Source organism: Zalophus californianus, chromosome 2 (genome assembly GCF_009762305.2).
Source record: "Zalophus californianus isolate mZalCal1 chromosome 2, mZalCal1.pri.v2, whole genome shotgun sequence".
Classification (NCBI taxonomy): domain Eukaryota; kingdom Metazoa; phylum Chordata; class Mammalia; order Carnivora; family Otariidae; genus Zalophus; species Zalophus californianus.
Genome location: NC_045596.1, coordinates 142,677,967 through 143,254,682, shown reverse-complemented (window position 1 = coordinate 143,254,682; position 576,716 = coordinate 142,677,967). Strand labels below are relative to the sequence as shown.

Sequence of the window (576,716 nt, the reverse complement as noted above, 5' to 3'; positions counted from 1 at the left end):
AGGCGCAGCCCTGCTATGACTAGTTTCTGGAGAGATTTCAGCCATGCCTTTTCTACATGAACTTTTTGGACATGCAAGTGATGTGACTTTTGCTATTACTCCATTTTTCTTCTGTGCTGTTAGTGCTGGTCAAACTTGGTGTTTAGGGACAGAGCTGTGAACAAAGGGCATGCTTCGATCCATCCAAATAGCAATGACTCTTCCATCCTAGTGTGCTGGCATTTGGTGGGGGAGCACGTTGACTTAGAGACCACAAAGGCAGCATTTTGCTGAGGAATTACAGTTGTTACTCATTAGGGTGTATTTGACTCTGCCTGGAAAAGTTAATGTGTTTCACGGTTGCTACCAGGGAAGGACGCAAGCCCTGGGAGATCTTGGCTCAACAATGACTGTCTTATGTAGCAGAGTCATTCACTTTATGACCACCTTAGGAACCACTAAGGAACATAATAAGAAATACACAGAACTGGTTGTGGGTCTGCCCTTTCTCCCTTTGATTCAGAAGGGAAAAGATAAAGCCACACGGCCGTGGGGACCCCTTACTTAAGAAATGTCTTTGTTTAATCACCAAGGCCAGGATGATGACAACAAAGGCAGGATGGAACAGTGAACATGTGTGGTTCTTCAGCATTGCCTTTCCTACTACCGTCATGTCTGTCTGGTGTGATCCGGACTATTTTCTAAACGCACTTCCTGTTCAGTGCCGCCAGAATTTTGGGGGTGATGCTTAAGTAATTATCTTTCCCCCCACCTCTCTATTTTCTCTTTCCTCTGAATCGCTGCCAAAGCAACCAGAATCATAGAATTTTAGAGCTGGGAGCTCAGGGAGAGAGGTTTGGATCCTGATAAGCCAAGCATGGGAAAGAGACTTTTAAAAATTTGAACAACCCTCCGTTGTTGATCCTACACATATACTTAATATTAGCTGGTGTTGGCAGAAGTTTATATTGGAAAGACTGCAACTTTTTGTGCCCCATATAAGCAAGATAAAACTCGAGGAGAGGAGTGTTGGTTTAATTTAGAAAGGCTCTGGTTTTTATTTGATACTAAACAAATGATGCAGTTTACAAGTCCTGTGACACCCCAAGATTTAAGCAGCATTTTTTAATATGCTATAAGAGGGTCTATGAAAGACAGATGCCAAAATGGTGCTTTGAAAACATGAAACATCTGTAAATAATAACCTTTGGGTATTTTACCTGTGGTTGCTTCTTTGTATTGTTTTGTTCTAATATTAATTTTGATCTGGCTTCCCATTTTTTGTCCTTCAAATGCTATTTGCCAAAACATATATTTTGGGGACAAGAAGCAATTTGGGTGGTCAAGCTAAATTGGGTTATTCACCAACATGTCACCTTTGGTTTTTCATGCTAACATTTGTATATGTGGCCTAATAAACCTCATCCAGTATCAGTAATGATGAGATTAAGTATTTTTCAACCTGAAAGCCCAAGATTTTAAATGCTTTGATTTAGCTAGTAGAACACATCTCTTGAATTTTCTTCTGGACTCGGCAAGCAGGGTGCTGCAGGAGGTACATTTACCCTCCCTTCACCAAGGAAGACTTTGGAGTTTCTCAAAGGGTACTCGTTTCCTCTTCTGCCAAACATACCCAGGCCTGACCTGGACTCTGTTCCTATACCCTGCTTTCCAAACTAAGAAGCAACAACACCACTGAGATTATTTCTGTTGTCTTGACAATCATTATAGGTGTGTAGAGTTGATTTTGTGCTCTAACAACCCCAACCACAGCAGTGATGAGATTCCAGATCATTCTGCCTGCGATGGCAGTCACAAACTTGGCCACAGGGAGAAAGAGAACCCATGTATTCTTATAAATTGTCCAGGAAGAAAAATATAAGGAAAGAGTAATAAATATGAGCCACTGGAAGAATGGAGATGTATTGATGATTTTCTAGGCTTCCTCAGTTGGAAAGAGAATTCAGTGGTGGTGACCTTCAAAGCCTGAGACCCAAGGAGGCATTGTGACTCCAATGGTCCTAGGAAGCTAAAAATGAAGGCTATAGGTAGTATGACTTTTAAAATCTTTGATCAACTCATCTCCCACAGTAAAATTTGAGACTCAAATGCTCTGATGGAAATGAAGCAGACTTTAGGAAGTCTGGTTTTGGGGGTGCTCCAAGAGCTGAATGTTAAATTTTATTTGTTCCAGAAAGTCCTGGCAACTTGGTACAGCAAATTTGATCAGCACCATACGCCCGACCTGTCTCAGTAACGGTGCCGTGCGTGTGACGAGGACTGCAAAGCAGCATGTGTTCATGGGGGAAATGACAGGCACAGGAAGGAAAAGCTGAGAACACTGAAACTGTTCCTAATTGTGCTGCGAGAAAGGAGGCTACTGCCTGGCAGAGTGGCGTATTGGCTGGAAGAGGGGAGTGATCAGCAGGGCTGGCAGGAAGAGCATAGACTTGTGTGAGCGAGAGAAGAGGCAGCAATCTGGAGGCACGTCAGATCACAGAGCCCTGAGAGAAAAGGATTGCATCTCCCCCCTCCCCTCCCACCCCAGGGAGCTGGGTGGGAGGCCCAGAGGAACTTTCACAGGAACTGTGGGAAGGGCTTCTCTGCTCCAGGGGGGACAATCTATGAACTAGATGCTCACTGTTTTCAAAGGCTTGAAAGTCAGAGATGGGTTTGCTTCAGTTTGTTGAAAGACACTTTACTGAGAGGATTTCCACTTAGGTTCTGAATTGAAAGAGATATCACTCCTTCTCCTTTATCAAGATTCCCTCTCCTTGCAGGAGTCTAAAGCTCACAGCTTGTCACCAGGAACACGTGTCTTTCTAGTGGGATTACCAGCATATTTGGTCTGAAAGCTGATTCACTGGAACGTTGCGGTCACCACACTGGGCCTCCTATGTGGTTGGTGTGGCTGATGTTATCAGACAACGGTGTTTCTCACGTGGGCCTGAATAAAAGAAGCAGCTGAGGTTGGAGGAGATGTTTGTCAGCTTTGGGAAATGCTAAATTTTCCAAAGCGTAAGCCTTAGATAGACTCTTGAGCCGGCCCATGGAGGCTCTCGCTGACTTCAAGGAAGGGAGCCAAAAGCTTGGAAACCTTTGAGGACTTGAAGGAATTGTCACTGGGAGCTCTTTCCCTACCCTCTTCAGGGCACAGAGCTCACACACAGCCCTGGGAGAAGAATAATGGCCCTTACAACTTATAGCATGCTTTGGTGTGTTTACTCAGAAAAGCACCATGGCTTTAAGTGACATGTGACCCTTCCCAAGCCTGAGCTTAGGGGCACAATGTGGGGGTAGATATAAAGGAAGTTTCTCTGTTGCTGTGGTTCGGTTACAAGTAATTGTCAACATGGGAGCATGTTGACTTCTAACCGTCGGTGGTGGATCTGTGACTCCCCAAGCTGGTCACTGATCTTAAAAGAACTATTATAGACACTGTGGGACCTACAGCCTGAGAATAGAAATACTACCTCCCTTTCTATCCCATGACCTCTAACAGCCTGGTCTCCACCATGGCCTTTTGTTCCTGGAGGGGATAGAAACTTTGGGAAGTGGGGTCACTCCATTGCTTCTGTAGGTCATCTTCCCAGACTGGCCTAAGCTTCAGAATCTCGGGCTTCCGTTCTGTTTTGCATATCTGTTTTTTGAAGTTTTTTTTTTTTAATTATGAGCTACAGTGTTTCAAGCATATAAAAGAGTGCAGAAAGTAATATACTAGATATCTGAGTATCCACCATACAGATTTAACAAATACTAATGTTTTGCCCCATTTGTATCAGACATTTTTAAAAATTGCAGTAGAACTAAAACCTCAAATACCTATTTTTAGTAGATAGAAGAGCATAAACAAGTTAATTCTAGGAAGTTGCTGGCTATACACAGCAGCTTCCTTTGAGTCTTCAGAAATGGAAACTGTGCATTTGTGCACAACACTAAAGTCACAGTGATCTACCCCCACCAAAAAGATTGCCAGTAAATGTTTGTCTCAATACTTGAGAAAATTTTCTCAGACCCACATTGCATATATTTCCCCATCCCAGTCAAATGCCAAGAACCCCCTGGCTCCAAAGGTTATAGGTATAAAAACAATACATCCTAACCTACTCGGAATTTTGCCCCATTTAATAAGAAAGGATTACTAAATATTTTCAGAAAATGAATGAACCTTTTGAACACTGTTCAAAATTTTCCCATGTCCACATTAGCCAAGCTCCTAGAAAGCTAAGCCTTAATTAACCTACTGTTAGAGGCTAGAGTAAGGCTTTATAGAGAAACCTCTCCTGAGTTCTAGTCCTGAATCTTCAATCCAATTCATTTCTACTAGAATGTCCTGAGAACATTTCAAACTTGAAATGTCTGAAGCCAAACTCATTCTCTTTCCATCTAATTACGTTCTCTTTCCAATTTCTCCATTTTTTTCCAAGAAAGGCACCATTCTTCTTCCAGTCACGTTGATTCAAAGCCTTGCAACCAGCCTCAATCCCATGTCTCCTTTGTCTTCAACATCAGGTATCTTTCCTCAGTATATTTCTTGAATCTGTTTATTCCATTCCAATCCCACTACTGCCATTCAATATGAACAGTATGGGATATTGTTCACCTTTATGGTTTGACTATTGCAGCAGATTCTGCCTTTCCCCTTTCTCCTTTCAATCTCTTATCAGTATCAGATGAATCTTCTGAAGAACCATTTTGTGCCATTCTGCTCAAATTAATTCAGTGATTCCCATAGTTTAGCAAAGACCAGTCTTTTTTTAATCCATCGCCTTCAGTGTTTTTCATAATCTTTTCTATTCCCACCTTTCTATATGTATCCCGTATCATATCTCACTGAAACCTCTGCCCCAGGCACACAGCACTACTTGCCCTCTCTGATTCCTTGTTTAATTATTTCCTATGCCTGAATTCCCCTCCCCCCTTCATTCAGCAAACCAATCTTCATTGGTCACCTACTATGAACCAGATCATGTGGTAGGTTGAAGTACAACCATGAACAAGATAGAAACAACCCCTGCCTGTGAAGACTTTATAACCTACTGGAGAAAACAAAAGGATAAATAGGCAGTTGGTGTGCCAGGCTATGCAGGAAGTACTGTGATGAAGGAAGACAAGGACTCCAGTCCCAGGCATGGGGATTCATAGCAGGCTTTCCAGAGGAAGGGACATAAAAAATTATGATTCATTTTTCATGATGGTTGGCTAGGTGAAGAAGAGGGAGAGGAGGAGGGAAGGAACTCTTCAGGAGAGGGAATCATTCTGCTAAACTCCTACCCAGCTTAAATGCCTTCTTGACCAGATAAGTGGGATACTGTGAGAGCACAGATTCAGAGCTACACACACCCAAATTCTAACCCTGACTCTGCTACACACTAGTGGTACTTTGCTTAACTTACTCAAGAGTAACTTAATTTTACTAAGAGTCAATCTTCTAATCTGCAAAAATACTAACTCTTACATCAAGAGTTCAGTCGTTCTATAAATATTTCTTAAGCATAAGAGCCAGGGACTCTTCTTGATAATCTATGGTATTCACATTCTAGTAAGGAAATGTAGACAGTAAATAAAGTAAATATGTAAATTATACAGTATATTATGGGGTGACAAATTCTATGGAGAAAATAGGAGAGACTGAGCATAGGGGGATTATAAATTTATTTACTTATTCATTTATTTTTAACACGTTCATTTATTCACACAAATAGTATTGAGAGCCCACCACATGGCAGGCACTGGAGATACAGCAGAGAGCAACAGACAAAAATTCCTGCCTTTATGGAATGTATGTTCTGGCAGGGGAGAGAGACAAGAAACAAGATAAAAATAGGAAAATATGGAGATGTTAGTGGGAAACAGGAAGAATGGATGAGAAAAATGAATAGAGGCATTCAAATATTAGGGAAGCCAGCTAAGCCTACTGAGAAAGCGAGGGTTAATTAAAGATGGGGAGGAAGTGAGGAAGCAAGCTGTGTGAACAAATGGAGGAAGAAAATTCTAAGAACAGCAAGTACAAAGGTGCCAAAATAGGACCATCTTGATGTGCATGAAAGGAGTGAGTGAGGAGGAGAACAGGAAAACAGATGGATAGGTAAGGGTGGTAAGGCAGGTCAGGACCCCGTGGATTATTATGAGGACTTTGGCTTTCATTTAGTGTGACATGGAAAGCCAGTTTGGAGCAGAGAAGTGACTTTGTCAGACTTACATTTTAACAGCATCACTCTGGCTGCTGTGCCAAGAATAGTCTGAGGAGAACTAGGGCAGAAGCTGGGAGAGCAGTTGGGAGGCTACTGTAATAATTTAGGCAAGGGATAAATAGTAGTTTGAATTAGAGTGGTACCAAAAGGGGTGGGAAGAAGCAGTAGGGTTCTGGATATATTTTAAAGGCAGAACCAACAGTACTTGTGATGGATTAGATACGCAGTACAGTAGAAGTAAACTGATTCCATTTTTGGCCTGAGCAACTGGAAGAATGGAATTGCTCTTTACTGAGATGGAGAAGAGTCTGGGAGGAGCAGGTTGGGGGAAATATTAGGAGTTAAGCTTTTGATGTGTTGAGCTTGATTTAGATGATCTAAGAAGGAGGGTTCACTGAAAAGGAGATAGTTCAGTAAGACCTTGGAGGAGATGAGGAAAGAAAACGTGGGAAGACTTAATAAGAGGATGTTTGAGAGAGCATCTGGCACAGTGCAGTGAGGCAAGCTTGGGCCCCGTTAATTCCATTTTGTCATCCTTAAAGATATTCTTATGCTCCAGGGAGCAGTGACTGATGTTATTCATCATTACATCTTCCCTCTAGTGGGTAGGACTGTACCTTGTCCATTGTAGTTGTTAAACAATATTCGCTGAATGCATGAGAGAAAGGAATAAGCTATAATGAATTAAGGGACTGTTCCAACTGTCTTCCCTTTCTCCTCCCCTTCCAAGGAAGAGATCCTGGCCAAGCTGTTTTGCATTTGGGGGAGGGGAACTGGAGGTCCCTATTCTCTGTGTTATGGAACACCACCACAGTGTGGTGGTTCTCCAGGTGTGGCGCCACCTGCAGCAGAATCAGCAGGGATGGTGGTAAAATATGAATTCCTGGACCCTTTCCCAGACTTTCTCAATCTGAATTTCTAGGGGAGAAGCGGGGATCTCTCTGTTACAGACTCACTGAGTGTTTCTTCAGAAACTAAAATTTAAGAACTACTGACACTAAAAAAGATGACCGTTCATTGACATTTTTCCTTGGAGGCAGGTAATTTCTAGCCATGATGTGGTGAATTACAACCACTCTGCAATTTTATGATAATGTGTGCTCATCACCTAATCAAACTGCTCCAGTTGAGTTAGAACCTGGCTGGCTCAGATCCCCACTCACATTGTCAGGTGATTGCTTCAGCAAAAGAGGCCTTTTGCCAAATACCTCACAGTCAAACTTTGCAGCTTAAGGAGAGAAGTATGAGGGAACACATAAATGTCAAATTTCTTATTATTCCAGGAGTTTTCAAACAATGAATATGATTCCATCCCACTTTCTCAAGAAATAGGGCAGCACATCTATTTCACTCTTAACTATAATGAAGTCGTTTCTTCACATTGCTCCCTGCCACATACTGACTTTTGGCATCATGTTTAGCAAGTCCTTTATGGGCCATCTTCTGATGCTACTAAAATGAGGGCAAAGTTAATATTGCTCATTGCTCCCTCTTTGGTGCTTCAAAGAATGCCTGGCACACAGTAGTCACTCAATAAATATCTGTGGATGGATGAATAAATCCATTCCACTTCCCGAAGTGAAGAGGCAAATTTATACACATTTCCATCTGTGGGGTATCCTTGTTTCCTGTGGTTTACATCCATGCAACTCCTCCCCCCCAGATAACTACCCCCTCTATAAATCTGTGCAGTTTGCACTTAAGATATAACTTTTTGGTGACCCCATAAAAAATTGGCAGAAATTCTCGGGAAGGATGATATTATAATTGGTCTTGTGAGGGATCCACGGAGGGATAAATTTCACATTATTCATGTTTCCAGATGGGCTTTAGTCTCCAGGGCAGTCATTCCAGAACCTTTTCTCAGCCTTAAGTTTACTCCAAGAAATATAAATAGTGATTTACAGTTTGATTGCTCCCACAAAAGGCTCCCCTGTTTTTGGTGCAGAGTGGGAAGTAGGGCAGAGAAGGCATCTGGGAAGCCAGATGAGGGACTGGTGCCCATAGGGAGGGCATTGTGTGCGAGTGCAATGTTGGTCTACAGGGTCTCTCTAGAGGATGAAGACTTGGAGGACAGGGAGATGAGCTAGATATAGAGTTGTCTGAATGGCAAGGAAGCTGAGGAAGCTTTGAGCAGCAATAAGCCTTGGATGTTGACATGCCAAGGTTGGTGTAGATACGAATTCATCCTATCCTCCCACAAAAAACAGTCTTCAGCTGTTTGGGGTGCTATACTACCAAGGTTTAATAGGAGTGTTTCTTGGGCTTTTACTAAGCTAATATATTAACTCCTTCAGCAAATATTTATGTGTCAACCTCTGTGCTGGGTGCTAAGAATATAGCCATGAAAGGGGAGAGGAACTAAGGACCATTTTTTATCAGTGAACTCCTCTGTTTCATGGCCTCAGATTCAAACCCTAGTCAGATATTTCTTGGATGTTTGTTGTTTTCAACGGGGTACGTTCAGAGTAGGTAGATCAGAGTAAATTCTTCAGGAGTTCTCAACTATGGGTTAGGGATCCCTAAATTATAAGGATATAACAATACAATCAATGTATGATTGACAACCAGTCAGACAAACACTAAGCATTCGATTCATGTAAGGCTCAATCAAAATTTCAGTATGAACCTGATAGGACAGACTATCCATTTGTGAAGAATGATATCATGGCTTGCCTGGACTGTTGCAAAACCTCCTAACTGGAGTCCTTGCTTCCCTTCTTGCTCTGCAGAGTCTATTTCCCACACAGTAGCCAAAGTATTTTATCATGACCTGGCTGAAAAACCTCCAGTGGCTTCCTGTTGCAACTGGAATAAAATCCAGTCTCCTTACAAGGATCTCCTATTAAGGATCTAGCTCCTGCTTTATGTCCTGCTCTATTCTGGCCTCAGACTTGACCTGAAACTCTTTCCCACCTTACCTGTGATTATGGTTCCTCATTATTCAGGACTCCGTTCAAATATCTTCTAAGAGAGCTCCTTCCCGACCACAGATCTTAAGTAGCTCCATCATCTTCCCCACAGCCCCCCTTTCTTCCATTAACATATTTCATATTCATGGCAGGAACTTAAAGTGATTAATCTTATTACTTTTTGGTTACATATTATTACCCACCTCCCCCCACTAGAATGTAAGTCCCTTGAGAGGAGGAGAGTAACTGGCACTCAATAAATGTTTGTTTAATGAATTAGTATGTATCACATTTCCTAAACACCTGTAGGTTTTCTGGGGATGTCTCTGACTGTGACCAGACTGCCAGTGGTTTGATAGCATCTTTGAAATCATTTTGGAAAGCATGGTACACGACTCAGAGTCCCAGCACCTAGTATTAACCTAATGCTTAATGCTTTTTGTTAAATTGGCTTAAACTAAATTAACAACAGACCAGTGACTGTAAAAACGTATGTGACCACTAATTCCCATTGATGGTACCAGACAGTGGCCCAGAAGACGAGTTCATAATGGCTGCTTGTTAAAAGAGTGGATGTCAGCCCTCATTTTCTTTACTGGGAAGAGGGGGCTATGGCAAAGCCCAGGGAGCATGGTGCTACCCAAAAAAGAAATAGGCCATAACAGGGGCAGGGCTGGTTGAAATCTGATGGAAGGGTAAGGGCGCAGAGGTCTTGTGCTTGATGCCACACTGAGACTGGATGTTGGTAGGATGGTGCCCTGCTGTAATATGTTTAGTAGCTGTACTTGCTGAATTGACAGTCTCTCTGTTTAAAACTGACAAGGAGAAAATTAAGGTTTCCCTTGTATTTTGTGTCACACATGAATAACCGATTGCTTGGCAGCTGGTTAAAATTCATATTTCCCTTGTCAGGTGTTTAGCAACTGTGAAGATTGGGTTAATGTAAGTCTCCCCTACCTTTGCCCTCTTGGCTAACTAGCTAGTTATATTTGCATTTCTTTTTATATAAGTCTTTTTTTTTTTTTCCTGTCCTTTTGACAGCACAGTATCAGAAATTCATATTATCTTCACAGATGTTCCATGTTGGGAAGCATTTGCTCCCTATATAAATACAAAGACATAAGGAGACATGTTGCATGTATCAAATCCTTTTAATGACTTAAGGACAAAGATTGCTTTTTTTTCTCGGTGGTATGACCATCAGCAAAAAAGATTTGTCAACTACTGGGAATTTGGGAGTTTTCTAATCCTTCTGGAATGGGAAATTCTAAATATTGTGAAATAGGCTTTTCCATCCAACGAGATTCACTCACAGATCCTACACCATACAGTTCTGTCACTGACTTATGGAAAAGAAGACTCACTTCAGCTTTAACATGTTGTTCACACCTGTGAAACATCTGGCCATACTACCCTTCTACTCCTTTCTCATCTCAGCTCAGTAGAATGATCAAATCTCAGAACTGGGGAAAACAGACAACCTTTGCGCTCACCCTCTCTTTGTTTCCCTTCTTGATCCACAACTTCCACAGCATTGCAGCTGAGAATCGCTTGCTGGCAGCTGTGGTCACAGATCTTCTCTCCACATCTCAGAGAAATAACTGAATAGGGAATTGAGTTGCCTCTAGGTTTTACAAACAATGTCTCAGGAACACAGCTGGTCATCACCCTGCACAAGGGATGAGAAGCCGAGAGGAGGGTATGTATTTTTCTCACCCCAAAGAAACCCAGGAGAGATACTCTCCTAAGGTTTGCAGGAAATTTGTTTCTGACCCAAGGGTCACAACACAGCTTACTGTGAATTTTAATTGGCTGTGAAATCATTGCTAATTCATCTTTGACTTTGGCAGAAAAAAATTAAGTGTTAAAGAAATGAATTTAGAAGGAAGTTGTGTTTTTTTGTTTGCTTTTTGTTTTGTTTTTGTTTTTGTTTTTACACAAGCATGATCGTACAGCTGCTGAAAGTCTAACAGAGGGGATGGTAAATAAACATATGGAGCTAGGGTGTGTTCATTTTCAGAACTTCTGCTTAAAGAGGAGTCTGAAAATTACAAGATACATTTTGGATTATAAATCTTTTTTGCTGACAAGGGAGTTATCCTGTTTCTGCCAAAAACAGGCCAAACCAATTTTGTAATGCTGTGAGACAAGGCTGAAAGGACAAGGCATAAAAGGGCCCGTCAAAGGTACATGTCAAATGAAGGCAACTTCAACTTGCCTTTGGCTTGAGAAGCTGAACTCCCAGGTTTCTGACCTCACTTCCTGTCCCTGTGGGTTTGAGAGGCTCCATCTTTGTTTTGTCCCTGCTCATTTCTCTCATTTTCCTCCTTCCCCAATTCTTCCCCCTGACTTTAGTCTCCTCAAACTCACACATTCTCCTCTTTCTACTACTTGATATCTATCACGTACATACATTAAAATATGTTTAAAAATTCACAGTTGAACCCTCAAACATACAAATATCTATAATGAAAATTGAGCCTCGTTCTGCCTCTTTGTGCTGCTGGACAGATAATGTTGTTCTGTTTATTCAACATGCACTCCTCACCACCTTGCCCTTGTCTTCCCTTATTGTAGAGGCTAGAAAGAACAAAATTTCAACTTTCCATCTTCCCTTACAGCTAGGTGGAACCTGAGATAGTCCAGATCCTAGTTAAAAACCTATGTGTGGGGACGCCTGGGTGGCTCAGTTGTTAAGCATCTGCCTTCGGCTCAGGTCATGATCCCAGGGTCCTGGGATCGAGCCCCACATCGGGCTCCCTGCTCCGCGGGAAGCCTGCTTCTCCCTCTCCCATTCCCCCTGCTTGTGTTCCCTCTCTCGCTGTCTCTCTCTCTCTCTGTCAGATAAATAAAATCTTTAAAAAACAAAACAAAAAACACCTATGTGTGATTTTCCAGGCCTGGCCATTGGCAATTACAAAGGCTTTACCTGGCAGACTTCCCAGGGGAAAACTGCCCTCCCTACACCAGACTGGGGGTGCAGCCAGGGCACTGCAGCCTCTAAGGGGAGCTATAGTCAAGGACTCAGGGACCCTTGGCCAGCCATGTACTCATGTGTAGCTGCATTCCTAGTCCAGGTACCTCCATTTGGAGGTCTCCTCATCGGGGACCTTGAAGATACTTTCTCTGCTCTCAGTACTTTTCCACTCTTCGCCCGTCTCCTTCACACTCCTTCCTCCCCCCATGGCCATAAAAAGCCTGGAGCCTTTTGCTCAGGACTCCTTCAAAAGTAAGATAACCCTACTGGATCTGTGCTGATCCATCCTATCATCCAGTGGTGGGGGCACATCATTTCGTGGGGGGAAATGAAACGGGGGGGTAGGTGCTTTCTCAGTTTAGCTTCTTGCCTATACTATTGCGCTAAGCGATTTTTTTAAAAGATTCTATTTAGTTCATTTTTTTAAAGGATTTTATTTATTTATTTGACACAGAGAGAGAGAGAGATTGAGAGAACGAGTGGGAGGAGGGGCAGAGGGAGAAGCAGACTCCCGGCAGAGCCGGGAGCCCATCGCTGGATTTGATCCCAGGACCCTGGAATCATGACCTGAGCTGAAGGCAGACACTCAACTGACTGAGCCACCCAGGTGCCCTGTGCTAAATGATTAAAGGCTTCACTATTATTTTCATTTTGGTTCCTTATTGCTTTAATTGGCTACTCCAACACCTGACAGCTCAGCTTTCTCTTCCAGCTCAATGGAGCTCCTGACAGACCCATGTGACACAACTGTGGGCAATGGAATGTAAGAGGAAGATGGCGGGCTGGTTTATGAGAAAGCTGTTACTTTCCTGCTTAGGCAGGAAGGGAGTGCGGGGTGGAGGACAAAGAAGATGCTGCCTTCATCCTGCCTAGAATACAGATGTGATTCGGGGAGATGCAGCAGCCATTATATGAACAAAATATAAGCCAAGTCCTTAAAGATGCTGAGAGGAAAGGTTGAATGAGCCTGGAGTCTTGATAACACTGTCACTATATTAGCCTTGGGATATCTATCTTTATATTTCTTCTTATGAAAAAAGAAAAGAAAATTCTTATAGTGATTTGAAAATATATCCATAAATTCTTTGACCCTCTTCCCACCGGAAGGAAAAGTCTAATTTCCCTCCCCTTAATTATGGTCCAGCTTTAGTTTGTTGCTTCTAACAAATAGAATACAGCAAATCTGATGCTGAGGCTAAGTCAAAAAAGGTGATTCAGCTCCTATCTCTCTCTCTTACCACAAACCTTGGGAACCTATAGCCGACACATAAAACGTCCAGCTATACTGAAGCTGCCATACTACAGAAACCACTTTTTTTTTTTTCCACATGAGCCTGATTCTACAGCTGCTGAAAGTCTAACAAAGGGGATGGTAAATAAACCCAAGAGCTAGGGATAGAGAGCTGGAATGTGAAGTGCTAGGATGGAGAGTACTGAGGAATTAGCATGAATCATTCTTGGGCGACTAGGGAGAGAATAATGAATGCTGCTAATTAGCCTGCCAAATATTCTCTGTAACTAGAGGATCTTTGGTTGCAACTAGAAAGCTGAGGTGATTATCTCTTTGTTATGTATGAATCTATTTACACGATCCACATGGGCACTTGTGACTGGTTAGCTCAGATAAATGGAAGGCCAGGCTCACGACAACATCAGGAATTTATGCCCTGTAGCTTCTTTCTATTCCAGGGCTATAGACTCCATTCCTTGCAGTTCAAGGTGGCCACCATACCTGGAAACACAAATAATACTATTTTATCACGTAATATTAATAAACCATTTATTATGTATTTATCTGTGTTTCCAGAATTTAGTGGCCACCCTGGAGACACTTTTGGGGGATATCTTTAACAAAACTCAACATTCCCGCTCTCAACCCATTCTACCTTCCCTGAGAAGTGCTGCTGATCCACATAGGTGGACTCCTAGAGACTCTACCTGTTGTGTGGCTCACCTTGCTGACCTCAGATGATTGAACAGGGGTGAACACTTGATTCAAGTAGAGCCAATCAGATTTTCTCTTCCAGGAGTAAGAATGGAAAGACCGAGAGTTGGTTTCTTCTAATGACCCGAACAGTCACAGATAAAGTCAGTAGCTGTGGTTCAGACAAATTTGGTCCTACAGAAAGGAAAACAGGGAAAGATGGACTCTGGTATTAGAGAATGAAGCAAATGTGCAAGAAAAAGCAGAGTAAAGATGGTTTAAGAGTATATCTTGGGAATATGGATGCTTTTCATTTCTTAATTCCAGCCCTTCCTAAGGCCTGACTGTACTCCTACCCTTAGTTCTTTTTTTTTTTTTTAAAGATTTTTTTATTTTATTTGAGAGAGAGAAAGCACATGAGATGGGGGAGGGTCAGAGGGAGAAGCAGACTCCCTGCCGAGCAGGGAGCCCGATGCGGGACTTGATCCAGGGACTCCAGGATCATGACCTGAGCCGAAGGCAGTCACTTAACCAACTGAGCCACCCAGGCGCCCACTCCTACCCTTAGTTCTTTAGCACACTTCTGTATCCTTATGCCAAATTCCCCCTTCGTGCGTCCTTTTGGTTTCTGTTATTTGCCCCCAAAATTTTAGCTAACATAACTGACATAACTGTAAACTGTAGGAGAGGAAAAAAATTTTCCTTCTACCCTTCTGAGTTCTTAGCTGAGTCTCCAGTAATAAGACAGATTAACAAAAGAGAAACAAACAGAACTTTATTCAGATGTTTACCTCACGCACACATGGAAGATGCCCAGAGAAAAATGAGTAACTCCCCCAAATGGCTTAGAATTTAGGATTAAATCCCATCTTAATAGGGAAGGGAAAGGGGGATATAGGCCTTTTAGGGAAGAGTAAATGGTTTTTATGAAAAATAAGTGGGCCCTTAGAAGATTAGATGGAAGGTATGATAGTTTGTGACAAAGTTTTTCTGGATGTGGTGTGGACTTCTAGTCTCCTCTCCTGGGGCAAGAGTCAATCCTCCCTGGGTGGTGAAACTCCCAGGGAGGGGATTTATGGCAAATGGGTTCCTTTTGAAGGATCTGTCCTTTGGCAGATAAGGGCAGTGCAGAGAAAGTCTCTCCCTGCATCGGCTGTTTTTCAAATGCCTGCAACTCAAAATAATCAATATACCAAAGTGGCATGTTTGGGGGTGGCATATTCTGCTACCCCTCAAAACCTTGACTACCATCTCCCCAGAGAATACCATTGGTCATGAGGGTTGGGAAAGACTATGTGGGTAAGCATGAATCTGTTGACAATTTAAGAGCTTCCTCTTCTAGAATGGTACCAACAGCATCAGCTTTGAACACAAGGGGCAGTTGCATCGGTCCTACAGAGCATGGAAAGCTCCTCTTTCTATTCCAAAATTGACTTTTTTCTAATAGAAGAGAGTTTCCCTGAGGTACTGACAGAAGAATCTGCTCTTTGAAAAACAATTTCAAATCCTCGCCCTCTAGCAGATCTTCACTAAAATGAAAAGTTGTCCTCAGATATCCGTGGCTGAAATGTCCTAAGTTATTTGCACTGTCCTTGGCTGAAACTGTCTCCGTCGAGTAGTATAACCAAACAGAACTGCTTTCCAAGACTTGGTTCTAGGTACAGTGTTCCCAGACTGCATTTTATCTGATGTCATTTCTGGTGTTACCAATGATTAGCAAGAGGGGGCAAAACGAGGCTTCTTATTTCTATATAATGTCTCTTCTCATTTATAGCTGGTAACTTTATAAGGCTGGGCAAAAAGAAAAAAATATGGGGAGAAAATGGCAGAAGACTTTAAATATGAATGTGAAAGGCAAGAATGAAGGGAAGAAAAAAGCCAACAACCCAAAATAGCGTCACAAGAAGCAGAGGTCGGGGAGCAGTTCTCCGAGTGAGTTTCTTAAGGGCTAGGACCACTTGGTCCAGATCCAAGCACTTCACCTGGGGTGGAACAGGAACTGAATGATGAGTAGGGCTTAACTGATTGAATGAACAAATGATTGAAAGGCTTGATAAAATGAAGGCCAGAAAACGATTACCCACTGCTAGTAGGACACGAGTTTGCTTCTGTTGAATTTCAAGTATTAAACCTTCCTGAATTTGTCCACTCTAGTTAGAATCCGATGTGGCCTCCAGATACAAAAAGTAAAATTCTTAAAGCTTGCCAGGCTCCCACAGTTAATGCTGTTACACTCCTCTGAATGTAGATAGAGGTCACAATCCTGACCTCCTGCCGTAGGTTTGAGCAGACGACATGAAGTCCTCTCTGCCTGACCACCTCAGTCTTCTTTTTTTATTTTTATTTGTTTATTTTTTAAGTTCTTTTTTGTAGAGGCAGGGAGGGGCAGAGGGAGAGAGAGAGAGAGAGAGAATCCCAAGCAGGCTCTACACCCAGCGCAGAGCCCGACATGGGGCTTGATCCTACAACCCCAAGGTCACGATCTGAGCCAAAATCAAGAGTCTGTCGCTTAACCAAATGAGCCACCCAGGTGCCCCATGACCACCTTAGTATTCTAAGGTCTGCTCAATTTGGGCCAAGTGATTCCACAGAAGACAAGAGTGAGAGAAAGTGTCTCTGACCCGGGGTCTCCAGTCTGGTGCCAGCCCTGTCATGGGGCCCCAGGCACCACTGACCCCCTTTTAATTAACAGTCTCTGAAAGAAGAGGCCGAACCCCCTCTGATTTGGAGAAAGGCTGGTTTCTTCATCTTATGAACAATAACATATCCCAGTGCTCCAGTAATTACAGACCTATTGCTGAAGCAGTCAAATTGCTTATTTGAAAGAAAGACTGTTTCCTTTTTCTAATGAATGTGAACAGTTCCCCAGAGCCCGAAGGTGATGTGTATGAATGCCCCACGGTAACAATGAAAAGCAATTATAAATAAATGACACAGAGCTGCTCTGTTCTTAAAAATCACTGCATGATCCATTTGAGAGACATGCATATAGATGGGACTCAGGAGGTTTTGTTTTAATTATTCTGCCCGAAGGAAAACGATACTTTGTTCTTTGCTGGTACCATCGTACATTGAAGCTTAAAGAGACTTTGGAAACGCGATCCTATTCATCTTTCTCAAACCATTAGCAGATACAGTGATGCAGTTGCCTTCATTTTATAGGAGGGGAAACTGAGGTCCAGATGTTTCTGTTCTTTGCAGGATGTCTAAAGTTTCATATATCATCATCCCCAACAGATGTCTCCCTTACTCAACAGCTCTGATAATTGTTTGTATTGGAAAATCCACCAGAAAGGGGAGAAATTAATAGAAGGCTATGACAAAGAAGGTGAGGTGTGTGTCTGTGCATACACATATTTGAGAATGTCTTGATCTGGGGGTCAGGCAATAGTAAGAATGGAAAGATGCCAGGAGGCAAGGGCATTCCATTTCAGCCCTTGACCCTGGAGCACCAGCCCTTCACAGAAAGCTGGAGCACGTGAGCTGAGGGCTTGGGGCAGCCAGAGATTGGAGCTGGAACGACACTGACGAAAAAGCATTGAACTCACAGTTCTGTCAGATCAGGGAACACTTGGGATGAAATCTTTTTGAATTTAAAGAGAAAACCTGATTACTAGTTGATACAGTCCAATTGCTGCCCAGAATGGTAGTTTATAAATAATTTTTCATTTAGGGGTCATGCTGTAGACCACTAAGGAGGCCCTCTGAGACCATATTGAGAAATCAACTTGTTACCCTTTGCCATTTCTAAAAAATGGATATTGAATCCATTTGGAATTCAGAGATGAGTCTGCAGAATTCCCAACAAGGTAAACTAAACATTCCTCAGCATCCAGGATATTTATATTTCTAGAGATTCTGTAGTGTGGCATTAAGTTATCAGTACTTCTTGGATGAGTTTCTTGATTCTGGATGACATATACCATTGCATTACATTTTTGCACAACTCTTAGTCATATGACATTCATCAAGAGTTGGCAGAAATCCCCCCTCCCCCAAAAAAATTTAGAGGAGGCTTATTTCTGCCTGCTTTTAAAGAAAGAGAACACAGAAATTACTTAGAAGAGTTTCTGGAATTTGGCTATCTAATGGTTTGATAGTTTGAAGGGAATCAACTAATCACCTTGACCAAATCACTAGCTAGTTCAGTAATGCAATCAGCTTAACTAATTGTCCAGCTGACAATCAAATCAATTACGTGCTCTCGTTTGGTTGTTTTTTTTGTTTCTGTTTTTGTTTGTTTTGCCTTTGACATGGCATAGGCACGGTTCAAGCAAACCAGACAATCTTGTCAATGCTTAGAGAATAAAGGTGTGAAGAGAATAAACATATATTTAAATAAAAGAGAATAAACATATATTTAAAAATGTGAGCGCCCATATGGAAAACAGAGACTCATTAAAGAATTAGTTGGAATTAAATGGGTTAAGCTCATCAGAAAAAAAATAATAAAGGAAAAGGCTATTCTTGCCAGGCACTGCAGAAATTGATTAGGTGGAGGGTCCCTCTGGGCCTTGGGACAATTAGCTCTCAGAAAATTAGAGGACAGCCTTTGTGCTTCTGGGGATTCAGATGTGACAGGTGTCTCCTGTCCCTTAGGAAACTATTCACTCTTTCCAACCTCTCATTTTTTGGATGCTTGCCCCTGTGGGGTAAACCCAAACCCTTGAGAGTTAAAGATTTCGAGGCAGAGAGAGTCTGAATAATTGGATTCTTGGAAGACATTACTTTTGTAAGCCTCTGCCACAGATGTACTTCCTGGGGTGTTTTCTGTTAAAAGAATTCTTCTTCTGAGAAAAGGTAAGAACTAAGATACGGTACTTCCTAAAGTGGGTGATGGAAAAGAGACTTTTTTTTTCGGTCCCTTTCCTAACTTCACTGTTAGCACAAAGTGAGCAATGGGAGAGGGTGACGAGGCCGCAATCTTGCAGGTGTCTGAGAAGAGTGAACTGTGGTCTTTGAGTGAACCAGTGAGCCGAGGCAGTGTTGTGAGGCGTTTGCAGAAGGCAGGGGAGCACACCGCGACGTGGCAAAGGAGAGCAATTTGCTCATTTTACCTGCTGAGAATGATTAGCTGTATTTATGCCAGGGTGGGTGTTATTAACCTGATGAGGACAATCTGACAGAGAGTTAATGAGGGATCTTGAGTGGAGGAGCCCAAGAAATAGGTATCTCCCCGACTGTGTGGGAGGAGGGCGGTGTGGGAAAGGTAAATCAGAGTGGGAGGTGAATACTTCTCGCGCACAGAGGAGTCAGCACGTTCTTTCTTCAGGGTAAAAGACTTGACACATTTTGGAATGAGGTTTAGAATACTGTATATTTTTAGCAGCTGATAGGAAAATTCCTCCTAGGAAGAAACCCATCTTTGGAAAAATTACCCTTACAACCCCTCTGGGAGTCGCTGAGGCTCTTGGGCTTGGCCAGGCCAAGGCCCAGCTTTGAGAGGCCAGTCAGGCAACTTTTTCTAATGGAGGATGGTGCCTGAGGGAGAGGAAGGAGGTGGAAGAAGGCCCCAGAAAGGCTTCAGAATAGGCTGCAACTGTCAAAATGGTTGGTGGGAAGGGATTTTTGTTTTGTTTTGTGTTGTTTTGTTTTGTTTTCGAAACCAATGAAGGTGGTCACTTAGCTGTGGAACAGAGATGAGATGTGTAGACATGGGATCTGGAAGCAGAGGGGCCTTTAAAACTAGAAGTTTTTTTTTTTTTTAAAGATTTATTTATTTATTTATTTGAGAGAGAGAGAACGAGAGACAGCATGAGAGGGAAGAGGGTCAGAGGGAGAAGCAGACTCCCTGCTGAGCAGGGAGCCCGATGTGGGACAAAACTAGAAGTTTATGGTAGGGACCTTGATGTCTGAGACACAGAGTAAAGCGGTTGGGCTTTCAGAGGATCTATATTGTATTTTAATATGTGGCTGTGGACCACAGTTTACTGGCTGCAGACTACCCCAAAGACACAAAAGTAGTGATCCGAAGGGGTACCTGCACCCCAATGTTCATAGCAGCAATGTCCACAATAGCCAAACTGTGGAAGGAGCCGAGATGTCCATCAACAGATGAATAGATAAAGAAGCCGTGGTATATATATATACAATGAGATATTAGCCATCAAAAAACCCAAAATCTTGCCATTTACAACAACATGCATGGAACTAGAGGGTATTATGCTAAGTGAAATAAATCAGTCAGAGAAAGACAATTATATGATCTCACTGATACGTGGAATTTAAGAAACAAGACAGAGGAGCATAGGGGAAGGGAGGGAAAAATAAAACAAGACAAAATCAGAGAGGGAGACAAACCATAAGAGAGTCTTAATCATAAGAAACAAACTGAGGGTTGCTGGAGGGGAGGGGGTAACTGGGTGATAGACATTAAGGAGGGCATGTGATGTAATGAGCACTGGGTGTTATATAGACTGATGAATCACTGACCTCTACCTCAAACTAATAATACATTATATGTTAATTAATTGAATTTAATTTAAAAAAACTGGGCTTACTCTCAAAAAAAAAAAAATGTGACTGCAGAGATCAACACACAGCACATCTGACTTCCCCCCCAGGAGAAGAGAACCCTGGAACCACTTTGCAATATAGAAATCTACTTCCAGTGGTGATTCTTACCGAAGTATATACACTGACACACATCTTTTTGGAGGGAAATTCGTCAGTATCTATCAAAACTTAAAACAGGCACATCTTCTGCTTCAATAATTTCACTTCACAGAATCTGCCCTTGTAGAAACATACGTGTACAAATATGTAAGCTCCACGAAGTTGTTTTGAAGCATGATCTGTAATAGCAAAACTAGGAAACAACCTGATTGCCCATAAATGGGGGCATGGTTAGATTGATTATTGTACAATTATATGGAAAGATCTCCAAGGTACTAAGAACTGATTTTTTTAATTGATGAAAAATTCACACAATGTAAAATTAACCATTAATCATTTTAAACTGTACAATGCAGTGGCAATTGTTATATTCATAGTGTCATGCAACCATCACCTCTAGTTCCAGGAATTTTCTTCTCTCCAAAAGGAGACCCCATACCCATTAAGCAGTCACTCCCCATTACTGCAAGAAATGATTTTTAAATGTCAGAATAGTATATACAGTTTTATCCCATTTGTGTTTTTAAAAACCTCCAAATTATGTCCTGTGTACCCATATATGGATAGAAGCAGTGTAGAGTTGTGGTTATACGTGGGCGCCCTGGAGTCAGCCTACCTGATTCAAATTCTGGCATGGGCTGTGCATCACTGGGCAAGTACCTTAGCCTCTCTGTGCCTCCATTTCCACAGTGGTAAGTTGGGGATAGTAATAGCACATAGAGAGCAGTTGTGAAGAGTGAATCAGGGAGGACAAGCCTGATACAGCCACCATTTAGTCTAGCTATTTTTGCACTGCTTGAATTTTTTGTTGTTGTTAATCAAAACCATGAGCATATAAACCCACTTCCAACTTAGGGAGCAGGTGTGCTGAGCGCACAATTGCAGAATACCCCCACTCAGGACACTGCAGGGAGCTGCTATACCGTAGTGGTTTCTTCTCACTTAAAGCAAAGTCTGCAGGGAGATAGATGTGCGTTTTAGCGCAGGCAAGGAGCAGTTAGTCCTTTAAAGCTCTCAAAAGCAGAGTAAAAATGCCGACTTTACACATCAACAAAATTCCAACTTAAAAGACCCCTATGAAGTGCCTAACTTTGGATCACACCTAAATGAAGGGCCAGGAGGTAATTTGGAGAGCAAGAGGAAGGGCCTCTGTGAAGCTGAGATTCCTAGAGGGGGAGGGCAGGCAGGCAGGCAGGCAGGAAGCAAGGGAGAGAGGAAGAAAAGAAAGAGGGAGGAAGGGAGGGAGGGAGGGAGAAAAGGAGGAATAAGAACAAAGGAAAAAAAAGAGACAAGATTAAGTTAGGATGAAGGAAAAGAAGGAAATGGTGAGGAGATTGCAGGCCTCCGCTGTAAGTGGTTCAGGTTAAAACAGAGCATGTGGCAAGCATTTCAACCAGAAAAGTAAAAAGAGAGAACTAAGAGAAACATCCATGATTTCTCTTTCTTTTCCTATGTAGTCCTCATCTACAGCAAGCTTAGAAATACGTAACACAAAGCTGCTCTGCATGACCGCAGCCATATTTTCACACTGCAGGGCTCTCTGTGCTTCCCCTCGGGGTGGGCAAGACGATCACTCCACCCCCAGATGTGCCTGCAGAAACCACCGCACCAAGGATCCCCTGAGAAGCCTTTGGTTTTGTTTCTGAACCTGAACACAGCCCCAAGCAGCCTCTGGGGTGCTGGGCCATCGTGGGCTTGGGGTATTTAATGAGGCTTGGAGATGGTAAAAAGAAAGCTCGGGTCCAGTCAGTTGCTTTATCAGGGCAAGGGAGAAATGCTAATGGGATTGGCCGAGTCTTGCCGAATGAAAAATGCCATAAGGTGGTCCCCCTTACCTGCGTCAACCACATACGGGTCACAAAGTCAGTATTCGCCTAAAGCCACGTCACGGTGCCTCTGTCATTCACTTCCCTTCCTCTCAGAAGGTAGGCATTTTGTCATCACTCATCATCACAAGAGGAAGGGTGAGTGCAGTACAGTAAGATATTTTGAGAGAGGGACCACATTCACATAACTTTTATAAGAGTATATTGTTCTGATTGTTCTATTTTATCATTAGTTACTGTTGTTGATCTCCTACTGTGCATGCTTTATAAATTAAACTTTATTATAGGTATGTATGTATCAGGAAAAAAACATAGTGTATATAGGGTTCAGGTAGTATCCGCAGTTTTGGGCACCCACTGGGGAAGTCTTGAAAAGTATCCCCCCTGGATAAGGGGGAGGAACACTGTGTTAACTACTGTCTTTTTTAAATAGAATGTTTTAAATCTCAAATGCTTCAGAACCACCAGAAATGAAGTAAGTAGCATTTTGCTCGCGTATCTTTTCAAATATTTAAAGAATGTTTTGTACACTTATGTTGATTTAATAAAGTGATTCAGAAGGGTTAAGCGGGGTTTTGCATCTTCAAAATGGCGATTTTGCTTCTGATAACTTTCCAGAAAAATTAAATGTATTGTGAAGGATAAATTACAGTTTGATGCAAGTTGTCTTGTTAAAATGTCATTCCTCTTCCCCAGCAACCTACTTCCTGTCTCATTAAGCCAGTGGACTGGATATATCTAGACAATTATGATGGTGATTTACTACCCTAATGCTCCATTGTTACTGGGAGCTGAAGGGTGGGGGAAAGGAAATAACATTGCCAGTCTCTGGGTCTCATGGAGAGATGATCAAGCCCTCAGCTGTAGCATTAAACACAGCAATAGAAAGCAGAGACATAGTAAAGCATTTTCACTGCTGTTATGAGCTGAGATATAAAACGAGATTTATTTGCAACAATCTGATAGAGAAAATTGAGTCCGGGGAATTGATGTCCCAGGGAGCCTTTCAAGTCAGCCAGGAGTTACTACAGGACCTGAGTAACACAGCAAAATATGAAAGAGTGGGGGGAGGAAAAAAAAAATTGAGTTTTGACATTTTCTGTGGCCACTGTTAAAGATAAAGGAATTGACTAGTTTGTATAATGTGAATTATGGTCACAATTACAGTCTTCTCCTGATCCAGTCTCTCATAACAGTTGAATATCTTGGGCCCCTAAATTGGTGTTGTATCTCAGCCTTTTACTTTTTTTTTTTTAATGTTGTTCTTCCACAGATGTGATGCCAAATAAACGAAACCTTCAAATGGCTCTCTCCTTTTCCCAAAAGGTTTAATCCTAATAGATAATTTCAAGTAATTGGGTTGGTTCTTCTAGCATTTCATTTCTTCTCGCATTTTCTTTCTTTCTTTCTTTCTTTTTTTTTAAAGATTTTATTTATTTGACAGAGAAAGACACAGCGAGAGAGGGAACACAAGCAGGGGGAGTGGGAGAGGGAGAAACAGGCTTCTGCCAAGCAGGGAGCCCGATGCAGGGCTCCATCCCAGGACCCTGGGATCATGACCTGAGCCGAAGGCAGACGCTTAACAACTGAGCCACCCAGGCGCCCCTCTAGCATTTTATTTCTTAAATTTTCTGAAAATTACCATTGAGATTTAAGTTGATGATATAGCAATCTCCACTTGATATTTTTATTTTTTATTTACTTTTTAAAAAGATGTATTTATTTATTTTGAGAGAGAGTGCAAGTGCATGTGAGTCAGGGGAGGGGAGGGGCAGAGGGAGAGAATCTTCAAGCAGATTGGGCACTGAGGGTGGAGCCCCACTCTGGGCTGGATCCCATGACCCATGAGATAATGACCTGAGCTGAAACCAAGAGTCGGATGCCCAACAGACGGAGCCACACAGGCGCCACCCCCCCAGCTGATATTTTTGAACGAGAGTGGAAATTAGAAGTTTATGTTAAATTTCATTTACTCGGGTATTCATTCGTCACAATTTTAATATGTGTCTGACATTGCTGTGAACTGTGTTCAGAAAGATATATGTGATTTTTTATATTTATGTAATTTGCTTCCAGGTTATATTTCAAGTCTATACATGTTTGCAAACTACCAGAGGTCACAGGTAAAACTAAAAAAATATGAAGTCTCATGATTATATACGGGGGCTTTGACAAAATCAGGGATGATCCCCTTCCCTAAACGGCTAACTTTAATTCTTTTTAATAAGCAAGGGGTCTCACGCTTCAGAACACCTGGCAATGGAAACCTAGTTTTTCTTCTGCCTCCTCTGTTTTCTAGCCAAGATAATGCTACACAGCGTTCACATAATACCCACACCTATTTCAGCTGCTTGGGAGAGTAAGTTTTTCAAAAATTATGGCAATCTAGACTCCCCCTTTTACTTGATCTTGAGAGTTTTGTCCCTAATCTGTGGCTACTTCTTTTTTTTTTTTAATTAATTTATTTATTTGAGAGAGAGAGAGCGCACATACATGTGTGCACAAGCAGGGAGAGAGGCAGAGGGAGAGGAAGAGAATCCCAAGCAGACTCCACACTGAGCACAGAGCCTGACCTGGGGCTTGAATCAGGGCTTGATTCCTGGACTCTGAGATCATGACTTGTGCCAAAACCAAGAGCTGGATGCTCATCTGACGGAGCCACCCAGCAGCCCTTATAACTAGTTCTATGAATGACCAGATAACTATTTCAAAAAGGGAAAACTTTCTGACACCTTCATTACCACCTCTAGATAGAGATAAGGGTCATGATAGCGTTCAAGGATAACTGGTACATTCAGTCATAACTCACTACCTCATTTGAGGCAACAGAGGTTGGCCCAATGGATGGTTTCTGTTTTCTCCTCAAAGAGAGTTGGTGTAAGAACTTTCCAAGCATTTCTTATTTTACTTGTGAATATGTACAATTTATCTTTCTGAAACAAGTGCATACAGCTTTTGTGTACCTGTTTAATGGTCACAATTGGTTAATTTCACCTTTTTCCCCAAGAGAGGTAGAAAAAATGATTAGTTGTGTGGCAGGTGACCGTGATTCTTTGGCCCATAAAAGATAACTGGATCAAAAGTTTCCCAAAACAGTGTCATTGACTTAAACATTCACTTCTGCATTGTATTTATATTTGTCTGATTTTTAACTTACCATTCATGCTTGAATAAGACTCTTAAGTTCAATTTTCTAACTAAAAATTTGAAAATATTTATTTTAGTACCATTCATCTCTAAGTTTAAAGGATATGTATTGTTCCCTGCTTTCTTCCTCTCTACCCCAAACTTTTTTCTCTTTCTGTAGTTATGTCACATTCATTTTAATAAGGCAAAATATCTATCATGCTTAAAACTATATGTGAGATTTTAAAGAAAATGATTATAGATTCCATTCAAAAAAGATACTCTGGATAGACAGGTTTTTTTTTTTATTATTACTGACTTTTTTTTAAAGCTTTTTATTTTGAAATAATTATAGACCTACAGAAAGTTGTGAAACTAATACCTAGAGTTCCATGTATTCTTTACCTATCGTCCCCTAATGGTGACATCTTATATAACTGTAGTACAATGTCAAAACCAGTAAACTATTTTTTTTAAAGATTTTATTTATTTATTTGAGAGAGAGAATGATAGAGAGAGCACATGAGAGGAGGGAGGGTCAGAGGGAGAAGCAGATTCCCTGCTGAGCAGGGAGCCCGATGCAGGACTCGATCCCGGGACTCCAGGATCATGACCTGAGCTGAAGGCAGTTGCCCAACCAACTGAGCCACCCAGGTGCCCAAAACCAGTAAACTATTAACTGGGCTATAGACCATATTCCATTTTCACCAGTTTCTACGTGCACTGTTGTGCATGCACATGTGTGTATTCGTGTGTATGCGTGTGTGCTTATAGTTTTATGTAGTCTGATCTCAGTTATGGATCTGTGTAACAACCACCACAATTAAGGTACAGGGAACTGTTCTATCACAACAAAGGAACCTTTCTTGTTCTACCCCTTTGTATTCACATCCTCCCTCCCTCTGTGTCTTATCCCACTAACCTGTTCTCCATCTCTGTACTTTTGTCATTCCCAGGCTGTTATATGATGGAATCACACAGTGTGTAACCTTTAGAGATTGACTTTTTTTCACTAAGCATCATGTCCTCAAGGTCCATCCAAGTTGTTGCATGTATCAATAGTTCATTCCCTTTTATTGCTGAGTAGTATTTCAGAGTCTGTTCAACAATTACTCTTTGAAAGACATTGGGTTGTTTCTACGTTTTTGTCATTTCAAAGCTGCTATGAACATTCATGTACAGTTGACCCTTGAACAACATGGTGGGTAGAGGAGCCGACCCCCCCACCCACAGTAGAAAATCCACGTGTAACATTGAACTCCCCCCAAACTTAACTACTGATAGTCTACTGATTGATGATAACATAGTCAATTACCACATATTTTGTATATTATACGTATTATATGCTGCATTCTTACAATAAACTAGAGCAAAAAATGTTATTAAGAAAATCATAAGGAAGAGAAAATATGTTTCTAGCACTGTACTGCAAAAAATTCCTATGTAAGTTGACCGGTGCAGTTCAGACCCATGTGGTTCAAGGATCAACTGTATAGCTTTTTAGGTATGTATGTGTGAACATAAGTTTTCATTTCTCCAGGATAAATGCCCAAGGGTATATAATTGCTACGTTATATGGAAAGTGTATGTTTAGTTTATAAAAAACTGTTGAACAGTTTTCCAGAGTGGATATACCATTTTATATTTCCACCAGCAGTATAGGAGGAATCCAGTTTTTTCTGCATCCTTGCCAGCACCAATCTTTTCTCGATAGGTAAATGAATATCAAAACATTGTAAGAAGTCACAGAGAGGCCACATAGAGACTGAGCCAAGTGCCTGGGAAGAGACACTTGGCTTGTATCTGAGCCCGAGGTCACTTTTTCAGGAGGGTTGACAGCACAATTTGTTGTAATATAAGTTCCGCAGGCCTTATCAGCCTGTAGCCATGTATCAGTTAACAATGGCCGCAAACCCGACTATAGTCAGTCAAGCACATGGGGCTATTTTCCTCCCATAACAAGAAGTCCAGAAACCAGCAGTTGCAGAGACTCAAAGATGATGGTAGCTGCTGCTTCAGGAATCATGACCACATTCCTTTGGGAAGAAGAGAGAAGGAGATAGGGCAGTGTTTGTACTGGGAAGGAAAACATTTTCCCAAGAACATTGCTAAGGTTTTCTGTTTTGGTCACATGGCCCTGAACACTATCCTGAGTCCTGCATGGCTGGAACGTAGTAGGGAGTGAGGTCAGAAAGGCTGGTCGGGTCAGACATTTACCATTGTCTGCCGCAGGGACAATCCACATTAATGGTCAACTTTGGCCAGCTGAAGTCTTCACCTGATGATGCACGGCCCATCGTCAAGTATTTCTGGGTGTTATTGCAGGAGTATCTTATTTGTGCTTATAAGCGAAGTCCTGTCCCCACTCAGGATTACTGTGCTCTGGCAGGCCCCTGTGAGGTCCAATGGTATCTATAGGGCCCTCCCCTCCCTTAGGCCCCTGCCATAGTTTTCTTGCTGTCACCGAAGAACTCGAACCTTCATAGAAGTTGGGACTGCATTCTGTGCCAAAGTGGAGAAAGAACTCATTCTCCCTGCTCGGTGCCTTGTATTTCACGAAGCCCTTCCTGAATGCATTTCTTTGCTTTGGACTGCAGACCTTCACTTTCCATTTGTTTTGAGCTCACGCATGGCCTGGGCAGGTGACGAGACAGTGGCTATCCTTTCCACTGAGAGGTGTTTTTCATTCTTGACATTCACACAAAAGCATATCCTAGCATGCTCTTTCTGTGGCAAATCATCTCATGCAAGTGGACAACTGTGGAGGGGACTCCGCCAGCCTGGGAATCTCAGTTTAAGCCCAGAAAGGACCACCCATGTGTACATACTGTCTTCCTTTTGATCCCCTGTGTTAGTTCAGCTGGTCTACCTGGCTGGATCACTAACACTGTCCTCCCTCACTGCTCAGTGTTTGTTCCCCAGGTAACAGTGTTGGAGTGAAAAAGGACTATTTTCCAGTCAAGGGTGGAGATTCAAAGCCTTCCCAATTCCTGTGGGTCAAAGAGAGCTCCTATCTTAACTGCTATCTTCTTGACTTCATACATACAAAAGTATTTGGGATTTGCATTAGTTAAGATGCAAATGCTGGTTGCTATAACAAAGACTCCAGTATAACCGTGGTGTATACAAGACAAGTTTATTTCTCTCTGGGCTCAGAGCTGATACAGCATCTCTATCATCCCATTGCCTTTTATCTTATTGTTCTGCCATATACAACAGGCAGCTTCAGTCCCTGTGTCCAACATAGCTAGCTCTCACCATCATGTGCACACCTAGCGGGTGAGAAGGGGCAAGAAGAATGGGGGAAAACACTCCTTTCCTTTTATGGGCGTGACAGGAAGTTACCCACATAATTTCAACTTAAATCCTATTAACCTGACCTTAATATCTTTGCCCCACTTAGGGGCGCCTGGGTGGCTCAGTCGTTAAGTGTCTGCCTTCGGCTCGGGTCATGATCCCAGGGTCCTGGGATCGAGCCTTGCCTGGGGCTCCCTGCTCGGCGGGAAGACTGCTTCTCCCTCTCCCACTCCCCCTGCTTGTGTTCCCTCTCTCGCTGTGTCTCTCTCTGTCAAATAAATAAATAAAAAATCTTTAAAAAAAAAATCTTTGCCCCACTTAGCTATAAGGGAGACCGAGAAGTGTGGTCTTCAGATTAGCTAGAGCTCCTACTATCAGAACAGGGTTACAGTTATTGGGGAACAACTAGCAAAATCAGATACAATGCCCTCTAGCTTTGGGGCCAAGAAGGAGTGCTATAAAATTGAGGGCAGTGGTTCTCAACTGGGGGCAATTTCTGGAGATATCATTGTTTGTCTTAACTGGGTTGGTGTGTGCTACTGGAATCTAGTGGGTAGATGCTGCTAAACATTCTACAATGCACAAGGCAGCATCCCCTGCCCCCCCCAACAAAAAATATCCAGCCTAAAATGTGAGCAGTGCTCAGGTTGAGAAACCCTGCCTTGGGGATATGACTTTACAAAGTCCTAGCCTACCACATGTTAACCATGCCTTGGCTTTCATTTGTGCTTTTATAAGAAAATGTCTAAGACTAGTGTCCTCTTAAGTGTGGTTTGGGTGATATCAGTGTGCTTCCAATAAATTAGAATTGGAACTTGCTATGGTCTGCATGTTTGTGCCCCCCCCCCCCCGCCTCCCAAATTCGTATGTTAAAATCCTAATACCCCATGTGATGATATTAGGAGTTGGGACCTTTGGGAGGTGCTTAGATCATGAGATTGGAGCCCTCATGAATAGGATTCACACTCTCACGAAAAGACCTCACTGAGCTCCCTTACCCCTTCCACTGTGTGAGGAAACAGCAAAAAACCACTGGCTGGGAACCTGGAAGAGGGTGTCATACAACCTTACTGGCACTTTGATTGTAAACTTCCAGCCTCCAGAACTACCAGAAATCAATTTCTTTTCCTAATAAGATACCCAGTGTGTGGTATTTTGTTATAGCAGCATGAATAGATGGAGACCAAACTGTAACACCCCATTCGCTCAGTTTGCTGAGGTCATGTTAACGAAGGAATGAAACTTGTCCACCCTTGTGTGTAGTTCCCTAGCAGACACTAACCGCCCAGCTTTAGTCCTGAAGAGGAAGATTACCTTCTTTGGGTTTTCCCAAGCTATTTAATAATATATAATATACCACTAATCCAGAGGAAAGAAGATCTATTCAATTAAAGACAAGTGTAATTTTGTACAATTAATCATAGTCTTCTTAAGAGAAATAAAAATAATTTGTTTTGGGGAAGAAGGAACATATAATTATTTGGTGGGAGAGGAAAAACCACTCATTAATATATCATGTTTACTTTGAATGTGGTGAAATAGATTGCCCTTTTTGCTGTTAGTCTTAGGCATGAAAAACTGTGTTAAATTTTGTCATTTCTGGTTCTGATAACCCACTTTGATGACAGATTAGAAATGCAGTTTGGCTTTTCAGGACATAAATCTCAAATAATCAACATGAGAGACAGCACCAATCCCTCCAAAGAGGTTTCTAACACAAGATGATGACACTTGTTAATAAACTCAGGATTAGTGATGTAACTTGTCACTGGTTCAGCCAGAAGACACAGGGAAATATCTCATTTGCTACAGTGACCACTGAAGTTGTGTTCTATAAGAGAAATCAACTTCTGGAAATTCTCCCTTGGGATGATGATATACGACATGTCAGCCATTCCTCATGGAAACCTTTTATTATTTTAGGTTGTTATTTAGGCATCAGACATTTTTTTCTTGTGGGTAAAAGCGAGAATATTGTTCCTCGTTTCCTAGTTCCCTAGATCTGAGGGACTGTCTAGGTCCTTCGTAGGACTTTATAGTCACCTCTCTTAAAATGCCCATTTCACAGTAAATCACAAACTACTTTTGCATTTCATTTTTATCCACTATTTTACTTTCCACATCATTGCTATTTGTTTTTCCAATTAGACAGTGTATCTTGAGGAGAATTTTCACTTCTTAGACTTTGTTGCTCCTATGACATCTAGTAGATTTCCTTTCCTCTGTAGAACATCTTTATGGATTTTTGTGTCTTAGTTTGGCTTAAAATCATGGTTATTAAGCATGCTCTTGGAGTCATAATTACACTTACCACCATTATGAGATTGTGTGTAATTGTCCTTAATTGTGGCATACAAAAGAATTTGGAACATAAGAAGAGAAAATAAAAGATATGGATTTTATGTGATTAGGAGATATTTTAAGTAGGGAAATAAGTGCACATATATACAATAAAACAATACACAGAACTTTAATTTGGTGTATCTGCTGATACCTAGTAGAGATCATTTAAAGCAGAATGCATCCGAAATGTTAAGCTTATGTAGCAATAAAGGAAAACTTGTTAATATCTCTGATTATTTGTGAGTGGAAAGCGCATAGCCTTAGGCATCCAAGACAAAGACCTGAGCCCTTTGTCAGCCTTCACCATGTGTTGGCTGTGTGCCTGTAAGTTATTTTAACCATGTTCAGCCTCATTTTCCCTATGCATAGAATGGGGATTATGATATATTTCCTTTAAGAGTGTTGTGAATATTAAATTAAACAATTCACATATAAAGCACCCAGCACCCTGCCTGGCAGTGTCAGAGTTCTTGGGTTCCAAGTGACAGAAACCAACATTGCCAAACTTAACAGAGAAAAGCAGATCTATTAGAATGATTCTGGATACCTCGCAGAATCAAGGAAGAAATGAAACACCCAGTTTCAGAATGGGGAGACTCTTGTCATCTCAGCAGCAGGAAGTCCTGACTATTTTCTGGGTATAGCCGTTTTCAGTGTGAATGGAATCATCTCCAACCAGTCTCGGTTCTTGTCAAGATTTAAATTCCCAGGAAAGGGATGCTTATTGTTTTAGATTAGGTCACCTGATTTTATGAAGTCTGCGGAGTTGGGTTAAGTCATTGGCAGCCTCACCGGAACCATAAAGAAAGTGGGAATCACATTCTCTGTAGAAAATGGGAGATACTGTTACTGAAAGAAAAAAGGGAAGGTATTTGGAGAAGACAAAACATAGATTTCTGCTATATCGGCACATAGTAGGTGAACAGTTAATGTTCATTTCCTTTAGGTTATCCCTTTATTTATTTATTTTTATTTTTTAAAAGATTTTGTTTATTTATTTATTTCAGAGAGAGAGGGCCCAAGGGTGGGGAGGAGCAGGAGAGGGAGAGGGGGAAAGAAACTCAAGCAGACTCTGCCCTGAGTGCAGAGCCTGATGCAGGGCTCAATCCCATGACCCTGAGATCATGACCTGAGCTGAAATCAAGAGTTGGACGCTTAACCCACTGAGCTACCCAGGCACCCTGGTCATCCATTTAAACCCTTTCCACTTAAACCTTCATGTAAAACTTGCAGTGTGTGTGTGTGTGTGTGTGTGTGTGTGTGCGCGCGTGCGCGTGCACGCGTGCATGTGTGTTTAACATTATGATTTCTAACAGTTGGTATTTCTAACAGTGGGTAAGCTAAGATTGTTATATTCTTTTCTCCCCTTCCCGTGATTGTCTTCTGTTTATCCTTGACACTTACCATTATTCAGTGAAGAGTTTGGTATCTGGCTCATAGTCTCCCTTTCTACTCTGAACCCTGTCATCAGCTTGGTTGAATTCCACATCCATATGGTCAGCCACGTCTCCAATACTAGCCTCTCACTTTGTTAACTTTTCATTGTCAGTGACCTTACCCTCCATTTGTACCTCAGCCATTTGGTCCCAAAAGTGTCTAGAAAATCACCAATATATACATCATTTTTTCTGATCACCAGCAAACTCCTAGCCTTCTAGCTTGTTTCTCAACTACTCTCAGTATGCATTTTACCTCATGTTATCTCTTCCTATCATCTTCTTTATACAGCTTGGATTTCATGGTCCAACATTCCAGTCACTTTCTTGACCATCACTGAATTGCCTGAATTGTTCATGTTTCACACTTGGCCTGGAAAAATCAACATCTCTGGGTGAGCCCAGGAGCACCTGGCTACAGAGTACCTCCTGGGAAAATGACAGTCATCAGTCTCAAATGGACCCTCAATATAGTCCAGTAATCCTACATGTCTCTCTGGTCAGTTCATATTTCCACTCTCTATATTAAATCGTTCTGTCAAAATACTTTTTAAAAATCCATGTCATGTTGATTTTGCTCTGAAATATCTCTTAAACTCATTGACTTTTCTCTGTCCTCACTATAGCCACTTAATCTAATCCACCATAATCTCATGTTTGGATTACTACAATGGCCTCCTATCTGGTTCCCATACATCAACCTTTATTCCCTCTCAATTCATCTTCCCTAGTGTATCCAAGGTCATCTTTTAAGACTTTTCTATGGCTTTCTCTTTTCTTTAAGATAAACTTCAAAATCAGCAATGTGTCCTATGAGGCCTAGTGCAATCTAGCCCACATTTTTTTTCCTTTTTTTCTTTTTTCTTTCTTTCTTTCCTTCTTTCTTTCTTCTTTCTTTTTCTCTTTCTTTCTTTCTTTTTCTCTTTCTTTCTTTCTTTCTTTCTTTCTTTCTTTCTTTCTTTCTTTCTTTCTTTCTTTCTTTCTTCTTTCTCTTTCTTTCTTTCCTTTCTTTCTTTAAAGACCTTTATTAACAGGTGCTTGCTCTTTGTTGACTTTTTTGTAAAAATCAAGTTGTAAACTTTTTTTAAAAGATTTTATTTTTCAAGTAATCTCTGCACCTAATGTGGGGCTGAAACTCACAACCCTAAGATCAAGAGTTGCATGCTGAGCCAGCCAGGCACCCCCAAATTGTAAATTTTTATTACAAATTAAAAATGAGTTTCTTAAAAATCTTTTCTGTTGTTGTTTGCAGATTTTATTTATTTGAGAGAGCAGGAGAGAGCATGTGTGGTGTGAGGAGCAGAGGGAGAAGCAGACTCCCCACCCAGCAGGGAGCCCGATATGGGGCTCAATCCTAGGACTCCAGGATCATGACCTGAGCCAAAGGCCAACACTTAACCGACTGAGCCACCCAGGTGTCTGCGGTTCTTAAAAATCTTAAGGTGATCAGATATGAAATGATTTAAAAAATCCTTTAAAGGTATTGAGAAAAACCAGGCTTTTTTTTTTTTTAAACCGCGTTTGTCATTACTAAAAAGAAACTTTAGGTAAAAATAATTAGAAACACCATGCTGCATAGATAATGCAGATAATTCTTTTAATCTGGTCAATGGGCAAAAAGCAAGCACTTAAGGTCTTCAGCTCCAACCTTTTGTGCATTTCTTATTGCTGGAACTTCATATTCATTTCTTCTTGTTGGATGAATAAGCCAGATGATAGTATAGAGATAGTATAGCTGATGAGCCAGTATTTACTCAGCCCTGCCCTGTTCATTCTCGGGAGCAGACGAATTTTCAGCTGGTAGATCAGCTACTTTTGTCTCTTTGCCATCGTGTGGCTTAGGGTTTTCTGGGTGTCTGTGTGGGTTATTAAAGTTGCATTAGTACCGACGTTGAGATGGGTGCTGACCTTGGATCTCATCTCCTTGGTTTTTCTTCTTCCTTGCTGTCCTCTTTAGGCTGTCTTTGGCGAGGAGGACCCCTGTGGAATTGTGGTCTGTAATCCTGATACACATTCTGTCTCACTGGTCTACCTTGTACTCCTGTACCCAGATTGTCAGCTCCCTCCACCACTTGTCCATGCACAGGAGGGTTGACGCTCATAGGGTCTCCATGTGTACTAAGTTGGGAACCGAGCCCAGCCCTCCTTCTTTCCCCGCTCTCACTGTTCTGGTACTTCTGCAGGTAATTGCGTGGAGGACCCCTGTGACGTGGATAATGTGATTAATGGTTACCGTCTGCTTTGTATTTACAGCCTTGCACTGGGGCTCCACCAGGGTCCTGTCACATTTCCCTTTCCTCCTTCAACAACGTCAAACTCCATAGTCTCTCCATCTCAAAAACTGAGAAGGGTCTTCCTGTGGTTATTCTTGTTTATGGCAGTCTGGTGTACAAATACATCTCCTTGGTGTCGTTCCTGTTAATGAAACCACACTGATTTCTTTTTTTTCCTCAAGCTCTTACTTAAATTCCAATATAGTTAACATAAAGTGTAATATTAGTTTCACGTGTACAATATAGTGATTCAGCACTTCCATACATCACCCAGTGTTCATCACAACAAGTGCCCTCCTTAATCCTCATCATCTGTTTCCCCCATCCCCCACGCATGTCCCCTCTGATAACCATCATTTTGTTCTATAGATTTGAGAGTCTGTTTCTTAGTTTGTCTCTCTCTCTCTTTTTCTCTTTGCTTATTTGTTCTGTTTCTTAAATTCCACATATGAGTGAAATCTTATGGTATTTGTCTTTCTCTGACTATTTTGCTTTAGGATTATACTCTCTAGCCCATCTGTGTCATTGCAAATGGGAAGATTTCATTCTTTTTATGGCTGAATAATATTCCATTGTGTATATATATATATATATGTATATATATATACACACATACATATATACACACACATATATATATATGTGTGTGTATATATATATATTCTTTATCCATGTCTTATATTGAACTGTTTCCCAAACCTTTGTTGCAATGACCTTGTCCCCACAGGCAGGCGCCATGGATGTGAGGTCGCCTGGGGCCTGCTCCCTGTGCCCCTGCCTCTTCCAGTGGTGCTGCTAGTGCCAGGCTTGGTGCTGGCAGCGCTGAGGGTGGGCGGCTGCTGGGTCCTGGCCTTGCCTGTTGTGTTTGCAGTTATGGTGACTGGGGCAGCTGGGGCAGCTGGGGCTTCTTCCAGGGTGTATTGGTAATAGGCCCATGGCGGCTCACTCTTATTCATTTTTTTCATTTTGTTTTACTATCCCCACCCCCAAGCTTCTGCATATTGGCCCAATGTTCAACTTCTAGAATAGTTTCCATGTCAGATGATTACATAGTCAGGTGCTTAGACCTCTCTTCTCCACACTAACCCCAGCCCTACTGCCTTCTTCACTTGATTAGCTCTTTCTCACTCTTTCTCACTTTTTCAAGACTTAGTTGAAATGTTACTTCCTTAGGGAATTTCTCTTGATTGCCCAGGCTAGATTACCCCCACTGTCCATTTCAATGGCCCCTCCACTTGCACTTTTCTTTCATAACATTTGTCACAACTATAAATACTTGTTCCAGTGTCTACCTTCCCTGCTGGACTATAAGCTTTATAAGAGCAATAACTGGGGGGTGCCTGGGTGGCCCAGGCAGTTAAGTGTCTGCCTTCAGCTCAGGTCATGATCCCAGGGTCCTCGGATTGAGCCCCGCATTGGGCTTCCTGCTCCACAGGAAGCCCGCTTCTCCCTCTCCCTCTGCCTGCCGCTCCCTCTGCTTGTGCTCTCAAATAAACAAATAAAATCTTAAAAAAAAGAGCAATAACTGTTGTTCACCACTATTTCCTGAGGCCCTGACACAGTGAAGGGAATGCAATGATGGAATGTCTTCTGACTGTGTATCTGTGGGCAAGTGCCTCCAATGAGCCACATTCAGCTATTCTGCTGCCCTGGAAAACAGAGGTCTTTCCCTAGTGCTTGGAAAATATTATGTAAATAAGTAAATTTTTCTCAATTTAACTTTTTCTGTGATTTTTATTTTAAAACTTTGGCTCCAGTCCTCAGAAATACCTAGGTCACCCCCCAAATTAACAAAGAAGTACCACTCAAAGATTAATAAGAAAACTTGAAAGTAGCTAATCACACATAATTTTAGGTTAACCTTCCCCTCATTTATGTGGACCTGTGTTCATGATATATTTTTAAAAATATTAATATGTATAATATGTGATATATATTTTCTGCTACTAAGAATATTCTTAGATTATGTAACGCAATCAAATATATTGCTATTTTGCAATGCTCCACAAAAATTCCATGTCTTTCAGGTGCTATTTATACTATTGCTGGGAAGCTGGTTTGTGTTAATGTTTCTGCTTTGCAGATGAGGATGAGACATCCCTGTGGTGATTCAGTATCTGATGCAGACTGCTTTAAGCATCTATTTTTGTTTGGTTCCCCCCACTTTATCAATAGCTTCACAACAGCTCCCAAAATTGTATATTAGTCCAGACTTATGCCAAAAAAGGAAAAGGAGGAGATGATAGATGCTAACAGGGAAGCACACTTTATCGTATATTTCAGTAGCATTCTGAGGACTGGAATTAGAAAGGATAATCCTTTATAAATAAAAAATCTTGTCTGAGTTGAACCCTCAGGTAACAAACATATTTTTTTATTCATTGACTTGAAAGGAATGAAAGGGGTGGAAGTTAGAAACCAGAAATGTGATTGATAGTTTGGTAAAATACAAGAAGTACTAGATATCAGAAGAAAAAAACAAGCTGAAGAAAAGAATGCTTTTTAGCCTGAGAAACCAGGAGAATGGTGTCAGACAAGACTCTCAGTGGTGATGACTTGAGCCATGGCTCTCAGTGCATATGCCCAGAGAGCCCACTGAAAGAAAGTACTAGTAATTATGAAGTTTCTGTATTGTTCTGTATGCTTTATGTAGGATGGACTCATCTCATGCTTGTGAATAACCTCATGTGCATGTTATTTTCCCCATTTTTCTAATAAATTTTAACCTGGAGAGTTTAATAACTTACTCAAGATCACTCAGTTGTTGGTACAGCCAAAACAGTCTAACTGTAGTTAAACATGATGCTATATTGCCAATCTCCTATTTATTTTTAGAGTCTTGCCTAAAATATCGGACTAAGTATTCACTTTGACTGAAAAATATTCATGTTTTAGTTTGTCACCTTCTAAGCAAATTTTTTTCAACTGATTTATTCTATCTTTGTTCTGCAGAAGGGAAAAGGATACTTTTTATAGTTTTGGTTAAGGATCATCGACTTTATACTCATTTATTTTAAATTATATTCTAGGAGTTAGCCTACTAAATTAACCAGATAAATTAATATGTCAGTCTTAAAAATAAGAAGATGAATTCTGGCCTATTTTTTTCCACTCATAGGTTATGTTGGGACCTGTAAATATTTGCTCCTTAATGCCCTAACTTAAGCAAATTATGAGTATTGCTTCCCAGAGGGGACTGATTATTATCCCTTATAGTATTGGAACCTGTTTCACTTTTTAAAATAATTCATATATCTCACCTCAGATATCATCACTTCCTTTTCCATTTCTCTACGTATTATATGCTACATGCTGTTCTGAGACCCACTACTGCTTACTTGGAACAACATATTTATAGATTTCATGGAACATTGGGTTCAGCTACTTTAAAAAGAGAGAAACACAGTAGTTTGTTAAGGAGACTAAATTATGTAAATGTTGCATTTAAAACAAGTGATTAGGGGCGCCTGGGTGGCTCAGTCATTAAGCATCTGCCTTTGGCTCAGGTCATGATCCCAGGGTCCTGGGGTCGAGCCCCACATCGGACTCCCCGAAGCAGAAGAGTCTGCTTCTCCCTCTCCCCTCCCCCTGCTTGTGTTCCCTCTCTCGCTGTCTCTCGCTTTCTGTCAAAAAATAAATAAAATCTTGAAAAAAACAAAAAACCTCAAGTGATTATTTTTTCCTAAGATCAGGAACAAGGTAAAGATGCTCACTCTTGACACTTTTATTCAATGTAATATGGAAGTCCTGGCCAGAGCAATTAAGGAAGAAAAATAAATAAAATGCATCCAGGTTGGAAAGAAAGAAGTAAAGCTGTCCACTATTTGTAGATGACATGATATATATTTCCCTAAAGCTGTCACACAAAAAAACTTGTTAGAACTAATAAGTGAATTCAGTAAAATTGCAGGATACAAAACCAATATATAAAAATCTGGTATTTCTAAACACTAATGACAAACTATAAGAAACAGAAATTTTTTTTCTGGTTCCTTTATGCTTTAAAAATTTATTTTTTATTTTTTATTTAAATTCAATTAATTAACATATAATGTATCATTGGTTTCAGAAGTAGAGGTCAGTGATTCATCAGTCTTACATAACACCCCGTGCTCATTACATCACGTGCCCTCCTTGATGTCCATCACTCAGTGACCCCATCCCCCACCTACCTCCCCTCCAGCAACCCTCAGTTTGTTTCCTATGATTAAGACTCTCTTATGGTTTGTCTCCCTCTCTAATTTCGTCTTGTTTTATTTTTCCCTCCCTTCCTCCATGCTCCTCTGTTTTGTTTATTAAATTCCACATATGAGTGAGATCATATGATAATCATCTTTCTCTGACTGACTTGTTTCACTTAGCATAATACCCTCTAGTTCCATCCATGTTGTTGCAAATAGCAAGACTTTGGGTTTTTTGATGGCTGAGTAGTATTCCATGGACTATGTATATATATCACATCTTTATCCATTCATCTGTCGATGGACATCTGGTGCATATAAGAAAGAGACATTAAGAAAACAGTCCCATCATCAAGACAGTATGGTACTGGCACAAAAACAGACACATAGGTCAATGGAACAGAATAGAGAGCCCAGAAATGGACCCTCAGCTCAACTGGTCAACTAATCTTCGACAAAGCAGGAAAGAATGTCCAATGGAAAAAAGTCTCTTCAACAAATGGTGTTGGGAAAATTGGACAGCCACATGCAGAAGAATGAAACTGGACCATTTCCTTACACCACACACAAAAATAGACTCAAGATGGATGAAAGATCTCAATGTGAGACAGGAGTCCATCAAAATCCTAGAGGAGAACACCTCTTCGACCTCAGCCACAGCAACTTCTTCCTAGAAACATCGCCAAAGGCAAGTGAAGCAAGGGCAAAAATGAACTCTTGGGACTTCATCAAGATAAAAAGCTTTTGCACAGCAAAAGAAACAGTCCACAAAACCAAAAGACAACCGACAGAATGAGAGAAGATATTTGCAAATGACATATCAGATAAAGGGCTAGTATCCAAAATCTATAAAGAACTTATCAAACTCAACACCCAAAGAACTACTAATCTAATCAAGAAATGGGCAGAAGACATGAACAGACATTTTTCCAAAGAAGACATCCAAATGGCCAACAGACACATGAAAAAGTGCTCAACATCGCTCGGCATCAGGGAAATCCAAATCCAAACCTCAATGAGATACCACCTCACACCAGTCAGAATGGCTAAAACTAACAAGTCAGGAAACGACAGATGTTGGCGGGGATGTGGAGAAAGGGGAACGCTCTTACACTGTTGGTGGGAATGCAAACTGGTGCAGCCACTCTGGAAAACAGTATGGAGGTTCCTCAAAAAGTTGAAAATAGAGGTCCCCTACAACCCAGAAATTGCACTACTGGAGTATTTACCCCAAAGATACAAATTTGACCCTAAAAGCAAAGGCAACAAAAGGAAAAATATATGAGTAGGACCACATCCTGATGTTTATAGCAGCAATGTCCACAATAGCCAAACTATGGAAAGAGCCAAGATGTGCATCAACAGATGAATGGATAAAGAAGATGTGGTATACACACACACACACACACACACACACACACACACACATACACATACACACACACACACACACACTGGAATATTATGCAGCCATCAAAAACCCCCAAATCTTGGCATTTGCAATGATGTGGATGGAACTAAAGGGTATTATGCTAAGCGAAATAAGTCAATCAGAGAAAGACATGTATCATATGATCTCACTGATATGAGGAATTCTTAATCTCAGGAAACAAACTGAGGGTTGCTGGAGCATAGGGGTGGGAGGGATGGGGTGGCTGGGTGATAGTGGGGAGGGTACATGCTATGGTAAGCGTGGTAAATTGTGTAAGACTGATGAATCACAGACCTGTACCTCTGAAACAAATAATACATTATATGTTTAAAAAGAAAGAAGAAGAAGATAGTAGGAAGGGAAAAATGAAGGGGGAAAATCAGAGGGGGAGACGAACCATGAGAGACTATGGACTCTGAAAAACAAACTGAGGGTTCTAGAGGGGAGGGGGGGTGGGGTGATGGGTTAGCCTGTTGATGGGTATTAAAGAGGGCACATACTGAATGGAGCACTGGGTGTTATACACAAACAATGAATCATGGAACACTACATCAAAAACTAATGATGTAATATATGGTGATTAGCATAACATAATAAAATAAAATTTTAAAAAAACTTTATATGTTTGCTAAAATAAATTCCTAGTATATTTCTTTAAAAAAAAAACCAGTCCCATTTACCATAGCTTTAGAAAGAATAAAATACCTACGAGTAAATTAAACCAAGACCTGTATCCTGAAAACTATGACATTGATGAAAGAAATTGAGGAAGAAACAAATAAGTGGAAAGATACTCCATGCTCACAGATTGCAGGAATTAATACTGTTAAAAAGTCCACACTACCCAAAGCAATCTACAAATTCACTGCAATCCATATTAAAATTACAATGGCATTTTCACAGAAATAAGACAAACAATTCTAAAATTTATATGGAATTATGGAAGACTTAAACAGCTGAAGTAATCTTGAGGAAAAGGAAGAAATTTGGAAGCATCATGGTCCCTGATTTCAAACTATATTTCAAGGCTGAGGTAATCAAAACAGTATAGTATCAGCATAAAAACAGAGACATCATTCAATGGAACAGAATCAAGGCCACAGAAATAAACCCATGCATATTTGGTTAATTAATTTATGACAAAGGAGCCAGGAATACATAATGGGTGAAGGACAGTCTTTTCAATAAGTGGTGTTGGGAAATCTAGACAGCCAAATGCAAAAGAATGAAACTGGACCACTAGCTTAAACCATACACATAACTAGCTCAGAATGGTTTAAGGACTTAAACATAAGACCTGAAACCATAAACTCTTAGAAGAAAACATGTAAGCTCCTTGACATTGGTCTTGGTGATGATTTTTTGGATTTGACCCTAAAAGCAAAAGCAACAAAAGGAAAAATATACGAGTGGGACCACATCAAACTGAAAAGCTTCTGCACAGCAAAAGAAACCATCAACAAAATGAAAAGGCAACCTACTGCATGGAAGAAAATATTTGCAAATCATGGATCTGACAAGGGGCTAATATCCAAAATATGTAAAGAACTCATACAACTCAATAGCAAGAAAAAAAATGCATAAAAAATCGGATTGAAGACTGGGCAGAAGATCTGAATAGAGATTTCTCCAAAGAAGACATACAGACGGCCAACAAACACATGAAAAGATGCTCTACCTTAGTAATCAGCAGGGGAGTGTAAACCCAAACCACAATGAGATACCACCTTACATCTGTTAAAGTGTCTATTATCAAAAAGACTTGAAATAACAAGTGTTGGTGAGGATGTGGAGAAAAGGGAACCCTTGGGCACTGCTGGTGGGAATGCAAATTGGTGTAGCCACTATAGAAAAAAGTATCAAAAAATCAAAAATAGAACTACTATATGATCCAGCAATCCCATTTCTATGTATTTATCCAAAGGAAACAAAAACAGTAATTTAAAAAGATATGCACCCCCATGAACATGGGGCAGCATTATTTATAACAACCAAGACATGGAAGCAAACTACGTGTCCACTGATAGATAAATGGATAAAGAAATTGTAGTAATGCACACACACTGTAGAATAACACTCAGCTATAAAAAAGAAAGAAATCTTGCCATTTGACAGCATGGACGGACTTTGAGGGTATTATGCTAAGTGAAGTAAGACAGAGAAAGATAAGTATTGTATGATCTCACTCATATGTGGAATCTAAATTTATATACATATGTAAAACCAAGGTTCAAAGACCAGATGGGTGGTTGCCAGGGTTGGGGGGGTAGGAGAAATGGGTGAACTATTTTTGGTTTAGTTTTTAGTTTATTTATTTATTTATTTATTTTATTTGAGACAGAGACAGAGAGGAAGCATGCTCATGCATGTGGTTGGGGAAGGGACTGATGGAGAGGGAGAAGCAGACTCCCCACTGAGCAGGGACCCCCCCCCCCCAGCCTGGACTGGGCTTGATCCAAGGACCTGGAGGTCACAATCTGAGGCAAAGGCAGACCGTCAACTGAGTCACCCAGGCACCCCTGATTTTGTTTTTAGTTTAAATAAGTTGAGTATTTTTTAAAAAGTGCTTCATTTCAGTCAAGATCACCTAGGAGGATGGTGTTTGTATGGGTCTATCTGGCCTATAGTGGAGTACTGCCCATCCTGTCTGCTTTAATAACAGCCTCCCACTCTGAACCCCTGTGGCAGGAGGGTTTGGCTAAGGTTGTACCTTAAGTCTCTGAGCACCCCACTTACACAGCACCATTTTTAATCTATCACCTGGCTAATGACCAATCAAATTTCCTGTCTTCAACAAAGTGAGACAGACTTTGGCCATTTGAACTGAAAAGTGCTATTGAGCTATAGAGTGGACTATTTCAATTCTGTGCATAAAGAGAGAAAGTGGGTCTGTGGGAAGAAGTGGAGATTTAGAACAGGAGAGAGGACAAAGAAGGGAGATCTTGTGACCACAGAGAGCAGGGAGGTGGCAGAGGGAGGTGGCAAAGAGAGGTGCCACAATGGTCCCTGAGGCTTCCCAGTGACCAGTTCCTGTTCCTATGGGGCCCCAGCTTGCTTCCTTCTGACGGAATGTCCCATACAATAATCCCTGAGTATTTGAATTGCTTTAGTAGGTTTCTCTTTCCTGCAACAGAAAATCTCGAATACAATTATGACTACCTAAAGACCTTCCAGATTTAGCATTACGTGGATGTGGTAGATATTCAGGGCTCCTGGGAGGATCAGGTGGAGACCCTGTAACATAGTGGTTGGGAGGGCAGGCTCTATAGCTATATTGCTCCAGTAGAAATTCCAGTTCTGTGCCTTACTGGTTGTGTGATCTTGGACATTTTAACCTCTTTATGCTCTGGTTTTCTTATTTATTTGCAAACACAGGATGATGATATTTTTCTACATCACAGTTTGTTGTGAGGATGAAACCCATGAAGACAGTGTACTTGACATGTAGTATTTAAGTATCCAATGAGCATTAGCTGTTATTTTAGTGAGGCCTTGATTTTACACACACACACACACACACACACACACTCATACATATGCACATGTATGTATGTATATACAAACATGATAATATACACTGGCTAATGACCAATCAAATTTCCTGTCTTCAACAAAGTGAGACAGACTTTGCCTATAATATAAACAAACCCGTAATAAAATATAGCTTATATGTATGTATATGTGTGTATATACGTACGCATATGAAGAGATGTACACACACACACACACACACACACACACACACCCATTATCCAGCCCAAGTCTGAAACTCTGTGCTCCTACAGCACTTTGTCCACATATATATTATAAGCTTCATCACAGTGCATTACAACCTACTTATGTATTATTTTTCCCAATACCTGTGAGCCTCACAATTCAGGTAATTACCTTCTTTGTTCTTCTTATCCCCCAGAGCTTTGTGTCTGGTGCTGAGGATATTGCTGGGTTCACAGCAGATTTATGTTGTTGGATAGGTGGATGCTAGATGATACGCTATTAGATTATCATCCCTTTAGCTAACACTAGGCTCTCTGTTAAATTCACATGCCTCTAAGCGACTTAACACTTCATGCTGTTGTATTATTTACCACGTAGAGGAAATGAATTTCAAAGTCCTTGCCGAAAGCGGGCTTTGGCAAAAGTGCAGAAGAGAGATTTTAGGAGTCTGGATGTCTGTGAGTGATGGGCAAGTGAAGCATGTGAGATTCGTGTTCTTCATTCTTTTGTTCTAGAATAGTTCTCATGGTAGCGTTTCTCTTCCCCGCTCGACTTACGTGATCAGCAGTGGCTGCCTGGTATTATCCATCACTGCTTTCAGCTTGGTTGTAGCAAAGGAAGTGAATGGTCACATTTCATTAGTTTGCTGGGGCTATAGTAACAAACTTCTGCAGTCTTGGTACTTAAACAACATCATTGTATTTTCCCATAGTACTGGAGGCTAGAAGTCTAAGAATCAAGATGCCATCACGGTTGGTTTCTGGTGAGGCCCCTCTTTCTGGCTTCCAAAGTTCCTACGTTGAAATCCTACCCCCTAGTGTGATGGTATTAGGAGGTGGGGCCTTTGAGAGGTGATCAGGTTTTGAGGCAGTGCTCTTGTGGATGGGATTAGTGCTCTTAGAGAAAAGTCTGTGGGGAGCTTCCTTGCCCCTATTACTGTGTGAGGTTATGGGGAGACCACGGTCAGCTATGAAACAGAAGGCAGGTTCTCACCAGACACTGATTCTGCCACTGCCTTGATCTTGGACTTCCCAATTTCCAGAACTGTGAGAAATAAATTTCTGTTGTTTATAAGCTACCTAGTCTGTGAAATTTTGTTATAGCAGTTCTTCTGACTTCATTTAACCTTAATTACCTCTTTAAAAACCTCTTCCATTGGGAGCTAGAGCTTCAGCATATGAATCTTGATGAGGGGGAACACATTTCTGTCCCATAACACATGTTAATCCCAATTGGAAACCTATTTTAATTAAGAGTTTGAGTGTGTGTATCTGAGAGGCCCACATTTTATATTCTGCATCACTCTGTAATCAAAATCAAAGCTGAGGAATGGGTCTCTCTGGCCTATAGATGAGTAACCAAAAGAAGTGATCATTAAAATGAGATCCCTGCAGTCTTATAGGTGCAGGCTGGAGATGCAGAATCCAGTACGTTTTAGGTCAGCCTCAAATGTGAAAACCACACAGTATAGATTCATGTTTTCCCAGGCGAACTTGGAAGAGTCAGAATGTGCAGAGTCCAACTCCAGTGAGGGCTGCCAGACGGAGTCCATGGAGGAGGTGGGATGTCCCAGACCATGGAGGAGGTGGGATGTCCCGGAGTTGTGCCAGGGCCTCTGATACAGATCTATCAGCCTGGGGAGCGGCAAGGCTCACTTTGGCCTGGGAAACACAGCAGGTGAGTTGAGACGCAAGTGACACTCTCTAACCGGAGGGCAGAGCAGGTAACGTGCCAAAGAAACAAAGAGATGGGAATGGAATGATAGGAGGATGGGGTCAGAGGGCTGAGGCCAGCCACAGAACTAATTTTGGGAACCCTGTGTTCTCCTCTTATGTGCAGCCTGGCAGACATGCTGCATCGGGGGCTTGTTCCTAAGTATCTAGAGTTGTCCTTACACCATTAGAAAAATTTTGGCAGATAAAGAAAAGCAGTTTCATTAAATTTCAGGCATTATACCCTTCCATGGTACTTCCTGGTGAAATGTCCAAGCTAAGTGATCTCATCCAGGAGTAATACTAACCCTACTCTGACTAACGATCTCTTTCATCATGAAAAGTGAATTTTTTTAATGAGGATTTTTATTTATGTGTGAATTATGCTACCTTCTACTTAACCTTGTAATATACTAGTGGATAGTAACTCTATCATTCTTTGTAATATTTCTCACTTATTCCTTTAATTTATGAACATTACGATTTCAAAGAAGCCTTCGCTGACCTTGGACTCCCACATGAGATCAAAGCCCTCAGTTATGCCTTCTCTTAGCAGCCTGTACTTCTTTTTGGCCTTCCCACTATTACAATTAAATAGTAATTGCATGATTAATTGTTTAATGTCTGTCTTCCTTGCCAGATTATTTCCCCAATGAAAGCAGGAACCAGGTCTACTTTATTTATGTATTTATGTATGTATGTATGTATGTATTTATTTATTTATTTAGTAAAGATTTTATTTATTTATTTGACAGAGAGAGAGACAGCGAGAGAGGGAACACAGCAGGGGGAGTAGCAGAGGGAGAAGCAGGCTTCCTTCTGGGATCATGACCTGAGCCCAAGGCAGACGCTTAACGACTGAGCCACCCAGGCGCCCCGAACCAGGTCTATTTTAATCATGGCTGTATCCAACACTGGTTCTTGCCCATAGCAATAAATTCTTTTTAAATGAGTTATTTCATTCACTCATTTATTCATCCATTAGCTCATGTATTGAGTGTTCACAAGCCCTAGGATCTGTGCTACAAACAGGGAAATAGAAATTAATGTGATAGTGTCTGCTTGCAAAGAGTTCACAATTTGGTACAGAAAGTTCTTAACCATTGTAGGTGAAAGTTCTCCTTGAGAACCTGCTGAAAGAAGTCGTCGCTCTGCCCAGAAATTGCACATTGAAAATGGGCTTTGTATTTATCTTGCTGTGTTCGCAGATTCCTGGGAGTCTATTCACTGTCTTCCTAAAATTCCCTGAATTCCAAAGTCAGGATCTCTCCATTAAACTTACTTAAAGACACATATAAGGTAAGGAGAGGAATAAAAGAGGGTAGCAGCTTGTCCTGCTATGGATCAGGAAAGGTTTCCATTGGAGGAGATGCTGGACCCATGTCTTGAATGATAATATGATTTTACTGGGAAAACTGAGAGCGTTAGAAGTTGCGAAGATAGTTTTTAGAAAAGTGTGGAAGTGGGAAGGAGCATATCATTTCAGGGAATTGCAAGTACCTTGTATAGATGAGAATGTGTGATTGGGAAGAAGATTGGTGGGTGAGGGGTGAGGAGGGTGGTCAGGAGAGGACACGGGATCTGAGAGGACTTTGCTCTATCCTGTGCTTGATGGGGAAGAGATTGCAAGGTTTATTCCGGGAGTGATGGGATCGGAGTTGTATTTTAGAAGGAGCCCTCTGGTGGTGGTGTTGAGGGCAGATCAAAGTCTCAGGTCTTTGAGGCTGGTAGATCAGCTGTCCTCATCATTCTGGCAATGGGGTTTGCTGAGAGGGTGCAGGTGGAGTGATATTTAGGAAGGAGAATCAGCAGGATTTTGTGACGGATTGGATGGGACTGTGGGAGAGAAGGTAGGAATAAACTCCATGTTTTTGCCTTCATCGAGGGCATGATGGGCAGCCTTGGTTCCCTGGCAGTCTTTTTGTCATGAATGCCAATTCAACAAAATAAAAGTGCTCACAGAACACATTTTTTTCCCCCGTTCAAAACGAAATAGGCCTTTGTCAATGATAGAAAGTACATTCCTTACAACTTAGATTACCTAAAGAGATTGGATAGAAGAATGTCAGGAGAAAACTAACCCTGCTTTTTAATCATAAACGTTCTATCTGTGGAGTCACACTGAGGCAGCTTTCTTATCTTTCTTCTTGAGATAAGAGCAAGAGCTGTGGGGGGAAGCCAGGTTGGCCACAGGCAAGCTCCTCCTCATGGCCTGAAGCCTTCTGGGGGGAAAGGTGACAGTACATTCATGGACCCCCTAAATGGGAGGCACTTAGTCCAGTGTGTTGTACAAAGAGGATTCCTGCTAATATTAAATCCTAACTCTGAATTATAAACAATTTTTCTATAAATTTGGAATCTTGAGTATTATAAATCTTGACCTGTAATAAAAATACCTGTGAAGGTTAGAGTCCACTTACAATTAGCTGCAGTTTCAAACCTCATATGCGGTTGGCCTTTGAACAACGAGGGTTTGAACTGCATGGGTCCATTGATATGCAGATTTTTTCACTAAATACAGTACAGTACTGTAAATATATTTTCTTTATGATTTTTTAAATGACATTTTCTTTTCTCTAGTTTACTTTATTGTAAGAAGACAGTATATTATACATACGGCATACAAAATATGTGTTAATTGACTGTCGATGTAATCGGTAATGCTTCCTGGTCAAGAGTAGGCTGTTAGTAGTTAAGTTGTGGGGGAATCAAAAGTTACATGCGGATTTTTGACTGCATGGGGGTCAGTGTCCCTAACCCCTGAATTGCTCAAGAAGCCACTGTAGTAGGACAATGAGCTTTCAATTAACTTTTTTTTTTTTAAGACTTTATTTACTTATTTGACAGAGAGACAGCGAGAGAGGGAACGCAAGCAGGGGGAGTGGGAGAGAGAGAAGCAGGCTCCCCGCGGAGCAGAGAGCCCCAGGCATGGCTCAGTCCCAGACCCTGGTTTCATGACCTGAGCCAAAGATAGACACTTAACCGACTGAGCCACTCAGGCGTCCCCAATTAACTTTTTTTTAAAGATTTTATTTTTATTTATTTATTTGAGAGCACCTGCACCAGCGGGGGAGGGGCAGAGGGAGAGGGGGAGGGAGAAAGAATCTGAACTAAGCCCTGAGCCCAATGCGGGGCTCTGTCTCATGACTACAATATCATGACCTGAGTGAAAACCAAGACTTGGACGCTTAATCGATTGAGACACCCAAGTGCCCCTCGATTAACTTTTTAAAAAACGGCTTTGTTGAGATATAATGCATATACCATAGAATTCTCCCATAAAATATGAACAATACTTCCAATTACTTTCAAAAATGCTGTTGTTTAGAAATTATTTTTGCAATGAAGTGGTATTCCTTTCATAACAAGAAGAAAGAATACAAAGTATGTATATTTAAAATTTGTCTAACAGTCCTTACACATAAGGAGTTTTCTCAGGTGCTTCTGATAATTGGAGTCAAGAAAAAATACATTCTCATGGGGGTTTAAGTGAAAGAAACATGTAAAATGTGGCCAACATATTATTGCAAAAGTGACAGGTGTAGTGAGAAGAAAAGACCAAAGGCAGACTGTCCTAATGGCTTTCTTCAGCGTCCTGCTTGGGCAAGGAGACCCAGTTTAATTTACAGACTCTCAGTTCACTATCAAGGGGTTAGGGAGAGACTTCCTCTGCCAATAACCAACCTGGCTAATGGCTGATATGTTGTGATAAGTGTTTTCTCACCCAGCATAGTAGTGGTATTCCATTAAGAGGGGGGAAAAGTAAATAATAGTTTTGGGGTTTCAACTGAATTAAATGGCAAAAGAAAAGTTCCACCTAACCATTACCATATATGTGCAGTAAGAAAAATTGGAAGGTTTTGAGAACTCTGAATGTCAACTCCCATTATATGTTAATGATCTTTGTCATTGATGAAATAGATGTAAAAACATGCTTTTTTGCTGAAATAACAATGTGTGGGAAAAAATATAAGCCTTTTCCTATGAAATTGACAGAACTGTCCACAAATATTGAACCTCTGTGGATTGCTCTATGATGCTGGATGCCAAGAATATAGCTGGGATTTGGGCTGACCCCCATATTGGTAATCTAAGAGAGCTTTTCCTTTCCAAGATTGCATATGATGAGTGTGTACTGCGAGAAGGGCTTAGACAAATCAGACAACCCATCCTGATATCATTGCTAGGCTATTTTTTTTAAGATTTTATTTATTTATTCATGAAAGACAGAGAGAGAGAGAGGCAGAGGGAGAAGAGGGCTCCCAAGGAGCAGGGAGCCCGACGCGGGACTCGATCCCAGGACCCTGGGATCATGACCTGAGCCGAAGGCAGACGCTTAACCATCTGAGCCACCCAGGCGCCCTAGACTATTTGTTTTTAAGTGCAGCTTTTTTCTTATGACTTCTGGTTAAAGTGACTCCTTATTTAATGCCTGCATCTGGCCTTAAATCCTGCTATAATCCAGCATCATCCCAATTTTCCGGTAATCAGGTTTATTTCTTCATTGTTTCAGGTATACAAAGATTCATTCTTGTGTCTGAATTTTTGCTTATGTCGTTTAACTTCCTATTGTATTCACTTTCTTAAAAGTCTGCTTTGGAGTTGTGTCCTCTGCTTATACAAATAGATACTATAAAAATAGCCTTAGTGTGTGTGTGTGTGTGTGTGTGTATACCATATACTATAATTACCATATACTATACTTACCATATACTTACTATATATATATGTGTATGTGTATATATATATGTATACACACCCTAATCCCTATAATGGTGGACTGCAGCTGTGAAAAGGAACAAGGAGGATCTCAGTACACAGCTATGGAATGATCTCCAAGATATACTGTTATTCTGAAAAAAACAAAAACAAAGGCAACAGAAAAACCAACCAAGGCGTGGAACAATATTTATAGTGTACAACATTTGTGTAAGGAAGAGAGTGAAATAGGAAAGATATATGCATTTTCTAGTGTATATATATCATATATATATATAATGACAAAGTCCACTATAATGCTTACTGTGCCCTTTATGTGGATCTATGAGGAGGAAAGTTCGCTTCAACCTCTCTGCTGCGCTTCCGTGTATTTCTTAGAAAAATTACTGCTTGTTACTCAATCATGTTTCCTTAGTAGCTTTAACCACTAGGAAACTCAGAATCACATATGCAACTCCTCTTTAGTACTAAATAGATTCTTAGAGCATGACTTTATTTGTATAAATTTTCAACTCACCTCATGTTATCATTCTGGCCTTGGGGGGATGAGGGTGGTCCTCTATCTTTTAAAATCATTTACTCCTCAAAATATAAAATTAAAAACAATAAAATCATTTACTCATGTTTTGCTTTTTAAAAGGACAACACAAATTTATTAATGTGACATTTTCCATGAGTCAGGAGTCTGGGTGCCATGTAGCTAGATCCTCTGCTCACGTCTCAGATTTGATATCAAGGTGTGGGCTCTTACTGCAATACGCAGCTGGGGCCTGGGGTTCTCTTCCAAGCTCACTGGTTGTTAGCAGAATTCACTTCCTTGCACCTGTAGGACTGAGGTCCTTACTTTCTTACTGGTTCTTAAATGTGGCTTGCTCTCAGCCTCTAGAGGCTGTCCCTCTGCACCAGCAGTTCACAGTGTGGCTGTTTGCCTTCTATCTGGAGTTCAGCAGCAACGCCTTTCATGCCCTGAATCCCCCTCATGCTTCAAATGTCTTTGATTTCCTTCTGCCATCAGCAGAGAAAAAAATGTGGTACTTTTAATGGTTTCACCTGATGAAATTAGGCTTACCTGGATAATCTACATATTTTAAGGCTAATTGAATTGGGATTTAATTACATCTTCAAATTCCTTTCCCAGTGGGTCCTAGATTAGTGTTTGCACAGCTGGGGTGGGAGGGGGAGGGCCTTGGGGGAGATCATCTGTAGAATTGTGCCAATCACAATCCCCATAATGGTGGATTATGCAACTGTGAAAAGGAACAAGGAGGATCTCAGTACACAGCTGTGGAATGATCTCCAAGATATACTGTTATTCTGGAAAACAAACAAACAAACAAAAAACCCAAGGTGTGGAACAATATTTATAGTGTACAACCTTTTGTTAAGAAAGTGGGTGAAATAGGAAAGATATATGCATTTTCTAGTATTTTTGAAAAGAAAGAATGGGAAGATACATAAGAAGAAGTGAACAAAAAATGTCAATTTACAGGGGTGCTGGGTGGCTCAGTCGGTTAAGGGTCTGCCTTCGGCTCAGGTCATGATCCCAGAGTCCTGGGATGAAGCCCCACATCGGGCTCCCTGCTCAGCAGGGAGTCTGCTTCCTCCTCTCCCTCTGTCCCCCCATCCCCCCACTCCTGCTCATGCTCTCTCTCTCTCTCAAATGAATAAATATAAAATCTTTTAAAAAATGTCACTTTATAAGGGTAGGAAGGAAACAGGAACAAGGTTGAAAGCTATACTTCTCTGAAGTACCTGTTTTGTGGTTTATACTTAAGACCCATTAAATGTTTTATATAACTAAAAGACCAAATTAAATAAAAATGATAAAGATAAAACAATTTCTAAAAATTGTAAACAACCTGGTACCAGGTTTTTGGTGTAGCTCTTCAGAGAAGAAATGTTTAAAGAACTCTTAAATCACAGTATTTTGACAATATTGCTGTATACTTTAGGGACAAACTCCATTAAGAAATCTTAAACTGCATTCAGTGTTCTTGTTGTCAATGTTAATATTTGTATTGCTGAGGTTTTTTTTCTTCCAGTTTTAGAAATTGCAGTAAAATACAACATATGTTTTACTATCTTAACCATTTTAGCTGCACAGCTCAGTACTATTAAGCACAATCATATTATGCAACCATTACCACCAAAACCTCTCAGGAACTTATCATGTTACAAAACTGAAACATTATACCCTTTAAACAATAACTCTCCGTCCCTCCCACCCCCAGCTTCTGGCAATCACCATTCTGCTTTCTGTCTCTATGATTCTGACTATTCTAACTTCCTCAAATAAGTGAAATTATACAATATTTGCTTTTTTGTAACATGTTTATTTCGTTTAGCATAATATCCTCAAGGTTCATCTATGTGGTAGCATATTGCAAAATTTCTTTCCTTTTTAAGGCTGAAGATTATTCCATTGTGTGTGGGTACCACATTTTGCTTATCCACCATCTGTTGAAGGTCCTTTGGGTTGCTTCCACCTTTTAGCTATTATGAATAACGCTGCCATGAACCTGGGTATACAAATATCACCTGATATCTTGCTTCTGCCTTCAATCTTTTGCGTATATACCCTGAAATGGAATTACTGGATTATATGGTAATCCTATTTATAATTCTTTTGAGGAACCACCATTCTGTTTTTCAAAGCTATTGTACCAGTTTACATTCCCACCAAAAGTGCAGAAGGGTGCCAGTTTTTCCACGTCCTCATTAACACTTGTCATTGTCTTTCTTTTTGCTGTTGTTATTGATAGGAGCCATCCTAAAGAGTGTGAAGTTTTACTTGTGTTTCTTTGCAAGTCATTTCAAATCCCTTTTGGATCTAGGTGAAATAAAAATAATATTTAAAAAACAGCCAATTTGCTTATATTTTCTTTCTTTTTCTCCTTCCTTCCTTCCTTCCTTCCTTCCTTTCCTTCCTTCCTTCCTTCCTTTCCTTCCTTCCTTCCTTCCTTCCTTCCTTCCTTCCTTCCTTCCTTCCTTCCTTCCTTCCTTCCTTCCTTCCTTTCCTTCCTTCCTTCCTTCCTTTCCTTCCTTCCTTCCTCTTCTCCTTTTACATCCAGTCCTCCAATCCAGCTTTTCTAAGCACTCTTGTATTTTTTTCATTGACCTCCCTCCCTTTTCTCTAAGCTCTTGTGTTAATATCATTTTTCACTTTAGGGTTTCCGACTACTTGTTAGTGTTTGTGTGTATTGGTCCTGTTGTCCCAGGTTGTATATTTTTTAGTAGCAGGACCCATGAAACTTCTACTTTTTTGAATCATCTAATGCAGTGATACTCTACCAAGAAATGCTTCCTTTTAACAGTATCCTTGTTAACAAATGCTCAACTTTTAGCTTATTAACTCTCAGAACACTGAGCACGTTCTCTTTAGACTTGTAGGAACCTGTTTTTGTTTGCAGCAGCCATGCTTGTTTCATCGATCCTGCAAGACAATTCACTCAACTAACGTTTCTTGAGTTCCTGTTACATATGGTGTTCTTGATAGGCAGCTGCCTTTGCAACACACTTGGGATGAATGGTAATATCCAGATGGGGGAGGTCTATTTCTGTTGCAACTTGGGGGAGGGACAGGTAGGATAGCTTTTGCGTGAGTCTGGTACTTGGGGATCACTTCTTCAATAGGCAGGGCATTTAGTCTTTAGCCAAAAAAACAATTCCTGGATGAAAGGCAGACAATGGAACTCTGAATAATGTGTATTCTGGGTTTTAACTACCATAATCAATTTATCTCGGTTGACGGGACTGTTACGATTTTTAAAACGTTAAGTCCAGCGTCTTAACCCCATTAGTTCCAGGGACACTGGAATGGTAGGTCATCTGAACTCTAATTCTGACTCTCACGTCCCAAGGAGTATGGAGGTCACCCTGCCCCCCCCTTCATTTCCTTGAGGACATTTCCCACTGAGCAGTGAGCCTACGCCGCTTCCTCTCCCGCGTGAAGACTACAAGTCCCAGCATGCAGCGCAGCCCTTCCAGGCCAGTCCTCGGCCGCCCGGGCTCTTTTACGCCCGCGTCTCCCGTAAGGCGCTGGGCCTGGTAGTCTGTGCGCGCTGACGTCGTTGCGTAGACGTCGTACTCTTCGCGCCTCCTCCCCGCCTACTGGGTGGCCTCAGTGCGGCGGCAGAAGGTTGCGGTGCTTGCTTTCTTTCTCTTTCTCTCTCTTTTTTTTGCGGGGGTTTGCGTTTTTTTTTTGTTTTGTTTGTTTTTTTTTTTAGGAGACTGTGGTTTAAAAGCCAGAGAGAATCTGGAAAGGAGCCGCCACTCCTAGCCCTCTTTCCTCCGAGTTTGCGACTCCCCGGGCCAAAATGGACAAAGTCTGTGCTGTTTTCGGAGGCTCTCGGGGCATTGGGAGGGCAGTGGCCCAGTTAATGGCCCCAAAAGGCTACCGACTGGCCATCATCGCCAGAAATCTGGAAATGGCCAAAGCCGCCGCCGGTGAGCTCGGCGGTAGGTACCGAACTGGAGTCGTCCAAGTTGTGTGGCTGCAGTCTTGAAAGCCTGAAGTTTCTTCGTTTGAAAACGAGAGGGTCTGGCATTTACGGCTCTGAGGTTTAGCAATTAAGCTACCCGTGTTTAGGAGCACCCTGTCCTGAGTGTGGACACAGTTTGGGCAGATAACCCCTTAACACCCGGTTCCCCGCAGAGTATCCCCTGCCACGCTGCCTGCCGCCAAGAGCTGAACACTTGGGGTTTTCTTTGAGTCTTAGCAGTCTTGTGAGGCCCCATTAATTAAGCACCCACCCCGGAGGCTAGTGCTAACGATGCTGCGCTGTTTTGTTTTGGTGTCTGGAAGGAGGGAGACAACAGTTAATTTTTTATGCAGGGTAAAGGGTTCCCTTGTGCCGCGAGGTCCCGGGGCGCCGCCCGGAGACGGGGCTGGGCGGAAAAGCAGGAAGAGTAGGCGTGTCAGGCTTGAAAGGCTCGCTGTAGTTTTCTTGAGGGCTGTTTTGGCCCCTGTGCGAATGCACAAAGCCGTGTTTCATAGACAAACTCTTTTGAGTACCAGCCGGTTTTGAGATACTCTTGTTTTGGCTCTCCTACATCCATTACCACTTAATAGGTTATTAAATTGTTTTGGTGGCTTCTACAAATGGAGAATCGAGATTTTCACATTCCTTTTTACTGCACTTAAAATCCATTTTTTTTGTTTATTAATAATGGATTAGTAATTGTTTTGCATTATTTTGCAAATTTAAGTCCCTTGATGGTAGGGAGAATTAGGATGAACGAAAAATGCCGAGACGCGGCAGTTTAGTTCCTGAAAGGCACAAATGCACTTCATTATGGGGGAGAATTGGGAAGAGGCTGGGGATGCATTTGGAGGCTGTATCCTTTAACGTTACTTATTGGTTCACTCTAATTGTGCACATGGGTTGGGAAAATATTAGACTCTGTTTAGAGAGAAACGAGTTACAGAGCAGGGAGAATTTTAGTGACTGCTTCTTCCTGCTCCTATTCACTTCGATTATGTTACTGTCACAAAGGAGTGAGAAAGTGATTTTCCTTATGGGGGTCATCCCTAGCCATTAGTGTTTGCTGGAGTAGATTGAAACTTTTGGTTGAGCTTCGAGGGTTATTGTGAACCCAACAAGTTTTCAGATGAAAGCTGACATTGGGTCACAGAGGAGTCTTCTGGGCCTTTTGTTTCCTTGAATTATGTGTTCCATAAGCAATTGGTTTTGACCTACAAAGTGTGACTTCCCAGAAAGCTTACTGTTTCCAAAGTAATGAGGGTGTAATTTTAGTGTTAACTACTAGGTGAGGTCTGCCAGAAAATAAGCAATTGTTTAGTTTTCAAAAAAAATCTACATTTAGAGTATTAAAATGATATATTACTGAATGGAAAATGCTTTTTTTGACGTGTATTCGTTTGGTATTTAAACATCTTTACAAAGTGGGCATTTTAAAAAGGGGAAGTAACAGTTTTTAGTAAAAAGTTTTTTGTGTGTGTTTTTTAGTTTTGGCATTTTTTCTTTTTATAGCTTCCTGCTTTGTAATGGTCAGGCTTGAATAATAGTTATTGTAATATATGTGCCATAGTTAAAAAAAAAAAGTACAAGATCCTTAGGGTTTATTCTCAGGACTAGGAAACCAATTTAACAAAAACCTAACAGAATTAGACATAAATTTCAAAAAAAATATAAAACCCAGAACACTGTTGAATTCAGTAGCATGGGGTCACTGTCAAAACCAGAAATGTTAGATGAATCTTACAAAGCCTTATGAACACAAAAAGGCCTTTCTCCCATTTTTTCTTGATTAAAAAAAGTTTTAAGATTTAATTCTGTAGTATTACTTTACTTCTTACTCCCCATCCACCCCCATCTCAGTTTTATTGGACTGAACTTGAAAGCAGGAATCCGTGACATAATCATCTTTAATCTCTAGGTTCCAGTAATCACAGGCTTAGCTCATAGTAGATGCTTAACAAATGTGTATTGAATAAGTTTTAAATTGAAGTTATAATTTATAAGTAATGCTAATTAACTTTGTTGTATAGGAGATCATTTAGCATTTAGCTGTGATGTTGCCAAAGAGCGTGATGTTCAAAATACATTTGAAGAGATGGAAAAAAATTTAGGTCGAGTTAATTTCTTGGTAAACGCAGCTGGAATTAACAGGTTGGTCATAAATTTAAGTACATTTCCTGTATTTTTTTTTCTAATGTATTTTTGATTGGTATGAGTAAATATATTAACGTGCTGTACCTCTAATTGGAAGAAAATATGTATTTTAAAAACATGTATTTTAAAATTTGATCTATCTATACATTCTTTTCTTTTATATTGAGATATCAGTAAGGGTACAGTTCGATCAATTTTAACATTGCAGTACACCCATATTGAGCTATAGAACTTTTCTAGCACTCCAGAAGGCTCTCTTCAGTTTCTTCCCAGTGAATACTACCTTATAGGTAACCACTATTCTGACTTCTGTCACCATTGTATAAGTTCATGAACTTAATGGTATTAGAGTAGGTATTCTTGTCTTTTTAAAAGATGAATTTAGGATAATATTTAGAATAGTATATTTTCTTGCTAAACGGGGCTTACTGTATAATGGCAGTTGCTCAGTTCATTCAAGCTATTTTGGCTGCATGGCATTACTTTTAGCAGTTAGGAATATTTGCCCCTGAACCCTGCTTCTGGGTATATCTGTTCTCGTTTATCAGTTATTTTAATGCCCCTCAAATCAAGTTTAAAATGGGACTCTCTAGGTATTCTAGCTCACCTATATTCCTAATCCTCTATTTTCAGTTAAAATGTTATATATTTCTTGACTTTTTGAATTTGTTTTTATCCCATTTTTTATTTATATGCTACTGTTTTTTGTTTTGTTTTTTTGTAGGGATAGCCTTTTAGTAAGAACAAAAACTGAAGATATGATATCTCAGCTTCATACTAACCTCTTGGGTTCCATGCTGACTTGTAAAGTTGCCTTGAAGACTATGATTCAACAGCAGAGAGGGTCTATTGTTAATGTAGGTGAGTCTTCACCTGTGAAATTAGACTTATAGTGCCATAAAAATATTTAATTGACTAATTTAGAGTTTATTCACGTGTGAAACAAATGAAATGGGCCTTTTTACTAAATGGAAAAACGACTTGATTAACCAATTACTGGGTAAAATAGGAATCACAAATTCACATCTCTCTAGTGGTCAAGCAGATGTTAATTGAATGATACCATCAGGTATTAGAAAAATTTGATATATGACAAATGATGCCTAGCTTTGGTATCCAGAAGCCATGTGGAGTGGCAGCCACCACTTGGATCCAGTGGATCGCTGCTGTGCACAGATCTGGTCTCCATTTTGCCAGCCATTTGACATTTTAAGAGAAATTGGACATCCTGATTTGCATGTGAAACCTGATATTTAAAATACGGATAAGGGGGTACCTGGGTGGCTCAGTCGTTAGGTGTCTGCCTTCAGCTCAGGTCATGATGCCAGGGTCCTGGGATCGAGCCCCACATTGGGCTCCCTGCTTGGTGGGAAGCCTGCTTCTCCCTCTCCCAGTCTCCCTGCTTGTGTTCCCTCTCTCGCTGTGTCTCTCTCTGTCAAATAAATAAATAAAATCTTAAAAAAAAAATATGGATAAGGAATTGAAAAATTTTTGGTGGGGACTAAAAAATGATCTCTACAGCTGTTGCATGTGTCTCTAATAAATCTAGTACAGAGGTTTAGGAGGAAATTTTCTTAAGGGAATAATCTTTTCAATTTTTTAGAATGAATGTAAGTAACCCCTAGTCTTCAGTTCATCTGACTCATGGGGCAGATAAACCATGTGCTATGTGCTTATAGACGTTAAAATGCAAAATGACTTACAATTCTATTTCAGTTTGGTAATTTGAAAATAGCATATCATCTGTCTTTTAATTTTAAATGGTAATATCTTAAAAAGCCACACAAGGGGATTGCTGCTCTATTAAATGACCCTGTTTTTTTTTTTTGGACCCTGTTGTTTTTAATACAGGAAATGGCTTTCCAAGCCAAAATGTAGGGTTTTTCTCTTCTGAAAATGACAAAAGAATACTGTGCTCATAAGAATTAGAACATTTTTGACATTTACTCTTAAAAATGTAAGAAATGAGTTTTCTTAAAAAAAGATTAGTAAATGATTAAAAAGTAAAAGATTAGGGGCACCTGGGTGGCTCAGTCATTAAGCGTCTGCTTTTGGCTCAGGTCATGATCCCAGGGTCTTGGGATTGCCCCGCATCAGGCTCCCTGGTCCGCGGGAAGCCTGCTTCTCCCTCTCCCACACCTGCTGCTTGTGTTTTTGGTCTCACTAACTCTTTCTCTGTCAAATAAATAAATAAAATCTTAAAAAAAAAAAGTAAAAGATTAGTCGACCTTTGCCTTCTAACACAGCCAGGTAATGATTTTGGATTCTCAGAAGCTGGTATACTGGCCTCTGTAGACCACCCGATAATGTGGGTATATTTGTTTAACTCTAAAATATCCCCTTTTTAGATATATTTAAAAACCCACGTCAGTCCTTTGTGTACATGCAAAGCTTTTAGAATTGTGCTAAAAGTAAATAAAAATAAAAATCAGAGAATCTTTTTACAGAAAGGACTACTTTAAACTGCTAGAAAGTTCATTGATTATTTCAGAAGTTAACAGTTATTGACTAGATGGACAATAGTGTGTGGCATGAACTAAAGCTTCCTATTTGGCCTTCCATGCCCATATTTTTCTTTCTTTTTTGTGTCTCTCTGGATTTCTTTCTCCCTGATACCCTTTTTTTGTCTATCTGCGTTTCCTCTGTCTGATGTTTCTTTTCTCTCTCTGTGCTTCACAGTTCTCTTCCTCTGTCATTCACTGGCATTTCATATATAAGGCAGATATTTTAATATTGGACTTGATTATAATATAAAAAGTGTTTGGGATGTTTTCCTAAAATAAAATTACTTTTTCAAAGGTTTTGTGAAGTTCTTGATTAATTTTTATATCATAAGTACAGATCACTGGTGCAGAAAATCACTTCCCCATTTCCGTTTTGCAAGAATTTGTTTGCATACAGTTGATATTTGAATTAGAAATTATTCTTTCATATTCATATAAATGAGACCACCCAAGAATCTTTAGTGGTCAATACAAGTTATGATACATCATTGAAGGTAACTAAATTGCAGTTTTACAAAAAGTTTATAATTGAACCTTTGTTAATTTTGACTGATGGTAGTTCAAATTTAGTGAGATTTGTCTTCAGATGAACTATTTTTTTAGGTGGAAATAAATACCTCCTCATCTCTGTGTTGTAGAACCATAAAATTAATCAGCGTTTATCTGACTTTTTCTGGTTTTAATCTCTTCCTACTGGAAGACTTTATAAATACTATAGGACTTTAACCATGTCTGACAAACTCAGAGAGTGGGTTTCTTTCATTTAATGGATCAGTTCTCAAGCCCCTGCCTGACATTTGAGGTTTTACATAAGCTTCTTTCAGAACCTGTTTTTTGTTTGTTTCTGGAGCAGACTCAGACCCTAAGTCTTACTACTGAAATGATAATGGTTAGAATTCCCAATTTTAGTAAAGAACAAGGTAAAATGGTTTGTGCCTTGTTTGTTTACTGTAAATTATCTAAATATTCAAATAACCCATTAGTTGGTTTGAATTTACTTTTGTTTTATTTTTTCTAGGAAGTATTATTGGTTTAAAAGGCAATTCTGGCCAGTCTGTGTACAGTGCAGGTAAAGGAGGAGTAGTTGGATTTTCACGTGCTCTTGCTAAAGAAGTAGCAAGAAAGAAAATTAGAGTGAATGTAGTCGCACCAGGTCAGTGAAAACTTTCTTTTTTTAAAAATTGGAGTATAGTTGACATACAATATTATGTTGTTTCAGGTGTACAATATAGTGATTGAAAAATTACATATATTACGAAACGTTTACCATGATAGATATAGCTACCATCTGTCACTGTATAAAGTTATTACAATATTACTGACTGTATCCCGTATGCTGTATTTTCGATCCCTGCGACTTATTTATGATTGGAAGCTTGTACCTCTTAATCTTCACCTATTTTGCCTATCCCTCCATCCCTCTCACTTCTGGCAACCATTAGTTCTCTGTATTTATGAGTCTGTTTCTGCTTTTTTTTTTTTAAAGATTTTGTTTATTTATTTGACAGAGAGAGACACAGTGAGAGAGGGAACACAAGCAGGGGGAGTGGGAGAGGAGAAGCAGGCTTCCCGCTGAGCAGAGAGCCCGATGCGGGACTCGATCCCAGGACAATGGGATCGTGACTTGAGCCGAGGGCAGACGATTAACGCCTGAGCCACCCAGGCGCCCTGAGTCAGTTTCTGTTTTTGTTGGTTCGTTTTTAAGATTCCATGTACAAGTGAACTCATGTTATTTGTCTTTTTCACTCTCTTATTTACTTAGCATAATACTTACCGCTTAGTGGCAAGAAGATTTCATTCTTTTTTATGGTTGAGTAATATTCCATTGTGTGTATATATCATCTCTATCTATTCATCTATTATGGATGCACATTTAGGTTACTTCCATTTCTTGGCTATTGTAAATAATACTGTGTTAAACATGGGGCATATATTTTATGAATTAGTATTTTTGTTTTCTCTGTACAGATATCTAGAAGTAGAGTTACTGGGTCATATGGTATTTCTATTTTTAATTTATTGAGGATCCTCTGTACTGTTTTCCATAGTGGCTGTGCCAGTTTGCCTTCCCACCAATGGTGCCCAAGGGTTTCCTTTTCTTCACATTCTTGCTAACACTTGTTATTTCTTGTCTTCTTGACTCTAGTCCTTCTGACAGGTGTAAGGTGCTATCTCATTGTCATTTTAATTTGCATTTCCTCAATGATTATTGATGTTGAGTATCTTTTTATGTATCTATTGGCCATCTGTATGTCTTCTTTGGAAAAATACTGATTTTAGGTCTTTTGCCTATTTTTTAATGGGATTATTTGGGTTTTTTGGTGTTGTGTAAGTTCTTTATATATTTTGGATATTAACTCCTTATTGGATGTATCGTTTGTAAATATCTTCTCCCATTCAGTAGATTGCCTTTGGTTTGTTTTTTTTTTTTTCCCTGTGCAGAAGCTTTTTAGTTTGAAGTAATCCTAATAATTTTTCTTTTTGCTTTTGTTTTCCTTGCCTGAGGAGGTAGATCCAGAAATATATTTCTAAGACTAATGTCCAAGATATTATTGTCTGTGTTTTCTTTTAAGAGTTTTATGGTTTCAGAATACACATGTACATCTTTAATCCATTTTTAGTTTATTTTTATGTATGATGTAAGAAAGCAGGCCAGTTTCATTCTTTTGCTGTCCAGTTTTCTTAACATGATTTATTGGAGAGACTGTCTTTTCTTCATTGTATATTCTTGTCACCTTTGTCATAGATTAATTGACCATGTAAGAGTGGATTTATTTCTGGGCTCTCCATTCTGTTCCATTGATATACATGTCTGTTTTTGTGCCAGTACCATACTGCTTTGATTACTGTAGCTTTATGATAGAGTGTGAAATCTGGCATTGTGATACCTCCAGCTTCGTTCTTCTTTCTCAAGATTGTCTTGGCTAGGGGTGCCTGGCCTGGCTCAGCTGGTAGAGTGTGTGACTCTTGATCGTGGGGTCATGAGTTCAGGCCCCACATTGGGTGCAGAGATTACTTAAATAATAGATAGATAGATAGATAGATAGATAGATAGATAGTTTTGGCTATTTGGGGTCTTTTGTGAGTCCATATAAATTTTAGGATTTTTTGTTTCAGTTCTGTGAAAAATTACTATTTAGTATTTTGATAGGGATTACTGTGGATAGTGTGGATATTTGAACAGTTCTTCTAATCCACAGCATGGAATATCTTTCCATTTTTTGTGTCATCTTCAGTTTCTTCATCAGTGTCTTATAGGGTTCAGAGTATAGGTCTTTCACCTCCTTGGTTAAGTTTATTCCTAAGTATTTTATCCTTTTTGGTGTAATTGTAAATGGGATTGTTTTTTCATTTTTCTTTCTTCTAGTTCATTATTAGTCTGTTGAAATGCAACAGATTTCTATATTCATATCCTGCAACTTTACTGAATTCATTTATTACTGTTAGTAGGTTTTTGGTGGACTCTTTAGGGTGATACATATATGTATATGTGTGTGTGTGTATGTATACGTGTGTGTATATATGGTATGTCATTTGCAAATAGTGACAGTTTTACTTTTTTCTTTTTAAATATTAATGTACTCCTATGGCTTTGTGCAATAATAGCAGAGATTGTTCCTGTGTTTGTAAGTACATCAGCATCATCAGGCATTTCTGAGTATCAGAATAGGAACATGGAATTTTCACTGTTACTAAATTCTTGAGTAGTGAAATATGTGAGGGCATGACTATGTCTTGACAGGACTTGAGTGGCTACACCTGTCTACACTGCCAGTCTCTGCACTACCCTCAAGGAGGAGGCCAAGAGTAATACCAGGCTGTTTTGCTTGCATAAACCACATTGCATTTTTTATTTTTTTATTTTAGAGAGATGGGGAGTGAGGGAGAGAGAGAATCTTAAGCAGGCTTCACACCCAATGTGGAGCCTGATGTGGGGCTTGATCTCATGACCCTGAGATCATGACCTGTGCCAAAATCAAGTTAACCAACTGAGCCAGCCAGGGACCCCCACATTGCATTTTCTAGTAAATGATTACTCTCAAACTGAAACCACAAGAGAAACTTCTCATTTAAATATCAGTTATAAATTAAGAACTCTTAAAAGTTGAATGTAAGAATTTCAAATTAGGTTGGAGGGTTGGATATTGGTAACATATCCACTAGTTGAACTCCAAATTGTATACTTCTGGAGAACTATTTCCGTTTTAAGTGTCCTTCTCTCTTCTTGGAATGTTCCATTGATTTATTGCTCACTGGGATACATTTGCTAATTAATTTAGACTTTGTCAGTGTCAAAGCAGAGTTTTCAAAGTAATGCGTATATTATATAAATATATTTATCTTATGGAAACAATACTTCTCTATATTTAAAAATATTTGAATAGGCCTATAATATAGTATGCTTTTAATAACAGTATAGACCAGAGGAAATGATCAAACAAGGCTGCATATGTGATGTCATTTGCACATTTCACCAACCAGTCATGTACAATAACTGACATACTGATTTCTCCAGAAAGTCGGTATTTAGAAAAAGAATTGCCAGGGGTCACATGTTTGTTTTCAAAATAGACAAGATGCCTTTCTCTGGACCTTATTGTACCCTAGAGAGCTATCCAGGATTCATGTTAGAATTTCAACACAAAGAAAAATTTGAAGGATAAAATTTCACAGACTCAGGAGGAAGAAACACCTTTTTAGAAATCAGTCTATGAAGTAGCAATATTTTAACAGTGATTTTATCTGTAGTTGTCTCTTTAACGAATGGATGGGTGCTTTGACGCTCATTGTGTGATGGCATGGGAGGAAGAAAGTGGAGGACGTGATAACAGAAATAAGACTGAATACTCTGACACCAGAAAGTACTATTATATATGCATGAAGCACTGCTTAGAGAAACTAAGGTTTCTAAAACCAGACATATGTTGGAGTGGCCAATGATGAAGATGACTGTTTAATAGATGTGGCTGTTTAATAATTTTTAATAATTTAATAATTTTCAAAATAGTAACAAAGTCACAGTGGGAAGCTTATAGTAGAGCTAGCTTCCTGGAGGAAATCTATGAGGAACACTTCTTGTTAAAGATGTAGGAAAAACCAAGCTAGTAGAGATGCAATTCACTTGTAGTACAAAGCAAGTTTGATTTGAGCTAAGTGCACAGAAATCAGAGACTTCTCAAGAAGACAAGTAGGATATTATTGTGCATGTGTCCTTTTATTGTGCTTACTTTGGGCATTCCTCGTGGCTTGAAAACACTGATGGATTAAATGGGATGCAAAACCAATGAACTTGATCTGTCAGTTATAGATAATTGGAAAATATTAAAACAATGATTGGAATTACAGTGTAGCTTGCTAAAGGCTAAAGAAATTTTCCAATTAACTTATGCTAAGGCTTTTAAAGTAAATTCAAATATACAACTTACAGCTGGTTTGTTGGTCTTCAAATTAATTGCCTTGGGGCACCTGGGTGACTCAGTCGGTTAAGCGACTGCCTTCAGTTTGGGTCATGATCTCAGGGTCCTGGGATTGAGCCCCACATCGGGCTCCCTGCTCGGCGGGAGGCCTGCTTCTCCCTCTCCCACTCCCCCTGCTTATGTTCCCTCTCTTGCTCTCTCTCTCTCTCTGTCAAATAAATAAAATCTTTAAAAAACAAAAAACCCCAAATTAATTGCCTTAAATTTTAAACAAGTTCTGTTCCACTCAGTTGTTGTCTGTACTCATGAACACAAAGCATTCTACAAGTCACTAACTCTTAGAATTTCCTTCTTCAACTTACGTTTTCACAGTGTGCTAAGTAATCTGTAGGACAGAGGAAAATAGGATGAAGTGTGAGTGTGTTGATACAATCTTCAAGACAGTTATAAAACCAACTTCTACTTAGACCAAAATAAGAATACAGAATTATAAGGGAAAACTTTTGCCAAAGCTTGTCTTGAAAAGGTTGTTGCTCAGTTTGAGAAAGGGGCCATGTTTTATTTTTTATTTTCTTTTTAAATGTTTTTTAAATTAATTTATTTATATAGAGAGAGTGAGCGTGCGCAGAGGGAGGAGTAGGAGAGGAAGAGAACCAGACTGCCCGCTGAGTGTGGAGTCTGATGTGGGGCTCAATCTCATGACCGTGAGATCATGACCTAAGCTGAAATCAAGAGTTGGATGTTTAACTGACTGAGCCACCTAGGCGAGAAAGGGGCCATGTTTTAGATGCTTCTCTGTTATGATCTACAAACGTTATGGGACCTCCTAGAAGTGACTGAAACAGTGCAGCATATAGGCGTCTATCAGAAGACTCAGTGCTATGCAGTGTGTTTAGTTCACAGGATATAAAAGCAGGTAAAATTTCTTTAAAATACCTACATAAAAACATATTAAGTTTTCCTCATGAAATGCAAAATATTCATAACTGTACATCATTCTTCAGCCAAAATAGGGCCAGAAATGTCAAATGTGCAAGTATTAATTGCAGTGACTTTCAGATTAGTTAGAAACCTTATCCAAGTGACATTCCAAAGTATACAGATCAGTTAAACATGTATAAAATTAGTACTAATCCAGTTAGAAATACAAAATGAAATGTATGCTGCCTCAAGTATCTGGGATTCCACAGATTTACAAGCAGACCATGTGACAAAGTAGATTCTAGTTTTAAGAAAACATTATAGTTCAATATTTAAAAAATCTCTAGAAGTCCCACAATAACATCAAAAATCATTTATCTGGAAATTAGAGTTCTTTGTGATTCATCAGTTCAGCAGAATGTAGGTAGTATAAACAAAAGTTTAACTTATCAAAGACATGAGATCATGGCATTATAAAAAGTAGAAACTGTCTTTGGACCAAATGGATATTAAAAAAAAAAACCAAAAACATACACAAAACCTGGACTAGTTAAGAGGGTGATAAAAATGTGCTAAAACTCATATCTATAGTATCACTCTTTGGTGTGATAAAAATTTGGGTTAGGTATTTACTTGATTTTTGAATGAAATGATTGTTTTCATATACCTCTGCCAGTTAGCCATGGAATCTTTGTCCTACTCTACTGTAGGTATTGAAGAATTGATTATCTCTACAGAAAAGACCTTTTGGTTCATTGGTTATTTGTAAGAGTCGGCTGGCGTAGACCTATGCCACCTTTCCATTTCAAGTCACTGATGGTTCCAGCTTGCGTGCTGGGATTGCTTTGTTGGTTGGTTGGTTGGTTTATTTGAAAGAGAGAGCACCAGCAGGGGGAGAGAGAGAGGAGACTCCCTACTGAGCGGGGAGCCCGATGTGGGGCTTGATTCCAGGACTCTGGGATCATGACCTGAGCTGCAGGTAGACGCTTAACTGACTAAGCCACCCAGGCACCCCTGGGATTGGTCTTTTATTTGGCAGTGATGCTAAACTAGCAGGGATTAGGGAAATGTCAAAATGTCCTGATAACCTTTGTGCTCTGTTATGTGTCTTCATCTCAGTTAATTGTTCAGTCACAGAGACTGACTAAATTCAAGCATTCCAAATCCATGAACACTTGATAAATGACTCTGGTTTAGATAAAACCATTTTAGAGAGAAAAAAAAAAAAAAAAAAGAAAAAATAATCCAAAACTTGTACTGTCCTTTTGACAGTGCTTTCTGTTTGTGTATGCTTATGCAACCTGACTGATTTTAATGTTACCCTAGTTTAGCCATATATAGAATAGATTATTTGTGATTTGGGGCTTTATGTATTTGCTTCCCTCTGTTAAGGGATTGCAGTAGTGTGGGTGATGAAGAGTTAATTCTAGTTCATGATTTAAAAGCTAGATGATTTAAGGGTAATGCACATGTTTCTAACTCATAATAACTCAGCAGATTTTCTGGACTCTCTCCTATATGCAAGGGTTCCAAAATTATAAAAAATGCATAAGATATTCTGCTACAAGGAGCTAAATACAGTGAGAAAGACATATAAAATAATTACAATGCTGTATGATGGATGTAAAGTAGAGGAACATATATGATGTTATGGAAACACTGAAGAAGGAATGTTTAATTTTGTCAGAGTGAATCAGTTGTCAAGGCAACAGGCTAAATAGTGGGGAATCCAGTTTGTATACAAAGGGAAGTTTTAGGAGTGTTAATGGAAGTGTGGTTGTATAGCCTTTCTTAAAGATCTTACTTTCCAGTACAATTTGTATTACAGGAAAAAAATTGCTAAAAATGTGGTCGTTTCATAGGGTGACCTTTATTATTGGCCATATATATTTAGCAGGATTCATAGTATGAATATGCTTTATTGGTCAGAAGCAAAGTGCAGGTTGAAATAGAAGAATTAATTGATTGTATGGATTATTTATTTTTGGTAGTAATTTCAAACAGTTTCATCACCAGATCTTTTAATTAGAACCGACAAGCCTCAGAATTAACGTTTCTTCTTATGTCAGTTTTCCTGGTCACCTTCAAATGGAGTTTCCAGTTAAGGAAAACAGTTAAGCAAATCATAACAGGAAAATCAAGAAATGGGGAAAATAATAAATTAGGCTATTATTCACTGCCTAATGTTACTGACTTTTTAAAGTTCAATTAGTTACTAAGCTTTAGTATTCAAATATAAAATAAATTTCGCATCATGGATAAATTTTACTGATTAGGAAATACTGAATATGAGAAACAGAATATTTGATAAATTGAAACTGTAGTGGTGCTTGGGTGGCTCAGTCGGTTAAGCATCTGCCTTTGGCTCAGGTCATGATCCCAGGCCGAGCCCCACATCGGGCTCCCTGCTTAGCGGGGAGTCTGCTTTTCCCTCTCCCTCTGCCCCTACCCCTGGTCCTTCTCTCTCTCTTTCTCATTCAAATAAATAAATAAATAAATAATACAATAACCTTTAAGAAATTGAAACTATAATGGATACATTACTTTAAAAAAATGTGTTCCCAATAGATAGTTCAAACACAGTACTAAATTCAGAAGTACAAAAAGGCATAGATTGAAAAGTGAGTCTTCTCTCCCTTAATCATCTAGTTTCTTTACTCCAAAGCAATTACTGTTAATTAGTGTCTTTGGTATTTCATATACAAGCCAATAAAATGTGTGTGTGTATGCATATAATATATAAATATACATCTGTGTTTATTTATATGAATGTATAAATGTATATGTAAAAAGAAAACAAGTTGTATCATACTATTCAGTGTTCTGTATCTTTATTCATAATACAGTTTTTTGGAGTTGATTCCATATTATTCCACATAGAACTACTTTACTTTTTAAAATAACAGCTTTATGGAAATACAACTCACATATCATACAATTCACCCATTTAAAGTATACAATTCAGTAGTTTTAGTATAGTTACAGAATTGTTCTATCATCACCACAATACATTTTAGAACATTTTCATCATCCCAAAAGAAACCTGTAGCCTTTAGCATTCACTCTCCCTTTCCCTCCAATCTCCCCAGCTTCTGGCAACCACTAACCTACTTTGTGTCTCTGTAGATTCCCCTATTCTGGGACAGTTCATATAAACCAAATCAGACAACATGTGGTCTTATGTGACTGCTGCATTCCTTTTCATGGCTGAATGAAAAGACAGTAATGTCTGTCTTATGGGTGTACCATAGTGGATTTAATAACTGTTGCCTCTTGATGGGCAGTTAGATTGCTTCTGATCTTTTGCCATTACAATTAATAATGCAGTGACAATACTTGTATGTAATTTATTTTGTATATGTATGAGTATAATGAATGTAATTCTGGGAACAAAACTGCCAAGACTCAAAGGGCATATGCATTTTAAATTTTGACAAATAGTACAGCATTGCATTTATTTCTGTAGTGTACCTTAGTATCCACATCCCCCACCCCCCTTTCTTAAGTTGAAGAGCTTTTATGTTTACTACTTGGAGAAAATATTGTTGATAAATGTTTGCATAAGCTTGGCAGCTACTCAAAACAGGTATTATTCTAGGTCCTTTTATGTGCTATTTGGTACGGAGTTGATTTTTCACACTGCTTCCCTGTACACTTTTACTAACACAATATTAAGATATATGAATTTGTTCTGGTTAAAATTTTGGTCTAGTTTTTGGCAACAGCCTGTTCTCCTTTAAAAAAAAATGTCTGGGTTATTTCAGTTCTTTCTCTATACCAGAGAATCAAAACCTGAGCCAGCAGATGTATCAAATAATATACATCCTATAAATGTTAATATTGGTGATAGGCTAAAATCCTGGTGTCTTATTTAATAATTTTATTTTTTTAAAGATTTTATTTATTTATTTGAGAGAGAGAGAATGAGAGATAGAGAGCACGAGAGGGAAGAGGGTCAGAGGGAGAAGCAGACTCCCGATGTGGGACTCGATCCCAGGACTCCAGGATCATGACCTGAGCCGAAGGCAGTCGCTTAACCAACTGAGCCACTCGGGCGCCCCTGGTGTCTTATTTAAATATATGGTCTATGTTGTATATAAAAGCTTTTAAAACTAAAATAGTGATCAATTAATATGGAAGTGAAATGCTATTTATATAGCTAGCCAAAAAAAAATGGGTAAAAGAAATACATTTTCTGTAGAATTTATCAAATATAAATTCTTATTAAATAAGAACCATGTACTTTTATGTGGAAGAGTATATCTGTACCTTTTAATTTATTATTATTATTATTATTTTTAGGGAGGGAAGTAGTAGGGGTGGGGCAGAGGGAAAGGGAGAGAGAGAATCTTAAGCAGACTCCACACCCACCGCAGAGCCCGACACGGCTTGATCATGACCTGAGCCAAAACCAAGAGGCGGGCACTTAACTGATTGAGCCGTCCAGGTGCTCCTATTGTACCTTTTTAAAAAAGATATACTGAGTGTGTTGTCATGTATGTGGAAATAAAGTAGAAGTATCCTTGTTTTAAGTTGAGTGCATGTCATTTCAGTTATTTATTTGTTGGTTTAAGGTTAAGGTTTGTTTCCAGTTGGAAACCTCTAATTGTCCAAGTGATCAGTAACATCATTTGTTGGACAGTGGCACCTACTGGTAGTTTATAATTTTCATAGCCCAGCTTGAAAGACATTGTAAATACATACATAGTGAAGTGAGTAGGAGAGCAAAATTTCCAGAACTTTATAAATAAAGTGACAGAATGATATGGAAGAGAGTCCTATTAGGCCAAGGAGAGAGCACAAACTGGAGAGCAATACAAGCACAAAAATGAGTATGTGAAATGTTTAAGGACTGCTAAAATCTCTGCTCAGGTCCTATGATATCTGATAGAGAATCCAATAGGCTGTTTATATGCAGTGACCTGGGTTGCCAATATATTTATAAATGGGGATCACATGGTTTATGAGCTATAGCATAAAATGACATTGAAATTTGGTAGGCCCTGGAGTCATTCGAGATTAGCTTCACATTTTTTATCTGATTTCTGATAAATTTGGTAAAGATTCACATGAGTTTTTTGGGTGCCTGTGTGGCTCAATTGGTTAAGCGACTGCCTTCGGCTCAGGTCATGATCCTGGAGTCCCAGGATCGAGTCCCACATCGGGCTCCCTGCTCAGCGGGGAGTCTGCTTCTCCCTCTGACCCTCTTCCCTCTTGTGCTCTCTATCTCTCATTCTCTCTCTCTCAAATAAATAAAATCTTTAAAAAAAAAAGATTCACATGAGTTTCTAAAAGCTGCAGATAGATTTTTAGGGCAGTAAATTTATTCTGTATGATACTGTAGTGGTGGATATGTTACATTTTATGTTTGTCAAAACATAGAACTATACCAGCCAAAGGGTGAATGCTAAGGTAAACTATGGACTTTACTTAATAACGTATCAATATTGGACCGTCAAATGTACCACCCTAAGGCAAGCTATAAATAATTGGGTAAAATAGGGGTAATGTGATAAGGGAGTATATGGGAACCCCCTCTATTTTATGCTCAGTTTTTCTGTAAACCTAAAACCACTCTAAAAATAAGTCTATTAATTAAAAAAAAAAAAGCTGCTGATAATGTTGAGACCCAAGCTGCTCTTGGGTCTTTGGGTATGTTCTTTTTTTTTTTTTTTTAAAAGTCAGGACCTGTTTCTTTATTTTATTTTATTTTTTTAAAGATTTTATTTATTTATTTGATAGAGACAGACAAAGCGAGAGAGGGAACACAAGCAGGGGGAGTGGGAGAGGGAGAAGCAGGCTCCCCGCCGAGCAGGGAGCCCGATGCGAGGCTCGATCCCAGGACCCTGGGATCATGACCTGAGCCGAAGGCAGACGCTTAACGACTAAGCCACCCAGGCACCCCTCTTTGGGTATGTTCTTGGTCTATATATCAAACATCATAATCAAAGAAGAAAAGCCAGTATTGGTGAATTAATCCCTTCCTTTCAACTTGGCCTCTGATGCCCACTTCATTTTAGTCTTTCTGTCTAGCGTTCAGGGTTGGCTAGCAGCTATCCCATGATGATTGTCATTATAATTATCTGTTCATAGACCTGGGGAGAATCTGTGGCAGACTTCCCCTTGTGAAATAACACCCTTATCTTCCAAGCTTGAGCAGTGGAGGGAGAATCTTCAAGTGAGGTGGGTATCTGAACATCATGATTCCATTGCTGGATTCAGATGATACCTCTCCTCAAATTTGACCTAAAATGGACACAGACGATGGCAGGGCTGAATCTAGGCTGTAATGTTGAACAAGACCTTATCAAAAGCTTCAAGGTATTAGCCTTTATTCCATGTTTCTGGCTTATTTGGTTGTTCTTTGGAAGAAAATAGTCTGTCCTCATGGCCTATACCTATGTGGCATAAGACTTCTTTCCATCTCAGTGGAATTGTTCTTAAATGTGTCTCACTGTCTAAATCTCTCTTCCTGTCCAAGGTTTGCGTTTCTGTACCTCATGCTCTGTTCTAGACCTGCTTTTTTTTCCAAGGTGGAAATGCCTTCAAATGGCCTCTCCCAGATGTGTGGCCTTACTCTTTGTCTCCAAAAGGACAAACATACCAGGACTGACATCCACCCAAATCTGTTTCTTTCTGCACAGAATGAATAAAAACCTAGATTAGCATCAGTGTTTCCTGAATTGGAGCTATTCTAATTATCCACCCAGCTACCAATGTAGGAACTGAAGGTTCTTTTAGGGGAGCTCACTTTCCTAATCTTCAAGGAAAGTTGTCATTTAATGAGGCATACTTTTCATCTTCGAATCATAGTTTTGTAGAGCTAAAAGACATCTCAGGGCTCCATCATTTTCAATCTACTTCACTTATTTTATGATACAGAAACAGTCATACAGTTTTAGGTAGTACATGACTTTGCTTGGGTCTTAGCTTTGATAGTATTAGCAGAGTAGGGAACCAGAATCTAGTTTAATGTGTCCTAATCCAGTGGTCTTTTTATCACAAAATGCTGCTTTTGAGAAAAAGTCCCCAGAACCAAAAAAGTTCACCGGAAGTTGAGCCTGGAATTCGCTAACTCATCGTTACATGGTCTTTCTAGCAAAAACATTTTTACTGTAGTTTTTTTGAATTTTTTTCTAAAAAAGTTTTATTTATTTTAGAGAGAGAGAGAGAGAGAAAGAGCTGGGGGAAGAGCAGAGGAAGAGAGAGAATCTCAAGGAGACTCCCTGCTGAGTGAGGAGTCTGATGCGGGGCTTGATTCCACGACCCCAAGATCAAGACCTGAACTGAAATGAAGAGTCGAACACTCAACTGACTGAGCCACCCAGGCACCCCGAGTTTTTTCCTTTAAGATTAAAACACGTTATTGATTTTCTGCTGAGGGTGTTGAGAGTTGGGAAATATTTTATGCCAGTTTTGCCAGAATTCAAAACAACCTTAGAATAAAGTAAATGTATCATGAACTCCTTGAGAAGATAATGTGATCTTTAATGTTACATTCATAATTTTAATTAATTCAGCTTTTTGAATATGTGAGATGAGTTTTTTTTCCCCCCTAATATACTCTGAGGTATTTTTGAAAATAAGTGTGTCCAAAGACATAAAACTTCGGATATCAGGAAGTCCCATGATAGTGCTTTTTAAGGTAATTGGATTGCCTATTGGTTATTATGACTCTTCACTGTAGATGAGGTTGCATTTACAGTTCACTTGAAATTCTGCAGAGGCTGGTCATCCAGTGTTGTTATTATCTGCAGCATGTACTTCTCTTTATTCTTGCATTCCTTCTGGCCATCTCATTGTTCTTAAAGATGAAAGGGATTGAAGTAAGTGGGGTGGACTTTTTAAGTAAATGTGGTAAGATTTAATGGCAGAGGAGGTCATATTTCACAATGAAACACACAAATAATGTAACATTGTTTTCTTATTCCAGGTCCTCATTTCAGACAATCTGAAGTTAGTACTGTGCATCTTTTTCAATAATTATTTATTTGAATACCAAAATAACATGTAGACAATTTGGAAAATACAGACAAGTACAGAGAAGAAAGTAAAAATCATCACTTGTAGTAATAGTATTTAGTGATAGTCACTGTTAATATTTTGGTGGTTGTTTTAGTCATTTGTGTGTGTGTATATATATATATTTTTAATGGGGTTATAATGCATTTGTAACCTTTTTAACATAAATGTACTTCATAGCATCATTTTTAATAGCTGCATATTGTTCTACTGTGTGGCTATACCATGATTTCTTTAAATAGTTCCCTTTTGAAAGACATTCAGCTTGTTTCTAGTTTTTCCCTAAGAAAGCTGTCCCTGTTGTAGGCTTCATGATAGAAAAATCTATGACATTTCTCATAAGACTTTTAAGAAACTATTTAAATATTTATAAGTGAAACCTAAGGCAAAGAGAAATTAAATAATAACATAGTATTACATAATAAACCAGTGACCTTAGGTTAATTCTTTATAGAGTATTTAGTTCACATTTATCCTGATACTTCAGATGGCAGTGTTTTTAGATTAATTTACAGTTTAAATTACAAATGATTTAATTTTAGTACAAGCCAGTCTGAAAACTGTTCTTTTTTTTTTTTTGAAAACTTTTCTTGAGGTTGCACATTAATCTTTCACTTCACATGTCTTTTAGTCCATGTATTTTTCATGACCTTAAAATTAAAAAAATCTTTTTTATTTCATGAGGATTATTTGCTCTCTTTAGAAGTTTAAATGATTGAGTAGTGTACAGTATACTGATTTTGTAAGTTGACTATTTTATTGGTAATATGTATTTGTCTCAGACTAATCTCACTAGATTTTCTTAATAAATTTATAGTTTTGGCATATATCTATTATATGAGTCATTTAGAATTGGTTGTTTAATATATTATGTGGTACTTTATACCACAGAACCATATACGTTAGAAAATGTTCTCTTTAAGCTTCATTTCATTTACCAATGCCATGTTAAATTTTGAATTTTCAGTATATACTTGCACCAGAATAGGATCATTCCATAAGATTTTTTTCTTATGAATATTGGGAATACTGGTCTTTCTGATCATCAGTTCTCTTAGCTATAGCAAACAAAACTAATTTTTGTCAGACCTGCCAAATCAGTTCATGTGACCACCTTTCTTCCCTCTAACCCTATTACCCCTCTGCCCCCAATGAAGTGAAAATTACTTCTTGTGGGTAGTTTGTGTATAAGGGTATTCACCAGATGACATTTTATTATATTTAGGGGGACAAGTGAGTGTTTCTTCCATAAACTACAGGTTCCCCAAGGAATGGAATTTTTATTCATGTTTGTATCTACCCACTTAATATTGTGCTAGGAGTTGGGCCAAATATTTGGGAATCAGATGTTTTGGTGTTCAGTAAATGTTCATTGAATTAAATTGGATAAAAATGTAGACTTGGTTATTTGATTGCTAGCAGAACTCTATTTCCTAAACAAGTTAGTTAATCTCAAATTTTCAGGAGCAAATTTGTATTTATTTGAAATTGAGCAGATGGCTTAGTGTCTACCCTTTTCAACTAAATAAACATTTCTCTTTTAGGATTTGTTCACACAGATATGACGAAAGACTTGAAAGAAGAACATTTAAAGAAAAATATCCCTCTTGGGAGGTTTGGAGAACCTATTGATGTGGCACATGCGGTTGTGTTTCTTTTAGAATCACCATATATTACAGGGCATGTTCTGGTAGTGGATGGGGGATTACAACTCATGATATAATTTACAGATTATTCAGTTATAATAGTGATTATAATCAAGGGCACACTTTGGCTATTGATTTGACAGTCATACCTACATGGGTGACATTTGCTCATCAGACCTATTGATGCTACAAATACTGATTTTCATCTTTATATGAATATACCTGAAAAGAGCAGTGTGTGACCATTTGTGTTTTCTAAGTGGTATGTACCTTATAGGCTGTAGCAATTTTAGTATATAGACATTTGCAAGTGATATAAACAGATACTATTTTAATTTATATATTTTGTCTCAAAGGTAGCAAAAATTATATGATCTAATTGGCATGAATTATTTTATTCTATCAGTCAAAATTCTCTAGAAGTTAACATTTGGGCCATTGCTAAGAAAGGAGTATTTTAGTTGTCAGTACTTGAGCAGTCCTGCCGGTTAAACATTGTATTCCTTTTCCATATGCCTTAGAAGATCGATTTTTATATAGGTTGAAAAAAATTATTTTATTTGGCATGAATTTAGAGTCTGGTTTCTTTGAGTGCATTATTCCTGATTAAGCCGCTGGGCAAAATAATTTACAAATGCAAGTGTGGTATACTTGACCCATTCTTTAGAAATTCTCAAAGATGATGAAGATTAAGCCTTAAGGTTTTAATATCTGGAATAGGAATAAGCTGAGTTCTTATCAGCTTGGGAAATAGAAGTAGTTTTTTGTGTGTGTTTAACCCACAAAACACTCAGTTTAGCAAACTACTTAAAAATAGTATAACAAATAATGACATTTTAAAAATTAAGATTATTTTGTATGAATGAATGTAATATGATTTTTACCCTAAAACTTTGGAAATACTTAATTACTAGTGAACAATCATAAATGATAAATAAATACGCAGTAACAATGAGTAAGATGTCTTCATAAGGAACAGTTAAAGCATTACTTATAAGAGGAAATATCTGCCTGAGAATAGAGGTAACGACACAAACTAAAATACCAGGCAACATTTATTTTGCATTGAACTCTTTTGCATTGAACTCTTGTGGGGAATAATGTGATATTTTACATAATGTGGGGGATAATGTCACTGGATTCATGTTGATTTTTATTATTTATCATTTCAAAATGTTTTAAATGTTTACTGCATTTTAAAAAGTAATCTTTTTACAATTTTATTGGAGCTGAACATTATTTTATGTAAACAGATTTAATTTTATATTGCAAGTCAGTGCAAAGGTGTGAAGAGGATATACTAAATAAATGCAATGTGATAAAGGTAATAAAAATAAAAAAAGGTAATAAAGTCAGATCTAAATTCTACATCAAGCTTCCTGATTCCTTAAAAATTATTTTAGGGCACCTGGGTGGCTCAATCGTTAGGCGTCTGTCATCGGCTCAGGTCATGATCCCAGGGTCCTGGGGATCGAGCCCCGCATTGGGCTCCCTGCTCAGCGGGAAGCCTGCTTCTCCCTCTCCCACTCCCCCTGCTTGTGTTCCTGCTCTTGCTATCTCTTTCTCTGTCAAATAAATAAAATCTTTAAAAAAATTTGTTTTTAAATTTATTTTCAAAATCTTAGAGAAGTCTATTTAAGAAGTGAGAAAGTTATTTAAGTGTGAGTAAAACGAGTATTATTAATCAAACTGTTTACTAAATGCAAGCATGGTAATATATAGGATTTATCAGGCATTAACAGTTCCAGGCACATAAAAGAAATGGAGCAGTTGGGGTGGTTTCAAATGCTGTAGCTGATGCTTTTAAGGTAGGAGAGTCTGTGGAGACAGAGTAGGCCATTTTTCTAATGCTGCCTACCTGCATGCCTTTAGCTACCTGCATTTCTTCATAACATCCTCCTCAGGTTTGAATTCCTTCTCCAGATACCTCATCTTCTGAAATCATCAGTGAGGGTGATTTGGTGATTAGGAAGAAAGCAATATATTTCACTGAATTAGTGACATTAAGCTACAGATAGGTTTAACCTTTAAGTGTATATATTTATACTTTAAGAAATAAAACCTTTTTAACTGATACACCTCCCTCACCCAGGCCATATCAAAGTAGTAGAATATGGGAAGAGATTTTGAAATAGGTAAATAAGCCTTCACTATTCCACTGCAGGTGAATTCACTTACTCCCACTGACCTGGTAGAATTTGCAATTTAATACTTGAATCCTATTGCTCAAATCAGTTGGCAGCTGTTGTGTATGTTCAGCCATTCAAGAACTTCAGTGATTTCTTAACAACTTGACAAACATACAGTTGACCTTTGAACAACATGGGTTTGAGCTGTGTGGGCCCACTTATATGCGGGTATTTTACGGTACAGTATTGAAAATGTATGTTATGATTTTTCTTAATATTTTCTCTAGCTTGATTGTGAGAATACAATATATACAGCTTACAAAAAATGTGTTCACTGACTGTTTATATTATGGTAAGGCTTGTAGTCAACAGTAGGCTATTAATGGTTAAGTTCTTGGGCATCAGAGTTAATAGGTGGATTTTAGACTTATGCAGGTGATCAGTGCCCCTAACCCCCTGCATTGTTCAAGGTAAACTGTATTCAGATTATTTAATAATTAAGTTTCTTTTATATCTGTTTTATCTTTGTACTACATTGTAAGCTCCTGAGGGTAGAGACCATACTGTGTTCATTCACTTAGCTTATGAACTCAAATATTGGTTGAATACCTGCTAAATATCTGGTACTTCTTTTGATACCCCCACTTTGCCTACTCAACTCTGAGTACACTGGATATACTCCATAAGTACACTGATAAACCACTATGATTTTCTGATTCAAGATCATCAGTCCATTACTATGTGCTGTAGTTGGTGATAGTGAGATATATCTGTTCTGATTCTCTGTATCCTGGAATATTGTTTTTTGATCAAATCCCTATGATTTAATCTTTTTGGTAATTTATCTTTTTTGGTCATTTATCTCTAATTTTGATGCTTTCAATTTAAAACTGAATTTGCAATCCTAAGCCAATCAACTGTTTTCTCTTAGGCAGTTACCTTAGTTCGAGTAATTACCAGAAATTTAACTTAGAATTCTTGGGCTAGGGGCGGAGCAAGATGGAGTAGGAGACCTGGATTTCGTCTGGTCTCAGAATTCAGCTGGATAGGGATCAAACCATTCTGAACACCTACGAATTCAACAGGAGATCGAAGAAAAGAATGGCAACAACTCTCAGAACAGAAAAGCGACCACTTTTCTGGAAGGTAGGACGTGCGGAGAAGTGAATCCGAGGCGCTATTCAGGAGGATAGAGGGCAGGGGAGGGGGCCTCCGTCCGCCGCTTCTGGCAAGTGATAGAGCCTCGGAGCACAAAATCGGAACTTTTAGAAGTCGGCTCCGCTGAGGGACGTCACTCCAGTGGCTAAGCTGGGGTGGAACCCTCACAGGACAGTGTGGTCTCAGGACCCTCAGGGTCACAGAAAGACCGGGGGTGCCTGAGTGTGGCAGAGCTCCCGGGTATCAGAACGGAGAAGCCGGCTGCAGAGACGGAGCCAAGGCGCGGGCTCTCAGCTTGGGGTTGCCATAAACCGTGATCTGCGGCACAGTCGGGCCACTGCTCCTCCAGCAGGGACCCAACAAGCGGCAGATCTGGGGAGACTCCCCTTCCTCCTTCAGGAGGAGCAGCGCGCAAGCACACCGCAGGGAACTGCTGGGTTTGGAGACTCCACACGGGGTTGGGTGCTAGGGAGAAACGCTGGGTCACAGACCGGGTGAGCACGGAGTGCAGCCGGAGACTGGGGAGACGGGAGTGACTGACTGCTTTTCTCTAGGGGGTGCACTGAGGAGCGGGGCCCCAAGTTCTTGGCTCCTCTGGGCGGAGATTGGGAAGCCGCCATTTTCACTCTCGTCCTCCAAAGCTGTATGGACAGCTTGCAGGGAACAAAAGCTCCCGAAAGCAAACCTGAGCAGATTACTTAGCCCGGGCTGGCAAGGGCGGGGCAATTCCGCCTCCAGCAAAGACATTTGGAAACCATGGCAACAGGCCCCCTCCCCCAGAAGATCAGCACGAACAACCCGCCAAGACCAAGTTTACCGACCAATGAGAATGGGAGAACTCCAGCGCTAGGGGAATACTGCACATAGAATTCATGGCTTTTTTACCATGATTCATTAGTCTTTCAAAGTTAATTTTTTTAACTTTTTTTTTTTGAATTTTTCTTTTTCCCTTTTTCAACCAACATCTTATCAATCCCCTTTTTATAAAAAAAAACATTTTTATTTTTCATTTTTAGAGTCATATTCTATCCCTTCATAGTAGTTACCCTTAATTTTGGCATATATATATAAGTTGTTTCTCTCTAAAATTTTGAGATGCAGTTTCTTCTAACATATCAAAATATACCCTAAATCTCTAGTGTATGGCTTTGTTCTAGTCTCCTGCCTGATCACATTCTTTCCCCTTTTTTTCTTTCTTTCGTTTTTTTAATCTTTTTCTTTTTTCAAGTACCTTATCAATTCCCTTTTTAAAATTTTTTATAATTTTCATCTTTACAGTCATATTCCATCCCTTCATTGTATCAACCCTTATTTTGTACATATATAAGTCTTTCTTTCTTTAAAATTTTAGGAGGCACTTTCTTCTAACAGACCAAAATACACCCAAACTCTAGTGTGTGGCACTGATCTATGCACTAGCCTTATCATATTTGATCATATTCTGTTTTTTTTTGTTTTGTTTTGTTCTGATTTTGTTTTTATATTTTTCTTTTTCTTTTTTTTCTCTTTCTTTTTTCTTTCTTTCCCTTTCTTTTCCCCTGGTTTCAGGTCTTTTCTGATTTGTTTAGAGTATATTTTTCTGGGGATGTTGTTAACTTGTTAGCATTTTATTCTCTCATTCATCTATTCTCCTCTGGACAAAATGAGAAGACGAAAAAAATCACCTCAACAAAAAGAACAAGAGGTAGTACCGTCTGCCAGGGACCTACTCAACACGGACATTGGTGTGATGTTGGACCTAGAGTTGAGAATCATGATTTTAAAGATACTAGCTGGGCTTGAAAAAAGCATGGAAGTTATTAGAGATACCCTTCCTGGAGAAATAAAAGAACTAAAATCTAACCAAGTTGAAATCAAAAAGGCTATTAATGAGGTGCAATAAAAAATGAGGGCACTGTTGCTAGGATAAATGAGGCAGAAGAGAGAATTAGCGATATAGAACACGAAATGATGGAAAATAAAGAAGCTGAGAAAAAGAGAGATAAACAACTACTGGATCACGAGGGCAGAATTAGAGAGATAAGCAATATGATAAGATGAAACAACATTAGAATAATTGGGATCCCAGAAGAAGAAGAAAGAGAGGGGCAGAAGGTATATTGGAGTAAATTATAGCAGAGAACTTCCCTAATATGGGGAAGGAAACAGGCATCAAAATCCAGGGGGCACAGAGAACCCCTCTCAAAATCAATAAAAATAGGTCAACACCCTGACATCTAATATAAAACTTATGGGTCTCAGAGACAAAGAGAAAATCCTGAAAGCAGCTCGGGAGAAGAGATATGTAACCTACAATGGTAGAAACATTAGATTGGCAACAGACCTATCCACAGAGACCTGGCAGGCCAGAAATGACTGACATGATATATTCAGAGCACTAAACGAGAAAAATATGTAGCCAAGAATACTATATCCAGCCAGGCTGTCACTGAAACTAGAAGGAGAGATAAAAAACTTACAGAACAAACAAAAACTAAAAGAATTTGCAAACACAAAACCAGCCCTACAAGAAATATTGAAACGGGTCCTCTAAGCAAAGAGAGAGCCTAAAAGTAACATAGACCAGAAAGGAACACAGACAATATACAGTAACAGTCACCTTACAGGCAATACAATGGCACTAAATTCATATCTTTCCATAGTTACCCTGAATGTAAATGGGATAAATGCCCCAATCAAAAAACACAGGCTATCAGATTCAATTAAAAAACAAGACCCATCAATATGCTGTCTGCAAGAGACTCATTTTAGACCCAAAGACACCCCCAGATTGAAAGTGAGGGGGTGGAAAACCATTTACCATGCTAATGGACACCAAAAGAAAGCTGGGGTGGCAATCCTTATATCAGACAAATTAGATTTAAACCAGACTGTAATAAGAGATGAGGAAGGACACTATATCCTTCTTAAAGGGTCTATCCAACAAGAAGATCTAACAATTGTAAATATCTATGCCCCTAACATGGGAGCATTATATAAGGCAATTAATAACAAAAGCATTATATAAGGCAATTAACAAAAGCAAAGACACATTGACAACAATACAATAATAATGGGGGACTTTAACACCCCCCTGACTGAAATGGACAGATCATCTAAGCAAAAGATCAGCAAGGAAATAAAGACTTTAAATGACACACTGGACCAAATGGACTCCACAGATATATTCAGAACATTCCATCCAAAAGAAACAGAATACACATTCTTCTCTAGTGCCCATGGAACATTCTCCAGAATAGATCACATCCTAGGTCACAAATCAGGTCTCAACCGGTACCAAAAGATTGGGATTATTCCCTGCATATTTTCAGACCACAATGCTTTGAAACTAGAAATCAATCATAAGAGGAAAGTCGGAAAGAACTCAAATACATGGAGGCTAAAGAGCATCCTACTAAAGAATGGGTCAACCGGGAAATTAAAGAAGAATTAAAAAATTTCATGGAAACCAATGAAAATGAAAACACAACTGTTCAAAATCTTTGGGATGCAGCAAAGGCAGTCCTAAGAGGAAAGTATATAGCAATACAAGCCTTTCTCAAGAAACAAGAAAGGTCTCAAATACACAACCTAACCCTACACCTAAAGGAGCTAGAGAAAAAACAGCAAATAAAGCCTAAACCCAGCAGGAGAAGAGAACTAATAAAGATCAGAGCAGAAATCAATGAAATAGAAACCAAAAGAACACTAGAACAGATCAACGAAACTAGGAGCTGGTTCTTTGAAAGAATTAACAAGATTGATAAACCCCTGGCCAGACTTATCAAAAAGAAAAGAGAAATGACCCAAATCAACAAAATCATGAAGGAAAGAGGAGAGATCACAACCAACACCAAAGAAATACAAACAATTATAAGAACATATTATGAGCAACTCTATGCCAGCAAATTAGATAACCTGGAAGAAATGGATGCGTTCCTAGAGATGTATCAACTACCAAAATTGAACCAGGAAGAAATAGAAAACCCGAAGAGACCTATAACCACTAAGGAAATTGAAGCAGTCATCAAAAATCTCCCAACAAACAAAAGCCCAGGGCCAGAAGGCTTCCCAGGGGAATTCTACCAAACATTTAAAGAAGAATTAATACCTATTCTCCTGAAACTGTTCCAAAAAATAGAAATGGAAGGAAAACTTCCAAACTCATTTTATGAGGCCACCATTACCTTGATCCCAAAACCAAAGACCCCACCAAAAAGGAGAACTACAGACCAATATCCTTGATGAACATGGATGCAAAAATTCTCACCACAGTACTAGCCAATAGGATCCAACAGTCCATTAAAAGGATTATTCACCATGACCAAGTGGGATTTATCCCTGGGCTGCAAGATTTGTTCAACATCCGCAAAACAATCAACGTGATGCAATATATTAAAAGAAAGAACAAGAATCATATGATCCTCTCAATAGATGCAGAAAAAGCATTTGACAAAGTACAGCATCCTTTCTTGATCAAAACTCTTCAGAGTATAGGGATAGAGGGTACATACCTCAATATCATAAAAGCCATCTATGAAAAACCTACAGTGAATATCATTCTCAATGGGGAAAAGCTGAGAGCTTTCCCCCTAAGGTCAGGAACGCAGCAGGGATGTCCACTATCACCACTGCTATTCAATATAGTATTAGAAGTCCTAGCCACAGCAATCAGACAACAAAAAGAAATCAAAGGCATCCAAATTGGCAAAGAGGAAGTCAAACTCTCACTCTTTGCAGATGATATGATACTTTATGTGGAAAACCCAAAAGACTCCAGCCCAAAACTGCTAGAACTCGTACAGGAATTCAGTAAAGTGGCAGGATGTAAAATCAATGCTCAGAAATCAGTGGCATTCCTATACGCCAACAAGACAGAATAGAGACAAATTAAGGAGTCGATCCCATTTACAATTGCACCCAAAACCATAAGATACCTAGGAATAAATCTAACCAAAGAGGCATAGGATCTGTACTCAGAAAACTATAAAATACTCATGAAAGAAATTGAGGAAGACACAAAGAAATGGAAAAACGTTCCCTGCTCATGGATTGGAAGAACAAACGTTGTGAAGATGTCAATGCTACCTAGAGCAATCTACACATTCAATGCAATCCCCATCAAAATACCATCCACTTTTTTTTCCAAAGAAATGGAACAAATAATCCTAAAATTTGTATGGAACAAGAAGAGACCCCGAATAGCCAGAGGAATGTTGAAAAAGAAAGGAAAGCTGGCGGCATCACAATTCTGGACTTCCAGCTCTATTACAAAACTGTCATCATCAAGACAGTATGGTACTGGCACAAAAACAGACACATAGATCAATGGAACAGAATAGAGAGCCCAGAAATGGACCCTCAACTCTAGGGTCAACTAATCTTCGAGAAAGCAGGAAAGAATGTCCAGTGGAAAAAAGACAGTCTCTTCAACAAATGGTGTTGGGAAAATTGGACAGCCACATGCAGAAGAATGAAACTGGACCATTTCCTTACACCACACACAAAAATAGACTCCAAATGGTTGAAAGACCTCAATGTGAGACAGGAGTCCATCAAAATCCTAAAGGAGAACACAGGCAGCAACCTCTTCGACTTCAGCTGCAGCAACTTCTTCCTAGAAACATCACCAAAGGCAAGGGAAGCAAGGGAAAAATGAACTATTGGGATTTCATCAAGATAAAAAGCTTTTGCACAGCAAAAGAAACAGTCCACAAAACCAAAAGACAACCGACAGAATGGGAGAAAATATTTGCCAATGACATATCAGATAAAGGGCTAGTATCCAAAATCTATAAAGAACTTATCAAACTCAACACCCAAAGAACAAATAATCAATCAAGAAATGGGCAGAAGACATGAACAGACATTTTTCCAAAGAAGACATCCAAATGGCCAACAGACACATGAAAAAGTGCTCAACATTGCTCGGCATCAGGAAAATCCAAATCAAAACCTCAATGAGATACCACCTCACACCAGTCAGAATGGCTAAAACTAATAAGTCAGGAAACGACAGATGTTGACGGGGATGTGGAGAAAGGGGAACCCTCCTACACTGTTGGTGGGAATGCAAGCTGGTGCAGCCACTCTGGAAAACAGTATGGAGGTTCCTCAAAAAGTTGAAAGTAGAGCTACCATATGATCCAGCAGTTGCACTACTGGGTATTTACCCCAAAGATACAAATGTAGGGATCCGAAGGGGTAGTGCACCCCAATGTTTATAGCAGCAATGTCCACAATAGCCAAACTGTGGAAAGAGCCAAGATGTGCATCAACAGATGAATGATAAAGATGTGGTTTATATACACAATAGAATATTATGCAGCCATCAAAAGGAATGAGATCTTGCCATTTGCAACGACGTGGATGGAACTGGAGTGTGTTATGCTGAGTGGAATAAGTCAATCAGAGAAAGACATGTATCATATGACCTCACTGATACGGGGAATTCTTAATCTCAGGAAACAAACTGAGGGTTGCTGGAGTGGGGGTGGGGTGGGAGGGTTGGGGTGGCTGGGTGTGATCGACATTGGGGAGGGTATGTGCTATGGTGAGCGCTGTGAATTGTGCAAGACTGTTGAATCACAGATCTGTACCTCTGAAACAAATAATGCAATACATGTTAAGAAAAAAAAAAGAAGAAATAGCAGGAGAGGAAGAATGAAGGAGAGTAAATCGGAGGGGGAGATGAACCATGAGAGACGATGGACTCTGAAAAGCAAACTGAGGGTTCTAGAGGGGAGGGGGGGTGGGGGATGGGTTAGCCTGGTGATGGGTATTAAAGAGGACACGTTCTGCATGGAGCACTGGGTGTTATGCACAGACAATCATGGAACACTACATCAAAAACTAATGATGTAATGTATGGTGATCAACAATAAAAAAATAAAAAAAAAAGAATTCTTGGGCTAATAATCCACATGGGGGTGGTATCAGTATTACCTGTAGAACTTTTTTTTCCCAAAATAGTTTTTTTAGTTGAAGTATGGTTGACACACAGTTTTGAATTAGTTTCAGTAATTCAACATAGTAACAGTAATTCAACAACTTTATATGTTATGCTGTGCTCACCAAAACTGTTGCTACCATTTGTCACCATATAACACTATTATAATACCATTGACTATATTCCCTATAGTGTACCTTTCATTTCTGTGATTTATTCGTTTTGTAATTGGAAGCCTGTAGCTCCCACTCCCTTCACCCATTTTGCCTACCTCCACCCATCAGTTTGATCTTTGTATTTAGGGGTATGTTTTTGCTTTTTGTGTGTTTGTTTGTTTTTTTGATTCCACATATAAGTGAAATCCTATGTTATTTGTCTTTCTCTGACTTATTTCACTTAGCATAATACCCTCTAGGTCCGTCCGTGGTGTCACCAATGGCAAGATCTCATTCTTTTTATGGCTGAGCAACATTCCATTGTGTATATATACACCACATTTTATTTTTCCATTCCTCTTTGATGGGCACTTGGGTTGTCTTCATATTGTGGCTATTGCAAATATTGCTGCAATAAACGGGTGCATATATCTTTTTTCATTTAATGTTTTCATTTTCTCCTAGTAGTAGAATTACTAGATAATACGGTATTACAATTTTTAGTTTTTTGAGGAACCTCCATACTGTTTTTCACAGTGGCTTCACCAATTTACATTCCCACCAACAGTGTACAAGTGTTCCTTTTCCTCTACATCCTTGTCAACCCTTGTTTTTTCTTGTCATTTTGATTTTAGCCATCTGACGGGTGTAAGGTGCTATTTCATTGTGGCTTTGATTTGCATTTTCCTGATAATTAGTGATGTTGAGCATCCTTTCATATGTCTGTTGGCCACCTGTATGTCTTTATTGGGAAAATGTTGATTCAGCTCCTCTGCCCATTTTTAATGGGATTATTTGTTTTTGTTAGGTGTTGAGTTGTGTAAGTTCTTTATATATATCGGATATTAATCCCTTATTGGGTATATCATTTGCAAATATCTTTCCCCCCTCGGTACAGTAGGTTGCCTTTGGTTTTGTTGATTTCTTTTTTTCTGTCCAGAAGCTTTTTAGTATGATGTAGTCCTGGTAGTTCATTTTTGCTTTTGTTTCCATTGCCTTTGAGATGTGTCTAGCAAGGAGTTGCTGCAGCCAAGGTCACAGAGGTTACTGCCTGTGTTCTCCTCTAGGATTTTGATGGATTCCTGTCTCACATTTAGGTCCTTCATCCATTTTGAGTTTATTTTTATATGGTGTAAAAAAGTGGTCCAGCTTCATTCTTCTGCATGTGGCTATCCAATTTTCCCAACACCAACTGTTGAAGAGACTGTCTTTTTTCCATTGGATATTCTTTCCTGCTTTGTCAAAGATTAGTTGGCGATAGAGTTGAGGATCCATTTCTGGGTTCTCTAGTCTGTTCCATTGATCTGTGTGTCTGTTTTTGTGCCAGTACCATACTGTCTTGATGATAACAGCTTTGTAATACAGCCTGAAGTCTGGAGTTGTGATGCCACTAGCTTTATTTTTCTCTTCAACATTCCTTTGGCTGCTCGAGGTCTTTTTTGGTTCCATACAAATTTTCGGATTATTTTTTCTAGCTCTGTTTTAAAAAATGCTGGTGGTATTTTGATAGGGATTGCATTGAATGTATAGATTGCTCTAAGTAGCATAGCCATTTTACTAATATTTATTCTTCAGTCCATGAACATGGAATGTTTTTCCATTTCTTTGTGTCTTCCTCAATTTCTTTCATGGGTGTTCTTAGTTTACAGAGTACAGATCCTTTATCTCTTTGGTTAGGTTTATTCCTAGGTATCTTATGGTTTTTGGTGCAGTTGTAAATGGGATCGATTCCTTGATTTCTCTCTCTTCTCCTTCATTGTTAGTGTATAGAAATGCAACTGATTTCTGGGCATTGATTTTATATCCTGCTACTTTACTGAATTTATCAGTTCTTGCAGTTTTTTTTTAGTAGAATCTTTAGGGTTTTCTATGTATAGCTTCATGTCTGCAAAGAGTGAAAATTTTACTTCTTTCTTACCAATTTGGATGCTTTTTATTTCTTTTTGTTGTCTGATTGCTGTGGCTAGGACTTCCAGTACTATGTTGAATAAAAGTGGTGAGAGTAGACATCTTTGTCGTGTTCCTGACCTTAGGGGAAAAGCTCTCAGTTTTCCCCCCCAATAGTTTATTTTTGCTTGTTTCCCTTGCCTCAAGGAACCTATCAAGAAAATAGTTGTTATGGCCAGTGTCGGAGAAATTGCTGCTTGTACTCTCCTCTGTGAGTTTTATGGTTTCAGGTCTTGCACTTAGGTCTTTAATCCAGTTTGAATTTATTTTTTTGTGTGTGGCTGTCCAGTTTTCCCAACACCATTTGTTGAAGAGACTGTCTTTTTCCCATTGGATATTCTTTCCTGCTTTGTCAAAGATTAATTAATCATATAATTGTGTGTTTATTTCTGGATTTTGTATTTTGTTCTATTGATCTATGTGTCTGTTTTTGTGCTAGTACCATACTGTTTTGATTACTATAGCTGTGTAATATAACCTGAAATCCAGAATTGTGATGCTTCCAGCTTTGCTTTTCTTTTTCAAGATTGCTTTGGCTATTCAGGTTCTTTAGTGGTTCCATACAAATTTTAGGATTGTTTGTTCTAGTTCTGTGAGAAATGCTGGTGGTATTTTGATAGGGATTGCATTAAATGTGTAGATTGCTTTGGGTAGTTTAAATAAACATTTTAACAATGTTTGTCCTTTTAATCCATGACCATGGAATGTCTTTCCATTTCTTTATGTTGTCTTCAATTTCTTTCATCACTGTTTTGTAGTTTTCAGAATATAGGTCTTTCACCTCTTTGGTTAGGTTTATTCCTAGGTATCTTATTGTTTTTGGTGTAGTTGTAAATGGGATTGTTTTCTTAATTTGTCTTTTTGCTGCTTCATTATTGGTGTATTGAAATGCAATAGAATTCTGTATACTAATTTTGTAACCTGCTACTTTACTGAATTTGTTTATCAGTTCTTGCAGTTTTTGGTAGATTCTAAGGTTTTTTATGTATAGCCTTATGTCATCTGCAAAAAGTGAAAATTTTACTTCTTCTTTACCAATTTGGATGCCTTTTATTTCTTTTTGTTGTCTGATGGCTGTGGCTAGGACTTCCAGTACTATGTTGAATAAAAGTGGTGAGAGTTCCCAGATGTCCATTGACAGATGAATGGATAAAGAATATGTTGGTATATATATACAATGGAATATTATGCAGCCATCAAAAAATTTGAAATCTTGCCATTTGTAACAATGTGGATGGAACTAGAAGGGTATTATGCTAAGCAAAATAAGTCAATCAGAGAAAGACAATTATCATATGATCTCACTGATATGTGGGATTTAAGAAACAAGGCAGAGGATCATAGGGGAAGAGGAAAAAATGAAACAAGATGAATCCAGAGAGGGATTCAGCAAACTGAAGTTTGCTGGAGGGGAGAGGGTTGGGGGGATGGGTAACTAGATGATGGACATTGGGGAGGGTATATGTTGTAATGAGCACTGGGTATTATATAACACTGATGAATCACAGACCTGTACCCCCTGAAACAAATAATACATTATATGTTAATTCATTGAATTTAAATTAAAAGAAGTTGTGAGAGTGGACATCTTTGTCTTGTTCCTGACTTTAGGGGAAAGGCTTTCAGTTTTTCCCTATTGTGGATGATATTATTTGTGGGTTTTTCATATATAGCCTTTATTATATTGAGGTATGTTCCCTTTAAACCTACTTTGTTGAGGGTTTTTATTATGTATGGATGTTATACTTTGTGAAAATGCTTTTTCTGCGTATATGGAAATGATCATATGGTTCTTATCCTTTCTCTTATTCATGTGATATATCTGATTGATTTGCAAATATTGAACCACCCTTGCAACCCAGGAATAAATCCCACTTGATCGTGGTAAATGATTTTTTTAATGTATTGGATTCAGTTTGCTAGTATTTTGTTGAGGATTTTTATGTTTATTTTCATCAGAGATATTGGCCTGTAGTTCTCTTATTTTGTGGTGTCTTTATCTGGTTTTGGTATCACGGTAATGCTGGCCTCATAGAATGAATTTGGAAGTTTTCCTTTTCTATTTTTTTGGAATAATTTGAGAAGAATGGAATAGGTATTAACTCTTATTTAAATTTTTGGTAGAATTCACCTGTGAAGCCATCTGCTATTGGACTTTTGTTTGTTGGGAGTTTTCTGATTATTGACTCTTTTTTTTCTGGTAATTGGTCTGTTCAACTTTTCTATTTCTTCCTGTTTCAGTTTTAGTAGGTTAAATTTCTAGGAATTTATCCATTTCTTATAGGCATATAATTTTTCATAATATTTTCTTTTTTTTTTTAAAGATTTTATTTATTTATTTGAGAGAGAGAGAGAATGAGAGATAGAAAGCATGAGAGGGAAGAGGGTCAGAGGGAGAAGCAGACTCCCTGCTGAGCAGGAAGCCCGATGCGGGACTTGATCCTGGGACTCCAGGATCATGACCTGAGCCGAAGGCAGTTGCTTAACCAACTGAGCCACCCAGGCACCCCATAATATTTTCTTATAATTGTATTACTGTGGTGTTATTTCCCCTCTCTCATTTGTGATTTTATTTATTTGGGTCTTTTCTCTTTTTGTCTTGATGCCTCTGGCTACAAGTTTATCGGTGTTATGTTGGTTTTTTTTTTTTTCCCCCACAGAACCAACTTCTGGTTTCATTGACCTTTTTTTTTGTTGTTGTTTAGTTTCTGTATCATTTATTTCTGCTCTAATCTTAATTATTTTCTTCCTTCTGGTTTTAGATTTTGTTTTGTTTTTTTTTTCCTAGCTCCTTTAAGTGGAAGGTTAGATTGTTCAAGATTTTTCTTGCTTCTTGAGGTAGGCCTGTATTGCTATAAACTTCCCTCTTAGGGAAGCGATCTTAGGATCGCTTCTGCTACATCCCAAAGGTTTTTAACCTTTGTGTTTTCTAAAGATTTTATTTATTTATGTATTTATTTATTTATTTATTTGTCAGAGAGAGAGAGAGTGCGAGAGCACAAGCAGGGGGAGCAGCAGGCAAAGGCAGAGGGAAGAAACAGGCTCCCCACTAAGCAGGGAGCCCAATGTGGGACTTGATCCCAGGACCCTGGGATCATGACCTGAGCTGAAGGCAGACACTTAACTGACTGAGCACCCAGGCGTCCCAACCTTTGTGTTTTCATTTTTATTTGTTTTGATGTACTTTTTTATTTCTTATTTTATTTCCTTTTTGATCCATTCATTGTTTAGTAGCGTGTTACTTAACCTCCATGTATTTGTGTTCTTTCCAGGTTTTTTTCTTGTGGTTGACTTCTAGTTTCATTGAACTATGGTCAGAAAAAATGCATGGTATGACTTCGATCTTGAATTTGTTGAGGCTTTTTTTGTGGCCTAATATGTGATCTCTTCTGCAAAATGTTCCATGTGCATTTGAAAAAGAATGTGTTTTCTGCTGTTTTAGGATGGACTGTTCTGTATATGTCTGTTAAATCCATATGTTCCAGTGTGTTCTTCAAAGCCATTTTTTCCTTGTTGATTTTCTGTTTTGATGATATATTACTGTAAGTGGGGTGTTAAAGTCCCCTACTATTTTATTATTGTCCATTAGTTCCTTTATGTTTGTTATTAACTGTTTTATTTTTTGGGGTGCTCCCACATTGGGTGCACAAATATTTACAGTTGTTATATCTTCTTGTTAGATTGTCCCCTTTATTATTACATAGTGTCCTTTGTCTTTTGTTACAGTCTTTGTTTTAATGTTCCTTTTGTCTCATATACGTGTTCCTACTTTTTCTTTTGACATCCATTTGCATGCTAGATGTTTCTCCATCCCCTCACTTTTAATCTGCAAGTGTCTTTAGGTCTGGAAATGAGTCTTTTGTCGGCAGCATATAGATGGGTATTCGTTTTTTTTCATCCATTCTGTCAGCCCATGTCTTTGATTGGAATGTTTAGTCCCCTTATATTTGTAGTATATATATATTGATAGTATATATTTATTGTCATTTTATTACTTGTTTTATGGTTATTTCTAAAGATCTTCTCTGATACTTTCTTGCCTTTCTGTCTTTCATCGTGTGCTGGTTTTCTTTAGTGATATATTTGGATCTTTTGCATATTTATTAATGGTTTTTGCTTTGTGGTTACCATTGGTTTTGTATATAATATTTTCTGCATATCACAGTCTATATTGAGTTGATGGTCATTTAAGTTTGAAAACATTCTTTACTCATCTCCTCCCCACATTTTAGATGTATGATGTCATATTTTACATACTTTTATTTTGTGAGTTCCTTGATTGATGTTTTCCAGAAACCTTCATACCGTGATTTTTGGTCTCTCCTTTCCACTTAAGGAGTCCTCTGTAATATTTTATGCAGGGTGGGTTTAGTGGTCATGAATTCCTTTAATTTTGTTTGTCTGGGAAACTCTTCTCTCTCCTTCTCTTCCCAAATGTTAGCCTTGCTGGTTAGTGTTCTTGGCTGCAGGTTTTTCCCATTCAGCACTTTGAATATATCATGCCACTCCTTTCTGGCTTGGAAAGTTTCTGCTGAAAAATCCCAATAACCTGTTGGGGTTTCCTTTGTATGTAGCTGTTTTCTTTTCTCTTGCTCCTTTTAATGTTTTTCCTTTATCACTATATTTTGCCATTTTAATGACAATATGTCTTAATGTGGATCTGCTTTTATTGATTTTGTTGGGGGTTCTCTGGACCTCCTAGATCTGGATATCTGTTTCCTTCTCCAGATTAGGGAAGTTTTCAGCTATTATTTCTTCAAATAAATTCTCTGCCCCCCTTTTTCTCTTCTTCTGAGGCTCCTATAATACTAATGTTACTATGTTTCACAGAGTCACTGAGTTCCCTAACTCTGTTTTTGTTTTTTTGTAATTCTTTTTTCTCTCTTTTGTTCACCTTGATTTCTTTCCACTGCTCTGTCTTCTAGGTCATTAATTCATTCCTTTGCTTCTTCCAGCCTGCTGTTCATTCCATCAAGTGTGTTTCTCATTTTTTTTATTGAGCCCTCTACCTCTGTGTTATTCCTTATCTGTGTATTAATGGTCTCATTGATGTTCTCTACTCTTCTCAAGTCCAGTGAATATCTTATGATTACTGCTTTAAATTCTCCATCAGGCATGTTATTTATATTTATTTTGCTTGTATATCTGCCGTGACCTTGTCCTTTTTTTTCATTTGGGAGAATTCCTCTGTCCTCTCCTTTTGTGTAAGTCTCTGTGCCTGTTTCTGTGTTAGGAAAGTCAGGGTGTCTCCTGTTCTTGAGTGTAATGCTTTATGAAGAAGACAGCCTGGAGTGCCCTGCTGTGTAGTGTCCCCTGTTCCCCAGGGCCTGGCACTTCTGTGAGTGTCTCCAGTATGTGTTGCATATGCTCTGCTGTTGTGTTGTCACCACTTTATCCTTCAGGCCAGTTATCTGCAGAGGTTCTCTTTCCTGCTGTGGACAGTGTTTGATCCCTGGCCTGAATGTGGTGTGTTTTAACTAGGTGTTCTCTTGTGGAATGAGACCTTTCACCTCCTCCATCAGGACCAAGGCCTTGCAAAACCCCCAGGTTGGGAGACTGGCTGTGGGCAGGGGTTTGGGCCTGTCTTTTGGGGGGTGGGACCTGCCGCACTGGGACTGAGGCAAGTGAGACTGGAAGGGTAGTTCCACCAGAGTATGGGGAGTGGGGTTTGGTGTAAGCAAGTTAGGTAGCAAGTGTTTGTGCTTCTCTGGTTCCTGCAGGTGGCTTTGTGTTTATGCTTAGGGGTGGGGAAGGGAAATGGTGCCTGCCAATTCCCTTTATTCCCAGAGGGGTCTCTCTGTGAATGTTGCCTCTGTGGGATAAGCTTCTGAGATGAGCAAGTAACCTCCTCATTGTGTGCCCCAGGCACTCTTCAGATCACTGTTTTAATGCTGTATATTCACAGGCTGTTTGCCCTGCCTTTTCTCTAAGAGCAACCCTAGTGCCTGCAAGCTCTCCCATAGCTAAGCATGGTGACCTTTAAAACTCCTGGCTTTAAGCCCTGCTGGTTGCAAGAACTCATGAAATTCGGGCCCTCTCGCTTTCTAAGCCAATTGCTATGGGGATTTGTCTTCCCTTTGCACTCCCCTATATGTTAGTCTGTCTCTTTCCCTCCTCTGTGACCACGATTCCCTCCCCACCCTCTGTGGCCATTATATGTTTCTCTCCCAGTTGGCATCTCCACTCTCCTAGCCTCCGTGGGTGTGACCTCTTCTCTACCTTTAGTTGTGGAGTTTGTTCTACTAGTCTTCAGATCAATTTCTGGGGAATTTTGGATGATTTGATAGTCATCTAGTTGTATTTGTGGGATGAGATGAGCCTAGGGTCCTCATACTCAGCCACCATCTTCCACTCCATTTTATCCTTCGTTTTGTTAATGTGGCATATCACATTAATGATATGTGAATATTGAACCAGCCTTGCATCCCTGGAGTAAATCCCACTTGATGAGGTGAATGAGGTGATGATCCTTTTAATGTATCCTTTTAATGTATTATTGAATGCAATTTGCTAATATTTTGTTGAGGATTTCTGCATGTATGTTCATCAGGGATATTGGCCTGTAGTTTTCTTTTTTGCAGTGTTCTTGTCTGGTTTTGGCATCAAGGTAAAGCTGGCCTCATAGAATATATTTGGAAACTTCCTTTCTGCTTTTTAGAATAGTTTGAGGAGAATAGGTACTAACTCTATTTTCTTTTAAGGTTTATTTTATTTATTTATTTTAGGGAGAGAATGCTCAAGCAGAGGGAGGGGCAGAGGGAGAGGGAGAGAGAGAATCCTCACGCAGACTCCATGCTGAGCATGGAGCCCAACGTGGGGCTCAATCTGAGGACCCTGAGATGATGACCTGAGCCAAAAATCAAGAGTCCACCACTTAACTGACTCAGCCACCCAGGACCCTCACCCCCCCAACTCTTTTTTAATTGATAAAAATTAACCTGTGAATCCATCTGGCCATGGACTCTTGTTTTTTGGGAGTTTTTGCTTACTGATTCATTTTTGTTCCTAGTAATTTGAATGTTCAGGTTTTCTATCTCTTCCTGATTCAGTTTTAGAACATACTAGGAATTTATCCATTTCTTCTCCATTATCCAGTTTGTTGGCATATAATTTTTTGTAGTAGTCCTCTTATAATCCCTGTATTTCTGTGGTGTTGGTAGTTACTTCTTTTCTTTCCTTTTTGATTATATTTATTCAGGTTCTCTCTCTTTTTTTCCTTCATTGGCTTAAGGTTTATCAATTTTCTTTATCGTTTCAAAGAAGCAGCTCTTGGTTTCATTGATCTTTTCTGTTTTTTTGTGGTTTTTTTGTCTATTTCATTTATTTCTTCTCTGGTTCTTTATTATTTCTTTCCTTCTACTAAATTAGAGCTTTGTTTCTCTTTTTCTAGTTCCTTTGGTGTAAGGTTAGATTGTTTAATATTTTTTCTTATTTCTTGAGGTAGGCCTGTATCACTATGAATTTCCTGTTAGAACTGCTTTCACTGCATCCTAAAGATTTTGGACCATAGTGTTTCTATTTTAATTTGTCTCCATGTATTTTTTTATTTCCTCTTTGATTTGTTGTCTGATTCATTCATTGTTTTGCAGCATGTTATTTAGCTTCTGCATGCTAGTGTTTTTCCTTACGATTGATTTCTAGTTTCATACCATTGTGATTAGAAAAGATGCATGCTTTGACTTCAGTCTTCTTAAATTTATTAAGATTTGTTTTGTTACTTTAACGTGATTCTGGAGAATTCCATGTGCATTTGAAGAGAATGTGTTTTCCTATTGTTTTTGGATTCAAGATTTATGTTAAGTTCTTCTGGTCTAATGTGTTGTTCAAAGGCACTGTTTCTGTATTGATTTTCTGCTTGGATGATTTGTCCATTTATGTAAATGGGATGTTAAAGTCCTCTACTACTATTGTATTTCTTTTAGTTTTTCTCTTTATGTCTGTTAATATTTGCTTTATGTATTTAGTTGCTCTAATGTTGGTTTCAAGATATTTACAATTGTAATATTCTCTTGTTGGACTGATTCCTTTATCATTATAGGGACATGGTACATTCTTTGTGTCTTGTTACAGTCTTTGTTTTAAATTCTATTTTGTCTGATACAGGTATTACTACCCTGGCTTTTTTTTTTTTTTTTTTTGCTTCCTTTTGCATGCATTATCTTTTCCATGTTCTTACTTTCAATCTGTATGTATGTCTTAGACCTGATGTGAGTCTCTTGTAGGCAGCATATATGTGGGTCTTTTTTTTTTTTAATCCATTCTGTCATCCTGTGTCATTTTATTTGAGTATTTAGACCATTTACACTTAAAGTAATTATTATTATTTTTTTTAAGATTTTATTTGACAGAGAGAGAAAGGGAGAGAGCGAGCATAAGCAGGGGGAGTGGCAGAGGGAGAAGCAGGCTCTCCACTGAGCAGGGAGCCTGATGCAGGACTCAATCCCAGGACCCTGAGATCATGACTTGAGCCGAAGGCAGATGCTTAGCTGACTGAGCCACCCAGGTGTCCCTAAAGTAATTATTGATAGGTATGTACTTACTGCAGTTTTGTTAATTGTTTTCTTATTTTTGTAGTTCTTCTCTGTTCATTCTTTTCTTTCCTTCTTTCCTTGTGATTGATGATTTTCTTTAGTGTTATGCTTTCTTATCTTTATTTTTTGTGTATCTATTATAGGTTTTGGGTTTGTGGTTACCATGAGGTTTATAACATCCTAAATATATAGTTGTCTATATTAAGTTGATGGTCAATTAAGTTCAAACACATTCTAAAAGAAAAATTTTTTTTACACCCCCTCCATGTTTTATGTATATGTTATCATATTTTACATCTTTTTATTCACAGTTTTCTTCTAATTATAGCCTTTTCTTTTTCACTTAAAGAAGTGCCTTTAACGTTTCTTATAAGGCTGGGTTAGTGGTGATGAATTCCTTTAACTTCTATTTTTCTTGGAAACCCTTTATTTCTCCTTCAATTCTGAATGATAACTTTGCTGGGTAGAGTATTATTGGTCGTAGGTTTTTTTCTCTCATCACTTTGTGTATATCATGCCACTCTCTTCTGGCCTGCTGAGTTTTTGCTGAAACATCAGCTGAAAGCCTTATTTGGTTTCCATTGTTCATAACTATGTGCTTCTCTTGCTGCTTTTAAAATTCTCTCTTTAATCTTTGACATTTTAATTATTATGTGTCATGGTGTGGACCTCCTTGGGTTCAGCTTGTTTGGAACTCTGTGCTTCCTGAATCTGGATATGTGTTTCCTTCCCAGGTTAGGGTTGTTTTCAGCTATTATTTCTTCAAATAATTTTTCTGCCCCTTTGTCTCTCTCTCCTTATTCTGGGACCCCTATAATGCCAATGTTTTTGTTTGCTTGATGTTGTCTAAGAGGTTCTTTATCCTGTTTTCTTTTCTTTTTTTCTTTTTTTTCTTTTTTGCTGTTTAGTTTGGGTGCTTTACATTACCCAGTCTTCCAGATAGCTGATCTGTTCTTCTGCATATTCTAATCTAGTGTTGATTCCCTCTAGTATATTTTTCATTTTAGTTATATTCTTCAGTTCTGATTATAAAAAATATTTTCTGTGTCTTTGTTGATGTTATAAGTGAGTTCATCCACTCTTCTGTCTAGTCTGGTTAGGATCTTTATGATCATTTCTTTAAACTCTTTATTAGGCATATTTCTTAACTTTGTTTTATTTAGTTTTTTTGTTTTTTTGTTTTTTTGTTTTTACTTTTTTGTCTTGTTCTGTCATTTGGAACATATTCCTTTGTCTCCTTGTATTGCTTGACTTTCTATGTTTGTTTCTGTGAATTAGGCAGAACGGCTACTTCTCATAAAGTTGAAGGAATGGTCTTATTGTATATCATACTTTGTGTAGACTGTGTATGCTGGTGACTTAGGTTGGTTGGCTGGAGCTGTGACTGGCATGGGCTGGGTCTGCCCTGGTGAGATGGCTGGAGCTGAAGTTGGTGTGGGCCAGGGTGGTCCCAGGGCTCTCTGTGCAGAGGATGTTGTGGCAGGACAGCTGATGCTAAAGTGGTTCAAACCAGGGGATTCTGAGGTTATCCATGTGGAGGTTGCCCTGGCAGGACAGCTGGAGCTGAAGTTAGTACAAGCCAGGGAATCCTGGGGCTCTCTTCATAGAGGGCACTGTGATAGGATAGCTGAAGCTGAAGTGGGTGTCCTGGAGTGCTCAGTGCAGGGGCACCCAGGCAAGGTGGCTGGAGCCAAGGCAAGGTACACGTTGGTCCCAGGGCTCTTGGTTTATGTGGCACCTTGGTGGGGCAGCTGGAGCTGAACTGCATGTGGGTTGGGGGAGTTCTGGGGCACTCTGCGAAGTGCATGATCTGGCAGGGTGGCTGGATGTGAGGTAGGGCATGGATGGGTAGAGGTCCTGAGGTGCTCTGCACAGAGGTGCCCTGGTAGGACATCTGGAGCTGAAGTGGTTTTGGGCCAAGATGGCTCCTGGGGACAGCTGGAGCCAAGGTGTGAACTGGGGTGTCCGGTAGTGCTGTGTGCCAGGGTTGCCTGTGCAAGTTGTCTGGAGCCAAAGTGGTGTGGGCCTGGAGTGTTCCAGGGTGCTTTGGCCTGTGTCTTCTTGGAGAGATGCCTGGAGCTGTGATGGGTGCTGGCCAGTAGTGTCCTGATGTGCACAGTGCTGAGGCCACCTTAGTGGGATGGCTTAGGCTGGTGTGTGCTAAGGGGCGCCAGGGCTTGCTGAGATGGTAGGCTGGCTAGGGTGCATGGGACTCTTGTTCATGTCCATGTTATCAAGGTGGAGGGGAAAATAAACTGTAGTGCTTGCCAGACCTTCTGACCTGGAGAGAGTTGCAGTAGTTTCCCCTGCCATTTGGCAGGGTTCCAGGGAAGTTCTTCCATATTCTAGTTACCCTTTTAAACCATAGCTTTTGCTTTTTTTTTTTCTTTTCCTGTGCCCCAGGTTATCTTGGGCTGGTATGGGCTTTGTGCCTAGGGCTTGCTGAGGCAGCAGGCCAGCTATGACATCTGGACCTTGCTCCAGTCTGTGGCTATCAGATGGGGGGGGTGTGTAAACTGGGGGCACCTGCCAGCCCCCTCCAACCCACAGAGAGTTCTAATAGCTCCCCCGCCATTTGGCAGGGTTCTAGGCCTAGTTCCTTTATATTCTATTTGCCCCTTTAAACTGTGGCTTTTTTATTCTGTGCCAGGACAGATGAGTCTGTTCACAGTTCCTTAGTACCATCCACCCCCAACTGGAGTTTGCAGTGTTGGAGGGGGGGTGATTACTTTATACTTTATGTGTCTCCTCTCGCCATTCTCTATGTGGTCTCTATCTTTTGTTATGCAGAAGTTGTTCAGTCAGCCCTCAGTTCTTTGGAGGAATTGCTCTGTATACAGGTATAGATTTGTGCCCATGGAGGAGGTGAGCTCACGGTCTTCCTACATTGCCATCTTAGAATCAGCCTTTTTCCCCCTAAATTTTAAACATATGTCAGGAACCCCATTTCTGGAAATTTTGTTATGTGTATAATAGAGTGAAGAAAATGTGGAGATACTTTAGAAAGAAAAGTTTTCAGTGATTCAGAATGTTCATTACTTCATTAAGTAATTATTCATTCCTGCTATGTACCAGATCCTACTAGTCCATGGGAGGCACAATGGTGAGAAAAACAAACAGAAATGAGTCCTGGCTTCCTGGAGCTCACAGACTAATGGGGTTAGGGTGGGGGGCAAACACACCTTAAACAATCACACACATATAAAATTGCAACTGAGAGGAGCACTGCAAGAATGAGAAGCTCTTATTACTATTAAACCATCTTACTGGGGAATTTGACCTATTCTGAAAGTTTAGGAAGGGCTTCTCTGAGGCATGGATGGTTGAACTTAAATTAAGCCTTCCATTCAGAAGGAACAGCATGTGTAAAAATCTTTTTGGTGAGAGGGAGCATGGTGAATCAGGGATTGAAAGGCCATGATGCCTGGAATGCAGAGCAAAGGGGAGGAGGTGGTGTGAGAAGAGGCCATAAATCTAGTCTGTACAGATCTTTGAGCCCATGTTAAATGTTTTTGCTCTTTATCATAAGAACCATTGAAGGATTTTACGTAGAGAGAATCATGATACATTTTGAAAAGATCTTTCTGGCTTTAGTGTGGAGAAAAGAAAAAGAAAATAGTGTCAGAAGGGTAGTCAAGTGAGAAATAATTGTAGGTTGAATCTAGGGGTAGTGGGAATCGACATGGAGGTAAGTGGTCATAGTTGAAAATCAGCAGTACTTGACAATGGATTGAATATAGGAAACATGCATTTATGATTTACAAATCTGGATGAGTGGGTGGCGTTCGCAGAAAATACTAAGACCAAGTTTTGTGGAGGGGGGAGATCATGAGTTTAATTTTAAACATGCTGAATTGAGGTGTCTTGGAGATATCTAAGAGGAGACCTCAAATATGTGTAAATCAGGAACTCCAAGGGGAAATATGGACAAGAGATACACTGTAAATCATCTCTGTATAAATGGTAATTAAAGTCTTGAGCACTAAGGAATGGAAGAGATTGCCCATGTAGAGAGTTTAGGGGTGAGAATATGGTGATAATATTTCCAGATACTTGGATAGTACTTGGATGTGCCAGGCACTGTTCTAAGTGTGAACATAGGGTGGAGACTTGAGGAACATTAGCATTTCCTCATCTTTTAGAGATAGATGAGCCTTCAAGAGAGTATTGAGAAGGACTAGTCAGAGTGGTAGGTAGGAAATGAGGAGAGGACTGTAGAAAGCCACTGAAGCCATTGAAAAAAAATTTTCTTGAAGGAGAGAGTCCTGAGTATCAGTATGCTGAACATGTTAAGTAAGGGCAAAAAGATGGATTAGTTATATGGAAATGATTGGTTACTTAGAATTATTTTTGTAGATTGTTGGGCGCAGAATCCAAAGCAAGTGGGGAGGGAAATTGTAATTGGGTCTTTACTTCACATTAAATGCAGAGATCATTCCAGAACAGTCAGTATCCAGAATATAAAATGAATAATAAATCAATAAGAATAACCCAGTAGGAAAAGGTGCAAAGGTACAAAACAGGCATTTTATGGAAGAGGAAACATAGTCAACATATGTTTAACATATGTTCAAACTAATTAAGGATATACAAATCAAGACCACAGTGAGACTTCATTTGACAGTTGAGTGGCAAAAATTAATGAGTCGGATAATACTAAGTGATAGAGAGCAGGACTTCTCAAACTTTAATTTGAATCATTTAAAGATCTTTGAAAAATGTATGTTCTGATTTAGCAGATCTGGAGTTGGGCCTAAGATATACTGGCTTTCTAACAAAGTTCTAAATGACGTCTGTGCTGATGCTTTGTGGACTATAATTTCATTTGCAAGATTGTAAAGGATAGAAGTCAGCGGACTCTCTTAAATATGACTCGCTGAATGAGTATTAATTCGTACATAGTTTGAGAGCTAGGTAGACATTACTAGTAAAGTTGAACACACACACACACACACACCCTATAGCCCTGTTGTTGATCCAAGAGGAACTCTTGCATATGTACACATATATGTAGCAGAAGATGTCAGATTCTCCATCCATATCACTTTGGAACCCTTGACCATATTTGTGCATGTTAGTCCTGGTACGCTTTCATTCCCAGTAGCCACCACCTTTTTCTCTTTGTTGACAGGCTGTCCTAACACTGCCAGAACATTCTTTGTGTGCCCAAAAAGTTAGAAGTGCCTGGGATTTATGTTCCCTAGGCTTATGTCCCACTAGGGAGTTAGTGTTTCCATTTTGTTCAGATAAATACCCAGAGGTGGAATTGCTGAATCATGTTGTAGTGCTATTTAAAATTTTTTGAAGAACCTCCTCCTGTTTACTATAGTGGCTGCACCAAGTTATATTCCCACCAGCAGTGCACAGGGTTTTCTTTTCTCCTATCTTCACCAACACTTATTATTTCTTGTTCTTTTTTATAATAGCCATTTGGACAGGCATGAGGTGGTATCTCCTTTAGTTTTGATTTGCATTTCCCTCATGATTAGTCATATTGAACACTTTTTCATGTACATGTTGATTATCTGTATGTCTTTTTTGGAAAAGTGTTCAGGTCCTCTGCCCATTTTTTAATCAGATTGTTTGGTTTTTCTAACTATTGAGTTGCATGGGTTTCTTTAATACAAGTTTTTTATATTAACCCATTATCAGATATATGATTTGCATGTATTTCCTCCTATTTGGTAGGTTGCCTTACCGTTTTGCTGATGGCTTCCTTTGCTGTGCAGAAGCTTTTTAGTAGTCCTCCTTGTCTAGTTTTGCTTTTATTGCCTTTGATTTGGTGTCAGATCCAAAAAATCATCAAAGACAAATGTCAAGGAGCTTACCACCTGTGTTTTTTTCTAGCAGTTTTATGGTTTCAGGTCTTACATTCAGGTCTCTAATCCTGAGTTAATTTTTGTGTACGGTGTAAGGTAGTGATCCAGTTTCATTTTCTTGCATGTGGCTATCTGATTTCCTCAACACCATTTATTAAAGATACTGTCCTTTCCCCATTGTATTTATTGGCTCCTTTGTCATAAATTAACTGACCATATTTGTGTGTTTTTATTTCTGGGTTCTTGATAATGTTCCATTGAACTTTGTTTTTGCCCTGATATCATACTGTTTTGATTACTATACCTTTGTAGTTAGGGGGCACAAGGCCTCTAGGTTTGTTCTTCTTTTTCAAGATTGCTTTGGCTATTTGGGGTCTTCTATGATTCTGTACTAATTTTAAGATTGTTCTGTTTCTGGGAAAAATGCCGTTGGAATTTTAATAGGGATTGCATTGAATCTGTAGATTGCTTTGGGTAGTGTGGACATTTTAATAGTCCACTGGGAAGAGAGATCTCTCCAGATCCTTAAAGAATTATTGGGAACTGGGTCAAACTAATATTGCTACCAGGGGATATGAGACCCCATAATGATTCTCATGTGAATATGGGGGCATATGGAGGCCAGGTGATAAATGGAGTCCTGGCTCAAGTCTGTCTCACAGCTGCGCTCACTGTATCTCTAGACTCACTGTGTGGTCATTTTCTCTGTTCCTGAATGTGTAATCAGCGTGGATATAATTCACAGTACCATCATATTTAACGTATGGAATAAGAGCCCTTGTAGTAGGAAAGGACAGGTGGAAACTACTGGGACTGTTGCACAAAAAAGTAAATCAGAAGAAATAACATAGCCCGGTTGAATGGTAGAGATTAATATTAGTCTTAAAGACTTAATGGTTGAGGGTGGTGATTCCTGTCATACTCCCACTTAATTAATGAGATTTTCCCTGCAAAGGACTGATGGTAGGTGATGGTGAACACATTGGTGAACACATTTAACCAAGCAATTTCCTGACCATAGTTGCTGTATCAGATAAAATGTCTTTACTAGAGTAGAGCAACACAGTCTGTGGCACTTCATATGCAGCTATTGATAATGAAGAATGAATGCCTTCTTTAACTATTGGGAAGGGGTATCAGAAGCAGTTCACACATACTTAGCATGGTCAAAAGTACACTTCTATGGTCATGCCCTAGGGCTATATCAACTCCACTTCCCGGTTACAAGGTAGTCCAAAGGGACCTTGATTATCTGGAAATTCAGCAAAACATCATGATCCACTATATTAATGTTTGCTAATAACACTCTTTGACAATGTCCTACATTCCCTTGCCCCCTTGTATTTTTATTGCATCTGTCTGGCAAATCATAAATTTACATGAACAGCTCTTGGCTTTCTCTGTGCTAACAGCGGAAGAGCTAAAGGCTGTGTTAGGAAGTCATGAAAAAGGGAAAATTGGCTTTATGAGAAATTCATGACTATCAACCTCAGATGGTGGTTTTATTTTCTCTGTAGAGAATGTGAGACACTCTACAGTCACCCCCAAGAGGGGCATTGGAGTTTGAGAAGAGTAGAGGAGGTTTGAATTTGTCATTATGGAGAGCAAGAAAGTGAGGTGTTTAGAGGAAGCTAGTATAATTGCCAGATAATGTTGAGGGCCATGTTTGAAAATTATCTGCTACAAAGTTGAGGCATGCAGTATTCTGTAATTATGTTTTTTCCCATTCTCATTTTTGGAGATTTTCTGGAGTTAATAATTGCTTTGTTTTATATTTAGTTTGAGATATATCCATCAAGATTCTATGCCCTAAACTTTTTAACAGAACTCTAAAACTCCTCTCTGTAGCATGATCTTTGTTTGAGGTACCTTCCTAGTGCCTCCCCGCCTTGTCCCCTATCCACCTACTCCAATCTGGACTGAATGCTTTTTAGTGTGCTGCATAATTTTCAAACTAGGACTTTCCCTTACCACTATCCTGGAAATTTCTTTTGGCTATTTTCTGTCTTGGATGATCTATTATCCTCGCAGAGATTGTTGGTTGTTCTCTAGAGTCCATCATCCCCTCCTTTCATAGTAATAGAACCTTTTGTTTTTAGTTTGCCATATGGCCAACCACACTTCCCAAACTGCCTTGCAGCTAGGTGTGGTCATGTGACTAAATTCTAACCAGTGAAATAGAAGCATAAGTGTTTGGTTCACCGTAACTGTAGTATTTAACATAGTGATCAACCCAGATCCACAGTAAATATTTGTTGACTTACTAAATCAGTATGTTGCCTCAGCCTTGGAGCCCCTTGACAGTTCCTTGTCATCTCTTGACAGTTTTTCCTGCTTATTGCAGTCTTACTATTCAAGCCTACTCTCTATATCCTGCAAGAAGTTTTCCTTGTCCCTGCTCTTCCCCCATTAGGATTGTTTCTTATATTAAAGTCTATACCCAAGTTGAGGAGTTATAGCTGGTAAGTGGTCTCTGTGTGGTTGCTCTAATGGCTGGATTGCTTTGATATGAAGAGTATTAAGTACTGTTCTGTGACATTTTTAGCACTGCTTACAACAAAAAGTTGATAAAGAGAATGTCCTCTGGCTTGTAGGGAGAAAAATACTTGTTATTGTATTAATTTAGTCTTTACTTGTCTCCATTGGGTTATAAGTCTAGATTGAGGGTCTTCTTTATTTTTTCACATTGTTTTGTCCTATGTCTGGCATGATGACAGATTGATTTTGACAAAATTGAATTGTATGGGTGATAATTAGATTAAATGAGTATTGGGAATCTTCAGTAATTAAGGTTACTGATTTCCTGGAAGAAAAGGTCATTGAAGATTAACAAAAACTTCACAACTATTAATATCAATTAAAGTTTTTCTGGAGAGGGAAATAAAATTTTCAAATCACCTGCTTTGAAAACCATGAATGAAAATAATTAAAATAATTAAAAACATGTTGAAGTTGAGGTTAAAGGAAAGTGTTTGAGGGGCGCCTGGGTGGCTCAGTCGTTAAGCATCTACCTTTGGCTCAGGTTATGATCCCAGGGTCCTGGGATCGAGCCCACATCAGGCTCCCTGCTTGGGGGGAGGCCTGCTTCTCCTTCTCCTGCTCCCCCTGCTTGTGTTCCCTTGCTCGCTGTGTCTCTCTCTGTCAAATAAATAAATAAAATCTTAAAAAAATTTGAGAGAATATGTATATATATGCTTAAATCCTCTCAGTTGCTTGTTTTCCACAGTAGCCTAAATTCCAATCATACAGTTGGCTAATCATGGAACACAAGCAAGGGGAATGAATTGAATGGTGTTAATGGTTAGAATATTGTACTATGATGGCTCAGATGTCCTTGCCACAAAAGCATCCGTGCTTGTTTGATCAGGCTGTTTGATTAGGCGTATTCTTGTTTGGGTATTAGGCAGAATAGTAGACACTGGAGAAATGATTACTGTATTAAAAACAAACACACACCGAAAAAAACCAAAAACACAAGTGATTCAACTTTCATATAATATATTGTAACGTGTTTGTGAAATGATTCCATTGTAGAACTTCCCTTTTTTGACCAAATACATTGTACAAAAAAAAAAAGAAAGGAAAAGTTATGTATGGTGATGTAGCAAACAATAGGAAAATGGGGGAAAAATCCATTTACAGCAGTATCAAAGTATTCAAATATTTAAAAATAAACTTAACAGGGGCGCCTGGGTGGCTCAGTTGTTAAGCGTCTGCCTTTGGCTCAGGTCATGATCCCGGGGTCCTGGGATCAAGTCCCGCATCCAGCTCCTTGCTTCTCTCTCTCCCTCTGTTGCTCCCCCTGCTTGTGCTCTCTCTCTGTCAAATAAATAAAGTCCTAAAAAAAATAAATTTTTTTTTTAAAGATTTTATTTATTCATGAGAGACAGAGAGAGAGAGAGAGAGAGGCAGAGGGAGAAGCAGGCTCCCAAGGAGCAGGGAGCCCGATGCGGGACCCGATCCCAGGACTCTAGGATCCTGACCTGAGCTGAAGGCAGACGCTTAACCATCTGAGCCACCCAGGTGCCCCTAAAAAAAATAAATTTAACAGAAGTATCGATCTCTACGTTTAAATCTACAGAATATTGATTGAGAGAAAATAAAGATCTAAATGGAGAAATTTACTGTGTTCTTCGATTAAAAGATGCAGTATAGGTAAGATGTTCGTCTTCTTAAATCGACCGATATACAGATTCAGTCCAATCTCCATAAAAATTCCAATAGGCTTCTTTTTTATATAAACATAGAAACTGATAAGCTGTTTTTAAAATTTATAGGGAAATGTAAACAACCTAGATTAGTCAAAGAAGTTTTATGTAAGGTAAGCAAATTTGGAGAAATTACTACCTGATTTCAAGACTAATTGTAGTGCCACAGTAATCGAGACAGCGCGGTGTTACTGAAAGGATGGATCTATAATACAGACCAGTGGGACTGGAGAGAGAGCCCAGGAGCGGATCCACTCAAGAATGGCCGGTTGGTTTTTGGTAAAGTTGCCTAGGCTATTGAATGAAGAAAGCAAAGTCTTCCAGCAAATGGTGTTGTTAACAACTGTATAGTCGGTCATATAGAAAAATGAACCTTGACCCTGACTTCACACCATACATAAACATCAATTTGAAATGCATAAGATGTAAATATAAAAACTAAAATTATAAAACTCCTAGAAGAAAATACAGAAATAAAACTTTGTGACCTTGAAGTAGGCAGCAATTACTTAGGATACAAAAGGCAAAAATCAAACAGAAAAAAATGGTAAATTGGCTTTTATCAAAATAAAGAATTTTTGCTCCTTGGAAGATACTATTAAGAAAATGAAAGGCCAGAGACTAGGAGAAACTATTTGCAATACATATATATGAAAAAGGACTTGTATTCAGAATACGTAATAAGCTATTACAACTAAAAAGAAGACAACCAAATAAAAAAATGGCTAGAAGTTTTGATTAGACACTTCATAAAAGAAGTTTTATGAATGAGTGTAAGTACCTGAAAAGTTGCTCAGTAGCTTAAGTGATCAGGGAAATTCAGATTAAAACCATATTGAACTTGGGGCACCTGGGTGGCTCAGATGGTTAAGCCTCTGCCTTCGGCTCAGGTCATGATCCCAGGGTCCTGGGATCGAGCCCCGCATCGGGCTCCCTGCTAGGCGGGGAGCCTGCTTCTCCCTCTGCCTCTGCCTCTCTCTCTCTGTCTCTGACTCTCATGAATAAATAAATAAAACATTAAAAAAAACATATTGAACCACAATGAGATATCACTATAAATGCATTAGAACAGTAAAATGAAAAAGATTGATAATACCTATTGTTGAGTATACAGAGCAATGACAATTCTCATATGTGGCTAATGGGAATGTAAAATGTTAAAAGCCCTTTGAAAAACTGTTAGTATTACCTATTTTTTTTTAAAGATTTTATTTATTTATTTGACAGATAGCACAAGTAGGCAGAAAGGCAGGCAGAGGGGGAGTGAGAAGCAGGCTCCCCACTGAGCAGGGAGCCTGACGTGGGGCTCGATCCCATGACTCTGGGATCATGACCTGAGCCGAAGGCAGACGCTTAACCAACTGAGCTACCCAGGTGCCCCAGTATTACCCAATTTTTTAAAAAAGATTTATTTATTTTAGGGAGAGAGAGAGTGCACGAGCAGGGAGGAAGGGGCAGAGGGAGAGAGGGAGACAGAGAATCTCGCTGGGGGCTGGATCCCACGACCACGAGACCATGACCTGAGCCGAAACCAAGAGTTGGACACTCAACCAACTGAAGCACCCAGGTGCCCAATGAAGAACTGTTAGTAGTATCTTAAAAAGTTAAACATACACATACTGTACAACTCAGCCATTTTACTCCCAGATACTTTCCCAATATAATTAAAAATGTGTGTCCACACACATACCTTATTGTTCATAGCAGCTTTATTTATAATACCCAAACTGCAAGCAACTATATATACATTAATAAAAGAATGGATAAAAAACAAGTAGTAGATACATAGAACGGAATACTGCTCAGCAGTGCAAAGAACCAACTACTGATAGACATGGGTGAATTGCAAAATCAGCTGAGTGAAATAAGCAGACCCCAAAGAGGACATACTGTGTGATTCTAGTTATATAAAATCCTAGAAAATGTAAACTCATTTCAAATGACAGAAAGCATAGGAGTAGCTGCCTGGGCCTGAGGGTAGATGGAGGGATGGACTACAAAGAGGCGCTGGAAAACTTTTAAGGGTGATGGAAATAATTCGTGTCTTGATTGTGGTGGCAGTTTTATGAGTATGTATGTTTTCAGAATTAATCAAATTATACACTTTAAATAAATGAATTCTATACCTCAATAAAGTTGATAAAAGAGAAAGGGAGGATTGTAGTGGGGGCAGTATATGTATGAATTTTGAGTGAGAATACAACCTGGGGCACACTCTTTGGAGAACAGAATTTACTTCCGTTTGCACGAGAGGCACAATGTCCCCTTAATAGTCCTGTAGTAACATGTCATGTATGTCATCTATTGTGACATTTGCCAAAACAACCAAAGTGATTATTTAGTTTTTAATTAGAAGCCTCTGAATTGTTTTCAACAGTGAATGAAAGCACTTTTATTTTAGTCTGAAGAGAAGTCTTTAGTATTTCTTCCTCAGAAAGCTTTTGGGCTATCAAGGCTTCAAATAAATGGTGCTAATGTGGTGTTTAGAATATATCCTGAAGAGGCAATTTCTTCCTTCCTGAGAGTGATGGAAATCTATGCTCTATCTTTAAATTATTTTAGCTAACATATTTATCTAAGTATTTGGGTATTTTTGAAATTAATACCTACAGTGCTTGCCAGGAGTGTAATAGGAATCATTTGTGTATTATCTTACTGGCGTTTTGAGTGATGTCTTATACTAACTTCTTATCTGCTAAAAGGGTATTATGTCACTAATTCTTAGTCCCTTTTCATAAATGTTAAGCCCTGGCCCCAGGGGAGGGTTTCACATCTTTTACACTGAGATTATTGGAAAGATAAGGCTTTTGAGACCAGAAAGCCCTGGCTTCATGTTCTAACTGTAAATAGTTGACCTATTTTGGCAAATTACATTCCTCCTTTCAGCCTGTTTCCTCACTTGTAAAAGAGATTAACAGTTCTTAGAATTGCTGTAAGGATTAATAGCATTAAATGTACTAGTACAGTACCTGACACATAGTAGGTGCTTAGTAAGTATTACTTCCATTCCTCCTGATAGGATTTCTGGTACTTCTGGTGCTTCCGGTGTATTGTATCTGGAGTTCTTCCAGTGCCAGAAGCACTATGTTTTTTACTTCAGTATTTTCCACTTTTATTGATGTACCTTTTCAGCCTTATTTTTCAAGTCCTGTTTTTCAAATTTATCTATTCATCTTGATCTGAAACGTATGGGTTATGAGCAATATGATTTTTGGTTTATTCACAAAATGTTAACCTTGATCTCTGTCTCTGAGCACGTCTCAGAGAGTAAAAGCTTATTCTGAAATCAGTGTCTTCTGTGTCTTTTGCTTTCTTTACATCACTTTATTCCTTTTGGTTAAGGGGTCAGTTAGAAGTAAATATTTATGCCATTAGGTCATCAGGGAACTGGCAAGCCATCATGCAACTTCCCCATGGTTTCCCAGAGTCTGATTCGTTTTAATCATACCTTTCCCTGTGGTTCTGTTGTACTGAGCTCAGATTAATCCTTGTGGACATGCTGTTCCACAGCTGGCAGCTTTTATGCTCGTGGCCCAGGCTCCATGGCCTGCCTTGACCAGTCTCGATATGCACATGAAGTCAGTTCTAAAACTGGGTATCCCAGGTCTTAAACTTCATAGTGAGAGTGGGCTGGGGCTAGGACTGAGACTATATTCCTACAGAATACTTCCACAGTGGCCCTCCTTTGCTTTCCAGTTTTTCACACCTGGGAACACAGCATATCAGTCTTGTGAGAGAGAAATGTGACCCAAGCTCCAAACTGAAAACAATCAAAGAGAAAACCAAAATAGCATAAAATATATTCTGTCATCTTTGAAAGAGTACCTACTGTCCAAAGCTCCAGCAATACCATTTTTATAGTTCATTCTTTACATTTAGTTTTTATATGCATCACACATTGAGAGTCATTTTCTGTTCCTCAGAGGGAATCACTTTAATTTCTGATTCATTTGATAGTAACCTCCTTCTTTGTAATTAACGTATATTGTTTATTACAGAATAAGGCATTATGTATCAACTTCCCGCTAAGAAGATGAGGATTTCCTTTGAGCAGCCATCACATCTACCGCTGCTGCATGCAAGCACATTTCCCATGCCACCATTTCCCAGTATACTTATAGCATAATCAGCAGTTACCTTATTATAATTACATAAACAGTATTCATACCTGAGCTGTGTTGTTATTTGATGGCTACTTTTCTTTCCTTGCACAATATTTTGTTTTCCCTTGAATGGATAATCTTGTTTGTTTGTTTAGTTTTCAGTGTTCTCAACAGTCATTAATCCCAAACCATTCCCAATTGTATAAATATCCTGTTAGTAGAGTTGACCCTTGAACAACATGGGGGTTAGGGGCACTGACCTCCTCCCACCACCCATACAGTCAAAAATGCATGTAAAACTTTTGACTTCCCCAAAACTTGGCTCCTAATAGTCTACGGTTGACCAGAAACTTTACTGATAACAAGCAGTTGATTAACACGTATTTTCTATGTTAAATGTATTATATACTGTATTCTTACAATCAAGTAAGCTATATTCTTACAATAAAGTAAGAAAAGAAAGTGTTATTAAGAAAATCATAAAAAGAGAAATACATTTATAGTACCATATTGTATTTATCAAAAAAAATCTGCATATAAGTGAACCTGCACAGTTCAAACCTGTGCTGTTCAAGGGTCAACTGTATATGCTGAAACACTGGGTAATTGATCAGTTTTATGCTTTCAGTAAGTCTTTCTAGTCTCCTGATCTGCTGCAATCTTCACTGGTTGTCCTCTAGATTTGCTGCTTAGCTGTTTCTTGGGATCTTCCCTCAGTGTCATCTTGTAAATTCCCTTTGCTTCTCCTATCTGTTGGATCCCCTATGGATCTCATGTCTTACTCTTTTCAATTTATAATATCTTTGGTAGAACATGTCTTCAGGTAACTTCCTGAGAAAAAGTGCATAGGAGATAACATTTTTGAGACCTTCACTTTGTCTTTAATTCTTCCTAATTGTTAAATTGAGTGTAGTATACTAGGTTAGGAATCATTTTTCCTCAGAATTTTGAAGGAATTGCTCCAGTGTCCTAAGTATTATGGTGTTGATATTAAGAAGTTTTAAATAAAACCTGTTTCTTTGGTGTGTATATTTCCCTCTGGAAGTCAAGACCTTCTCTTTGCCTACAATGTTGTAAGATTTTGTTATAGTGTGCTTTGGCATGGGTCTTTTTTTATCCATTGGTGGACCCTTTCAATCTCACGCTTTCTTTTTGCCTTACTTTGTGCATTCCCCAGTTTTATATTGAAACTACATTTTAATTTTAGAAGCTTATTTTTAATTCCTAAGATTTTTTCCTTTTCTGAATATTCCTTATTAATAGCATCCTGTGCTTGTTTCCTGGATGCAGTGTTTTCCCCTCTTCCTCTGAGCTTATTAACAATAGAAATCTTCTGCTCTAGGTACTCTTTCTCCAGGTTGCTTTACTTTTTGGATCCTTATTATATTAGATACTGTCCTCAAATCTTTTGTGATTTTTGGCAGTTTTCTTATACTTAACAGTGGGATATTAAAAAGCAGAATGGATTGAAGTGAGGTCTGATCTACCTCCAGATCCAGTTGCTAATTTGCAGGAAATACTGAGGGCAGAAGAACATGTTGAATTGCACCATGAGTAGCACTTGGCAAAACCCAGTCTATGAAACTCTACAGCCTCAACTGCCTGATTTCCTCAAGGAAGGAAAACTGTAGATTAAGAGAGACTTTAAAAACATGTTAAATTTAAAAAGAGGGCAAACTGAACTTTGCATTTAAAAATGGTTAAAACAGTAATTTTATGCTGTGTCTATTTTACCACAATTAAAAAAAAACCAACAGGGGCAAGACTAAATTGTAATATCTATAGGGCATGTGGAGGGGCTTCTGGTGTATGTGGCAAAATTCCATTTCTTGACCTGGATGGTGGTTTTAAGAGTGTTAACCTTAAAATAAATCACTAAGCCATGTGGGGTTTTTGTATCTGTGTTTTATTTTAAAATAAAGAGTTTTTTAAAAAATTTTAAAATAAATAGCTTTATGTACATAGGTGGGCACTGTTGGCTGTGGTCTTCACTGTGGGGTGATGTGGACATTTTCACTGGCAGAAACCCCAAGTCAGTTTTTTTAACTCCTCAGTTCTCAAATATTTTTGTTTAGGGACCCCTTTACATACTAAAAAGATTAAGAACCCCAAAGTACTTGTTTATGTGGCTTACATCTATTAGTATTTGCCATGATAGAAATTAAAACTGAATTTTAAAAACATTTATCCATCAAAAATAACAGTAAACAGGGGGCGCCTGGGTGGCTCAGTCATTGAGCATCTGCCTTTGGCTCGGGTCATGATCCCAGGGTCCTGGGATTGAGCCCCTCATTGGGCTCCCTGCTTGGCAGGAAGCTTGCTTCTCCCTCTCCCCCTCCCCCTGCTTGTGTTCCCTCTCTCACTGTGTCTCTCTCTGTCAAATAAATAAATAAAATCTTTAAAAAAATAACAGTAAACACATTTCATGTTAATATATATATTTTTATTAGAAATGTTATTTTCAAAACCAAAAAATTGGAAGTGACATTATTGTAAATCTTTTCAATATCTAGCTTAATAGAAGACAGATGCACCCACATTCATTTCTGCTTTTAATATCTTGCAATATCACACATAGCGTAGCCTTTGAAAACTTGACACTTTTGAGAGGATGAGAGTGGAAAGGGCAAATAACACTGAAATGTTACCTTGCTTACTCTCTGAGAGGATCTAGGGAATCTCAGGGGTTCTTGGATCATACCTTAGAGAACCAATATTTTAGCTGATTTTTCTCTTGAGCTGGTCAGAATCTCCAGGAAGAGTCTACTGTCTGGCCCACTGGCTTTCAGCACTCTAGAACTGAAAGAGGGGGAGAAAGCTGTAAAGTTTCACTTGATTCCTCAGTTATTAGTATTCTATCACTATGGGTGCCTGATTGTCTCTCAGACCAGTCCAGAAAACTTGTGTTTTGCCATCTAGTCTTGTGTGCAAAGGATAGGAGAGAATCAGAGAGTCCAGTTGCTTCTAAAACATATTTTCAACCAGTCTTACTGTTTTAAACTCTGCCGTCATCTTGACTTCCAAAAGTACCATATACTCCTAATTCTAGAGTCTTTTTGGGCCTCTGCCATAGAAATTGGGTTGTTCATTTTTCTCATTCTGGCCAGAATTTAGTTTTGAATCTGCTATAAGTTAGGGCCCAGGTTCCATCTGTTTTCTACTGTCACAATGTTCTTGCATTGGTCTCAGTCTCCTTTCTCTTTGTCCCTTTGGATTTATGCCTGAACAAACAAACATACTCTTGAAGGTTTTGTTTTTGTTGTTTAAGGACATAGTGGAGCTAAAAATGTGTGTTTAAGGTACCATCTGGAATTGGAAATCCCAGCAGTTCCACTTAAATGGCTGTTTCTCTAGAAATTGTTCACATTTTGTGATAGTACATTATTTTCATGAGGTGAATGGACGTTCGTGGGGAGAGTTTACCTCCTTCATCAGATAATCCTCTTTCCCACATTAGGAAGGATTCTGGTGCTTGCAATCTAGCATCCTGGAGAGCCTGAACAGATACTGTGCGTCTGCCTCTACTGAAGCAATAACTACTACTTCGGTAAATTAAGACAAAGTTCCTAAATTCTCTTAAAGATAGTCTCATTGGCAGAGAACAGATATCTTATTAGTCTGTTGTTCTCATCAGGAACTATAAAGAACCACATGCAAATACTACTGTCTTTTCTGAAGGAAAATTATTTACTAACTTCACAAAGATTCTTTGAGAACGCAAGAAAGAACAGCTCTTAGAATCTACTGAGCAGGGGAGAGAATTATGATTGCTGATCCTCCTGAGACCGTGGTTCTTAAGAATCACTTCTGTGCCAGAATCATCAGGAGGGTTTTCTCAGTCTCAGATTGCTGGACCCCACCCTCAGAGTCTGATTCAGTGGGTGTGTTGGAGGGTTCAAGAATTTGCATTTCCAGTAAGTTTCTGATGGTCTGTGGATCGCACGTGGAGAACTACTGCTCTGAGAAAAACTTCCCAAAAGAAGGAATTTAGTGAAAGCATATTAATTTAAATATTTAACATGGAGTTGTTTTTCGTGAAGTAGGCAAACTAAATCTTTAGATAAAATTTTAACATCAAGAACAGATCAATATGGGCAGTTGCAGTCTTGCTCTCCGAGTTCCTGTCTCCCTCCCCACGCTGCCTGCCTGCCCAGTTAGCCTCCCAGACCCGCAAAGGAGATGGGCCCAGTGGAGGGGTGCCGCCTAGGCTCCAGGGGCAAGAGGCTACGGCAGGAGCCAGTGACCCTCATGATGTCTGGTGAGACAGGAATTTCTGCCTTCCCTGAATCAACCTTTCACATGGGTGGGGCCATCCATGGAGCCCCTGGCCCGATTTCACAAAGACCTGAGGTACACGCTCTCCCTGGAGTTCCCCAGGGGCTACCTTTATAATGCACCCACTGTGAAGTTCCTCACAGCCTGCCACCACCCCAGTGTGGACACCCAGGGAAACATCTGCCTGGACATCCTGAAGGACAGGTGGTCTCTCCTGTATGATGTCAGGACCATCCTGCTGTCCATCCAGAGCCTGCTAGGAGAACCCAACAGTGCTAGCCCTTTGAACACACATGCTGCCGAGCTCTGGAAAAACCCACAGCCTTTAAGAAGTATATGCAAGAAACCTACTCAAAGCCAGTCTCCAGCCAAGATCCCTGACTGTCCAGCCTCTCTTCTTGTGTTATCTTTTTATTTTCTTCATTTCTGTCTAGGACTCTGTATCTTAAGCTGTGGTGTCATGTTTGTTTTGTTTCTGTTTTTTAAATTAAGTCTCTGGTTGAGCCCTTGTGATGAATATATTAAATAAATACATTGTTTTTTTTTAAAAAAACAAAACAAAACAAAAAAACAGATCAGTATGAATAAAAAGTATCACATGCTATAGGTGAAATCTGACGTGTTGCATGCTCTGAACAGCACAGGTATTTATAATGGATTTTTCTGGTTTTATATGCTTGACAGGCTCTACTCATGAGAATTAGTAAGCAAACATTTGAGAGCTACACCATATAGGAATGTAAATGAATACACATAAATTCCATTGCATGTTAGAAGCACAGTGGCATTAAATAACACCCTGTCCAATTCCTTATTTTATAAACACCAAAAGAATGATCTCTAACAGTTTTTTTCCTGTTAAATTTTTTTTTTTAAGATTTTATTTATTTATTTGACAGATGGAGAGAGAGAGAGAGCACAAGCAGGGGGAGCGGCATGCAGAGGCAGAAGCAGGCTCCCTGCTGAGCAAGGAGCCCGATGTGGGACTCGATCCCAAGACCTTGGGATCATGACCTGAGCCGAAGGCAGATGCTTAACCAACTGAGCCACCCTATTAAATTCTTATATTAAATTCTAGGGGGGCGGGGCGTCAGGCCAGCTGAGCTATCCCGTCAGACCGCGCCAGTTTGAATGAAAGCTCCTCAAGATGGCGGCGGCTGGGGCCGAGGCGCGAGGAGCTTGGTGTGTGCCTTGCCTAGTTTCACTTGATACTCTTCAGGAATTATGTAGAAAAGAAAAACTCACATGTAAATCGATTGGAATCACCAAAAGGAATCTAAACAATTATGAGGTGGAATACTTGTGTGACTACAAGGTAGTAAAGGGAAGAGAACCTAGTCAAGTCACTGGGGTAGGAAGGCAGAATTCTAGGGACCATGGTGGCCACAACAGCAGTCTGAGGGATAAATCAAAATGTTTGGTGTTAGGTGGCTTGAGTGCCTGCTACCTAATCCATTCACGGAATATGGAGTATTATCTTGTAAAATGGAAAGGATGGCCAGATTCTACAAATACTTGGGAACCTTTGCAAAATCTCAAGTGCCCATTACTACTTCAACAGTTCTCTAATGACAAGCATAATTATTTATCTCAGGTAAACAAAGGCAAAGCGATATCTCTAAAAGACAATAACAAAGCTTTGAAACCTGCCGTTGCCGAATATATTGTAAAGAAGGCCAAAGGGTAGCTCTGCAGAGATGGCAAGATGAACTCAACAGAAGAAAGAATCATAAAGGAATGATTTTTGTTGAAAATACTGTTGACTTAGAGGGCCCATCTTCAGACTTCTACTACATTAATGAATACAAACCAGCTCCTGGAATCAGCTTAGTCAATGAAGCTACCTTTGGTTGTTCATGTACAGACTGCTTCTTTGAGAAATGTTGTCCTGCTGAAGCTGGAGTTCTTTTGGCTTATAATAAAAACCAGCAAATTAAAATCCCACCTGGTACCCCCCATTTATGAATGCAACTCAAGGTGTCAATGTGGACCCGATTGTCCCAATAGGATTGTACAAAAAGGCACCCAGTATTCTCTTCGCATCTTTCGAACTAGCAATGGCTGTGGCTGGGGTGTAAAAACCCTTGTGAAGATTAAAAGAATGAGTTTTGTCATGGAATATGTTGGAGAGGTAATCACAAGTGAAGAAGCTGAAAGACGGGGGCAGTTATATGACAACAAGGGAATCACATATCTCTTTGATCTGGATTATGAATCTGATGAATTCACAGTGGATGCAGCCCGATATGGAAATGTCTCTCATTTTGTGAATCACAGTTGTGACCAAAATCTTCAGGTGTTCAGTGTTTTCATTGACAACCTTGACACCCGTCTTCCCCGAATAGCATTATTTTCCACAAGAACCATAAATGCTGGAGAAGAGCTCACCTTTGATTATCAAATGAAAGGTTCTGGAGATATATCTTCAGATTCTGTTGACCACAGCCCAGCCAAAAAGAGGGTCAGAACTGTGTGCAAGTGTGGAGCTGTGACTTGCAGAGGTTACCTCAACTGAATTTTCAGGAAATAGAGCTGATGATTGTAGTTTTGTTTTTTTCTAATGTTAACATTTCAAAAAAGTATTTGGGACTCTTCTCATATTATCAAGATTATATGCTATGTTAATTTACAGTTCATATTTCAAACTATTGGCCAAATGTATTACTGATGCTTCTGAAGAGAACACAGGGTCACACAGACTAGTTTGAAATACACATATTTAGTAGATACCAAACATGAAAACTATTTACATATGAGCATATACATAACATAAAAAGTCTGTGTGAATAAAGAAATGCCTCCTTCAGTGTTTAAAAAAAAAAAAATTCTAATAGGTGCCCCCTATTAAATTCTTCGGTGTCCTTTTTCTTTTGAATAATTAACAATTTGTGGGAAAAAAATACATATAGTCCAAATTCATAATTAAACTATCTCTTGTGGTTGAGGAACTTAAAATACTATGGGAATTTAAAATATAAGGTCGAGAGACTAAAATTGAGAGTGAACCCACGAAGTTCCTATAAATAATTTTATATTTACTAAAAAAATGGAGACTGTTCTTCAAAAGGGAGTATCAAAATTGAAATAGTGTCTCATTCTCAGAGGCATGGTTTAGTTCCATTTGCATGTTCACCTCCCCTCTGGTGTTATGACTTGAAGTTGTTGACTCCAAGCATACTGTGATGCTTTTGATAAAAAAAGCTATTAGTGACCTTTTATTTTTTTATTTTTATTTTTTAAAAAATTTATTTATTTGACAGAGAGAGACACAGCGAGAGAGGGAACACAAGCAGGGTGAGCGGGAGAGGGAGAAGCAGGCTTCCCACTGAGCAGGGAGCCTGATCCCAGGACCCTGGTACCATGACCTGAGCTGAAGGCAGACGCTTAATGACTGAGCCACCCAGGCGCCCCTATTAGTGACCTTTTATTTTTATTATTTTTTAAAGATTTTATTTATTCATTTGCGAGAGAGACAGAGAGAACAAGCAGGGGGAGAGGCAGAGGGAGAGGGAGAAGCAGACTCCCTGCTGAGCAAGGAGCCCGATGCCGGACTCGATCCCAGGACCCTGGGATCATGACCTGAGCTGAAGGCAGACGCTTAACCATCTGAGCCACCCAGGCGCCCTTTTAAAGATTTTATTTATTTATTTGACAGAGAGAGAGAGTGAGAGCAGGAACACAAGCAGCGGGAGTGGGAGAGGGAGAAGCAGGCTTCCCGCTGAGCAGGGAGCCCGATGTGGGACTCGATCCCAGGACCCTGGGATCATGACCTGAGCCAAAGGCAGATGCTTAACGACTGAGACACCCAGGCGCCCCCCATATTAGTGACCTTTTAAAACTCAGTTCTGTGTGGCTTGTATGGCCACCCTCCATTGGCCCGCTTACCAATGGCCAAGCTGGGTTTTCTCAAGCCCCCCTTTGAGTGTACCAAATTATGTATGGCTTTAGCTAGCTCTACTGGGAGAGCTGCATGCAGTCTGCAGGAGCAGAGTTCTGACACCTGGTGGCAACCATTTTCCAACTTCTTCCCTCCTGTGGCTCCAAGGTTTTACTCTCCTTCTGTTTCTTTTCTCACAAGGCTGCATGGCCAAATTCTCTATTTTTACTCAGGCTTTTATTTTAAACCCCCTTTTCTAATCCTTTACGGGAGTGATTTAACATCTTTCTTATGAAAGCTAAAATCTTCATGGTTTAGGAAAGGATAATGGGTGTTCTCTGGGGTGAGTAAGAATTTCATGGGTAGGGAGGTTTACTGCATCTACAGAACATGTTCCTCCTGACACATTTTTTTCTTATTTTACACATCGAAGGGAAGAATGTGCAGTCAGCCAAATAGTCAACAACTTACATCCATTTCAATCAAGGAGGGGCGTTCTGAATTATAGTCAGTTTATTTGTGTGACTCCTTTGAGTGTTTTTATTTCCCTTTTGCCATAAATTCTGTTTTTATATACAACCTATGTGGAGTTCTGTTTTCATAATTTTACTTACATATTTACTTTAGCGAGCCGCTTTGCCATAGTCAGAAACTGAAGTATTAGGCCACATAAACTTTTTTCTGAAGATCTCAAAGTCTTTGGCCATTGTTACATCTCCTTGTACAAATAATTGTTATCCTACTTTTGGTTGAGGTGGAGAGATTGAGAAATTACCTAAAGTCCTTCTAAGTGGCTCAGAGATCAATCAGTAGCTGTACTTCCTATCATCTAGGACAACGCTTAGCCTTCACATTCCTGTAACAAGCCATTCCCCAGGCTTCAGGCCTTAGAGCTCTGTTTCTTTTCTTTTCTTTTCTTTTTTTAAAATATTTTATTTTTATTTATTTGACAGAGAAAGAGCACAAGCAGGGGGAGCTGCAGAGGGAGAGGGAGAAGCAGGCTTCCCACTGAGCCGGAAGCCCAGTGCAGGGCTCGATCCCAGCACCCTGGGATCATGACCGGAGCCCAAGGCAGATGCTTAACCGACTGACACCCCTGGAGCCCTATGTCTAAGTACTTTCATTCTCAGAAGAGCTTCTTACAGTTTGAACTGTCACCTTTATGACATGTGGTGATTTGCACTTTTGGCAGAGCACTAACTTGAGTCATTAAATGTCTCAGGCTGGTGTGGTAGCTTCTTAAGTAATAGTGATAACAGCAACCGGCCCAGTGCCCACATAGCACCACAACTTCTTTATTCTTTACTTGTCATGTAGATAGTAACTTTCTGGCAGTGATAGAAACAGTCCTTCCTAGGGAAATGTCTGTTGATGGTACTTATGATGAAATGAAGTCTAAGAAGAAGATGAGCTTTCCTAGCCTGAGAATCAGAAGTTTTATTGTAGGAAAAATTATCCTGTATGACCTCACTTACTTCTTCAAGCATTTTGCCCAGGATGTTAATGGTCTTATGGAGACTGAAGAAAAAGAAGGCTTTTATGACAGACTTCTTGAAAAACATACACTGTAGCAATTTCTTTGGGATTCCACTAGATTGAAAAATTTCTTTATTGCAAGATTTATAATGTTTAATGTATTGATGTGTGTATTTAATTTCTTTTTGTATCTTTTGTTATTGAGGCATAATTGACGTGTCATATTGGTTTCTGGTGTACAACATAATGATTATATATTGCAAAATGTTCACAGTAAGATCTAGTTAACATCCATCACCACACACAGTTACAATTTTTTTTTTCTTGTGATGAGAACTTCTAAGACCTCTTAGCAACTTTCATTTTTTTTTTTATTATGTTCGGTTTGCTACTGTATGGTACATCATTGGTTTTTGATGTAGTGATCAACAGTTCATTAGTCGCGTGTAACACCCAGTGCTCATCACCACACGTGCCCTTCTTAATACCCACCCCCAACCCCCTCCCTTCTGTAACCCGCAGTTTATTTCCTGGAGTCGATAGTCTCTCATGGTTTGTCTCCCTCTCTGATTTCTTCCCATTCAGTTTTCCCTCCCTTCCCCTGTGGTCCTCCGCTCTATTCCTTATGTTCTACATATGAGTGAAACCATATGATAATTGTCTTTTTTTGCTTGACTTATTTCATTTAGCAAAATCCCTTCCAGTTCCATCCATGTCGATGCAAATGGTGGGTATTCATCCTCTCTGATGGCTGAGTAATATTCCATCGTATATATGAACCACATCTTCTTTATCCATTCGTCTGTTGAAGGGCATCGCAGCTCCTTCCACAGTTTGGCTATTGTGGACATTGCTACTATGAACATTGTGGTGCAGGTGCCCCTTCTTTTCACTACATCTGTGTCTTTGGGGTAAATACCCAGGAGTGCAATTGCTGGGTCATAGGGTAGCTCTATTTTTAACATCTTGAGGAATCTCCATACTGTTTTCCAGAGTGGCTGTACCAGCTTGCATTCCCATCAACAGTGTAAGAGAGTTTCTTAGCAACTTTCAAATGTGCATCACCATGCTGTATATTACATTCCAGGACTTATTTATTTTATAACTGGAAGTGTGTACCTTTTGACCACCTTCACTATTTTGTTTACCCCCAGCCCCTGCCACTAGTTTTGGTTTTATTTTTTAAATTCCATAAGATCATACAGTATTTGCCTTTATCAGTCTGCTTATTGTACTTAGTATAATGCCATCAATATCTGTCTGTGTTGTTACAGATGGCAAAATTTCCTTTTTTATGGCTGAATAATATTCCATTGTGATATATACCACATTTTCTTTATCCATTCATCCATTAGTGCACACTTAGGTTGCTTCCATGTCTTGACTATTATAAATAAGGCTGCAAGAAACGTAGGGGTTGGGGCGCCTGGGTGGTTCAGTTGTTAAGCATCTGCCATAGGCTCAGTTCATGGTCCCAGGGTCCTGGGATCAAGCCCTGCATTGAGCTCCCCGCTCTGCAGGAAGCCTGCCTCTCCCTCTCCCACTCCCCCTGCTTGTGTTCCCTCTCTCGCTGTCTCTCTCTTTGTCAAATAAATAAATAAAAATCTTAAAAAAAAAAAAAGGAAAAGAAACATAGGGGTGCATATACCTTTTTGAATTAGTGTTTTAATTTCCTTTGGTTAAGTATCCAGAAGTGGAATTGCTAGATCATATGATAGTTCTGTTTTTATTTTTTGGGGGGGAACCTCCATACTATTTTCCATAACATCTGCATCTATTTATATTCCCACCAGCTGCACAAGTGTTCCCTTTTCTCCACATCCTTACCAACACTTGTTATTTCTACTCTTTTTGATAATAGCCATTCTGACTGTATGAGGTGATATCTCATTGTGATTTTTTTTTTAAAGATTTTATTTATTTATTTGACATAGAGAAAGAGACAGCGAGAGAGGGAACACAAGCAGGGGGAGTGGGAGAGGGAGAAGCAGGCCTCCCGCTGAGCAGGGAGCCCGATGTGGGGCTCAGTCCCAGGACCCTGGGATCATGACCTGAGCTGAAGGCAGACGTTTAACAACTGAGCCACCCAGGCGCCCCTCATTGTGGTTTTCACTTGCATTTCCTTAATGATTAATGATGTTGAGCATCTTTTCGTTTGTTTCTTGGCCATCTGTAGGTCTTCTTTGGAAGATGTCTTTTCAGATCCTCTGCCCATTTCTTAGTAAGATTTTTTTTTTTTGCTATTGAGTTGTAGGAGTTCCTTCCTTAAACCCTTTATCAGATACAACATTTGCAAATATTTAAAACCATTCAGTGGATTTGCTTTTTGTTTTGTTGATGGTTTCCTTTGCTGTGAAGAAACTTTTTAATTTGATGTAGTCCCATTTGTTTATTTTTGCTTTTGTTGCCTTTGCTTTTGGTGTTAGTTCCAAAAAATCATCACTAAGATTGATGTCAAAAAGCTTTCTGCCTATGTTTTCTTCTAGGAGTCTTATGGTTTTAGGTCTTATGTGCAAGTCTTATTCCATCTTGAGTTATTTTTTTAATGTATGATGTAAGACAGTGGTCCAGTTTCATTCTTTTGCATGTGGCTGGCCAGTTTTCCCAGCACCACTTATTGAAGAGACTGTCCTTTCCCCATTGTATATTCTTGTTACCTTTGCCATAAATTAATTGACCATATATGTGTGGATTTATTTCTGGGGTCTGAATTCTGTTTCATTGATCTCTGTGTCTGTTTTTATGCCAATATACTGTTTTGATTACTGTAGCTTTGTAGTACAGTTTAAATAAGACCATGATGTATCCTGTTTTGTTCTTCTTTTTCAAGATTGCTTTGGCTATTCATGGTCTTTGTGATTCCATACAAATTTTAGGATTATTTGTTCTATTTCTGTGAAAAATTCCACTGGAATTTGGATGGAGATTGTGTTGATTCTATACATTGCTTTCCATTTATTTGTGTCTTTTTCATGAAAGTTTCTTTCATCAATGTTTTCATCAATAGTTTTCAGTGGATAATTCTTTCACCTTGGTTAAATTTATTCCTAGGTGTTTTATTCTGTTTGATGCAATCATAGATGGGACTGTTTTCTTAATTTCTCTAATATAGTTTGTTATTAGTATATAGAGACACAGCTGATCTCATATATTGATTTTGTATCTTGAAACTTCACTAAATTCATTTATTCTAATAGTTTTATGGTGGAGTCTTTAGGGTTTTGTATATATAGCATTATGTCATCTGTATATAGTGATGGTTTTACTTCTTTTCCATCTTGGATGCTTTTTTTTTTCTTGCCTAATTTCTCTGGCTAGGTCTTAGAAGACCTATTATTATATTGACTAAAAGTGATGAGAGTTGGCATCCTTGTCATGTTCTAATCTTAGAGGAAAAGCTTTCAGCTTTTCATCATTGAGTATGATGTTAGCTATGGGCTTGTCATGGACAGCCTTTATTATGTTGAGGTACATTCCCTCTATACCCACTTTTTGAGAGTTTTTAAAATCATAAATCAATAATGAATTTTGTTATATGCTTTTTCTGCATCTATTGAGATAATCATGATTTTTATTCTTCATCTTGTTAATGTGGTATATCACATTTATTTGTGGGTGTTAAACCATCCTTACATCCCTGGAATAAATCCCACTTGATCATGTTGTATAATCCTTTTAATGTATTGTTGAATTTTGTTTGCTAATATTTTGTTGAGGATTTTTGCATCTATGTTCATTAGGAATACAGGCCTGTAATTTTCTTTTCTTGTGATGTCCTTGTCTGGTTTTGGTACTGGGTCATGCTAGCCTTGTAAAATGACTTTGGAGATATAGTCTCCCCTTCTATTTTTTGGAAGAGTTTGAAGAGGATTGGTATTAATTTTTCTTTAAATATTTGGTAGTATTCACCAGTGAAGCCATCTGGTCCTGCACTTTTGTTTGTTGGGAGGTTTTTGATTACCAATTCAATCTCCTTATTAGTATTTGTTGTGTTTAGATTTCTATTTTTTCTTGATTTATTCTTGGTATGTTTTAGGTTTCTAAGAATATACCTAGTTCTTCTAGGTTGTCCAATTTGTTAGTATATAATTGTTCATAGTAGTCTCTTCTGATTCTTTGTATTTCTGTGGTATTAGCACTGATGTCTCTCTCTTCTTTCATTTCTTATTTTATTCATTTGAGTCCTCTTGCTTTCCTTGTAAGTCTATTTTGTTTATCTTTTAAAAAAAAACCAGCTCTTCTTTTCATTGATCTTTTCTATTGCCTTTTTTTTTTTTTTTTTGGTCTGTATTTATTTTTGCTCTGCTCTGTTATTTCTCTCCTTCTACTAACTTTGGGCATGTTTGTTCTTCTTTTTCTAGTTCCTTGATGTATAAATTAGGTTGTTTGAGATATTTCTTGTTTGTTAATGTAGTCATTTATTGTTATGAATTTCCCTCTTAGAACTGCTTTTGCTGCATTCCATAAGTTTTGATATATTTCCATTTTTATTCATCAAGGTATTTTTTTATTTTTCTTTTGATTTCCTCTTTGACCCATTGGTTGTTCAGTATCATGCTGTTTAATCTCCACATACTCGTGAATTTTCCAGTTTCCTTTTTGTAATTGATTTCTAGTGTCTTACCATTGTGGTCAGAAAAGATGCTTGATACGATTTTAATCTTCTTAAATTTATTAAGACTTGTTTTGTGGCCCAACCTGTGATCTGCTCTGGAAAATGTTCCATGTGTGCTTGAGAATGTGTTCTGTTACTTTTGGATAGAATGTTCTGTATATGTCTTTTAAGTCCATCTGGTCTAATGTATTGTTTAAGGCCACTGTTTCCTCATTTTCTATCTGGATGATTTATCCATTGATGAAAGTGGGGTATTAAAGTCCTTTGCTATTATTATATTGCTATACATTTCTCCCTTTAGATCTAATATTTGCTTTTATATTTGCATTAATATTTGCTTTATATCTGTAGGTGCTCCTGTGTTGGGTGCATAAATATTTGCAAATATTATATCCCCTTGTTGGATTGACCCCTTTATTATTTATAATGACTTTTTTGTCTCATTACTGTCTTAACTAATATCAGAAAAAAAGACTTTCATCTACCCCACGTTTCCTTTGGTTGCCATTTTCATGGAATGTCTTTTTCCATCCCTTCACTTTCAGTGTGTGTGTGTTCTTACATCTGAAGTCTCTTGTAGAAGGCATACAGATAGGTCTTGGTTTTTATCTATTTAGCCACTCTGTCTTTTTATTGGATAATTTAGTCCCTTTTCATTTAAAGTATTTATTGATGAGTATGTACTAATTGTCATTTTGTTAATTTGTTCTGGTTGATTAGTAGTTCTCTTTTCCTTCTCTTGCCCTTTTTCTTTGTGATTTGATGATTTTCCGTAGTGGTATGTTTAGATTCCTTTAGCTTTTGTGTGTCTACTATTGGTTTCTGCTTTGTGGGTACCATCAGGCTTACATAAAACAACTTATGTTGATAAGTCTATTTTAAGTTGGTAACGACTTAAATAAATCTGTCTCTTTCTCTTTTTTCCTCTGAGACTCCTATACTGCAAATGTTGATCAGCTTGATGTTGTCTCATGAGTCCCTTAAGCTATCTTCACTCTCTTCATTTTTCTTTTTGCTGCTGTGATTGAATGAGTTCCTGTGCTCTATCCTCAAGTTCATTGATCCTTTTTCCTTCATCTAGTCTTTTTTCCCATCATCTCTAATTTTTTCCCTCTAGTCTGCTGTTGAGCCACTCTATTATATTTTTCAGTTCAGTTATTGTATTCTTCAGCTCTGTGACTTCTGTTTGGTACTGACTTATATTTTCTTTCTCTTTGTTGAAGTTCACACTTTGTTCATTCATTCTTTTCCTGAGCTTGGTGAGCATCTTTATGAATATTATTTTAAACTCTTAACAGGTAAGTCACTTATTTCCATTACATTAAGGTCTTTTTTCTGATGTTTTATCTTTTTCTGTCCTTTAGAATGTATTTCTATGTTTGTTCATTTTCCTTGACACTCTGTTGGTTTTTATGCTTTGGATAAAAGAGCCACCTATCCCAGTCTTGAGGGAGTAGCCTTGTGTAGGAGATGAATTTTATTGTCCCATCCAGCCCTAGCTCAAACTTCTGTTATTGTCCAAGCAGACTACTTCATCTTTAGTGGCTCCTAGTAGTTGAGGCTGTGCCAAGACCTGTCATTATGCCAAATGGAGAACCTCAGTCGGCGCCTAGATTCAGGCTGTTTGGAAGCCAGATTCTTAGCGACATTTAAAGTATGCAAATATACTTCTTCCAGGGGAAGACCGGGAGGAGGGTATATCTGCTGCCTCTGCACCAAAACCTGGGGTTATAGCCAGTTAAGAGCTGTTTCTTTGTTTGCTACCATTCTGTTGAGCCCACGAACATAAGCCCTGCTGGCCACCAGGGCCAGGCTGTCAAGGGATGTGCCCGCCGGAAAGAAGCCAGGAAAGCAGGGGTACCAGATGTAGATACGAGGTCCTTTCTTGGACATCCCGGTGAACTGAGGTGGGGCGGAAAGAGAGCTTGAAGATGGTGCAATGCTGGTCTTCTGGGTCTCTGGAGGGCATTGTAGTCAGCCCCTAGAAGTGTATTTAATGACAAGCCTCCCCTCAGGGCACAGCTATGAAGACAAGCCAGTCGTCCTCTTTCAGAGAGACCTGGCAAGACCTTTCAGTCTGCTGCCTCTCTGTTGTCTTGGGTGGGGGAAAGCTGGTTACGAACTTTCTCCATTACAGTCTTATGGGACTTGTGAACATAAATCCTCTGGCCCCAGAGCCAGGCTGTCAGGGGGTGTCTGCTGGGCAGCACCTGCAAAAACCAGGGCATCAGACATTTGCACAAGCTCCCTTTGGGGAGATAGCAGCAACCTGGAGTGAGGCAGAGGGAGAGTGTGAAGATAGGGACTGGCCCTGGAGGCCTCTGGAGAGGATTCGAGTTGGCGGCCCTTAGATGTGTGTTTCATTAGAAGCCTGCCCTTGGCCTCCAGCTCTAAGGATAAGCAAATAGTCCTCTCTCGCAGAAAGACTGTTTCATTCTGTCCCTGTTCTGCCCTCGGGCAGTAGGTGGTTAAGAACGCCTTCTCTGTCCCAGGGGACCTGCCTCCACGAGCCACTCCAGCCAGGCAATCAATGGGTGTCTCCTGGGCGGCAGCTGCAGAAACCAGGGTGCCAGACATATGCACAAGCTTCTTTCTGGGAGATACTGGTGACCTGGAGTGAGGCAGGGGATGAGCACGGAGAAGGTTGGTACTCACCAGCCTCAGTCTTCGGAGATTATTTCAGTATACCCCTAGGTGTTTGTTAAATTAGGTGTCTAGCCCTCAGGCTGAAGCTTTAAGATAAGCAAATAGGCTGCTTTCACAGAAAGACTGGTCCCTAGGGTAGGCAACCCCGTGGGAGCCTTTTAAGAACTATTTGTCAGATTGCTATAGCCTTGTGGGTCTTGTGGATGTAAGCCCCATTGGCTTGTGAAGCTAGATGTTTTGGGGGTTTTATCTCTCAGATGCATTCTTAAAAGTTGGGGTGCTCATGTGGGGTTCAAATCCTTTGGTCCTGAGGCTGAAGCCCGGGGTTTTGAGTTCCCTCCTGATTGTAGGTTTAGAAGAAATTAAGTTGTTAGGTATGTTGTTGATTTGGTGTGTCTGTGGGAGGAGGTGTGTTCAGGATCCTGTGTCACCATCTTGAACCAGAACCCTCTCTAATTTCATAGATGCCAAGAGAGGGCATATGCTTTGTGGTCACAGAATACTTCCCCCTGGGGCATCACAGGAACCAACATTATTTACATGCATATAGGCAGAATTCTGAGATGGCTCCCAGGATTCCCACCTCCTGGTGTCTACACACCTCTCAGTTATCCAATCAAACACAAATTTAGGTGTTGCTTTGGAGGGATTTTAATTAGATTAAAAAAATCAGGTGATTTTAAGAAAGAGGGATATTCACTTGGTCTTGACCTAATCAGGTGATACCTTAGAAGGGCCTGGGCTTCTGACAAGATCAAGGCATGAGAGGGATCCATTCTGAGGAAGATTCTTTTTGTTGGTTTTGAAGATGAAGGGGAGGACATGGCAAGGACTGCAGGTGGCCCGTAGGAGTTGAGAGTGGCCCCTAGCTGACAGATTACATTGAGGCCTCCATCCTACAACTGCAAGGAAATAAATATTGTCACAACTACTTGAACTTGGAAGTGCTCCAGATGAGAATGTAGTCCAGTGGATGTGCGTGCTAATGTCAGTTAGCCTTATAAGACTTTGAGCGCAGAACCCAGCCCTTCCGACGCGTAGAACTATGAGCTAATAAATGTTATTTTAAGCTTCTAAGTTTGTACTAATTTGTGACAGCAGCAATAAAAAACTAAAACAATGGAATATTTTGCTTCACAAAATTGCAACTATTATTTGTTAAATATTTATTGATGTTAAATCCACATTACACCAGCACAACAATCCAAAAAGTAGTATGATAGTACTTTTTTTATAAATACAACATAAAAGGTGGCAAGTAATGCTACTTAATCCCAAACCCAGCAAATTAGCAGTCACATTCAGAAAAATTTGGCAAGTAAGATATGACGTTAAGTCATAATTCTACGATATAGATAGGTCCATGAAAGACTTTGTATTGTATCTTAAATTCCATATTAGCAACGCATATAAGTGTGGTCAAAGAAACTTGCACCACTCTGCAAAGAACATCTGCCACCCAGTGATCAAGCCTATTAATCATTTAAAACTTGGTTGGTGTTCTTAGAAAGTAGAAAGCTGTACATGTGAAGCAGTAATATGAAATATATGGGGTGGTACACAGATATAAAATTATTTTAAAAAATACTACGTATTGAATTAACTGAGCTAAGACAGGTCAACATTTTTATTATAAATAATGAAAGATATATGTGTTTTGCATAAGGAATACAGTGTTTTCTTTTCATAGCAAAGTACCATTAAAACCTCATGTTTTATAATATAATATCTGGCCAAATTGTTTTTTTTCCCCTTTTTAAAGTTTATTGGTTCCGACTTAAAACCATCAAGTCTGGTCAGAATCGTGTCAATCTAGCTGTCGTAGGATCATATGCATTCAAAAATCAGTCTTTGCAGAGACGTCTTTACAAACTACCCGGAACCCAGCACCTTCTTAAGGCAAGGTTGCATGGCAGCATGGAAGTGAACTCATATTTTCCATTCACCATATCATGGTGCCATTGGAAAAAAATTAATCATGGCACAAACCTGTTTTTGTTTCAACCAAGTCTCCATTTCCCTCCAGTAGACTAGCTCCTACAGGCAGTTTCTCATTGATGCCAATCTTGCAGTCTCAGTCCATTTTCCACTTACTCGACACAGCTAACCTCTTCAGCGACTACACAGACTTCAGACACACTGAAACTTCCACAGCACATGTGCTCCAATCTCCAGCTGACCCTAGATCCCCTGACTTTTGAATGGCAGTGTATTTTCACCTACACTTTAGGTTACTTTTGAGGAAAACCAAAGAAAAGCCTGGCCTTCACCACGTCTCCTGCCCCTTCTACTTTACTTTTATCTAAATGAGTACAAGTGTGCTGGTAGCATTTTCCTTCATTCTTCCTACTCCTTCCAGACCCCTCTTTCCTCTGAATACCATACGCCTTGGTCATTTGGGGGATTTGGATGTCTTTTGTGGAATGGGCTGTAATACAGTTCTGCTTTATTCGGAATACTTTATATTATTTATATTTAAATTAGCCTTTTAATATGGTTTGTAAGTAAGCTTCCTACCAAGGTAGCATGAAAAGAAAATACTACACATATAGAAAAAGGTGGTTAAGAACTAGGGTATTAACCTTGTTAGAAAACTCTCGATACTAATAAAATTTAAGGCAAGTAATTCCTTCCTTGTGATTTAATATAAAACAATTTTGCAAAAACAAGGCATTTACTTGGATTTGTCATTCCCTCTTCCTTTTCATCCCTATATATTGCACTTGGTTCACTGTAGCTGTCTGAACACACTGCCCACTTAGAATCGTTTTAGTATTATTTGTGGTATATTTGCCTCCTGTTAAGCATTCCACACTGTCATGTCGTGTAGCACCTACAGCTAGTGTTTAAGGCACTTTGGAGAATACAAATTCTGGTTACCTTTGAACAGTTGATCTCCATTAGCATTTTGGCATTTCAGAAAGCTTTCATCACAGAAATTCCACAAGTTCTAAGTTGGATGATGAATGTAAATTTTCTGTGCAATGTGTACATTTCTATGAGCATCACCTATTTAAACTAAGTTTGGTATATCAAGTAAGAAAAATATTATTTTGGTGTTTATTTCTTATAGTCAAAGGTATGTTTTGCCCATTACATAATGTGAAAAAGGAGTATGTTGGTCAAGGCAATGGCTGTTTCAGTGTTTGAGCGTTAACAAGAATGTTGGATTACAGGTCCTCACTTTCTACCAAGCCGGTATTCAGTGTCAGGTGAGATGGGCTGGCTTCAGGTTGGAACGCTGCTTTAATGTCTAGTCCCTGGTCCGAAAGTGCTGCGTAGCGACTGGCTGAGGGCCGTACTTTTTTTGGCTTGGTACTCTGTGGCTGCTGATGCCACTGGGCTACAATAAAAAAGGAGAAAAATAAAAATAAGATTAAAAAAAAACCCAAGATGTCACTGGAAAGCAGTTAAATGTTTCAAGTAAATAGAGAATGTCTTTTGATATATACCAGGCACATGTTCTTTGGCATGGTAGAAATCCTAAAATGTAAGCACAGTTTTACATTTTCCTTATGTGTTGCAAATTTACTGTCTATCCAGGGTAGTGGGACTATAACAGCTAGGTAGTAAAGAAGTGTAGTTTCTTTTAAAGTGAATACTGCAGCACAGGAAATCCTTCAAAACAGTCTTCTCAGCTTCCGAATTCTCACCTCTCCCTCTCTTTAAAAAACATCTTCAAAGCACAAAATATACACGTCATAATTATAGTAGTTAGGTATTTGGGATGGATGTTTCAGCACTAATCAATTGAAAAGAAGTGGGCAGTTGGGAAGGCTGAGGTCTCTCAATACTTGAAGAACCTTACAAAATTATTTCCTATTCAACAAGAGGTGAAATTTGAAATCGGTTCTTAATTTTTTTCTAGTAGTTTTCTTTATGTCAATAGATCACATAATGCTACTGTACTACTCTGAGAATTCAACAGAAACAAGTTTCTTTAAATTTAAGATGCATGTACACAAATATACATACACAAACACACAAACCTATTGCTGAGCTGCTTAAGGGATATTAAAGAGAAAAGCACTAAGCCACAGAAAGGATGCATTCCAGGATCAATGGTACACACATTTAGAGTGCATTAAGACACTGTGATAGGATTATAATATAGGAAGAAATGTTAAAAGGCAGTCATTTGCAGGACACAGTAACAAGAAAATGTGAAAAACGTGGTTATGCCTTCGCCTACTGTTAACTCCAAGGATGCTTGAGTAAGGAAGCCACAACTGACTAGCCAACATAAGAGAAATCAACATGCATATTTTGCTAATAATGCAAAGTTCCTGAGTGATACTTGGGTATTTGTTCTCCTGGTGTAGTTCACTATTAATGTTGAGAAACTATAAACAGAAAGAGAAAGAGCAATATGAAATTTGGGGCAAATAAAACACTGCAGTTGTTTATAAGCTTATATAAAAATAATGTGATTTGCTGTCCAGATGTCTACTTTTTCATGATTTAATGAATAACTGCAATGAGATCAGATGAAGTCGCACTCACTGTAAACATCCAGCCTGGCAGTACAGGACACAATCCCAGCTTCATTCTTGGCTGACACTGTATACCACCCAGCATCTTCTTTTGTGGCCCCCTGGATGAGCAGGCAGATGTAGCCATGATTATCCTGGTGCATGCTGGAGAAACGGATAAAGTCATTAGGGTTCTAAATTTTTAAAAAGTGGCTTTGGACATGAAGTATCATTTTTAATTAGATCATCAGAAACAGAATTGTGCAAGTAGCGGATAATAGGGTCATACTTATTCTGGAAAGGCTGCTAGCCCCATTAAAGTTAATGGGAGAGAAGAGCAGACATCAAGAGGTTGAATAAATGTGCGCACTTAATTTTTAGTGGAGGATCAGCCTTTACAAAACCCACTGAATAGTTTCTGTATCACCACTGAAGCAAATCAATTCATCTTTTCTTCTAGATATAAACACTTAAAAAAAAAATCACCATGAAATTAAGTTAAAATGTGCTTCATCACATACCATTAGAGCTTCCTGCCAGAGGCTTAATTATACATGAGGGTAAAGAGTGATTTTTGTCCTCAACATCATCAATAGCTTGACTCTTACGCAAATTTATGTGCTATATAAAGTGCATCTTTTTATATATCCTTAGGACCTATTGAACAGATGTGGACTAAGTCATTGTGTGTTCTCACCTCACTCGGTCAGTGCTGTGAGTGAGTGATTCATTTTCTTTCTTCCAAAATATCTGAGGCGGTGGCACTCCTGAAACACGGCATTCCAGTCGCACTGGGTACCCATCAGCAACTCCTGTGTTTTGCAGCTTCTCAATAAACACGGGAGGTTTGTGTGCTTCCTTAGCTAAGGAAACAGGAGATGAATTATTGATCAGTGATATACAAAAATAGCCCTATAAAGAATTCTGAAGCTTTTAGAAACATTGTTTAAATGGATCTTTTATTTTATGATACCATTTTTCACTTCAGGTGGTAAGATGCTAGTCCTCTCTCCCAAGGAAAGGTTCCTATGCTTCATTCCACTCATTTATTTCGTCAATTAATTCAAGTCTGACAGGCCCACACAGTCCACTGGCCATCTGCTCCACAGAATGCCTGTCTGACAGGCTGCGTGACACTCCTAAGTCATTGCTAGCATCTGGGATGGCTTCATTACTAATTATGTCACCAAGCACTGACAGCCTTTACCAACCACTGCCACCTAGTGACTCTGAGGAGAACAAGTATTTCTAGGAATTTGATCCACTCAGATGCCCTCCTTGCTGTCCGAAATGTTTGCTATGGAGATTCTGAAGATTTGTAAGTCTTGGCTTAAGTGAGACATACCATAGGATTTAAAGGAGGAAAAGAGTGGGGGGACATCTTTATCTAAATTTGGCAGCTTTAAATTACTTATAAACTAGGAATGTACATCCTATAAATTACGAATTCCAATTTGTATTCTTTGAAGGAAGCTATAAGAAGATGACTTTTTATTACCCTGAAGGAAGGAAGCCATGAAAGAGACTTTATTACTTAGTCTGAAAAAATCAGAACTATTTTGTTAATAACTCTCTGAATATTACTATCTGATGGGAAATTGTTTTCATAGATCTGTGGTGGAAACAATTTCAGAGAAAGAATAAAGTTTAATTATTTTCTTCTAAGCTACCAATAATGCACTTGAGGATACATGTCTCTATCCACCACCCTCTCCTTGGAGTGACAGGTATATCAAAGCAAAACAGGTAAGAAGATAAAAACTGTACCCGAAAATTTCAAATACCTAAGACTCTCTAAGACTTTGAATGATGTTGAGGGTTATACTTTTATTGTATTTCACATGGTTTCCTGACCCAGGCTATTTTGGAGGAAGTGGGAACAGACCTCAATTAATATTCTTTCTGGATCCCAGTTTTGAGAAGAGCATAAAAGGTATAAGATGAACCTTAATGTCAAAGCAATCTCCAGTAGAATCACACCCACCATTTGGGAGCACTGCTATGCAGGGTACTGGTGGTGATGTAGAGCTTCATACGATTTAATCCTTATAAAATGACAGTCCTTACAAAGACTCGGTGACGCCTTACAGCCCCTATTTTACATATGAGGGAAGTGAGCTGCAGAGATGTTCTATATTTGCCAAAGGACGTAGCTGATCCATGACAGCTGGGCTTGGAACTGAGAGCTGATGCCAAAGATGTGAGGCTTCTACTTACAGTGCCCTCTGCCCACCTTTCCCATGCAAGTGCTGACTGAGCACAGACCAAGATGCCTGTGTCTCTTAGACCTTCACGTCTCAGTCCTGAAAGGGCAGACAGGATCCAAGGGAACATGCAACAGCAGAATGCTGAACAGTTTTAGCTGGAGGAGGGATGTTTAGAGGGTTGGATGAAATTGATCCTAGTTGTGTAGGAATATCAAAGACCTGATGTAAATTTGAAAGCATGGTTAACACACAGCATGACAACCTGGGTATTTCTAACATTTTTGGGTGAAAAATGTCCTGGTACTTTTATTAGAATCATTATCCAGGGCTTTAGCCAGGACCTCCTGGACTTTATTCTCATGGCTACTCTATCTCTTGAAAGAGCTCAGCGGCTCACAGTGTGGGAAAGAGCACTAGGAGTCAAGAGACTATCTGAGTCGGGCCTCTGGCCCTCAGTTCACTAAATAGGGCCCTGGGAAAGTCACTTACTCTAACTTCCACACCTGTAAAATGAAGAAAATTTGCTCCAATTATCTTTGAGGGTGTTTGTGAGGACCAGCTGAGATAATGTAAATGAAACACTTTGCAAACAGGGGTATGAGAAATAAACATTCTTTTTAAAAAGAGAACAGATAACAGACTCTTACTTATGCTTAGCTCCTAAGGATATTATAAACCTTCCTTATCTAAGGGTAAGACTTTATATAATATTATGTAATTTTACAAAATTTACCTAAAAGTGTAATTCATAAAAAAGCAAATCTGAATTTGACCATGACATTGGAGGTAGATGATAATGTTTCAGATTTTTGAATTTTGACACCAACTGCACGTTACTTTAAAAAGTAGGTAGAACTTTTGAGCATGAGCATTCTTAAATGCATGAGCAAATTCTTATATATCAAGTTTGGTTTTGGAATCTATGATACCATTGCTCTCTCTCTCTGTAACATTGGAGGCCAACACACACATGAGGAATAGAACGACCCAGAACAGCTGCTAAACTCCTCTCTTGGCCAGGCTAATGGGAGACAGGAAACATAATAATGATAGCTACACTGAAAAAAATGAATGTTTCTGATTTGCTAATAAGCCTTATGTCCTAATTGGCTATTTTGATGATACAATCTATTTTTTCAGCAGTTTGATTTATTTTCCATATTGGTTAATAATGCAGGATTAATTTACATTTTTGAATCTGATAATTCATTCTGAGAGAAAAATTTCACAGACTTGCTTACCAGCAACCACAAGCTCCAGGCTGAAAGAGTTTTGTCCTGCTCGGTTGGTGGCTATACACGTGTAAATGCCGGCGTCTCGTGAGGTGACTGGCTCTATGATCAGCGAGTGCACCCCGTTCTCACGCACGAGCATCTTGTGAGCACTGTCGGGGCGTATAGGTTTTCCATCTAGTTGCCAGCTTAGATCTGGGGTTGGTAACCCACTGACCTAAACCAGAAAGGAGCATATAAATTTCTCTAATACTGAAACAAAACGAAATCAGTAACAGCTAGGAAACCACCATGAATTCCTCCTTCGGTAGTACAAGAGATGGCTTTTGGTGTCAGCTCATGTTGCTCTTTTGCTTCAACCTTTCAATGGCTTCCTAAGCAAGCATGGCCTCACTTCTAAACATCTCTTGTAGAGCAACCTAGAGAAAAGTAAAGTGGGGATTTTAAAAAATTTCTCTTCTTGTCTTACCTCACCAGGGTTCTAAGACTGGGCTGATGTCAGCACAGGGCTCTGAGCTCTTTGGAAAGGTATCCAATCGCAATAACAATAGCGCATACTCAGCTGGTATGTATACACTATAAAGCTTGTTTTCAAAGGGTTGCCGTAGCTCTGGAGACATCAGTTAATGCATCCATCAGCACATGGAGCTATTATTACTATCTTATAATTCTTGAAACGAAGTAACAAGACCAATAGGAAATTACCCAGAAGCCATCTCTACAAATTAGCATCACAATGGAAACATAAAATCCTGAGACCACAACAGTTGTGTTGACCAGAGATCAGATAAAGCACATTTAATTGCTAATAGCACATTGTGCTGTGAAGGGTAGGGATGGTTGCCATCTGTCAGCTCTTTATCGTTTTACCCTTGATTGTGAAAGGGAAGAAAAGCACCATTAAGGATAGCTTTTTTCTTACCACCATCCCAAATTTACTAGTGGGAAATTGCACACAAAAAGATGTCTGTCGGTTGGACTGTAAAGTAATTCTTTGGAAAACCTCACTCTGCCAAATTCCATTCTTGCTGTGTGATATTCATTTATATTACCTACAAGATGCCTCTCTCCATACATACATGTAACAAAGGTCTAGAGAATTTAAGGGAGAAAAAATAAACTTAAATTACTGGTTAAAAGGATGAAGACACTTTGGAAACAAAGACAGCAGTAGTTGGCTTGGCTATTGGGATGGTCTGCCTCTCTGTCCTCCCCTCTGTGTACTGGCTTCCCCCCAGCCCCACATTCACTGCTCTCCCTACCTGGAGACCCCTAGAGGTGGTATGGAGGAAGAGGGAATGCACACCTCTGGTCGGGCTCCAGGCCTTACCCAGGTTTGGAAGTAAAGTGGCACTCCTTGTTGCCATCTTGCTCGGTTAAACCCTGAACAAGGCCATGGTGTGTGTAGTAGGAGCATCACTCAGCCCACCTAATTCACAGTGCATCTGTGCCATGGACAGAGTTAATCACATTAAGGCAAAGGGAAAATGCCCGGTTCTTCTACCCCTATTTGAATCCCAGCCCTTCCGGTTGTGTAAAGAAAGCAAGCCCAATTTCAGGAATCTAAGGTCATTGTAAGCAGGTCATAACTTGAACAGAAGCATGCTCTCAGCTGATGATATGGAAATGGGAGGAGGCAGATGAGATTTGTTACTAGTGGAGTTGGATTATTTTCCCTTTGCACTTAGTACCAAGTCAAGGGTAGTCAGCATCTAGGATACCTAAAGGGTTTAAAAGGCAGGGGAGTGCTTTTTTGGGGGAAAATCTGTCTGTTGCTTTAGTGATAGGCTTATTTTCATGATTTTTTTATCTTCTTAAAGCTTAAATGTGTTCCCTTCTTGTGTTCCCTCTCTTGCTGTGTCTTTCTCTGTCAGGGGGAGTGGGAGAGCGAGAAGCTGGCTCCCCGCTGAGCTAGGAGCCTGACGGGGGGCTCGATCCCAGGACCCTGGGATCATGACCCGAGCCGAAGGCAGCTGCTTAACCAACTGAGCCACCCAGGCGCCCCAAGAGTACTTTTTTTTAATACATTTCTATAAACCCAGATTTAATCCTCCAAGTCTTGTGTGTTCTGCAGTCCCAGAGAGAAACAGCAGAGGGAGCCCAAATTTAAAAAACCTTATCCATATTTAAGAACTAAAATTTATGATCAATAAATAATGGGGCAAAAAACCAAAACAATCCAAAAAAATTTCACAGCAGTGGTTATTAAACATTTCTGGCCTCGAGTTCCTTCTAGAAATTGATGAAAGCTGTATCATACACATAATTTTGTATGCAATTTCAGAACTCACACCTAGTGAAACCTGCCTACCACCCAGAGGCCCTGGGTTAGGCAGCCCTGCTGTGAAATGGCTAAGAGAAGGACGTCACTCTAACTGCTCTTAGAAGGGGGGGGAGGGATAAAAGAGTAGATATATGGCTACAAAATTTATATGAAAAAAGAATGAAGATAAATGAATTATTAGGACATGACAGATTTAACACATTTATCACTTCAACAAAATGCGAAACTTAAAGGGGAAAAAAACCTCCCAGTGGCTGTGTACAGTACGGTATGTGGTGTTCTAAATAAAGAACACATTTAATAAAAATTTAAAAGGAAAAGAATGACAGAACAGTATATAAACATCCAATATATGTCACTCCTTTTTTTTTTCTTGTAGGCTGGAAACATTTTAAAGACGTACACCTTACATAATTTCCCTAAAAGGAACTCAAGAGAAACGGCAGTAAGGGGGGGGAAGGGAGGCAAGAGACGTGAAGGCAGTAAGAAACTCTTACTTTACAATCCATTCGGCAAAGTTTTCCTTCTTGAACGGTTAGATCTCCAGGAGCCTGCAAGAAGTGAGGTCTGAAGAACCGCTCTTGAATTGGTTCATTTTCATCTCCACTGTCCCTTGATCTAGAACGAGGCCTTAGGACAAGGCAGACAATAAACAGATAGAAAGATGGAAGGAAAGGCAAGGACAAAGGCGTAGGGGGAGGGAGGAAGATAGAAGTTATTTTCAGGCTCTTGATTTTTTTTAATAATACATGGAGTAATAATATAATTTCTTTCCCTGATTACGACTCCTAAAGTTTACACATAAAGTCAGAAAAGTTAGCAAAATCTTGTTTCATTTGAAAGTTTATTATGAATTTCATAGTCTGCTAATTTCAGAACTTAAATAATTCTGCTATCCTACTCCTTAAAGCTAAGAGAAATGGGAAAAAATGAAGTACTCTATATTAACCTGTTTTTTCCTAAATAAATATTTTTGAAAGCTGTATGAGAAGTAGCAGCAGCTGTTCCTCATTTATCACAAAATCTTTTCCAACAGAAAGTATAACTTTCCACTGTGATTTGAAATTTATAGGAAATTAAAATTTATTATTTTGTAAAAATTTCGTAACTTTCTATTTTTTTTTTAAATATTTTATTTATTTGAGAAAGAATGAGACAGAGCATGAGAGGGAAGAGGGTCAGAGGGTCAGAGGGAGAAGCAGACTCACTGCTGAGCAGGGAGCCCGATGCGGGACTCGATCCCAGGACTCCAGGATCATGACCTGAGCCGAAGGCAGTCGCTTAACCAACTGAGCCACCCAGGAGCCCAAAAAATTTCGTAACTTTCTAATCAAAATTCCTTTTCATATAAACCAGGAAAACAAATTATATTTTTTAGCTTTAAATTAAAATTGTGTAAATCTCCCAGATTTTGTGCATCTCTCTTGCTTTTGAGTATGTTGCTAGAGGCACCTTTCAGAGCAACATCAATTTAAAGTAATTGCAGGGAAGATGTAAGGAAGGAATGAGATCTTGAACATAAATTCTGTCACTAATCACTAGAAGAGAAGTTTAAAAACATTTAACTAGAAAAAGAGTAGAGCAAATGAAAGATCACTATAACAGGCTAATAACTGCCAGCTTTTTTATATAGTCTACTGTTCAAGTACAGATCTGATTTCTGAGCAGAATGCTTTTCTAGGAGACACTGACACATGGAAAAGCTTGAATGTATTGGAGACACAAGGAAAGCAGAAGAAAATAATGCAAGAGACTGGATCTGCTACTCAATACGTTGTTTACAGCCGTACACACAGGCCTAGGTTCTTGTGAACAAACAAGTTAGAGTATTAAACCCCCATGTGTTTAGGTATCAGAACTGTCTTCCAAAGTGTTGCGCAGAGGGCTCTGTGCATCCAGTCACATGAGGTGTAGACAGAGCACTTGTTTGGTGCTTCCTCAGTGTTCCTGGCTGACCTTCTGTGAGCCTAACTTAGCATACATTCTCTTCACTGCCAGTGTTTACATCTGTGGCCTGCAGTTTACAGTCAGGGCTGTTGGAGCAGGCTCTGTAAAATATCTAAATAGGAACCCAAGATGACAGGCTAGGTGACTTACCATATTTTCTTAAGTGCAAATAAGTTACTAGGAAGTGATATCCTTTCCTTGTCCCTGCCTACTATTATCCCGTCAACATCCTTGCATAAGCTCAAGACGACTAGTGACTAGGAAGAGAAAGCACACTCCATTGTTAGCAAGTACTTGCTGTGAGCGTTTCAAGTAGGGCACATCTTACCTACAAAATTGTCATCTAAACTGTTTTGAACTAAGTGACTAAAAAGTGAACATTAGCAAACTAGCTGATTTTAAGAAACGTAGTGGCAGTAATTTGTCATGGCTAGTCTAGACAGCTGCTGGTTGGAGAAGTTTGGTTTTGAATCTTTCTGTACCATTTACTAGTATTTTCATGTTAAGGTACCTGCCATTTAAAGGCGCTGAGTCTTGATTTCTTCAGATACAAACTGGGCCCTATTTAACAAATTAGTGATAGCATATCTAACTGGGCTTAGCGACCTTAGTGACTGTTCCTTTCCCTTTTCTGAATTGCAACGGGGCAGAATAATCAAGGAGCCAGGCAATGTATGCACCTTGAGACCGTATTTGCGTTCTTCTGTCTTCTATGTTCACCGTTTTGTGGTCACACCATGATTCTAATAGTGTTGAATTTATAGTAATAACTGAAAATAGTAGCAACACCTACAGGAAGGAACATGTGAAATACCTTCTGACATGAGGATGGCTTGAGGGAGAGCGGGGACTGCGACCTCTTTGGTTGACAGCCTGTACCATTAGGCGTCCAGTACAACTGATGCGGCCCTGGCAGAGACATCAGGAAAAGACGTGATTTGCCATGCAAAACAGCTAACCATTAAGCACCATGTTTATTGTCCTGTTCTCCATAAGACATTATGTCTTAACAGACCAATATGCCGTAGTAGTATTGACACCAATCCCTCTCAGAAACGTACTTTCCCTGAGTTAAACTCCTCGCTAAACTCTGTATTAATTAAGGAACTGGGTGACTAGGTCTTTCTTTGAACTACTCAAAAAGCTTTACTGTTTTATCTAGAATGGTATTTAAAATGACAGTCCTGACTGAATTAATTATAATCGGCTATGGTTGAATTATAGGACATAGCAGAAGGACATTAACTGTCTTGCGAGAATTCCATTTTCATGGTCAAATATCTATTGGTTGTAGCTAATTCTGAAATCAAACTAGATGATTTTAGTTTTCTGACGGATCTTTTTAGTAATACATATATATTAAATGTTAGTAGTATTCCTTCTAAAAACCATATATTAAAAGGGATACCAGCATGATGAAATGAGCATTATATGAGAGGTACGCATGGGGATGACAAGGAGAGTAAGTGACCATAGGTTACCATGTTCTCATGAAATGAGCATAGTTGTGATTTAAAAACTAGAAGCAGTGAGATACCTAAAATATGTGGGTTGTATGATATGGGCCTATTTAATGAAAAGCTTTATTTTAATCTCTCAAGTTTTATCTCTTAAATTTATCTCTCAAATTGAAAAATTAATATAAATGCTGTCCTAGGACAGACAAAAGTAATACTTAGAGGACCCAGATGACATGAATAAATCACCATTGTTACTTTGGCTTTTTGTTTTAGCCCCTTCTTTTAATTTTCCCCCTATTACTTCTAGAGTAGCAAAATAGATGGCTTTCTCCTCTTATACCCCAGCAGAATGAGAGCAGTTGTACTTCTAAATTCTGACGATGGCGAGGGAACAGCAAGAGAGGAAAAATGAGAAACAGATTACGAATGATTAGACTTAGGGATTTCTAGCTCACAGTGGATGAGCCGCCCTCAGGTGCACTTTATAGTCCAAGTTTACCACTGACCCTCATTTTGCCAAGCTGCCAGTATAGACAGGTAACAGAAGCGCAGGTGTTCTGTATGTCTGGAGGAACTGCTTCGTTCCACCTGAGAGTGAACTCAGGGAGTTCACTAACTAAGGGAGCACGGTGGTGGGGGGGGACACAGAGAAAGCCCCATAGCAGGATTCGGTGAAGGGCAGGAATCCAGTCAGCAGGACCATCCAGGTCTCCCCCCAGACGGGACTTCCTTGGGGCCCTGACCACTCCGAAGAGGCAAAGACACATAGTGGTGTGATACAGACAGAATTAGGAACTATCAAATAGAAAGAGGAGGTCATAAAGAAGCAAAACTGAAGGAGTCTTATCCCATTAGGTATGTAACCTCCTCCAGCATTCACAGTATTTTCTATTGAGATCATATTTAAACACTGCCTTTCTTGAAAATTTCCAAGGAGACATGAAGTGTATAACATTATGAGGGGGATTATTTCTAACTCAGATTTGTTCTATCTGAAGTTCAGGCCACATGATGGAAATTCTCTCATGCTAAGCTCTCGGCAAACACTTGGAAGTCCCCCTAAGCTTGCCTGAAATATGAAAATGAATTTCATCTAACCCCTCCAAATCTATGCCTGCTACAAAAAATCTAGACATGACTTGCTTAAGAGATCCCCGTTAAAATTACCCAATTGATGCATCATCGCAGCTGCTTTAACAAGTGAACATGTAAGATCCACGATTCTTTTGGGGACTAAAGACAGGGGAATTTTATGTTTTGTTTTACACAAATAGCTTCAAAATTGTAGTGATATGGGATATGGCTTCCTTACTATTTGCTGCGCTACTTAAGCAAATCATTTTAATCTGGATAGATTAAAATATTTATATAATTTGGAAAGACTCTTCCTTGTGGTTTAAAACCCAGAGGAACCACAAGGGAAGTTAACATCAACTAATCATCTATGTGGTTAGAAAAAGATGTAAGTTAAATTTAGTCTTTAACCTTGAATTTGGGGAAGGAGATAAAAAAATTTTCTCTAACTAGGATTTGAGTTTTGACTTTCCTAAGACTTTGGGCAAATAACCAAATTTGTTCAAGCCTTTGTTTCTTCTTCTGTAAAAGCCAGGGCACGATATATGTCTCACACAGATGTTGTAAAGATTAAATGATACAACCTAAGATGATCTTTATCTTCCAAATATCAAATAGATCTTGATATCATAAATTATCACTATCAGTCATTACGGGTATTGTTTTACTAGACATTATGTATGCACAGACATGCATCAAGATGATTTTTATGGGTCCCAACACCTTGGTTGACTCCAATAAATTTCTCCCAAGTGGTTATACTTTGCCTGATACGCTCTTTCCTCCTTTTTTTGATTCCATCAAATGCCTCTTTTAACGATAGTGTCCCCTGTCCCTCAGTGCTTTATTTTTATTTTTTAATTATGTTATGTTAATCACCATATATTACATCTTTAGTTTTTGATGTAGTGTTCCATGATTCAATGTTTGCGTATAACACCCAGTGCTCCATGCAGAACGTGCCCTCTTTAATACCCATCACCAGGCTAACCCATCCCCCCACCCCCCTCCCCTCTAGAACCCTCAGTTTGTTTCTCAGAGTCCATAGTCTCTCATGGTTCGTCTTCCCCTCCGATTTCCCCCTCTTCATTTTTCCCTTCCTGCTATCTTCTTCTTTTTTTTTTTAACATATAATGTATTGTTTGTTTCAGAGGTACAGATCTGTGATTCAACAGTCTTGCACAATTCACAGCGCTCTCCATAGCACATACCCTCCCCAATGTCTATCACCCAGCCACCCCATGCCTCATGGTTGAAAGACCTAAATGTGAGACAGGAGCCCATCAAAATCCTAAAGGAGAACACAGGCAGCAACCTCCTCGACCTCAGCCACAGCAACTTCTTCCCTCAGTGCTCTTAATGCTGAAATGAGCCCTAGTTACCTTTGTATGACCCTCCCTAGCTCTGGAGTCAGTCTAGGTTTGTAAACCAGGCCTGTCCCTTATAAATGAGTGACGTTAGGCAGGTAACTTAACCTCCTAAGTGAGTTTCCTTATCTATAAAATAGAACCATATAGTTAATCAATCTTGCATGGGTTCTTATGAAGATTAAATGAGTTAATAGGTGTAAAGCACTTAGTCTTGTGTTTTGCACATAGTAAAAACTCAAAATGTTAAATTATTATAGCACTGAATATGGATATAATTATAATAATGACCAGATGGATATGAAGCATCTCTTAGAATTGTTTTAAAAACAATTTTTTTTCATATGCAGTGGGGTTTTCTTTCCTTCCTCCCTCCCTCCCTCCCTCTCTCTCTTTCTTTTTGTATTAGGATATAATTTACTCCAAAGGAAAAATGTATGCTATTGCTTGAAAGGTGCCAGGCACACTGGTATATTCAACGTGTTCACTTATGTAACGGCTGCATTTGAGGTGTAAGATAAAAGATGTCCTACTCAACTCTAACCATTTGACTCTGCTTAGTTTAGATAAACCCTGACTCCTCCTCCCTCTCCAAAAAATAGGGTCAACAGGCTGGCCTACTACTCTCTAAAGATTACACATTTCTACAATGTTTTCAAGATTTTTACTGCTGCTTAGAAACATATACACAAATACTGCTGCAGAATCTTTACCCAAATTTAAGAAAAAGGAATTTGTCACCTTTTTAACTCCTACACCATGTTTCACTTCTGAACATCAAAGGGAAAGGCATGATCTTCAGGAGGCAGAATTATTAGTTTGATAATACAGTGATATTGTCTAAATATATATTACTAACCAATAAATGACCAGGAGCATTTAGAAAGCAACCAAACTAACAAGTTGTATAATTTTGACATTTGTATTTGGGGAAAAAATCCCAGAACTCAGTGAAACACTTTTGAAAAGATATACGCAATTGAAAGTTCAGATGGAACTGAAGTTCAGTTTGGACGTCTTATTTATGAAGGTCATACAAAATTTTAATCATACTAATATGCCAGTTAACCCTAGTAATCGTTGTGACTTCTAGGCTCTGATGCACATTAGTGCTGTTTGTTGCCTTTGCTTTTAACTTGCTCATTTCTATCTTCTTTATTATTAACACATGAAGGAATAATGGAAGTGAATGTTTAAATGAGCCAGGAAACCTTCTAATGCTAAAACAAAACACAAGCAAACCCACTTCTTAAATTTAATTCAGCTGTGTGTTACTTCTCTATTCCAAATCCACAGAGTTTAAAGCTATAGAACAAGTAATAAGTTTGAATTCTTAATGCGATTATGTATTAAACATTCAGCTTGTAAAGATTATTTATGCCTCATGCAAGGCCAATTATTTATATAATATGGAAATAACATTTATATTTCCTAGCTTATGAAATTTAACTGTGGCACACAGGTCTTTATAAAAGCTTGCCACTTGTATACATAATGCAATTTGAGGAAACATCAAGTTGCAAAACACCCCTTCCAAACTCCAAGTGCAGCACAGAGTAACTTAGCAACACAACAAAACAAAGTAAAACATTCATGTTTAGATTTAGTCGTGTCTTAAGATAGGATTAGAGTCTAAAACTGCATTTGTGATCCTCATTTTGGCATCATGTTTGGTGTAGCACTGCATAATCACTCATTATTTCACTCAACTATGTGATTGCTTTGGTCTCTCATGAATTGCCCTAGCAGCACACACTGAGTGTGATACACAGTGTCCAGTATATGTTTAGAGCTGTGTGTTCCATCCCAAGTAGAATTTGGATGCAGTCAACAATATCTAATGTGTTTCTTATTCCCAAAAGATGAACCCAGGTGGAAAAATATTCTATAAAATATTCTGCTGAACTTTAGTATTTCTCTCTTTCCTTGGTTCTCACCCTTTCTCTTGGCTGCTCTCTGTAATTACTTTCCACTGCTCAGGGAAGCTCTGCCGTCTGTGTTTCATTACTGAGCTCATTTTTTCGCTCCAGCCTTTTCCTCTTTCCCTTGGTCATTTCACATTATGTACACTACAGTGTACCAGAACAATCAGATGTCGCTGTCTCCCTTTCAAACCAAATACATTTAAAGTGTGAAAAAAGTTTAAGGTAACCAGAGGGTATCGAGGAATCGGGGAATCAACTTAAGTTTTGACTATATGCTTTTGGGATTAATGTATCCTAAAAAATTCAGCTTTCGGGGCACCTGGTGGCTCAGTCCTTAAGTGTCTGCCTTGGGCTCAGGTTGTGATCCCAGGGCCCTGGGATCGAGCCCCACATCGGGCTCCCTGCTCTGCGGGAAGCCTGCTTCTCCCTCCCTCACTCCCCCTGCTTGTGTTCCCTCTCTAGCTGTGTCTGTCAAAATAAATAAAATCTTTAAAAAAAAAATTCAGCTTTGACTTTTCAAATTTTTCTCAGTGCCTTATATCGTGCTTCTTTTGAATCATGTTTTTTTTTTTTTAAAGATTTTATTTATGAGAGGGAGAGGGCACACGTGCGCATGAGCGAGTACGAGTCGGGGGGAGGGGCAGAGGGGGAGAACCAGGCTTCCCGCTGAGCAGGGAGCCTGATGTGGGGCTCGATCCCAGGACCCTGAGATCATGACCTGGGCCATCCTCCAGGCACCCCTCAAATCATATTTTAATTCATAAATTACAAGAATGGCAAAATACCTTAATATACAATAACATAAAGTAGAGATTAAAACTGTTAAACATTTCTGTTATGGTATTCCTATAAGCAACAAAGGATAACTTATATCAAGGATTAAGTAAAAAAATGGTCTGCTGTTTGTCATGGTTTAAATACCTCTTTGTCTTTCTAATGGGTAGTGAAGTCTGTCCAGTTTCTAGGTGATAGCTCACAAAATGTCCATCTGGTATATCTGCACATACCTGCTACTGAAGATGCCAGGAGAGAGCGGGAGTTCTATTCTTGAAATTAAAATCAACCAGGCAACATGCTGAGACTTGAAATGGCAATTAATACCAAGTACCCTAAATATAAAAATTCTCTCACAGCAATTTTCATCTGACATCTACATGCCCACTTTTAGGATTTCCTCAGATTCTCTTCACAAGTTTCCCCTCCTATGCCTGCCTTTGCTCATTTAGGTAGAAAAGGAGACATAATTTAGTCTTACCCCCTTTAATTAGAATACGGGCTGGATCAGCTAACCTTGAGGGGCAGTTGGAATTCTAGGTTTTGGAACTGCTTTGGTTTCTGTGCCCTCTGGAGTTCTTGGACTCTTTTGCTGCCCCTGACAGAACCAGAGCAGTCGTACTCCTGTTTGCTGAAATCACGTGGGATATTCTGTTCTGGGCTGGGCTCTTGGCTACCTGACATAAACCGGTCCACTTCTCATTTCTTTGTCTTCTCTTCAAAGGGTAGAGGCCAAGAACGAGAGAGGGTTAACTTTGGGACGTGTCCTGGGATTTGGTAAAGCAGAATTCACTGGGGACTGGAACGAGGGCCTTGACAGCTCTCTTTTGGGCCTTCCCTTGGCCCTGAGTGTGCTGGGAGCAGAGCAACTTCCCAGCTTCATGTGTGGCTCCTGTCAGCTGTGCTGGGGGTGCGGCCCGTCACGAGCCCACGGCTCCACATGGCTCCCTCCGCCCAAGCCCACCGCTGTGGCAGTTGTGGCAAAGCCACATCCGCTACCTAACGGACTCCTTTCCCATGGGGGTGGTAAAAAGGAAAAGCCAGAAGGTCAGAGGACCACACATCGGCAACATACTGGGGAGAAACCCCATCCCGAACTGACTTGCTTACTCCAACAGTAGGACTGGAATATCTAGAAACAGACCATCCTCTATACCCTAATTCCACAGGCTTCCACTCTCTTTCAGGGCTGCTGCTTTAAGACAGGGTTATTAGTGCCTCTGAATTAAAATAATGACAATAACGAGCTTTTACTGAAAGCCTGTCACGTGCCACGCAGATGGAGTGCATGACTTAAATCCATATGATTATTCTCATTTCACAGAAGAGGAAAGAGAGGGTAGGTGACTTGCTAAAGGTCACATGAGTGGTGAGGTGCAGAGGCAGAAATTCAACTCAGATCTGTCTGATGCCAAAGTTCATGCTCCTAACCCCTGAACTCCTCGTGTATACTTAGGCTTTTCAGTAGCACCAGCACTATTTCATTCTTTCTATTTCTTTCCCTTCCTCCTCTTCTGTGTTCCTAAGGGGATCTTCAGCAGCCCTCCTTCATCTAGTGACTTCATCATAACCCGTCAGTAGTTTACATGCTTGGAGGCTGGCATGCAGTCTCCAACTCTGCTCATGGCCAGTACAGTACCCCCCTCGTTTAGATTTTCCACATGTAAAACTACATTAGTATAATTTGAAGAAGACTAGGAGCAGACTCATAATTGCAAATTTTACATTTATGTTCTTTGTTCTAGAAAACCGCTGACTCCAATAACGGTTTAAAACATTCACTAGGAAAAATGCCTCAAAATTAACATCAGGACCAGGACTGGCAAGTGCTTAAGGAACACAGTTAATTCGACCTCTTATAATACATTCCAACCTTTCTAGGGGAGACAGGGATAAAGGACCTAGTATGAAGAAAAATTTTGGATTTTTTTGAGTTCTCCACTACTATTTTAATAGGCAGAAAACTGAAAATTGAAATTTGTTAATAACAGTCAAGGAAACATACTGAAAATATAATAAGAAAAAAGCAAGTTCCACTTCTTTTCCCTCAAATGCTCCAAACATGAACACTAAGTATTACAATGTAACTTTTAGTAAAAGTTGTGCTTTTGACCATTTTTCAAGGTGACAGTCATATATGCACTGATTGAAAAATGAGAACCTCAAGAAAATACGTATTTAATATGGAAACTGCTGACAGTGATGAGTTCCCTGTGTGCCCTATCACCACCTGATTTTTGGGTAATTAGAATTTCACTCTAATCTTAATATTTCAGAAATAGATGTTTATGTGACAATGTAATATTAGGATAAACACTGCACAAACTTTTAGAAGTGTATAAGCTTTGCTGAAATTATTTGTATAATTTTCTAATACTTCATGTTTCCTTCAAAAGAAATAATGAAATATGGAATGATATAAAAAGGTCAGAGATTTTAAAAGCATGACTGGACAATCTTCATTATATAATAAAATTGTTAATTTTAGCTTCTTTTTTTTAAAGCGTGCTATTTACATGACTTCTGCCGACTTTGTAAAATTACCCTGTCATACATTGAGCTCTGAAGGTACAAAATCACTTCTTACTCATTTTTGCATCCTCCCTACCCAGCACAGTGCCTAAAACATACCTGACCCTCAGAAAAGAACTTGCAGGCTTGACTTAGGAACCTGATACCCAGTAGCTGCCTACTAAATTCTAAGTAGTCAGCTGATTTTTTGACCCTAAATCTAAGGCCAAAAACAAGAGAAAACATGTGGATGGAAACTAATCCTGAATGCCATACACAGATGCTATCAAAATTATAATTTGTCTACACTTATATACTTAAATTCCATTGAATTAAGTAAGTGTATGTATTTCTTTAAATTTAAGTATTTTACTTTTTGAGGATTTTTTTACTATAGCATATTTATGTATGCCACTCACTATCCTTTTTTTTCTTCTTCAAGAACTTAATCCTATCTGAAATGATATTATTTATATATGTGTTTACTGGCTTATTTTCTACCTCAGGACTTTGTTCTGGCCACCACTGCAACCCCACCACAGGCATAAGAAGTGTACCTTTTAGGCACTGATTAAGATTTGCAGGACGAATACACATCTGCACTGGAATTATTCATGTGAAAAACACCTGATGGAATAAGTAAATACTAATGAAACAAAGAATTTTTCTATCCTCCGAAACCAAAATGGATATAGAATTTGGGGAGATAGTTGCAGGTCAAAGAAACATGATTCCACCTTTTAATTAAACAGTTCCTTTCTCCAAATAAATGCCTGTAAGAGCTATGCACAGAACTGAAGCCAGACCTATACCCTTAATCTTTACCTGAGGGTTTGCAGCCATAATTGTGTAATTGCCATCATCATCTAGGGTGGAGGCCGTGGTGTGGAGAGAGCAGGTCCCGTCAAGATCTCTTTGAATGGTGTAGTGATCATTCTTTGGAGAGATCTGCTTCCCATCTTTAAACCAATAGATCTGTGAGAGCAAACAGTGATGGAAGATTAAGGATGTGTGCAGTACTACTCTATTAGGGGGACTGGTAAATACTAACGGTGTGGCCTGCAGAGCTGATCGGAGTTTTCATGTTAAAATGTTAAACAGAACATCTTAATAGGAAATTGATTTTTGAGTGAAAAAACTAGGCAACAAACAGGTTTAATTCTATTTTAGTTTTTAAAAATTATATATCTTTTTTTAATTTTAAAATGTGTGTAAGTATTCACATTATTCACATACTTTTTACATATTATTTATATGGAGGGATCTATATTGAACGTGGACAGTGGTTAGTTCTAGGGTGGCTCTACAGGCATTTTTCCTTTTGCTTCTATTTTCACATGTACTGAATGAAATGCACTGAAGTAAAATGTGTTACTTGTAAAGCAAAGGGAAGAAGGTAAAAAGGTTATTTTAGAGAATAACAGACCCCAACTCTAACCATTCTGCTGAATTGTGTTAGATCAAACGGCAGTGAGGAAGGAGCAACAGTAAGGGGTTGGTGATGGGTGAGCTCTACTGCTTTAACTCTGGGCCAAGGAGCATATGCTCAAAGGGGGCACCTGGGTGGCTCAGTCGGTTTAGCGTCTGCCTTCAGCTCAGGTCATGATCCCGGGGTCCTGGGATCGAGTCCTGCATCGGGGTCCCTGCTCAGTGGGGAGCCTGCTTCTCCCTCTGCCTGCTGCTCCCCCTGCTTGTGCTCTCTCTCTCTGTGTCAAATAAAGTCTTTAAAAAAAATTATAGGGCGCCTGGTTGGCTCAGTTGGTTAAGCGACTGCCTTTGGCTCAGGTCATGATCCTGGAGTCCCGGGATCGAGTCCCATGTCGGGCTCCCTTCTCAGTGGGGGGTCTGCTTCTCCCTCTGACCCTCTTCCCTCTCGTGCTCTCTATCTCTCATTCTCTCTCTCAAATAAATAAATAAAATCTTAAAAAAATATATAAAAAAGTTTGTCCACTCTCCCCACTCTGTTAAAGAAAACACAGTAGTATTTAAACTTACAATAATTTTCCATAATATTTTAACTTGGTTTGATAGAAAATCAAATGTGAAGAGTAAAGTAAAAATAAATCTGGACTAAATAACACATTTTAAAATGGTCAAACTACCTCTTTCACAGGTCCTACCACCTTCCCTGATCTTTAAATAAAATCACTGGTCCACGGATCCCTCATGATTTAGTTATTATTTCTGACAGCGGAGACATGGGGCCATGATAATGAATCACAGGGCCAGCGGCCCTCACATGACTGAGATGCTGAACCAATGCCTGCATCAACCCACCTTCAGACTTAACGGTTAGGGAACTAAACAAATCCCCCTTTGTAAAGCCGCAAGGAGTTCTTTGTTGTCAGCTGTTGTTCCTGGCATCCTAAAGCATTCCTAACTCATTCCTAACAGAAGAAACCTACTTTAGAACCTTCAGTTTTTAAAATGCACTTCTTCCTTAATGTAAATCCATATGCAAATTGAGACCACAACTGGCACTCAAATTCAACTTTCTATGAAAGCCTCTGAATCTGAAAAATCTTTTTGAAACTTATATTTTAAGAAAGGAACAGCTAGAAGTATATAGCACTAAATAAGCGCATGAATAATAATTGGGATCTGACTGCTGAAACTTTTCCAACCCCTATTTTTTCAATTAGCTCTGAATTTACAGACTGTATTATTAATCTCCAGAATCTAAAAATGGATCATCAACTAGACTCATAACTCTCAGTTCTAAAAATTAAATTAGATAAAGCATGATATTTCATAATTATCATTCTCTTCTTGGTGGTTTTATGTTTTCTGATGGAAGCAGCTGTGATTAGTATACAATTTCTTCCTTTTGCATTCTTGCCACGCCAGTTCTTCAGACTTGTTTCTTTCCTTTAATCATACTTCTCACCTTCATTGTACTTGGAATACGACTTTCAAATGAGAATTAAGAAGAAGTAGTTCCAACAATTTTACCAAGACTGCTAATCAGAGGGAAGGGGAGGGTACAAGAGATGAAAACAGGGTGAATTAGAAATTCTTTCCCGTCTTCTCATGTTTCCATATGGAACAAGCATGTCAAGGGCAGAAAACAATGAAAAAAAAAAAAAAAAGCAAAAAAAAAAGGATGTAATTTTTTTTAGACATGATGAATATCCCATACTTTAATAGTCCTAATGTAATTTATATACCACGTGTGGAAGAAAAAGAACCACAGTGAGGACAGGAGGGAGGAAGGGGAAGAAGGAAGGTGAAAGAAGACAATAAAAATTCTTAAAAAATTAAGCCTCTCACAGCTGTGAAACATTTAAATTCCTACTAGAAAAGCAGAGTTATGTTAAACACAACGGCTCATCTTTCAGGTGAACACAGCGTTCTTTAAAACAAGAATTAGTGATCTTAGAACTTAATTAATGACCTTAAGCCTTGAGTAAGATTTAAAAATAACAAGGGATCTTTGTGAAGATTTTGGAAGCTTAACATACAATTTCTTGTTGAGTTTCATTCATAAGCTGCACATTTATTTTTAGTACATGAATTTGTATGTTTGTGAATACAGAGCAATTATCCAAATGATGCCAAGAATAAAGAAGTTTTCTCTAACAGTTTATTATTATGAAAGTCTCATCTTATTAGAAGGTAGATATGCATTTGAAAACTGAAGGCTATTTTCTTTGCTCTTTCTCTGTGATACCACTGTTAAGCTTTTAATTTCAGTGAGTGTATTTTTCATTTCTATATGCTTATTTTACAAATTTGCTTGGGCTTTGGTACTGTCCTGTTAAGTTTCTATTTCTTCTATTTCTTTTTATTTTTTAAAAAGATTTTTATTTATTTACTTGAGAGCGAGAGAGAGTAGCAAGCATGGGTGGGGTGAGGGGCAGAGGGAGAAAGCAGAATCCCCGCTGAGCAGGAAGCCCGTTGCAGGACTCCATCCCAGGACTCCCGGGACCATGACCTGAGCTGAAGGCAGACACTTAACCCACTGAGCCACCCAGGTGCCCCCAGTTTCTATTTCTTTTAAAATCGTTTCAATCATTTTAAACATAGTTATTTTATAGTTTGCTTAAGGCCATTCAGTAGTGTGCAATACTGGAGCTTCTATTTTCTTGTTTCTTTTGCTACTGATCCTCCTTATTTGTTTCTCATATGGTTTGTAAGTTTTTACTGTGAATTTCTTCTTCCTCCCTCTTAACCTACCGAAGTTTGATATGCCCCAAATTGTAAGAGTGTTCTAGGGCAGTTTTTGCTTGCTTCTGCCAGAAACAAGGATTTTAATCATCCTGGACTAAATTTCATATTAATTTTGCAGCTTTTGGTTTCATATCATATGAAAGTGTAAATGTGGAGTTTCCATTTCTCATGGGCACCTTTTTTATTCTTTTCTTCCAAGTTCCAGGGAAAAGTGTAATTCTGTTTATTGCTTTCTGGACTAGTGAGCAATTATTCTCGCCTCCCTTTACAGACTGGGCAACTCTATCCAGCTGTTTCCATGTGTCTGTAGGAAGAGGACTTCAATCTAGGTCAGCCTAGTCCTCTTGAGTATCAGAAGTTCCTTTGAATATCCTTTCTCACCAGTATTCTGGCCCCTAGTCCCTTTGTAAATACAGGAAGCTTTGGTTTTGTAGATTAAAGATCTGAAGTTTTTATAATCCATGGTAAGCACTGCTTCTCTGTATGATACACAGCATGGGGTTGGTGTTCAAGCCTGACCGCTCACCAGCTCCCTAACCTTGGGCAAGTTAATCAAACCTCACTGAGCTCAGTTCAGTCACCTGCAATTTGGAAGTGACACTGATAACAGCACATGAGTAAATGCTGTAGGCGTACGAAAAGGTCTTGGCGATTAATTGTTATTTTCCTCTTCTATTCTCCAAACCCAAACTCTACCCTTCTACTCTTTTTGGTTTCTAATGCCTCCTGAGGAAGGCCCTGAACTTAAATAGTACTTCAAACATTTTACATCATGGGTCCTGAGAAAGGTAGTCTGTATCTCTTCCTCCTATTATACACACTGTATTTTGGAAGCTAAACTTCCGCAGAAAACAGGACTCTTAAAAAGCTATGTTTTCAGCTTACCTTTGGCTTTGGATTCCCAGTCACCCTGCATGTGAAAGTTACAGGCATTCCCTCAAAGATCTTGTAATGTTTCAGCTTCATCTCAAAGAACGGCGCCACTCCATTATCCACAGGCACATCCCCGTATTGAATGTCATCACCTGATTCATCCACAGGAGACCTTTCTAGCCTGTACTCGATTTCACTGATGAGTCTCTGTTCACAGCTGGAGACTTTGTATTCCTGTATCAGGCAAAAAAAGGTCATGTTAGCAACCTCAGTCCCTTGTGGTCCCATGTGTCTCAGGAGTCTTATTCTCCTCTCCAGTGAGGCACTCAGAAGACAGTGATCTTTTTACCAGAGACTTAAAAACAAGTCTGAGCCCAACCCAATTCCATATAAAACAAAAAACATCTGGAAGTAAGTATACATGATATTTCAAACTGTCTTCAGGTCTTATCATCGTCCTCCCCCAAAAAAACTATGAAGATGAATTTCTTTCTCTTTTCTCTTGGGGGTGTGGGGAAAGAAAGAAAAAGGCAACAGCTTTGTATTCCTAAACTGTTCATAAAAATAAAACACGATGGAACACCGGTTTCTTTCTGTAGGTGAAAGCTGTGCAGGGCAGTGCCACACTTCAGAAAGGTGGCAGTGCGCGTGGCTATAGCAGCTGCAGGGTACAGAGCATTTCAGCAAGCAGATAATGGAAAACATGGCATTTTTTTTTTCACTCCTAATAATCCTCAGCCACATAGCCTCTGAACTCCTCCTCAGCTTTGCAGCTAGTAGGAACTACTCTCCACCCTCTTTAAAAGAAAAATGGAATTGACAGTCAAAATTCTGATTAAAAAGACAAAAGCAGAGTAGCCATCAACATCCTATGGTGATGAATGAAGGGGGATCCTACAGTTCACTTGCTTACAAAAAGCACAATGGAAACAAGGCAGCCCATTATAAAATACTGTCTTTAGTAACAAATAAAAGATGTTTTAACTAGGTTTTCTCATAAAGAAGCTACCCCACCTTTAAAAAACTGTTTTGTTGTCTTGAGGGAAGAAATACAACAGTATGAATAAAACTGCAAAAAATACAGGAGTTGTTTTGTTTTAATTACTATCAAATTAATCAGTTTAAGAATCAGCGCGTTTCCCCCCAGAAAGGTGTAACAAATGAGAAACTTTTAACAATTTACAGTTCAGAGTATTCACTAGTGACAGAATCCAAGTTTGTAATATACGACAAAAAGCACACTACAGTAATTCTGTTCATCTGGTATTAAAACAGACACTGGTCACAGTATTTGTAATTAATATATGGCAGTCAAGACAGATACACAGGTAAACGAGGAAGAACACAAGAAAACAGATACAGTGAAAGACCGGAAGGAGAAGAAAGGTGAATAGCTTAACCTTTTGACCGTCCAGAGGACTCCCTACAGAAGCATGAGGAGACCCAATTTCCTGTAATGGTAGAAAAAAAGAAGTGAAGACTAATAACAGAAATAAGAATCTAGCAAGATTTCTAGTTTTCTTTCTTAAGTGAAATTTTTGTGGCAGCAATATTTAACACAGAAAAATCTTCAGATACTGAAGGCAGAGCTATTTCTCAACATCTCTGAGAGTTTACTTGATCCTTTAAACGTTTTAAAAAGCTTCCTTTAATCTTGAGACTACATCTGGAAACTCCAAGCAGAAGCAGTGGAGATTATAAAACAGCTACATCAAATCCGTGAAGGGACTTTTTTTTGGCGGCAGCAGGGGTACAAAAATAGCCATTTAGGTTTTCTGCTGATTAGTGATTTCTAACTGTATATGTGAAGGAAAAGAAAGACATTTTTTTCTATACAGATATTTTACTTTGACTAGATGTTAAGAACATAAATGGAAATATTCACTACCTATTTCGCACAGTTTCAGTGAAAATAGGTTTCTCCCCAGAAGCGGTTTTGCATTAAAACACAGGACGGGAAAATCAGAACGATACTTAAAAGGAGACTAAACTGATCAGTAAGAAGATAAAAAGAACAGGTATCACTGACTGAAATAACTCTTATCAATCACTTAACACCCCTGTCTGGCACATGCTATGTGCTCAGTAAATATTAGCTGTGAGCGTGACTGGTGATATTAATACTGCTTTTCTTTGACTTGCCCTCTACTTCCCACAGAACTGATCCCAAGAACAGTGTCCACAAAGAGGATGGGCAGAGGGGGCAGAATAATTACTATTTCTCTTAATTAGTCCAGAGGAACACAGTACCTGATTAGCTGTTTCCTCTTCTGGCTCCTGAATATTAAAGACAGCTGCACTGTCAGCACCTAGCAGTCGACGAGCCATTCTCTCTTCATAGGTTAGCCTCTGAGCAAAGTAAGTCACAGAAATTACAAAGTTAGAAAATTCACAATTACATACTGCCTCACGATAAGGAATTTTAAAAAATGAGTTTTGGTGTTTTCTGTAACTATTTTCTCTCAACCTTCAGATGCCTGTATGTAAAAGGGGTCTGTTTCTTTCCCTTCCCTCTGGTGTTCTGTCACCTCCTCTTCCGGTCTTAGTGGCTTAATCCAGTGTTGGGGGCCACCAACTGGTACAGCCCAAATTCAAGGTGAATATAATAACCAAACAAGGCAGCAGCCGCACAGAAAATAGCTGTCATGTCCTAATCCTTCATGATACATATAGAGAAAAGAGATATTCAAATAGCAAAATCTTTTTTTTAAAGGAAATGGTCTTTCCATAGCCATCTACAAGCTTCAAACCAGACTAGTGGGCTCCCAGCCTCTGGTAAGGGAAGTTTTAGACCAGCGGGCAGCGGTGGTCCCCTCTGCTTGGGGTTCTCAGCTCTATGGACATTTCCTAGGCTGCTGTGTAGCAGGTGAATGTAGGCCAATTGTAAAGGTCCACAAAGAATGGTCACACATGGCTGACTTAGCAAAAGGACTGCGAAAGATACTTGCCAAAGCTAATATCCGTAATTCGAGATTCTGCTCAGAGGCAGACTGCTTGCCTGCCCATCAGGCAAAGTGGCAATGTTTTTGCATCTAGCAGCCAGGACTCTAGATTTGGCCAAAACACATTTGCGGGGCCATTCTTACACAGAAGAAATGCCAGCATTTTTGTTCTCTCTGTTGGGCTGTTTCCTGCCTTTGAGTTTTGGTTCTAAAATGCCTTAGAATTACAGATCTGGGAAGAACTTTCAGAGACCCTCTGTCCCATAAACAAGTGTTTGATTAAAAATAGGGAATAATTAGTAAGGCAGAATCTTAAAAAAATACAGAAGTTACTTCAGTAAACTTCCCAACTTCTGAACATAGATGCAAATTCTATTGGAAACTCTCTAATCAGGAAAATATGTTGAATAAATTTATAATTTCCAGTAATTGCTGGTTCTAGTCCCAGCTGAAACCGGGAAGTGAAACACGTCAGTGCCAAATGACAAATAGTCCTAAAGTTCGTATTATTTAGTAAAGAAGGGGTGGGGATACGACGAGGTAGGTGTTTGGTGCATGGACTGTCTCAGTCCAAGTATGTTGTTATTAAAATTAATTTTCTCACATCTGTTAAAGAATCACTGAATTCAATTTTCAAAAAGAGTTTTAAATACCTGCTCTCTTAAAAGCCTTCCTAATGTTTTCGTGGAGAACTGCATCAACATCAAAGGTAGGACTGGAGTAATGTCCACCCTTTTCCTTATAAGCAGAAATATCAATTTGCTACCTAGTCCTTTGCCAGAATGCACCTGCTACCAGTAAAAGCCAAATTTACTTCAGTTTTGTTTCTAAACCACTAGGCCATGTGGATATCCAAGCCCTGTCCACAGAAGCCAAAAATAAGTAACAGAATAATATGCAACACTAGGAAAAAGTTGTCCTTTTAAACTCTCGAATGCGGAAATCTATGGAACTTGTGAATGTCCTTTGCTGCTAAACAGATCGATAAACATATAATATACATAGTATGCTCTAACAGCTTAAGTCTCTTTAACCAAGAGACTCTTAGTCCATAAGGAACATTTAAACAGAGACCCAAAAAACCGCAAAAAACTGGAGAAATGTCTCTACTTGCCTTGAGTAAGTTCCCATAAGTATTTGTTTTAATCTTTCAAAGGCTTTAGTTGACAGAGCCAGGGGAAACTTCCAGAGTATGCACATTTACACATGCAATTACTTATTTCAGGGAGAAAAATATTTTTCCCTTTGTGAAAATCTTCTATTCTCAATGAAATGAATGACCAACACAAGATCTCATTAGAATTTTAATCTTCCTGAACTCAGATTAGGATGCCCTAATAATTAAAAGCAGCATTCAGGACCCCTCCTCTACCCTCCACCTTTCCAATCGAACATGCTCTGTTCTCACATTTTTATTTATCAATGTGTGAGAATTAAAATTCCTAGAAAACATATTTAACACAGAGTGCTTTCTACTCTGAAAAAGGTATCTGAGAGGGAGCTTTTATACAAAGAGGCCCTTTTCTTCTTCTACTTAAGAGCCGGACCAATTTTTCTGGTGATAATTCCAAAATAAAGCCACCAAAGGCTCCTTTTCTTCACCTGGGAAATCTTATTTGTGAGACTTCCTGTCCCCTTAAAAATACTCGGATGTAGTAAGAGGAAGGGTCGGTAAAAAACGAGAAACAACTGGTGAGGAAACATTTAAGTCCGATGGTGAAAACATCTTCTACACATATATTGTTTACCAGATCTACCGTACAGATAGCAGAACAATACCGTGAAACAAGCGTTACCCTTTCAGATTACGGAATCAGTATCTAGTAATGGTCTCCCAGAACAGTACTGGACTTCAGGGGCCGTTTCCTCAGTAAAGATAGTCTTTGTATAGAAGGAGTACATGCCAGAGAATCCACATTCTCCTTTTGGTACTTGTGGTAGATATAGATCATTCCAGAGCATACCTTCCCCCTCCTACCCAGCCCAGATTTGTTCCTTTTTCTTTGTAATGCTGCAATTCCTCATTTGTTTTACTCCCCACCGTAAAATCAGCCCTTCCTCTTTATCTCCAACTTGCTAACTTCACTCCAAGAATGCAGGAAAGAGTGGAGGCCAAGTAGAGGGAAGCCTTTCCACTTTTCTCCCTTTCCCCCAGATTCAGGCCATAATGCTAAGAAGAACACAGATTTAGGGGTAATGAAATCAATTTTGTGGACAAAGTATAAGAACCAAAGTGAAGGAAGAACTCTCTGACGTGGGCAGCTAATATTCCAAGTTCAGGCCCCAAATCCATCTCTGTGTACCGGCTGGCCGTTGTTCAGGAGGTCCTCCTTGAAGCGAAGTTTTCGTTCCAGGTCTTGAATGACAGCATCCTTTGTGCCTTGAATCTCCTCATCAGAAGCTATTCTAGCAGTTCTGTTGGCCTTCTTTGGAAATCCCCTGCAGGACAAAAGCACAAGGCAATGGAGTCACTTGTCAGGCACATAAATCCAAGTCAAACATTCAAGTCCAACAAAGACAGTACAATGTGTCAATGTCAATGCCCACTCTTCTGTAATGCTGTATCTATTCCCATTAATTATGGAAAGAACCATGAAAGCTGGTTTCGCTGTTTGGGTAACACTAACTGGAACCAGTTTTCAGAGAAAGTGGACATACTTTAGGGAGTGTGTCTCAGTGGTTAGACAAATGCCAAGAACAGGGAAGGCTTGTGTTTTAGTCCCAGGGAGGCAGCAATGTAAAGTGAAAACACAATGTGATTTGTAATCACAGCTGGGTTTAAAATCTGGCTCTGCCTGGTATTAGGTTTGTGACTTTGGGCAAGTTTCTTAACATTTCCTGTAAATAAGTACAAACATATATACCATAGATGGCTATTGAGAAGATTTGAGAGAGAACATTATTTCTTTCATACTTTCATAAGTTCAGTCCTTCTGATCCTTTGCAATCAATTTATTCAACAACAGTGTCTAGCTCATTCTAAGCAAATACTGTTGGTTATCTTCCCTTCTATCCTGATTTGATTAGAGGAGGCCAATGTTACAAAAGGTCTAGTTCATGCTAAAGGGCCCTAGAAGGTCTGAAGGTCCTGCTATGCCTGGTACCCCCCAACACCCCAAGCCTCCTAAACCTCCTGGAGAGCCTGGGGCTCTTAAATAAGTGACACCTCAGAACTTTTCTTTCCCAGGGCAGCAACAATGCCCTGGGCCATGTGAGCCAGGGGTCACTGGTGCTGGATGCTTGATGGGTGGGCAATCACTTTTGTTGGTGCCTTAAGCAATTTGCTTCCTACTTCCCTTCCTTTTCCCTCATAGGGCTGTGGGCAAAGATTCAAGAGAAATAGAATATACTATACGGTAGTGAAAATGAATGACCTGTAGCTACCCATATCGCCCAAGTTGAATTTCAAAGACGTAATGTCAAGTTTAAAAAAACCAAGTTAAAGAATACATAAAAGACGCTCCCGTTTATCAACAGACAAAAACTAGGCAGTCTTCTGCCAGGGCAGAGGTTCTTAAAGGGTGTTCTTTGGACCAGCGGCACCCACATCACCTGAGAAACTGTTAGGAATGCAGATTTTTGGACTCACTGCAGACCTACTGAATCAGAAACTCGGGTTAGGGTCCAGCAATCTGTGTTTTAACAAGTCCTCTAGGTGATTCTGATACATAAAAAAAGTTCGAGAAATAAACTTAGCGAAACATATTAAGACAAGAGAAGGATTAACTCAGAAATTCAGGGTAGTGGTTATCTCTCGGGGGGGGGGCAGTTCTGGACGTGACTGGGGAGGGTGACATAGGAAGCCTTCAAAGGTACTAGAAACAGGCATGATTTTTATTACTATTCTTTTAAACTATACATATACCTTGTATATGTTTCCTTATTTATATGTTTTATAATAAGACAATTTAAGTTAAAAGAAAGGTTTACTGCAAATGTGTCAAGGCACCATGTGCTGGATACCACGTCACTGATAAGGTAGAAAGCCCTAGTAAGGCTGAGGATGTAAATTAACACCAAAGTTCACCAAACTCTCTGCTTCTCACCATTTTACCCAAAAATGTAGGGAACAAGACAGTCACTACACTGGCAAGAGAAAACAGAACATCCTGAAACTGCAGTGCACTCCGCCCTCAGCAGTAATACCGTGGAATCCTGAGGCCTGTGCCCCTCCCGTCCGTTCCCGTTTCCTTGCTGAACCTCCCCTGATTTTGTGGGTTGTTCACCCTCCAATGTGCTTAGAGAAGGTGACCCCCTCCCCAAACTCAGGGGTGACTGACCTAAGTTGAGTGGTCTCAATCCCGTGGACAGTGGTTTGTGTGGCTAGAGGCATGTGATGGAGCCTTGCCGCTGAGATGGGGGCAAGGGGGAGGTGCTCTAGTTAAACATTTCTCACCTCTACAAACAACACACAGGAAGAAATGCCCCCCTTCTTTTACTGGCTACCACTGTGTCAAAATGCCCCAAACTGCCACACCCACACTGAGCATAAGGGGAGAACCTGCAACATGCTGATGGCGGCAGCTTGGAAAGACAGAGACCCCGGAGCCCTGATGATGTTTCTGGGACATGGGTGACCTACCCGTGGAGCCCCCTGCCCCTACACTTGTTATGTAGATCAATAAACCAGGAGCATTTAATCTACTGGTAGTCGAGTCTTCTGATGCCTATTGCAGAAAACACCCTGACAGCTTTTCCAGGTTCTTCCTTTTCTAGTCGTTTGCCCTGAAGTTCAAATGGAGGGGGTTAAACACTGGTATTAAAGAAAAGATTGTGATATCCTGTGTTTGAATATCAAAGACCAGGTCAGACTTTGTTGTATCCTACTGCCTGGGAATTGATCTTGGCTTTTAAGGAGCGGGGCAGTGAAGCTGTGACACATGAACAGCAAGAGCCATAGGAATCATGACTTCTAACCTCAATTTTTAGAACCATCCAGTCCTTCAATGAAAGTGTGTATTCTGTGCCAGCTTTCCTGGGCCCGGCGCCTCTGGCCCTTAGGACAGATGTCGTCAGCCTGCAGGCTTCAGTTTAATGTCCCCTTGGAAAGGAGGACCCTGACCAAGTCTACCCATTAGTTATTTATACCATGTTTCTTTTCTTCATAGCACTCATCAAACTTTATTAATATATGTTCTTGTTAATGCTCTCTCTCACACCCTGACTCTTTGGTTAATCACAGTGCTTGTCAAACAGCAGACCCGAAAATAATATTCATGGAGTAAGTGAATGGATGTACTATCTATCTTCACTTTTTTTTTTTTTTTTTAAAGATTTTATTTACTGGGGATGCCTGGGTGGCTCAGTTGGTTGAACATCTGCCTTTGGCTCAGGTCATGATCTCCAGGTCCTGGGATCAGGCCCTGAGTCGGGCTCCCTGCTCAGTGGGGAGTCTGCTTCTCCCTCTCCCTCTGCCTCTTTCCCCCTGCTTGGGCTCTCTCTTTCTCCAAATAAGTAATAAGTTTTTTTAAAAGATTTTATTTATTTACTTGAGAGAGGAAGAGCAGGGGTGGGAAGGGTGGGTGGGGAGGGGAAAAGGCAGAGGGAGAAACAGACTCCCCGCTGAACAGGGAGCCCGACTCAGAGTGATCCCAGGACCCTGGGATCATGACCCGAGCTGAAGGCAGATGCTCAACCGACTGAGCCACCGAGGCGCCCCTCTATCTTCACTTCTGATCTCTCTCTACCTTCCCCCCTCAGGCAAGAAAAATTGTCCCAAAGCCATCTATAATCAAACCACATGTAAAAAGTCAGGCTCAGAACACATACAAATTACACAGTTTTGGAAATAAAGTTCTGTGCTGCTTTTGACTAAAGCCTTAACATCTGCAAACTAGAAGAGGTACGTTCTAAAGTCACCTGAAAGGTAAAATGAAAGCCAGCTCTGTGTTACATCACATATTACTTGGAACACACGGGTTCCCATTATTACTTTAAACTTGACAACATAAATGAGTTGCACAACTGTGTGATGACATGTAGCATTGATGACAGAAGCTTCCCTGTGTCTCTGCGGGCACAATACACTGAGAGCCGTGTTCTCTGCACAAATAAGAAAGAAAGGGGCAAAGCGCGGCCATCAAGGACCGAAGAGATCACCTAAACAACAGAAACAGAGAACTGGTCTTTTAAAAGACAGCCACAAGTCGTCTTGAACAAGTAAACACCTGTCTGTTCACAACAGAATAAGTCCTGGGCTTACAAAGCATTTCTCAGTATTTCGGACTCTGTAGGGAACTCAGGCATGACTGCTCTGGGACATTTCATAGAGAAGCCATTCACCTTGGTTTGGGTTCTTGCCACCCAGATATTTTATTGTTTCAAAGAGTACAAATAAAATTACTCTTTGACCCAAATAAAAACCCTGATCATTCTATGTTTCTTTTAACAAGGGGATTCCCTAAACACAGCAAGATCACAAGCATTAGAGGAGCATTTACTTCATCTCTGTTTCCTGCTATTTTAAAGACATTATTTTCTTTTACAGAATTTAAGGTACACATATTTACTTGGTTCTGAACAATTAACACTGAAATCAAATCAATCAGTTGAAAGATTTTTAAATGTCTAACAGTCACTGCACAAATACTTATTGAGTATCTAGTACGGCACAATGCTGGGCAAACACATCAATACAGATTCTGTTAAGCCTGTAACTCCAGAGTTGGTCTGTAAGGTGAGTGACTGTGTCACCTGATGACTTCTTGGAATTCTGTGCAGTAGAAATCCTGTGCATAAAAGTGAAAAACAGGAATACAACAAAAGCGTTATCACTATAGTCTAAAAAGTATTCTACAGGACAAGGAGAAGATAGTCAAATCCTGCAGGGTGGTCTTTGGTTTCGGAGGGGTTGATAATCCAGTCAGAGAATAAATGGAGGAACAAGCCATGCTGTAGTAATTCTAGGTGCAATGGGAGTTAAAGAAGTCGAAGAGAGTGCTGGCTAGCATGACTGCATAAGACTCCCTGAAAGAGGTAGAATCTGGGATCCTGGAAGATGATGAGGTTGCAGACGAGTAGAGATGGGAGAGGAAGGAATTCAGACTCAGCAGGAATAAAGGTGCAGAAGGGATAATCTCATTTTTTATTGCTTAAAACACTGTGGTTTGGGCTAGTTACTAATGGCTACATGCCTCCAGTACCTCCTCTGTAAAGTGTAAAATGTGGGTATTAATAGCATATACCTCATAGGATTATTAGGAAAATGACACGAGCCAAGACATATTAAGCACTTGGATCCGTGCCCGGCATACTGAGGGCGGCTCTGGAGAGGCCAATGGGAACTGTCCAGTATGGAAGTGAATCAGGGAGACGAAACTGGCTGAGGGGAACAGAATGAAAGTGGGAAAGGAGTTTAAAAAGATGCTAAAAACTCTTGACTGGTTTCCAAAAGGGTGCAAATAACCTTTATTGATTGGCTTCTCAGTGTTCAACTCTGTTCTAGGTGCTCGGAATACAGTGTTGAACAAAACTAAGTGACTGTATTTAGAAAAAATATATTCTATGGTGGGGATGGCAGAGACAGGAAATAAAAGGGTGGAAGAAGGGACAAAGCAGGAGGGTGGTAAGTGCTACGAAGGGACGGGTGTGTGAGTGGATGACCGTATTACACAGTGTGGTCAATCACAAGTCTGAGGAGGTGACATTACCTCTGAGGCCCAAGTGACGGTATGAAGACCTACAGGGACAGCTAGGCGATGCAAAGGTCACTAGGTCTGAATGAATCTGGCAGGGTCACCAGGGCATTGTGAACCCTGAGGAAAGAGGTATAGGATACAGTACTTCTCACCCTTGTTTTAATATGGAACCTTTTCTTTTTTTCAGAGAGTATCTCATTTGGATTAACATAATTCAAAAAACACTTCAAGCAACTGTGTTAAAACTGAGCAAAGAGTTTAGAGTTCATATATAATGTTAAAGTAGAAACCAAAGTGGAGTATTCTTTTGTGGTGGAGGCAACAGAAAAGAAAAATAGTTACTAAGTTTTCGAGGCAAAGTTTTGGCAACTGAGTTTGTTTTCCTATAAAACTAATTCTTTGTTGGAATTTAACGTAAAGTGGCTGTGGCTGGTTCTCCCAAATGGCACCACTTTTGATAAATGAAGAGCAACAACTCATTAGGAAATTTTAAAAAGAGTACTTGGTGACAAAGAGATGATCTCCTTTCATGATGGTCTGTACAATTAAAAAATGCTTAAATGCTAATTCAAAGTAAACTGTTACTAAAACCAGAACTCGTCACAAAAACCCATACTCAGAAGCAGATCTCAACTAGTAAACAATTCATACAAACCTCCCACACTGAATATAAATACTTCAGTGTATACACAGTTCAGCCCAACTCTGCAAAAAATATTACTGATCTGTTTACTCTAGCTTCAACCATAAGTCACTTACCATTTTAAAATAATATTCATGTGGTTGGGGGGTAAAAACATCTTAAACATATACACATGCATCTGGAAGATAAAATCTTGCAGATGCAACCACCACCAAATCCTAGAAGGTTTTCTTTTTTTTCTGGGCTACTGAATAATCTTGAAAGTATCCCGTCCTTGAGATACTATTCTAGGTCAATTTTATCAGTGTATTCCAGAAACTCAGATCTCCAGAGTACAACACCGATTTAAGAGATAATGTGCCTATCTAGCAACCAAAGAATTTTTCTAACTACTGAAAGTCCTCTTATTCTCCTCTCATATTCAGTGATAGCTAATAGTAACTAAATTCCACAAAATTTCACAGTAAGCAGAACCATTAACATGTTGGCATTCAGGAATCCCTCATATTCAAGAATGTAATGTGTGAATTAATACATAAAAGAGTCCAAGATACACAAACTGAGTTTTTTTATATCAATTCTATTTTTTCTAACTGAAGCCAAAGCTGTTAGGGTACAACCGGATAACCTGAGCTCATACCTAAAGGAAAATAGATGCCTTTATAAATACATTCAGTTCTCACATTCTCTTTTGGCTTCTCTAGAGAATAAACTCACACACGTGTGTGCACTGTACCACTACTTGGTACAGAGCCATCCAAAATGAGCAGGTCTGATTCTGACTTGTTCCTGGGGCACACATTTCAACAGAATCATCATCAGTCACAGCAGACCCCGAGAGCTCACTTGCTAATTTGCCAGAAAACAGCTGTCTGGGATCGGATGCAACGTTCTGTGCAATCCTCTCAGATCCTAGTGAACCCAATAACAAGACCCTGGGGAGGCCCGAAACCCCTTTAGGCCTCTGCCTCTGACGAGGAATGACGGACGAGGCCCCCCCACCTACCTATTTCCTGCAAGATCGGAGAAAGACAGGAATACCGAGATAATGTCTGCAGAGTCCAATGCAGCTTTTGTCTTTTCTGTTAGTTACTATCTAACCACTGTCTTGACTTGAGAACTGGCTAAAATACAAATAAATCTTTACGAACTTTTCCTTAAGATTTAGGGGATTCTGTTTTGTTGGTTTGCAGCTGTTTTCTTTGATCAGGAAAGAGCAGACATCAGATTTGTCAGAGATCAACCTGGGTAATACACCCAGGCTAAGCATGCGACTCCCTCTTTGCTCAGGCTTATTCCAGAACCCTGGGAAATCCCTTCGCCTCTTGGCATGCTCACATTGAATGCAGAGTGATGATAGTGTCCCCACCTACCTGTTTCTTACAAATCAGGGAGAAAGAGAGGGACAATGAGATAATGTCTGTGAAGAGCTGAGTACCTACAGAATAAAAGCTCTCATGAATACATCCATGTAAAAGCTCTTATTGACACATGCTTTTCCTTTTGACAAACATGGGATAACATTTCAAACCAAAGGCCTACTCATACAGAAGAGGCAATTAAGAGTATAAAACATTGTAGCACTGTGGCTCTGTGGCACTCCCTTATGAGAACAGAGTCTAAGAATGTGAAGGTGGGCAAAAACTACAGTGCCAACCAGCGCCCATCTGGTTCTCAGGGACAGTTCTGACCTGATTCACCCAGACACACTACTGCTGCACTCTTCCCAGGGGGCACTCCCAAATCCCCCGGATTCCCACCATCTCAGAGGAGATCTACTGCATAGAGGAACAGGGTGACCGCAACAGAAGCCGTAAACCTAACTATCAGCAATTGTGAGGCGAGCAGGATACATGAATTTTATCGAAATGCAAACAGGCTTCTTTCTAAGGCACGTTTTCTCCTCACTGCCCCCATTTAGTCAGCTTCACATTTGTGTCTGTCCACAGCTTTAAGAAGCTGCTAGTGACCCCGGTCATCCTGGGGAAGAGTGTAGCTGCCTGAAGGAAGAAAGGCACTGGAGGAACTGGACATGCGGAAGTTCCCCAAACCACAATCAACCAACAACCAAATAGTGTTGCTGTGAGTCTGAGTCCAGCTCACTGTCATTGGCCTTCTTGACCTTGTGCTATATCCCTGGCATCCATGGCCTTTGTTCCCTGACTGACTTCTGCTACCCAGACATGTTAAGAAATAGAACCTTACCTTCATGGACTATTTAAAAAATTAGTGCATGACCAGCCTACCCTTTTCCGGACTGAAATGAGGACAATGTTAAACATACAAACAGAATAAAACAACTAGTATGCCACTGATGATTAAGAAAACTGAGATAAGTGACATTTATATTTAAGATTTTGATAAAACAAGGCAGGCAAAAAAAAAACAACACATCAAAAAACAACTTACCATATTTCTACTTACTGAGTCACGTGTAATCAATCTATTTACTGGTACTTGACAAATATGGCAAAACCATTCAACCAGATAAATTACACAAATACGTGGAATGAATTTGCTATCATAATCACAAATTCACAGTGAAATATAAATGAAAGTAATTTAAAAGATTCATTTGACAACAGTTTGCCAGTGCCTACAAGTTCAAGGATGCCATAAATTGTAGTCACGGCATCCCTAACAGGGACATTCGGTCTTTGGCAAATCATTTGGATTATTATGATGGAAAAATAGCTATCTTTTCATTTTTAATTCAGAACACAAATGAAGGATCCCATAATATACCAGAGGAGAAACATGTTCCAAAAGTCACATGTATCAAACCGGAAGAATGAATTCTTGAAGTATGTGTGATTTAGCAAATGGAAAATTCCTTGGAGACAAAAGGGTAACCATATAATGATGGCCTGCCTATTGGACTGGCACAGAGATAAAAATCTGCAGCCTATATGGCCATTTACCTTTGGTGTCACAGTGTCTATCTTTGGGTACAGTTTTCCATAGTTTCCACAAAATTAGCATGATGACTTCTCCATTCATTTTTAAGAAATGGCAGGAGCTGCTAGATTCTTTAGTGGTAACAATTATAAAGTATTTTACTCCATAAAATTAATAACTATGATAGATAAGAGACAAATGCTTCTATTACTTGAGGTAAGCTCTTAGAACTGCATATATTCTTAAGAGAATTTCAAAGATCAGAAAAAACTTTCTACTTAAGATGATAAAAGGCATGACGACCCAACACCTTTGATAGTCTAGTCTTTGTTCAGTAGGAGAAATATTACACAGATAAGTGCTTATCTTCCTGGGAAGCAAGATTTGGTACCATTTCCTAGTAAGAGGCACAAAACAGTGTCATGCAATAAATTCCCACTTCTTGAATCTAACAGTTAGCTTCTTTGTGGCAAGAGAATACTTCATTTCCTAGCAGTCAAATCAAAGAAAACCAACAAACGGGAGAAAAACAAAAAGTTTTCTCAGCCAAGTTGAGTCGCTCAACTTTCAGTAGAAGCCCATTATCACAACATTACTATACAAACTCACCTCCTTTATTCTACTTATTTATGTATTCATTTGGGCTTTTTCCAATAAAGATTTGAGAAGAAGCCAGATTCAAATATAGAATTCATGTAATCAACATTTAGAAAGTGCCTATCGAAACAATACATTGCTAACAGAAGCTCCTCAATACATCTTGTCAAAGTCAAGCATAGCAACGCTCATCTCTAAGGTGGTATAGTACATCCCCCAATGGGAAACCTTTTCATACGAATGAAAAGAACCTAAATTCTTAGGTCTTTTCATTTTATTCTTTGGTAGAGTGTCTTTCTTTTCTCTCTGAAGTAGGATTTCAGAGTTTATTTCAGAGACAGAGGAATGCGGCTTGACCTTTGCTGATGCGCACTTGCTTTTGAACTCTGCAGTAAAATGAGTATGTGCTAGCTTTTAGTCATCAATAATATGTGCCAAACACCTATATGATAGATTTCTTTTGAAGGCTTTAATGCACTTTGTAGATGTCATCTTCTGCATCCTCATAGAGTTTTCTATTTAAAGACTTCAGACGGCTGCCACATCATCGTTGTGACATAAGTAAAGACAAGTGCTTAGATAATCTGAAAACAGAAAAACTGAGACTGAGGATCCATGTAGTCTACCTAGAGATTACTGTTAGTCAGGGACAGAACTGGTACATCATTTCTTCACCAGATTGCACCCGTCCTCACTTACTTGTATGGATAACACGAAGACATTTATGTGTCTTTTTTCCTTCTGCTCAATGACTACATATATGTAAAGGCTTACTTTTTAATTCTGTTAATTTAGATATTTCAAAAACATAAGATGTATACTTAATGACCAAGCCCCCCCACAGTTATTATAACACTGAGCTGAGAGATTAAAATGCGTGGTTCGTTGGTAAGATTTGGAGTCAGACAGGCATGAATTCAAATCTCCGTTGAGTGGCTACAGTGACCCTGAGCAAATTCTGGAACTACTGGAATCCTCAGCTGTAAGTGGGGCGGCGATACCTCTTAGGAGGGTATCAAATGCGGTCACATACGTGAACTGCTTAGCACGACGCTCTTATCTGGTAGCTAACGCCACTATCGGCAAAACTATTGAGAGCCCTGCATAGATTTTGGGTAGTTTCTGACGAGTCTTCTACTGTTTAACGCAGAAGATTAAGGACTGATCTTGGTAACGGGTAAAGAAGCTGAGCAAGAATAGTCTGGTAAGGCCGCCGTGACAAGAATCTAAACACTGCACGTTAGGAAAGACGCGAAAATGGTGGAGCGCTACCTCTGGGTTGGGGCTTAGCGGGCGCACCAGGGTAGGGGTGTGTGGGGCGGGCAAGCGGGGGTGGGGGGGTGCGGCTGTCACTCACGCGGGGGTGACGCCCTTGGGCAGGCCCAGGGCGTTGACGGCCACCGGCGGTGGCTGCGAGGGCAGCAGGGCGCTGAGGAAGGCCGCGGGCGTCTGGCTGTGGCCGAAGCGGGCCGTGGGCGAGGCGCACAGGGCGGCCGGGGCCGCGCTGGGGAGCGGTGGTGGCGGCGGCGGCAGCGGGAACACGTCGGGCACCGGGAAGGCCGTCGTGGGGCTGAAGACCGGGGGTGGCGGCGGCGGGGGCGACGGCGAGGACGGGCACCACGGAGCTTCGGCCTCGGCGCCGAAGGGCTGCGCGAAGGGCGGCGCGGGCGCACGGCCGAACTGCTTTAGGGTCGGGGACATGGGCGACGGGAGGCTGGAGGAGCTGGGGCTGGAGGCCGGCGTTCCATGGCCCGACGCGGGGCCGAGGTTCTGTGCCGCGATGAACTGCTTGGGGCGCGCGTAGTTGAAGGAGCCGGAGGACTGCATGGCGGGCGCGGAGCGGGAGGCGAGTGCGCTCATGGGCTCCGCGGAGGCGGGCGACGCGCAGGCCGCGAGCTCGGGGGAGGCGGGCGGCGGCGGGAAGGGCGGCGAGGGGGGCGCGCTGCGCGGGGCGCCGGCGGGCGGGGGGTGCCGCGCACTGGCCTCCTGCTCCAGTCGGATTTGGTTCTGGAGTTGCTGGATTTTCAGAGGGTCCCTGGAGAGAGCGGGAGAGAGAGAGAGAGAGAGAGAGAGAGAGAAAAGCGACACCTTCAGAGAGGGAACTGGAAGGAATGTTCATTTGGGGCAGTAAGGTTTACCTGTGGACGGAACTTCCGACGTACGCCAGCTCCAAACTACGACCTGGTCTGAATGAGGCACAAGTTGTGTTGCCCGTTATTAATTCTGGACCAAGCGCTAAGCCAATTCGGTAGAATCAGTTATCGCAAGGTCTAATTTAAGTTTTACCAAACTGATCCAAATCAGTTTACAAAATCCAGTGATGGAAATTTTGTCTGACTTCCAGGAACCATATTTCATTTTAACAGAACCAGAAATACGAAGAGAAAAACTTTTGACATGAGTTCTCAGTCCTCTCATTTGTCAAATTTTTGGAAGAGAAGTCTGTCATAATGAGAAAGTTAAAAGAAAAGACAAGCTATTTTTGGAAGAGCTAGGTAGCCCAATTTGCCTACTTTCGGGCTGTCAACTCTGCATTCAGTAAATATCACAGAGTGATTTTGGGGGGAATATCTACTTTAATTTCTGCATTTGTTGCCTACAAAAACACACGCAGAATTGACTGTCACCAAAATTTTAGTAGTAAACCCTGAATTGCCAATTATTTATGCAAACCTTAATACACACTGATATTTTGTACCATGTCTAAAATACACAAATGATACCTATCTTTAGTATGTAGGTGTTCAATAAGCAATAACAATAATAATAATAATAATGCAGTTTTAATTCCCCCAGTACTTTCCATTGAGAAGCGATAGTTTGAATTTTAATTTTTACAAGAGTTAAGAGTTTTTAGCTAATTGCTAGCTGCTTACTGTTTTTACTCAATCAAACTTTCCTGGTTAGCTGAATTTTACATCCAAGATAGTTTCCTTTATTCAGTGACCAATGCCTGTCAAAAGAAACTTCAACAGAAGGTGGCACTATAACAAGCAGCTAGATCAGCCATGAATAGGCAAAGCCCTACTAACTTTAACCCTTTTAAAATGCAAAACTAAAAACCGCCAAAACTCCCTTATCCATAAGTATTTAATTTCCAAAATCAAGCTTTTAGAAACTCAAAGCAAGGAAAGGAATTGAAGCTGCTGATCAAAGTAAAAAAAAAAAATAATGAAAAAACCCCACAAAAAACCAAAAAGATTTAGCTCTCTTAGGAAGTATGTAGGAACGCCCTGTGTCTTCCATCCCCTTCTATAACCATCCAGTAAAGTAATTACACTTAAATCCACAAAAAGAACAAGAAATGCTTTCTTGGGAACCAAAAAGTATAAACTAGATGGTTCTATCATGTATATAAAGTATGTAGATGGCTCTATACGCTTAATCTGTGCAGAGCATCAAAGACTTCAGTAAAGAACTTTTGTGGGGTCAGTCCTATGGAACTCAATTGGAGCATTTTAAAAGCAGCCACGCCACTGGTAGGATTCACCAGATGCTGAAGTTCCAGATGTCAGTGTGGTTTGGGTCCACTGTCCAGCACATGTGCTCCTGCATTTGTGTATTTAGAACTGGCCCCGGAATAGAATTCATAAAAACCACCCAACACAGCTCTAAAACCCATCATCTAGCACTTTCATCCTGAATCCCCAAATGCTCTTTCCGAGCTTCCTGCCTATTCTAACACCTTATTTCCTACCTCTGCACCCTAGTCCTCGAATGTTCATCATGAACATTCAGGGCACCTGTGTCCCTGGGTTGGGAGTGGTCTGGGCGGCCCTCCTCAGAGGCACTGCCCCCCTACTCTGGCCACCTGGGCTCACCATGGCCTTAGCTGTGTTTTAAGGTATTTTGAGCTGGGCCTGGCACCAGCAAATAGCTATGTTTAGTGGCTCTGGCAAGGCTGCTGCAGACTCATATCATTCCCTGTATGTGTTGCGAGGACTCCTCTGCCCCAAGATTAGGGAGTGGCTCCTGAGAAGCCAGTCTTCAAAGAAGCCAGGGCAGGCAAGCCCAGACCACCGCTGTATTCTAACTCTCCCGGGGTCAAGCCTACTCATCTGGCCATTAAGAACCACCACGAAGTTTGTTAACCCATGTGGGCTTAAAGCTGCTGAGATGCTACTTTTCATAATAAGTGACAGTTCAAGAAAGTTTTAATGTAGCATTTCACAAGAAATGAACAGGCATTCTAGTGATTTAGTTACTAGTAGAGATTGCAGTGAAGAACTTTGCTAGGGTTTCTACTTGCCCATTTTGCCCTGGGTGAAGAATGAAATATGCAGAGAACTGGAGAGGTGGGAAGGGAGAGTAAAACAGTTATTTTGAATCATGAAGTGTCTGGCTTGATTTCTGGCAAATCATAATATTTTAAAGACTACTTGAGTTAAATGGATCTGACACCTGGATTCTGAGATGATGAAATGCACAATTCTAAGTCATTTTCTCCGTCCTCGTTACATTATTTTTATAAAAGTTCATTTTCACAGAGATTAAAAAGGCAAAGGGAATGAAAGGTACCAGAAAAGCCTTTGGAAATTGCTTAAATGTTGTAAAAATTCCTCACTTTTCTGGTTTCCCCATTTTTTCCTGCTGTCTTTTTTCTGGAAATGAAACTGCATTGAACCTCTTGGAAATACTGTGTCAAGGCTGAAAAGTTAAGGCGTCTGGACAGCCCTAGTCGCAAGGACGACACTTTGATCAGCATACTAAAGTCTCTGGTTTTGCACAACTACTCCATCAACCACCACCCCCAGCCTTTTGCCCTCCGCCACAACCCCAGGTCAAAAACTCTAAGAAATTTCCTACTCTTATCCCTCCTTCAATTCTAAAGGCTTCAATACTTAAGGAAATGAGATGTCTGGACTTTTTGTTACACACCTGTCACAGCCCATTTACAAATGGGGAAACTTCAAGCAACACGCTCAAGGTCACAGAGCACGTTACCTGCAGAGCCAGGTTAGATCTGTGTCTGTGTCTGGTTTCTTTAACCGCACCAGGCATGTCAACATGGAAGCACCCTCACCACCTCCAATGTGATTTAAAAAAAAAAAAAAAAAATTCTGTGGTCATCTTTCTAAAAACTTTCTCCACTCATGCCTCCACACAGCCAGAGCATGAGGGCCTGAAGGATCGGAATCATCAAGGTTTTAAATTTTTACATATTTAAGAATACATTTAAGAATATCTGACTTCAAACTTGATTCTTTTTACGCTGAAATGGTACAAAGATGAGATCTTGGCAGCTCAGAAAGGGAATATACTAACCTTATGTTACAGAAAATCAAGAGCCTTCCTCCCCTCACACCAATGGTTTGGACACAGATTTTAACTAGAACTATTTTACAGACAATTGGATGGGGCAAAGGTTTAGATCTGACAGGGAGAGAGAGAGTTGCAGAAGCCAGTTTACTTTCCACGTCAGTAATCTGTCTTGCCACTAGATTAAAGCAGCCTTGGAAAAACGTAACCAACCAAGGGACAGTGTGGTACAGGACAGTAAGGCTAGACTCAAGTTGGATGGCACTGACTGGGAACCGAGCGCCACCAGCTACTAACTGTGGGGTCACTAACAGTTAGTGATTAACAGTGCCTGGTTTACAGCGTGAGCTCAAGAAACATTCCATGGCAGGAGAGAAGCACCACATCAGCTAGGGTTACTGTACAAAATGAACCCTAAAAAAATGGAGATAATGTCCTACTTCGTGCAAGGGGATTTTCCTCTTTATCTGTTCCCACCGCAAGTGGTGGTCCTTCTTGTACTCATAAAACCACAGCAGGGGCAGGAGATGAGAGACAGCACGAGTCATACACCTGGCACTGGCTTGCCTCATTTTCAACAATCCTGGGAGGTTGGTATTTTCATCCCCATTTAAAAAACTCCCCATACATCAGTGAGATCAAGTAATTTGTCTAAGGGCAGAACCTGGATGTGAAGGGCTGGTTGGCTAGAAACAGAAAGCCTTGCACTCATTCTCTGCAAAGTGCTCAATAAACAAGAAAAAAAAAAAGGTTTATTAAAATGTTAGCTTATTATTACTACATATCACTTTTTCTCTGGGGAACTGCAGCCCAAGCTCAAAATAAATGATGTGAAAGTAAACTTCTGGAAAACAACTTTTATGTAAATTGGAAATTCCCAGTATTTCTCTCTGGAGCAATGTCTGGATTGCAAGAAGTAATTTATCCCCTGCTCATATTAATAAAGATTGAGTATTTATAATTGGAGAAACTCTTGGGATCTTGAAGCTGGAAAACATTTGTGCTTTCAGAATAAATATGCTGTTGATTTATACATTTTCCTTCATTTTTTATTGTGTGATACAGAAGCCACCGTATGATGAAGAGGCGCAAGACAGCACCCTCTGAACCAAGAGCTCTGCTGGTCCTATTTATAAGCACTTTGAAAGCAAGGACGATGACCTCCAGCCTCCTCACAACACTAACCCCTAACCCGACAGCCTCACAACACACAACCGAACGCCACCTTGGCAGACACACACTGTCAGTGACAGAAACCGGGTTAATTTCTGGCTGCAATTTCTGCACCCGTCTCAGTCCATCAGGTACATTCAAGTAGGGTAGGCCTACAATAGGAGGGCCCCATATTGGACTGGGGAATTTTAAGCCTTTTCAAATGAAGGTAGATAAGTGAATCAGGGAATAAACTGGGTGTTTCCACAACATTGGCTGGGATCAGCTCAGTATCAGATGTATGTGAGAACTCAATATATTAACTCTGGGAACTTATAAAATAGAATACAAAACTCCTACAAGGCCTTGAGTTCAGGAAGTGCTGATTATGTTCCATCTACTTTTATTAGTACTTCAACTGTCTTGTTCTTGTTTCTGTTACTCATACTTTACGACTTCGTATCACATAAACTAGGTCCACTTGGTGAGGGTCAGTATCTAACAACTTGCTTTGTTTAGCACTAATTTATTCCTGCCCCCAATCACAATCTTGAGAACAATCATTTACACAATCAAACCGAGTTAATGTAAGCCAAATGAGAATGTACTACACTGGGTTTTGGGGAGGTGGTAAGTGCAAAAACAGCTAAGATTTAAGTACGTTCTCCTTAAGGTTGGGGGAGAGGACAGGGATAAAAGGTTTGGATTTTCTACAAAGTACCATCAACAAGAGAATGTGAAAATCAAATTAAAACTGACCGCTGCTTAGGAATGTGTGGTTAACATTTATTACAAAATGACATAGGTTTCTTTATAAAAACCACGTTCTTTGACCTTTAATTTATTCTGAGCCTCCTGTAAATCATCCCGACTCTCTGGATAGAGCCAGGACGCAACACAATTAATTACATAGAAGGGTTCAGGGAAGAAGCGACCCGAGTGAAATCAGCACACGACTTGGGTCTCTTTTAGAAAAGACCCGTCCTTTCCACTTAGAATAAGAACTGCATTTGGCTCTGCTACAGAAAAACAGGAGCTCTTTATGTCTTCGTATGTAAAGTTGATGTCTATTTGAAGTCATCCCATGTACCATGAGAAAGAGAGCGAGCAACTGCTAACCAATTCATAATCCTCCTGGGAGCGTCTCTGGAATATCATCAGAGGATGGCTGTGTCTCTCATGTAGCTCAGGGAATAAGGACCGAGAGGCAGGGCTGGTGTTCTAACAAGGGCCAGCACTGACCTGAGCTGTTCCTCAGAACGTGAATTCTGCAGCCGGCTTCCCGGATGCAGAGGATTCTCCTTTAGGAGGTTTGTGGAGGTGCAACTCTCTGTTGCATAATGGGGTACATAAATGGTCGTTTGGCTTTGTGAAGGCTGTGGGATGTGGTCCAAAGCATTTATAGTCCTACCAAAAGGACTAAATTGTATGCGATAAGGCACAGACTCTGTTTGTGGTGTTTGCAATCCTAACGAGTAAGCCTGATAAATCCGAATGAGGTCCAATGCTGGCATCTCAGCCTCAGCCCTTTTTAAGGGAGGAATGTGAGGTCAGGTTCTAAGAGCACCAATTCCACATCACAGTTAAATGCCTTAAATAATTTTCATTTCTGTTGCTGAACAGGCTAGTGGAAACAGCAGGAGGATATTAGCTGCTGATTCGTAGAAAAACTGTGTGAACATAACAGACATTAACAGAAATTAATGTGGACTGTTCCCAATTGAAAATGTTTGGTATTACTTATTTTTAAAAAAATTTTTTTTTTTATTTTATGATGCAACATCAGTGATATCATTGAAACACCAAAGAAAAAGCTCCCTTGGAAACAGATGCTGAGGAACTTTCAGGTCTTAAGCATTAAATTTCCCTGAGATTTTAAAGAATTGGGGGAATAAAAGGTAGACAAATACTTAACTTTAGGTCTTATAACGAAATGAAGAATTCATGGCATATTTTAAGGTTTCATATGGTTAATCTTTCCTCAAATTTCCATTTTATCATTGAGAGGCTTATGCCATCCCTTCTGTGTCATTTCCGTTTTAGTTTATGTTTGCTGAACCGAATATATCTAAAACAACGGTGTGCATTTTGTACTTGCAAGAATGTATTATTACTAGAGGCTAAGTGCCCTATCTTTCCAAAGAGAGAACTCGCCAAGTGGCTGTCTTCTATACCCACTCACCAAATGGCTTTAATATACTCAGAGAACAAAATAGCAATTCTCACTTCTCTACCCCTTCCAAACGTTTTATCTTCAATATCTCTTGGTGCTCTCATGTAAGAAGCTCAGTAAGTATTTGCTGAATTTAAGTAAAATCCTCAGATTTCTCTAACGTATCCACCAAGTGATAGGGCACGCAGACACACACCACTGCATTGTTCTGAGGGAGGAGAGATACCTTGCAGATAAAGCCACTATCACACAGGCTATATTTATAAGTAAGAACACAGAGTCAACCGGAGAAATGTTCAAATAGTTCAACTCCAATTCAGCCACCAGCTATTTATGACTTTGGATAATTGGCTTATCCTATCAGGGACCCAGTTCCTCAACTTGAAAATGGGAATTTATAATGTTAGTATCTGCAACGTCCTAATAAACTTTCAGATTTTATGATCCTTACTCTTTAGTCCAGTAACATGCAAACATTAGAGAGAAACTGACTGTAAAAGGAACGCATGAACCACTAACCAAGTCCAAGCATGGTGTTTATTCGTATACATATATTAATCCTATGCATATGCTGTTTTCACATCCATTCAAACTGTTTTTGAAAAACGAGTATGTTATTTCCTGGTAAACAGAAATAGATTTTGAAGGCGTTAGAGAAGCAAACTAAAATCATTCCACAAATGACTCTTACAAAATCTCATAAAAGGAAGGATACTTTTATTATGTAAACAATCATCACCTCATCAGTTAACATTAATTGCATTTTTTTCTTAATGTAGATAAATTCTACAGCTCAATCCTGTCCTCCATAAGTTAAGAAAAACAGCTTTGGGGTTTTGTGTGTCTCAGAACAGCTCCTGCTAGAATGTTCCCCCTTACAGAACCGTGAACTAATTCAGTGGCTGTGGAACCACTCACCATTCTGTTAATAGGCCTTTACCCTCTTTCCACCACAAAACCTTTTTTCCTTTGGCCTGATTTTGTAAACCTCCTACAAATTAAGGTGTTTCCTTGACCATAAAGATCCAGTTACATCATGCTCTGGATCTGTAATCCGGGAGTGTCAGTCCTGTCTCCTCCTCACTCTTGCTCCCTCTGGGGGAGTGAGACAATGCAAGTACCCACCCCCTCCTTCTCGAAGCACTCTTCTCTGCCGCCATCATCCTTGCCGCCATCATCCTTACCGCCACCACTGTCCTTGTTCTCCTGCCTCTGATACTGTGCCCTTCCCGCACAGCTTCTTCTCTGGCCTTCTAACTATGGGGGTCCCCCCAACATCAGAACTTCCCGATCACTCCCTAATCCATCTCTGACCCAGACCCCAGTCCTGAATTCCAGTTCTGTTGCCCAGTTCATAGAACATAAACTCATCACACCTAAGACAGGGGGCCCCTCTCCCCTAGTAACGCATGATAATTCAGATTCCCACAATTTGGCCCCAAGCAGCCCTAACTTCTTCTAACTCCTGCTCTATCTCCACATTTTCATCCTTCCACATTAGTGTCATTGTCCCCCAGACTCACGCTGGGTTTTCCTTCTTAGTCTTCTTGCATGTCCTACCCTCTCTGGGAAGGCCCACCCCCACCAATTTCTCTCCATCCACCGAGGCTGTCTTCAGCCTTTTGTGCCCCTTTCAACATCTATCTTTCCTTGGAGTCCTCCCTGGTAATATCTAGCAGTTCTTCCTCCCTCCCACAAGCCGCACCAGTCCTCAAGGCTGGTACGGCACTGTCAGGGCTTGGCGGTGACGTCCTCCACCCACACCCACGAGCCAGATCTTCTAGAACCAGGTGTGGCTTCTCTGTGCTCTCCTGGTGATTACTGCAATGTTTGGCTCGTAGATGTCACTACCCGTGAGGAGCTCACCAGGCATCGTTTTAGGCGGAATATGGGAAAGATGAAACAATCAGAGCTCTTATGAGGATGACAGGACTTATACTCTGGTTTTTTAGTATCCAAAATACGAAACTCCCATCCCCCAAAAGGGAGTGTTTGTGAAGCTGGTAGCACAGTTCCCAATTTGGCATCTATGTGCACTCCATCATGTTCCAGGCAGTGGAAGCATGTACCAGTGCCCATTTTCCATTTTATTTGGTTATCAGTCAGAAGCGCCTCAAGTTTATGTTTACCTTGAGGAAAAGTGTCTCAGGGATATTTGCAGAACTTGGTGAGAACTTTAGTCATCTCTAGGCATTTCTTTTCTTTAAAAGGGCCCATTCTGCCCGTTGCTGCCATGTTCTTTTTCAAAGTATAGATTATATCCTGAGATAACGAAGTCGGTCCCTGTACAGAAAGAGGAAATGGCTCCCTGTGTGTCCATTGTGTAGCAGGTCATAAAGACCTAATAGCACAGTGCGAACAAAACTGCACTGGACGACCGTGCTGGGGCTGGAATCTGAGGCACTGATGCTATCGTGCCCAAAATTTCACGCTGATATCTGGACTTGTTTTTCAAGTGTTGTAGAAGGACTGCCGGGAGCTGCTACCGGCTGATCTTAAGTTAAAGATCATGTGTAGGTGGAGGCCATGCTTGCTTTCTGGAAGGAGAATGAGGCCACTGGTTGGTGACATGGTGGTAAGCATTCAGAAAAGCAAGTTATGACTCAATAGCTGGTGGAGAATTGGATGAGTTCCTTCTTCTTCTTCCTTTTTTTTTTTTTTTTTTTTGAGAGACAGAGCCAGAGCAGGAGGGGCAGAGGGAGAGAAAGAGAGAGAATCTTAAGCAGACTGCACTGAGCACGGAGCCCGATGTGGGGCTCTCTATCTCACGACTCTGAGGTCATGACCTGAGCCAAAATCAAGAGTTGGATGCTTAACTGACTGAGCCACCCAGGCGCCCCGGGGTGAGTTCCTTCTTAAAATCAGTTTCCTGAAACTCCAAGAGGAGTGGACATCTGCTTTTATTATTATCTACCATTCTTCCCTTCATCTGATAAAAGCAGTTCATCCCTTCCTTTATAGACCAGCTTCTACTCTATTCCTTGTGGGTCTGCCAGTCATAATCCCCCTAACCTTGGTCACAGGGTGAGCATGTGACCCAGGACTAGCCAATCATTGTTGGCTTCACCAAATCATTCCAGGATAAATATATGATCCAGGTCAGGCCCGGCCAATCAGGATTTTCCACACTGAAGACGAGAGGGAAATGTGTCTCTTTGTCCTCTGACAGGTAACTAAAAGTACAGAATCCCTCAGAGGAGCTGGCTGCCATGGAAGAGCCTATAGAAAGGAAGCCAATATATAAAAAGAAGCCACACTGGGAGATAAAAGGCAGGAGAGGTAAAACTGGGGTGCTATCTGTCTTAGCACCTAGATCCAGATAGCCCTCAGATCAGTTTTATCTGTGAATTCCATGTACAAAATAACTGCTCCTCTCCGCCCTCTTTTTTTTTTTTTTTTTTTTTGCTTAAGTTAGTTCAAATGTTCTCTAACACTTTAAAAGAAGTAAACTTGGAGACCAACCAGTCCAATTTCCTTATTTTACAGATATGGAAATAGAAACAGAGAGAAATTAACTACACAAAGTTATCAGCTGGTCAGTGCCAAAGGCCTGACAACAGCATCTTGCTGGTAAGAATAATATTAAAAATTAATAGCAGGGTGCCTGGGTGGCTCAGTCGGTTAAGCAACTGACCCTTGATTTCAGCTCAGGTCGTGATCTCAGGGTCATGAGATTGAGCTGTGCGTCTGGCTCCACGCTCAGCAGAGAATCTGCTTGAGATTCTCTTCTCCCTCTGCCCCTGACCCCACTCTCTCTCTCAAATAAAATCTTTAAAAAAATTAATAGCACTGCCTGAAGTTGATGAATCAGTAAGTAATGAATACATATCTTGTTCATTAAATTGTGAAAGAAACCATCAGAAGGTCTAAAAACCAATGGCTGAAAGTATTGATCTCTGGAGAGTGTGACTAGAACGAGGTAGAAGAAGTCTTTTATTTTTGCATTTCACAGTCTCCTATACTAGTAGTTTGACTATTTTTTAACCTTGTGCATATAAAAATATAATGTTTAAAATATAAAAAATTCTTAAGACAATAAAATTATAAACATATTAATTCTTAATTCCCGAAGCTTCTATTTTAAAGAAGGTCACATGGTAAAAGAAGACACAGTGCTCTTGTCTTAATAACTAATTATCCTGGAAGAAGGAGAACATCTATTCCATGTATCTGAAATCCTCAGGGGAGGCCCTCAACCGAAGACTTTTAACTGGGGCGCCTGGGCGGCTCAGTCAGTTAAGCGGCTGCCTTCAGCTCAGGCCGTGATCCTGCGGTCCTGGGATCGAATCGAGTTCCCCGCTCAGCAGGGAGTCTGTTTTTCCCTCTGCCCATCCACCCCTCTCGTGCTCTCGCTCTCTCTCAAATAAGTAAATATTTTTTAAAAAAAGACTTCCATCAATCATGATTATGACTACTTCTACTGGACCAATAGCTGCATTACCACCGCTGCTACCTCGGATCACGGAAAACTCTTACTGAGCGCTTGCTGTGTACCAAACACTGTTAGGAGTACCTAATCTATACCAACTGTACTGAATCTTTATAAAAACCTAAGGAGAGAAGGCCTCTTTTATTATCTCCATTTTACATATGAGGAAATCGAGGCACAAGGTTAAAAAGTAAGTAGCTCAAAGGTACACAGCTGGAAAGTAGTTCCATGGGCTTACACCGAGGAGGTGTGGCTCGTTGACTATTATGTTATGGTATCTCTTGTCGAGGCAGCAGGACTTACCTAAGACTTCCTCGTGCACTATGATCCCTTCAGCCACAGGGGACCTTTCAAATGTGGGTTCCGCCCAAGACTGGCTCTAACCCTGTCACTCCCATCCCTTTGTTTCTTTGTTACTGGGATATCGACGTTGCAACGGAGCCCAAAACAGCTACACAGAGAGACAACCTGGCTATGTCCTGGAGACGTTCCACAGGTACAGTTTTAGGTAGGGAATGCTTTATGTTTCATATGCCGTGCTTTGTAAACTTTTATTTCTTGGGTAAACTGCCACAGGACTATTCTCTGGCAGAAGTGACGGTGCCACAAATTATTTGTGTGGTCTTAACTAAGACAGGTCTGAGTTTCTTCTTATCCGTGAAATAGAAAGTTGGACTATTTTTAAATAGTCTCTTAAAATGTTTTAAAGTTCCTCCAAGCTATAAAATCCACAGTCTAGTCTCTGAAGATTGGACATGCAAATACTAATTTGTTGTGTTACTGCATCTTTTGAGAGACTGCATCACTAAATATGCTGGAATTTTAAAAAAATGGTTATCTTCCACATATTGATGAACAACACTAATTTATAAAGGTGACTTTAGATTTCTATTAACATACGCCTATCAAGGAGGAGGTAAACAACATTTCTGAATAAACGATAAGCTGCCAATAACATTTTCTACATTTTTCAGTCTTGCAAGGGTAAATAAGTGAGAGGAATGCACAGCTGGACCTGAGTACTCAAAGAGTAATTGATTTTCTCTTAAACGTTGACCATTGCTAATTTACATGTTGATGACCAAGATATATAAGCCCAGGGTTCCACAGGGTGCCGGCAGGCACTGCCTGATCACCAGGCACCAATTCCAACGTCTTATCTGAAGGTTCTTGAAAAAAGTCAAAAATGCATTTTGGCAAGCTCAAGAGATGTGGCTTAGCAGCCTGCACTGAGGGACTTGTGACCAGGGAAAAGAACTGTTAAATTTTTAAATGGCTTTGACCTTTCTTAGCTTATGACCAACTGACCTTGACATTCCTTAGAAGCCCAAGGATGAGCTGCAACAATGACTGACATTCCCGCTCAGGAGGCAGATCTAGTCCTTGCAGCAGTAACTGAAGTTTACCCAAATGTGTCTTGGGAAGAACCATAATAAATGAGGTTCCCTCCCTGAGAAATGACTAAAACCATTAAAATAATTCTTAGATAAAACAGCCCAATTCCTGAATGTAATTACTCTTTAAAAAAATGAGAGAAATGTATCATAGCTACATGAAGTTTCAACACGGTTATATATGACTGTATATAGTCAAGAGGCATTTATCTACCATTCTATTGGAGTGTTCTATAATATGATATTTATGACACCTCAGTATGATAAAAACCCTGCAACATCTTGAAATGCCTTTTGAAAGAAGAAAACTTTATAGTATATACACCTATAGTATTGAGCTTGTTTTACTATACTTCATTACTCTTTTCCAAAACATGTAAATAATGAAGTTTACTGCATACGACGCTGGGTTTTACGATTAGATTTTTAAACAATTTTATACATTAGGTAGTCCTTCATTTAGGGAAGTTGTATATATACCTGGATGTGATTATTCTTTTTAAAATTCAAAACAAATAATGGAAAAAGCTACTTGAGTATAACTATCTGTATAATGATGTAAACAGGAGATTCACAGAATGATAGATGGAAGGAACCTGGATCATCCTGAATGACAGAGTAAGAAGTAAATCTGTCGGAAGTATCCCACAGGAGACCACTGACAGAGCTCCAATTAATAACTAGGTTTTTGCTTTTAGCCTCTCAAGTGAAGACACCAAGGTACAAACCTCTTTCACTAAAAGGCTTTCACTAACAATTAGACCAAAACGTCATTTCTAACAAGAATACAGATAAATAGTCCAAAGAACAAAGGAAAGATATGCTGTAAGTCAGGTTCCAACAAGGGCTCCTTCTTCCCAGAAAAGGAAGGAGTGAGCCCTTGCTTAAGAATCATGCGGAGCTGTTTGTCCAACAGTTTTATATCCTCACACAGTTGTAACATTCGTGTTTGTGTATGTGTGCATATACCATACATCTGACTAGATATAGTATCAGCATAATGTTCATTTTCAAGTTTAAATGTGATAAAATTATTGTCTAAAGACAACAGTCCTATGTAAAAATTATAGAATAATTACACTTTTACTCCTTAGCAACCTCACCTGGCTCAGCCACCCATCTCTTTTCTCCTCTAGTTCTCTCCAGTACAAATCTGAGGGTTGGATCTCTCTGACTCCTCAGATTATCCCTCAAATGGTCCCAAACTTGAAAAGGAAGAAGGGATAGCACCCCTCATATGTAAATCATTCATGCACTTCAATGGTCTGAAAGAACCTTAGACATATGGGCTCCCTTGCTAATTAGTGCATTTTCAAACCATTAGTCATTATTGCTTCAGCACTTACCTAGAGAGGCTAGCCCCAGCTCTGGTACAGGACAGAGAAGGTGTGGGTGACCTCAGATTGACTCAGTACACCCAAATAAAAGCATTAAATAGACCCACCCCCCTGGGAAGGCAATTTGGTGGCAGGATGTCACTCCTTACCGAGGGATATGGAAGGGCGCCTGTGCATCGTGCTTTCCCCCTAAGGAATCCTGGTTAATTGCCAATTTATCCATAACCTTTCATTTCCAGTGAAGTTTTAGTATCCCCGCTTTCTCCTGAAGATAGAAAGTTTGTCTTTATAGCCCCTTTTCATTTAGCTGATCTAATACTCAGTTTAAATTTACCCTGAAAAATGGCCTGTAACATTTTTAGTTTCTTACCCATAACAAAATACTGCCATCAAGTTTTGATTATGAAATTGGTTGGAAAAACAAGGCAACGGCATAATCTTTTTGACCAACAGAATTTAACTTTTTTGGCTTAGAGAATTAAAGCACAAGGATAATGATAGCTTCTGAAAAATCAGTAGAGTAGTCATAACAAAATTTTTTCTTTTTAAAATTGAACTTGTAATTATAACCAGTAACTACAGACCTTTCTATACAATATTCCTTTCTATCTCATTTGGAATTAAATTCTTTAAAGTGCACATGATAAAAATGCAAAAACAAATCCTACTTGATTTCCATATGCAAAGAAAAAAAAAAGAAACTTGACCCACAACTCATACCTTATATAAAAAGTAACTCATATAAATCTTCAAGTTGACTATGAACCTAAACTATAAAATTTCAAGAAGAAAACATAGGAAAATCTCTGTGACCATACGTAAGGCAAAGATTTCTTAGGTGTGACACCAAAAGTGTGTTCCATAAAAGGAAAAAACCTGCTAAATTGGACTTCATTCAAATTAAAAACTATACCCTTCAAAAAGCAAAAGATACAAAATGACACCATGAAAAGTATGTCTTCATTCCACACTTTCTTCCTCCCAGCATCAACTAAATACTGTTATCCAATTTTCAGCCCCAGCATCAACTAAATACTGTTAACCATGCCTTGTCTTCCCTCCCAAGCTAGGCTATACATAAAAAACACATAGGTATATACTATATGGTAGTTATGTTGCTCTTCATAACAAGATTTTTTTAAAAACACAAAACTTTCATATTCAACACATTTATTATTCAGTTAGTCCCATACTCTTGACAACATTCACAGGTCATGCACAAATAGTTAAGACCAAATTCTTTGAAGTAATTAGTTTTGAAGTTTACTTGAGCAAATATGGAAAGGGAACAGATAAAAAAAATTTGTTTATTTGTGTTAAAACAAACACAAAAATCTTTCCTAAATTATCAGTCTGTGTATTCTTTAGCCATACTTCATATTTTAGCTATGTCAGCTGTTATATCCTGGGGGAGAGATGTTGTCCATCTGGGGCCTGGTCCTAAAATACTATTTGAAGTACATAGAAACCAGTTTCTTCAGTTGTTTCCATTTCTTTGGGTGCTGGTGTTTTTCAATAATGAAATTCTCTTTTAAAGAAAAATGAGAATCTCTTGAGTCACTTTGATAATTAGAGGAAGTATTTGCCTAGGCCGAACTAAAAACATTTTTCACACTACAGAGCCCAATTCACTTCCTAAATGACTCATGTAATACCAAGTGAGCAACAAGAGGACTCCCATCTCGCTCTAATTCATTATCCTGTTTTATTTCTTCACAGCTTTTACCATGAAATTACTACATTCATGTATCTCTTTTTATACTTTCCGCCTAAACACCCAGCCGTCCAGCCCACTCCTACTCCAGCCCTGGGAGGTCAGTGCCTTGAGGGAGGGGGGACTTGTTCTGTCCAGTTGTACACGGCTGCAGTTCAGGATCTGAGGTGGGCCCTGACGCACACTAGGTACTCAACAGATACTTCTCCACTGAATGAACTCCATTTCTATTACTGGGATTAGCTTATTCCTGTCCTATAGTTTGTAAACTCATCTCCAGCTGTGAAAAGATGGAGATGACCCTTTAGAATACTTCACACGATTTCTGCTACATTGATTTAGACTGTAAAGGTTTGTGTATACCTAATTTATACCCGCTAGACCTGTGCTGGTCCCAAAAGGGTAGCCACTAGCCACACGTGGCTATTGAACACTGGAAATGTGGCTGGTCCAAACTGAGATGTGCTGTATGTTTAAAAAACACACCAGACTCTGATTTAGTTCAAAAAGAGGATAAAAATGATCTCATTAACATGTTTATTACTTACATGTTGAAACAATATTTTTCATATATTGGGTTAAATAAAATATATTAAAATTAACCTCACTTATTTCTTCTTTCTTTTTAATATGACTACCAATAAACTGAAACTGCATATGTGGTCTGTATCTATAGTTCATATTGTATTGCTACTAGACAGCACTCCCCACAGGTCTGGTTCTAAAAGTTCCAGGCAATTTTGTGCTCCTGTGAATTGTGTAAGACTGATGAATCACAGACCTGCACCTCTGAAACAAATAATACATTATATGTTAAAAAAAAAGAAGATAGTAGGAAGAGAAAAATGAAGGGGGGGAAATCGGAGGGGGAAATGAACCATGAGAGACTATGGACTCTGAGAAATAAACTGAGGGTTCTAGAGGGGAGGGGGGTGGGGGGATGGGTTAGCCTGGTAATGGGTATTAAGGAGGGCACGTTCTGCATGGAGCACTGGGTGTTATACGCAAACAATGAATCATGGAACACTACATCAAAAACTAATGATGTAATATATGGTGATTAACATAACATAATAAAATTAAAAAAAAAAAAGTTCCAGGCAAAAGCAAAAATGATAGAACATGTCAACAAAAGAAGGGAATGACCAAGTTACAGAGCCAAGGTTTTATGTTTAAACAAGGCTGCAGATTTTTTTCTTCAGTTTATAAAAATGTTTAAATAAAAGTCTTAATGCCCAAGTACAAAAACAATAGCCTACTGTCTTAAAATGCACAGATTATGATTATATTTAGAGTACATTTAGTGGATGGGAGGGAGGCTAGATTGAAAATGGCCAGACAGTGGGCAGGACACTGCTCTCCAACAAGTATTATGTTATTTCTAAAAGACTACAGTCACCTTCTATTGACTCCTTGTTAAAGTCCATTCTGGAAAGTCAACACAGTCTTCTCAACCATAGTATTATCATTAAGTATCTATCTTTTGACTCAAAAAACAGCATCTCACAGAAAACCTGCCAAGTTAAAGAGAGATTGCAAAAGATACTGTCTTCATCCTCAAAGGAGAAGATGAAATGTCAATCAAAGTATTATTTATGCTTGATCAAACTTTATAAAAACAAGCTGCCTGGAAAAACAGCTTATAGTACACTGATGCGTATTTAACTTAAAAAAAAAAAAAAGCCTTCTGGTATTACTTACTGAGTTTGGCTAAATATAGTTAGCAGCCCTCATGCTTTGTAGCACATTTTCCCCTGGAATTCAGCTAATATAAATAAAACAAACGGAGGGAACCTGGCCCCCCTCCATGAACATTACATCATTCTTCCTTATTAGGAAAACTTCTTCAAACCTGACATTTTGCTCTAAACGATCAGTGTTTAATTCTCAATGAGCAACTCTAGATGGAGAACCGCTCTAATCAGAGGGCTGTTATATGTCAGGAGAAATGTGGGTGACATATAGGCTCATTTTAACAATGGTATCTTAATTCTCTAAACAGTAGCACCATTATGGAAAGCATTAAAGAGGAATATTTAATGTTCCCCGAAGAACGTACATTTAAGAAAGCACATTTCATGTTCCTCAAATTTTTGCTTTCCATATATTTTCTGATATATGCATATGTTGTGGTGAACAGAGAGAAAAGTCAGAAATTCTTAGATTCTGAATTTATCACAATTGCAATATTGGTTCTAACCAAACATTTTTGTATCTGATTCCTCTTCTGAAACATCCCTCAGGGTGATGTTTACCTATGTTACACAACTTTGGATTACCTTTTTTGCTCTGAGACATTACCATATTAACATGATAACCCAGCAACAACAGCAAAAATGAACAAGTGGGATTCTATCGAACTAAAAAGCTTCCGTAGCAAAGGAAACTGTCAATGAGATGAAAGGAGGGAACCTGTTGTGATAGGAGAAAATATTTGCAAAATCATGTATCTGATAAGGGGTTAATATCCAAACTGAAGAAAGAACTCATGTAAATCAATTCCAAAAAAGACAAATAATCCAATTAAAAAAGTGACAGAGGAACCAAATAGACATCTTCCCAAAGAAGACATCCAGATGGCCAACAGACACATGAAAAGATGCTCAACCTGACTAATCATGAGGTAAATGCAAATCAAAACCACAAAGAGATATCACTTCACACCTGTCAGGATGGCTATCATCAAAAACACAAGAGACAAGTGTTGGCCAGGATGGGAAAAAAAGGAACCCTGGCGCCCTGTTGGTAGGAATGTAAATTGGGGCAGCCAATGGTGCAATGGGAAACAGTATGGAGGTTCCTCAAAATATTAGAAATAGAACTACCACATGATCCAGCAATTTCACTTCTGGATATCGATCCACATGAAATGAAATTGCTCTCTCAAACACCCTCATGTTCACTGCAGCATTACTTACAGTAGCCAAGACATGGAAACAACCTAAGTGTCCATCAATGGATGAATGGATAAAGAAGAGGTGGTGTATATATATTATATACAATGACAATTATTCAGTCACAAAAAAAGGAAGTGGTGTTGTGACAACATGGATGGGCATTATGCTAGGTGAAATGAGCCAGATGGAAAAGACAAGAACTGTATGATCTTATTTACATGTGGAATCTTAAAAAAACTGAACTCATGGAAATAGAGAGCAGATTGGTGGTTGCTAAGGGTAGGAGTGGGGAATGTGTAAAGGGGGTGCAAACTTTCAGTTAGAAGTAAATCTAGGGATCTAATGTACAGCATAGTAACTAAAGTTAACAGTACTGTATTGTATATTTCAAAGTTGCTAAGAAAATAGATCTTAAAAGTTTTCATCACAAGAAAATGTAACCATGTGAGGTGATGGATGTTAACTAAACATACTGCGGCGATCATTTTGCAATACTACATGTATCAATTACGTTGTCTACCTTAAACTAATACAATGCTATATGTCAATTATATCTCAATAAAGCTGGAAAAGAAATTATATTTTAATGTTACATAATAACTTGTTTACAAAAACAAAAATTATGTCAATGGATCTAGACTTATTGGTATGAAAGGTAAGATTTATTAAGATGTGTACAATAAAAGCCGATCGGAGCAAACCATTCCTTAAACAATTACCTTTCCATGAATATAAATGGGATAGTTCATCAGTTTGCCGATTCTACCTGATATTTGACCTTTTTTTCATCTTGATGTTAAGGACTATTTTTATGAGAAATATGAGAAAGTTGGAAAAAGGGTTCTAAATCTAAAGTTCATAATGGTGCAATGGGGCTGACAGAGCTAATATCACAGTATAAAATGGTCCATTTATATATAAACAACCCTGAGATGGCAACGGATCATGAGGGTAACGTGCTAGAGTGAACACGAAGCCTTCTTTTATAGTGCGCTCCTTTCGGCAGGCAGTAAATCACAAATCGCTCACTTCTTTTTCTTTTTTTTTTTTCCAAATGAGATTTTTTTTTTAATTTTTATTGTTATGTTAATCACCATACATTACATCATTAGTTTTTGATGTAGTGTTCCATGATTCATTGTTTGTGCATAACACCCAGTGCTCCACTGCCCAAAGAGGGCAGAATATGCCCTCTTTAATACCCATCACCAGGCTAACCCATCCCCCCACCCTCGCTCACTTATTTTTCATTTTCACTTTGGTTCACTAACAGAATCTGATTCCTCACATGCTCACGAAAATGTGGAGGGCGAGGAATGGCTTTCAGAGGAGGGCAGGCAGGAGAGAAGGCAGGCTGGCCTGGAACAGAAGGGAGGATGGTTCTAACACTTCCAAGTTTATACTCCTAAATCTAGCCCTATTACAGGACTTTTTTATTTTTTCAAAGGAAAGAAAAGTACACCTGAGTCTCTTGTGCTCCACAAAATTTAAATTGGACTGGGGATGGTCCTTGTTGTTTCCCAGCACTGGCAGACTGGGAAACCGATTCTATTTAGGAACTCAAAGAACTTTCCCGTCTAACAGGCCCTGCCATCTTCTGGGAGTTTTATCCCACACACTTCTTACTGATTTAGGAATTAAAGGTAGTGGTGTACTTCTCAGGAGTGTAAACTCTGGAGTTAAACTGCCTGTATTTAAGTTAGTGGCTGAGTGTCCCTGATCACTTAACCTTTCTGAGTCCATTTCCTCTTCCTTCCATGGGGGTTATGATAGCACTTACCTCCCAGCCTGTGAAGATGAAATGACTTATTTACCCATGAAGTGTTTCAAGCAAACTTGAGCAAACCCTCAATAACTGTTAGTAATTACTATTCAGGATGACCATATAATTCAGTGTCCAAACGTGGACCCTTGACTCTCGGACAACGGGTCAACTGACAGTACTGGGAGAAACAGAACTTGTAGTCATCCCAGTAATGTTACCTCATGTCAAGGTCACATGATGTAGAGACAGACTAATTTATAAATTTAACAAGAATCTGTGCATCAGTAGGTACTAGCCAGTACAAGATTAGATGGAATAAGAATGCCTTACGGGGCGCCTGGGTGGTGCAGTTGGTTAAATGGCAGACTCTTGGCTTTGGCTCAGGTCATGATCTAGGGGTTGTGAGATCAAGCCCGATGCCCCCGTCGAGCCCCACATTGGGCTCTGAGCTCAGCGCAGAGACTCTTTAAGACTCTCTTTCTTTCTCTCCCTCTGCCCCTCCTCCCCATGCTCTCTAATAAAGAAAAAAATCTTAAAAAAATTTTTTATTACTTTAGTGATTTTTATTAAGGCATTTTCCCCCCAAAGATTTATTTATTTATTTTAGAGACAAGAGTTTGGGGTGGGGGGAGAGAGAAAGAGAGAGAAAGTGTGTGGTAAGGGAGATGAGTAGAGGGAGAGTGAGAATCTCAAGCAGACTCCCTGCTGAGTGTGAAGCCCGACGCAGGGCTTGATCCCAAGACCCTGGGATCATGACCTGGCCAAAATCAAGAGTTGGATGCTCAACGGACTGAGCCACCCAGGTGCCCCATATTCCAAATATATTGTAAACTTGAGTCTAAATCATTTCAGCAATGTTTTCATTCTTCCTCACAGCCCCTTTTCGTAGACATCAGGGAATCTGGGAGCAGGAGAAGAGAGTAACTAACATGAAGTAAAAAGATAAACAAGAGTGTAATTGTCTTTGCCATGGATCCAGTCCGTGCTTAGCACACAGACAGACCCAACTGCAGTTCCACAAGTGAGTGGGTTGCTTCCCTCCTGACCTAGGGAACTGTCCCCCTGTCCACTGTCATTGTAGAAACAGAGAAAACACATCTGTTAAATATGAGCTTTAGTGGAAAAAATTCAGCTGGCATTCTCTTTTCCTCTCTGTCGTCTTGTTTTAATAGCACTCTTATGTAAGTTCTTTACTATATATAGTTGAGAATGGGGAGCTGTGATGTGACCTGTTCACAGGCCATTTCCTTCTCCCTCATGCCCAAGGGCAGCTGGTCCTGAGATCCATCTGGAGCAGCCAGGATGCAGAAACCCAGGCTCCTGTGGACTCTGCTACTGCCCTGCTGCTGTCTCTTCTTGGAGCTTCAGCTCCCCACCTATACGACTGGCACAAGGCCTATTTCTGACCTAACTCGCTGGGGGTACCTGTGGAACCTCCGAGAACATCTGGGAAACATTTTTTTGGCTTAGTCAACAATGTGTATTTTTTCCCCCTGTATGTCCCTCCAAGATTTATGCCAGAGCTAGAATTCTGACTTCTTAGTCTACGGGTCCTGGACCATCCTACCATCCCTACCAGGCTGTCCGAGCAAGACAATGGTTGTTTATTTATTGTCTGTTACTTCCACTAGGCTGCAGTCTCTATAAGGGCAGGGTCCCTATCTATTACATTCCTTGGTGTATTTTCTAAAGCTTAGCACACAGTCTGTGAATGAACCTATGAATCAATGAATGGAAGAAGCAGTAGTATCTAAATGTTTAGTGAATACTGAATAAATGCCAGACACTGTCCGCTTTATCTATATGCTTCCTCTGTCTCTCATATACATTTATTTTCTTTCTAGTACCTACTAGCTGTATGATCTGGGACAACTTAACCTCTCTGTACCTCAGTTTTCTCATCCGTGTAATGGGATTGTAACAGGACCTATGTCATAAGGCTATTGTAAAGATTACATGAGACCCGTGCTTGGCGCAGAGGTATGCTCTGTCAGCTGTGATAATCCTCACTTCCTCCTGAGTGAATGGCACCCTCGCTGAGCCTGTCTCACAAGTCAGAACCCCAGGAGTCATCCCTACCTGATTCTCACCTACCATGTCTAAACCCACCACCAGGTCCTGCCTTTCCCTCTCCTAACATCTCCCACCCGGTGTTCTCGTCATGCAGCACAGAGATTTTTTTCAAGTTGTGCATCTAGTCTTGCAACTCTCTCACTTATCGGGCCCCCACTCAGTAGCTCTGAGAATTCTAAATTCTCTAACCGGACCCACCGGGTCTGGTCGCCTGGCTCTAGCCTCTTCTCACTGCCCCCATTCTTGGAGTTTCAGCCCTAACCTTCCAGGTGCCATTCCTTCCACCTTAATGCCTATCCCGCCCCCCACTCATCCTTCGGACGTCAGTTCCAACATCACTTCCCAGGGAAAGGCCCCTTCCTCCAGCCTCCGAACTGGACCAAGTGCTTTGGCCTCCTGCCCTCCGAGGTCTGGGCATTTTTCTCTGCATGTGCCCCACGAGCATACTCTGCATATCTTTCATCTGGTCTCTGATGGTTCCATCTGCCCAGACCCCTGGGGCCTCTCCCAGCTTCAGTAAAATGAGAACCAGGAGGCAGCATGCTAACAGAAAGAAATGACAGTTGGGCTAGAAAACACCTGGGGTCTGGTGTGGCCTCCTCCCAGTGTGGTCCTTTCTGGACTTCATTCTGGTCATCTGTAAGATAACCTGTACCAGACTTTTAAGGCCAAAATTTCTATTACAACAACAACAAAAATTCTGTGCATACATGGGAAAAGCTAGCAATGATGACGCATAAAAGCAAAGCTACTCCATGAGACACTCCCATATTAAGTTCCCCAGATGCCATGATCTTAGCTCTCATTTTTCTACCATTAGTTAGCTGGCCGTGATGGTCTTCCCTCCACAAAACACTGTGGTCTTTTCTCTTTTTTCTCAAAAGACTGGAATTATGAAAATGGATTTTATTAATCCTAAAAAGTAAACTTGACATTTTTTGCAGAGTGTAACAGTGAGTGAACAATTAATATTACCAAAAATGACTGAGACAGAAGAAAAGGCAACCCTAGTTCCAAGTCTTACTTTGAGGACTGTTATCAGTGCATCAAACATACATATTCCAAATACAGTACAGAACATCCAGACTCGGAAGTACTAGGAGGACTCAGAAGAAACAGTGGCCACTTAAATTGCCTAAAAGTCCACAACCCACAGTAAATGGAATTATCGGGGCCCAAGGCAAAATTTAATGCCCCCTGGAAAATAACCCAAACCTCAAACTTAAAGAGCAACTACAAAATTCTCGTACCTACTATTAATTTGGGGGATGGCCCTTTAATTTTTCATTCTGCCTTCTTGCCCAGGAGCTTTTTTTTTTTTTTTTAAATTTTTTTATTGTTATGTTAATCACCATATATTACATCATTAGTTTTTGGTGCAGTGTTCCATGATTCATTGTTTGTTCATAACACCCAGTGCTCCATGCAGAACGTGCCCTCCTCAATACCCATCACCAGGCTAACCCATCCCCCCACCCCCCTCCCCTCTAGAACCCTCAGTTTGTTTTTCAGAGTCCATCATCTCTCATGGTTCGTTTCCCCCTCTGACATACTCCCCTTTTCTTCCTCTCCTGTTATCTTCTTTTTCTTTTTTCTTAAAATATGTTGCGTTATTTGTTTCAGAAGTACAGATCTGTGATTCAACAGTCTTGCACAATTCACAGCGCTCACCGTAGCACATACCCTCCCCAATGTCTATCACCCAGCCACCCCATCCCTCCCACCCCCAACCACTCCAGTAACACTCAGTTTCTTTCCTGAGATTAAGAATTCCTCATATCAGTGAGGTCATGTGATACATGTCTTTCTCTGATTGACTTATTTCACTCAGCATAACACCCTCCAGTTCCATCCACGTCGTTGCAAATGGCAAGATCTCATTCCTTTTGATGGCTGCATAATATTCCATTGTGTATATATACCACATCTTCTTTATCCATTCATCTGTCGATGGGCATCTTGGCTCTTTCCACAGTTTGGCTATGGTGGACATTGCTGCTATAAACATTGGGGTACACGTACCCCTTTGGGTCCCTACATTTGTATCTTTGTGGTAAATACCCAGTAGTGCAATTGCTGGATCGAACGGTAGCTCTAATTTCAACTTTGCCCAGGAGCTTTTGCTACATGCTGGCACTAGGCTCAGTGCTGACCACCTAATAATGGACAAAAATAGACACAGTGCTTGCTTTCACTGAAGCTACAGCAAGCACGGTGTGGCCTAAAACAGTGCTCAGCTGCATTAAAGTAGTGTAATTCATATTGCTGGGCATATTCTGTATGTCCTTACTACACAATGTATTTAGCTTTACATTTGTGCAGCATTGTCTGTCTGGTAAGTACCTTAGGCATTCCCAGTCAGGTGGCTTGCTGGGGCGGGGGGCAGGGGGCTTACATCCTTGGCCCCTGCATCTTACCAGCCTTGCCTGGGAGCTTTTGTATATCTAACTCAGGGAAGCAGGTGATTTGCAAATCAACTCCCATGTCAGCAGGAGCTAGACTCTGGCCATAAAGCTGCTGTCGGCTTTGCAAAACCTCGCTTACTACACCACCTTTCTCTGCTCTGAACAGCAACTTGTTGCCCCCATCTTCCAGGAGACCAGGGCCCCTTTCCGGGAGGCATGAAATGTGGCAGAAGGGCTCGACGTTGATTATTTTGCTAGACAGAGCTACCATTTAGGTTTCCATTAGTGTCACCCATGTGCTTACCCAGTGGGCATAAAGGAGTCATAGTTGGCTTTTTTTTTTTTTAACATCTAGCATTAATGGCTTTTGATAAATTACTTACTGAAGTGCCTTTCAATGAAACGGGTTCTGGAGGAAAACAAAAAAATCCATAGAGATCTTTCAATTCAATTCACAAGACTGAACAATTGTTCTGTGAACAGTTTTACCCTGCTACATTCTCCTGTTTTGTTAAGTAGGCTCCATGCCCAACGTGGGACTTGAACTCAGGACCCTGAGACTTAGCAGTCTCCGAAATAGAGAATAAATGCTGGTGTGACTGGCAGGCCAGCTTGAAACGACAGAGAAGGAGGGCAGAGAGGGTGTGACGGCAGAGACAAAGCAATGAATGAGACTACCCGCAGTAGGAGATGGCGCTGCTGGCCTGGCACAGGGCGCCCCACCCGCTCCCCTGCCTCTCAGCGCCCGGGCCACGCCCACTCGGACAGCACACGCGCCCTGACCGCCCACGGTAGCCAGGTCCTGCGATCATGTCTGAGGACATGCATGCTAAGCTGGAGTTAAAAGTGCTGATTTTGTGCAAGACCTGGCTACTTTTGAGTGAGAGCCAGGACAGCATATTACAAACGACAGAATTTGAAATTATACCATTAGAAACCACAGAAGTGACAAAAGTGATCGACTTTCCCCAATGGTGGACTGGATTTCCTAGGCTTTTCCAATAGCTTTGGAATGTAAAGAATTGTCATCGTTTAGGACTTTTATAAGGAAATTTAATACTGTAGGCCTAGGTACAGCACATTAAAAAGAAACCATTTTATGGTCAGGGGAATGTTTTCCTCTTTTGAATTCTTGGTTGGGGGGGGCAGGTGGGATGAAGGGAGAGCATTCCTTCCCTCCGGGAGCCAGATGACAGCAGGAAGGCCTCTCACTCAGGAGGCCGGAAGGCTGCAGGCCTCACAAGCTACCCCACACTCGGGTTCCAGAAACACTTAACACGTCAGGAACTAGACAATTAAGTTTCCTGGCTCTGTGGTCAGACACAACTTTTTCTGCTTGTCATCACATCCTCATTTCTTAGTATTCTTCAAGGATGAGGGAGGATTAAGGGGATTTATTGCTTTTTAAAATTAAACAAATAGGGGCACCTGGGTGGCTCAGTCGGTTAGGCGTCTGCCTTCAGTTCAGGTCATGATTCCGGGGTCCTGGGATTGAGTCCTGAGTCAGGTTCCCTGCTCAGTGGGGAATCTGCTTCTCCCTCTCCCTCTCCCCCTCCCGCCACCGCGGCCTGTGCTCTCTCTCTAATAAATAAAATCTTTAAAAAAAATTTTAAATTAATTAAACAAATACATTGAACAACTGGTCAGAAGTTTACTCCTTGTATTTTATGGCACCAAATTTTAGCAAATTCATTCATAAGCGTACATAATAAAAGAGAATGAATATGCCCCAGGATCTCTTTTTTAGTGTGTGGGGGGGTGTGGGGGTGAGATGAGGGAATGGAACTGGGGGCTTGGTTCACACTCTATGCTTCTCTTACTATGTGCAGTGTGATCAGGCAGCCACATGTGCTCTGAACCTCACTACTGCCAGTTACTTAAACTCTCCATGCTTCAGTGTTCCCTTCTTCAAGAATGGGGATGATAATACCTATTCCTGAGATTTCTTATAAAGTTTGAGTGAGGGGTGCCTGGGTGGCTCTGTCAGTTAAGCGTCTGACTCTTGATTTCGGCTCAGGTCATGATGTCAAGATCGTTGAGACCGAGCCCTGCATCGGACTTCATGCTAGGCGTGGAGTTTGCTTGAGATTCTCTCTCTTCCTCTCCCTCTGCCCCTTCCCCTCAACCCTCCCAACCTCCCCACCTGTATGCACTCACTCTCTAAAAAAAAAAAAAAAAAGTAAGTTTAAGTGATGTCATGAATGTAAAAGTGTATTGCCAAACCCGGCTTTCACAGAATTTTAGTTTCTTTTCACTTTAATATTGATAAAAATATAATATTAAGTTTGGTTTGTACTGAAATTCCTTCTGAGGGCTCAGAATCTAGTAGAGAATTCTAATCAGACTTTTGAGAGCAGATATCAGGTTGTCGGCAGGTTTGTTGATGAATTCATTGTCACGACAGAAACTGTCACCTGCCGAAATATACCATCTCCTCCTCTCTCCTTTTCCTTCCACAGCTAAGTGTGTCAGCGCAGCAGAGAGCATCTTAACAATCTATACCTGTTCTCTGGCTGGAGTTTATACAGTGAACAAAATCTGATCTGGCTGCGCGAAAAGCAAACCACCACACATCCCAAACACTTAACATAACCTTGAGTCTTCAAAAGAAATGCTTGCACCACGGCAGAGGTCTGGAACCGATTACAGCTCAGTTCTCCAGGGGCAGCTTATCTCCTTCTCTGACACTATCAGTTGCCAAGGAAAGATAAAGACAAAAAGTCAACTGCCGTACCCAGTCAGAGTGGGAATGTGCTCAGGAATACTGCAATAAGGACTGGGCTGGGCCCGAGAGAATGCTGCAACAGGCTAGCACTAATTCACATTCAGATGTTAGTGGCTCTCATGCTGAGGACTGAATCCTATGCTCTGCTTTAAGGAAAACACTTTTTACACCCTGCAGGAAGAGTTGCAAAATAACCTACCCCTCTCTAAGGAGTGTAATTGGTACTCTTATGTTGCATTTTAAGGGAAAGTTCATTTGTGTCTGCAGTGACCTCAGAAGTTAATCACACTACCGAACTGTGTGGAGAACAAATATCTTGAATTTATTTGTTTCTTTCCTGAAATAAGAGCTCCAAGAGGCTTTGACATTGATAAAGTTCAAAAATGAAACATAGTCATAAGAGTTGAATCTTCTTATTACTCTGCTAAAGACTATGATTCAGGATAATGATTCAGTGCAAAACACATTTTGTGAATCTGAGCCTTTCCTTTCTACTACCGAAGGCATAGAATGAAAGCATATTCGGCACTGAAGGTTTGAATTCCACCAGTCCTTAGAGCTCGGAACTCAAATGAGAATAATTCTAAATCTGACCTGGACTTTTTGCTTTCAATATTATCTCTTTCATATACTGAGTGTGCTTACATTTTTTTCATATTATTTTATCATTGGTAATGATATGAGAAGTCTTCTTTTGAGATTGAGAGGGACAGGGGGAGAGAGAAAGAAGTTGCAAGTGAGGTCCTTCTGTATGGCATACTTGCTGGGTTGAAAAGGCAGTGAATAATGGTTCTTGCTCAGTAGCCCTGGTTTCCAGTCACTGTCCAACAAGATAATAAGTATAGTTCAATCTCTAAATTACACAAATTTACAGCTTTTGTTATTAGTCTTGGAACCCATCAACCCTAAGAGGAGACAAAATGGCAGGCTCATATTCACAAGAAGTGACCATGAATTTCAAGCATGAAGCTTGATTTCACTTCAGTTCGCTTTCCCATCTCCAGGGGGTTAGGGAAGGGCCTCTACTTGCTTCTCCCTCAGCCACAATCTCAGAGGCCCCTCTCCGTCACTTAGCCTCTCTGGAGACAAACAGTGTAACAATGAAGATCCTTGAACTTGCATATTTGTTTTGAGTTTTCTGTGGAAAAAAATTTCTAGAAATTGTCAGGTCAAAGGGTATGTGAATTTAACATTTTAATGATTACAGCCAAATTGCCCTCAAAAAGATCTTATGACTATATCTGCAAAAGGAGGAAAGAATAGATGATCATTTTCCAGTCTTTTCCAACTGAACTTTCAACTCAGTTCAATGAAGAAGCTTTTAAAACCAGAATGGAAGATGGCACAGCCCTGAGATCCAGTCTGCTTTTAGCTATGCCACTAATTTCAAGCTTTTTCTTCATTAGCAAGTATTAAAACTTTGTTTTGCTTTGGTCTTAGTTGCCAAACTAACGTTTTTTTCCCCTTGTAATATTGCTAGCCATAAATGAAGGTCCTGCTGTGGATAAGAAATGGATGTCCTGGCATTTGATACATTACTTTCAAATCATACTTATTTAAGGGACAACATACTCCTTTACAGGACTGGTTCTCAAACTTTAGTAGGCATCAGAATTATCTAGAAAGCCTGAACCCAGATTACTGGGCTCTACCCTCAGAGTTCCTGATTCAGCAGGTCCGGGGATGGGGCCCAAGACTTTAAATTTCTAACAATTTCCCAGGTGATGCTGATACTGTTGGTGTGGAAACCACTTTTCCAGAATCATTTCCTTTCAGAATGCTCTTTGATTACTGGGCATAAACTTGCAATGAGAGGACCACTATCTTACTCTGGGTAGACTGTGATTTACAGGAGTTTGAATGACAGTCACCTCAATTACTATAATAAATCTTCTGTCTGTTCCACCTCACTACCATGACATATGGGCTCTTTAACGGTCACATGCAAGGAGCAAACTGCAAATTCCAAGTGGATTGCTCCCCAAAGTTACCTCTTCTGCCCCAGACCTACTCTCCCCACAGAACTGGTACTTGAAATTCATATAAGACAACTACAAAATAACTGCACCTCTTTCTCCCTCTTACAAAGGAAACTTTGTTGATCAGATATTACAGGTATGGATACTTATGTTATTTAAGGCCTTCAGTTTTAAGATAATCACCAGGTGCTTTCTGTCACTTACGTTACACACAACAAACAGACAAATTTAGCTCTCAAGGGACCTGAGTTATAAAGGCAAACATGAAAAAATGAATGGCACGTGAATTTGAACCTTCACTTTGTATGCAGCGGATCTACAAAGCACTTCCAATGGAGTTTCTGTTCTAGATCTTACATCTAAGCATGAAAACAGTCAAGTGTGTAGAGGTGTAGAATTGAACAAAGGTACAAGTGAGGATTTACATATTCATGACGAGAGTGAAAGTGAATTTTGTTGGAGAGGGGAAGGAGGGAGGTTATAGGAACTACTGTTCATAGAAGAAATATAGCCACATTTGTCAGGATGCACTGTCAGACTAGAGGCTTTTTCCCCAGTCAGTTGTGATAGACCTGGTTCATGGCGTGTTTTGAGAGTGAAGTCATAGCATTAATACTGAATTCACGTTAGAGAGGATGATTTAGTAATGAACTGGCCAAAGGGCCCGTTGGGAAGGAAAAGAAGAAAGATGAGCAGGAACAGTGATCCTGGAACAACTAGATGCTATCTCAAACTGCAGGAAGAGCAAGCCTCACTCATTCAGACTACAGTAATTTGGATTTCGTGATACTTCTGAGACTTTTTCACTGACACCTCTGAAGGGGGCTTGTTAAATAAATCAGGTATAAAGATTGGCAGAAGGGCTGTTTAGGGCAGGCTCCTCTCAAGCCCTTCGGAAGAATATATCACGTTACTATTTAAAACCATGCCTCCACTTCCCACCAACATTTGTCGAATCCTTTATATGAAGAAATCTTTATTTTTTTTTAATTATGATTTTGGAGTCTCTTAAACTCATAACCACCTGTCTTATGGGTAAGCAAAATCAGATAATGTTACTGAAAAAAGAACAAAGGGGTTAGGAACAAGTGATAAATAGGTTCAAAAATTCCTTTATAAAGTATCTGGGAAGATTTCTCCAGTTATATAGACACACAAGATCTATTTTGATCAATCAGTGAACGTGTCCCTTCATAGAGAAAGTGATTGGTGTGTTTTCCATGACACTTCAGTGTGTCAAGCAAGGCTCCTCACAGTCTGGCTGTCCGTGCACGATCCTGTTCCACCACACAAGCACCCACCACCCTGCAGACACACAGCCTTCTCTCCACCTCTGAGCCTTTGGACATGGAGCCGAGCTGCCTTTTCCACCTGGCTTCAACCTCTATCACACTTGTCTGCTGTCAGCTCTCAGTTGTCTCCAGAATCTCCCCCTGGTGCCCCTGCCCCCTGGGCAGAACGGGCGCCCCTTCCTTCGAGGGCTCTGCATCTACCGATCCGCTTCGACTGCAGGCCTCGCCAATCCATCCTGCTGCTGGGCTCGTCTCTCCCCTGACCTAAAAGAGGGCCTGGCCCACGTTCCCCTGCTCATTCAGGGAACTGCTGAGCACAAGACACACTGAGTCGGTGTTTGCTGAGTGAATGAGTAACACTGGATTTGTTTGCTAGCTTTTTAAAAGATTTGGAAAGATTTTAAAGCATGTCCTATTCCAACAGTAACTTTTTAGTATTTGGAATTCATCCTTTATTCATTAGGAGGATGGCAGGGAAGATTTGCTGTAGGATCTTTTAATTCAATTTCCTGTTGCACAGCTTTTTTCACCTCATCTAATAAATCTTAGACAAAATTAGACTCCTATGGGTTCAAGGATACCACAGCAATGCCAGGGTCTTGTACATTGAAGGCATGTGGTTTTGAGTGGAAACTAGGCAGAGGTAGAGAAGTCCAGAGTGAGTGAGCCCTGTGCTACCTGAGCACTCTGAGAAATGCTTCGCCTTCTCAAGGCTCGTTTTTTTCCTTCTCTAAAACAGATATATATATGTGAAAACACACGCACATATATATATATATATATATATATATATATATGAAATTTTTAAAGGATAAAAATGATTTCACAGGATTGCTGTAAGAATGTATATAAAACATTATATAGATGGTATATAAAAACACTTTGAAAACTAATGGTACCATTAAATGTTTACTGACTAAAGGAATAAAAGCTATTCTTCTGGATTGGGGCAAAAGAGAAAGATCCATCGAAAGCAATCTTTCCTTCCTTCTGGGCACATTTGATCATAGCTGTTAATTTTTAGAGGTGATCTAGTCATTGTTTTCTGGAGGACTGTGGCCTGAAACAAAACAAAAAACAAAGCTTTTTGCCAAAGCTTTTTGATTCACACAGCCAGATACACGACTTTCCTCATGGGTAATAATTCACAGCAAAAGCACATTAGAAAAGTCTGTTTTACTGGGCAGAGGAAGCACCTACACTCTCCTTCTCTCGTCGGCTAAAATACAAGCATTACTGACGCCTTCCTCACTTTCACGGAAGTGCCTGGTAAAGGTGCTTTTATAAAGCTGCAATTATTCTTGAGGCAATATGAGAGGTACCCAGGCTTTGGCAAGGTGTGGTAAATCTGGCAAGGAAGTTCAATTTCCGTAACATTGTTTCCAGCCCAGGAAATGTCTCAGGTGGCTTGGTATGGGTAAGCTGCTGCCAGTTTTTCGGGCACGGGCTTGCTTCTCTCGGATGACATCATTTGACTGAATTCTTTACTCTGCCCCACAGAAGCCTCTGCGTTCACTTGGTCTCCATTTTTCTCCAAGACCTCATACGATCCTCCGGATGGCTGTGTCTCCAAAAGCCTAATATGGAAAGACCTCTAATTCATGTGATGAACCTACCTATTAAAATAGCAAAAGCATTTACTAATGTACACTTCAAAACCATTATACAATAGGAAGATTTTCTGATTATAGCATCATTATTACCGAGAATAATGGGCCATGACTGCAGCCTTAGGTCAACGTAACTCACACAGCACATAAGTACTATATTAAATTTGTTTATCCCGAGGTCTAAGAACTGAGATCGCTGAAAAGCAAATGTAAACTTTAAAAATGCTCTTTTTTAAACTATGTAAACTTTTCTCTAACTTGAGCTAAACAGAGGAGAAACTGACCAGGTGGAACCTGTGATTTTTCTAAGCTAAACTTTCTGTTACCCTAGCTCAGGGGTTGAACTCATTAATTCTCCTCTGTTTCCCAAATTACAGTATACCCAAAGGGTTTTATTATGTCCTGAAATATAAATTAGCATAGAAAATGCCAAAAACTTTGCAAGGAAGTCTTTTATTTATGCTACGTGGCCCACTAATGGTAAACCTTACTGCCTTTTGAATTCCTTTCTGGCAAAGCCACAGTAGTCATGCTTAGAAGCTAGAGCGAGGTCAGATGATGTTATAGATTTCCCTGGTCTTTGAATACTATGATATATACACCACCACACATTTGCTTCAACACCTCTATCATTCTTTTTTGGGTAATCGGCACTTGTGATTTTTGTGAAGCTCTGACATCTAATATGGTTTTACTGATCACACTCAGGCTTATGATTTGAACTAGAATGTGGCATTTACTGACGTCTGAGGTACATCTTTCTCCTTCTCCAAGACTAGGGAATCATATCCCACAAAGCCACCAACTTAAGTGTTTTAACCAGACACTCTATGAGATCATGAGGAGAAAACAAAGAGGAAAGAGGCAGAGTTGGACAGGAATGCCTTTCGTTTCTCTCCTTACATGGCATGGGGACGGTAAAGCTGAGGATACTGAAGCTCATCTCATCTAGTCTCTAGATGACCAGGGGCAACAGGAGTTGTTTGGCAAAAGGCAGCTGGCTGTGAAGAGCCTGACTGAGAACTATCAGCACATGGGAAGACAGACTTGGGATGACAGCCATTTCCTCAGCTAGTTCAGAAAATAAAAGGTGGCGGCATGAAGGCAGTAGGCCTGCAAGTCACGGACACATTTCTAAACCTCACTACGCCATTAAGGTAACACGCAGATCTCTGGGTGGTCAAGGAGAACACCAGGTGTATGTTACCCTTGCCAGAACATGACCCACAGGGTCAGTCAGATCCTGTGGTTTCATAATACTTTAACCTTTAATCCGACTGCCGAGAGCTAGAATGCCAAATTTTTGTTTCATAATTTTAGTTGAACGCCTCTTGCCAACAAAAGTGGTTTTTTTTTTTTAATGAAAGTTGCAGAAGGGATATGGTATTTGAAGCCAGACCTAAAGCAGTGATGAAAGGATGAGCTGATTAGCTCAAAGTCAGAAGAGAATCCATAAAAGCCATTATGTAAAAGAGAGAGTTATACTCAAGTTTCAGAGCAGAGCCAACTGTCCCAGCAAACTTTGTTTCAAGATATTCAGTCTTCATCATATTCTTTGCTAATTCTTCTAAATGACTGTATTCTAAATGTACTGTATTACTTCTGTGAATGCTACTTATTGTGCTTACTTAAAACACAGTAAACCAATCATTGTTATACTAGACTACGAAATCATTATCAATATAATTCGGAAATACGACCTAATTGTAGATGTAAGTAGAGCATTACAGTAAAACGAACTGTAGCCACAGTAACATCGAGCAGATATTTACAAGTCCAATTTGATACACCTTCAGTTTCATGATCAGATTTGCATTTGGCTTAATAAGTAGACAAAACCAAAGCATAAACACAAGGTAGGCCGAGCTCTAAGCACAGGTGTAGAGGTCACAGAACCTGCCCGGGAGGTCCTGACATTACAGCGCCAGAGGCCAGAGTGCCCGGTACACGCTGACTGCCAGCCAATGGCTGAGCTGTCTACTCAACACCACTGTTACTTTTTCTCCTCAGCTGCCGGCCAGGGCAGGTGGCCAAGCTGCAAAAAGCGCCATTGTGTGGTTCCCTTGGTAACCAACCGGATTCCTCCATCAGGATTCCTTTCCCAAGTCAACTGGGCTTTAGGATTTTAAACATTTCGCATTTCCCCTTAAAAACTTTCCTCCTGAACTTGTAATCAGTGTTCTTAATTTGACTTTGCCAGATTTGCCATCTGTGCTTAAGCTTTCGGAAAATTCTGCAGTTGCCCACAGTGCACATTTTCTAGTGGTAATATCACCCTGCGTCTCGGGATGCTTGGTGTGCTGAAAAGAAAAACAGAGCTGGGAGGCAGGAGATGCAAGTCCTGCTATAGATGCAAATTCGGAAAGTCAACCAATTATACACTTTATACTTTTTAACCTGTAGAGTGGAAGCAAGGACACCTGCCCTCCCTAGCTCCGCTACTGGGATGAAGCAAAAGTCCTGGTATTTTTAAATGAATGAGAACTTGGCCCTTAGAGATGGCCATGGATTTCAGAAGTCTCAACCTTGATATGCTTGTGATGGGCCTGGATTTAGGCTTTTCTAAATCACTCAATATAAAAGAATTCCAAGGAACTTCCTCAAGTGCACCTGCCAGATTTTAGCGTTCATTTGTCCCCTGCAGCAAGGAAGTCAACCTGAGAAAAGGTCTGGCAGCTTCGCCCACCTGGTGGTCTCACGGAGCATCTACAACCTTGTTGATGAGTTCTGGAAAAGTAGAAGAGGCACTGACATTAAGCAGTATGATTCTGTGTGTTTGCAAACTGACAACTCCTGTCGGTTGTCCACGGAGAAGGGCCAAGCAATGCCTGGACTTGGACAACAGCCATCTTATCCCTAGATCATTTCTCTGCCTTTCAAAGAGATCTGCAAGTTCTTATGGGCCACTCTCTCTTGCAAATAAAAGCTTCCCCTTGGAGAGGAGAGGTCCAGCTCCTTATCTACCGTCCCTGGGTATCCATAGTCACTTGCCTGGATGGATCTGCGGTTGCTGATGTGGACACTATGTGCTCCAACATTCTGTGATACAGAACAATGAAGTCATATGTAAGAAAAGTATGGAGCACAAGTGGATTCACTTTGTTTATTAATAAGTGCCTAAAATAGAGTTTAAAAAAAATCCACATATCACCTTCCATATAAATGCATCCATTTATAGTTATGAAGGCAAGTAGGAAATGAGACTTTACCAAGAAAAACTATAGTTTTCCATATAGTTTTCCAACTCTAGTGTTGAATTAGTTCATTTGTGGTTTTACCAGGATATGCTTTACTTCGATAATCTGTTACTGGGCAGATTCTGTAGGCTACAGCTTTGTCAGATGACAGGATCTTTACTCCACCTTCAAATAATGAGAGTCAAAGTTTCTCACTTTCCACACTCTTTTGGAGCAAAGTCATCTTCTTCCAAGGCTTTAATTAATCACTGTCCCCACTGTGATCTCCCAGAATGTCAGATCTGGGTATCTCATTGCCTCCTGGATACCTCCACAGCGTGATATGTTCAAAACCAAACTTGCCCTTCCTTCAGAGCTGCCCCCACCCTGTCCCATCCTCTCTAAATGACAGTCCTATCCACCCACCACCTGGCAGGAGCCTGGGAGTAATCCTGGGTACACCCTGCTCCCTCACCTTTCACCTGCCATCAGTACCAAGTATAGTCAATTCCGTCTTCTAACCATGCCCAGATCCAATTACTTCAATCACTTGCTTTACCACTAACTTAGCTCAGACCACCAATATCTATTTCCTGTGTTATTCTAACCATTGCAATTGGTTTTCCTGTTTCCCAGCTGACTACCTATAGAGTGCCCTAGTGGTGTGTTAACCACTCACCAGTGATAAAACAGAAGAAGGCATCTCTGTTGCCCTCAAGAAAGGCATAATCTGGTAGGAATGAGGCTTGATTTAGGTAGCCATTAGAGAGTAATATAAAAAAAAGAAAAGAAAAAAAAAGCATACCATTAAGAGTTCCTTCAGAGTCTAAAACTCTGTCTTAATGTTAGAGAGATGAGATTAACTCAGTGAAATAATTAGGAATAAACTGGTATACAAGTGTTATTTTAGGAATTGCAAGTGTCTGAGCACTTCAGAGTAGAGTGAGATTAACGTGATGATTAGGATAGGAAATTTTAACAGAAATTTCTGGATACGTGCATAGGAGGTTTACCATAGCAGCCACTCAACAACGCTAGCCACCCATCTACTAAGTGTAGGGCTCTGGTCCATGGAAGTGATGGATAGAGAAAAGACAGCCCTTCTCCTCATGATTGCAGGATTCTGAGGTCCAACAACTGTGGATGTTGAGTCAGAATTCGACCTTGGGCAGACCCTGCGTGTCCATTTCTCCAGCCAAATTCAGTCTCCTCCTCTCCCAGGTGTCTGTTTTACACCTTCCTCTGTCCTCACACTTCCCTCAAACGCTCCCCCCACCCCGTCTGGCCCTCCGCTGGTGACTGTGCTTCCTATTTCACCAGGAAAATAGAAACACGCGCGGTAGAGAATGCCACAAGCTCCCACTGCCGCTTCTGTCACTCCTTCCGTCCGGGCCTGCAGATGCTGCCTCCTTCCTAGCGCAACTGCGGCGCCGTCTCTGCGCGCTCTGCCAAGGCCAGGGGCTCTGCCTGTGCATCAGATCCCACTGGCCTTCGGATACACAAGGTCAAAGCCTCCATCTATTGCTCTTGGCTCGCTCCCCAGTCACTTGCTGGGGTATTTACAGTGACTGATGAAGATGGCACATACTCAAACATTCGGTGTTGCAAAATAAAACGGTTTGCTGTGAGAAACAGTAACATAAGTACTCCTGGACTCATTTTGTTGACTTTGAGCCACTCTTCTGCCATATTTCTGTCTCCCCGAACTGCAACTCCCACCTGGCATTCCTTGTCTCCTCCCTGGCTTTATTTTCCCCCATAGCACATAACTCCACCAGAAGCACTGGATGTCCAATTTATTTTGTTTATGGTTTGTCTCCTAACCACTGGAATATAAGCTTTACAGGGGCAGGGATTTTTGCCTATTTGTCTACTGCTTTATTCCCAGAGTCTAGCCAGTACCCAGGGCACTTGCTCAACAATATCTGAATTAACGAGGCTCCAGCCCTGCCATTTCTGATCTGTGTGACTACAGGCACATGATCCTCTTGAAGTCTCCCTTTCATCATTTTTAAGATGGTGGTGCTGACAGTACTTACTGCGTGGGATTGTGGTGGGGATCAAATGACAATGTGTGTTGAACATTTTAGGGGTGCGTGGGTGGTTCAGTTGGCTAAGCGTCTGCCTTAGGCTCAGGTCATGAATCCAGAGTCCTGATCGAGCCCCCGTGGAGTCTGCTTGTCCCTCCCCCACTGCCCCTACCCCCTGCTTGTGCTTGCATGCACATGCTCTCTCTCAAATAAGTCTTTAAAAAAAAAAAAATCAACATTTTAGCATATTTTCTGTATGAAGTGCCCAACAAATGGCATTTATCATATGGTTATTTAGAATATAATAATTATACATGAGCATTCAAGTTTACCCTAAGTTTATTTAGTCCCTAACAGGTACTTATTTGGGAATTTAGTGGACTGGCATCAAGAAGAAAAATAAAAGGTCTATAAATATGCTTTCCTCCTATTATTAAAGATTTCATTCAAAACCTAACCCTGACTTTAACAATAATGAACATCCAAGTAGGCAGTGCTGATGTCTACATCTAGGTTCTATGGTAAAAATTATGTTTAGTAAGGAAGTAATATCAGCAACAGGCAGTTTGCACTGACTGGCCATCCAAAACAGATCCCACAGCTGACCAGTGGGGGCCTCACTTCTGCCCTATTACTACCCAGGTCCTTTTTGCTTTTTTCCCTTCCCCCTCTGCTGTTACAAAGCCAGCTACTGCTGGGATCCCCTCTTTCCATAGCTCTGTAGTTCCAGGGTGGGGTCTCTGTTAGCATAAGGGGAGTATGAAAGGAAATGTACCTCTCTGTACCTTTATTTTCCCTTCAGGGTTTAAATGGAAAAAAGAGAAGGTGGGGTCCTTTTAGCCATTGTTACTGGTATTAAAAACCTTAAAAAAATCAAGTTGGAGCTCTGAGTGCATTTTCCCACAAAAACCATGTTATATATAGTGGCTGGGTTCTATGGTACTATTAATAAAGCAGAATATTTCAGCTATGATTTCTGGGCTGTCCTGGGAACCTAACCACAACGTGGGACCTGATTTCAATGAAAAAGTATGTTCAGAGTTCCCAGCAACCAATTTACACACCCACATTCAGAATCCAACCCATCTGAAAGGTGAGGGCTGCTAATTCTCAGTAAGGTTGACACTTTCACAAAGATACCACAAATGTCGTGAAGAGTCGAAGCAAGCTGAAGAGTTCGGTGGTCGAGCGGTACTTCATTTCTATTTGGATGGCATTCCTGATCCTAGAATTCTAGAATACCGGGAAATGTGCTGGGTCTAGCTCAGAGAATTTTGTGAGAACAAAGTGTGGTAAAAGAATGCAACACATCCAGCAGAGCCTGGTTAGTGATAGCTATTTAACAAAAGTTAGTTCTCTCCCCTCCCATTGGTGAAACTTCAGTGTCTTGTTCTTTTTACTTGGTTTTGGGTCTCTTCCTATGAATCTATTTTTAACACTTACATAGGGGAAAAATGCAACATTCTGCCAACAGAAACCAGAAAATGGTTATTTGCTCATTTCTTCTGGCTGACACACCTTGTCTGCGAATGGCAGCTTCTCCCTCAGGAGAAAATCTCTTCCATCAAATAAGCCTTTACGCCTTCCAAAAGTCCATGCCAAACTGCGAAAATCACCATCTTAGCTTACCAGAGTGGTGAGGCTTTGGCAGTTGGGCCAATGCACATTCAGCGGGAGACCGAGGACAGACGTTAACTAACCATCCACATTTTCAGTTTGTTTCCTTGTAGTCCTTATCCCAAATATACACGTGAGAGAGCCTGGCCTAACTGGGACGGCTTATATTCCATATCACAGTTAGCCCTAACGCACGTAACCAGTAAGACAGCTAAGACCTCCTGCTCAGGAAGAAGTCTGTGCCTTCCGTAGTCAATAGGGTCGGGCAGAGAGCTGTCGAGGCCACTCGTTTTTTCAGAATGCTTCTCCCTCCCTTATCCCTGAGGCCTTCCTTACTTCCATCTTCTCTCCATGCCTTTCCCGGGAGAATGGGCTACTGCTCTCTAGTCATCAAATCTGGGATGAAACCTTTCTAGTCTACCACCTCCGATTCTTTATCCTTTGACAAAATCTGAGACAAAACTTTCTGTTAAAACAAAACAAATCTCTTGAATATGTGCAATTTCACAGGGATTTTCTAGAGCCAAAAACCTGGGACACAGAACTAGGGAGAACTGAGTGCTTCAATTTTACGTTTGTATGATCGTTGTATGAAGATTCCTATCTTCCCTACACCTTTCTTTAAAATCTGGTAGAGTTCCATTTCTTGTTCTGTGTCTCAAAAGAATACTTTTTGGACGAGCCAATACATTTAATGCGTTGGGAACACTTTCAAAAAGTTTAGTGCTCTTTCAACATATCTTTAATTTTTAAAGTGTATATTTAGTATCTGTCTACCCCACTCCCCATGTCCTTGAAGAGAATTATTTTGCAAGATACTGCATAGTAGGCAACTTGAGAAGCATAGTGAACTTTGATTACCCAATGTTTACCTGGATCTTCTGAAATAAATACTGAAAAAGTACAATATGTCTTGCTGCAAAACTGTGTTGAAATATATAAAGAAAGATAGCATCTAATACACATTTTTACAGTATCCAATGATTGTGAAAAAAACTGTGGAAAGTGGGAGTAACAATCAAACAACTGTTCAAATTAATAACTTCCTCTTGAAATGTCTTTAGCACCTTGAGCAGTGTGGACTCCTTGATAATCTCCAGGAAATACTTTGTATTTCAGTATTACACAGTTGTTTCAAATATAGTAGAGTGTAAGAATTATTATAGTCTAGGGAAAATAGTATTTGGGGAGATAAAAAGCAACTATTGTCAAAGTAGTACAAACCCTACAGCTCTTCTACAGAGATGACAATACTATAAAGTATTTGAGATCAACCACAGTGCAATGGTGGTAAGCGGCATTCAATTTTCAGTCTGTTATCTTAAAAAGTTTTAAAAGTCACCTAAACTCTAGAGCCCACAAAGACATACTGAAGCATACCAGGGCTACCCTAACTAGGACTTTTATCTATCTGTTGCTTACTCAGTCAACGTCCTCACCTGGCACAGATTGGATATGCAGTTATTACGCCATTTAAAGCAGGCGAGCTACTTTATTTGCCATTCCAGCTGTCAAAATTAAGATTCATGGATTCCAGCAGTCCCCCCAAATAAAGCTATGTTATTATAAACCATCTACCCATGCTCTTCACTCAGATCATCAAGTTTTCACACAGCTGAAGAGATGGTCAGAATGTTGGCATGTTTTGTTATTTACTGAACTTGCCTAGCTTCTTATTAATGGATGTGGTGTGGGCACTGGGCAACCCACCTCACTCCTTATTCTAAAGACAAAAAAAGAAAAATAGCCAATAAATCTTATTTTATATAAAATAGAATAAAAATAAAGCTTAGGAATTAGTTGAAATATCTGTTGATTATATAACTCTTGCCTACTCATCATACATTGATTGTTCAAGGTACAATAAGGCAATCACCCTAAGGCATAAGGGTGCATATACTTCATACTGTCTCTTTTATCAGTCAATAGAAACAAACCCCTTATCAATAATTAGCAGTCTGCCAGATCTTGAAAATAATATCCCCTTTCCCCGAGGATGTAAAAATATAGTTAAAAAAGCTCATGCCTTTGTATTGTGAGCTCTATAAGCAAACAACCAAACCAAAACCCCTGGGCAATTAGCTGGACAATTTTTCCTCAGTGGCCGTTGTTGATACAGTTGTGACGGGAGCCTTCATAACACAACTAAGAACGTGTCCTCAAAGGCAAAACCTGGCAGTTTCCAAAGTTGGTAAGACCAATGCTGAGCCTGGAGCATGGGGGAAGGGCGGGAGAGGTGGTGACGGTAGCTTTGCAAATGCTGGTTAACCGAAGTGTGTTTTATTTCATGCCTCAGAAACTCGGGTCCGTCCACTTCTGCCTTTCTCATACTAGTTCTCTGTGACTGCAAATCACATTGTAGATCCAGCGGGCGCAGGGCTCTAGCGACTCCCCAGTCTAAAGAATGCACACCCATCCTGGTGTTTCGCCTGCAGACCAGCAACTGGACTACGCTCGTCCAGGCCTGCTACTGGAGCAAGACCCAGCTCTGCTGGGTGGAAAGATGCCTGTGCGCCCCCTTCAGTCCCCAGCAAATGCAGTAGTCCCAAGCCTCACTCCAGACCCCAGTGGCCAAACTCTCCATTCTGGAGAACCACTTACCATTCGGGACAGAACCTCCCCGAATGTTAAATAAGGCACACAGGGGAGAAGCCCCCAGCCCCAGGGTAGGGTCCGTTTCTTCCAGGGTCCAGCCCCCAGCTCTGCGCCCCAGATTTCTGAACACACAGCATACCAGAGAGGGCCAGCCTGACCGTTTGCACAATCCTTTCTCGTTGGCTCCGCCGTGGTGGGTGCACGCCGCTAGGTCTGCAGCCACGTCCAGGGGCCCGCTCCCCGCGCTCTGCCTAACAAAGCAGCTACCGCCGAGGGACCGCGGGGACCCCCCTCCCCCCGCTTCACCAGCAAGCCTTGCAAGATGAGCCTAACGACTGCCTACCACGGCACCCTGGTGGGGGAAAGCCCCCAACTGACAAGCAAACTTTCTCTGCATGGCGCCAAGGTGGGGTAAATTGTCCAAAGAAAGGAGGATGGGGTTGGGGAGAGGTAAGGGCGCAGTGCCCTGGTTTGGCTCCAGATGGATGGACCCTATGGGCCCTTCCCCCCAACCCCCTGCCAGCTGCCAGGGAATGAAGTCATCCCCTCATCCCTTAAATCTCTGCCAGCCTCGTTTTTTCTGCCCTTCCACAACAGGTTTGATCCCCGTGTGAGTGGGGCCACGAATAAGTGAGGGATGGGGTCAGAAAAGTTTGTAAGAGAGGGAGGGATCATCCATGGCAGCAAAGCATCCCCAGTCCCGACCCTGTTAAGATGAAACAAAATTCCCATCTGGAACTGTTTTCAGCGGTTCCTGCTCTGATCTGGCAAAGGGGAGGGAGGGGGCTCTGCGAGAGGACCCTCCACCGCTAGAAACTCTGCATTTAGAAGTTGTTGGGCCTCCCCGCTCCCCACCCCCTCATCCTCTTCTAAAGCCCTCCCACCCCCAGCTCGCCTACCACCCCACACCCTTCGCTCCCTTTAATTCATACATTTCCATCAGCCTAGGGGCCACCTCCCGCGCGCCTACCTCGGGTCTCAGGGCCGCGCCCCCGCCGCTCTCTAACTCCCAGGTCTGTGGGCTCAGTGGGCTGTGGCCACAAGCAGGTACCGGCGCTATATACCCAGACGCGCCGCTCCGCTCCGTGACTCAGTGAGTCTCTGAAACGCTTCTGTCTGTGGTGCTTCAAAATAAGAGTCCTCAAAGGAGGCGTGGCGCGAGCCGCAGCGAGCGGCCCCCAGGTTAGCCAAGGCTTCCCGCCCCCTCCTTCGTGCGGTGCTCCGCCCTTTGCATCTTTCTACTGACCCTTCCTGGGGCAGCAAGTGATGATGAGTCGGGCTTTCTCGGAACTTTTAAGAAAGAATTGATAGTGGGAAAGAATTTAACTTTTTATTTCTAGGCCTGTGGAGATGTTGGCTGCGGGGCAGGATGATTTCCCCCGTTTTTGATTGTGTTTTTCCTTTATAGACTAAAAAGAAACGTTCAATGACTCCGACTCCAGGGCAACATTCTTGGGGCCTGGAATGGAAGCCTGCTGTGGAATGGTAGCAGCCCTGAAGGCCTGAAACTGCGGGGCTGAGGCTTGGGGTGGGGGAGGGTCCAGTTCCTGCGGTCTGCTTACATGTAACTGGGGTGCTGCGGATTTGCAGGTACATGCAGAATGTGCAGCATTTAAATAAGAAAGTGCAGCTAACCCTGCGGTACACTCCTTTTTTAAAGTAAGAGGATGATTTCTAGATTTCCATTAATTAGCTTACTCTGTTCTGCCTATCAATGCGTAACTAAATTTAGGAGCCCTTAGGGTAAGAAGTGTAACTCATTCTGATTTAGCAACATTTTAGGAACGTGGTCCCTATCTTGTCTTTTTCTTTGGCCATAAACTAAAAGAGGCTCTGAGTCACTTGTTTTAACCTACTACCTGGGGATGTCCGTAGAGTGTTTTAGAGTAGGAAATGGACGTTCTGATTCCTGAATTAATTTCCCATGAAAATTTGTGATTTATTGTGGGCCTAACCCTAAGGCCAGACCAGCAATTTTTCCTTGCACCAACTCAGCTAAGGACACCTTCCCTCTGTGTGTAATCCTTGAGTCCATAATCCTGTGGTTAGTGTCGGTTATTTCCGTCCTGTTACTACTGGAATGTATGCTCCTTGACCACTGAGACCAAATTTCTTTTACACACAATAAACTGTCAATAAAACCAATGAATGAATGTTACCTAACATTTACAGAACATCTGTTGTGCCAAGGCCCTTTCAAGTAAATGCCAATAATGCCAACTAGATTTGAATAGCCAGTGGACCACATGTTTAAATTATCTAGTAATTTTATCCCTACCTTCATTAATACTGAACGATAGGGTTTCTAGGTTCACAGCCCTGACCCAGATACTCTCTCTCTGAAATATCTTTATTTGTAAGTTTAAAATGATGTCTATAAAATATTCAAATAAACCCAAAGTGGATGTTTCCCTGTAACTCTACCAGAGATAAACATTGTTAACAGCCTACAGTCTTTGCTTCCAGACTTTTGCGTGTGTATTTAAACACATAATAAAACAGAGATTAGATCATCATTTACATATGATTCTCTAACCCACTTTTTTTTAAACCTATAATACACTGTAGTCATCTTTCTAGGCGTAACACAAGGCACTACCCTCTTTTCAATTTTTGAGAGGATAAGCAGGTAAAAAACTCAGTATTTCACTGTTAAACTTTGCCTTTGACTTTTTAGTTTGCTCATCCCCATGTCAAATGGCCATTAGGGCGGCAGCAATGACATCACTTGGCGTATCACAGGATTTTCTTGCAGGCTGCAGTGTGAAGTGAAGACAGAATTCTAAAATGAGAGTTAGAATTTAGGAATCTGTGCCCTTAACTGTAGAACTCTAGAGTTTTCTTATTTCCACACTAATGGGATTAATTTGATGAATTTTAACTTTTGGTTCTTAAATTTTGTAATTTTATGATTTCGGAGTCCATTCTCAACATGAACACAGAAGGAATGAATTAGATAAGCATGGGTTCCTACCACCGTACATGTTTACCCACCGTGGGAGGGTTTGTAGGGTGGAACAGATGGGTTGATTATCTGCAAGAAAACATCCAGCACCAAAGAAGGCATGACCCCTTAGATCTGCCATCTCTACCTTATTCCGTCTATAGGAGCCCAGTAAGCAGCATTTGTGTGGATCAGTTTTCCTTTCTCCGAGCTCAAATCCAGGAGGATTTAAGGAACTGGTACAAAACACTGAACATGCTAATGCTTTCAACTTTTAAACTTTTTATGCATGAAGTGTGGGAGGCGTGGATACATTTTAGCTATCACTTTGGCAAATTCCAGAATTGTGAAAACTATTATCAGTAGAAGCACTGATAGGAATTTCTGCCAAGCCTGAAAAGAACACTTCATCCTCTCATACTCACTGAGGATTCTGATCAACAGTCTTCTCTTTAGATTGTTTTTTTTTTCCCTTCATTCTCCCTTAGCTGAAACTTAAGAGTCCTATGGTTTTAAGGGAAGACGAAAGGGGTAGAGAATAAACATGCAATCGACTTTTACTTGACCAGGGGCTGCACTCTTGGGATTCCCTCTGGCCTCCCTGGGAGTGTTTGGCATTTAGGACTTAAAAGTGTTTTGTTTTAGGACTCTCGACTCTAGCTTCACTTCTGGCACACTTTGGCTCACAGACCTCTGGCTTCCAAAATACAAATTTAATTAGAGATGAAATAGTTTGCTCAAGAGTCTGGTTGTTTGGGAAGACACGTGGAATGGGTGAAGGTAATCCTTCAAGCCATTCCTTTACATGTTTTTCATCTTCTCTCAAGTGAAAAAGGTGAGACATAGGTGGTTAAAAACTAAAAAGAACAACAAAAGACAACTAAAAACAAATGGTGTTCACTGAGCAAACAAGATCTTGGCAGTGCAGCCAAATCATAGATTATATAGAGATCTACAGATATAACTGCTGACAGGTACTACACAGCACTTATCTCAGATATGCTCAGCAGAGGGAACAATACTTTATAAATGGATAGTATTAGCAAAGCAATATCCTCTCACCAAATGTCCATTCAAAACACTACCACCACAACTCTACATGGTTCAGTCATGCTTCTCTAACCTATAAATTAAGGCCAAATTCTGTATTTTCATTCCTTTCATTTACATGTAGTAGTAAAAGAATGTTAGTAAATCTTCAGGCATTCTGCTTAAAATAATATTTTAATGAGAATTACCAAAAACTTGAGATTTTCTTAACTCTTGGCTTTGGGGTTGGCACATTTTCTATAAGGTGTCTTTTGTTACACATTCTCCCAGAGTGATCAATAGTGTGTACAATATGTTCTGATATCAATTCAGCATAAGGGAATATTTCCATTCATTTCTGGTGCTCTGATATGATTTTTAAAAATTTGTTGATGTAGCTCTTGCTATATTTTTAAAAGGTAAAAATCTTGGTTGAATGGACCATTTCTTTTCTTATAGATACTACTTTTGCAAGGGTTCCCAACTCCATTCAGCCAGCTCTAAGAACGAGACTAGGAAAATAGTAGAGCAATTATAGATTTTATCTGATATTGGTTCCAATTAATATTATTGGGAAAATGTTTCTGGGAGAATGCTTAAGATCAATTTTTTATTCTATTCATTTTAAAAATGAGCCCTTTAAAAAAATCTTGGACCACTTTGAATGTGGACCCTTTCTGATTAACTGCAGCATTTTCTAGGACACGCATTTGTCTCCATATTAACAACTACCAAGTTATTTTAACAAAAGGAAGAAATCTTTAAAAATGAAAATGTGTGTCTTCTCAAGAGGCTAAACACTGTGCATTATGTGATCATGAATACAGACTATTAGGGGAGGAGGTACAGGGCAAATCTCCAAGGACAATTCATAGTTTCAACATAAAAACAAATTAATGTATTCCACTGGCCAAGATAACTTTCTGGCTTTTTGGTTTGTACATAACTTTTTATTAAGAGCAGGGAGAAAGGATAAGGGGGAAAGAAATGGGACTGTTTGTACTTGTGTTAAATGTGACTAGAACCCAATGGACATAAAATAGTACATGAGAGGGAACATGACAACCAGAAGGTCTGCGGTTGTGGAATGTAAAAAAAGATCACAAACCTGCAAACAACAGAACAGATAGCATTTGTGAGAGCAAAGTAAGCCTTGAGCCTCTGTGCAACTCCAGAGGAATCACGGAATCGGAGCTATCAGGGGCCTTCCGAGATCAGCTAGTAGCCGGGTATCCTTACAAGGGCATGGGCTTTGGAGCCACACAGACTGGGGTCAATCAAAGGCTGTCGCCATGATCTTAAACTCCTAGAGCTTCTGTTTTCTCATCTGTAAAATGGAGGTCAAGGAATTTACCTGGGATTACTGTTGAGAAGATGAAGGGAGAGGCTGCCTGTGTAGTGCCTCATGTGGTGTTGGATATGGAGAAGGTGGAGGCTGGTTTTCCTCCCCTTTTAATGTGTACATTTATAACCTTATAGTATCTCAGGCATGTATTTTACACAATACAGTATTTAGTTAGGAACAGAGTAAAAAATAGTAATCTGTACTTTACTTTGTGCTGATATTATGCCAATTACTTCACATGCATTCTCATATTTTATCTTCCTCAACGACCCATGCGGAAGTATGGTTGTTACTGCCATGCCCCCCTTCATGGAGGAGGAAGATGGCACAGAGAGGTTAGGCAACTTATCCAAGGACACAGAGAGGGTAAGTGGAGGAACAATGACATAAATTGTTAACTCCAGGACCCAAAGTCCAGAAAATATAAATTTGGACTTAAAAGTATATATTTATGCTAAGTCCATTAACAGTCTCAGGACACTAAGATATCCATCAATAAATCAGTAATTTATTATTGCAAGTTTTATTCTACACAGTGTTTGTTTGACCTGAAATAGTTAAGGCAGTTTCTGAACATGTCCTGCTTCATCCACAGAAGAATCTGACTCATTATTGAGTATCCTTTTCCAAATCAAATGAGTTATGCTGGCTCTGATGGAATCATCCACAGATTCCATGTGGATTACTGAAAAGGCATAGTTAAAAGGAGGAATTTGCCTTTTATGCAACTCTCCTGAGTAAATGGGGAAATACTGTTATCAGTTGACTGGTTAGTTTAACTTCATCCTGCCTAAGAAAAACCTTAAGCTGTGTCTTGCAAATACAGTGACTGATAATAGATAAATATGACATCATCAGTTTAGGATTACACATTTTCAATATTTTAGATTAATCGCAATGGCAATTTATGAGGTTATGGGTGAGGTGACAGAACTTTGTCAGTGGATTCTCTTAATACTACTGCCTCTGATGACACCAGAATAAAGAATTCTGTGTTGCACTTCATATAGACGGCTCTGGACGCTTCCAAAACACACAGACCAGCCATCATTCCATTGTTGCGCCCAGAAATACAGGAAGTGAAACTACCTCACCTCGGTACTGGAGCTGCCATGGGTTTGCAGTGCCTTTCTCAGAATGAGGATTTAAATGCAGAGGAAACAGTGAACTCCCAATAGGATATAGACAGGAGACCGCGTTTACAAGGAGGAGGAATTTGGGCCTATTTTCCCTAACTCTGAAATCTTCCCTCTACCAAATCCTTTATATCCTAAACTCAAGCATCCATTCCCTTGAAGTAATAAACTAATCCCCTGGTTCAAATTAATAGGATTATGTTCTCTAAATTACTTAATTTCTCTCATTAGGGAAATACACAGGGATTTGCTTGGGTGCAGTGATGAAAAGTTTGCTAGCAGAGATATCCACCTACTAAGAGAACTGTGGAGATTATTTCACAGTATATGTCTTTGACACAATCAAATGTGCAAACTGAGACTAATATGGAAAGGGAATGAGACAATATTCTAATTAAATTTTCTTTTAAAACAGAAACTTAATAGATGCACAATAGATTTCACAATGGAAAATTCCCTGAATGTAGGTCCTAAAACTCGTAAGAGGAAATATTTGGTAACAGTAATTAAAAGAATTAATTTATCTGACATACAGCTTATATGATTGACAGTTAAAACAACTGACTTAGCAATATTGATACTGCCTGTGATGGGCGCATTAAATAAGTTATACTATGTCACCACTGACACAATGAAGTACTAGATTTCAAGAGATAAAAATCAAGATTTTTATGCATGAGTTCATTAGACGTGAATAAGAGTCCTATTGTCCCAAAGAACTGAGATCATTATTCTTATATCAGCATATCATATTTGTCTATTTGTTTTAGTAACCTAAGACAAAGTTAAATGATTCGGAGGCAATTTGGCCACTTGATTGGGATGAAAATCAAGGGCCTTTTCGAGTTAAACTTTGGTTCAATCTGCTATATTCAGAGAAGCCAGTGGCCTATAAATGTTTTCAAATGGCCACATCTTTTATTATATGTAATGAATTTTAATGAAACATGGCACATGAATAAAGTTCAAAGAGAAAAGACTGAACTGAGGGAAATCAGAGCTTTGAGCCCCAGTTTAAAAAGAGTAATTTCTGTGCAAAGCGGACAAAGTTAAGATTCAGAAAGTAAAGTTTTTAATTCAAGAAAGACAGTAATCATAACGACTAAATTCAGGCTTACTTCCTGAAAACCAAACCCTCTGCAAATCGTTATCTCAATTTTTAAAAAGCTTCATTAGAGATTAATTTATTAGCAACAGGTATATACACGTTTTAGCGCCACGGTTGCATTTAGTTCATTAGCTTATAGGTGGTAACATTATTCTGTCTTCACTTGTGGGTGGCACAAGGAGAAGCCTGACATAACTTTGGTGTCATTGTTCCCTTGTTTGTTTGCCCAGTGTATGACACTTAACGAAACCTTGTGTCCCAGCAATGGATAAACTGGTCTGACAAAAATTATCCTCTCAAGTTGACTCCATTTTGGAGAACAAAGGCACAGTCTTTTGGCATCACAGAGGACTTAATTTTGGATTCAGTTACCTGCCCCAGAGTCATCACAATATGGCCAAAAGACCCTGCATGAACAGCCCTAGCATCCTGGGGCGGGGAGGGGGGGGGCGGGAAGGGCCCACACCCCACCAGCTTTTCGAGGCCCCGTGGTGTTACTTAAGGAGAAGGGAATTGCTGATCCTTGAACCACCTGTTGCTCAGAGAGAAGCATCAAGAAAAACAGAGGAAGTTAAAAGGGACTAGCAATGTTCTTTATTACAATGAGGGTAAAAATAGATGAGGCCATTTGTGATTTATGCAGCGCCTGTGTCCATAATCTTAGGAGGGGCCAACTTGTCCAGTAGGCACTGTAGGTACAGTGGCTAGTGCCCACAATACTTTTGGCAGCCCAGAAAAAAACTTTTTTATTTTAAACATTTTTATACTCAGAAGGAAAAAATGAATGTAAATATTATAATGATGACTGTATAATAATGAATCTAACCTGGATTATATGCATCTCTATACCAACGCAGTTATAAAATATAATTCTAACTTTTTTTTTAATGGAGAAAGGGACACACAAAGACAAAAATGCCTAGGGCCCATGAAGGTCATAATGTAGCTCTAATCTTAGGTAGCTGATGTTTGTCTGAACCCTTGACACTTTCCTTTCATGAGCTATGAAGACAAACTCTACCACTTAGTCTCTATTCACGGTGTCTTCTGTGTGAACCTACATCAGTAGGTGTCACCAGGTTTTAAAAGAAGAAAACACACTCTCACATTCTCAAGCTCTTTTAATCTAAGCGAGGAGACAAAATCAGCTGTTAACAACAGGTGCTTGCAGTTGTTCATTCACTTGGACATTTATTTTACGAGTTAATTACTCATAACTCCCCTGTGAACAAACTGCACATCTGGGAAAATAAAACTGCCCACTGAACGTGAATTACTGGAGCGTAGGTGAAGCACAATAGTTAATTCATTTGGATACCCTTAAAAGGCTTAACAAAAATCCCTCAAGCACTTAGAAGTTGGACTTGTGTCTGAAGAATGAGTTAGCACCAGGTTGATCATGATGCTAACTCAGGATCACGGCAGGACGTGATTCCAAGTTAGCAAGTAGCTCCTAAAACTTCCCTGGGTTACCCACGCCCCCATTTTTACAGCCACTTTGCCCAGAGCTTCTGTTAATCTGGTGTCACTCAGCTTTCTTCTGCAAAATGTTCTACTTTTCATTTCTTAAGGTCCTAAGGAGTTCTTTTACAATTTCAACTTGTTCATGGTGAGAAAAGAGTTCTTTTGCTACCAAAAAAGCTCTGCTATTTGGTAAAACAATGGCTAAACTCAGTTCATTGTTATCATGTATCTACTCAGACTTACTTTTTGAAAACGGATATTTTTTCCCCAGCTTCACTGACCTATGATTGATAAACAAATAATTGTATATATTTAAGGTATACAACATGGTGATTTAAAAAAAATTAAATTTGAGTTGTATAGTTGATACAATGTTACATTAGTTTCAGGTGTACAACATAGTGATTCAATTTCTCTATATGGTATGCTATGCTCGCTCCAAGTGTAGCTCCCATGTGTTATCATACAATGCTATTACAATATCACTGATTGTATTCCCTATGTTATACCTTTTATTCCTGTGACTTATTCATTTCATAACAGGAAGCCTGTATCTCCCACTCCCCTTCACCCATTTTGCCCATCCCCCACCCCTTCCCCTCTGGCAACCATCAGTTTGTTCTCTGTATTTATGAGCCTATTTCTGGTTTTATTTGTTTTGTTTTTTAGATTCCACAAGTAAGCGAAATCATATGGTATTTTTCTTTGTCTGACTTAGTTCACTTAGCATAATACTCTCTAGGTCCATCCATGTTGTCACAAATGGCACAATCTCATCTTTTTTTTTTTACGGCACAATATTCCATCGTGTGTGTGTGTGTACATTCATCCTCCCTATCCAGTCCTTATCCATTTGTCTATTGATGGACACTTGAGTTTCCTTCCTTATCTTGACTATTATAAACAATACTGTAATAAACATAGGGGTACGTATATCTTTTTGAATTAGTGTTTTTGTTTTCTCTGAGTAAATACCCAGTAGTGGAATTATTGGATCATATGGTATTTTTATTTTTACTTTTTGAGGAACCTCCACACTCTCTTCCACAGCGGCTGCACCAATTTACATTTCTACCACCAGTGCATGAGGGATCCTTTTTCTCCACATCCTCAACACTTGTTATTTCTTGCCTTTTTGATTTTGGCCATTCTGACAGGTGTAGGTGATATCTCACTGTGGTTTTGATTTGCATTTCTCTGATGTTTAGTGATGTTGAGCATCTTTTCATGTGTCTGTGGGCCCTCTGTATGTCTTCCTTGGAAAAATATCTATTCAGGTCTTCTACCTATTTTTCAGTTGGATTGTTTTTTTGGTGCTGAGTTGTATTCACTCTTTATATATTTCGGATATTAGCCCCTCATTGGATTACAATATAGTGTTTTGACAGAAGTATACCTTGTGTAATGATTACCACACTCAAACTAATGAACATATCCATCACCTCACACAGGTACTATTTGTATATATGTGTGTGTGGCGGGGCGGGGGGGAGGAGGTAAGACCACTTAAGATCTATCATTTTAACAAATTTCAAGTATACCAGACTTTCAATAGAATAAAATATCTCATCAGGTCCTAACTCCTCGGAAATGAAGCATTTGGGCAAAAGTCCCTTAGTCTCATGGTCTCTTCATCTGTTCACTGAAGAGGCTGAACTGCATGATCACTAATGTTCTCTTCAGCTAGATGGTTCTAAGATCAGACCTAAGGCCAACCCACCCCGACCTGGGGGTGTAGGACTTTTGTGGCAACTCTTCAAATGGGTATCGGGGTATCACACAGAGCAGTGGTTTTCAATGATAATCCATTGAGAAGTGAGAAAAAAATACTAAAACCTTTTCTTTAAACTTTTCTATCTTTGTGTATATTTTATAATATGTCATAATACATGTATATATTTCATGTTTGTATATATGAAATATACATACACGTACATATTTGTATATATACACAACATATACACTCATACATATACATGCATACAAAATATCTTTCTAACAAGGATAAATGACCAAAAAACTTCGTATGTCATGGTTTTAAGCTAAGTTAGAAAGGGGTCGAGGACAAATTAGGTAATCGACTCAATTCACCAGATGATATCTGGCTGAGGGTCTGCTTTAGGATTTCCATCTCCGGCTTTACCTTTAGCACTATATGTTTCTAGATATATGGCTTCAAACACGCAAATTTAATTTAAGATGAAGCTTTCTGGTCCATTTTACACTAATTTGGGGAGGGGTATAGAATGAGTCAAAGTAATTCCTTTGAATTATTCCTTCTATAACAGATTCAATGAAATATTCCGGACAGTTGAAGACTTGAGAAAGCCACAGCAGAGGGTTGGAGCTCCCCCCACCTGGACCCCCACTCCCATCCTGTAAGTTACAGAATAGATTATTCTGGGTGTAGATTTATGTCTGCTATTCTTGGAGTCTGGATGTTGTACACAAGCAGAACATTTGACGTGCCCAATCTTTTTTCCTGTTGATGTGGCAGGACCCATAACCCAAGAAAACGCAGAGACATTCAGTTCTGTTTAACAATTTAAATTGAGATCCTCACTTAATATATAAGAACAGTATCATTAGATTCCTTCATTGATTTCAAATATTTCAAATTTTATATGTCTACTTCCAAACTTTTATTCATGCAGGTAATTTTTGGAGCTCTGTAATTATCATATTCAAACTGACAAATTGCCACTTGAATACCTGGCTCTGGAAGCCCAAAGTTTTATTTTCTGAATTAAAGTGGAAGTTCCTTCTCATACCTTTGGATATTTTTTAAAAAATATTTTAATTCTTTATTTGAGAGAGAGAGCATGCAAGCATGAGTGGGGTGGCGGGGGGCGGGTAGGTAGAGGGAGAAGCAGACTCCCCAGTGAGCAGGGAGCCGGATGCGGGGCTCGATCCCAGGATCGGGAGATCATGACCTGAGCCAAAGGCAGACGCTTAACCAACTGAGCCTTTGGATATTTTGAAGATAACTGTAACCTGCTTGTGGTTCTTTAAGTGTATCCTCAAAAGCTTTCATTGAAGTCATACGATTTCGTATTTAAGAGCTCATGCTTTGGGTCTGATTCCCAACTTTGTCACCTGCTAGGTGGATGTTTTTGGATAACTTATTCAATCGCTCTGTGCCTCAGTTTCCTCCTCTGTAAAATGGAAATAATGCTATACACCTCATGGAGTTGCTGTGAGGATTCACTGAGCTGTTGTAAATTATGTGGCCCAGTGCATGTGGTATTGTTGCCAACAGTTTAGCAATTTTTGTCGTCATTACTGAGCAACATGGCCACATGGAGCCATCAAGGAGTTTATATTCCAAATAAGTAACCAGATGAAGCAAACTGTTAAGGTACCACCTTGACTAAGTCAGGAATATAGATTAAAGCTCTTTTAAACTCTTAGTCTATCAAAACAAGACTGATGGAAGTGCCACTTAAGTTCACCATAGGAAAAGAACAAGAAGGGAAGGGCAGTAAATAGAGACTTGATAGAAAAACAGCCATTAGGGACTTAAATACTATATTCCACAAACGAGTTGGCTCCACCATTAACTCACTTAGATCTTGCACAATTCACTTCAAGTCCTGTGTCTCAATTTTCAAATCTGCACTATAGGGAGTTGGATGAGATTACAGCTAACATCTATAATTATTACACAGTTATTATAAATCATCACAGGAAATTCTACAAAGACAGATTTCTTTGCTTCTCTGCCTTTTGACGCCTGGGTATATAAATAATTTGTGCATTGTTCTAAGTCTCAATTAACTTTTTCCTGTAAATAATTCAAATGAGCTGCTTTATGTAAAGTATTTCCTAGACACTTGGAAGTCTTTATAATTATTTTCAGTAGCAGAGGGATCAAAAGTGAAGCACTGAAAGATGAAACAAACTGCTCTGAGGGCAGAGATGAGAATTCTGAGCTCTCAATGTCAAGGTTTGCTACCAGGTGCCATCGAGCGTTTTGAAAAGGAGATGCCTGTGTGTGTGGATCCAGTGTCTTTTCCTCTTTCAAATGGAGCCCTGCCGGTGACCCTTCTGAATCCTGGACTAACTCTGCCAGCTTCCGGTTGCTTCATATTAATCAGAGCTATTCTGGAGAGATCAGGGAGAAATGGCCCAGGAGCCTCTGCAGTTATATTGTATCTGCTTCTCTCTCAGAGAAACACCACTGGCTTTGCTATGTTGCCAATAACTGATGTATCAAGTCAGTAAATAAAGCAGTTCCCTAAATCACCAACTTTGGGTATAATATCACTATGCAAACTGAACTCTGTGATTTACATTTGCTACCTAGATAAACTCTGAAGCCTCAGTTCTTTCTTACCCTGGAAGCTGCCTCTTAGTTTTTTTTTTTAAAGTGTTTATTATGAAAACATACAACTAATAAAGGCAACAGAAAATGTATCCATAATCATAATCACCAGCACTATTATTTTTTCCACAGTCTTTTCCAGTCTTCAAAGCATAGCTACACAAGGAGTGTATAATTTTATAAGCTAAATTTTCAGCATCATTATACTATCATTAATGTTTTTGTCTTCACAGCCTTATCATTCCTAGTTTTAGAGGCTGCATGATATTTCATTAATTAAGACAAGAGGACCAATATTCTGTGTTTTTTGGCTCTTAAGTTTCTTTCTTTTGAAATTGTAAAAAAATGGTACAGTGGGGCGCCTGGGTGGCTCAGCTGAGTGTCTGACTCTTGGTTTCAGCTCAGGTCACGATCTCAGGGTTGTGAGATCCAGCCCCACGTGGGGCTCCGTGTTCAGAGAAGATCTGCTTGAGATTCTCTCTCTCTCTCCCTCTCCCTATCCCTCTGGCTCCTCCCTACCGTGCTCTCTCTCTCTAAAATAAATAAATAAACAAACCTTTTAAAAAATGCTACAGTGAACATTTTCAGGCTTATACATTTTTCCTCTTTTAAATTATTTCCTCAGGGCAAATACTGAAAAATATAACTTTGGGGTCAAATGCTGTTTGTATAACTCTTGACGTTTATTGCTAAATTGCTTTTTTTTTTTTTAAGAATTCAATTCTTTGTTAGTGATGATATACATTTTCTTGGGATGATGACATCTTCCTGAAGAGGGCGATAATAACGGTGGCTTATTAAATAGGGTCGATATCTAAATTTAAAAGGAGTGGCTGTTTTTGGAACCAGGTTGTACTGCATTCTAAGATCACCTTGATACAGTGGTCAGTCTGTGTGCTGTGGTGTTCCCCATTTCTGCACTCTGGTCAGCTCTCTATCAAATTCTTCTATTTCCTCTTAAGCAGTGTTCTGATACTTTCTGATTCAACTGAGGGCTGGCCAATTGTATATTTGGAGCTCAGAAGGGTAGGTTCATTCACTAGTCTCCTTTCTTAACGTTGCCAACAATTAGAAGTTAGTGAAGATTTAAACAAATTCCGATACAAGATTAATGCCCTCTATCTATTTCTGGCTAGGAACATAAATAAATAGATTTCTTGGTTAAGAGAAACAATTTCTCTCTGTTGGTTTTGTGGCACACAAAGGTGTTTCTAACTATGTTTAGGAATGTCTGAAATAATTCTTCCACATCTCAGTTCTCTTCCACCCATGCTACAAAAGTGTCAAAATAAAATCAATGTCAGCTCATATTATTCATAACAAATATTATTTGCCACTATGGAGAGTTTGGGAGATGAAACTAAGAAGATTCAAAGAGGCACTGCCAGTTTCTCTGCATAATTGCCTCCTCTGACATCTTCAGTAACTGTCAACATATTTAATTAGACAATATGTCTACTGGCTATTTAACTGACTTGTTAAGAGGTAAGCTTCTTCTCAATGGATACAATTGTAACTCCGTGTTCAGGGCATGTCTGAAACTGGGATTCAAGATATTTTTGTGGCTTCTTGGAAAAACTTTCATCATCTTTGGCTAAAAGTTTCATCAATTATACATAAAAAGAATACTACGGTGCTTCTAAGGTACAACTTGCATTTTTTTCCACTTTTAACAAGAAAATGCTTATTATTTCAGCTGCTCAAAGAGTTTCTAAACATTTCTTCAGACATATGTCTACAAAAAGCCACCAGAAGGGGAAAGATACACTTTGTGTTTCTCTCCCTGCTTACAGAGGAGATACTATTTTCCCTCTATATCTTGTGTAAGTGAAACAAAAATCCTTTGACATTTTTCTTTGCTTATTTTTACTCTCCCAGATTGCCTTGAGTCTCTGACACACTTCTATTCTGAAATCCTTCAGCGCTGACTTCCTTATTTGGTTGCTGGAACTGCTCTTTGTCTTGTTCAAACATTCTGCTAAGCTTGCAGCCTCCCTTCACCCCCGCCCCTTGCCCACTGCTCCCCCTTTCCTACACACACACACACACACACACACACACACACACACACACACACACACACACACACACACACACACACACACACACACACACACACGGCTGGCCTCAGCAGGTCACTGTGACTCAGCCTTCTCTGTTGTTCACTCGCCAATCACCCATCACTTATGCCCATTTAAGGAGTACCTTTTGGAAATCATAAGAGACCAGAGAGCTCTCAGCTGTTTGGAAAGGCTGCTCTGTTGCATACACTCGAAGTCACCGCAAAGCATGTATTTCACACAACTGCCCTCTTCATATGGCAGGGTATGTATTTAAAAAGAAACAAAACCCCCCAAAAACTCCAGGCTGCCTAATTTGTGATTATTTTATTCCTCCGCATTCTGGCTTTTAGGTTTGGCTGTTGGAGTGGTTCTGTTTTGTTTTCAACTTTCTCGAATCTCTATATAGTATATGCCAAATACTCCAATCTAAGATTTTAAGAAATATAGGACATAGGCCCAAATGGAGCTCTGGGTTCCTAAGTGAAGCACACACCCCTTTTCAGTAACTGTTAATTCACTTTGCTCTATGGAGTTGAAAACAGCCAGGCATTTGGAGCGTGGAAGGGTATTTTCTGGTTTCTCTGCTCAAATGTGTGTGGGGGAAAGTAGAGCTCTCTGCATTCCCTATTTAAGAAAGAAGTTGCAATGGCGCCATCCAATAAAACAGAGCAGTGTTTCCTTATGTATAAACAATCGAGAAATTCCTTGGGCAAGCACATAGCCTTTTGGTTTGTGGAACAAAGCGGATGGTGGTATTTATTATGTCAAATAAACACATCATCCACACTCCAAAGGGAAACCTGAAACAATAAGCTGAACAAAGCAGTTTTCAAGGTTTTAATCCCTTTGCAATTAGCTCTTGTCTAACTTGACTGAGAAATTAAGAATGAGCTATTTTTCCAGAAGTACCCTTAAGTGATTCAATAGCCAGTTTGTTCCCAACACTTACCCTAAAAAAGAATCGGAGCTTGTTTCCAAAGGTAAGTCATATAAACATACAGGATATCCTATCGCTGAATATTATTTCTCATTTAGCCACTGAAAATAGTACTTTTCCCTCGTCCATTGTGCTAATTACTGAAGCCCTGTTATTTATGAGGCATTGGACGAGATGCTGCAACCAGCCTTTATAGTCACCACTGATCATTACAAGGAACAGATCACGTTCTATAGAAAGCACATTTTCTCCCTGCCTTGTTGCCATTCCGTCAATTTTGCTTATTTGTATTCACCATGGTGACCAATGTGGAAATAACATTCAGCTTACCAAATTCCCAAAGTGTATTACCCTCTTATTTAGAACAGTTTCAGACTGACTTGGATGAATTCCTGTTGATAGAAGTCCTAAATCCTTCTTGGATATAGGCAGGGTGTAAGTTATAAACCTGCTTTCAGTCATTTCCACTGGTTGTAACCTTAAGGAAGCTGGATGTGCCTGACAACATGGCTTGTGAATTCAGACTGGCTCAGGTTTGACAGCAAATGGAAGCCGTGGCATTCTGCACACTCTTCTATTTAATAGGAACACCTGGTGATTGTGCAAAAGGAAAATGCCTCTGCATGCCTGCCATACTGAAGCACGGTCATGGCACACGTCCGTGGAAAAGAAATCTATGAAAGTCTGTTTCTGAGTTTTTAAAATGACTGTTTACATTTGCACATTCATCTTGTTGTCATTAAGAAGAAAAGTGGTAGCAGTCCCTAAAACTTCAAAAAATGCGTTGTTTTATGGGAGAAAAATTTTAAATTGAGAACATTCCGCCACAATTTGGAAAAATCCACTGTTGCTCTCTTTCAGCCCCGTGTTCTGCAAAGCATCATGCAGAACTGGCATCCAGAAACGAGCCCAAGACTGCGCTTGGAGACCTGCGTTTCTCTTGCCAGTTTTGTTGCAAAGCAGCTGTATTACTTTTGAGTACGTCATTTCATCCCTATGAATCTTACTTTCCACATCTTTAAAATGCAGACAACTTTTTATTTTATTTTTTATTTTTTAAAGTAGGCTCCTTGCCCACCACAGAGCCCAGCATGGGGCTTGAACTCATGACCCCGAGATCCAGACATGAGCTGAGATCAAGAGTCGGACACTTAACCGACTGAGCCACCCAGGCACCCCTAAAATGCAGACATCATTTTACATCAGAATTCCCAATGTGGCGAGAGTTCAACCATCCCCAAAGGCCTAGCAGAAATTGCATATTTGCTCAAGACCAACCATTTAAGATATTACTTAATGAATTTCCACTTGTATTTCCCCCTGCTTTGCTGGGAGATACATTTGGTACATTGGTTGAGAGATTTGAAATGTGAGTTCTTAAGTGAAAAAAAAAAATCAGGAATTACTAGATTCAAATAATTTCAAATAATTTCTAAACTCCAAGCTCTTAGAAGGAGAAAGCTAATTGGTTCTTTTATTTTGGGTTTGTGGTCTGCACATTAGTGATTCCCAAATGCAGCGATAAATTTGGGCTGACTTAGACTGACCTTTCTCTTTGTGGTCTTGGGATCATGTATTCTCTGAGGTTGGTTTGGAACGTCTAAAAAATGCCGACAAAACCTATTATCGACAGGCTGTCAATATATTTTTTTGTTGTTGCTTCATCCCACACATTTCCTACTGGATTCAGAGTTCCCTTGAGCTTGGTTCTTTCCATATCCCACCTCTCATCTTACCGCTGGGCTCAGGGGACACCATGAAGGGGAGATCAGAGCGGGGAGAGAAGGTTTCTGATGCACTCGTTATTTGATCATACCAACAGTTTTTAAAAAGCCAAAAATAATTTTTTTATAGGGGAGTCAAAATATTATATACATCAAGTTTACCACTTAAAATATATCTGGTTAGGGCCCCCAGGTGGCCCAGTCCATTGACTGGCCACCTCTTGGTCTCAGCCCAAGTTGTTGTAATCTCAGGGTCATAAGGTTGAGCCCCGCATCAGGCTCTGCACTGAATACAGTCTGCTTGGGATTCTCTCTCCTCCTCTGCCTCTGTCCCTCCCACTCATGCTCTCACTCTCTCAAATAAATAAATGAATCTTTTCTGATTCATATAATAAATGAATACATATCTGATTATGCTTTAAATTTTTCTTTTAAAGATTTTACTTATTTGAGAGAGAGAGAGAGAGAGAGAGCACAAACGGGGAGGGAGGGAGAGAGAGACAGACTCCTTTGCTGAGCAGAGAGCCCATGGGGCTTGATCCCAGGGCTCTGGGATCCTGACCTGAGCCGAAGGCAGACACTTAACCAACTGAGCCACCCAGGCACCCCCTTACTTTTAATTTTTCATCCTAAATTGATTGTAACCACCTCGCTCTAAAGCAGGGGAGGATTCTCAGAACATGTCCTTCTTTTATGTTCCCTGTGCACCATGATGACATGTTGTAGCAAGAAGAGCACTAATCTGGAAGGGAGAAAACAATTCTAGGATTCCAATAAAAATCAATAATATCTGCATCATACCATCCCCTCTGTAAATCCCACAGGCTTGAATATTTTCTTGGAGTTATTATTTTGAAGGAAAAAAAATGCATCATTTGGACCTTCAACCATGAGGCAGGAAATAGATTACCATTTAGGTTTCTTCAAAATGGTTACCGTTAACAAAAGAAAAGAAATCCACACTGAAAACGCTCCAGAGACAATGAGCCTTTCCACACTAGCATTCCAACCATCTATTTGCCTTTAGGGAGGTCCCTCTCTGTGAGGCCCAGAGAGCCTGGCATTCAAGCCCACAAGTGGATGTGGGGGGTTGGGAATCAGTGCAGTTTTTAGGCCTGCTCTAATTTCCACACCCATATTTATACTCCAGGTTTTGATGGGGGAAGAAGAAAAATGGTTGCCATATGCTTCCCCACATTTGTCTCAAATGCAAAAAGAAATACATGCATAACTCTTCATTATACAAATATTTCAAGCAAATGAGTATAATTGGAAGCTGATTCCTCAGATTTGACTCTGAACCTAAATACTCATCAAGGAGGCCTAATTGTGAATACAACATGCTCATAATATAATGTCTTCACATTAAGCTACTATTAGGAAGAGCTGCAGAGATCTCCCCTGAATTGGAAAATCTTTGCAAACTAGGAGGCAGGACACAGAGTGTAACTTAAATTGTTACCAGCAGTGTGTTGGAAATGTAGTCTCCCCTTACATCTGGCCATGACTCACACTGCCATCCCGGATGCTTCCTTGTTGAAATTTCTGCCAAACTCTGTTCCACAGACCCTGCTCTCCTTGTCTATCCAGGCAGATCAGCTCTCTATCTGACACATTCCGTGATCAACTGCGAGAGGCCCGAGAGAGATTCTTATGGACATAGTACCCTGACGAGCGAACTTAAGCTACCCACCTTCGTGAAATGGCCAAAAGCAGGGAATTTCAGCATGTGCTGGATACCCCTTACTAATGGTCTGTGCTGACATATTTCTAAGGAAGTGAGATTCGGACAAAGAGGGTCAAGAGAAATCCTTGCTTGGCTCTTAATTGGTTTCAAGCCACAGTTTGAGGTTAGTGTTCTGTGAACCTAAGTCTGGTCTTTGTCTCACCAATCTAACAGAACAAGGAGAGTTGCAGGAAGTCATTCATAGACGTGTATCTCATCTGTCATCATAACCATGTTCACCTCATGCTCTTCCCTTCCATTTACTGAAATACACTTTTCCACTTTGATGTCCCACTTCATGCCTTTGGCCTTTTCCATGTTGTCTAACAAACTTCCTGAAACAGCTTTATAGCAACTACCTTTCTTATCTCATTCAACAGATCTTTTAACAAGTAGATTGGGGTAGGACTGTTGCCTTCATCCCCTCTTTCTATTTGGTTTTCATACTTCTGCTCCAAACCCCTAACACCCAAAGCTGAAATACCCATTCCCCCTAAAAAATCTTTAAAAAGATATGCTAAATTCTAATTCTAAATTCTAACATTCTAAATTTCCTGTTTCTCTTCAATAAACATTTTTTAAATACCTATTGGTTAAAAAATACTTCCCTATCTACTGATGACAAGAGTGAATCAAGATATTTATCTTCCCTTCCAAGTAGACACGTATACAATTCCACTCAGATGAGCGCTCACCTAGAAGAGAAGAGACGGGAATGTGTTGAACCCAGCACAGCTGGTGTGGGTATAGTGGGGAAAGACCACGCAGTAAGATCTGAAAGACATCCTGGAGAATATGTGCGGGAAGTCACCTTACATTTTGTTAGCTGAGCCATGAATCCAACCAGTTCTGTCTCTTTTGGTTGCTCTACAATCTTCTACTTTTCTTGGTACAAAGCTGATTCCTTAAAAGATTCACTGTAATATATGTCGTTCTCCTCTCCCATTCTCCTCAAGTCACTGAATCTCTCCCAGTCTCTCAACACCTATTCCATCTAGGAGATCACTTAATTATCTTCTCCCTCAACCTCTAACTTTGGAGGGAAGTGCCTCCATTCCCTTGAAAGATTATCCAAGCCCCAACTGGTGTTCAAGGTCCCATTCCTTCCAGTCTCCAGGGCCCACATCCAGGTACCGTACTTACTTAAACTTTCAATCTTCAAGTCTCTTCCTCTTGTCAATGGGCTCCTTACAAAACTTTTCTTATCCTAAAACCACCTTCCAATGACCTTGGTGGATCACTGAGATACCATTTTTTTTCCTCTTTCAGTCCATCACCAAATGTTTTAAAAGCACAATCTACACACTTGCTGTCTTCACATATCCCTTTTTCATTTTCTTCTCAACCTTTACAATCTTGCTTCTTCCCTTTGCATTGTAGTCAAAATGGCCTTTTAAGGAGGTCCTCGGGAGTCACTGAAGCACCAAATCCAATAGCCTCTGCCCAGGGCTCCCCTGCTTAATCTTTACCCACCCTCGGAATGAGCCCCACCCTCCTCAGAGGCTGACGCTGACCACCACTGTTTGCTACAACACCATTTTCCCAGTTCTCTTTTTCGACTTCTCTGACCACTCCTTCTTAGTTTTGTTCACAGACTTCACTTTTTCCTGCATCTGATCCTTAAGTGTAGGCATTTCTCAAGTGTCTGCCTCAGCCTTCCTCTTTTCTACTTTACAGACTCTCACAAGGATATCTGTCCCATTCCATAAGCTTTAATCACTCTGTCTAGGTGCATGACTAAAATGTGTCTTTAGTCTCAACCTCTCTTCTGAGTTCCAGGAACATCTTTCCAAGGAGTATCTTTCCAACCACATATTAGATATGTCCACCAGGATGCCCACCAGCACCTCAAACACATGTCCAAAACTGAACTTATCATCCCTTGATTCTACTCCCAACTGCCTTGATTCAGATCCCATTGTCATTTGTACTATTATAACCATCTCCTAATTTCCCCTCCATATATCCTCTACATAGCTAATTTACTAAAATGCAAATCTTATTTTAGAATTTGTTTCATATAATACGGCTGGCTAAGTATCTTGACCCTTCACTGAAAACAATAACAAAATACATGATAAATTACAAAAATCATTTTCTTAAAACACTGAAATGCTATCAAGAAGTAAGAATTTATAAGGGAAATTTAAATAAGGGTGAGAACACAGAGTGGTAAAGCTGCTTTACCCTGGAGGAATTTTCCAGAAGATAGAAAATGAGCTTCAGTTTTCATGGCCTCATATAAACAAGAGACACGGAAAAAACCCAAGTCTGTCCTAATAACCATAGACTCTTTCACATAAAGTTGAAACCCCTCACCAAAAGACCCTCAGTTGAACGGTGTACCAGAAGTGAAAACGACCTACCTACACATGTAAGGTCAGGGCATTACAAAGGAAGCTACCTTGGTATTCAGAAGTGCAGGGGAGAAAAACAGTCCTGAGAAAGTGAAATTACAGTGGCCATTTTTTTTTTTCTTGAAGATTTACAACCCAGATTGCCATCATCAGGATGATTTAAAAGAAAAAAACACCCTCAGGCCTTGTATTTAGCGTAAAACAGTCCCAGACTGGTGATTTCTTTAAACACCTGGCAGAACAAATTCTTTCTGGAAGAAGACACCTTCATCACAGGCCTCCAGGAACTCTCACAATTTCCTAAGGGACACCAGTGGCTTACAGTAAAAACATATATATATTTTATATATATATAATATGTAAATATATATATATAATATATATGTATATATATATGTAATCACCAAGGACACATGGAAATACAGTACCATGAGCAAGAACCAGCAGAAAAAATAGAAGTAACAGACCCACAAACACTTCCAGTTTTGGACTCATTAGATATAGGATATATAAAAATACTATGTGTAAAGAAATGAAACAAATCTTCATTTCCTCATTCAAAAGCCCTTTATGTTGGCTAACTGAAACATAAAAAAAAAAAAAAAAAGCCCCTTAGTTGCTCCCCATTGCAAATGCTTAAAATATTCAGCCTGCTTAAATGCTCTATGTTGAACTTATCTGGATGTGCTTCCTTCTAGGCATCTACTCAATTTCCAACCCCTAGTTCAGAATCCCACCTCTTGGGGCACCGGGGTGGCTCAGTCAGTTAAGCCTCTACCTTCGGCTCAGGTCATGATCCCGGGGTCCTGGGATTGAGCCCCGTGTTGGGCTCCCTGCTCAGCGGGAGGCCTGCTTCTCCCTCTCCTGCTCCCCCTGCTTGTGTTCCCTCTCTCCCTGTGTCTCTCTCTGTCAAATAAATAAATAAAATCTTAAAAAAAAAAAAAAAGAATCCCACCTCTTCCATGTAGTCTTCTCAGATTTTCCCTGAAGGAATTCCCCTGATATTCTCATGGGCTTACTGAAGTGCACAGTAGTCTTATTACAGATATGTTCTGCTTTTCTCAATGGGCTGTAAGCTCTTGAAAATCTACTCAAAAAGTTTTTTTTAAGAAAGATTTCATTTATTTTGAGAGAGAGAGAGTGAGAGCACACGTGGCAGAGGCAGAGGGGGAGAGAGAATTTCAACCAGACTCTATGCTGAGCACAGAGTCAATGTGGGGCTTGATCTCACGACCCCGAGATCATGACCTGAGCCAAAATCAAGAGTCCAATGGTTAACTGACTGAGCCACCCAGGTACACCCCCCCAATTTTTTTCTGAATGTGTCACAGAAAGTATGTGCACAGTGTCAGAAATCGACACGTGTTTGCTGAATTAGGTTCAGTTAAATATCACTCACTGCTGAACAGTCCCTTACAGCTCTCAAATTCTTGCAGCACAAAGTAAAATTTTGCTATTTACAGCTTTTTATTGGCCCTTAAATATCTCTATAAAACCTTTAATCTTATCAGATTCCTCACTACCCTTTGTAAATTCCATGCTCATTTTTTAACTTGTAAGGTTTACATTGTTTTCCCCTCTTGTTAAGCTCCTCTCCTTCTGCCTGTTTATCAGAACGTTGTTATTTATTTTGTTTCTGGATCACATCATGCACTGCACTGGTGTTTAACTGTTGAGGTCAGGCACTATGGCGTGTGCGTGTGCATCTCCAGGGCTAGGCACAGCTCCAGGCTCATGGTTAGCACTCAACATGCCCTTGTTGAAAGAGTAAGTAAAACTGTATATATGTGCATGTATGTACCCCCGCACACACCACATACACACATACACGTGTTGTCAACTTAAATAAGCTGTAAGCTCCAGGAAAATAACAAGTATTTAATTTTTTTTATTCCTCAAATATAACTGCTTGCTTCTTGATAAAAATTATCCATGTTCAACGACCAGTTCTCCCAGTTGGAAGGAGACCATTTACATTGTATTTTTACTCAGGAGCAAGTGATAATCAGTGAAAAGCAGCCTGATCCTGTAATCAAAAATGACAGGTGATTAGATCTCAAAGGACTAAACAACCATTTATTGAGTATCTATTATGTTGTGTTAAGACTGGGCCAGATACAAGAAGTACAACTATAATAAAGGAGATAAAATCCAAGCCTTCAAAAATCTCACATTCTAATAGGGAAACAGAGATAAACTATGACCTAGAATTACAAGGTGCTAAATGCTCTAACTCACCAGGAGGTGAAACAGATAAGGTCAAAGCAATTGCCTCTGTAGGGGTTAGCAGGGGGAGGGTCCAAGTTCCCAAAGGTCTCTTTTGAGCTACCTCAAAAGGATGAATAAGTAGGAGTTTCGGGGGTGAGTGGGGGCAAAGGCATTCCAACTTGTAGAAGAACTATGTACAGAGGCACGACATTGTGCAAGACCCTGCGTGCTTAGAACTGTGAAAAATCAGTTTGAACATAACCCTAAAGGAAATGTGGGCAAGTTTAAGCATCAGATTGGACAGAGGAAAAGAAAGAGTGCTTCAGGCCTAAAATGGGAGGGGAAAAAAAATTCCCTAAATATTTTTATTTTTCTTACTCTCATCTTTGTGTTTCCTTCCAAACAGTGCCCATGCTCAAGCCCCCCTCCCTTCATGCAAAGCTTTCCTCCAATCTCACATTCTTTAGGAGAGAGGGTACTTGCTACCCATCCTATCAGAGACTCCGCCTACAGCCTAGGAAAGCCTTGGTGACCTCCCCAACACTAACCCTTAAAATGCGCAGCAGAATGATGCTAGCCTCCCACCTCATACTGTTGGCTAATGTTCTCGTTTTGGAAACGAGCAACTCCTGGTCCTTTTTCTTCACAGAGAAAATGTGCATTTACTCACATTTATTCTGACTATGTAACTCCTGCAATGAAAACACAACTCATTTTAAGACATCGACAAAGATTTGATATTGTGGACCATCAAATAGAGTATTTACCTATTTACAACCAACAGAAAAACATATGCTTATTTAATAGTCGGGCAGGTGTGGGTATATGTCTCTAAAAACAGGTTTTTGTGACTGTTTATCCACTGCTGCCCAGGAAGGCCGCCCCGATTGAAGTTCAAGTGGTGATACTTGGTGATGTGGCTCTGTATCCACCTTTGTCGTCAGCATGAACTAGATCACACATGCCCAGAGCCATAAAATCTTACAAGGAGAAGGGACTTGGATGATTACTGTAGATTTTTTAAGCCACTACATACTGAAAGATAGTGGTTTTGAAATTCTGAAGACTGTCCTGAAACACATCTGTTTGTTGACCCTCGGCTTGCTTCTAGATATTACCAGATCTGTGATTATAAACCAACAAGTTTGTGCAACTTCCAGGTAAATATGTGGGGAACTATCCCAGGAACCTCACTACTGAGCTGTCAAGTACAGCATGTTAGTCTCTGAGTTAATATATTTCCAATTGGCTTCACTAAGAAGTCACACGCTTCCTTCTTTACTTCTATCAGAAAAAGACAATCTTCAAGGATAAATTTTCTCCCTGGTGCTGTTTTCAGCAATCCTCACCAGAGCAATATGTATGTCATTAACATACACCGTTCCCACACACAGTGAGTAATAATTTAAAAATCCGAGGCTGTTTACAACTGTAAGAGCTACACACTGTAAATGGAAAAGAAAAAGATGACAGCACACCACCAGCAGAGACATGCCTGAACAGCATTCCCAGGAATCCTTCAAGCACAGGAAAAACAACTCCAAACAAGCAGGCCTCAGTCCCGCACGGGGTGTAAATTAGCTTCCACTGACAGCACACACTGTACACCTTTCTGCGCCAAAGTCCTCACTGAGCCAAGGTCAGCGGAGTGCTCTCTCGCGCTCCCTCTCTCTCTAACTCGGGCCTTGAAGCTGTTCTTTAAACCCTCATGGTGACAGTCTATGAGGGCTCCAAAAAGAAAATTTAAAAAATTCCCAAGGCAGTTTTCGACTGGTGTAAAGAAATCCATGTGACCTGCTGAGCCATAAAACAGTTGCAGAGGTCGGGGAGATAGATTCTTTTTATAGATCCCGACTGTTGAGTCGTGTTTGTTGGTTTGTGTTGCTGGAACAATTAACTCTTGTTTGGTGAGAATCTAGAATTCAGACATTGGGATATTCACTCTACAGAGAAGGTGAAGCAGTTTTCCCATTCGCGGAGAATGCCTAGCAGGTGACTCCCCACTGCTGCAGGCTACCCACCACTTCCTAGATGGGGCAAGCCCAGAGGGGAATGAAGGAATTGTACTGAGGTTGCCGGCGGGGAGCCAAAAATCCCTGTTTCCTCCTTCTTCGTGGGCACAGAGCTGGATGACTTTCCCCAGCCTCTCCTACAGTTACACTCCTACAAATCAGTAAAGGCGGTGCCAGGCCCTCTCTAGATACTGCCCATGCTGCTTGGGCATGCCCTCTACTTGCAGGAGAAAGTCTTCCTTTGCTCAAATGGACCCATTCACAGCTGGTGCTATTGCTGCAGTGATGGGAGCGGCAACAGGGGGTTCACCAGGGAGCCAGCCTCTGCAAGCACACCTGGGAGTTAACTAGTAACAAGAGGAGAGGAATTCAAACTCCTTTGATGATTTTCCTTGGGGTGCAGATACTTAGTGTAGCCTAATCTACCTGGGGCACTTGGGGGCAGCTCTCTCTCTCCGTCTTTTAAGTAATTAAAAACATTTTTTTTTCTATCGACATGTCTTTTAAAAAACCATTTACGGCTTAATGATTTATAAAGCAAAACCCTCAGGTAACCTTTGCCCAAGTCAAAAAATAAAACAAGATAGGCACTCAGACACTGAGAAATGTCCTGTGTGTGCTGTTCCCATCACATCCTTGGCCTTCCAGGGTACCTACAATCCTGACTGGCAAGATTTTCCTTATACTTGGTTCTCTTTATAGTTTCACTATTCCACGTATGCATCTCTACACAATATACTTTGTCCCTCCCCCTTTTGAGCTTTATTTAAGTGCAGTCATACTGTATGCATTCTCTTGCTTCTTTTGTTCTGTTTTATGTTGGTAAGATTGATCCATGTTGTTTTGTTTAGCAATAGGTCATTTATTTGAATCACTGAATAATATTGAGCTGAATGACTCTACCACAATTTCCTTATTTGTTCTACTGTTGATGGGCATCTGGGACATTGCCAGCTTCTGACTATTATGAACAGGGCTACTCTGAGCATTTTGATACAAGTCCCTGGGTGCACATATGTGAGCATTTCTCGGAGGAATATACTTAACAGCAGAACTGCTAGGTCACAGGGTTTGTATAACATTGGGTTAATCAAATGATGCCAAACTCTTTTCCGATGTGGTTTTTACCAATTTATACTCCCACCGGCAGTGTATGAAATATCCTGTTACTTCACATCCTTGCCAGAACTTGGTATTGTCAGACTTTTGAATTTTTTGCCAATCAGGTGGGAGTGTAATGATATATCATTGTTGCTTTAATTCATATTTTCCTTATTACGAATGAGGTTGAACATCCTTTCATGTTTATTGGTGATTTGAACTCCCATTCCCTCTTTGGGGAAGTGGCTGTTCACATCTTTTGCCTTTTGTTTTGTTTTGTTTAATTGCCTGACTGCCTCTTCCTTTTGTAGGAGTTCTTTATTTGCAGGAATTCTTTATTTTGTAATTTACACATTGCGGTAGAGGTCCGGTATTGCCTAGAGGAGTTGAAAGTATTTTCCTCTCCGTGGCTTGTCTTTTTACTCTCTTTATGATGTCTTTTGATGATCAGAAGTTTTTTTATTTTAGTGTATTTGAATTTATCAAACTTTTCCTTTTAAATCTTGTTTAATCAATCTGGAATTAATTTCTGTATATGATACAAGGAAGAAATTCATCTTAAAAATAGAAGCACAAAAGTTAGCAGCTAATATTTATAAAAAGAGGAACTTTTAAAACAAATGCTTTATATTTTCTTCCTTTATCACAGACAAGCAACCAGACTCTGATAAGAGGCAAAGAGATCATGTATCTTGTTTAGGGACAACAAAGGGTCGATCTGCTAATTCCCTTAAGAAGTAGATACATATGTGTCCTAGGCTCCATGTAGGGAATGTACCCAAGGGTACTCTATAGAAATGCATTAATACACACACGTACACCACACAAATGCTTGTAAATTCACAAATTTTGGAAAGATGCCCAGGAAACAGTAATGGCAGCTACCTGTGGGGGATGTATTTTGAAATCCTGTGCTTGGGAGAAAATAATATGGTGTTTAAGATAAATTGCCTGGGTAATTTAATAGGAAAATTGCATCAGATATGCCAAATTTATTTACATATGCTCTTTCAGGAATTCATCTAACAAACAGACATGTTGATTTTCAATTATTTCATATGTGCTTTTTCCACACACACAAAATACTGCTTACTTAACAAGTACAGAACTACACTGAAGTACATGTCCCTTAAGAGACAGAACTCGAATTCCAACCACAATTCCCAAATTCATTATCTAAATAAAAGATAGGCTAGTGCAAGTGACAAGGAATTTGCCTATACATTCAAGGTGAGTAGGAATACTATGGTTTAAAGTATTTGTTAGAATTTTTTAAGGTTAAGGGACTATGATTATCTTTCAATCAACTGACTACTCTGGATGAAGAATAGGGGCTTTGGGCCTTCTCTTTTTCTTCTGCCTACATTTTCTGAACTAAAATTTAGCTGTACCAGGAACTATGATTTTTTTCATCCTTTAAGAAATAAGCCCATTTACTTCAAGTCCGGTAAACCATAGAAAGCAATGAGTTACTTAACTATTTTATAACTGTAGTAAATAAGTCAGAATATACACACTTTTTAAAAGCTTTAAACATTTTAGCAGATATTTACTACATGATTTAGTAAGATAAAAATCAGTGTATATAATATGGTCCCATTAAAAATATGTAAAATTATGCATTTAAAAAGTTAACAGTGATTACCTCTAGAGGTAGGTGACAGGAAATTTACAATTTTCTGGTTTTTTTTTTTTTTTTAGTACTTTTCAGTTTCTGCAAATTTATACCTATATTTTCTCTATTGATAGGTGTTATGGTAAAAGCAACATGAAAATTTTAACAAATGCCTTAGTTATAGTCAAAAGCTCTTGTTTCTAATATTTTTATAAGATATGAATGAATTTTATTGTATTTTGGCCATTTAGAAGATGGCATTGCAAATTTGTAAGTTCTAAACCAACTTTAAAAAACAAAAACCTTCATTTTTAACCTTTCACTCCTTTAAATATAAGTTACATTTCTCCTAATGGCAGTTTTATTCAGAGGAGTTTACCAAATAGTATCCTTATCTTTTATATGGGGAGACCACTTAGATATCAATAAAAGGCTCCCTGCCTGAGGAAGGACAGATTTCATATTCTGGAGTGTACCCCACATTGCCTTAAACTTCAAATCCTTCACCTTTGACCCTATTTAGGATAGTGAGAGAGTAGGTGACTAGGTAGCTCTTTCATAAAAATAAGGTAGACTTCTTTTGTGTGTAAATTTTCTTGTTTAAATTTGATACCCTAACAATTAAGTCTTCAGCTCTGATGTTATGACACTGAACTAAATTAAAATAGCTAGAGGAGGATCAGAAGATAAGTTCCCTAACTCGTTATGTTGTAAAACCCCATGAGAGATTTACTGAATGTGTGCTTAATATATAGGGGGACTACACTCTGTAACTAGCAAGCATGCAGCTGTGTGAGAGGGTGTGTGTGGGGGGGAAGGGTGGTAAATACAGTTCTCAGTAAAACAACAAAACAAAAATCTGATTGCCCCTAAATCTGGAATTCGGTTGTGTGTTCAATTGTTAATATGGTCTCTGATTTTCTTTTAAATGAACCTTTTTTGGGTGAGCTAACGTGAGGAGTAGTTTTACCTCACCATGGAAACTGGCAATTCTATCTGTATTACTGCTATTTCTCTACCTCCTCTGTGTGAAGCTGGGAGCATAAATTTGAAGCGCCACTCCAATTCTCACAAATATTCTTTTCTTTCCTTGAGGCACCCACTCTAGGGGCGCCTGGGTGGCTCAGTCATTAAGGGTCTGCCTTCAGCTCATGATCCAGGGGTCCTGGGATCGAGCCCCACATCAGGCTCCCTGCTAGGTGGGAAGCCTGCTTCTCCCTCTCCCACTCCCCCCTGCTTGTGTTCCCTCTCTCATTGTGTCTCTTTCTGTCAAATAAATAAATAAAATCTTTAAAAAAAGGGGGGGGGCACCCACTCTATCCCAAGGTAAATATGCCTAAAATTTCCTTGGGTTAAGAAGTTATCCCAAAGAAATAGAATTTGGGGTGGATCTGATAAACTCTTATAAGGAATCAAACCATTTCCTAGAAAGGAAGACAATGAACAGGCAGATGAGCAGTTCTGTTTATCCTGTTAGATTGGCCAGGTGGTCTAAATATACTAGATTTTGGGGGTGAGTCACAAAAAATCTTGCTACACAGCATTTGGTAAAGATTATAACTCAAAGACAGGATTGGTATGGTGCAGACACAGAGATTTCAAAACAAACATACATTTATTCAGAAGTATGTATGTGAAAGTCATCTAATTATTTCTTTTTTCTTTGCTCATTCGCCTATGTCTTTTTCAATATACGTGATTTTTTTTCAGAGAGATAAAAATGCTCAAAATATTCTCAGGTTTGAATCAGTCAAAATCACAAGCAAACTGACATTACTACTGTAATTAATTTACATTTTTGTAAGAAATGTGAAGACAACCCAAACTTATTTTAGTGAGTTCCTTGGGATGTAAAGTTTTTCCCAAAAGTGATATCCTTTGATTTTGCAGAATAGGCCAGGTATTTGTAATTAAGTCCAGGTTAACTGTACTTATTCACTAGAGACACCTCATGTAGAACAAAATGTATTTATTGTCTGTAGCTCAGCTTCACATGACCTTGAATTTTAAGACAGGGAAAGCAAAATGTATTTTCTACAGTATACTAACTATTACTACCAAAAGGTGAATGGGTGTCCCCTCAACTTGGTCAAATTGCATTTTTATGAGAAATTCTGTGATCTCTCATTCCTGGCCTATGAATGTTTTGAAACTTCAAGTACCAAACTGTATTGAAATTATTTAAAATTTACAGAAGATATACCATTTGAAAACTTATCAGCCCCCAGTGGTTTTCATCTCAAAGATGGAATCTCTACTTATTCTACAAATATTTATTGAGCAGAGGCTATGGTTCAGGCCCCTGGAGTCCCTTCTAACCTGGTGTATCTTAAGAACTAAGCGCAAATCACATATGCTGAAGCAGCAAAATAAGTTAACTCCTTCAAAAATTACCAGAGGACAAGTAAAATAGCCAAACCGAATGTCAGACATTAGTCAACACTGACTGATGTTCTCCTTTGCTGGGCCCTGTGAGGAATCCATCAGAAATATAAAACATGTACTTTGCTCCTCCTGTTTTGGGGGATACAACACCTGGTCTTAAAGAAGCAATTAGAATAATAAAACAATTCAATATTATCCACAGATTAACTATACTCACTACAGAGAAATGTGAGGAACAAAATGCTCTATATTCCTTAGAGTTCATCAACACACAAACTTGTTTGAGTAAGACCATATTGAATCTCTCATGTTAATTATTGTGGAGGAGAACTTCAGATGCTGTCCTACAAGCTGATAGCTCTCAAACGTTTCTGATGGACACCCATAACAAATACATTTTTAATTACAACATATATATACGAGTATGTATGTGTACACATACATACATATGAATAAAACACATTTGTTTATGTAAAAACAAGAATTTCACAAAATTATGCCTGTTTGGACATATGTAGTCTTGATTTTTCTATTCTTTTTCCTATTCTTTGATTTCATTTAAAAACTGCCATTTAAGAACGTTTAAATTGATTTCACAACAGTGGTTATATAAAACACTACCATAGACTATACTTCTCAAACTATGGTAAACCTATATATATATATATATATATATATATATATATATATATATATATATATATGAGAGATTTCACAAGATCAAAAGAGAAATATTCTACTACTGCTAATAATAACAACAGCTAACACTTATTGAGTACTTACTATATGGAAAACCGTCAAACCCTGGGGGTTAAGTGCCTTCACGGTTTATTACAGGATGGCAAATCTGTGGGCCTCACCTTTTGACTGAGGCCTCACGGGTTCTGAACAACAGATGCCAGGTAGATGCCCCACACTCTGAAGGAAAGTACTAAACCACCAGCTAGAGACCAAAGGCCTGAGTGTGAAAAACCAGTTCTGCCACCCTTAGCTGTTGATTGCCCCCTCCAGCCAATGAAAGACTGGGATCAAGGCTGCTAAAGAACAGAGTGTGTGTGTGAGTGAGTGTGTGTGTGCGTGCGTGTGTGTGTGTGTGTGTGTGTGTGTGTGTGTAGGAGGGGTCTTCAGACTCTGTCCTGAGAGAGGGGAGGGTCACATTCCCCTCACCTTCAGGTAAATGAGAGGGACCTCAAGAGGTCCTCTAGAAGGGCTTGAGTAGGTCCCTTGGAATTTCAGACTGTGGTGGGAGAGGATGTCACACCCACTGACCACTGCACATGCATGTCTCAGTCCCTTCTTGGTCCAAGGGAGCCTGGGAGGGAGCCTGCCTAAATCATTATAAAAAGAACCCCCTCAAGAGGACGGTTGGGCAGAGTGAAGGAACCTAACTGAGAAGGCAGCTGGGTGCAGTGGGCCTCTAGAGGCCCAGAGGGTGGGGCCTGGAGAAGAGGGGTCTCCTGTGTTTGGAGGAGGACCAGCCCCTAGAAAGTTAGGGAGCAGGTAAAGGAGGGAGACCCAGAGAGGGGAGAGCAACCCTGCGCCTCCCTGACTGCCGGTGTCCGTTGGCAGCGGGGCCGTTCTTGGGAGAGGGTGGGGGTAGGAGACGTTTATGTAGGCCACGACGCAGCCTTGGATTATTGTAACAGACAAGAATTAGTAATAAATTACTAAAACGAGAAAGTTCTAGTTCCTGATGAGAAAACTTGTATCTAAAAGCTACTATAAAGCTATGGGGTCTTCCAGGATTCCATCCAGGGCAGGGGAAGAACAGAAAAACAGAGCTTACAATTGAGGAGGGGAAAGATTAGTTATGTCCTTACTGAACAGACTCTCCTTGTGTTCTACATGTTCAATGCTTATCAAACACATTATACTTTTAATCCTTCCAACAACTCCATGATAGAAGTACTTTGCCACCCACTTTCTCTGAGTAGGTAAACTGATGCTCAGAGAGAGGTGTAGCAATCTCTAGCCATAGTTTCTGACTAATGAGCAGCAGGTTCATTCCTCTGCCAGGATTCTAACCCAGGCAGGGTCACTTAAATACTCCTTGACCCTTCTTTCTGCAGCAATATGGGTGGGGTAGGGTGGGAAGGAGCAGGAAGGGAAAGTTAAAAATTTTAATTAGTATACAGTGAAAGTACTAGTGCCCATTCTATTTATTTTTTTTTACTTATAAATTATATATCTATATATATCTACATAGATATATATACCTATCTCCTGCCCTATTATGTACATTAAAAAATATGCCCTCCTCCATTATAAAGTTTAGAATAATAAGATCAAATATATACTTTTTTCTGCTGGATACACACACTCTCAATGTACTCAGATCTTGGAGTAGTATTCCCTGATTGTGGCAGACCACTTTAAATTCTGTCCCCTGTACTGGGGTATAAGGGCTTACCCTTCCTCCCCTCTGTTTGGGTTACTTTTTTGGGAAAATGTGATAACTGAGAAGTTTAAATTAAAGGATGAAAGAAAGCTTCTTGAAGCGGAGAGAACATAGGTGTGCCTTATGAATACCAAAATTTGGGGTAGGTGAGAGGAAGAAGAAGGACCACCAGAAAGACTCAGAAACTGGTGGGGTGGGGGTGAGATATCAATTGAAAATAAATTTCTTTCCTTGGAAATATTCCTTAGTTCTAATAATTTTCCTTAACTCATTAAATGACTATCATGTAAAATTACTCTTACAATTTTTTTTAGCAACCCTGTTCTGAAGAAAAAATTTTTTCTTTAGATTTTATTTATTTGTCAGAGAGAGAGCACAAGCAGGGGGAGTGGCAGGCAGAGGGAGAAACAGGCGGGTCTCGATCCCAGGACCCTGGGATCACGACCTGAGCAGAAGGCAGATGTTTAACCGATTGAGGCACCCAGGCATCGCAGAGGGAGTTAGAATTAATGGAGAGGGTCATCTTCGTGGATGGTAAGATTCAGTGACCTAAAGATGTCAGTTCTCCACAAAAGTCAATTTTAAATTTTAAGTCAATACCTCAGAATCATAACGGAATTCTTTTCTGAAACTGACGTGTGTGCAAAAGTTTATCTGAGAATAAAGAGAGAGGAGTACTCAGTGTATGTGTGTGCAGGCATGTTGAAATATTCGTACGAACAGATGCAAACAGGTTTTAAAGGCACAGTAATTAAAAGAGTGTGATACTGGCTCAAGTGTAGACAGAGGTCAGTGGAATGGAAGAGAAAACCAGAAACATCCACAAGCACGCAGAATTTAAAGAATGATAAAGCTGCCGCTTCAGATCAGTGAGAAAGTACGGATTATTCAATAAACCACAGGAAATAATAAATTTCAATCTGAATCTCACACTATAAGACAACATAAATTCCAGATGGTTTAAATTCTTAAATTCAAAAAAAATTTAACCACAAAAGCTCAGTTTAGCACAGTAGCATGATTTTGAGGCTTTCACATTCCTGGTCCGCACAAAACTGGAGAGAGCCACGTCTTGGGTTATTTTCCAAAAATCTTTTTATACCCTTAGCCAGAAGCTACCCATCATAATATGATATTTACATATTTAAATTTATCAAATTTACATATTTCAAAAATCACACCTCTTCAAGGACAGGTAACGTTTACTTATGAGAAGGGAGTGCATTTTACATAACAATTAAAAAATTATGCAAGTTAATTTTTTAAACCCTCAAAAGGAAAAGAAAAACCACCAGCAATGAACAAAGTTCCTGCTAATCTATATTCTCTCCAGCATTTGGTGTTGTCAGTGTTTTGGATTTGGGTCATTCTCACAGGTGTGCAGTATGTGTGTCCTTACTGCATAATTTGCAAGTCCTAATGACCCATGATGTTGAGCATCTTCTCCTATGCTTATCTGTCATCTGTATATCTTCTTTGGTAAGGTAATCATGCCTTTTTATTTTCTGTATTTCTGATGCTTTGACATCTGGACCTTGCTGATCCTGGAGAGATTGTCCCTGCCCCCCAGGGCTAGCCAATTTCTAGAGATAGTGGATGACTCTCCTTTCGGCACACCTTTCATACGAAGACTACCCAGTCCAGAACCACACCGACACCACCTTCTGGATTGGGCTTTCGCACTCAGGGCACAATTCCCCTGCTCTAACCGCCCCAGAGCCAGGTGGCAGATAGCAACGTAGACCCCAGAGCTTGCTGAAATTATTCAGACTGGACAATCCTAAATCAGCTGACCCTGCTCCATCCATCCCTTCATGTGGAAACCAGGATAAAAGCTCTTGCCCACGCTTCCCCCTTGCTCCCTCTGCCCCCCAACCAACCCTGGTGCTGCCTGCATGGAGTGGCATGGCCCTCCCCTCTGCAACAGTATATAACAAACTCCCTTTCCAGTGGTGGTCATCTCCTGATCTCCTGATCTGTTGGCCTCACTACACCTGGATAATAACAACACCTACAGTAAAAAAAAAACACTATGGGTTTTCACTTTATAATGACTCATTAAACTGAACATTTACGTTTCCTGCACTTTGCAGACATGATTTTTTCACATGGACAAAAGTAAACAAATTTTCTACCTAAAAAAGTCATGCTCTGTTTAAGCACAAAGAATATGCTGCATTTAAGCACAAAGTAATAACTGTTATATATTCTGCTTTTCTAGGCATTTTCCTAAGAAAGATCCAGTTCGATGTAATCGTAAGGAACTTGTGAAAATTCCTAGGTTGTTATTTGATCTTTAAGCTACTACTCAAATAAAAAGTAGGAATTCGGTCATTTTTCATCTTCTATCTATGGGAATGAGCACTATTTGTTGTGCAAGTCAGTGAAATCTAAAAAATTGTTTGCTACACAGCAAAACCCAGTGAAAGCTAGTTACTCAACAAAGATGCCAGATTACAGTTGAACAGTTTTAACATTACTGAACATGTTTTAAATTAAAGTTATACAGACTTTTCTGTTGTCTCAAATGTCATTTACAATCATTTCAAGTTAATATTTAATCCAAAGTATATCCATACACATACATGTGTAAATGGACTGATTTGGCTTTTGATGCCTGCTCTTGGATACAAGCGCTAACAAATGCTGAAATTCTCAAACACTTATTGCTTAGAGAGCTTAGAGCAAGAGCACAGAGAAAAAAGGAGTAAACAAAAGTAGCTAACTACAAATAAACATCTGAATTCTTAATAAATGAAGAGAAAAATGGTGAAAAATGACCCCATAGACACAAGAGTCTCACCAATTAAGTTTAGACTGGCGCAGTCGGAGAGAACTTTCTGAGATGGTGTGCATGTTTTATATTTGTTACTATCCAATATGGCAGCCACTCTTCATTCACATGTGGCTATTCAGCATTCGCAATGTGGCTAGACTGACTGAAGAACTGAATTTCTAATTTAATCTAATTTAATTTAATTTAGATTTAAATAGCTTGATGCAGACCCCAGGGTTCTGGGATTAAGTCCTGCGTCGGGCTCCCTGCTCAGTGTGGAGTCTACTTCTCCTTCTACCTTTCCCCCTGCTCATGATCTCTCTCTCTCTCTCAAATAAATAAAATATTAAAAATAAATAAATAGCTTCATGTAGTTAGTAGCTCCTGTGTTAGCACAAGTGTGCCATTCCTCTACTGAAAAAATACTAAATTTTAAAATGACTTCTGTAATACTTCTGAAGAAACCACAAGTATCATAAATCAAGATTGTAGGTAGTTTCTCTTGACACCTTGTACTCTAGAGGAACACAAAAAAAGATAATCCCAATCAGAAAACTTGAACAATGAAAAGTATTCTAGCTGTTTCATTTTAGGATTATTATCATGCGATGTGATAGTAAGTTCTTAATGAATCTTTGTAAGAAAATGAATAAGTAAGTTCATGAATGAATTGGTAGGCAACTTACTTCATTCCTTGACTGGGGAATGGGAAAGCTTATGGCAAAGGGTAAGCATTTCTTTGAAATTTAGAGTCATTATCTCTCATCTTTTTAAAAATGAGTTCAGTGGTAATAGAGTTGGATGGACAGAAAGTTAGCTAGATAGACTGATAGTTAATTAGTTTGATATATGGACCTTAGTAAATGATTTTTAAATGTTGAAACTCCCACTGGGATGTCTCCGTCTTGCTTTTGGACCCAATTAAAGACTGCAAGTCAAGCTTTTTCACGTTCTTTCAACCCCTAAGTTACTTTTTCTGCTTCAGGAGAAAGGAGTCCATTTTACATAACAATTTTAAAATTATACAAGTTAATTTTTAAAGCCCTCAAAAGGAAAATAAAACCACCTGCACTATCAGGACCCAGAGATAAAAATGGTTATAATTTGTTGTCTATCCATTATTTTTTTTCTTTGCTTGACTATATGTACATGTGCATGTAATATTCTAAAATAAACACTGGACTGTACTTAATAGTATATTTAACTTGTTTTTCAAATGGTCTAATACTGGTGAACATATTTCTATGCCAGTCAGTATACTATTTTAATCAATTTTAATGTCTGTACAGTATTCCACTGCGCAAATCTTAATGTGAATCATGATCCTATCTTCCCTCTACACATTTTTCTATGTGGTTTTTCTGATGCTACTTCAACAACTTTGTCTATCCAAACTGGTTGTAAAACTCTACATAATTCTCTACAATTTACTGGAATTGACTCTACCCTCTCCCCCTAGATTCCGCAATTAGGTTACCATATTCCTTTGAGATGACAGGACTTCAGACTTGAGACTGAATTTGCTAACGGGGTTTTCTCCCTACCAGTAGGGGGGTGGTGAGCAAGATCTAGAACATCGACTGTCAGATTTCCCAATCTAGAGGTGGGATTTGGGAATGAGAAGGAAAACAGTTTGATCCCTGGAGCATATATGGGAACTTTGATAAGACTCCTACAGAATTTGCAAGGAGTTACTGCTTCCCAGGGTATGAGGAATCTCTGCATCAAAGAGTCAATGTTCAAAATGCTCATCGTTCATGGTGAATTTTTTCGATCTGACTCTGAAAGTCTTTTGAGTTTATCGGCATGAAAAATGAGTTTCTACTAGATTTATTCAGTAACCCACCCAGATTTGCGCAGAAGATAAGGGTTTGATGATGAACAATTTGTTCTAGCCAAGTCACCAACTTGGAACCAGAAGGCAGGAGCAAGGACCAGGATTCACTTTCATCTTCTGGACAAACAACAAAGTTCCTTGTCCTGCACATTCACACACACAGCAATCATTTGAAAACATACAGTACTCCCCTTGTTAAAATGGAATCCCACTGGCTAGCTAATTGATTCACAAGTCTGCTAACTAATTCCATACTAACAGCTTAAATTAAAAGTTAATGAAACACAGTCAGGACTCCATTATATTTCACTTGTAACAACCTTCCTTTAAAAAAATAAATAAAAATAAGAAGGAGTAAAGTGCTGGTGCTTCATTAAAAGGAAAATGTCTGGGACATCCTCCTGAGCTGGAATGCACCCACAGCCAGAAGCATTCCTCAGACCGGTCTCCCTGCCAAGTCGTGGGGAAGCCGTTTCTCTGAGGCAGGAAAGAAATCCCCACAGGTATCCCATGACCAGACTGACCAGAGCTCATAAGGCAGCATTGTTTGCGGCTCTGCAGGGTCTGCTCCAGATGAGAAAAATCTGTTCACATAGACTACTGTGCACTTTACAACTTCACACCCCATCCTACTATGAAACTTACATTTGACTCACACAAAGTCCAGGGGAGGCAGGGAGTGCCGTATCCCTTCTTCCTCCCCGACAAATCTGAGTTAACAGCAGCAGTTTATTTCTTCCAAATAAATGAAGGTGTGTGTCAGTTTGAGCGTCAATGCCCAGATCTTCCCCTTGATTTGGTTTCCTTGTCTCAAGACTGGTGGTCGCCTCAGGCTGATGGTTCTCCAGCCTCAAGTTTAGTAACCCGCTGCCTCCAGGCTGTCTCCCCTTGGGTGTTTTCACCAGCACTTCTAATACAACGTGTGCAAAATCGTTCCCCAGTTTCTCCCATGAAGCAACTCTCTTGCTTGGCTTCCTTACAACTTCAGTGGCACTGGAGGCTGGAAACTGTGAGTTACCCTTTACATCCCTCACTTACTCAGCGTCATTTGGGATCAGAGAACAATCACAGATGCCCAGTGGAGGAGCTTGGGCATGTCCAGAAAGTAGTGGACACTGCAGATGCTTGCCTGTGTGACTGCATGATAAATGTCTTTTTGGAAAATTATTCTGTTTTTGATCATACAGCATCTTACCGTATCTTATTAACCAATCATTGGCTCTAGTATTTGTTTATTGGACAAATACTCCTATAACATTTACTCTTCACGTCTGAAATCTTCCTGGCAGTCCTATTAGGAATCTATGACTGTTATCCCTATCTTATGCATGAAGGTTAAAAAGCACAAGACAGCACAATCACCTCGCCTTGGCTAGCCTGGCTTACCTTGCTTGACTTTAAATATTATTTTTTTTCTGAACACATACATAGCCTTTGTTCATGCTCCTCCTGGTCTCCTCACCTCTTCCCCAAAATGCTCTTCTCTTTCCACTTTGTACAAATATGTGCTGACCTCCAGGACTTACTAAGAGCCACACCTCCTCGTGAAGACCCATCTGTTCCAGTTCATGTTAGTCCTTTCCCCTCTGACGGTCTCCTCCACGTCTTCTCTGGAGGATGTTTGTGCTGCAAAACTAGTTGTCTCATTTCCCAAGCACACTAAAAGTGCCTGGAGTCACAGGTCATCAAGATATGCTTTTATTTTCATCTGCCTTCAGCTCAGGTCATGATCCCAGGGTCCTGGGATCGAGCCCCGCATCGGGCTCCCTGCTCGGCAGGAAGCCTGCTTCCACTCCCCCTGCTTGTGTTCCCTCTCTGGCTGTATCTCTCTGTCAAATAAATAAAATCTTAAAAAAAAAAGATATGCTTTTATTTTCCTCTAGTGCTGAGTAAAAATATAACTGGTACTCAGTATTTATTATTTAACTATATCAAAATAGTAAATATTGCCAAAATGATAAATATTGCCACTAAGAAAAATACAAATTACCTAAAGGTGTCTTTTGTTTTTTTGTAGCTGCTGTAAAAACACACATTCTTCACTGTTCAACGAGAATAGTATATTACACACATTTGTGGGTAGAAATGCTGTTTTCTTGTTTTTATTAGAACAGGGGTCAACAAATTATGGCCCGGTGTCCAAATCTGTCTCACTGCCTATTTCTGAAGACAAAGTGTTAGTGGCACAATGCCATGCCCTTTATGGACTGCCTGTTGGTACTTTCACGGCTCAAGAACGTAACTGAGTATTTTGCCATAGAGACCATATGGCCTATGAAATCCCAAATATTTACTATTTGGCCCTTTACCAAAAAAGTCTCCTGGCCCTTGTTTTAGACAAAAACTAAACGAAGCATTTGAATAGGAAACGCTTCTGCTGTTTTTAATTTGAATTTACTTTTCCCTATTTTCTTGACACTATCTGTGTACTTTTCAAATCAAGCATCTACCTATGGTTTGGGACCAAAATCAGAGTAAGCATAATTTGCTCTGTATCACAATACAGTTGCAAGTACATTGAAAAAAGAGTTTTCGAAGGTAGTGTGCCCTGAAAAGTTTCTTCCCCTTTTCCAAAGTTTCTCTTGACCCTCAGCGTTCTGCTGTAATCCACGCCTTTGAATGTTTCACACGGTTGTAGGAAAACATTAAATCTCACTGATTGTTAGCAGTCTGGTCAAGTTTGCTTGTTGTTGCCTAGATTTTCCACACTGGTGGAGGCAAAAAGAGACGTGTGTAATAAAATCAGATAATCCCCAAGCCACCTTTACCTGGTTTCAGAAGGCAGGTAGAGACAGACAGCATTTAGCTCTAATGGGTGCCAGGGGTTTTTCGTTTGTTTGTTTTTGTTTTATTTTTTTAATAAAAGCAATGACAGGAAGAGTGGACCTTCCCACTATTCATAAACAATAAAGCAAAGCAGTCAGTTGATGAATTAAAATCACATATTTTTTTAAATCACATATTTTCAACCTAGTGATAGAATGACATTTTTTCCCACCAAAAAAGTTGTTTTTTTTCTAAAGATTTTATTTATTTGTCAGAGAGAGAGCGCGGCAGGCAGAAGGAGAGGGAGAAGTAGACTCCCCGCTGAGCAGGGAACCTGATACGGGGCTCAATCCCAGGACCCTGGGATCATGACCTGAGCCAAAGGCAGATGCTTAACCATCTGAGCCACCCAGGCGCTCCTAAGTTTTTACTTGAATTTCTGTTGGTCTAGCCTCATTCTTGGCCTCCGGGAACTCTGCCTGTAGGACTGAACTGTGTCTTGCACCTCATTCCTGAATCTCTCTCCTAGGAACTTGCCTAGTTACCACTGCTCCTTTGACTGTGTGATTCCAATAGTCCTTGGGAGTTCTGACTCTGACTAGCAGCCCCAGGGGCTGGGTCTCTACAGCCTGCTGACAGGTTTCTTCAATGTTGACAGCCTGCTCAACTCCCTCAAACCGCCAAGCGGCATCTGCTCCCAGACTTCCTGTCATCATGTCACCACGGTGCGCTGTGATGGGCCACCTGGCCTCTGCCTTTGGCCCTGCACCATGCTGTGCTTATCCTGACTGCTGCACCAGCCATGCTCAGCACCTGCGACCCTCTCTGCCCAGCGCACGGCAGGGCTCTCCACCTGGCCGCTCCCCATCTGCCTGGCCCCACTGCACCCGACTGGGTTCCACCCAGTGCTGACCAGAGACTGGATGAGATGAAGGGAAGGAAGATAGTTCCAAACCCTCATAAGTCTTCTCAAATACCACACTGTTCAACAATCACACATCTGCTGCATATATAGCCAGAATCCAGTAATTCTCCTAATTTTTATTCCATACTGGAGTTATTAGAGGCCCTAAGGACAAACTTACCACTCAGAAATGACATCCAACAATTTTCTCATCACAAAGGCTAGAAACAAGCCAATAAATATGTGTGGCTATGTTGGCATCTTTAAGCATTTTTAAAAAAGATTTCATATATTTATTTGAGAGAGAGCGAGCGTGCACATGCAAGAAGGGGGAGAGAAGCAGACTCCCCACTGAGCAGAGAGCCCAACTCGGGGCTTGATCCCAAGATCCTGAGATCACAACCTGAGCCAAAGGCAGACGCTTAACGGACTAAGCCACCCAGGCGCCCCTATGTTGGCATCTTTAAAATGTTCATTTTTAATGGTTTCATATACAGACTATTGTCTATGGCTCTTTTTAAAACAATATATACATCCATGTGTACAGCACATCATACATACTAATCTTTGGCACTAGCCTGGGGATGATTATTACAGCTAACCACCGGGTTCATCCACAGCCAATCCTTGCTTAAGAACTGGCTACAGAAAGGAAAATGATGAGGTAGGGTAAGAGAGAACACCGCACAATTCTGTGTGAAAGAAAAAAATCCCAGAGTAATAAAGCAGGTTAACTCTGAGTAGTATAAACCTTAACAAGAAATAGCAAGTATTTATCTAGTTTCTAATAGTCCTTAAAGGTACATGAGGAATAGGAAAATTGGATTAAGAGCTTCCGAGAGTTGAAACTACTAGTCAGGTACTGCAGCTCTTCAGTGACAACTTGGTCGATCAGGGGAGACAGTATGAAAAGGTTCTGCTCTGACAGACCAACTAACAAAACCATATCGAGAATTTACAGCACATTAGAAACGACGAAGAGGAGGAATAGCAAAATGCATAGCAAAATAAAGAATTACAGGAGAAATGTGAAGATAAAGTGACAAGGGTATTAAAAGAGAAAACAAATCTACTCATAGTCAAGTCATTACACACAGAATATTATGGGGAGCTATGGGAATCGAGTTCTTAGTGAAGAATGTTGCAATGGCTCTGTTAAGTGGATAGGAACTAGAAAAACATGACAGAGTAGCAAGGGTTTTCCTGCATGGTGTTTAAAATCCAAATAAAGCACACAATCTAATAATGTGTGTTCACGGCTATCCCAGAATCTGTAAGTTCGATGAAATGAAGTGTGTGTATGAGATATTCAAACTGAGTTTACACCTGCAAACTTTAAAACCAGATGATATTCCACTATGAAAATAAAAGAATGTTTTCTCCAACATTCTTTACATTGGAGAGTTCAAAATTAACTGTTTCTGAAGAAAAATGAGTGATTTCAGATCTGTAATGAAATATACAAAAAGTGAAGAGACAAAATGGCTATAGGATTCTTTTACTTCCATATAGTAAGATAAGCAATGATGCTCTTTTAACTCAAAAGGTAATTTGGGGTAAGGGTTACACAGCAATAAACATACAACTACTATGGATCAACCCAAATGGAACCGATAGTCGGCAGGTAATTTTGGAAGAGAGGACATATTCTGACATCTGATGTTTAATTCTTTTAGATCAATGAAAACTTCATATAGTCTTCATTTCTCACGCTGAATCATATCACAATCTCATAAGCATCAAAAATACTAAATACTTAAAAATTCAGAATCAATATATTCTTAGCAAGTGTTAAGAGCCAGTCTGCTTGGGACCAAATGCTAGCTCCTCCCTTTACTAGTTGGGTGACCTCAAATTGTCTCATCTCTCTGAACGCCATTTTCTCATCTGTAAAATGAAGGTAATAATGGCATCTTTCTTACAATGAGTGAGGAACAAATGAACTTATATTTTTGAGATATTTAGAGCAGTGTTTAGTATATAATCAGTACTATGTGAAGGCTTATTATGTAAATACTTACTGAGTATCTACTGCTCTAAAAGGATTGAACAACAGCTCAATCATAGTTACAAGCCACACAAAGATAAGTTTGTCTACTTTGATTTTTAAAATTTATATTCTAGTTCCCATAAATGTGCCATATACACTGAATACAGTGGTTACATAAGGTACTTTATCTATCTTAAACCATAAGCATATGAACAATTTGGATCACTTCCTTAGAGACTGAGATGTTTTTTAGGAGATGGCTCGGTGATGCATGTCTGCTAAAATGTGTCCAGCCTCCTACTGTCTTCCAACGCTAAGATTCTGTGAGTTAGAAACAAAAAGATCCTATTAATCACTCTTTTAAAAAGCAGAGACCAGAGAATTTATAGACTTCTCTAGAGAAAAAAAAAAAAATACAAAAGAGGTAAGAGGAAGGAAGAGTTCTCTTGAGTATGGCTTTCCTACTCATTTCCTTTTCCTTGTTCATCCCTCCCTGTGCCCTCCCTCAAACACATGAAGTTCATCCAGGAGGGAGAAAAATGGATGCAAAAGGACAGTCTCAGGTTGAGGTGAAGCTGGTACGCCCTCTGGGTTCTTTGGGGCTGATGATAAAATCGTCTGAGATTATTATGAACTGTTGGCAGAGGTATCTTGTTTTCTGCAAGCCAGCTGGCTCCCTGACTGATGGTGCAGGACTGCTGATTCAAAGGACAGGTGAGGGTGAATTAGTGTTGAACGAACAAGGTGGTGGAAGTCCCAGGAAGTGCGAAGTGCCACAGTGCGTACTAACCTAAGGCCTGAACATATGTGATGAGGCACTGTTTCCCAAGGAAATAAATTTTTGCTAAACTTGGGTGGGAGGGAGTATTTTTCTGATCATATCAAGAGGAAAAAAGAAAAGGATGTTCTGGGATTAACAATCTCATCTGTGAGCTGAGTGGGGTAGCCTTGAAGGTCTCCATAGTCCTTGTTCCCACTGATACTCTCTGAATCTATGCATAAAACCTATTGGAACCCACTGAGTTTGTGTCCTCCTGGTCTTCTTATTTTCGCCCTCTAACTTCTACCGTCACACAGATACCTTATCACTTACTACTCCTGCTTAAATCTATAAACCTTGAGTCTAGTTCCCCTACAGTCAGAGCCTAAGTCATACTGAAAAACACTGATGTTTGTTGATATGCTAAAGAAGGCGGCCAGAGGGCATCCCTCTAGTCCAAGGTAGCATTCGTACATTTTTCGAAAACCCTGTCTCCCCCATCACATTTATCTTGGGACAGGGACTCTATTTCAGTCCAAGGCAGCATGAAGCCTTATGTCAAGGCTGATCTATAGAGCAATAAATGGGATAGCATAGTATTTACAGTGCTCCCCCCAAATACCTAGTATTTACAGTGCTTCCCCAAATACTTACAGCTTCTCTTCCATATCCATCTTCTGTAGGCCACACTGAGACTTACTCAATAGGCTTAGTCTTATGTTAACTTTACTCAGGAAGGTTGAAAAGACCCTTGGCCTGTCTCCTTTCTTTTATACTATTTTCTTGGTGAAAATCAGACCCTCTGTGTGAGATTGCAGAAACTATGTGTGTGTATATGTGTGTGTGTGTGGGGGGGGTCACCTCCTTGATTTTCAATGGTCCTCAGTCAAAATCACATAAATATTTAAAGTGGAAGAAAAAACTGTTACTTATGCCAGTAAATAAGCTCTGACTGGCTTAGCTGGTGTTTAGTGTACAGAGACTAAAACTAACAAGCCAAATTATCAGTATATGGGAATATTTAAAACATAAAGAAACTAAGCAAAGTGTTTAGCAAATCAAATCCAATCATATATATAAAGGATTATATGTCATGATGAAGTGGGGTAGTTCAACATCTGAAAATCAGTCAATGTGATTCATTGTATTTTAGAAAACTATGTGATCATGTCAGGAGAGGCAGAGAAAGTAATTTAGAAAATCCAACATCCTGATAAAAATTCTCAGTAAACTAGGAAAAGGAGGGAACTTCTTCAACCTGATAAAGGATATCTATGAAAAACCACAGCTAACATCATACTTAACAGTGAAAGACTGAATTGCCTTCCCCTTAACATCAAGAATAAGGCAAAAATGTCCATTCTCACCACTTCTATTCAGCATTTTATTAGAAGCTCTGCCACTGCAATATGGCAAGAAAAAAATAATAAGCATCTAGTTTGTAAGGAGAAATAAAACTTTTTTTTTAAAAACGCCAGAGTCCATGTAGAAATTTTTTTTTTAAAGATTTATTTATTTATTTGTGAGAGAGAGAAAGAGCACAAAGCAGGGGGAGTGGCAGGCAGAGAGGAAGAAGCAGACTCCCCACTGAGCAGGGAGTCTGATGCGGGACTCAATCCCAGGACTCTGGGATCGTGACTCCAGCCGAAGGCAGATGCTTAACCGACTGAGCCACTCAGGCATCCTGCATGTAGAAAATCTTAGGAAATTCACAAAAAAGCTACTAGAATAAGTTTAGGAAGGTTGCAGCTTACAGGATCAATATACAAAAGTCAATTTTATTTCTACAGATCAAAAATGAACAAGCAGAAATTGAAATTTAAAAACAATTTATAATAAAAATATAAACCACTTAGGAATAAATCCAACAAAAGATGCACAAGACCTATCTACTGAGAACTATAAACATGGCTCAGAGAAATTAAAGAAGACCTAGGAAATGGACAGATATACTTTGCTCATCAGTCAGAAGACTCACAAGATATCAATTCTCTGAAACTGATCTATTGATTCAACACAATCTCAATTCAAATCCCAGCAGGCTTTTTGACAGAAATGAAAAGCTGATTCTAAAATTCATACAGAAATGCAAAGGACCTAGGATAGCCAAAACAATGGTGAAACAAAAGTAAAGGATTAATATCCTCTGGTTTCAGTTGTACTATAAAGCTACAGTAGTCAAAACAGTGTAGTACTGGCATAAAGGCAGGTAAATAGACTAACAGAACAGAATAAAGAGTTCAGAAAGAGACCTATTCATACACAGACAACCAATTTTTGACAAAGTTACAGAGGCAATTTAGCGGAGAAAGGATAATCTTTTTAACAAATGGTGCTGAAACACCTGGATATCCATATGGAAAGAAAAGAAAAGAAAAGAAAAAGAAAAAAGAAAAAAGGAAGGAAGGAGGAAAGAAAGAAAGGAAAGAAAGGAAGGAAGGAAGGAAAGAAAAAGAAAGGAAAGAAAGAAAGAAACTAACTAACTCAATCTATACCTTACACCATATCTAAAAATTAATTCAGAATAGATCATAAGGGAGTGGCTGGCTGGCTCAGCTGGTAGATCATGCGAATCTCTTTTTTGTGAGAGACACTGCTCGCATCCACACGCGTGTGTGCATGCACGAGTTTCGGGGGGAGGAGAGGGAGAAGGAGAAGCAGACTCCCCACTGATCAGAGAGTCTGACAAGGGGCTCAATCCCAAGACCCTGAGACCATGACCTGAACTAAAGGCAGACCCTTAACTGACTGAGTCATCCAGGTGCCCCAGAGCATGCAACTCTTGATCTGAGGGTCGTGGGTTTGAGCCCCAAGTGGGGCATAGAGCTTACTTAATAAAAAAAATAATAAAATCTTAAAAAAAAATAACAAAAAAACCCAAAACAGATCATAGGTCTGAACCCATAACATAAAACTATAATATGTATGCCTAGAAGAAAACAGGAGAAAATCTTTGTGAGCTTGAATCAGACAAGAATTCCTTACATATAACATCATAAGTATGATCCATTAAAGAAGCCGACAGATCTGACTTCATGAAAATTAAAAGCTTCAGCTGTCGCTGTTGAGAGAATTAAAAGACAATCCACAGATAAGGAGAAAATGTTTGCAAATCATATATCTGATAAAGGTCTTTTATCTAGACTATATAAATAATATAATAAGCTCAATAATAAGAAAATAATAAGGAAACAATCCAATTTAAAAAAATGGGCCAAAGATTTTAACAGTCATTAAGGAAGATATATAGATGCATATATAAGTGCATGAAAAGATGCTCTTCTCATTAGTGATTAGGGAAATGCAAACTAAAATCATAATAAATACCACTATACACCTATTAAAATGGTTAAAATTAAGAAAAACTGGTGATACCAAATACTGGCTAGAACGCAGAAGTACTGGAACCCTCATGCCCTGATGGTGGGAAAGAAACGATATACCACCCTGGAAAGCAATTTGGTAGTTTTAAAAGCTAAACATTCATCTATCATATAATCTAGTCATTCCGTTCCTAGTTTTTTATTTAAGAGAAAAGTATAAATCCATCCAAAGACTTGTATACAAGCAGCTTTGTAATGATAAAAAACTAGAAACAATTTAAATATGATATATTTATCACATGTATAGATATGCCATATATAGTGCACATATCTATAGATATGTGTCATATGTATGTGTGTATGTGTGCATATACATATATATGTAATGGAATCCTATTCATCAGTAAAAAGAAATAAGCTATTACTTATGCAATGCAACATGGATATGTTTTTAATAATGCTGAGTGAAAGAAGTCAGGTCAAAAAAAAAAAGTACATACTGTATGATTCCATTTACATAAATCTCTAGAAAATGCAAATAAATGCATAGTGACAGGAAGATCAGTGGTTACCTCAAAGGAGTGAGAAAGGAATGAGTAGCAGGGAGGGTAGTTCTAAGGGGGTAGCACAAAACTTTTGAGAATGATGGACATATTTGTTATTTTTGTTGTATGGATATATAGACATATGTTAAAACTTATAAAATTTTACCCATTAATTTTGTGCTATTTACTGTCAGTTAAGCCTAAAAAATGTTAAAAATTATATGGAATGAAAAAGTCAACTGGAGTGTGATACTATAAGTTAGACTAGAGCAATAACTTTGTGGGGTGGTAGGGAATTGGGTAGATCACATGGAAAGGAGTTCCTGGGCAAGTGGCAAAGTTCTATTTCTTGACCTGGGTGGTGATATCAGGGTACCTGCTTTATAGACATTATATATGAACTCATTACATATACTAGTTATATAATAAACTATTTTTCTAAATAATTACTAAGCCACATATTTGTTCTGTGTGCCATACATTCTGTATCTGTTATATTTTACAATAAATTTTTTTTTAATCCTAAAAAAAAAGTTAAGGAAATAGTGGCTTGAGAGGAAGAGACACATAAAATATGACTCAGCGGATGATAGGCACATTTCCAACTTTTATTCCCAGGGCTATACAATACTGAGGAAAAGGAAATTGAAATGATACGTGGTTAAATTGAAAATGAAGTTAAATAGACTTGTTAAATGGCTGGAGCATTTAATGAACATTTCCTAAATGTTAGAGGGGAAGCCAGCTAAATGCTATCTGAAGTTGGGTGTGTACCTGTGACCTTTCCGACCTGAGTGGGAGAACAGGCAGGGAGGTGGGCAGGGCGGCAGGGTGGGGCTCAGCAGATGCCGTGGAAGCTAAGGAACGGACGTTAGTAAGAAAGGCAAGGGGCAAGAGATCAGCGGGTCTTGGCACATTCTAGATGAAATTCATCATGGGGCAGTATATGACCATGGTTCATCATGCAGGCTCTAAAGTCAGAATGCTTGGGTTCCTATTTTCATTCTACCACAGAGACCAGTAACTTGCCTGCTGTCTGCCTTCCTTTCCTCATTTCTAAAGTAGTGACAAGGATGTGAAATGTGGTGGAATTTAAATGCGATAATGCCTGTACAGCACTTAGAAATAGGGTCTGACATGCAATAAACATGTTACCTATTGTTACAACAGAATTTTTAAACTTACACACATCAAATCGTAGTAGTTAAGTAAAGGAACCTGATTTTAAAAAGACCTTATTGCATTCAGATTATTGCTAGGGCTTGCCATGATAAAAACCTGTGAGAAGCTCCTGCCAGGAAATCCATTTATTTATTTTTTTCCAGGAAATCCATTTAAAGTATGTTTCATTTTGGGCTTCCTCAGACACTAGGACTTTGAGAGACAGTAGGCAGGCTGAGGTGTCCAAATCACATATGGCTTTATAAACAGCTATTCACTTCAAGGCAATAATTTCCGGTACTTGGATCCTAAACATACTAATTTCGTTTGTTACTGCCGTATTTCCAAATGATACTCATACTCTAAATTCTTAGGAGAATGTCAGCCAAGCCACCATGGAGCCCTCAGAGACGGGATGCCTCATTTTGAAACAATGACTATTAAGGAATAAGGTTAAGCCCATCCCATGCGCAGCCAGGGACAGACTCCACACTCGAATGCACCCTCCAGCTAAGGAGACTCGCCCTCCATCCCACCTTCTCTCCTTCCCTCCCTCTCCCCCCTTTATTTTTCTCTTCTTTTTTTGTGGGGGTATGATACCTATTGGTCTTTTGTCAGTTCTTTTATTCATTCATCCAGTATATTTATTGAGCACCTTCTAGTGCTAAGCCCTGGAAAGACAAAGATAAATGGGATGCACATTTCCTGCTTTTAAGAAGCCTGCCACCACTGGGGTGTCAAGCCTATTTATACAACGAGGACACAGACAGGCTGTGGAGAATATAATCTGAACCATGTGCGTGTATCATTCACGGAATACAGGAACTCTCTATTTATATACTTTCAACTTAAAAGCTTCTAGAGATAAGATCAAATCCCAGCCCCCAAACTCTTTGAGTGTGGTCCTTTTGGTCTGGGGCATCAGCAGTCTACTACTGTTTGTGTTTTGAGAATGTTTCATAATTATCAGCTCCATTTTGCAAAGTGAGAGACCTGAAAAAGACATGTAAGAGGAGGTATGCAATAAAGATGAAAGAGCAGAGATAAGAAGAAAATGGAAGGAGGGAGAAAGTGGTGAGTGTCATTCGTAGGGGATGACTTCAGCACTGACCCGGCAGCGCTACATGGCGTTAGGAGCCTAGACTCTGAAGCACCAGAGCCTGCATTCAAATCCCAGCTCTGTCACTTGCTAACTCTGTAGTCTTAAGTATGGTACTACCCTGTGTCTCTGTTTCTTCATCTGTAAAATGGGTATTAAAAATAGGCCTGACTCCTAGGGCTTCCGTGAGGGCTGAACGCTAGTCACACACTATGATTCGTAATACAGTTCAGAAGAAGAGATTCTATATGTCAATCAACCACAAACTGACAAGAGTATGCCTGTGCCAATATTTTTGCTATCAGAATGGTTTATAAATGGGAAATAGATTTCTATTTATAAAAACATATACTGCCTCCACCCTGCCCGCCCCCCCAAAAATCCTAAATACCACTTTTCAGAGGGTTGCTCTTGATCAGCAAGTGACAATGGCATGCTGCTGCCTTCCTTAGCTTCCAGGGGATGCCGAATGGATACCAGAGATTGGATGACAGATGAAACTTCAAAGTGTTCAAGAACGTGCTTCTGGGCAGAGGCCACTGAACCTACAACCAAGGGGAATTAGCAGAGGGAAGGAGGGTAGGCTTCTGGCACCAGATGGTAAAGAATCCCAGTTGGAGTCTTTGATGGGGGGGGGGGGTGGTCAGGTGGCAGGTGAGAACAAGCACCCAGAGTTAGGAACAATCCCACTGCAAAGAACTGGACTGCACTATATTGATGCACGGAAGGCCAATGCTGGGCTTGGTGATCTTTGGAGAATGGGGTGGTATTTGTTGGGTGTAAATGTATGGGTGCATGCTGTTTACCCGTCCCGGGAACAGACACTGTTGAGCAACAATTAGGTCAGCAGGACCACACAATGGCAAGGCTAGTTCAGCCCAGCTCTTGAAGGTCTCCTCCAGACTCTGGGCAAATATAAGTTCTTGAAGTTCAGGCAAGAGACTCTGTGTGTCTTCATGTTCTAATTCTGCCTCTAAAATGTGTCATAATATCGAATGTGTCATGCTTTGAATATTAGGCTTAACTACCTCTGTGGGAGGGGGGTCCTCAGACATTTTTCCATATATTGTATTTTACATACTTTTGTCTAGAGATTCATGCAAATGCATGCCAAAGGGATACGCAAATCATGTGTCTGAAATAAAACATGTATTTTTGAGGTAAGAATTCTGAGACCTTTGGAGGAGTATCAATTTGCACTATTGGTTTCAGAGACTAAGTTTTGATTCTTAGGTGCCTGTCAATTGGTTCCTGATACCCTGAGATACCCTAGATACCCTAGATCTGAGTTTATAAAAAAATGGGGCTTTTGTAGCACTTTAGAGATGTTTTTATCTAAAGTCATGGAGAACCGCCTGATTTAGGGAACAGTAGATCTGCTTCAATGGACAGAGGAGGCATAAAAGTACCGGGAAGACTTAGTGCTCCATGATAGCCAGAGATACTTTCTCACAGGCCAAGCTGAACATTTAGTCTTAAGTGGATTAGCTCTGGGAATCCACACAGTGCATCGATGCTGGCCCATTTCTGTTAAGGACTTGTCAAGTCAATAGGCAGTGTGGGAAGGCTGGGATGTGCGGCCCAATGATTATTGACTGGGAGCCCGCTACAGCTTAGCCGTCAGAGCTGAGAGTGCTCACAGGAAGCAGAGGGCATGGCCCCCACCTGAAGGGATAAAGACGTCTCTGTTCTAACCAGCAATCAACCGTTTTGAAATCATACCAAATCCTTGACCTGAGCTTGTGGGTAATCCAAGTCTGAATACTGCCAGAAAGGGCCTAACTTTATTTATTTATTTATTTATTTTTAAAAGATTTTATTTATTTATTTGATGGAGAGAGACACAGCGAGAGCAGGAACACAAGCAGGGGGAGCGGTAGAGGGAGAAGCAAGCCTCCCGCAGAGCAGGGAGCCCGATGTGGGGCTTGATCCCAGGGTCCTGGGATCATGACCTGAGCTGAAGGCAGACGCTTAACCGACTGAGCCACCCAGGTGCCCCGGGCCTAACTTTCAACAACCCGTCTAGGAGTCTACGCTATTAGTGATAGAAAGGAACCACTGTGGTTGGTTTGCCAATGCATTAACATCTCCCTCTCCCTGGACTCATCCTTGACCTTCTTTTAGGACCCCTCCTCCCTGACCTCCGCCCTCTCCCACAGATTAGTGCCGTTTAACTACAAATAAAGGAGTAGATATTGGATGCCTGCCGGTGCTTGGTATGGATGTTGCTGAAAGCTTTGCACATAGAAGGAAGTTTGTGCAGGGCCTCATTTGGGAGAGATGAAATATTTTAATAGCAGTGTTTATGTTCTCAGTCTGTAGATAACCAAAAACCAGCAAGATTTTACATCAGGCTTTGAAATGAAAAATATCACCCACTCAATGGAAACACAAATTTCATCCCTTTTGCCCTCTGGCCCTCTCAATGCTATTAGTGTTCCTCTAGATTTTCCTGCTCTCCTTGAGATTTCTGAGTCACCACAGAGGGAGACCCAATGCGATGTCTGGCCAAGTTTTGCAGGTCTCGCATTCTCCAGAAAAAGCAGACTTGAAAGGTTTCCTCTCAGAGTTCCCTAGGCTCCTCAGACAGTCTGGAGCAGAAACTGTCTTGGGACCCATGACAGAGTAGACACCAGAATTGTAGCAGGCAGGGGGAGTTCAAAAGGGCAACGCCGGCCCGCAGTTAAATTTGAGGCAGCAGCTTTGAGACCAGTCGGCCCCGTCTCTCACAGATGGAGGAAGAGTTCCCAGACTCCACACTCAATCTTCACCTTACAAGTTTTGCCCTTTGAGGGATTCAAGCCTGTGATTCCCAATCATTTTTCCTCTCCCTAAAGATGGGAACTTATGCAGACAAAGCCAATTTTTTAATGTCACTGTGAGGACAGTTTTAACGAATGTCTCTGGATTCATGCTCATGGGCAGACGTGTGCACATGCACACTCCTCTAAGATTAAGTGTGCTTGAAAATCTGATTTATATAAGCAAGGAGAACAGCTCGTTTTTAATAATTGACTGGGTTAAAATAGATGTTCCTCACTGGAAAAGTCACCAAGGCACACTCAAACAAAACACATACCATTCAAATTAGTTGCCTTGGCTGAACTTATTTTTATATTAATTTAGTCTCCAAAAATAAATTGAGTCTATGTTACACATTCCTAATGAGAACAATTTTAATAAACAGACTGTATGCATGTGAATCATGAACATACAAGCGTATAAATGTTTGTAAGAAGCAATTTTTTGAAACCCATTGTTTCGAGTCTATTACATAGAACATGTCTTTCTCTCTTTCCTCTAATTTTAACCTTGACCTTTATTCCAATATCTAATCTGCCACGTCTGAGAGCAAAGTGCCCCAGGGATAGGGTCATTAATGTGAACATCAAAAGAGCAGCCATCACAGGCCGAGGGGCTGCCTTAGCCCTTCCTCTTTTGACATAGTTTCCAGACACTATGGTTCGGACAACTTATATGTGCTCCCAGGGTAGGACATGACCTCAGTCAGGGATATCCAACTACACACTCTCATGTGTTGTGTAAGAGTCGTGTCAAAGATCCACAGAGATACACATAAGGGAACAGGGAATTCTCATGAAATGGAGACGGGAGAGGAAGTCAGGTGAACTTCACGGAGGAGGTAATATTTGAGCTGTGTCTTAAAGGATGAAAGGCATTTTCCAAAAGGACAAAGCGGGGGGCGGGGGGGAGATTCTAGGAGATTACAGTTCATATGAAAGTCTGAACCATGGTGGGGATGGGTGACAGCTGGGCAATGGCTGGAGACAAGGCTAAAAAGCTACAGCAATAGGGTAAAAACCAGCTTTAGATTGAGGTCGTTTGCCCATCGGGAGACAGGAAAATTCAGAAGCAGAATGCTATGACCAAATCAGATACAAGGAGTGATATAAACATCAGTATGTAAGTAAAACAGTAAGCGCTGATATTTTTGTAAAAAATAATTAATATATATTAACATAAGGAAAGTTAACAATGTTATCTGAGTATTGCAATTTCAGAGGCTATTTCTCAATTTTTTAACATTGCTAGGAGTATATATTACTTGTATAATAAAAAGGGGGAAATCATTCAATGTACATGTGCAGAATAGGGGAGAAGAACTGGCTGAAGGGTAGTTCCTGTGGAAAGCACCCAGTGGCTTTCTTTAGCTGACCACACACACAGTGTGTGCTAGGCAATGGCTCTGGTGCTCTAACACCTGTGTGAAATGCAAACTTAAAGCAGCACAGGGTCTAGATTAAGGACACAGATGAGATGGTTGTTATAGTCCTAATACTTCCTGTGTTTATTAGAATAGTTCTGAAATATTACATCCAGTTCTGGGGACCACAATTTAAAGAGCTGAAATTGAGTTCGTCCGGAAGAGGGTTGTCAGAATGAGAGGGATGTCTGAAAGGCAAGTCATAAAAGAAAGATTTATGGTATCTTGAGATGTTTATACTGAAGAAGGGATAATTTAAGGGGGTCACTGCCGCCATCTTCAAATACTTGATGAGCTGCCATGTCAATGAGAGGTAACACATCCTCTAGAGTTCTCAAAGCTAGAATACCAATAGCTGGAAGTTACAGGAAGGCCAGTTTTGACTTGACATAGAAAAAACAATTTTCAATCACTGCATTATGGCTAGAAGTGACCGAGATCTATCCAACAGCCTCATAGTTGACACAAGTGACTCATTTTGAGACACAAGTGACTTATTCCCAAGACTCTTCAGCTGGTGAGTGGAAGAACAAGGGCCAGACTAACTCACATACCTCCAAGTCCAATACTCTCCCCACCCTACGCACCCCCCTCACCATCATGCTGCCTCCCAGCCACAGCAGACACCCAGCAATGGTTTGGCTTTCCCAGGAAGTGGGCTCCCAGGCTCTAGATATATCTGAGCACAGGCTGGATGGCCACCTGTTTCGGCTGCTCCCAGGGATATTGGAATGGATAATCTCTAAGACTGCTCTCTAGTTTAAGCTGCTATAATTTCAATCTGGGGAAATAACCTGAAGATTAGGGTTGTGTGAAAAGGAGCTCTAATATTCAGTAAAGAGAAGTCTAGGAACTTTGGAAGAGAAGCTGGAAAATGAAGGTAGAAGACACTTCCTAGTAGTTTTCCAGTTTCTCAGCAGGGCCCATCACGGTTATTATTACTCTCATTGCATTGGTACCTCACTCCCACACCCCACATTTGGCAGGAGCCAGGGGTGTGCTGAGTGGGGAGAAAACTATCTTTTTGCTTTGGTTTCTACCCTGCCAACTAGAAAGTGTGATATCCCTACAGAAAGGGATTGAGTCCATATGGGTGTGCCCTGAGTAATGGCAGAATGCCACCTGGAAATCGTCACAGAACAGACTATAAAAACACTCAAAGCATTTTCATTCATTTTGACCTATGCCAAGAAAAGACTCACCCTCTTCTGCTCCCCACCTCCACCCACCACACTTAAAACAAATCCACATACCCATTAGTAACTCAGCCATTTATTTGGCTCACAATCATAGGAAAAGGGCTGAATTGCTTACCTCACTAGCTGCATATCCAGATCCTGAATCTATACTTAAAAGAATGTTCAGTACAGGATTTCCCTCATTACCAGTGAACTGTAGACGACAAATTCATTAATTAAAAGCTATTTGCTGGCTCCTGGTATGTCTGTTCTTTGGGAAAGAGATTAAGATCTGTGGCGCACAGTAAGTTGGCCTACAAAACCGGAACCCACTTCTGCAGTGTAAGCTGGCTCCAAATGTAATATCCATAAGCATGTGACAAAATTGTTAAACAGATGCTATTGTGATAAGATATCATCTTCACTCTGAGTTCACTCTGCACCCTGGAGTAACTATTCATACTTGCATCACCTTGAGCCCTTTTCGGAGACTTTCAGTACATTCCCTTTCTCTGCTAAGATGTAGCCATTCCTAATCTCACGTCATCAGGGCCATGCCGTAGGCCTCCCATGATGGCTACCAGGTACTGATATCAATGTTCTCCTCCATCTTCATCACCACCATCATCAACTGCTTCTATTTATTGAACACCCTCTAGTTGTCAAATATTGTGCGATGTATTTTACGTGCATCATGTCACTAATTCATTACCTTTTTAAATCCTCATCTTTCAGATCAGTGAAATAACTCACCCAAGTCAAAACTATTAAGTGCTGGAGGAGGGATTCAAGCAAGCTTTTTCTGACTCCTAGTCTGTTAACCCCCACACTGCACTGGAGGACTTGGAGAGAAGCCTGCCAACCATGATGAATAGTCTTTTCTCTGATTTCTATTGGAAACTGTATATTAGACATTGTATAAACCCCTGTTCCAATGAGGAAAAGTGAGGCTTGATGCAAAAATGAGTCTTCAGGGGCGCCTGGGTGGCTCAGTCGGTTAAGCGACTGCCTTCGGCTCAGGTCATGATCCCTGGGTCCTGGGCTCGAGCCCCACATTGGGCTCCCTGCTCAGCGGGGAGCCTGCTTCTCCCTCTCCCTCTGCCTGCCACTCCCCCTGTTTGTGCTCTCTCTCTGACAAATAAATAAAATCTTAGGAAAAAAAACGAGTCTTGATAGGAAGTAAACTTGGAGCCTGCTGTGACCAGGAGAAGGGCAAGGGGAAGACCTGACAGAAGGTAATGTTTATTAATAGTGGAGGACAGGAGAGATGTGGGGACCCCAGATGGTTAGAGAGAAAGGGGAACTTGTTTAGAGATGGTATGGTTTGAGTCAGGCCACATGGTATGGTCTGGAAGTATTTTTGCCTGACACATGGAGGCCAGTTAGAAAGGGTTTGAGGTAGTATTCTGAGGGGGACTTTTTTGATCCAGAAAAAAAAAAAAAAAGCACAAAATGTTCCTAAGGGCCAAGGTATAGAAATAGGTTTCTAGCCTAGAGATGATCTATTTATAAAATATATTTTATATTAAATATCATGTATACTATAGAAATAAATTACCTATGGGAAAAAAAACACAGAAAAAATTGGTCCTATTATAAATCATGTTGTTCTGGGTCAAGTACAAGTCACTCACTCCTCTATTAATTTATTCACAAATATTTATTAAATACTATCTTACTATTTATAAAGTGCTCTATATAAGAAGATAAGCAGTAAATATATCCCTTAAATGGAAAATTTGTACTATCTCCTTCCTTCCCCCAGTAGGATAGCTGTCGCCCAAGGATATCAAAGCGTAACAGAGATGTGAATCTGATAAAGAGCTCTGAGGCTCTGGGCTAGCCCTCGGGGAAAGGGAAATGGCAAAGAGCTTCGAGAACCTGACCATGCCCTGACCTGAAGGAAGCCAATCCGAGCTGATTTCTCTTTGGTTCTGCATTTCTGTAACTGGTGCTGACCTAAAACAAAAACTTTGCACAGGCTATAATGACTCCCCGTGCCAGCAATCATTCTAATCTGAGCAGTCCTCAGGATCTTGACTCACTGGCGAGCATGGCCTGTCCCAACACTTACTGATGTGGTACCAATAGAGCTCCCCCCAGGGAAACAAGATCTTCAGCTCATCTACTAGTATTTTTTCTGTAAGCATGTGATTGTTGAAAGAAAAAATAAAGTCCGTCATCTACTGCACATGTATTCAAATATTTTATACGTAGTGAGGCTTAAGTGAGCCTCCATCCTGTGTGTGTGACCTGGGGCCATGTGATGGCTCTGACCCTGAGTCTCCTCATACGTGGAAAGGAGAGAATGTGTCCAGTTTGCAAGGTTCCTGTGAGAATTTGACTGATGGATACCACTTAGAGTATCTGGCACACATAATAGGAATCCACAGTGTCTGGAGATTGGGTCTAAATTCCTGGAAAGACAATGAAATAATTAATTTTATATATTAAAACAATGTAGCTAGGGATTTTAAGCTCCAAGATTAAAAATAGATCAAAACCTTTGTGTGAAGAATGGCATTTTTATGTGTTTTAAATTAAACCATGTTTAAATGCTCAATAAATATTAGTGGTTATATTAAGAAGCAATTTTAAATCATCAAAATTTGTAAGTATATGTATTTGAGTCTTATCTCAGTATTTGCAATTAGTATAAAATGAAAATTTTACTGAATCCTTAAAATAGACTTGTCTTTCTATCCCTCTCTCTCTCTCTCTCTCTCTCCTTCCCTCTAAGTAAAAATCATGGGAAAATAAGACTTTTAGTTTAGAGAATGGATTAAGGGAGCATTACAAAGTAATAAAGCCCAAACATGGTTCATTAAGAAAGAATGACTAGAATTCTAATCCTTTGCAGGTTCAGCATGATGAGAGAAACAAAAAGAATACCATATCCCTCTCCTGACACTAGGACAGAATATTTCCTTAGGCTATTTACTAGCTATCTTACAAAGAAAGGTGCCTCATATGATACTGCAATTCATGTAAATCAAGTGAATATGATTTTAACTGGAGAGAAAGAATCTCAAAGTTTTATGTGAGGATAAAGCAGAGACTCAAAAGAGTGTCCCTATGGAGAAGCATAGGAACCCAGGGGACTCATTGGTAAAACTTCCAGTTGGAGAAATGCTGTTGCTTGAAAGCCAAAGTCTTTGGAAAACACTGTGGGAAAAACATATTCCATGGAAATGTGTGTCCTAAAACTTTTCCGTATGAAAAAGTATTCCTTCTTACCCAGCAATGATCTAATGTATAAATAGCTTAAGAATAAGAGGAAAGAACTACCGAGAGATTTTACGTTTAGGTCCAAGCTTGACTTTTGTGAACCCTTGGACTTCTAAATTGTTCTTTGGTTGAAACAACGTCTGAGCACTAAAAATGCATCAGATATTATTCTAAAGATCATGTGGTACATTTTCCCTCCTTGGTAATTCTTACTGCCCTACTGAGGCTGAACCACGCACACTTCTAAAGAAAAAGAGAACTCAGGGGATGACAAGAAAATGATTGCTCAGCTCTGACTTTCGAGATTTTTAAAGTTACAAGAAAAACAATAGGCACGAGTGTTCTGGATTTCAGGTTCAAGAACCAAGGCACCTGAGGGAGAAAACAGAAGTCTTTTCTTGGTCTCCCATAGGCAGGCAATGAATATCCAGACTCAGTCTTGGGACACCGAGGGTGGAGTACTTTCCAGTATGCTCATGAGTGAGGCAGATGTTCGACCTGGCGTAGGGAGTAGCTTCTCTCCTCAGAGGGAGGTGGTAAAAGTCCCTCCTGGGCAGAGGGAATATTTTCCTGAAGAAATTTCAAGGGGATCAGACTAAGGTTAATTCGCTACTTGGATCCCTTTGCGCATACTCCATACCTCCTGCTTCCCTAGGCCTCCTGTGAGAGGGGCGGAGGAGCAGGAAAGAGATATAAAAATCTCAGGTTGAGGGGCGCCTGGGTGGCTCAGTTGGTTGAGCGACTGCCTTCGGCTCAGGTCATGATCCTGGAGTCCCGGGATCGAGTCCCACATCGGGCTCCCTGCTCAGCGGGGAGTCTGCTTCTCCCTCTGACCCTCCCCCCTCTCATGTGCTCTCTCTCTCTCTCATTCTCTCTCTCTCAAATAAATAAATAAAATCTTTAAAAAAAAAAAAAAAAAAAAAAAAAATCTCAGGTTGAGGGGCGCCTGGGTGGCTCAGTCGTTACGCGTCTGCCTTTGGCTCAGGTCCTGATTCCAGGGTCCTGGGATCGAGCCCCGCATCGGGCTCCCTGCGTGGCAGGAGGCCTGCTTCTCCCTCTCCCACTCCCCCTGCTTGTGTTCCCTCTCTCGCGGTCTTTCTCTGTCAAATAAATAAATAAAATCTTTAAAAAAAAAAAAATCTTAGGTTGAAGGGAAGTCCAAAATCAGAAAGGCCCCAGGCTGCAATTTGGCCTCAAGCCAAAAGGAATTAGTCATGTTCAAGTAGCGAAAGGGATGGGTGTGTTTAGGCTCTCCACCTGCTCCCCCAGTGCCCAGGGCCAGAGCATGGCATGAGGGAGAGTCAGAAGTCTCCAGATGCTCCAGTGGATATGAGATGAGAAGGCCAAAGATCCCAAAGATCCTGGACAAAGGATGTAGAGTCTGAGGCTGGAAGGCAGAGTAGGTTTCCAAAAGGGACAGAGGCTCACGCCCAGAGAACACACACGGAGGAAAAGGCCATCTGAGTGAAGACCAGGTCAGACCAGAGGGGTCTTTCCCTGCAGCCACAATACTGTAGGCTCTCCTCTCGTCACAAGTTCCTCCAGCCCTGCAGAAAAGAGGACCGGATGGATGGGTGGGATCCTTTGAGACGGAGTATTTACCTCAGAGAGATCAAGTTAACCTGGAAAAGCCTACATTTGAAACAGGAAAGGACTCTGAATAGGTGAGCTCTGGTCTAAGTCCCTTTATGTCAAGTAGAGCAAGTCGAGTTCATTCATACGTTATAAATAAAGGTGCTTTTCTACAAATGGATGGCTGTAGATTTTAAAAACCTACTACATATGATTATTTAGTGGGTTACTGAACTGGAGAATTGGAGAAAGGGTAGGATTGGTGGGGTCAGTAGAACCAGCACACATTGTTTTTAGATTTTTAATTTAAGGAATCCATTTGCATGGGCCTAGCCCATTGATCTGCAGTCTAGCATTTATTTTTTGGTGAGAGAAACGAGGGATTTAAACTATGCACAAGTGGGGTATGTGGGAGGAAAAAAAAAACATTTTAAAACCTTTTAAATTTACTGTTCGTGGTTACAAGTTTCCTTAGGAGACATAATATTTTTTTTCTCTCATCTAAAAAAATAATTTGGACCAACCTCAAAAAAGCTGGGTTTAATGTTTCTCAGACTGTTTCCAAGCAGACTAAAATACCAACAAATTCATATCCACAGGGAGAGGTTTATGGTTCACCAAGTTTGCATGATTCATGCTGAAGAGCTTACACGCCTGAGATGCATGATGTGCCTTCTGAATGCAATATATGGAACACATACTACAGCCCAGGGTTCTTTACAAAGGCTGCCTGACTGGGGTGGGGGTTCCCTGTTGAGAAAATGGAGTCACTTTTGAAAGGGAGGCAAGAGCAAGAGAATGGGCAATATTTCACATTCACTTTTGATCTGCATGAGAAAAGCATCCTAGTGGCAGCTTCAGGAATCCAAGAGTGAGGTCAGTCTCAGGGCCCACAATTTCAGATGCTTATTCACATCCTCTCCGAAGCAACAGTCGTTGAGGCTGAAAACATGAGTTGCAAACTTGTTTTCTGATAAGGTAAAGTCAGGGAAAGGCATCAGGAAGGCGGAGCCATGCCCAAATCTGTCAGAGTTAGAGAATATAACGTATGTGGAAAAGCATTTTAAATGGTCCATATGATTGCAGAAGTAATTTTGTGAAAATTATTTCACAAAGTGATACGATATTATCAGTTACTATTGCTATTATTTTCACTTTCGGTCATCAGCAGCTACAACAGGGCCAGAGATCATTGGTCACACATCCACCTGCTGTGGTCCATCTCGCCAGGGGGGATGTGGGGGGGCTTTGAGGTCTAATTACTAATACACAGCTGTGCTCTGAGACTTTCTTTCTATCGGAAAATGGCAAGATACTTCCTTGAAGTGCAGAAATGGCTGTGAGTAAAGTAATGGATGTAAGTTGATCTCCTAATAGAATATTTAAATCATGTCTTTTGTTTCTTTTTTGTTTGTTTAGAGAGAGAGAGCATGTGCATGCACATGGGAGAGGGGCAGAGGGAGAGAGAGAACCCCAAGCAGACTCCATGCTCAGCTCAGAGCCCAGCTCAGAGCCCAATGCAGGGCTCGATCTCACGACCCTGAGATCATGACCTGAGCCGAAATCAAGAGTCAGATGCTTAACTGAATGAGTGACCCAGGCACCCCTCAAATAATTTCTTAAGGTTTGTATTATTATTCCAAATCATTACATGGGCATCGATGCAAATGATGCTAATGCAACCCCTTGGCAATGATGATGCCGTTGAATCCGGGCCATCATCGATTCACTAAAGAACTCGGTAAACTGAAAGCCATTTAAGCCTTTTAGGCTTTTATTCCAAGATATTTCTCTAACTTGGAAACCTAGTGCATTGGAGTTCAAAGGTCTCACCATGCAGATAAGAAATCTGAGGAAGTCAACCTTTCCAGCTAGGTATTACATTATTTTCCTGTGTGTCTTCATAGCACATCCTGTAAGAGACTTGTTTAGGCTCGCTGTGTCTAGCTTCTTACTTTCCCTTTTCTTTCCTCAACACACTTCACTCGGGTTTTTGTCTCCACTCTCCTTGGATGTTCCAGTTGCCAATGTCAATAAAGACCTCCATCTTGCCCAATCCAAAAGATAATTCTCAGTCCTGTGTGTGTGTGTGTGTGTGTGTGCGCGCGCGCGCGCGCGTGCGCGTTTAAGCCACTTAGCACACTGACAAAGCTTATCATTCATTTCTTTTCTTCTTGAAACATTTTCCTCATTTGACACCCCACTCTCCTGTGGGAGTTTCTCCTGTCTTAGTAGGTGTTTCTTCACATTTCCTTCCAGACCTCTAAATGGTGAAGCGTGTCAACGCTCAGGTCTTAGACCTCCTCTCCATACACATTCATTTCTTTCTAAGACAACACGTGGTCTCACGGCCTTAAATGCTACAGTTCTGGTGGTATCTCTCAGATTTTTAGCTCTAGTTCCTCATCTCTGTGATTTTTATTTCCAACTGCTGACTTCCCATTTCTATGTGAAAATGCGTAATAACGCCCCAAACTTAACCTGGCTGGAAAAGAACTCTTGATTCCCTCCTACCTTCCAAACTGTTCCCCCTTTACTGTTCACCATATCCAGAAATACCACTTTTCACCCTGTTCTTAGAACCAAACCCAGGAGTCATCCTTGATTCTTTTCTTTCCCTTCCATACCAAATGTTATCCATCAGAAAATCCTCCTATCTCCTGAAGCCCCATCACGTCTACGCCCCCACTATCATCACCCTCCCAAGCCAGCATCATTGTTTGCCCCGATTACAATAATCTATCAAGTGGTCTTGCTTTTTTCCTTGCTATGTCCAGCCTACTCTCCATTCAACTGTCAGAAAGAGATTTTAAAAATTAAGTTAGATCATATAACTTCCTTGCTTAAAACTTTCCTGAAGCTTCCCATCGTAATTTGAATAAACACCCGCCTTCTTACCCGGGCCTGCCAATTTCCTGTTCATTTTTCCAATTTCATCTTCCACCTCCATGCCTCTTTCCCGACATGCTCTACCCACTTTGATGGCCTTTCTGTCATCTCTCTTACTCTCAGCTCTCACACATCAGGCTCCTTTTCACACCAGAGCTCTTAAACTTGGTCTTTGTCTGCTGCTAATGTTCTTCCCCAAGCTCCTTGCATGGTCTGTTCTTTTCACATCACCCAAGTCTTAGCTCAGTGTTTACTTCCCTGACCCTCCGCCTAAAATGAATCTCCCTGGGTCATTCTCTCTATATGCCTCTACTCTGCCTTGTTTTCCTTAGTACTTGTCAATACTCAAAATTATATTGTTTAATGGTTGTTGACCTCTTGTCTCTCCAACTAAAATGGAACCTTCATTAGGGTAGAGGCTTTGTCTGTCTTGTGCACGGTTCTACCCTCCGTGCCCAGAACAGTGCTTAGCGCAGCTGAGCGGTGAGTCATGCACATCGGGTCCTCACTGAACGTTTGTACAGTGTATGTAAAAGAAAGCATGGATGACTCTGAGCCAAACATTGTTTAGGATGATGGCAGTGAGTCAGTAAGGTGAGTATAAACACATTTTACTCTGAGATACTCCATGATATTTTGTTTGAATCCTGATTTTTGATCCTGTCTAAAATCATACAACTGTTGTTCTTCAGACTGTTCTCATATAAAAATCATCACCACGAAATAAGCTTAAGAAGCACCAGAATGGAAAATAATAGTCAGCACAATTTAACAGCATTTGGAAAGCAATATTTGGAAAACCACAATTACGATCTTATCTCAGATTTGTTCTGGAAGACATTAATAGTCATTTTACTTCAGAGCACGGAGGAATTTGCATTCAGATCAACTCATTTGAATAACCATAAATGCAATCATTACTGAGGCAGATGAAATAAGCAATATGACAAAAGGAAGTACACTAAACGGTGTACTCATAATAATCTTAACTAATTTGGATGACTAAAACTTTAAAAACACAGAAGAGATCAGCACTGATAACTTGCCAAACAAAAGTTAGTAGTGGAGAGGCTTCTTAGATACAAATGAGCTGTGATTTCTTAAGAGGGTTTGTATACATTTCAGCTTCCTCTAACCATCAAAGAAGAAAAACACTGAATCCGTCTTCTTAAATTTATACAAAGACAATTACTATGGCTCCAAAAATTAAAGGGGATAAAATTCTTGTCAAACAAAAAAAGCTTTGGACTTTTTAATCCTTAAGTTTCTGAATTTTTCTTTCCTTTGAAGTATTTTTATTACTGCTTATTTGAGTGTACATGTCATCTAATATGTATTTGTTGTATAACATTTCCCCAGAATGTACGGGCTTAAAACAACAATAAACATTTATTGTCTCATTGTTTCTGTGGGGCAGGAATTTGGCAGCATTCTAGGTGGTTGGTTCTGGCTCAGCTTCTCTACAAGGCTGCAGTCACGCTGGCCAGGGCTGCCGGAGACACTCCCCCAGTGGTTCACTCACATGGCTGGCCAGCTGATGCTGGTTGTGGGAGGGAGGCCCCTGTCCCTATCCATGTGCGCTCCTCCAACTGGGCTGGTGCGTGTTCTCACAAAAAGGAGGCTGACATGGAGGTGCGAAGCAGGAGGCCATGACGCCTTTTTATAAGCCAGGAACTGATGCACTGTCACCTCTAGTACACGGTATTGGTCACACAGACCAACTCTGAATCAATGTGAGAGGAGATGACAGAAGAGTAAGAAAACAACAGGCAAAATTGATAGGGGGTCCATCTTGAATGCTGGCTGTAACAGAGTTCGTCGAGCTCATTTTTCTCAAATTTCCTCCAACTGGAAAGTAAGTAAGGAATACAGGAACAGAGATCTTTCTCTGGTGGGTAGTGGGGAAGGAGAAGGTTAGTGGTATCTAAATTTAGGACCAAAATGAATTTTCAAACGCTGAAAGAATTAACTCTATGCATATTCCATATTTTCTCCTTCCACTTAAAATGTCATGATAAAGGATTAAGTTAGTAATATTAAGAAGAGAAGTCGGAAGAGTCTATCTAACATTAGCTGCTTTTTAGTAGTCAAGTGGTTGCTATATGGCCTCCAGAGATAACGGATAAAAATATTCTTAATTTCAACAGAGATTTGTCAAAACTCTCTCTTGCTTGATCACTTTTCCCATTGTTACATAACTGCACTATTAATATATTTTAGGGTTTTTATCCTCACAACAAAAGCTTTGGTCACAAGTCTAGGCCACTTCCTCTTTCAAGACCCTTCTCCACTTCCTTCTCTTTGCACTCTCTAAATTATTCTGTAATTATTTACACTTAAGTCTTAGAAGATTTTAGATGCTAGAAGCAAAGACAGCCAATATACATCGGGAATTTAAGTAAGTTTTGTGGTCACTAAAAAGTACTTCTGTTTTATGGAGGTCACCAGTAGATACAAATGACAGAAAAAATTTTATATATATATCCCTATTTTCAAACCATATAGATGCTGATGCTAATTTATTTATTGAATAGTTAGCAGGGATCATTTACAAGGGTCTAAATAGCTTGTCATGTGAAAACAGAAAAAAAACAGGGGAGTGGTGGTGAGCACAATCTTGTCAACCTACGAGCACAGAACAGTAGAACAGACTTTTAAAAAAGGTACAGAATTCAGAGTCCTTTTAGTACCCACACCCTCACATATACCCTTTGGCCAAGAAAACAATTCCTCCAATTCCTCCATGCTAAGGAAAAGCACATTGACCTTCGCCTTTTCATTGAGAAAGTTACAGAAACTGATTAGATTACTGCAAAGAATGAAAATAACTTCAGCATGATCCTCAAGCAAAGGACTATTAAGTCTGAGCCTGACCTTGTGAATTCCTACGTTTGGCAAGGCTGCTGGGTAAGGCAGTGGGACTTAGCGTTCAACAGAGCACTGATCTGTCGAACATTCCAGCCCTGACTCACTGGAAGCAGCTGCTAATGTTCTGTGTAATCCTCAGAGCACCATTTAGGAAAAAATGCTTATTTCATCTCCCTCAGTTCTGTGAACAGGACCAGCCTTCCCATGCTACTGACTGAAACAGAGTTCCTATGTCCTGTCACACCCCTACTTTTTTCTCTATTATTCTAACCACTAAAATCACCACCAAAGATGGAGAATATTTATAAATAACCATAAAAATGATACAAAGTCTATTTAGTCTGTTCGCCAGAAAGTCACTATCCTCTCAAATGAACATGATATGTGTGCATGCTATCTTTCCAGAGCTGAGCGGAAATTCTAGAGTCTTTGCCCTTGTGTGAACCGTGTTGCTATTGTCAAGAAATTTTAAGGCCTCCAATTTAATGTTAATAATGGCTTGATATTTATAAAGTAATGACTATATTAAGGAAACTGAGGTTTAGAGACATTAAGTGTCATGCCCAAGGCCACACACAGCCATTAACAGGAGAAGCCAGGAATGGAGCTCAGGGTATCTGATTCCAAAGCTGCTATTACATATTATTATACTTACCTGTAATGTAGTAATTTATACTTAATAGATTTTAGTAAGTCAAAACACCTAAAATTAATTATTTGCTTTTCTAATTTAGCAAACCTTAATAGTAGCATAAATTATGCTGCTTAAGGAGCTCTAAAGATGTAAAATATGACCTCATTAATGTAACATCTATTTGGTGAATTTCCCTTATGTCCACTTATTGAGTAAGGCTTCAACGACATAGAAAACAAAGACAGAGAGAAATCACCTACTGAAATAACAGTTCAGTCAACCAAAGAAGTACAATTAAATGGTGGGGATTAAAATGAAGAAGAGTTCCAGTTAGAAGTATCAGAAAAGGCTTTGTGAAGAGAAGATACTTGAGTGGGGCCCTGAAGAACAACCAGGAGATGGGTATAGGAAACCAGGGGGAAGAGTGTTTATAGTAAAGCCAGTTAAGTAGATGATTTTTTTTACCCACATTAAATTTTTCTTGTAGTTGGAAGAATATCAGTCTTTGACCTCAACCTGTTAAAACTGTAGTGGGTTATGAGATTACTTTTTTTTTTAAAAAGATACACTTTTTCAAATGTGCTTTATTATAAATAAAAAGGACAGTAAATGTGGTGCTCAATTTTGTAAAAAAAAAAAATATATATATACATATATATATATATATATATATATATATATATTATAATTTCTACAGGTGGTGAATATACCCAAAGGTCAATCACAAGTCACACACCACTGCCCTTGAGTGTAGGCAGAACCTGTAATTTGTTTGTAACCAACAGAATATAGAAAAGGTGATTAGGTTACAGTTTATGGCAAAGGTGATGGGCTACCACTCCCATGATTGTGTTTCCTTATATGTGACTCCATCTTAGCAGACTAGATAGAGACTCCACTGCTGGCCTTGAAGACTTTGAACAAGCAAACTGTCACACCAAGAAGTGCATTTGAGGACGTCCGCATGGCAGAAATTTCAGGCAGTTTCCACTCAATGGTAAGAAATTAGGGTCCTCAGTCCTACTACTGAAAAGAAATGAACTCTAGCAACAACCTGAAAGAGTTTGGAAACGAATTCTTCCCAGGTGAGCCTTCAGGTGAGAATGCAGCCCAGCTGCCACCTTGATTACAGCCCTGTGAGACCCCAAGCAGATGACCCAGTTGACCTATACTTGGACACTTGACCTACGGAAACCATGAGCTAATTAATATGTGCTGTTTTAAGCCACTGAGTTTGTGGTAATTTGTTACACAGCAATAGAAAACTAATAAACTGCAGAAACCCACAAAAGAAATATTTTTTGAAGGATTTGATGCATTCACTCCAGTCTCCCTTAGAACTATCTTCTAAATCAACTGTGCTTGTCTGAATGATTCATCTGTACTAGCGGTTAAAATCATCAGATAAGCTTGTTAAGTTATAGACTGCTTGCTTCCTCTCCCCTCTCTGTCCCACCCGAACCAGAGTTTCTGATTCAGGAGACTTAGAGCCTCAGAATTTGCATTTCCCACAAGTTTCTAGCTGATACTGATGTTGCTGGTTTGGGGGGACCACATTTTCAAAACCACTGCTCTATACCAGTTTATTTTCTAAACATTTTTGTGTCAATTTACACCTCTAAAGCAAAAGGACTACAATATGTACTTTTCAAATATAATCTAAAATAGTGAAGTCTTTGTGTCAACATTATGTTAACATTTTCTCCTGTCCCTCTATCCATCATCCATATTTCTCTTCTAAAGAAACAATTATAAATAAATTCAGAAAACAAAACACAAAGGGAACTCAAAATGGGAATTGATAAGAAAAGGGATCCAACTTTTCCAACATTTGAGTTGTGACTTGGTAGTAAAGATCGTAGACTACTACTAAAGTAGGGGCAAAATATCTGCGGCAAAAAAAAGTTATTCTCATTTTAGCAGTTATAATCTGCCAAAATGTTCCTTTGATGATATTTATAGTATCTCAACTGCGAGATGTCAATATTCTCTAGAAAGCCTCTAATGGCAAGCTAAAATTTAGCTTGGGAAAGTTGGTTGGCCTCTCTAAAACTAGGGGGACAGATAAGATGACCTGCAGGCCTTTGCAACTCTTTATCCCTTGGCTTAATAGAATGGACACATTGGCCTCTTTTTCTACACACAATTAAATTTTTCTGTCTTTTCTACATATGGTGACCATATAGCCTCAATTTCCTCAGATAGTTATAGTTTCAAATATGCTATCTCATTGTCATAGCATGTGTCTGAATTTTTAACTTGAAAATATGGTCATCCATCATCTGTACACTTTTTCACTGTGAAGAATATAACTACAGTTGAAACTAGGCTGCGTATCCTCTGCCTTTAGGGTCCTCTTTAAATTCCCATGCCTTTGCTGAGTGTTGACCATGCATTTACACAGGAGTGGGAACTGACCCTCAAACCGAAGGTGAAGAATCCTCACCCAAGGCCTCAACCTCAGAGTAGAGTCCTGACATGACCTCTCCCATGGGCCTCTGAACACTTGTCCATTTGTTACTTATTCATTTGTCTGGCTGGTTAGAGTGGAACACTTGCACTATTATAGAGGAAAGTATGAGACGCCCCAGGATACAAAAGATAAATAGTAATAACAGCTCTCTAAGTATTTACTATGTGCCTCTCTCTACTTATATGCTGATGCAATTTATAGTAAATGAAGTCCAAGTTGGTCTAAAATCTGATTCATTTCAGTTTTAGTTCTAAGGTCTCTACTTATCAGATAAACTCTAATTTAGCCTTGGTACTTTATGGCTCGCTTCCAGATGTAAATTGTTTTCTCTGGAGACATCTCCAACCTGAGTATGGTTACTAGATCATGCAGATTTCTTAAAACATGGCAAGTACCGTTTTGTAGATCCTACTGCTACATTACTTCCATTACTGGCTTCCCTGGTGTTCAATTATTAATTGAATGTCTATGTCTACAATTGAAAGTCTGTCTTTTGGCTGTTTTCCTCTTCTAGGTATGATCTTTTAATATTTTCCAGTTGTTATCATTCATATTGTTTGGCCTCTTGATATAACAACTAATTTCTTCCTTATTTTTTTAAAAGATTTTATTTGACAGAGAGACAGCCAAAGAGGGAACACAAGCAGGGAGAGTGGGAGAGGGAGAAGCAGGCTCCCTGCTCAGCAGGGAGCCCGATGCAGGGCTTGATCCCAGGACCCCGAGATCATGACCTGAGCCGAAGGAAGATGCTTAACCTACTGAGCCACCCAGGCATCCCTCTTCCTTATTTTTTTTTAATGAACTCTATTTTTTAGAGTAGTTTTAAGTTCATAGGGAAATACAGCAGCAGGCACAGAATGTCCCATATACTCACTACGCCGACACACGCATAGCTTCCTCCTCTGTCCTCATCTTTCACCAGAATGCAACATTTGTTAAAACTGATGAACCTACATGAATGCATCATTATCACCCAGAGTCCACGGTTTACACTAGTGTTCACTCTTGGTGCTATACATCCTATAAGTCTGGTAAATGTATAATGACACATATCTACCATTATAGTATAATACAGAGTAGCTTCATCGCTCTAAAAATCCTCTGTTTCATCTCTCTCCCTTTTCCAAATCCTGGCTGCCACTGTTCTTTTTACCTTCTCCATATTTTGCCTTTTCTAGAATGTCATATAGGTGGAATCATGCAGTATATAGACTTTTCAGACTGTCTTCTCTCAGTTAGTAATATGCATTTAAGGTTCTTGTATGTCTTTACATGGCTTGATGGCTCATTTCTTCTTAGTGCTGAGTAATAGTCTATTGCCTGGATGCACCATAACTTATTAATTCTGGGAGCTAATATATAAGCCATTAAAATTTTTTTAAAAATTCTTATACAACTCAATGGCAAAAATCAAACTGATTAAAAAATGGTCAGAGGAGGGGGGCGGAGCAAGATGGCGGAGGAGTAGGAGACCTGGATTTTGTCTGGTCCCAGGAATTCAGCTGGATAGGGATCAAACCATTCTGAACACCTACGAACTCAACAGGAGATCGAAGAAAAGAATAGCAACAACTCTCTGAACAAAAAAAGCAACCACTTTCTGGAAGGTAGGACGTGCGGAGAAGTGAACCCGAGGCGATATTCGGGAGGATAGACTGCGGGGGAGGGGCCTCGGTCAGTCGCTTCTGGCAAGTGATAGAGCCGCAGAGCACAAAATCGGAACTTTTAGAAGTCGGCTCCGCTGAGGGACGTCGCTCCAGTGACTAAGTGGGGGGGGGGGGGGTGGAACTCTCGTGGGACAGTGTGGTCTCAGGACCCTCGGGGTCACAGAAAGACCAGGGGTGCCCGAGTGCGGCAGAGCTCCTGGGTATCAGAGCGGGGAAGCCAGCTGCAGAGATGGCGCCGGGGCGCGAGATCTCAGCTTAGGGTTGCCATAAACCGTGATCTGCGGCACAGTCGGGCCACTGCTCTTCCAGCAGGGACCCAACAAGCGGCAGATCCAGGGAGACTACCCTTCCTCCCCCGGGGAGGAGCATCAGGGGAGCGCACTGCAGGGATCTGCTGGGTTTGGAGACTCCACATGGGGTTGGGTGCCAGAGATAGAAACGCTCGGTCACAGGCCGGGTGAGCACGGAGTGCGGCCAGAGACCAGGGAGATGTAAGTGACTGTCTGATTTTCTCTGGGGGTGCACTGAGGAGTGGGGCCCCAAGTTCTTGGCTCCTCCAGGGTGGAGATTGGGAGGCTGCCATTTTCACTTTCGTCCTCCAAAACTGTACGGAAAGCTTGCAGGGAAAAAAAGCTCGTGAGAGCAAACCCAAGCAGATTACATAGCCCAGAACAGCAAGGGCGGGGCAATTCCACCTCCGGCAAAGACATTTGGGAACCACGGCAACAGGCCCCTCCCCCAGAAGACTGGCAAGAACAGTCAGCCAAGACCAAGTTTACCGATTACTCAGAATGGCAGAACTCCAGCGCTAGGGGAATACTACACATAGAATCCATGGCTTTTTTCCCATGATTCTTTAGTCATTCAAAGTTAATTTTTTTAAACTGTCTTTTTTAAATTTTTCTTTTTCCCTTTTCAACCAACATCTTATCAATCCCTTTTTTAAAAAACATTTTTATTTTTCATTTTTAGAGTCATATTCTATCCCTTCATAGTAGTTACTCTTACTTTCGGCATATTATATATATAAGTTGTTCTCTCTTTAAAATTTTGAGATATACTTTCTTCTAAAAGATCAAAATATACCCTAAATCTCTAGTGTATGGCTTTGTTCTAGTCTCCTGCCTGATCACATTCTCCCCTTTTTAAATCCTCTTCTTTCTTTTTTCAAACAACTTATCAATTCCTTTTATAAAATTTTTTATAATTTTCATCTTTACAATCATATTCCATCTCTTCATCATATCAGCCCTTATTTTTGTTTATATATGTTTTTCTTTCTTTAAAATTTTGGGAGGCACTTTCTTCTAACAGACCAAAATACACCCAAAATCTAGTCTGTGGCACTGATCTATGCACCAGCCTGATCATATATGATCATATTCTGTTTTGTTTTGTTTTTGTTTGTTTTTAGCTTTTTCTTTTTTTTCTTTTTTCTTTCTTTCCCTTTCTTTTCCCCCAGTTTCAGGTCTTTTCTGATTTGTTTAGAGTATATTTTTGTTACCCTGTTAGCATTTTGTTCTCTCATTCATTTATTCTCCTCTGGACAAAATGACAAGATGGAAAAAATCACCTCAACAAAAAGAACAAGAGGTAGTACCAACTGCCAGGGACCTACTCAATACAGACATTAGTACGATGTTGGACCAAGAGTTCAGAATCATAATTTTAAAAAAGATGCTAGCTGGGCTTGAAAAAAGTATGGAAGTTATTAGAGAAATTCTTTCTGGAGAAATAAAAGAACTAAAATCTAACCAAGTCAAAATTAAAAAGGCTATTAATGACGTGCAATCAAAAATGGGGGTGCTCACTGGTAGGATAAATGAGGCAGAAGAGAGAATCAGTGACATAGAAGACCAAATGATGGAAAATAAGGAAGCTGAGAAAAAGAGAGATAAACAACTACTGGATCACGAGGGCAGAATTCCAGAGATAAGCGATAACATAAGATGAAACAACATTAGAGTAATTAGGATCCCAGAAGGAGAAGAAAGAGAGAGAGGGGCAGAAGGTATATTGGAGCAAATTAAAGCAGAGAACTTCCCTAATTTGGGGAAGGAAACAGGCATCAAAATCCAGGAGGCACAGAGAACCCCTCTTAAAATCAATAAAAATAGGTCAACACCTCGACATCTAATAGTAAAGCTTACGAGTCTCCGAGACAAAGAGAAAATCCTGAAAGCAGCTCGGGACAAGAGATACGTAAACTACAATAGTAGAAACATTAGACTGGCAAACAGACCTATCCACAGAGACCTGGCAGGCCAGAAAGGACTGGCATGCTATATTCAGAGCACTAAACGAGAAAAATATGCAGCCAAGAATACTATATCCAGCTAGGCTGTCATTGAAAATAGAAGGAGAGATAAAAAAAACTTCCAGGACAAACGAAAACTAAAGGAATTTGCAAACACAAAACCAGCCCTACAGGAAAATTGAAAGGGGTCCTCTAAGCAAAGAGAGAGCCTAAAGCAACATAGACTGGAAAGGAATACAGACAATATACACTAACAGTCACCTTACAGGCAATACAATGGCACTAAATTCAATCTTTCAATAGTTACCTTGAATGTAAATGGGCTAAATGCCCCAATCAAAAGACACAGGCTATCAGAATGGATAAAAAAACAAGACCCATCGATATGCTGTCTGCAAGAGACTCATTTTAGACCCAAAGACACCTCCAGATTGAAAGTGAGGGGGTGGAAAACCATTTACCATGCTAATGGACACCAAAAGAAAGCTGGGGTGGCAATCCTTATATCAGACAAATTAGATTTTAAACCAAAGACTGTAATAAGATGAGGAAGGACACTATGTCCTACTTAAAGGGTCTATCCAACAAGAAGATCTAACAATTGTAAATATCTATGCCTCTAACATGGGAGCAGCCAATCATATAAGGCAATTAATAAGAAAAGCAAAGAAACAAACAGGGTTGCTGCAGTGGGGGTGGGGTGGGAGGGATGGGGTGGCTGGGTGAAAGACATTGGGGAGGGTACGTGCTATGGTGAGTGCTGTGAACTGTGCAAGACTGTTGAATCACAGATCTGTACCTCTGAAACAAATAATGCAATATATATTAAGAAAAAAAAAGAAGAAGAAGATAGCAGGAGGGGAAGAATGAAGGGGGGAAATCGGAAGGGGAGACGAACCATGAGAGACGATAGACTCTGAAAAACAAACTGAGGGTTCTAGAGGGGAGGGGGGTGGGGGGACAGGTTAGCCTGGTGATGGGTATTAAAGAGGGCATATTCTGCGTGGAGCACTGGGTGTTATGCACAAACAATGAATCATGGAACACTACATCAAAAACTAATGATGTAATGTATGGTGATTAACAGAACAATAAAAAAATTTAAAGGAAAAAAAATAACAAAAGCAAAGAAACACATTGACAACAATACAATAATAGTGGGGGACTTTAACACCCTCCTCTGAAATGGACAGATCATCTAAGCAAAAGATCAATAAGGAAATAAAGACTTTAAATGACACACTGGACCAAATGGACTTGGACTTCACAGACATATTCAGACATTCCATCCCAAAGCAACGGAATACACATTCTTCTCTAGTGCCCACGGAACACTTTCCAGAATAGATCACATCCTAGGTCACAAATCAGGTCTCAACCAGTACCAAAAGACTGGGATTATTCCCTGCATATTTTCAGACCACAGTGCTTTGAAACTAGAACTCAGTCACAAGAGGAAAGTCGGAAAGAACTGAAATACATGGAGGCTAAAGAACATCCTACTAAAGAATGAATGGGCCAGCGCCTGGGTGGCTCAGTTGGTTAAGCGACTGCCTTTGGCTCAGGTCATGATCCTGGAGTCCCAGGATCGAGTCCCACATCAGGCTCCCTGCTCAGCAGGGAGTCTGCTTCTCCCTCTGACCCTCTTCCCTCTTGTGCTCTCTATCTCTCATTCTCTCTCTCTCACATAAATAAAATAAAATCTTTAAAAAAAAAAGAATGAATGGGTCAACCAGGAAATTAAAGAAGAATTAAAAAAAATTCATGGAAACCAATGAAATGAAAACACAACTGTTCAGAATCTTTGGGCTGCAGAAAAGGCAGTCCTAAGAGGAAAGTATACAGCAATACAAGCCTTTCTCAAGAAACAAGAAAGGTCTCAAATATACAACCTAACCCTACACCTAAAAGAGCTAGAGAAAAAACAGCAAATGAAGCCTAAATCCAGCAGGAGAAGAGAAATAATAAAGATCAGAGCAGAAATCAATGAAATAGAAACCAAAAGAACAGTAGAACAGACCAAAGAAACTAGGAGCTAGTTCTTTGAAAGAATTAACAAGATCGATAAACCCCTGGCCAGACTTATCAAAAAGAAAAATGACCCAAATCAACAAAATCATGAATGAAAGAAGAGAGATCATAACCAACACCAAAGAAATACAAACAATTATAAGAACATATTATGAGCAACTATATGCCAGCAAATTAGATACCTGGAAGAAATGGATGCATTCCTAGAGATGTATCAACTACCAAAACTGAACCAGGAAGAAACAGAAAACCTGGACAGACCTATAACCACTAAGGAAATTGAAGCAGTCATCAAAAATCTCCCAATAAACAAGCCCAGGGCCAGATGGCTTCCCAGGGGAATTCTATCAAACATTTAAAGAAGAATTAATACCTATTCCTCTAAAACTGTTCCAAAAAATAGAAATGTTAGGAAAACTTCCAAACTCATTTTATGAGGCCACCATTACCTTGATCCCAAAACCAGACAAAGGCCCCAACAAAAAGGAGGATTACAGACCAATATCCTTGAGGAACATGGATGCAAAAATTCTCACCAAAATACTAGCCAACAGGATCCAACAGTCCATTAAGAGGATTAGTCACCACGACCAAGTGGGATTTATCCCTGGGCTGCAAGGTTGGTTCAACATCTGCAAATCAATAATGTGATACAATACATTAACAAAAGAAAGAACAAGAATCATATGATCCTCTCAATAGATGCAGAAAAGCATTTGACAAAGCACAGCATCCTTTCTTGATCAAAACTCTTCAGAGTATATGGATAGGGGGTACATACCTCAATATCATAAAAGCCATCTATGAAAAACCTACAGTGAATATCATTCTCAATGGGGAAAAACTGAGAGCTTTTCCCCTAAGGTAAGGGATGTCCAGTATCACCACGGCTATTCAAAGTAGTATTAGAAGTCCTAGCCACAGCAATCAGACAACGGAAAGAAATAAAAGCCATCTGAATTGGCAAAGAAGTCAAACTCTCACTCTTTGCAGATGATATGATACTTTATGTGGAAAACCCAAAAGACTCCACCCCAAAACTGCTAGAACTCATACAGGAATTCAGTAAAGTAGCAGGATAGAAAATCAATGCACAGGAATCAGTGGCATTCCTATACACCAACAACAAGACAGAAGAAAGAGAAATTAAGGAGTCGATTCCATTTACAATTGCACCCAAAACCGTAAGATACCTAGGAATAAATCTAACCAAAGAGGCAAGGATCTGTACTCAGAAAACTATAAAATACTCATGAAAGAAATTGAGGACGATACAAAGAAATGGAAAAACTTTCCATGCTGATGGATTGGGAGAACAAATATTGTGAAGATGTCAATGCTACCTAGTGCAATCTACACATTCAATGCAATCCCCATCAAAATACCATCCACTTTTTTCAAAGAAATGGAACAAATAATCCTAAAATTTGTATGGAACCAGAAAAAACCCCGAATAGCCAGAGGAATGCTGAAAAAGAAAAGCAAAGCTGGTGGCATCACAATTCTGGACTTCCAGCTCTATTACAAAGCTGTCATCAAGACAGTATGGTACTGGCACAAAAACAGACACATAGATCAATGGAATAGAATAGAGAGCCCAGAAATGAACCCTCAACTTTATGGTCAACTAATCTTCGACAAAGCAGGAAAGAATGTCCAATGGAAAAAAGACAGTCTCTTCAACAAATGGTGTTGGGAAAATTGGACAGCCACATGCAGAAGAATGAAACTGGACCACTTCCTTACACCACACACAAAAATAGACTCAAAATGATTGAAAGACCTCAATGTGAGACAGGAGTCCATCAAAATCTTAAAGGAGAACACAGACAGCAACCTCTTCGACCTCAGCCACAGCAACTTCTTCCTAGAAACATCACCAAAGGCAAGGGAAAGCAAGGGCAAAAATGAACTATTGGGACTTCATCAAGATAAAAAGCTTTTGCACAGCAAAAGAAACAGTCAACAAAACCAAAAGACAGCCGACAGAATGGGAGAAGATATTTGCAAAAGACATATCAGATAAAGGGCTAGTATCCAAAATCTATAAAGAACTTATCAAACTCAACACCCAAAGAACAAATGATCCAATCAAGAAATGGGCAGAAGACATGAACAGACATTTTTCCAAAGAAGACATCCAAATGGCCAACAGACACATGAAAAAGGGCTCAACATCGCTCGCCATCAGGGAAATCCAAATCCAAACCTCAATGAGATACCACCTCACACCCGTCAGAATGGCTAAAATTAAGAAGTCAGGAAACGACAGATGTCGGCGGGGATGCGGAGAAAGGGGAACTCTCCTACGCTGTTGGTGGGAATGCAAGCTGGTGTAACCACTCTGGAAAACAGTATGGAGGTTCCTCAAACAGTTGAACATAGAGCTACCATACGATCCAGCAATTGCACTACTGGGTATTTATCCCAAAGATACAAATGTAGGGATCCGAAGGGGTACGTGCATCCCGATGTTTATAGCAGCAATGTCCACAATAGCCAAACTGTGGAAAGAGCCAAGATGTCCATCGACAGATGAATGTATAAAGAAGATGTGGTATATATACACAGTGGAATATTATGCAGCCATCAAAAGGAATGAGATCTTGCCATTTGCAACGACGTGGATGGAACTGGAGGGTGTTATGCTTAGTGAAATAAGTCAATCAGAGAAAGACATGTATCATATGACCTCACTGATATGAGGAATTCTTAATCTCAGGAAACAAACTGAGGATTGCTGGAGTGGTGGGGGTGGGAGGGATGGGGTGGCTGGGTGATAGACATTGGGGAGGGTATGTGCTATGGTGAGTGCTGTGAATTGTGCAAGACTGTTGAATCACAGATCTGTACCTCTGAAACAAATAATGCAATATATGTTAAGAAAAAAAAAAGAAGAAGATAGCAGGAAGGGAAGAATGAAGGGGGGAAATTGGAGGGGGAGACGAACCATGAGAGACTATGGACTCTGAGAAACAAACTGAGGGTTCTAGAGGGGAGGGGAGTGGGGGGATGGGTTAGCTTGGTGATGGGTATTGGGGAGGGCACATTCTGCATGGAGCACTGGGTGTTACACACAATGAATCGTGGAACACTACATCAAAAACTAATGATATAATGTATGGTGATTAACATAACAATAAAAAAATTTTTTTAAATGGTCAGAGGAACTGATCAGGCACCTCTTCAAAGAAAACACAAATAACAAACAGGGACATGAAAAGGTGTTCAACATCACTAATCGTCAGGGAAATGCAAATCAAACCACAATGACGTATCACCTCACACCTATTAGAATGGCTATCCTCAAAAACACAGGAGTTAAGAAGTGTTGGTGAGTATGTGGACGAAAGGGACCCTCATGCACTGCTGGTGGGAATGCAAACTGGTAGAGCCCCTGAGGAAAACAGTATGGAGGTTCCTCAAAAAATTAAAAATAGAACTACCATATGATCCAGCAATTCCACTTCTGGGTATTTATTCAAAGAAAATGCAAATACTAATTCAAAAATATATCTGCACCCCTATATTCATTACATTATTTACAATAGCCAAAAATGGAAGCAACCTAAAGAGTCCATCGATGGATGAATGAATAAAAAATGTGATATATATACACAGTGGATTATTTTTCAGCCATAAGGAAGAACAAAATCTTGCCATTTGCAACAACATGGATGAAAACTTGAGGGCACTATGCTAAGCAAAATAAGTCAGACAGAGAAAGACAAATACCATGTATCACTTATATGTGAAATTAAAAACAAAACAAAACAACAACAAAACAGTGAATTTTTAGAAACAGAGAACAGACTGATGGTTGCCAGAGGCGGGAGGTGGTGGGGGGGCGGATGTGGAACAGATGAGGGGGGTCAAAAGGACAAACTTCCAGTTACAAAATAAGTAAGTCGTGGGGATGTAACATACAGCACGGCGACTATAGTTAGTAATACCATACTGTATATCTAAAAGCTGCTATGAGAATATATCTTAGACGTTCTTATCACCAGAACAATGTTGTAACTACACATGGTGATGATGTTAACTAGGCTTATTGTGGTGATCATTTTGCAGAACATATAAATGTCGAATCATTATGCTATACCTCCAAAATTAATATATATCAACTCTCCCTCAATAAAAACAGTAACTTTCACAAGATCCACAGATTCATCATTTTTTTTCTGTCCTGGGAAGAGAATTGCTACAATTCATAATCTGACTGGAAATCGAGAACAGCTTGTTATTCATTCAAATATTTATTGAAACATATTATGTGCCAAGCACTGTGCTAGTGCTGGAAACACATCAATAAATAAAACACTGTTCTTGCCCTTAAAGCTTTACGTTTTATGTCACAGGGGTTTTCCTTTTCAGGTTTTACTGCCAATGCTAGAGTTTCAAGTCCTTCCTCTTGATGAAGGGAACAGTTTGATTAGGAAAATCTGATAATCCAAGCAGGCTTTTTAGAATTCACATATGCATACATTATACTTAAAGGGAGAAGAAAGAAAAAAAAGAAACGGTGTCAGACTAAGGGACTTAATCCAAGCTGGTGAAAGAGGAGCAAAAATGGATAAAAGCAGGGACATATAACAGGCCAGAAAAGGGTGGGACTCAAAACTGATTTTACCTGGACCCATGATTTCCTGACCTTAGTGTCATTTATATGATAAAGCAAAACTTAATGAACAAATATGAGGGCAAAGAGTCAACATTCCTGAGCACATGCCGCAGTAAAAAATGTACAGCTGGAAAGGTTTCATTCAACCACCCTTCTCTTTCCTGCACACAGTCCTTAGCATTTCCCCAAAAGTAACCAGTTTCTTGGGACTGTTTAGATCACATGCAGAACAGCACGGGTAGTTCCTACACCGATGATGCTTTTTACTACCAAAACAATCACTTGGAATTTGGTTAGTGGAACGTATTCCATTTTAGAAGTTTACTGTGACAATGTCGGAATGAGAAAGGAATGAAGACAATAAGTGGAACAGAACTCTTGCGAATACACTAGAGAACGTGTTTTTAAAAGGAAACATTATTAAAATATAATGAGAATACAATATGGAAACAATTCAAAATAAAGATCAGGGTATCTATTATAATATCCCGATTCTCTAAGAGCTACATCTTTTTTTTTTTTTTTTTTTTTAGGAATTACATCATTATTGGGGCACCTGGGTGGCTCAGTTGGTTGAGCGACTGCCTTCGGCTCAGGTCATGATCCTGGAGTCCCGGGATCGAGTCCCTCAGCAGGGAGTCTGCTTCTCCCTCTGACTCCCCCCCGCTCATGCTCTATCTCATTCTCTCTCTCAAATAAATAAATAAAATCTTAAAAAAAAAAAAGAATTACATCATTATTTGCCCAGCATCTCAGAGTCTCTTCAACTAATGATATCACCACTATTCGTGTTTCAACCAATACAGAGTGGGGTCATCCAATACAGTATTAACAATATAGGAAGATGGTGGACCAGAAAACTTGGGTCGTGGGCTCTGGCTCTGATGCCAATAATGATGGTAACAATGACAATGATAAATAGTTGCTTCCGATTTGTAGTCACTGAGTGCGAGGCCTTATGCTAAGTGTTTTTCATGCCTTTTCTCTAATGTAATCGCACAACCCTATAAAACCTATTATGATATCATTTTATAGATGATAAACCTGAAACTTAGAGAGTGTCAGGGATTTACTCAAGGTCACAGCCAGGCTAATGAGGTAGAGTCAGGATTCATGCTCCTGCCCAAACCAAAGTCTGTACTTTTTTTTTTTTTTTTTTTTTTTTACCACCAATAGATTACATCTATCAAGCCAGTGAAGTTCTATGGTCTCCTTTTGTCTCCCAGAAAAATGGAGGGGTTGGACCAAGTGACCTCTGGGGTTCTCTTTGGCTTTAAAATGTTATGAATCCTTTGCTTCACTGTTGTGAGACCATGGGATTAGAGCTCTGTATTTCCCAAAGCCTCATCTTGCTTCTGTTTTGTCCTGTTCTGTAGTCTGGAGAAATGGGGCTAGTAGGTCTATAATCTTATGGTCATAGCCATTGTGCTGGTGCTGCAGACTACGGAGGAACGGCAAAAAGAACTGGCTGTGATGGCGCTACTTTCATCTCACTGATCCATACTTCTGCATAAGCTGACCCAGTAGGTAAGCAGGAGCAGAAAGCAAAGAGGACCTCCAGGAGTCATCCCATAGCAGCACTCTTCTCCTGGACACAAAGGATTCTCAAACTTTCATTAGACACCACTCTCACCTGAGAAGTTTTTCTCCTTGGTCATCCGAAGAGGGAAGTGCTGATTTCATAGGGAAACATCCTGTGACTGAGGTTGCTGCCCCAGAGTTGTATTCTCTGAGTTGAGAGCTACCAGGATGGAGAGGTCTTTGCTGGCTTCTGACATCTGGTGGCTCTTACACTCCCCCTTCGCCAGGGAAAGCAAAAACAGAGAACCCTGTGGAGCTTTCAGACTTATGTTTTCCTCTGGGATTCCCCTCTATCTGGAACAAATACTTCTCAGACAAAGAAAGCAAGTTCCCATCTGTTACAATTTGGAAATTTCCAAATTCCCCCCATTTATGTTGTGTTTGTTTTGGAAAACCCAGGAGATGTCCACAGATATATGGAAGTCTCCTGAAGGGTGTTTTGACAAGATTGCAAAACTGAAACACAGCGAAAGTCAAACTGCAAGCAAGCTTTTATTGTTAGGCTCTATGCCAGACCTGAACAAACAAAACAAGCAGAAAATAAACAAGAACAGCAAGTTAAAAGGTCCAGTCAGCAATCTCATTCAAATTCTTTATCTACAGCAGATTGTGAGGACCATCTCCAATCAAAATCCAAAGTTTAACTTTAAGCTACTTATAAATCTAAAACCATGGTATTACTCGCTTACTAGAAATTAAAACTAGAGAACCTTTCATTATAAATTGAGTGGAATTTTGAGCAGAGGATTGCCTTCTCATAGGAATGCCTAATGGTAAGACAAGAAACATAATCATTAACGTCTTTACCAAAATATACAGTGTCCCCATTTTTAAAAATCTGAACTGTAGCTGAATTAAATTAAATTTCTGTCCTAGATTCAGTGCTAGTTGCTGGGGATTAAAAAGTGACTGATACCTCCACAGATACCATATTCTTGCAGAATATGATAGCCCAGTGATGCACTCAGTCAAGCATGCAAATAGATAAATGCTGCTCAGTTTGACAATGAATATAATCTACCCATTAAACCCACAAATATTTATTCAATGTTTATTATGTGCCAGGCACTGGGGTAGGGGCTAGAGCAAGGTGAAGAACAAGCCTGATGTCAGAGATCCTATACTCTGGGGGTTAGCATGGGGGAAGTCCTCATTGCCAGGGGAGGACTCACAGGGTGACCTAATGTAGTCTGTGCCTGCTGAACGGCAGAGCAAGGTGTTGGCATGAAAGGAGATGGTCAGGCAAATGAAGCACAGAGGAGAAAGTTGCAGGTGGGAAGTTGGGAATCCAGAAAGAGAAAATGAAATCATTGAAAACAGAAAGGAGGGAATGAAATTGGCAAGGCATTCTTTACAGTTTAAAGGAAGTCCAACTACATTCAATAAATTACTCGTTTTCTCATTTAGTGCTAAACAGAGACTACACAACTACCAGTCAGAGCTTATGATCAGCATATGTTGGGTTACCATAACGAATTAATGTGAGTACAGCTAAATAGAAATAAATCAGTCATTTCAGTTGATCTGTGCAACTTACCAGATGTTCTGAAATACCGAAAACTATTTAAAAACTACTATCACTGATTTTTCTTTTTTGGAACCGTAGTTGGGAAACACTGTCCTGACAAGTTAGTGCCTGGAGCATCAGAATGACGGGTCAGGTATGTTCACTGAGCAGGCTTGTCCTCAAAACGCCACGCATGTGGCCTTCTTGCCAAATGAATTATTTGTAAGATATTGATGGAACATCTCCATACTACCATAATACATTAAACAAACCTTTCTTTGAAACATGCTGTCTTCTCCAAGTGACTTCTTTTGAGTTTACTTTTTCCTTCTCCAGGACAATTTTGGCCTCAGTACTGAGCCAGACATCAGAGAGCTAAGAAACCCTCACCTTGTTTGAGGGTTAAGTAGGAGCTGGGGGAGTGGAACCAGGCTAGGTCAGACTGATACAGATACAGAAGACAGATTTGTTCAAGTGACACTGGGTATGGAACCCAAAGAGGATGAAGGAACCAGCAACACCTGTCAGGCTGAAGCAGAGAAGTCATGTAAAAAGTAGCTAATTAAAGCCCATTAATTCCTCTGAATACAAAAAAATCACATCTAGCACAATCTACATTGCTTTCTCGGAAATGACTTAGAATAGCTCAGCACATGGGCCTGTGGGATAATAACAGTAAAGGCAGCTGATTTGCCAGCTTCTATCCACTTTGGGAAGCCAGAAACTCAGTAGGCTTTCTCTAGTGAAGCCAGGACATGTTGAAATGCAGCCATTTCCTTTTGTGTCCTCTCAGGGCACCGGGCTTTTGTGTGCTCTGGCCAACAGAAAAATACGGTCAGCTGTTGATGCAGTTTGGTTCTCTCCATTCTGCTGCTGGTCCACAATGTTCCTGTTCGCCCTCTAAGACGTGGCCAATATGAGCTTTCTAGGACCACTGAACTTCAGCAAAAGAGGCACTCATGTTCCAGGTTTTAACAGGATGTACTGACCTTTTTGCCCCTCCTTTCTCTCTCAAGACAATTATTCTAATCAAAAAGATCATACACACACACACACACACACACCATCATTATAAGGAAGGAATCTTTTTCAGAACTTGACTCCCTCACCAGCTCAGAAGCCAGAGACATAGACAAGAATAGTTTCTGAACTGTCCCTATTAATACTCTTTACAATTTCTTCCATTTTTGCTCTTTTAGAAATAGGACACTAGCACCAATCAGATTAGAGCTATCCACCACCTGAAGTTAGACTGGATTGTACAGAAATGAGCCATGCAGGGGAAGAGATCTTGAAGCCAATGGGAAAAACGTGAAACTTGGGATGAAGTTAATCAGGCCCATATTACACTTGACATTCTTCTGTATTAAATAAAGGTCACTTCCTTCAAGATACTATTTTGAGCAAAAAGGATTTCTGCAATTCTGCAAGACTGAAGTTAATTAAACAGCATAGCAAAAATGGAAAACAGATGTCACAGAACGTTTTAAAAAGATTTTAATGACATTCAGCCTGTTTTCTTAAACTCATCTGCAGTTGCTGTCATTCCCTGTACTTAAAGTTCATGAGTTGTTGGAATGGGAGGATTCATATCAATTTCATATAAATGGCAGTACAGAAGCGATTCAAAGTGAAGTATGGTTGGGGGAGTCTTGCAGAGGTTTTGTTTTGTTTTTTTCCCCCTACACAACCTAACCAGCTCTTTTGGCTTAAACTCTTGAACTCTTTTAAATTAATGTTTTCCATCTTTCAAAAGAACTTTCCATACCACCAGCTCTGACTCTAGCTTTTTTTAATGGTCCTTTCCGGTAGTCTCATGTTCAATTATCTTGAAAGCACCTGCAAGGTTAACTAAGAAACTTAATATTGTCAATTCCAGCTCAGGGAAAAACCACAGCATGGTGAATTTTTTTGAGATGGAAGTCATAGTTAACTCAAGTACAGACACCCGTGGTTAGACTTTCAACGTATCTTCAGATTATGATATCCAAAACTCAAAATTACAAAGTTTTCTTGAAATAAGTAAAATTTCAAATTAGGATGAAGAAATGAAGCAGGTGTATGATCTTAAAAAGTGCATTCATAAAAGGGAAATGTAGAACTGTAAGAGTGATCAAATAGGGGTTCTTGAGGGTCTTGTCACTGTTTTTCTTCTAATTTATCTTTTAAAACATCTTTTGGGATGTTTCCCAGGGTTTGAGACCGTCTGATGATTACTGACATATGTCCCCAGTAGAATGACAAAATTTACAAATACTTTTTATATAGTAAGCCCCATCTAGTGTAAATGGCATGCACCATTTTTAAAGTTCCTACAGACATGGTAATTATGAGGAAGCAATGAATTATTATGCTGTCTTGCCGTTTATATAGGCATCTTCATGCAACTGCAAACCAGCCGTTGTTTTAAACTGAAACAATGGTCTCTGCTAAATCAGGGAAGAGATGACATCAATAAATGCTACAAATCCGAAGCAAAAGGACAGGGAAGAATTCTAATGACTGCGGGAATAACGTAGACCTGAAACAAAAATTCACACAGTAGGTGGGGACGCTTATCTTGGGCTTGCTTCTGGTGATGCCTTTCACATGTGCGGTGGGGAGGCTCGCAGCTTCTGTATTAATTATCTTCAAAATGGGCCATTTTGCCTGCCTGGACTTTATGCTTGAAGGCCTTCTACTTGTTTTCTAAGAAAGCTCTGTAATTCAAGCTATTTGTTCAATAAACAATATACCCATTACTGTTGCCATTAGTAACTTGCAATATCCTAAGTATTATTTACAAAAAAATAAGAGTAAATAATGAAAGCTAAAGTAACTGCTCTGCAATTAGCTGGGGTAGGTGCAAGCATATGGGGTAAGGAGGGTCCACATGGGGAGAGACTGGAGGCAGAAAGACCAGTTTGGATGTTATGGGAATACTTGGAAATGAGATGTGGGAGCAGCAGAAATGGAATGGCTGGAAAACATACATTAAAGAAGCAAAATTAGGGATGCCTGGGTGGCTCAGTCAGTTAAGCGGCTGCCTTCGACTCAGGTCATGATCCTGGGATCCTGGGATTGAGTCCAGCATCGGACTCCTTGCTTGGCGGGGAGTCTGTTTCTCCCTCTGCCCCTCTCCCTGCTTGTGCTCACTCTCTGTTTCTCTCTCTCTGACAAATAAATAAATAAAATCTTTTTTAAAAGTTTTTAAAAAAGAAGCAAAATTAAAATGATCAAACACTGTGGACTGTTCATGATACTTGTCACCTACAAGTCTCATGAATGTCCTCTGTCCTCCACAGAGGTTCCCTCAGTCATCTTCCATCTTGAGGTAGCCCTCCCGACCCCCATGGTCATGTCATTTTTCTATGTGTGTGTCTTTTGAGAATGAGATCTTAGTTATAAGAAAGGGATTCTTGAAGCATACTTAATTCCAAACCCTCACTAATAGCAAGTTCTAAGTTTTCCTTTTCCTAATCAGTTTCTGGCCACAAATCAATGAAAAACGCAAAGTGAAATGGCCTTGAAAGCTGAGGCAAAGGACAAAGGTAACGTGGTTTGAAAATGAGAAAGAATGGTCAGATTCTTTCCATGCCTGGAATTCACTGATGCTACTACGCCTCTGAGCAGACCTCATAGTCAGGAAATGCATTAGGAAACAGATGAGCCACACAGCTGTTGCTGTCTCTGGTCAGCATGCTCTGCGTGTTTTGCTCAGCCCCAAACCACTGCCACAGCATCTCAGAAAATCACACTGTCCTTGGTCTTTGAAGTGAGACTAATAAACTTCCAATAAGCTATGCTCTTTTGAAGGCTTAGGCGTATGGGCTGAATCATTCCTTCTTTCCCTTACTTGGTCTTGGTCTGTTTTATCACCAAGGGAGGGTCACTACAGACACAGGGAAAAAAGAGTTCTACCAAACAGGTTCTTTGCAAAGCTAGGCATATATCTAGGGATTGACAAAACTGCCCCACAAGAGTGGAAATAACCAGCATCTCACTGAGGAATGGAGAAAGGAGGTCAGAGAAAACAAAGTAGTGTGCTTTTGTTTTACTACAGAGCACCTTGTTAGTAAAGAAAATTCCTAGAAAAAAAAAATGGCATCTACCATCTGTGTGATCCATCAAGTAAAGTGAGCCTTCTGTACATAGAGAAAATATTTTCCAAACTCCTCATTACTAACTGAGCCAACAATTTTCTTCTAATGTGCCTTAATCTTGCAAGTGTGTTTTCTTTAGTTTCTCACTCTACAGATGTCTTCTCCATCTGGCACTCAAAAATATTGTTACTTGCATACAACTTTATTTTTAAAAAATTCCCAAATATGTTTTATATCAACAATCTTTGAATTATCTTAGAGATTTGAGCATCTGGTTAATTAGTCTCCATTCCACTGTTTGAGGACTATTGATAAATACACTCAGTGTTTAACCCTATTCATTTTGTAGGTCAGATTAAGCGTTCAAAAGAAAAGGGAATAAGAGCTGGTATTCTATTTTGCATGTATAGGCTCTTATATAACAAACAGGAAACTTGGTCATCAATTTGCATATTAAACTTGTGCTCCCAAAGGCACATTAAGCTGCCTTCTGAAAGAAGGAAGTTTAGAACAACACAAGACATAAAAATGCTCTTTACTCCACTGAACACCATCAGATTAAACTCCCTGTTTCCTATCTTTGAATGTTTCACATTTGGTGTTACTAACTGTTCCATCCCCCCACCGCTCTTCCTTCTAATGGTCTGTTCTTTCCTCTTGGTCTCTCCATCATAACTGACAGCACATTGTTGACACCACCAAGGTCACTGGCAAATGGAAGCATGAACTTGAGGGCAAGCTCAGTGAATGTTCTTAAACATGTTGTGGCAGATGATGTTCCCCTGTTTGTTAGTTCCCTAATGGCCATCCTGTTCCACCCAAGTTGAATTCCGACGTTCTCAGGACACGGAGAATCCTTTGAATATCAGGCCCTCTGCAAGCCCCAAGAATGGCTCGGTCTTAGCCAGCCATGGTGATTCCATTTCCCTTTGCCATATACTCACTTTCTCATCCTTTCTTGGAACCAAAAGTGGACCCAAGACATAGTTGTGGTCAATGATGCTCAAAGGAAAGTCAGCTGGAAAGGATTTTCTTCAGAATAAAATAAACAGAGATGCACAAAACTTCTTGCCTCTGCCCCATACTTCCTGGTCTGGAGAACGGTGTGAGGACATGGCATGCGAGCAGCCATAGCCATCTTACAACCATGAGGGAAAGGCCGAGAATCCAAATGCCACTCTGACAACTCAAAGCTTCTACAAGGGGCCTACGCTGCCAATATGTATATACTCTATGTGTGTGTGTATGTGTCTGTAATGTATGCCCAAGTGTGTATATATAGGAAAACTAAGGCATATAATTATTAAGGCAAAAATTTCATGCTCACAAAATGATGCTATTTTTGAGGAAGGTGGAAAGAAAGAAAAATTGCAGCAATGAATAGAGCCAAATTAAAAAGCAGTCAGAGGCAGACTTTACACAGCAGAGCTCATCCACTGATACCAAATCACTGGAGAGTTTGTGGGTCATTCTCTACTGTTTCCTTTCAGTAAAGTTTATGTTAATCTACGGAATATTACTCAAATGAATAGCTATTAGTAGGAATAACTCTGTTTTTCACATAGTAGCAATAAAACTAATCACAAATGTGGGTGATCAAGGTGAAGGGAAAGAAAATCGGAGTCAAAAATGATAGCAATGAGCCCCTGCTTTTCTAGAAGATACTTCCAGCAACCACAAGGAACAAAGGCCTAAAGCTGAAATTTACTGCTTCTAGCCCTCCCAAAAATATTTTCACCAACATGACTCTTGATTGTGTATACACTGAAGCAGTCCACTAGAAGCATCCCAAAACAATAGTACCCGATGGGAAGAAGGGACAGAGAACTTTAATAATGAGAGAAAAGGAGTTTTAAAGTGTGAATGGAGGAGTGCCCGAGTGGCTCAGTCAGTGAAGCATCTGACTCTTGATTGTGGCTCAAGTCATGATCTCAGGGTCATGAAATTTAGCCCCAAGTCGGGCTCCATGCTGGGCCTGGAGCCTGCCTGGGATTCTCTCCCTCTCCCTCTGCCCCTCCCTCCATTCACATGTTCTCCCTCTCTTTAAAAAAAAAAGAATAAAAATTAAAAAAATAATAATAAAGTATGAATGGGTATTTGGCCTGACCCTCCCTGACACCCTAACTCGGGTCAGAAGATGATAGCAATAAAATGGTTAGATGAAAAGAGCCAGACTCAGTCAGCATACTAACGTATTTTAATTTTACTATAATAGGTGGTTAGTATGAGTAAGAGAGGTCTTCTTTTCTTCGGTTGTTCTCAGAGGAAAGTGAGTGACCTCTTCTAAGTGCCTTCCTTACCTTTCACTGGCAGCCTGAGGGGAAATACTAAATGGAACTGAGGAAGTGAGAGCCAGGACCCTGAGGAGAAGGGCAGTGGGGCAGGGGGGCAGGACAGTAAGGGAGGGACAAGAGGGCTTCCTGATGTGAAATGGATGGTTTGTCTGTTAATGAGAGAAGCACATAACTGTTTCAACCCATCTTTTGAACTCAGTGGGTATGATGATTGTTTAAGAGTAACATATTGTTTAGGGGCCAAGAGACCTAAATATTATATTGCCAGAGCTCTTCAACAGATAACAGGATTAATCTTTGATACTCATGAAAATGAACCCAAGCCTCCAAGGAAAATTTCAGTTACATAGAAAGGTAGGCATCTCAGACATCTTTTCTATTATTTTTTTTTTTTAAGATTTTATTTATTTATTTTAGTGAGAGCAAGAGTGAGCGAGCACAAGTGGGGAGAGAGGCAGAGGGAGGGGGAAAGGGAGAGAATCTCAAGCAGACTCTGCGCCCAGCATTGAGCCCGATGTGGGGCTTGATCTCATGACCCCAAGATCATGACCTGAGCCGAAATCACCTGTCGGACTCTTAACCGACTGAGCCACTCAGGTGTTCCAGAACTTTTCTATTATTACTGTACTATTACTACTACTATTATTTGCCACCCCCTCCTGCCCACTTCTTCTTTCCTCTTCTATTTAATTTTGGTGCTTAAAGGAACAGTGTCAGTTCTCTGGAAAGTTCACTTTTGTAGAATATTATATTTTGTGAGGCTGATTTTTAAAAACCTTCACATTAGCTTATCCATAATAAAGGCTAATGAGCTTGAAGACAGAGATGAAATAATATGAGAAAATGATTCCTTTGAGCTGAAAGAAGGTCAAACTAGTAAGATGCTCAACTAGAAAAAAAATTGGCAACTATGTACAATTTAAAACTGTACCTCCTTCATCCCCCGAAACCTTTAAAACAAAACAAAAACAAAAACAATGCAGGAGACACACAGATTATGACCTCTAAACACTCTGTGTTGGATGTTTGACTGGGGCTGTCAAGCTACTGATTAGCTTTGTGTAAGCAGGATGTCCAGTTGGTTCCCTCCACCTATTGAACACAGATAACTTTCTCAGCTAAAAAATAAATCAAACACCAAGACTTATACCGCTGTTTAATATTCAACCTTAAAACAGTATATACTGTTTTTAGAAATAAGTGAGTTGCTATAGTTCATGTTGGTCTTCCTCATTAAAATTTGAATTCAAATCCTAGCCACAATTTTGAAAAACGTTTCCAGAGCTTATGATTTTCTAAGCCTAAAACTAGGATCTCAGAAAATGAGGATTTAAGATTTTGCTAACAATAATAGTATCACTAACTAAAACATTTCACTTTTGCTAATGACTGAACACTAATATTTTATAATTAAAATTATGACTAAATGTACTCATTGGTCGAATTTTTCAACAAATCTCAAAATTTTTAATAATGAATTAGTCAAATAGTAAAAACTAGCTAATATTCAGCACTTGTCTACTTAAAAGGAAGGGAAAATATAGAGTAATCATCCATAACCAACCACAATTACCATAAATCCAGCAAATTTATCAAGTTTTAGGATCAGGAATGAAAATATTTTGTATTTGAGTTAAATAATTTAACAGATTAAATCAAGAGGCTCTGGTTCAAGATGGTGATATAGGAAGATCCTGAACTTACATCCTCCCACAGACGCACTGAATGTACAGCTACATATGGAACAATCCTCTGAGAAAAACCCAAAACCTAGCTGAGCAACTCCTACACATCAGACAAATGAGAAAAAACCCACAATGAAGCAGGTAGGAGAGGATGATACACAATCTCACTGCACTTGCCCAGCCCCAAGTGCAGTGACTGTGATTGGGAAGGAGCTCAAAACCAGGAGCTTCTCCCTGAGGAGCCAAGAGCTTCAGCCCCTTTGTCAGGACCCCAACTTTAAGACTTGCACCTGAGAGAATGAGCCCCCAAAAGCTAGTTTTGAAAACCAGTGGGATTCACATCCATGAGATCTACAAGGCTATAGTGAACTGAGAAACAACACTAAAAGGGCTCTCTCAGGGACACACCTCTAGGGGCCTGTTACCATATTCTCCAGAGATGGAGGCTGATGGGCGCCATCTGTAAAGTCTCCCTCTGCCTCACTCCAGCTTGCTAGGATCGCCCCAAAAGGAGCTTGTACTCTTTGGTGCTTCATTTTTTATGGCTGCCACCAGGGGAGATCCCTTGCTCACCCAGTCTGGTGGCCAGTGAGACTTATGTTTGCGGTTCCCACAGAACTGTAACCAATGGAAAGAGAGTTCTTAACTGGCCACCACCCCCAAGCACAACAACAGGCAACAGACTGAGGAGCTCAGTGTCTCTATGAAAGAGGCTGATTGGCTTATCTTCATAGCTGCAGCTTGAGGGGCAGGCTTCTCATTAAACACACAACTAAGGGCCTACTGTAATCCTCTATAGAGACTTCAGAGGGCAGCTACTATCTTGGCATTCTCCCTCTGCCATGCTCCAAAGTGCCAGTATCTCCAGAGGGGAACTTTTATATGTGTCTGGTGCCCCAGTTTCTGTGGCTGCCAACCAGGGAATGCACCTTGACTGCCTAGTTCTGGTGGCCAACAGAATTTGCGTTCCTTAGTCCCACAGAACTGTAACAAATGGAGAGACAGTTATTGGCCGGCTGCCACTCCCAGGCTACTGCACACACAGAAGACTAAAAAACATCCCTAGTCTTTCTGTGAAAGAGATATATCTGCTTGTCCCTGGAGCCTGGCCTGAGGGGTGGGCTTATGGTTTAGTACACATCTAAGGGCTACTGAGATACACTCAGGAGACAGAGGCTGTGAATGCTTCTTTGTATTCTCTCCCTGTCTTAGACCAGCTCACTGGAATCTCCTGGAAAAGAGCTTATACACTTATCTGGCATCCTGAGTTTCCTGTGACTGCTGTCCAGAAGACACCTCTAGAACATCTAGCTATTACGGCAGGAAGTGACCTACTCTTGAAGTCCCGCAATACTATACATATATTTCCCTACTTTAAAAGTTGCTGCCTGAAGTTCTGGCTTCTAACCAGCCTGAATGTAGGTGCTGACGAATATCCATCCTTTTGGGACACCAACAGTCTTGGATACCCTCAACTACTGGGGGCCACTAAAATAAAATAGGCTTGGACAAAAACAAAGGCTTGAGAGACAACCCAGAGCTAGGGTAGGGTTAATAATAAGGTTCATCTACATGAGGCCACTCCTGCAAGAATGGGAGCAGTGTCTATTTTGTCTAACGAATAAAAACCTACAGAGAGACAAAGAAAATGAAGAAACAGAAAAATATGTCTAAACAAAAGAACAAGCTAAAACCTCAGAAAAAGTCCTTAATGAAATGGAGATGAATGATTCACCTGATAAAGAGTTCAAAATAACTGTCATAAAGATACTCACCAAACTCAGGAGAGGAATGGATGAATGCAGTGAGAACTTCAACAAAGAGAAAATATAAGAAAGTACCGCATAGAAGTCAGAGCTGAAGAATACAAAAACTGAACTGAAAAATACACTAAAGGGGTTCAACAGCAGACTAGATGAAGCAGAAGACAGCATCAGTGAACTCAAAAATAGGTCAGTGGAACTCATCCAATCAGAGTAGCAAAAAGAAAAAATAATGAAAAAAAGTGAAAATAGCTTAGGGGACCAATGGAACATCAAGTGGACCAACAGTCACATTACAGGGATTCAGAAGGAGAAAAGAGAAAGGAGAAGAAAATTTACTTGAAATAATGGCTAAAAACTTCCCTAACCTGGGAAAGGAAACAGATACTCAGCTTCAAGAAACCCAGAGAGTTCTAAAAAAGTAGAACCCAAAGAAACCCACCAAGACACATTATAGTTAACTGTCAAAACTTAAAGTACAGAATCTTAAAAACAGCTTGTTGCATACAAGTTGGTAAAGGTAGATATACAGCAAAATTCAGATAATCTAATGTCCCAAAGGTGATGGATTAATCACTTATAAAGCTAGTATGAAGATTAAAAGACAAAATTAGTAAAAATAACTATAACTACAATAATTAATTAAGGGATATACAAAAGATGTAAAACCAAAACCAAAACATGGGGTAGTAAAAATGTGGAGCTTTAAAATGCATTCAAATTTATCAACTTAAAATAGACTATTATAAATATAAATTATTTTATGTAAGCCTCATGGTAACACAAAGCAAAATCCTATAGTAGATATACAAAAGATAAAAAGAATGGGATTTAAGCATACTACTACAGAAAATCATGAAATAATAAAGGAGCAGAATAAAAAAGGAACTGAGAACTATGAAAGAGGCAGAAAACAATTAATGAAATGGCAATAAATACATACATATCAATAACTAATTAAATGTAAATGGACTAAATTGTCCAAAAAGACACAAGGTAGCTAAAAAACAAGACCTATCTATATGCTGCCTACAAGAGATTAACTTCAAGTACAAGGACACACACAGACTCAAAGTGAAGGGATGGAAAAAGATACTGAAAGTGAAAACCAGGGATGCCTGGGTGGCTCAGTCAGTTAAGCGTCTGCCTTTGGCTCAGGTCACGATCCCAGGGTCCTGGGATCGAGTCCCACATCGGGCTCCTTGTTCAGCAGGTAGCCTGCTTCTCCTTCTGCCTGCTGCTCCCCCTGCTTGTACTCTTGCTCTCTCTCTCTGGCAAATAAATAAATAAATAAAATCTTAAAAAAAAAAAGTGAAAACCATGGAAAATGGAAACCAAAAGATACCTGGAGAGGCTATACTTACATAAGAAAAAATAGGCTTTAAAACAAAGACTGTAATAAGAGAAAAAGAAGGGCATTCCATAATAACAAAAGGGTCAATCCAACAAGAAGATATAACATCTGTAAATAGTTATGTATCCAATATAGAAGAAACTAATATATGAAACAAATACTAACAGACCTAAAGGGAGAAATGAACAACAATACAATAATAGTAGGGGCCGTTAAAACCTCACTTACATCAATGGACAGGTCTAGACAGAAAATGAATAAGCAAACAGCCTCACATGACATATTAGATCAGATAGACTTAACAGATTCATACAGAATAGTCCACTCAAAAGCAACAGAAAAAACATTTTTTCAAATACACATGAACATTCTCCTCAACTAATAATATGTTAGGCAACAAAACTAGTTTTAATAAATTCAAGAAAACTGAAATCAAGCATCTTTTCCAATCATAATGGTATAAAACTAGAAATAAATTACAAGAAAACTTGAAAGTTCACAAATATGTGGAGTTAAATACAATGCTAGTGAACAACCAGTGTGTCATAAAAGAAATCAAAAAATACTTAGAGGCAAGTGAAAAAAAAAAAACAACAACAAAAAACACCATACCAAAATTTATGGGATGCAGCAAAAGCAATTCCAAGAGAGAAGTTCATAGAAATAAATACCTACATTAAGAAACAAAAAATCTCAAATTGCCTAACTTTACATCTCAAGGAACTAAAAAAAAAAAAAGAACAAATGAAGCCACAGTTAGTGAAGAAAGGAAATAACAAAGCAAAAAGAGGAAATAAATGATATAAAGAATACAATGACAGTAAAAAAAAAATCTGTGAAACTATGAGCAGATTCTTTGAAAATAAAAAGAGATAAGGCTGCCTGGGTGGCTCAGTCAGTTCAGTATTTGCCTTCAGCTCAGGTCATGATCCCAGGGTCCTGGGATCGAGTCCCGCACTGGGTTCCCTGCTCAGCAGGGAGTCTGCTTCCCCCTCTCCCACTGCCTGCCACTCCCCCTGCTTGTGCTCTCTCTGTCAAATAAATAAATATTTTTTAAAAATAAAATAAAATGAGATAAATTTTTAGCTAGACTCACCAGGAACAAAAAGAGAAGACTCAAATAGGAAATAAAAGAGGAGACATTAAAACATACCTCAAAAATACAAAGGATCACAGAAGACTACTATGACCAACAAAATTTGACAATCTAGAAGAAATAGATAAAGCCCTAGAAACATACAACCTACCAAGAATGAATCAGGATGAAACAGAAAATTTGAATAGACCAATTACTAATAAGGAAACTGAATCAGTAATCAAAAACCTCCCAACAAACAAAAGTTCAGAACGAGATGGCTTCGCTAGTGAATTCTATTAAACACTTAAAGAAGAATTAATACCAATCCTTTGTAAACTTTTCCAAAAAACAGAAAGGAGGGAAGACTTCCAAACTTATTTTATGAGGCCAGCATTATGCTCATACTGAAACCAGACAATGACACTCCAAGAAAAGAATTTCAAAGGCCAATATCCCTGAAGAACACAAATATGAAAATCCTCAACAAAATTAGCAAACCAAGTTCAACAATACCTTAAAAGGATTATAAACTATGATCAAGTAGAATTCATTCCAGGGGTGCAAGATAATTCAACATCCACAAATCAATATGATATACCATATTAACAAAATAAAGGATAAAACTCACATGATCATCTCAACAGATGCAGAAAAAGCATTTGATAAAATTCGACAACCATTTATGATAAAAACTCTCAACAAAGTGGTTGAGAAGAATGTACCTCAACATAATAAAGTCTTATATGCCAAGTCCACAGCTAACATCATAATCACAGGTGAACAATCAGGATCAAGGCAAGAGTCCCACTCTTGCCACTTTTACTCAACATAGTATTAGAATTCCTAGCTAGAGCAATTAGGCAAGAAAAACAAAAAAAGGCATCCAAATTGGGGAAGAAAAATTAAAACTGTCACTATTTGCAGATGGCATGCTATTATACACAGAAAACCCTAAAGATTCCACAAAAAAGTGTCAGAACTAATAAATTCATTAAATCTGCAGGATACAAAATCAGTATACAAAATTCTGTTACATCTCTATACACCACTAACAAACTGTCAGAGAAATTAAGAAAACAGTCCCATTTACAAGTGCATCAAAAGGACTAAAATACCTAGGAATAAATTTCCAAGGAGGTGAAAGGGTTGTAAACTGAAAACTGTATGATACTGATGAAAAAATTGAAGAAGACAAATAAAAGAAAAAATATACTATGCTCATGGATGGGAAGAACAAATATCATTAAAATGTCGTTACTCACCCTGATGTTTATAGCAGCAATGTCCACAATAGCCAAACTGTGGAAAGAGCCAAGATGTCCATCGACAGATGAATGGATAAAGAAGATGTGATATATATACATATATACACATACAATGGTATATTATGCAGCCATCAAAAGGAATGAGATCTTGCCATTTGCAAGGATGTGGATGGAACTGGAGGGTGTTATGCTGAGCAAAATAAGTCAATCAGAGAAAGACATGTACCATATGACCTCACTGATATGAGGAATTCTTAATCTCAGGAAACAAACTGAGGGTTGCTGGAGTGGTGGGGGGGTGGGAGGGATGGGGTGGCTGGGTGATAGACATTAGGGAGGATACGTGCTATGGTGAGTGCTGTGAATTGTGCAAGACTGATGAACCACAGATCTGTACCTCTGAAACAAATAATACAATATATGTTTAAAAAAAAAAGAAGATAGCAGGAGGGGAAGAATGAAGGGGAGGAAATCGGAGGGGGAGATGAACCATGAGAGACGATGGACTCTGAGGAACAAACTGAGGGTTCTAGAGGGGAGGAGCATGGGGGGATGGGTTAGCCTGGTGATGGGTATTAAAGAGGGCACGTTCTGCATGGAGCACTGGGTGTTATGCACAAACAATGAATCATGGAACACTACATCAAAAACTAATGATGTAATATATGGTGATTAACATAACAATAAAATTTTTTTAAAAATGTCCATGTTACTCAAAGCAGTCTACAGATTCAAAGCAATCGCTGTCAAAATTCCAATGGTATTCTTCCCAGAATTCAACAACTAATCCTAAAATGCTCTATAGAACCAAAAAAGACCCCAAACAGCCAAAGCAATCTTGAGAAAGAAGAACAAAGCTGGAAGAACCATACTCCCTGATTTCAAATTGCATTACAAAGCTATTATCATCAAAGCAGTATGTTGTTGGCATAAAAAAGGACACAAAGATCAGTGGCACAGAATAGAGCCCAGAAATAAACCCATGCATATATGGACAATTTATGACAAAGGAGCCAAGAATATAGAACGGAAGAAAGACAGTCTCTTCAATAAGTGGTGTTGGGAAAACTGGACAGTCACATGCAAAAGAGTGAAACTAGACCACTATCTTATACCATGCACAAAAATTAACTCAGGATTAACGATGTGATTGTATGACCTAGAACCATAAGGCTCTGAGAAGAACATATAGGTGGGGAGCTCCTTGACACCCTGGCAGTGATTCTTTTTGGATCTGACATCCAAAACTAAAGCAACAAAAACTCAAATAAGTGGGACTACATCAAACTAAAAGCTTCTGCACGATAAAGGAAATCATCAACCAAATGAAAAGGTAATCTACTGAATGGGATTAAATGCTTTCAAATCTTGTATCTGATAAGGGCTTAATATCCAAAATATATAAAGAACTTACACCACTCAATAGCAAAAAAACCAATCTGATGAAAAAAAAAAAAAACTGGTGGAGTATCTAAACAGACATTTTTTCAAAGATGATATAAAGATAGCCAATAGGTACCTGAAAAAGTGCTCAATAACATTAATCATCAGGGAAATGTAAATCAAAACCACAATGAGTAGCACCTCACATCTGTTAGAATGGTCATTATCAAAAAGGCAAGAAGTAACAAGTGTTGGTGAAGATGTGGAGAAAAGAGGATCCTTGGACAATGTTGGTGAAAATGCAAATTGGTGCAGCCACTATGGAAAACAGTTTGAAGGTCCCCCCACCAAGATTAAAAATAGAACAATCACATGATCCAGCAATTCCACTGCTCAGCATTTATCTGAAGAAAATGGTAGCACTAAGTCAAAAAGATAGATGCACTCTCACATTCACTGTAGCATTATTTACAATAGCCAAGATATGTAAACAACTTAAGTGTCCACCAATCAATGAATAAAGAAAATGTGATATATATACACAATGGGCTATTTTTCAGCCATGAAGAAGGAAATCCTGCCATCTGCGATAACATGGATAGATCTTGACATCATCACTGTAAATGAAATGTATCAAAGAAAGACAAATACCACATGATCCCAGTTACACATGGAATCTAAACAAACAAGCAAGAAAAACCGAAACTCAAAACTGAGCTTATAGATACAGAGAACAGATTGGTAGCTGCCAGAGGCAGGGTCTAGATGGTGGACAAAATGGGTGAAGGTGGTCAAAAGATGCAAACTTTCAGTTATAAAATAAGTAAACGGGGATGTAATATACAGCACTGTGACTATAGCTGATAATACTATTCATATTTGAAATTTTCTAAGACAATAAGAATTAGAAGCTTTTATCACAAGAAAAACAGTTTTTGTAACTATGTATGGTGACAGACATTAACTAGATTTATTGTGATCATTTTGCAACATTAATATTGATTATGTTGCACATCTGAAATTAATACGTTAAATGTCAATTATACCTCAATTAAAAAAAGAGTTAAACTAAGGATACCAAGAACCTATGTCTATATGAGGTTCTAAAAATTCTTTTAACCACAGTTTCTATTTCATGTGTTATGTGCACAACATCCATTTTCTCTAAGACTGAGGAATGTCTATATAAGCTTTCTAACCTATTCCACCACTGAAATTGTAGCGTCTAGTTACATGACAATGTTCTAGTTAGGACTTTTCTTTTTTGTGAAATAGCTTAAAAAAGCAAGCAATGAGTTGTGAAGAATATAGGGTACACCTTGTTTTTTTAATGCTTTGCTTTCTTGCACTTTGCAGATATTGCATTTTTTACAACTTGAAGGTCTGTGGTAACCCTGTGTCGAGCAAGTCTGTTGGTGCCATTTTTATCAACAGCATATGTTCACTTCATGTCTCTGGGTCACATTTTGGTAATTCTTGCAATATTTTAAACTTGTTCATCACATATTCATATATTTTCATATTTTTTATGGTGATCTGTGATCAGTGATCTTTGAGGTTACTACTGTAACTGTTTTAGGGTGCCATGAACCATGCTCATAGAAGACAGTGAACTTTAATCAATGAACATGTGTGTTTTGACTGCTTCACCTACCAGCCATTTCTCCATTTCTCTCCCTCTCTTCAGGCCTCCCTATTCCCTGAGACACAACAATTTTGAAATTAGACCAATAAACACACCATAATGGTCTCCAAGTGTTCAAGGGAAAGGTAGAGTCACATGTCTCCCACTTTAAATCAAAAACCAGAAATGATTAAACTTAGTAGGAAGGCACATCAAAGGATGAGACAGGCTGAAAACTAGGCCTCTTGCACTGAATAGTTAGCTAACTGTGAAGGCAAAGGCAAAGTCCTGGAAGGAAATCAAAAGTGCTACTCCAGTGAACACACCAATGAAGAAAGCAAAAGTCTTATTGCTGATGTGGAGAAAGTTTGAGTGGTCTAGATAGAAGATCAAACCAGCCATAACATTCTCTTAAGCCAAAGCCTGATCCAGAGCAAGGCCCTAACTTTCTTTAATTCTAGGAAGGCTGGGAGAGGTGAGGAAGCTGCAGAAGAAAAATTTGAAGCCTGCACATGTTGGTTTGTAAGGTTTAAGGAAAGAAGCCATTTCCTAAACATCAAAGTGCAAGGTGAAGCAAGTGCTGATGGAGAAGCTGTGCAAACTTTCCAGAAGATCTAGCTCAGATACTTCATGAAGGTGGCTACACTCAACAACAGACTTTCAGTGTAGATGAAACGACCTTCTATTGGAAGAAGATGCCATCCAGGACTTTCATAGCTAGAGAGGAGAAGTCAATGTCAGTTTTCAAAGCTTCAAAAGACAAGCTGATTTTCTTGTTAGGGGCAAATGCAGCTGGTGAAGTTGAAGCCAATGCTCATTACCATTCAAGAAATCCTAGGGCTCTCAAGAATGATGGGAAATCTACTCTGCCTGTGCTCTAGAAAGGGAACAACAAGGCCTAGAAGATGGCACACCTGTTTACAACATGGATTACTAAATATTTTAAGTCTACTGCTGATATTTATTCTGAGACCTGCTCAGAAAAAAAAGAGCCTTTCAAATATGACCACCTTTCAAAATAGGACTGCTTTTTAACAATGCACCTGGCCAACCACAAACTCTGATGGAGATGGACAATGAGACTAAAGCTGTTTTTGTGCCTGCTCACATAACATCCATTCTGCAGTTGATACATCAAGGAGTATTTTTTACTTTCAAGTCATGTTATTCAAGAAATACACTTCACAAAGCTATAGCTGCCATGGATAAGGATTCCTCTGATGGATCTGGGCAAAGTAAATTGAAAACCTCCTAGAAAGGATTCACCATTCTAGGTGCCATACTTCATCAAGATAAAAAGCTTTTGCACAGCAAAAGAAACAGTCAACAAAACCAAAAGACAGCCGACAGAATGGGAGAAGATATTTGCAAAAGACATATCAGATAAAGGGCTAGTATCCAAAATCTATAAAGAACTTATCAAACTCAACACCCAAAGAACAAATGATCCAATCAAGAAATGGGCAGAAGACATGAACAGACATTTTTCCAAAGAAGACATCCAAATGGCCAACAGACACATGAAAAAGGGCTCAACATCGCTCGCCATCAGGGAAATCCAAATCCAAACCTCAATGAGATACCACCTCACACCCGTCAGAATGGCTAAAATTAAACAAGTCAGGAAACGACAGATGTTGGCAGGGATGTGGAGAAAGGGGAACCTTCCTACACTGTTGGTGGGACTGCAAGCTGGTGTAGCCACTCTGGAAAACAGTATGGAGGTTCCTCAAACAGTTGAACATAGAGCTACCATATGACCCAGTAATTGCACTACTGGGTATTTACCCCAAAGATACAAATGTAGGGATTCGAAGGGGTATGTGCACCCCAATGTTTATAGCAGCAATGTCCACAATAGCCAAACCATGGAAAGAGCCTAGATGTCCATCGACAGATGAATGGATAAAGAAGGTGTGGTATATATATACAATGGAATATTATGCAGCCATCATAAAATGAAATCTTGCCATTTGCAACAACATGGATGGAACTGCAGGGTATTATGCTGAGCAAAATAAGTCAATCAGAGAAAGACATGTATCATATGACCTCACTGATATGAGGACTTCTTAATCTCAGGAAACAAACTGAGGGTTGCTGGAGTGGTGGGGGGGGTGGGAGGGATGGGGTGGCTGGGTGATAGACCTTGGGGAGGGTATGTGCTATGGTGAGCACTGTGAATTGTGTAAGACTGTTGAATCACAGACCTGTACTTCTGAAACAAATAATGCAACATATGTTTAAAAAAAAAAAAAAAGAAGAAGATACCAGGAAAGGAAAAATGAAGGGGGGGAAATCAGAGGGGGAGACGAACCATGAGAGACTACGGACTCTGAGGAACAAACTGAGGGTTCTAGAGGGGAGGGAGGTGGGGGGATGGGTTAGCCTGGTGATGGGTATTAAAGAGGGCACGTTCTGCATGGAGCACTGGGTGTTATACGCAAACAATGAATAATGGAACACTATATCAAAAACTAATGGTGTAATGTATGGTGATTAATATACATAATAAAATTGAAAAAAAACATTCTTGATTCATGGGAAGAGGTCAGAATATCAACATTAACAGGAGTTTGGAAGAAGCTGATTCCAACTCTCAGGGATGACTTTGAGGGGTCTAACGGAGGAAATAACTGCATAAATGTTGTGGGCAAAGCAAGAGAACTGGAGTTAGCAGTGGAGCCTGAAGATGTGCCTGAATTGTTGCGATCTCATCATCAAACTTGAAAGGATGAGGAGCTGCTTCTTATGGCTGAGAAAAGAAAGCGTTTCTTGAAATGGAATCTACCCCCCTGGTGAAGATGCTGTGAAGATTGTTGAAATGATAACAAAGAATTTAGAATACTACATAAACTTAATAAAACAGTGGCAAGGTTTGAGACAACTCCAATTTGGAAAAGTTCTACTGTGGATAAAAGGCTGTCAAACAGCATCACATGCTACAGAGAAATCGCTCCTGAAAGGAAGCGTCAATTCATGAGAAACTTCATTGTTACCTTTTCCGAAGAAATGGCCACTGCCACCCCAAACTTCAACAACAGCCACCCTCATCAGTCAGTAGCCATCAACATCAAGGCAAGACCCTCCACAAGCAAAAGGATTATGACTCTGAAAGCTCAGATGATGGTTAGCATTTTTTAGCTGTAAGATATTTTTTAATTAAGGTATATACATTGAGGGTTTTTTTTTTAGACATAATGCTATTTCACTCTTAATAGACTATAATGTAAATATAACTTTTATGTGCACTGGGAAACCAAAAAATTAATTTGAGTTATTTTACTTGTGGTATTTGCTTTACTGCAGTGGTCCTGGAACCGAACCCACAATATCTCCAGGGTATGCCTGTACTGTCAGATTAGGATAAACAAATCTATATAATATGCATTTATTGTTCTGATGAATCACATTCTAAACCCATCGAACACTTTGATTTGCCCTTAGTTTCTGCTTAAGAAATGAATTCATTTAAGATTAACAAAAGGAAGAATTGCACTTTGTGCTCATGTTTACTTTTAGAACTGTTCTTAAACACCCTATACTTTTTGAATTTTCTGGTCAGGTTCCCTGGCCTTAAGTAACCTTTCTGATAGACCCTGCATGATTCTGAACTTCCAGTGATGCTGTTTGGCTTTGGAGCAGAGAAGAGTGGAGAAGTGCTTGGCTTTTTCCTAGAAAAGCCTACTGCGTTCTTTCATTGTCAATTCAGGTTGTTCTGGACTTATCCCAAATAATACATATTCAATTTTCTTTTTGCATATAATGATTCAAGTCTTCTCTAGACCATCTCTAGATTTGACTGTCAAGTTATTGACTGGTTATCTCTGACTCTAAGCCAGTCAATTACCTGGTAATAGGAGGGGAAAAGGAAAAGTGGGAACTTTAAGAGAACGAGGAAGAAAAGTGTCAGAAGTTCTTGGGAAATTTTGTACACATGATATTGTAGAATAGGGATTTCTTGGATGCCAGAGACTGGGATGGAAGTTCTAAGTATATTTTATTTTGCAGTTCTTTGTCATAGAAGATGAGATGTGTCCAGGCCTTGGCAAATTTATAAACATCTCCCTAATGACATCTCAACTGGTTATTAAAATACAATGTTTTGAAGGCTCCAACATTTCAAAGCAGAAAGCATGGTGAGTATGAATTTTCAGCCTTTAGCCAGGGGTGTGTAACATGTCGCACAAAATGTTCTGTCAACACTGTTTTCTGCATGACTGTATATCTAAGCTTCTACGAAAGAACAAGATAGACATCAACGTTTTGTAGCCCAATATCTGTAGCCTGCCATCGTCACTACCCCCATTTCTGATATTCAGCCCACTGTGAAATATGCATGTATCTATATGTACATATATAATATGTATAATTTCTAGGAACCCTAGGGTGATTTGAATGAAAACAAAGACTTCTAATTGGTCAGTGATTTTTCTATTAATATATTTTTTTTCCTCACCACCTTTTCAAGGTAGAGGAAGAAAAAGGAACATAGTAAAGAATTCACTTGTTTTTTGTTTTGTTTTTAAAGATTTTATTCATTCATTTGAGACACAGAGATGGAGCGAGAGCATGAGCAGAGGGAGAGGCAGAGGGAGAAGCAGGCTCCCAGTCTGATGCCGGGCTTGATCCCAGGACCCTGGGATCATGACCTGAGCTGAAGGCAGATGCTTAACCATCTGAGCCACCAAGGCACCCGTTTTGTTTTTTTTTTTTTTTTTACAAGTTTTGCAAGTTGCTTATTTCAGAAACGTTCTGTATGTATAGTCAAGTAACAAAATATTCATCATTAACATTCTCTTATAAGAAACAATGATAGGCAGTATCAGCTGAGTACTTGTCCTGTGGCATGTTCTATGACAACACATTATTTCATGTGACCACAATCCTGTGGTACTGATTAGGTACTATCATAATTCCCTTTTACTGAAAAAGAAACTTGGACTTAGAGGCAGTGGGATGCTTATCCAAGGTCACCTAGTTTTGTCAGTGGTGTAAATTCTGTCTCTGTCCTATATCTTAGGTTAGAAAAAAAAAATCTTCCTTTAAAAAGAGGGTCCATTCTGCACAGCAAAGGAAACAATCGACAAAACTAAAAGGTAACCTATGGAATGGGAAAAGATATTTGCAAAATGACATATCCCATAAAAGGTTACTATCCAAAATATATAAAAAACTTCTAGAACTCAACACCCCAAAATCAAATAATCCAATTTAAAAATGGGCAGAAGACATGAAGAGACATTTCTCCAAAGACGTATGGATGACTAACAGACACATGAAAAGATGCTCAACATCACTTAACATCAGGGAAATGCAAATCAAAACTACAAAGAGATATCACCTTACACCTGTCAGAATGGCTAAAATTAACAACTCAGGAAACAACAAATGTTGCCAAGGATACAGAGAAAGGGGAACCCTCTTGCACTGTTAGTGGGAATGCAAACCGGTGCAGTTGCTCCAGAAATAGTACAGAGGAGGTTCCTCAAAAAGTTAAAAAAAAATTAGGGGCATCTGGATGACTCAGTTGGCTGTGTCCAACTTTTGATTTCGGTTCAGGTAATGATCTCAGTGTCATGATATCAAGCCCTGCATCAGACCCCGAGCTCAGCAAGGAGTCTGCTAAAGTTTCTCTCTTCCTCTCTCTCTGCCCACCCCCATGCTCATACTCTCTCTTAAAAAAAAAAAAAGTTAAAAATAAACTACTTTATGATCCAGCAATCACACCACTGGGTATTTATCCAAAGATTACAAAAACACTAATTCAAACGGATACATGCACCCCTATGTTTATAGCAGCATTATTCAGCCATAAAAAAAAAGAATGAAATCTTTCCATTTGCAATGATGTGGATGAGGTTAGAGAGTATAATGCTAAACAAAATAAGTCACAGAAAAACAAATACCACATGATTTCACTTATATGTGGAATTTAAGAAACAAATGAGCAAGGAAAAGAGAGGGCGAGTGAGAGAGATAGAGAGATAAACCAAGCAACTCTCTTGACTAGAGAGAGCAAACTGATGCTTACCACAGGGGAAGTGGGATGGGTGAAACAAGTGATGGGGACTAAGGAGTGCACTTGTCATGATGAGCACTGGGTGATATACGGAATAGTTCAATCAGTATATTATACACCTGAACTTAATATAATACTATGTGTTAACTATACTACAATTAAAATAATAAAAAAGGTCCAAAGCCATAAATTGGCATTTATTTAAACAGAGTGGACTGAATAGATACATTTATTTTTGCTCCTTCCCTTAAATCCTGAAAAAAGGGAGAGAGGGAGCAGGTAAGGGGAGAGGGAAAAAGTCAGGGAGAAGGGGAAGGAGGCAAAGAGAGAGAAAAGTAAAAAAATTTAAGTTCACTGGAATAAAAAGTGAATGGATGAGTTGTCACCAAGTTAGCAGGATAGGAAAGTGGAAATCTAAGTGCTGCAGAAGGTGAAGTAAACAAGAAGGAAGCTAATTTGAGCAATAGAAAACTTGACCACTAGAATCCTCAGAAGGTAGGAGAGAGGGATGGGGCTATTAGAGGATAGGTTGAAAGTCTGTAGGAGACCAGCCGTGCCCACTCCACTGCTCTTGCAGCTAGTCAACCATTCCTCCTCCACCATGTCAGGAGACAGGAGGTTTCCATTACTGGGACACAGAGTCAGTATGAAACAGATCCAGAAACACCTGGAACAGCAGAATGAAAGAGCAAGACAAGAGGCTGAAGATGGGGATATGGAATTAAATGAATGTATCTACTAAATGATGAAAGGCATCCCCTTTCTCCCGTTCAGCTCCCAAATGCTGTCTGCCAAGCAAATACCAGTCCTGTCCACCCTTGCTCCAGGAAGGAAACTGAGTACCTTTCTTTCCGGAGAAACTGATTAACCTATGAGAAAAGACCTGTAGATACTGGCAACTGGGGTCCTTGCTCAATCCTAGCATAATGCCGACCAGGTGACAAATCCCAACCAATCACAGTTCCCAGTCAACTTGTTGGTGCCAAAGAGACATTTAACAAAACCCTCAAACATGAAATTCAGTCCAAATAAACGCGGAGAAGAAAAGGAACATGAAGGAATAGAGAAAATGCAGGGAAGCTAAATTATAACAACAGTCACTCTATGCCCCAAAAAGGAAACGCCAATGATTAATATCTGTAAAAAGATAAAGGACATCATGGCATCCATGAAACAGAACTGGATGCCATAAAAAATTAGAGAACGGAAAAAACGTCTTGGGAAATAAAAATATGATAGAAATAAGTTCAGCAGAACATTTGGAAGACAAAATGAAAAGATCTAGAGAAAGTTCAGTGAAAACTGGCAAGAAAATTAGAACATCAGTTTAGGAGTTCTAACATCACGTTAATACAAGTTTCAGAAAGAGAACAGAGAAAGTGAAGAGGACATAAAAATAATACAGGAAGGGGAGGGGGTGGGGGGATGGGTTAGCCTGGTGATGGGTATTAAAGAGGGCACATTCTGCGTGGAGCACTGGGTGTTATGCACAAACAATGAATCATAGAACACCACATCAAAAACTAATGATGTAACGTATGGTGAGTAACATAACAATAAAAAAATTTAAAAAAAATACAGGAAAATTTTCCAGAATGTATACCCATGAGTTTTAAGATCGAAAGGGCCACTGAATATCCTCTATAGTGTCTGAAAAATACTGTATATCATCAAAGAAGTTTCAGAGTACTAGGGATAAAGAGAAAATTCTATGTATTCTAGAAGGAAAAAAGTCACAAAGGACCAGAAGGCAGATTCTCATTGGATTCCTCTATACTAACACAAGAAACTAGAAGGATCTGAAGCAATTCTTTCAAAAATCTTAGGTAAAGTCTACAATTCCAAACCCAGCCAAACTATCAATTCAGTGTGAGGATATCAGAGAAGTAGGGTCCAGAAACAATCTGTCCTACACTCTTTCTTTGAAAGCTGCCAGAGGGTGCACTTCTGGTAAATAAGAGAAAAAAACAAAAAAAAATGAAACAGAGAGCCTTTAGGAACTGAGGGAGCCAGCGCAGGAAAAAGGTGAAAAGCACTTCCAGGATGATGTTGAAGGAGGTTTTAGGGGAACGGCTGTGCATCAGGCCTTGAGAGCTAGTCAAGAACGGAGCAGAGGATGGGGAATTCCAGGAGGGAGGTCTTCTGCATTTCAGGGGCACTACTTTTGCAGCAGAGAGATGTCATGAGAAAAACAAAAAAGATACTGACTAGCTGCACTGATGGTCCCAATGAGACCTAACAAAAAAAATGGTTCAGTGTAGAAAAAAAAAATCCATGACCAAGACTGGAAAAATAAAGCACAAATGTGCCATAGGGTCATTTTCCAAATATTTCAGTAATTAATACTGATTGTTCATATTTGTATAAAGTCTCTTAAATAATTTTTTGTGGTGGAATAATTCTTTGTTTTGAAATGTCCTATCACTATGAAACATGTCCAGGTTACATAAGTAGTAGCAAGAAGAGTTTCTGGAGGAAAAAATGTCAAAAAAATGTCTGCTTGTTCTAAGTACAGGATGACAACAACGGCTTCTATCAGAATAAATATCCAAACCATTACTTGCCTTTATTAGGGGTGGAGTGTCTGGTGCCAGATGTAAGTCTCTTGGCTTAGGAATGTATTTGGTGGTTTTTCAATTTTTATGAATTCCATGATAATCCTGTTTTACCTTTAAACAGTAAACTGCAGTACATGCTAAATTCACCATGACCCCAGAAATGAATACTTTCCTAGAATAAGAAATGTTGATGTTTATAAATTTCATATGAAATTAGATCATGGAGGAAATCTGACACAAGGAGGAAAAAAGACCTATTGACTTGGGATTGTATCTGACAGATTGCCCATAACCAAGCAGAATGCAGTTAGCAAGAGGAGCATGGTTATTTTCTCATATCATCTAAAACTACTTTATTCTAGTCTCCTCAGAGTGTACAGTTCTGACTGATGTGGGAGAAGGACATGGATTCAAAACTTTCATTTATACATCTGCAGACATCAACAAAGTTGGAGTAACTTCTGGTCACTTTTCAGAGGTTATGCACTTACAAAAATGTCAACTTAACTCAAACCAACCTCCCACTCGGCCCCACGACACAGATATAGAGTCACAGGCTGGGCTCCCCAAAACACTCCAAATTGGCAGACATCTTAGATACCTCCTGCTAGCATGGACCCTTCGCATTCTCCTCATTCCATTCAAATCCATATTTCTATGTTTGGGGCAGGTTCAAGTCTGCATATTTGCCTGCCTGCATTTCATCTACTCGAAGATCTTCCAGTCAGAGAAGACAGCAGATTAGATATGACACCAGCTACAAAGCAAAAGCAGAACGGTTGCTCACGGTATAGCACCAGGCAGAACTTCAGAGTCAACAAAGGCAGCTTTTGTTCATTGGTTATAATGCAAAATAACAAAATGCAAATTTCTCTCTAGCTGCTATCCTGGTGAAACGGGGACAAGGGTCCTCAGTGTAAATCAACTTTTCAAGCAAAAGGATGCTCTGGAGCCATGCAATTGCTTTTAGAAACCTCCCTCTGCCAAGTTTTGGTAAAAACAAAAAATTCTTTAATAGACTTTTCTCTAGTAAGGCAGCTGTTTAGTATCAGAAAGTTTTAATAATGACACAACCAAATATAATTCTGCTCTTTAATGGTAGAATAATTAGAACAAAAACATGCAGTGGAACTCTTGATGTTATTCTAGAATGCTTCATCATGAATAATCCTCTCCTCTCTGTGTAAAATTGCTTTGTGTTAGAATACAAATAAATGTGATCATTTCACATTTGTTTTAAAGGATGCCCTTTGAGGAAAGCAAGAGCTATGAAGGAGCGGAGAGCACGAGTCATGAAAACACAATCATCCAGAGCAAGGATTTCCCCCGTGGCTAGAACTATATGGAAGTCCAAACTATAAACTTGATTTTAGAAAGTACAGAGAACAAAAGACTTTTTTACTTTGCACTGCATTGAACTCGGGCCATCTTTTATGCCTTTTTTTCCCTACAAACATTAAATATAATGATACATTCCTGAAACCAGATGGCATATGAACTATTTGAACAAAGAAAGAAATGAGGACAAGAAAATTTTGTGGTCTTTCCAGAAATCTTTCACAACCTTCACATTTAATGCCAATTACTAGGAAAGCAGCAAGTTTAAAATTATAGCTGAGGCATATAATTACCCATATTTGACCTATTTATAAACTCTTCTGAGGAAAAGGAATAGCAGATAGCTGCACCTAACTCTTTTTGGTTCCTGACATACATAGTAAAGTAAAAATATTTGGATAGTATATTGGTGATTCCATGGTTTTACTAGCTTCATATCAGGAGGCTCTCATCTAGAGTTCCTCAAATGTTACCCACTGTAGATACCTCCATCATTCCACTTTAAAAAAAAAAAACAAAAACAAAAACAGACTTAACACTGTGAAATGGAGCAGGGCACAGAGCAAATACATTTTCAAGGTTGAGATGGGGTAGAGCAAACACAGTGATGGGGTAGAGCGAACACAGTGGGAATGCGGATGTAGAAATTAAGTAGATGGATAGATTTGCTGGGGCATTTCCTCTGAGCAGGATTAAGAACCTTTACAATCAATGTGCATACTCACAGAAGCCTTCAGAAACAGAGCAGGCGGTATTATACCTGTGGGAACCTTCACATCCCGAGGTCAGAAGACACGAACCTAGTATAGCAAAGTTTGAGACTCTGCAATTTACAGTTCCCTTTTGAATAATGAAGCAAATTTATGTGTTCAACTTACATGTGATTTTTCCAGCCAACTCGTTTCATGAAAATCTGCATAGTTTATTGAATTAGCTTAATATATGAATTATTCTTAAAACCAAATGAAAGAATATCTAATTCCTTGCCACATATGGAAAAGATTTTCAAAAATCTACATAGATTCCAGTGTTATCCACAAGGTCTGTATAATCATAACTTTAGTCAAGTAAGGAAGTAGTCATTCTTAGGTTTGTTGAGAAAATGAACCGTCTGCTTTTACACATGTAATAGAAACCAACTAAAATAAACCTCCCTGTTACGAATGTTCTCACCATTAGGTGATGTATTAGTTTGAATGAAAAATTTATACATTCACAAAAAAAAAAAAAATCAATGGTAAAAAATTGGCAACCTACCGTATTTTAGCCCAAAGTACACAGAAATAAATTATCCAGTAGTAAAAGTTGAAGACACAAAGTGAAATCCAATATATATGGATGAGAGACTCGTTAATTGAGAACAATTGTTTCAAAATATCCAAATATAGGAAATAGGCTTGTTCAATAAAAACCCAATTAAGGTCAGCCTCATAATAGAAAAGTTTAGGAACCGTAAAATGGATCGTGGTGCTGAAACGTAACTGACATAGGGCACTAAAAAGAAGTGCAGATTATACTGGAAATGGCTCTATCAGCTTCCAACTACAAATAATCTTCATGAAATAACGGCAAGTGATTCCCCAGGATATTCTCGTTCTCTTATTTTCTCAGCTTACCTCCTGGGATGCAAACCTCTCCCCTACAGCTGTCTCCTTGTTCTTCGTTCTCTAGTTGTCCCTTAGATCCTTCTCCAGATTCCTTTGTTGTCTATGAGATTCTTTGACTGTTTCTAACCAACATCCTCACTTTCCATTCTCATCAGAAATGCTTTTGTCTTAACTGAAATCTCTTCCCTTGATGAGGTTACGAACTTCATCATGACCTTCTTTAAGCATGGAGGGCCCCATATGCTCCCTGTTTTCCAATGTTATTCTTTTTTTTATTATTAAAGATTTGTATTTATTGGACAGAGAGACAAAGCACACACAAGCAGGGGGAGCGGCAGAGGTAGAGGGAGAAGGAGATTCCCCACTGAGCAAGGAGCCCGTTGTGGGGCTCCATCCCAGGACCCTGGGATCACGACCTGAGCTGAAAGGCAGACGTTTAACCGACTGAGCCGCCCAGGTGCCCCTCCCAACGCTTTTCTTACAACAGTTTTGCCATCATCACCCAACATCTGCTTCTCTTTTGAAGTCTGTGCTCCACCTACAATCTCTCTCTTCCTTGCCCGTCACCAACAGCCTCAGCCATTTCCTCTTTTCTCAATGACTTTACTGTTTAGCCTTTCATTTCCCACCATCACCTTTGGCCATCATCCACGTTCAGTTCCTTCTAACATCTTGACTTCATGGTTCCTTGACCACTTCCTCTACTGTGATGACCTTAACTTCCACCTCAACTAGCCACGCACACAGATAATCTCTGAAATTCCTTCATCACTTGGAGGTTCATTCTTTCTTAAGATTTTGACCTTTCAGAGTCCTCTGACCACAACCACTGGTCCCTTTCCCCATCTTCCCATCTCACTCTCCCTTTGGGTCATTTTCCCTCTTGTTGTTACTTCCATTTTCTTGAGTCGTAGCTCTTCCCCCCTTAAGTCCTAATCTGGCTTACCATTTCCTTTCTGACACCACATACGGCTCGAATAAGGATTTCAATAACACTTCTTGAGGACCATGACTTTAAATATTATACTTCTGCATCTTGCCAGTTCCTCCCTTCAGAGTACAGATTATGATTGAAATAAAGTCACAAAACGTGCTCACTGAGTCTAATATAGGTTTCTCACTCTTGCTAGGAAATGTGTGACTCCTTTTCTCGGTACTCCTGATCACTCCTCAGAGTTGTCTTCAGCTTTTTTCACTGTTCTTAATTTCACGCTTACCACAATTATCCTTCCTATTTCAGCAAATGCCTTCATCACCTATTTTACTGGTAATAGTGTTATTTGACTTGGAATCTCAGTTTTCCATTCCCACATCTTTTCCCCTTCACTGCTGCTTCTGAGGGAAAAGTTTTCATCCTCCTTTCTGTGGAAGGCCTTCTATGGACTATATGTTAAACGTTGGTTTTCAAAACAGTTGGCTTATTTTTGGCTTTAAGGTGAAAAATTATCTTATTCCTGTCACTTTTGAGATGTACAACTGAAAGAATGGGAGTTTTGGTTGGTGTGGGGGTGTTAGAGAAAGCATTCATGGAAAAGCAAAGTCATTTTGGAGTTTAGGACATTTTCTGGGGAGGGCTTCCTAAGGTGGGTTCTAGAAACCCAGATGGAATCCTGAAGCCGTTGGCTCCTAGAAGAGAGGAGCTCCAAGAGGGAAAGTGAGAGCATTCAGTGCCAGAACATTCTGCTTCCAACTATGCTCAAAATTTAGCTTGGTTATTCTTACTGAGCAGGGAGCATCTATGATGAAGAGAAGAATGAGCTGACGTTAAATGCAGAAGGGAGGATGGAGGAGACAGAATTAGAAGTGTTTATTTCCTTCAAAAGAATACTCTGTAATTACAAATGTAATAAACCTTATTGTTGAAAATCTGGAGCATCTGGGGCACCTGGGTGGCTTGGTCGGTTAAGCATCTGCCTTCAGCTCAGGTCATGATCCCAGGGTCCTGGGATGGAGCCCCGCATTGGGCTCCCTGCTCAGCGGGGAGCCTGCTTCTCTGTCTCCTCCCTGCTCCTGCTCTCTCTTGCTATCTCTGTCTCTCTCTCTCTCTCAAATAAAATCTTAAAAAAAAAAAGAAGTTGGAAACCCATGATTAACTAACAAAATATAATCTGCTCAAAACTCCACCAGAGAACCAATGGCATTATTTTGATGTATTTCCTTCTAATAAAAATACACATTTTAGTTGGTTTAAGATTTTATTTTTCATAAAATTAATGTTAAGCTGCATATATAACTGTTTCTATTTGGGGGGGGGCTTAACACTACATTGTTATTTTGACAGGAGATCCAAGGCATCATCTCTGAGCATGCTGTTCATATGTGGCTCCGTCTGATCTCTGAGCTGAGCCCTCTCCCTTCAAAAAGGCCCCCACCTGGCATGGACTTTTTTCAACTTACTTTGTAATCACTAAAGGAACTCTCATACATACTGAGGCAAGATGAGATGGAAATGTTGAAGAAATATTGCACTATCGTGGTACTCTTTCTTGGAAAGCATCTAATATTTGATATACATACAGTATTTCTTACGGGTGGTTGAGTACCACTTTGAATGTACATAGGGTATCTGGAAGTATTTCCAACTATATTTTAGACATCAAATAAGACTACTAGCCATATAAATGACTCAACCTCCTTTTGGAAATGTAATTAAAACATTACATTCACCAAAACACTAGCATGGCAAAGAACTGTTATTCTAATATCTAAGAATGTGACACTGTGTCAGAGCCAATTTTTACATGAAAAAATCATGAGGAAGAATACATCAAAATGTTATTCCTTAGTTAAAGGTTTCACACTTCAGGAAGTTCCTTGATTGAATTTTCCATTTCAGGGAGGGGTTGTTTTTAAAGTGATCCAACACCAACCAACACTGTTCATGCAAAGTCATCATCATATTGATGAGCCTATCTGCATGCATAGCCAGGTGCTACAGGATTGGGGCCATGATCTTGCCCACATTCCTTATTCACCATTCTCCAATGTGCCTGGTGAATGTGTGTGCGTGTGCGTGTGTGTGTGCACGCGCACGTGCATGCACACGTGATTTTATAACAAATGGAAAACACTACTTTCTGCCCTATTTTTTTTTTTTTGGCCCTAATATTATTTTGAAGGCCCTTCTGGTTTCATAGTTTGCACTTTCTCTACTACTAAACTGCTTTGTTATATGACTAGACTCAGCAGATAACAAAAACCATTTAACCAGAAATGGAAGCTGGCGCCTATTAAGTTTTCAGGATCAAAAGCAGAATGGCTTATCTTCCAAACCTCAAATTGGGAAGAGAAGGTAATTGCATTGCACTGAAATTAATTTAGGAATCCGTCATTGGTCTACAAGATTTACATAATGTTAAAAGATGTATAGAATTCTTGTGTGCGTTCTTGCCAATATGATCTTTGAGAACACTAAATTATAGATATTCAAAGGCAATGCTTTTGTCTTTCTCATCTTTGTGTCCTCAGCACCCAGCATTATCCAACACTTTGCAGATGCTCAATTAACAGTGAGAGAATGCAAAGTGCTAGATTCTTAAATACATTTATGTACATTTAAGGACCTCTTCACAATTGCTTGATGACTGCATCTCTTTGACCTCTGTTGCTTATTTTGCCCCAAACTGTTGTGTTGATCTTCTCCTTGCCTGCGTGTTAAACCTAGAAGGTAATGCTTATAGAATAGAACCCAGGAAACCATTTATATTCTAATGTCAGTGATATAGTGAGTTCTTGCCTCCCAATTAGTAGAGGTTAAAGGATGGAAAAATGTTCAACTTTCTAAGTCATACTGACGAAGCCACACATTGGAGTTTGAGCAGCAGTCCAACATCAACAGGACAGGAAGGGAGTAGCACAGAAGCTCTCAGCCTTTCATCAAAAGTCTGGCATCTGCTGGGGGTGTTAACATGTCAAGTACACACACCTTGAACTAGCAGTTTGATTGTGTTGTGGCCAACAGACACTGTAAGTATGTACTAGAGAGGGAAAATGTCCTCTTAGACCTTCCAAATGTCTCACTTTCTCCAGGATGTTTTAAAGTAAGACGTTAATGAAATGAGAACACAGGAGAAAAGGAGGAGGAGTTGAAAGGGTCCCTAAATTGAGTAACTTGGCTGGACAAACTTTTCCAACGTATTTTAGTCCAGAGGATTCTTATTTAGTTCTTCATATCATTCCGTGTATAAGGTGAATGAGGTCAGGTGCAAAAGTATGATTAGGTGGAAAAATTCTGGAACTGGTAAGGTTTGAAAACAAAAGTCTCACAGCACATCTAGGTGTGAAGTTAAATAGAACAAACAGGCCTGCTCTAATCACGGGAGGCCCTGCTCTTCCTTTTTGTTGGTCTGTTCTTGCTTCATTCATTCAGAAATGTTTTTGAGCATGCCAGGCCCTGATCTAGGTCCTGGTGAAAAACGGTTAAGGTTCCTACTCTCAAAAAGCTTACAGTATAGTAGTGGGGCAAAAGCAGGACACACACTAACAAGAAGTCAATAGGAAGCTATCAGAAAGAGTTACATGCTCTGCGGTCATGAAAGAGGATGATTTATTGGAGAATAGCTGGGTTGAATAGCTGGAGAATTAGCTTTAGGTTAGGTGGTCAGGGGAGGTGGTGACATTAAGCTGGGAGTCGAAAGCAAGAAGGAGCCAGCTATTAGTAGCAGAACATTCTGGGGAGTAGAACATTCCAGGCAAGGGAACAACTTGTGCTTGAAGTGTGGAGGAAACCTTAAGGAACTTCCAAATATAGCAAGCCGGGCGCAGTTCAATCACTGATAAAGAGAGGGATACAGGCTGCTATTTCCTCCTCTTCGATCTCTCCAACACAGCATTCTTGTCCCCGTGCACGCATTGAAAAGGACGGGTCTCTGACGACACACGCTGCTTATAATCGCTTATTAGCATGAAGATGCGGCTTTGCTTTATCAGTCCACAACTGCACTGCCGTGATGCACAAGATCCCTAGGACCTTAGTACGAAGGAGTTTATGGAACATGCCCCACTCTCTTGAGACGAGAACTGCAGGAGCAAGTAGGTGTCTGAGGGTGGGACTGAGAGAAAGGACAAAGACAGAACCAAAGGTAGTGAAATGCCACTCTTTCAAAAAGCCTGATTCATTTTACCCTTTTCAGATAGGAAATGATGCTGCTGTTTTCTCTTTAGAGGCCAGCGGAAGAGAAAGCAGTAAGAATAGGAGCAAAGAGAGTTAAATCCATACCTAGCTTAGCTGTTAATTAAGCGTGTTAAAAATTCTGAAAAACATTTCATTATCATTCTTCCAGTCAAAGGGCATGGACTTTCAGGCTAAGGTGTATAATACCAGCACCAGGGTGGCGAACATGTATCATCTTATCTGCTGACTTGTCCTGTTTCTGGGTGCAAGGACTTGACTGTTGATTCACCCTTTAGAAATCTCCCGTTGGACTTCTCATTTTGCTTCTTACACAAGTTTATATTCTACCTCCCTCCCACAAGACAGGAAGAATATTAAAAAGAAAGAAGCAAATGGGATTTGAAAGCAGCATGTTATTTAGATATTGTTTGGTCTAATTCAGGAGGTGAGCTCAGTGGAAAAACATGACCATGCTTTCCTATATGCTTTGCAAATCACCTACTAAATTTGGCATTCCCAAGTTTTCCTCTAGGGTTTATTCCCGGGGATCCCATGCATATCCATGCCTTTGAAGAACTGTGTTTTGGCAGGAATGAAAGAGAAGCAGGGATTTTGTTTCCTATTAACAAACTGAGCTCTATGTTTATTTTGAATCTTCAAACATAATTTGCAAAGAGTGGGAGGCAATAGATATATATGGTGCACTCCGAACAAGGAAAATAATGTAACAAATAGTTCGTAAGTTAGGTTTATATTTATTCCTTTCTCTTTTTCTGTGATAAGAAATATGACTTAAGCATCATGTTGCTTCTTTTCTTCGCACTGTGATAGAAGATTTTGAGTATCAGACATTAAGCCACATAAGTAACTCTCATTTATGAATTTTTTCCTGTGTAGTGTTCTAAGTGCACTTCTGTTCCCACAGCAAGTGGTAAAGTTATGCACTTACTGAACAGTCTATATTGAATCGTGTTAAACTTACACTTGAGGGACAGTATCTGAGACAAAGACACTGAGAGATGCAGAAACTGAAGTGGATGCCAACAGGACACTACGCAGGGAAACTCGCCCTCAGGCAGGTAGGGCAGACTTAGCTGGAGGTCTGGGAGGGTTGCAAAGCTACTGGTGAGGACTTCAGTTGGGTTAGAAGGGATCAGGGCTGGACTTTGCTAAAGAAAATTCATGACATTTCTATCTTTCCACTTTAGTCTTTGATTTTTTTTTTTTCTTCTCATGATCAGTATTGGAACTATTGAGAGAAAAAACGCAAAGAGATTTTCTTTTTGAAAATGATCTTTCCTCAGGAATCTGACAAGTCAAACATGATTTTTGGGTTAGTTTATTCCAAGAGTAAACGTTTTAATTCCTATTATTTGCCCCCTCCTAATTGTTTCCTATTTGATTACAAATGATTCAGAAGAATGAGATACCATGAATTCCCAAAATATAAGCCTCTCCTTTCATGAAAGGGAATAAACTCACAGGCTAATGGAAAAAGATTATAGCAATGCATACTTTTTTACTGCCAACAATAAGAGGCAAAATTTCATTTTCTCCCCAGTGTCCAAAAAGAAATAGACACGTGTAAGAATGTACTTGGCAGTTACCTGTGGTCCTCATCAATAACTTCAATGCCATTCTGAGTTATTGCAGATGTCATTCCATGGAATGATAGAACACTCCGCTATCAATGGATAGCACTTTTAAAACAATGAGAAAACTTTTCAGAAAATACCACGAGAATACAAAAGGAGTGGAAGACCACACCAAACAAGTAACACTGGTAACTTCAAAAAGGCAGGATGGAAGAAGAAAAGCAAATAGCGTTCACTTTTTCTTTAATTACTTCCTATTGTTTGAATTGGCCCATCAAGCATGCATTTACTTTGTAATTAAAACAAATCCAAAAAAGTATTATACCTCATAAGAAAACTTTAAACTATGTATTTTGAAGGTGTCATCACATATTTTATTTTCTATCTAGTAAACGGCAGGTAATAATACAATATGAAAAGAATTAAGTGATACTCTAAGGATATACTTAAGTACATAAAGATTTGGGAAAAAAAAAACAGTGGTAAAACTTGGTACAAGTAATGTTATTTCTAAGCTACCAGGTTTTGTGATTAGGCACTCTCTGCCTTTCCCTAAATTTCCTCAGGAGGCAGGGAGTAACCCCTTTATATATATTAAACACTAAAATCCATTTATCCTCTACCTTATGTTGTATTGAATATCTGACTAATAAGCAAATCACAGTGTCACTCTTTAAACTTGTACTTAAGTTCCTCATTTTTTTTTTTTTTAAAGACTGATTTGAGAGAGAGAGCGTGAGCATGAGTGTGGGAAGGGGCAAAGGGAGGAGAGAGAGAATCTCAAGGAGACTCCCTGCTGAGCAAGGAGCCCAACGCAGGGCTTGATTTTGCAACCCTGAGATCATGATCTGAGCCGAAATCAAGAGTCAGAAGCTCAACCGCCTGAGCCACCCAGGTGCCCCTATGTTACTCCTCTTCTCATTAAACACAGAACTGTTCTCTTTTGTAGACACACCCCACCCTCACCACACACACTAGCATCTCTGTAAAGGAGAGCCATGAGCTGACGAGCTGCTGAAAGTCCCGAGAGAAGAAGGGCTGTAAACGCCTGTTCACAGCTCATGTTTGCTCTCCTGTGATTCATATCCAATTTATGATAGCCATTATGGTAGATACACTTCATTTAATCAAGAGCACAGTCAGGTCCTCATCATTAAAAGTCTTCCCCAGGAGAGCAGGTCCCTCGTTTCATTAAAAGCACTACAAATACATATTCAAAATCCAAAGGTAAAAGGAGTCAGCAGCGGCAATTAATTTTATGGGTTGGAGCTACCAGGGTATAATCCTCTTGTAAGGCTGCCACGTCTCAGTTCATTGTACCTGCTCAGCGTCTCAGGGGAGCCGGGGCACAGGTATTCAGTGTTCACCTGCTATTTTTCACACCACTGTATACACACCTAGGAGCTCTGTTACCTGAAAAACGAGCTTGGCCTAAATGCAAAATGAAGTGCAGGGTAGTAATAGAAAGATTTTGGAAACCGCAACACAAGATTGTCCAGAAGTTTATTCTTCTAAAACTGTCTGCCCATTTGCTAACTTAACACATTCTTGTGGCTGATTTATTTGATTAGTCTAACAAGGCTCATGAAATCAGAGTAAACAAAGTGATGTACAAATGTAAGACATTCTAATTGAAAATATCGTATACATTCTAACATTTCTAACAAATGAGCTGATGACAGAGAGATGAGAGTAGGCTGTTCAACCCTAGGGAAACAATAACTCCTAGATTCTGGCAAATTCATTCTCATGGAAATGTGACCTCATAGGTATGTATACATTATATATGACATCTCCACTGACTTCTATCAGGGCAGTAATTCAAGTCCATTATGCTATGACAGAACCTATTGAGCTCACTGATTTCTGCCACTCTCTGACATCGTAATGGCTCTATTCATAACAACTCCCTGCTGTGTGGTGCCAATGAAGACAGTTCATGCAAGGTTTACCATCCTAAGAAAATAATGGATGTCAAATATGAAGGTGGTATTCATGGAAATAAACAGTTCTATGGAATTCCAAAGCCAAGGAGGCTGCGTGGTAAGGGGCACTCTTCTTCCTGAGGGGCCTGTTATCTCTGGGTTCACTCCCCTCCTCAGGTTCTGCACACTGAATTTCCATCCTCAGCTTTTAGTCTTCCCAGGATTATCTCTATCAGATTTCCTTACTGATTCTTAAATTTAAGACATTTGTAAATGTTTTTAAAATAGCGAGCTCAAAGTAGATCTCTTTTCCCATCACCTCTGAGGAGTGGCTACATCCTTGCTATACATTGGAAGGCCACACCATGAACAGATATTTTTACAGCTGAAACCAGTTATGACTTTTAGCAAAGGGTACATTTAACCAAGCTTCTCATTTACCTTCTTCATTTTTAGGCATCTTTTATATTTTTTAAGGACACCCCACCCCACCTTGTTAGCAAGGTCACATCAGCCAGGGACGACTTGCCTGCAGAAAAGGCAACTTGCCATATAGCTGAGTCCAGGCAAAAGGCTTTCCCTGGCCAGAAAGGCAATTTAGCAGGGGTATGGAAAGTATTACAAAAACCATGCAGAAATACTCACAGTTTTGGTTTGGCAAGCAGAGGTGGTGGCTCCTTAGTGGGTGAAAGTAGGACAGCTGGTGTTGGAAGAGATTTATTACTGTTCGCTTTGCCGTTCATCAGTCCGTTTACTCCATGGCTGGGATGGACTCCATTTGTTTCCCGCTCAGCAGAATTGAACTGAATTTGAAGGGCTGCCATGCCGAGTCCTAACTCAGGGCTGTTCACCTGCTGGATCTCAGATGGGTTCTTTGAAGCCAACTCAAAGGAACTCGTCTCCAAGATTGGAGGGGGAGGTGGAAAGTGTTGGAAGTGATCATTGTTGGATTCTCCCACTGAGTCATAGTTACAGTTTTCAGTGTTGGCTAAAGAAGGGGGGGAGAGAGGAAGAAATAATAAGATGCTATAGTTCAACGGTTATTTTCATGCTGTCAGAGACTACCTGAGAATCCCTTATGCCCCACTAAGTTGTTAAAGAAAAGGTAGCTCCCCTGCTCTCTCATACGATGTACAAGCAAAGCCAACTTGGGGGTCTGGTTCTTCAAAACTGCTTTTCAGGGACTGCTACCTGTTTCATTTCCTGATTGGGCCCACAAGTGGGGAGACCAGCTACCAATTCATTAACAAATTTCAAACAACATCTAAACACAGAAGTTGGTAAAAAAAAAAAAAAAATGACAACACAAATAATATCAACTAATTTGTTTTGTTGGCTCACACTGCAGCCCGCGGATCCGAATGAACATCCTACCTATGCCTCATGGACATTAGCTCATATGATACAGGCTTTATGCGGTAGGTAATGGATATTCATTCTATTTAAATCTAAGGAAAGCAGAATTCTGAATTTAAGTAAAATGTCTTATGATCTCATTTATAATGTTTTTCTAATTCAGATGACTGTCACGGCTGTAATCCAGTACAAAAGAAACGGACTCGTTAACTCTCAACAAACTGAAAGCATCTTGAGATAAGATCGTGTATTCCTTGGATTCCTCACCTTGCCCAGAGCACAGCAGAGCTCCTGGAATGTACTCAAAAAATGCTTACTGAGGTCAACTGAAAGCTCAAAAAATATCTGATTACGTTCGGCCTACAGCAGATGCACCCCAGATGAAAATGGGCAATACTGCACACCAATCTTTGCCACATCAATGTTTAGAGCCCAGAGTTTCAGCCATGTTGTTGGAGCACCGCACTCCCGTGATGCCCATTTGATGCGACAGTCTCAAGCCACCTCTGAATCGAACACCGGGATCCTCCCTGCTCTGCAGCTCCAACTGTGGTCTGTCTGTTTCCCATTTGAAGTACTGATTCAGATCCACTCCATCACCCATCCGGTGAACTTTATCTTTCTTTTCTTAATATCTTTCTTTTCTTCTAATATCCTTAAGCCAGTCTTGTTTGTGCCTCTGCTGCCACCTAGCACCAACTTTTCACTTTTCCAGAGAGACCAAAGTGCAGCTTGGTCCTTCTCCCCAAGTCTGTCTCAGCAGCCACGGCCCATTTCTTGATCCCCTATTGTATGTACTATGTGCCAGGCTTGGTGGAAGCACTATTTTAAAAACTACTGTAAAGTAAGTAACAGTGATGAGACAATAAAAGTAGGCTAAAGCTAATTAGTAATAGCAGAAAATAGTCAACTAAAGTTATAAGAAAATAAAGGACTATTTTTTGAGTACATTCCAGGAGCTCTGCTGTTTCAGGTTGCCCTTGCTAGTGGTACATTTCTGAGTTTAAAAAAAATATCCAGGGGCACCTGGGTGGCTAAGTCAGTTAAGTGTCTGACTCTTGGTTTCGGTTCAGGTCATGATCTCAGGGTCATGAGATCAGGCTCCCTGCTCAGCGGGGAGTCTGCTTGAGATTCCCTCCCTCTGCCCCTCCACCCACACTCATGCTCTGTCTTGCTCTCTCAAATAAATAAATAAATCTTTAAAAAAAAAATCCAGACAGTTCTGAATATTGGCCTTAACAGCATAATACACTGCTTATACTGCTTTAGTTTTTCGTATCAGAGTTACATCTCATTTTCAATGAAATTTGATTTCTAAGGTCTTTACAGCTTCTCCAAGTTACATTAGGTTTATCTTGTATTACTTTTTCAGAAGTTTCCATCGTGGCTTAAACAATGATTTGTTTGTACAAGTCCCAGCTCTTCAGTTGGCACTGCTGAGAACAGCGACCGCACCTCTGATTCAGAGGTGGCTTTCTGCTGTCAGCATGATTCTGGGTTAGCATGAGGATGTTAGGAAACCGGATCCATTGTTTCCAAGACCAAGTTGCATGACTTAGAAAATAGCCCCTTGTGTGTTCAGTTGCTACACTGTCATTATCTTTCTGTTTTTCATCTCCACTTCCATTCCCCCTCCCCCAAAGCCTTTGTTTCATGATGAGACACTGGTTGTTAGGATAACTCCTGGAGGGGCAGCAAGCATTCCTAAAGGCTGAGCTCTCCTCTGGGGTAGTTCTTTGTGCAGTGGTGAACCACACACTTAAGTGCTAAGGAACAGAACCCAGTCCATGTTTTACTCCTCGCATACCTGAGGTAACAATCAGCTGGGCAGTACTGGTTACTGATCCGTAGTCATTTCTTGCCGAGCATGTAAAAATCCCTGCATCTTCGGGGAAAGTCTCAGCGATAACTAGGGTACAGATCTCCTCTGGAAGGGAAGAGAAGAGAATAACTCATTTGAGTGAAACCACAAGATCATCTTGAAGAGGTCAGAGCCTCTGCCTTTCTAAAACAAGCAAATCAGGTAACAAGTACCATACAATCTCTTTACAAAGTATTCACAATAGAGTTTCTCTACACTGAATTTAGCAGTTCAGCACAGGGGCCAAAGCTTTGGCATCAGACTCATCCTTTGTGCCTGAGGCAAGATCAGCCTTGGTTTCCTCACCTATAAAATGAGGACAATATATACCTAATGGGGTATCTGTGAAGATAAATTAAGATATTTGCCAAGGGTATATCCCTGCACTTGGCATGTGAAAGATGCTCAGTAGACACCAGCTCCGTTCTCCTCCTGCCCAGTTTAGTTAAGTAATGCGGAAGTTCCTTCAACTTCAATGCGGCTGCCTTTTGCTGCCTTTTACGTCGGCCCAACTGAAAAGCAATTAGCGGGGAAAATCAACCTTCTCTGAAATGCTGACAATGGGGAAAATAACAAAATATGTCAATGCTGGGCCTGCAGACAACTACTTTGGAAGCTATTGTTACAGTGTGGTGGTGTTGTGCTGTGAAGCGTGAAAAGCCCAGACTTGAAACTGCTACTGGGGCTTGAGTAAGGGTCCTGCCATATCCTGCTTCTGTGACTTTAGTCAAGCTCCCCGAACTTCAGTGTTCTTCTCTGTAAAATGGAGATAATAACAGAAACTACCTATAGGGTTTGGATTAATCATGCCTCATAGAATTAACCATCACAGGGTTACTGTGGGGGATGATGAGCATGACCATGACAACAGCCGACTGTTACAAAGCTCTCATCAGGTGCTAGGTACAGTTACCAGCACTGAAAATAGATTTAATCCTTTTATTAACCTTACAATTAGATGTAATATTATTAGCCCATTTTATTGATAGGAAACTGCAGCACCATAAGGCTAATTAGTTTGCCAAGGTGACATAGCTAACAAGTGGTAAAATCAGAATCCAAGCCAAGTCAGGTTCCAGATTCCATACTCCTAACAACCACCTCTTCTTGTAACAGGCTAGACACTGTGTTTGGGACACTGCCTGGCACATAGTAAATGCTTTGCTGCCAGTAAATAGAAACTGTTAGCATTAAAAAACTAGATCTAGAGTGTATTAACTATTTTTAAATTGAATATCTATATTTTACCAATAAAATAGATATTAGTAAATGTTAAGAGAAGGGATATATTTCAGATTCCCACAAAAAAAGAGACTGTATTGATTATTCCCATATTATGTGGGCAGTGTAAGACTTTGTATTATAGACTTTTTGCAAAAATGGCTTCGATTATTTTCCTCTCTACATCCACGCAGAGTGCAGATGTGTGTAATGTGACTCTGCAACTCCATCAAGTGGTACGATCTATTTCCCCAATCCCTGAATTTCAGCTGGCTGGCCTTGTAAGTTGCTTTAACCTAGAATGCAGAAGTGATGCTGGTCAGGGGTCTTCAAGGGACCTTGCTCACTTCTGTTCTATCCCTTGGAATCCTGCTGAGCTCCAAGGTGCATAAGCCTGTGCTGGTCAGTGGAAGAAGGGCTACACAGAGCAGAGAGATCAACCATTCCAACAGACAGCAACCTAGACTAACTCATTCCCAGCCAACCTTGAAGCTGACCACAGCCACACTGGTAGTCCAACTGAGGTTGGCAAAGCCTGACACAGACCATAGAACTGCCCAGCTGAGGCCAAGCCAAATGGCTGACCCACGGAATTATGAACTAAACAAATGGGTACTGCTTTAAGACACTCATTTAGGGGATGCTGTATTGTGCAGCCATAGTTGATATAAGTGGAGAAGAGAAAATGCTTCTCTACCAACCTCCTTCTCTGACAGACAGCTAAGGGCAAACTTTTCAGACTTGTAGAATAATGGGTCTTCCTTCAATTCAATGATCAGTAATAAAAATTAGTAAATTGTCTCAACGCATAGATTATGTTTTAGACACTGGAAGAAAAAGTACCAGGGGCAGGTTAAAAGTGCTACCTTATTTTTCCCTTCCTAAAAATGAAGGGGGGGACATTGGAGGGGTAGACAAACCATGAGAGACTATGGACTCTGAGAAACAAACAGGGTTCTAGAGGGGAGGGGGGTGGGGGGATGGGTTATAACACCTGGTGATGGGTATTAAAGAGGGCACGTATTGAATGGAGCACTGGGTGTTACACACAAACAATGAATCATGGAACACTACATCAAAAACTAATGATGTAACGTGTGGTGATTAACATAACATAATAAAAAAATTAAAAAATAACATAGTATTAAATATTTTTTGGATATTAGCTAAATATATAATAAAAATATAAAAATACAAACTGGAATGATACACATTAAATTAATGAAAGTAGTATCTGGGGAAAAAGATGGAATGAGGGAATAAAAAAAGTGCTACCTTATAAAATAAAAACATTTTTACCTATTAAAAGGATCTTTAAATATCTCTTTTAAAACAAATAAAAGTAACAAATGTAAACAAACTACAAAGTATAAAGTGAAAAGTCGTCCTTTATATTCCATTCATGAATTCCATTCATTGGCGTTTATTTAATTACAGGTTATTTTAAGTTCTTAATAATGTCGTTGCTTTGTTTCAAATAATATTATTTTCTCTTTTTGAGACGATGGGATCCCTGAAGACTTCCTGTGTTAGAAATTGTGAAAAATATTGGCTCATATTTGGCTCCAGCTTTTCCACAATTCACTGGAATACTTCTGGGGGCAATACAACTTGACCACACTGGGTTATACTGTATCAGGTAGCTTTATATATGGTGACATTGGGCCTCATAAGACTTAAGACGAGCTGACTTTGATTGCTCATTTCATGTCTCACCACTGAGTAATATACGTTTTTGAAATTCTGCGATTGAAACAGACCTTTAAGAGACCCATTTGGTATACCCAGTGCAAATGCAGATTTATATGGATAACACTACATAATTTGCTGGCTTTCTCAATTTTTACCCAGGTGAAAACAAAGCCAATTGGGTTCAATATTAGCAGAATATTTACTTCCAATGCTATAGTGTTGATAATAGCACAAAGAAACATTTATTTATTCAAATTCTGTACCTAGGCTCTATACTGTTTTATAACTTCAATAAGGTGTTTCTATAAATCATACTCAAATTATGACTACATCCTATAAAACGGGCTGTGGTGTAATGGGTAGGAAGGCATAAATTCAGGCATGCTCACCTCTGCTCACCTTTGTCTCAATCAGTGAAGGTTTGAGAGACATGGATACATTTGAAGTACGCAATTATTATGTGATGAAAAAGTTCACCGACCAGAAGAAAAACAATAGGACAAGAGAGAGTATGAGGTAATCCTGTGTGTTTTTGAAGGTACTATACAGAGTTCTTAGCCTTCCAAATGAAGAGGAAGATAAAAAATGTGGAAGTAATTCAAGTTGGAGCATCACATAAGATTAACAGTTTGGAAAGCGAGGTGCATCTGGAAAGGGACAGGGACTGGAATTTTTTTAACTGAATACATATGGTTACAGGAGGAGTTAAAAGTGTATTTAACCAGAGAAGGATAAAACTTAGAATATCACCACTGTAAGGGATTTTAGAGACTGACTAGCCCAAATCTCTCATTTCTTCAGGTGAGGTCCAAAGTGATTCTCTTAAGGTCATGGTTAATTAACGATAAAGTCAAAATGCTGAAATAGTCATCCTGCCTCCCATGAGCTTTTTTTTTTTCTCCCTACAGGACAAAGCCTCTCTAGTTGTTCTGCATTTTTTTTTCTAGTTCAGGGCACAAGGAACTCAGTGTAAAATTAGTGAGGTAAAGAAAGATTTAGGATGGGAAACAAGTTTCCTGAATCTGAAATTTTTAATTACTCTCACTATCCAAGTAATTTAATAGGAAATTCATCTGCAGAAGGAGATATGTTGTGCGTCCTCAGAAACACAAGATATACTGGAATAGGGCTTGAAATATGGACATGCTGGTATCAGAAGGAATCAACAGCCTCATCTTTTGAGATTTGGGGAAAAAGACCATCACGGACTGGCTGTCCTCTGAGAGATGGGCTTCAGGCAGAGGGAGGTCACCTTTGTTCCCTGTAGCAGATGCTGCAGGGAACTAGGAAGCCTTTCTGGCTTTCAGCAGCACCTAGGTGCTTACTGCCTGGGGCACCACTGCCTGAGTCCCTGCACTAACTCTCCAGCGTTCGGCGCTCTCTGGAAAGGGCTTCTCTCAACCTTGGATTATTCATAGCTGAAAAGATGGAGTTTCTGGAGACACTTGGAGAAATACCCATCACCAGTTCAGTAGCTGATAATGCCCTAACTGTAAACACAGACCAAATTCTGTGCCTTGAAACCTACATTCAGAAACAGGATAAACTCTTATCTAGCAGACATGACGTAAAGCAGTTTTGGATGATCTTGACAATTTGAAATTTCCTTCTTATGTTATCTATGATTGTGAGTTTTAGTTATGCCATTTTTAAAAACCCTGAGCTTATATATACAGTTGCCCCTTCTAAACCAGAGGGCCCCTTTGAGAATGAAATTTTGTCATCACCGCATCCTTCCATGACTTTGAGGATAGATTACAAATCCTCGACATGGTCACAGAACCCTAAATGATCAGGCAGCTGCTACTTGCCAGGTTCCTTTTGTGCCTCTCCTCTTCTTTCATTCTGAGCTTTGGGCACTCTGGCTCTTGGGCTGCTCCTTGCAAAGTCACAGACCTTTATGTCTCTGAGCCCTCCAACTGACGTTTCCACCTCAACATGACTTTCTCAGAGAAGTCTTTTTTGATTAGACTTGGTCAGATCCACCACCTGTACTGTAATCTTAAGATGGCAGACTTTCCTTGGAGACAGCGCTCACACCTATAAATAATTTATTGTGAAACGTCTGTTCACTTCCGCTCCCTTGACTCTGGCCTCTGTGAAAGCAGAAAGCATTTGTTTTGTTCACGGGTATGTTGCCAGCATCTCTGACACCGCAGGCTCTCCATAAATATTTTTGAATACGTGTATGGATGAAATTTAGATTGCAGGAAAAAAGTAAACAGTTGTTTTACAAAAAGACTGTTTCAAATTTGATTGAGCAATACTTATTTTATATGGGGTTTTCAGGAATACTTCTAGTGCATAAAAGCATAGTCCTGTACAGTTGATAGCTGATGAAACATCTAGAAAAGGCCACAAACTCATGGAACAACAACAAAAGAAAAGCATTGGGATGTTCTAGTGATCTTCATGCATTGCTACATCTCAGTGACTTGTACTAGATAAAATGCCCCAAAGGTTGTTCAGCTTTTCTTCTCTTGGAAAATTTCATCACAAACTGACAATAGGCTCCCATTTTGTTGAAAGAGCATCATGGCTCATATGGTTCTGACATTATAAAAATGAAGAAAGCCATGAGGAAATGAGAGGAGCTAGGTTGTTATATTGCATTTTTATCCGGTAGCATCTTATTTGAACAAAAAGACCTTTAAGACATCTGTAAAATACATTTTGATGAGAAACAGAAATCAAGGAATGACTGCTTATGTCAAATAAAGGCAGTTAGAGGCTTACTTATCTATATTTAAAACTGTCCATTTTAGAAAATGGAAATTTTTAAAGTTACCAATAACTCTATGATACATTTTAATCCATTTTTCCTAAGCGAAAAGTTTTGATGGAATGGAATAAATTACTAAATTAGAGACTATTTTTGCTGGTGATAAATTTTTTTTATGGTTACCTAAAATATCTCTCAGAATTCAACCTTGAGTTTCATTCAAAGTTTTGATGTACTTAACACTTGGTTAAATACAAATAATTTTGTTTGCCAAATGTCATAAAATGATAAGGCAGCAAGGATAACATTACTAGGTCCTTTGGGTAATAAGGGGACATTTTTATAAATGCTTTCCTTCACAGCCCTTATTTGCTTTCCTCTTTGGGGTCCAGCCTAACTAAAAAGAAATCCAGCTTTTACCTCCCAAACCACATGGTTTGTCTAAGACAACTGATAAAAAAGAACCTGGACTAAAATCAACAAAATGAGATTCAATGTGGGTAAATACAATTTTCAAAAGGATTGTTTTACAGTTGCAAACTATATAGAGGGTATTTTTATTTTGGGGGGGCTAATTTAAATGCACAGTTTAAGGAGTAATGATAAAACGAACCCCTGTGCACCCATCATTAAGTCTAAGAAATAAAATAACTACCAATACTTTAGAAATGCCCCCTGTGTGCTCCCCAATTTAATCTTTCTTCTTCTTCTCCTTTTGAGGAGCATAATCAGTCTTCTGATTTTCATTATGTTATGTTTATCACGTATGTATCCTTCAAAAAATGTGTTTAGTTTTAAAAAATTGAGTCATAAGCGTAAAGAAAAAAACTTGTCACTGTTCGAGAAAGTTCACAGGAACTATCTTTGGGTATAAACTGGCTGCAACATCCCTGTGAGTTTACAAAAGCCCCCACAGGAGTCATCAGCAGACAATGTCATGACTGAGTCCTGGGAAACCTACAGCTCACCTCGGTGCGGAAGTCTGGCGGGGCTAAGTGTGGGCAGGAACTGGACAGCCAGCATGAATAGTTTGGTGGAGTAAGCATCCTCACGCTTTCTGTTTTTAAGTTCAATGTGGCCAGCTTCCAAATCTCAGCACCAGATCAAGTCAGAATGGTGGGGGTGGAGGGATGAAATGAATGTTCTTAGCTGAACCAGGAGGCAGGGCAGGGAGGGGAGAGCATGAAAGGCCAAGACAAAAGAGAACTGGGGTCAGGCTTACTATCCTGCCATTCTGTCATCAGGGTAAAGGTCGAAGCAGTGGCAATGAGCTCTTCGTGATGAAAACATCCATGAGTCTGTCTCTTGCATCACACTACTCCAATCTGGACTTGGCCTCCATTCCTGACGCACAGCTGTTACCCTCCGGCGGGCTCCCTTTGGCTCTTGCCTGCATTTGATCTCCTGCTTTCTAGGTAAATTCTCTTGCTGTGGTAGAGCACAACCCAAATAAAGAGTTGTGGAGGGAAACCTTTGAGACCTTGCAAGTCTGTAAACTCTTGACTACATCTTCATATGGAATCGAAGGTGTGGCAGGGTATAGGATTCTAAGTTGGAGGTAATTTTACTTTAGAATTAGAAGGCTTTGCTTCATTGTCTCTTTGTGTCTAGCCTGACTACTGAGAAGTCCTAAGTCATTCTGATCTTGTTAGTTTTATGTGACTTGATGTTTTCTCTCTGGACACTGGCAGAATCATCTCCTCATCCTGGATATTCTGAATTTCACGATGCACACTGCTGTGAATTTATTTGCATCCATTGTGCATGCAGTGAGTCCTTTCGATCTGGAAACTGGTATCTTTCAATTTGGGGAATTAAAAAAATTATTTCATTGATAATCTCTTTCCCTCCTTTGTTCTCTCTCCTGGAATCCCAATTATACATGTGTAGTCTATTTAAGCAAGTTCTCCAGCATATTCTAATTTTTTTTACCTTTGTTCTCTTATATTCTTTTTTGTCTTTCTGCCCTACTTCATGGTATATATCCTCAACTTTTATTTCTGCTACCAACTTTTCATTCCAAGAACTTTTTGTTTTCCAAACATTCCTCCCCTCTTCCAAAAGCTTTTTAATTTTTACTTCTTGGATGCACTGATTTTCTTATCTGAAAGGAGTGTTGTTTTGTTTTTACATTTTCTTCTCTCTGCAAGTCTGTTTTATCCAAGTTGCTTTTCAGGGGAGTGGCTTCTTTTCTTCTGTATCATCCATGATAGATGTTTCTTCAGAGGTCTTTTCTCTCTTCTTGTCTGACATGGTTCTGAGTTAATTAGAAGGTCTGAGCAAGACAGAGGAGCTTGCCAACTTTGGCCCTCCCGCTATGGTGATGTGGATGGCCTCTTCATTGGAGAAACTCCCATATCACATGTATCAATTTTTCTTTCTTATGGGATGTTCAGATTGCCCAGAAAGAAGTCCTTCAGGCTCTGCCAGGAAAGCAAAGGCTCCGAGGCCAGCATTCTAGAAGGTCAGTTCAGAAGACGACTTGGACTAGGAGCATTGAGAATTTAGAATTCAAAGAGTCACTCCATTTTCTTTTTGGTGCACTCTCAAATGTGCCTCAAAGCTTTCCCTCTCTCCCCAGAGATTAAACCAAAGGTTCTTGGTCCATGGGACCCTAAGTGTCTCAGTAATAGTTTATGGTGCTCCTAAGCCAAAAGATATCCCTAACAGCTTCATTTATTTAGTTATTTTGAAAGGACATGTTAAGTATTTAGGTCTTAACAATTTAGTTACTGTTTGAAAAAACAAATTCATATAAATTGAAAGAAAAGTATTATTTTATTCTTAAATAACCACAATTACTAACTAATGAATACATGCATCTGTTGCGTACTGCAGAACTCGATATCAGATGGGGCACAGCCAGCCTCATTTCACGTTGCACATTGACTTTCATGTGGCACTTGCTTTTTATCAACACATACACATCAAAATCTGAGTTTCAAAAAGATATGATGTCACAGAGAAGAATGTGGGGGGCTCTAATGTTGAAATTCTAAACCATTTCAAGTTGGCAGTTGCATCTATCAGATGTTGAGTATCATTGTGTTTGCATCAGAAATGTCAAACACGACAGCACCTCTGTCAATTTGGTGTGGTGCCCCAGTTCGAGAACCATAGGCTTCACACAACCCACTTTTGCTCAACCTACCATCTGAACCTGGACTTGCATTAAGCGTTGAACTATGGACAATCTACTGGGATCTCAAACCTCCTTACCATCGCTCTCCTACAACTCAGCACTATAGTACACTTAACAAGTATGATCAACTTCACATTCTGAATCACAGAATCAGAACATGGACTCTATGATCTAAGATGATGGGTGGCACTGGTTAGCAGAGATTCATATTGAAAGTATTCAAGGCACCGTACTTTTATGTGTATAATTTCCCAGCCAGCAAGACACAGTATTTTTAATTTTGCATGCCATTAGACAATGCTATAGAAGTAACTCAATACAGTTTGTGGCTGCTTCCAGACAGCTGAGTAAGGGTCTGAGTATTAAGAGCTGTCAAATGAGTGTTCTGTGCCCTCCACACCACCCCCGCCCCAGACTAGCCTTTGAGGGATTCAATCAGTATAAAGTCAGAATGTCAAAGAAAGAGGCCAGAGCAGGTAATATGACAAACGGATGTTGGTCTTAAGTAAGCTGACTAGCTATTAATTCACAAAACAGTCTGAAAAGATTTGTGATGCAAGCTGACTTCTGTCTAGACAGAGAAGGGAGTGTAAAACACATTAGACAGATACAACACAGTAGTGACAAGAAAAACCTGTTTCAGTCTCTCAATGCATTAGGAGAGAATCTGCTAGTTCCTTCTTTATCTCAATATCTAATCCCTAATGGGGCTATAGCTAGGTACTAGTGAATTTCAATTTTGTCTCTAGAGCTTTAACACATCTTACACACGATTTAAAAAAGGAAGAAGAGTTAAAGAGATAAAAAGAATGAAGGAGGGAAAAGGGGAGGTGAAAAGAGAGATTAAGAAAGAGAGGAAGCAGGGGAGGAGAGAAGCGAGGGAGCACCAGACAGTGAGGAGAGAAGAGGGAATGTGTCAGAGGACTGCACGAGAGTAGGAAGACAGGGTAATAAAATCCGAATGCTTAAATATGTTCCTGAATTTCAAAGGCTATTTATGTTTTAGCATTTGGAAAACATCACTTGCCCTAGTCCTATAAAATTTATCTCTTTCCTCAGATGTATTATAGTCATGTCTGTTTTTCTTCTTTCCACTTAACAGTGGCTAAAAAACAGCTATCTGGGAAGCCAGTTCTTACATCCATTTTATATGGTTGAATAAGTTCAACGGCCTAATGGATAAAAAAGTCAATCAGGTCATTTAAGGAAAGTACACAGTTCAATATATATTTTGTTTTTTCCCCCAACCATGTCAACAGTCAACTTCAAGGTCAATGTAAGGAAAACATCTGGCTACTAATAAAAGAATCATAATCATACCTAGTACAATAATAATCAAGCATGCCAAAACATTGTTTAAATACAAATATGTTTTAACATTTGCTTGTTCTGAAGTTCTCACTCATAACAGCTCACATGAACAGTCACTGGAATAGCCATTCATGTGTTTAAAGTTTTGTTGTTTTAAAAAAAATATAATCAAGAATTTTATTTAACTCTACACACCAGTTGTAGATTTCTGGAAGGAGAGAATTTTGATGCTCTATTTAAAAAGACCAGGGAACAATTCCAGTACTATAGTAAATATAATTATGGAGAAATTATCAAAGATCAGAGAAAACCAGTTATGGTTTTTTTTTAAGATTTTTTAAAAAATTTATTTATTTGACAGAGAGAGACACAGCAAGAGAGGGAACACAAGCAGGGGGAACGGGAGAGGGAGAAGCAGGCTTCCCGCTGAGCAGGGAGCCCAATGTGGGGCTCGATCCCAGGACCCTGGGATCACGACCTGAGCTGAAGGCAGACGCTTAACGACTGAGCCACCCAGGCGCCCCTATGTTTTGTTTTTAATAGCTCCTGCCCATCTACAAGGTATTTTTCCCCTGTATTGACAGATTTGGTTGACATAGTTCTGTACCAAGAAATATTTGTTTTCAGCAAATGCTGTTATTATAGTTGGAATGGAGGAGTCTGTTTTATTAAATGCTTTCAGATCGAACTGAAGGAGAAAAAAATAAAATTCAGTGAACACGGGGAGGAGAAACTTTTCTATTGCTAGGATATGCAGCTTAAAAGGAAGGCCTCCCACATCTTGTTCTTTTCTTCATGACTTTGCCTGTTAAAAATCATTCTAGAGGTCATTTTATTCCAGGAAGCTGCCTAGAACTAATTTTATTAAGTAATCCTGATCAAAACTATATTCTAGAAGCAAAACAGCAAATCACAATTGAAAGAGTGTGTGGTATGAGGGCTAAAGAGGAAGAGGGATGGAAGAGGGGGTTGGCAGATGTTTCTACTCTCCCTCCCCACCCAAATTTACCCCTTCTGAGCCAATAGACTGTTTTCAATTTTCAAACACGTACATACTCAGAAACTAAACTACGCAGCTTCTAACCAGTGTTGTGAATTTTCGGATGATGGTTAGTTTAGGATTTTCCAACAGAGATCATCAGAGATATTTCATAAATCATCATCACCTCTGTAGGGGATGACGATGGTAACAACACGATGAAAAAGAGTTGCATAAATTTGCACAGAATCCAAAACACAACATCAAAAGCAGTCCTGATCTATTCCAGTAGCAATGCTTTTAGAATTTGTGGCCCAAAATGTTAGTTTTATTGGTACATAAAGTATCGAAAGGCATAAACCGCCTATAGATTTTTCACACAAACTTTTCTGTAGAAAAAGAGGTATCTGGCTCCTACTTTTGCATCTATCGATAAGTCTATTTAGAACAGTAAACCCAAAAGATGTGCCCTAACATCTTAGCTCATGCAGTAGACTGAGTTTCAGAAGCTCCATGTATCAGGGAACCAGCATGATGCCATTTTATATAAAGACCTATCACAGACAAAATATGCCGTTGTGCATTTCCACATTTTGGAAAGTAACTACAGTATTCAATGTGGTGACTGACACATTAGGTGGAACAACATATTCTAGTTGTAATCATGACAAGAAGGCAGCAGATCAATCCCCATTGTTCTCTGAGGATGCTACTCAGCATCTTTTAACCTTGGGATCCTAAAAGGATCACACCCTACTTTTAATGGCCCAGAGCTCAGCTGTGAAATGTTCAGGACGAACCACAGTAATCTGACCTGCAGTAGCCCATAGAGAACCTTCACGTTCCCCAAGAACAGACAGAGCAAAGCCTTGGCTCCTAAGAGCCTGCTCGACCCTGAGGCAGAGGCACAAATCAGTTTTTCTACCGTTAGCCAAGGAGTCAGCAAAACTGGTTATTTTGCTGATGGGAGAAATGCAAAAGAAAGTAGTCTCGAGGAGGGTATCCTATGAAATGCACAGACAAAAATTTTCATTTCTTTTGCAAACGTTGTAGTTCATGGGGAGTCATAAATACACAAGAAGTCTGGAGCAGGGGAACAGTCGGACCTGGCGCTTCTGGATAACATAGCACTCTGATGAGGTCAAATGACCTGGTAATTAAGAGAGATCCTAGGGCAAGATGACTTTCTTCATGCTTGTAGAACAGTAAAAGTTTACGGCTCAAGGGACATAAATGAGAAATGCCGGTGGTCAGCAGCTTTGCTTACATCTTTGGGCTGCTCTCATGTGAGACAGTTCTAAGCTGGAGGGTCGAGCCATTAGTAGGTTTTGGTCCATAGAAGTATGTAGCAGATGGTTCTTTTCTACTGGAATTTTAGGTGGACATTTTTTCATCATGAGCTTAGTTTGCTTTCTGAATATAAAAGACCATATTTAAAAAAAGCCGTAAGTCACTGAGCTTGACCTTCTTGTCTGAATAGAACTTAATGTTTTACTAATAAAGAAGCTGATGTAAAAATGCAGTGTACAGACCCCATGATAAAGAAGATATTGTCTTTAAGGGGGTTTCGTATTTCCAGGGAACTGCGAAAACATTGTTCTGCTTATGGCTTTAAAACTGAAACAAAGAACTATTGAAACCCAAAAGATACATTACCAAAGAAAAAAGAGCTTCTTACCAGGTTCAGCTGTAGATCTAGGTTCTGTTTGTCACATGAGAAAAAAATAAATAAAACGGGGTATTAGAATGGGGTTCCATTAATAAGAAACCTACCTATCTTTTCACTATTACTTTGTCCAGGACATGTCCGTAGGATATAGGGAACTCCATAACAGAAAAGATAAAGTGATAATAGATCTATTTATATTTCTATAAATACAGAAACCCAAATTCCAGTAACAGCTTACACTAGGAAGTTTTTTAAACCACAGTTCATAGAAGGGCTTATAGGAGGCTTGTAAACCTCCTAAAATTATTTGGCCAACTTTGAGTTCAAATGTATGTAACATTTTTTCTGGAGAACATACAACTTTATTAGACTTTCAAAGGGGTACACAAATGACCACCACGACTTTAATTTACTGGACCCCGCATATCTGCAGATTATCTGGCCTCACTACGCTTCGAAAATAGAAATCAATTCATCTTGAATGACTAAACCCTTCTTGGTTTTCCTGAAGCTTGAGAGAAGAAAATGGACAGATGTGGGAGAATGGGCACCTCTCCTTACTTTTCTGGAGAATTCTGAAATCTGGAGAGTCTTGAATTTCACTCCCTTGTCGGAACCACTTGACCTGCAAAGGGGGTGCTCCTCGGACCCGGCACTCCAGAACCACCACCTGACCCTCGGATGCTGCTATGCTTTGCAGTTCCTAAAAGTTCAAGGAAGACACTCCCCATTAGACTTTGGTGCACTCTTACACAATTTCAGAACAGAAAATAAAGCTTCCAAATCTTAGAGGGGAAAAATATGTAAAACTTACATTATAAAATAATTACCACTAACTCAGGTAAAAATAGGCACCTTGAAATCCATCAATTGTTAGCTTTCCATAATCTCCGTGTAATGAGATTAGTAAGGTCTACCACTGGGGCTGTGGACATTTTGGGTCTGTCTGCAAATTTACTGACATTTTCATATTTATGGAATTTTATGGCAATGCCTGTTACCTTTCTCTATCTACACTGAAGAGTTAGCTGGTGGAATGCAGACTTCCTAAAACAATTATGTTCCATATGAATGTAGATTCCTGGGAAAACCAGACAGGAAGAGAAAAAAGGCATAATTTGTTTTTACATGCCCCAACTTTTTCATGTTCTCCCCCCACCACCACCACCATCTCTGCCAATGAGCTTCCTATGTCAGGTTTATTAAGATAAGGGGCTTGGGGATTTTCTCATTTTGGAGTTCTGAGTAAAATAATAAAACCTGCAGTACTTCTCCGTTCGTGACCCTTATTTCCTCTTCCCTTGCAATTACCCTTGTTGCCCCTAACCCCACTCCAAGTCCAGACCAGTAAATTTTTATAGTGCAACAGATTAGAAATTAATTTGGCTGCACAGATGCAAAGAGGTAAAGCTTTTATACTTGTTATTAAATATCAAAAGATTAATAGTCCCCTCACAGATGTCCTCCCCCTGCCTTCCTCCTCCAGGATTACTTAGCAGTAGGGCCTACTTCAACTTTTTGACTCTTGCAACTGCTGACTTGAGAGTTTGAGATCTTACATAGGTGATGTAGAACTCTTAAAATAATTCAGATATGACAGTAATTCACCTACACGTCAACCAAAAGCAAACAAATCCCCATTAAGAAGTGTGGGGTCTTTTCTGGTTTTGTTTGTTTATTTAAGATTATCTGAAGGGACAACAAATGATGTGCTGGAAAAAAACAAATGTTGCAGCAAATGGGCTGCAGTGAGCGTGGTAGAGCCCTAAGGAAATTCTCAGAGTCGACACTGTTGGCAGAAGAACTATAAAAGGCTAATGTTAAGTCTGAGAAGGCATTTGATAATAATCTGGGTGGTTAACAAGAATGCTTTTTTTTCTTTAAGTGAAAAGGTTAAAATTATTAACTACTTCTGATTGCATTCTGTCTCCTTATTTTTAAATGTAGGAAATCTCTGGTTTTAAATTGACTTTTTTTTACTTTGTGACTGGGTCCAGAGAAGAGCTAATTTACTACGGGATCACAGCAGGAAAAGTGTCGCTAACAGGGCCCAGGTTGTGTGGATTAATTATTAAACACTTCCTGGCTTGTCCAGGAAGTTGCTCATGGTAGATTTCAAATGGTACACAAATATTTTTCATGACTGAGCTTTCGGGCTCCAGAGGAGACTCTGATTTATTCCTAGGATTGTGTGTTTTGTTCAAACGTTGGAAAGTCAGAGATAGAGAAAACGGGTAGATGCCAAGGACCCGAAGCTGTCAAAGCTCCACAGAGTTATTCCAGGATTACAATACCACTCAACCTGGAACAAACCTTTTCATCTTGAGAAAAGCCACAGCTAAGCAGAGTGCGCCATTAGGAGAATCTTCAGCGACACAAGGAGGAGCCCTGAAGGAGACTAAGAGCCAGCCTTCAGAGGTTGCACATGGCAATCTACATCATCCACTCAGGGTAGAACTGGGGACCCCTGAGTGTTTTAGGGTCCATATAAGGCTATCTCCTGTCATATATCAAGCCCACCTGATACTGTGATTCCTTGAAGGGGCCAAACTATTTAGAAAGAAATGCAACATAAGGCTAGTTGCTCTCTTGTCTCCCATGAGTCTCTACTGTCCCCAGTCCCACAGTCCCAAACCAGCTCTGCTGTCCCAGCTAAGCCTGGTGGCCTGCAGGCAGGAGCACGGCCTCTGCCTCTGAGCAGCTGTGACACCTGGAAATCCTTATCACAGCAGTATGAGGAAACAGATGGGCGCCTGTTAGACCAGCAAAGCCCACCTGACAATTCACTGTCACCATCATGCCCAAGAGAAAGACCAAAAAAAGATGCTAAGGGTGACAAAGGGGAGGCTACTTTGAGTTACAAAGGAGATGAGCAGATTTATTTTCTAAACCTGCCCCTCCAAAACCAAAGCCCGGGCCCAAAAGGAGCCAGCATAGCAGGGAGAGAAGATGCCCAAAGGGACAAAGGGGAAAGCAAATGCCAGGAAGGAAGGAAGCAATTCTGCAGAGAACAGAGATGGTCTACAGTCTAGACACAGAAGGCAGAAGGCACTGGAGATGCCCAATGAGGTATGCTCCACGCTGCCACTCACTCTACAGTTCGTGATTTTTTTTTTAAATCAACCTTTATAAAAATACAGAATTATGTTTCACTTTTCTTTTTACTAAGTTGTGTGATTAGCACAGAGTATGTTTCCCAGTTTTCTTCTGGGGGAGCGGATACACCACTAATATAGTGTCAATGTCTCAGGATCTGGAATGCAATGGAGGAACAAGGTTTTTTGTCTAGTTTTTGAGGCTTTCTCTTCGTGCCCAGGAGGAGTTCCGTACCATCACCATATGCCAGGCCACAGTGGGGCAACCCTGTGGGGAGGGAAAGCAAAATCTCACATCCTCTCTATTTGCTTAAATCAAGAGGTACACTGGGACCCCAAAATCAACATCAGAGAACACAGACTTCCTGGTGATGATCTGGTGAAGCTGCTTTTGAAAAGCTCTAAAACCACATAGCAGCTGAACTATCCACACCACGGGAACATCTGCTATTCTCAGCATGAAAGGACAACTTCATGGATGACTACAGTGGCATTGCTTTCAGTGGTCAGGTTTCTTTGTTTTGTTTTTTTTGGTACTTTCAAAGTTGTTGTCAAATAAAATCATTTGTTGCCCGTGTCTTACACTAAATACCCTGCTTACAAAAAGACCTTTAATAAAGCTGGATCCAGGCTGGCTTGGAAGGAAAAAAATCATTCCCTACAAGAAGACAAGCAAGATGCTCTTCTCTACTGCCTTGCACAAGTTTTATGGATTTGCTTTTTCACATCTGTCTTTTGTTTACTTGGCCTAGATTTTTGTAAAAAGTGTGAGGTAGGAGTCCAATTTAATATTTTTTTTTTATCTCTACTGAAGAATTCATTCTTTACCCAGCAATCTGTAGGTTTTTGTATCTATTGGAGTGTCTGTGGACTCTGATCACCTGCCAATTTGTCTGGTCTTCTTCAGCACCATACTATCCTAACTACTCTACCTTTACAAAGTCTTGACATCTCCGAGGACAAATCCCATGCCTTCCTTACCAGCATCCAATATTCCTTCTTCAGGAGTACCCTGGCTATTTTTAGACCTTGTTTTCTTAGAATCAAATTGCCAAGTTCCACATCAAACAAATAAAACAAGGAACCCGCTGGAATTTCAGCTAGATCTGTATTAAATTTATAGGTTAATCTGGGAGTCATGACTTTATCATTTTTCAGTCCACAGACATAGAATCTCTCTCCACTTATTTGGGCCTTTTAGATGTCTTTCAATCAAGGTTTGTAATTTTCTCAAAAAAAAAAAAAATACACCACATACAGCCATTTCTGAGTTGAGCAGTTGACTACTGAAATGGATGTCATTCAGTCTGGCAATGCAAAACACAAACTTGGAGAACAAACTGAATGTTAGTCCTTTTTTTTTTTCTCTCTAAAACATGCTGGTTCTCCCAAGCAACTTTCTACACAGCTCTTTGTCTCATTTTTTTCTACCCGTCTTGGTTTTCCCCACTCTATTGTAAGCTCCATCAGGTCACTGACCACACCCACATCATTCAGACCCTTGACAAGATGATACTCACATAACAGTTGTTCCGTAAATACCTATTTAGCCCCAAAGGTAACCATGAGAGCCTGTGGATCTGTTCATTTTAATTTTTAAAGACTGCTACATGAAGCCCCATGTGAAGGGAACTTACGGACCAAAGCAAACACAGAGAACGAGACTTGCAGATATCAGACCTTTGTAAAAATAGGAGGAAAGTAGGCAGGAGCAGCTCCATCGGGTCGGCAGAGATACGAGGTTGGACTGTGGACCTGAAAATGCAGAGACGCATGGATCAAATTCTGAATATAGAAACTGTTGAAAAGACGGGCTAAAGAAAACTTTCATTATTGGAGTCACTCCACATGAATGGAACGAGGGAACACAAATAGCGCCATGTGTCATTTTGCTGGTCTAGGCTCACATACAGTACAGACATTGTTCCACATCCTCCTTTCACAGCTGTTACGCTTCTCTATTCAAAAGGATATTCAAGGTAAAAGTTCCCTGGTTCCTTGGGGATCCATGAGCTTGTAAATGCTATTACCAAATGGATTTCTGTGTGTGGGACTTCCACAGGAGTCTTTTCAAAAGTTCTCACAGACATTATATTTTATTTTTAAATACAGTCTGGATTCATGGAATTAAAAGCACAAGTGGCTGGCAGTGGAAGGTAAATTATCAACCATCCACCTTATGTTTAACCTGCACTCTTTTTTGTATAAGGGATCACAGGAAACAAGTTAAAAAGGAATATATTGTTTTTTTCTTGATGTGCAAAAAACAAAGGTGCTAAAATACTTACAGAATGGCACTCGTCTCTGGGGAAATATAAAGATTCCAGAGCAGTGAATGGAAAATATGTCTCTTTCTCCAATCATTTATTTTCAAACACTTTGGGTTTATTCCCTTCTATGTAAGTAATTGTTAGCTTCTTAACCCCAGACGATGGTGATCTGATATCACGTGTCTAAATATGTCACAACTTATCATCGAGAATGTTGTCAGAGGCGTAGAGATGCTAGGATAGTAAAGGACCTTATTCATTATCTTTGTAAGACTTCTCATTGGCTTGTGCTTCAGACTGGGTCTCACTTTTTGTTGTCTTTATATGTCCAAAGACTATTTGAACACTTCTATAGCATTTAGAAGTGTGCCAGGCACTGTTCTAAGTGTTATAGGGAGATTCACTCCCTCATTGAATCCTCAGGATAGTCCTGTGAGATAGATGGTATTATCTTCATTTTACAGATGAAGAGACCAGGCCTAGAGAGGTTACATCAAATGGTAGAGCTAGGATTTGCACCCAGGCAATTGGGCTCCCGGGTGTTCAACGTTATGTGACGTTGCTTACAATAATTAAGCAATGGAGTTTCTGTGAGCCCCTCATCCTCCTATACTCCTGGAACATATGACCTTCCATTTAGTGTTCCTGGAGAATTTAAACCATTTAAAATGTACCATTTACATTATTATGGTGCTTACATATTTAAATATTTTCTGCTCTTAGGCTTTTGTGTTACACTTTAACATAGTCTGCCACATTCAAGAAATGTTTCATGTGTATATTTCCTGTTTCCCATGCATAGTTCTATAAAGTGTTTGGGAATGAAGCTGGTGATGTATTTTTTTCCAATGAAATTCCTAGCATGGTGCCAATAAGCATTCATCAATACTTAAATATTAAACAAAAAAAAAATCCACTGATTTAATCAGAAATATTTTTAGAAGTTCCACTCTGGTTTAGGGTTTACAGGAAATATCTAGGCCATCTTTGAATGAATCATACTGGTTGGTTCAAGTTTATAAACTCAAATGTCCTTACTGTTTCCATATTCCACATATCCAAGAGTATATGTCACATATTACAATTACTAAAACACCTGAGTGCTCAATAGATGGAGGACCTGGTGATGCTCACAAAACAGACTTACTAGTTAGGAATTCATTTACATTTCAAGGGCGAGGGTGGGGAAGTCTTTTGTGAGTGTCTTATTTAAATATACACATCATAGCATGAAGGCAAAGCAACATACATCTGATGAAAACATTTAGATTCTAATTTATTTTACTGTTCAAAAAAATTTCCTGTTATGTTTGCAAAGTAAACTCAATATTATTTTCCAGTAGTGTGTATTGTTTGTTGTTCTTTCTTGGATATAGCAGTCTTATAATGAAAAAAAGGCAAGATAAAAATGCTTGGTTAAGTCAAGAAATTGGAATTTTTTTTAATTATCTGTTTATCTCTTAGAAGAACTTTTGTTGGTATGTGGACTTCTCTTGCTTCTAATTTGTTTTAAATGAGCTAATAAATTTGGCTAAACAGAAGAGGACATATCAATGGAAGAAAACTCAAATAGTCATAGCTAAAAGAGATACCACTTTATCAGGTTATGGACCATTAGAGACATTCCTAATGGAAATGCAGACGTTGACTAATTGGTGATGTGTTTTTGATTAAAGATGATTTTTAGTGGGTTGAAAGGGAGGACTTTACCTACCATTTTCTTTCCTCCTAGTTGTGTTCCCACTTAAAAAATACTGCAGGGAGTGTACTAGTTGGAATCAAAGCTGTAATTTTTAAACCAAGAAGTTTGCTAATGAGTTTGACTCACTATGGTCTCTGGTCCAAGGCACACTTACCTGTTGAACAGGGACAGACAATGGTTGAATCACAGCTGTGGTCACTCCTGTCTTTGGAGACGAGGATCCTATTGTCAAGGAGACAGAAGTCGTTTTCTTTTGAGCTCTGGAAAATAAGGAGGCAAGTGTATTCCATCAATTTTTTTAAAGCAGGAATTACTCTTTGAAAGATTTCCCCACAAGAGCTCAGTTTCTTTTTGTGCACTCAATCCACTTCAATTCTAAGTGCTTCAGAGATGGGAAGCCATAATCTACAGTTAGAATAGCTGCGGTAAACATATGCACAGGATAGACCTTATAGATATTAGCAAAATAAACACACGGGTAAAAGAAAAATAAGTATATATAACTCAGTTATTATTAGAGAACCTAAAGTATTGAACCTGGAAATCCTAAGAGAAAAGAAAATACCTGGAAAAGGCCCAATCTCTAGCAATAAGCAGATACTTGAAATCTTTAGGGTTAGGGTTCTGTATTTAATTCAAAGTTTTAGTGGTCTATTTTAAGTCTAGCAGCTGTTCTTTGTTCTGGTTTCTAATTTTGTTGGGAATGTCTTGGCATTTTTGTCTTTTCTTACTGCATAAAAGTTAGTGAGGTATAGAAAAAGGTTAAGAAGTGTTGGTTTCTAGGCCCAATTTTGTTAAGAGGCTGGCTGTACAATCTCAAGCGAGTCAAGTAACTTCACAAAACTTAAGATCCTTATCTGAAATCAGGAGTGGCAGAGTATATGATCTCATAAGGTTCCTTTAGCATTAATACTCAGGGATTATTTGATGCTGAATAGATATAATTGTTATGTATCTGTAGCAGATCAAAGGAATTTATTAGCACAGTCTCAATACTCATGGAGTTTTCTACAAAATTCTGGTAGAATTTTGAATTCTAGAGTTCAAAATTAGAGAATTTTGAAATTCCATGTCCCATAACCCCAAGCCAGAGAGTTGAACATACTCACTGGTGTACATTCCACTAGGTAATGGGAATGCAAAACTAGAATTAGAATTAGATTTGCTAGAGTTCAATTCAACTCTAGAATTCTAGAGTTCAAAATTAGAGAATTTTGAAATTCCATGTCCCATAACCCCAAGCCAGAGAGTTGAACATACTCACTGGTGTACATTCCACTAGGTAATGGGAATGCAAAACTAGAATTAGAATTAGATTTTATTCTCAGCAAGAACATGGGAATTATTCTAATTCAAAGAGAATAAAATCTCTGATTTTATTTTTGCAAAAATTTACTTACTATCATCAATTTACATAATAATTATTTTGGAAAATAATCCATTTGTCTTTGTAAGAAGAACTAAATTTTACAATTTTCATGATAAGATCTAACTAGTAGTAGTCTTTATCCAAGTATTTCTGGGCTAATTGCACACTTTCCAATTTGTATAAATAGATTGGTCCTCATTTACATTTTGGTAATGATTTAAATAATTTCCTCTCAATGCTGCTGTTGTTTTCGTGTATTTATAACCAGTTAGTTGTCCTTGAAACTTAAGATTGTCTATGGTTTGATTTTGGCATCTTGATGATGAAGTGCAGACTTCAAAGTCTAAATTCATCAGTTAGAAATTATGTTCCACATTCAAATATTGGATCTTTGACTGACATCAGCTGACCTCTTCCTTCGCAGCACAAGGTGCACTGCTTCTTACCCCAGTGATTCTGTCCACATTCTTTGTTGTACAGATAATTGATGGGATCGTAGGCACTTACTGTGGCATGGCTCCAGGGTTTGATTTGAAAGCTAAATTTTCACTCTCAGAATCTGTCGAACTGGCACCTGAGAAAGTGAAAAATAATGATAAATTTAAGATTTGAGTAGTATCTATAACTGCTTCAAGGAGTAATATTTCTCATTTTTAAATAATCACATACGAAGTCTTATGTTGAAATAGGGAATGGTTCAGACCATTTTTAGTTGAACTGTTATTTTCATAAAACTACTTAAAGCAAAGATCTTCTATAAAAAGCTTTCTTCAAAGCAATATGTTTTTAATGCCAGATTTACTATTAGTTTCATTTTTATCACTTTGGTCATCACAACCATATTTTTAAATGGCTTATAAACTATGAAATAAATGTGTGTGTGTGTCTGTGTGCAAAGCATTCATGATTTTAAACTTTAACCCTTTCCCAGGAGATTACATTGTGTAGATTATTAATGACTTCATTGCTCATTCATTAGGAGATGCTTTCTGACTGTGTGATAAATTAGAACAAAATAGTGGCTTCATTCTTGAATAAGAAGTTCTCTGATTTTGGATCATGCTTTCCCAAATTCATTCAAGTCATTACGGTTTTTGAATTAAGGGTAACCTTATCAGGTTTTTAGTCAAAATGCAAACTGTGATAGATTTAAAATAATTGTGATGATTAGAAGTATACTCTTGACATTTCTTTTATGAGACGTATTTAAAGTGAGTTAAATTATTTAAAGATACTTTAATATAAAATAATACATGCTTTTAGAAAAGTAACCAAACAGCATAGAATTGTGTGACATAATACTAAAGACCAGTGGGTACCTTCCTTAATGCCATTCTGCACGTGTTAATAGTCTGATATCTATTTGTCAGATAAATTTAATGTATTTACATACATGTATTTATGTACATAATCTCTACAAGTAGAATCACACTATATGTACTCTTTGCAATTATTGTTGCTTACAAATACATTTAGAATATATGCATTTCCTCAATTTCTTGGATGGCTGCCCAGTGTTCCGTTCCATGACTCTATTTCTCCTGTCCTTTATTAATGTTTTAAGAGTAAGGTTTAGGTAACTCTGCTGCAATGTCTGCTGTCCCTTCCTATTTACCTCTCTAACTACTGCTTAGTATAGGCTTTCTTCAGTTAGTTCCTAGACTACCACAATAGATTCTTATCTTGTCTTCCTCTGTCTCTCTGTCAATCTTCAACCGATGTCATTTTTTACTATAGCTCACCTTTCCTGTTTAAAAAAAAAAAAAAACTAAGATAAGGAATTTCAACTCAGTAAATTTAAAAACTTAAACCCCTGCTATTTAGTGGCTTTCATGATTTCCAACCAGATTTTCTAGCTCTATCAGCCAGAACTTCCATGTCCCATAACCCCAAGCCAGAGAGTTGAACATACTCACTGGTGTACATTCCACTAGGTAATGGGAATGCAGCAGTGAAGAAATATACACATACACCCCACACACCCCTGCCCCCGTGGAGTTTACATTCTTTTGAAGACACAGACCACAGACTAAATACATACATGACACAGTGGTGAGTGAAATGGGAAAGCAAATCAGAGTAGGGATATAGGGAAGGATGGGCATGGTGTGGGATGCAATGTGAAGTGGGGTGGCAAGGAAGGCTCCATCAAGTTGGAGACTTTGAGTAAAGACCCAAAGGAGGTGGGGGCTTTCCTTTCTTGGTCTTTTCCCATGTTTGTACATTTAGTTATATTATTCACTCTCGTAGGAAACTCTTAGTCTTCTAGATATGATCAGCCTATTAGTGTTTTCTGTGCTCTGTCTTCTCTGAACTCCCCATGTTCTTGCTGATACTACTCAGGTCACTTATAACATCATATCTGCTAGAAAACTATAAGTTTTTTTTGAAAAATTGAGGTGGGGTTAGGAAGGGAACTACCAATTTTTGAGTACTTACTATTTTGCCTGGGAATCTGCTAGGCACTGTATAACATTTAATTATTATAATAACTCACCTCACTAAGAGGTGAATTATGTCCAATTACACATTAGAAAATTGAGGAACCAAGAGATTAAGTAATTTGCATAAGGTTACATAACTACAAAGCTGTGGGGAGAGGATTTTTGAACTTGTGGTCTGTGACATCCCCCATGTGGTATGACCTTCATATGCTGTGGATGTCTACGCCTCAGAGGCCTCGGCTTCATACCTTGCTAATGGCAGGCCTTCAACTGGTGGCAGGATGAATGAATGGAACCTTGGGAACCGCAAATGCTTGGTTGGGGACAGAAAGTGAACTGAGCAACCACAGAAGAGCAGCATGCTAGGGGGCACAGTGGGAGGCAAGTCGAGAAATGTAAAGTGGGATGCTGAATACAAGGGGCCAAGTGCTTGGACTTTCTGTCTAGGCATCCAGAGTGGTGAGTGGGAAAATTAACCATGCAGGATGAACTGGGGGAGTAGCAAAACAAAAGAGCAGCAGAACCAGCAAACCCTCAAAAATAGGTGATAGAGATGGAGAAATTTTTAACCGTGATGAGGAGGTATGGGACGTGAGCAGGGGAAATAGGAGGAAGAATCAGTAGACTCAGTTACCAGACAATCAGGGGTAACCTGAGACAGATCAGTTCTACTGGAATCACAGGAGCATTAAAGAGAAAAGGAGGGGGAGCAAAAGTCCTACCGAAGTTATCACAGATGCTCTCAAAGTGCCCAGAAACTGGGGAGACAAATAGCCGTCTTTCATCTGATGCCAAACATTTTATTTGTATTTATTTTTTTAAAGATTTTTATTTATTTATTTGACAGAGAGAGAGAGACAGCGAGAGAGGGAACACAAGCTAGGGGGAGTGGGAGAGGGAGAAGCAGGCTTCCTGCTAGGCAGGGAGCCCCACACGGGGCTCAATCCCAGGACCCTGGGGCCATGACCTGAGCCGAAGGCAGATGCTTAACGACTGAGCCACCCAGGCACCCCTGATGCCAAACATTTTAAATCTTTATTTTTTTAAAGATTTTATTTATTTATTCATGGGAGACAGGGCGGGGGGTCGGGCAGAGGGAGAAGGAGGCTCCCAAGGAGCAGGCAGCCCAATGCGGGACTCGATCCCAGGACCCTGGGATCATGACCTGAACCGAAGGCAGACACTCAACCATCTGAGCCACCCAGGCGCCCTAAACATTTTAAATCTTAAAAATAAAATCCCCTCCGATTATCTAGTTAGAAAGCCTTTCCTTTCTTTGAAAATTCTTTTTTCCCAATTTTTTTCCAGCTGGTTTTCAGAGAAAGGTAAAGGGCCAAAAAGATTTGCAACCCCTGGATAAGAATACATTGGCTAGTTTTTGCACACCTGTCCAACCCTTGTGAAATCTCAAGGTCACCTTCTGTCTCAGGTATACCTTCAAGCTCCTGCAGACGGTGGCAGATCAAATCTCCCTATCTGTGCCAGCAAGTTCCCTCCCCCCTCAAGATAACTCTCCCCTCCCTCTCTCCTTCTGCCTCCTCCCTTTGGTCATCTGCTCTGCACCTGCTGGTCAGGAAAGGACATTCCTGTCCCTAGTTACCATTTTTGTATTATCAAAACATCACTTTCAGTTTTTGATGGAGGCTCCAGTCTAGAGGGACATGATCTAGAACCTGCAATTACTACCCATCTATCTGTTCGTCTAATGCTATTTCTATGTCACTCCCCACACACAGTGAAGGAATCAAATACCCATGATCTCTGCTCTTTTCTGGAAATTCAGGGCCAGTGGAAATCTCACAAAAATGCACCTGCTGTTTTGCCTTTAAAAGGTGTGCCCTTTTCATTTAAGATACGTATCCCATTTAATACTTCCTCATAGGAAAAGACCCAGAAAATGTTCAATAGCAAAAATTAAAGAAAAAAATCATTTGGAATACCACCATTTAGATACTTTGGAGCATATCCTTCTAAAGTTTATCCCTGTGTACATATATAAATAATATATTTTAAGAAGATGATGCTATGCCTATTGTTAAATTATTGCCTTTTTCCCCTACTCACTCAATACATTGTGAAATGCCTTTCTATGACATCAGACACGTACTTAATAATTTTCTAATGGCTGCTTCAAATACATGTGTGCAGCTTTACCATAATTTCACCATCCCACTAGGAATGGATATAATATTTCCATCTCTAAATTCCCCAGGGGGGGCTTGGGTGGCTCAGTCATTAAGCATCTGCCTTTGGCTTAGGTCATGATCCCGGGGTCCTGGGATCGAGCCCCGCATGAGGCTCCCTGCTCCGCGGGAAGCCTGCTTCTCCCTCTCCCACTCCCCCTGCTTGTGTTCCCTCTCTCTCGCTGTGTCTCTCTCTGCCAAATAAATAAATAAAACCTTAAAAAAAAATACTTCCCCAGGAAAGGGTATAAGATAGCCATACATCAAAATGCCCGTTTCCCTCGCACTCATAAAAACACTATGCTTTAATTATTTTTGTCAATCTGGTATCTGCCTTAATAAAAGGGGAAAAAAGGCATATTTCTGAGTGTAAGCAAGCTGGAAGTTAAGTCATACAGCTTCAACTCTGAGAAATAGGAAGTCTTCATGAGAGCAAATATCAACCTTTCAAAAATATATGTATATATTAAATATATACTGGCGACCTTGAGAGACTTTAGTGAAACGTCACAGCGTTCATCCTTTGCGCATCCTTTGCTTTTCAAAATTCGAGTTACTCAACCTCTCCCTCCCTTCTCTCTCAGTCGCTATAATCACCAGTGCAGCAATAACCATTTAAGACTCCAATAAGACTAATGAAGCAATGCCAATGATTTAAAATTTTATAAATGATGAATGACTATAAAGACATTAAAATGAGTTTTAAAGAATGTTTAACATGGGGCGCCTGGGTGGCTCAGTTGGCTAAGCATCTGACTCTTGGTTTCTGCTCAGGTCATGATCCTGGGGCTGCGGGACTGAGGCCTGAGTTGGGCTCCTCACTAGGCATGGAGTCTGCTTGGGATTCTTTTTCTCCTTCTCTTTCTGCCTGCCCCCCTCCCTGCACTTGCTCCCTCAAAAAAAAAAAAAATTAATGACATGGGTAGTTGTGACCAGTTAAACTTAAAATAAGGTACAAGAGTGTGCAGAGTAAAATGTACACACACAGGATAAAGACTGCAAGATCAAAATAGTAAGAGTGTCACAGAGTTGTGCCGTTATACAGGATTTTTATACCTTCCTTCTATCTGTATGCTCTAAGTTTCTACAAATAAAAAAATGCGCTATTTTTATAACAGCAGTCATAGCTCACACTATGTGTCAGGAACTGCTCTCAATCCTTACCATAATCTAATTTTCTCCACGCAGAGATGGAGAAAATGAAGCACAGAGCCACTGAATAACTATTCAGGGTCATGGAGCTAAGAACTAAGCTAGCCAGAAAATATCATAAAAGTTATTTAAAAATAAATAAGGTGAGGAATGCCCAAAGCTGTGTTTAGACTCCTTCAGCTTCTCATAGTATTATATACTCAGAGAGGCTTTCCCCTGGTGGGGTGTTCTACAACATCTCTGCATGCTTCAAAATGTCCCTTAAAAGGGGCACATATTTTATCTGATTATTCAAGGCACTGAGAACCTACAAATAAACATCGCACAGGGTCTGCCAACGTGAATCATGCTCAAGTATTCCTGCCCCTTCTCCACATTTTTCATGCTGCCCTGTCCACCTTTCCATCCGATTCCTACAAAGTCAGGTTTAATCCCACTTCCTTCATCCCACATTTCAGGATCACCATCCTGCCCTGCCCTCTCGGGAGCTCCTAAAGCTGTAACAATCTGTATAATCCATTTTACAATCAGGAGAGGGTGGCAGTGGTGGCAACTTGAGATGTCTGTATTTATTTCACATGCTTACATTTACCCTTCCTATTTATATCATGAATTTAGGATTATCTCTTTGCCATCTCGTCCTGGAGGGGGCCATCTAGCACACATGTGGGTCAGATTCCATCCCCTTTCTCCTTTTCCAAGACTTTGGTCTCATTCTTACTCTCCCCCCCTTCTGCATGATCTAGAAGGATTATTTGCATTAGCAAAGAAACATATTCTAGTACTTCTGGTATGAAAACAAATAAGCAAACAACATGCAAAAATACCACCTTTTTGACCCCATCCTCCTTCCCAGATACCGGCCCGTATCTCTGCTGGTGGCTGAACAAAACTTCCCCAACACTCTTAGTATTTGTTGCTTCTCCTCCCATATTTTGCAAACTTTTCTCAACTCATTCCATGTGATTGTTGGTGCTCTCCAGATTCCCCAAACCCTTCTTGTTAAAATCCCGACAACACCCACAGTTGCTGATCCCAGTGGTTTCCTCCTTGTCCTCATCTGACTGGACTCTGAGGCAACAGTGGACAGAGCTCGCCTCACCCTCCTTCCTGAAACACTGTCTCCTGCCCCCTCCTACGCCACTCTGACCGGTTCCCTCCCATCTCAGGGGCTCCTTCTTCTTCCTCTCCTTTGCTGGCATCTCCTCCTCTTGGAAGTTCAACATGCAGGAAGGATTATCCCCAGCTCAGACTTGGTCCCCTTACTCTTCCCCATCACATCTTTCTCCCTCATTGGTCTGACCAGTAATATGCCTAGTCCCAGAGCTTTCAGTACCACCCATATCCTGATGCTCTCAAAAATATTTTTCTCATCCTGTGTGCTAGACAATATTCTTATGTCTACTTACTGACTTATCTAAATAGGGATTTTAAACTTGGCATGTTCAAAACAAAGCCCTTACTTCCCTCTGGCCCTAATCCTGTTCCTCGCCGGTCCTCCCCCTTTGAGAGACTGGCAACACAGTATGCACAAATGGTAAAGCTGAAGTCCACAGAGTTGTCCCTGATCCCTTTCACCCCATCACCCCCACACCTAGTTCACCGCATGGCTTCTGGAGTCTACCTCTGAACTCACAACTCGAGTCTGACTCTCCCTCTCCATGATGCCTATTCTCCTGAAGTCCCATTGCTTCTCCTCCATACTCCTGCAAAAGGCTTCTAGCTGGTCTCAGATGATATGCCAGAGCAACAAAATACCATCAACGTTTTTCAAAGAAATGGAACAAATAATCCTAAAATTTGTATGGAACCAGAAAAGACCCCGAATAGCCAGACGAATGTTGAAAAAGAAAAGCAAAGCTGGCGGCATCACAATTCCGGACTTCCAGCTCTATTACAAAGCTGTCATCATCAAGACAGTGTGGTATTGGCACAAAAACAGACACATAGATCAATGGAATAGAATAGAGAGCCCAGAAATGGACCCTCAACTCCAGGGTCAACTTATCTTTGACAAAGCAGGAAAGAATGTCCAATGGAAAAAAGACAGTCTCTTCAACAAATGGTGTTGGGAAAATTGGACAGCCACATGCAGAAGAATGAAACTGGACCATTTCCTTACACCACACACAAAAATAGACTCAAAATGGATGAAAGACCTAAATGTGAAGACAGGAATCCATCAAAATCCTTGAGGAGAACACAGGCATCAACCTATTCGACCTCAGCTGCAGCAACTTCTTCCTAGAAACATCACCAAAGGCCAGGGAAGCAAGGGCAAAAATGAACTCTTGGGACTTCATCAAGATAAAAAGCTTTTGCACAGCAAAGGAAACAGTCAACAAAATCAAAAGACAACCGACAGAATGGGAGAAGATATTTGCAAATGACATATCAGATAAAGGGCTAATATCCAAAACCTATAAAGAACTTATCAAACTCAACACCCAAAAAACAACTAATCCAATCAAAAAATGGGCAAAAGACGTGAACAGACATTTCTGCAAAGAAGACATCCAAATGGCCAACAGACACATGAAAAAGTGCTCAACATCGCTCGGCATCAGGGAAATCCAAATCCAAACCTCAATGAGATACCACCTCACACCAGTCAGAATGGCTAAAATTAACAAGTCAGGAAACGACAGATGTTGGCAAGGATGCGAAGAAAGGGGAACCCTCCTACACTGTTGGTGGGAATGCAAGCTGGTGCAGCCACTCTGGAAAACAGTATGGAGGTTCCTCAAAAAGTTGAAAATAGAGTTACCATATGACCCAGCAATTGCACTACTGGGTATCTACCCCAAAGATACAAATGCAGTGATCTGAAAGGGCACGTGCACCCCAACGTTTATATCAGCAATGTCCACAATAGCCAAACTATGGAAAGAGCCTAGATGTCAATCAACAGATGACTGGATAAAGAAGATGTGGTATATATTTACAGCGGAATATTATGCAGCCATCAAAAAATGAAATCTTGCCATTTGCAAAGACGTGGATGGAACCAGAGGGTATTACACTAAGCGAAATAAGTCAATCAGAGAAAGACAACTACCATATGATCTCATTGATATGAGGATTTTGAGAAACAAGACAGAGGATCATAGGGGAAGGGAGGGAAAAATGAAACAAGATGAAACCAGAGAGGGAGACAAACCATAAAAGACTCTTAATCTCAGTAAACAAACTGAGGGTTGCTGGAGTGGAGGGGGGTGGGAGGGACGGGGTGTCTGGACGATGGACATTGGGGAGGGTATGTACTATGGTGAGTGTTGTGAATTATGTAAGACTGATGAATCACAGACCTGTATCCCTGAAACAATACATTATATGTTAATAAAAAAATAAAAAAAAAATACAGATCAGATAATGTGACCTTTCAGTTTAAACTCTCCATGATTAATGATTTTATTTAGCATAAAGACCAAACTGCTAACAGTGACCATATGGCTCTATGTTGCACGTGTGCTGGCCATGGCCGAACTCTCCAGGCCATCACCTTCCTGGACTTCCTTCTGCTCCTTGAACACACAGGTTCCTAGCTGCCCCCATCTTTAATGAGTTCATGTGCATTTTACTCTGTGGTTAAGAGGGCAGACTCAGGAGTCAGACTACCTGGCTTTCAATCCTTGAATCCCAGGTGTGTGTGAGAGATATCATGGACATTACTTAGCCTCTGTGAGTTTCCGATTCCTCAACCAGAAAATGGAGGTGATTTTTGTAAGGATTAAATGAGATAATCCATGTAAAAATCAAGAACAGTACTTGGCTCCTAGTTACTGCTAAATAAACACTGGCTACTGTTCTTAAGCTCTAATTTATTTTGTATACTTCTAAAACTTGATGTGTAAGACAGTGAAATTTAGTTTTCAACCAGTAGGTTAACTTTTTAGTTAAGGTTTTGTTGAGATTTTCAAGTTCTATAAAAAACTTCCTACTCTCAACAGACCCCACAAATGACTGCATGCTGTCACAGTAACAGCAACATAGTTTAGGATACAATTCAGTAGCAATATGTTTGAGTCTAATTCAGTCCTGGAATAAGTAATATAAAAATATAAAAATATAAAATATAAATATATTTTATATATATTTATATATATATGAGTAATATGAAATATATGAGTAATATACAATATGAGTAATATAAAAATATAAAATACAAATATATTTTATATATATTTATATATATGAGTAATATAAAATATATGAGTAATATACAATATATGAGTAATATAAAATATATAAAAAATAAAATATAAAAATTTCTTGGGGCACCTGGGTGGCTCAGTCAGTTAAGTGTCTAACTCTTGATTTTGGCTCAGGTCATGATCTCAGGGTCGTGAGATCAAACCCTGGTCAGGCTCTGCACTGAGCGTAGAATCTCCCTCCTTCTGCCTCTGCCACTCCTCTCCGCCCCTACCACCCCCCCGCCCGGCATGCACACACTCTGTAAAAAAAAATAATAGAAGTAAAAATAAAAATTCCTTACTTTTGATTATAACATGAGCCTAAGAATTCATGAAATTCTCTCCCATTACATGTAATTGTAATTGTTCTTTGGGATAAAAATATGCTGAAATCTGTTTGTTTGTTTGTTTTAATTATGACCCATACTTCACAAGGCTAATGAGCCAGTTTTCTAAAGCACCTTATATCAGGCTCAGGAGGCTCTTTTAAAGATTGATTGATTGATTGATTTGAGAGAGACAGCAGAGTGAGCAAGAACACGAGTGGCAGGGAGAAGCAGAGGAAGAGGGAGAAGCAGGCTCCCCGCTGAGCAGGGAGTCCAAAGTGGGACTCAATCACAGGACCCTGAGCAGAAGGCAGACTCTTAACCGACTGAGCCATCCAGGTACTCCAGGAGACTGACTCTTTTTTTTTTTTTTTTTTTAAATGTGTATAGAATATTTATAGTAAGATTTAATAAAATGTAAGAGACTGATTCTTAATGGCTATTCTTACTCTGCCCACAATCCATCTGAACTCACAGATACCCCAAGGCTGGTTGGCTATCGAAGTAAATCCAGTGTTATCACGTAGAAAACTGTACACTGGAAAAAATTCATTATCTTTGTTGAGGTTCTGGCATGAAATGTGCATGGTATATAGAACCAGTGATTAAAAAATATATTTATTTATTTATTTATTTTAGAGAGTACACGAGAGCACAAGCTAGGGGAGAGGGAGAGAGAGAGAGAATCCCCAAGCAGACTCCCCACTGAGCACAGGACCCAACATGGGGCTCAATCCCAGAACCCCAAGATCATGACCTGAGCCTAAATCAAGAGTCAGGCACTTCAGCGACTGAGCCACCCAGTCACCCCAAGAACCAGTGATTACTTTTTGCCTGCTGATAACTCATCTGGAGGATTTCAAAGGCAGAAGAGGACTGGTAGTTCAGGAACTTAGATACAAATTTACTGAAATAAAATTAAAGACCGTGGTGTGAATGTTTTAGGTCTACCAGAGTTAGATACCGAAACTGGTTTCAGGAAGTAGAGAAATATTTTCTTTTATTACATAAAAGTAGGTATATCTCATATATATATTCTAGTTAACTTTTAAGTTAATTTGTATCCTTGTAACACTTTATATATTTCTATCACTTATTATAACATCACTTACATTGTTGTTTTTTTTTTTTTTCCTATGTGTCCATCTCTGCTGTTAGACTGGGAACTCCTAGATGCCAGGGAATGGGTCTTTATTATCTGGCACATAGTAGGGCCTTAATAAACACAGGCTGAAATCAGTTGGTAGCCTATTAAATTGAATGTGATTTCACATAACATCTGTAGTGTAAGAGCAATGCACATGAAAATTCACCACATTTCCAGCAATGCTGAAAGCAAATAAAGCATTTAATTTTAAGAGGCTCTATCTGAACTTGGATTTCGGAGGCATATCTGATCATCAGTAGCAAACAGTTTTCTTATGCAAGTTTAAGTTCCTTTCATTGTATTCTAAAATGCTTTAAGAAGTTTGCAACACAGCCCCCCACCCCTTGACTAATACTGCTAACTTAATTAAATTTTAAAAGTCTTTTTGTCATTCATTTAGCACTCTGAAATGTATGACACAGTGGTTAAGAATATGGGCCTTGGAGCAAGACTGCCTGGGTTCAAATCCCTGGGGTGACTTTGAAAGAGTTGCTTTAACTTCTCTAGGTCTCAGTTTACCCACATACAGAAAGGAGATACTATTAATACCTCATAGGCTTACGTGGAAGTTTAAATCATTATGCATGAGTATATGCACATTTATAAGTGCCATGTAAGTATTACTTATTGTTCTATACAAAATGTTTGCTTTCATTAACAGGACAAAGTCCCTTGAGGAGCTCGTAGAGGTTTACATTCAAAGACAATGCAGAGGATCCTTTTATCAAAAATAAAGGTACATACTTTCAGTCAGTGGTAATAACTTCTCTAAAACTACATTTTTTGTCAATTCTTGAAAGAGCTATGAATTATGATTCATATCTTGCTTTCTTCTACCTTAAATAATAAAGAAATTTGGTGGAATTAAACAGTAAAAAAAAACATAAAAAGATGAAGAGTAAGGTAGTGGAGACCTCGAGGATTTTCATCTTTTTTTGTATTTTAACTACTACTTTGAAAAGCAACCAATTAATAGAGTACTCACCAATTTATGGATTTAGAAACAGTATGTGTACACTGTGGCGCTTAAAACATTTCCAACTTAAATTATTGGTATTGATCAAAATGCACTAATAATTTAAAACTATATACTTTCACATCAAGTTTTCTAATTTCCCACAGGCTGAGTCTTGTCAAGAACAAAAGAAACATTCTACTCTCTGCCTACCCCTTTTCAATACAACACTGATTCTTGAGGTTTTTTTCCACCTAGTTATTCTAAGTTCAAAGTACATTTAGGAAGAATAACAGAATCTTAACAAAAGAGAAAAAATTCCAGAATAAAAATAAGAACATTTAAAATATTCAATCATTTAGCATTTCCATGAATGATTTCCTAAATCATCTATAGACTCTATCTGACTGATAGACATGGTATTGTTCCCATTCTCTCTTCACTAGAGAAACCAAAAATAAGACACTTTGTATTTTAAATAAGTTCAAGTTCATGTAGCCGAAACGTTTTCAATTAAAAGGAACAAATGTTGACCTTAGACATAGCTGATGTATGCCCAAGTGTCAGAACCGTTCAATTCATACAAAATTTTCAGGAGAAATGAGGTTTGAGTCACAACACCATTACGTTGTTTGTGTTGGAAAAGCCTGTTCCCCAGTGAAGCTTGACTCAAGCTCTCAGGCTGTAGCCACCCCTTTAAGTCAGAGGCGCCTCTCCTCACCTTCAATGAACACCTCCGCAGACGTGGTGTCTGAGCCGCTGGCGTTTGCAGCCAGGCAGGTATAGCGACCTGTGTCGTCCTCGAAGGCCTCGGCTATGATCAGGGTGTGGAGGGCCCCGCCCTCACTGCGGATCTGAATATCAGGAGTGTTGTGTAGCTCTTTTCCCTCACAGAACCATCTGCAGGCCAAATGGAGGTCAAAGGACAGGAGAGAAAGAAAGGAAATGGTGATGCTTAAAATAATAAAGCAGAAGTAAAAGGCTAATGCCCTGTAATAAGATGCTCATTTGATTTAAAAAAAAAAAAAAAAAGATCTATGTCAATGTTACTGAGGGAAATGCTACATTTTAGACCGTGAAATTAATGACTAGACAATTCCCCCAGGTTTTCTTTGTAAAGCATCTTGTATGTTTTATCAACCTTGAAATAAAGGATATCGTCAAACTTGGAAAGACCATTATTACAAAACAAAAGGAACAGAAATCAAAGTGTCTTATAGAATGTTTTATGATCATAGATGCCCCTTATAACTTGATCATTCTGACCTTAAGAAAACTAGGAAATATAAACATTATGCTCACAATATCTAATGTATCAAGGGGGAACGAGTCATCATGTTAAAAAATCATAGGCAGCAATATTTTTGTTGACCCTAAGACTTGTGATCAGCTGAGCAATAACAGATTTAATGCTTTCCACATTTCTGGTATTTACAAAACTTTCTAGCCGAACGCCTGGCCTCCACAAGGTAGGGAGACGTAGGTTGTGCTGTAATTCATTCTTGCTGGTCAGCACTTTGCCTTTCCCAAACAACCAGGACCTCGGTGTAGGAGGCTGCAAGCTGCCAGACTGTTTTAACGCACGCTCTCTCTCACACTTGCCTTATTCCCCCAGCACCTCAAACTCTCAACAGGATTTTTACAAAAAAAAAAAACATGAAGCTGCCCTAAAACCTCCCTTAAATGTGATTTATTTTTAAAGAAATATGTAGGAATGTGCCACTTACAACCAGAAGCACTGAGGTCTCTGGGACAATATTGTCCATTTACCTCCGGATCGGTACTCAGATTTCCTTGGAGTCTCATATTCTATAAAATTCTTTGGACTTTGCATCCTTTTGTAAAAATATGGCATCTCGAAGGCTAAGTTTTTTTTTTTTTCAAAGGCTAAGTTTTTTCTGTATTTAGGTAGCATAGTTTAAGGTATTTATCTATATTTAATCTGAAAATAAAACCAGTTTGCTAATACTCTGGGTATAAACTCCAGAAACTGTATTAAAAATTAAATATGGGTTACTCATAGAAGAACAGGGAAGACTTTGGGAATTAAAAGACATTTATCACCACCACCTTGCCAACAGAGCATCCTCTGCAACACAACAGCTAGTACTTCTGAGAAGATTGAGAAGAGCAGTATTTCTTGACTCTGGGGCATTTTGTAATTTCCCTTGTCTTTTTTAAGATTTTATTTATTTGAGGGAGAGAGCGAGGGGGGGAGAGAGAGAGAGGAGCAGGGGGAGGGGCAGAGGGTAAAGGAGAAGCTGACTCCCCGCTGAGCATGAGCCCGAGGCGGGGCTGGATCCCAGGACCCCAGGATCATGACCTGAGCCAAAGGCAGATGCTTAACCGAATGAGCCACCCAGGTGCCCCGTTTCCTTTGTCTTCAAAAAGTTGCACAGAACATTCCAGCCTAGAGTCATCTTCCAGTTCCTTCTTTACTGCTCTCTTTCAACAGTCATAGACCAGATCTTCACCCATGAGAAATGACTGGATTAAGTTAACGGATTTCACCATCTCTAGTGAATTATAGATTCTTCCTCGATTCTGTATCAGATTAAAGCTCTTCCTCACATACATCAGTCTCTAAACTTCAGATCTGTCATTGAAGCCATTCATATACCTGGACCTGATTTTATTTCCTTTTTATCATTTTCCTATACTAATCCTCTGTTTCTATTAAATATTTGCATGGATTTGTTATTTCCTACCTAGTCCTCATGTAGCACTTGCTGACCTTCCTTTGCCTATCCTTTCTCTTCCTGAGAATTTTCTCCTGCCCTCTTCACCAAAGCACCTTCCTTAAAGCCAAGCTAAAGGCTCCTTCGACAGATTAAATTCAACTGAACATATGCTTGCTGGGCATCTTCTATGTGGAAGGCACTGCCTTACATATTACAGGTAATAGAATAAAGCCCGGTAAACTCTGCAACTAGTTGAGGACTGTCTTTATCTCCCATGAAAAAGATACAAACCAACACTTGGAGGGAAAATTAAGCATGAAAAATACAATGAAGGTTTAAGAGAGGGCAAGAGTAACTGCTTTGGTTAGACGTGCTTCATAAGGAAACCCCTGTCAGCTACCCAAGGGAATGTGGCATCTTGTCCTTTAACTCCTGAGTCAGCAAACCTACAGCTTGCAGCCCCATCACCTGTCCCCATATGGCCCATGAGCCAAGAACGGTTTTCATATTTTTAAGTTTTTGCAAAAAAGTCAAAAGAAGAAGAATTTGTGATATATGGAAATTACAAAATGTTCAAATTTCAGCGTCTATCAAGTTTTTTTTGTTTTTGTTTTTGTTTTCTGGAACCCTGCCATGCTCATTGACATATTGTCTCTGGCTGCTTCTGCATTATAGTGACAGAGGTGGGTAGTTGCGTCAGAGTATATGGCCCACAAATCCTAAAATATTTTCTATCTGCACTTTATAGAAAAAGTTTGCCAACTGCTGTTCTGATTTCTTGCTCCTCAGAGTGTGATCCTTGGACCAGCAACATCGGCATCATTGGGGAGTTTATCAGAAATGCAGAATCTTGATCCTCATTCCAAATCTACTCCATCAGTTCAGATCCTCCAGGTGACTCACATGCACACAAAGGTTAAGTAGTTTGGGTCTGTGAGGTTTGTACCATACCATCCTGCATCACTGAGTCCTGGCTCCCCCTCTAAGTTATTCACTTCTTTAACCTAGCAACCATATTTTATGTGTCTTGTACTTCTGCTCCCTTGCACATAAGTGCACGTAAAATTACGTTCTGTTTCTCCTACCTCTGTACTGAACAAATTTTAACATCTTTCATTTGAAGGTAGATCACATAGCACTTTGTGACAGTTTCTGTATTATTTCCTCACACCATTATTTGAGGCCTACTGTATCTATGCCTTATCTTCCCACCTAGGAAATAGACTTCTTCATTGCAGAAAAAAACTTTTAAATTTTTTTTTTTTTTTTTTTTTTTTACTGATCCACAGTGTATTGTATACTTGATGCTTTAAAAATACAACCTGCTGCTCGTTACTTCGGAATATGCTTCCCATGAAAAACCTAATAGTGAAGGATCTATGGACGAATAGATTTGGAAGATGTTATATGTCTCACTTCTTGATGTTTGCAACTCATGTTTTCTTATTAAAGGCCCTGAAAGTCCTGCAGAGAAGAAATTTAACACTGTCTAATCTAGTATTTACTCAACTTATTTGACCATGAGATTCTTTCTAATTTAGCATCTACCGATGTTGTTCAGTCATGTCTGTGTTGTAGAATGCTTTTCTAGCATTCTTATCCCATAGAATCTGCAGTTTTCTAAAAATGAATTGACAAATATAATCTGAGCAATGAAGATTAAGGCAACCACTGCATTTTTTGTGACAGTCTAACACCTATTTTTGTCTTCTGAAGTGGTTCATCCGGTCTTCAACAATTGCATATGGTGAAATGGTTGGTGCTTACAAACCATTAGACTGATCTGGTTTTTGCTTTCTAAGCACTCATGCTATTTGTTCTCCAGCTCCATGAATAAAATTTAAAAAAGCATCTCAGATTGTAACATACAGAAGACATAGTGCAGAGAAAAGATGAAATTTGTCCAAATTCAGCAATACGTCAAATTACTATGAGTCATTTATATTGCATTGACACTCTCAGGGAAAGTCAGATTGTTCCTGATATAAGTACCTGTCAAGTGACCAGTTCTATGTTGTTAAAATGTGGTAAGACAGGGTGTGACTCGAGAGGGGGAAAAACTGCAAATATTTAGATGGCAGACTCCCTGTAGCAACAAAAAGGGCAGCATGGTTCCTGGCCAATATTTAGATAAATGTGTGTTTAATTTATGATTGGAACCATTTGCACATTGGAGCTAGCAATGGCCGAGCAAAGAGGCTCAACTGTGACTTTAGGAAATTCAGCTAGCCTTCCGGCTTCAGGTTCCTCACATATATGAGGACATGAGACTTTATTGCTGTAAAGTTTCACTATTCTAAGGTTCTTGGTGAAATGGAAGGGTTTTATATTTAGGACTGCATTTAAAGTATTTCCAGAAATGACACAGAAAATTCTTCGATGAAAGATCCAAGTAATTAATGGCTTCTCTTCTATGAAATATACTAAATATAATAGAGCTTCTAAGGTTATAAGGACTCCACGATGGGTCCCTAAATGTGTCAATGGACCTAGCACCTTGTCTTTATCACTACCATGTACTTAACTTTCCACCTTCTACGGAAATCAGTTCTTCATGTGCCCCTCTATCCTGTAACTTCTTCCAGGGCAGAGACCTGGTCTTTTTAACTTAATTCACTAAGTTAATAAGTGTGCTATATGTTCCAGCACAATGTTTGGTATATGGAATATATTAACTATGCCTTTTTATTTTCTGTAATTCTGAGGCTTTAGACATCTGGGCCTTGCTGATACCAGAAAGACTGCCCTTCCCAGGGCTAGCCAATTCTTAAAGAGAGTAAGTGACTCCTTTGGGCACACCTTTCATATGAAAGCTCATCAGTCTGGAGCCACATCCCCACCACCTCTTCTATTGGGCTCTCCCACTCAGGGCCACTACTGTTCTGCTCTAATCACCCCAGAACCAGAGAGCAAAACACTAGGGGGACAATAGCCCCTAGGCCACAGAGTTTGCTGCAATTATTCAAACCAGCTGATCTTAAATGTGCTTACCCTGTTTCACCCACTCCTTCCTGTGGAAACTACGGTAAAGCTCTTGCCCATGCCCACTGCCCCCCCCCACCTCTCTGACCCCTTACAGGAGGCACCTGGTGACCCCCCTGTGGTCCCCCATGGCATAGCATGCTCTTTACATGTGGGAACTGTGAATAACAAAATATCTTTCAATGGCAGTCCAGTCCTAATCTGTTGGCTTCATCATACCTGAATAATAATAAAATCTACATTTTAAAGCACTGAACTAACCAAAGAATTAGCTTACAAATGAAGAAAGGATTGAACAAATAGTTGAAATAGTACCTATTATAGTTTTTGTCTTGAGGAGTATACAGAGAGAAGTGTATCTACTCTCACCTGCTCATACTGAAGTGTATTTAAAAAGCATAAAATTAAACTCAAAATAATCTTCTTCAAAAGAGGAAATCAACTTTGTCCGTTCTTTACGGAGCAGATCAAATACAAATCACTTTCTTGCCTAACCTAAGAGAATCCTGGAGATTTAAAGTTTTGATGCAACAAAGTAGATGGATGAGATGTACTCGGGGCATGTTTGTTTTGCTAGATTTCTTTAAGGTCATACTTCTACCAGTTTCCTGGAAAGGATTCAAAACATTTAGTATTCTTCAAAGAAAAAGTAAACCTCAGGTTTGTTGACTAAATTTTGATCTGAAATTTTCCTGTATTAAATTCTGGTTGATAAAGATATGGTACACACACACACACTGGAACATTACTCAGCCATCAAAAAAGAGAAATCTTGCCATTTGCAATGATGTGGATGGAGTTAGAGTGTTTTACGCTAAGTGAAATAAGTCAGAGAAAGACAAATACCATATGATCTTATTCACGTGGAATTTAAGAAAGAAACAGATGAACATATGGAAAGGGGGAAAAGAAAAAAAGGAGAGGGAAACAAGCCATAAGAGACTCTTAACAATAGAGAACAAAATGAGGGTTGCTGGAGGAGAGGTGGGTGGGGGATGGGCTAGGTGTGTGATGGGTATTCAGAGGGCACTTGTTGTGATGAGTACTGGGTGTTGTATGTAAGTGATGAATCACTGAATTCTACTCCTGAAACCAATATTGCATTATATGTTAACTAAAATTTAAATTAAATAAATAAAAAATAAATTCTGGTTGCCAGTGATGCTTAGGAAAAGCAACACTGGTGTGACAAGCTACAATGTTAGGCCTACAAAATAGGACAAAACACAGGCTTGGTAAATGCACAGAATGGGTAAGGACACTGTCCTCTTTGCATATCCTGTGGCAGACATCACTAGTTGATGTGAATATCCTTTGCTAGTGAGACCGGATGTCTCAGCATTCTCAGCATGGCTGTCTGGGCAAGGTACAAAGCAAGTGAAGTTGAAGTCTAATGAAACACATTTGCCATGCTCAATGTGGTCCCTTCTTGGAAGATACATCCTCCCTTTCCTCCAGATCCTGGAAGCTATTTGTATTATAGGATTGGGGAAAGGGTTTGGTTGAGAGAGCATGTGCGGAAGTATGTAATATAGTTGAGAGAGTCTACTTAGGTAAAATCCCACCTGAGGACACCCCTGGACTTTTTTTTTCCCCGTTCCATTTATTATACCTGGAAGCCATTGATCTAATGGGTAACACTACCTAGTATATTGGAAAGTCAAAATCCAGTTATCTACATTTCCATTCTGTACTTCTAATGAATTTCAACTTCAAGCAGACCTTGACCATACTTCATTTTAACTATAAAAATGGTTAAAATATATAACTCCAATCCCATAGTTAGGATGAGGACACAGTCTCTGGGAACTATGACAGTCATAAGGACTTATATAAATTCAAAACAAGAGAGAGTGAATATTTTTATTCAATGCCTCTCATATGCCATGTACTTTGCAAATATGGCATTATTTCCCAAAAACCTGGTGAAATAGTTTTCATTTTATCTTTAGATATAGGCTATTCTCATTTACGTATAAATACGTATAAATACAAAAAAAAAGAACATGAACAATTAAATCCAGATAATTTCACAATTTCATCTTTCATCAAACGTTTGATTATGGATATAAACAGATTTTAACAAGGTTTACTGATTCTTACTCTCTAAACTGGTGGAGCTGGTAAGCAACAATGTGACTGCCATACAATGGGGAGCTGAGACACAAACACTGAAAAATCAGTGTAGTAAACCCTCATTCAAAAGAATTTAAGAGTTGCTCGTATAGGAGTAAGCCAGTTGAGACTGGTTGTCAGATTATAAGGTCATCAACAGGGCATGAAAATAATCTTGCATTAATTATAAGTAGAATGTAAAAGGGTTAGGAGATAGAGTCATATTCATGCATTCATTTATTAATCAATCACTTATTCATTCATCAAGGGGCTTATTGCACTTTGACTCAAATTCAGAAACTGACTGGGGGTACAGATGTCAGCTAAACTAGGTTTATTTTATGAGACTAGTAGGGAGGCAAGGTAGAGAAGAAAACCCAACTATAGACCTAGGAAATGATGAATACACTTCATCCAATGAATGGAGGCTCTTCTATCACATGGAAGCATGTACTGCTTTCAAAAATCTTTAAAAGTTGGTTATAAATTCATCCTTACAGATTAAGCTTGCTTTGGATCGAATACATAGGTTGCACTTAATTTGCTGGAGAAGGGATAATACTGATGAACTTCACAAGCCTTGAAATTTTTTTTATTCACAAAAGATAACAGGGGAAAAAAAGGACTGTCGTATTTAAAGCTCTGTAAGATGGCCCATTTCTTTATATTACCCTGTGCTGGGATTTTGAAACCTACATTGTTTTAACGTATGTATTTCTTCTTGTTGTATAATATCTTTTTCTCAGGATTTGTCAAACATTCCAGCCTAAAACTGAGATGGTGCCAAAAATTCAAGGATCATATTATGGCACCAGCAGGACACAGTAGGATTGAAATTCAAGAAGGTGTTTTACATAGAAAAGTTCAATATTTAACTGTTCACTTTCTACATTTCAAGGTGAGGTTAAACGTAACCTCTGATTTGGTCAGAGCTCCACTGCTGGAGGAGAGTGGCTCCATCTGACTGCCGTCACACCAACAGCTTGGTTGGGGATCAAAAGGGGTCACAAGGGTAACTAACTCAAATCAGGGGGATCGCAGCTGCTTCTGAAAAAGTGGCTGCCTTTGAAAACCAACAATCGCCTCCATTCTTGGGCAGTGTAAAAGAATTTTAAAACTGACCTCCCTGATGTGACCTTCCTTTTTTCCCTCTCTTATGACCCTGACAACTGGCCGTGGGGCTCAGAACTGTATTTTGGAGGGGGATGTACATCTGGGAAAGCTCAGAATACTCTGGTTCTCCAAGACAGGGCAAGATTGTTGATTTTTAGGACAATAAATTCAACTGCTAAATGAAAGGAGCTAACACATCCACTGAAAAAGTAGAATATACACTACCCAGCATGGTATACGAATATTTTGTTTTAAAAAAAAATCACATATGGCATCACTTCATTTAGAGGTTGACTAGTACCACCTATTCTAATACCATCATGTAAACAGAAATACAGATTTTATGACTGATGGTTTCAGTATCTTTCTCTTCTTGAACCACAACCATGTATCATGGAAGTTTTCTATGCCCTGTATTTTAAACAAGAACAAGTTTTAAAATGAAAAAAAAAATCAATTTATCAAATTTATAAAGCTTCATCAATAAATCTTGGGTAATATTTTCCAACTCTAAGGAAAATGGTAAATCTTGGGAGTCCGTTAATAGAACAATGAGGTGCTCATTAAATAAAACTTTTAAAAATAGCTGAGTTTCCATTTTCTCCTACATGTCACTTTCCTTATGCTCATGGAGAAACAAAGTTACGTTGAAAGATGTAGCTCTATGTTTGCTTCCCAACTCCACTGATTTGTACTTCCTAGAAACATTTATCTTCAAAGGAATATCAATGATTACAGGAAGGCAAATTTAGCCCACAGCCGCCCCCTTCTTCCTAAGTGCAAGCAGCCACACGACTTCACAGAAGCACATGATTGAAGAAAACTGAAGAAACTAGTTTTTTAACTGCTGTTACAGTGGAAATCAAGGGTAGGGAAGAAAAACAAAACAAAAACCCAGAGACATCAGTGGTTCAACAAGGGTTATATTTTCCAGGTGTTCCTTTCTCCCAGAGGAACAGCAGTGCTCTGCCATGAAATGGAGATTCACCAAAATTGGTAACTTATGCCCAAGATGAATTTTATTTATGCCTAAGCTTGAAGTCAGGCCATCTGTAAATATTGTATTTCATACATCCTCAATTAAACATCAATTAATTTTTATGGAGTATTTTTTGTCTTGTCACCAAGTATTTCTTAATTTTTTACATGTGTTCACATTAACCACAAGACACACCATGTTTATTCTGTCATGTGGATTTATAGGCAGACCAAAGTGAAATTAGTCTTCGTCTAAATTTACTATGGCTATAATTTCATGACTGCTTAGCTCGAAGGCCAATAGCTAAATTTGTGTGGACAACAGATGTACTTTAACCTTCTAGTCGAAAAGAGACCAATAAATAGATTGACTTTTTGAAATTCAAAGCCCAGGAAATGATAAAATAGCCTTTGAACCAAAACCAGACTCATGTCTACCAATTCTTTCTTCTCATAATCACTTTATGTCCTAAGAAAAAAAAGATAAAACAGAGTGGGGGGAGAAAAAGTAGCCCAAATAAAAAGGAACTTCTAAAATGACTTTTATCTAGTTTTGGCCATAAGAGGTAGCTTCATATCTAGACACCAGGAGCATGTAGCATTTAATCAGTACGCCTAAAAAACAACTATAAAAGTAGGCAAGTAGAATCTACAACTAAATATTTGTGCTGTTAAAATCTTAAGATTGTTTTCAGTATTTTTCACACTGGTGATGTAGTAGAAAGGACCTTGGGGCTGGGAATCAGCACCCAGGGTTCTGGTTTTACCTGGTCAAAAGACCAGCTAAGCTGAATGTAATCCAGTTGTTCTCTCTTTCGGGGCTTGAGTTTATTTGTGAAATGTGAGGAATGAACTAGACCAGTGTTTCCTCAAATGTGTCCTGAGAAACTAGTTTTGCATCAAGTTGACAGACACCACTGAGAAAGGGTTCTGTGGCCCAATAGGTTCATGGAGCAACAGGTTAAACAAAGTTAAACATCTGCCTTTACTACAGAACTTTCTAGAACTTTGACCATGCCGATATACACTAAATTTCCAAGAGAGAAAAATGGCAGGCATCATTCTCAATCTTATTTGCCTATGGAACACATGTTTTGAGAATCATGTTGAAGCATCAATGTTACATGTTGGGAAACACTGGGTTGAATTATCACTAAGATCCCATCTAATTCTACAAAATAGTGACATTTAATACCTGGCCTACATTTTCTACCTTTTACAACTACCTACCTCTTCCAGTGCTTATGACAGACATCAGTAACAAGGCAAAACCTTCTTTCCTACTGGCCCCAGGCTTAGTTTCAGAGTCCTTCTCAGCGGTGCTCTGGGCAACCACTACTGTTCAGACAGATCTGGCACTTGAGCTGAAACATATTTGCCATGCCTGATTTAATTGTCTATGTTTATGAATTATTTTCTTAGACAGCAATCAATGTGAAACGCTGACTGCAAACCTCCCATCTATCTTTGACTGTTAACTCTAAGAATTTTCTGTTTTTCTTCCTTTTTTGGACAAGCAGCCATTTTGCCATGGCACCTGAAATTACTTGGGTCTTCCCCCCCTTTGAAAAATGCTCAGTGTCAATGTCTAAGATGACGTTCAAGTCAGGTCATTGCTGAGAAAGAAACAAGCTGCCATAATTACAGGAACCAATGGGGACTGTGCCAGGTTAAGCCAAAATGTACGGTTGTCCTACTTACACTTCACTGCAAGAGCCCCCTTGAAAACATGATTTTGGCTTTAGTGGATATTTTGACTTTCTGCAAATGTGATTCATTCCCAGGAGTAGACAAAAGTGAATTTCCCAGTCTGAGGGGGAAAAAAGGTTCCCAACCTTCCTGTCACTCATTCACAGATTCTCGATACACCTGTTAAAAATAGATTCGTCCTTACCAACCCTCTATGCAGGCACATAACTAAGTCAGCATGACCTAACAAGTCACACTTCAAAGTTACCTATACTGTGAAAATTTGTACTGCATGTTTCCAAGCCTTCAAAGCGTTGAGGGAAAGAATGGATTAGAGAGAGAGCCTGAGAAGGAGAAACTGCATACATAAGACAGCGAGAGGTGCATATTCAGCTATTTTGTTGTTACAGTTACGGCAGGTAATTACTAGCTATTGTTGTAACTTGGAGTGCATTCCAGAGGAAATAAAATGGGAGATGTTTTATTAGACAATGCTGTCAGTCTCCTAGGCTTTTGGAACTTGTCCACTGAGAGACAACGATTACCTCAGAATTACAAAACCCAAAGAGGACTAAAACCAAAGTAGGGATAGGGAACAAGTCCTCTTGGTGTCTTCAACTCTACATAAATACAGAAACCCACATGAAACAGGTCATGTATGGACTGCTAGCAAGCCCGGTAGTGATTTCTCTGCATTTGACAAGCAATTACATTGAATGCAACTTTTTCCTCGACCATGGAACAGCTTTCCCCCAAATCAAAGTACAGAAGATTTCATCTACAATTTTTCTTAGTTTATTAGTACCTTAATTTCTTGCCTTAATTGGGCTGCCGGCTAATCACAATTAGGTAAGGGAGGAGAAAACAGATGAAAGTGGGGACAGAGAATGAAGGGAGACTATCCTTCTTTCTGAAAAAGCTGCAACTTCAGAATTCAAGGTCTTTCCCCTCCCCTTCCCTCCACTCCCCTCCTCTCTTTCCTCTCCCCTTTTCCCTCCCCTCCCCTCTCCTCTCCTCTCCAAAGGAGCCTTCAGCTAACACTGCACTCCTTGATGAGGCCCCATCAGCTGAATCCAGCTCAGCAGGCAAGGGCAGCCGCTTCAGCCTCTCATCAGATTTGGTGGACCATCTGACTGAGGCACAGGGGAGCTTGGTGGCCTCCTCACACAATGTTCTGGCCCCAGTCTAGTCTAACGATGTTCAAGCCTGGCTAGTGTGGTCCCCTAGGAACCGCAGAACAAACATGAACAACAGAGTGTGAGTGCAAGCAAAGTTACACTGGCCGTGTCAGTCAGTAACAACATACAGAAACTTGTTTGCTTTCCTTTTCCAAGATTTTCCCAGCTAACTCATATCAAAGCCACCCCCTTTTCTCAACGCTTTTCCCTCGTTCTTATGTTGTGTTCCTTCTACATGTCCACACTTAGAGGCCAGCTCTCCAAGAAGAGCTATAATAAATGAAGTATCCAGCAAGGAAGGAACTGTTTGAATTACACAATGAGAAATTAGGTATAGAATGAATCCTACTGTTAGCAGGTAGTGCTCATGGGCCCTGCACCAACTATCCCATCAACTAGTCAATGTTTTCATCAAAACGTTGAGTCACATTTTGTACACACACACGCACACACCACCATACCATGCACCTACACACACACAAAGCTGAATTAAACATCTGACCTCTCCTTGAATCAACTTACTCAAAGAGTCTCAAACACCCTGCAAGTGCTGCTTTGCAAACAGCCTTTCTGATTCTGATGCACACAGGTTAATTCTCTAAACAGTATGTCTCCTCCTCCCAACAATTTGGATCAAATACATACTTGTGAGCTTGTAGAACAGTGAGGCATTTCCCAAGAAAGCTGTCTCCACTGCTTCCCCTCTGATCCTGGGTGTGTGGAGCTGGAGCAGGGAGGGGCCTCAGGTGTCTGAGCAAGAACAGGAAGTCAGGACTAATTATACCTTGTTTTATTTGGCTATTTGAATAACAAATAAACTGGCATGTTTCATTTCAGTTGGTTTTTTCAGAACGAATTACCTCAGGCTGGCACTGCGTTCCAATTAGACTTGATTTTTTAAAGTGTTAAAATTAATGTTATGATTGGATACAGGCTTAAATCTTTTTCTTTGAAAAAGAGGGATTTTTCATGATGGAAAAAAGCTCTCTTTTCTGATTAGAATTAGAGCACCCACCACCTGGCCACATTCCACCAGTGAGTGCTTATAGCCTACATGCCCCAAAGCTACCTTGATGGCACAATACACAACTTTTAAAAAAAATTGACTTCAGAGGCACTTAAAGACTTGGCAAAAGACAAAACCAAACTAACCTCTAAAACTATTATGTGGTATGCGATGGGGGGTGGGGTGGGGAGGCTTTAGCACAGGATATTTGCTATTTAGAGGAAATTCTAATAGTTCCTTTACTTGGCACAGCAAATAAAAATACCTGTTTCTGTCATTTTAAAATGCCACCCATAATAATGGCTACGTGTGTTTGCTGGGCCTGGAAAGAACAGTATGTCCAAAATTTGTCTTGTGGAGCAGGATTTTCATTCTCAGAGCTCACTACTTGTCTATCAGGACATCTAGAGAATATGATCTCTCCCTTAGCCACTTCTCTCCTGGGGGCTCCTCAAGAATTTCTCGGGACAAGGAAGAGTTTTGGCCAACAGTTCACTCTTTCCTTTCAGGCTGTGTACACTGGGAGAAAGCCTTTCTATCCTACCTATCATTTTGGCAATTTATAGATACTGGGAAAATAAACAATTACTCTGTGCTAGAAAAAGGTGGAGGGAGTTCAAGGCCACATGTAAACGCTGTTCCACACTCGTGCCTTTTCTCAATTCTTTTGAGCAAGAATATCCTAGTGTCCCTCCAGATTGGGTTTTTTTTTTTAAAGATTTTATTTATTTATTTGACAGAGAGAGACACAGCAAGAGAGGGAACACAAGCAGGGGGAGTGGGAGAGGGAGAAGCAGGCTTCCCGCCAAGCAGGGAGCCCGATGCGGGGCTCGATCCCAGGACCCTGGGATCCTGACCCGAGCCGAAGGCAGACGCTTAACGACTGAGCCACCCAGGTGCCCCTGGGTTAGGTCAATTTTGAAGGATCTAAAGAAATTCCCTGCAGTTTCTTATGACTAAAATTATTCCATATGCCCAACGATGGAATAGATTGGAACAAGTGAGTTCCCCATCACTAGCTATGCTGAAGATGGAGGAAAACAGGCAGGAACCCTGTAGAGAGAATTCAAGAACTGGATGGATAATTGATTCAGAGTCTATGAGGACTGGTACCATGATCTTTCTTTTAGCAAACAACTGACAGCTGACGCACGAAAGTGGGACAAAACATTTAATGCCCGGTGTGCTGAATACTAAAGAATGGCATAATCCTCTTAATTATGATGCATTTACTAGATTAGCCTAATTTAATCAAGATAACTCTTGAGGTTTCCAAGGGCTTTTTAATTAGGATGGTTTACTGGGGATCTATTAGCTGTTAAATGGAGCTTATGTTCAGCACACAAAATGCCACATTTCCATGTTTGCAAATGGTCACAGGATATATGTATATTTTTTAAATATTTATTTATTTTAGAGAGAGAGAGAGAGAGTGTGTGAGCGGAGGGGGAGAGAGAGAATCTCAAGCAGACTCCACGCTCAGCACAGAGTACAATGAAGAGCTCGATCCCATGACGCTGAGATCATGACCTGTGTCCAAACTAAGAGCCGGACACTTAACCGACTGTGTCAGCCAGGGATGCCACAAAATACGTTTTTTAAAACGATTCATACTTTGTACAAAAAGCTGGGTCAAGAGGTGACATTAGAGTATTTCCTCTAAAAGAAAGACTTTCTAAATGTAATCATTTTCATCACTAACTTGCTTTGTAGTAAAGTTTCTACTTTTTCTTCACATTTTAGAATGTGAAGTTCACATTTTAGCCTTATTTCATGGATTGTAGAACCTCTAAAAATGTCTGTTAGATAATCATGTACTAAAATTCAAATCCAATGAGGTAAATAGGCAGGAACCTTGTAGAGAGAATTCAAGAACTGGATGGATAATTGATTCAGAATGCCAGGTCTTTTACTGCAATGTTAATTGATTAAAGTTTTCATAAGCATATTTGAGACCTTTCAAAGAAATTTTCTTTAAAATTCTGTCATCGAACTAAAGAATAACTTTCATGAAATTTTGCAAATATGTTTTGACAGTTTTCTGAACATCCTCCCTTTTCCCCCATTTTTTGATATCCTTTCGTATTTTTTCAACATTCTTCTTGGAAAACAATCACATACCAACCAAGGAGTGAAGAAAAATCATGATTTCTACGTGGGGCTGGCACACACATAAAAGTATCTGTTGGGAGAGAAAAGCCCTGTTCTCTACAGAAGGAACTCCCTGCCATGTTCATGCTGTGTATGAGTCTTCACGAGCTCCATCCGCTTCCTCAACATTTCCACCCTCAGACCCAAGCCTCTGGAGGGAGTGCTGGCCTTCCAGCTTCTGGCCGGGGTTTCATCTGCCTCTATCCCATCTATTCTCAGGGTTGAGAAAGAACAACAAAACAGCCCTTGAACTGGTTGTGCAGAATCACTGTTTTTAGCTATTTACTTTTTTGTTCAAAGGCAACTCTCCTGGATAAGATGTCAATATACATAATACGCAGATATTTGATAATCCCGACCTCCCATTTCTCTAATTTACCCTCATGTCACTGAGGAGGAGTAGACATTCCTCCCTTTTCTCCGACCTCTTCTTCTTGTAAAGGAAGCATCATTAGGATTTCTAAGTGACTAAGAACTAAAGTACCAAATAGCCATAAGATTCTGGTGGGATTAGAAATTTTCTGGCCAGTAACTAGAGAGTTAATTCTGGACATTACAAAGAAAATGTTAAATCTGTTGCCAGGTCATTTACTGCAATGTTAAAAGCTACAAGAATGAGTTTGCCCAGCACCCTGGAGTCTAATAATATAATTGTAACTAGTACACTGAGGAGAAGGAACAGTCTTCTAACACTGCTTTAGAAGTGATTTATTGATCCCTACACAATAATTCTTCAGCAGTTCATAGAACCAGAATTTATAGATTTATTCCTAACTTCAGGAAAAATTGACTTCACTCTTGAATCCTTTGCCTTCTTGCATCAATCTTTGAATTGCAATTAGGTAAGTTAAATAGTGATCCTGAAAGAGAAAAATGAAGGCGGGGGGAATCGGAGGGGGAGACGAACCATGAGAGACCATGGACTCTGAGAAACAAACTGAGGGTTCTAGAGGGGAGGGGGATGGGGGGATGGGTTAGCCTGGTGATGGGTATTAAAGAGGGCATGTTCTGCATGGAGCACTGGGTGTTATACGCAAACAATGAATCATGGAACACTACATCAAAAACTAATGATGTAATGTATGGTGATTATCATAACATAATAAAAAAATAAATAAATAGTGACCCTGAAAAGGCATTCCTCCACACTCACCCTCAACAAAATGTATATACTTTACATAAAGGAGGAAAGAAAAGAATATGCAGACAGCATTATTATACACATATGATTATGCAGTTTGTAGGCTGCTTAGTGGACGTGGGTGAAGGAGTTTTCTAAGTGGGAGCTATATGAACATCTAAATGGAAAATGAATACACTTAAAACATAAGACTCCTATAAATTGAAAACTGTTGAAATTAATTAGGGAATATAAACTGATAATGACCTTTTAAGAAGAGGATCTGGCACCACTAACATTTAGAATACACATGCATTTGGCCCAGCAGTTTTACGCTGGGAAGTTATGCTTTGCTATGTCCACACAAGGGCACAAAGACCCATGAAACATGTATGTATAGGCATGTTCATTTCTGTACTTTTTAAGTAATAGAAAAACACTCATTTTGCCCTACATGCCCATCAGGGAGGATAAAAACAGCAATTCAATTATGGTATTCCACACAAGAAAATACTATGCAGCCTTTAAAAGTAACGTTAGGTGAGGCTGTCAAAAACTATGTTGTCCAGTAATATCACCACAGTGTTTGATGGAACAGTAAACTTCTGGAGAGTTACTTACAGAAGAAACTTAAAACTTTGGTTATATTGAGAGGAGGGACAGATGCCGAGGGAAGACAGAGAAGTTTCGCTTTTCATCCTGGAGCTTCCTGTAGATTTTTTAAACCACATGCAAATATTACTTTATAGATGTCACACTTACTAAAATGTACAAAAAAAGAAACCTACAGAAAAGCACAATATTTGAATATCCAATCTATGCAGCACTTTAAAAGCTGGGGAGAAAAAGATATGCTTTTTAGGGCAATTATGTTCTATTAAAAGATACTTGCATTATCATTTCATCATTCATCAACTACTGGGGTCTTTTAACTGTATTTTATTTGTACCACCTCATAAAGTCATTAGGAGGATTAAACAGTGACGCACATCTAACCTTTGGCTCGGGGTTTGATTCATTTTACTCAAAAAAGTTAGCCAGCTGTTATTTCTTACCAAAGCTAAGGGAAGGGTACATTGTGAGGGCACAGAAAGCAGATTAAGAAAAGTCTCCGGATGGGGGCACCTGCGTGGTGCGGTAGGTTAAGCGTCCGACTCTTGCTTTCTGCTCAGGTCATGATCTCAGGGTCCTGGGATCGAGCCTTGCCTCTGGCTCTGCGCTCAGCGGGGAGTCTGCTTGTCTCTCTCCCTCTCCCTGCGCCCCTCTCCCCATGCTCTCTCTCAAATAAATAAAATCTTAAAAAAAAAAAGTCTCTGGAGGTATTGCAACTGCATATTAGTCTTCTACTTTTGTTCCTTTTCTGCCTATTTGAGAGTCCCTCCACTTGATCTGGGTTATAAATATGTTTGTTAACACCTGCCCTTATGAAGCTTCCCACTGCTATGAGAGCCACTGTGTACTTTCTAAAATCATAGTCACACTAAGAATTTAATGGACTTAATTAAAGAACACAAATGTTAGCATGTTGTCCTATACACTTAAGTATTTAATCCTAAAACTCAATCTATTAATGCAAAAAAGATGCTAAAAAAAAAAATTCACACCAGCCAGGGATTATCTCATCTTGCTTCAGACAGTGGGTGAAAAATATCACAGTGTATCATAATGAGGATCTGTAGAATGTGACATGTTAAGGCTGTATTCTGTTGTGTTTCCCTAACGACCAAGCAATAGCTTATAGGAAAGTTCTTGGCTCTGCTGAGTCAGTGTCCTAACAACAAAATGTCTTTTAACCATGAAGTGATGCTTGCAGAGGTCAAATGAACCTAAGTTCCAACCCCTCAGCATCCTCTGAGTTGGATCTTGAAAATCTTTGCTTTATGAAGCAAAATGAAGACGTGGCTATGGAGGAGAAGAGCACAATGTGCCTACACATGCGCAACGTGTACTCCAGCAGGGGAGAGGGACAATAAACCCTTAAACTAACACATAAATAAAATAATTTCAGAGAGGGCGGCGCATTGAAGGCAGCAAAACACAGCAAGAGCGATCCAAACTACGTTAGGTAAGGTAGCTGTGGAAGAGAGTGAGGTCATTTCAGGCTACAACAGTCCAGTGTTCTTCACCAAGGTTGTGTAAGAAAAAAGATAGCAGCACATAAAAAGAACATTCACGAAGAGACCTTGAAAGCAGATCCTCGATGCAAAAGTGTGCATGCCAAGACATTCACTAATAATGAGCATCATGTCACCTATCTCCAAAGGGGCTCCTTTTCCCGCGTTGAATTTATTAGGACTAACTGGCAAATCTCTCACCTTTCTGGGCAAAGAGAATTTACACTTTCTTTCCCGAACGCATTCTCTCAGATTAATTTATACTCATAGAGACCAAAAAAAAATTTCACTTATGACCTACTTTAGATTTCAAGTCTCTCTCTACAGTGAAATGGCCCATTTTCTCCCACCGTTATGCCACAGAGTTCTAATTTTTCTCTCTCAGGCTGTAAAACAGCTGCTTCTAATGCATATGGACAGATTTCAAGTTTAAGCGGCTATTACATTGTGAGCATTTCTGTAGTAGTTTTTACAAACTGTTGAGCATTTGCCTTCATCTGAGATGTCAGGGGGGCTCTGGTGAATAGGAAAAGCAGAAGAGAAGTAGCTTATAGGATTGTTGGTTAAGAACAGCCTCTGGTACTCTCTGGAGCATATTAGCTCTTTACAAGAAGCAGACAAACCAAAAAACAGGAGAGCATTCATGTCAAGTCACCTTCAGAAGCTGTCAACACCATAGGGAAGGACCTGAATGGACAGAAAGGGAGACTAGCAAAAGAGGGAATGATATGCCTGTTCTAAGTGTACGATTTGAATAAATAAGGAAAATACGCCATTTTAAAAAATAAGTGCTAAATGCACGGAAGTTCCTTAATCTGAGAAGCACACTGGAATAGAGTGATTACATGGTGGGGGGGGGGGCCTCCAAAAACCTGCCTGGGCTTTCTTTCCCCAACTACTTCTGAGGCCGTGTGCCCCCCCCATCCCCCGTTCCATGTTCGTGAGGTCATTTCGCACATAGGCTTATTGTTATTGGGATCTCCTGTTATGATTTGCCTCCACAGCAGCCTTAGAAACATCTTTTTCTTTAAATATTTTAATAACTAATCCTGATCTCTGAAGAAAGAGAAAAATATATTCCACCGCAGTAACGGAGCCACAGTACCTTTTTTATTATATTTTGCACTGTAGTCAATGCAGTCTGCCAAACCTTTCTAAGGAACTTAACTAACCTAACTAGACCTTTCTAAAATCTTAAATGTCAGAGAAAATAATTTTGATCTTTACTTTTCAAGACTTCTATGTTTAAAAGGCTACGGAGTTCAATTCTTTTCATATTTGATGATTAGCGTGGCACCTTTGAAGCTGGGTGAAGGAATGCACGAGAGAACGAATACTATTTTTCCTTTTGAGTGGTGGACCTTTCCATTTTGTTTTTTCTCAAACTGTTCTTGCTCTGCAAATTGAGGGTGGGCTATGTTTTCACAATATTTTATGCATAAGTATTGTTTTATGTGTTAACATAAATACCTTAATTTAGTAGTGTTAAAGACTGAGATCCTAGCATATTTATATCATTAGGTGGAGAAGTTATCTATATTTTTAAACTGTACTGTTACCAGAAAAGTGTAAATAAAAGTCACATGTCGTTCAGTGCTCTGAATTCTTGAATGATGAAACTTACATAGGTATCCTGATCTTCTGAGACTTCATAACGTCAGATATTGCGGCTGAGATACTATTTATTTTGTGGCAAAGGGAAATGGGCTGTTTCTATAATCATTGCTTGGAGCCATGGAAATTAATCTTATGCCACTTCTATCAAGGGGAAACCAGAGGCCTTAAGCTATATGGTGGCGGTGGGCCAGATCTTGATTCATTCTTGGAAGCCTCATATACACTATTTCACAAGTGATACCTGGAGACCACTTTAAGTATATTTCATTTTGGTGTTAGCATTGGTTCTGCAGAGAATAATGTGTCAGGGGTGGGTGGTAAAGTTGTAAATAGGGACTGATGGACTGCTATCTCCAAAATTACAGAGCTGTGTGCTCTCTGCACACTTGTCAAAGCTTGGCAGGGGAGCCCTGGGCTTGGCCCAGACGGGGACTGGAGTCCTGCTGTGGAAGCAGATTGCTGGTGGCCCCGGAGTCATCTGCACCGGCACCAAAGGGAATTAAGCATCAGTATTCTGGTCTGTGGGCTCTAGCTTAGAGTACCACCTCCCAGCTCTCGGCAAGGAAGCCCCCTGGCGACTAGGAGATCCAGTGGGGAAAGGCTGGGTGCAGGCATGATGTCTGGCATGGGACCCTGGCCCTTTTCCTTCTTCCAAAGTCTTTGTGGCAAGGTTGAGGTGCCTACCGTCAGGGAGAGGTTGCAGAGGACCTAGGAGCTGCTTAGGTGAAGCTACATGCTGCTGTCCCTTGAAGAGCAGCCAGAAGTCCACTTTGTCACCTGATGATGAAGGTGGCTTGCTGCCCCAATTTCTTCTTAGAAGAGCAAATAACGTACAAGGCTCAGCATCCCTGTGAGGTTGTCTCCTTGTTTTTAATAATTCCTTCTATTTATTTAGTGCCTTCTCCTCTCCCCAGAGCTAACTCTAAGAGTTTTCCATATGTTACTTCAATAATCCTCATTACAGCCCCGTGCCTGAGCTGGTTAGAAAAACGGTGCTAATGGGGCCAAGGTCAGCACTCAGCCTCTCACGGGCCTCTTGTGAGCAGCCCCATTTACAGGGAGAAAATCTGTTTCACGGCCTCACTCTGCACAGCTAACCATAACCAATTATTTTTTAAAAAGCTTACAAAAGGCCACAAAGATAACAGGTAATAATAATAAAAACATTGAACGAGTGCTCACTCCGTACCAGTGATTTTCTATATTATATCTGCTTATATTAACTAATTCAGCTCTCCCAAAAACTCCTTGAGAAAAGTACCCATTGTTACACCCATTTTAAAGAGGAGGAAACTGAGGCCTAGGGTAGTTAAGCAACTTGCTCAAGGTCACACAGGAAATCGAAGAACAGGGATTTTAACTTCATCAGTCTGCTTACAGGGATCATACTCTTAACCATTACCCAGTACTGCCTCCATATATGTGACACCGTGGATGGCACAACTCAGAACTCAAGCTCCTTATCATATCAGTACATCAAACACAACTTAGTAATACAGAGTACCAGGTAGGGAGTTGAGGAAAGGGACACGGCTAACATTTAAAGGGTAGTACTAACAATACACCTCAGGTGCTGTGCCACGCACACCACAGGCGTTCTCATTGAATCTTCACAGCAACAGTTGGAGATAGGTACTACTGCCTCCATTTTACAGATCAGGATACTGAGGGTCAGAGAGACTAAGTAATTTGAATAGTGATATTCAGTTGGAAGAGCCGGTATTAGAAAAGAAATAACTCTGCTTTTTTTTTTTTTTAAGATTTACTTATTTGAAAGAGAGGAAGAGAGCGTGCGCACATGCACGTGTGAGCAGGAGCAGGGGGTAGGGGCAGAGGGAGAGGGGGAAGGAGGCTCCCCGCTGAGCAGGGAACTCGCCACAGAACTCGATCCCATCATGACCTGAGCCGAAGGCAGACACCTAACTGACTGAGCCACCCAGGCCGCCTGAAATGTCTGATTCTCACGCATATGCTATTTGTGTGGAACTTCAGGTGGTACTCCCAATTTAATTAAAGGAAATAATTATCTATGTGAATAAGAAATAGAGGTCTAGAGCTGACGAGAGCTACCATGAGCGATGGCATCCACGAGTAGAGCCCCACTTTTGTACTTCTGCTGCATTCTCTTTCCTGCAACTATCAAATGGCTATCTCTTTTGGCCCTAGTCATATGCCACAGTTAAGCTGAAAATGTCAACCCCTGTGGCCACAGAGGCAATGCTGGGTGGCAGGAGAGAACAGGAGGTTTTGTGCCAGAAAATAGGGATACCAGAACCTACCTTATTTGTTTATTGGGGGTATTCAATGATATAGCCTATGTAAACTGTTGGGGCAAAGTCAATGCTCAACAGATCTTTAAAAGATATCAACACCCAAAGAGCTGCTGTCTGTCATTTGAAGCAAAGGGGAGTAACTACTTAATTGTTTCCCTCTCGGGAAGCACCAAATGGTTTTGAAAGAATGGCCTCCAGATAGCACAGGCTCTGGCAATCAGTGATACCTAGGTTACAACCACGGCCCTGTCATTCCTCCTTGAATTTCTGTGAGCTACTTAGGCTTTCTGGACCTGTTTCCTAATCTGGAAAATGGGCACAATAATGGTACCTATGACATGGGATTGCTAGATTAAAGGAGAGAATAAATGAAAAGAGTCTCCCAATCAGACCCTAGTAAAGGCTGACTGCTATTATTATTAAAGTGACGATCTTCATGAGAAACTACAATGTAAAACTCTGCCGTCCCCCCCCCCCCAGTTTTTGCAATCTAGAAATGGGAGTTCACTTACGTTGTCATCCTGCTGCTTCAGACACTTGTAACCAGTCTGCTCTCCTAAAAGTGTTCATTAGTGGAGGGAAATTTTACTATTTCACCAGATAAAGTTTCAGGATGCATTGGTAGGACGTGTTGGCCCCTTGATCAATGGCTCAGCCGGTATTCATACTGGTAGTAATAACTAGCATGGGTGTATTGGAGATCGTATGCGGCATATTGTACACTCCCAATACAAGAAACAGCAGCAAGATCTTAAACGGAGACATTCTGGCCAATGCGTTGTGATAACCGCTAATGCTACAAATGCCAGTTGCTGGACTGCAAGTTCCCTGTAGCTTAAATATCAAAACCGAAAGAAAGAAAAACCCCAAACTGTTTCCTGTGCATTATCCTCGAGTCAGACAATGCAATCTGGATATGTATTCCCCCTGAAAGCAATACTTCCACGGTGGTTAGCAAACCAGACGGCCTTTCCTTTTGAATTTAACTTGACCTAATTAATGAAAGGGGATAAGTTTTTTTTTTTTAAGATTTTATTTATTTACTTGACAGAGGGAGACACAGCAAGAGAGGGAACACAAGCCAAGGGAGTAGGAGAGGGAGAAGCAGGCTTCCCGCTGAGCAGGGAGCCCGACGTGGGACTCCATCCCAGGACCCTGGGATCACGACCTGAGCCAAAGGCAGACGCTTAACGACTGAGCCACCCAGGCGCCCCGGGGATAAAATATTTGCCATAATACGCTGAGATCCTTTAACAAGTCATTTAACATTAGCGTTATTCCATAACTTGCCAAGTTATAACATACAAGGTAACAGTTTATTTCAGCAAAACGTCAGCTTTCATGGTGGACCATCTTCTAAGGCTCTAAGCCTGGGCTCCAACAAGGCTCCACGCATCCCTTTCCCCAAATATTTTGCTATGTTCTCAAAGAGCTCTCACATCTGCTAAAGATAAGGCAAGGTATACATCTGACAATCACTCAGAAGACTTCTGTTTGGAAATTTCTCTTCAAGGTGTCACAAGATAGCAGAGACCAAGGTGAAGGAAAAACACATTTCTTCTCACCGTATTATTTGCTGTTGAAGTATGTTATTTTTTTTTTCTGTCCCACTATCAAAATCTGGATACATTTCTTAAGAAGTGTGGGGAGAGTCAAGCCTATAATGTTGAAGATGTCTGCACTTGAGAAAGAGAATACAGAAGAGGCAGTGGGTGGAACATATCTACCAAGAGAGTAGGAGTCCAATTGGGTTCCACATAAAATTTCAACCACTATTAGTCTGCTTTGACCCCAGAAACTTTCTTCTGCAGGACTGTACTTCCTCCTCAATAAAAAATGCATTAAAGAATCTAGCCAGGAATCTCTCATAGATTTGGTGAGCCTGAAAGACTCAAGTGACTTGTACATAGTAGGGCTCAGTATTGGTAATTCAACAAACACATAATCCCCTGAGACTGGGAGATGGCACCATGCATAACCATCCTGGATGTGAAAGGTAATAAGACACAACTCATGAAAAGGGGCAAACACAGTGCGATGGGGGTATTCAATCAACAGTGATCGCCACCCATCCCCTCGTCACCTATTAACCTACTGGAGTATCCGGGTTTTCAAGTAACAAAGAACTGTGAGCTTTATTGAGCAGTTAATCTTCAAGAACCACAATGTTTCTCTTTGAGAGAACTGGCTGTGAATCTTTCCCCTAGAAAAGTTTGTAAGTGATGCCCAGTTGGGGTGCATGTGATTAGAAGTTTCCCCAGATAAAGACCTCCTGGAGAGTTACCAGATTCCCTTTCATGATTCAAGTCTCAGGCCCTTTGTATGCTCGCAACTGGAAAGACCTCACGGAGACAGGCTTTCTGATCTGGAGCTGAAGAGACTGACAAAATCAGGGGCCAGAGATTACCAAGAGCTGAGTGGGAAGCCAAGGCAAGGCAGATTACTCGGAAGAGGGGAGGTAAACAGGTTGGCAAGATGAAGGGGTCAAAAGCAGGTCTGAACCAGGGCTGGGTGGCAGGTTCTGAGAGCCACAGCCATGGGTCCAGGGTAAACAGGGTGCCTTCTTGAGGCACTATGTGGAGCAGGAGAGATCTGTGGTTTTTATGCACCAGCTTTGTCACAGAACAAAGACAGACCTGATGCATTTAAAGAGTCTATGTTAGTGGCACGTGGGTGGCCCAGGCAGTTAAGCATCTGCCTGTGGAGCTTCTCCCTCTCCCTCTGCCTGCCACTCTGCCTACTTGTGCTCTCCCTGTTAAATAAATAAAATCTTTAAAAAAATAAAAATAAAAAATAGTCTATTCTAGAAAGCATAGTTTAAGAGAGGGTTTACTCAAATATAATCTACTGACACCTCAGAACCCTCTGAGGTGCTAGTTAAAATGGAGATTCCGAGGCTCCACTCAGGCTTCATGAATCAAGAGGACTTGGGGCCGGGGCCCCAGAATCTGCATTTTATAAGCATTACTCCACCCTACCCACTCATGGGATTTTTAAGAATTCTAAGGTTTTTAAAACACTAAAATATGGTAAAGTGTAAGGAATTTAAAGACAGGAAACTTGAGTTCCAATCTTGGCTGTATGATCTTGGGCGTCACTTGACTCTACTGAGACTTAGTCCCTTCATCTGTAAAATGCAGATAATGTATTTCTTCAGAGGAGTTGCTTAAGCTAATGGAGATCAAAGTGGTCTGTAAATGTGAATGTTTGTAATTATCACATTTCTGAGCCAAAGTGAAATCTTGGAGACCCCCACCATTGTATGTAAGACAGATCTGGGCTTGGTTAGCTATGTCTGAATTGGCCGGTGTTTTGGCCTTAGCTGTGAGTCTCCTGGAAGGCTCTCCAATGATCTCTTACTATAGCCAGCACTTATAACACTGTCTGATGGTCAGTTTGAGGGCCTGGTGTCAGGAGGTAGACTGCTTGCTTTTCAGATCCTGGAGTCATGAGGGAGAAGTGCTTTGAGGAGCCAGACATCTCAGGGGTCTACTTCTATATGGGTGAATTACAGGGACGTTTAATGTGCTAAGCTACTTGGGACAGTAGCTGGGTTAAGAATTAAGTAGAAGAATAGGAGAGTCCCAAATGAGTTGATGAATTGGAGAAATAGTCAGTAACAAAGGAAAAAAACATTCAATAGGAAAAGTTCCGAATGATACTTGGAGGAAATGATTATTATCACAAACACAGGCGAAGCAATGCCCAGCCAAATGAGGATAATAAGCTGAAAACAATCCAGCGAGGTCCGGCTGTCCCCCTTAAAACATGAGCGTGAAAGTTGGCCACACTGACTGAAGCAGTTTGGAGGAACTGTGAGGTAATCGTCACTTTATCATACCTTTATGAGACCTCTTTGTCCAGTTCTGGACTTCACAGTTTGAGAGGCATGGAGTCCTTGGACATAGTTCAACAGATAGAAATAAAGATGATGAAATTGTTGGAGAAAAAGAACTATGAGAAAAGGCAAAAAGATCTGGTATTATTTAACCTAGGGAAAGAAAGTTAAGGGGAGACTTAACTCTTCCCATCCATGAATTCTAGCTGAGAGTGACCGACTGTTCTGTCTCCTGTTGAGGAGTAAACAGGCTTCAGTTCAGCAGAAGGGATATAAGTTAAGGAAAGGAAAACCTTCCCTGTGACGAATGTTGAGGGTCTGAACAGGCTGCTGTAGCAAGACTCGTTTCCAAACACTGACCAAGGGAACCCACCAGACAAGGGTATGTGGGGGTGGCAAAATGCTAATTTATACTATTTTTATAAAGTTGGAAGGAAAGATAGTATTGACTAGATCTGGCATCAGCCCTGGCTCTGGCCCAGAGCTGTGATTTGGGGCAGGCAATTCTCCGGGCCTCAGTTTCTGTGTTTATAAAATGACCTCAGCGGCGTTCTTTCTCAGTGCTCACAGTTCACATTCTATGATGTTCTAGAGTATGTGGTAGGTGTATTTAACAGGTTAAAGGTTTCCTTCCAGTGAAGTGAAAACAGTAAACGTGCTGCGGGGTTAGGCATTTGATCTGGACTTGATGGGCTTATGTCACAGGTTGGGGTGGGGCAAAGTGTGGAAAGCTACAAGGTCCTTATGGGGGATTATCTGGTTCTGAAGGAAAGTTGAAGAGAATGCAGGATACTCCTGAGGAGGAACATGCCTGAAGCAGAAGGAGAACATGAGGGATACCTATAAGCCACCTAGGCATAAGAACATGAGGGGCATCTGGGTGGCTCAATTGGTTAAGCGTCTGCCTTTGGCTCAGGTTATGATCCCATGGTCCTGGGATTGAGCCCCACATCGGGCTCCCTGCTCCTTGGGGAGACCGCTTCTCCCTCTCCCTCTGCCTGCCGCTCCCCCTGCTTGTGCACTCTCTCTCTCTGTCAAATAAATAAAACCTTAAAAAAAAAAAAAAGAAAGAAAGAAAGAAAGAAAGAAAGAAAGAAAGAAAGAAAGAAAGAAAGAAAACATGAAAGGGACAGAAGACTGGGGTATAAATCAGGATAGGCTGATGAAGATGAAGCCTTAGCTATAGGACCCAGCCAAGCCCAAGGACCTGGTCTAGAGTCAACTCGGAGGCCAATCAAGCAACTGCCAGATCAATGCAACCGGAAACCAAGAACACTGGGTCTGTATTCGGGTAGGAAAAGCCCCAGTTCTAAAGGTCTGAAAGCACAGAGGCTTTGGAGCCAAACAGACTTGGTTTCCATTTTACCTCTGCCATTTATTATCCATGTGATCTTGGGCAATATGCTTATTCTTGTTAGAACATAATTTCCAGATAATAAAACAGGAATAAGAGATCTACTTTATATATTTTGGTGAAGATTAAATACACGATTATATGCCTGACACATAGCAGGTAGGGGAAAAACTTCTGTAATTCTGACTTGGCCTGGGAATGGAATTAAGGCAGAATAAACAGAAACTTCAGTGACCTCATGATTTACAGAAAGGGGCTGCCACCTACGAATGCTCCAGACTAACTTTCGTAGCATGCTCACCTATGTTCCTCCATCGATCCTTGGGAATAATTAACTTTAAAGGAAGTATTATTACCACCCCATTTCGAAGATAAGAAATTGAGGCTTAGAGTAGAAAATGCCTGTCCAAGCTCAGTAAGTTGTAGAATTGTGGTAGTCACTTAGGTCTTCTGGCTCCAAAGTCATTGCTCTTTTTCCTGTTTCATGGGAGAGAAACAGGAAGAGCACTGAGAAACTGGTGAGTATTTTAGTATTATAATCAGGTTAGCTGAGTAATGTGAGCCTGGACTTATCATCTGGTCTAATTGCTGGTAGTTGTCCATTAATAGTCCTTTGTCTTTGAAAGGTTGTCAGACCCTCCCTGGTGCTCCAGCCTGCAGAGAGCAGTGCTGTAAGGAAAGGGAGAAACTGAGGTGCAGCTCTCGACTCACAGGTTCAAGGGCACCAACCTCCCAGAGAAGCCTCTCCTCCCATCCTCATTCTGCCGCCAACCTGGCAATACAAGCGGAGTCAGAACTAGATCAACACAGCTTTCTGTTGGTCACATTTACTGAATGAAGGGGACTCTTCTGTTTGTATCTTTAAATAGAACCATTACCACTGATCTGCAGTCACTGTCTTCGGGAGCCCTTAATAAACTTTAAGATCATTACTGAGTCACTCACTTAACTCTTTTTTCCTCCTAGCGGAGTAAGCACCTCTTTGATCTCTCCTTACAGAATTCCTTTCCAAACAGCAAAGCACGCCTGTGACTCTCATCTCCTACTTTAGACATTGATCCCAGGACTGGACGTTCACTTCTAGTGAGGCAAGAAGCAGTGCTCCTGAGCCCGAGAGAAGGGCTCTCCCCACCAAGGTACTGACACTAGCTCCTCTTTCCTTTCTTACCCCAGAATGCACTCAGACACCCTCCAGGGCCTGTTCCTGGTCTAAGACACACATACATATCACCACCACCACCACCACCAACAACAAAAAACAACACAAACAAACAAAGGCACACCAAAGGTCTGACATTTTCTTCTCAAAATAGTTTAGACAGTGTCCTCCTGGAGGCAAGGAGTGTGACTAAGTGATTTCTTAAAGTCCCTTCCAGCCAGTGATTCATCAGACATAGAATTTTAAGCTGGAATGGACCATTATATCCTGGGCCAAAGGCCTCATTTTTGCAAATAAGGAGAGGTCCGTAGAGGTTAAGAGTTGTGGAGGCTGATTGCTGCAGTGGAAAAAGCACACATTTGAAGTTAGAAGTTTGGGACATGAGGCCAAATTTTACCAGTCACATACTGTGTGACCTTGACCAACCTCTAGAGATTCAGTTCCCACAGTTGAAAAATGGAAAGAACGCTGCCTACTCTACCTGCTTCTGAGTGTCATTCTGAGCATCTTATGGCATCACACTTATGAAGGACACGATAAATGTAGCCAACTGCTTTATCGATATGTTGCACTATTAAGTAGCTTATTCAAGGTCACAAGGTGGCAAAACCAGGATCTTCAATTCCAATGTAGTTCAATATCCTTCATACAATGCTGCCTTCTTGATATTTTTCCAATTCTACAGTTAGAAGATTTTCTCATAAGCTACCACACTAATTTGATCTCCACATGCTTTCCTTTAAACCCCTGGATATGCACAGACTCAAACTGTGGGAATCTAGGCTGGCTCAGATGGATTATAGACCAGCAAACTTGAAGACTTGTTGGGGAGGCCTCAAGCAGCCTTCCATGACCTCACAGTTATGGCTCTCAGACCCTGGATTGATAGCTTCCGAAGGATTGGGGACATTCACGAGCTACCTTTCCCTGTAGCTCTACTAGCGAGTTTCATAACACCAAACTGGACGCTGGAGATGGCTATTTGATGGTTTGTAATGGACTATTAAGCTATAGCACGTACCCTGAAGGCTGAAGTAGGAGAAGAGTGAGCCACAGAGTAAAGTGATAATACATACTTGAAGTTCACACTGGACAGAGATTCAGAAACTTGTTCAGTGGTAACAGGTGACTTACTTACTGTGCCAATTTGTGTAGTCCACATAGAAGAGGCAGGAGATGTCAGCTTAGTTTCACAAATGAAGTGTGGGCCCAAGTGTTATGTGTTCCTATGGATTACTAATGGCAAGGGCCACTGGGCTCTGAGCTCGATCATCACTATTAGTGCATTGGAAAAGATCAACTACATTTTATTTGGCCCCATTATTAATCACAGGGAATAAGGAGTCCTCAGGTATAAAAATCATCTGTCTTACTCATCAAGAGATGGGCACACCCTACCACTACTGATATTTGGTGGCACACTGGTCCAATGGGGTGGACTGGCCTGTGCCTTTCATAACCGATGCCTCCCCAATCTTGACATGGGATATCCTTCTTTCAGTTATTGAAGAGTTTGAGTCTCTTCTTGGACAATGGTATTTGGCCCTTGAAGAGCACAACAGAGAAAGCCTACTTTTCACTCTTTTCTTAGGCATAAGAAATGTTTCAAGCCTTCAGAAATAATGGTGAGATCAAACCTACAATAAGTAGAAAGTATAGTTCTTTGCTCTAAGCAATAAAAAAGGGTAAAAGGGGGGGGAACACTGTGGGCCAGTTCAGCCAACAATTTCCATGTTAAAAAAAAAAGTTCAAGTTGGAGCCATGTGGTCTCAATAAAGTAGTAAAATATATTTTCTTTACCCTACACTTCATGTGCCCATAACCTTCCTTTTAAATCATCTCTAACCAGCCCCAAATCACTCTGACCGCAAATCATTTGGTGGCTTTGGTCTCCAGGCAATGGAATGTGCCGGAGTAGACGGGGAGTCGCTACCAAGGGTGCTCAGAGGGAGTTCCCACTCCCTCTGCTCAGGCACACAGACCCCAGCAAAGCCCTGAAAGGGTTCCGCGCTGAGATAGCACATGACATCATAGCTCAATCATTCAGGAAAAAACTGCAACGGCTGCAGAATAGCACAACATGCCACAAACCACAGTGGGCAGATAAAGCCGAAGAACAGCTTTTCTTAGGAAAACATTCATGAATACCAGGCAGCTGGCAGAGGCACGTTTAATTACATTTACAGAAACCCACTGCATCCGTCAACCCCACCATCTTTGGAGCTGGCCAACAAATGGGAAGGTCGCTGGAGCCCGTCTTCAAAACGAGAAAGCCAGGAGAGCTTGAAGTTTATGTCATTGCATTTCATAATGTGTATTACGACTAGATTTGACCCAGCTGTAAAATCGTTTGATAGGCTTTGAAAGGGTTTCCAAGTGAACTAGACCTTAATAGTAACCTTTCTCTAAATTTACAACTGGAGATTAAGAGCAGCCCAAGGTGTGAGAAATCAATTATTCAATTCATGATTAATTTAAGAGACACTGAGCTTGTCCAGGGCATAAACAAAACTCAAGCGACTGCCATCTGCCATCACATCAGAGGACCCAGTCTTGTATTTTGCAAGTGCCACTGGAACTTTATTTTTTTAAAAAGGAACTGTTCAAAGAGTTAAGTATATGGACTTTGAAGGGATTGGTAAATGTGCCTTCAGGCATCTCAGGGAAACAAAGTTCAGCATGCACCAGTAAAGTATGATTAAAGCTCAAGAGAAAAAAAAAAACTGTCCAAATAAAATGCTTTAAAAAGAGTACTTAAGCATCATCTTACAATAATCGCTAAAGTAGGAGTTTGAAAGGAGACTGCAGAATCTGTGTGAGACAAGAGGGATATGCCTGAAAAGTCTCGTGGACTTGTCTAATTTTAGCCCCAGGGAGCTATCACTGCTGCTAATTCTAGTGTGTGATTTCACCTAAGTGAAAAGAGATTTTTCAATAGCAAAAAGAAAAGACCCAGCAAAACCACACAGCAAATAAACAACAAATGAAAACATTTCGGTGATCAAGGTAGGTCTTGGTCCCTAAAGGAACAATGGAAAAATTATATAGTAGCTAGCGACCACTAATATCATTAGATATCTTTTATCTAATGATAGAAATTAATCTTTTCAGAAACATGTTTTCTTATAGTCTGATAACATATCTGGCAATAATCTTTTTCATCAGACACCCTTTCCGTTTCAGTTGTGGGTAAGAGGAAAGCTCAAGTGTATGCTCTGAATATCTTCATGTAACCTCTAAAACAATGGTCGGAGAAAATTCGAGGCTCTTCGGTTACTGAAAATAACCTGTTTGCCATTATGTGGGCAATTACAAGCTAGGACTTGCTTTTCAAAATTGCTGGGTTCAGCAGAGATTTCCCATGGATTTATCAGCAAAAGAAATAAACAAGCATTCCACTGAGCTCCACTTGGAAGTGTGAGAAGGGCTACTGAGAGTCTTTTTCATCAGGTGGACAAGAATTCAACTTAACGGACCAGGAGGTTAAGCTTCATTCCAGTATTGTGATGATTTTCTTCATCATCAGAAAGCTGAAAACAAACTTCAGCCCCCTTCTCAGGTGGTCCTCCTCCTTGGCCCCTGCCACATACCACACCACCCTCTCTTTCATCAGTAGCCTACCGGTCAAGTGAGAGAGGGGACTTTAGCATCCCTGGAAAGCACAGGTGTCAGGCAGGGTCTTTATGTCTGTAGTGTAGGTAGACTGGGGGGAATCTCTTCTATGTAAAAGTCAGGTTGGTGACCTCTAGATTCGCTCATTTCAAGACTCACCAAAACTGAATATTTATAAAACCGTAATAGCAATGCTTTCCATAAAAGCTAATGGGGAATGTCAGTTTTCCACTTTAGTCTTTCCATGGTAGACGAGTCATCAGGAATGCATTCTTCCCTATTGTATTCTGCCTGCCACTTGTTCCCGGAGAACCACAGCCAACTGAATGCTAACGAAGACAGGGACCCCATCCAAAGGGCTTCGAGGAGAACAAGAGAAGGAGAATGTAGCATTTGATTTTGTTAGACAAAGGACTGCAATCAAGTGAAACCCAACAAAACAAACAAACAAACGTTCAGGCAGCTGAAAAGCAACAGGTGTGAAAACGCCCAGATTTCTCATGGGAAAAATCACCAAAACCTTCCGTTAAAGTGTTTCCAGCTAAAATTCATTCAGCAACTGATCAGCGATTAGGCTGTCAGAGATTGCTCGCTCGGTAAAAAAGTTTTCCTTCTACTTCAACCAGGGATGGAGCAGATTACATAGAAATTAGAAGGAACACAAACTCGGCACAAACCGCTCCAGGCATATAAACGCCCGAAAGAGAAGCTTCTCTCAAAGTACCATTTTTTAATGGATAAAAGGGGGGGGAGGGGAATTCCACCTCCCTCCTCCCGCCCCTCCCCCACCCCAACTCTTACAACAGAAAAGTCGCGCGGAGCAGGACCCACCACCCCCGCCCCCTAAGAGCGGTCCGAGCAAGAATTAGGAAAACCGTGGCGGAAGACAGTCTTCCGAGCCCAAGACAAGCAAACACCCAGCACAGTACGTTTCACTGGAGTACCTGCATGTCACTGCCGGGAAACGCTGCCAAGCAATATTTCCTGCCCTTCTATATGTATTTAATGCTCTCACTTACCAGTTGAGCAGGAGACACGCTCTGCCCCTAAAAACAAAAAACAAAAAAAGCTCCCCTCTGGGGTCTTTCAGATCTCAGCTATTCCCAGCTTGCAACTTCGGAGCTCTGAATTCAGTCTAGCTTGCAGACTACAACGGAGAAAACGAACGGGCAGCCGAGCTCCCCAAAGCCCGGCCCCTCACAGGCAAGGAGGAAGACGTCTTGGCGTGCTGGCGCTCCGGGGAAGCCTCCAGGCAGCCAGGCCCCCGCGAGCAGGGTCGGCGTGAGGCGGCCCGACTGCAGCCGCGCCGAGTGCGTCGCGTCTCGCCGAGGGGCCGCGAGTGCGCGGTGCGCGTGTGGCAGAGAGGGGGCTGCTGGGGAGGGGGAGAGGGTGTGTCCTGGGGAGGAATGCCGCTAACTTCCACAAATAACACTGAGCGGGGATGGAGGGCAAAGCAGCTCCCCTCGCTCCAAGCCCTTATCACGCTTAGGAAGGCTTTGACTTTGGCTGGGGATGGGGATTGCAATCCCCCGTGGAGAAGGTAATAAGCAAGTTCCACCCACGGTTTCTAACGACCGTTCAGCTGTGGTTTGAAGCATTTCCTAAAAACCTCTGTTCATTTAGTCAGCATCCAGTCTCTGAGGACACCTTGGCGGGGGGGGGGGGGGGAGGCGGGGGGGAATCCAGGTGGTAACTACTAGTGAATTTGTAGTAGTTATAAAAGAAATCAATTTCCGTCTTACTCTTCCTCATATACCCTTTCATGCAGGAGGTATCTTTCAATTACACTATCTGCATTCTGGTGAATTGAATTGCTTTCTCTGATGCTGCCTTACTGTAAAGCTATAAATTAATTACTGCATTACACATGAAGCCTCTAGGAAAAGGAATGCTGAGAATAAATCTGGTTTTTGTTCTTTTTTATGTTGAACAAGTCTGCCATTAATCAAGTCTTTCCACCAACATCTAGGGAACAGACCCAAGATTGCGACTTCTTGAGAGATGAACATGTGCATATGTCTGGTTGTTCTACAGTCTCTCTTTGCAGCATTATGTCATAGTGACTCAGTTACCACACAGACAGACATAATGGAGAAACAATAGGAGAAACAAAACCAACTATTTAATAAAGACTTACCTACTTGCCAACTGTAACAGATTGTCAGACAGGGCCTAAATTTTAAACATTTTTAAAGATTATTTCACCACTTCCATTGTTTCCCCATCTTGGAATCACATCACTGCTTGTCATTGGTCAGTCTGGGAAACAGAAACCCAGGATTGTATTTGGAAATTTAAGGAAGAAACTCATAAGGGACTCATGAAACTATTAATTTTAATGTAGCATGTAAAATGTCAAAGGCATGACAGATTCTTGAAGTCAATTAGAAAACATCAGAAAGTGTGTTCCAGAAATAGAATAATCTTGAGAGGTCCAAAATAGAGATAGTGCAAAAAATATTTTTTGAAATGGAAATAAAATGTTGAGCATTTAGTGTATATCTTTAGTTTATTATCCTGAGGAAGGGATGGGTCATGAAATATTGGATTTTTTTCTCACTTATTAAGTTTCCTCCTTCCTTTGAGAATTCATGTAAAGTTAGTAAGGATGAGTTTGCTTTTCAAACTGAAAATATTCTGGGTTTGGCAGGTTCAGTCCCTTCTTTTGTGTCATTAGGTCCCTTAATTTGTTAACTACATTTATAGAGTTCTGCTAGAGTCGCTGAATAACAGTTAAATGCTTTTGTTTGTCTGAAAGGCATCAGTGTAAAGCAGGGTGGCCTTATTGGGTGGGTGTTTCTAAGATACATTTCAAGTCCTAACCACATTTCTCCTCTCCAGCAAGGGGTGTTAGAACAATCCTCTGTGAATTAGGGGAAACATTTTATTGATTAAAATGCCAAGGCAAAAGCAGAAGGAAAAATGGGGCCCCGGGGCGGGGGGTTCGGTATGTGATCACCATGAGCACAAAGACCTGAGCATCCCTTTCAACTGCCTTTGCTAAAACTCTGAACATTTTTGAAGTCTGAAATTTACTTAAAGTATCCAATATGCTTAAATATCTTAGTCAAAGACGACATCCCTTTCTTGTGGCTCTGTGTGCAGATGAGACCGAAGGGAAGATGAATTTTCTGCAGTCCTTCCACATAGTATACAAAAGGAGGCTACCTTTTGGGTTGCACCTACTAGTGGTGCCAAATGTTCCTGGAAATTGCTTTTTGTTTCTAGGATCTGCCTACTTGCTTGTGTCCCAAATGTGAGAAATATTCCAGTGTTGACTGTTCTGTAGAGTTTCTTGGGTTAGGAGAGGGAGTGGTGACAGCGTTCTCGCTGTGTGTGGTCCATAGAGCACCTGTCTCAGAAGTGGGGAAGGGGAGCTTGTTGAAAATGTAAATTCTCTGGGCCCTACACAGAGCTGTTGAATTAGGATCTTTTCGTCTGGGGGCTATGACATTACTGTGTGTGTGTGTGTGTGTGTGTGTGTGTGTGTGTGTGTGTGTAACTGAATGTTTTGAATAAGTAAAATATTCACATAATTTGAATAAAGGTATATACTCTGCAGTCTCCTTCCTACCACTGTTTCCCATATGTCTAGTCCATACAGCTCCTCCAAGGCAACCACTGATAATAGTTTTTTCCGTAGACTTTCAGGTTTCTTTATGCACATACCTGCAAATACAAATTCTTACTTTTTCCCCCTTTATTTCTTCAAAATACTGTAAAATACTTATGCGGAACAGTTGCTGTCCTTTACTTTGCTCCTTCACTTAAATATAATTTAGGATCTTTTTCTGTATCATACATTCAATTATTCATTCATTTAGAGACAAACCCTTATTATGCAACTACTATATGCCAAATACTGTCATGCTGTGGTTACAGATATGGACAAAATTGACAAACATTTCTACCCCATAGCATTTATATCTTGGGAAAGGGTGCATCAAGCAGACAATAAACATAACAAGAAAATTATATATTGTGTTGGAATATAATTAGAGCAATTGAAAAACTAGAGCAAGACAGTAGGGATTGGGAATATCAGGTAGCAGGTTTTAATTTTAAATGGAGTGGTCAGAGGTGGCCTTATTGAGAAAATGACATGTAAGCAAAGATTGAGGTCAATGAGAGAGTGAGCTTTAGAATTATGTGCGGGGTATGTGATCCAGACAGGGATCAGCTAATGCAAAGGCCCTGAGGTGGGAGTATGACTAGCATTTTTAAGGCAAAGGGGCCAGTGTGACTGGAACAAAGAAGGTGAGGCAGACTCTCATAGAGGGTCAGAAAGGCAAGAGGGGGGCAGGATAGTATAGGATATTATAAGCCGTGTTAGGATTTTGTTTTTTACTCTTAAAGCAATAGACAACCATTGGAGGGTCTTAAGAGGAGGAGAAATATGATACAATTTATGTACATATCTGCACACAGAAAACATGCTCTTGTTTAATGTTATATAGTATTCCCTTGGATAAATACACTGCAATTTTATTCAATCAGGATGCAACTGGTAGAGATTTGGGTTGTTTCCAATATTTTGCTATTAAACTTCCCCGTATGACATTCTACACTTGTGCAAATATATCTAGGGTATTAACTTCCACAAGTGGGATTATTGAATTGTGTGTGTATTTCTAATTTTGAAAGATATAGTCAAATTGCCTTCCAAAAGCCTAAACCGATTGACACTCCCACTAACAATGTTGACTAGTTTTTGTTTTCCCACAGCCTTGCCAACAGAGTGTATAATCAAACTTCTGGGTATTTGCCAACCTGATAGGTGAAAATGATGTCTCAAGAGAGTTTGACTTGCATTTCTCTGATTTTGAGTGAGGTTGAGCAACTTTTTCTTATGTTTAGGAGCCAATTCTATTTGCTTTGTTGTGGCCTCTCTGTTATACTTCGCCCATATTTTATGGGGTTCTTGGCCTTTTTCTTGACAGACTTATTTAAAGTCCATACATATGAAGAAGATCATCTTTTTGGGTTCTGAGCTGCAGAGTGTTTTCTCTTGTCATTTGGCTTTTGATTTGGCTTATGGTACCCTTTGACATGCAAAAGTTTCTAATTTTTATGTAGTAGGAGAAAAGTAAATAGGAAGGCCTTTTCTATATCATCTACTCTGATAATTTTATTTTTTTACATTTAAATATTTGGCAGATTTGTATTTTATCCTGGTTTAGTTTACGAAGTATTAAGATATGGAAAACTGCTTGATTTTGCTCCAAGTAGTGATACAGTTTGCCCCACTACCACTTTTTAAAACAATAATTTTTTAAAAATCTAACTGTGGTAAAAAGCAGCTAACATAAAATTGACCATCTCAATCATTTTTAAGTGTTCAGTTCAGAGATATCAAGTATACTCACATTGTTGTGCAGCAGATTTCTAGAACTTTTCATTTTACAGCCCTGAAACTCTATACCCACTGAACAACAACTCCCTATTTCCCCCTCTCCCCAGCCTCTGGCAATCACTGTTCTACTTTGTTTCTATGAACTTGATTACTTTAGACACCTCATATAAATGGAATCATTTTTGTGAATGGCTTACTTCACTTAGCATAATGTCCTCAAAGTTCATCCACGTTGGGGCGTGTGACAAGATTTCCTTGCTTTGAAAGGCTAAATAATATTTCACTGCATGTATAAAGCACATTTTCTTTATCCCTTCATTTGTTGATGCATTTGGACTGCTTATACCTCTGCATTATTGTGAATAATGCTGCTATGAACATCAGTGTGTACATATCTACTTGAGGTCCTGCTTTCAATTCTTTTGGATATATATCCAAAAGTGGAATTGCTGCATTATATAAGTCTGTTTGTCATTTTTTGAGGAATTTCCATACTGTTTTCCATAGAAGTTGCACCATTTTACATTCCCACCAATAGTGCAGGCAGATTCCAATTTTTCCACATTCTCACCAACACTTTGTTAACATGTTCTTTTCTTTCTTTCTTTTCTTTAATTTTCTCTCTCTCCTTTCCTCTCTCCCTCCCTCTCCCTTTCTTTCTGCCTTTCTTCCTTCCTTTCTCTCTCTTTTCTTTTTCTTTCTCTTTCTCTTTCTTTCTTTCTTTCTTTCTTTCTTTCTTTCTTTCTCTTTCTTTCTTTCTTTCTTTCTTTCTTTCTTTCTTTCTTTCTTTCTTTCTTTCTTTCTTTCTTTCTTTCTTTTTCTTTCTTTTCTTTCTTTTTTCTTTCTTGATAGTGCCTCTCCTAATGGGTATGAGCTGATATCTTTTGGTTTTGATTTGAATTACTCTAATTTGCTTTCAAATTTTTATTTAAATTCTAGTTAGTTAACATATAGTATAATATCAGTTTCAGGTGTAGGATTTAGTGATTCATCACTTATATACAACACCCAGTGCTCATCACAACAAGTGCCCTCCTTAATACCCATCACCCATCTAGCCCATCTACTCCCCACCTCCCTCCATGAGTTTCTCTAATTATTAACGGTGTTGAACATCTTTTCATATGCTTATTGGCCATTTAAATATCATCTTTGGAGAAATGTCTATTCAAGTCCTTTGCCCATTTTTAAATCAGGTTATTTGTGGGGTTTTTTGTTGAATTGCAAGAATTTTTTATATAGGGACGCTTGGGTGGCTCAGTTGGTTAAGCGTCTGCCTTTGGCTTGGGTCATGATCTCAGGGTCCTGGGATGGAGCCCCACGTCGGGCTCCCTGCTCATCAGGGAGCCTGTTTCTCCCTCTGCCTCTGCTGCTCCCCCTGCTTGTGCTCTCTCTCTGACAAATAAATAAATAAAAATCTTTAAAAAAAAATAAATTTTTTAAAAAGAATTTTTTTTATATTGGATATTAACCCATTGTCAAATATATGATTTGCAAGTAATTTCTCCTATTCCATAGGTTGGCTTTTCACTCTGTGGGTTGTGTCCTTTGATACACAGAAGTTTTTAAGTTTGGTGTAGTCCTACTTGTCTATTTTTATTTCTGTTGCCTATGCTTTGCCTCACTATCACTTTATAATAGTAATCTTCTACCTACTGTTTTGAGATGTACATTTTTAACATGTATTAAATTCCTATATATAGTTGGGCCTATTTCTGGACATTTTAGTCTGTTTTCTTGGTTGATCTTTTAGTTTCAGTGCCACTACCACACTGTTTTAATTATTGAGGCTTTTAATTTTAATATCTAGTGAGCCTAATCCTCTCATTGTTCTTCTCTCTCAGAGTTTCCTGTTTTTCCTTTTTTGTTTATTTTTTCACATGAACTTCAGAGTAAACAAACAATGAGTATTTTTATTACTAGAATTGCATTTAGATAATTAACAGAGAGAATCAACATCTTTATGTTGTCAAGTTTTCCTAGCCAAGAAAAAGGTAGATCTTTCTATTTGTTCAAATCTTATTTTGTGTCCTTCAGCAATGTTTTATGGTTTTAATCATATGTGTTCTGCAACATTTATTGTTACAGTTATTCTTAGGTGCTTTATCCTTCTATTATTACTGTAAATGGGGTCTTTTCTCTCCTTACATCTTCTTACTGGATATAATTAACTAATTATAGTACATTCATTTTGTACCATTTTATCTAACTAAATTCTCTTACTGTTTGTAAATATTTCTCAATTCTCTATATAATAATTTCTAACTATAGAATAATATCATCTAAAAATAAAGATTAACTTTCTGCTTTCCAATTTTTATGCTCTTGTTTTCTATTTTCATTGTCTATTAAATCAGTACAATGTTAAATAACAGTAATGAATGTGGGCATTCTTGTCTTATAATTTATTTTATTTTATTTTTTTAAAGATTTTATTTATTTGAGAGAGAGAGAATGAGAGATAGAGAGCACGAGAGGGAAGAGGGTCGGAGGGAGAAGCAGACTCCCCGCCGAGCAGGGAGCCCAACGTGGGACTCGATCCCGGGACTCCAGAATCATGACCTGAGCCGAAGGCAGTTGCTTAATCAACTGAACCACCCAGGCGCCCTCTTATAGTTTATTTTAATGGAACTGCCTCCAGTGTTTTCCCAGTAGGCATGGTATGGGCTTTGGGCTGGGTATGATATATTTTATTACTCTAAGAAAGTATTAATCTATCCATATTTCATTGAGACCTTTTTCTGGGGTTAAGTATGATTATTGGCTTTTGTCCAAATGTTTCTTTCTAGTATCTTTAGAAATGATCCTATAACTTTTCTCCTTAGACCTATTAATTTGATGGACTATAATGAATTTCTTGGTAATGAATTATCCTTGCATTCCTGTAATAAACTCCACTTTGTCATGGTGATTTTTCTAATGTGTGGGTAGATGCTATTTGCTAATATTTTATTTATAATTTTTCCATTGATATCCACAAGTGAGATTTTGATAACAATTTTTTGTTTCATTGCATTGTGATCAGAGAATATTGTCCATAATATATCTATTTTTGGAATTGATGGACTTTTTCCTTGTGGTCTAATTTATAGACATTTTTCATGAATGTTCCTTAGTCACCTAAAAATAATACCAGTGTCTATGTTTTCAGGATACAGAGTTAAATAACATATTTTATTATCAGTTTTGATATTAATATCTTCTTTGAACTTCAGGTATTTTGACTTTCTCATAGACTGAGTTTATATTTATGTATATTTTTCCTCGCATCTTTTGTAATTTCTGCTTTGTACGATGGTTTCTATGTTATTTGGTGACTCTATATTCATAATTATTACAGCTTCATTTTGAGTTTTATTGCTTTGCATTACCAAGTGCCCTTTTTCTTATTTATTTGCTGGCTCAAATTCTACCTTATCTGCAAACAGGGTCATAACCATACTTTATTTTCAGTTCCCTTTGCCTAGTGTGTCTTTCCTTACTCTTTGATACTCATAGTCCCTGAATCATCTTGATGTACTGTGTACCTTACATACAGGGCTCCATTCTGTGACGTAGTCTACTGCCTCTATTCTTGCTCACACGGGGCCTGCATGAGGCATTGCCAAACAGTGATAGAGCTGTCTGGCACTGTTCTCCAGGTGAGTCCTGCATCTTTAGGGAGAGAATTTTTCTTGGTGCTTTGTGAGACCCCCACACCCAGTTTGCTTAAATAAGTGCTAGTTCATGGACAGAATGTTTGTATCCATTAATTTAGGCTTATAGTCGCAGTAATTTTTTAAGAGTTCCTTTTATTTCTCTAATAGAGTAAATTTAAACAACTACTTCCAGATTCAGCCTTAGAATGATTATTTTGGTGGTGATACAAATAATACCTTCCTTACTTGGGCAGCCTGACACATGATATCTCTTGATATTCATAGTAATACTGAGTTTGGAAGAGCAGGTATCCTTATTAAATAGGTAGGAGATATTGAGATGAGGTTTCTCAAAATTTTATTTCCTCATCATTTCTTACACAAGGAGGCAATTCAGCTTTCTGAGATGCTACTGAAAGACCTTGATGTGGGAGGGATGTTTCCTAGTGCCCAAAGGACAAAGGTTCAAGTTAATAATAAGTAAAGTGATGGTAGGTTTAATTCTCTTCTGAAAATACCAATGTTGTTGAAACACTGGAGGGTTTACTTAGGGAGGTCATGGAATCTACCTTTCTGGGGAAACTTTAAAAATAATCTCTTTTGGACAGTTTGAGTGTGGTCCTACCCAAAGGCACAGGTGACCAGTTTAACCTCTGGTGTCTTCTTCCTCCAGAACACTCACCAAGAATATCTCAGGGATCTGGATGATTCATTTTCAAACTTAAGCCCCAGAAGTATGATCCATCAGGAGATTGTTATCAATAGTATTCAGATTTAAAAGCATAAATTATTTATGTAACAAGAGGCTACCTAATGGAGAAATTTAAGTAAGGACCCAATATGGCACAATAATGCCACTTCTCTTTTGGGGTTAGGGACAAGGAGATTACAATCAACTTCAAATTGCCTTATGGTAAAGGAAACATAAGAATTTCCACATTTCTTTTTCTGGACTGAAAGAAACATGGTAAAGGAGGAAAATACACGAAAATCTTTCACATTGAGACATTTTAGGATTACCTTTTCTTCTAACCAGAAATTCCCAAGTTGTCCTAAGATTCAACATCTGAATCATGCTGACTAGTGAGACATTGTTTGAGCAAGACTGGAATTCTGAACATTCTTAGAGGCTTCATAAAAATCCCAAAATGATGGACAAATGCTTATGTTGTGGTCATGCAAAGAAAAACCCCCTCGTGATTTGGGATTGAGTTGGTTCATTTTATATTTATAGTATCCACACCAAAGGAATGTAGGATTTGGCATGGGGAGAGGATGGGGAAGTAAGAGAAAAGTAAGGAATGGAGACCAGGTTTTGTCTGTTTGCAAGGGTGTATGTTTTGACCTAGAGCCTATGGGGTACAGAGGGAGGGAGTGCTTGATAGTTTAGTTAGTTTGTTTTTAAAGCAGAATCTTCTTCAGGTCTCTAGTGCGGGAGAATGACTGAAAGAATTTTTTACTTTCCTTGTTAGCAGCACCATCTGTTTACAATGAAAGCTTGGCTTCTACGTTGGCCCAAATAAAAGCCCTAGGGTGCCCATATAAGTCAAATGGATAAAGCATGTGTTCACAGACCTGAAGAATCACCCTCCCTTGCCTGCACAGGGCTTTCATGGTAGATTTACACAGCATCTTATCCTACATTAATTCAAGATGATAAGCTTCTGAGAAAGCAAAGGTGGGTCATAGGTCACTGCAATTCACAGCCCAGGCAGCTCATCTGCCACCGAACAAAATGATGGACCTCTTGGGTCACACTTGCCAAGAGAGAGGTTGGCAAGTGGCAAAAGAGCCATCCCTTTCACTACTGTCATGGGATTCTTATACATTTGGGGTAGGGACTTAGACACCAAAACAAGGGAATATGGAAATACAGTCTTTGCATAATTGCTAAAATTGGACCTCAGTTCTAGATAAAAAGCTGTGTTTCCATAAACAGCAAAGGATAAGGTAAATGAACAAGAGAAAAACGTCTGGTACCAAAACATCAAGCCCGGGGAGAAGGGTGGAGGCTGGAAGGCTGAGGAGTTGAAAATAGAAGCCAGGCATCCTGCCTTTCTCATTCTACTTTGTGTTTTGTCATTGCCGCCAGGTGGGGTTTTGAGGCTCTCTACCTGGAGGCCAGGGGTTTTCTCACTTTCCCCAGAAATACACTTTAGATAAGGATTTATAGGACAATTGCAAAAGCGAATAAACTGTAAGTCTTGAAAAATGTTGGTAGTGATGAGAGAGGTTTCACATAACAATGTTATTTGCATGCCATTAGATAAATCAAGTGTTTATTGAACCCAGCTTCTTCTGGATTATCTGATGGAAGGCCCAGGGCTAAACTTTCAGAGGTTTATCAATGGCTGGGGAAGAGGGGGGAAAAAAAAACCCCACAAAACAAACCCATATGCATTTGAAACAGCTGCAGTATAATTAAGTATGTACAGACATACCTCGGATTCGGTTCCAGACCATTGCAATAAAGCGAATATCATAATAAAGCAAGTCAAATGAAATGTTTGGTTTCCTAGTGCATATGAAATTTATGTTTACATTATACTGTAGTCTAATAAGTGTGCAATAGCATTATGTCTAAAAAAAACAATATATCTACCTTAATTTAAAAATTCTTATTGCTAAAAGAGCTTACCATCATCTGTGCTTTTGGCAAGTTATGATCTTTTTGCGGGTGGAGGGTCTTGCTTTGGTGTTGATGGCTACTGACTGATCAGGGTGGTGGTTACTGAAGGTAGGGGTGGCTGTAGCAATTTCTTAAAATAAGACAGCAATGAAATTTGCCACACCGACGGACTCTTCCTTTCATGAATGATTTCTCTGTAGCATGCAATGCTGTTTGATAGCATTTACCCAGAGTAAAATTTTCTTTGAAAATTGGAGTCAATCCTCCCAACCCCTGCCTCTGCTTTATCAACTAAGTTTTTGTAATATTCTGAATACACTGTTGTCATTTCAACAATCTTCACAGCATCTTCACCAGAAGATTCCATCCCAAGAAGCTACTTTCTTTGCTCATCCATAAGAAACAACTCCTCCTCCATTAAAGTTTTATCATGAGATTGCAGCAATTCAAGTAAAGTAAGAATGAAAATAATCTGAAACTTCGTAAGAATTACCAAAATGTGACACAGAAATACAGAATGGACAAATGATGTTGGGAAAATGGCATCCATAGGTTTGCTCAACGCAGGGTTGCCACAAGACCTCAATCTGTAAGAAATGCAGTATCTGCAAAAGTGCAATAGAGAAAGGATAGTAAAACTAAATATGCTTGTATCTGTTAGTCTGGAATGTGGCTCTCAAGTTATGTGGATCAGAATCAAATGGGTCTTGATAAAATGCAATTCTTGGCTCCATCACTTGGATTCAGAAGGTCAGGGCATGGACCAAGGATTTGGATTTTAAACCAGAATGCTCAGTGACTTGATGCAAATGAACATCAGAACTTACTTTGAGAATCGCTAGTTTAGAATATGATATTACCTCATTAAAAAAGAGAAGTAAAATAGCATTTGTTGAGTTTTCACTACCTATAGTTTTGGTAAACACTATGTCATTGAATTCTGACAAAAAATTCTGTGAGGACAATTTAGTCAGGAATTTAGTCTGGGTCTGCATCTGAAGTCTGGACTCTTCTGTTGGCAAGTGTGTTGTTGCCTCTTCCACAGATGGGAGAAAGTCAGGGTGTGCAGGGGCGGCCTATACAGCCTGGGTGTGGTGTTTCTTGTCTCAGCCTGCCTCCTCTAAACCGGCCTCCATATGGCCCCCACGATCTAGCAAATGCAAATCTGGCCATGGCATAACATTACACTATCTTTATTACACTGTGGTTTACTTTTTTTCATTGAGCAGTATAATTAAACATCTTTTTGGTTGGGTTCCCTGAATTTTGGCCCATTGGAGGACATTTTTTGGAACTGCCATTAGGGTAAGAAAGAAATTTAGAAGCATTAATTAAGTCTATTGACTACATTGTTAGCATGGAACTAGGGTGGTTTATGTTTTAGATTCAGTTAATTTTGCTCTCTTCCAGGGCAGCAGGCTGTGTGTTTCATCCACTAGCTTTCTCGAACATTCATACTTAGAGTCAGGAAACTGTGTGGATGGATTTGCACAAAATCATCTGCCCATGGTTAGAAGAACTATACTTCAACATATTTTTGTTTGAGACTAAGTTTGGTTCCAAGTACATCCGATGTTCTTGAAAACTTGCAGTGTAGAAGGTGAGGCCTGGGGTGGCCCTGGACCCCTGGATTCTGTTCTTTTTTGTTGTTATTATTCTTTTAAGAAATCCATTAGCAACAGGAGATTCAGAAGTGTCCCTTCAACCTAATCAGACTTCTCAAACATTGTATGTGTGAGATAACCTTGGAGCTTCTTATAAATACACATTCCCGGGGTGCCTGGTTGGCTCAGTTGTTAAGTGTCTGCCTTCGGCTCAGATCATGATCCCAGGGTCCTGGGATTGAGCCCCAGATCAGGCTTCCTGCTCAGCGGGAAGCCTGCTTCTCCCTCTCTCGCTCCCCCTCCTTGTGTTCCTTCTCTTGCTGTGTCCCTTTCTGTCAAATAAATAATATAAATAAAATCTTAAAAAAAATAAAGAAATACATATTCCCTAATCATTCTCATCCCTCACTATTAAGCACCATAGATTGAGATGGTTCTACTGGAAGATCTCCCACTGCAATGTGAGAAATAGCAGACCCCAGACTTCTCCAACTCTACTGTTGCCAGCCCAGTCTAAGCTACAATTCTTTCCAGCCCAGACAATTGGAGAGGCTCCTAATTGGTTACCCCCACAACAGCCAGTGTATCACCTTAACATGCAGATGGGGTTAGGTCATTTCCCTGTTTAGAACAACTAAGTGGCTGCCTGTTTTGATTACAATAAAACAAAAGTCATTTAAGTGCTCCAGAGGACATGCGGGATGCAGCTGCTGCCTACTTCTCCAACCCCTCCACGTCCCGTCTACAGTGCAGTCTGCTGGTTTCCCTTCAGCTCCTGGTCCACTGCAACTGCTTTCACACTTGTAGCCTTTCCTCCAGTTTCTGTGCACACTTCAAGTCTTAGTTCTTAAGTCATCCATTCAGAAAGTCTTCCTACATCATTAGACTTTGCTTTTCCACCCCTTATCAAAGATATTTTGTGACTTTGTCTCTATAAAGTGACTCTCCTGCAGAAGAGTGGGCTCCATGAGCATGTTCATGCCCGTAGCTCAGCACCCAGTGGACTGGGTACGTATGAGAAGCTCAAAGGAAGGGGCGGTCAGCGCATGGCCATGGATGGGCATCCCCTCATTAAAAACTGCATATAGTATACCAAACATCCAGATACGTTGGATGTGGAATTAAGAGTATGATAAAAATTATTGTTGCCTTCTAGAAACTTGGAAATGAATCTAAGAGAACACATTCGTGTGGAGAAAAAAAAATGTGTACAAGAAATTTAGAGAGACCTAATAGATAATGCAACTGAGGAATGAAGGAGGAGTAAAGCTCATGAAGAAGCCAATAAGTATTTCATAGCAGCCAGTATTTACCTTGGAGGAAAGAGCTCATTCTCATGGCTGGGCAGAGGTGACAGGTAGCATTTTTGAGCCCAGATGTTAAGAGCTTCCAATCATGATGGAGGGAACACCCTGCCATGTACTTCTACCATATTTAGAAAAGATTTCTGAATCTCCTCCTAATATTTGAATATGGCTGGCCTTTCAAAACTCTTCTTGTGCAATGAAAGGAGTAAAATAGTGACTAAGATGAGTGTGTCACTGAAAGATTTTTGAGATGCAGGGACATATGATTCTGGTAGGTTATCTGTATGGCCAGTAGAGCCTTGGGAAGCCAGCAACTGGAGATGCCCAAAGTCTCTGTTAATAACGTATATGCCAGAAGCACAGGTTAATTTGCACAGAGCAGACTTAGACTTTATTTTTTTTAAAGATCTTATTTATTTATTTGACAAAGAGAGAATACACAAGCAGGGGAAGGGGCAGGAAGCCTGATGTGGGGCTCGATCCCAGGACCCTGGGATCATGACGTGAGCTAAAAGCAGCTGCTTAACCCACTGAGCCACCCAATCCCCCCCAGACTTAGACTTTAAAGAGTTCCTGCCATCCTAGGAATGTAGCATGGAGTCTGAATGTGTCATAAGACCATATATATCTACCACTCTTTATAATTTACAAGGCATGTTTACATGGTTATTTCATTGGCTCATCCTGTGAGACAGATTAGTGATCTCCAGCCTACAGAGAAGGAAACTGAGGCTTGGCGTATAAGTGACTTGGTTGAGACCACCCAGCCCGTCAAAGAAGTGGAGTGCTCACCTCTCTTTTTGTAGCTGCCTCTCATTTCCCTCCCCTATTCTCATTAGAATTACTTTCTTTTCTTCCCTAAGAGCAATCCAGAACTTGACTGATGATTTCTTTGCCTTACAATAGTTGGGACTTCAAAATCTTATTTAAACATCTCTTTCTCCCTCCAGAACTCAACCCCTTACAATATTTATTTCTCAAGTTGGAAGAAAGGCAGGCTGTGGGGTGGTAGAGAGAACTTCATAACTTCATAACTATGCTTCCTGATGTTTCACTTTTCTTCTTCTTACGGTTTCAAAAACAACCACCATAATATTTATTGCCAGACTGTATATATATCATTTAATTGTCATAACAATATTGCCAGGTTGGTTTTATACATGTTCTCATTTTATAGTGCAGGACATTTGAGTCTGAGGAGTTGGATCACTTGTTGAAGAGCCCATGGAAAATTACCGAGGGGCCTGGACCCAGACCCATGGAGTCTGACAGTGTGACTCGACCTATAGGCTTTGCTCTTTCACTTCATTATACTCTTTCTTGGACTCTAATGGTTTGCACAATGTGTGGATCTCCCCCCAATCTTTGATCAGCCCTTACGTCTGCTCTGTGACCCAGTATCTGCTAAAGCTGTGAATCCCAAGTGAGGGAACCCATCTCCAAACCTCATTCTCCGGCAACAGAGGCTTGCTTATGAGAAGTCAGTTTACTGGGGTGCCTTGGGTGCCTCAGTTGGTTAATAGTCGGACTCTGAATCTTGGCTCAGGTCATGATCTCAGGGTTCTGAGATCGAGCCCTGTGTCGAGCCCCACATTGGGCATATATCCTGCTTAAGATTCTCTCTCTCCCTCTCCCTCTGCCACTTCCCTCTTTCCCTCTCTTAAAAAAAAGAAAAGAAGAGAAGAGAAAATAAATCAGCTTTTTGGTACTAGTCAGGCTCTAGGACTGTGGAGGGGGAAGAAAACTATTTTTCTTGGTGTCTGTGTCATTTAGGATTAGATTCAGCTGCATACACTATCTACCCTGCACTGCCTCCCAACTAAAAACAAAAACTGGACACAAAAATGAGTGATTTAAGGGGCACCTGGGTGGCTCAGTCAGTTAAGCATCTGCCTTCGGCTCAGGTCATGATCTCAGGGTCCTGGGATCAAGCCCCGCCTCAGGCTCCCTGCTCAGCGGGGGAGTCTGCTTCTCCCTCTCCCTTCCCCTCCTCACCCCCCGCTCATGCGTGCATTATTATTTGCTCATGATTTTCAGGGACTCGAGTATTCTTCTATTTTACTCTTTTACCCTTATTAGTATGTGGCCTCATTTCTAAGGGTGGATGCTGGAGTGCCATTGTCATGTCCCCATTCCAGCCAGGAAGAAGGAAGAAGCAGTAAGGGCATGTGTGAGCTGTTTTTCAAGGTGCCCTCAGCACTTCTGCTTCCATCTCTGTGGTGGTCTGGACTTAATCAAATTGTCACATCTAGTGGTAATGGTGCCATGCACCTGGCTAAGACAAAGGGGTTCTCTTATTTGAGGTATTGCTAGGGGTAAGCAACCAGGGATCCTGCCACAGTCTCCATTCTAAAATCCCTTATGACATCCCATGGCAGTCATTCCCAAAACTTAGGCTCTGTATCACCTGGGAAACTTGTGATTCAGATTCTTGGATCCACTGTCAAAGATTCTGATAGTAGATTTGGAATGGGGCCCAATAATCCTTATTTTCCTCAAGTAGCCTACCTCTTCATTCAGGTGATCTTGATGCAAAGGGTCAGGGATACACCTGCCTCTTGAGAAATATCATGAGGTTCCATTAGAAATCAGAAATAGAGAATAGAAGGTATGATGTAATCTGGTGAACTCAGTCAAGAAAATAAACCCCATTTGTGTCTCTGTATTAAAATGATATGCATTCTCTAACCTGCTTCTCTAGTAGCTGCAGTGGAGTTTCTTTCTTTTTTTCTTTTTAAAATATTTATTTATTTATTTGAGAGAGAGAGAATGAGAGAGATAGAGCACAAGATGGGGGAGGGTCAGAGGGAGAAGCAGACTCCCTGCTGAGCAGGGAGCCCAATGTGGGACTCAATCCTAGGACTCCAGGATCATGACCTGAGCCAAAGGCAGACGCTTAACCGACTGAGCCACCCAGGCGCCCCTGCAGTGGAGTTTCCAAACTGAAAGAAATACCAGTGAATTCTCCCTTGTAAGAAAAGAGGATGAAATCAATAAAATATTCTTTTGATTCTGTGAACTACCCTACTCTGAATTAATTTATGATATTTTTCAAATTTGAGATTCATTCTTTAAAAATGATCTAAGGTAGATAAAGCCTTATCCTTAAGGCTTGAAATGAGAAAAAGCTTAACCATCTCAAAAGATGCATGCAACTATTAGAGTCCACATGACTTAAGTTATAAAGAAGACAGCATATCTATGGTTATAGATTTTTTGGTCATAATTAAGTTTAACTCCTTGAAACACAACCCAGTTTAAACTCACAGCCAAAAGGAGTGTGTAAAGAATAGGCAAAAAATAGTGTGGCAGTCATCAAAACCCAAGAATTCTCAAAAAAAAAAAAAAGATTGAGAAAAAAATGGTAACATTATCATTCCTTCCTTTACAATCACATCATAAATAACCTTCCCCAGCTAGCAACAAACTCTTTTATCCATTATTGGAAGGCAGAGATCTCATAAATTGACTGGGATATTCTTCCCTTGTTTGACCACAAAGCAGTGATTATTTGAAACTGTAGGCTCCTGCTGGTATGTTTTTCAGAGCAAGTCACTGGTGGGATTGGGAACAGTTGACATTCATTGCTTTGGTGATGGACACCTCAAAGACAATGTGAGAAGAATCACAAGCACCCCTTTGGCTGGGGACACAGGAACGTGGTCTTTCAGATGTCACCTCAGACATCTCTGAGATTTGCCCCAAGGATCAAACATTACCATTGCCATGCGTCCAATCTATCATTGGTGGAGGTGGCAAGGTGTGGCTACATGTGCTTTTGATTATCTAAAGAGAATGAATATAAAAAACAAAACCTAATACAAGAAGGAACGTAAATCCAGTCTTCTCCTGCCCTGTTGAAACGTAAGGTCAGTACTTAAAAAAAATTTTTTTTGCCACTAAGTGGACTTGGGCCAGATACTGACACTCTAACCTCAATTTCTGTTATTTTCTTTGTGAAACAGTAAGAAGAATGTCTTCATGATTACCAAAAGTATGTGTGGATAGGTGGTAATGAAGATCAATCATTTTTTTCCTTGTGCAATACCCAAGCCCTTTGTAGTATAGATCACAACGTAACTTAAAAAAAAAAATCATACATTTACTTCCATGATGATTGGACAGGAAGTGTGTGAAACTAAAGCATGAATATGATTTGTATTGTCAATGTCTTTCATATGAATTTTTAAAAGTAATGTCTTATAAAAGTTTTTTTAACTTAGCATCTTCCTTAGGAATTAGGGCAAAACTATCCAAAACATACACTGCAAGAAATATGAGCCAATTGGGGCACCTGGGTGGCTCTGTCGGTTAAGCATCTGCCTTCGGCTCAGGTCATGATCCCAGGGTCCTGGAATCGAGTTCCACATTGGGCTCCCTGCTCAGCGGGAAGCCTGCTTCTCCCTCTGCCTGCCGTTCCCCCTGCTTGTGCTTGCTCTGTCAAATAAATAATAAATAAAATCTTTAAAAAAAAAAAAGAAAAGAAATATGAGCCAAACCCTATATATAACAGTTCATTCTCTTGGCCTTTTCCTTTACTCATGGAACCCTTATCTATCAATTTCTTAACATCCTTGCATTAGATGGCTCCAGCCATCTCTCACTTTGAGGAATCTTGTTGCAATTGTATTTTAAAGACCCACAGCCTATTAGCAATATCACTGCTTTGGTTTTTATTCATATATGCAGTTTTGGAGAATTCAAACAAGCTCATTGAAATGGCACCATCCCACACTGATGCGGTTTACCCTGCAGAGCTATGGAGGAACACATGCTTTTAGAAAGAAGAAAGACATTTGTTATTAGGACTGATTTCATTTTCATTGCACTTTTGGCTCCTTTTTCAGCACTAGGTTTTTATGAATTTTTAAAAAAAAATAATTAACAATGAAAAATATACCCAAATTAGTGGACATAATAGGGACCCAACCACATCTGGAAGTGTAGATGAGCATGAGAGTTCACTATTCAAAAGGAAAGGCGAAATAAGGCCATTTAATAAACACTTGTAAAAGCATGCACAATACTTATAAAGGGTTTTTCACCAGAGTTCCATTTGTTTATTGCTGCTTTATGGTTTTCCAAATTGGAGAAAGCTATTTCAAACATGTATGATACACATATGAGCAATTTCCAGAGAAGAAATCTTTGCCAAAAACCATCTAGCAGTCAGCCAGGGAAGCTGCTTTCTCTCTTGGTCTGAGGGCTGTTTTGGGGGGTTTCAGGGTTCTCCCTAGTGCAGCATGGACCTCCCGTTAATTTATTGCTATTATTAATTTTTAAATATGAGTAACAGAGTGCACAATGTCTTTTTTAATAATAGTAAAGTCCAGGGCTTTTAAGAAAAAACGATTAAGACCTGTGTAGTGCTCAGATGATAGAGAGAAAAAAAGAACAAGAGGCAGAAACCAAGCCAAGATGTAAAAAGACTTTTCATTTTCTTCATGAGACTGGAGATTCTCCACTAAAGTAAAGGCGCCATCCACACAGACAGAGTTACATCTGATGGACATTACTTATGACATTACTTAAGCAGAGAAAGAACAGCCGAAACCCAATTCTCCAGCCTCTAAATGAATTCCCAGCTACAAACCAGAAGAGTAACACTATTAGGTCTTCAGGGCAGCTGGAGTGGAGCTCTATGACTCAAGTTTCTTTTCACAGTGTTGGCATGACTTTGTGGGATCCATGTATTATTTATGTGGCACCACTACCATGTTTTTAAATAATCTTTGGACATATGCCCATGAATTAGTTTAATCTAATTCTCCCGCTTTTATCCATAATGAGTTCTAGCCTTCGTAGCCAGCTTGACTTGGGCATGCTCTATATCTCCTGGAAGACTCGGGGGTAATCCCGGGGGCTCGTTATTTCTAATTACTTCATATCTGAATGTGTAGGGCTGAGCTCACTCCACAAACCAGCCAAAGGAGGTAGGATTTTTTTCTCTACCACTTTCCTCTCAATTATAAATATGTATGTTTCACAACCAGACCCTTGCAGCCAAAACTGAAAACCTGCATCAATTTCTGGCATTGTTATCTGGAATACAGGATGTAGCACAATTAACTCAAAGAGTGTTGATACATATCCAAAAGATGAGGAAAAGATGATGTGGCTAGGTAAAGACCGGGACAGGATATAGGGCTGGGGGAGTTCTGAAGAGAATTATGGTACATGCTCTTTGATGCAGCATGGCCATCAAAAACATATGACGCTTCTGTCAAGACATTTATCTTAGCAATATTTCAGTGGGCTTGGAACTAGGCTCACCAGCTCATCTGAGTTCACTCTGGACTCTCTTGGCTTGAGCACTGAACATCCTGCATCCCAAGGAACCTCACAGTCATAATCAAAACTGGGACGATTGGTTACCCGACAAGAAATATAGACATGGGTGTTTGAGAGGTGCACGTGTATACCATGCATTTCAGAATGACATTAGAAATTAATTGTTTCTGTCATGCCATCTCTCAGAATATTTTCACTATTCTCCACTTGTTCCTGAAGGAAGCTAGCAAGAAAGGGGCATTCAAGAAGTAGAACCTTAAAAAAAAAAAAAGGAGGTAGTACCTTCAGCCATTACACTAGTAAGGTGGACTTCTTTATGACTTAAGCCCAGTAGTTCCATATACTCTGAGATAATAGTGCAGAGAGTTTTTGAATTCCATGGTTTCAGAGACATCAATCCTAAAGTATAAGCATTCATTATTTTCCACACACCCCCCTTTTAAAAGATTTTATTTATTTATTTGAAAGAGAGAGAGAGAGAGAACGAGGAGTGGGGAGGGGCAGAGGGAGAGAGCAAGAGAGAGAAGCAGAGCAGGAAGCCCAGTGTGGGGCTCGATCCCAGGACCTGGAGATCATGACCTGAGCCAAAGGCAGATGCTTAACCATCTGAGCCACCCAGGTGCCCCTCCACAACCCCCTTTTTAAGGAGGATTCTGTGCTAGGCTGTTTGGCTCAAGGGAGAAGATTTCTAGAAAATTCATCTTTATGAGGCACGGTGCAAACCCCTCCACTCCATCCCCAAAGAGCTTCTGGTAAAATCAGAAAATATTTATTTTTTCATTAAGATATTTTTGTGACACATCTCTTTTTCTCTTGGATGGGTCACCACGTTGAGACAGGCTTTGAAGCAGGTGCAAGACAGTCTGGTCTAATTCAGCTCACATTTGGGAACAAATGCCTTGTATTTGGGACCCAATGAATAACGCACAGCTGCACCTTGCATAAAATCATTACACCAGAATGTAACCAAAGAATACTTTCACCATTGTTCAGCTGTTGAAAATATGGAGCAAGGGAGTGGAGGGTCAATGTGACACAAAGTGTGATGGTTCTTGGAGTATAATCCTGAAATCAGAGAAAATGATGGAGATTTCTCTGGGATCACAATTACCACTATGGGGGAAACTGTGTGCTGAGGCTAGAGAGATCATGGGAACTGCCACATGTAGATGGTGGCAGATAAATTCCCTTGATTAGGAGGGGTTGAAGAGATGATTTTAGAAATTAGAAGCTGAGTTTGTTTTTTTAAAAAACCCAGACTTCAAAGACACTGCTAGGGGCTGAATGTTTGTGTCCCTCCAAAATTCATCTACAGAAACCTTGATCCCCAATATGAGATGGGACCTTTGGGAAATAATGAGGTCACAAAGGTGAAACTTTGATGAAGGGATTCGCGCTCTTATAAGAAGAGACAGGAGAGGGGTGCCTGGGTGGCTCAGTCGGTTAAGTGACTGCCTTTGGCTCAGGTCATGATCCTGGAGTCCAGGGATCGAGTCCAGGGATCGAGTCCCACATCGGGCTCCCTGCTCAGTGGGGAGTCTGCTTCTTCCTCTGACCCTCTTCCCTCTCGTGCTCTCTGTCTCCCATTCTCTCTTTCTCAAATAAATAAATAAAATCTTTAAAAATAAAAAAAAAAGAAGAGACGGGAGAGGGGTGCCTGGGTGGCTCAGTCGTTAAGCGTCTGCCTTCGACTCAGGTCATGATCGCAGGGTCCTGGGATCGAGCCCCACATTGGGCTCCCTGCTCGGCAGGAAGCCTGCTTCTCCCTCTCCCACTCCCCCTGCTTGTGTTTCCTCTCTCGCTATGTCTCTGTCAAATAAATAAATAAAATCTTAAAAAAAAAAAAGAAAAGACAGGAGAGAGCCTGCTTCCTCTCTTTCTCTATGCAATATGGGGACAGCAAGAAATCAGCTGTCTGCACACCAGGAAGAGTGCCCTTACCAGGAACTGACGACACTGGCATCTTAATCGTGGACTGCAGCCTCTAAAACTGTGAGAAAGAAATGTCTGCTGTTTAAGCCACCCAGTCTGTGGTAAGTGGTTATAGCAGCCTGAACTAAGACAGACCCCTTATTTCTTAACAAAATCAAGCCATTTCAGGAAGTGGAGAAGTTTGTGGTAGATATGTTCAGACTGGTGTATCTGATTTCATGAAATGAGACAACATCTTGTGAGTTCTTTTGGTAGGACAAAGAATCAAGCAGCCTTTGAAACCACTGGTGAAGGGATGCCTGGGTGGCTCAGTCGGTTAAGCATCTGCCTTCAGCTCGGGTTGTGATCCTAGGGTCCTGGGATCGAGCTCCACATCGGGCTCCTTGCTCAGCAGGGAGCCTGCTTCTCCCTCTGCCTGCTGCTTCCCCTGCTTATGGGCTCTCTCTCTCTCTGACAAATAAATAAAATCTTAAAAACAAAACAAAACAAAACAAAAACTGCTGAAGACTACATGCTACCAGAAACTAGAAAAATCTGCAAAGAGTATCAGACCAAGTTCCAGGTGATCATGTATTAAAATGGTGCTGGAAAGGCAAAACCTCAAAATAGATAAATGCCAGAAATTAAATGTAGTCTATAGAATTTGTCAGGAGGATTTGGGCATAGAATGAGACTTCATAGGCCTCAATTTTGGTTATTGGCAATTTAATAGTCCTGCAAAATAGACATATCAAGCTGAAGGGTTGATGAGATTCCTATGTTGAAGGTTTTTGGTTTATTGGCTTTGTTGTCATTTTGTCACTGATTAACAGGAAGGAGAGAGAAAGGTCCTACTTTCACATTTGGATTTCAGGGCCTCTGGTGGGTGGCCCCCTGGCAAGGTATGATGGAAGAGTTTATAGAATCAGAGACACCCAGTTCAGGTCAGTGGGTAGTGATTTATAGCAAGGAATTTCTGGACAAGCTTGGACTTCACCACCAATCGGTAAAATGACCTGAATTTTCACTGTTGGTGAAGCTCATGAAAGGGAAGAAAGCGAAAGAAGTGACTGTGGCAGCCCTCAGGAAACAAGGTCAAATGGTAGAGTTTGGAGAAGGCTCTTGGAGTAAACTTGAGAACTGGAATGGAACTCAGTTTGCTGTTATCAGTTCTAGACCAGCTAGAGCCTGGTCACTGATGACCAAGGAGCCAGCCAGAGTTATCTGCACCTGGTCACAGACAGCTCCCAGGATTGGTCCCAAACTGGTCAGGACCTGAACTCTAGGAATTAGCAGGTGGGAGACAGCTAGGGCAATAAAGCACAAGATTTGGGGAGATGGAATCACACACACAGCCACCTTACTTGTGGTCAGGAGGTTTTATGTTGTACCCGTGAATAAAAGAACTCTGTAACACATGATCTTCCTTTCCTTACAGACCTGTCAGAGCAGAAACTGATCTTGGCTGCTCATGGCCACTCTGGAACTTGACTCTGGAGGTGCAGAGAAGTGGGAGGGAAGATGATGAACCCAGAGTTAACATAAAAACCGGAAGAAAACCGTGAGGAGCCAGAAGGTAGTTGGATCACGATGTATGTGTGAAAATGTTGACCGAATATGGAGGAAGGGCTGGACCCCCTAAGGAGGGCTTAGGTTCAGGGAGCAATTTTATCTTTGCCCCCGTTTAGTCTTGTGCGTAGCTGGGATTGCCTCTGCCAGGCAGGTAAAGAACATTCGGTGACATGAAAACCTGACTGGGGTGGGAAGCTGATAACTAAATGTTCAGGCCATCTGGCCAGCTCCAGGCATCGCCTCCTCCACCACCCTCCACACAGAAGCTTCCACAGTGTCGGGAGAGTTCCCAGGGAACAGGGTCACCTGTTTGAGAAACAGGGAATGCTAAACCCAAAGTGACGGTGCCCAGAGAGTAACATTTAGGAATTCCCAGCCCTCAGGCAGATCTCTGAGCACTGGCTTCCACCCCTCTTCCCAGAGATACTTTTATCCACCAAGGAAATTAATGCCCTCAGGAGAATAAGCGCTCTCAGAAAAAACGTGGAGACTGCTGAAGAAAATAAAAAGAAAAATCTCAAGTGGGAGAAGTATCCCAGATGAAGCATACTTGATGGGCTGGAGAAATTAAAGAGTATAAAATAAGGACACATCAAATATTGTCAGAGGTGAAGGAAGATATTGAAGACAGGATGATATTGAAGATAGGAAGACAGTTACGCATAACCGGTTGGAGACATTAAATAGGAAAATATACTGGTTTAAATTAATATTGTAAATGAATCCAATGACAAATTGGATATAGGTAAAAAATGAATTAGTGTACAGGAAGATTGGGGTGCAGCGCTTGTTCGAAGGAACTGGAAAGGATTAAGGAAATAGAATCTATAAAAGAATTGAGGGGCACCTGGGTCGCTCAGTCGGTTAAGTGTCAACTCTTGATTTTGGCTCAGGTCATGATCTCAGGGTCCTGAGATCGAGCCCTGCCTCAGGCTCCGTGCTGAGCATGGAGCCTGCTTAAGATTCTTTCCCTCTCCCTCTGTCCCCCGATGAAGCATTATTCAGGAGAGGATAAATCACAATGCTACAGAAGCAATCCCAGAAGAAGAGAAGAGAATAAACGGGGGAATGGCGCACTTAAAGAAACAGCAACAGAGAATTTCCCAGATTTAGGGAAGCATGTAAAAATTTCCGATTGAGAAGGCCATGAGCTGCATGAGGCAGGTCTTGGGTCCCGCATCACAGCCTTGCAGCCCACTTTTTACTCCAGCCATTGCTTGTAGCTCCCTGCAAGAATAACTAGACAGACGTTCCCTAAGCTGCCCTGATTACCTCTCGCTTTCTGCTCCCACCTTGCTCTGATGCATGGCTTGCGGGCGTGCAGGAACCCCGCCCCCCGCCCGGCACCTGGAAGTACTGATCACACCCACTGCGCAAACTTTGTCTGATGGGTAAGTGGGGACTGACGGATAAATGCACCTTTCTTTCACCTGTTGGTTGGACAGCTCTGAAAGAGAATGTCCAGGTATCCTCAAGGGGTCCCACTGGGGACAGGCCCCGGTCATGCGACTGGCGCACCCTTCCTTGTACCAGCTTTTGCTCACCCCCAATCCTCCATTCCTATTTGCTGGGGTCACTGTTGAGTCAAGCTGCTGTGGAACCAACACCAGGAGCTCCCTTGGGCCATACTTCTTGTTCTTTGAAAAAACAAAACCCCTAATGATTTAAGCCACTGTGGATTGGGTTTTCTTATTCACGGGTGAACACAAGGGTAGCTAATATACATTTAACCAGGGACACAGTGAAGGCCTGAGTGGAGGAAGCTGGACCCTGCTGCTGAGTGTTTAAGTTCAGGATGATTCTTGCTTCCCCAGCTTTGTGGAGCCGCAATACTCTTCAAGTGTCTTGGAAAGAATTCCACTCAGCTCAGCAGAAGACAGGAAGGAAGAGGGGGTGGGTGTTGAGGCATGAACTGGAAGAAACTCCGGGTGCCTCATGGGGATGGCCCCTTTGTGGAAAACTGCAATGATTTCAGCGAGACAAAATTTGGTAAGGCACAAAGTATTTCCAGCTTTTCCCCTTCCTCATCTTCTACTATCCCATGCCTGTTATACTGATCAGAGCAGTGGGCGGAGAAAAATGAAAGATACCAAAAAATGCCAGAGTGATTCATAGAAATTGGGGCATAGAAAAAAACAAACGAGGAACCAAAACAAGAACAGCAACAAACAGCTCTGGATGTGGAAGGACCAGGAGAAGAGAGGGAGGTTGGAGGAGGGAGGGGGGAAAAAAAAAAAGAGAACTATCTAATGAAGATTTTTGAATGTTTTGATGCGTATCATATGATGGCATTCCTCCTCTTAGCCGCTCTAAGAAAGTTCAGTAAGTGCTTAATTCTATTTCAAGCATTTGGGTTATGGATTTGTGTTTGAGAAGAAATATCATGCTGATACAGGTCATGAAGTCTCAGTCTCATGGAGATTAACAGTATCATCTTTCATGAACATTAGAGCATTGGAGAGGAGAAGATTAAACCACGTTGAGATGCAGATGTGGGCTCACCAGGTGAGTGGTGAGGCCTGCCACAGGCATGCTCCAGATTTGTGCCTGTGAAAAACTGCAGACCACTTTGGTTATAAACCACGTGGTTACTTACAGTAATGGACCCCCCAGCTATTCGCTCAAGGGCTTCTTCTAGACCCCAGAGTGATAGTGATAGACCCCACTGCTCCTGATACAGTGTGATCCTGCTTTAAGGCCACAGCTCGTTAGTTGAGGGATGGGCAGCTGGTGAGATGGACCAACCAGAGTCTTCTCTCAGGAACTGTAGAAATAAGGCCCACAAAGAAGGAGCTGACTCTTTAAGTGGTATAACATGTGAGCTTGGGAGCAGCTCCCATCTCAGCATCTTCCCGTGCCTGATTTATATCTTTGGAACTGAATGTTATAAGCAAGGGAAAAATCTCAGCTTCTCCCCTAAGATGGTTCCTTTAATCTTCTCCCCTGGCCTCAGTATTGTAGGTTTTACAGGGGGGGGCCGGGTCTCTCCAGCATCTGTAGTCAATACTCTGGACCTAGGCTCAACCCCAAATGTTCAACCCCAAGCTCTCATCTTTTTCTTAGAATAAATAGTTTGTGTGAGAAGAGAGATTTTGAGGGGCCACATCTGAATAAGGGAAGCCTCTTCCACTCCAGCTGAGCTAGAGCAAATAGGGCACAACTGACACGGCCATATGGGGAGCTGGGTTCTGAAAGCAGCGAACCAATACTGGAACTCCTGACACACCAACTGGCAAGTAACAAAGTAACGGCCCCAAATGACGTTCACGACCGCTCAGCTTCCCTGATAATCAAAGAACTACAAATGAAAACACGTTTTTATTTTTGCCTCTCACACTGGTAAGGATTAAGGCAGCTTCTACTTCATACGCAAAACCATGGAGAAAGAGCAGTATGGACAGGAATATAAGCCAATACGATGATTACGGAAGGCATTTTGGCCATTACTATAGGAATTAGAACCTATATGCCCTTTAGTTAAAAAAATTACATTTCTAGAAATTTGTTCTAAGAAGATAATGGGATGGGGTAACTGGGTGATGGACATTAAGGAGGGCACGTGAGGTAATGAGCACTGGGTATCATGTAAGACTGATGAATCACTGACTGTTACCTCTGAAACCAATAATACATTATATGTTAATTAATTGAATTCAAATTTTAAAAATGTTTTGAAAATTACATTTCTAGAAATTTGTTCTAAGAAGATACTTAGGCAAACTTTAAAAAATGTATAAAAACCTATATTACATTTGCACAGCAGGAAGTCTGAATACCAAAGTATGAATAGTAAATTCCTCTGGTGGTAAGAATTCATGTTTCACATATTTTATGCTATCTAAAATTGTTTATAAGACAACAAAGATTCTCTTTCATTTTTGGGGGTAATGATGGTGCTGAGAATATAGTTGGTAGCAGCTATAGAGATTGGGGGAGGGCACAAAAATGCCCATTGCAGTCCCCTGGATGTGTGAAGCCTCGTCTCCAGAAAGCTCTGTGGGGCCCATCCTTGATCCAGGCTCCATTGCCTAGTCTGTGGATCATTTTCTTGGATTCTAGTGACTAACATTCATCATAGCCCTCAGGTTCCCTTGCTTCAACACTGGCCTGGTGCTGGTTCCCAAGCAACCGACTGTATACCAACCGTTGGCTGGCTGCATTCTCTTCATGCTTTATTCTTTCAATTTTTCTGGATCATTCATTGGAGACTAGACAGCCTACTTTGTCACTAGTCATGAATGTAACTGCAGTTTCTGGAGACTTTTGACCTTTATTTAGAATCACCTGAAGAACTTTTGACAGATACAGATTCCATCCCCAGAGAGTCTATCTCACTGGTCCAGAAGGGGGATGAGGCGTGGCTAATTTATTAAAAAAAAACCTCCCCGGTGAACATGATGAGCAGCCAGGCTTGAGAACCTCCACCGCAGGGGCTAAAAACACAAGGCCCAAGTCTGAGCACAGATGAGCTTACTCGGTCATTTGGAGTGTCCAAAGGAAGGATTTTAATAATAATAATGATAAAATAACAAAAACCCCTCCTCGCTTTGTGGTGTTTTTCTCTCTTCTGATGACCAAAATGGTTGATGGCAGTCAAATCATCATTTGACCAGTGCATTCTATATCTTGACTTGCAGGAAAAACACAGCATTGCAGAAAACTCTATCAGTGGAGAACTTTTGTTTTTTACCCTCTCTTTGCCTCCCTGAGCCTGCCAGGCATTCTCTCAGAGACTCATTAGGCCTGTGTCTGAATTTCGGATGAGTCACCACCAATGGCATTGTTAGGTAGCAAGTATTTCCCCAGCAAAGTCCTTTTTGTCTCTCACAACAGGAATTCTCAGAGGCACGCACTTTATGCAACCCTTTGCTGTTAATATTCACATTGCAACATAATAAACTTACACTTCATAGAACTATTCTCTTTATTTCCTTTAATTTCTCTGTGCTTAATCAAGTATTGCTAGTCTGCTAATGTAACTCTTCTTTATTTGTTATGTCTAGAGATGCTCAAATTCAGAAATTATTTTATCATTTTTTCTGGTCGTTGGGCTTATTGTTAAACTGGCCACGTTAAGTTTTCCATTTATGAGATTTCTTTGGGTGTTGGTTTCTTCTCACGGTATATTGAGACACCTCCTTTGATTGGCTTCTTATCTTGTTTAAACTAAATGAGAACTCAGGGGCTGGATGCATGGTTTGCACTCAGTCCCTGTGACGGTCCTTGACCGAGAGAGAAATTTGGCTTGAGATCAAGTGTCTTTTTGTTCTTCTTGGTTTATGTGGCATTCCTGAAGATCCTGTCTGAGCCTCAGCTTCTGTGGCATTAGTCAGACTTGCCTACCTTCTTTTCTCTCCTTGTTTCTCATTGTAGCTCTCATAAACTCATTTCTTAACAGAGGGTTTACAGTTATTTTCTTGAATTACTCTAAGATAAGGAGCCTAATGTAGGGTAGCATGACCAGATTATCTTCCATGATTAGTCCCATAAGCTACTTCTGGATATCAAAGATTTCATGCTCAAGCATGTTTGAAAATGCTACAGACTGTCTCTTCTTGGAGATTTACAAAGCACATTAGCCTATATCCATTCTCTGAAATGTCTGCAATTTAAAAACCTACCCCCTTTTTTTTGCATGCTGTGGACATTTTGGGAAATACTGAATGAGGAGACCAGGTCAACTTTTACCAGATGCACAACATTAGCAAGTCACTAACCTTTTTAAAACTTACTCGCCTCATATGTCTAGTGTGTATGTGTGTGGCTGTGTGTGCAGGTGTGCGTGTGTATGTACACGGGTGTGCATACATGCACACGGAAGTCCACATGCGTGCACACGGAGATCCACATGCGTGCACACACACACACATGAAAACCTCTCTGGAACCCAGACGTGCATTTTAAGTCCCATTATCACAGTCAGCTAGTTTTCAGCTAAGCCTCTGACTGAGCATGGTCTCCAGTCCTCACTGCGTATCTTGGAAAACCCTGCCACCTTGGCCCAGCCCTAGTGGTTCTGACGCAGTTAGCTCACCTGACCTCGCTGATTCTGTGTGGTACCAGGAGCCCTGCAGCTACTCAACCCAAGGCACCAGGCTAAGGGTACGAACCCTCCCACCAAGAGTGTGTACTCCCCTGAGGGCAGGAACCACTCTGAGGGACTCCTATCTAACCACCGAGAGGGTGATTTCCTCTCTGGGGAGGCCCCACGAATGTGCTGCAGCATTATTTGAAATCAGGCCAACCCACACTATCCCCCCAGTTTTAGGAAAAAAACCCTAAAAATTCTGCCCAACTTACTTGCCTCATTTGTAAAGAAAAATAATACCTGTCCCTACCCACTTGTGAAAACACTTTCAAACCTGAGGATTACTATAAAAATAGTAAGAAACATCCTGAGCAAAACATAATGGACAAACTTAAACAGAGTTAGGATGAAGATTTTCTTGTATTTTGAAAAATAGTTCTTTCCTGTAGTTATTGATAAGATGTAATGTTATTGATAAAATTATGCATTCATAATTAGGACACATTTTCATTTGGTTATTCTCTGTAAGTCTAGTCAGAAGCAAACCCATAGCCTTACAAATACTTCAGGATATAAAGTTTACCATTAAATATTCTTAGATGAAGAAAAAAAAATGGCTGTATTTTTTTTTCCTTGGGAAAATAAATTCTGAGACATTTTGAATTGCAACTTGGGTCAAGAATGTTTAACCGGCCCATTAAAATGTTGATAAACACTGGAAGTTTCCAGATGGCACTGGGTTGCACAGGGTCTTTCAGAGATCCTCCACAGTCAGTCCATAAGTTAGAAATAAATGTGGACTTGATAGGAAGAGAATTTCTATTTAGAGTGGTTAATCCATGCCTGGGATTTTACTGCATAGTTTTAATACACTCAGCCAGGTACATTTCTCCCCAAAGCTGCCCTCTAGGAACCACATTTTTGGGGCAGTTCCAGGGATGATAAGAGTTCCTTATTTTTCAAGGTAGTTTATATTTTTATTTTCCTTACAGCTTCTGAAATGGCTGGAAATGAGTCTGGACACAGTATAGTAGAGGTGAGGATGTGGGGAGAAATTGCTGGATTTCAGGCAAACAGGGGTAAGTGCATTTGTACTTCACACCTGGTAGTACTTCTATGTGGGTTTCCTTCCCACTTTGTCCATCTAATTATTGGAATGTAGCTCAAAGCTCCCATCCTACAGAAAGTCTTCTGGATTCCTTGTTTCTCTGGGTTCCCACAAACCTGAATATATTTCTCTCTAGCAGTTGTCACACTGGATGATACTTGTTTATTCACCTGCTTCTTTTTTTTTTTTTTTAAAGATTTTATTTATTTATTTGAGAGAGAGAGAGAGAGAGTGAGAGACAGAGAGCACGAGAGGGAAGAGGGTCAGAGGGAGAAGCAGACTCCCCGCTGAGCAGGGAGCCCGATGTGGGACTCGATCCCGGGATTCCAGGATCATGACCTGAGCTGAAGGCAGTCGCTTAACCAACTGAGCCACCCAGGCGCCCCTATTCACCTGCTTCTCACCATCACTAGACTCTAAGCTCCTTGAGGTCAGAGGCTGTGTGTTAATGTGTGTTTATGTCTAGTATGTAGCCTCGTGCTTAACACTTAGTAAACATTCAATGCAAGACTGAATGGCTGAGCGGATGAGTGGTCTGCAGTGTGCTCACCAGACAAGGGCATTGTCCTCTTTTGACAGATACTTGTCCTCCCCCAAAACCTCCTTCCCAAGGGTTTTCAGTGCTTAGGTGCCATACTTTTATGACTCTGCCACTCTTGCCCCACTGGCTAGACCAACTCTCTGACCCAAACATTGACCTCTGCAGTCTTGCCAGTAGCTGCAAGAAGGCTCTATTCCGAATTGTGACTTTCTTATCCATTTGCCCCTCTTGTCTTGGTTTGATTCAGTGGGAGGCACACAGAAAGTCCAGAGGGCAGAGAGGCAGAATTGGAGAGGCTCTGGAAGATGGCCCCTGGAGGGCAGAAGTTATGCCGTGGGACACTAAGCAGAGGTCTCTTGCTGGTCCCAATAACCCCCATGGGTTCTTTTCCAGCAAGGAATGAATTCCTGCTTCTCCAAACTGGGTTGTGCAACTGCTGAAACTTTGCTTTCTTTCCCATCCCTTTGTGTTCCTGGCATTACATTTCTATCATTTAAGCTGACTTAAGCGCTCTAGGTTACCAGATAAGGCATTTTCATTTCTATTTTTACAGATCAGGGAGTAAGAGTGAGACACAGCTTTGCGTGTATTGCCTTTCCCTGGGATACACCTAAAGCTCTAAGGCACATTTCTTATTTTTTTTTTTTTTTAGATTTATTTATTTATTTTAGAGAGAGAGAAAATGCAAGTGGGGTGGGGGGGTGGGGCGGAGGGACAGAGGGAGAGGGAGACAGAGAATCCTCAAGCAGACTTCCCACCACTGAGTGTGAGTGCAGAGCCCAACGTGGGGCTCCATCCCAGGACCCTGAGATCATGACCTGAGCTGAAATCAAGAGCCAGACCCTCAACCAACTGAGTCACCCAGGCACCCCTTTAGGGCACATTTCTCAGTGTGGTCTTGAATCATGAGGTGGTGGTGGTGTTTCTAACAAGTTCTGTGTGGCATTCCTATACACGTGAAGTTTAAGAATCACTGCTGTCTAATAACATACGGACTGAGCTGATGCCTCAGGGGTTTCCTGGACCAAAGTGACCAACAACTAGTCTTGTTCTCCTGAGAGCCATTCATGCCCAAACAATTCTCCTCTGAAACATGCTGTTCAGTCTCTCTTACTCTGTCAAGCTACAGACCTGTTATGTATTGGATTTTTTTTAAGTAAATAATTTGTCAAAAAGCTAGAATTTTTGGGACCTATGTTGTAACTAGCTAAGAGTAAGGGGAAGAAAGGTCTATGGCAAATCCAGACTCGCAGAAGACACAACATTGAGACATAAGGAAATAGTGATAAATCACCGATTTCTTAATATCCTTGCGTCATTTATAGTAAAGTATGCTAAAGACGGCTCACAGGCAAGCCTGCACGTTCCCCTCTTTCCCCAGGCAAAGTTGACATTATGTTCCAGTGTTATAGATATTATATCCTTCTTTAGGAGTTGCCTTTTTCTATTTAAGGAAGACACGCTTGCAAATGTTCTCGAATATAATCATCACCCTTTCCTGAGATGACTAGAAGTCTTCAGGTCTCTTGTACTCCCTTAGCAACCATTTGAAGGCTAGAATTTCTTTATGTCCTCTATTTGATCATGATGCTTTTCCGCCATATAATAACTATTCTGGTTTCAGAGCAAAATACCTTAAGTAGTTCTGTTCACCCAATCATCATATTTTACCCTACTAAGGCATTATTTAAGAAATCTTGACAAAATCTGGGTTTACTTTTGTCCTAAAGTTCTGGTTGCAAGATTGAGATGAAGAATACAGAGCAATCAGAAACAAAACCCAACATAAAAGAGAATAGCTAAAACTCGGTTAGGTCATTTCACAGCAGGGATTCCCTAAGGGGTACCCTTTTATTTAATGTTTTAAAAAAGGTGAGTTTATTTATTTTCTTTTTTGTTTTTTTAAGATTTTATTTATTTACTTGAGAGGGAGAGAGAGCAAGCACAGTGGGAGAGGGAGAAGCAGACTCCCTGCTGAGCAGAGAGCCCGGGGCTTGATCCCAGGACCCAGGGATCATGACCTGAGCCAAAGGCAGATGCTTAACTGACTGAGCCACCCAGGTGCCCTAAAAAAGATGAGTATAAAGAGAGAAAGTAGTAATAGATGCATGAGCAGCAGTTGTAAATATTTTTTATTATAAAAACAAAACATTTTGTTTAAAAAGGGAGGGAATATTTTTAAAATATACAAAGTTTTATAATTAGAGCTCTCTGTCCCCTTAGTTCAATCCCTAGAAGTAGCCATTATAATAATAGGATATGTGCTTATCCAGAAATTTTTTTTTAAAGATTTTATTTATTTATTTGACAGAGAAAGACACAGCGAAAAAGGGAACACAAGCAGGGGGAGTGGGAGAGGGAGAAGCAGGCTTCCCGCAGAGCAGGGAGCCCAATGCAGGGCTCGATCCCGGGACCCTGGGATCATGACCTGAGCAGAAGGCAGGACCTTAACGACTGAGCCACCCAGGCGTCCCTATCCAGAAATTTTCTACATGAATGTAATTACATAGGAACTCAGTTGGTGCTGAACTATATATACCATTTTATAATTTACTTTTTTCATTTAAAATATAATTTGGATATCCATATATATGTAATATATAGTATGTATATATAACTTATTCTTAACTTATTCATTTAATAACTATACAGTATATCATAGCATAGACATCTATAATTAATTTTGCTAATCTATTAATACTTAGAGTATTTCCAATTTTTCCCTCTGTTACAAGGAATCCTTCAAGGGATATTTCTGTAACATAAAATTTTGTTCATTTGTGAGAGTCTATGTAGGATGAATTATTAGACATGGAAGTGTGGGATCAAAGGATATGTGATTCTAAATTTTGGCAATACTGCTAAATTGTTCTGTAAATATATGATTAGAATTTCTACTTTCACCATAAGGGTGTGCTGAGGAGTATTTACAGCGAGCTAAATAATCTTCAGTTCCAGATCCCTCACTTCCACAGGCTTCTTCCAAGACCTGGGAACTTGAAATGTGCAGATGTTTCTAGTATTTTTATAAAATAAGCAAAAGTAAGATATTTTAACTATAATTGCTTGACTACTGCTCTTTACTTTGACTTCTCTGCTGTCATACCCCTCACAAGCTAGTTGGAGTTAGACTGACTCTTGTATATTTTGGGGATCAGGCTTAGGGAAGATTGAGTTGGGAATACACCATTTTAAATGATTATTATTTTTTTAAGTAGGCTCCATGCCCAGCGTGGAGCTCAATGTGGGGCTTTAACTCATGACCCTGAGATCAAGACCTAACTAAGATCAAGAGTCAGATTCTCAACCGACTGAGCTACCCAGGCACTCCTGGGAATACACCATTTTAACTGCAAGTTATAAAGACCTTTTGGAAGCTTTCAGTATAGGGGTGCCTGGGTGGCTCAGTCATTGAGCATCTGCCTTCGGCTCAGGTTGTGATTCCAGGTCCTGGGATCGGGCCCCGCATCTGGCTCCCTGCTCGGCGGGAAGCTTGCTTCTCCCTCTTCCACTTGCCCTGCTTGTGTTCTCTCTCTCTCGCTGTGTCTCTCTCTGTCAAATAAATAAATAAAATCTTAAAAAAAAAAAAGTTTTCAGTATAATAAATGATCAATTATAGACTCCTGATTTTGATAGGAAAAGTCTTTATTTTGGTCATCTTTAAAGTTATTTGTTAAAGAAATAAAATTAAATTCGGATTAAAAATTAATGGAATATGAAACCAAAGCAATAAAGATGAGTGGTGAAATCAATAAAAGTTATTTTGAAATAAAAAGTGAATTGTTAAAAAGAAAAAAAGGAGATGTTCAAATCACTCCAAAAGCAGTAATTCATTAAAAGGATACAATACATTTTTAATTAGGAGTAGTGAATAGACTATTGGCTTATTTGATCATTGGATTTATGAAGAATGGGGAATCATATAAATACATTAAAAATGATAGTTTCTTTTTGCTTTGATAGGAAATGTTGCGTGGACATGGACATAAAGTTCATTGTATGCCACCAAGACAAGGATATCAACTATCAAGGGAGTGCCATCAATTCAAAAAGTCATTAGGGGTGATTAGTCACTGTGGAACAACATTTGAAATTCCCTGAAATATTACAGATCTTATGTGAAAGAAACTTTTAGAACTTTTCCAAATTTCCAAATGCAGGTCTCATAAAAATTTATATGACATTTCCAATAAGTTGTGAGTCTGAAAGAAAGTTTTCTGAACTATCAAAAATGAAAAAAATTTTGATCAACCATGACTTCTATTTCTATTTTCTCTATGTTAATTATAAAATCATCACACAAAATGACAACCAGAAAGTATGCAATAAAAAATGCAGGTTAAAAAGGTATTATAGAGATATACCAGGCAGTAAATTAATACAAACATTGTTATTTTTCTAGATTTTTGCAATGTTTGTGGTTTTTGTCATCTTTTGAAAGGTTATACTTCATTGGAATTTTTCTCATTCTAAGTTCAATTTCAAGGTTGTACTTAGTAGTGTATTATTTTTCTTAAAGAGGCCTCCAAAATTGCATGAACTTTAGGCATGAATGTTGGATCTGCCTCTGAGTTTATGAGAGCTACTGTTTCCCCATGTTCTTGCAAATATTAGGTAGTATTAAAATTTTTGTACTTGCCCATCTAAGTAATATATGGTATATACCCGATGTATGGTTATTGTTCTAATTTATATTTAATTATGAGTTAAACTGAGAATTTTTTTTTTGTATGATTATTTTCTCTAGAATTTCCTGTTCATTATCTTTGCCTATCACTTGTCTGTATTTTTTTTTAATGTTATCTGTGAGAACTCTGGGTATAACACAGTTCTCCACTCTGTCAATCATATTGCAGATCCTTTCCCCAGTTATTTGTTGGTCTTTTATCTTTGCTTATGGTGTAATTTTATTCTCTCATTCAAAAATATTTCATTTTTACTAGACATACTAATTGACAGCAGCATTTGAAAACAATGTAAGTGCTGCATTTAATATGTTGAGACTCAGATAGGGTTGACTCAGTTAAATACCTTTATTGTTAAATGAGGTAAGTATAACTTAAGAAACCTCAAAAACCTCGGTACTTCGGCTTACTTTCTCCAGGTAGAGAGATGGTTAAATGTATATCCTTAGAAATCAAGGATTCTCCCTATTTCCTCACCTTTCCTTTCTCTACAAGGTCAATTACTCTATACTTGGAATGGCTCAGAGAATAGACCCAACCTATAGGACTTGCATTTTCACTGCTAAGAGGGGACCCTGAAAATACAAACCTAAGTTACTCATGCTGCCATCCTCCAGAGGAAGTATCCCTGCCTTTACTCTCCCTGGGCTAAAATGTCTAGAGGTTACTTTCCCAGGCTCTTAGCTCTGTATGAATTTTGATGAATGAACAATGCCAAACTCATAGAAAAGACAAGAATGACCCGCATGGATGTCAAATGTTCGTTGCTCACCTGACTTGCAAGCTACTTCTCACTCTTAAGGCCCACTTCAAATGCCACCTCAATAAAATTTTTCTGGATCCCCAAGGACTAATTAATCCCTCTCTCATTGATGTTTTCATAGGATTTGGTTGAATAGCTGTAGCACGTAAGCTGTGTTACAATGTAATGCATATTATGTGTATTTTTTCTCCATCAGACCATGAACTTTTTGTAGGTAGGAGTGTGTCTCATTCATCTTTAAATTCATGGAACCCAGCACAGGATTTGGCACATAATAGGTACTTAAGACATTTTTGTGGAATGTGCATGAAATCTATAAGTATGATTTCAATGGAGGATGAAATAATACATACCCAAACCACCAAAAAATCTTATTTCAGATACATTTATAACAACAGAAGTGTAGCATGGATTGCTCTGGTGACAAGCAAAAGTATGATACTCTGTTGAGTAGGCAAAAATCATGCACCGCAGGGCAGATTTTTATTCTTAGGTTTCTCAGATCCTGCACCCTCATGACTGAGTACAAATCTATACTTAGTCTCAAGCTTCAGGGACATGTCCACAGGAATCTGGAGACACCATCTTTCTTCACTATAAATGGGTTAACACATTTACTCCAGTATAACCACACTTTACATTAAGTGAAAACTGCTAACATTCATAGAGAGGCATGATTTTGGCATTGAAACGACGGCACACTTACTTTAATAAATATGCATTTATTTAATTATACATAATGTCTTGGACAAAGGCTTCAAAGCCTTTTAAGCATTTGTAGCAAATGATGTGATCTATAGAGGAAAGAAGGTCTCTGGGGGACCACCATACCATGTGCTTCTGGCGTCATCCCATCTGTTTATTATGTAGTACAGATCTTCTCAATAAATCATTGTGCTTTGGAAATGTAAGTTTCTCATTTATTCTTCCACACTTGCCAAAGTACAGCAGAATTGGGAAAGTTATAACAGCCTGGTATTTAATTGGTTCTAGACGTGCACACTGACAGGTATTGTTAACGAACCCAAATTATTGATTCAATAAAGATAGCAAATAACCTCAGGCCCCACCAGAATTCATCCTCATGGAGGTCAAGGACAGATGCAGACTCATTTTGGGTCTTTAATGACATCTAGTCAATTTATCTAATCCACAGACTTTTGCTCATTTATCATTCATTTGGGAAAATGAGTCTCACAATGATGAGTTAAAATGCATTTGACCTTTAGCTGTAAAAGAGATAATTCATGTACTTGGAAGAGATAACTCTCCAAGAAGATTCTATTAATTGGGATTCCTTTTGAAAGTCATAAGCCCAGCAAAGTTTCCATAGCAGCTCTGACAATTCCACACAGAATTAATTATGTTTATCCTGTTCTTGATCTACTAGCTATTTAAATATATTACAGGATAAAAATATACTGAATTTGGTACAGGTTCAAACACCACAGGTATATCACTGAACATATAACCTGTCAGGCATTACTGGCAAATTTCAGAAAGCTTATGTGTCAGTTGCTGAATGTCTAGTTGACACCAGCTACCATAAAATCCTCACAATAACACTGTATACTGATCTGTAATATATCCCAACTGAGGACCACAGAGGTTAGACCATTCGTTCAAGATCACATAACAGAGCCAGAATTCAAATCCAAGTTGGTTTGACTGCAAACACATGACCTTTCCACTACGCTGGTTTCATTAAGTTGTATATAAGTTTGTCGAAAAGAAAAAGAAAAAAATTCACTTCCTGTGTTACAAACGTCTGATTTGTGAATATTGTATAGGACACTGTTTCCCCTTACACCCCTCTGCTTTTTAAAGGTTACTCCTTAAATGCCATCCTGCTTATTCTGTTTAGTAACTCTACAGTCAGGAATGATGGTGTCACCTGGGACCCTGGGTAAGGAATTGCCCTCTTTTCCTAACTTCACGCGCCTCGCCTTGCCTATATGCATGTGCTTTTCTTCAGCCTTTCCCTAGGAAGCCATAGGTGAATTCCACCTCAGTCTCTTTCACTTCTATTTACATCATCAGGAAGCAAGTCCTTACCTTCCCCCTTTTTTTCAAAGCTTGCCTAGTTCTTTAAAAATAATCAAACAGCCCCTTTTCCTGTAACCTCTACTTTGTATTAATTAACTTGTTACTTCACGAGTTTTCCTAATTGTGACTGACAAATGTAGGAGAGCCAATAACAATACACCTAAAACCAGGGGGCTGTTAATGTCCAACACTCTGAAACTACCCAGATGGCCCCTTCCTGCAAGCATCCAATAAACTTATCTAACTGAGTGTCTTTCCACAAGTACAGCACTTCTGAAAAATAAGAATTAAAAAAAAAACACTTTTATGTCTTTAAAATTTTTTAATGACTATTATTGCCACAGCACTGTTTTGTTCTATTTTTTATTTCAAACTTGGATGTCTACAGAGCACTCAACAAAACAAATTAGATGGGATTTGGGGGTATGCCTCCTTTGTAACATTATTTCTGATGGAAAATATATTCTGATTCTAAACAAATGACTGACAAGTAAAGTGTAATATGTTATTTTTAAAAATGGGGACTCCTTGGGTGCCTGGGTGGCTCAGTTGGTTAAGCGACTGCCTTCGGCTCAGGTCATGATCCTGGAGTCCCGGGATCGAGTCCCACATCCGGCTCCCTGCTCGGCGGGGGGGGGGGGGGGGGCTGCTTCTCCCTCTGACCCTCCCCCCTCTCATGCTCTCTGTCTCTCATTCTCTCTCTCAAATAAATAAATAAAATCTTAGAAAAAATAAAAAATAAAAATGGGGACTCCTTGTATTCTCTTTCATTAGACTTGCATACTTCCATTTTGATTATCTGTGGGTGACCAAGTTGCTTTCAGGATCCTCCTGTCTTCTGGCCTTCTCCTCTCCCAGTCTCTGAGTAGATGATAATTTGACAAAAGGGACCCAGCTGGGAAAGGCGAGCTTGCACATGGTAGAGAACATGGGCTTTTGGTGCACATTTTAAATCTAAACTTTTGATTATCCACGGTTTTGTCTATACCACCTTCCCCTTCCTTTTGCTTGGTAATTGGTAATCTCTTTATTAAACAAAGTACCTTTCTTGGCTGATTAGACATAGACTGAGTAGGAAGAGTAAGCTGAGGGATTTCTCTTACTCCCTTTAATTAAAGCAGACCCAGCAGAGGGAAGCTGGAGTGAATGGCCCACTATGTTCGAGAGAATCCAAGAACCTTTAACTGTAGTTGAAAACAAAGCTTAGGAAAAGAGATGGGAATTTGTTAAGAGTGGAGAGGGAAAATCTTAGGAAGATATTAGATTAAATTAACCATACACATTTTTAAAAATGTATATCATGATTTAAACAATCCAGGCATCTATAAAATAAAACTCATAGAGAACATTATTTGGGAATCAGTAATTTCACTGTGTGTTATACTTCATTAAATCTCTTCTAGTAAGCTTTGCATAGTTGACTATTTTTTAAAGGAAGGGGTCAATTACATTGCATTTTATTCAACTGTAAATCTCAGAAGCAAAGCCTCAAATCAAGTGACTATTTGGCAGAGTCCTAGACATGTAGGTGTCTTTAAATTTAAAGCTCAGATCTGTCAGGACAATGACCTAGATTCCTCTTCAAGTTTTGTCCCGTAGGGCTCGTTGCCTCATGCAGTATAATAGCACTATTCTTTGTACCTTGGCTTCTAGACAGATCAGACTAAGTTAGTAAAGATGTGTTGTAGATTAAGATGAACTTAAAAGAAATACCTCAAATTGCTACCTCTACAATAGTGATTTGATGTCTAAGGAATTAACTACAATAGAAGAAGAATAAGTGTCAAATGGCAAAATCAAGTAAGAGATTTTAACCTGAATTTTTGCTGCAACGTGGTGATCTCCATGCAGTAGAGTTCCTGAATTTTTGGAACAGATCAATTTATTAAATTGTGTACTCCTTTTCTAACAATTGGGTTTTGAGGCACATCTTAGCATGACCCAACCAGTTGAGGGGTCAAAATAAAAACACTTCCAGGTACTTTAGTTTCTAAATAAAGTTTCTCTTGTTTTTAGACAGTACTGTTTCCTCCCCCTGTGAACTTAGCTCTCTTATATACATTTCCTGTGGTATTTTTGGACTCCTCTCTTCAAGTTCATAATAATCCATAATAATATTACCAAGAGTAATATTTCCGTGGCTAATTTCATTCATCCGTATTTTAGAAATTATCTCTCAAATAAACAAATAACTTCTTAGGATTATATACTCATTACTGTAAAGCCTTGTCTCTTACCCCCTTCTCATTCTTGAAGGAAAACATTCAACATCTCTTTAAGGCTAAATGAAGAATAGTATTTTCTGTCACTAACATAAAAAGAAGTTTTAATTAATTTTTTTTTTTTTTTTTTTTTTTTTTTAGGAAAGAAGATGTAATAACGTTTTTTGGCCAGGAGTTTTACACCAAAAATCATACCATTTTGTTTTCTCAAAACGCAGTTTAAAAAGATATACTAACATTACATAGAAATAGAAGTAATCATACATAAACGTAGAGTTGATTTTATTGAGTGAATTTCCCAGGGTACACTTAGGGTTGGAGGTGAGATTTTCCAGAAAGGTTATTTGTACTGTTGATAAAGAATCTGTAGTAGTAAAAATTGTGATGATCTTTTATGGAGTGTCTGCTATACCCCACGCTATTTATTACACCTCCATCTCTAATTCTCATACCAATTTTGTAGGGAGATATCATGATCTCCTCATAAATGGAGAAATCCAAGCTTAGGGAGCACAAGGACCAACTTAGAATTAAATGGTAGGTATCTGGCTCACTGAGTTTTGAACCCATCACCTGACTATAGAGCCCCATCCTTTTTGTATAGAAGCTCATCTTGATGCAGACTCCCAGTATTACTAAAACTTCTCTAATGTCGTTCACTGTGTAGGAGGAGATGTTGCAGTAACTCTGCTGGCAAGAAGCTGGAAGGTGCTTAAACAATGATAGGATGGAAGGTATACGCTTCCTAGCTCCCCTTCTGAGTGAAGAGAATGCTCTTCATCACCTATTTCATCCCCCTCTTTACTCCATGTTCTGTCCTTCCGCACTGTAGTATAGGTTTGCTTAGTCATCAATTAGATCGTTATTACCAAGACTACAATGTGCTACAAACATCTCCTATAAGCTCAATCAGTCCCTTGCACATCCTCTTCCTAGTGGTCTAGGGTAGTCATCAGAAAGCATTCTTTACTCCTATTAAAAAAAAATAAAATTCAAAACCATATGTCCTGATACTTAGAAGGCACTAAATATTTGATTGTTAAATAGATGATGTGAATTAACATTGTATCATTGTTGTATGGAAAGCCCCAGTGCTATCCTTGTGAATTCCTATTGATATTGTAACAAGAGTGATACTAACTGGTCTCAAAATATCTCTGAGGAAGAGAGCTATATGCTGAAAAAAATTTGAGAAATATACTATAAGTTAGCTGACATTAAGACCTCTGCAGAGGGCTTAAGACTTCTGGTCAACCTGGGGAAAAACCTTGGGGCTAAGTATGCCAGTCCTGGGGACTTTAGCAATTTCTATCAACATGTGAAATTTGGCGCAAAGCGACTTCCTTGTAAAAACTGGTGAAGGACTGAGTTTTACACTTGGGTTGACCTGGGACCAAAGAGAGGCAGTACACATGTATGCAGAACAGAAACAAAGGAGATCACGAGACAAAAAGCAGTCAGGAATTCTCAGAGACTTTCAGGGGTTTAAGTCTTTCCCAGGCATGGCACTGTGCAAAGGAGCTCATTAGGCTTGATTCTCAGTTGTAAGAAGCCTCAGCTAATGTCTGGATTTCAATATAATTTAACAACTAAATCTGTCATCCTCAATAACCCCCTCAACCTCTCTTTCCTATCTTTAATATGGAATGTCAGTTCTGAACAGAATTTTCAACTTGTTATCCTCAGTCTTGAGCTTTCAAATATGAATGGATTGGCTCAGCAACACTTTTTTTTTTTTTTTTTTTGGTAACAGGAGTGAGGGGAGGGGGAACAGTGGACTGGGTTATCCCAGGAAAGAAGATCTCATTGCTATAGAACACCTGACTGCAAAGCATGGACACAGGTAGTCTCAGGAGGAAATGAATAAGGAATCGCCTTTAAAAAAAATGACTCAGAATTCTGACTCAGAGAGGTTTAGGCCAATTTCTGATCTCATCGTGGAGCTTCCTAAAGCACCTGGGCTTTTCTTGGAGGTCTCTCACCTAGACTGGGGCTTAGGCCACACCTGTTTGGCCCTGAGGGAACAAGCTACAAGAACCCTGCCCGAAATACGACGCAGCTGCTCCCATTTGATCAGACATGGATCAGAGTGATAACTTTTCTAGAAGCATAATTTACCACCTATTTCAATCATGAATGACAAATTAAGGCACATTAAAGTGCTTTAAAAAGAAAAAAAATGATGTAAACCTTCCCTGTTTAGGGAGCTCAGTTAAATTTGTGTTTGACAGTAGTTAGCTTTACTCTGTCTAATAGCTGTCCTATTACCTAGAGTTTTACAGAAACCCTTGTTTCAAGTTCAAATTTTGATCCAAATATGAAAAGTCACTGTCGAGAGAAAATGAAAGTTCCACAAACTAAGAAATTTTATGTAAGATTGTAAATCAAGTCTTTCATAGGAAATACTTGAAAGAAGAAATTGGTTGGAGGAAAATAATTTTACTTGAAGGGGTATTTGATAGAGATTGAACAGGCTATTCCTTAATATATCTTGTTCTTCCTACATTAAAAAGCTTTAATTTAGTAAAGTAACCTGAGAGGGATTATTAACCAGAGTCTGCTAAAAAAAGAAAGAAAGAAAGAAAAGAAAAGATCTGAAACTATTTCCTTTTCTTCATAAAAATCTGCAGACAACCCATCTGGGGTTGATGAGGTGGGCAAACAGACTTTAAGAAGCTCCTGTCTTCCCTTGTCTAATATTTCTTTAACCTTTGAAGATTCTTAGAATAATGGGGCAGTTTTATAGCTTATGGGGTTTGGCTCCAGGGGTTTTTCACAAATACAAATTCCCAAACTCCCAGGACGACCAGTGATCCTGGTAGGAAACCGGGAATGGGGTCAGGGGAGAAAAAAGCAAATCAGTGACTCAGAATTACACAAACGAATGAGATCACCACTGTTAGGAATGGACACTCCACAGCATTTTCAGACCATACTCAAGACTGACCCAAATCCAACAGTGAGCACCAGATTAATTTTAAGAATGACTCAACCAAGTTTCCGAATAAATGAATTTGGCTCTGAAGATGAGTAGCAGGAAACCAACTTCCTATGACAATCCTCAGTGTTATCTCCTCCCCCCTTCAGTGTCCCCCTCTCATTTGAATCTCCTCTCACACACCACACCCTCTCTATGCTCTCCACTGCCTTGCAAGGAGTCTTCGGGCATACAATTAGGCCAAGTAGTGACTGTTCTTTGGCTAGGGAGAATGGCAGGAGAGCTCCCCCAACTCAATATAGTAGATTCCTGTGTGGAGGGAAAGGGAGAGGCAGTGAAATTCGTACTCCTCAGTGGTGCTGGATAGAGAAATGGCACACTTAGGAGAGAAGAATAGATAAGAAGGCAACGGTGAGGGTTAACCTTAGCCATACGTTAGGCAACCTGAGTTGGGAGGAATTGGCAAAACCACCTCTGGCAATCACCTTCACCTCCACCCTCCCCAGCGCCAAAGCCTTCCTGCTCTTTGGAGGCCCTGGCAGAGCCTGTGCTGGGCAGTCTCGCCTGGGAAATCTGGTGAGCTGTCTGCTGCTTCAGCCAAGCAGGGCTACTGCTGGATGATGTAAGCAGTTCCTGTTCTTCAAGGGCAAAGGGTGTGTTCTAGCAAACGAAGTAAAAGGTGAAAACTATTTTAAATTTTTATGCAATCACTTGACCAGATGCCACCTATATGGCCTTCAAAAATGTTTCCTTTGGTGATACATTATCATGACTCTAGAATTTTCCAAATTTCCTAGACTCTTGAAGACTGCTCCAGCTGCCACCGCTTGAAAGATGAGCAGATTGTTGTTTTTATCTACACACCAGGGTTTCTCAAGTTCAGCACAGTTGACATTTTGGGGTAGAAAACTCTTCATTGTGGGGACTTCCCAGTGCATTGTCAGATATTTAGCAGCATGTCCAGCCCCTACCCTCTAGATGCCAGTAGCAGCCTCCTTTCCCAGTTGTGACAACCAAGAATGTCTCTGGACATTGACAAAGGTCTCCTGGGAAACAGAATCTCCCTGCCACTGAGAAGCACTGCTCTCTACAGGTACCATCCAGGCACTTGGTCTTTTCACCTACTCTCTTTCCACAAGGTGTTCCTGGCCATGTCTCCTTACCCGGAGGAAACATTTGATTTTTCAAAAGGAAATCCAGGAGAAAATATCTTTAAAATTTACAAGAGAATTAATGGAGAATTGAGAGACTGAACTGATAATTTGGTACATTAGAGTTTTAAAGACTCCTGGCGTTTTAACATTAGGCCCATTTCACAGATATCTGAATTGCCCTCAGAAGCATGACCCGTTTGAACCCAGGAAGCAATAAACTCTGCTGCTTGGACCACTGAGGGGGCCGATGATCAGAAACTGGGTTTATGATTAGAACCCAATTCTGGATTCTAATCTATACTTGGACATGGACTCAACTTATATTTTAACTTGGTAAGTCTATGAATTTCTGGCTACCTCAGTTTTACCAGTTCTGAAGTAAAGGTAGAGAGGTGCCCCTCTCCTCTCCTCCTCACAATTCCTAAATTAATGATCAACTATTGCTAAGATATTGGGGCCAGCAACCAGATAATAGTCAATTCTGAGCTGTGCTGGGTGGAGAAATCTCTAGTTGAGGCTCAGTTGAGAAGTGTAGTGAAGTGTATAAAAAATGTGCTCTATATTCAAAAAAGGGAGTGGTTACATAAATTTGGGGTGCTTCCAGTCCTTAATGGTTTGCCATGAGTGTGCGGAATACTGGTATCAGGAAGTGGAGAATCTCAGCTTTCTTGATCCTGGAGTTTGGACTCCTGATCGACACTGCTTGGATAGAAAGCCATCTTTTCTTTCAGGTCTCTTGAGAACCAGAGAGACGATGTGGCATACTCTCGGTATCTTAAAATGCTCAAACACTCTGGCTAAACCAAAAAATTCCAAAGATATTTCTTCCCAACCTCAAAATTACCAGGATATAAGCCAATTGGTAACATCTAAACACAGCTTTAATGCAACAGACCTACAATAGTTAGCAACATTACCCAGTTGGGCTTCAGGGAAAGGAGTTTATCGAGCCAATGCTGTTTTCCTGAGGTTTTTGCCTAATAAAGGACTCTGGATCCAGTATTTTCAAATAGTATGTCATTGTGTGAAAATCACAAATCTGGTCTCCTAAGAGTGCTAAGAGGATTCCCCAAGTTGACTCTGAAATTGTTCTGAAAACTCTGCTCATATAGGTAGTGAGTGGGTAGGGCACTTGGTTCCATCCTCTGCTGGGGAGCTTTTCATCAGTTACCGTGTCCACAATGCTCCCTCAGCTGGTGTCTCAGAAAACAACAGGCTGTTCATCAGACTGGCCCTGAGCTCTTGGACTTAAAATGCTCAGGTCAGGGGTACACATGGTCCCTGCACTTGGGACTGGCTTCTCAGTTCCTCTCCCTTTCCTTTTCTATGGAAGGGTGCTCGCACGTGTAGTCATGTGGGTAGGTGACCTGTGGGATGGCTTTAATCCCTACCTTATAAAGAATCTTAGAGCTGTTGGGTTACTGGAGAAAAGTGGGGGTGGAAATGCAAGACCGATTTCAAATCTTTTTTCTGGGACCTACCAATACTACCGAAGTTACATTGTTGTTCACACCTCTTATGTCCTCATCTATGCAGTGGGTTAATAATGCCTTGTTCCCCCCCTTCCTTCTCCTTCACACATGCACATGACAGAACACATCCTCATGCATTCACACACACTCACATATTCTACTTATACTGATAACACAGACCACTCACCAGGATGTTGTGAAAAATGAACTAGATACTGGTCGTGAAACCACTTGGAAAACTGCAATGTGCTATATACTCAGTATTATATTTATTATGCATAATGGATGGTATATCCTGCACTCCTTATGTCTTTTGGAGGCTTCTCAACACACTGGGGTTGCTGTTACATTCGTTATTGAAAACATGAATGTCTGTCTTCTTGTCAGTTAGAATTTCTACCACGTTAGCTAATTTTGAATCTTCATCACAAAAAACCTTACAGTTTTTATATTGGAACTGATATAAAATAACTAATAGAGGGGGAAAAAACTCCAGTAGACATTCCAAATAAATGTACTTTGTGTGTATGTCTAGATGTGTGTGGTACTTTGTTGAGGGAATATTTTGCTCATCACCATACGCCGAGTACCTGAGCCAGAATAAATGTTAAATAAATGAATGAAAATGCACAATAACTTTCCATCAAACAATCCCCCTCAAGTCTATCCATATTCTCAGCCATCAGAGAATTTTCCATCACACATGGTCCACATTTGAATGTTCATATTCAGAACACAGCTGGGTGTTCTTTAAGTTTACTCATTTTTGGATGGCGGAGACAAACCACAGATTGAAATAGAAGACATTTAAACAATGTCCCTGACATGCTTTGGTGATTAAGATAGAAAACAATTCTTTAGATGCCTTAAAAGTGACTTTATTTTATATATCCCACTTTTCATTAAGCAAATCATACAAATTAAGAATGTTAACACATATTCTAATGAAGGATTAAGTTGCAATCTAAATGAAAAGATGACAAAATACAAAATAATTATTTTTGGTTGCGATCCCAAAAAGATGATTCATGATCATGCTTCTTTAAAATTATATTTGTTTAATGTGAGAGACCCAGGAAAGGTATCACCTTTGTTATTTGACATTAGATCCATGTCTGCTGGTGTTCCAAATCAATTTAGACTATAACATTATATAGTGGCTTAGCAGGGAGATAGATGCTTATAAGGTGTGGAAAGCAGACTTTAATAATATTAATTGATATCCATTAAAATGGAAGAAAAGAGGTAAAAAACGCGATGGTCTTAAGGTACTACCTAAGCTAGCGCCAGAATGTACATGTACAATCTAGACTCTCCTTACCCAGCTCAGCCAAACTGATCAGTAGATTGTAGATCTTACTAGATAAACCCAGACTAGGAAATAACCGGTCCGTAAAAGACAGCAGCTTGTGTGGTTTAGGGCCTCGCTACTCAACGTGTGGTCGGCCAACCAGCAGCATCAGTATCATGCAGAGTCTTGTCAGGAATACAGAATCTCAGTCCCCAGCCCAGACCTACTGAGTCAGACTCTGCTTTGACAAGATCCTCGAGTGATTTGTATGCACATTAAGTTTGGAGAAGCACTGATCTAGTAGATAATTTTTTAGTTTCAGCATCATCTATTCACTTTCACATTTTTTTGTAACTTTAAGCGAAACCTCATTCGACTCATCCACTGCATACATTGAGCAAAATACCCAAGGAATAAAGTCTTAGACTTCACTGCTTCTCATCCTCCTGCCTTTTCCTAAAATAACGCAAAGAAATAAGTCTATATTTATTTTAGTTTTGGACATATCCTACTTTTCTCTTGTTCCTTAGGCTAGTTGATAAGTACATTAGGGTTGAAATATACAGAGAGAGTTCAAATCCTAACGGAGAGGAAAAAAGAGAAAGTTCCCTAATGAACGCTGTTTTATTATCAACTCTAGGCATTTGTTTGTTCCAGTCCATTCTGGCTTTCAGTGAATGGTGAAGTACTGGAACCAGGTAGAATGAAATCACTCAAGAGTGGAAATCTTCCATGTACAGGCAACTGGCTTGGGTTGGAGGCAGCAGTGAGTATAACATAATATTATGTTGTAAACAACTAAAAGTATTTTGAAATAATTTTCTGTGTAATACAAAAAAATGCCTCCTCAGGCTACCAAAGGTTCTTTTTCACAGTAGGGCTATAAACATAATTCTGGTGTTTTTAAAAAAATGTGTTGGGTTTTTTGGTATTTAGTTTAGGAACAATGAACTATCTTTAAGTATCCAATATTATATTCATGTCTACCTACCTTGATATACGTTGATTTATATCTGCTTGTGCATATACATATTATCTCATGTAAAAGGGATTGCTGCAATATCTGAGTATTCCCATGTTTTTCAGATTCAGTTTCTCAAATTTTCATAGATGGAAACTTAGCCATTGGTTGCATTTGATAGTGAAAGCTGACAGTCATGATTACTTACTCTGTGCTTCAATATGGCATTTCGGTTAATCTTCACAATGTCCCTTTGGGGGAGTCATCATTCTTACCTACATTATACGAAAATAAAAACTGAGGTTTCAGGAGATTAAGTAATTCTCAAACAGCTGGACTTTACATGGTATGACCAAAGCTGTGTTATTAACTATCCTGTTAAACTATTTTGACCTCCCGCTGTGGGAGACTTAATGGGACTTCCAAGGGATTGAAAGCAAGGTCTGCCTCAGGCAAAAGTATAGAGCTGCAGCTTATTTTTAGATTTACCCCCCCATTATCCCTTTCTCTGGTCGCCATATGCTCTTCTTTTCCAATAAAAATCCTTTCCCTAATTTGACAAATAGAATACTGCTAGGAGATAGTTAGAACTGGAAATGCAGATATACAGAGGGCCCCGACTGGAACTGTAAACTGTCTTTCACTGAATTAGTTAATGAGTGTGCCTCAGTATTCTCTGCTTAAATGTTTGGGAAATTCTGGGTTTGAAAACATAAAGAACTTTCTCTACTATATATGTTTTTTTTTTCTTAACACTAGGTTCTGTACCTATCCATCTCTGTCATCTCTCTGTCAATCATCTATTAGCCATGTGTGCAATTTTTCCTCATATCCACAAACATTGTCCATGCTCTAACTATCTAGAACACAGATTTGGGAAGCCCTTGTAAAGGCTATTAGATCCAGAATTGCATTTTCTGATGCTCTAAATTAACAGAGGGGTAAGTCCAGGGACATTGCTTACCCTAGAAGATCATGTAGAGGAAAAAAAAAATGTCATTTTAAAATTTTCAATTAACAAGTTAGTTTGTGAATATTCAGACCACCTTGTCTCAGTATGTGCTTCATCTAAAGGAAGCACACACGAAGTTCAAAGAGCTTTGAAAACCATGGGTCTTTGATGAAGATCTTCCAGGAAGTGAGGGTATTCACTGCGCCTCACGTGCCTCACACGCATTCCTGAACTTCCTCATTCACAGACCCCCCTCTTCCCCTTCCCAGGCAGTTGTGACTCTGCTTCCCTACTGCCCATAGCCTCCAGCTGGCTTTCTCCTTTTACTTCCCTTCTCCTCTTTTGGTCAAGGCTCCTTCAGGAACTCCTGGAACTGAATGTCACTCTTTTATAAAGATCAGTGTCACCTCTCTTTTTCCAAACTGCTTCTTTACCCTTCACTCCTGTCCCTAACACCACAAATACCTTCTTCTGTAGAAAGAGAAAGAGAATTGCAAATGCTTTTGATGTATTTTTAAACTTTCTCAAAGAAGGAAAATTTGAATTTAACTATACTAAAAGATGTTGTTGTATTATGTGTAAGACCTGCTTATTTGTGTTTCTTCAAATCATTTAAAACTACTGAATTTTGTAGAAAGTAAGAGCTCCTGTATTTTATCTATCTACCAACCATTTCGTCTACCACAGAGAAATAATTGCTGCCAAGTTTTGTAAGCACTACTGATTGTAAGAGGTCTTTGATTTTAAAGATATTAAAATATGAAAAAAAAGCCCCCCCCCTTTTTTTTTAAGAGAGAGAGAGAGAGAGTGTGTGTGTGTGTGGGTGGGCACAGAGGACAAGGGAGAGAGAATCTTAAGCAGGCTCCACACTCAGCGCAGAGCCTGCTGGAGGGCTCATGCTCAGGATCCTGAGATCATGAACTGAGTTGAAATTAAGAGTCAGACACTTAACTGACTGAGCCACCCAGGTGCCCCTGAAAAAAAATGTGTCTTAAAAATAATAAATATAATAGTATTTCCTTATATATTCCATAAGTAGTTTATATATTTTTCAGACAGTTGTATTTGTATAAAAATTCCACAAGTGATTTTATTCCTTCTAGACCAGTTTTCTTCCATACATAGACCATGGATTAACTGTAATAGAATCACCTGGGGTTGATTAAAAATTAAAAAAACTGGGCTCCAGGTCAGGTCTATTGAAACAGAATCTTGTGACAGCACCTGGGCCGCAATATATTTTAAGCTATTCAGATGATTTTAGTATGTAGCCAGAGAAGAGAACGTCTCAAAAGTCCCCGGACCAATAGCAATGACATCACTTGAATGCTTCTTAGAAATGCAGAATCTCAAATCCCACCCCAATCTCCTGTCCCAATGAGGTAAAATCTACATATTGACTAGATGCCCAAGTGATTCATTATTGTTACATTAATGTTAGAGAAGCATTGTACACTGGTGTTTCTCAAAGTGTGATTTCTGGATCAGCAGCAGTATTACCGCCTAGAAACTTGTTTAAAATGCAAATTCATAAGCCTCAACCTGGATTTAGTTGATCAGAAATGTGGGGAATGGGGTGCGGTGGAACTCAAGTTATCTGTGTTTTAATAAGCCTCTAGGTGATTCTGATCTATGCTAAAGTTGTAGCTAAAGCTACAACCTATTCTTTTCTTAAACACACCTAATGTCAAGTGCTCATCCTGTTAACTCAAGGCACAGAGTTTCAGCTGGGGGCAGATACCCGTTTTGCAGTCATGGTGATTAAGAGACATTAACTAGTGTCTCAAGGGCTAAGTAAGCCATAAATGTTAAAATAATAGCAGATATAGAGGACATTAGGAGAAGGAAGGGAAAAATGAAGGGGGGGAAATCGGAGGGGGAGATGAACCATGAGAGACTATGGACTCTGAGAAACAAACTGAGGGTTCTAGAGGGGAGGGGTGAGGGATGGGTGAGCCTGGTGATGGGTATTAAGGAGGGCACATATTGCATGGAGCGCTGGGTGTTATAAGCAAACAATGAATCATGGAACACTACATAAAAAACTAATGATGTACTGTATGGTGACTAACATAACATAATAAAATAAAAAAAAGAGAAAAGAAAAAAAATAATAGCAGATATAACAATTGGGAAAAGCCAGGTAATCAAATACTGATGAATGTCAAGCTCTCTCTCTTTTTTTTTAAAGATTTTATTTATTTATTTGACAAGAGAGAGACACAGCGAGAGAGGGAATACAAGCAGTGGGAGTGGGAGAGGGTTCAGAAGTAGGCTTCCCCTAGAGCGGGGAGCCCGATGCGGGGCTCAATCCCAGGAACTGGAATCATGACCTGGGCCAAAGGCAGACGCTTAACGACTGAGCCACCCAGGTGCCCCAAGCTCTCATTTTTAAGTGAATCAGAGAATGATAAACACATTCTAAGCCCGAGAAATTTTTCTAGCTTAAATCTTTTACTTCATCATTTTTTTCCCTTGACACTTCGGAGCATCTATCAACAAAGCCATCATATGTTAAGTTTTCTGTTGTATCTAGTAAGTTCTGCTTTCAAATGCTGCAAGCCTTCTACTCAAATTCGGGGGAAAAGATCAGGTACTGAATATTTCCCACTTACATAAAGGGGAGAGTTGACGATAAGAAGGCTTTGGGGATTAATTCATCATTCAACTGATTATTGAATGCCCACCATAAGACAGATGATATCGGATACTAAGAATTCAAAGATAAAAGGCAGTTCCTTCCCTCAAGGAGCGTACAGTCTATTAGGTAGACAGACACAGCAACTAAATAATTTTGTTGCAATATGATGCGTGGTGTAATGGAGTGATCATTTATTATAAGCATTGGCCTAACAGCAGTTTGAAGATGGATTTAAGGAAGGTGAGAATAACAAGGTGAGAGAGATCGGTAAGAAGCTACTGCATGAGTTTAAGCAGGAGGCCGAGCAGTGGCAAAATGTAGAAGGAACAACCATGTAAGTGTCTTCTAAAACACAATGACTTACAATCAGCTATTGATCCATTTCATTCATAAGGGGTAGGAAGTAAGTGACTCAGGTGATTCAAAAATTTTTTTTAAAAATCTCTGACTTTGTAAGGTTTTATAAAAATCATATTTTAAACTGTCCAACAAATGTCTGATGCTTCTTAACATGTTCTTTTTATTATCTCCAGCACTTCGTGACTATATTTTTTATGCCAGTATTATGCTTAATTAAGCACCACGACACTATTGATAGAGTCAGAAAGCAAGATGCGACACAGACCATCCAAAAATGCAGCTATCCTGGCAAGCTAAGGATAAACCTTACAAAAAAGGGAGATCCTTCCCAGAAATTGTTTTCCCTTTAACTAAAAGATCCAAAAATAAGAGGTTATATGCCAAGGATAATTGAGCATAGTGATCATGATTATGCTGGTAGTCTCCAGCATTTAGAAACATAGTATCAAGGTTTATATTCCACACCAATGATGTTATGCTGCTTCATACATTTTAAGGATACTCTTATGCTTTCTGGTTACAAAATGAACAGACCTCAGGAAAGAAGGCCTCCTATACTCACGACTTTGTCCAGAGAGTGCAGATTATTCCAGTCTGAGGCACTTCCTCCTCAACCTGCCATTTGTTCTTAGAACTCTTTTTTATCACTCCATCACTTCAGTCATCCTACTGAACTGTACTGACTTATCTATTGTCCTTTTCCCCACAGATAAAAGCCAGAAGGGTATTTGGGTTATATTTACTTACATGACCATCATTCATTCACTCATTCTATATTTTAGGTGCTGTTTTAGATACTGGGGGTATAGCATAGGAAAAGACAAAGTACCAGTTCTTAAGGAGCTAAAGGTCTAGTGGGGGGAGATGGATAAACACATACACAGGGAAGTAAATAAGTAATTCTAAATGGTGATGAGTGATATGTGATAAATAGAATAAGGCAACAGAATGACAAGAAATGGGGTGGAAGAGGGATTCTTTAGCTAGAGTGTTCAGAGCAGGGCTTCCTGAGATGGTGGCTTTTGAGTTGAGACTTTCGATCATGAGAAGGTAAGGGCTTTAAAGAACATTCCTGGCAAAAGAAACTGTAAATGCGCAGGTCCCGAGATTTCTCATGCTTGGAAATGGAAAGAAAGGCAATTTGCTCAGAGCTTAGCTGAAGGAGTAAGATGGGAAAAAGGGGGCGTTAGATGAGTTTGGAGAGGTGGATGGGCTCTAGCCGGCTTTACCTGCAGACGGTATTGGGGAGAGTGGGTTTTGTGCTAAAAGCAATAAAAAGCTTCTCATGGGTTCCAAGCAGGGGAATGTCATGATCAGATTTATATATTTAGAAGACCACTCTGACTGTTTATGGAAGACAAAAGGAGGGCTATAATTCAGGAGGTGGCTGCTGAGGTCCTGGGAAGAGATGATGACTTGGATCAGGGTTGAGGCAGTGGAATGTTTAGATTTGGAGGTTATGACCATAGGCCTTGCTGATGGAGTGGACTGTGGAGGAGGGACTGCCTGAGTCCCAGGCTTCGGTTAAACATCTAGGCAGATGTTGGTGCTACTTATTGAGACTGTATGAGGAAGGGATTGGGACGTGGATGGCAACTCAAGTGTCATTTTTGGACAAATTGAGTTTGAGAAGGCTGTTAGATACCCATATCTTTTTTTTTAAAGATTTTATTTATTTTTCAGAGAGAGAGAGTGAGAGAGAGAGAGAGTGGAGTACAAGCAGGGGGCGGCAGGCAGAGGGAGAAGCAGACTCCCCGCTGAGCAGGGAACCCAATACAGGACTCGATCCCAGGACCCCGGGATCATGACCTGAGCCGAAGGCAGATGCTTAACTGACTGGGCCACCCAGGCGTCCCGACACCCATATCTTCTGAAAGGATTCCAGAACCCAGGGCAAATCAAATGTGCACAGTCCCCTTTGTACTTTTCTATCACTACAGAAAAGTGGTTAAGATCCTGAGCTTTGAAGGGAAACAGACCTGAATCTGTACCCCAGTTTTCCTATTAAATCAAATGTGCTGGGGCTCTTGGGTGGCTCAGATGGTTAAGTGTCTGCCTTCGGCTCAGGTCATGATTTCCAGGTCCTGGGATGGAGCCCCATGTCGTCAGGTTCCCCGCTCAGCGGGGAGTCTGCTTCTCTCTCTGCCCCTCCCTCCTGCTTGTGCTCTCTGTCTCTGTCTCTCTCTCTCTCTCTCTCTCAAATAAATAAATAAATAAAATCTTTAAAAAAAATTAAATATGCCATCTTGGATAATCAACTTTTTTGAGGCTCGGTTTTCATATCTGGCAAATATCTACCTCAGGGGGTTGCTGTGAGGATTAAATTAGATTGTGTATATAAAATGCTTGGATCATAGCAAGTGTTCAACAGTGACACCCCAAACTGGTGATTATAATCATGGTGATGATGAACTGGCTAAAGGGACAAGCACAGTGGGGGTTCATCAGCAAGTAGAGAGAGACTTGTGTCCGCTCCACTGTGACTGGCATGAGGAAGGATGGGAAGTTTATTTGTCAGTAAGCAGGGCCTTTTCCCTCATGCTTTAAGTTTCTCTTATTTCAGTTCTTAGGAGGACCACACCAATTTCCCCTAGTTACCATGCTCTATGTATAATGTGTTCTCTGGCCATGAATAAAATATTTCTTTTTGTATGCAAGATTTTAAAAAAATTTACTAAAATATACTTAAAAACTATACCATTTTAACCATATGTAAGTGTATACTTCAGTGGCATTATGCACACATGGTTGTGCAGCCGTCACCAGCATCTGTCTCCAGAGCTCCTTTCATCTTCCCAAACTAAAACTCTAGCCATTTAGTAGTAACTCCCCATTCTTGCCTCTCCCAGTCCCCCTGCAACCACTAAATACTTTGCGTTTCTATGAATTGACTACTCTAGGTACTTTATATGAATGGAATCTTACAGTATTTGTCCTTTTGTGACTGGCTTATTTCACTTAGCATCAGCTCTTCCAGGTTCATCCATGTCATAGCACATGTCAGAATTTCCTTTTTTATGGCCAAATAATATTCCACTGTGTGTATATATCCCATTATGTTTATCCATTCATTTTTCACTGGACACTTGGGTTACTTCCACCTTTTGGTTATTGTGAGTAATGCTCTTATGAATATGGGTGTACTATATAGGCAGTTTTACGAGGTGGTATAAATATTGAGTTACTTATTAATTCATTTACTCATTTTCTCCCTCACCAACTTTCCTGAATGCTTACCGAGACTGGCACTGATGATACTTCTGTGTGCTTAACTAAGAGCTGTAACTCAGTTAGTTGTTGGCAGTATTCTCGAGAGGCAATAGAATTATTCAGAACATTAATTTATCTCCATGTTTTAAAACTGCAGAGGAAACTTCAAGATCTTTTGGTTTGGCAATCCCCTCAGCAAGCAATTTTTGAAGACTGATGTTGTGCATGGCATGAAATTTGCCTCAAAGAATCTTGCATTCTGCCCCACAAAACCAGAAAATGAAGTAGAAGGAAAGAAAGACAGCAGTGGTAATAAACAGAAGGAGAAATGAGAGAGAAAGGGTAAAGACAGGAAGGGTGGATAGGATGAACTGCAAAGTCAATTCATGGCCCAAAAGATCTCTATGCTTCTTTCTTCGAATGAGAATCCTGCGATCGTTTTCAAAGAATAAAGCCAAAGAAATAGGCTCCAGAGAATAAAAAATGAAGATTGCAAAACTGAGTCAGGCCAAAAGCCTAACTGAGGCATTTATATAATGCGTCACAAGTCATACATTTATATTCACCTCTTTGTTATCCCTAAAATGTGATTTGAGAAGAAATGTAGATAAGAGAAAAAGCGTCTAATTTTAGGTATGTTGGAGAGTAAGAACTGATCAATATTCAGGAATTAACTGAGAGTGTGAATCCAGGACAAAAATGAATGTGAACAGCTGTGTTCCACAATCTGACCTCAGGACATTGGATCTTTAGTATTTCCATAATATGACTGTAAAAAATATGTCCCGCTAGCCTTATTTGCTTTCCTTAATGGATAATGCTTCTGGCTTGGAACTTTGTGTGGAAAAAAGGATCTTTTGTCTCATAAAATGTTACAGATGCTGCTATGGTAACACACTTTAATTTTATTCCTATCTCAGAAGATAAACATGGAAAAATGCAATTGGCAATTTAATCTAATATTTAGCATTAGCTTTAGGTCCACAGAGCATTTTGGTTTTTGTTTTTAAGAAACATTGGCACTTTTGTTAACCTGCTGTACTCAATTAAGCAGAATCCTAAAGCTCTGTCTAAAAGGTATTACCCTGCCAACTCAAAAATACCATGTGGCCAAGTTTCAAAACCCACAAGGGAAAGAAAGCATGCTACTTCTATGACAAAATTCTTAGGTGGCCAGAATGAGTTTGCATTTGTGGGAAGTTTCTTCTGGACTAAAAACCCAAACATCTCAGCATTTACAAAGATAGTATCAATTTGGTTGAAATAAAACTCATCAGTTGAATAGAGAGACAATTACTGAATTTTTTTCCTACTAGGAAACCCTGCGACATGTTGCATTAAAACCTTTAACATTAAAGCAAATCGTTTACTTTGCACTCAGTAAATAACCAAGGTTATTGCACCCTGAGGAGGTAATTTGAAGCCCTGATTCCCTGCTGAGGTCTAACAATATACATTTACACAGGAGATAGAAGCTTCCAATGCTTGCCAGTGTCATATAGCAAAGCACAACGCACAAACAGTAGCAAAGACACAGGAAACATGGTCAGTATTACACTGTATGGACTTAAATCCAGTGACATTGCCTCTAGGATTGCAAAGAAAAACCAGCTCCCAGCTGTGTTTTTTAAAAGTTCATCTCTGCAATGACTCTCACTTCATAATTGCTATTAATTTTTCTCTTCTGTAATATAAAGGCTTGGCAGCAGAAGAGTTAATGAAGGGTGTGGTCAATTTACACAAAGTTTCAATTACAATTACAGGGATGATCAAGTCTGATCATGATTCACCATATGGCACTCTAACCCTCTAACCTGCTCCAGAATACGTATTGTGCCTGGTTCATTCATTAAGTGATTAGAAAACATGCAGTCTGCTTAATTTCAGTTATTCTAGATCTTTCTAGAATAATAAAAATCATCATTCTTATTGATTCATACACTAACATTTAGTTGTATTCAGAATGAATATACTAACACTACAATACTTTTCAGATACCACAACATACACAAATTGCTATTAATCAAACTGAATGGCCTACCTAAGTTGTTCTGAAGCAAACTTCAGCACTCTGTAATATTTTCCCTTCATAAAAGTCCCCAAGTATTTACAGTCTGTAGATGAGATCATACTCTTGAAACGGTAAAGATTAAATGAGAGGAGGACGAGAGTGAAAGAGAGGTTGTTCACACTAACACTACTTGTATTGAAAAGATTCGACGGCACTGTCTTGGTTCTCATTGGTCACTCAGTGGCCTGGAACAATATTTGCCCAGTTGCTATGTAGAGAGGGGCGGCTGCCAATTCACTTCACTAATAAGCCTGAACCTGGCCTTTGCAGATAAGAGTGGTTATTGTTTGAGTTAATGTGTTTGCTGATAAGATGCTCACCAATGAAGGTAAAAGAGATATTTTTCTTTGTGGCAAACTGCAGAGCTATTACAGACATTTCTCCGCTACTCTCCAAATTCTAACAGCTGTTGAAAAAAGTAAACCAGCAGCAGAGATGATTTATGTGTTTTGTTTTTTTTTTTAAATTAGACTTGCCCCTTTCAGGAACGTACATCTAAAAAGATCACATTTAAATATTTTCCCTAAAAGGTCACTATACCTGAAATATATGAGAATAACTCACCCACTCCAACTCTAAGAACCCATTAAAATATAAAGTATTCCAAGTGCAAATAATGTGGTATTCTTTTGTAACTCAAGTCTTGAAATGTTCTGTAGTGTTGAGCAAAGTCTCCTCCTGCTTGATACTAAATAAACTTTTGAAAGAAAAAAAAATAAAGTATTCCATGTTGCCTTTGTGTGTGTGTGTGTGTGTGTGTGTGTGTGTGTGTGTGTGTGTGTGTGTGTGTGTATAATTATTATTATTTTTAGTGGAGGTTTACATTAGGGAAATTTTCCCAAATTTCAGGTGAAGCAGTTTGGATTTGACAGATATGCACACACATCCCCATCACTGAACTGTGAGCATACATAATATGTATGCCAGTTTGAACAGCACAGGACTAAGGTAAAACACAGGCCAATTTAGGCAGGATTTAGATAAAAATTCCAAGGCAAAGGATTTTCTTTTTGTATTTAAAGAAATACTCTATTATTTTTTTAATATATATTGTGAGTGCATTTTTTGTGAGATTGTGTAAAGACCATATAGACTCTGAATTTAACTTCATGTAATGAACAGAAGTTCATGAAAACAAGCATATTAGATACCCCTTTAAGAAATAATTTTTAGTAATGATTTTAGTGTGCCAAATACTAAGAGAAAAATGGAATAAATAATTTATCTTAGCAGGTAAGATATTTGGGGCACCTGGTGGGCTCAGCCAGTAGAGCGTGCAACACTTGATCCCAGGGTGTGAGTTCAAGCCCCACGCTGGGTAGAGCGATTACTTAAAAAAATAAAACCCTTAAAAACAAACAAGATGTTTTCTAGTGCTCTATTGTAGAATTTCTCAAGAGTATTATTAACTATGATGGAAATTCTCTATGTCCCTCTAATTTGCTCTTTATCATTTGTTAAGTAAGGCACAATGGATTTTTTGCTATATATTTGCTTATTATTAACAGAAATAAAAACAAATAAAATAATAGATTCATAATAACAGACTAACAAAATTTTTCATAGAACAAGAAGGGACGATGGTACTTTAAATTCTGCACTACGATACTGAGGAATTTCAATTTTCATCTTCGAGTATTTTTCAAAATTAAAATGAAAAATCTAGATCACTGAAAATAACCTCAATGGACAACTCAACAGGTTTCTGGCATCTAAAAAAAATAGTTTCTTGAACTCAACATATGAAGATCATGTGATACTACTAAAATTCATTTCTAAGATGGAGCTCCAGGGACAACTGACAGGGCAAGTGAGAGGATATGCTCATAGCTAGAAAGTGTGTTGCAGGATAGGTTCCAGTTGTTTTCCTGAGTTGCCTCCCCAGTGAAGACAAGATGTTTTGAAGGAACAATCTGGTGAATCCCTGGGCTCAGTGCATTTGCTGGTCTCTGCTGAGCCTGGCCAATCCACAGGGTCTCTATGTGGAGACCCTTCATTTTGTGTCCATGAAAACCACATATGTAAATGATCCCAATGTTTATATCAATATATAGATTTCTTTTGCTTAGCACTTTACTGCAATATCTGGTGAAGACTAAAGCTAGAAAAGACTGAGATTGATAATCCTTATGTCACTGTGGGAAGAAACATAGTAAGAAGCAATATGTTTATGAACCAGAACATGTTTATATTTTCATGAACTCATAAATCAATACAATTTCCAAAATATAGGTACCTAGAATTGGTAATTATAGGTAAGAGTCTTCCTCTAAAAACAAAGAATTTTATTCTTTATAGTAAGGTCTAAATCTAGAGAAGAGGGTAAACTGAAGTTGGTGTCTTTAAAAATATATTAGTTTTTAGTAACTGATACTCCTGTACTCCTAGAGAAAATTTTCTGTTGGATGATGGCCAAAGAGATTAGCTAAAAGCTAAGAGACCATATCCTTTCTCTTACATTATCTCTGATCTATTTCACACTATTATAATCAAAATACTCCCTTTGTGTCCAGAATTTGGTCACAGGACAGGTCAAAAGTTCTATGGGTATTTTGAGGAAGAAGAAAAAAAAAGCACCATACAACACAAAGCATACTAATTCTGCAACAGACACCAGCATTATTTGGCTAGATTTAGAAGACAAAATTTTCTCAAGGCTATAGGCTATAAGGTTTCATGGAACATAAACAATATATAAAGAGGAATCAGCTTCTCGATTATGAGAGCTTTTCCTTTCGATTCAAAACAGGTTTTCTTCTATGAGCTTTTGTTTTTTATTCCATAAGGTGGGCTGATGGTGACAAGGTAAATATATATTTTTCAATAACAAATGAGAAATGATGTGAAACAATGGCATTTTACCTCTAGGAAAGTTCTTTTCAGAGCGTAAATCTGACCGTGAGCTTTTTTCTCGAGGCCCTCATGGCTTTCCCTAGCCCTCCAGATGACATTCGAATTGGCCACCCTATTTTTCCAAGTCTTATTCTATCCTTTTCTATGGAGCTCACCCTGCTTCAGTCAAGTTGAAGTGGTTTTGGATGAACAAACATGTGGCATACTTCCTCACCTCCAGCTTTCACACCTAGATTCTCTTGACCTGAAACATCTTCCTTCCCTGCTTTTTTCTTGAGTTATCTCTAAGCTTCCGGAGGTCTCAGTTTGGATGATGTATTTTTCCCTGTTCTATATTGCCATGGCACTCAGGTTTTCCTTTTTGTAGCACAGATCATGTGTAGTAATTAGTTGTGCACAAAGGAATTGGCTCCAAACATCCCCTTCCATATTCTCAGAGTCTACTATAATGCCTGCTAGCATATAGTAAACACTCAATAAATACTTGTTTAATGACCATGAGTTTGTTTTTTTTTTTTTAAAGATTTTTTATTTATTTGACAGAGAGAGATAGCGAGAGCAGGAACACAAGCAGGGGGAGTGGGAGAGGGAGAAGCAGGCTTCCCGCGGAGCAGGGAGCCCGATGTGGGACTCGATTCCAGGAACCCGGGATCATGACAAGAGCCGAAGGCAGACGCTTAACGACTGAGCCACCCAGGCGCCCTAATGACCATGAGTTTGAACAGGAATGGATGCTTATTTTGGTAGTACTGATCAGGGAAAAAAGTAAAGGACTAAAGTTTTCCCAAGGGTAATATCATATTGACTTTAGAAAAATGCATGGCTTCTTATTGGGAGAAAAGATGATGAGTGTGGATCTGCTTTTGATCCATCTGGAGATCTATGACTTAATCTTAATCGGCAGTGATTTTCTTTAAAAACATGAAGATACAGACCTAAAGTTAGTAATTATGCAAGTCCCCTTGGGATCTTGGGGAGATTAATTTTGTACATGTAGTACATATATCATTATCTAGGCTGCTGTTTTCATTTATTTCCATTTCTAGGGTCCAGCCCCCCAAACTTTGAATTCCTCCATGGATTTCTGTCCTTAATCTCAGTCATGAATTTTAATAGGCAAGGTATATTCCCTCCTTGACCTAATATCTCCTTGTGTTTACTCATAATTTTAGATTATTTCATCTTTTCAAATAAGCTCTTGAAGAGCAGTGTTTCATTTGTATTTCTATCTGTGCCTAGCATAGTGTCATTCTGTAGATATTCCGCAGATTCTTGCTAAATTGACAAATGAATGCACAGTAAGCAGTTATATTTATTTAGAAAGAATTATAAAGAGATGAAATGTTGAAACTCACAGTAGACTGAGGGGGGGTAGATCACCTCACCTGGGACCCTGGTTATATTGGAATCTACATGGCCTTATCTAATCTCACCTGCATAAGAAACATTGGCTTTATTAACATTTGAACAAGAGACCTGGAAATGCTAATTCAGGTATCTCAGTAAACCTTGAGTGAATTCCCTGTGAGTCACATTTGAATAGTGTGAACTATGATAATGTCCTAGTAAAGGACAGCAAGGCTTAGAATGGATCTTTCATCCTCTCCACTTCGGTGAAGCTCAGATAAATTTTCTTTCACAGTGCTTCTAGAATTGCTTCACAATTCTTTTGCTTCCATGGAACACAGAATGAAAGAGATGCCATAAGGGGAGCTGCCCAGTTCCTGGAAGATCTTAGTTTGTAATCCACATCACACTAGGCAATATATATTTTTTTAATGTACTGTATCTATAAATAGGGAACACTTCCACTTCCTCACAGGTACATGTACCATTGTACACATATACGATAGTTTTTCTTGCTAAAATGTCACAACTCAAAATCTCCATTCATTTAAAAGATACATGTATTAAAATTACTAACATAAAGAAAAGCTAAGGGGGAAAATTAATCATTTTATGTAATACTTTGGGAGTTTCTCAATATGCTCAGTTACATTGAGATTTGGCTTTAATCCTTGAGGTGGAAGATACCTGAAAAATTTCATGATGCCTCAGGTTTTTTCTCTATGCCGCTAAATGATAGAGACCCTCAAAGCTCTAATTTCATTTTCTAGCAGATCGGATTCATGGGATGCTATGACTTTAAATGCCTTTATATTCCACCTCCCAATCTTTTATTTCTGGCTTTATCCTTTCCACTGAGCTCCAGATTCTTATGTCCAACTGCTCTGAGATCACTGGTCAGAAAACTGATCTGTTTCTCCAATTTAACATACCTCAAGCAGAAATCTTGATGCCAACTCTCTTCTCGGTCACTCACTTGTGATGCCTACCCACCCACCAGTTGCTCCCATTTCAGTTAGTAGGTCCACTATTCACCCAATTGTGCCAGGCCCCAAATTCTCTTTTATTCTTTCATCTGTCAATCAACCTGCCAGAAAGTTCTTCCAGTTGTACCTCCAAAAATATGTTGTAAATTCCACTTCTGTTCACCATCTCCACGGCTACAACAGGCCATTCTATTTTCCCTTTGAACTCACTCATCTCTCTTCCTTCACCTACTCTCCTGTATATAGTCCATACACAGAGTATGGAACAACAGGCATCTTCTGGAAGCAAAACTCAGATCACTTTCTTCTCAGAATCATCTAATGGCTTCCTGTTGCTATTAAGATAAGAGTCCCACTCCTTTTCCATGGCTTGGGCCCCACATGGTTTGGTTCACTCCATGCTCTAGTGCCACTGGCCTTTCCACTCTTCAAACATGCAACTCTCATTCCCACCTCGGGACCTTTCTCCCCTGGCTTCCTCTTCCATAAAGCTTTCCTCTGCTAAATTGTTCTCAGGAGATCTCTCCTGACCACACCATCTAAAGTAACACTGCATCCCTCATTATTCTTCAGTGTACACTTTTATCTTCCTCAAGCACTTAATACCATTTAAAATGATATCATTTATGTATTTATTTATTTGCTACCTTCTTCTTCTTGCCAGAGCATAAGCTCCCTGAAGGCAGGAGCTTCACCCATCTTGTTAATAACGATATCGCCAGTGCCCATTCCTAAACCTCCTTTAATAATTAATGGATGAATCTCAGGCATTACTTGTGTCCTCTGTGCATCTGTTTCCTACTTTAAGTATTGTAAATTTTAGAAATAATGTATATAAATCACCTAGTACAGTGCCAGGAACATAAAAGACCCTGAACAGATATTTGGTGACTATAGTAGAGAGTGCTTTTCCCATAATACTTAGCACATACTGGGAGGTAAGTTGGTAGGTGAAAAAGACACTTGGATGGTGGTTCAACATCTGCAAATCAATCAGTGGGATACACCACAATAATAAAAGAAAGGACAAGAACCATATGATCCTCTCAATAGATGCAGAAAAGGCATTTGACAAAATACAGCATCCTTTCTTGATAAAAACTCTCTGCAGTGTAGGGCTAGAAGGAACATATTTCAGTATCATAAAAGCTGTATACAAAAAATCCACAGCAAATATCATCCTCAATGGGGTAAAACTGAGAGCTATTCCCCTAAGGTCAGGAACACGGCAGGGATGTCTTCTCTCACCACTGTTGTTCAACATAGTACTAGAAGTCCTAGCCTCAGCAATCAGCCAGCACAAAGAAATAAAAGGCATCCAAATTAGCAAAGAAGAAGTCAAACTCCCACTCTTTGCAGATGACATGATTCTCTATGTAGAAAACCCAAACACTCCACCCAAAAATTGCTAGAACTGATATAAGAATTCAGCAAAGTCACAGGATATAAAATCAACACACAGAAGTCAGTTGCATTTCTATACACTAACAATGAGGCAGAAGAAAGAGAAATCAAGGAATCGATCCCATTTACAATTGCACCAAAACCCCTAAGATACCTAGGAATAAACCTAACCAAAGAGGTAAAGGATCTGTACTCTGAAAACTATAGAACACTTTTGAAAGAAATTGAGGAAGACACAAAGAAATGGAAAAACATTCCATGCTCATGGATTGGAAGAACAAATATTGTTAAAATGTCTATGCTACCCAAAACAATCTACACATTCAGTGCAATTCCTATCAAAATACCATCAAAATTTTTGGGGGTGCCTGGGTGGCTCAGTCGATTAAGTGTCTGCCTTCAGCTTGGGTCATGATCCCGGGCTCCTGGGATTGAGCCCCACATCAGGCTCCCTGCTCAGTGGGGAGTCTGCTTCTCCCTCTCCATCTGCTGATCCCCTGCTTGTGCTCCCTCAGCAGATGGAGAGGGAGAAGCAGACTCCCCACTGAGCAGGGAGCCCGATCTTTTTTTTAAAGATTTTATTTATTTTTCATCAGAGAGAGAGAGACAGCAAGAGAGGGAACACAAGCAGGGGGAGTGGGAGAGGGAGAAGCAGGCTTCCCACTGAGCAGGGACCCTGATGTTGGACTCGATCCCTGAAGGCAGATGCTTAATGATTCAGCCACCCAGGTGCCCATAAATAAAATCTTAAAAATAAAAATACCATCAACATGTTTCACAGAGCTGGAACAAGTAATCTTAAAATTTGTATGGAACCAGAAAAGACCCGAATAGCCAGACGAATGTTGAAAAAGAAAAGCAAAGCTGGTGGCATCACAATTCCGGACTTCCAGCTCTATTACAAAGCTGTCATCATCAAGACAGTATGGTACTGGCACAAAAACAGACACATAGATCAACGAACAGAATAGAGAGCCCAGAAATGGACCCTCAACTCTAGGGTCAACTAATCTTCGACAAAGCAGGAAAGAATGTCCAATAGAAAAAAGACAGTCTCTTCAACAAATGGTATTGGGAAAATTGGACAGCCACACGCAGAAAAATGAAACTGGACCATTTCCTTACACCACACACAAAAATAGACTCAAAATGGATGAAAGACCTAAATGTGAGACAGGAGTCCATCAAAATCCTAGAGGAGAACACAGGCAGCAACCTTGGATGCAACAACTTCTTGCTAGACAGGTATTCAAAGGCAAGAGAAAGAAAAGAAAAAAAAAAGGAAATATTGGGATTTCATCAAGATAAAAAGCTTTTTCACAGCAAAGGAAACAGTTGACAAAACTAAAAGGCAACCTATGGAATGGTAGAAGATATTTGTAAATGTCTTATCAGATAAAGGGCTGGTATACAAAATCTATAAAGAACTTATCAAACTCAACACCTTCCCCCCAAAATCCAGTCAAGAAAAGGGCAGAAGAGGGTGCCTGGGTGGCTCAGTCTTTAAGCGTCTGCTTTCCGCTCAGGTCATGGTCCCAGGGTCCTAGGATTGAGTCCCACATCGGGCTCCCTGCTCTGCGGGAAGCCTGCTTCTCCCTCTCCCACTCCCGCTGCTTGTGTTCCTGCTCTCGCTATCTCTGTCTCTGTCAAATAAATAAAAAAGCAAGCAAGCAAGCAAGCAAGCAGAAGACATGAACAGACATTTCTGAAAAGAAGACATCCAAATGGCCAACAGACGCATGAAAAAATGCTCAACATCATTCGGCATCAGGGAAATACAAATCAAATCCACAATGAGCTACCACCTCACCCAGTCAGAAAGGCTAAAATTAACAAGTCAGGAAACAACACAGATGTTGGCAGGGATGCGGAGAAAGGGGAACCCTCCTACACTATTGGTGGGAAAGCAAGCTTGTGCAGCCACTCTGGAAAACAGTATGGAATTTCCTCAAAAAGTTAAAAATCAAACTACCCTAGGACCCAGCAATTGCACTACTAGATATTTACCCCAAGATACAAATGTAGGGATCCGAAGGGGCACCTGCACCCAATGTTTATAGCAGCGATGTCCACAACAGCCAAACTATGGAAAGAGCCCAGATGTCCACCAACAGATGAATGGATAAAGAAGATGTGGAACTAGAGGGTATTATGCTGAGTGAAATAAGTCAGTCAGAGAAAGACAAATACCATATGATTTCACTCATATGTGTAATTTAAGAAACAAAACTGATGAATGTAGGGGAAGGGAAGGAAAAATAAATAAGATGGAAACAGAGAAGGAGACAACCATAAGAGGCTCTTAACTACAGGTAACAAACTATTGAGGGGGTGCCTGGGTGGCTCAGTCAGTTAAGCGTCCAACTCTTGACTTCAGCTCAGGTCATGATCTCAGGGTCATGAGGATCGAGCCCCGCATCAGGCTCCATGCTCAGCAGGGAGCCTGCTTGAGATTCTCTCTCTCCTTCTCCCTCAGCTCTGCTCTCTCTTTCCCTTTTTTAAAAAACAAAAAAACAGAATAAAACAAAAAACCCCCAAAAAACAAACTGAAGATTGCTGGAGGGGAAGTGGGTGAGAAGATGAGGCAACTAGATGATGGGAATTAAGGAGGGCACTTGATGGAATGAACACTGGGTATTATAGGCAACTGATAAATCTCTAAATTCTACCTCTGAAACTAATAGTACACTATATATTAATTAAACTGAATTTAAATAAATTTTTTTAAATATACTTGGAGGAAGTATTAGGTTTAAATTCCCGTTTATTTTATTGTCTATGTGACCTTTGAGCCAATCTGTTAACTTTTCCAAGTCTCATTCTCTTCATCTGTAAAATAATAACCTAGTTGTAATGAAGATAAGTGCTTAAGCAGTACCTATAAAAGTGGTTTATAAATTGTAAAGAGTTGAGTAAAGACATGCAATTTAGGTATTATTATGGGGGAAATGTCTATAGATTAATGGAAGGAAGGAGTTGTGGTAGTCCTTATTCTTTCCAATGACATTTCTCTTGAAATAATTAAGTGTGTCCATGTTGAATCTCAAAACTGATCCCATTTCTGATGAACTAGTCCACCCAAAAACCAATGGATGGAATCTTGTCTAATTCAAATAAAGGGAAGCTTTGGTAATCCCCTTTAAGGGGCTGGAAAAATAATAAAAGTTTGAGTGATCTGTGAGTTGTAGCATGAATGAAAGGTTTGAATAAGTTAAGAAAAAGTTTATGAATGTGTTTTGAACTTTCTTTTTCTAATTTAAAAAAGATTTTTGAAATTTGTCATTTGCTTATCTGCCCACAGCAGGTGGTCGCTTATTTATGAGTATCCAGCACCTGTCTGTGGCAACTTTGGGAAAAGCGGTCCTGGAAGTGATTTGGGCTTCACTGGCTCATTCAACTACATCCAGGGAGACCTAGGGTGCATAGGACTCTCAAGGACAGGTTGCACAACAGGGCCTGCATGGGTCTCACTGTCATCTTCCTAGCTCCTGGAAGGAATAGCAAGTACCTGAAATACTTCCTTCTAGAAGGTAGATGTGCTTCCTCTGTCACTGCAGGTAAATCTGCTTTCCAAAGCAAATGAATCATAAGTGTCTTAGTCAGTTTGGGCTGCTATAACAAGTTACTCTACACTGGGTAGCTTACAAACAGTTTGTAAGCTTCTTATAGTTCCAGAAGCTGGAAGTCCAAGATCAGTGTGCCACTTGTGGTCAGGTTCTGGTGAAAGCCTTCTTCCAGTTTGCAGATTTCTTGCTGTCTTCATGTGGCGGAAGGGCAGGGGACCTCTCTGGGGTCTCTTTTACAAGGGCACTAATCCCATTCATCAGGGTTCTACCCTTATGACCGTATCACCTCCTAAAGGCCCGACCTTCTAATGCCATCATCTTGGTCATTAGGTTTTCAGCATCTGAATTTTGGGGGGACACAAATGTTCAGACCATAGCATTCCAAATGTATCAGTCAGGGTTCTCCAGAGAAACAGAGCCAATAGGATATGTATGTGTATATATATATATATATATATTTGTTTGTTTGTTTGTTTGTTTGTTTTTTAAAGATTTTATTTATTCATGAGAGACAGAGAGAGAGAGAGAGAAGCAGGCTCCCAAGGAGCAGGGAGCCCAATGCAGGACTCGATCCCAGGACCCTGGGATCATGACCTGAGCTGAAGGCAGGTGCTTAACCATCTGAGCCACCCAGGCACCCCTGTAGATATAGATATAGATAGATATAGATATATAAGAGGAGATTTAATGGATTGGATGATTCTAGCCCACATTGGTGAGGGCAGATCCTCTTTATTCAAATGCTAGTCTCTTCTGGCAACACCTTCAGGAGACACAGCCAGAAACAAAGTTTTCCCAGCTAAACAGGCATCCCTTAGCCTAGTCAAGCTGACACAATTAATCATCATAATATCCAACAGCCTAGTCATGCTACAATAGTTTTGTGTGTATATACACTTTTTTTTCAATAGAATAAAATCTTTGTCCATTTCTAGATGGATATCCAAATGGCAAATCAGCTTTCTGTGGAAAGGCACTCAAGTGTTAAAGTTCCATTAGGATAGTTTGGGTCTACCTTCCACAGTACTAATATGCCTGGTGCTTCACAAAGTACCTGGCACTTATTAGGAGTTCAATAAATGGTGATTGAATGGATGTCTAAATGGTTTATTGAGCTTCTTTCTCCGATCCCCTGATGCCTTGATCACAGAAGCAGGTAGCTGGGAACAGACACAACTTGGGGAGGTACTATGAATCCCTTAACTCATTTTAGCATCATTTAATTCATTTTGATTAGGAAGAATAATTTTTTTCCTGATAATTGCACTCTTTGTCTTCCAGTTCAAGTAAAACCCTTTAGAGAAAGTTTCAAAGGGAATCTGTCTGTTTCAAATTATGTGTGAACCCGAAACTAGAAACTGCTGAGTAGTTTCAGATTACATTGTCAACACTGTGTACAGCTCTAGTACTTTCTACTGTCTGCCTGCTTTCCAGCTGTAGTTTTACTTGATGAGAAGGACTTCATTCTTAAAGCATTATGTAAGGTGATGGGTGCCATTGTGGAGAGCAAGTGAATGGCTTTATAGAATGAGGGGGGAAGTTTTTAGAGGTCAGGTATTTCTTTTAGGATACCTAACAAAGCAAGCTACAAATCTAGTTATTGGTCTTCAGAAGGAACATTCTGTAACCCGTTTCAGCTCATGCCTATCAGGAAGTTACTGCACTGATAGTCACACTCCTCCGTGTTCCACTTGACACTGTATTTTGATGACAACTTTTATATGGGAAATGTATGTTGAAGTTTGTAAAAGATGCTATTTAAATTTAATATGAACTCAAATATAATTTTAATAAGTGTCAGATAAAATTCACTGGTTTATAGATCACTTTCTTCAAGACCCTTATTAGTTCTCCACAACTAGCTCTTATATTACCATTGCGGTAATGTTCCCTTGTTAGAAACATGCATATTTAAGCACGCTATCTTAAAATATTTCAGCTATGTTTGAAATTTGATATAATTCTATTTTCTAGTGATCAAAACCCAGTGTCAAGATAGGGCCATAGTTTACCCAGTTGGAAAGCAAATAGTTTTTGCGTCATTTATCAGAAGGGTTGGGTCAATACCCCATGCTCTGTTCCCTTAATGACCCTTTTTTTCAGCAAAACTCTCCTGAACATCTCCATTTTCTTGTAGTCTTGCTACTTATGGTATTGGCTGGTTAACTTGTCAAACTAATTTGAGGTTTAGAGATTTAAAACAGTATGAAAAGAACCCTAAGGCAGATTCTCTATGGCCAACTAGAAAGTGCTGTGAAAAACTTGTTATAGCTAAACATCCAGGGTTCCTTTTGTCCTTGACTGTATTCTTCCGGAGAAAATATTTCTGCATTTGTTTTCAAAGGCATTTGCGATTGAGAGTGAGTTAAAGGGGGAATTTCTGGCATCGTGTCAGAACTCTGAGGAGCTATTTTAGAGTAAATCAGTCGCATAGAGAGTCCATCCACTCTAACCTAGTCCTGTAGTAAACTCTCAGCCTGTGATTTCAATTGCGATATGGAAAGTTACATTACAACGTGAACCTTGTCGTTTTATAAACACAGAAAGAAGGCACACCTAGGTCATGTTTTACAATAAATGGCAGATCATTATTGTTTCCTTTGCTATTTCCTTTGTAATGCTGATTATGATGAACTTTTGGCACCGTGACAATAAATGCCATTCCAAAGAAATTCCATGTTCACTTATGTAAGAGGATGTCAGAATGGGACTCTTCCGGCCTCTACCTCAACTGAAGCAGAAATGTGGTAGATACGGGATACCCATGTGTATGAGATAAACCCACATATGTAAATATTTTTAAATAATAATTAAAATAAATTTATAATAAATTATACTTAAATCAATATATTATATTTAAATAAATATAAATAGTAAGCATTTATATTTACTTAAATTATTATTTAAAATAATTGAGAACTAGTTTTTTTTTTTAAGAAGATTTTATTTGAGAGAGGGGGTGAGAGAGAAGCACAAGCAAGGGGGGGGCAGAGGCAGGGGGAGAAGCAGGCTTCCCACTGAGCAGAGACCCGATGTGGGGCTTGATCCCAGGACCCCGGGATCATGACCTGAGCCGCAAGTAGACACTTAACCGACTGAGCCACCCAGGCGCCCCAAGAACGAGTTTCAAGACTCTTAGACCCTTCAAGTAATGAAGGATATAAACAGTGGTCAGGGTTTGAACCTAGGGATGGGGGAAACTGCCAACTCTAGAAGTCTGTAATGTCTCCTTACATTTGTGATACACAGAGGATTGCTGCCTGACTTGTGCTTGAGGAAGCTGAAGTATACTGTGGATGGGGGGCCTATAGTGTCCTGGAAAATGTTAATGGAGAGAGGAGGTCCAAGTTTCTGCTTACCGAGGAGCCAGGGAAGAGCTGCTAATGTCTTCACTCCCAGGCTGTGGGCTTAGGGATGCAGGGCGTGTGCAAGTGGGACACATAGAATGGAGCTGTGGTAGGTCCCGCCTCTGCCTGGAGGGGTGAGAGGAAACCACAGCAGAAAGGGGCTGGAGATGAGGAACTGGTTTGCAGGAGATAAAGAAGGAGTCACACATGGCCACTGGGCATGAGACTGCATCTACCTGGCTGTTGAAACTGGTGGAGAGATGTTCATCAGAAAAACTCTGGAGCTCACGCAACTCCCGGTGAGAAAACGAACTGACTTTTCCATCTGCAGGTCCAGGGAGAGCAAAGCCACCCAGCCAGGTAAGGACTCTCTTGTCCCCTCACCACTCCTGCCTTTCCCACTTCCGCCCTGGTGGGAAGTATGATCTGCAGGAGGGAAGAGGTTAAAGAGCAGGTGGGAGTCTCCTTCCCCACTGTCTGTTTATGGCCTGGACTAGCTCCTAAATGGGGGAGGGGAGACAATGTCACATTGTGTCAAGCTCAGAGGTTTGATAATTACATCAGATTAGATCTTCTTGTTACCAATGGCAACTGTGCGTGTCACTTCAAGCAAATGCGAGGGGTCTTACCTAAGAGTGGATAGTGTCTTTGGAGATTTCTTCCCCCGACAAGGGAAGATTACTTAAGTACAATGGAATAACTTAAAGGGACAGTGTTAAGAGGAGAATAAACTGTGATAAGCTTACGTCCTGTGTTGTGCTAGCTCAACACATTGGTTGTGTCTAGAATGAATATGGATATAATTGAATGGCTATGGTTTCAAAGTTAGCACGCACATAGAGAAACATAAAAGAGAGAGTTCAAGGGCACCTGGGTGGCTCAGTTGGTTAAGCGACTGCCTTCGGCCCAGATCATGATCCTGGAGTCCCGGGATCGAGTCTTGCATCGGTCTCCCTGCTCAGCGAGGAGACTGCTTCTCCCTCTAACCCTCCCCCCTCTCATGTACTCTCTCTCTCTCTCTCATTCTCACTCTCTCAAAATAAATAAATAAATCTTTAAAAAAAAAAAAGAGAGAGTTCAATAGAGATTCTGTTTGGAATGGACTCAGATCTATTGAAACATCGTCAGATGCATGGAACACTTTAGGGCAACATTTATTAAACAAATAGCAAGTGCAACTGTGAGTTGAGAGCCCACTGAATATTGATGCTTCCTAGAGAGGATGGTTGCAGAAACACCTGCCCTGCTGCCTTCTAATGTTTGTATGGTAGGTGCCTTTAGAATAGAACAGGGCTAGAAATTAATAGGCAGGAGTGGCTCATTTCTCTAGACTTTACACCTCAGTCACAAAAGAGTATGGAGCACCCTAAACTTTAATAAGAGCAAGAGTGCCTCAAGCTTTGAAACTTTTCATCACACCTTTTACTCCAGCATAAATTTCTGTACTTTTCTATTTTCTTATGTCTTTTTTTTTTTTTTAGTTACTTTGAATTAGGATGTGAAGACTGATATTAACAGCGATGTTCCTCTTAGATATGACTTACATGACCCTGTTATACAGGGTAAAAGTTTCAGGCTTGTTTGGGGGGGGGGGCTGGATATTTTTGGCTTTTTAAATTCAGGCTACAAAGAGGTTAATTTGCACACCTTGAAAGCATCCTGCTGTGCTCTGCTCACTCAGAAATTTTACTTTCAGAAAGCCCACTTTCAAGGAATGGAAAATATGTGTACATAGAAGAGGGAAAGTACTTCGCCTTCTTAGAAATTCCCTATTTTGAGAAGTATTAATACGAGCTACCATCTATAAGCACATAATATGTGTTAGGAACTGTGCTAAGAGGTTTTAAGCACTTTCTCTCTGATGGGATCTTTAAGGTTGTTCTGGCTACATTTTACAAAGGAGGAAATGGAGGTTTAAGAAGGTTAAACCATGTGTCCTCAGTCACAGGACTTGTTTGCATCTGAGCCTGGAATTGATCCTGTCTTTTTGACTGGATTCCCAGCTCTTAACAGCTATGTTATACAGAGCTAAGCTTTTGAATAAATTATTAATAAGGTGTCAAGACAGGCCATGATGCTGAATACATAGATGGATAATGAGGGATTAAATCAACTGCCTTGGAATGAGCTGCATTTTGTTTCCAAATCTGTTATACTTGGCAGGAGTACCAGAAATGGAACAGATGTCCTACTTACTCTTGTGGTGATCTACCTCACCCCCTGGTTTAATTGTATAACAGAAAGCAGAGAAAGAGATGATTGATCTGTTAATATCGAGTCCTTCCTTCTAATATTCATACCCAGACATCTAAAAAAACTTTGAACATAGCCTTGCGTCTGCTCTGAAGAAACCCAGAGAGCAGTAAGATTTCGCAGCAAGCATAGTCAGCAGAAGGCTGGTTGCAATGCACCAGCCTGAATAAAGGGACTCCAGACCTAGCAGGAGATCCCTCTGCCCACTAGGCAGATAAAAGCATCTTCTTCCTTCGCAGTTAGGGAAAGGCTGCACACCGGTGAGGGTTTTTCTCGGGCCTCAGACCTCTGGACGGGTGTCAGTCTCCTGGCCCTAACATGTCTCCACATAGCAGTTATTGCAGGTATTTAGAACTTATCAACAAGTTCGATTCATTGGGAAAAAATATGGGTTTTTTATCATTTTTACCATTATTATCCTTAATAATGGTAGATCTATATTTTCTCCCTTATCTTTTGCACCTGATTAGATGAAGACTGGACCCCAGTAAGATAAGATAAATATTTTATATGTATTTTTCATGATAAATGTATCTTATTGCATGTAGTTAAAAAATATAAAAACATATGCAGAGGGGTGCCTGGTTGGCTCAGTTGGGAGAGCATGTCACTTTTGATCTCTGGGTCAGTGAGTTCAAGCCCCACATTGGGCATAAAGCTTGCTTAAAAACGAACAAACAAAACACATTTGCAGAAAAATCACTGAATATCATGCTACCTAGGGGCAAACATTGTTTTCATTTTGATGTATTTTCTTCCAGTGTTTACCATTTATATCTTACTTAATAGAAATCATACTGCATAAAAAGGAGATGGATTGATATTTGTCCTTTAAATCACACTGAAGCTCTTGAGATAACCTGAAAGGTGATGATTTATTTTGAAGAAGCTCAAGGATTAAATTCTGGTACTTTCTGGAATCAGGATATTATTAAGAGGATATAAAAGCAAAATATAAAAAAATTTCTTTACATATAGAATATTGAGGACTCTCAAATTGCTACATAATACAAATCTTTTTAAAAAATTTTATTAAGGGCTTACTTAGTCTTAAAGATTTCAATCTATTTATATACTCCCCACCACCTGACAAAATTAGAAAATATTTTGCAGCAGAGATGTCATAATAGATCATCAAGTCTGTATTATGATTTGTTAAATAATAATGGTTACTTTTATTTTATTGTAAAGATTTTTTATTTATTTGACAGAGAGAGAGAGAGAATGTGTGCACAAGCAGGGGGAGGGGCAGGCAGAGGGAGAAACAGATTCCCCTCTGAGCAGGGAGCCCGATGTGGGGCTCGATCACAGAACGCTGAGATCATGACCTAAGCCAAAGGTAGACGCTTAACTGACTGAGCCACCCAGGCGCCTCTGGTTACTTTTATTTATTTATTTTTAATTCTAAAGGTATCTCATAGGTAACACTCATTACTATGAGGCCATGAGTATCTGTGCTGACAATGGAGTGGGAGACACAGAGGTCTTTAAGTCTTTTGCTGTGGGCTTTATAATACAGATTTCTTCACATGGACTTGGGAAGAATGTCTTGATTGCAATGTTGGTGGATTTTCTCACTAATTGTTAGTGACTTGCAGAATAAGAGACACTGAAAAGGTACTGGAAAATGGAAAAAGTGAGCCAGCTTTCCTTGCCAATAAGGAGTTAACAAGAAGCAACATTTTCTTAATATAGAGAAGGAAGTCACAAAAATAAAGCAAGGAACAAGGAATGACCTCAAAACGGGTTTTCAAGTATCAGATATTTTATGAAGGATCCTGACTTAATGTTACCCATCCTCATAAAATGAGCTGATGGCCTTCTTCTGCAAGCTGGAGGGTTTCTTGCACTCAGCAAGGTTTTAATGACAGCACACTGTGTCCCAGGTGCTGTGCTAAGCATGGGCTGTGTTGTCATGAGGACGCATATGCAGAGTCACGTGAAATGAATAGTTTTTAAAAATCACCGTTGTCATAAATACCAGAAGGAGAAATACACTCAAGAGAGATTCTTCCCAGAATTTAGGGTTGCCTAACTTCACAAATGAAAATACAGGATGCCCTACCCTACCCAGAAGACCTCTCCATTGAATGATAGTGGGGGCGGGGGAGGAGGAGGAAAGGGGAGGGAGTTCTGGGCAGATGGAAATGCATATTCCAAGGCATCCAGCTGGGGAGCTAGTTTTGTGTATACAAAAATCTAAATTAAATGTAAGGGGTGGGGGAAGCAACCCTGAGAAATAAAGCCAGGTAGAAAAAGTTGGGTAAACATATCTAGTGATATTTTTTTTAAAGTATAGATTAAGAATCATCATACAGAAACTTAGTTTTATTCACCCTAGTCCTCTCCCTGACAGCAACACCAAGGGTTCCGTTGTGGGCAGACATAGTTAACCTTTCTTTACTGCCAGCCCAAACAAGATGTTCTCTCAAGTAATCTGGTTTTCCTTAGTCCCTTGACTTCAAATATGCCACTTATTAGTTTATCTGAACATTTTACATTCTGAATATTTTTAATTGTTGTATCACCTGCATTAATGACTCTAATAAAGGCATCACCTTCTTCTGGAGTTAGTGCACTTTATTTGCCTAGCTTTATCCATCTCTACCTTCTGTAGTTTTTTACAAGAGCTCTGGTGAGGCTTTCTCTTTCCAGACTGACTTGCCCTCCTCATAGTCCCTTCAAGTGCCTTCATGAATGTGGTTCTTCCTTCTATCACATACGAGCACAGTAAAGGATAGACTCAGTCTCGTTTCGATTCCAAACTCCTCACTTACTGTCTGGGTAAGCTTGGTGGCTTACCTGATATCTCTGAGCCTCAGTTTTCCCATCTTTAAAATGGACCAGTGATACTAGAGACTTACCTCAGAAGGATGTTGTATGGCTTTAATAATTCCACACAAATGCAAGGTTGTTAGCATGATTTCTAATACATATTAAACACCTAATGATTATTAGCTTAAAAAATTTCCCTTAGGATTTCCATGGCTCACTTACTACAGATGTGTCGTAATTTTGTACTGGCTAGGATATTATGTGCCGTTGGGTTTCCAAAGAGGAAAACTTAGCTAATAAACTGCACAGATTTTTGCTGGCCAGTTGGTATTCAGAGCTCATGCATCTACTGGGTGGTTTGAAATAGCTCGTAGGTTTAAGGGATTCATTGTTTTTCAGTATTAACCTTCCTTAAACATGTAATCTTATACTTGGTCACATTTATATCCACCTGCCTCTGTTCTGCCAGCTCAAAAAACCAAACCAAACTCCTCATATCTTCCCCACTCGAAAAGAAAGCTCATGGGACCTTAATGTCAGCTGTAAATGGGAAATGTCACTGCGTACTTCTTCTTCCAAATCACTATTACAATATTAAATCCTATGTTTCTGACAGTGGTCATAAAAACACTACTGGTTGATTCTACTTCATTTGTCCTTGGCTTCCTACCTTTAATCAGTTCACTATCTGTGGAAAGGCTGCTTGAAATCCGTGATTCATGTTGCCTCTTTCTCAGCAAGTTACACAATGTATGTAGCTCACAACTGCCTGATCCAATTAAAAAAAAAGAAAACAAGGCAATAAAAAACAAAACCAAATCATTTCTATTCTGAACTGTTGTCAAAGGCCTTTGAAAGTCTTAATAAATTTATCTTCAGTTTTACTTTCATCTGCATGCATATCTCCTCCCGCAAAGAGTAGGTAATAAATTAGTCATAGTTCCTATTTTTGAAATTTTACTGTATTTCTCTTAATAACTAATATATGAAGTACTCAAGAATTTTACTACATGCACATAAAACATTGTGACTCCCGAGTTTGTTGTTATGAGGTATACTCATGGAATCCTTCTTAGGAATGAGGTCACATTGCCATTTCTTAAGCAAGTTAAAAAAATGTGATTAACAGCTTACTAATTTTGGCCTTGAGTTTCTTTAAATTACTGAAGTGATGGGCAGAATATGTGAACAGGCAGTTCACCTTAGAGAAGAATCAAAAGATTGATACAAATTTAAAATATAATTAATATTCAAAGAATGAAAATAAAAATAGATTTGTGTTTTATCTGTCAAATTAATAGAGATTAAAAAATAGATTATCCAATTCAGGCAAAAATGCAATGATTACACTTTCTCTTAATGCAATGACTATACTTTCTCTTATTTAGGCTGTGTAAGAACACATTTGAATAACCTTTTGGAAAACGATGTTTGCAATAGTTACAAAAATTTGTAATATGTTACAAAGACACAAATTATAGTGCATAGATAACTCCACACCTTTGTCACTGGACTTACAAAATGTAAACTTTCCTGAAGCATTTAGGGACTTTGTAAGAGCTCCATACCAGTGTTGGCAAATGCTCCATTAATTTAAAATTGCACATTAACACTAGTAGCAAGATATATAGTTAGAAACCATTTCTTCCCCACAAAATAATGGTGGCATGTAGGTGTTACATTACCCGTTCAATGAAAGAACATAAACTGGAAACAGAATATCCAACTGAAAAACAAAACTAAATTAATAATTGAAGAATTCATGCCATGTGCCCTTAAGCTAACTAAATACTGCCCTCTTCCTATAAACGAGAATAATTTGTTTGCAGAGCAAAATTTGATTCTGAGAGTCCAGCGTGATTAGTAAAGTTACAAAAGAGTATATACCCACATAGTGAATGATGAATGTAAACTCCGAAGTCCAAGTGAGTGTCTGACACAGAGAGACTCTTCTAGCAGCTCTACAGAAACTCATAAATAATCTCTAGCTTAAAGTCCATATTGATTCTAGGGACTTGCTGTGTTTTGTCATTCTGCCAAAGAAGCCAGTTTTGCTTCAGTTCCACATTTGGTTTTTCCCTGTGAATCTTGCAAGGTTTTATTCTATTTTATCCCAGAGGAACATAGAACTACAATAACTGAAATATTTGTAGGCTTTTGGGAGTTCAGATGACTTGGATATGGTAATTCTCCCCATTGGATGGTGTGATTGAAGTACTTAATGTTTTTCTTTGTTTTCATTTTCTATTCTGATGAAGGTATTGTGATTTCATACTGTCTCACACAAAGGAAGGTCATTCTTTTAAAATTAGGATTATCTCTGAGGACCTCTTTTTTCCCTTTTATCATCTAAACCCTTTTCTCAATCCTTCTGGAATCCTAGGCCCTCATTCATCCTAGGCATTTATCTATCTATCTATCTATCTATCTATCTATCTATCTATCTATCTATTTATTAAAAAGATTTTATTTATTTATTTGACAGAGAGAGACACAGTGAGAGAGGGAACACAAGCAGGGGGAGTGGGAGAGGGAGAAGCAGGCTTCCCGTGGAGCAGGAAGCCTGATGTGGGACTCGATCCCAGGACCCTGGGACCATGACCTGAGCCCAAGGCAGTTGCTTAACGACTGAGCCACCCAGGTGCCCCATCCTAGGCATTTAATAATATGTCTTGATACCAGAGAAATGGTACTGTGTTTTGAGAGAAATGAACTTGAATTTTAATCTCCAATGTTTTATATTCTCTGTGGCTAATGGATGTGTTATTTAATTACTCAGATTTATTTTCTCTATCCATGAAATGATTACACAAGGATGTTGGGAAGAATAAATGTATGAAAGTGTTTTGTAAATAATATAATTCTACATAAATGGATTAGAATCAGCATCATCAACTTCATTTAGGGGATAGAATTTCATTGTCTTTTGCCAAGTGCCACTATAAAATATTTAAAAATCTCTTGGTTTTCTGAGGGTTAGAGAGTTGTTTTTTAAATTCCAAGTCTCATTTTTTTTCCTTGAACGAATGGCCACAAATGTCTAATAGTTACCTTCTCTAAAACTGAATAACCATTTGATGGATATCTCGGTTTTGCATCTCTCACCAGAATATTGGAATAAATTGTGGGATATATTTTTCCCTAGAAACAGGATACTCCCTTTTTTTTTGGAAATAGTTGGGTGAAGTCTTAATAAGAGGGAGGGATTGGTTGGTCCGGTTAAAAATATCAAGATTCTGTGGTACTAGATTTTTGAAAAATCCATAGGAACAAAGGGTGGAACAGATCAATTAATCAAGTAGTTGATTTTAACAATATGTTGCTTACCTAATTAACATTCTCATATCAAACAAGTGAGCATTTAAATATATAAACTGTTAGTTAGAGTCTGTGTTTTGAGACTGTACAAACACTTACGCAGACATCTGACTTAAAAAAATTGTTTTGAACACCCACCAGGATGAACATCTGTTTTCCATTAACTGCCCTTATGCTTTTGGTTTAGATGCTGTAACACTGAGTTTTTTTTTTTTTTAAAGAGGTGTGACATTGCAATCACTTGACAGTTTTAATTATTATAGTAATATCTTTGTGAAAGAGGAAAATTCATGACTCAAGAAGCTTACTACATGGCAGTTTAATTAAACAGAGTAGGAAATAGTCATGTGGTTTAAATCATCAGGTGGGTGTTTTTTTTGTGGGATAGTTATTTTCTCAAGCTTTAATAGTAACTTTCATTTTACTTACCACCTTCCCCAAATTGTATTTAAATAGTTAACTACAATAATAAAAATATTCAAGGTAATAATTTTAAAGAACCTATAAAAGAAGCCAACATGTAAGACCGTGTTTTATAAGAATTTTATTATATCTTTATTAGCTCACATCATAGGACTCACCTCCACAGAGCTTCCAACTTAAAACTTTTGCTAGGGCTTTATCTTTTCTGCAGTGATTCTCAGCTGGGACCTCACATTAGATTTCCCTGCTGATGCCCAGGCCCCACACCAGATTGTTTCGTTCAGAGTATCCGAGGGTGGGAATCCTGCATTAGTATTTTATTTGCCTCTTCTGAGACTCAGCCTCAGGGAAACTCTTTAGATCAAACTAATCACTGGGTGGGAAGAGCTTAGTCTTCAAAAATCATCTCAAATGATCATTTTTTTTTTTTTTTGGTATACATCAAAAAAACCCAAAGAAGTGTAAAGATAGTTTAGAAGATATAAGATCTGCTCAGAGCATTAGAGTATTTCCATTTTTTTTTTCTGAGTCTGAAGGAAATGATCCTTTTTCCTTTTTTATCTGATAAGAGCAGGGAAACTTTTTTTTTTTTTAAAGATTTCATTTATCTATTTTGAGAGAGAGAGAGTGCATGGAGGAGAAGGAGATGGAGAGAGAATCTGAAGCCGACTCCACCCTGAGCACAGAGCCTAACATGTGGTTTGATTCCACAACCAGGAGATCATGACCTGAGCTTAAACCAAGAGACAGATACTTAACCGACTGAGCCACCCAGCTGCCCCAATCTTTTAGAATTTCTTATCACTGGTTTTAGCTAAGCACTTGTGTCTTGCCACTTTTTGCATGTCAAGCAGCTGGTGGTGCATTTAGTTTGGTATACAGTAGATACCTAACAAGCAAATGGTGGATAATTGTGTGTATCAGGCATTCACCTGGAAGAAGATTTTCTTAAAAAAAATTATTTATTTATTTTAAGTAATCTCTACTCCCAGTGTGGGGCTTGAACTCTCGATCCCAAGATCAAGAGTCACATGCTCTTCTGACTGAGCCAGCCAGGTGCCACGAAAGGAGATATTTATAGGTAAATATTTTAGGGCTCTAAATTCTTCCTAGACTTTGACAGTGTTGTCTTGTCTTCACAGAATACAGGGATGACAACATGTTAAGAATACATACATTTACATGACAATTGAAAAAGCTGATTTTGCAAGTGTGTATATTTTTATGCACACCTGCATATATCACTTGATTTTCATAATAATCTGAGGCAAATTTGCCAGAGATTGGCTTTTCTGTTTTATAAGTGGGGAAATTGAGGTTCTGAAAGGTTAAGTAACTAGCCCAGTGCAAGCAACATCCAGCTAGTGGTAAATACAGGTTGACAATTTAGGAGTTGAGATTACTATTCCTTTTCTTTTCCCATAACACCTTACAACCCCTTGCAGGGTGAAGGCATATGGATCCAATCTGTAGCTGGCCCAAGGATGATAGAATCAGAACTCTAAAATACAACAGGTTAGACTGCTGGCCAAGAAAACCCAAAAGATGAAATTCAATAGGGAAAAATAAAAGGTCTTAAGTTTAGATTATAAAAGGAAATTCTGAAGTGCAGATTTGGGAGAAGAGTGGGGGCCCTAGCTTGTTCATGTGGAAAAAATACTATGATTATGAGATAAGCCCATGGTGGACTGAAATGCATAATACAAAGTTAGGTTGCTTTTATAGCACCATCAGAAGTATAGTATGTTCCACGAAATGAGACAGGTCCCATGTTCTTCTCTGTGCTGGAAATAAACCATTTAGAATTTTGTACTTGTTTTAGCCACCACATTTTAAGTAAGACAGTGACAAACTGATGTTCGTTTGGAGAAAAGTGACCACTCCCACCCACACATCAGCTGGCATCCTCAACATGTAGATCATACTGGACCACCCTCTTCCATTCCAGGATTTTGGGCAGTAATGACCTTAAGAAACGTCTATGAAGGGGCACCCCAGTGGCTCAGTTGGTTAAGCATCTGCCTTCAGCTCAGGTCATGATCTCAGGGTCCTGGGATCAAGTCCCACATCGGGCTCCCTGCTCAGCGGGGAGCCTGCTTCTCCCTCTGCCTGCCGCTCCCCCTGCTTGTGCTTTCTCTCTCTCTCTGACAAATAAATTAAACTCTTAAAAGAAAAAAAAACAAAGAAGAGAAACGTCTATGAATTCACAAGGGCTTAACTTCTCTTGGTAACTTCTGGTTCTAAGTTCCTGATTCTTGAAATATAAATGACATTATTTTGCCTGGACTATCCCTACTCTCTTCTTTGTGAACCCAGCTAACTCAGCTTCTTATTTTCATTTCCACAGAATCCTACTCATGCAAGGTTTTTGGGTGCTAAGAGATTTACTGGTAATTTGGGGAGACAAGGAAGGTGTATAGAGCAGGAACAATAAAAATTCTAGATTGAAAAGCAAACATTCCCTTTGTTAAAAGTCCTTCCTTCCTTCCTTCCTTTTCATCCTGCTTCTGGAAATTTCTTACTATCTGCTGATACGTTCTTAGCACTCTGATCTTACTGGCTGTTCTCACTCCCTCTCATTTTTGTCCTTCATCCATTTCCTCTCAGATTTCCTGCAGGAATTCCGTAAGTTTCTCAGATTACTACATACACCAATTCACCTTTCTCCATTTCTTACTCTTAAATTAAGTTCCACCCAACCTGGGCATATACAAAGACTACGATGATGCTCAAACAAAAGGGCCACTCCAAGATTTCTTCCTTAACAGAAGCCATTCTTTCTAGAATAGAATTGTGCAGTTAAGTAGCATTTTATTCCTCTGTTAAATCAAGAAAATGAAGTGTATGAAAATAGTAGCTTCCTAACACTTATTTTAACTAATTTAAAATAATTAACTCATTTAAAATTGCTGCTTGAGGGATTATTCCACCTTCCCTATCATAATCACATATGAATAGAAACTATTCTTTTTGACCATAGAAAATGCGTATTATGTAAACTCAGTTGTTTTGTCATTATAAATGAATACTGGTAGTTAGGACAATATCAACTTTAGGTTGGGAAAAGAATAGTGCAGTAGTTGTACAGATGGAGTAGATCTAGGACATATCTGTCAATGACATTTGGAATAGCAGATTATGTGGTCTTTGTCTTGTTATAGAAATAAAGCAAGGACTTATTTCCAATATTCAAGCAGTAACACTAGAAAGGTTATATATATAAAGCAATTATCGCTAAAATATTGTTAAAATTCCAAATATATGTCTATACATGAACATATCTCTATGAAATATATGTATATACCAAATTCATTCATTTATTTACCACATTTCTAATGAGTAGACATTAAGGTCTTTCATGGATCTTGCTTTCTCTCTAAAGACGGTGGATTTTTTTCCAAAGATGCTAACATACCTGATGAGAACTACAAGTTTGTGAGACTTTAGCAATGAAATATGATCTGCAGATTTAGTATTTGTTGAGACTACTTGAAAGATTAGAGGAGATCAATGGTGTCTGCAAGGCAGGGCAACTTTCCCCAGCTCAGCTGGGTGTGGGAAGACACCCTTCAAATAATGACTCAGTCTCTTGGGACAGAGTATAATAAGTACCATATACAATGACTAATACAATTAATGCTTTAGCTCACCTCATCTACCTCATTATGTTGGTGGTAATGCTTGTTTCTTATAACCGCAGCAGAGGCAGAGTAAGGAAGTTCCTGAAATCATTTTTTCTACATTAAACTAGATGTCCCACTTAGTAGCACATCTTGCCCAGTCCAACCACAGCCCCTGGACAGTGGAGGCAAGACTATATGGAGAAGGAAGACATAAAAAAGGAGAAGAATGAAGATGATTTACATAGCACATACTGTGAATTAGGTGTCATCCTAAAAAGCTTTCATCTATTGGGGCGCCTGGGTGGCTCAGATGGTTAAGCATTTGCCTTCGGCTCAGGTCATGATCCCAGGGTCCTGGGATCGAGTGCCGCATCGGGCTCCCTGCTAGGCAGGGAGCCTGATTCTCTCTCTCTGCCTCTCTCTCTCTCTGCCTCTCATGAATAAATAAACATTAAAAAAAAAAAGCTTTCATCTATTAACCCATTTATTCCTCTCAACAATATTATCATCTGTAGAGGCCACTTGTAGGCAACCAACTTGAGCCCTGGAAGCCTGAGTAAGGTAGAAGGGCACACAGCACCCAGCCCACTGGATTGAATGCAAACATGCCCATCAGGCCACCCACCTCAGAATATCCATAAGCCCTAGCTGACCAGTGGGCTACTTACAACTGGCACAGTTACCAAAAAATGAAAATTCCACTTGTTCCCGTACCTCCTCACCTTCCCCCCTTAACTACAGCCCCTCCCTGTTGCCTCCCCACAAGACAGTCCTCCTCTGCGGTCCTACCCGCTGTTCCCTCGCACTGTATTCAATGAACTTCCAACTCCTTTGTTCCGCCTCAGGGGAATTCTTTCATGGCCACACTGCACCCCCGACCTCCACCCAAGCAGGTCGCCCCACATCATATCCATTTCAGTAGAAGTGGCACAAAGTTTTAGCATAACAAAAGACAGCATATAATTACGTGGGACAGAAAAAAGCAAGAGGTCTGAGGAGACAGGTGAAGCAAGGTGGGCTGGTGGAGAAGCTTCATGGAAATGGTCCTTGCTCTCTGATCCTGAAGAAGGAAGGGTAAAGCTGCATTTCAGCCACCTGATTTGGTGAATGTGTTCTGGATGTATTGAAGGCATTTACCTCCTCTTATGCGGAGTACAGAGTGCTTCTGCTTTATCATTTCATTAAAGTAAAATTTTCATGAAAACAAAAATTTGAAATTTCATTTGATATGCAAAAGAACTGCGAGAGGTATTATCTCTGTGTTTTCCAGATGAGAAGAAAAAAATAAAAGGCTTCCCTTTGTTTCCAGAAGTACCAAGGTTGTGGCCTGAGTCTGGGTCAGGTCATGTCCCGTGGGTGGGGGTGGGGGAGGCAATGATGCAAGTTTGGGAGGCTGTTATACAGGTCCTGACTTTTCTGAGAAGGTGAAAGATTCTCACCCGAAGTTGGTGTCTGCTTAAGTTTTTCTTATATAAGTAAAAAGAATTAGCTTTATATAGTCACGGTTTAATTCCTTTATTTATAGAAACTACTGGATTGTGTTTGATGTTAAGTGTCCAGGTAGGTAAGAGACTGGTTTCCCAGGTGAGAGCACTTAACAAACTGCCTCAGAATTCTATGCCACTAAAAAATCTGCCGCAGTAGTGATTAATTGGGGGAAGGGCAGTTTTATTTAATGTAAGAACACAGGCTACGGAGTTAAACTGTTGGGCTGGAATCCTGGCCTTGTCACTCACTACCTGTGTGGTCTTGTACACATTACTTCCCCTCTCTGTGCCTCAATTTTCTCGTTTGTAAAATGTGGATAATTACAGTATAATTTTGAAGGTGTGTATGTGTGTGCATGTGTGTGCAGAATGATTCAATGAGCTGAAGAGTTTGAGCATATAGTAATGACACAGATGTGTTAAGTGTTCTGTCTACCACCATCTTCCCCCCTGCCCCTGCAACTAAAATGTCATTTCCAGGGGCAGAAATTTTTGTCTGTTTTGTTCACTGCTGTATTCCAGACCCCTTGCACAGTGTCTACACATAGTAGTTGCTCAGTAAATATCTGTTGATTAGAAGGGTCACTTTTCAACATTTTTGCAGCAAATGAGTTGGGTAATCAAACAGTTTATATTTTTCCAAAAACTGTATCTACTATAAAACATGTGAGAAAAAGAGTAAAATAAATAAAAATCCAATTCCTAGATATTTTTAATTTACAAGAAAATTTATATCACAACTAATAAAACAATGAAGAGAGGACATTTTTCTACGATAGGAGTCTGGATTTTGTTGCTGGAAATGCTGTTGTCTGAACAATTCACATATGTGTGAGAGAAAAGCAAAAATAAAGAAAAAGAGTAAAAACCTAAGTAACAGACAAATGGATGAAGAAGGAATGCAGTTGCTTCCCTGACTATTTATCCCCATCTTAAGTCCTGCTGAATTCAGGACTGAAGTGCTCAGTTCATTGACTCCTAAGTAACAGTGAGTCAACATATTTGCATAAACACTGCAGTGTGTTTGTACGACATTTTCCATTGTTTTCTTTCAAGTATAAATTTCATTGAAATGAACTGTATTCATTAGCGGACACTGTGCAATCAACTTTGTCCCTAGGGAATTCTGAGACAAACTACAGTCTCCAAGATCAGTCGACAATTTAGAGTACATCTATCAACCTTTCACAAAAACTACTGGGACATGAAGGCTGAGGTGGGGGCTGGGGGTGGAGGGGGGGTAGAAATGCCAAAGAAAAACTCCAGCTCCTAGTGGTTAATCCAATAATATTACGGTACAAAATGACCCTTTATCATTTCAGCAGCAAGTGATTTTCTCTTCCAACCTGCTGGAAACTTTCCGTTCAGGGAGAGGCATTAAAGATATAGGAGAATGTGTGATACCCACAGTATTTCTTGGCCAGGAAGGGATTTGTTTATAGTCTTTCAATGTTATTGAGTCATAACAAGGTCACACAAGAAGACAAAAAGAGATTGAAGACTACAAAAACAAACACAAACATAGCTCGTACTGTTTTTCTTGTCAAAAATGCATACCCTAAGTAAAAACTGAAATGCATTTTCACTTCAGCCAGAACTCAGGCTCTTGGCTAACTGAAGTAAAATTGTCATCATTTGACATGGCCCTTCACTCTTACAGTCTGTTTCAGGGTGAGAACATCATTAGGGCCATCTTTAAGCATATGAAGAGTGTGGGGTGCTTTCTGCAGTTTTGTGTTTCAGAAGCAGAGAAGGAAGCCTGGAGAAGGGCAAAATTACTGTAACAGACACAAATCAAACTTAATCACCCACTCATACAATGTGAAAGCCTTTCTGATCTTTTAAGCTCGCCTGTAATTTATCCTTGGAGTCTCTGTCTATGAAAGTGAAAAGTTGGGAAGGAACCTGATAGCAGCAGTCTATTAAGGTCAGTAACTGTGGAAAGGCTTCATGGAAACCAGTGAAAGCATCTGCTAAAGAGAAAAGCATAAGGGCTCATGTTCCTGCACAAAGACTGGAATGACCTGGTCCTAATACAGTGTCACAATTAATGTTCTTTTTAAGCTTCAGGTGCCTTTAAGTTTCTTGGAGTACAACATGGTTTCTTTCATAAAAAGTCTGCCAAATCTGAATATATGCAGCTGTGTTTTAGTTCAGAAGAATCAACAGGGAATCAACAAGGATGACAAAGGTAATTTGGAGCCCTTAGTTGATGAGACTGAGTGCTGCATGTCACATAAATTAGTGTGAAAAGAAATGGTGGCCTTTGTGGAAACTCTAGTTTTCTCAATGAATCCTGATTTTTAAAATTTTAATTAATTATCGATTGATTGATTTTTAAAAGGAATCTCTACACCCAACATGGAACTCAAATGTACAACCCTGAGATCAAGAGTCACATGTTCTACCGACTGAGTCAGCCAGGTGCACCCCGGTGATTCCTAATTTAAACTGGAACAGTGAAACAACTTCACTCGGGGTCTGAAGACTTAGATTTGAACTCAGATTTTCTCATTTTCTAGCTGACAAACTGTGGAAAAGTTACCTTATTTCTCTAAGCTTCAGTTTTCCTCATCTGTAAAATGAGATAGCACAGTTGTGAGAATTAAATGAAATAAAGTATTAAAACCCATCCCCCATGTTGTAGGTATTCAAGATGTTTATTTATTTTTATTTTTTATTTTTTTAAGATTTTATTTATTTATTTGACAGAGAGAGACACAGCGAGACAGGGAACACAAGCAGGGGGAGTGGGAGAGGGAGAAACAGACTTCCCGCAGAGCAGGCAGCCCGACTCGGGGCTCGATTCCAGGACCCTGGGATCATGACCTGAGCTGAAGGCAGACGCTTAATGGCTGAGCCACCCAGGCACCTTGGTACTCAAGATGTTTAAAAAGACGAATCCCAAATTACAATTCTGGAAGCTAGCTTTATTGCACATTATAAATTTATCTATATTTGTGAAATGCCTTTTTTTTTTTTAACAGTCCATAAGATGAGTGTTTTTGGAGGGGGCGGAGGGAAGGCTAAATTCTGAACAATGTGAGCATGAAATCATAGCATCCCAAACTTGGGAGATTGTTGTGAAGACAGAGGAGAGACTTCAGAGTTGGGAAGATTTTCCCCAAAGGTCTGGAATTATTCCAAAAGTATTTCCTGTGTAATTTGAAATTCACTAGGAAACCAAGTTTTATTTTATGTTCAACTCTACGCAATTGCCTCTGTTCTGGAGAATGAGAATGAGCTGTAACAGCATGAGTACAAGTAGAACTGAAACAAGGTAATTTGAAAAACAGTGTCAAGGGCTAAATTTCATTTCATTTCATAATTTTATTTAAATTTAGAACCAATTTGGCCTGAACTTGAAATGTCATGATTTTAGCAGTTTCTCATTCTTTTAGATTCTCTTTTTATGCTTACCTTTTCATTTGAAAGGTAAGGGCTTTAAAACATCTTACCATATTCCCAAAAGAAAAAAGGGAGTGGATTGTTACCTTAGAATAATTGACTGGTTCTATACCTTCAGTTATGAGGCACATTTTATAATTATGCATAGTATCAATATATTCACTCCCATTTTTTTCGACACATAGTTTTTTTCTTTATCTTACTTAATACCCTACTTGCTTCAGTAAATACTTCAAAAAATATTTACTATGTCTATATGTTAGGACAATTCAAATAAAAACATCTTATTTGGGTATTGTCACTCTTGTGTGTTAATACAGGAAAAGGATCTAAGAATATAAAATATCTCACATAAAGTTTCTTCAATGGTTATTCTCTCCCATTCTCACTTTAAGGGAGAGAAGTCCAATTTATGACTATAGTAACAAGTTAAACATGAATGTGGCAATAGGTATAAATTATGTTAAACTGGTTTTAAAGAAAATAAACTGTTCCTTCCCGTGAACCTTCACCCACTTGAAGCTTTGAAATATTTAGATAAACTTTTCTCCCTCATTTTCATCTGCCTTTGCAGTCTGATTTTGAGCCAGGACTTGAAGCAGACATACTGGGCTCTTGCGAAAAAGCTTGTTCCCACAAGATTGCCAGCCAAATTTTGCAGACTCAAGATGTTTGGAGAGTTTGGATAATCATCCCAATTTTTGGACGCCTATCTGAGGTAAACATAAATGCCAAACCTTGAGGGTCTCATTATTAGTGTAAGTATGATCCAATATGAGGTATTTCTGTTCTTGGCTGGTTGATATAAGATAATTGTAAGGTTTCTTAATTGAAATTTAATTGCAAATACAAAGTGATACATGTTAGTTTATAAAGCATCACAGTGAAACAATTTGCTCCAGTATATCAGATGAACAGAAAACAAATTAACACATTCTTAGAACTAAGCGACAATTATGTAGAGTAATAACACCACTGCAATCTTTGGAAAGATTTTATTATTTATTGATTGACTAAAACATTTGTTTGTTGTCACAATTTACACTTATAAAGGGCTATAAGTGAGGCTATTTTTTTTGTACCTAAAATGTTCCTTCAGACCTACAGTCTCCCCCTAAACACCATAACAAAAATCCCAAAGGCATATCCTTTTAAGAAATGTGTCTGTAAATGTTAAAGTATAGGAAACTTTTTTCAATACTAAATATATTTTTTTAAAGATTTATTATTTATTTTAGAGAGGGAGAGAGCCTGCACATGAGCGGGGGAGGGGGAAAATGCTCTGTGACGCATCAGGAATCGGGTGTCTTCTGTGAAAGCCCCGAGCTGGAGAGAGTCATAAGTCCGAGGTAATTCAATTATTAAAGTTAATGCTCAAAGGAAGAGGAGCAGAAAGCTTCTAACTTTAAGAAAAGGTTCAGGACAGTACTACTTAACTCTCTTTTCTATTAAGACAAGTAAACGGTGATCGACAAGTTACAATTTCAGTGAAGCCTCTAACTGGTACGTTGGTGCTTAGCGTTCTTTAAATCTTGCTGTAAATTACACACCATGCTGCTTATGTGATTATTTATGCGATGATGTAGTAGTTGTATTTTTATGTAGAAAGAATATGAGCCTGGATTGTGTACTGAATTCCTGCTTTTACTTAGTTACCTCCTGAAAGACTAATTTTTGGACATTTGACATTCCTATGTTCACCTTCTTTTGTTTTAAGAATAATGGCTAAAAGTTTTGACCTTCATTTTGTAGATTTTTGATATGGTTATCATAAGGGAAGATTATAATTTGAAGAGGTGACTATAATTCACTTTGTTTGCCTAAACTTGCTGAGTTTCTCAATAGGAGAACAATTGGTGTTCAGATGGGTTAATTCTCATTGTGCTGTAGCCAGTATTGCAAGATGCTTAACATCTCATCTCATTAAATGCCACATTTTCCACCCATTGTGATAATGTGCAGTATGATGACACCATACACTTCCACCTGTTCTTGAAGAGTAATATATGCATACACACTCCAGCACCTGCCCCCCGCCCCTGGCCATCTCCTTGCCACCACCAGGTAAAAACCACTGGCATAGGATAGGTTTAATTCTTCAAATCTCAGTTATTATAGACAATTAATAGCAGCTCTGATAGTAGAGGAAAACCCAATTAAAAATCAAGAAATCTGGATTCTGGTTTTAATACTGAATCTTTTGGAAAATCATTGAATTCCTTGAACCTCAGTTTGCCTATCTCTTAAACGGTAATGAACTTTCCTATTTTAACAAAATCTTGTAAAAAGCAGGAGATCTTATGTACATTAAAACGCTTTTAAAAGTATAAAAATCTATATAGGGAAATATCTGAATAATCCTCAGCAGTCATTATCTTTGGGTAATAAACTTACATAATTAACATATAATGTTTTAGACATTGTTTTAGACATTGTTCTGGGAACGTACAGAATTAAAAGGAGAATAAAGCACATGTCATGTGTGTATCTCTTACACTACCGAGGGGGAAGATAGACTGTATATGGTTAAAAAGATGATAATACAAAGGTAGAGCCAGACATGATTTAGCAATATGTACTAGAGAAGTTTAGGACAGAAAACATGTTCAGTGAAAGATGTAAAAAGCTGAAAATTGTGAAGGAACTACCTCCCCTATTAAAACAATGGAGATGTATGATCTCTTTCATCATAATATACATTAGGAAAGTATCCATATTCTCCATATGGTTATTTGTACCGGTTGTAGATCTTGGGGGTATAAATGATTAAAACTTTCTTCTAAGGGAAATACTGCTAGATAACTAATTAGCCTGTCAACTTTAATAAAACAGAGCAGGAATGGTGGAAGAGAGGAAATAAGTTAGTGTTAAACACATAGGGAACAGATAAAATGCCATCTGACTGACTTTTAGACAATCTCGCTGCTCTTGCTGTCCTTGTATTCTCCGTCCTTCCTGTGGCTCTAGTCTTGCTTTGGCTTTGATCTCTGCCCTGGAATCAGTCCCAGCCTTCTCCTTGGACTTGACTTTCCTAGATATGTTGTTTGACTTCAGCTTGGAATCCTCGAAACCCATCTCTGAGGGGTTGACTCTTTGACTTCAGGTCTCCTCTTGAAATCTAGTTAATATGCACCCTTGTCTTGCTAAGATGTTAAAATGGGTAAAGAGTTATCCATATTGGAACAACCTGATGAAGCATTTAATTTACAAGATTATTTGACTGTTCAAATACTTAACCTGAAATTTCTCAAATGACATTGTCAGTTGCCAAAACTTGCATTTCTCCTCTTCCTTCTTTATTCTTTGATGTGGCAAACTCTTCCCCTCTTTGTTGAAAATGTCCTTCTTCGGCTGTGACATTAAACTCTCCAGATTCTTCTTTCTTTCCGAAAGCTCCTTCCCAGGTGGCACTGGCTTCTTTCCCTCAGCTACCCTAAGTGCAGGGATTCCCACAAGGCTCTGTCATCAGTCTTTGTCTCTCTTGTCTATATATCCCGTGGCCCAGCTATCTCCACACCTGACATTCCTCCCTAGCTCCTGCCTCCATTTCAGACCACAGGCAAGACCTTTTATATAGCTCAAACTCAAACATATGATCAACTTTTCCTTAATATCCAATATAAATCCCTTCCTCCTTTGTCTTTCCTAACTGAATCATTATTCATTTAGTCATTCGGGCTAAGAATTTTAAGAATCATCTCCATCGGTTCTTTCTTCTTTCTTCTTAATTTCAATAACTGACCAAATCATCAGAAATATCTTCAAAATGCTCCTTGATTCTGGCCTCTGGTTTCTATTGTTGTAGCTTTTTTCTCCCTCAGTTTCTTGCTGGCAACTATCATAACAACCGCCTAATTGAATTAATAGCCTCTAGTCTCTTTCCCTAACAATTTTATTCACTGCTACAGAGTTAATATTTTCTTTTAAATTAATGTAATTATGAAAGTAATAAAAGATAATTCTAAAAATTAAAACAACAGCAGGGTAGAAAGGAAAGAGTGAGTCTTTCCTCTCTACTTCCCTCAACTCCCAAAGGTTTGATGTATATTCTTCCAGACATCATTCTAAAACATATGCACGTAAACAGGATTTATGTTATTGCCCTCAAGGGTTCAGTGCCTCTGGTGAAATGTCAGGTGTTGGTCAGATTCTTCACTGTGGGTAATCTATTTTGATTCTTTAGAAGCTTTTAGAATTTTCTCTTTCATCTTGAGATTTCATCAAGAGTTCTGGAAGTCTTTTAACATATATTCTACCCAGTACTTCCTTGATGTGTCTTCCAATGTAAAGATGCCTGTATTTCTTCAGCTAAGACTAATTTTTCCCTCTTATTTCCTTTAATAATTTCCTTCCCCTCCATTATCTCTTTCTCTTGATGGGAATTCTATTGGGGAGACATTGGCCTCGTAAGTCTCCCTCCAGTGTCTACCCTTTTTCTCATATTTATAATCTCTTTTTTTGTGTGTGTGATCTGAATTCTAAGAAACTTCATAACTTTTCCTTCTATATAATTAGTCCTCTCTTTTGATTTTTCAGAGTATCCATTGAAGTTTTTATTTTTGTTATTTTATTTTATCTAATCTATCTATCTGAAGATTTTATTTTTAAGTAATCTCTACATCAAATGTGGGTTCAAACTCATAACTCCAAGATCAAGAGTCACATGATCTACCAACTGAGCCAGCCAGGCACCCCTTTGCCATTCTGTTTTAAATTTCACTGTCTTATTCTTTTTTCTTTTTCCAAAATAACACATTTTTATTTTATCAGTACTATATTCCCCACTGTTAATTAGAAGTAAAGAAAAAAAATCTGTCTTTAGATTTTTCTTTGAATACCTTGGCCTCTTCTTGGGGTTACTGCTATTTGTTCATCTTGATGAAAATAGAGAAGGAACGTTCTTTCATGCTATTTATTTTCCTGTAACACCTGGTGATTCTTGGTGGTTAGATACTATTTATGAATAAAGACTTAGGATGACTGGTATAAGTAATGTGCTATGTTTCTTCTGAGTAGTAAAGATCTTATTGCCTTGTGGGTTCTTTGTAATAAGAGTATGGCTTATGAATGGGAAGATTCCCCTGTAAGACACCCGACCCCTATGCCCAAATTGTCAAATCAGGAAAAGATTTACTCCAGTGATGGAGTGCTTTTCTGTTACACATGCCTTCAGTAGGGCAGCTGTTTCTGTTGACCCGATCGCCAGCACCAGTGTTCATACCTGCCTTGTATCTGCACTGTATTAGGATTTCTATCAGCATTTATAATTTTTTTGGTAGGTGTTTCCTAAGTGTGGCCTGGATTTTTGGTTCACTTATAAGCTTCATATTCTGAGTTTCTTAGGCCAAGTTCATTGGAACTGAGACAGAAGATATGTGATATGTGGCATCATCTATTGTCACACCAAGTCATTCACTCCTTCTGACCTTGCAGCTCTGCTCCAGATCAGAATCTTGGCACTTTATCATTCCTCTGCTTTAAGATGAATTGCATCCATACCTTGGTCATTTTCTCCAGAGATTTGGAGACAGCCTTTAGTCTCTGTAATTTGTTCAAGCAATATGATCATAAGGTTCTGATCATTGATTTCAGATTTCTCATTATCAGCTTAAAAATTATATCTAGTCTTTTTTTAAAGATTGATTTATTGGAGAGAGAGAGAATGTGTGGGGGGAGTGCAGAAGGAGAGGGAGAAAGAGAATCCAAGAATCTCAAGCAGACTCCCTGCTGAGCGGGGAGCCTGATAGGGGGAGCGATCTCATGACTCTGAGATCATGACCTGAGCCGAAGTCAAGAGTCAGATGCTTAACAGACTGAGCCACCCAGGAACCCCTATATCTAGTCTTTTTATTTTTTTAAAAAGATTTATTTATTTATTTATTTGACAGAGAGAGAGAGACAGCGAGAGAAAGAATACAAGCAGGGGGAGTGGGAGAGGGAGAAGCAGGCTTCCCGCTGAGCAGGGGAGCCTTATGTGGGACTCGATCCCAGGACCCTGGGATCATGACCTGAGCCAAAGGCAGATGCTTAACGACTGAGCCACCCAGGCGCCCCTATATCTTGTCTTTTTAAGTGATGTTTTCTTGTTACTCCAAAACAGTCTTATTACCCAATATTCTGACAAACAGTAGAAAAAGAAAAAAAAAATCATCATATAGTCCCACAATTATACATATTCATTTCTATATATCTGTATATAGATATATAAATTTCACTTCTTTTTTTTTTTTAAAGATTTATTTATTTATTTATTTGAGAGAACGAGAATGAGAGAGAGAGAGAGAGTACATGAGAGGAGGGAGGGTTAGAGGGAGAAGCAGGCTCCTCGCTGAGCAGGGAGCCCGATGCGGGACCCGATCCCGGAACTCCAGGATCATGACCTGAGCTGAAGGCAGTTGCTTAACCAACTGAGCCACCCAGGCACCCACTATAAATTTCACTTCTATAAGCAATCACTAATAATATAATGTATTGTTTTCCTTTGCATTAAATTAGAATATGTGATAAGAGAGAAAAATTTAAAAATCTGATTTATGGGTGGGAGGGAGGGGGTGGCTGGGTGATAGACATTGGGGAGGGTATGTGCTATGGTGAGCACTGTGAATTGTGCAAGACTGTTGAATCACAGATCTGTATCTCTGAAACAAATAATGCAATATATGTTAAGAAAAAAAAAAGAAGAAGATAGCAGGAGGAGAAGAATGAAGGGGAGTAAGTTGGAGGGGGAGATGGACCATGAGAGACGATGGACTCTGAAAAACAAACTGAGGGTTCTAGAGGGGAGGGGGGTGGGGGGATGGGTTAGCCTGGTGATGGGTATTAAAGAGGGCACGTACTAAATGGAGCACTGGGTGTTATGCACACACAATGAATCATGGAACCCTACATCAAAAGCTAATGATGTAATGTATGGTGATTAACATAACAATAAAAAATTTTAAAAAATAAAAATCTGATTTATAGTTTGCACAAGAATTTCCAGGGAGAAAATTTTCTGTTGAAAATATCTAGGTGCTAGATGATGCCAAGACTTCAGAGGAGGGGAACATTGCCCTGTCTAGTAGAGGAAAAATAATTTGGAGCTTCTATTGCAATGCCGAAGAGAAGGGAAGGTTGAGAAGTGGAGATGACTAGGGAGAGAGGTGAGAGCAAGATGGGGAGAGGGACCCGGCCTGGTGGTCACTGACGGTTACTGGTGAACATGAATGTCTTAAGATGACAGTAAGCTTGCCAGATGATCTACCCTCTTTAGCTCCCTTATATATATTTTGGACATTCCTGTGATTGCTCACTTGTCTCCTTTCACACCATTTTCTGTGAAGTTTTATTAGGCTAATGAATGTGAATGAAAACATTTTAAACGTGGGACTTAAAGAGATGCTGAATTTTCACATCTGAGTCCACTCAGTGCATCACAGAAGCAGCATGTGCAGAAACAGGAGCCCAGTTGGTGAGGAAGGAAATGGAAGAAATCTAGAGTACCTTTTACACTTTCACAGACCATAAACCTGGCAAGAGTAGAAGACAATTATATCTGTATCTTGAGAGGCAGAAACTTCCAATTACATCTCTGCATTGTCTGTCTTCCTCCCCAGATTCTGGGTTTACTGAAGTGATAGACCAAACTGTGGTACCCTGACACCTGACAGAGCTTTGCCCTCAGGGAGTATTCCATAAATGTTCATCACATAAACAATATATTTCAAATTCATGCAATAGACATTCAATGACAATATGGGACTAAAAGGGCAGAGGACCTACTTGCAATGAAATATTTTATTTAGTGAGAAGGCTGAGATTTTTGATTAAAATACTGGACTTCCAGTCTTTGAGATCTTAATTAACTATCTTCTTTTGTTGCCAATTACAGTGAATAAATTAGAGTTAGCTATTGCTACTCTGTTTCTGTCAAATTATATACATTTACTATTCCAGAGAATAAATTGTCATCAAGGATTTTTCCCAATTCTTTGCAGTATAGTTAATTCTTACACAGAACCTGAGGACCACAGGAAATTGATGAAATAAAATATTGTTAAAATGCATGCCATCTAGGGGCGCCTGGGTGGCTCAGTCGTTAAGCGTCTGCCTTCAGCTCGGGTCATGATCCCGGGGTCCTGGGATCGAGCCTCGCATTGGGTTCCCTGCTCAGCTGGAAGCCTGCTTCTCCCTTTCCCACTCTCCCTGCTTGTGTTCCCTCTCTCGCTATCTGTCTCTGTCAAAAAAAAAAAAAAAAAAATCTAAAAAAAAAAATGCATGCCATCTAGACAGGTGGGAAACCTGATTGAAAAACATAAAATCGGCTTGAAGTTTTCATTAAAACCAAAATAAACATTTAAGGCAATATTTTAGGTGAAGAAAGTACATATTTCTTTAAACATTATTTTCACTTACTTAATCTCATTTTTATTTTGAAAAACAAAAATATCAACACTCAATAATTTTGTATGTAATTATTTGATTTAAAATTGCACCTCCATTATTTGATTTTGTGTCTTCTACTGTCGCCTAAGACCTCCCACTAGAGAAGCTGTGGTTGAACTAGATCTTAGATGATTTCTGAAAATGAAACATCTCAAAACATTTTTTTATATTAAATGATCATTCTCAAGTTTTCATAAAGCAGATGTAACTTCAACACAGCAATTTAGAAGTTCAATTTTTTGGAGGGGAAAACTACCTATGGCTTTTCCATCTATATCTGGGTAAGGAGTCCAGTGAGAGTCTGAGGAGGCCATGCCTTTTTTAACTGCGTGATGTTCTGCTCTCCTTCTTCCTCTGGGTTTCACCCTTGTGTTCATACTGTGCTGCAGACTGCATGACTGAAGAAGGCAGTCTGGGCTCCAAGGGCAGAGAACAATTCTTAATGGCACTCCTGATTCTTATGCTGGGCACTTCCTCCTTACCAAATCTGGACTCCTCTTCCTACCTCCAATCTTGAGTCCTAATTCAAACTGTAACCCTGGGGTACCAACCACCCTCCTCACCCTTCCCCCACAGTATGCTATGTTCTGTACTCTCATTAGAGTTTACTCAGTTCAGGATAATAGACACACAAAAAAATGCCTGAGAGTACACCTGTGGTAGCCACTTTTCAGATAGACTAGTGAGTGGAAGGAAATAATAGATTGTTGTTTTAAGTCACTAAGTTTTGGAGTGGTTTGTTATGCCCCATTAAATACATAAAGCACCACTTCAAATACATAAACCATGAACAATTAGGAAGTCTGCCAAATAGCCAACTTTTGCAGTTAGTAATCCTACATACCCAACTAACCAGTGGTATGTCTAAGATCTGCTTACTGTGTTTGACTGACCAAACATAGCCATGCAGGTGAGGGTTTGAGAAATACATGCCAACAGCCTCAGGTAGTTTCTAATAGTTGTCACCCATTATCCCGTGGACATTAAGTAGAGGTGATTAGTGCAAGTATGGCATTTTTTGTGACTGCTGGAAGGCAAACTAAGTTGTGTTTCTATAAATCCACCTGAGGGGTGAGCAGTCCACCTAGACGAAGGTGAGGCAACAGGGCAAAGGATATATTAGGTGAGGAAAGTGAAAAAGGAGTTATTTGCAGTTGTGTATAGGAGTGAGAGAGAAGATGAGCCCAGCTTTTAAGTTTGGGTCATAATTTCCTTTAATTCCATGGAAGTGAGAAAATTTAACATTTTAACTAGAGCAAACTGTAATGAAAGACAGGTTTGGGCTGGGTTTGATCTTTTTCTGATTTGTCAAAATGCCAAAGCCAGAAAACCATCAAAAGAAGAGAAGAAACACACATGGGCAGTTGAGGACTTGAGGATGACCCTGTGGAGTCAAGAAACTGCCGAGACCACATCATGCATTCTGAGTTGGAGGAGGCTAAGAGCTAGTCTTGGGTCCTGAGAAAAATATGGCTTTGTGAGCTCTTGAGGTATGTGTGGGAAGCTGAACTCTGTGCTGGAAGGCAACGGGCTGCTTCTAGGTCTTGTTAGAAGACACACCTTTAAATTCCAAAGAGCTAAAGCCATTTTACATAGTATCCTAGATGAATAACTGTTAAGAATTTAAGATTAACAGATGAAAGGGACTAGGTAAGTGTGAAAGTTTTTAATTGGCAATGTAAGTTACAGGTATACATTATCTATTATACAGTGGTAGTAAAGTTACTTTGATTTGGAGTAGGATAGACACACCTTGTTAATGGATTCATCATTCTACTTGCATTGGCCTGTTAGGAATTGGGAAAAAAAAATATAATCCAAACACAAGTCTCATACTAGAGTGACTTTACTTGTTTTTCTGTGGACTATCTGCTATTTAGCAGAGAGTGATGGCATCTCTAATTTGAGGGAAGCACATTGGCAAGTTCCATTAAATAATAGTTAAACAAATGGGTACTTAAAACATATTCCCTCCAATTAAAAATTTTTTCCCAAATATTAGGGCCTAAGATAGAAATGAATTGGTCAAGATATTTGTGGAACTGTGTGTGTACACATATTTCCTATAAATGGAACTGACCCCCCCAAGGTAAGATGGTGCTTTCCTAGAGAACTCCCCTGATAACACACATAACACCCACCCCTCTATAATCACCACACCACATGGCCCCTGAGGAATTTTATGGTGAGCTAAGGAATATCTGTCATTTTGATGTGCACATTGACTTTTAATGCTATAACAACACTCATCCTATATATGGTCTAAATGTCCATTTGATTTCTTCAATACTGATACTTCCCTCTTAATTGCTGCCTGTTCAAAGTTGAAGCTATTTATTCTGTAAAAAAATTACCTTATTGTATTGTATTTTACAATGGCCTTTTGTAGAAAAGGTCTATCAGAAACCAGTTGAGCTAACATGTTGTTGGGGTTGTTGGGGCCCGTTCCTTCTTTATTTCAGGCAGTGATAATTTGTCCTTGTTCTCGGAGCACATAATGACTCCATATATCAGGATTCTGGCCAACATATGCCAACACATTCTTAATTAAAATGCTAGCCACTACCCTTAAGAATTAAAGAGTACCACACCGGATTACAAATCATATCTGTTCTGTTCTGTTCCGTATTACTGTTCACGAGAGAAAGAGAAAGGCCTTGGCCAACTGGCTTTGATAGAACTTATAACCCATGGCCTCACAAGCTGAAGCAATGGAGATCGTTCCTACTAATCAAGATACTGAGTCTCCCTCACAGTGACACTACAGAGTGGCTAGAAGTATACACAAAGGAAGGTTTTCTCATGAGGACCAGGAAATCATTGGTCATGCCTCCTTTTTTTTCCAAGTTTTCCATCTGGAGCAATGGAAGGAAGCAATTCATGGATATCTGGCTTTTCAAGAAATGATTACTGTGTTAGGTGTTTCTAATGGTAAGCTGGGGCTCACCCAAACTTTGTTGGGGCACCATTCTATAAGAAGGACTGTGTGTTCCACTCTCATTTTTTGGACAGTGTAGTGTAATGGTAAAAAAGTAAAAACTGGGCAATTGGACAATTTTCATAAGCTATTTAGACTTTTGTTTCTTGTTTCTAAAATGGAGATGATAATATTATAGCTCACTGAGCTTAATATGCCACTCATTATAAGACACCATTATTTGGGGCGCCTGGGTGGCTCAGTCGTTAAGCATCTGCCTTCGGCTCAGGTCATGATCCCAGGGTCCTGGGATCGAGCCCCGCATCAGGCTCCCTGCTTGGCAGGAAGCCTGCTTCTCCCTCTCCCACTCCCCCCTGCTTGTGTTCCCTCTCTCGCTGTGTCTCTCTGTCAAATAAATAAAATCTTAAAAAAAAAAAGACACCATTATTTTATGAGCCATTAAGAAAGAAAAAAAACCAGTATGCCAAAAGGCAAATACTTCAATTAAAGTGACAAAATAAACAGTTCTGACCAAATTTGTGTGTGTACAGGCAAACATATCATGACTACAGTCTGGTAGTGATTGTAAAATGCTCTCTTCTGCAAGATGCATTCTGATTATAGACATGTTAAAATGTGACAAAATATATGTCTTAGTACCCAAGAAATATGGTAGGGTCTACCTTGTAGGAATAGTGAGTTTATATATGAAAAGAATGTCTGGCATGTGCTAAGTACTCAAGAAATGTTGGCTATCAGTATTATTATATCTATTATTATTATTACTATTATTATTTTTTAGAGAGAGAGAGATTGAGCACGTGGGGGGTGGGAGGGGCAGAGGGAGGGTGAGAGAGAAAATCCCAAGTAGGCTCCCTGCCCAACATGGAGCCCCACACGGCCTGATCTCACCACCCTGAGATCATGACCTGAGCCAAAATCAGGAGTCAGATGCTCAACTGACTGAGCCACCCGGGCACCCCAATATCTATTATCATTACTAGGAGAATGACAACAACAGTAATGAGGTTTCAATTTCTGTAGCTCTAAGGAAAAGAGAAATTATTGTGACTTTAGAACGATTAACAAAGAGTTTGAGAAGAATGGAAATATTATAACATAAGGTTTCTGCAATCTACTGGCATATGTAATTCTGCACAAAGACTGCACAGACATGTCTGATGTAGTTGAATGCTATAGTAAGTTTCTGGTGTTAACTTTAAAAGTCTCCTCATGAGGGCATGACAAAGCCTCTAAACAGGAGTGACTAGGCCTCACTAAGTCCTTACCCTTGACCAAATCCTCTTATTTGTGAATAATACATTTTCAATATTATTATTCTAGAAAGCTTATTGGTCCATGGTGTTTCCTTCATTGTAATCAAATTCATATAACAATGCTGAAAATTCTTGCATTTTTTTTTTTTTTTAAGTAGGCTCCATGCCCAGCACGGAGCCCAATGTGGGGCTTGAACTCATGACCCTGAGATCATGATCTGAGCTGAAATCAAGAGTCAGACGCTTAACCAATTGAGCTACCCAGGTGCTCCAATGATGTAGAAAATTCTTAATCTTTGTGTGTGGTGGTTCAAAATCCAAAACTGAAACAAATATTTTCTATCTTCTCTCCCTAGCGTTCATCAACTATATATATCTATTGCCCTCTATATGTATAAGCACAATTGGAATATTCTCTGCTAATGAAATTGGCCTGTGATAACTTCTGTGATGGTAAAAATGATTTTTTTTTTACTACACTGTATATAATGAGTCTTTCAAGTAACATCTTGTTTCATTAATATATAAATGTTTGTAAATTATATGTAGAAGTATATGGGAAAAGTCCTATGCTTAACTCATTGACTACACTGTGTATCGACCATCTTTCAAGGTTTCAAGTAATATCTTTTTTCATTAAGACATAAATGTTTGCTGGGGCACCTGGGTGGCTCAGTTGGTTAGGTGTACGACTCTTGATCTCAGCTCAGATCTTGATCTCAGGGTCATGAGTCCAAGCCCTGCATTGGGCTCCATGCTGGGTGTGAAGCCTACTTAAAAAAAAAAAAAAAAAAAAAAAAGTGTATGTGTATGTGTGTGTTTGTAATCTTAAACTTGGATGTAGAATATGATGGCAAAAGTGATTTTGAAGATCTCTCTGGCTTTTAAAGAAAGAACAAATTAACTCCAAATGTAAATTTTCTTTCTCTCCATCCCTACTTCCTTCCTTCTTTCTTCCCATTTTCATCTTTCTCTTCCTCCCCCCTCTCCTTACCCTCCTCCTCCTCCTTCTTCAAAGATTCTTCTCCAATACTTGGAAATCCTTTTCACCAGACATGTTTTCTATTTTTCCATTAGAAAATACTTACCCAATTCCAGCAACCAAGGTTAAGAGCTGCCATCTTAGGAAAAAAAAAATTGTATTCCCTAGGGTATTTTTATTTAAGTTTTTTAGCCTGCATGTGGACCATATAACCTGATTGGAAACTTGCTTCTGTGGCCTAATTTCCCCTATGCTATTATATAGAACTAGACTTCACTGTTAGAACTCATGATCAAGAGAACAAAGTTTCCACTTGGAATTAGTAATGTTTCTGCCAGGACAGGCTTTTGATTGGGTTTCACTATCAGTGCTCACGTGACTAGCACTTTACTCCTATTCCAGCAGATATTAAATATGACCTTATTTCTTGGCTCAAAGGAATTAAAATTAAATAGGAAAGAATCAGTTCTATTGCTACACATCACTTGAACACATCAACTGGTAGAAAATATTGCATCTGGGTCAGCATAGTAAACTGCATCAAGTTTCAGACTTATAATTGTATTTGCTACAGTTGTATTTATAAAGTAACTCCTTTTAACCCTCAAAAGAATGCACCATCAAAGTGGAGTTCTTGAATTGTTGTAATTACTCCTAAACAGGTTCAGTGATCCATGATGCGGCACTGCCCCAAGGCAAATGAAGAAACATGTCAAGAAGTTCTTTAAGCAACTATGCAACAGAAAAAACTTGAGACATTGAGTAGTTTTGACTGTGAAAGGATCCATCCCAAACTTCAGAGTCAAATTCTTTCAAAACAACTATTTCACAGTAGTTTGCATAATAGTAAATTAAACTTCCAAAAGGCACATTCTTTTCCTTTTGAGAGCTTTGCTGTATGGTATAATACTTAGTAGGAAGAAAATACAAAATCAAAGCCAATTTATCTAGCTGGGGGAAAAGCCTGCATTTGTTACTCCAATTATTTTTAGAGTTTTCTTCCTGCTGAAATTATTGGAATATAAAAACAGGGAGTGGTTAAAGTGTTGGGGAAACACTTTCAATTGGCTTTAGCAAATATTTAACAAGGAGCCATGAAGTTAATTCAGGAAAATTGCTAAACAATTTAAAAAGCAGCAAGAAAACAATAGTCAGAGACTTGATTTTTAGAAGGCTTTCCAAGTAGTCAGTAGTCCACAATAAGGCTGACCTTCACAGCTTTAAGGTTTAGGAAGAGAGGATGGGGAGATCATTAGTTGTAGGAGGGGGGCTAGAAATGGAAAGACAATCTTTGGCTTTGATCCCATCCCCTGAGACCGCGAAGGAACAGAAGGCCAAGTGAGGTAAAAGTTACTAGACAATGACAATAGACAGAGACCAGAGGACAATATCCCCAACACTCCATGGCAGCCTGGGTATTGATTCTGACCTTGAGATACAAATCTAAGACTCACTATCCAAACAGGATCAGAAACACCTTTAGAGATATATTGTATTCCTTATAAATTATGTTTAGCCTATAAAGCTCAACGGTTCCCTCCCTATAAACCCTATACCATTGGGAATACTTAGCAGTACAAAAGAGAGTTGTAGCATGAAGATTTTAAAGAAAAGGAACAGATTCAAAGATTTTTGAGAAGGTAGAGTATAGGGAGCCTATACCAAATCAATGACAATAAACAATAAAGGTGAACACTTTATAAAAATAATATCTTAATATTTATTAAGCTATTACTATGTGCTAGCAAAGTTCTAAACTCTTTCCTTGTGTTAATTGACTTAACACTCATAACAACAGTAGAGGTAGATAGTTTTATTATTCTCATTTTACCAACAAGGAAACTGAGGCACAGAAAGGTGAAATAACTTGCCAAAGTGACTGGACTGATATGTGATAGAGGCAAGATTCACACTCTTGCTTCAGATTCTGTATGGTCAGTCACTAAATCCTTTTGCTGTTTGTTCTATAAGCATCTTTTTTTTTTGTAATGCACAAGCATATTTTTTAATTCTAAAGGGATTCTCTGACCACCTTTATTTCCTAGGAAAATTTATGTTGAAGTTTGTTTATTGATTGGTGTTCTTATTAAGTCCCGACACTTGGCCATGGAGATGTAAATTGAAATGATGGAATCAGGTCTTCAGAACAGATGCTACGATTTGGCGGCTGCTGCTTCATGGCTATATACCAATGACTGTTAGAACCGATTCAAATTCCTAACTCTAGTAATACTCCATGTTTGCCTTGAATATCAGTTTGCTTCTTGTTTCATTGAGCTATCCATCTGAGCAGCATTATGTATAGTGGAACTGACCTAGCGCAGCATCGCGGTGTCATGGGTTGACCAAGAACAGATGATAGGGCAGTTGCTGTCACTCTGTAGTGTTCAAATCATTAAGCAGCAACTCCCCAAAACAGAGGCAAAGTTTTCAGGGTTCACTGATATGGAGTTATCCCATTTCACTCACTGGTCTACAGAAACAGATTCAATGTTCACATTAACGATGGTCCTTTGGCAGTTAAAGCACTGTAGAGGTAGAGGTCATTTTTCATGTGGGAATTGTAAGTGGGTAGATATTGTATGGAAACAGGGCTTGAGAAAGATTGGAAAGGATAGGAAACAGGACAAAAATAGCCTGATAGGTCATATCACCTTAATTTATTAACCCACAGAAAGCACGTGTGAGGGGGAATCAGAGGTAAGGCTATTTCTTCATTTCAGTGAAAATAAAGCTGCCACTCTGTTGTTTAATCTCCTTTGGTTTCTAGTTCAATGGTAATTTGATGTCCTAGGGAACACTTATTATCCTCTGTAAAATACAACAGACTTAGTTTTTCAAGTCAATGCAAATGTACAGAAAAAGAAAAAAAATACTATATGCTGGCTAATTGAACATAATAATAAAAAAGGAAATAAATCAAAGGAAGTGATAAAAGATTAAGAAAAACAGGAACTTATAACATTAATTGGTATTGTTTCCTTTGGATTCTGCCCCATTTTGCTTCCTCCTATTTACCAAATATGATGATATAGGGGAGGTATTTGGGTTGGTGAGATGACAATATGCAACTCTTACTCATCTTCAGATTTTCACTACTTCTAAAAAGGTGCCACGTGTGTATGCATGTGTGTGTCTAAATGCAGGCATTTTGTCCTAGGAATGAGAGACTCATAAACACATTTTTCTATCCTCCACAGTCAATAAATTGGGTAGACTACACCATAAAAGATCTTTGGCAGAAGACTGAGTACATATACCATTCTATTAAGAACACCATAAATTTAAAATGAGAAATTTTTTTAAAGCTCTAAAACATAACTAAGGCAACTCAGAAAATTAACTTACAACTCATGAGGGCAAATACCTAAGAACCAATTTATCCGATTTGCATTGCTTACACCCATTTTCCAAATGGTGTTTATAGAATAAATCATGCCATTCATTGGAAACATTGCTGCGGAATATACCAAATACATAACTGGGATAGTAGAGTAAAATAAAAAGTCATTACTTTTCAATGAGTATAAAATTAGTGTTATTTTACATCTGTGTCTCCACTACCCATCTTAAGATATGAAATGTTGCAAGCACAGTGCATGCCCTCTGTGTACCCCTTACTAATCACATTCTTCTTTATCTCTACAGTGACTGCTGTCTGGAATTTAGTATTTGTCATTCCCCTGCATTTTTCTATACTTTTATCATATCCTTAAGCCTGAAATAGGACTGTTTTGCAATTTTAACTTCATATGGATAAATTTATTCACGCAGTCTGTATGCATGGTTTTGCAACTTTTTTTTAGATTGCTGTTATGTTTGTGAGTTTCAGACATACTGATTCATGAAACTCTAGTTCATTCCTTGTATGAATATAAATCACAACTTATCCGTTTTCTTTCCCTTTTTTAGCCTTATTGAGACATAACTGACATATAACTCTGTGTAAGTTTGAAGTGTGCAATGTGATGATTTGATACATCTATATATTGTGAAATGATTAACACAATAAAATTAGTTAACATATCCATCATCTCACATAATTACAAGTTTTTTTTTGTGTATAGTAAGAACACTTAAGATCTATTCTCTTAGCAGTTTTGAATGTTTTTTTTTTTAAAGATTTTACTTATTTATTTGACAGAGAGAGACAGCGAGAGCAGGAACACAAGCAGGGGGAGTGGGAGAGGGAGAAGCAGGCTTCCCGCTGAGCAGGGAGCCCAATGTAGGGCTCGATCCCAGGACCCTGGGATCATGACCTGAGCCGAAGGCAGACGCTTAACGACTGAGCCACCCAGGTGCCCTCTCTTAGCAATTTTGAAGTATACAATACAGTATTGCTCACTGTAATTACCACGATATACATCCGTTCCCTAGAACTTATTCACTTGTAACTGGAAGTTTGTATCCTTTGACCAACATCTCCCCATTTCCCCAACCCCCCAGACCCTGGAAACTACCATTTTACGCTCTGTTTCTGTGAGTTTGCCTTTTTTAAGATTCAACATATAAATGAGATCATACAATGTTTGTCTTTCTCTGGCTTATTTCACTTAGGAAAATGCCCTCAAGTTCCATCCATGTTGTTGTAAGTGGCAGGATTTCCTTCTTTTTTATGGTTGAACAATATTCCCTTGTATATACATGCCACATTTTCTTTATTCATATGTAGACAATGGACACATAGGTTGTTTTAAAATAGCTATTATCAAAAAGACAAGAGCTAATGAGCACTGCTGAGGATGTGGAGAAAGGGAACCCTTGTACATGTTGGTGGGAATGTAAGTTGGTGCAGCCACTATGGAAAATAGTATAGAGGTTCCTCAAAAAATTAAAAATAGAACTACCCTATGATCCAGCAATCCCACTCTGGATATATATCCTAAGGCAATAAAATCACTATGTCGAAGAGGTATCCATTTTCTTTTCTTTTTTTTTTTTCAAGATTTTATTTATTTGACAGAGAGAGAGAGACAGCGAGAGAGGGAACACAAGCGGGGGGAGTGGCAGAGGGAGAGGGAGAAGCAGGCTCCCTGCTGAGCAGGGAGCCCGATGCGGGGTTCGATCCCTGGACGCCGGGATCATGACCTGAGCTGAAGGCAGATGCTCAATGACTGAGCCACCCAGGCACCCCCCATTTTCTTTTTGACAAATATTTACGTTCTTTACAGTATTTTGAAACAATGCTGCTATGAACGTTCTTATATATGTATCCTTGTACACAGGAGCAAAAGTTCCTTCCAGATATATAGTTAGGAGTAAAATTCATTCATTTATTTATTTAATTCATATTTATTGAGCACTTTTTATGTGCCAGGCACCATTCTAGGCTCTAGGGACACAACAAGAACCAGATGGCAGCCCCTATATTCAAGGGTTTTATATTCTACTTAGGAAGACAGACAATGAAAAAAATTAAACAAGTAAAATGCAGAGTGTATCGGATAAGTTCTGTGGAGAAAAACAAAATGACTGGAATAGAGAGTAAGGTGGGGAGGACCTGTTCTTTTACACTGAGGAGTTATGGAAGGCCACACTCTGAAGGTGACATTTAAGGAGAGAGATTAAGGAGATGAAGGATCTAATCCTGCCTATATCTGGGGGAAGAGCACTTTACATAGGGGGAACAGCACTTTACATAGGGGGAACCGCATGTATACAGGCCTGAGACAGGAATACACCTGGCATGTTAGAGTGCAGCAAGAACACCATTATGGCTGAAATGGACCAAACAGGAGCATAGTAGAGCATCAGAGAGATGGTGCCTTATTAATGTTTATAGGGCCTACAGATTTTACTCTGAATAAGATAGAAGGTACTGGAGAGCTTTGTGTTGTGTTGTGATCACAATTTCATTAAAAAGAATCATGCTAGGTGCAATATAGAGTGTAATGAGCAAGGATGGAAACTAGGAGACAGATTAGGAAGGTAGTGCAAATATCCCAGGGGAAGATGATGGTAGCTTGGCCCAGCCAATGATGAAAGCCTGATTAGTGGAGGTGGTATGAAGTGGTCAGGTTCTAGATATATTAAAGTTCGAGCCAGCTGGATTTGTTGGATGGATTGGATGATGCGAGATGTGAGAAAAAGAGGAGCCAAGGATGACTTCAAGGTTTTTCCCTTGAACAGCTGGAAGGAGGATTGTCACTTGTTGACGTGGAAAAGATTTAGAAAGAGGTTTTTGGAGGAGAGGAGAACCAGCAGTTCAGTCTTGGATATATTAAATTTGATAAACCTATTAGATATCCAAGTAGAGATGTCCAGTAGGCAATTGGTTATTACATGAAAGTTCAGGGTATGTACACCTTCAACTTTACTGTGTATCACAAAATTGTTCCCCAAATTATTTGTACCTAATTACATTTCATGTTGCTGTAACAATACCTGTATGGTCGATTTTTCATACTGATAATCTAATGGTATTATCTGGTGTTGCATTGTGACAATATTCTTTAACAAAAACAAACAATACTCTGGAACTAAGCCATCTGGATTTTTTTTTTTTTTTAATTTGGGAGAGAGAGAGAAAGAGAGAATGCACAAGCAGGGGGAGGGGCAAAGGGAGAGGGAGAAGCAGACTCCCCACTGAGCAGGAGCCCAATGACGTGGGGATCCATCCTTGGATCCTGGGATCATGACCTGAGCTGAAGGCAGACACTTTAACAGACTGAAACACCCAGGTGCCCCAAGCCATCTGGATCCTAACAAGCACCACATGTTCATAACCTACTGGCTAATGGTGTTGTTGCCATATTTTCCCAAACCAAAGTAGTCAATAATCGGGATATACTGATACCCTTTGGAAGAAAAGTGAATCAGTGGTTTGTTTCTATTTTCTTTTGAGGAGATGGAAAATTTACAGACCGCATTGCATGGATTTGATATGGATAATTCTCTTGTTTTGGCTTTTGATGATGATCAAAGTCTCACTAATGCAAACTAATTGGAAGCATCGGAGATACTGGGTTTTGATTTTAAAAAGAAAGAATTTAATTACTTTTAATTACATATATTGATTGAAACTTTATTAGGCTAATAGTGATGACCCAATAGGCATCTTATGATCAGATATGAGTAGTTGTACTTAGAATATTAAATATGCTTGGACTCTTGCTGGATTCACTTTTATTGCAATAAGTGGATGTTTAAAAGTGTTCTTCCCCCTTATGAGTATGTACACATTTACCTCACAATACAGTTTGAATATGAGGATGGTTTGGACTTCTTCTCATAAAGTGGGAATAATTTATTTTGTTTGTAGTTACTTGTTGTAGAATATCTGCTTTCCCCATGCCCAAACATTTTTTGGCTTATGTTGATTGACAGTATTAACTTACTGCAAAAAAAAAAAGAGAACAACCGTGAATGGCTGTGTGTTTGTGTTTGTGTGTGTGTTTAACATAGAAAAAATATTATGGAAATTATCAGGATACCATTTTCTTTAAAGATATTTGGAATATGAATTCCAGATGGTAGTTCTGCTCATTTCCATTTCTGGAGCTTGTCAGTAAGCCATGCACAACAAGCAAAACAGCAGTGACGGTGGCTAAATCTTCTCGTGAGTCACTCAGTACCTGATCAGGAATCAGAAGACCTGATATATTCTAGTCTCTATCGTTAATTAATTATTTTTCTGTTCCTTGGCAAATAATTTCCTAGTTTTCTTAGTTTCCTAATATTTAAATGGTTTGAAATATATGGTTGCCATAATATTTTTAAAAATATAAAGTGAAAATGTGAGGTCTCATTTTTATAGTACTGGAGGTACATTTGAACTAAAATTCTTCATGAATTTTTCTCCAACTCACAGAAGTTGAGAGCTGAGGGAACAGGCAAGGTGAGTGATGTAAGGGAACATGTTTTTATACTGTTATAAAGTAATGCATGTGAAATATGAAACACTGGGACATAATCAGAAAAATTTGTGAATTCTGACTTGATTTTATTTAATGTAATAATTCAAGTTGTTAAATAATTTGTGTGTAATTTGAGTAGTATCTAAATTATATATGACCTCAATTACTATACATAAGCTTTCTTCCATCAGCCTTTCTCTCTTTTGTTGGAACTATGTAAGAATAAAGAAGGAAAACAGTTTTTTTTCAGTCCTCTTTGTGGTTATAACTGGTATTTGTGCCAGTTATATTTGTGGGAGAATGAAGTAGAAGAGCCTTGAAATGACTGGCCTGGCTTCGATCCTACTGTTTCCACCAGTCCTGCCTTTAGCAAGGGCCATTATATCTAAGTTTCACTATGTCCAGGTTCTCAGACCAAATGGTTTCTATTTAGGCCACATTTAAGAAGCTCCAGGCCAGCAGCTTAGTAGCCCAGCCTCGTCAGTCTAATGATTTGTTTCCCTCGTCTGGACCCAGCAGTAACATCCCACCTCATTTAATCATACCTGAGTCTCTATTTCCTGAACTGTCACTGTTCTATTGTCCTTTCGAGCGGTAGCCTTGTCTTTTCCTTAACTAAACTCCTGAAGGGTAGAACTTCCTCCCTGTGCTTCAGGCCCTGTATCTGGATGCTGATACCTGCTGCCATATTTTCCTGTGATGCATGCCATTTAAGTAAGTCTGGATCTTACCATTGGCAGTTGCACCACATCTCACTCACCTGCCCTATAGCTGCTGACTTCTCAATAACTGAATGTCTCTATGCTAATCAGTCAGCGTCTTTGGGGCCTCTGCTTATTGCTTGCTTCAGGTTCCTCTCACATCTCCTTGCTCTCTATGGATCCTGCTAGAGATCTGCTTCTGGGATCTTAGGAGGTAGCCTAGTAATCAAGAGGTCTGCGCAATCTCTGGGTTTAGCGTCTCCTGTACTGACTGAGTCAAGCCAGGTTCTAAAATGCCCCAGTGCAGGGTACATTTTACTAAAGGCTTTCTTCTTCATATGAAATTTTCTTCAAAGAAGATGATCTCTTTAGACTCTCATGTCTCATGTGGAAAAGGAACTCAGTGTTCTTAGGCGTTTGTTATACCTACAAATGCATGGAAGAGAGTACCAAGATCTTTGGAACAGAAATTAAGAAAATCCAGCACACTTCCCTTTCAAAACACAAAACAAAAAATAGACAAAAACCCCAAAAGGATAAAAAAAATGACCAGCTAACTTTAAACAATGGAACATTTCATCAAAGACTTAATTACTCTAGAAGGGCATAATTTGTAATGTCTGATGGACATTGGTCATGGACTTTGGTAGACCAGGAGATGACAAGAGAAAACTAGTTAATAATTCTGTAGTTACTAACTAAATTAATAATGCTCCCCCAACCCCAGTAAAAGAAAGGAGGCAGAAGCATGAATTTGATGTCCCCCAGATTACTAAATGTTTAAGTGAACTTTAATGTAGTAATTATGGTCTGCTCACCTGAATTAATCCTTTAATGTTAAATGGATTGCTTTTGTCATTTTTGAAAGGGTATGGTATATTTACTTGCCATGGTAATACATTTGAAAGGGACTTATTTTGGAGGTAAATATAAGTGGAGTCAGATGTTGTATGAGAACCTGTGGAACTGTTTTGAATGACATGTGAAAGCATTACTCGTAGATAATTATTTGTTCCCAAGATTAGTAGGTTAAAAACAATCTAAATAGAGGGGCGCCTGGGTGACTCAGTCGTTGGGTGTCTGCCTTCGGCTCCGGTATTGATCCCAGGGTCCTGGGATTGAGCCCCGTATCGGGCTCCCTGCTCGGCTGGAAGCCTGCTTCTCCCTCTCCCACTCCCCCTGCTTGTGTTCCCTCTCTTGCTGTATCTCTCTCGGTCAAATAAATAAATAAAATCTTTAAAAAAAAAACACAATCTAAATAGAGTCCAAAAGAATCACATAATATAATTTCCATCATAGGCAAAATAATAGGAAAAATTCTTTATGGAAAAGATACATAAATGCAGAATTTAGGACATCTTTATGAAATGAACCCATTAAGAAGTTTTTTACTGCCCCCTGCTGTCAGTTTCTAAAAGAAATATAGCAAAATTACTGTAAAAACTGACTCAAGAGGAATTAAGGCGCTGCCTTGAACAAAAATTCCCTGCTTTTAATTACACCGCTTTCTAGCCAGTAATGCTAATGCTTACTTCATGTTTGTGAGCAATAATCTGTCAAACTAAGAGACCAACTCTAGCAAAGTGTGTATTAGTGGATGTAGGGTGAGAGGTCAAGTTCATGGCTTGTGAAATGCTATATTAATAAGAATGTACCAGTGTTACAGTTTTTAGACAACGATGTCTACTTTACCATTTTGCCAAATTTCACAATTTTGAATTTACTCTTTAATCTTTATATAACCCAGGTAAAACATCCTTCATTAATAAAAGCAAAACTTCGAAAATAAATGAATGTATGGCTTATTTTTATAGTATAATCCAGCTTGCAATGTTATTTTCATTTTGGCATATAAAATTAAGAAATGAGAAATAATAAAAGTAATAGGTAGTACTAATGCTGCAGTCACGAGGTGCAAGGCACGGTTTTATTTTTTCACATAGTATTTTACATAGTCATCATAAAATAGAATGAGGTAGGCATTATTTTAATTTCCATTTCACAGATGAAGAAACTAAGTCACAAAGCAACTTGTCTCCGTGACACAATTGGTAAAAGGTGGAGCCACGACTGGAAGCCCTGCAGTCTGACTCCTGGGTCACTCCTCTTAACCTTTTCGCACAGAAAGTGTGAACTCTGCAGTTGAGGAAGAACTCCAGAAATTAGAATGGTCATGGTGGTGTAAGTGTATATTGACTCCAACTAACCATGCACTCATGTAATTATTATTATTATCATCATTTTTTGCTGTACCCATGCTGTAGTGGCCAGAGCCTGTGTATAAGCAACAGACCTGTATTTCTTTCAGTTTGGTTTATCTTTCTGTGTTTCCTCGGTTGCATCACATTCACGGTGTGTAGGTGTGCTTTTTTAAGTGACAATGTGGCCACTTAGCCCAGGCCTTAGATCAGAGTACGTATTTGGGGGTTAATCTCGTGGTTCGCCTCTGCACACCTGTGCCTTTCATCTCTGTACTGCCATACAACTTCCAGTTTTAGCCACACTTTCAACCATCTTCAGCACCTCATATTCAAATGATGCACACACTTTCACAGTACTTTGAATGAATCAGTTGCACATTTTAAGTTTCCTTGGATGCTGTTAATTCCAGAGTCCTATTTAATAACCTATTTGTACCCCTCTATGCCTGCCCGGTCCTTTGCCTTCTCTTTAGTAGCACATGGTTCATGATTATGGACACATCGCACCCAGGGTTAACTAGAACAACTAGTATTGCAATTCTGGGACTCTTTTGCCTTGCAGGTATTTGAAAACACCACTTCAGGCTCCAGAGGGCTAACTCTACAGGAAATCTCTTATCCCACATTAAAGTAAAACCAAAAGTCAACACAAATCATTTGCTATTCATAATAAAAAGTTCTTACCTGACTCGAGGAATTGGGTTTCCAGTGACTCTACACTCCAAGTAAACTCTACTTCCTTCTGCCACTTCTTGGCTCCGAAGCTTCTGGATGAATCGCGGAGCTGAGGGGAAGTGGAGTGCATTCTGGGGCTGTGGGTGAGAGATGTTATTGCACGGCACTGCCTTGTCCTGGTCTGCCTGGTAGCAATGCCTGGCTTCGGGTAACTTGACCTCAGCTTCCATCTCCTGTTGGTCTCCAGTGGGGCTTTGGCTGGCTGAGGCACTCATCAGGGCTGACCGTGGATTTTTAGGAGACAAGTACCCACTGTCTGGCGATGAGGACTCTCCATTTGGGCTTCTATTTCTTGGCTTTGCTGCTTCTCTAAATATGGATGTCAGCTCCTCGATGAAATTAGCTGCCTTGTCACATAGCTGGCTCTGGGGTTCAGTCTTACCTTGATATGCTGGTTTGGGCTTTACACTTGTGTTGGTAGTTTTTGCACCCCGTTTTTCAGCCTTTCGGAGGCTCCGGATATAGCTGGGGCTGGCAAGCAGGGGTGATTTGGCAGGTTTCCTCTTTGAAGCAGGTGAAGAGATATGGTCAGTTTGTTCTGGCGGAGGTTGGACAGATGTTGGCCTGTTATCATGAGGTCTTCCTGAGCAGGTTGGCTCACCAAATTTGGTCTCCTTATGGGAAGGATTTTCACAGACACCTACAGGAGAAATGTTGAAAATCTGTGAGATCTCCTTTTCTGAGTCAAAATCTTCTGTTTCAGAGTTGGCTATAGCTCTCCGGGCCAGGTCAAGACTCTTGTTTATCTCTTCCTGGCTGAGAAAAGCAGAGAGCTCAGGGAAGAAGTCAGCATTCTTGCTTTCTTCCTGCATGTCTGATAGGGAATCATAGAACGAGTCATGGGAGGAAGTCTCTGACATATTTCAATAGTCTTCATACACTTTTTGTTTGCTCTCAACAGGAAGTCCAGAGGCACTGGAAACCAATTTACCTCTTGTGTTCTGAAAGACAACATAGAGAGAATTGCCATTAGTTGTGTGGGTGTGTTTGTGTGCGGTTATCATAAAATTACTAATTTTCAAGTTGGGAGAAACATTAAAGTGAACAAATAAACTTTTGTAAAAATTGTTTTTCTCTATTCTTCAAGTTGGAAGAAACATCAAGTATACTTGTGTTTATTGTTTATCATTTTAATTTACTATTTTCCCTGTGAGTGAATATTAAGTACCTTACTAACCAGCACTGAATAATTCAAACAAAATATCTGCACTGGGCACTAAGAGTATGGTAGGGCTTTCTGCACTTCTCAGAGCCTCCTTTTCTGTACCCTCTCCCATTACATACCTCATTAAAGCTTCAATTGCATTAATGTTATGAGATTGGAAGCTTATTGATATTTTTAGTAAATCTGATTCTGCTTATCCCACCCTAAATCACAAATACATTTTGATTCCAAATCTCATTTATTTTTAGTTTTCAATGAAATATTTGAAATCTTATTATTTCTTTTTTTTTTTTAAAGATTTTATTTATTTATTTGACAGAGAGAGACACAGGGAGAGAGGGAACACAGGCAGGGGGAGTGGGAGAGGGAGAAGCAGGCTTCCCGCTGAGCAGGGAGCCCGATGCGGGGCTCGATCCCAGGACCCTGGGATCATGACCTGAGCTGAAGGCAGACGCTTAACGACTGAGCCACCCAGGTGCCCCCAAAATCTCATTATTTCATTTTTCCCTTGTGTCCACCCATGTGCATTCATATTTACTCATTTAACAGTTATTTCAACACTTAGTTAATATCACTTATTAAGTTTCAGGTGCTAGAGGTATTGTCATTTTCTAGACTGGAGATTGGCAAACTGTTTTACAAAAGGCCAGATGGAAATACCTTTGACTCTGTGGGCTGTACTGCCTCTGTTGTAACTATTCAACTTTGCATTGCAGCATGAATCTAGCCATAGACAATACAATGAATAAGCATGGCTATGTGCCAATAAAAGTTTATTTTTGGACACTGATATATGAATTTTATGTTTTACATGTCAAAAACATTTTTCTTTTGAATTTGATTTTTTCAACGGTTAAAAAGTATAGGGACACCTGGGTGACTCAGGTGGTTAAGTGTCCCACTCTTGATTTTGGCTCAGGTCATGATCTCAGGGTCGTGAGATCAAGCCCCATTTCTGCTTGGATTCTCTCTCTCCCTCTGCCTCTCCCCCCACCTCCTTTTCTTAAAAAAAAAAAAAAAGATTCTTTCTCTCCCTCTGACCCCACCTTAAAAATATATATTATCATATATATATTTAAAGCAAAATTATATATATATTTATTTTTATTTTAATTTTTTAAAAATTTTTTATTTATTTATTTGACAGAGAGAGACACAGCAAGAGAGGGAACACAAGCAGGGGGAGCAGGAGAGGGAGAAGCAGGCTCTCTGCTGGGCAGGGAGCCTGATGCAGGGCTCGATCCCAGGACTCTGGGATCATGACCTGAGCTGAAGGCAGACGCTTAACAACTGAACCACTGAGTCGCCCTATATATATATTTAAATTAAAAATATATAACACTGTTAGTTTGCAGGCCATACAGAAACAGGTGGTGGGATGGATTTGGCCCAGGGGCTAAAGTTTGCTGACTCTTGATCTAGACTGAGGACATAGTCCCTATGTTCAAGGAATTAAAAGTCATGTGGGGTTATAAAGCAGGAAGGTGGAAAAGACATTAAACAAATAATATAAAATTTGGATAGGGTGTCAAAGGAAAATGAAAAGAGCTTTGTTGCTGTGAGAACCTAACTTAAATCTTTTAAGGACATGTGAGAGAACTTTGTGCCTTGCACAGGACATTTATATGGAAATACCACCAGCATTTCCATGTTCATTTTTTTTTTTAAAGATTTCTTATTTGTTTATTTGACAGAGAGAGACAGTGAGAGCAGGAACACAAGCAGGGGGAGTGGGAGAGGGAGAAGCAGGCTTCCCGCTGAGCAGGGAGCCCGATGTGGGACTCGATCGCCGGACCCTGGGATCACGACCTGAGTCGAGGGCAGACGCTTAACGACTGAGCCACCCAGGCGCCCTCCATGTACATTATATAGAAATACCACCACCAGTTTCATGACTTGCAAAACAATTGGGCAGGAGCTGAAATTTCCACTGCAAATATTATGAGGCAATGACTCTTCAGTTACTCTAAGTATGCTGTTCTTTTTCTATATATTGTTCATAGAATGGTAGAGGGAAGATCTAGAAAACTTCAGAAGGGAAACTTGCCTCAAGATTGAGTCTAAAAGTCAATAAAGGAAGCTTGTTGGATGTGGTGGAACTCAACTTTATAGGTTGGGTCAGGAGTAAACTTAGTGAGAAATTCATTCTCCATAAGGTCAGTGTTCCTCATGAGGATAGAACTGGGCTGCTTGTCCAGAACCAGTTTCCCATCTAGGGATTCTGCTTAGAGTGATGAGATTTTGTTCTATTAAGTGAAATGTCATTTTCTCTCCTATGACCAAAAAAGAGCCAGCCTGCATTTTTGACTCCTGCAAGTCTCCAATCTCAAAGAGCATTATGTTGAGGGGTTCCAGAAATCTACCTCGAGGACTTACTACCACATAGGATGCAGTGATTCATAGAACCTGTCAATTCAACAGAATATATGTAATCAGACCCTAAAGCTCAATATTAACCTACTGCATCTTCTTTAGTTGAAAGTTGTACTTGCGTCTTAGATGTCCTCTTAGAAAGATTACTGTTATACCTGAATTATGAGATTCTCCACATTCTAGTCTTTTCCTACCTACTAAACCATATTACCCTGTATTCTCCTAGTAAATTTTACAAATCCACTGGAGTGGTATTGTGACCGTCTCCCTCTTCATGACATTCTAATTCCTTTGTCCTGTCTGTACTCCAGAATGGAATCATTCTGATTCCTCACTGATTCTTTAAATTAGCCCATATATGGAGAAATGTTGTATTCAGTGTGTTTTGTATATTTTAGTATGTTTTGTTCATGAGAAACAGGCAGTTAACACATGATTTTGAAAGGGCACAAACATAGAAACTATTATGTATAGAATATATAATACAGAAAATGCAAAATTAAATATGAAAATATATAGCCTGATTTTCAGTTTTTTTGCATACCCTTCATCTAAGTACCCATTAGCTTTTACCTTCTGACCTAGCCTTCTCCAAAACTTAAGTATCAGGAAGTAGAAAATTCTGTTTCAGTTTGTGTGCCACTTTCCCTCAAGGTCAAGGCTCATTGAGGCTCAAAATCCAGAAACGTGGGTGGGAGCTTGGAAGTTTATGAAGGTGGAAGGAGAGACCACATACTAGTGTTCTAGTAGTTGTGGTTCTCAGTGGGAAGCCAAATCTTGGGACTGGTAGTCAAAAGCTTGGAGCTTGTTTCTGGCCACAAAAAAGAAAAAAAAACAGTAAAATCATGGCAAGTATAACAAGTATCATAATAAACATTCATGCAAGGTTTTATTTAACTAATTAATGAGGAAACTGGTAAGATGTACAACTATTTCAAAGCAGACTCTAAAGTATATGAATATGTATGTACATAAATATAATATATGTGTACATATATAAGTATATATGCAGACAATCAAGAATGCTGAAATGAATTTACTAATAAATTTGAAACTGTTAATATAGAGAGAGCAGTAAAATGTAATGTTTGGACTCCTTTCTACGGAGTACAAACAAATACTATTTCTACTGGAAAAAATTTATTTGTATATTCATGTTCAAGTATAATTTGCATTGCTATTAGATTTTACAATTTACAAAGTTATAGAATTGCCTACTTAAAGACAGAAAAGGCATACACCACGATAGAATCAGATGACCCTGGAAGGTCTACCAGACCCCACCCAGTATTCCACTGAAAAGACACCAGTTTCCTATTGCTTATTCCAAAGCCTTTCATAGTTTGTCCTGAGAAGGCAGATGAGTTTCTCCCAGAAGAGAGCCCTTAACTACATTTGGCCCTTCAGTCAGCAAATATGGTAGGATGGTTTAGGAGAAGTCAAGGTCAAGGTCAACTCTTAAAATGTGGGAGGATATAAGTCACCAGGCAACATTAAGCCAGAAGACATGAAAATAGGAAGAGAGAGATGCTTGGGCCAAAAGTATGTTTATATACTGAAGGCAAAACAGACTGTATTTCCATTTCTTGCAAAATGTATTTTTTGGAAGAGAAGCTATTGGTCTGTTTATTTTTGGCCTTAGAGAAATTAATTTTTTTGTATTGAACTCAATGTGAGAGAGAGAGATTGGGAAATATAATTTAAAAAAAGATTTTATTTATTTATTTTTGCGAGAGAGAGAGGGAGCAAGTGAGAGAGAGCACAAAAGTGGGGGGAGGAGGGGAGGAGCAGAGGGAGAAGCAGACTGAGCAGGGAGCCCGACGCCGGGCTCGATCCCAGGACCCTGGGATCATGACCTGAGCCGAAGGCAGACGCTTAACCGACCGAGCCGCGCAGGCGCCTGGGAAATACAGTTTTGAAAAAGACAGATTTCTGTCCTCATGGAACTTAGTCTACCAGGGATATAAATAAGTAATAAGCATATATAATTTAGTGTGTCGAGTGCCAAGATGAGAGAACAAAGAGCTGTGTTAGCACCTAGAAGGCATAACAGGGTTAGGATCAGGAAAAGCTTTATGGAAGATGAAGCCTGTAGGATGATATGTGAAGGAGGAGGAAGAGTTAGGCAGGTAAAGAGGACACTGGCAGAAGCATAGACAGAGTCTTGAATCCCAGGGAGAGTATGGCAGACTCAGGTAACTCAGAGAGGTTCACGGAAACAGAAATCTATGTGGAGACCTTGAATTTTATCTTAGGTGCAGCTAGAGGACAAAGAAGACTGTTAAGTATGTGAGAAACATCACTAGAGGTGCATTTTATTTTTACCTTTTTTAAAAAGATTTTATTTATTTATTTGAGAGAGAGTGAGCCTGAACAAGCAGGGGGAGGGGCAGAGGGAGAAGGACAGACTCCTCACTGAGCGGGGAGCCTGACACAGGGCTCGATCCCAGGACCCTGAGATGACTACCTGAGCCGAAGGCAGATGCTTAACCGACTGAGCCACCCAGGCTCCCTGAGTTGCATTTTAGAAAGATAACTGATTGTAACCTAGCTCAGGGACTGAGGGGAAGAAAGTCAGTAGGAAGGTTTGTGTCCTATTCTTTGGGTTGTGTGCATTTATCATTGCTTTATCTTTGGTTGTCCATCATCTGAGCCTCCTAATTAGTTTTGGATAATTCCTCATGTTATGAGCCTCAGTGAGAAACTAAGCTCACTCATCATAATGGAATGTGGAATCTCCGAATATTTGCTTTCCCAGCCCCTTGGAGCCTGGGCAAAAGTCTTGGCACATGGCAGTTATATGCATCCATCTTGGACTTTGAGGCATGTTCCATGGAGGAAGCATTCTGGTTTCTGGTTGTAGCAGCAGATGCAGCAACATGGGGTATGAGAGGCAGCAGTGGTGACTGTACAGAGGTGGGAGCTGGAAGCTGTGGTGTGGACTATTGAGCTGCCACAGTGTGGTAGCCACACATGAGCCTTTTCCTGGCCTTTTGGTCTTGCCTCCAGCATACACTCTGGGCCTCATTCTGTGAATGGCCACAACTCCTATCAATAATTTGCTTTACAGTCAAGTTGACCAAAGAATATTTCTGTCACTTGCCACCAAGGAGCACAACTGATAGTAGATAAAAAAACATGACAGAGGCCTGAACAAGTGACATTAGGATGGACAACAGTGGACAATAGATAGAAGATAGGACAGAAATCTGTGATTGATTAAATGAAAAGATGATGCAGAGGCAGGATAATAGATTTCTTATTCAAACAATGGGATGGATGGCACCATTAACTCACATGACACAAATGGGGGGACAAGTTTTGAGAAAAAAAATCTCAATTTTGATTTGCACCTTTTGCAACTGGGAACTCTGGAAGGCAATTTGAGATACTGGTCCAGAGTACATGAGAAAAGAGAGCAAAACTTGATTGGAAATTATTGGCCAATGGGTGGCAATGTAAGACATGGGGGTGGATAAGATCATCAAGAAAGAAAGAGAAAAAAAAAAAGAAACAATCCTCCAGAGAGTTCTGGGAAAACCAGGAGACTGGGGTGTCATGGAAGCTGGGCAAGAAAATGTCCATGAAAGAGGAATTATCCTTTTGACTTAGCAACTGGGAACATTTAACACCGTTGGCAACAGCAGTTTTGGTGTATGTGACAGAGATTTAAGCCAGATTCCAGATATGTTGAGAAATTATGGAAGGAAAGGAAATATAGATTGTATGTGCCGTTGACTATTTTGAGAAGTTTATAAAGAGAAGGACAGACAGAGGTAGTAGGTGGACAAACGTATGAAAATCTGGTGGGTTTGTTTGTTTAAGATGTGGCTCAGGAATGTGTTTCGGTGCTAATGCATCTAGACAGTAGAGAGGGAGAAGCAGAAAATCCATGTAAGAAAGTGGTGATGATGAATAGACTGGGTCTTCCAGGATGTGAGATGAAATGAGTTATGGTACAAATGACTTCAGGTTGGAAGGGAGTAGTTCTTCCATTGTCAAAGGAGAGAAATAATTTAAGTGTGTGTGTGTGTGTGTGTGTGTGTGTGTGTGTGTGTGTGTGCGAAAGGAGGGGCAAGGGGGAATCTGCATAAATTTGTAATTGAAAGAAAGGGGAGCTCCTATCTTGAGATTTCTGAGGATTTGGAAGTTTATGAGGACAGGAGACAATTTGAAATAGCTGATGCAGAGAAAGGAAAAAATTTCCTTAAGAACGTTTATGGGCAGGGGCGCTTGGGTGGCTTAGTCAGTTAAGCGTCTGCCTTCGGCTCAGGTTAACATCTCAGGGTTCTGGGATGGAACCTTGCATTGGGCTCCCTGCTCAGCGGGGAGTCTGCTTCACCCTCTCCCTCTGCCACACCCCCCTCCGACTTGTGCACGCATGCTCTCTCTCAAATAAATAAGTAAAATCTTAAAAAAAAAAAAAGATTTATGGGCAGAGGTGAGGACTTAGCTGAAGTTAAATGTGATGTATTTATAGTGTCATTAATCAATGTGATCCCACACTTCTCTTCACTAGAGCTCAGCAGTCCAGGTGAAGATGTGGAGATAAGATGCTCCAGGTTTTGACACACAGATAAAATGGAAGGGAAATGGACAAGGTGTTGAGAATATCAGCAAGATGGGGGGTGGATTCTAAAATCTGTGCTGGATTTGGATTCATGGGTAGGAGTTTGATCATAAAGAGCTTAAGGGACTAAAGGCCCAATGAAAGTAAAGGGAGGGTGCAGTGGGAATGACTGAGCAAGAGATCTGGAAGGATGTATTGAGATAGTGAAATGTCTGAATTGATCATTTCAGAGGCAGAGTCTTTTGACTCCTGACTGCATTTAGAGTGTGGCCATGTGAATGTCTTTGACTGTCTTTGAAGAACAATGCCAGAGTTTAGTAGTTGCAACAGAGACTTTATGATTGACAAAACCTAAAATATTTATCCAGACTTTTATAGGAAAATTTCCCAACCCCTGCTATAGAACATCAGCTACCTAATAACTTCACCTAGCCTGAAGTTACTACTACTAATAGTAATTATCCACTACTACTAATAATCCTGATAATGATAATGGCTAACAATGTACTGTTCACTGTGAGGCTGGCATTGTGTCAAGTGCCATTATGTAGATTATTTCATTTAAAAATCTCACAACAGGCCCCAGTTTACAAAGAAGGAAACTGAGGCAGAAAATGTGAATAGAAGAGCCAAGATTTAAACCCAGACAATGACTTCAGAACTTATTATCTTAACCATACGCTTAACTACCAATATATTATAGTTTCCACAACCAAGAATCCTAAGCAATGTATCAGATTAATAAAACTGTGGATCAGTTTTCTGCTATTTCTGCTAATATCAGAGTTCTGCTATTAATGATACTTAGTGCAAAGTGAACATAATAGGATAAATTTTAAACCTTCATAAAAAACATTATATGAGGAAGCTTAAACTTCTGAATGATGAAATGCTTTTTAGTTCATTTTTTAAAATAGGGAGTGTTTGCTGGAGGCAGATTAAATCACCTGCTTATTAACTTATATTTTGGTTTTAAAGAGGCGCCATCTGACAGGAACCAGTTGTGAGGATTAGGTGTAGTTTAAAAACTGCTTGCACAGTGAAAAAGAAAATAATAGCTCTATAGCATATATGGTTTGGGTTTAATTTGCAGCCCAGTTATTGCTGCTAGAACATGCACATGGTCTAGGGAAAATGCTCATTCAATGTGGATGAACAAGGGAGGTTTCTAGGTGGCCCAAACTCACAGGAAAATCATGCTTCAGAGATTTTCATGTCAGTCAACACCCCACAGTTAAAAGGTTGTAATCAAAAGAAATACAACTGCAAACATCTCCATTATTTCCCTGAGATTTTATGTTTTATTTCAAACAGTGCTTTTGGTAATTCTATGCTGGTATAATAGACACAGAAAATGAAAAACAGTGAAAAGAACTAATTATACTGTCTTTAATGAGTAAAGAAGTGAGATAAATGCCAAAAACATTAACAAGTTCTAATTTAGCAGGTAGAATTGAAAGATTTTTGAAATTTTGAGGAATAAAGCATTTTCCTACATCTTTGAATTTTCTCTGTCCCCTGTCTCTGTCCTCTTAAGGAATTTGAATTGCTTGGAAATTCTTCTCTTCATCTTTTTCCCTTTCGTACATTCTTCATCCATTATTAATAATTTCGCTTAAAACTCTGATAAGCCATAGCCATTTTCTAATTTCTTGGAATTTGTATAAGTCTAGCTTCTAACCCATGGGAGAAATGGCTCTTTGTTGGTTCTGTGTGTTTTATAGTTACTCTTCCTTTCTTCTACTTCCCTTTCCTGGAAAGGTAAGTTGAACATGAAATCAATCGAATCGGGCGCCTGGGTGGCTCAGTTGGTTAAGCGACTGCCTTCGGCTCAGGTCATGATCCTGGAGTCCCGGGATCGAGTCCCGCATCGGGCTCGCTGCTCGGCAGGGAGTCTGCTTCTCCCTCTGACCCTCTTCCCTCTCGTGCTCTCTATCTCTCATTCTCTCTCAAATAAATAAATAAAATCTTTAAAAAAAAAAAAAAAAAAAAAAAAAGAAATCAATCGAATGACTGTTTATTTATCACTTAATATGCACCAGGGAAGCTTCAAGGAGGGCAAAGATGAACCAGGCATAGTTTCTCTCCTTTAACGATCCTATAATCTAATAGGTGGAATTAAAGGGATAAGGCAAGAGTAAAAAATAAATACAAGGAGAAACATGATAAATGCTATTAAAATAGTTTAAACATATTATAGTAAGAGATTGAAGATGGTGGGAGAGAACATATTTACAAATTTGGCCATGTCATTCCTTTGGTATTTGTGTTCCAATGGTACTCCTCCAGCGGATAAGAGAAGGTCTAAAACATGATATGCAGGTTATCTATGTGCCTCTGGACAGCCTGCTCTGAGGAAAACTCTCCAGCTTCAACCTCCTCCATCTTCACTCTGACACATGTGGCAGTCATGCCTCACTGGCCTATTTTCCATTCCTCGAACATTCCACATTCTCTCATGTCTTCATGCTTTGCACCTGCTGTTCCTTTTGCCCTTCCTTTCTGTTTTTCTGTTTCAAACTCCGGTTTATCCTTAAAAACGTTTCTTAATTTCACTTCCTTTTGGTGCTTTCTGATTCCTCAGTCAGTGTAATTCTCTTTCTTCCAAACATGACCCTTTGCATAGTATTTTATTATAACATTCATCTTATTGAATTACCAATATGAGTTAGAGAATTCTTCGTCCATTAGACTGTGAACAGCTTGAAAGAGGAGATGTAACTGACAGCCTTTGAATGGCTAATGAGTGGCATTGTGTCTGGGTCATGGCAGATGATGGAGAGAAACTAAGAAATACCTGGTACTTGAAATGTGGATTGAACCCTAACTAGGATTTGATGGGAAACAGAGCCATACAAACAAAGACACGAGGCGGAAATGTTTCATTCCCCCCTTGCTCTCAGCCATCCAGACCTCACAGCAGCATTTCTCTGGGCCTTGATGTCCTCAGTGAATGTTCTGCTCTTTACCCTGCTGTTTCATCTGTATTGCCTGTAGTTACTCATCCCCTGGGCTCTGTTTTCTAGTAAGAACTTGATAAAGTAATTAGTGCTATATGTTAGTAGCTGTTAATGTGAAGATATAAAATACACATTACATGTTCATTTCACTAATACAAGACAGTAGTAGGCCTGACACTGCATTAATAACAACCTTATCTATAAAGACATTGATTTTTATGTTTCTCAGTACCTGCCAAGAAAGTTTCTCATGAAAAAAATTCAGAACCAGAAAAACATTTGTTTTTTTGGCATTCCTACTACTAGACAATCACAATTCTGTAAACTTTGATGATGCTTTTTGGCATGGATGCTAGCAAGCTCAGAGTTAAATTTTGAATCATAGAAATACGAATATTTTTAGTCCCCTCTTTTTTTTTTTTTCTCACTTTCTCTGTTTACTTATTCAGTCAGCATATTTTTGTTGAGCGCCTACTGTATTAGGCTCCTCTTCTACAGGCTGCGGACATAGCTGTAAGACAGAGTCCTCTGCCCTAAGGAGTTAACATTCTAAAGGAGAAAAGGCAAAAGTAGGAAATTTAGATAATGTCAGGTTCTGAATTTCTTATACTTGGTTTGGTCTTAAATCTTTTAATTCATTTTGGGCAACTGCATTTTGCTTTTATTGCATACAGTCTCAAATTATCTTTAAAAGTTGTTAAGGTACAAATGAAACAAAACGAATAAATACAATAAAATGCATAGTTGTACGTTAATATTGGTGTTTGCAGACCATGGCTGTTTTGGAAGGCGTGCTGTTGGTGGTGACAGCCACAGGAGGAGGGCGCTCTCAGGCTAGGGATACTTTAGGTTCTCTCAACTTGTACCATGCAGGCAGCTGCAGGTATCCTCATGGCGCTCTGAAGGCAAATTCTTCCAGGTGAACTTTGACATTTATGTATGACACTTATGCCAGACTTAAGCAAATATTTGGTGAAGCAAGGTCTAGGAAGGTCAGCAAATACTACGAGGCATTATAGATTTCCTTCCATCTTGAACTTCAGTGACAGCTTATCAGCATCTTGACTTTCCCAAGCAAATATTGCTTTCAATTGTAAATTTCCAAGGTCACCTATTTTGTTAAACCCCTGTGGCGTATTTCATTCATTCCAAGGAATTTGATGCCACTTAATTTATAGATTATTTCTAAATGTATTTTTTTAAAGATTTTTTATTTATTTATTTGACAGAGAGAGAGAGTATAAACGGGGGAGTGGCAGGCAGAGGGAGAGGGAGAAGCAGGCTCCCCACTGAGCAGGAATCCCGATGTGGGACTCGATCCCAGGACCCTGAGATCATGACCTGAGCTGAAGGCAGATGCTTAACTGACTGAACCACCCAGGTGCCCCTAAATGTAATTTTATGGTTTACAACTTTTCCCTGAGTTAATATAGTTTGAATTCTGTTGGATTCATGATCTACTATGAAATTTAGAACATGTGTGTAAGTTTTCACTGAACTTTTTAAATTTCGTATGCTTATCACACATTCTAACACAAGCAATTTTATTATCTTAAATTGTCTTGGAATTACTATCCTACTATTTGGGAAAACATTTATTGTTGAGTTCCTAAATATAAATATAAATATATATAATTTACAACATACATCAATGTATAAATAATAGAAAAGAGAAAGAGAGACAAGTTTAGAAATTATGAATAACATTTGTTTTTTTGTGTTGCTGACTTTTGGGGATATTTATGTGAAAGCCAGATCTATGATAACCAGGATAATCCTCTATTTTGTCAGCAAAAACAATTCTTGTGGGACACCCTCTGCACGATCCCTGTGAGGCAAGGCACTCCAGGCTGTTGACAGTAAAGATCTCCCTGACTAGGGAGGAGGAAGAAAAGGCATGTGCATGAAAAATAGCAGAGTCTAGTAGAAACAATTCAATTACAAACAATACAAGCCAGTCCTCCCTGAGAATTTTCTACACAACAGCTTCTGAGCGTTGCACATTGCCTGCTTTCACAGAATGAACTATTTGATCCTTAGAATAATTGATGGGGTTGTCATTATTTTTCTTTTTATTATTTTTATTATTTCTGTACCCAAAACTTCAGCATAAAAACATTCAATTATTTGGCTAAAGGTGAACTGTCAGGAAATGGCAGATTTAGGGTTGAAACCTACATTTAACCACAAAATTTTCTTTTTCCGTTGGGGATATTATGGGTATTTACTCTAGAATTTTGATAAGGGGAGAACTTTTGCAAGCTGTTTATGCAATTCCTGTAGATACTTTGACAAGCTACCACGATTTTGAAAGAAAAAGTGTTTGATGCTGGAAAAGGCTGACAGGCACTAAGGGTCACTGAGTATCCCATACCACATGAGCCAGGTACTTACTTACTTACTTATTTATTTATTTATTTATTTATTTAGAGAAGGAGAGTGTGTGTGTTGGGGGGGAGGCAGAAAAGGTCAGAGGGAGAGAGAGAATCTTTTTTTTTTTTTTTTTTGGAGAGAGAGAATCTTAAGCAGGCTCCATGCTCAGCGGGGAGCCTGATGGGGGTGGGGGGTGGGGGGATGGGCTAGATCTCACGACCCTGAGATCATGACCTGAACTGAAATCAAGAGTCAGGTGCTTAACTGACTGAGCCCCTGTGGCACCTAGATGTAGTAACATTTCAATAGGCATTTAAAAATGCATATGTATTACCCCAAAAATACAAATGTAGTGACCCGAAGGGGCACCTGCACCCCAATGTTTATAGCAGCAATATCCATTGACAGATGAATGGATAAAGAAGATGTGGTACACACACACACACACACACACACACACACACACACTATGGAATATTACACAGCCATCAAAAAAATGAAGTCTTGCCATTTGCAATGACGTGGATGGAACTAGAGGCTATTATGCTAAGCGTAATAAGTCAGTCAGAGAAAAACAATTATCATATGATCTCACTGATACGGAGAATTTCAGAAACAGGGCAGAGGATCATAGAGGAAGAGAGTAAAAATTGAAATAAGATGAAACCAGAGAGGGAGACAAACCATAAAAGACTTAATCTTAGGAAACAAACTGAGGGTTGCTGGAGGGTTGGGAGGTGGGGGGATGGGGTGGCTGAGTGATGGACATTGGGGAGGGTGTGTGGTGGTGAGCGCAGTGTGTTGTGTAAGACTGATGAATCACAGACCTGTCCACCTGAAACAAATAATACATATGTTAATTAAAAAAATAAAAACATAAATGTAATATTAAAGAATTTATAGTTTATCATAAAGGATTTTGGAAAGCAGCTGCCTAATGGAGGAAATTTTTGTGCTTGACCTTGAGATTTGACATAAGCATAAATGCTCTGTCTTATTTTTATGTTAAAGTAAATTATTTTTATGTTAAAGTAAATTATTAATCAGCTAATATCTGACCCTATTAAAGAGGCATAAGGAAACTTTAGAGGTGATAGATATGTCTGTTACCTTAATTGTGGTGATGGTTTCACACATATGCATATGTCCAAACTCATGAAGTTGTTTACATTAGATAGGTGAAGTTTTTTGTATATCAATTATACCTCAAGCATATGTAGTTGGGAATAAATACATGAAAAAGGTTGGAAGAACATGCACCAGATAATGTTGATTATCTTGTGGTAGGGCTTGGGCAGAAATAAAGTTGAGGAGGGGCGCCTGGGCGGTTCAGTCATTAAGCGTTTCTCAGTGCTCATCGCAGTAAGTGTACTCTTCATCCCCATCACTTATTTCACCCATTCCCCCCCCCCCCACCTCCCCTCTGGTAACCATCAGTTCTCTATAGTTAAGAGTCTGGGTTTTTTGGAAAAACTACATAAACAACCACAAAATCAGTAAGAAAATGGCAATAAATAAATATTTATCAATATTACTTTGAATATAAATGGCCTAAATGCTCCACTCAAAAGACATAGGGTGATATAATGGATAAAAAACAAGATCCATTTATATGCTGCCTACAAGAGACTCATTTCAGACCTAAAGACACCTGCAGATTGAAAGTGAAGGTATAGAGAAACATTTATCATGCAAATGGTGTCAAAAGAAAGCCCAGAGAAGCAACAATTATATCGGACAAAACAGACTTTAAAACAAAGACTAAAAAGACTAAATAGTAAATATTATTTAGTAAATACTAAATAGTGAAGAGGACAATCCCACAAAAAGATATAAAAATTGTAAATATTTATGCACCCACATGGGAGCACCCGAAAACATAAAACTACTAACAAACATAAAGGAACTACTTGATAGTAATAAAATAGTAGGGGACTTTAACCCCTCACTTACACTGATGGACAGAACACCAAACAGAAAACCAGCAAGGAAACAGTGACTTTGAAGATTTTTATTTATTTGAGAGAGAGAGAATGAGAGACAGAGCACGAGAGGGAAGAGGGTCAGAGGGAGAAGCAGACCCCCCACTGAGCAGGGAGCCCGCCGTGGGACTCGATCCCGGGACTCCAGGATCATGACCTGAGCCGAAGGCAGTTGCTTAACCAACTGAGCCACCCAGGCACCCCAGGAAACAGTGACTTTGAATGATGGACTAGAACAGATAGATTTAACAGATATATTCAGAACATTCCATCCTAAAACAGCAGAATACACATTCTTTTCAAGTGCACATGGACCCTTCTCCAGAATAGATCACATATTAGGCCACAAAGCAAGTCTCAACAAATTCAAAGATTGAAGTCATAACATGCATCTTTTCTGACCACAATGCTATGAAACTAGAAAACCACCACACACAAACAAAACACACACACAAACACACACACATACACATACACTGGGAAGACCACAAATACATGGAGGTTACATAACATGCTACTAAACAATGAATGGGCCAAGCAAGAAATCAAAAGAAGAAATCAAAAATACATGGAGAGAAATAAAAACACAATGGTCCAAAATCTTTGGGATGCAGCAGAAGTGGTTCTAAGAGGGAAGTTTATAGCAACACCGGGCTACCAAGAAGCAAGAAAAATCTCAAACAACCTAATCTTACCCTAAAGGAGCTAGAAAAGGAAAAACAAAACAAAACAAAACAAAACCCTACCCCAAACCAGCAGAAATAAAGAAATAAAGGTTAGAGCAGAAATAAATGATATAGAAACTAAAAAAACCAATAGAACAGATCAATGAAATGAGGAGCTATTTCTCTGAAAAGATAACAAAATTGATAAATCTCTAGCCAGACTAAAAAAAAAATTTAAAAAAAGGAAAGAACTCAAACAAACAAACAATAAAAGTCTGTTTTTTTTTGGTCTTTTTTTGTTTCTTAAATTCCACATATGAGTTAAATCATATGATGCTTGTCTTTCTCTGACTAAATTATTTCACTTAGCATTATATTGTCTAGATCCTTTCATGTTGTTGCAAATGGCAAGATTTCATTCCTTTTTGGGCGCCTGGGTGGCTCAGTTGGGTAAGCGACTGCCTTCGGCTCAGGTCATGATCCTGGAGTCCCGGGATCGAGTCCTGCATCGGGCTCCCTGCTCAGCAGGGAGTCTGCTTCTCCCTCTGACCCTCTTCCCTCTCGTGCTCTCTCTCATTCTCTCTCTCTCAAATAAATAAATAAAATCTAAAAAAAAAGATTTCATTCCTTTTTTTATGGTTGAGTAATAGTTTATTGTATATATATAACACATCTTTTTTTTTAAAGATTTTATTTTTTATTTATTTGCAAGAGCGAGAATGAGAGAGCACATGAGAGGGTGGAGGGTCAGAGGGAGAAGCAGACTCCTTGCTGAGCAGGGAGCCCGATGCGGGACTCAGTCCCCGGGACTCCAGGATCATGACCTGAGCCTAAGGCAGTTGCTTAACCAACTGAGCCACCTAGGTGCCCTATACCACATCTTCTTTATCTGTTCATATATGGATGGACACTTGGGTGGCTTCCAAAATTTGGCTATTGTAAATAATGCTGCAATAAACATAGGGGTGAATATATCTTTTTGAAGTATTTTTGTTTTCTTTGGATAACTACCTAGTAGTGGAATTACCGGATCATAATGGTAGTTCTGTTTGTAATTCTTTGAGAAACCTCTGTGATGTTTTCCACAGTGGGTGCACTAATTTGCTTTTCCACCAACAATGCATAAATGTTCCCTTTTCTCCACATCCTCATCAACACTTCTTGTTTAGTGTGCTTGATTTTAGCTATTCTGACAGGAGTGAGGTGATATTATGGTTTTAATTTGCAGTTCTGTGATGATTAGTGATGTTGAACATCTTTTCATGTGTCTGTTGGCTATCTGTAGGTCTTGTTTGGAAAAATGTCCATTCATGTCTTCTGATCATTTTTGAATTATTTTGAATCTGTGTTTTGGTACTGAGTTATAGAAGTTCTTTATACATTTAGATATTAACCACTTATCAGATATATCATTTGCAAATATCTTCTCCCATTTGGTGGGTTATCTTTTTGTTTTGTTGATGATTTCCTTCACTGTGCAAAAGCCTTTTAATTTGATATAGTCCCAGTAGTTTAATTTTGCTTTTGTTTCCCTTGCCAAAGGAAACATACCTAGAAAAATATTCCTATGGCTAACATCAAAGAGATTACTGCCTATGTTTTCTTCTAGGAATTTTATGATTCCATGTCTACATTTCACTGTTTTGGATATAGTTGTCCAGTTTTCTCAAAACTATTTGTTGAAGAGACTGTCTTTCTCCCATTATATATTCCTGCCTCCTTTGTTGTAGATTAATTGACCATATAACCATGGGATTATTTTTGGGCTCTCTATTCTGTTCTTTTCATCTATGTGTCTATTTTTGTGCCAGATCAGACTGTTTTGATTACTACAGCTTTGTAGTACAACTAAAAATCTGAGATTGAGATACCTCCAGTTTTGTTCTTCTTTTTCAAGATTGCTTTGACTATTTGGGATCTCTTGTGGTTCTATACAAATTTGAGGATTATTGGTTCTAGTTCTGTGAAAACTGCTATTGGTATTTTGGTAGGGATTGCATTAAAACTAGATTGCATGTATATTTTAACACTTGTACTTTCAATCCATGAGCATGGAATATTTTACCATTTGTTTGTGTCATCTTCAATTTCTTTCATCAGTGTTTTATAGTTCTCAGAGTACACTTTCACCTCCCTGGTTAGGTATATTCCTAAGTATTTTATTATTTTTGCTGCAATTGTAAATGGAATTGTTTTCTTAATTTGTCTTCCTGCTATTTCATTATTAGTGTATAGAAATGCAACAGATTACTGTATATTGATTTTATATCCTATGACCTTACTGAATTCATTTATCAGTTCTAGTAGTTTTTTGGTCCAATTTTTGGGTTTTCTATATAATTAGGTCCTCTGCAAATAGTGAAAGTTTTACTTCTTCCTTATCAATTGGGGTGCCTTTTATTTCTTTTTGTTGTGTGATTGCTGTGGCTAGGACTTACCAGAACTATGTTGAATAAAAGTGATGAGAGTGGACATCCTTGTCTTGGTCCTAATCCTAAAGGAAAAGCTCTCAGTTTTCCACCATTGAGTATGATGTTAACCATGGGTTTTTTATATATGGCCTTTATTAAGTTGAGGTATATTCCCTCTAAATCTACTTTGTTGAGGGTTTTTATCATGACTGGATGTTGTACTTTCTAAAATATTTCTTTTGCATCATATGGTTTTTGTTCTTTCTCTTGCTCATATGATGTATCATGTTGATTGATTTGTGAATATTGAAACACCCTTGCATCCCTGGAATAAATCCCACTTGACTGTGATAATTTTTTTTTATGCATTGTTGAATGCAGTTTGCTAATATTTTGTTGAAGATTTTTGCATCTATGTTCATTAGAAATATTGGCCTATAGCTTTCTTTTTTTGTAGTGTCTTTATATGCTTTTGGTATCAGGGTAATGCTGGCCTCATAGAATGAATTTGGAAGCTTTCCTTCCTCTACTATTTTTTGAAATAGTTTGAGAAGAATAGGTATTAACTATTCTTTTTGTTTTTTAAGATTTATTTGAGAAAGAGAGAAAGAGAGAGAGCACATGAGCGGGGGGAGGGGCAGAGAAAGATGGGGAGAGAGAATCCTCAAGCAGACTCCCTGCTGAGCATGGAGGCTGACTTGGGGCTCAATCTCATGACCCTGAGATCATGACCTGAGTCAAAATCAAGAGCCAGACGCTTAACTGACTAGGCCACATAGGTGCCCCAATATTAACTATTCTTAAGTGTTTGGTAGAATTCACTTGTGAAGCCATTTGGTCCTGGACTTTTGTTTGTTGGGAATTTTTTCATTACTGATTCAATTTCATTGTTAGTAATTGGTCTGCTCAAATTTTCTATTTCTTCCTGGTTCAGTTTTGGGAGGTTATATATTTCTAGGAATTTCTCCGTTCTTTCTAGGTTGTCCAATTTGTTGGTATATAATTTTTCATAATATTCTCTTATGATTGTATTTCTATGATGATGGTTTTTATTTTGCCTCTTTCATTTCTGATTTTATTTATTTGAGTCCTCTGTTTCTCTCTCTTTTTTTCTTTTTTGATGAATCTGACTAAAGGTTTATCAATTTTGTCATTCTTTTCAAAGAAACAGCTCCTGGTTTCATTGATCTGTTCTAATGTTTTTCGGTCTCTATTTCATTTATTTCTGCTCCAATCTTTATTTTTTCCTTCCTTCTACTGGCTTTGGGTTTTGTTTGTTCTTCTTTTTCTACTAACTTTAGGTGTATGGTTAGGTTGTTTATTTGAGATTTTTTTCGGTTCTTGAGGTAAGCTTATATTGCCATAGTGCTCCCTCCTAGAACAGCTTTTGCTGCATCCCAAAGATTTTGGACCATTGTGTTTTCGTTTTCATTTGTCTTCATGTACTTTTTGATTTCCTCTTTGATTTCTTGGTTAACCCATTCCCCATTCATTGTTTAGTAGCATATTATGTAACCTCCTTGTATTTGTGGTCTTTCCAAATTTTTTCTTTTTGGACTTGTTTTCTAGTTCATAGCATTGTGAAGTCATGATATGACTTCAGTCTTTTTTGAATTTGTTGAGACGTGCTTTGTGGCCTATATGTGATCTATTCTGGAGAATTTTCCACATGCAATTGAAAAGAATTTGTATTCCTGTTTTTGGATGGAATGTTCTGAATATATATGTTAGATCCATCTGGTTCAAAGTGTCATTCAAAACCTAAACCACTGTTTCTTTGTTGATTTTCTGTCTGGATGATTTATTCATTGATGTAAGTGGGGTGTGAAAGTCCCCTACTATTCCTGTATTACTATTGATTTCTTCCTTTATGTTTGTTAATAGTTGCTTTACATATTTGGGTGCTCCCATGTTAGGTGCATAAATATTTATAGTTATTGTATCTTTTGTGGATGCTCCCCTATGATTATGTAGTGTCCCTTTTTGTGTTTTGTTTAAGTCTTTGTTTTAAAGTCTATTTTGTCTGATATAAGTGCTGTCACCACAGCTTTCTCTTTGCTTCTATTTGCATGATAAATGTTTTTCCATGTCTCACTTTCAATCTGCATGTGTCTTTAGGTCTGAAATGAGTCTCTTATAGGCAGCATATAGTTGGGTCTTGCTTTTTTTATCTATTCAGTCACCCTATGTCTTTTGATTGGAGCATTTAATCCATTTGCAAAGTTATTATTGATAATTTCTTCCTTTTATTAAAATAACTTTCTAGGCCCAAGATGGAGCCACTCCTGCCTGGGGTTCCCTGGTAGCAAATTGAAACCTAGATAACTTCTGAGACTTGTAAAAGCTCCACTTGACCAGAAACATTATCAGTCAATCCCCAAATGCCAAACCAACTTTGGGCTCTATATGTATTTCTTTGCTCTATCTTACTCAAACAAGGATGACTAAGGGGCCCCTGCCAAGATATTTTCTATTTTTCTCTTCCTTGTTCTTCATTTTTTATCCTATAAAAGTTTCCTGTTTTCCACCCCATTTTCCCATTCTCCAAAAGGAAACTGTCCACTTAATGAAGTGTTAAAATTTATTTTTATCACCTAAATTATCTAGTTTAATAATTTTTTAACAGTTTTTGTGACAAGGATGGAATCTGAATGTGAAGGTAATGGCCTATAGAATAAAAAGATGCTGCATAGTTAAGGTGCCTTCTGAACCCTTTGAATTCTCTGTTCCTCTCATTGTTACTGAGGCTGTGGGTAAGTCACTGTCACATTTGAACTCTACTCCCTTGTGTTCAGCTCTCTGTTTCAAGCAAACTTTATTTTTAAAAAGTTTATTTAAAAAAAGTCTACACACACACACACACACACACACACACACACACAGAGAGAGAGAGAGAGAGAGAATATATATAAACAAGTCCCAGAAATGTTCTGGGAGTACTGTAAATGTTCTATTATAGATATAGTGGGAATCTGCAATGGGTGGCAGTCATTAGGAGACTCAACAAAGCCTGAGATGAGTCCACAGCATAAATTACTGAGGTTCTTGAGAAAATAAGTTAAGAAATTCAGACTGTTTAGACCATCAAAACCAAAATCTAAGTAGGCATAAGTAAAAGCCATTAGGTTATCTGCCATTATAAAGATAGCTTGTGAAATGAATAAGAGATCTGTTGCTAATGGGAAACTTGAAAGCCAAAGCCACAAAAGTGGCATGCAGGGGTAGAGCACTTAAAAGTTGTTATCAGCACTTATCACCCAATTCTAAGACTCGCAGGCTAAGATAAGTTGGTCATGGAACAAGTTAGATTGATACTAGTTCGCCCACCAACCTCAAGAAAATTTTGTGAAATTAGGCAATTTGAAAACACCACAAAACCCCCAACCCAGTGGCATATCCCTCTTAGGTTTTAATTTGGCTCTGAGAGAAACCAAGGCTTAGCTAAAGAAACGGGATTCTCAAGATTCAAAGAATTGAGCACACCACATTTTGGCACACCTGCTTATTTCATGTCTAAGAACTACAGTCCTGGAAACTGTAGATATCTTAAAAAGAAAGGCAAAATCTTACTAAAACAACTTAGAATTACAGTGGCTATTATGGGGAACATTCCAGTTAGACAAGATCATTCATTTAAGAAGTGTCTTTGAGTGCATGGCCCCCAAATCAACAAACAGAATAAGATACCTATTTTAATTGGCATGTGGAAGTCTCCAAAATGGTTCAAGATTCCAAACGGTTTCGTTGAAAGATTCATTGCAAAAGGCTAATGAAAATTATCCTACTTAACCAGAGTACTCACAGTCTCCGAAGAGACCACAAGACCATAAGCAAAAGTCCAAATTATTGGCCTTACAAGTGCAATAGCCCCAAAGCTAGAAACCTAAAAGACTTGGGCTTTTCCTGTTGCATTTTCACCATAATCAAAACTCTGTTCTAGAAATTGGTGTCTCACTTGCAATGAACCAGGGCTCTGGAAAAATGATTGTCCCTGAAGGTTTTGTCAAATTCTTGACACCAACTCAAATACCCCCATGTTTACCCTCAAAGGAGGGCCTCCATATGGGCCCCCCCAAAATCTAAGAGATTTTCCAGTCAACTGCTACCAGTTATCCCTTAAACAGCCAAGAGGAAACTAAAACTAAAATTAATAGAAAATCTTGCAAAATTCTGTAGATACGGGGCTACACTTTCCACTGTAAACGTACTCACTCTGGAGCTTACAGAAAGGATTCTGAGAAAACTGGCAGAAGCTGGTGAAGGGTGAAAATATTACCAAAATTAGCTTCCCTGGATCGCTGTAGTGCCAGTCAGAGAGGAAGGTAAAATTTCAGTTTCTTACTTCCAAATCCAGACCCATTGGTTATTGATCTTTTCTCTTCCAGGGACAACTATTGTCTTTTTGTTTGTCTTCTGTGTTCTGAGAATTTGGCTTGGCAACTGTTAATTTGGGGGCATCAAAAATATGGTCATACAGAAATGTGGGTTGCACTGCATTTTGCAGCAGGGGCCTTACTGACTGTAGCCAACGTCTAAGTCTTTTTTCTTTGGGCTATCTTTAGGAGTGGCTGTGGATCTTGGGATGATCGTATCTTTTGCACCCTCTTTGAGGACACCTCTTGGGTCCATAAGGTTGTTCAATACTGCCAGCTACATTTACTGTTTGTCCCAGCTGAAACCCAACAAGATATTTGGAAGGATTTTTTAAGTAGTTCTAAGGTCAAAAGTTGGCCAAATTGAAAGCTGATATTCAGAGCCTGACAAGAACTTTTTCAAAGGCCTTTTGCCTAAGATAAATAAAACTATGTACCCAGAGGGAAAGAAAAACATTCCAAAGACAAACAGCTCTAAATCCAGAACATGAGAAACTTCTGATTTTTATCTTAAAGATCTCCCTGATAGAAAGACGCAAACTGAGGACAATGTAATTGGATGGGTGAATCAGTGCCTTGATATATTCAGATTGCAGCCCAATTCTTTGAGGAATTAAAAATAGCTGTACTACCAATTGAGGGCAACTTGTACAACTGGTCTTACAAATTGAGTCTTTACAAGAACAGAAAAAAGCCCACTTATCCCCAAACCTCCCCTATTCATTTCAAAAGCCTACGAGATATTATAAAAATTCTGGCCTTAGGGAACAAAAGCCCTTCTTTGAGGAACTTGTATTCTTTCTCTGTGCCCTTGAGATGTAAATGTTCTGATCTTCTCTCGGAACTAAGGCCATCTCATTGAAATGCAAAATTCAGGGAGGTAATTCTTATCAGAAGGGAAAAACAAACAAACAAACAAACAAACAAAAAAGGGAAAGTCTATTTGGAAAGGAGGCAAATTAAAAATCTTAAGAGCTTTTCCCACAAATATTAGTAAAAAGTTTCAGCCATCTGAGCAGGTAACTTTAACTTATTTCATCTTGGATTGAGATCCAAATTGTTCTTTTATAAACTAGTGAGTTTTGCATTACTGTACCCATCTCATAGCTAAATTTTATTTATTTTTTTTAAAGATTTTATTTATTTATTTGAGAGAGAGAGAGAGAGAGAAACAGCATGAGAGGGGAGAGGGTCAGAGGGAGAAGCAGGCTCCCCGCTGAGCCGGGAGCCCTATGTGGGACTCAATCCCGGGACCCTGGGATCATGACCTGAGCCGAAGGCAGTCGCTTAACCGACTGAGCCACCCAGGTCCCCCCATAGCTAAAATTTTAAAACAAAAGCTATTAAGAGCTCTGTTTGCGTATGTCTCTGTGTTTCTGTATGTCCTTGTACGTATGTTTGCAGATGAATGAAATTTTTTTACCTCCAGGTAGTATTGCCAAAGTTAATTTGTAAAGAGCTCTATTTAACTGGCTTAAAGAAAATTAAGTTTTTATATAAATCAAGTAAATTCTCAGAAATATAGAAAGTAACCCAAATGTTTTTCAAGTTCACATGATTGAAGATAATCTTCAGAAAAAAAAAAAGCTTGTTTAAGTTTGTTGGTTTAATTAAAATAGGAATGTCTTTAGGACTATCAGCATTAGATGTAATGGGACATACAACTTTTATTTCACCTAGATTTACAAAAAAGTCAAATAATCTCATGTTATCTGTTACATAATTTGAAAGCAAGAAAGATAACGTGGTCAGCTATTTAACATCTCATGAAATTTTCATGAATAATCTAAGTCTAAATAAATTTAATCTAAATAAATTTAATTTACTTGTTGAATCATAATTGTCAACAATTATGATTATAATTATATAATCATAGTTATTATATAATTATAATATATAAGATAAAAATTTATATCAACAATAATTATGCTTTATGGTATGTCTACTTAAAAATAGTTTCCAAAGGGGTGCTTGGGTGGGTCAGTTGGTTAAGCATCTGGTTCTTGATTTCAGCTCAGGTCATGATCTCAGGGTTGTCTCAGTGCACTGGGCTAGCGCTGGATGTGGGGCCTGCTTAAGATTCTCTCTCTCCCTCTCCCTCCCCTCCCCTCTCTAAAAAAAAAAGTTTCCAAAATCTTTTTAATGTAACTTAAAACCTTAAAATTACACGGAGATAAATTAAATGATGAATATGCATTGACTATCAAATCACTTCCAAATAAGATAAATACTGAAACATTGATAACTGAACATACATTTAACCACTTTTGACCTCCTTTTACAGAGAAACTAAAAATATTTGGGTCTATTAGTAAACATGTTTTGTGCCACACTGATAAATTCACTATGAGGAAGAATATACTTCTAGAAATCATAAAATGTATTTATAAATTTGCCAACCCACAGAATGCTAGTGTAATAGACAATCCACAATTACTTACTTCTTAGTTTTTACTAGAAATTAAGGATTCTAAGGGTTAAGAATTCTAATTAGCATATGTCATTAAAGCCACTAGAAATATTAAGGGAACCATCTCTATGCAAGCAAAGTAGGATGTGTATATTTGGTAAGAGAAGGTATGATGTATACAGATTGTTTTGTAAGGGGAAAAAATAATTTTGTCCTAAAGTAAAACAACTGATTCAGAATAAGAAAGAAAGAAAAAAAGGACAAAATCTGAATGAATATAAAAAGTTGTAGGTTTGTGGAAAAGGAATCTTGGGAAAGGAATTTTGTGTGGTCAAACTGGCTTAGGTTGGAATGGATTTACTTGTTTTTAAAAAATGAGTTTTAGGGGCACCTGGGGGGCTCAGTCGGTTGAGTGACTGCCTTCGGCTGGGCTCATATCTCAGGACCCTGGGATTGAGCCGTATGTTGGGCTCCCTGATCATTGGGGAAGTCTGCTTCTCCCCCTGCTCATGCTCTCTCTCTTGCTCACTCTCTTTCTAATAAATAAATCTTTAAAAAAAGTAAAAGATGAGTTTTAATATCAAAAGTATGCAAGTGAAATATTATTTACCAAATTTGTTTCTCTCTTCTCTAATATGACAGTTACAAATTATAGTCAGGGTTACTTTGCTCAATATTTGTTTTCTTTGCTAGAATTTAGCTGGGACATAGCCATTAACTCCAGATAGCTGAAATTCCTGACTGGAACTCAGTTATCACAATACCCTTTGATATCCTCCACACACATATTAATAATGAAGTGGAGTCTTTTGTCTTGTCCTTACATATTTCAGTTGGTGTATCTTTAGGAACACATCATATTTTTTGAAACGACTAATGTTTTCCCTCTACGTTTTTTTTCAATCAAGTAAAGAAATTAAAGTGGTTGTAACTGTCTAGTATAATCTAGATACTTACTCTATTATGAAGTATGCGATAGGACCCCTTCAATGTTCAGTTTTAGCAGTAACACAGAGAAGCTCAGACAGAACTGGACATAAGGCCCCTAAGATACAGACCCTAATCCATATTAGACACTAGAAGGTGAGAGGACTAATTTGTATTCTAGGAATATGTAATCACATATTTACAGAGCATTTATTGGCTGGATAAATCTCTTAAACCTTCTCTATTGTTACCAATAATTTGTCAAATAGACTGTGATTTTTAAAATTGAATAATCAAGGTACGCATTCATGCTCTTTTGAGAAAAAAATATTGGAAGGGATATTTATTATGTAATTTCAATACATACTTGATCAAACAGATTTTGCATAGTACTGTCAGGCAATGGACTTGATATGTGGTCACATATTAGAAGGTGATTCGTATTTTTAGCAAATGTTAAAAAAGTAACATGAGTCTCAAATCATACTGTATCAACCTCATATACTGGATTCAAGACAATTTCATGTGTAACTTAAAACAACATGATATAAAATCATACTGTGATGTTTAAGTTTGACTGTAGTTTCCCTTAGTAAGCTTTCTATTTTTTATAAATAAGCATGTAATCTTATGCATAGATATAATTTAAAATATCTGCTATTACTATCTCAAATGATTTTAAAAATCCTTTGGAAGTATAGTTAACAACCTAAAATGTTACTAAAACCTAAAGTACATAACTTTAAGCCATCAGTATTTAGCCTAAGTATGGGTGAGGTTCAAATTAACCACGTTCATATTTTCTGTGAAACATAACACATATACAATCTTGACAAATGTTCCTTCCATAACTACATTTAACCCTTTTGGAATAGATAGCACCAATTTAGCATGATTAAGATTGTAAGAGAAAATTCAGTTCTTTGATGGCGGAGGTAGAAATAAAGGTAAATCTTATGTATTATCTGCTTCCGGAAAGACTACAAAATTCCCATTAGTTTTTCTCTCCAAACAAAAGAAAAATCAAGGCATCATCAAGGCATTATAATTTCAGGCAAACTATTATATTTTCAGCTTTAAAAAAAGTTGAAAAAATGTTGCCCTACTAGTTAGTATATTAAGAAATATCTTACAAACCTTTTCAATCTTTGGTTACTCTGAAGACTCTGAAAAGATGATGGGTTTCAGATGAGCATTTCTTCTTTTCTGGGAGAGCGGAGGTTGGTCTTGCCTATTCATTAAAGACCGCTTGGTCCTTGGTCACTTTGAGGCAACTGTGGCCTCGGACTTGCATCTGTCCTCTTGCTCCACTCAACTATATTTGGTAACTGAACTCATGTTTCAGCGGACTGCCACGATCAGGAATTCCAGCAGCGGGCTGGAGAGCAACCCTAGGTCTGAGGGCTGGGTTCTTAGAAATTAAATGCACTTAGTGTAGAAAGAACTATATTTATAGATCTAATAAACATAGGATTTACACACATCCCTCTACACTCTGACTTTGTGGCTCGAAACCACCACCTGCCCTTTTAACATACTCTTAATCAATTAAAAGTACGGTGTGTGATTCCAAGTAGAAAAAGGACACTTAGAAGAAATGCTCTTTTTTTTATTATAACCTTCTGCTCTGTGCATTTAACTTTTAGTCATATGGTAAATTATCCTAACGTAGTAAATCCAGTTAACTATTTAAAAATTTAGCCATCTGTCAAATTAAGTGGAAAGTTCCACCATTCCCTTACTTCAAGTTGTTAATTAAAACTTATAGGACTATCATGTGCATTAAAGACATAGTCCATAGTAGGATTAAGTAGGCATAAACATACAGGGACTGAATCTTATAAACACTGCAACACTGAGTTCTGAGCTCAATGCCTAGCATGTTATGAGTATCCAACAAATATTTGTTGAAGAAATAAATGTTGAATATTGTTCAGCACATATATGAACCCTCTTACAGTTCTAGTAAAATGTTTCACACTTTCTTATTCTATAGCATCTCATTGTAACATATTCTAATATTCTGAGTTTCCAGATAACAAATAGAACTAAGAAGAACAGAATGTGTTTCTGTTCCAAGGTCAGGTAGCAGAGCAAAATCTAAGGGGAAAAATAATCACAAACCTCCCAGTTAAATTAATTTGGAAATGAAGTTCTGAGTCTTCCTTTGTCTAAATAATACCATCATAGTTGATCCAGTTTCTTATCTAAATAAGTTTTTTTTTTCTTCGGATGGCAGAAAACTTATGAAGGTCTGCTCTTATACTCTTCTTTATGGGCAAAACTGGTCCCTTATAAATGGTTTTTGAAACTGTATACTTTTGTGGGCTGTTTCAGCCATTGTAGTTATTAGTAAGTGTTTTTAAAATGTGTATTTTTGGGGAAAAACCCTCTGACTGATGGATTTGCCTTCTTTTTACTAAAATCCCATAAGATAATAGTAAAAATCCAAAAGGACAGAAATCTGTAGAGAAGACAGGAGATGCTGGAAATGGACAAAATTGTTGGCAGATGGTTAACATAAAAATGAACGATCTAACTACATTAGAAAACTTAAATGTCTGCAGGAGGACATGCCTATGAGAAGCAGTGATTAGCCCCACAAAGTCCCAGAAAGGCTCAGGAATTGTAGGCACCAGGCCCCTCCTTGAAAAGAACTTTAATTGGCAATTTTGACTATTTCTGGGAGTGAGGTAGGGGCTGAAAATAGGTAATTAGTTTGAAGAAATCCCAAGAAGCAGTTAGACCCTATTGTCTCATTTCCACTTCAGGCAGCCAGGAGACTACCCTTTCCTATGCCTGGAGGTATATTCTCTGGGAAATTTAAAACACACAATCTCCAGTCTCAGGAACATGAAACACAGATGAAAAGGATGAGGCACTGGAAGAAATTTCTGGGGGTTGGGTTAGAGAAGGGACAGAGGCTTCAACTGTATCTAGTGGTATATTTCTAAAAAATAGCGACAATGGGAATATGAAAAAATGGTAACATTTGATATATCTTGGTGTGGGTGTCAGTTACATTGATATCTCTACTTTTTATGTTTAATCAAAAATTAAATAAAAATCTCTGTTGTGTCCTATGGCAAACTGAATATAAAGAGATTATAGGAATCAAAATCTTGTAACCTCTTCATGACATTACCTTAGTTATAGAAAGAACTGCTGAAATTAACTAAGCAAGTAGTTAAAAATGACATATGTACAATGAATATATAATGTTATTATTAATTTTAAGATAAATGGGTGCTAGACATATAACTCACCCTTTATCTCAGTGTTTTAAAAGATTTTATTGTTGTATTAATAGTAAACTATGCAGGAGCAACCAAATACATTTTTTCTCTACACCAGAATGTATCTAGCAATAACTTTTATATATCCCAGGTTAATTTTATAATCCCACCTAAAGTGTATGTTGAGGACAGGCACATTCATGCTAGTATTTTTCTCTTATTGAAAGCGTGTATATTTGAAAATTGCTAAGAAAGTTGATTTTAAAAGTTCTTATCACAAGAAAAAAATTAGAATTGTGTGTGATGATGAATGTTAACTAGATTTATTATGGTGATCATTTCACAACATATACATATATCAAATTGTTAGTTTATACCCCTAAAACTAATACAATGTTATATGTCAATTATATCTCAATAAAAAAATAATACCAGAAAGATAAACATTCTTGCAGTTCCTAAAAAGAGAAGAGATGGGCATGCGATGCATTAAATGTTCAGTGCACAGAACAAAAATTATGAGTTATAAATAGTGAGTCATTCTTTTTTGTTATTGTGGAACCATTCACAAATAAAAGAAAATGTAAATTTCCCCTTCCTTTTTCCAGGAAGTATAGCCAAATTTTATTATATTTAGTGTTCCTTTGTCACAGGAAACTTTTTATAGACATAAAAAGTTAAAATTTGCAGGTGTAAAATCTCTCCAGGTGATGTTGATTTACATGTATTATTAAAACAAACCTGTTGGATTATTCTCAGAACCTAGAAGGACAGAGTGGTGGTGGGCTTTGTGATTGGTGGTGATGATGCTCATGCTGGTTGGGACAAGCACCCATTCATAGCAGGCACTGAGTGAAGACACATGGGCACTGAGCATTAAGAATCATGGCCTCGGAAAAAAAAATTAACAGACATATTTTAAAAATAATAAAAAAAAGAATCATGGCCTCGGGGGCTGCAGTGAAAGAGGCAGAGGTCTCCACTTTCTAATGGGGGCTAGAACAATAAATCCCACGATGAATCTCAGCAGTGAGCATGCTGGTCTACTGACCAGAGGGAGGCCTCTCCCGCATATTGCTGGATTGCCTGGTTTCTCAGATCCTGCTATAACGCCAGAGAAGTGATGAAGTCATAAGAGGGAAAAAGGACAAAAAGGTAGGTTGTGGTCCTGAGAGAAGCCTCCAAGTTAGATAGGATTTTATTCAAAAAGGTACAGAAATGTGTTTCTTCTTATATATCATGAGGAGTGTAGCAAACCAAGCTTGTTTTAACATATTGTAAGAATCTGAAAACCAAACCCTTCCTTAGGAAAGGCTCTTGGCAAAGGCTCTTAAGTTATCATAACAAGGTTTAATTATTATTATTATTATGGATGAGATTAGTGAATAAACAGTAATACAGCTTCTCAGGCACTTTTATTATTTACCCCCAGGGCCTGTTTCTATGTGTACCAAGGTGGGATAGTGGAGTCAGTGCCTTCGGCGGGTCTCGGTTCAGCTTTCCAAAGATTACCTTTTTTTCTTATAAAAATTCCCGCTCTTTTGAAGTGCTTGATTGGAAGTGTATTTTCCATCCACTTTTTTTTTTTTTAATTAAGACTTTGGATCTAGTTGGGCTCTTGATTCTCTTCACTCCAAATGCTTCCATCATTCTGGATGATGTCAGCATCTATTTGTTTATTTACTCCACAAGTGGCATAGATCTTTGCCTCTGTTTTTCTACTTACAGAGGGCATAGATTGACTGGCTCCATCTCCCGAAATCATGGATTAGTTACCTACTGTTTCATAACAAATTGTTGAAAAAATTAGTGTCCTTAACAAATATTTATTGTTTCACATAGTTTCTGTGCGTCAGGAACCAGTAGGGTCTTAGCTAGGTGATTCTGGATCAGAGCATCAAGAGATTGCAATCAAGATGTTGCTCGTAGCTACTTTTGTCTGAAAGTGTGACTGGACCTGGAAGATCTACTTCCAAGGTGGCTCACTCATGTGCCTAGAAAGTTAATGCTGCTGTTGGCAGGAGTCCTGTGGACTTCTCCATATCATAGCTGGAGTTTCCTTATATCCTAACAGCTAGATTCCTCTAGAGTTAATGATTCAACAAAGAGCAAGATGTAAGGCACAATGTCTTTTATGATCTAGCCTTGGAGATCACATTCCATCTTTTCTGCAATATTCCTTGGTTATACAAGTCAGCACTATTCAACATGGAAGGAACTTCACAGGGGTATACCAACTGGTGAGATCATTGGGGGTCATCTTGGGATGCTCTCTAACACACCTTTATTCCATTAGCTATACTTGGACATGCTCCATTTTCAAAACCGTAAACTTCCATCCACCAGATCTCTCACTCAGTGACTACACTGACTTTTCTTCTTTACCGAGACTTCTAGGCTAGCGATCACTCTACTTTCCTGTTATCTATCAGTCTGCCTTACAGGTTCAGGTTAATTAAGGACATAGTGTATTTTAGTACACTGGTTTATGAGTTTCCTTTTAGAAGATGCAGATCCTTGTTGTTCAGACAAACAGTAGGTGAAGACAATCAAAATTTCTTTGATGAAAGGGGTGTGAAAGGGAGTGTGCAGACTTGCTCATGCATCCTTCCTTAACCTTTTCTCTCCTGGTGGCCCCAGCAGCTCTGAAAATTCTCCAACTTTCAAGGAGCTGGCCTACTTTACCCCCACTTCTGAACATTTTACTCCCCCTCATTCCTGGCACTCTCTACCAGCAAACAGAGATCATGGGGGCAGCAGATAAAATAGTAACTGAGAAATCTGATCAAGAAACAACCTACGGGGCGCCTCTGTGGCTCAGTCAGTTAAGCGGCTGCCTTCGGCTCAGGTCATGATCCCAGGGTCCTGGGATTGAGCCCTGCGTCGTGCTCCCTGCTCTGCGAGGGGCCTGCTTTTCCCTTTCCCTCTGCTGCTGCTCTCCCTGCTTGTGCTCTCTGTCAAATAAATAAATAAAAATATTTAAAAAAAACCTAAAAATTGAGGCAGAAAATGTTCAGTTTAATACTGAATTATTCTAATGAGCCACTTGTTGGCCTATCTGGTGATCCTAGGAACAAGTGTGCTTCAAAACGTGGGGTCTTCCTACTTCTTTCTCTTACTTCGTATCTGGCTTGGATACATGCCCCAGAATCAGGTATGCCCCCAAAGACTTCTTTGATTAAACATTATTTCCACCTCTATAGTAGTAAACTTCAGATTTGTCCCTCATGAGTTTTATTTTATAAACTGTGGTTAAATCTGCTGCACATGGTATGGCCCAAGCCTGTGGGTGGTCTTTTGATCACATGCTTCTGCTACTGGAGATTTTGCCAATTTATCTGTGTGCACAAAAATGAATAGAGAAAAATAAATTTTATCATAACAGTAATAAAGGTAGAGTTGAAGTATAAGAATAGATTCCATAATCCGTGTTTATATATGGGTATTTGGGCACAGTTAGATATGACACTTAATCTGAAATAATCTCATTTTCAACTTGGTTTATAGGGTCTAAGTATAAAAGTTTTATTCTTCCGGGCTTGAAAGCCAGTATCATTAATTTCAAAAGCAGCTTTCGTTGAACTTAAGCAAAATAATTTTAACATTTCTTTATAAAGACAGAGTAACATGGATATCAAAATGAATAAAGAAGGAAAAATACAGATTGATGTTTTGAATAGCAATATAAAATCTGGAAAACTTATTAGTAAATAGAAGTCAATAGTATATTAAAAGAATATAGCACGACCAGTTGGGTTTTATATCAAAGACAAAAACTATATGGCCATCTCCATAGATTGCTAATGGGTTTTGGGACAAAATTTAACATCCACTCTCAATAAAAAAAAAAACCCACATAGCTCTGTGGGATGGGAAAAGAATGGGAAGAATTGATTTTGTAATAAAATCTATAAAAATAATCTATAAATGTCATATAATTTCAATTAAAACAGCATTTTGTGTGTGTGTGTGTGTGTGTGTGTAACTAGAAAAACAGATACAGAGTTTATGTAGAGGAATTAGCATGGTGAAATAATACAGGATGATTGTGAGAAAAGAAATAGGTTTAGAGGAGGAACCTCTCAAGACTGCTGGAATACTAACAGATTCCTTATGGATGAACAGTAAGGAATGGGACAATGGTTTAAATGGAATGACATATCTTATTTGTATAGGAAGAACGTTACATTGAAATAGGAGCTCATATTAAATAACTACATGTCTATTTCTTCGCCTTGTTCAGTTCCATAGATCTGCTCCTCATTATAGCTTAAGAAACTGGATTGCTATTTCACTTCATTCAGCAAAACAAATGTTCAGGCTCACACAAATTGGAAAAAAAAAAGAATGTGGAATGAATAAATAAGTGTGCCATTATGAGACTACATTAGAGGTAGAATTAGGATAAATACAGTATACATATCTGTGTGTAGCATCATCATACGTATCTATGTATAATTATATCTATATCTACGTCTATAATCTCTCTTGCTTTCTTGGCATATGAATGAATGATTTTTTAAGTTTTCCTGCAAGGTAACAGTGTTTAATCTGGAGGAGTAAATGCACTCTGACTGGGATAGTGAATGGGGTTCTGTGGGAGACTTAACTCCAATGTGCATGTGTTGTTACTTTTAAAAATGGCATCAGATAATCTTGACCATTACTGTACTACTCCTTATGTTTTTCCTTACGACTACTAATAATTTTTAAAACATACTTTCTAATATAGTATAATAAGAAGTAATACAGAAAAGATACCCTAAATATAGTAGTAAGTGAGACAAGCACATTGTATATTAGTTATTGTATCTGGAACGTAAAATTAAGGGAAACCTTCAATTATCTTTTTTCCTTTAGTATTTCAGATTTGTATGTGCTTGCATTACATGTATCATTAAAAAATGAAGATAAAAAGATTAACCACATAATGAGCTTAAAGTCTTTTTAATGTTTTAAAATCCTTTCTTGACTGAGCTCTACTACAGAGTAAAATTTTTTGAAGTCCTTTGCATAAAATAGAGCATAACTAAAGAAGTTTTGAATCCAGTACGTCTTAATTCAGAGAACTAAAAATAAACTTCACTGATTTTAAATAAAAAAGGTTTCTTCTAACCTTGGTCAGCTTTTGCCTGCTGCTTGGCAAATCATCAGATCCACTTATTAAGTGAACCATATTCTGCATGTATGAACATTCATCTTCATCTGGCTAACTTTAAATGTCATAGCCTTTGGATGGCGGCTATACTTGTGGTGAGCACAGCATAAAGTATAAACTTGTGGAATCCCTCTATTGTACACCTCAAACTAATGTAACGTTGAGTTTCAACCATAATTAAAAAAAAAAAAGTCACAGCCTTTGACCCACTCTGTCCTAGATCTGCTTTGAGAACATAATTCTAACTACAGGAAAAGCTTTATGTAAAAACACGGTCAACTCTGCACTGTTTATAATAGCAAAAGACTGAAGCAACTTAAATGTAATTTATGGAACAGCTTAGTACACTCATGGAATTTTGAAGTGGTCATAAAAATGGATTTTTCTAAAGTGTTTATATTAACATAGAAAATGCCCATTATATTATGCTAAGGGATAAAGAAAGAAAACCAATAGTTTTTATAGTTTGACTATAACTTAAAAAAAACTTAAGAACCTTTGCATGGCTGAAAATTTTAAGGGTTTAAATTGAGTTGGTTTGATATTTAAAAAAAAAAATGACGAGGCACCTGGGTGGCTCAGTTGCTTGAGCGTCTGCCTTCAGCTCAGGTCATGATCCCGGGGTCCTGGGATCGAGTCCTGCATCGAGCTCTCTGCTTAGCGAAGAGTCTGCTTCTCCCTCTCCCTCTGCCTCCTGCTCTGCCTACTTGTGCTCTCTCTCTCTCTCTGTCAAATAAATAAAATCTTAAAAAAAAATGAAGACTTCACTAAACTGTATGAAGTCATGTTGGTTTTTTTTCTTCATTAGAAGGGAAAGACAAAGCTACCAAAATAATTGGCTATTTAAAACTGGCTTTGAGACTCATTTATCTAAATAAAAACTGACAGCCTTCTGTTTGTCTTAAAGTTTGCATTTTAAAGGCCTCATGGAGATATTTAGTGAGGGAATATTAAACTTGAAAGTGGTCACTGCCAGACAACTAGGGACAGCTGTATAACAATTTCAGAAGCTGCTTACCAAAGAAAGTCTAATGCGGAAGGGTGTGGCTGTTATTCCCTGGCAAAACAGAAAGGAAGGAAGAATATGACAAAGGAGGAAATCAGCTGTTAGCCCAAAGAAGGATTTAAACATTGAAAAAATGCCAACCATTGAAGACAGTTGCTCTATCATACAAAATCCTGAGGCCTGTCCATGGTCTACTTCTGTTGGCCTAGCAATTTGCTCAGCTATTGCTATTTTGGGAAGGAATTTCCACTGAGCTGCCATATCTTCAGCCCCTGAGGTTTCCTCTGATTGACTGATCAACAGGTGTTGAAAAAGCCTGTGGCAGAAATATCACAGACCCAGTGTGCTCATTTGCCTTCTGTAACTGTGACTGTAGTTTTACTTGAGTATCATTTCATAAACAAGGAGACTTCCTGTAAGAGAAAACCTAAACAAATTATTTATGACATTTATAGGTAATTGCTTTTCCATAGATACACCATTTACATTTGTTAATACCATATGTATTTAAAAATTAAATACTGAACTGATGATTATACAACTGAAACCTAAATAAATATGATAAAGAATGAGCTTTTCTTTCTTTCTTTTTTAGAGAGAAAGGAGGGGGGGAGGGGCAGAGAGAGAGTGAATCTTAAGCAGGCTCCATGCCCAGTGCATAGCTCCATCTTATGACCCAGAGATCATGACCTGAGCTGAAATCAAGAGTCAGACTCTTAACCGACTGAGCCACTCAGGTGCCCCTACAATGAACTTTTCAAAGAAATGTTGTAGACATTATAATTCTAAAAAATACTAAACTATCTTGACTTAATTTTGCCTTGCAAGCAAATTGTCAGAAAAGCCATGAGAATAATGGTCATATTCGTAGCAGGAAAAACAACAACAACAAAAAGAAAAGAAAAGCATATATAAAGTACTGTGTTGTCAAACACTTAAGGAATATAATTGGTTACACCGTTTTTTAAAGATTTTATTTATTTATTTGAGAGAGAGAGAGCAAAAGAGAGAGAGCATGAGTGGGGAGGGCGAGGTGGGAAGAGGGGGAAGCAGGCGCCCTGCTCAGCAGGGAGCCGGATGTGGGGCTTGATCCCAGCACCCTGCAATCATGACCCGAGCCAAAGGCAGACACTTAACTGACTGAGCCACCCAGCCACCCCGGTTACACCATTTTATACTAAATTTCATTTGGTTTTTCTTTAAAATTTATCCAGAGCAAAAGAAATACATGTACATGAATCACTCAAAGTTTCAATAATAAGAAAATCTAAATAAGGCCAAAATTCTCAATGTTTATGTGTCTTGTGTACGTATTTTGGGGTGGAAAGTAGAAAGAGTGGAGCTAACATTTATGGAATCCCCACTTGATAAATTTGTATCATAAAAGACAAAACAAGAGACTACCCTTTACATTAAGAACTTGTGGGGCTGATTTCAGTAATAGTGAAGAAAATAAATCAAAATTAAAAGATATCAAAATTAAATCCTATGTGCTTTGGGGTGGAGCACTAATGATGTAGCATTTAAAGCACTTTATGAGATAATTTAACAGACACAGAGAATATTGTGCTTAAGCAAAGATATTTAGAGTTAGATCAAATTTCAAAATCTTGGCTACCATTAACCAGCTTTAGGGCTATGCATCTATAATTTAACCTCTCTAAGCCTTATTTACCTCATCCATTAAATGGAAACAATAATAGTGTGCACCTCATGGTTATTTTTGTGATGATTAAATGTGATAATAACACATAATAAGGGCTTACCATATCGTCTAGTATTCAAAAGAGTTCGGTAAATGCTTTTACAATAAAGCCTAGTTTTCTGCTACTAGCAAATGTGTTCATATGATACATAAGTCCAGTAAGTACCAGACACTAGTGAACTGACATAAGATGAACTCCTGACTTAATCACTGGTCAAGTTTCAGATTCTTTTGTTTCTCAATATCATCACCACTGACAAATAAACAACTATTTCAATCAAAAAAACCAAAACCTAACAGAAGTGATCAATGCCTCACCTCCTTTAAAAATGACTTGATCTTTAGGCTTCTGAGAAAAAACCTTTTTCTGGGCTCTTACCATTGTGGACAAGTTACCTTTTCTCTGAAGATAAAATTGCTGGCTTCCAATTCTTTCCATTTACTACCCAGTTCTACCACCGGGGCCCTCACCGCCACCTTGAATCCCAGCACGTGCACAACATCATGGAATTAAGTGTCTGAAGCACTAAAAGGCAAAACCAGGCTGGGGTTGAAACCCAAAATGCAAACATGTTAGGTGTCATGACAAAAATAAAGGGCATTTCCCCTCTCAATTTAAATTTGTGGTGTATTACTGGCGTTACAAATGTTCACAGTGGACAGTAGTAACAGCATTTGAAGTTTTTCATAAAGATGAAATCCTTATGACAGAAACTCAAAGTCCGTGTCCTCTTTTACTCCGTTTTTAAGTGCCCAGCACCCACATAAGAATAGGAAAACGCGCACCTTACCGTGAGATTTCACAGCCCACCGTGTCCAGCATTTAATTTCTCGGCCTCTTCATTTTCTTCGACCAATCTTGTTTAGATTTCCAGATTTTTCTGCCTACATTCCTTTTCTATTTACATCCATGTCCCAAAGGTCACTATTGCCTCTATTACCTCCTTGAAATTCTCAGTGTAACCCGAAGGGTGGGCTGACTTATCAATCCTGGACCAATATTCTGGGTGGGCTGACTTATCAATCCTGGACCAATATTCTGGGCATAAAAACTGAGGAAAATGGAACCCCAAAAGCTCCAGAACAGAGAAAGAAAATGGAAACTCCTTTTCTAAGTACAAAAGACCGGCTGGCGCGGCTCCGCTGGTCAGAAGCCCAGGTTCAGGCTCTCCCTGGAGCCTCCACTCCCGCTCGGCTTTCCGACCCCCCTACCGTCACTTCCCCCCTGGAAGGCGCCTGGCAGCTGCTCTCCAGGTGCCCCACAACTTTAGGCGTTAGCCTACACTCTGGATCGCGGGTGAGGAGTGGGAGGTGCTGACCAGATCACGGGGAGCTGGGGTTGGTGGGAGGAGGTCAAGGTGAAGGGTGTCCCTAGGGAAGTGCCTCCTGGAGCAGGGATGTCCCGCGGGGGTTCTAGGTCTTTTTTGACATCTGGACAGATCGAACACGGAGGTGCCTGGGGCTGCTCTCAGGGTCCTCAGGGTGTGAGGTGTGGGGAGCTGGGGGCGCCCAGTAGGCAACTGAACGCCCCAGGAGGCAGGATATAGGGAGAGGCAGAGGAAAGAGATACCGGTGAGGAGCGCACCTGGAGTTGGGGGTGGGGGAAGTCTGAAGTCTAAAGGAGAGGGGCAAGTTTTCAGGCATTTAAGGGGTCCTCTTCAAAGAAAGGGTGCTGGGGATCTGGCGCCTTGAGGGGAAACTAAGGGAGGTCGGGTCTGAGCACAAACAATAAGATCTAGACATGGATCTCAGCAAGCAGCTTCCTCTTCATGTACTGGACATAGACCCTTTTAATCGCGGAAATCAGCTTTTATCCTGTGTTCTCTCTCTCTCGCTTCTCTTTTGTTTACAAGTTGCATTTATAAATTCATATTTAATTTCTCAAGGTTTTCCATACTCAAAGAAGGTGACATCGGCTGCGATGGGGCCTCGAGAATCCTGATAACCTCCTCTAGAAGGAGCAGGGCAAAGGAGATTACCAGGCAGAAGCAGTTCCTTCAAAGGCAGAATTAGAGGTCCAAAAGATAACATCGAGGTAACGCAGATCTTCATGGTTTTGAGTTTTCCCGAAAGCAGTAGCATATCATTCAATGAATCTTAGGTTTGCAGTTTGAAGTTTAGTGAAAGAATATAGGTGATGGTATTTGAGCCTGCTAAAATACTTCCATCAGCCTCCAAGATCCCTGCCTCTCCCCTATATCCCAAGCTATTGGGAATCGTTTGGGGTGTATCCTTCCTAATATTCTGTCAGAAACAAGTTTATGTGTCTATAGCTTCTATCTATCCATCCATCCATTCTTTTTCTTCCATCTGTCCATTTCTAGACCTGTATCCTTTTAAAAATATTTGGCTGCCATACAGGTGTGCACATGGTTTTCTCACTTTAATGATTTATTGGTACATATTAGTCTCGTTTAGTAGTTGCTGTATGATACCTCATTTATGCTGTATCCTGATTAGTTTTATTTCAAGCAGAAGACATAAAACAAATAGTAAATGCCCTTCTCTACTACTTGACTGTCCATATTTAGTCTCACAGTTTTAATTCTCCTGAAGGTTACCACCATAAATATATATTTATAACTCTATTGCTTGGTTACTTATAAATTATGTACTTACAACTGTTTCTTGGTTTATCGACTTTGGGCAGGGTCTACGGACTTACTGATGTGAAAAAACAAACAGCTATCCAGTCTGTTTTCCAATATGAGTTATATTTAAAAAATTCTTTCCATGGTTAGCTTTATGACTTCAAACAATGTGTGTGTGTTAGTTATCTTCCATGGTTACATTGATGAGGATGTTGAAGTCTACCTTCCTGGCTGCCACACGCTCACTTCCTGCTCCTGTGAGTATGAGGTCTGATGTTTGTTTGACTGAGGGGCATAACCCTTTTTAGGTCATCTCCTAAATATATCTTCATTGTATTTGGGAATACAATTCTTTCAGGAAAGTATCAGGCTTCTGATTTCATTTGCTGTAGTTAGTTCTCTTTATATCCAGAGATCTTGTATTTGTGCTCTTATTTCCCATGCATCTCTCTCAAATTAGTGGAGTCTATCTTAAGTTTATTTGAAACGATAGCTTGCCTGGGAAAACAACGTCTTCATCTGATCCCTGCAGTAAGCCTAAGTCCTTTGGTTTAACCCACTCTTTATGGTCTTTGTTGGGCAAGGCTCCTCAGCCCCCGAGTCTTATCACTGTTTATTTGGGATACAGAAATAGTTACCTTGAAAAACCCCAAATTTCTCAACTAACTCTGCTTTCCAACTAGCCAGTTCTTTCCTAAGACATTTTTCCTCTCCTTTCTTCTTTGGTGCTAGCTTTCTAAAAACAGAAAATAAAACGCAATGGATACTCATAAATTTTCCAATCTCTTTCCTTAGAGTGTTAGGCTCAGTTGGCATGTGATTGTTTTCCTAGTTATGCAGGAGATAGCTTTTACCAACTGTTTTGCTTTGAATCATGTGGGTTTCAGCTTTAAAGCCTGAGATGCCTTGTTTCTCACTGCCTGTTATTTGTCCCTGAGGCCCAAGATACATACCATGTTTCACTGATTTTTGTTATCCACGTCTTCATCTGTTTTAACACATCTCTGAAATGAGGATGCCTATACAACTCTATGGTATGTTGTAGTTTAATTGTCAGTATTACAATTTACTGGTACATTAAATAATTTTATGTCTTGTAATTCATGGCTTCTTAGATTAGAAGAACTATAATACTGTACAATTATATAATAGCAGCACCCTACTTCTGTGTCAATTTCTGTATGAGTTAAGGGAATACTAACTTCTGTGACAATTAGAACCTCTAAATTTCAGTGGCATAACATAATAGAAATTTATATCTTGTTCTTCTAAGAGTTCAAAGCAGGGTTTCCTAGTTAGTGGACAGCCCATGATGGTGATTCTGTGACTCAACTCTTTCCATACTGTGGTTCCACTATCCTCTTAAATCTTAATATTCTCTGCAGTTAGCTTTTTAGAAGGGAAATGAGAACAGACAAGGCATACCTACTTTTCAGGAGTCCTGCCATAATTTCAATTTACATTCCATTAGTAAGAACAGATTTTATGGCCACCTCCAGATGCAAAAGGGTTGGGAAAATGTAGTTGTTGGCCAGACAGCTACTTCTTAGTGACAGCTCTAAATTGTGGAAGGGGGAACATGACTTTTAGTGGACTCACTACCCAAAAGATTTTTTTTTCCTATTTTTTCTTTTTACTGTGATCAGAATCTAAATAAAGTTCTCACATTGCAATTAGTGGATAGGTCTCTTAAGTGTTTTTTAATCTGCAGGTTTCCTCTCTTCTCTTTCCCTTTCTGTCTCTCTTTCTCTTGTTCTTGTCATTAGAAGCCTGATCAGTTTTTTTCCCAATGATTCTTATAGATGGAGTTTTGTTCCATTCAGAGACAGATGTCATGCTTTCTCTATTTTTGTGGTATTGTAGCTGGTGCTCAATATCTAAGTCTATTAATTCACTAGGCATTTCAAAATGAGGATAATATAAATTCCTCATTCTTTCTTGATAGGTTTTTTTTGAACTGGGTTATTTTTATAAAGACAAACTTCCCCTCATACTATTTGCTTAATTAGAGGTACAATATTTATGGGAAATATGGGATAGATATTTGATTCTTTAAATGTTTATTTTTTTCATTTGTCATTTGTCTTAGTCTACTAGAGGTGCCGTATGTGCCTCACAGGGTGGGCTTGGGGTGGGGTTTTGGGGTGAGGAGAGCTTTCTGCTATTAGTGGCCTTATAAGGCCACTAATGCTATCATGAGGACCCCACCCTCATGACCTCATCTAACTTTTATTTTCTCCCATCAGCCCCATCTCCAAATACCATCATGTGGGGGTTAGGGCTTCAACATATGAATTTGGGGGGATATAAACATTCAGTCTTTCACATCATTTCTCTGGACTCCCTGTTGTAAAAAAAAATGATAGAAATAGCATACTTACTTCTTTTCCCACCATTCTTCTCTTTTTACGTTTCCCAAATTGGTTAGTTATATTGGTCTTTTTATATTGTCAGTGTTTAAAATATTTACATTGCATTCTCCGAATAAGTTCATTGTTATTTGCCTATATATTGAATCTAAAACTTAAGAAACAGTAAAAAATCCCTATAACATTATAACTGTATACATACTCATATGGACATCATAATATTTTGAAATAGTGAACAACTTGTTTCAGATAAAACAAAGGATGGGGTGCCTGGGTGGCTCAGTTGGTTAAGTGTCTGACTCTTGATTTGGACTCAGGTCACAGTGTCCAGGTCATGGGATAGAGCCCCCTTTTGGGCCCCACGCTCAGAGGGGAATTTGCTTGTGATTCTCTCTCTCTCTCCCCTGCTCCTCCCAGTCCCTCATGCTCTCCTTCTCTGTCTCTCAAATAAATAAACGAATCTTAAAAAAGGATACTCTTCTTTGATGGATGTATAAACTCCATTATATCAAAATTGTATAAACAAACTATTTATAAGCAGTATAGGTTTTAATTCTAGGCTTAGAAAATTGTAAGTCTCTTTGTAGTCTACATGAATGGCATTCAAAATTTGTACAAGGTACAGAGAAATTCTTCACAATTGGAACTATCTATGATTTATAGGACATTTAGTATTTCTGTACCCTAGCATTAAAGGCCAGTATCAGTTGCAGAATTTTCTAACATGTCCCTGGTAGAGTGTTGCCACTTTCGGGAACTGTGGTACTCTAATTTTCCCTCCTTCTGTTTCTCTACCAGTCTTATCCCATTTTATTTCTATAGTCCAGGAATTCTTTATTTCCTGTACAATTATGAATACACAACATTTAACATGAGTATATTTTCTGAAATTTCAGTGACATCTTGGGAGGAAAGGGAGGCAGAAGTGTCCTTCATCCTACTGTCTTGAACTGAAAGTCTTCATCTGTCTTCTGTTCTCCCCTTGGTCTTCCCTCTCTCCACTGTCTGCCCAAGCCTCAAACGCGCTCAAGTCTTTTCCATGTTAAAAAGACTAGCATGGATTTTGTACTCTCCTCTGCCTGCATTTCTATTTCTATACTTTCCTAAAAGGAACAAACTTTATGAAAAGGTAGATTATGTTATCTCTGTCTTGTTTCTCTTCAAAACTTCTCTTTTTTACTATCAGTTTTGCCCTCCATATAACTATCCTGCAAAGAACAGCCAGATCATCTTTTGAAGATGTAAATCAGATCATGTCACTTCTCCTTCCATTGTACACTGAACTCTGATTATACTTAGAATGAAATTCCTACTCCATGTCTTGTCCTGATGAGTTAGCCCTGGCCTAACTCTCCAACTTCAGCTCATGTCACTCTACTTGTTTCCCTCTGCACCAGTCACAGCCCACTTCTGTCATTTCCTAGTGTACCAAGCCTTTTCCCTACTTAGGTGCTGTTTTGACTTTGTTCCTGAAATGCTCTGTCGTTGGCCCTTTGCATGGCTGCTCTATTCTTCAGGCCTCATCTGAAATGTCATATCCTTGGAGGTATCTTTCCTAATAATCCCATCTAATTCTTTTTAAGATTTTATTTATTAATTTGTGAGAGAGAGCGAGCACGAGCAGGGAGAGGGAGAGGGAGCAGCAGACTCCTCTGCTATCAAGGGCTCTTAGGTCTCTGCTGCTGCTAGGTTGACACTCAGCAATGGGAGTAACCAAATCACTGTGGTGGAAGGGTCCCCATTCTGTTGGGCACCTGCACATCCTCCGTCATTGCTACTGTAACTACTCTGTGCATGGCCCATTGTGCAAGATCTAGAAGGCAGAAGACAGAGATTGGCTGCTATCTACTGGATGTATCATCCTTTCAACTTGGTTGTTTAGGCTCCTGACTAGGGAATGATCTTTTATGCGTGTGGACTTTAGACACAAAGAACTGCATGGTTTATATCCACTTGCATAGTTTGAGCCACAAACTTCTCTCCCAGATTGTTTTTTTCTCCAGTTTTTTAACCTTTCTTCCTCTGGGCCCTGACCAACCAGCCAGATTATTTGCTGCTGCTTAAAAGGTTGTGTATATCTTTATAGCCAATCACTTTTCCTTACGTACTCAACTGATGACCAGAAATACTGCCAGAGCCATGCCCACCAGGAGGATTTCCCCTCACCACTTTCTGTCATGGTTTCTCCTACTTGAGCTTGTCATGCAGCAACAGTTCATTTTGGTTTACAACAACATACTGAGCTGACAAACCAAGAAGTAGGCTCAGGCTTTTTTCCTTCTCCTCTGTCCACTAGGAGTAGGGGACCCCATATGAGGCCAGAGGTGTGAGCTGAGAGAGAGGCATCAGAACAACAGGGGTGACACGTGGTATCTGTTTGTGTAACCCACTTATGCCCATTAGGTATGTCTGACCATGATCTTTAATGTTTCATTTCCATCATTCAGTGGATACTGTGGTGCCTGCCTGTGATTTAGGACATCTGATGACATTCAGCCTTTGATGGGTGTCTCTCATTGCATATAGTCACTTGATACGCCATGGTAAAAAAACCTCAGTGGTAATTAGGCCAAGAGAATACCAACAACTTCTTCCTTTATGGTATTCCCTAACTTCCCCCAACTTCCCAGTACTTTCTTGAAGCTTTCCCTCATCATTGCAACTTTCCCTTTAAAAATTAGCGTCCCAAACCTGCCCCTGCCCCATGCTTCTAGTGTGATGATGACACTTCTGCTCGATGCTCCTGTAACTTTTTGTGCTAATTCTGTCAGAGTGTTCAATGTATTGTACTATAGTGGTTGATTTGCTTCTCTGTAAAGCTCATGCATTTTGAATACCTTATATTTTTATTATTGGGAATTTAGGAGTAGTTCTTTTTTTTTTTTTTTTTTTTACAGAGAACCCACCGTTCAGGTTTACTTAGAGCAAAGAAAAAAGAAAATTTGATCATACTAGATGAAACTCAGCCATAAGTTTGGAATCTGTACTCAAACTACACATGCAAGGAGGACAATATTCTGCTTAAACAACTGATTTGCTGCTGCCATTTGTCTACTGTTTGTCTAATATTAATAATTATAAACAGAGCAGTGCTACTAGTATTTGGAACAATCCTTACAGTGTTACAGTGTCAGGCATAACATTTCACTTCTCTTCACATCACTGGTTCTCTTTGCATACCTGGGCTTCCTCTTCTTCAGTAAAGTCATTTTTGATATTGAAGATCTTGCGGATCTCCTCAGGAGTTTTCCCCTTGATCATATTGGCAACAGTCTTGCATGTAACATCAAGCAAACCTTTGATGTCTAAGTAGTTCGCAGCCAAAATAAGTTGAAAAAGTGTTCCTTGGTCAACTTTCAGGAATTCTTGGTCCCAAACAGGGATATCATCTGTCTGCTTTTCTTTGTTCTCATCATCCTTGGGAGGAGGGGGGTCATCCTTGTGGTGGGTGCACCACTGAATGACCTTTTTAAATATTGCTGTGTTAACATTTGGTAGAGGAACTGGGTCATCATCTCCTTCATCATCCACTCCCAAATCTTCCAACATGGTCTTGATAGTCACAGACTGTTTGGCAATTTCAACATCAACCTCAAATATCTCTCCATCAGAACTCTGCAATTTAATTGAAGGCATGGTGCTTGGTCTCAGGCAGACTGCAGGCTGTAGGCTGACAAGAACAGAGCGGCCCCAGATACGAGAAAAGAAAGGCGGAGAACAAGGCCACTACTGGAGTAGTTCTTAATATATTCTGGATACAGTCCCTTTTTTGTTGCACATATAGCCCAGGCTGTGGTTTGCCACTTCATTTTATTAATGCTATCTTCAGATGATCAGACATCTTTATTTTGATAAAATCTGATTTGTCATTCTTTAATAGTTATTGCTCCTGTATCCTGCTTAAGAAATCATTGCTTATTTCTTAATCATAATGATATTCTTTTATATTTGGTTCTAGACATATATAGTTTTAGCTTTGCATTTGAATCTGTGATATGTTTCGAATTAATTTGTTTTTTGAATGTGGTTTCAGTTAGAGATTGAGGTTGAGTTATTCCAGCATCAGCTGGAACCACTGTTCTCCCTTCAGTGGATTTCTTTGGTTTCTTCGTTAAAAATCAAATAGCTACATGTGTGAGTCCATTTCTGGTCTCCCTACTCTGTTTCAACAAAAGATTTGATATTACATTTTTACTAGTACTACAGTGTCCTAATCAATGTAACTTTATACTGAGTTTTGAGATCAGCTTTGTACTCCTTTGTTCAGGTGTGGCTATTTTAATATCTGTGTACTTTCACATGAATTTTAGAATCAAATGCCAATTTCTATTTTTAAGAAAGTTTGATGGGATTATAATTGATTTCATTAAATCTTAGATCAATATAGAGCCTCTCAATTCATGAACATGTTATACATCTCCACTTATTAGATCTTCTCTCATTTTCCTCATTGTTTTGCAGTTTTTAGTATGGAGATCTTGCACATCTTTGGTTAAATGTATTTATAAATAATGTTCTTGATGTTATTATCTATTAAATTTCTAAAAATAATTTTCCTTTTTTTGCTGTTAATATGTAGAAATATAGTTGATTTTTGTTTATTGACCTCATCTGCAATTTTGTTAATCCACTTTATTAATTTTAGTCACTCATTTGTACATTCTTTAGGATTTTCTACATGTCTTCAGTGAACAAATACATTCTTATTTTTTCTTTTTTGATTTTATGCTTTTATTCCTTTTTTTTTTACCTTATTCCACTGGCTGGCACCTCCAAAAGACTGACATAGAATGAGTAGGCGTTTTTACTTCATTCTTTTTTTTTTTTTTAAGATTTTCTTTAACAGAGAGGGCGAGAGAGCACAAGCAGGGGGAACGTTAGAGGGAGAGGGAGAAGCAGACTCCCTGCCAAGTGGGGGCCCCATGTGGGGCTTGATCCCAGGACGCCGGGATCGTGACCTGAGCCGAAGGCAGATGCCCAAACATCTGAGCCACCCAGGTGCCCCTTCATTCTTGATGTTAAAGGGAAAGCATTCATTATTTCTCCATTAGGTATTGTGTTACCTGTAGTTATTTTGTAGATATCATTTATCAGATTGAGGAAATCCTTTTCTATTGCTAGGTTTCTGAGAGTTTTTTCATAAACAAGTGTTAAATTTTTTCAAATGATTTTTCTATATGTACTGAAATTATTGTTTTTCTTCCTTTATTATTATTTTTTAATTGGTGAATTACATTGACTGATTTTTGAGTATTGATTTAACCTTTTATTCCTGAGAAAATCCTACTTGGTTATGACATTCTTTTTTTTTTTTTAAATACGTGGCTGAATTTGATTTCCTAATATTGTGTTAATTTTAGAATTCCCATTATTTTGTTAATATTAATATGTATATATGTTCATGAATTTTTTATAATGGCTTAAGGTTTGATTTCCTAATTTGTTAATATTAGGGTTCCTAATATTTTGTTAATATATATATATATTTTAGAGGGGAGGGAGGGACAGAGGGAGAGGATGAGAGAGAATCTTAAGCAGGCTCCATGCCTACCTGATGTGGGGCCCGATCTTACAACTTTGAGATCATGACCTGAGCCCAAATCAAGAGCTGGTCGCTTAACCAACTGAGCCACCCAGGTGCCCCCTAATATTTTTTTAATATATTCATGAGGGATATTGATCTGTAATTTTCTTTTTTTATAGTGTCTTTGTTTGGTTTTGGTAGCAGCATCATGTTGAGCTAGTAAAATACATTGGGAAGTCATTCCTCCTTTTCTGTTTTCCTAAAGAGTCTTTGTAACATTGATATTATTTTCTCCAAAGATAAATTTGACAAAATTTCCTGTGAATCCATCTGGGCTTGGAATTTTCTTTGTGTGAAGATTTTTGATAACAAATTCAATTTCTTTAATAGATTCAGGGCCCTTTAAACTTTCTTTTTCACCTTGTGTCCATTTTGCTAATTGTATATGTCAAGAAATTTGTTCATCTTATCTAAATTGTCTATTATTTTGGCGCAAAATTGGTTTACAATATAGTCATATTTTCCTTTTAGTGTCTGAGGATTTTAGTGATCTTCCCTTTTTCAGCATTTTTTTTAAAGATTTTATTTATTTATTTGATTGAGAGAGAGAGAGCATGAGCCGGGGGGCAGAGGGAGAGGGAAAAGAAGGCTCCCCACTGAGCAGGGAGCCCAATGCAGGGCTCAATCCCAGGACCCTGGGATCATGACCTGAGCTGAAGGCAGAGGCTTAACCAACTGAGCCACCCAGGTGCCCCATCATTCTTTGTATTACTAATTTGTGACTTCTCTCTTGTTGATTTATTTACTTAGAGGTTTGTTAATTTTGTTGATGTCTTCAAAGACCCAGCTTTGCCTTTGTTACTTTCGCTATTGTTTGTCTGGTTTTTGAAAAGTTTTATTGATTTTCTCTCTTACCTTTATTATTTCTTTCTGTTGGAGTTTCTTTACTCTTTTTTCCTCCTACCTTATTAGATTGGAAACTTAAGTCAAGACCTGTCTTCTTTTCTATTATGAATATTTAAAATTTCTTTCTAAGCACTGCTTTAGCTGCACACCACAAATTTGCACCTATTGTTTTTTTCTTTACTATTTAATTAGAAATATTTTGTAATATCTCTTGTGATTTTTCCTTGTCAATGAATTATTTAGAAGTGTGTTATTTTAATTTATACTTTTTTTCTAGGTGTGTTATTGTTATTATATCTAATGTAATTCCATTGTGGGCAGAAAAAATATTTCTGTATAATTTCAGTTATTTAAAAATATTAGGACTTATGGGGGTGCCGGGGTGGATCTGTCAGTTAAGCACCCGACTCTTAGTTTCACCTCAGGTCATGATCTCAGGGTAATGGGATCGAGCCCCACATTGGGCTCTGTGCTCAGTGGAGTCTGCTTGAGATTCTTTCCCTCTTCCTCCTTCCCTCTCTGTCCCCACCTCCACTTCTGTGCACACACACACTCTCTTTCTTTAAAATAATAAATAAATAAAAATAAATAAATAAATAAATAAATAAATAAATAAATAAATAAAATCTTTGAAAAAATATTAGGATTTTTTTAATGGCCTAATACATGGCATGTTTTGGTGAATGTACCATCTTTTTTTTTTTTTTTTAATGTAAGCTCCATTCCGAGTGTGGTGCCCAATGCGGGGCTTGAACTCACGACCCTGGGATTAAGACTTGAGCTGAGATCAAGAGTCTGACTGAGCCACGCAGGTGCCCCATGTATCATGTATTCTTGAAAAGATTATGTATTCTTCAGTTCTTAGATAACATGTTCTGGAAGTGTCATTAAGTCAAAGTGGTTGATAGCTAAAATTATTTTTTTTAAAGAATATGCTAATATTTGGTTTCATTATAAAGATTTAGAATGTGGTATTTTGGGGCATCTGGCTAGCTCAGCCAGTAGAGCATGTGACTTGATCTCGTGGTTGTAAGTTCAAGCCCCATGTTGGGTGTAAAGATTACTTAAAAAAAAAAATCTTAAAAAAAAAAGAATGTGGTATTTTAGTTTTGTTATTTTGGAAATAATAGGTATGCATCAGTGTTTACATATATAGTATATAGTACATATGTTTTATATACATTAACATATATAATTTTAATTGTTATGATGGATGTTTATTTTGAGAACTTTCGGGAAAATGAGAAAGGAGGGAAATTTTATCGATAGCCTTTTTGCTCTCTAGCCACCTACCCTTAAATTCTAGGAGGCACTTTAGACTTTAAAACTTAGCAGGAGTTTCATTTACAACTCAGTAGAATGGAAAATTCAACTGAAGTACTAGGCTTCTTGTTATTTGTTTTATGTTAAATATCCCCGATCAGGTAATATATATATATATAGCTTTTTAAATTACAAGTTGAATGGATTCTAGTTTTAGCAAATCTCAATCCAAATACAGAATTTCTCTTATCCTACTCCCCAGAAGCAACTGTTATTTTATTCTTAAGAATTCTGGTGTAGGGACGCCTGGTTGGCTCAGTTGGGAAAGTATATGACTCTTGATCTCAGGGTTGTGAGTTCAAGCCCCACACTGTGGCATAGAGCTTACTTAAATAAAAAAAAGAAAAAAAATTCTGGTGTATATTTGTTCAATTTTTATTTATAGGGTTTTTTTTTTTTTTTCAATTGGTTTGTTTTAACATTATTTGAAGGTGTAAGCAATGTTTTCATTGATGCAGAAAAGAAAGATTTCTTCTGTGGTTGACAATCTAGACTACTTCACTTAAAAATGGCAATTTTGATCTGCTGATTAAAGACTTATATTCTTTAAGGGTGAGACACATTACCTGGAACATTACATTTTATTTATTTATTGATAGTAATCCACATTAGCCTCCCAGTTGTGATAAAATATATTCATCCACTTGCTACTTTTATCATCTTTTGAATTTGGAGAGTGAAAGAATTGGAAAGTGAGAAGTGAAATTGATGGGTACTTTAAGTAGTATGTGCCTGCTTAAATATAGAAGACACTTGATTTAAGTCCAAGTTTTGACCTATGACATACACTTGTGAACTGATACTTAAGGATTGAAGCCTAGACCTTATCTAGAATTCAGAGTAAAACAATTCGGCCACATTTGGTTTGATCGTATATCCCCTTGTTCTCCAACTAACAAAATTAACAACCACTAAATGATGATTTCAAAATAATGTACTTATTTTCCTCACCACATGAGACTGTGCATATTTTGATTTTCCTGAACTTTCATTGAGAACTGCTTTAATTCTCCATCTTCAACACAATACTAACATTGGTGTTCAGAATTTTTTAGGTGCTTATCACTAGACTGGAAATCATTCTTGGGAAAGCATTATCCATATTTTCTGATAGTTTCAGAAGCAGGCCAGAATGATCAACAGTCCTTTTGTAACTTCTTAATCATACGTTCTTGGGGAATGGGAGTCTAGTTTATGCTTTCATTGGGGCAAGAATCTGATATTCTCAGACTTCATGCATATATTATACAAAGCATAGACAGAAACAAAAAGTTTTTTAAGGAGTTAATTAACATTAATAATTCCTCTTGTTTGTCTTAGTTTTTTAATTCTCAAAATGACTTCATTCAATATTTTCCATCTTTTTTTATGGAACCTATTATAGGTAGGTTTAGAAAAGGAAATAAGTTTAATAGTAGTAAATGGATTTTTACTGTTCTGCTTTGATATCCTACAACTTAATAACTGTGATACAAAGTTAATAATTATTAATACAGCATATGTAGACCAATAAGAAAATAAAAATATATATTTGCTTAATATATATACATATTCATAACAAAATATGGAAGAAATACTTATAACTATACACTCCTCATTTCTGTAACTGGTCACATGATTATAGGTGATAGACTACCTTCTTCCACTACCTAATCCATGTTCCCTTTGGCCACAGCAGGTGCTTTAGCTGGTCAAGATTCTTTGCCCAGTGGGAGGTATTGGTTTCCTAGGGCTGCTATAACAAAATACCACAGACTTGGTGGCTTAAATCAAGAGGAGTTTATTTTCTACAGTTCTGGAGGAAAAAGTCTGAAACCAAAGCACCTGCAGGTTTGGTTCCTTCTGAAGTCTCTGTAGTAAAAATGTTCTATACCTTTCTCTTAGCTTCTGGTTATTGTTAGCATCCTTGGCTTTTCTTGGTTTATAGATGTATCACTCCAGTCTTTGCCTCCATATCCACATGGTATTTTTTCTCTTTGTGTTTCCTCTGTGTCTGTGTTCAAATTTCTCTCTCCTTAAAAGGACAATACTCATTGGATTAGGGCCCACTCTAATCCAGATTGACCTCATCTTAACTTGATTATATCTGCAAAGACCCTATTTCAAAATAACATCATGTTCACAAGTACTAGGGGTTAGGACTTAACAGGTCTTTTTGGAGAACACAAGTCAATCTACAACATGGGGTAATCCAAACCTTTATTCCCGAAGGGCTTGAATTATTAGAGACCTGTCTTGAGTTTTCCACTGACTTTAATCACATGGCGTGGTAGCATTAGGAGATACTCTAAGGGGTTTCTTATATTCCACACATACTCTTTATTACCTCTATTGTGTAGTAGCAGTCCAATTTTCCCTTTGTAATAAGGATCAGTTGCAGCACCCAGCACAATAAATTCCTTCTTTGTCAGTTGATTCAGAGGCATTAGGAACCCAAAATGGCAAGATAGCAGTCTTAATTTCAAGGTCAATGGAATCATTGTGTCTCTCCTGGTAGAAGTATTCCTCCCTTTGGAACTGAAACCTCTAGACAAACAGAGCACAGGGCTGCCACAATAGGAAGCAAAAGTTTTGCTAGGGGATCACTAGGGGTAATAGTTAGTGGAGCTATTCTCTTTCCACTCCTTCAATTCTGAATTTGTGAATCCTGTTTATGGGAGAATAGTACCATATATTGGACACTGATTTGGAGCATATACAGCTTCCTGCAGAACCTTGCCCTAGACTTGAAGGGTATTGTTACCTAGCTGGTGCTGTAGCTGAGTTTCAAAAGACTATTTGACCATTTTATTGAACCAACTGCCTCAGGATGATGGAGAACACACTAAGACCAATGAATTCCATGAGTATGGGTTTATTGCTGCACTTCATTTGCCGCAAAGTGAGTTCCTTGATCAGAAGCAATGCTGTCAAGTACCAGAATGGTGGATAAAAAATTTTGTAGGTCTAAGGATGGTAGTTTTGGAAAAAGTTTTATATGCAGGGAGTGTAAATCTATATCCAGAGTAAGTGTCTGTTCCAGTGAGAACAGAATTTCCACTTCCATGATGGAAGCAGTTCAGTGCAATCAGCTACCTGCCATCAGGGAATGATGTCATTTCAGAGACACAGTGTTGGTCTCTCCTTTTGGAAGATAGGGCATTTAGCAGTGGCTATAGCCAAGTGGCTGTGGTTAGTAGAAGTCCATGTTGCTGAGTTTATATATAACCTCCATCTCTGTCAGCATGGCTGCTTTGTTAATGAGCTCATTGGGCAATGACAGAAGTAGCAAAAGAAAGACGCTGACTAGGATCCACAAAATGGGTCATTCTATCTACCTGATTTTTAAAATCCTCCTCTGCTGAGGTCACCTCTTGGTGAACATTCACATGAGATTCCCTGGCCATTTGGCCAAAATTTATAGATTTGTACCTCCTAGCCATTTTTCTTTCTAAGCATAATGCACAACCAGATGTACTGCTCAGAGTTTTGCCAAATGGGAGAATTTCCCTTCATGACTATCCTTCAGGAATGTTTCAGAAAGGGGCTTTGGTGCTATAGCTGTTCACTTTAAGGTAGTGCCTGCTTACTGTGCAGGACCATTTCTAAACCAAACCTGATTTCTGTCTTCCTCAGCCAACTTGTTGTAGGGAATGTCCCATGTGGTCATTGTTGCAGGCTGGCAGGGAGAAGTAAATGTAACAGGAGTAGGGGCTTTCTTAGCGGCCATTTCAGCCAATTTTTCATGTATTTTACTTGTACCTTCGGGTCCTTTTGTAGCTTAATCTTGTATATATCACTTCAGTTTGATGAAGTGCTGCTGTGCATGCTCAGTTTTGTGGCTTCATGGGTCAGCTAGTTCATGATGGGAAACTCAAGTTGTATGGTAACTTGGTGGCCCATAGTTAAGTACTTAATCTTTAGTAAGGTGTAGTAGCAAATCTTTCTTCCAAAATATTAAGGTTCTGTGCTGTGATTTACCTACAGAGACCTGCTGAAGGCTTTAAACAGTGTCTGTATCTCCCACTGACATTTCACGTGCCATCAGATCTATTGGACCATATGGTCTCAGTGTTAGAGCAGCTTGCATAGCAGTTTGGACATGTTTCAGAGCCTTTTCTTATTCTGGACCCCAATCAGAGCTAGCAGCTTTGCAGGTCACCTGATAAATGAACCACTGTAGCACACATAAATGAAGAATATGTGGCCTCCCAAATCCAGAGAGGCTCAGTAGGCATTGTGCCTCTTTTTTGGGTTGTAGCAGGGGCTAGATGCAACAACTTATCTTTTGTCTTAGAAAGGACATCTTGATATCCCCTGCATCGTTGGACACAGAAATTTCACTGAGATGGAAAGTCCCTAGATTTTTGTTGGATTTATCTCGCACTCTTGACATGCAAACAGCTTATCAATATGTCAAATAGTTTCTACTTCTTACTCATTAGGTCAAGTCTGCGTAATAGCATCAATGAAATGGAGCAGTATGAAGTCTTGTAGAAAAGTGATCAAATTCCTTAGGGAGTAAATTATGGCATAGAACTGGAGGGTTGATATGCCCCTGAGGTAGGACAGTGAAGGAGTATTGTTGCTTTGCCAGCTGAAAGCAAACTGCTTTTGGTGGTCTTTATTAACAAGATTGAGAAAAAAATCACTTGCCAGATCAATAGGTGCATATTGTTACCAAAGGATGTATTAGTTTAAGTAGTGAAGCCACATCTGGAACAGCAGCTGCATTCAAAGTCACCACGTGAATAAACTTATGGTAAGGCAGTATCAGTCTTCAAAATCCATTTGTTTTCTGTATAGGCAAAATAGTCAAGTTGAATGGGAATGTGATGAAAATCACCACCCTGCATCTTTAAGTCTTTGATGGTGGCACTCATCTCTGCAATCTCTGTAGGAATGTGGAATTGTTTTTGGTTTACAGTTTTTCTAAGTATAGGCATTTTTAGTGACTTCATAATAGCCTTTATTCCACAGGTCAGGGAACCAATGGGGGGTATTCTGCCAGTTGCTGAGTCTGTTCCAAGTTGCATCCTGAAACTGGTGAAACTTACATAGATCAATTTAGAATTTAGTAGACTGCTCATCTTTTTCAGGAACACCATGATCAACTAGCTATGTCATAGGTTTCTGTGAATAAGACTATTCAGATTACTGCTTTGACTCCACTGTCTATTTTGGTACCCATGACTACCTTGTCTGTGGTGATTAAATGCTGCCAATAAGCCCCTGCCATCCAGGATACAATTATCCTCATTCCATTTAGGGATTCTAGTCCCAGTTAGCATTTTCCATTGTAATTTCTGACCTACAGAGAAGAATAACTGTAGCTATTTAAAATACCTGGGGCTCCCCTCACAATTTTATTTCTCAGTTGGGATGAAAGTTGTGTCCTCTGCATCCTCATGGAAGGGTGAGCAGATCTTATGTGATAAATCAATTCTAACATTCTAATATCCCTAAGTCTTTGGATACCTAGAGTCAGTCACATGTCTGATTGGAGTTTCAGAAGCAGAAGATAGAGGCAGTATTGGGGTAAGCAATATTAAAAAAGATAATGACTGGAAGTTTTTTCAAATTAATGGAAGACATGAATATTTGAATTCAAGATGCTTAGTCAATCTCACATTAAATATGCAAACATACAGACATATAATAAGACATATCATTGTGCAACAGCAGCAAAACATAAAGTTCTTCAAAGAATCAGAAAACATTTACCTATAAAGGGATGAAAGTTAGATTGTTGGTTGACCTAACAGCAACAATAGAAGCAAGAAGATAATGAAGTCATGTTTTTTAAGTAATGAAACAAAAGTCAGTTATTGGCAGATAGTGTACTCAGGAAAAGTCCGATTTAAGAAGATGAGATAATGTAGATATTTTCAGACACACAATAACTGAGTTAATGAGCATCACCCCCTCATTAAAAGTGTTTGTATAGATTGTAATTCAGAGAGAAGTAAATGGTCCCAAAGGAATGTCAGAGATGTAAGAGAAAAGCAAGTGGAAATTTTAGATGTGTTGATAGAAGGGTATTGTCCAGAATTTTAAGAATGAGGGAGGAGAAAGATTATAATTTTTCTTTATAATTTTGATATGTAGAAAAAATCCGTTAGTCCATTATCATATTCAGCATGTAAGCCATATATAGGAAATGTGAAACTAAAAATTCAAAGAGGCCCTGAAGATTATTCTATGATGGATAAAGCAATTTGATTATTAATTTTTCCAATTTATTTTGTCATTTTACTTTCTTGGAGGCCTGTGTATGGGTCACTTCTGAGCAACTCTTTTCAAGTGCTATTATTTCTTGACATAGGAAATAATAAAAACAATAAGCATTTGGAAGTGAAAAACCTATGTGTTTTTCCATCTGTTGATCCATTTGCTACCATCTACATACTATTTGTATGGCTTTATACTATTTCTTTATATTCTGCCTTGCTCCAAAATTTTTGGTGTAAGTAATACATCATTGGGAAGAGCTAACTTGGTGAACATAAATCAAATTCATGTAAAATATTGTGTTTGTGAGATTTGAAAATAACATTCAAAATTCTTATAGGATAGTTGTGTATTTCCTCCCAATTTAATTTTATATTTGTTTTCAGAGATCTTCTTGGAAAAGATGCCTGATTTGGGTTTTATTCCATGATGTCTGCTATAGTTAAGTTTATCAGAGACATGATGAAGGATTTGCCTTTTCTTAAGAGATAGAGTTAACAAAGTGCCAAATTCAGTGCTGTAAACTCTAAACTTGTGGAATGAATGTCTCATCAGAATGTCTGTGTATTATATCATATCTGGATAGAGCAAATTAGATACAATAATGTGACTATAATATATAATATATTGAAGTGAATATAATATCTAATGTATCAATATGATTTGAACATTACCAGGTAAAAGTCTGTATAGTTTTAAACTTATAATAAAAATACTCCACCTATATATAGTTTCATAAATCCTTAATACTGATGGGACTGTTAGAGAAATGGGTTAGAGTTAATAGAGTTAATAATATATATATGTATTACATACATACATCTTTTGTGGTGATCCAGTTTTTACTCCACTGGTTATACAAAAGGAATGTGATGGACTTTTGAACTGGCTTGTTCACAGGCCCCTTAGTGATGACTATGACAATGACTGACTGTGTCTTTTTGATGGTAAGTTCTGTGACCATATTAAAATTGAGCTTAATCAAACTCAACACCCAAAGAACAAATAATCCAATCAAGAAATGGGCAGAAGACATGAACAGACATTTTTCCAAAGAAGACATCCAAATGGCCAACAGGCACATGAAAAAGTGCTCAACATCGCTCGGCATCAGGGAAATCCAAATCAAAACCTCAATGAGATACCACCTCACACCAGTCAGAATGGCTAAAATTAACAAGTGAGGGAACGACAGATGTTGGCGGGGATGTGGAGAAAGGGGAACCCTCCTACACTGTTGGTGGGAATGCAAGCTGGTGCAACCCCTCTGGAAAACAGTATGGAGGTTCCTCAAACAGTTGAAATTAGAGCTACCATTCGATCCAGCAATTGCACTACTGGGTATTTACCCCAAAGATACAAATGTAGGGACCCAAAGGGGTACGTGCACCCCAATGTTTATAGCAGCAATGTCCACAATAGCCAAACTGTGGAAAGAGCCAAGATGTCCATCGACAGATGAATGGATAAAGAAGATGTGGTATATATACACAATGGAATATTATGCAGCCATCAAAAGGAATGAGATTTTGCCATTTGCAACGATGTGGCTGGAACTGGAGGGTGTTATGCTTAGTGAAATAAGCCAATCAGAGAAAGACATGTATCATATGACCTCACTGATATGAGGAATTCTTAATCTCAGGAACAAACTGAGGGTTGCTGGAGTGGTCGGGGGTGGGAGGGATGGGGTGGCTGGGTGATAGACATTGGGGAGGGTATGTGCTACGGTGAGCGCTGTGAATTGTGCAAGACTGTTGAATCACAGATCTGTACTTCTGAAACAAATAACGCAACATATTTTAAGAAAAAAGAAAAAGAAGAAGATAGCAGGAGAGGAAGAATGAAGGGGAGTAAGTCAGAGGGGGAGACGAACCAGGAGAGATGATGGACTCTGAAAAACAAACTGAGGTTTCTAGAGGGGAGGAGGGTAGGGGGATGGGTTAGCCTGGCGATGGGTATTAAAGAGGGCACATTCTGCTCGGAGCACTGGGTGTTATGAACAAACAATGAATCATGGAACACTACACCAAAACAAATGATGTAATATATGGTGATTAACATAACAATAAAAATTAAAAAAAAATAAGGTGATACATGTTCTCCCATTAAAAAAAAATAAAATTGAGCTTAAATGAATTGCCTTTTCAGCTCTTCATTGAACAGTGAAAAAGTATTATATGACAAATAAAAATTATATTTTGAATGAGATTAGTGTATATATAATAGAAGTACTTCGGAAAGTATACAATCTGGAAAAAATCACACTGTATTGCCTAGTGTGCATGTGTAAGTATGTATGCATGACGATCTATCTATTATTTCAAATAGAGAGGTGTTCATCTTATTAGGAAGTACACATACATGGTATTTCCACTAAAAATATCAGATGTTGTTATAAGCAGGAAAGATAATTTATGCTTTTAGGAGTCTCTCTATTCCCAGAAGTAAATATGTTGATACAACCGTAGCCTTCCTAGACATTTCAGCTCTTTTCATGCTAACAGTTGTCTGGTTGATTGGGTGCTGATAAATATCAGCATCATTGTGCCCGCAGAAACTCAATAATGAGGAGGGACTTAAACTGTAAAAAAGAAGCCCATGAAGCCATTAAAAATAGGCCTTTAGAAAAATAGGTCAGGGAATCTTTTCTTTCTAGTTTATTCTTTATCTTTAGTGTGTCTTTCTCCAACCCCATGTTTATTCCCACCTTCCTCAGGACTGAAACAACCTCTTTCCAGAAAAATCTAGAAATATATATAGTAAGCACGCCAACTGAATATATAAATACATACTTATATAACTAGCTATCAAGATTTTATATGATCTATTTCTTAAAAGTTTTGATTTGTGGTCATATAGGTACAGAAAAAAACAAAACAAAACACCTCGAGCTCATTTGTATCTTTTGTTTGTAAAAAGTGTTTCTTAGGTTTAGAGTGAGTTTAATCTTGCTTGCTGGGATTTTCTGCGCCATTTCAATTTCTACATGGTGAAAGATAATTGCTAGTAGCTTCTCTTAGCTGTAAGCTCCTAAACCTTTGGCTGTGTCCAGAGTAGTGGTTTTTCTTTTTGGGAGTGCTGATAGTCAGAATATTCTAGATTAAGGGTTGACAAACTTTTCTAAGGGCAAGGTAGTTATAGTATTTTAGGCTTTGCAGGCCAAGAGACAGAATTGAGACCATGATATAGGTACTTACATAACCATCTAAGATGTAACCATTTAAAAATGTATAAAACATGCTTAGCTGGGAAGCCAAAGAGGGTGAAAAAAAACCCCACAATAAGTGTTTTTGAAATCTGACCGGTGGG

At 39.5% G+C, this 576,716-nt stretch overlaps 4 protein-coding genes and 2 pseudogenes across 15 annotated transcripts; 3 read left to right on the top strand and 3 right to left on the bottom strand.

Moving 5' to 3' along the window:
• Positions 1 to 34,545: 34,545 nt before the first annotated feature.
• On the bottom strand, positions 34,546 to 35,858 carry LOC118356750 (annotated as a pseudogene).
• An 18,949-nt stretch (positions 35,859 to 54,807) lies between these two features.
• On the top strand, positions 54,808 to 77,176 carry CBR4 (carbonyl reductase 4). 2 transcript variants are annotated; one of them, XM_027600341.2, is made up of 5 exons: positions 54,808 to 55,121; positions 57,175 to 57,295; positions 58,023 to 58,159; positions 60,821 to 60,955; positions 75,707 to 77,176. In XM_027600341.2, exons 1-5 carry the CDS (start codon positions 54,980 to 54,982, stop codon positions 75,883 to 75,885), a joined length of 714 nt encoding a protein of 237 aa, XP_027456142.1. In that variant the 5' UTR covers positions 54,808 to 54,979; the 3' UTR covers positions 75,886 to 77,176. The 2 variants fall into 2 exon arrangements, with proteins under 2 accessions (XP_027456142.1, XP_027456143.1); XM_027600342.2 differs by lacking the exon at positions 60,821 to 60,955.
• A 37,789-nt stretch (positions 77,177 to 114,965) lies between these two features.
• Positions 114,966 to 115,442, top strand: LOC113925723 (annotated as a pseudogene).
• Positions 115,443 to 116,146: 704 nt separating this feature from the next.
• LOC113925008 (histone-lysine N-methyltransferase SUV39H2-like) lies at positions 116,147 to 117,869 on the top strand. The gene is given in 4 exon segments (XM_027599475.1): positions 116,147 to 116,386; positions 116,525 to 116,734; positions 116,737 to 117,014; positions 117,016 to 117,869. Coding segments are annotated over 4 exon segments (1,227 nt in total). The 5' UTR covers positions 116,147 to 116,208; the 3' UTR covers positions 117,577 to 117,869.
• A 10,943-nt stretch (positions 117,870 to 128,812) lies between these two features.
• PALLD (palladin, cytoskeletal associated protein) lies at positions 128,813 to 544,646 on the bottom strand. Of its 11 annotated transcripts, XM_027599251.1 has the most exons (24): positions 544,514 to 544,646; positions 517,117 to 518,108; positions 382,938 to 383,042; positions 370,278 to 370,456; positions 357,664 to 357,730; positions 355,942 to 356,047; positions 353,496 to 353,570; positions 349,282 to 349,423; positions 348,730 to 348,753; positions 335,931 to 336,050; positions 333,413 to 333,755; positions 170,046 to 170,723; positions 159,217 to 159,352; positions 156,222 to 156,320; positions 155,372 to 155,422; positions 153,984 to 154,205; positions 149,754 to 149,903; positions 140,632 to 140,726; positions 138,368 to 138,500; positions 135,596 to 135,803; positions 132,845 to 133,010; positions 132,179 to 132,312; positions 131,973 to 132,018; positions 130,880 to 131,018 (listed from the first exon to the last, which is right to left on the bottom strand). In XM_027599251.1, the coding sequence occupies exons 2-23, from the start codon at positions 518,025 to 518,027 to the stop codon at positions 132,005 to 132,007; spliced, it is 4,158 nt and encodes a 1,385-aa protein (XP_027455052.1). In that variant the 5' UTR covers positions 518,028 to 518,108; positions 544,514 to 544,646; the 3' UTR covers positions 130,880 to 131,018; positions 131,973 to 132,004. The 11 variants fall into 11 exon arrangements, with proteins under 11 accessions (XP_027455047.1, XP_027455049.1, XP_027455050.1 ...); XM_027599246.1 differs by lacking the exon at positions 131,973 to 132,018 and having other exon boundaries at positions 128,813 to 131,018; XM_027599248.1 differs by lacking the exons at positions 131,973 to 132,018; positions 155,372 to 155,422 and having other exon boundaries at positions 128,813 to 131,018.
• Positions 544,647 to 562,600: 17,954 nt separating this feature from the next.
• LOC113925388 (S-phase kinase-associated protein 1-like) lies at positions 562,601 to 563,077 on the bottom strand. The gene has a single exon (XM_035726324.1). It carries the CDS (start codon positions 563,075 to 563,077, stop codon positions 562,601 to 562,603), a length of 477 nt encoding a protein of 158 aa, XP_035582217.1.
• Between the last annotated feature and the right edge of the window lie 13,639 nt (positions 563,078 to 576,716).

What these genes read in the sequence shown, in the direction of transcription:
- CBR4 (XM_027600341.2), top strand. Translation starts at nt 54,980, where the DNA reads ATGGACAAAGTCTGTGCTGTTTTCGGAGGCTCTCGGGGCATTGGGAGG. An exon ending in CGCCGCCGGTGAGCTCGGCG is followed by an intron (nt 55,122 to 57,174) that starts GTAGGTACCGAA and finishes TTTGTTGTATAG; the next exon opens with GAGATCATTTAGCATTTAGC. An exon ending in AACGCAGCTGGAATTAACAG is followed by an intron (nt 57,296 to 58,022) that starts GTTGGTCATAAA and finishes GTTTTTTTGTAG; the next exon opens with GGATAGCCTTTTAGTAAGAA.
- PALLD (XM_027599246.1), bottom strand. Translation starts at nt 518,027, where the DNA reads ATGTCAGAGACTTCCTCCCATGACTCGTTCTATGATTCCCTATCAGAC. An exon ending in ACTGTTCTACAAGCTCACAA is followed by an intron (nt 370,457 to 382,937) that starts GTATGTATTTGA and finishes TTTGGCCTGCAG; the next exon opens with ATGGTTCTGTGAGGGAAAAG. An exon ending in AGCCATCCTCATGTCAGAAG is followed by an intron (nt 138,501 to 140,631) that starts GTATTTCACATG and finishes CCTTGTCCTAAG; the next exon opens with GCCTCGTTCTAGATCAAGGG.
- LOC113925388 (XM_035726324.1), bottom strand. Translation starts at nt 563,077, where the DNA reads ATGCCTTCAATTAAATTGCAGAGTTCTGATGGAGAGATATTTGAGGTT.